The sequence below is a fragment of the Gobius niger genome (genome assembly GCF_951799975.1).
Source record: "Gobius niger genome assembly, chromosome: 14".
In the NCBI taxonomy this organism is placed as follows: domain Eukaryota; kingdom Metazoa; phylum Chordata; class Actinopteri; order Gobiiformes; family Gobiidae; genus Gobius; species Gobius niger.
The window spans coordinates 7,755,146-8,194,779 of NC_136865.1; the positions used below are offsets into that span (position 1 = coordinate 7,755,146).

At 42.9% G+C, this 439,634-nt stretch overlaps 6 protein-coding genes across 7 annotated transcripts; 2 read left to right on the forward strand and 4 right to left on the reverse strand.

The window, feature by feature from the left end:
- Positions 1–210: 210 nt before the first annotated feature.
- lrrc3b (leucine rich repeat containing 3B) lies at positions 211–27,829 on the reverse strand. The gene is made up of 2 exons (XM_079571331.1): positions 27,658–27,829; positions 211–2,160 (listed from the first exon to the last, which is right to left on the reverse strand). The coding sequence occupies exon 2, from the start codon at positions 1,950–1,952 to the stop codon at positions 1,170–1,172; it is 783 nt and encodes a 260-aa protein (XP_079427457.1). The 5' UTR covers positions 1,953–2,160; positions 27,658–27,829; the 3' UTR covers positions 211–1,169.
- Positions 27,830–67,404: 39,575 nt separating this feature from the next.
- oxsm (3-oxoacyl-ACP synthase, mitochondrial) lies at positions 67,405–69,696 on the reverse strand. The gene is made up of 2 exons (XM_079571485.1): positions 68,576–69,696; positions 67,405–67,836 (listed from the first exon to the last, which is right to left on the reverse strand). Exons 1-2 carry the CDS (start codon positions 69,559–69,561, stop codon positions 67,434–67,436), a joined length of 1,389 nt encoding a protein of 462 aa, XP_079427611.1. The 5' UTR covers positions 69,562–69,696; the 3' UTR covers positions 67,405–67,433.
- A 237-nt stretch (positions 69,697–69,933) lies between these two features.
- ngly1 (N-glycanase 1) lies at positions 69,934–84,773 on the forward strand. Its single transcript, XM_079571251.1, has 12 exons — positions 69,934–70,112; positions 71,504–71,618; positions 71,706–71,903; positions 72,840–73,002; positions 73,172–73,391; positions 73,694–73,815; positions 80,633–80,778; positions 80,860–80,970; positions 81,773–81,958; positions 82,049–82,234; positions 83,878–84,055; positions 84,150–84,773. Exons 1-12 carry the CDS (start codon positions 70,012–70,014, stop codon positions 84,323–84,325), a joined length of 1,902 nt encoding a protein of 633 aa, XP_079427377.1. The 5' UTR covers positions 69,934–70,011; the 3' UTR covers positions 84,326–84,773.
- A 2,436-nt stretch (positions 84,774–87,209) lies between these two features.
- Positions 87,210–110,508, forward strand: top2b (DNA topoisomerase II beta). The gene is made up of 36 exons (XM_079571361.1): positions 87,210–87,738; positions 88,689–88,844; positions 90,147–90,237; positions 91,962–92,025; positions 93,124–93,269; positions 93,409–93,506; positions 94,437–94,649; positions 94,954–95,127; positions 95,213–95,314; positions 95,407–95,544; positions 96,134–96,272; positions 96,472–96,629; positions 97,314–97,439; positions 97,539–97,649; positions 97,725–97,830; positions 98,369–98,478; positions 98,549–98,641; positions 98,722–98,836; positions 98,924–99,045; positions 100,144–100,292; positions 100,379–100,610; positions 100,743–100,877; positions 101,545–101,745; positions 101,815–102,010; positions 102,135–102,226; positions 102,330–102,485; positions 102,589–102,672; positions 104,163–104,360; positions 105,309–105,435; positions 105,751–105,909; positions 107,379–107,592; positions 107,753–107,835; positions 107,912–108,004; positions 108,120–108,251; positions 108,482–108,570; positions 110,177–110,508. The coding sequence occupies exons 1-36, from the start codon at positions 87,703–87,705 to the stop codon at positions 110,381–110,383; spliced, it is 4,845 nt and encodes a 1,614-aa protein (XP_079427487.1). The 5' UTR covers positions 87,210–87,702; the 3' UTR covers positions 110,384–110,508.
- A 9,920-nt stretch (positions 110,509–120,428) lies between these two features.
- On the reverse strand, positions 120,429–421,180 carry LOC306974123 (retinoic acid receptor beta-like). Of its 2 annotated transcripts, XM_079571267.1 has the most exons (9): positions 420,826–421,180; positions 251,211–251,605; positions 186,568–186,716; positions 165,638–165,779; positions 154,287–154,447; positions 144,267–144,443; positions 129,829–130,033; positions 122,266–122,424; positions 120,429–120,976 (listed from the first exon to the last, which is right to left on the reverse strand). In XM_079571267.1, the coding sequence occupies exons 2-9, from the start codon at positions 251,404–251,406 to the stop codon at positions 120,624–120,626; spliced, it is 1,542 nt and encodes a 513-aa protein (XP_079427393.1). In that variant the 5' UTR covers positions 251,407–251,605; positions 420,826–421,180; the 3' UTR covers positions 120,429–120,623. The 2 variants fall into 2 exon arrangements, with proteins under 2 accessions (XP_079427393.1, XP_079427394.1); XM_079571268.1 differs by lacking the exons at positions 251,211–251,605; positions 420,826–421,180 and adding an exon at positions 207,475–208,392.
- Positions 138,762–140,575, reverse strand: LOC306974206 (uncharacterized protein). Its single transcript, XM_079571375.1, has 5 exons — positions 140,454–140,575; positions 140,145–140,316; positions 139,932–140,080; positions 139,679–139,863; positions 138,762–138,798 (listed from the first exon to the last, which is right to left on the reverse strand). Exons 1-4 carry the CDS (start codon positions 140,545–140,547, stop codon positions 139,688–139,690), a joined length of 591 nt encoding a protein of 196 aa, XP_079427501.1. The 5' UTR covers positions 140,548–140,575; the 3' UTR covers positions 138,762–138,798; positions 139,679–139,687.
- Positions 421,181–439,634: the final 18,454 nt, after the last annotated feature.

The following is a 439,634-nucleotide window of genomic DNA, read 5'->3' on the forward strand; positions in this document are numbered from 1 at the left end:
AGGTTAATTAAGATTAAGAAGCTTTCACTTTCTTAAACATCATTTACATAATCATCATTTATATTGTTCCTGACAGGCTTTTAAAAATGTTAAATAGGTACTGAAGCTTGCCAAAAGGAGAAGTGGTGTGATTTTGCACACATAGCAAGAGCCTTAATGTGTGAGGTTGGGTAAAAATGTATGGATAAAATAATGCGTCTTTCAGACTCTCTCAAACCTTCAGAAGATTTGAATTCTGAATTCAGTGTGATCAACTATGACAATCCAGCGCGTAAAAGCCAGAGAGTAAATCTTAGCTAGCTTAGCGTCGTGTCTCATGTTCTCTTGTCTTTTTCATACATGGACAGGCATTTTAAATCGTAAGCCATAATGTCAACCAATGAAATGTTACTATGCTTTTCTTTTTTTTTTAAACCTCTTTAAAACAGAGATTCTCAAACGTTTTGGGACCGGAGACCCCTAATCGAACAGAAAAAAAGCCTAAGAAACCCCAAACACTGTTGGCGAAGTTGCTTCCAACAACATCTACACATGTTTGAGATTCATTGCAAACTTTGTTATCAAAATTATCAGTGAATTTCTTTGCCCCTGCGCAGGCCCCCAACAGATGGCTCAGGGGAACCCCATGGGGCCCCGGACCCCAGTTTGAGAATGATATTCCACTGACTCTGAGAGCATCTCCATCACGTAGGCTTTGCTACAGCCAGGCAGAAAACTGCTTTGATGATGTAATGGCTTGATTGCCAGTGTACCTTAAGGCAAGCAGAGGGGTTATTTTCTATACAAAATGCTTTTCCATTATCTGGTAGAAAGAGAAAACTTCTGTAAACATCTTTTTCGGTCTTTTGTAAAAGCTAATGATTGGTAATTTCTCTGTCTTATAGAAGTTGCCATGCAGGTATAAGGGAGTTCTTAGAAATATATTTTTATCATAGGATTCCAAATTTCTGTCTATAAAAGCCTGTTGATATTGAAACCTGAGATTAATTTTCCAACTATTTCATGATAGAAAACAGTAGATTGATTTCTCGGCCCTAGTTCTTCTGGTCAACCATCCCTTTAAAGGACGCACTACAACACGACTTTTGAAATACAAAGACTCCTACAGGTCCGACAAAGTGGGTAACATTTTGGTTGTTAAGTGCATTTTTTCAGGGGTCTGTTAGCAGTTAGACAACAGTGCTAATATCGTCCGCCTCGTCAGGTTTCTTGGGCTTGCTCGGGAGGGACTTGAGGTACTCCAGGTGCCGCCGCGCGTCCTCCTGATTCTGACGAACGTAGTAGACCACGTACGAAATGACCATGGCGAACCAACCGAACATTGTCACCAGCATGGCGTAGTCCGTTGTCCTTTTCGCCAAGTTGCAAAGATCGGTGTCCACTGCCAAAAACGGCCTCCCTTCCTGGTCCCGTACTTCGGAACTCCGGCACAGCACCCGGGTCGCGGCTTCGTGGTTGTGCGCCATCCCGCCTATCGCCTGCTGCAAGGTGCAATCGCAGTGCCACGGGTTATCGTCCACAATCACCCTCGCCTTCAACCTGGCGAACGCATCCTTGTGGACGCTGGTAATCCGATTGTGCGAGAGGTCCAAGACTTGCAAGGTAGCTTCGATGCCACCGAACGCGCCTTCGCCGAGAGTCTCCACGATGTTGTAGGACAAGTTCAGCTCCCTCAGGTACCGCAATCCGTGGAACACCTGGTCCGGGACGGCTCCGATCTGGTTGTGGTCCAGTCTCAGGAGGACGGTGTCCACGGGCAGGCCGGCGGGTATTTCCTTGAAGCGGGCGTGGCTGCAGGTGACGTTCAAGCCGTGCAGGTGCGAGTCCCGCTGGCAGATGCATCCTTTGGGGCACATGCTCGCCGAGGGGAAGCACAGGGCCATGAGCACCAGGCTATGGAGCAACAGGCACATGGGGAGGGAGCGCGACAGCCACACTTCCAGCAGAGTCATACCGGCAGGCGGCTGTCAGCACCTGCATGCCGCCTCGGAGTCCTGGGACTGGTAGTGGAGGGGCAGGGGGAGGAGAGTCACGCCGCACATGGCATCGCGCGTGGTGGGGTCCGCTTGGTCGCTGTGCCCCCTTTCCTTCACTGGTGGCGGTCACCCGTGGGAAAAGGCAAGGAGGAGAGTGCGAAGTGGTGTCAGCATGGTGTGAACCCTGAAATGACACGGAAAGAGAATCAGTGAGAAGGCGCGATATGGAAGGCAAGGGCATGTTTCAACGAGCACTTAGGGTTGCCACTTTTAAGGTGGAGGGTTGTGGTACAGCTAACAAAAGGAAAAGCCTGGACTCTTGAACTCTTGAGAGGGTTTACATAGCAGTGGTTCTAAACCTGGATCAGAACCCAAAAGTGACAGATGCAAGGTATCAAACGGTGGTTGATTAATTACTTGTGATTGATAAGTCATCTTTATGAGCAAAGCTTGAATCAACTGATCACTGTTAATGTCCATGGTTATATGTGTCCATATGGTCAGTGGAAATAATATATGCCACGTTATAATATGTTGATAGTGGGTTCTGAAGCTGGGCTATCTGGTTTAGCATTGGTATTTATAAGTTGTATACATTGACGTATATATTTACAACAACAAAAAACCCTGGGACAAGTTTATTGTCAGGTGTATTGTGTGGCAATCAGAGTTGGGCAAGTTACTTTAAAATTGTAATATATTATATATTAGCAGTTGCAGTTTTAAAAATGTAACATGTTCCTTTTCCTTTGCTATTTCCATTCTCTTGTGTTTTGTTTTGACGACATCAGCTACACTCAACTGCAGATCTTATCCACCAACGTCCAACTTTTTTCCCCACACATCAATACACATTTAAATACACTAGTAACTTGAGTTACTTAAATTGTAATGGCTATGATATTCCTATATTTTGTGTATTGAAAAAGGTAATTGTTGTAACTCGTTGCTTTTGGAATACGTTACCCCCAACACTGGTGGCAAAGAACATGTCTAGGAATACACTCACTTGATTTTTGTCAAGGGTAAGGGTCCAAAAATGATCCAAAACGTGAATTTGGCCCTTTTAAACAAGGTTATAGTAAATGCTATTTACTTTTGTGTTCGGTGCATCCTCTCAAACTAAACAGCAATAATTGTGGAGCTATTTGTGGAGGGCACTTACCCCATTAACAAGTGATTCAGATAGATTGGATAGCAAGTAATGATAAACCAAACGGCCCCTATGGAGGATTTTTTACAAGTTTCAGTGAATACTTACTCCAGCCATTAGCCAAGCTTTTGCAACTGTAGCAATCTAAGTTGAGAAAATAGCCACCAGATTGAATTGCAGCTCAAACGGCGAAAGAAACAAGCGACTGAAAACGTCAAAGCCTAAACTGCGTGATCTCAGAAAGTGAAATGATACCTAAACAATGTGCAGAAATTGGATCAACAGCAAACTGCAGGGGTTTAGGAGAGTAGTAGCACTTTGACAAACAAGCAGCGCACACTAGAGGAAGGCAAGCGCTCTAATTAGGCCTTATTAACATAAATTAGGAAGACGCTCCAGGGAGGGCACTTGTGTCATTATCATTTAGACTGTTTTTGCTGTTGTTGTTGTTTTTTTACATAATTGTTGGTTGCAGTTGCTAAGAAACATGCCCATAAGTCAATAATGTGTAGTTTGATGAATTCAAAATGTCAAGTCAATAGGTCGATGATTTGTCCATGAATATTCTCAAATGGTGGTTCAGAGGAAACTAGATCAATGGAAAATCATAAAGATTGCTTGTACAGTATATGCTCAACTCCACCGACAACCCACGACAATCGCATCGAATTGACTGGAGATTTGGACCAATCCTGTGGCCCAACTGCTGAGAGTGGATGGATTTTTACATTTGCATTTTACAACACTGAACACTCCACACTGACCCAAAAGCTGGACTGAGAGTCTAGCCATAGCCTGTGTGAAAACGCCCTCAAGCACATGTTCTCAACTGGTGGGTCTCAGGACTATTCAAAGTCCTGTGACAACTTGGGGGGGTATCATATTTTAACCATGCTGGTTTTTGTTCAGTGAACTTTTTAAGTTTGAGCTTTTTCCTGTGATTGACAGGCCTTAAAGAAATGTGGAGGCTTGTCGCTGCTCTGCCCGCCCAGAACATACTGTGCCCGAACAGACCATTAGAGCTGGGCGAAATGGGGAAAAAAAAATGTACCATGAATTGTTTGTCTCGTATTGATCGATCTCGATTACGGTTAGATTTATATTTCAATAATAAAAAATAAATACAAGTAGCTGATTCATGAACTTAGACTTAAACATTCCTCCAGTTTCATTTAACATACAATAGTCTTCTATTGTCTCGCTACAACTCCAAAACTAGGAACTGTTTCTGCCAAAGACATGGCTGCAAACCTATCAATCATAAAGTCCCATGACGATTATTGAGATCAACCAAAGTAGGGATTGCGATTTCGATTGAATTTCGACTAAGCCCGAGCTGTCATCATGGATTCTCTCTCCACTCTCGTCATTAACACTAACAGGGAGGAGTGAGGACTGGAGGTCTATTATGTCTGGCTTTACATCATTATACAATACCAGCTGTTTTGCTCATTTGGGTTTCTTTTAAACGTAAATCAAAGTGACATTTCTGTGGCCGTGTTCCGACTCCCAGGCCTCTAAAACGCCAAACTTCAAACCCTGCTCTGCCCATCTTCACTGAGCGACTGTCAATTAGCCTCACAGTTCCTTCCTTCAGGTCGGCGCTAAATAAACCACGGCGTTTGGGGCGCCGATAAGTGCCAACAAGCTGTGACATTACTGCTTCTCTGTGCCTTTTCCTACGGCCAAGTTAGCCAAACGTATACAAGCAAAGTCCATTATCTAACGCGCGTATTGATCGGGCCCAACCGGACAAACTGCACAGACGGCCTTTCTCTGTCTTAATGTAGATATAATTAGGGCTCCAGGTCGCGCCAGAGGAACTGGATTTCCATACAGGAATAATGAGCGAAGGTTTATAATTGCTTCTTAAGTCCCATACATTCTAATCTGCTGCACAAGAGGAAGTCATTTGGAAAGAACAGGAAGGGCCTAATGGTGAAAAGTGTAGCACTGGTAACAATTTAGGTTTCAGAAGTTCGAACACATCCTTTAAGGACAATCATGCAAGCAGGTGAGGAGGATGTGGAAAATGCTGCCAAGGTCATGGATGTAATGACATTGTTTACAAGCACAGTTGTATTACTAAAAGCCAGTGATAAACTCAATAGAATAAAATACAAGCGTTCATTTCAATATACGGGTTTTGTTTTTGTTCACTGTGGTTGGGCTTGACTCTGCTCAGACTTCTCTCCCAACTTTGCTGGGAGCAAAGATCAATTCCCAGACGTCAGTTCTTGTGTTGTGTTCCCCCATGGGTCTTTATGACTAATTCCTACCTCAAGGTGCTGCTATAAATATCACTAAATCAGCACCAAAACAAGGCTGAAATGGAAGTAAATTAGAAAGATCAAGTCCATGCCTTTTGGTTTTAGGCTGTGTTAGCAACAGTGTGATTGTGCGATATAATGTGGCTTCTTGCAGTATGGATATTGCGTAATTTATCAACATGATGGTAGTAATTTGGCAATATAGTGCGCAGCTAGTCAAAATACATCCTTCCATTGACATCAATATCCTGTAGTTTGATTTCTAACAGCAACCTCCCTCTCTTTTGGTACAGCAACGTTTTGTTTAGTGTTTTTCTGTGAACTGCATTTGCGTGTTCCACCTTGTTTTACTGGATACTTTTGTGCATCTTTGCTGTGTTCTTGTGAGGTTCAGTGGATTTTTTACTAAAGAGAGTCTGTACTAGCCATGAAGGAAACAGTAAACAAACAGCTGGCTTATGAGCTAAAGAGACCTACATATTTCTTGAAACACTGAAGAGACAGCACTGCAAACAGCAGCACAGTGGAGGTGTCACAAGAAGCGCTACAGGAAACAAAAAAGGGACAAACGAGGAGGTATCCAGGTAAGACTCACAGCTAAGCCACACAAATCTTCTACCCTACTATTGTTCTGGCTAATGTTCGTTCACTGGAGAATAACATGGATTATATTTGTCTACTACACTCTTCCCAGAAGATGGTGACAGACTGTTGTGGAGCGGAGGGAGCTGCGCAGGAGGAAGAGGAAGGAGGAGGTGGAGGAGCTGACCAGTGCAGGACACCACGCTCTGAAACAGTGACAAACCCAGGAGGCGGTGATCTGTTTCAGAGGAGCTCTGAAGCTCACAGCGGCTCAGGACTAACTAACATAAATGACCACGCCCCTCGCGTTAGTTCATCGTGTGTTTTCAATGCTCGCCCACCGGTCCTGCAGCAGCGGCGCTTAGAGAGAGGAGGAAGTGAAAGTAGAGGCAATATTTCAGCTCTATGTTCTCTTACAGCAACGTGAAACTCGCACCCAGACATTCTCAGTCGTCGATGTTCTTTTCTTAAGCCCCTGTTTCAGTCACAGCTCGGTGAAGATAGCGAAATGAGGGAGACAGTTATGTTTCATAAAACACGCAATATCTCTGTTTCTAGAAAAAAAACTGTGATTTTGATCAAAACTAGCCTCTCTTTAGCCTATATCTCTCAGGAACCGAGGCACGTAGAATTAAACGGAGAGCTTAGAGTCTCACCTTTCAAACGAGCCATAGCATGTGTCCACAGCTATAACATGGAATATGCTGTAGTGCTACAAATATCATGAAAAATGGTCTGGATTGATGGCACTCTACAGCTATATCCCCAAAACAGTGCTAAATAGAGAAAATTGTAACTATGAAATAATCCTTTGTTGAAAACAGCATAGATTTGAGAAATTAGATCAAATGACAAAGTAAAGAATCAATTTTTTTTTTTTTTTCCGATTTTCGTCTATTATTAATGAAGCAGTAGAAACATCAACAACACCACAACATGATGTTCACATACATGAGTGTGGGCTGTGACCTTTTTTAAAGGGGGGGGGGGGGGTATTATGCAAAATCGACTTTTTCAAGCTTTACATCATGTTATTGTGTCATTCCCTCATTAAAAACATGCCTGAAGTGTTGTCTTGGCACATTCACGTATTTTTGAGTAATCTGTAAAAACTCTGATGGCGGCCATTTTAGGGATAGGTTTGCCTGAGTCCTCCTAGGAACGCCCCCACCTCCTGGAGACGCCTCCGAGCCTTCGTCACCAGCTGAGTAACCAACCACTGCTCCTCAGCAGAACCCCCTCCCCACTGATGCCACAGACAGCGTGTGGAGGGGGCGTGTCGGAAAGGGTCAGAGGTTCTTAAAGAGACAGAGGCCTATTTCAAGACATTCACTACAGCCATTTTGAGAGAGCAATTTTACACACTGCGTTCCAAATTATTATGCAAATTGTGTCAAAAAGGTAAAAAAAAAAACAATAATAATGAAACTCATGGATGGTATCGTGTCTTGGGGTTCTATGAATCACTGACATTAATCTCAGAGACCTGGGATAATTAGTTGTCAGGTTAAGCCCAGTTAAGGGAAAAACTACTGAAAAAGGGTGTTCCACTTTATTATGCAGATCATCATTTTCAAGCAATATGGTAGAGAAAAAGGGTCTCTCTGCTGATGAAAAGCTTGAAATAGTTGAATGCCTTGGTCTAGGTATGAAAACCTTCGATATTTCATGAAAGATGAAGTGTAATCATCGAACTGATAAGAGATTTGTGGATAATTCAGAGCACACTCCGGTTTGTGCAGATAAAGGCACAATATGCACTGTTTCTGCCAAGACAAACACATCAGATTATGATGTGTTTGTCTGTATGCTGCTACAAAGCAGCATACAGGTATTTGAAGCTGCTGGTGCCTCTGGAGTCTCCCAAACATCAAGGTGTAGGACCTTCCAGAGGCTGCAGTTGTGCACAAACCTTCAATCCGGGCCTCCCCTAAACTGTTAATTGAACGCTGATGAACAGAAACAGCTGCAACGGGCTCAGAAATACATGAGGACTCATTTTCAAACAGTCTTGTTCACTGATGAGGCCGTGTAGCCCTGGATGGTCAGATCGATGGAGTAGTGGATGGGTGGTGAATGGCCACAATGTCCCAACAAGGCTGCGACGTCAACAAGGAGGGGGCGGAGTCATGTTTTGAACCAAAATCATAAGGGAGAGAGCTGGTCGGTCCCTTTAGGCCCTTTTAGCCTCCCTGAAGGTGTGAAAATGACCTTTGAAAAATATGTGGAGTTTCTGACTGACCACTGTCTTCTATGCTACTGAAAGAAGAGCCGTGCTTTCCCTAACAAAATCCTCTTCATGCATGACAACGCACCATGTCATACTGTAAAGAAAACCTCTGCATCACTGGCTGCTATGGGCATAAACGGAGAGAAACTCATGATGTGGACCCCCTCCTCCCCTGACTTCAATCCTATTGAGAACCTTTGGAGCCTCAACAAAAAAAACATCTATGAGGGTGGGAGGCAGTTTTCATCCAAACGGCAGCTCTGGGAGGCTATTCTAACATCCTGCAAAGAAATCCAAGCAGAAACTCTACAAAAACTCACAAGTTTCATGGATTTAAGAATTTTGAAGCTGCTGTGGGAAAATATAACTTGACCTGTGAATATTTTTTTGATTGAAATAGCTTTTGATTTCAGTAAATATGACCTCCTAATGCTACAAACTCAACAAATGACCATTTTCAGTTAATTACAAGCTTTAAAATGTATTGAAACGATGAGTTGCATAATAATTTGGAACGGTAGATTTTGAGGTTTTTACTATATTTATTTTTGAAAAAAATACTGTTATCACTAGGAAATGTTTTCCACCACATTTAAATGATCCTCTACCAGGTAAAGACTTGAAAATTATGCTGACTCTCATTTGAGTTGATAATTTAGAAAATCTTACAAAAATGTCATTTGCATAATAATTTAGAAAGCAGTGTACAAGGCAGTTATTCTAATTTACTGCATTTACAGACCAACAGAAGGTTTGGTCATCATTGTAGTGTGATATAGACTGGTGCAATGTGATTGAAAAAAGCATAATACCCCTCTTTAAGCGAGACAAAAATCTCAACATCACCTCCTTTCTGCTCCGCTTTTTCACACACGATCTGTTTTTCATGTGTGCAAACGTTTAGTAAACCCGGCCCAAACATTCCAAATTGCCAAAGAAATTATCGAAAGCAATTTATTCAAAGCCCACTGTTCAGTCAATGACGCGGCCTCAGCATCTCATACGCTGTAATAATGTCATCCATGTTTCTCCTTCACGCCAGCCGAAGTGTTGCTTTCTCAGCGAGGGAGAAACCGCCTCTCATGACGAGCCTTGTGCTCCTGCCTGCTGCACCGTGTCAACCTGAGTCAATACATTCCCCCCATCCTGGCGTCGCAGCATGTGGTACCAGCTCTGACCAGCAGGGGGGGGGGAGCCCTCATCTGAGCTGTCACTATGCTGCAACAGTCTGTCACAACAACAATACCTCTGCCCCTGGAACCATTTTGAGGCTGTTGGGGTACGTTTTACGGACGACTGATCTCGCGGTTGCGTGAGTTTGAACGCCGATTACTCGTCGTTTTAGCATCGACAGCAGCGGCGTGATGGGGAACGGAAAGTGGACGGTTTTATAATTAACCTCGAAGGCCAGTGTCATTACAGCCCTATCGTTGCAACAATCATATGTGACACTTCTGATAATTGCAGTATTCTAACATAATGGAGAAGCATGAAAAGAATCCCATCGAGCATTGCGGTTTCCGGCGCCTTCAGAAAGAGAAGTGAGAAACCCATCTAACGCTGCAGCAGCTGACTTGTCTATCACAGAGGCAACAGCACACTCACCTGTGTTCACACTCTCATCTCACCCACATCATCCCGACACACAAAGGGGAACTCCAGGTATAAAAATGAACAGTAAACATGCCTACACAGACCTCCTTCGTGTGTTCTGTCACAGCACATGACAGGGAAGAGAATAGAATATGTATTATCATTTGTCTCCTTTTGATGAGGTAAGACTTTTCACAGTGGAGAAGTTCACTTGTTCCATCAGCTCTTAAGAAACACTGTGTTTATAGTCGATTTACAGTTAGACTCTGTAACGCCATCCTGACCGCATAATCTCAAACTCTTTAAGCAGGATGTGAGTGGGGTCAGCTGCTATTTTCTGCCCCTGTTTCTCATCTCATCAAACATCTCCTGCAGAGAACAGGGGAGAGGCGACCCAATGATCCACTGTTAGCTACCAAACCAAGTTGTAATGCCGTATCGAATAAGTGATTTAATGCAGGCCCTATAAAACATGAGCGTGATTTCTTGGCTCAACACCATGCAGCCTTAACCTTCTCAAAAAAGTGTATGATTTATCTTGGCACAAACATGATCCACATGATTAAACCACTGAGAGGGTCAATCAAGATGAATGACTGATACTTAAAAGCTGAAACCTGATCAACCCAAAGACCTTTGATTGAGAGAGACCACGGTGTGATCTCCAACTGCTCTGTTCTTCCATTTCCATCACATTCAACACCAGATTGTGTGACTCGCACCACTCCGCCCTCCATATATTGGATCTCTAATTTGTAAAGGTTAATGTACGCCTTTGCTATGTCCGATTCTGTCAGATCTCGGAAGCTTGGCAATTCTGGCGACCATCTTACCCTTCTAACCCGGTGCAAAGAAATCAAATGGGAAACACCACTTGTTTAAACGATCTTCACTGTAGACTTGGCCCTCGCGGGGCACATAGTTCCGTCGTAGTCGCACCAATAGCTCTGATGCTGGACGGCCTGTCAATCAAAGTCCGGCCCTCATTAGTATACAAGATTTCTAAAAATTCTCACGAAAACCAGCCTTGTTTCTTTTAGTGTAACTAACCCAGCGTTATCACAGGAGCAATATTTAGCTGTAGAAAGTTTAGGAAAATTAGAAACCAGTCTTGAAAGTTGTTTTTAACATGTCTAAAGTGCAATGCTTTCCAATGGGAGACTATATGGAGGTACCACAGCAATGGAGGACCCTGGTGTCGTCGCCACAAAGCAGAGCAGCCAGCGGCCATTAACGCACACACTGGAGGCAAGGAGTTGGCACCGTCAGGAGCTGGGAAACTTCAACCTTCTGATCATGAGACGACCCGCAGTACCAACTGCGCCACTATTGCTCCATGAATAATACGGCTGAACAACACGACTAAATAACAAGACATTTCAAAGACATGACAATGTGACTGAGAAACTTAGAAGTAAAACACTCATTGTTTGTGATTGATTTAGCTCAAATTCAGCCGTGGAATCAATGAAAATGTTGCTCCTGGTTTTGCAATGGTTGCTTTAGGGCAGGGGTCCTCAGATTTTTTTCTCTGGGGGCCACATTATTGTTCCTGACTGTGATGGGGGGCCGGACCGGGTTGGCTATTACATATAATTGTATTGTGAAGTAGAGATTACTCGCCTGGCACAGTCGTCCCCACGACTATATCCACAAGATCAACACTTGATTCAGGCTCATATTTGTTTCACTGTAGTGGTTTGCAAAAATAGTAATCAAGTCTTCGCACTTTGTTTTAGTTTCCATTTATTCTTATTTTCAAATAAAACATCATTATGTAATGTGACCAAAGTAATAACTTCTTACACTTGTATTGTGCTTTACAAGCCTGTGTCACAAGTTTCTCAAAGTACTGTCGTCATTATTCATTCTCTCCACACTCTGTGGTGGTAAGCTTCATTTACCACGTGGCTATAATGTGTTTATATTCTGATCTCTTATGTCAGTTCCCTCTGCTGGACACCTGTGGAATATTTTTTTATTTATTCAAATTGCCCCCGAGTGGCTGGAATGAAGTAAACTGGTTATTTAGTTAAAATATCCTAACTCCACACAGGAATGGGCTAGAGACTTACTTTTTTCTTTGACATACTCAGGGATTTGTGCTCTACAAGTCGGGGGCCGGATTAAATCATCTCGCGGGCCGGATTTGGCGGGCTGTAGTTTGAGGACCCCTGCTTCAGGGGTTGGCCTCGCCGGCCGATCACAAGATGGCCGCCATGTTTGCCACGTCAAGAGCGTCATGTCCCATCTACAGTTGTATTAATTATCTTTGCCAGGAAGCCTGTGTGAATGTAGTGCGTGAGTGAGTGGTTGATGGTGGTCGGATGGCACAGTTTGGCCTCGATTCATGTATTTTTTCGTGTGTGACTTGCACGAGTAGACGGAGTATAATCAGTATTTAAGAACGTACTTGTTGAGATGCATGTTTTCTGTACCCATGAATCCCATGAAGTAAGTAAAGTTTCTACATCCTCTAAACAACAATTACAGTCTTACACATATTGCCCACTACAGCAGATAAATGCTTCTTTCCTAAATCAGAAGGTCAGACGTCTTCCTCCGCATCAAACCAAACCACATTAGACTGTTCAAGCACAAGACTGTCCCCTTGAATTACATTTATTATGACAAAGACAACTCCAGGTTCCTACTCCGAGCCACATGCCACGGTGTTTATCCAGCTGCCTCTCCAGCACAGAGCACGGAGTATAAAGCATTTATCTCTGACATTATAATCACTGCACATTGTTTGGCCATTATTCCAAACACAATGGCACGGCAAAAATACCAGCGCTGGATGGATATTAATATTATAATGAGACCAAATTAATATGACTGAGTAAACATCTCCATTTCATTTCTTTATCCCAATACAGGAGGGTGAAGGTGCACACGAGCACAAACCGTTCCCTCGGAAAAAAAATTGTGATTAGCCAGTTGCACTTGGGTTTTATTAGATGGTCCTCGGAGCAGTGAGGTTTTTGGCAGCATGTGAGCCGCTGGCAGTGCAGTCAAAGTGTATGTGATCAAAATGCTGTACGTTTGGGACATTGACACGCGCATTACCATCTGATAGTTTCTGGATAAGAGCAGCAATATTTAATTTGCTTGAAGTTATTGTCAATTGCCACGAGTAAATTTACGCTGAATACATTGAAATGACGTTATCCTCAATCCATCCGCACAAATGGTATAAAGAGCAACAAACGACAGGCACACAGTATTTATAACCTACACTTGATTCGAAACAGCTGGACCAAAATATCCAGTTGTTTCACTTCCTGATTCTCGTGCAATACGTTTGTTAAGTGATGACGTCATCGCTCAATTTACGGGTCTGACGGAGCTTCATGCTGCCTTCATGTGCCCTGGTAAAGATGGTACCTTCCAGTTGTGAAGTGGAAAGTACGCGTGTGTCGTAGTAAAGTGAAACGTTTAAGGAAAAAACACTAAACAAATACATTCATATGAGAGTATCGTCTAAACCGCCAATCAGCACTACTTTGTGTCTGCTTTAATCGGAAAAATAAGTGACTAAGTGATAAGAGTATTGGCTTCATAACAATCAGCATAAAATCATATGATCGCTGCTCTCTGTTGTGTTGAAAGGTCAAAGGTGATCTCAGCACCAGCACTCAAAGCTAGCGGTTAGCATTAGCATGAAGCTAACGTTAGAACCATGGTTAGCGCTCACTGCTATACGTACAAATTTGGGCCGTTTCTTTCCATGCCTCTGCATCGTCATTGAGTAGAAAATACAACATCCATATTTCATTTGCTAAAGTATAGTAATAGGTGAAAGAGTTGTTATTTTTCGTCTTTCGTCGTTGTTTTCCCCCTCAGATGTGACCATTTGTGAATGTTCCCAAGCCACGCCCACCCTCACTTCCCCTGCTCCCCGCGCAGCTGCTTCAATAAAGAGAAGAGAACCGACTGTGACTATATGTGGCTATATTTTGCTATATGTGGCTATTGTCTTGTGATTGGAGAATCGGCGGTTCGAATCCCGCAGGTGCACACTGTCGTTGTGTCCTTGGGCAAGACACTTCACCCACCTTGCCTCCAGTGTCTGCGTACACGGGTGTATGAATGAGAGTGTGAATGGGTGACTGGTTCCTTGATGTAAAGCGCTTTGAGTGCCTAAAGCAGGCACTTATTTCTTATAGTGAAGCCATGGCGAGTGTTTCCACTGCGATTACAGGTTTAAGCTGTGCTATGTTTGAGAGGCGAGGAAAGCATCTTCTGGATAAGTAGGATGCCACTGGAGAAGATCCATAGATTACTCAAAGATGTGTGAGTGGGTTGAAACACATTTCCAGGTATATTTTTGAAAAGCTCCAAAAAGTCGATTTTGCATTGTACCCCCTGTTCAAAAAATCTTTATAGGGATTTATGTTATATCAACTTTGCAAATTGATGAATAGTTCTATTTCGTGTTGTCCACAAGAACATTTATATATGTAGTATATACAGTATGTATATATCGCAGTATTGCCACGTGACGACTTTACTGACATCAGAGCTGTGTCTTGCAACTCCACAGACAAGGCCTTTTCATTGATTTCAGTTGTATCTCTGACTTTGTATCACATTGTTCCCATGCTCCTCGTAAACAAACATGACTAAGAACTTTTCTGCACTATAATTTGACACTTCCAGTCAGAATGAGTCATCTTTCATTGTTATTATCTCTCGCCTCACTTCTGCTAAATCCCACGTTTGATGCATTTGACCTTTTCTGAAATGATCATCACTCATATTCTACACAAACATACGACACCCCAGCGGTGATCCACAGGGAATACATTGAAGAATAACGTAGATACTGTATCGTCGTCTTCACCTAAATATAGTGCACTTTTATTGATCACTAACACAGAAGTACTAAAGGGTCATTTACTAACACTGTAATACTCTGTAGTACATGTACAAATGGTTATATACTGTAGGTGCAACACAGCCACCAAGAACTAAATGCTACTTTCCAGCTTGCACCTGCTATTTTGGAACTGTCTCTATAAATGAACCCCCTAATGCCTCATTTCAGTGTTTCGGTGGGACAATAAACAGTGTAACACAGTCCAAACACTGGACAAAATAACAAACTTCAACTGCTCCTGGGTAAAGTTTTGCCCAACGTCTCTTCCAGACCAATGGGCGCTGGCGGCTCCGCTTTATGACCACGACACTGGTGGCCGCCATTGCTGTAGTACCTCCATATCGCCACGTCACGCAAGGGCCGAGTCTACGGTGAAGATCCCGCCCATATGTCCTTTTAAGGAACATGCTTCATCAGAGTTGGGAAGGGGGAGTCTGTAAATCCGCCATGAATTCCCCCTCGACTGTGGTCATTATGGTAAACGGGGAGGAGTGAGCAGAAGACGTCCATTATTTTTTACAGCCTATGTTCCAGACATAATAATTATTCAGCTGAATTGAGGAAGCTGTCCCCGCACACCTCGGCTTTTCACTTTTTTTTTCCCTCACACGGACGCACTCAAGTCCGATCTGACACTTCGGGGACGAGAAACACGCTTGCTTCAAACCTTGGCTACACGAGGAAGTGGATCAGAGGAGAGAGGTGTGGAGGAGGAGAGACGAGTGGCGAGACGAGTGGAGGAGATGAGGAGGTGGAGAGGACACAGACCAAGAGGCTACGATGCTTCTCGAGGCGCAGGTCAATGCATGAACACTGGGCATTGCCTAAAGAAGGAGATGGAAATAAGCTCATATATTGTGTCTTTAACTTGGAAAATAAGCTGGCATTAGTTGTTTACATGTGATTAAATGCCTACAGTATAACATACCGTATTAAAGATGTAACACTGTGTACAAAGCTGACAAAGCTAGGGCTGCTCGATTATTGAAAAAATAATAATCACGATTATTTGTTGCCTTTAAAAAAAGTCTTTATTTTATTTATATATTTATTAACAATTAAAAAAAACGATGCTGAATATTTTCTGTTTTCTGAGCTGTCATAAAAGTACAAATAATTTCATGTATGTCTCGATTAAGGAGAGGTCTGTTTCACACCTGCCCCCTGCTGGTCAGCCCTCACACCTGCGCAAGTAAACTGAGCAGCGCGGCCTGATGACATCATCACACAGCGCTGTTTGTTTTTATGCCAGGCAAAAGCATGAGCCGTGGCACGTGAAATGTGAAGGGAAAATAATCCCAGCGACATGAAATAATGCAAGTTTGCTTTGCCAGAAAAAACTGAAAAAGAAAAAAAAAAAATATTTTTTAAAGTGAAAAAGAAAATTAAAAAAAGGTTGTTGTTTTTTTCCGATTATGCTGATTTTGTAATCGTTTAGTGTAATAATCGAAATCGTAATCGAATTTCGATTAATTGCACAGCCCTAGACAAAGCTATACAGTACTTTCTTACGATTATGTGAACAATCGAGACAGCTAGAAACAACTTCCTCCTTTAAGAGCATAACAGACAAAAAATCATGCACCTCAACTTTAAAATAACTCTAATGAAGTTGTTCCTCTAAGAAACTTTACTGAGTGCAGGACTGCCATTTGCTTATGATAGAAAGCATTCCGCTGTGTTGCAGACTCGTATTAGAATAAATGGACGAGGGGCACGGATCCAGGACGCTGAGGGTAATGTCTCCACTAATGGAAAAATCAATTGTTTGTTGTTGCTCCAGAACAAGATGTAACTACACTCTGTTCATTTAGCCAAGAATATACTATGCATCAAATTGTACAGAACGCAAGGCTTGAAGCCCCACACGAGCTCAATCATAACCATGTCTGGCATGTTTCAGAAATCACAAAGTAAGTAAATGCACGGTTTCAATTTTCAACAGAAGCAGCTGTAATATAACAAGCCCTGGACTCTATACGCTCATTTTTGGGGTTCAAATTGACTTTAGAATCAAGCCAATAGTAGCGCCACAAACCACAAGGTCCGCAAAAGGACAGCGCGGACACGGCTCGTCTCATTCATTAGTTCAGCAGTTCACTGAATCGTTTTATGCCGAAATATTAACAGACAAAACACATATTTAGTCTCAACTGAAAGAAAGTTTATCCGGGTGACTTGCACTTTCTCTCCCCCCACTATCTCCCCTGCTCTGCCACTCTCGCACTCAAACACAGACGTGATATATTGATAGACGTCTTGTGCTCGCTCCTCCCCATTTACATTAACAACAGGATTCATCAGAGAATCTACGACGGCAGCCCAGTCTCCTCCTCCAGGGCATGTTCCAGAAAAGGACAAAAAGGGCGAGAAACACCAGCCCCGTGAGGCGGTTTGAGCAGCGACAAGACTCCTCACAGCGCCTGTCAATCAAAGGAAAAAACCTGCGTGGTTTCATAAACTGCACCATCCCAGAGGTATCACAAGGGGAATATCTAGCTTTACAAATGATAACTTTATCTGAAAGCAGGCTTTAAAGGGACTAGATCCACCGAGTATGGAGTGAATGAATAATGTACCAAATTGTAAAGCGACTTTGAGCGTCTGGAAAAGCGCTATATGAGACTAATGCATTATTATTTTTCTTATCATTTTTTTTACTCGTCACTGCCACCTCAGGTCTTTTGCGTAACTGCAGGCTCTATGTTAAAGGGGGGTATTATGCAAAATCGACTTTTTCAAGCTTTACATCATGTTATTATGTCATTCCCTCATTCAAATTGTATTTTTGAGTAATCTATAAAAACTCTAATGGCGGCCATTTTAGGGATAGGTTTGCCTGAGTCCTCCTAGGAACGCCCCCACCTCCTGGAGACGCCTCCGACCTTTCGTCACCAGCCGAGTAACCAACCACTGCTCCTCAGCAGAACCCCCTCCCCACTGATGCCACAGACAGCGTGTGGAGGGGGCGTGTCGGAAAGGGTCAGAGGTTCTTAAAGACACAGGGGCCTATTTCAAGACATTTGCTACAGCCATTTTGAGAGAGCAATTTTATACAAGGCAGTTATTCTAATTTACTGCATTTACAGACCAACAGAAGGTTGCGTCATCATTGTAGTGTGATACAGACTGGTGCTATGTGATTAAAAAATGCATAATACCCCCTCTTTAAGCTTGAGCATGACGATGGAGAAAGTTGGTACTTCAGCCCGAAATGCCAACTTTTTGAGTGACAGTGCAGGCTTTTAGCAGCAGTTGTGGTGAATAGGTCTGGGTTAATATTACACATAGGACATTGCTGGAGCATGTAGGGGGTGGAAAATACATAATTTTAACATTTGTAAATTGTGTTTAGTCCCTTAAAAGTTGTTTTTACAATGTGTAAAGATTCCATAGACTTTCACCTTATACTCGCTCCTCTGAATTGGCGCCTCACCACTAGGTGGTGGTATTGCAGCAATGGCAGCAGTGCTACCCTGCCCATTGGTCTAAGCCAGGGGTGTCCAAACTTTGTTCATGGGGGGCCGCATATTGAAGTGTACACGGGTTGAAGGGCCGTAGATCAGTAGTTAGTGCCGCAAAACCTTCGACTAGCAGAGGTTTAAATTGTGCCCCATACCTCTATTTAAGCTTAAAACCTTCATGCCAGCTCTGTCTCACAATAAAATGTTAGTTGTTAGGTTAGAATTGTATAGAATTATTACATTTCAAATAAAAAGGTCCATCTCTGGTGATGTGTACCGATACAGCAAGAGGCCGAGGGCCACCATAAATTGGTCTGAGGGCCGCATTTGGCCCCCGGGCCGCACTTTGGACACCCCTGGTCTAAGCAAAGCTCGGGGTGGAGTTTATGCGACCGCAAAAGTTTTGCCCCTTTGCTTCATGGATCAATGACCAATGGCATGAAACCTTTCCAAGGTATGTTGTTTTAGTACAACAGATCAAATGCTAACGTTACTATGCTGCTTACAACCGTAAATGCCTAAAGCAAGCTGCATTAGCTTACTTGTATATTCGTGCATCTTTCTTTCAGTTATAAAAGTGCTTTTCCAGTGAGTTATCCTGCAAACTCTCATGTTGCAACAAGTGGCAGAAACTACAAACAAACATAAATGCTCCTCTGGTTCTGAAAAGACTTGTCCTTTTTGTAAAAATGCTGCAAACCGTCACCAAAGATAAGTAAAGTGGACATGTATCCCACTACACTGACACTTAATATGAGCGTATTTATCTAAACATATTCCTCATGTCAAGTAGCAAGTGTCTGCTGATACGGAACCGGACATGACAGCGCGGCTTGTGGAGCTAGCGTTAGCTTGATTCTTATGTTATTGCACAGCCTCAATTGCCTTCATTACCAAACATTTGTCAGTTAGCGTCAAGCTCACAGTAGCCAAGCTGCTAACTTGTCATTTCGAGCTCCATTCCAGCAGGGGGCGGCAGTTACATATACTGGAATTTTGTAAGTGTTAGAAAGTGACATACTCAGACAAAGGCGTAAAGAAAAGTATTTCAAAATCTTGGCTAACATTGCTGCTCTCACTTACTTTCACTGACAGCACAATAATGAGAAAAGACACACTTTAGATTATATTTTATTCAACAGATTTGATCTAAATTCCAAACTCTTTCATAAGCCAGGACGACTACTCTTTTGCTCTGCCATTAAATATTTACAGCGCACTTGGAGCACCGGCTAATACGTGTGCTTAGAAAGCTTCCTTCCTGTAGAGTACGCTAATGCAATGGAGTGGGGATGAGTGAGTCTCACATTTGCAATGAAAGTAAAGTCATTCTCTATGTACTTTATTTGATACACCCACCATCGCAAGAAATATACAAGAATCATTTGATACTGTAGTATTAAAGCCACATTCCTCGTCACATGTTGATAAGTCACCTGAGCAGCCAAACAAACATGACAATGCCATTAAAGCAATAGTTTACAACATAAAGCCTTTTTCAGAGTTAATGTGTTCAAAGCCAGCTACAGCATCTCCCACAGTAAAGACGTATGTTATTTGAGGTCATTTCCTGTGATTAAATGTGGAATGCTTCTAAATTATGCATTTATTGAGTGATTTTTTACGCGGTATGGCTTTAAAAGACTATTTACTGGCCCCTGTTGACGCTAAACAACTGCTTTTGTTGCCACTTCAGTTCATAAAATGCTAGTGTTGCAGATATAGAGTAAAAATCCCCAAGAATCGACATATCGGTCAACCCATATTGGTCGAACTCTACTCTTAAAGTAATAATTATCTTTCATTTCCTGAGGAGGAATTTAACAGTCATTATATTATCTATCGGCCTGCTATACAGTCCTTATATTTTGGTATTGGACTCCAAAAATGTATATCAGTCGGGTCCTAGTATAGATTTCTGGATTAATGCATCTCTCGGCCGTACAAAGATCAGGACTCTCGTTTTTCTGTGTTGGATTCCTTAAAGAGGGGGTATTATGCTTTTTTCAGCCACATAGCACCAGTCTATATCACACTACAATGATGACGAAACCTTCTGTTGGTCTGTCAATGCAGTAAATTAGAATAACTGCCTTATATAAAATTGCTCTTTCAAAATGGCGTTAGCAAATGACTTGAAATAGGCCTCTGTCTCTTTAAGAACCTCTGACCCTTTCCGACACGCCCCCTCCACACGCTGTCTGTGGCATCACAACAACACTGCGCTCGTCTCAACAGTATTGAAACTACGATCGGTGCATTTTAATTTTTATTGTTGGAAAGGAGCTACTGTTTATCACTTTGTGAACAATGGCCACACAGGATATGATTTGAAGACGAACCTTCCACACCGGACGCTTGGAAGGGGCTCTTGCCTGAAAAATAACTGCTGTTTGGAGGCTTCTCTTTGCATCTGCCATGCCCTATGGATCTCTAACTATACCCCCATGGACGACACCAGGATCTGCAGGAGCCCATACGATTCAAAGACGGACATTATCTGTGCAGGTGGACAGTGGTTTTTCGAGGTTACCCCGTTAGCTTGTTATAATCGACTACAGCTCATTGTTGATGAAAAGTCTGTAATAAACCACAAATGTGTAAAGCCAGGCTCATTGTGTGATCATCGTAAAGGCTGCTTCGAGTAGTTGCCGGCTTTATTGACGTTATTTGTGCATAATATGCTGCCTGTTTTCAATGAATGTTGTGAAGGTGAAGGTTGTTAGCTTGCCGTGGCTAATAGGGCCTTAGCTCCGGGAGAAAACCACTCGGCTACGACTCACTGTAGATGAAATGTGAGCAATAAACTACACAATCAACAAGCCCGGCTCAGTGTGTGATCATCATAAAGGCTGCTTCAAGCAGTTGCCTGTTTTAGTGACGTTTTCAATGCATGATATGCTTGTTTTCATTGAATTTTCCCGTTAGCTTGTCGCGGCTAGCTTGTTAGCTCCGGGAGAAAACCACTTGGCTATGACCCATTGTAGATGAAATGTGAGCAATAAACTTCCAAATCAACAAGCCTGGCTCCGTGTGTGATCATTGTTAAACGGTTCTTTATGTGTGTGGTGGTTTTATTGACTTTATTTGTGCATATTTCTCGTTTTCACGTGATGACTCGAGGTTTAGCTTAGCATTAGCTTTCTCCGGAGGCTCTGTGCATCATCAAGGCCCAGCGCAGAACCAGACACTGAAATAAGCGTTCTTGTCACCGGTTTTAATCCTGGGTGTTTAGGTAACAGAAACACTGATGTGTGTCTTTGTAAAAGTCTGCTGTGGCTCCGGTTCACAACACATGAAGCTAAACCTCCATGATGACTCTGTTTACATCTTAGGGCTAGACACTGCGGGGAGGGGGTTCTGCTGAGGAGCAGTGGTTGGTTACTCGGCTGGTGACGAAAGGTCGGAGGCGTATCCTGGAGGTCGAGGGCGTTTCCTGAAGGAATCAGGCGTTTTATCCCTAAAATGGCCGCCATCAGAGTTTCTACAGATTACTCGAAAATACGTGAATGTGCCAAGGCAACACTTCAGGCATGGTTTTAATGAGGGAATGACTTAATAACATGATGTAAAGCTTGAAAAAGTCGATTTTGCATAATAGGCCCCCTTTAAGGCGCTATGGGTCATTTCTCCCAACAACCGAAATATGCACAGAAAGCTCAAACCCTCCAGGGAACAGGAGACGGGAACAACATAGCCTCAGCATAAATCTCTTTAGATGGTTTGCAAAATCATTCTGAAATAAAAATGAAATAAAATAACAAAAGTCTCCCATGTCAGGTCACCTCCTCCACAAGACCTTTTCTGTAGAATCTCTCTTTTGAACTCTTTGTAATTGTGCCGTCCTGGTCTCGTAACCCGCCTCTATAATGAACAACATTCAGTCCATTGAGTCGGCAGGTGCAAAGCTTGGCAGGTCTGAAATGTGCTCGGAATTTGACTTGTGTTGCAGGTGTATCTGCGGAGAGCGCCGTTCTGAACACACTGCGCTGTGGACACACACAAAAAAACAAGCTGTACTGTGTTTTTCTACGGAGATGAGTCAATGTGCTCAGCCTCAGACCTTGAGACTAGAGTTTACAGTAATGGTTTGAACTAGTACTGCAGTATTAACACTTTACGTATCTAGGCACTGCAAAGAAATGTGCGTGTGGCTGCGTCTTGATTAAATCCGATGACTTGTACTATAGTGAATAAAAGTGTTGTTAAAGATATCAAGATTGTATAGTGTTATCGTGTTATATCTCTAACGCGGCAATATGGTGAGGCGAGAAATGATACTTTTCGTGCCTAGAGGGACAATGAATCTGATTTGAAAGAAAGAACATATTACACACTAAAATATGTATGGCCAAATGCTTTTAGAACTTTTCGTTCTAGTTTTGAAGGAATCTTCAATTCTAATTGTATTTTATGTCCATAGTTAGCACATAGTGGATTAGCTGCTATAGTTCTTTTACACCCTTGATACTTCCAGCCCCAAAGGAAGTACGAGGGCTGTTTTAAAGTGGGGACATATGATTAACTGGAGCTTCTAAACTTTCTTTTTGATACCTTATAATGATGTTCTATGTTTTAACTTTTGATAATGTAGTTAAAAGTCTTTCTGCACTTAAGACTGTTGGTCTGTATTATCCACAGTATTATTGTGGGTCTGAAGCGCCCTCTGCAGGCAGCAAAAACTCAAGCTTTCCTCTTTCGCCAACATCATGCTACCAGAAGATCAATGCCGATGGTGCCGCGATGAACACAATTTGAGCACAGAGCAGCTCAGAACGGCTCCATTGATGGGTCACGGGCTTTAATAATATTGAGGACACTCCTGTAATCTATTTATTTTGTAGCAAAATCCAGGAAATCCAGATCAACTTGAATTTTACTGTCAAAGAAATGACACACAAGGACTCTCGTGTGGGATTCCTCAAAGTGCTATGGGCCTAAAGGTGCAATATTCACTCAAACATTAATATTGTTTGAGTTGTTATGAATTCCTGATGGAAAACTGAAGCTTCACTTTGTGTCTCGTGGCTTTATGTTTCATTTTAAGTTAAATCAGGGACGGCTGGTATCAATGGGCTAGGTGGGCTAAGTTCCTCCTGTCATTTGTTTTCCATCCATCCATTTTCTTCCACTTGTCCGTTGCCGGGTTGTGGGGGCAGCTGTTGGAGCTGCCCAAATCACGTTGCACCAGGCCCTATGGCTCCTCCTGCAGGTGGTGGTTCCACAGAAGGACATAATCATTGTAGTTTTATAATTTTGATGATTTTTACCGCAAGAACAAAAAAGGAATAATGATTAGTTCCGAGAATGCACATGAATATGACGCTGAAGACTCTTCATTGGTCACTTTCACTTGCACGCGGCCTCTGTTAACACTATGGGAAACGAGCAAACACCAGTGGATTTTATGGATATTCTTCGGGTTTTTTTTTGGGACGACTCCTCACAACAAGACTTCTCGCTGGCGACACAAGATGAAGTGGAGAAGCTGCCGTGTGTTTATGGAGTTTTAAAAAGGCTAAATTGACGTAAGGATGCGATGCTCCTCAATGAGTTGGGCGAGTCCATGTTCACACCACGGATCACATCTGTCCGGGTTCAGCGCTGTTGTTCACTTTAGCAGGACTTCAATGACTCCTTTATGCTTTCACATCATTGTGCTTGGGGTAAATGCATAGTTAGGTAATAGTCTGCTGTTTAAATGACGTGTTTGCTGTTTATAGAGTAACCATTTGCCTTGATGTTGGTCTGACACTCTGGGAATAACAGTTTTCTGTATTGCTAGTTCCGTGGGTATTTGCTGATATGTGGCTACATGCTTCTTTTTAGATTAACAACCAGCAGTAAATGAATTAAGTAGATTTAATTGCAAAAATAAATCCAACATGAACACAGTGTGCAACAGCCGCCACTAAGTGCAATGATTTAGTGCTTCTCCTTGCTAACTGCAAAGATCATTGCATTAAAGACTCACTGTCCATAAGCCACTGTGGTATTATCCTACATTGCAAAAAAGGCATTATAAATGAGGCCTGTTGCCCTCTGTCACGCTGATGGATCCGTACAGGCCTACAAGGAGCTCATCTGCACCTGACACAGGCAAAAGGTCGTGCCATTTCAGAGAGAAACGGCTTATACCAGCAGAGAACAGGAGAGATTATTCTGTGTAGCAGCTTAAGATCATAGGAAATGGGATACAAGATCTGGGGCTGCTTTAAGGATTATACTTCTTTCTTTATGTGCACAGGGCATGAGCCAAACCACCTTCCCCTGGATATATGCAAACAAAAAGCCCGGTCAAACTTGATTGGCCATAGAACTTACAGCTGAGTTCAGAAATAACTGCTGTCCATTACTGTTTACAACAGATGTATTACAAAAATCGAAATAAAGCATTCTGTCACGCTGCAGCCTCTTCTGATGTTAGCGTCTACATCCGTGCAGCTGGAGATTACACACTATATTAATGCAGGAAACAATTTGGGGCCACGACTCACACTTTGAATTAAACTTCCTCTTTCTGACGCTGTCCGAGAATCTGGCGCGGCGGCTTTAAGTCCACTCTGGAACATCTAAGCTGCAAAGGTAGTTCCGCCAGTGTTTGGGCGTCTAATCCGACAGATAGACGTGAGCAGACAAACCTCAGCTCTCCTTATCCAGACCCCATCTGCTCATCCACCGACTTTAATTAAAACAGGTCTCACAGTGTTATGTCATAAACGTCTGGGCAAACAATCACGTGAACACGCCACACGACGGGAAGACCGTGACAGTTAATATGTTGCCTTCACAGCATCGTAGAATCTGGAGTTTTAATCTCAGATGAAGGGCGGCGACATGTCATAGATCGTCTTGGTTTATGAACCTGATATTCAACCTTTATGGCCAAACAACACAACATTCTAGCAAATAAAGAGAATACATTACATTAATATCCTCATGGTTGCTTTGGCGGGAAACGGGGCAAAAGGGCCTCAGATATTAGGAGGGTGTGTTTGGTTTGTCTTTGGGCTTTGCCTGTGTGAATGTATTATGTGTGTGTGAGTGGTCGGTGGTGGTCAGTGGCGCAGATCAGCAGTCTCACTTCCGTTAGTTTGCCCCAGGGCAGCAGTTGCTCCAGTAGCAGCTTACCACCACAGAGTAAGGAATGAAGAAGAACTATAGTGTAGTACTTTGAGAAGCTTGTCACCTCGAGCTTGTAAAGCGCTATACTAGTGTAAGCCATTAATACTGTGTGTCTGTGGAAGCTCTCAAGAGTTTTTCTTTGTTGATAAAGGTCATCATTTCATTGTTAAAAAAAATGAATAAAAAAATGAATCTTTACTGTGAGCTGGCTCGCCTCTGTTAATGACCGAAAGGACAAGATCGCGGATACAGGCGACCCAAATGAGTTTCCTTCGTATGGTGGCCTTTAGAGACAGGGCGAGGAGCTCAGAGTAAAGCCGCTGCTTTTTGTTTCATGTGGAGAAACATCTCCAATATCACATCAAAAGGTTAAGACCAACAAAGAATTCCATTTTGTCCTGCTCTGCAGTATGAATCTATACTCTCTGAAGGGAACGCAACACTAGTATCACTTTTGAAACAGTGAAACTATTATTTACGTAGGTAGAACAATAGTGTCAGCTTGTATTATGTAATGTTTTCACAACTCAGTAGATTCACTCCTCACTTTAGGCGACTGCTGTAGAGCCACAGCTGCCCTTGGACAGGCTGACAGACATGTGGCTATAGATGTGCAAATCGATTGTTTTGATTCGAGTATGGCCACTATTTTGTGGTTGAATGCTGTAAATGGTTAGCCTGGCAGACACCAGACTGCTGTGTGCGCTCGCATCATGTCAAACTTCACAACAGTCTGGGGACCACGGCTGAAATCTTCGCGTGGATTTGGGACCAATCACAGACGATGATGCATTATTCGACATACGGAAGCTTGTAGTTTATGGATCCAACATGACAGCAGCCGACCCGACTCCATATGATACGCTTCACATTCGTAGCGCCCAATAAACGGCTCTGGACAATCGTAAACCACACCTCCCCTGTGAGCAATGGATGAATTGGTGGTAGGGATGGGACGATGGGGGCGATTGACGATATTATCACGATATTTGCCTATGGTTTAAAAAAATCACCGAAACATAAGTCAACATTCCTCTTCATTGTCTGCTGTAAATGTCCAGTTGATTGAGACATAAAGTAAGCATTTAAAGGCACACCGTGTAACATTTTGGACTATATTGTTGTCATCAATACAAAACATGCAGCTAATGACTACATTTTATATTGTAATGCAATCTTTATCACAGCAATATACAATAGATGAAAACATGTACACCTTTGTCACTTACTGATGTAGTTTTTTTTAATTGACCAAATTCCTGCTCATCAATATGAACTAAAACGACATGTACCAGCCCCCCTTTTTTTCATATTTATTTACCAATCCATGTCATTTGTTTTCTGTCTGCCTATACCTTGTACCTGTGCATAGACTACATCACACAGATCCCCCATTTGTCTTTTTTTTTTTTTTTTTTTTAACCCCCCCCCCCCCCAATGTCTCCTCCGGCTCAGCCACAGACTGCTCTTCTCCAGGATTCTCCCAACCATTTAGTGCTGCATTGAAACAATTACATAACACCCACCTGAGCACTAACTGTTTACAACTTGGCACCGGCGGTGGGGATGAGAACGAGCCTGTGCAACAAATCCCCGCACAAACAAAACGCCTCGGAAAGGGAAAAGGGGGGGAAGAAAAAAAAAAAAAAGAAGAAATATCACGAACGTCACCTCGATCTGCATTTAGAAAAGCGTCAATCATAAACACGCAAAGCTCTGGCGGCGCACGGCCAAGGGAAGCTGCACAAATAACACATCGACTTGCACCTCCGAAGGGTGTTTGACAATTCGGCTGGAGTCAATTAAAGCGATTCGGGCTGGAAACGGTCTGCATCTTGAATTGAACGAGATTATTCCTCGCTCGCTGCCGCCCTGCCGCTGCAGAGACGAGCCACGCACCCACAAGTGAGTCTCGAGACAAAGTGTCACATTTTACGACTTTTCCGAAAACGCCCTGAACGCGTTCTGCACGCCGAAGTCTTCACTAGCTCTAAAACCAGTAGTCAGCGTTGAGCGCGGGTCGTGACACTCCGTATGTTCGGATAAAAAACCGCCTGTTCGTGAAACGGCGTTTTCGCGAATGACGTTTGGCGTTGCCGGGACCTCCCCAGTGAAAACATCACGCACCAGTCTGCCTGAATGAACGCAGGCATTTGACTTCAAATTCCTCACATGGAAGGTAAAACAAAACAAAAAAGGTGGGGAATAAAAAGTACGCGTGCACACTGCGACTACAGCATGCGACAAGTTTCCACACAAAAAAATTGCAATAATGATTTTTTTGGGGGGGAGAATCGTTTACGCAGTTCGGGGGTCTGGATATTGATCAGCGAGAGCAACAGGCGACACGGCGGACTCTCTCACGCTCCGTCTCTCTCTCACCTGTGCGAGGCTGGTTCGTGCTCTCGGTCCTCTGTGGTGGTGCCGGGTCCAGAAGGCGAGTCCGGCGGCCGGTCCAAGTCCGGGCTGAACCGCGCAGACCGGAGGCAGGAGGAGTTCTCCGCTCGCGCGCAGAGGGGGGCTCCTGTGCGCGGCCACTGTACGCCTCCTACAAGGCTGCACACGAGTGAATGGGAGAAAGGGAGGGGTTCTTTTTTTTTTGCGAGGAGTCAATGCGCGACGACGGCGCAGCCCCCACGTCCGGGTTTGGGCTTTCAAGATAAATTTAGTTTGAGCGTTTTCTTTGGTTAGATGTAAACTAAACGAAATGTCGGCTGTTGGTATTTTCCATGTTGGTTGTTTACTTGAAATAGGTCTGTTGACGTGGAAACAGTGCAGAGAAAGGTTTGCTATAAACTTAATATATAATATATAATATATGTGCTAATACTGTGTCAGGTATAAGTTATACTCTCTGCTTAAGGACCAATGGGGATCCTTAAAGTATTAGTCTGTAAGTTCAAATGTTTTCCAAATTTCATAGATTGCATATGATTGACTGCCTGGGCCTGCAATTTGATGCAACGCTACGTAGTATTGAATAGTTATACTTTTATACTTTTTCACTAATCAGAATCCTCAGTGCCGTCACTGACCAATGAGACAAGGTTTCACAGGTGTGATCTTACAGACCATCACTTTAAAGCCACAGTGTGTAACTTCATCTAATGAATAGGAAAAAAACACAAGTATGTGTTATATTATCGATATTGTAGAAAAATGCCTAAAAATGACCAAACATTTGGTGTTTGCTGTTACTGGCTCAGCTCTCCTCAGACCTGACTGTAACTTTACTGGGAGCGGGACGGCTCCAGATCGTCTCCATGGAGATGTTTGCTAAAGGTAGGTCCTCCTCATCCAAATCCATTCATTGATTATCCATCCATCCATTTTCTTCCTCTTTATCCAGGGCTGGGTCACGGAGGCAGCAGTCTCAGCAGAGATGTCCAGACTTCCTGATCCACACACACCTCCTCCAGCTGTTCTGAGGGGACCCCGAGGCCTCCTCCCAATAAGACATTCCCGTAACACCTGCCAAGGGAGGCGAACACATGCTTGAGCCACTTCAGCTGAAGGAGCAGCGACTCTACTCCGAGCTCCTCCCTGGTAACTGAGCTCTAACCCAGTCTCATTCCCATTCATTGATTACCCACAGCAAAAACAACATTTTCTGTGTAGCTGAATGTTTGGTATTGCTGGCAACCATGTAATCCATAATGTTAGGCAGTGTGCCTTTAAAGAAGAAAGACGACTAAAAAACAATTAAGGTAAAATTTATAGAGTCCAAACTATGGCTTTGGCTACAAAAGGATTTTTTGACCCCCACTTTTTTGGCCCAAATTGCCATAAGAAGCCGACTTTTTACAGCAAATGTCCTTTGCCATCATGACCTCATTTGCATCATTTTCATATGGGAAGGACTTGAAATGCACCTATATGAATGATTTAGTGCAGTGACCATCAGTCTTTGGTCTCCTGCTTAATTTATATTTCATTACGAGGTGCTCCATGTATGAAATAAATTGACACCTCAGGAGGAGTGACAGGAGGATTCTAGCGTTGACGGTTTAGCATCAGCCTTCCAATGAAGCAGAAAACTCAAGTAGCAGCTTCAAAGCAATATAAGGATACAGTGCACAGTCGTGTTGAAATAGAAATTGTGGCTCTTGGAAATTGTCATACAAGTTGTTGTTTTTTTTGCCTGGGCAAGACTGTTTTTTGACACAATGTATTGCACAAAGCATAACTGCACCAGGCTGTGGAGGACTGGGTCTCCAAATCGAGTTTTTACCCTAACCTATTGGCAAGAAAACTTTTGTGGAAACAGCAGGTTAGAGAAAGTCAACCCAGACGCGGTCAAATCCAACCAGAGATCTTCAAACTGAAAGAAAGCGCTAACCATATGCCGCCATGCCACAAAAATGCACAGATAAAAAAAATAAAATACTTTGACCTCTTTCTTTTTTATCCATTATTTTATTGGTACAACAACATATTACACAAAACCAATGTCAATACAAACCACATGAAGGAGAAAGCCTGGTCTTTTGTGGCTAGCACCAGGTTTTATTGTGAAAGTCTCCTCAGCCTCAGCAGCGGTAAATGCTGCATCTTTATTCACCTGGGCTCCAGCATAGGAATCTCATGAAATGAATGAAAAGTCCATGTTCCCGTGTCGGTGGTGGTTTACAGTCAGTCTTTGGCCATTCACAATTTCAGCCGCAGAACTGATGAGGCGGGTTATAAATGTCCATGCGACTCTCACAGAAATAACCAATATAGATGTTGTATGCTGACCATTTTGTAGCTCCAAACGCACGACTTTAGTTACAATTACAGTGGCAGGTCGACTGGTTCTAACCTCGTTTTGCCGTGATGCGATGTTGTGACTGGAATCCACTTTATGAAATGGTTCCGCTCTTGCCACTGTGCCCAAAAGGGAAGCAGGTCATGGCAACAAACATTCCCCACAGTCCGCCGGGGTCACGCACGGGCACTGGGCAGGGGTCATCTCTTTTTAGCGGTTACTACTTGCTCGGGCGAATAACTGTTGCTACCTCTCACTTGAATCCGTGATCAACGCCTGGGGGCATGAATGCAATCCTACAGAGAGATGTCAGATATGTGCGGGGTCCACAGGCTGACTCTCAGGCCCCTTTGGTGTTGGTGCTCAGGGGCGATGCTGTAGCTGGAGATCATGAATTGTGAAGTGAAGTATTGGTGCGTTTTTTTTGCAAGAGGATACCTACACATTACATCATTTTTTATTCCAAACAGAACACACCATTTTCTGAACTGAGCGCCAAAACAAATCACAGAATCCATCGCTCAACTTTGATGCACCTTTTTATTTATTTATTCATGTGACATACTACAACATTTATAATCAAGATAAATGTGCAATATCCATCGCAAGAAGGGCTTTTACTGTACACATGACCAGATTACAAATAGGAAAATACATTTACATTAATTCTGGCATTACGCAAAGGTAAAGTGCATTTCAATTCTATCTAAAAATGATTGCACATTTGGTCCTTTACTTAATCACAATCACAATTAGTTCATCATTTTGGCCATGCTGTTGCAATGTTGTGACGTCACCTGCATACCCTACAACATCCATCCATTTTCTTCCACGTTTCCGTTTCCGGGTCGTGGGGGCAGCTGTTGGAGCTGCCCAAATCACATTGCACCAGCCCTTATGGCTCCTCCTGCAGGTGGTGGGTCCACAGAAGGACGGCCGCACGATTCTAACCGAGACCTGTTGGTCTCTCATAAGGAGCTTCTGAACCGCTCTTTGTCTGACCCGTCACCGAGGACCTGTTTGCCCTGGGAGACCCTACCAGGGGCACGAAGCCCCGACAATCGAGCTCCAGGATCATTCAGGTGCTCAAACCCCTCCACCACGTTAAGGTGGCGGGTCCCGGAGGGTCCCTATAACATATTGTACGGATTTTCCTTTTAAACTATAATCCAACCTGTGAAGTTTTGATTGATTTTGTCTTTCTTTTTTTTGTGGTTATAACTTTTCTTCGTTATTGGAAATGGTCAACAGGATGTGACATAAGAAGACATAAACATTCCATATCAGTAGCTGTCCAATCATTCTGTACCAACGGGTCATGAGCGGGTCAGTTATATCCTTTTTTTAAATTTTTTTATTTTTTTTTTATTGTGAATTTTTATTGTGACAATTACAAAGAACAAGAACAGCAGACATTACAAAGAACAGACAACAGATCTCACGTGATATTAAACCAGAAAACTTTTGAGAAGAATTTCATAGGCTGTATTGGTAGGCGTACTGGGCAGGTGTGTGTGAGTGCGTTTATGTGCATGTGTGCATGTGAGAGCTTTCGTGTGTAATGGGAAAAAAATAAATACATTTTAAAAAAAAGTAAAAAAAAAAAAAAAAGACGATAAAAAAATTATATTCAATTATAATCATTGTTGTCATTGTCATCATCAACACCGTCATCCATACTGATATACTGTATCTAATCACAATTATGATTATCATATACATGTGTGTATATATATATATATATATATATATATATATATATATATATATATACACACATATATATACCCTATTAATAATAGCATAATAATAGTAGTAGTAGTAATAGTAATAATAATAATATATTCATAATCAATGTCATGTTCAATAGTCTTATTATCGGGTCAGTTTTATCCTAATGGATGTCATCCATGTGTTATTATTACAAAGTGACCGACTAAACTAAGATTATTCAATATTTAGTGTGTGTTCAAAATTAAGCTAAAATACGCTCAAAGTCAAACCTTCAACTATAAGACATCATCAAAACTAACTCACTTTCTTTTCTAATCTGAAATAATTCAAAGTACACCGTACCCCTGGTTGTGTGAGCTTAGAGTTAGTTTGCTTGAATAGTCAGGAAGTGAAACTACTGGATATTTTAGATCAATAACACTCACTTTTTAATACTTTCCGTCAGCATTACCTAATCCAACTGAATGAAGATGAGGAAAACATGGACACTCATTCAAAGTCCCGCTCAAAAAACAAGTATTCACCTTGAAAAGCAGTCTTGGCATTGACTTCCCTCAATAACTTTGCCACCAAGTGACTTTCATGTGGTTCTTCTTTCTCTCAGCAGTGAAGAGACTCACGCCGTGTACATTTGCAGGGAAGGCTGTACTGTATTAGCAGAAGCTGACTCACGATGCGGAGTGCCCTGATCCCCCCTGACGGCTGCCTCCCTCGGAGCTTACACCACTAAAACATGTTCATGATGGACCACGCAACACAGGGACCTCTGCAGCCCGGTCCCTCCAGATGCTAATTACATTCTGTGCCGCAGGAGGAAAAACACTTGAATTCAATTAGATTTATCTTCACTTATTGTCATTACATATTGCTGTTAGTAATTCCTTTCCCCCAATAGCATGAGATTATTACCGTGCAACATGAATCCACTTCCACAGGCTTATAGAATTACACTGTGTGATGAGGAGAGCGCAGCAACTCCACTTTAACTCATTTCCCAATGGTAAGTTAGTGGAAATATCTTTGGGTGTGGATCTGATACTTCCGAGGACGCCCTGCTATGCCCTCGCCTACCACAGGGAACCCTACACCCTGACTGGGAAACACTGTCTTTGATATGTAACATGTCACGTGAATTTATGGAGAAGAAGTCTAAGCAGTTCCGACAATCAAAGGCCTGGACTTATTGCATCCTCTGCTGGTGCAAAGTGGTTAGGAGCGGTTTAAATGGAGTTAAAATCGACCATAACCGCATCCTTGTGTAGGTCACATGGTACAGAGCGTGTGAAAAAAGTAGCGGCTTCTAATCCGGAAATTACGGTAATAACTCCAGACGTTACGAATATCGTTTCCCCATCATTCATGACATCCGTAGCGTAACCTAACACATCTGAGCAGGGTTCTTAACAGCGTAGGTTCATGATTTCCGTGACTTACCTGTAGCGTGTTTTTGGCTGCCCAAAAAAATCTAGCATTTAGAAACACCAATGTGATTTAAAGGCTTTATTTTAAATTGGTCACTAAATGTGGTCTGATCTTCTTCAAAATCACAGGAATGATTAAACAGTGTCTGCTTAAACTAATACCACCCAAACATTTACATTTGATCCTATTTTTATTAGTCATAAAATGTAAACATTCACAGGAAAGCGTGGAATAAGTGAGTACACCACCTGAATCTCACTGAACTGCAGCCGTTTTGTAAAGAGGAATGATCCAAGATCCATCCTGATCGTTGTGAGCGTCTAATCTGCAACTACAGGAAAGTAGTTGTTGTTGCAAAAGAAGAGTCAGCCAGATGTTTAATACAGGGGTTCACTCACTTATTCCATGCATGTTGTGAATGTGTCTGCAAAATATCTTGATAAAATTGTGAATTAATTTTTCCATTGATGACAGTACGTTGTCCAGGCCCTGAAGCAAAGAAACAGCCCCAAACCACGATTCCCCTGCTCCAGACTTCACAGTGCAGAGTTTTGATGTAGATGTGCTGTTCCATTTTCCTCCACACATGATGTTGCGTGTTCCTCCCAAACTATTCAACTTTGGATCCAACAGTATTTGTCTAGTAGTGCTGTGGAGCATCCAAGAGCTCTTTCGCAACCCAAAGTTGAACAGTTTGGGAGCAACACACATATGCCCGACTCTTAATATTCGTATCAGAGGCAATAGAGTGTGTGACAATATCCATGACAACGATTTGTGCCATTTATCATTAAACGTGTTCCCACAGTTCCCGACAGTTCGTTACGCCGCATGACGCCTCAACCTTGAATTTGAGTTTGCCGTTGGTGACTTGTCAACGCTATCTGTAAACATCAGCAGCTAGATGGGGATCGTTTTGAGTTCTTAAGAAGCTGATGGACTAAACACTCCGATATGCATGGATGAAGAGTAAAGCCACGGCTCCTCCACGTCCAGAGGAACCAGCTGTGGTGGCCCGGGCATCTTGTTCGGGGAGATGTTTTGGACATGTTGGAAGGAGGCCCAAGGACGCACTGTAGGAATTATGTGTCTTGGCTGGCCTTGGAACACCTCAGAATCCCCCCGGAATACCTGGAGGACGTGTGCATGTGTCGGGATATCTAGACATCTCTCAATTTCAGACCCTATGATCCAACGAACTTGCAACTCTCAGAAATGTATTCTTTCGTTATCCCTTTAGAAATACGTAACATAATAAAACATTGGAGAGTTTATTGTCCTTTGAATGGAGATGCCTTTGTGTATGTTTTATTTTGTTGGGAGAGACTAGTTACCTTTTACTGCAAGCTGGATTTCGTCCATTATTTTAAAGGGTTCATCTTGTCCTGGAACCAAACCAGAGAATTTCTAAAAAAAAAATACTCCATGGCTGGCCTATAATGATGATGTCAGACACATGCAGAATGAGGTGATGTTTCAGTGTAAGGCCTTGGAATTGTGCGACTGTGGAGCGCAGATGGCGGGACTGTGCCGTGGGCTGGCCCGGACACAGGCAGTTTGTCTGAGAGCTAAAAGAGGATCAAGGCAGATCGAACCGTCAAATCTATGCACATTTTTAGACGCTTCCACTAACGTCACTGGGAAGAAGAGACGGGCAAAAAAGAACTGGCCCGGGCAATTCAATGGCAAAGTGCTGAGGATCAAAGTAAGACGCTCCATTTACCTGTGGTTGATCGCTCCAATTCAGAAGACATTTTCTCTCAAGTACAGTGTCATCAGGACATTCAGAGCAAACTTTTAAGAGGTTTAAAAAAAAAAAAAAAAAATTGACCATGTTACAAAGTTGGTCTTGTCAGAAACATTGCTGGAACAGTGTTTCCAGCAGTGTTGGAAAAGTTCACTTTCTACGTGAACTTGTTCAAAGTTCAGTTCATAGTTCCAAAATGAACTAGTTCATATTTCTTTTTTTGTGTTACGGCAAACTATTATTCAGGCATGAAAACAGGTCGGGTTGCACAAGGTGAGAAGGATATTCCCCCCCTCCCCACACACACACACACACCTTGGGGGTTCAGGAGCATCCTCCCCCGGCATAATTTTTCTTAAAGCATCAATCTGATGCATTTTAAGATGCATTTTTTACCAACCTTGGGAGAGCTGGAGAAACATGACTCAACATGAGTCAAAAGTATTATGGCCTCCTTACTTAGTCACTGGGTCTAACATTTACAGTATATGACGCACAATGTGGTCTTGGCCCCACAAATGGCTTCATGCATAACCTCCACAAAAGATGGTGGTATGGTGGTAGAGGTCAGCAAGAGGGTGAAAAGGATTTTTGATTTGAAATATATCAAGTACTTCCAAAGTTATGAGAAAAGTTATGGGTAACCTTCATAGTTTAGCTTTGTTGGTACATTAGTTGTAATGATTTTTTTCAGTGTGGATTTTGGATATTGGTTAGTTTTTGAATAAGCTAGTATTGGTGAATAAATCTGCAAAAAAAAAAGGAGAGAGATACGTAGTAATAATAATAATAATAATAATAATAATAATAATAATAATAATAATAATAATCAAATATCTCTAAAATATAGTGAACATCTAATCAGAATCTATGCTCTTTGTGTGAGATCTGTGTGTCGGCAGTTTAGTTCTGCAGTATTATATTTGCTTATCATATATTTTGAAGTTACTTAACTGGTAAATTCATAGTGGAAAATGAAGCTAAAATATTCAATTGCATTTATGTTGATTTGGTAAATGAATCATGTGAATAAGATAGTTTTAAAAGTTATTTGTAGTTAAAAAACTCCACATTGTGGCTTTACGCAAATGAGTGCGCACCGCGGAGCGAGACACGTTATACAAGGGAAACTGGCTTCGTAGCCTCACACTGCGGCTGCTCGCGGGCACCGTGCGGACCCTGCTGGTTACCGGTGTGCCAGGGCATGTGCCAGAGCAATAAACAATATCACAATAAAAATAGTATCACTTCATCACTACTGCTCACATATTAAAGTTAAGGTTAAGGTTGACTTTATTGTCCCCACAGGGAAATTTGTCCTCTGCATTTGATCCATCCTTTGATGCCACTGGAGCAACCCGGAAGGAGCAGTGGGCGACCGTAGTTCCGCGTCCGGGGACCCATCTCCAGATGTGGAGCCAGGCTTGTGGTCAGAATCAGCTGGCTGGAGGATTCACCTATTGTACATGTTTTTAGTGGTAAGTGTTACACTGAACTACCAAGGTTTGACCCCAACACTGAAACAATTTCATGAAACAGATTAACTGCTGCGCTCTTCCCAGAAGATGTTGAAAGACTGTTGGGGAGCGGAGGGAGCTGTGCAGGAGGAAGAGCAAGGAGGAGGAGGAGCTGACCAGTGCAGGACACCACGCTTTGAAACAGGGACACACCCAGGAGGCGGTTCACCGTTTCAGACAATCAGAGGAGACTGAAGGCAGACAGCCAGGTTTCCTCCAGGTGCTCCAGTTTCCCCGACCTCTAAACATGCTGGTCAGGTCGGCCCACAGTGGCAGCGCTGCTCAGTGGCAGCGGCTCAGGACTAACACCTGAACACTACGGTTGTACAATGACAAATAAAGCGCTTACTTACTTACCTAAACAGAAAACCATAACATTTTGAGGAGAAAATCCAAACATTTCAAACTGGTATCACTCCTGTAAAAATCATCAGATCGGTTTCACTGGACTTGCAGTTGAAAGCAGAGGAGCCTGTTAAAGTGATAATGATGGGAAATGGTTTAACCCCTAATAGAAGGGTTTGTGTGAAAAGCAAATTTGTTAAATCCAAAATTTAGCCCAAACGCTGCCACAGGTTAAAAAGAAATTGACACCAATAAAAGTTACTAGCGCGTATTAACACATCATCCGTCACATATTAACCATGTATTTGGATTTATATTGTGTCAAATCTTCCATCTGCATGGGTGTTGCAACAGGAAACCAGACACTTTGATTATGGCTGGCCTGACTTTGCTCTAATTGGTTAATCCTCCTGTCAGTCAGTTGGTTGACGGGCTCAGGCTCATGTTTGGACCCGTCCGACTTTGTGCAGGAGGGGCTGTGGAGAAATTGCAGCTTCAAATAGTTCCCGCGAACGATTGAAGGATTATTCAAGCACAACCATAGTTCTAAGTGTGTTTTTTGACAAGGGAGCAACACATCTATGGTCAAACTGGTCTCGAAAACATGTGATTTCGCGTACTACCTCCTTTTTTAATACTAATTCTTCCGGCGACAGTAGAGAGCAGCGGCCCGGCACAGTCCGGCTGAACTTTCCCCCGTCATTACTTCCAGCTAAAAATACCGCGGCTCCATCAACGCCGCAATTAAAAATGAAGCAAGTTAGAGGTGACGTGCCGGTCGCCCCTGTCCCACTGGGGAGGCTGCATGAAACAACCTCCCCTCATTCACGGCTCAGACGGATCTGCACACTGTCGTCTGTAAGGAGAGCCTGCACATGCGGTCAGCCCTTGAGAAGGAGATTTATTCTACGTTTGCAGAGGTTTCTATTTCTTCCTTACAAGGCGGTGGCAGACGAGGGTGGAGGAAAGCACCGGGGATCAAGTCGGACACATCACTAACCGAGAGAGTGAAATTTGTTTTCATATAGGCAAAGGCAAATTTATTTGTAGAGCACAATGCTTACACAAGGAAATTCAAAGTGCTTCACAGTTACAACAAATTAAAAAAGCGGATAAAGAAATTCATAAAGCAGAAAAATGGAGTTTCAATGTCAGTGGTAAAAAGAACTGTTTTCAGCCTGAGAACATTGTCAGAGTTGAGGCCTGTCTCACATCCTCATGAAGACTGCTCCAGATTTTAGCTTAGCCTCAGCGTGTTTAGTCCTGACTCTAGGAATCACCAGGAGACCCCTCCCTGAGGTTCTCTGGGCCAGAGGTGGTTCATACGGCTCTAACATGTCAGCTGTTTTTTCATTCTATTCTCTGAGTGACAGGAAGCCATTGCAGAGACCGGAGCACTGGACTAATATGGTCGTATTTCCTGGTTCTGGATGTACTGCAGCTGTCTGACAGTGAGCAGCCATTATGGTCGTCTAACCTGCTGGAGACAAATGCTTGGATAAGTCTCTCTAAGTCACTATTCCTTTGATCTTAGCCATGTTTTTCAGATGGTGTAAAGCTGCTGATGTTATTGCTTTGATGTGGCTGTTTAAGTTCAGGTCTGAGTCCATGATTACTCCTAGATTTCTAACCTGATTTTTCCGTTTCAGAGAGAGAGACTCAAGGTGACTGATAACACATTGGGCCAGATCTTTTGGCGGCACACGGGGCGGCGCAGGCTCTTGGCGAATTATTTTCCGAGTGGCGGCGCTATATGTGCCATTCGCCTCCGCCACCTGTGAGGGGGCGTCACAAGAGGAGGTGACTGCACTGATGGAAACACGGCTGACATTCACTTCCTCGTTTACATTGCGCTGTCTTGCGTTCTTTCTTAAGCCTTAGGCTCTCACAGGTCAAACTAAAAACTTTATTTACCCCATCGTGAGCTAAACCATGTTCACGTCTCGAGAGAAAAAGAGTCCGCTGTGCCACGGATCGGCCCGTGGTTGGCGTGAACGCGAAGCAAAACAAAAGCACATGTTCACCCCACACAACCACTCTCCTGGACGCGGAGTCGATCTGGTTGGAGGAAAATGTGTGCGTCTCCACCCACTTAAATGCGCTAAGTCTGGAGTGGCAAGATCACAAAGTGCACTCCTACTGAGCGCAAAATGTCACGCTATCGTCTCCGTTTTGATGCACAAGATCGGGCCCTTTGTCTTTGTGTCTGTGGGCCAAAAACAATGATCTCAGTTTTGTCTGAGTTTAATTGGAGTTAGTTGCATCCACAAACTATAGGATAGTTGGTACACTGTGTACATTCATCACCCAATCAGAGATGCATTAAGATTAGGCACTCGCGCCACTATGCTTAAAGGTGCACCTTGTAGTGACCCAGCGGCTGTATGATGGTCAGCATGGCGCCTTTACTTTGCATCACAGTGGTCTCTAGGACGCTCCAGGATCAATTGTTTGGAGGGTTTCACGGATGACGGAGCCTCTCACCAGAAAACCTACAAACCTTCTTGCCTCGCTGACTAATGAGTGAATAAGACGTCACCATGACCTCATCATCAGAGCAGAGAGCAGACTCTTACCGTTTACAGTTTAGGATTGAAATGAATACGGCAGACGACATCTTTGGCACTTTCTGTCAAATACGAAGCCTTTCTGCAGATCAAAAATAGATTGCTGTGATGAGTAAGATTGTATTCTAATTTTTTTTGTTTTCGAGTCCACCTTCAGCCAGACGTCCAACCAAAAAACCCACTGAACCCTGCACTTTGGACATTGCCAGGTTCTAGAGCTGTGAACAATCCACAATATGCATAAATGAACGAGGGTGTAACCACTTTGTTGAGTGTGAAATACTATATCCAAACTGTGGATATTTATTTTGAACATATATTTGTTTGTAATTGTAATTTATTCCACAATATGCCCCCAAACAGCTCCTTATATAGACAGCAAGACTTGAAGCGTTGAGCATTGGGAAAGTTTCACCGTGTCTATAAATAGGACTCCGCACTAAGCCCCAACAGTTGTGAGAAACTTGGGAGAAGATGTAGATTGCAGAACATTCTAAAAATCATGCTTCTGCCAACTTATTTTTGTTTATTCTGGCTTGGAGCCGATAGCAGCAGCAGCACTGCCACACTCCCAAGGCAGCAGCATAATTGTTTTGACTAATCTATAACAATAAAATACATGGAGCGATCCCATTTGACCGCTACTCGCCGACAGACCGCAGACATGGCTGAGCATTTGAGGTGAAGGCGTGAGGCTTAGGCTTTCCCATTATTTTATACTAAACCCCCCGGGCATGGACACAAATTCACAAAGGTCCAATTTGAGGAAAAAAAAATCGGCAAGTGATTGGCTGGTCTATTTACACTTGCACATAGGAATAATAATCGTTTTTATCTGTAAATATGTGTTTGTTGAATAAACAACACTCTTAGTTACTCTGAGTCTGAGTTTAGCCCTTGTTGAGTCCTGGCTCAGTTTTGGTTTAGTCCTGACTCAGTCCTGGTTTAGCTCCTGTTCAAACATAACTCAGACCTGCTCACTGCGCTCTCTGACAATCACACGAGTTTTGTTAAGTTAATAACCCACCTCCATGATAAATCTTCAGAAAAACAACTGGAAACCTGCAGCATTTATTTCATTATTTTTATTCAGGACAATGTACAATTGCATTAAGCTCGTGAACAAAGATTGTACCAGACTGTAGCTTTTTCAAGCTAATTTCCATCTGTAGTCCTTAATTGGATATTTATCGTCTCCCTTGGCTTGAAGCTCTTCTTCTGTTCAGCAGGGCTCCTGCAGACCTCTGCCATGCACCGAGTGGAGGTTACTTTATAGACCCGCAGCAGGTGGTAGATTGACGTTCGCTGGGAGCAGTGCTGCTGTGCATCTGATGGACGCCCTGCGGTGCAAAACACAACTGTTCCTTTGTTCACAGAACAATGTAGAACAAATAGAAGCAGCAGAGGGAGGGAAGGGGAGAGTTCAGCTTCCTGACAGTCAGTCAGACCTGGTGCTGGATTGAGACGCCACAGTTTCCTCCCTAATGATTGGACTGAAGAGGACCAAAAACCAACCAGAAGGAATCAGGACTCGATTTTGGATTGATTGGTCTGATTCGTACTGACGCCTGGATGGTAAATGGACTCAACTTATAAAGTGCTTTTCTACCTTCATCAGACCCAAAGCACCAAAGAACCAGTCACACTCATTCACAACACTGGAGGCAAGGTGGGTGAAGTGTCTTGCCCAAGGACACAACGGCAGTGGGCACTCTCAGGAACCTTCCGATCATGAGACGACCCGCTCTACCAACTGCGCCACTGTCGCAGTGAAAGACACCTTTTGTAAACCCCACTGTCCTTAGGGTTAGGCAAAGGGAGGTTTAGGATTCGTTTGGAAAACTTCACTATCCTCAAGGCTAGGGTCGGGGTCAGGTGTACGGTTAGTGTGGATTATTTTAAGATAGCGTTTTCCTATGGATGTGACATCATGGCTGGAGCTCCACTTATCATTGGCTGCAACCAGGAAATCGAAAACCAAGTCTTCACATGGATGTATCACTATGTGCCCAAAGAATGAGGTCAGTACCTGAACACCCTGAACCAGGCTCCATAAACTGATTTTTTCCCCCGATGACAATGCCAGGATTGATCTGACTTAGATTGTGAGAGAGTGGTTCAGGGAGCATGAGATGAATCAGCCACCACAGTGTCCAGATCTTAACCCCACTGAGAACATTTGGACAAGGCTTTGCAAGGTGTTCACACTCTCCCATCATCAATACGAAATCTTGATGAAAAATGAATGTACCGCTGGATCTTTTGACATTATTTAAACGTATTGAAACAATGCCACAGTGAGCACGCTGTAGACAAAGCTAAAGCCTCCAGTCAGATATCAGAGCGTGTGAACTTTTCTTTTTGTGGTGAGTGTATATGTTGAAGCTATTGTAATGTTATAACACTTTCTCTTTAGCTTTAGCCTGACTCAAATACCGCTCAGGCCTCTTGAATCTCTTCTCACAGACACGCATTTACTTTACTGTCCATGTGTTAAACAAAGCTTGACTGCTCCAAATCCCTCACACCTATAGCTCACGAGAGAGAGAGAGATTCCCCAGCTGAATATCATCCTATGGAAAGGCCAATCCAATGATCGGACACATCCACGGTGCAGCGGTCCAGAGATCATTAAGGCCATGCAAATGGAGACACATGGATCGGAGTGGACAGGGAGGTCGATACAGTTCACGCTCTCATGGGGGGAGGGAGAGGCCAGAACGGTCTATAACATGAGTGTAAGTAGACGTGTTGCTCCCTTGATATGAGCTTTAATAACCTCCGCAATGGATTTTGAGTTTAGCACAATTCCACGTTGTGAAGAAGACTTGACACAGCAGCTGTTCGAGGGAAAGTATTATTCCCTTATCAAAAAACGTGGCGTGGTCTGCGGATTCTTATCAAGTTTGTCTTCTACTCGCGCTCTCAAAACGCCAGCCCGCACTCCAATATGCGCCACACGGGGAAATGGAGCCTGTCTGAGTCATAAGGCACAGACACTTGTTCTGATCTTTGTGGTATCCAACAATCTCCAAGGGGGAGACCCTGCAAGTCGATAGGGAGACAAAAGTAAATAAATCAGAGATATCAATTTGAAAATTCTGCTGTAGATTTCTTATAAATTATAGCATTTTTTTTTTTTTTAGGGTTTCGGGTCAAAAACAAGATGGAATTAGTGGAGCACTGATTTCTCACATTTACCTCGCAGCAGCACTGATCTAACATCACATCCATGAAACATTTAAATTCATGTAAATAAGTTATATGCTTTGTTTTATCTTGTTTTTGTTGCTAATCTGTACTTAATGACCACAAGGACAAGATGGATACAAGTGTTTGGACTGAATTTTCTTCGCAGAGTGAATTCAGAGTACAGCCGCTGCTCCTTCACGTCGAGAGGAGCAGCTGAGGTGGTACGTCCCGTGGGGAGGAGACGCCCAGGAAGACCCGGGACAACGCTGGAGTGACCATGTCTCTGTGGCCTGCGTCACCTGGGGATCCCTGCACAGCTGGAGGAGGTGTGTGTGGACCGGAGGGTGAAGTCTGGGCATCTCTGCTCACACCGCTGCCTCCCAGACCGGCCCGGATAAAGCGGAACAAAATGGATGAACGGATGAATGGATGAATGCCAACAGGAGCCAGTGTTGTCAAGTAACTGATAACTGAGTAAAGTAGTAATTCATGTAGCAGGATTACAATAGCAAAACTTGTTATTAGATTCTCATGACTTTATCAAGAAACAATTTCATTTCCGATTCAAATATTTTTTTATTGAGAAGCAGTGTTAATTTCGTCGACTAAAATATTTAGTCTTAATTTTAGTCAAAGTGTTATTTCTGACGACTAAAATTGGACTAAAACTAAATTAAAAGTTTCTCATGAGACTAAAACTATGACTAAAATGTCCAGATATTTTAGTCGACTAAAATAAGACTAAATAAAAATGAAAAGGAGAGACTAAAATCATCCAAACTTCTATTGACCGTCTGAAAAAGCCTCATATCATTTAAATTCTCTGCCAAAGGATCAGCTCTGAGCTTTATTCATGTGGAGCAGCTCCATTAAGCAGAGGAACAAGATTAAATATGATTATAATGAATATTAGCAATATAAGTCGACTAAATTAGCCTTAATTTTAGTCGACTAAATTGACATGCAATTTTAGTCGACTAAAACTAGACTAAAATTGAATTATTTTTTTTGACTGAATCTTGACTAAAATTAAATTACATTTTAGTCAAAAGACTAAAACTAAAACTAAAATAAAATATGTTGTCAAAATTAACACTGTTGAGAAGCAAATCTTTTTACAGGTTAACCATTATTGAAGTTACTGAGTGCTTCATTTTACAAAAAGACAAAAAAAGACAAAAATAAATAAATAAATCACACAATATTCAGACAAAAACTACATGTACACACATAACACGACTAAAACACCTCAGAAACCATTTCATTTCCATTTTTTTTCATTATATTTTGTCAGCTGAGAACGTCTTATTTTTCATACAATGTCAGAAATTGAGAAAAAAAACCCAAATGAAATCAACAAAGTCGCAGATTTAGGATGCATACGCGACGTAAGAAAAGTACGCAGAAAAGACAAAATACAGCATGGGGGTGGAGGGAAAAAAAGGATGATCAAGGTCCTCCATTTAGACAGCAAAAAAAAGTGGATCTTTCCCAACAATAAAACTAATCTGATCATTTTGAAATAAAGTAATCGATGAACAAGATTACTTTTATGGAGTTATCCTGCAGCTGCCAACCTGTCCCTGGATTATTCGCAGTCTCTCCACTCATTAGTTTGCACAGAGTGTCGCCAACAACGCTAAGTGCAAATGAGAGACGCGCAGGCGATCGGCACGCATGCAAATACACGACTGATCCTCAAACACTCGCGGTGAGCTTCCAATATCACGTCGGCAGCGGACGATGTTATGGGACGGATCAGTCCGAGCACTTGAGGGGAATGATTGTGCAGGCCAACAGATCGATGGCAGAGAGGCCGGCCATGCCCAGACAGTAAACAACACGGCCTTTTTTGGATGTAATGGACAATGTCAGTAGGATTAGCGTCACAACAAAGACATGCGGTGTGTACATAGGAATACAATATCACAAAAATACAAAGCGGTGGAGTTCAAACGCCCTGTACGTGGAATGAAAAGCAAGCTTCACGTTTTTTTCTCGGGGCTTGTAGAAGTGTAGTTAGTGATTAGAATTGCAGTTGATAACTTGTATTGTCAATGTAAATCTGTGCATGTGCAGGTTATGGGTGTTAGGGTGGTGTCAGTCAGCGGCCGTGTGCGAGTTCAGAGCGGCATGAATGTAGTGTGAGGAGACAAACTCACACATTCATGGATAATTTATAGATCATCTGGATTTGAAGCAACACAACCACCTCTACTACACCATAAAGACGTAGTGAAATGAAAAGGCTATCTGAAGTAGGAGGAAAAGCCAAAGTAGTTTGCAACGCCTTTCCCGTACACAGGCATTCGGATCAGAGACATTTTATGCTTCAATAAACTTTTTAAGAGGATTTTACCATGACATGAGGCTGGACAATAATATCCAGGAGAGGGAGAGAGGAAAGAGGCGAGATTTGCCTCTAGTGTCAGAGAAATGTAGGCTGGTAAAATTATTCCACTGTCACCAAAGTACAAACAAAGAATCAGAATCAGGAAACTGTTTTTTTTTCCCATATCTTAATGCAGAGTCGCGCAGCAGTGGCTCCGCCTGAAGTGAACACATGTGAGCGTCTCATTACCTTACCAAGTGTCCAAATAGAAGCGACAGTGTGATCCGTGCGGTTCGGTGTGTAGGCAGCTTTAGCCAAAGGATGAATTCGACACGATTGCAGACGTAATCTCTCATAAATAGTGATCGGGTTGACCATTTGTATATTTTCTGTTTCTATTAATTTCTTCAATAAATAAATAAATGGTCACATAAATGGTCACATTTTACTTTACATCAAGGAGCCACTCACCCATTCATGCTCTCATTCATACATACACCAGAGGCAAGTCGGGTGAAGTGTGGACTGTGTGCCCCTGCAGGATTCAAATAATAATAATAATAATACATTTTATTTGTATAGTGCTTTTCAAGACATTCAAAGATGCTTTACAGAAAACAAGAATAAAATCACACATTAAATTAGCACATTAAAATAGAGGGCAGCTACTCTACATTAAAAGCCTTTTTAAAGAGGTGGGTTTTGAGTTCTTTCTTGAAGGTGGGGAGGTCAGAACAGGCACAGAGGCACAAACCGCCCACCCTCTGGTCACAAGACGACCCGCTCTAATCTCTGCGCCGCTGTCACCCATGGAGTTACTTTCCTCCACCTGACCTCTGAGCGGAGTGGCTCCAAAATGGAGTGATTTGTTTGCACTTTCAATTACGCAAAAAATGGAGCATGCACAAATTCTCACCATGTTGGAGTGACACGTCCCTGTTTCAAAACGGAGGTATTTCAAACCTTATAAGGGCTTGATCAAGGACTTTTTGTGAAATAATAACCCATTGACGCATTTTCCCAAGTTTCCTCGCAGTCTCAAAGTGCTACATTCGGTGCTGCAGAAACTGTCTTGTGACTCAACTCCAAACGTCCAAATGTGTTGTGTGAGCGAGGAGCGTCTGCCGTCGTCCCGGCAGCTTGTGGAAGCCTTCACACTCCTCCATGACGCGCATGAACATCCACGACTGCCAAAAGGCCAGTCTTTCCATCTTTTAGACAATCTCAAAGCATAATAGCGAGCAGACTTTCCGCTTAAACTGACTTTGGAAGTGAAGTGAAGATATTTATAGCTTGCGAACATTGAGTGAACGAGAAAGGATCCCGTAGTATGGTAAAATGACTGCTTTCTGAGCCGCATGTTTGCGACAAAGGTTCTGAGCTGTCATCTGTGCTTATGCCCCTAGAGGCCATAAGCGCCACTGCAGGTGTCGTCGCTGCTGCTTTTTTTTTTACTCATTAATTGTCAATGAGAGTAAATACTACACTGACAGAAAAGACAAAGGGAGAGAGGGATATTATACATCCAATTACACAATGGAGACTTTTTTTTCACTCAAACTTGGCTGTAAATACTGTTTAACTGGCGCTAGCCCACAGTTAGCTCTGCCCGTTAGCCTGCTAGCTTCTTCTTTGTTGGGCTGGGTAACGTTTTTTTTTTCCCGATACCACTACTTTAAAGATACCTGCTTTTCGGTACCGGTGCCTTGTCACTGCTCTGTTTTGCTTTTCAACTTGCGGTTCCCAGCCCTACTTCTTCGTGATTCTATTAGTGTGTATTGCGCCTCCGACCTGGAGGCAGGGAAGTTGCAAGGGTGGTTTTCTGGACAGAGACACCAGAGAGAGATAAAAAAGACCCAGTCATCCCATTAACACTTGCATTACCCCCAGAGGGACTACGGAAAGTATTTATTAAGGTAAACAAGTTAGTTCTTCTTTAAATGTTGGAGGATATTTCACTTCCAATCTAAGGCGCTTGTATGGCCTTAAACATGGGCAAAATATGTAGATGGGTTTCTTCAGAGGTCAGAGGGCATATTTCCCCCCTGAGGACAAAAACTTGTACACCTTAAAGTCAAATCAAATCAAACTTTATTTACATCGCCCTTTGACAAAGTTTAAACGATTGCATGTCATGAGCTTTTTAACCCATTTGAGAACTGCACATTTCTTCCACTGAAACACTGAAGAGGCACCAAGAGCCCCCCCCCCCACACCAGGAGCGCAGAGGAGGGGTCACAAGAGGCGCTACAGGAAACAAAAAAGGAGACAAACGAGGAGGTATCCGGCCAAGACTCGCAGCTAAGCCACACAAATCTACTGTCCCTGCTATTGTTCTGACTGGTGTTCGTTCCCTGGAGCACAAGGCGGATTATATTCGTCTGATCACTCCTCCCAGAAGGTGGTGAGAGACTGCTGTGGAGCGGAGGGAGCTGCGCAGGAGGAGGTGACCACAATGGTGGCCCGACGCGTGAATGCAATTTCGTTGTATAATTGTACACTAAATCACTACACACAAGCATTTTAAAGAGGACTTGTCATGCAAAGCTGAACCATGTTATTGCTCCTGTGTTTATTAAAGCAGTACTAAGTAACGTGTTTACCTTAATAAATCCTTTTCGTAGTCCCTGTGGGGGTAAGTGTTTATGGGATGATTGGAGGGTCTTTCATCTCCCCCTGGTGTCTCTGGACAGAAAACCATGTTTGCAACTTGACTGCCACCGGTCCGGAGAAAGCAATACACACTAATGGAATCACGAAGAAGAAGCTAACATGCTAACGGGCAAAGCTAACTGCGGGCTAACGTCTCTGTAAACAGTATTTACAGCCAGGTTTGAGTGAAAAAAAATATTTCCATTGTATAATTGGATGCACAGTAACCCTCTCTCCCTTCGCCTTTCCTGTCAGCGTAGTATTTACTCTCCAAGACAATTAATAAGTAAAAAAATCGTAACTGGCTACTACACCTGCAGTTGCGCTTATGGCCTCTAGGGGGAAGAGTTACTTAGTACTGCTTTAAATACAGTATTTTCGGTCACACAAGTTTGAGTAATCCCTTTCACGTCGCTTGCTTTATTCCCCTTTGGTTGTAGCCGAGCCCAGAACTGCTGCCAAGTCCGACTCCATCCAGACTTGTTTTCACACTGTATAGGTAGGTTTTTCGACGAGCGAGGCAACACCAGACCATTTGGCGCTTCGTTTCGGCGTAATCTCCGGAGACCTGCCGCTTGTTGGAGGGAGACCAGATGGTGCGGGGCGCCTGCAGCACCGTGATCTGTTTGTCGAATGATGCGCACGCGAGACGAGAGCCGCCGAGATGTTCGCTGGCCCCGTCCCAGAAGGTAGAGAGCACCATTAGCGGGGTGCACAGGCGCCTGACGATGTGCCGACGAAGAGCTTATTACTGATGATTAGATGCTGCTCAGATGCTGCTCACAGAGAAAGGCCGAGTCTGTGGGGACAGGCCAATTTGCACGTTGTAAGAAAAGAGAACATTAGTGGCAATGCTGTTTTGTGCTGCATGGTGGTATCATGACAACAGTAGGATGGTTATAACAAACACCTCCAAACAGTATTTTTAGCCAGGTCTTAGATAGACAGATAACTAAAAAAGGTCTAGAATCAACAGGATTTGGTTTGACCTAAAACCAATGGGCGAGGAACGCTCTTCTCTATGGTCCTCATGCCGGTGGGCCAGGGGCGACTCTAAAAGACACTTGGTCAACCTTCCCCTGCCTGGCTCCAAAGAGTTCTTTGAGCTCTGTGGAGGCTCCGCCCGCCCCACGAGTGCGGGGCTTCCTGCCTTTTTAAGGAACAGGCTGCGTAGGAGGAGATTGAGCAGCCATGTTAATTTCGCAGATCATTCGGGACCATTATATTGAATGAATGAACTCCACACAAAAAAAGGCCCCGTCCAGGTGGGAATCGAACCCAAACCTTCTATCTATGACACACAGGCGCTAACCGCTGTGCTACCGTGCCGCCCTTTATGTCATACTTGATTTGAATAGAAGTGAATGATTTGAAGCCTTTGACAGGAAAATCCATGAACAAATGTTTTATTTATTTTTTTGTCCTTGTTGAGATTAAACATGTCTTTGCATCCTATAAAACATTTGAAAAACTGTAAAAAAAAACAAAAAAAAACATTTTCTTGCCAGATATTATTAAAGAGTCAACAGTATTGATGAAATACAGCGGGGCAAAAAAGTATTTGGCAGAAATCCAAGAGGAAGTCTATGGGGAACTGACCAATACTGTTTTGCTCCACTGTAAATGATGTCTCCATTTGATTACATTGCACTGGGTTAGAAGGGCCAGTCACAAGATGGCCGCCAGAACTGACATTTTTTCCCTACGTGTTACTATGACCATGTCCCATCGAGACTTTGATTAAACATCTTTGATATTGACCAGTATGTGAGCGTGTGAGGATAGCGCTTCTCTTTGGTCGTCATATTAGGGCGCTGACAATGCTGCGATACCACCCCCTAGTGGCGAGGAGCGACTCCAGAAGAAACTTTGTAATATGGAAGCTCCCACAAACAACTTAAAAGTCTCCAAATGATATTATTTTTTGTAAATATAGCATTTTCTACTGTGACAACTCTACAGTTTTTGTTCTGTAGATTGTTAATGGCGTTGAGCCTGGAAATTTGAGAAGGCTGGTCACCTGCTTTGACTAAGATTTACACTGCATTTGACCTACTTTTAACCCAAAGTGGACATACCATGTTGCAAACATTCTTTTGGGCACCTCAGCATTGTTAGTTTGTACATAAAACTTAAAACAGCAGCTATGTAAGGGAGAAAAAAAAGACACTTATGAGAGAGGACTGACTGAATGGATTTTTGGGTTGGCCTGGAGCACCCTCTGCAGGCAACAGTGGGAATAAGCATAAGCAAAAGCAAAACAGAAAAGACTGATTGTATTGATTTTGGTTTTTCATACTTTTATGTCATATAGGTAAGCAATGCACACACCTATCCACATACACTCAGTATCTTTACGGTCGACTGCCATCTTCCTCTGTTATGCAATACTGTTGAATATTAACTGAAAATTGCTTATTGAAAAGCTGCTTATTATTTAGATGGATCAGCTATATCCAAGGTTAATGTTGTCAGTGAATATCAATGTTTACTGATAACCATTCATTAGGGACCACTACAACCGAAATCTTCAGCACAAATATGACTTACTGGTTTATCATGTAACCATATAGCCTTGTCTTGATAATACCGACTAAATACTACACAGATAGCAGCATAGTGCAGTCAAGGATAATGAGTATAAATATTTCATGATAAAAAATTATTGGTTTTGCAGAATATGGGCAGTAGTAGAGGTAGGAGTAGTGTCAGTGTAAGAAAACGATATGCTTAATTCAGTTCCTGTGCATACGATGCATATAGCGGTGCGATAAGCATGAAGTTTGGGAGTTTCAATACTTTACCTGAATCGACTGAAAAAGGAAGCACGCGATGTGGAGAATTGAAATGATACAAAATGATACAGCAAAGGTGTATCACAATATAAGACAAAATATATACCAGTGGTGCCAAATTCATTTTGGGTCATGGGCAGTGACGTGCACAGACATTTTGAGGGGCAGGTGCTCAACCATGACAAAAGGGCAACCCCCCCACCCCCCCCACCCCCGTTGACAAAAAACAAATCGATTTATTCATTTTTTGTAACTATAACACTGACTTTAAAACGTAATAAAACATGCACAATGCAATATTCAATGATGTGGATTAATAAAATGGTCCTACCTCGTCTTACAAAGTCAATCACAAGGCTCTGCATTTGTGATTAACATAAATATTATCAAATAATGAAAAGGTACTATACACTTAAAACATTTTTTTTGTCTATATCAAAATGACCTTACATAATAATAATGATCCACTGGGCTGTTCTGTGCTCCTCCCACAGAGCCCAGGCACCTCCTCACCCTGCTCTCCTCACTGCTCTGCCCCTGGTCTACGCCCAACCATGACTTAGTAGAGAGAGCTCAATAGAGCTCATTTTAAAACCATTTTATAGCATGACAAACAGAACCGCTAAAGACTTACCACTGATACTGATGGTCCAGATGGTCTCGACACCGTGGTCGTGAGAAGGGCACACAAAGGGCACAGAGCAAAGGGGCAGGTGCTTTAGGACCACCTGGGCTCTATCTGTGCACGTCCCTGGTCGTGAGTAATGAACTTCAAACTATTACCGTAAATTCCGGTCTATTGTGCGCACCTGAATATAAGCCACACCAACTAAATTCAGAAAGAAAAAGTACATACATTCTCCGCACATGTCTATAAGCCGCAGGTGTCTGGCCATGTTGTAATATGAGAGCGCACACACATTGCACCAGGGCCGAGAGGTGAGTGCAGTGCAGGACAGGTTAGGGGCACAGTGAGCAGCAACAGCACAGTATCCCTCCTCTTTCTTTCTCCATTTCATTCTCATCTCCTCCTCGCTCGTTTTTCACAAACACAGACGTTGTAGTGGTTACATTGCAATGTATCAGTCCAAAAATAAAATTATCATCACACTGAGAATTAAAACTCCAGAGGCCTGAGGGCATCCCTGATACATACTGCTCAGGTCTGGTAGAAATAGTAAGCTCTGTAGCGTCACCAGGATTGAACCATCAGTGCCATAGGAGATAACCCACAGTCACAGTGCTCATGCTAGTATTAGTATTTGTTGAAGTAAGTCATATTTCCTGTAATCGACCATGAGGCTAATGGCTTGAAGGCTGCAGCAATATTAATAACTAACAACGACAGCACAAGTACAACATTAGCCTGCGCAGTGTTACAGCTAATTCCGCATATGGCACTTCTGTGGGCTGATTAGTGAAAGTGATTACAGCGGGCAGAGGGTGTCATCGGGATTGTAATGACTGTGTGAAAACATACAGCAGATGCTCAGGTGAGGATGGGCTCTCCTAACGCTTTTTTTATTATGACAGACTCATCGTTATTGTTTTTCTCGTAAAAGAAAAGCCAATATTTCAACAGAAACTCATTTAAAAAAACATGGATAAAAGTTTTTCCCCCCAACATTTATGAGTATACACAATATGCTCTTTTACTTCCCCTTAGGAATAAAAGTCCTCTCCAGATCTTAGGACAGACACTTGGGGTGACAGTTATACCTAGTTTTTGCTATACCTTAGAGGTCCACCGATTTACTGGCCAGCCGATATATATCGGGCCGATATTTGGGGATTTTGCAATATCAGCTATTGGGTGATCCACCCATCCATCCATCCATCCATCCATCCATCCATTTTCTTCCGCTTTATCCGGGGCCAGGTCGCGGGGGCAGCAGTCTCAGCAGAGATGCCCAAACTTCCCGATCCACAAACACCTCCTCCAGCTGTTCTGGGGGGACCCCGAGGCGACACCAGGCCAGCTCGGAGACATAGTCCCACCAGCGTGTCCTGGGCCTTCCACGAGGTCTTCGGGTGATCTAGTGCAGATAAAAGCCGATATTTCCAGGACCGAAAGAGATGGAGAATTCCTGAAAGAGTGAGGTCAGGGCTTTAAAACGAGTCCTCCCACAACTTCCTAGGCCTCAGGGGAACAGAGAAACATCGCAATGAAAATCGGTTAGCGACAAGTTTGTTGAATATAGGTTTCATTAAACCTCAGTGTATATGGATATGCTGCACGTCATTTGGAAGCACAGAGCCTGGAGAATTCAATCGCAGAGTTGTATTTTCTATGACCGCGCGAAATGCTAGCAACAGTATGCTAATGCGCAAAAGAAAAACAAAAAAACAAGGCAATTCTCCCACATCATAATTCTCTTTACATTTAAAAAGCCTTTATTATGCTGGGCTGATGAGTCTTGAAATCTTTAAAACATATTGCTGGTTTCTTCCACGCGTATCGGATCAAGGAGAGTATGCTAATGCTAACGGCAGGATGCTAATGCTTACAGCAATTAATCAAAGCTGGGACAGAAACTATGACTGAATCACCGAAAGTAATAAAATAAAATCGGACTCTGCTGGAGCGGCCAAGTATTTATGTTTTTACAGGATTATAGACCAGAAAGATCGGACAAAAATATCGGCTGTGCATATCGCCATCGGCCTTAGAAAACCCATATCGGTCGCCCTCTTTACCTACTTTGATCGCGTTTCTCTCCTCAAAGTTTACAGTGGCCAATTGTGGATGTTTTAGGTCGATGGGGAAATCAGAGCCCCAACTCAACCCTCTTAATGCTTTATATTTGTTCACTTGGTGCGTTCTGTGTTCAAACATTCTTTAACATTGTGAACTATATAAACAAACGCGATCCATCTGGGCGCTCGAGCGTGGTACATCACATGGCATCCTTATTCTGTCTGCAGCATATGGCACATTTCACCACCATATGCGCTGCTCATATTTCTATATTGAAGTTCATTTCAAGTAGAAATCACGAAAATGCAATCTGAAGAAAACAACTATGACTGATGTTACTTGACACAAACATAATACATTGGTCTTCTTAGGGTTTTTGTCAGGACTCAAATTTCTGTTCTATTTGATTAAATAGAAAGAACAACACTGCAAATCTATTCGACCTTGGAATTGTTTAGTACAGAAGTTGCCTGTTCTCTTGAAGGCGAGACACTGTAGATTATTTACATAAATATGAGGGAAATTGCTTTCATTGAATGTAAACATTTTAGTTTCCATTATGACCTCTAAGTCAATCCTTTGAAGCACCGGCTGCAAATGCAAATACGTCTCTGCCACGATTCTTGCTGTGCGAAGACAGTGTTCTGCAGCAGACCTTGACTGGAGTTGCATTCACAGATACTGCAGAAGCTTTTTGAAACGATGCTAAAGGCGGTCCAAACAAATATTAGAGAGAATTACTTTCTTTTTTAAATATCTTACAGTGTATATCTAAGGATTACTTACTTTGATGGATGTGGTATTAGTTTTGCACCACACACTAGCATAACTTCTTTTTTTTTGCAAAGAAGTCCTGAGAGATGAGCGTAGATGGAGTTATTAATAAGGAATGTTGACATCCCATCAACACTTGTATTACCCCCAGAGGGACTACGGAAAGGATTTATTAAGGTAAACAAGCTACTTCACACACGATCCCCAAGTTACTTCCAGGTTCAGTTCAATAGACAAACACAGGAAAACTTGATCTTAATATCATGCTGAAATTTCAACAAATGGGAGGCCAAAATGGCTTTGCACTTAATTATAATAAATGCAACTATTTCTCCAGTCAAAATAAGTATTTTTGTATATTCAAAATAAGCCATTGTGTGGTGATTTGGTAATTGATGTTAGAAAAGCATTAAAGAGCCTCGTACAAAATCAGCAAAATGCCTTTATACTGAATATGGCTTAAATTCCATTAGAGTGATGACATCGTCACATAACAAGAGAATTGGGGCCACATTTTACTTTTTGTGTTCAGAGGAGCACTTTTGTATGGAAGAGTGAACTCTACATTTACACACTAAATTCAAGAGCAATAAGTGCACAAGATTTAAACCTTTAGACAGTGTTCAGAAAGTGCCTTTGATCAACATATTTTGCTGCAATTGCAGTAGACCTTGACTGGCTCAATGCTGCACAAAAATGATTTGTTTTTTACTTCAGCAGTTCACATCAAATACTGTATTTGGTGTTGTGGACATGCTTCCTAATTTCATACTGTACATGTATAGTGGCTGACCTGGCACGATGGGTGGAGCAATTTAGTGGAATTCTTTATAAAGATTAGATTCTCTGAATCTCTGTTTTCAGATCAACATTTAGCTTCACGCTTTTTTAATATTTTTCTCCAGGAGCATATAGATTTGAGATAAAGTTATCATGTTTTATACATGACAAGACCCTGGAGACAGGATATTTACTCATTTGCATAGATTGCAGCCTTTACGCTTTGCTATCGGTTTGATTGCGTTATATCTTGCAGCTACTATCGCTGGGCCGGATAAACCATCTTCACCCTTTTCCTATTCATGCCATTTCCTGTCTTTTCTCCTCATAAATGCTCTGACAGCACTTCTGGTAAATCTCCCTCTTTGTCATTCCAGTAGTCTCCGGTAATGACAATAACTTCGGCGCTATGACATCGCGAGCGGAGTGTGAATCTGATAGATCTTCCTCCGGCGTGACTGAAATCTCCTCACCGGGGGAGTTCGGAGTTTAAATAAAAGTGTTTTATGGCGCCGATCGTCGTAATGTGAGGACTGGGATCATTAGTCAAAAGGACGGTGATTAATTGTACTCGCATAAATTAGCTGACATTCCCTCCCAGTAGAAGAGGAGAGAGATCCACTGGTACGCAGAGTGGGAGGTCCTTCACCAGTTTGTTTGCAGAGGCCATGTGTTGCTATGTCCCAATGTCTTTGTCATTAGAAGCACTAGTGTTTGGGGCAGCAACACAACACTGCTATACATCATTTGAAAGGTGCATTATCCAACTTTTTATGTAGGAAAAAGTCGACATTAGTGCGTATTTGACCTTCCAGTGACCCAGCGAGTGGAAAGATGGTTTTATCAGAAGAGGAAACATACCAGAAACCCTGAAAGCAATTGATTGAAGTGAGTTATAAAGACAGAGACTTTGATAATTGTTCCAGAGCAGAAAATCCCCTTGATTGTGAACCGCCTTGGTTCTCTGGGCTCCTCAGTTCAGTCGAGCATCAGAATTGTTGGTGTTTGGTTTGACCAGTCTTTATCTCTGGACAGCCATTTGAGACATTTGATCAAAAACAGTTTTCACCGCTTGAGAGACATCGCCAAGTTAAGATCAATCTCATCCAACTCTGATTTTGTGATTCATGCTTTTATCTCCTCATGTTTAGATTCTTGTTTTAACAAACCTGCTTTGAATCGTCTTCAAATGGTTCAAAATGCTGCTGCGCGGCTTTCAACAGGGTCCAGACGGTCACACATTACTCTCATTTTATACTCTCTGCACTGGCTCCCAAACAATTTTTTTAATTGATATACTGTAGTTTTGACTTTCACAGCGTGGCATGGTCAGGCTCCCAAATATGTGTCTGACCTGCTGTGCCCCTACTCCTCCGGTCACACCCTTTGATCCTCAGGCCAGAACCTCCTCGCTGTCCCAGTGACCCGCTTTAAAACCAGAGGAGACTTGTCCTTTGAAGCCGTTGCTCCAAAATTGTGGAATGACCTTCCTCTGTTGCTACGTGTGGTCGACTCTGTTGATTCTTTTAAAAAAAGAAGCTCAAGCGAAGACTCTTCAGACGAGCTTTTCATTGACAAGGCTATGATTGTTTCTATGTTCATTTTTGTAATACTTAGTTGTTTTTGTGATTCTCTTGTTCTTTGTGAAGGACTTTGTGATTTGTGAAAGGTGCTATATGAATAAAATGTCTTCTTCTTGATCCTGGAGCATTCTAGAGGCCACTGCAATGGAAAGGAAAGGCAATATGCCAACCACCCATACAGTCGCCGGGTCACTGAAAGGTCAAATATACATTAATATTGACTTTTTTTCTGCATGAAACGTTAGAAAATGCATCTTCCATACATACATTTATAAAAAATTAAGCCAAATATATATCAATCGCTAACATGGAAGAAGAGTTTAAATCACACTGTATGTTTCGATTATGATCTGCCTTGATTCGCCTCGCCATCTGACAAAGCCATGCACAGGGCTAAAGCAAGCTTATTGAGAGAATCGTGACGTGCAGGAAGTAACAGTTTATGCTCAACAATCACCTTCGGCTTGAAAACAAGAGGACCTTAATGGATGTTAGCCTGGACAACCAAGATTACGAGACCAACAGTGGCAGGAGCGAAACAAGCAGCCAGCTCCTCATTCCCTATGCAGGCAGGCGAACAGAGCGCTGAGAAGCATTCGAGTTGAAATGAATCCAGCTCAATGCAAATGCACCTGAGCCCTGAAGAAGTGTGCCCGTGGGACCTCGTCTTGACTCCCTGAGTTCTGATGGGCATGACAGACAGGTTGATAAGGGAATCACATCTAAAAAAATGTATTGTAGTAACCCTTGTGTGTACTATGAGAGTAGCTACACAGCACACTGCAGCTTTTGATCAGATAGGAGTGACGAGTTCGCCGAGCTAGATGTGTGTTGCAATGTTAGAAATGTAAGTTGCGTAGACCTCGGCAAAAGCAGTATTGTCTTTTTAATGAAGTTTAAAGCCAAGGTCACAACCGGTCGTACGGGCTTCTACGGACGGTCTAGAGAGCGCGAGCGAGGTGCTTAATTTCGAGCCGTAGACTGGCTGCAGAGACTCACCGCACACGTTCTTTGTCATGTCAAACAAACTCTACGGGCACTTATGTTTTATTCAGGTCGCAAGAACGCTGTACGTCTTCGTGCTTCGTCTGTACGGCCAGCGTATGTCTTTCGTATGTCGCACTTGTGGACATTTGTACATGTGTTGAGCACCGCCCACACACAGTTAGTGCGGCCAGTGCATGTTCAGACATCTTGTACGTCCTCTATACATGTCGCGTAAGTCATTCGTGACTTGCCCGTTTGGCGAGAGGGCATCTATCACACGAAAACTCTGAAATATAAAGCTTCGTGTGCCTGTGGCCATTTGTAAAGTTTTTGCAATATGCCGAGGGGAAGAGGGATGGCAAGGAGAGAACAGGTGTAAGAGAGGGAGGAGAGAGAAAGGCCTGTGACGCGTAGCGGACATTCACCAAGGATGGATCCATGCAAATGTATGACATGTAGTCAGCGCGTGTCATATGCCCCAAACATGTGCCTTCTCTGTATCCAAGGATGAAATATATAGGCTATACCCCTCCAACTTGCCGGATGATCTTTGCGACAAATGCATGGCGTTGGTGCACACAACGTACAGACTGTGTGCAGTTCAAACTTCATACGGAGTCCGCTTGGAACCCACGGTCAGTACGTTTATTGCAGGTTGGTCTTACTCCTTACGTGTGTTGGCTGTAGTAATGAAGTAAAAGCCGCATGTCCGAGCAGCCACCATGTGATGCATGTTGACGTAAACATCATGACTACGTTCTCGACTACGCAGGGTTAGGGTTAGGGCCGAAAAGTCGTACGTCCGGTTGTGACCTCGTCTTAAGTTGCTTTCAGTGTATCCCAGAATGTTATAATGTCAGAAACTTATTATGTGTTATAGGTTTTTAATATTCCCACAGTTTTGTTAGAATGACACAAAAACAAGCTCACCCAAGCCTTCAAAACCCATATCACAATAGTACTTACAGTCAGGAAATACGTTGACGCCAGATGGGGTAATAAAGAGATCCAGAAGTCTCTCTATTTCGCGCTGTCTGGCTTCGCTTTGCTATCTTGGCGATCAAACCACGGCTACGCTGGAAATCATGGTCGGAAAAAAATATTGATTTTGTATTTTATGACATTTTTGAGTGGTTAGTCAATAGCAGCCAGACTCTACGGAACCGAGCATCTTTCCCTCCCCAGCCTCAGCTTCCTCAATCTGCTAACAATAGACACATTGTATGTCCAATCGGCAACACCCCGGGGGGGAACTACTCAAACGCTATTTATGACCATCCTATAACTCTGACCCGTACTATCTCCCTGCTCCGTCAGGCGACTTGCTCCTAATTACAGGATTTCCAAGCTGAATTATAATCGCCATGGCAACAGCGTCCGTGGCAGGCATCCCCCTTTGATAGGCTCGCTCTCTTTACTTCCCGCGGGGAAAGCTGCCCATCATGGGTGCTCTAAAATTAGCCTCCGTCTGGCTCGGACCAGCGCACGGCCGGTACTGGACTGCCCAGCACCATCGTTGTAGGCCCATCAATAATCCTACTCAGGGTGATTTAGTTTGACCACTCCACTCAGGTCCACTCACGGCATCACGGGAAATGTCAAACACAATTGCAGTAATCATGTTGAAAATGGCAATGGTATTCTCTTCATGGTATAATGAAAAAAGACAGCACCGGCTATTATAGGAAGTGTTGGCGCATAAAGACTGATGGTAAACCGTGAAAGACATAAAGGGAATCCTTGATCATCCAGGTCAATGAGCATCACGAGGCCCGATTAATGATCAAGACAGCCGGATCTGGCCTGGCTCCACATCCGAGGAATCTTAAAGGTGCATTGGAATTTTTTAAGTGGGGAACATAAAGACTGAGGCGGTATTTGACCTTTTAGTGACCCAGTGGTTGTATGGTTAGCATGGCGTCTTGTATACTTTCCATCACAGTGGCCTCTGCTCCAGGGTCAACTGTGTTTTTAGGATTTTTGGTTTTCTCTGCTGATGGAACAATTGCCAGAACCTTACGATTTCCCGGGACTTACGATTTTATAAAAATGTAGTTATGCGAAACACCAGCAGATGGTGCACAACCTGCTCCTAGTTCTGCTGTGAAATGGGTTGTTGGTTCAAATAACATAGATAGCGACCAGTAACAATGCTAGTCTGCGAAGGGAAGAGAGTTTGTGCAGAGTAGAACAGAGCAGAGGCCCTGCCAAAGCATCTATAGGGATAATCCTGCAGAGGTGCCTCTCATGGCATCTGTTTCAACTTATAAGCATGTCCCGCCGGAGGGAGACCTCAGGGCTGATCCAAATACACCACATCGCCCCGAGACATTCTGAGCAAGACAGAGGTATTATCAATTATCGATGAAGAGTTTCACACAGATACAGCAACATGTTTTGATCTTGAAGAAGACTTTCATCTTGGAGGCTTTATTTCAGGTGCCGGTGTGAATCAAAAAACATCACGATGTTGCACACAAGCATGTGACCACTAATGCGCGCAGACATTTGCTTTGTGGGATATCAACAGGCATGTATTTCTTTCATTTAAATAAAGCAATTCAATGGACAAAGATGACAAGTCAGACTAACAAAACATAAGCGAATGCTCTTTGCCTGATGCATGGTGAACAGTTGACACTTTGAGCCACTGAGTGTAGCTGGTTGTGAATGATTGTCTTCCTGGTAAGCTCTTATTTCCTTTATGTTTCATGCATGCAAAGCTATCTTAGTTTGATTAAAAACACATTATTTTATTGTTTTCAATGCAACTGGACTTATGTTTCTGGACAGATGCCAATGTACAAAACCAGTTTCACTTGAATTAATGAATTAATTTGTAAATGGCAGCTGTATTTTGATAACATGGTACATTAGTGAAAACATTTAGGGCCCGATTTTGGAGGCTTTCTCCTGACTTAACTCTTTCACATACTTTGTCCTTTCTTACCCCTCTCTCAAACCATTATCTGGCAGACACGTGTCCTTGTTCTCAGAAGAGTGACTCGTCTCATACAGTACATGTGTACAATTACATACACTGCTGTACAAGTACACTGCCAAGGCCGGGCCGGAAGATGCTTCTCTTGTCCCGTTGCATCCTTCTAACTCCAACACCAAAAATATATTTTAAACAAATAATCAAAATGTACAATATGATTGTACTTAAAAGAGGGGTATTATACAAAATTGTCTTTTTGGAGATTTTTACCATGTTACAATGTTGTTTTCTCATCAGCCACTCGCGCACCTTTGAGTAATCTTTGAACAATCGTTCCCAAAAAGCTCCTCTTGAGACACTGTACATATCCAGGAAAAGCTTAACTCACCTGTCGATCTCTTGCTTCGCTTAATCTGCTCATCACAAAGTATTTTATCCACATTTCTGTTTTTATTGAAACAGCTGCGCAGCGATATTGTGTTTTAGCCAGTGCAAGATACTGATAAAGACGTGTTCGAACTTATTGCCAAATACCTGCAAAAAGCGTAATACTCTAAGAACTCATTAGTGTTGTTTTGCTAATTTTAACAAATCAAATCAGTTACTTTGGAGTTGACATGATTAAAATACTGCACAACAACATTTCTCAGTCCTTTCAATTACTTATGTACAGGCCTGTGCCGACGTAAATGCTCAAACTACATTCATGAAACATATTATATAGCCTAGCCCACTTATCATTTACAGTTACGTATAATTAACAAAAAATATATATTAAATTAAAGGTTTATTTTTGCGTGTAGAAACTATCAACCCTTTAGTTGTCATCTAATCCTTTGAAAGGCACCGTTTGCTCTGTGATGCTAACGCTGCTAACACTGCTAACACTGCTAACGCTGCTAAACCGACAACAAGAGCTAGGTCCGTTCTCTAATTGATGTGTAACATTACTTATTAGGTCATAAATGTAGCTACACCGTTTGGGCTTACAAAATAATTTAGTTAAGGCTATTTTTGTGTGTCTTTTATCAGCTTAAACAAACTTGTGAGTATAAATTGGTCCACTCACTGTGATAGCATCTGACGGACTAAAGTTTCCAGTCATCGCTGCAGCTATTGTACTATTTCAGTCAATATTTGTAATGGACGGCTATAGCTGGACTATATTGATATGAAATGTCACATTAACTTGATTGATCCTAAATTACAGGATCTTTTTATACCTCTCCCATGCCTATATACATGCTTTCCTATCCCCACAGATTAAAGGCACACACCAGCGACCTCTCATTCATCTCTGTCAAATTACTTCATATAAAAAAAAAAAGAAAGAATGAATAATTGATTTATTCATTAGCCACATGTGACATCCAGAATAGTTAATAAAGTGCTCGCTAAAAATGGCCCGGTTAGATCTTCCCCCGCCGTGTCATTTATCATGGGGGGCAGGCTGCACGTCAGGAGTATGGACGTGGCAGTCTATTCATCAGATGGGAAACACGAGCCGGGTTAGCGGGAGCATCAAACGGCCGTCATGCGAGATGTGGAGCAGGTACCGCCATAATCACAATGCCAAACGCAAAATGAATGATCTGGGAATACATGTAAGGGAATAAGAATGAATAGAAGTTCTTCATATTAAAGACGAAGGATAGGCACAATCTGTCAATGTGCTTCGTGAGCGGAATGATTCATATGACGATCAGTTGACTTTTAGGGGGAAATTTAATTAGCCTGTTTAGTTGTAGTAAGAAACAAAAAAAGGGTGAAATAACTGAAAATATGGTTTATATTTGAAATTCTTCAAAATTGCCTTGCTTTATTCTTCATTCGTCATTTTCTCGATGAGGGTCCATGAAATGGTTTTCAACAGTCTGTGAAGTGAAAACCATTTCTGTGACTGCATCATGAAGCCCTTTGAGAAAATGTAGTAATCAAAGCAGCAACAGGCTATTGAAGAATCTATTTCAACTTTTTTTGTTAATCCATCCATCCATCCATCCATCCATCCATCCATCCATCCATCCATCCATCCATCCATCCATCCATTTTCTTCTGCTTTATCCGGGTCCGAGTCATGGAGGCAGCAGTCTGAGCAGAGAAACCCAGACACACACACACACCTCCTCCAGCTGTTCTGGGGGGACCCCGAGGCGAACCAGCTCAGAGACCCTCCAGCGTGTCCTGGGTCTTCCACGAAGCCTTCTCCCTGACCTGGAGGCATCCAACACAGATGCCCGAGCCACCTCAGCTGGCTCCTTTTGACGTGAACTCTACTCCGAGCTCCTCCCGAGTAGCTCAAATCCTCACCCCCAGCCACCCTGCGAAGGAGACTCATTTCGGCCTCTTGTATCAGTTCGGTCATTACCCAGATCTCATGGCCATAGGTGAGGGTGGGAACGTAGATCGATCGCTCGCTCAGCTCCCTCTTCACCACAAGAGTCTGATGCAGCAACCGCTTCACTGCTAATCCATCTATCGATCTCACACTCCATCTAGTGGGAATCTAGTACAAAGTAAATGGACTTGAAATAGGCCCCCGCGACCCGGCCCCGGATAAAGCGGAAGAAAATGGATGGATGGATGGACATTAAAAAAGTGTTTCCAAAATTTTGACTGGTACTATACACTGAATGAAATCTCTGAAGACTTTCCAAGAAGATCCACTGAAAACTGCTATAAACTTTTGTAGTTGAGTACCATTGCTAACTCATGTCTTCACAACACTAGACAGCTTTTGTTTAGTTCTTATCATGGCATAGTGGCTATAGGGGTTCTTGCTTGACTTGTTCTGACTGAATGGGCTTGGATGGCCTCCTTCCGATCCTTCCGATCTATGGAATTGTTGTAGTACATCTGTGAGTTTACAATACAGCAGAAACTCGGAAGCATATGCTATTATGATCAAATACATGTGTACGGTTTGATGACTTGATCTTAGCAGTTGTGACTGACTCAAAATATTTTACACAACTGAAGCCTTTAGAAACTCAGTGTAGGCTATTTCTCTGTGTACTTGAGTTGAAACCATCACTGCAGTTAGCAAAACACCTGTAAGATCTCTGGAAGTTGTAATAGGCCATCATACAGCAAAAAAAAAGAGCAAATCCATAAGGCTCCTGCGAAAACATATTCTTTCCTTTGCTACCATTTCCCTGTCAATTTGAAATACATTCGATTTAACTTTACATTAAACGATCACCCATAAATCAGCAACTGTCCAACAAAACAGCAGTCAAATCTAATTCCACAGCTTGTCAGCTCACATTCTCAAACATCCCCCCCCATTTCCATGTGTGTTTCTGCTGTCTCTTGGCCTTTCGTACCGTTGAAAATTGCATTACAGTCTGGTTAGCTTCCTCAGCAGAACAGCATATCATGTCGTCTCCAAACAAGCTACGAACCCCCCCGTTACAAAACAGCACAAAAGGCCAGGCTAGCTCACCTTCCATTAGCGCGCTATTAAATCCACTCCGCTCACCTTTGGCACTGTCTGCGTCTCTTCAGGGTTCTTGGAAAAAAGGCAACAAAAGTTAACGGCGTCTTTTATACGATTAGGTTAGGCTTATTAACCTCTGGTACTGAAGCGTTTCCTTGTGGTTGACGCTAATGCGCGAAGAGGCCATCTACTACTGTCTGTTTTCCATGTTGTTACGCGGGGATTGTACTAGGGTTAGCTCGGGACAAGAAGAGCAAAGATGGCCGTCAAACTGGCCATCTTTATGTTGTGGCGGTGCATGTTTTTCTCTGGTTTCCGACCCCTTAACTGAAAAGTCAAATTAATACTCTAGCTAGTTACACGTGACCAGATTGGGACCTGGGACGAGAAGGTTCCACAAAGGCCCCCCATCTACTGTAGACTCATAAAACTGGGTTCTTTCAAAACGGCAAAGAGTTTTGGGATCCCAAGTGCTTTCCATAAAAAGAAACTAATGTACAGTGGTGGTCAAAGTAAGTATTCATTTTAGCCTACTGACTATAGGCCAGAGTAGCACCTCATTTGAAAGCAAGGGCCTACATAACCCATCTAAGCTTCTTCCTCGTTATGATTGTCACGTTTTTGTCCTTTGTGGCTGTTTTCATCATGTTTTTGTTGCTTTTTCAATACATTTAAAAAGCAATGAAAACGTGACAAAAAAGCAACAAAAATGACTATAACGTGAAAACAAAGCAGGGGCGGATCTAGAAAAAAAATCACGGGGTGGCAAGCAGGGTCTGGGAAAGTTTCTGGGGTGGAAAACACATTTTACAATGTTGAATGTTTATAGCGGGGGTACGCAAGTTTTACTTGATCACAAGGCAATTTTTCTGTTTCGATGCAGGCACTATAATGTAGGTGGTTTCTAACTCCGGTAAAATGTAAACTAAAGAAAATATCATCATCTTGGGAGCCACAGGAGTTGGAACCTGGCATCCTATTTAGCTATTAAGTTATTAAAATTCTTTGTCCTGCCCAAAAGGTACAAACTGAGAGTGAGCATCTGTAAGGACCCAAGTAGCTTCTAGAGCAGATGTGAGACATCACATGACATCAATGGGGTGGCAGCTGGGGTGGCAAGACCTTTACTAGGGGTGGCAGTTGCTCTCGTGCCACCCCTCTAGATCCGCCCCTGTAACAAAGACAATGACGAAACTTAGATGAGTTTTACAGGTCTTAGCTTTTAAACAAGGCATTACACTGGCCTATAGGCTGTAAACTCTCCAGTTGAGAAGCATTTTAGATCTGTTATTTTTGGGTAAAACTGGATAATGTGCTTGGTGAAGGTGGGGGTTAAGGGGTTAAGGAATAGTACAGATGCTACAGGTCAAATATTACTCTTATAAATGTAAAAGCTGCTCTGTCAAAATATTACTTAAGGGAAAGTACTGAAACTTCTGTGAATAGAAGCGAAACATCCTCAACTTAACTCAGCCAGTCCAGTCGACAATTTCAGCTTCACAACGATAAATACTTCCAGGATGAATGAATCGCTTTGTTTAATTGTCTCAAATTATGCGTGTCGTTTGGGAAGTTTAAGTGAATAAAACCCTTCACAAATAGTGGAGACGAATATATTATTTTAACTTTTCAAACGTAGAGAAGTAAAAGTAGTTGAAAGTAAAGAACAGATCCTCAAAAACTCCACAGCACTTTGATACTAAGGAGTTATTGTTCGTTTGAAAGCCTTTGGACAGTACTGTGTGTAGATGTACTTACCAGCAGTCCCCTGGCAGCTGACGGAGTTGTGGCCATGGCTATTTTTCACTACTTATCGTTTTCTTTTAGCAAATGTCAGTCTAGGCACAATGTTTGCTAGTCCCCCCTAACAGGCCGGACTGTTATATTAAGTACCTTATCTTTGCAGTGGTAAGTCATTCCTATGCCACTGAAAGAAGATGGATGTTACATTGTCTGCTTTGAGAAAAACGGTCGACATGACATTGCTCCAAAAAGTGAGTAATTGTTGGTAGTAAAAGGTGTAATAAATGCAATTGTGTATTCCTTTTTTTGCAGTGTTCTTGGATGCTAATTAAAAGGCTATGTGTGTATCGATTAGCTAACGAGTGTCTGCGCTCCTAATGAGCATTGACAAATTAGTGACACTGCACTTCATTAAGAGCGCAGCACACATGTTGTAATAGAGACGCGAAGGGCGAGAGCTGGACTTGAATGGCTAAGCACCTTTACGGAGGACTGTAACAACTGCACATTAAAAGATAAAGAGGTAGGTTTCGATTCATGACTGTCAAATCACATTATATCACCTTATCACGCACGATAAAATTATTTAAAAAAAAGCTTTAAGAAGACACTGCAGCTTGAGTGTGAAATAGGAAGAGTGACAGCGGACAGTCAGCTGGTTGTCAGAGCTGGGAATCGAAGAGGGAGGCACATGTGAGAAGACCAGTGATCCCTCGGTCAACCCACTAGACACAGAACAGGCCCTTTTTAAAAAAATTTTTTTTTAATTTAATTTATTTATTTGAGCATACATTTTGCTCAAAAGGAGTAGGCTAAAGCAAAAGCTTATGAGCGCCTACCCCCAACTCAAAATGATGAACTTTTCATTTCTCATAGTATAATCAGTGTAAACAAAACAACAACAAGGAATAATAGCAAAGAAAACAAAACAAAAAATGAAGAACTCATTTCCTTTCAGTACAGCTTTTTGACTCACAACCACTGTTTGAACTATTCACATAATAACAGAACCAAACACTATTACACTATTACTATTTCCTGCAAGATCGCTACAAAGCAAGTAACAAAGCGACCATTCATATATTTCTTTCAGTTTCCAATGCCAAATATCAGCCACGTTCACTAGTTTTCATGACATAAGGGCACATTAATACACGTATTATAGTCCGTGTTCTTGTTGCTCCAGTTGTCATTACCAGGCTCAAGACAATTTTAATCTCTGTGCATTTTTATTGTATTAGTATTATTTATATATATTTTATTATGTACAGTGTATGATGTGACCCCTGCACTTTTGCAGTGTGTAATGACAGAATGGATTTGGCTGAGGACCTAACCCATTCAAATCTCACATATTTGGCTGCCTTTAGTCGACATCTCCATGGCGACGAGCTGGAGAGTCCCTGATCCCTGCGAAGTTACTGTCAGAGAGATGAGCCATTCACGGCGAACACTCGTATTTGTTTGGTTCTTTTCCCTCTTTTTTTGAATGATTTTTACTAAATAAATGTTTTCTATTTATGAGATGAAATGCTACATGGTGTGGTTTTAATTAGGTTTATGAAATAAAAGAAGCAATGACAATCCTTTGCCAGTGCTTACAGACAGAATGGTAAGGTAAGGACATTCAGAAGTGGTGGCTTTGACAATAGCAACAGAATCTTTCTTTAGCTTTTAAAACATCTGCTTAAATAAATCAAACGTGCTGAAAGGAAACTACTTTATGTTGTACTATATGATATTCTCTGCATGTCTTCAGTACTGTTCTGACTTTGCAATCTGCATTCATTCCAGAACAATCAAAGATATTTTGAGAGGAGAGTCAATGGCACTTGTTCAATCAGGCCTTACTTTTGCTGTATCTGTGTTTCAACATGAATCTTGTGTGTGAGCACCACCTACTGGCAGAGAATATATATAAAAGTAAGTAAAATTAAATCAAGGAATTATTTTCACATACAAATGTTTTGATGTGACGATCCTGCTAAAGTGTATTGCTACAAAGCTATGGAAATTATTTTGATATATATTATGCTCAAAACCTTTTATTTAGTTTAATAGATTATGAATTAATATACAAACAACTGTCAGTATACTTAATTGACCCCAAAAATCTGCATGAATCTGGCCAGAGGACTGCGCAAGTGCAAAGGTAGAGTCTCCTCACACACTGGCCAGACACAGCGAAGCGTTCGTCCCTCCAAACCCAAACGAATTGGTCAGCGCCACCCTTCTCCCCTCCGTCCTCCATGGCTGTGCACTGCAGGGGACATAGTTCAGGTCAAACTCCGGCTCGGTGCGGTCCAGGTTGAGGGTGGGGGGTAGGATGGCGTGGTAGCAGGCCAGCGCGGTGAAGGCAGCCTCCAGAGCCCCCGCCGCCCCCAGGAGGTGGCCCGTTGCCCCCTTGGTGGACGACACAGCCAGGCTCGGAGCATGCTGGGAGAAGAGTCTTTTTATGGCCGCGTTTTCAGCGGCGTCGCCCAGTGGTGTGGAAGTGGCGTGGGCGTTGACGTAGCTGACCTCCGCGGGGGAGACGGAGGCGTTTCTCAGCGCGGCCGTCATGCATCTGGAAAAGCAGACACAGGACTCGGTGAAAATGGAACAAAGGTGAAGTAATTGCTGGCCTATGGCAGTGGTTCTCAGGGTCATCTGCAATTTTTGGATTGGCTCATTTTAATTAGAGATGCATTCAGTTGTAACGTTATGATGTATTTTATGTCTTAGTAATGCCTTTTAGTTTGTTTTTTTCTGGTTTAGACATGGTTTACACCAAGTATGAACAGATGGGTTATGATCAAGGCCAGGTGGTACTTGGAAGGTCAAATATTTATTGAGGTGGTACTTTTTGTGTGAGAAGTTTAACTTTAACCGAGTGCATTTTCTCCAGTTCAGCTTTACCCAAATCTAAAAGTTTTTTTATTTTATTTTACATTTTGCCACATATTCATTGCCTTTTGTCACTTTTTTGTTGCTTTTTTGTACTTTTTTGTTCTCTCTTTTTTGGCACTTTTTCATCGGTTTTTCGTCACGTTCTTGACACTATTTTGACACTTATTTCAAGAACTTTCTAGATTCAGGTACAGCCAAACTGGACAAAATGTGCTTGGTTCAGGTGGGGGTTAAGAGGTTAAGTATAACTGGTGGTATTGTCAATATGAGACACATTGGTAAAATATGGTCCCAAGGGTCATTGCTGGCATCAGAACAAAGAGGTTCTGCTGACTGTAAAGTAAATGTCCTTTTTTCGATGATTAAAAGGAACTTTGAAGTTTTTGTTTGATGGACGTTTTAATTACCAAACTCACCTAAAGGCCCCATCCCCATCTGCGCTGGGTGCTGTGATGTGAGAGGCATCTCCGGACAGCCCATACCCCAGAACCTCTGCATAAATCCTGGCTTGTCTTCTCATCGCATGCTCCATCTCCTCCAGCACCAATACGGCTGCTCCCTCACCCATCACGAAGCCTTCCCTGTCCGGATGAAACGGCCGGGACGCCATCTTCGGCTCTTCGTTCCATTTTGTGGCGAGTGCCCTGGCTCTGGCAAACCCCGCTATGGACAGGGGGCTCACACAGGACTCAGTCCCTCCTGTTACCATGGCAACTGCATCCCCATGCGCTATGAACCTGGATGCATCACCAATGGCGTGCGCGCCGGTAGTGCAAGCTGTTGACACCGCGTGGTTAGGGCCTTTTAATTTGTGCCTTATGCTTATATGTCCGGCTGCCATGTTCACAAGGATACGTGGCACAAAGAAGGGGCTGACTTTGTTGTAGCCTCTCTCATAGAATGCTGCTGAGGTGCGTGCAATCTCTTCCAGTGACACCATCCCCATACCCACAGCCACTCCAGTATTGAGTTGATCCTCTGCTGTATTGGGATGCCATCCAGAGTCCTCCAAAGCAAGCTGTGCAGCCCCAAGTGCCATAACAGTAGCAGAGGACATGCTGTTTATCTCCCCACGCGAGGCAAACATCTCCTCTTTGAACTGACCCTCCTCTGGACCCCTAGGCACGAGCGCAGCTACTTTACACGGGACATTCTTGTACTTTTCTGGGTCCAAGGCGACAATTCCACTCTGGCCCTGGATGAGCCGAGTCCATGGATAAGTAGTCCCAGTACCAAGTGGGCAAACCAGGCCAATCCCAGTTATGACAACACGTCTTCTGCGCGTCTCAGAGCTGAGGCATTTAAAATCATTATGAGAGCACGGGTCATTTCGGAGAATAGTCTTCAGTTTGTGTGGTCTCAGCTGAGGTTTGAGCCAACAGGATAATGGCAAAAGCGACATGGTGGATGACGCGTTGAACAGCTTCAGCTTAGAGCTTTTGTGATTATCTGAACATGTAAAGAGAAGAAAATAATTTACAAGTGAAATGTTATTGAGGAATACCTGCTACTAGTGCGGGGCCATGTTGCAACCTTGTTTTGGTCTGAGCGGCTATAGGTAGACTTAAAAAACGCCTGAATGAAAATACACCAAATTAGCATACAATGGTTAAATAATAACCTAAAAGGTACCATAAAGGTGAAATAGAATATATAAGAAGAACAGTTTCATGAAAGACCCCCCAAAACTTAAATTGATAAAATAAATAAATAATATTTATTCAGGCGAGAATAGGTCGGCTAAATTCAGGAGGACCCAAACATTGCTCTCTCATTAGCCATTAGCTTCATGCTAGCCCTGAGTCAAACTGAAACTGGAAAGAATATATTTTAAACTAAAAATTGGAGCAAGATGGGTCTGTCCCCGGCTGTCACGACTCTCTGCGAGAATCCTGATGACGTTTTTCTGGATGTTGCCAAGTTGTTGCTCACATACGCTGACAATATTCTCAGGTAAGATTAGAATGCTGGCAATGAATTACTGCAGTCTACAAGCAGAGATTTCCTGGACATAAGGCGAATAGACGCGTCGTTTACATCATTTATTTTAATGTGTTGAAAATGCCCTTTGTGGCTTTTACCAATTTTATTTTAGAAATCTGTAAATAATGACTGTTGGAAGTGTAAATTCATTTTGTTTCCGCATTGCATGTGTGTTAGTAGCTTTCTGTCTGTGTTAAAGTCCACACATTTCAGATTTGTTCTAAGAATCTCTGTTCTCATATTGCCTCCTCGAGTCATCTTCACCCACGGTAGTCTAGACATTTTGTGTGAGAGTTGTACCCGTTTTCATTGTAATTTATTTTTAATGATTTTCCCAAAAGAAATCTCTTTTTCAATGAGTCCTAACTGTGATCTTGCATTTTAAAAGACTAACTTAAAGCATAGTAATGGACACATTTGGTTGTGTGCATATTAGTCAGAGCCTAGGTACAACTCTTGTAATAACTTATTTCTAAGATAACCTATGAAATTCACATTGCATCTTTAATTGCTTCCACAATCCATATTATAGTTGTTGGAGAATTGACAACGGTGTTTGAGAGGATAGATGAAGAATGGGCAGCAGTCTGGATCTCTTGTACAGGAGAAGTTCTGTACGGGACCTGGAGACATGAACTTGAGACATTGCACTAGTCCTACAATTCAAGTCAGTCTATCAGTCAGTCACAAAAAAGGGATAAATACCCTCTCAGAGCGTCAGACTGATACACGAGCAAAACATTCAGTGGCAGAGAGTGGGCGCCTGAGCCCCACAGTCAAGGCTGTGACAGATGTAGTACGACTGTACAGCATGACCCAGTATGATAAATCACGATTTAATGTTATCCTCTAATAGTAGTAAAGGATGTCCATTCTTTCTTGGCATTTGCATTCCTCATTGTTAGTGTCCAAATATCGTGTAAGTATGACACTGAAATGAGATGAGATAATACTGAACAAATATGTTGCTGTGAGTAGGGCTGGCCAATTAATCGAAATTGAAATCTCTACTTTGGTCCATGTCAAATTAGTCTTCATAATCGTCATGTTTACAGCCAAGACATAGAACCTTGAAATAGACAATAGGAGATTTGTGTGTATTAAATGATACTGGAGGATACAGGAGCATTTGTTTTTGTTTGAGCTGCGGTTTGTATTTTTGTTGTTTTCGGTTTTATTTTGCCCCTCTGTCTCTTTGCACCCAAGTCCGTAAATAAAGCTGAATTTAAATGAAATCAAATTGTATAAAATGTGTGTCTGAAGTTCATCAATCGACAACATGTGATTATTATTTTTTGTGCCACATCGTCCAGACTTTATGGTGAGACTTATTCATCATACTCGTATTGTTTTTTCTGAAGGAACCCCAATGAGGTGAAGTACAGATCCATTCGAATTGGCAATCCCACTTTTTCAACCAAACTGCTGCCCATCAAAGGAGCAGTAGAATGCCTATTTGAAATGGGATTTGAAGAGGTACGCTTATTAATATTATATCAGCCTGTCAAATGACTTGTTTAGTCGTGGCTTAACTTGTAACTTGTGATTGTGTCATCTCTTTAGGCCGAGACGCACTTGGTGTTCCCTCAGACGGCTTCAGTAGATCAGCTCCGACTAATCCGGGAGTCCATCGCAGCAGAGAAGGAGCAGAGGCTGCGTGGAGGACAGGCCTCGGCTCAGGGCGGGGCGACTGCTTCTGTTCCGATTACCTCTTCAGTGCCCAGCCAACCGGCAACACCAGTCCAACAACCACCGTCTCTGGTAGGGAGATCAAAAGAGGTGTTACACTGGCATATAGGTTGTAAGCTCTAGAGGCAGGAAGCTTTTATATTTGGGTAAAGCCGGACTGGATGAAATGTGCTCGATTAAGAGGTTCAAATTATGAAAATTGGACCATCTGAGCTTATAATGGTATGGTGTAAGGGTACAATATTAAGGGATAAATTATTTATATTTTTGAAGTCCATTTTCATATGTTCATTTGTTGTATCTTTGCGATTTGCTCATTCCGACTATTCACAGTCCAGTTTCATTGTATTGCTCTGCTGCTACATATATATTCATATTGTATTGAAGTTATTAATTGCATACAAACTTGACTAAACCATTTAGACATTATGTTATGCAGTGGTCCTCACAGCAAGTGCCACTTTAAAAAATATTCCACCTTTTAATTGCCACCAGGCGTAGATCAAGACTCAAGAACAGGACTCAGTTATGTCTAAAAAGGGTGTGCAATTGGACTAAATTGTGTATAAGGTTAAAAAAAACAAAAAAAAACTTTACCTCAACCCCTTTTAACCAAATCTAAAAGCTTCTTGGACAAAAACAAACTAAAATAGCAAAATAGCAACAAGCATCAGAGATACATGGAGTAGTATTTCACAACATTCATGGAGGTTTGAGTCCTCAGGTAATGCTGTTTCATTTATATGCTTCTTCTTCTATGGTGTCAGCCGTTCGTTCTGCTCCTCACATTTTTAAAACCTATAATTCAACGTTGTATCGAAGCTTTTGACCACGCCTTAAAATGAGTTTTTTAATTGCCAGCAGGAGGATCCCCAGCCAAAGCCTTCTCCAGCTCTAGCTCCTTGTTACCGTTGAATTCTTACAGACTATAAATGAAATGATCTCTAATTGAAATGATTCAAATCTAAATCTATTTTTTTTTAGTAAGTGTATGTTTTTTTCTTTTAGGAGTCCAGTATGAATTTCCTTGTAACCCTTCAGTCCAACTTCCAACATGTTATGGTGTATGAAAACCCTGAGATTCAGCGCAAAGCCAGGAGCTGCATCCCTCACGAGCAGCTGTCTTCCAATGCAGAAAAGAGGATGAAAGAGGCCAAAGAAGCTGACCCAGGTTATTTTTTATTTATTCATTCAAAACACCATGTTCTATTGTCATAGCAGTGGCAGTGACCCCTCGATTTACTTCAGTGTTATTAGTTGGTGTCATATACTGAAAACGTTCATATTAATTGTCACATGTTCCCTTTTTGACCCTCAGCGCTCACATTGTGTCTCTGCAGGCTGTAAAGTGGGTAAGGAGGACTTCGTGGTGTTGGAACTGCTTCGCTGGTTCAAGCAGGACTTCTTCTCCTGGGTGGACGCCCTGCCCTGCAGCCGCTGCGGAGGACGGACCCAGAACACGGGCGCCCTCAGTCCCAGCACCGAAGACCTGCGCTGGGGAGCACAGAGAGTGGAGAACCACTTCTGTCAGACATGTCAGCTGTCCAACAGGTTTCCCAGGTTAGAATACAAAATTGATCCAAAACAGCCGAAACAAAAATATAAAGTGATCTGCTGATGAGCTCCCTCTTTTATCTATTGTAAAAGTCCTGTTTTAGTCATGATCTTCCTAGTTTAGTCCTAATTTAGCCATGGTTCGTGAATATTTTGTATTATATATCTTCTTTCTGTACATCCTTTAACAAAGCATTCGTCTTGTCCTGCCTCCTTTCCTCCGTTTTCTTTCCCTCCTCTGCACAAACTGGTCTTGTTATTTGTACCTATGCGATGTAAATAGCACTTCTGATTTGGATCTCTCATAGATACAACAATCCCGAAAAGCTGCTTGAAACAAGAAGGGGGCGCTGTGGAGAGTGGGCCAACTGCTTCACCCTGTGCTGCAGAGCCATGGGCCTTGAGGCCAGATACGTCTGGGACAGCACTGGTATGTGCCCAGTATATACAGTTTGGAATATTACTTTACTTAAAGGGCTACTAACCCCTCCTTCCAGAGCCTCAGTATCAGAGCCTCAGATTTGAAAATCTCAACAGAAAGGGGGCGTTGCCTGGAGGACTAAGGGGCACGCGGGAGGGGTGAGGGGTGGGAGGGGCTTGAGGCTTCTGACTTCGACGCTGCACCTGCAGCGCTCCTCGTAAACAAAGTCCGAGCATGGGAGCATGGAGTTCCAGCGAGCTAACTTATTTAGCAACTTGTTCCACTGGGACAGCTCGACAGCTCTCTCTACACAGGGGGGGCATCGTGGCAGACAGCGGCCTTGTACCTGAGGCGCTGGCTCATTTATTCCTCTGTCATTTACAAAGCTAGCGGCTTAGCATTGAGCTCGATCGACGTTAGCATCGCAGCTAAGGGACGTAACTGTCCTGGCTGCTTCAGAATTTACCGATCTATTTTAGATGTAGACTTTTGCTGTGGTCTACGTTAACATGGGAGATGTATCTCAGTGTCCTCAGCAGAGTGTGTGATATAGAGACGTGGCTATTTGTGTTACAAAGATTTTTATTATTTTTCTTACAGCAAAGTGCACAAAACATATCAAATAAATAAATGTAGGCCTGTATTATTGAGCAGGAACACTGTCTTTTTGAAATTGTTTTTGGTTTGCCATTGAAGATGTGAGACAGAATCATTCAGGTCATGTTTCTCTAAAGGCTTGACTGTAACATTGTGAACCCAAAGAGCCAGTTAGCCCTAAGTAAATAGCCTGAAGTAATTTCTATTACTAAATTTAGTGAACTAAAAGGTTTAACCAACGTTAACACATACACTAAACTACCACTGAATGATGACACTGTAGAGTAAAGACTATAATGAAGTATTTATATGTATGCTTTTTTTAGTTGAATATTGAAATATTAATGAAAATTATAGATCTTGTTTTGTACCAGTACTTGATTCTGCACTTCTGGCTCTTACAACAGTGCAATTTCCAAATTATAGCACAATTTCTTTGGTAAAACTTACTACAAACTTACAGCTCACATTTCACTTGAGGTTGAGCTGCATGTGCCACTCACTTGGCCTACATAGATGTGTGCAATAAACAAATTGAACAGACAAAGTTGACTGGTTATGTTATACAATACCAACTGTAATAAATATACATGCAGTAAGTTTTCAGCTTCTAGAAACAGTGGTGCTGCATATACCTTCCTGTGACATATCTGACAGAACATATACAGGCTTCATTTTTTTTTTACTGCCCACAATTAAATCTTGCATGAAACATTGATTTTAATCTATTACGTTGTCCAATGGGCACAGAATGGTTCAGGCACAGGTCCTTTGTCTGTGTGCTCCTGATATGGGAGAGGATCCTCGACCACACTTTCAAACAGCAGGGCCATTAGTTGGTCAAAGTAGACTGTAAACAAAGCACAAAACATTTGTCCTTGTAAAAGCATTGGTTGTGTTGTTTTTAATGTGACATACCTGAGGTAGCTCTGGTCTTCATGGCTCTCACTGTGTAGTCTCCACGCTTGAATTTTGGATACACTATGACGATTTGCCTTTTTTAAATCAAAATTCAAGGCACCAACCTGCACCCTAAAATTTCACAAATAAACATTAATATGCAGTATCTATTTTCTAAACATTTCAAAGTGATAAAATAACTAGTGAATATTTGTTGAACCTTTAGGAATCATTACCTGGCCAGCATTCCTTTGAATAAGAGGCCCAGACTATTGTGAGAGAATCAGACTATGGAATGCCTCAATATTTGAAGTGTGGTATTGTGGGCTTATTTTAGCTTAATCTTTCAAAAAACGTGGTGTTAACAAAAGAGTAAGAGTCTCTCGCATGCTGCTGTGCCTACAAAGAATTATAAAGAATTACAAAGAATAATAAATTGATATGTGAAGTGTAAATACATCAATATAAATTAGATATTGGGAGGAGTAGTTGTAATTACACATACTTGATTTTGGCCACACTCTTGCATCATCCCCAACCAAAGGCCTGTGAAGACAGCGAGGGGACAGGGGGTTTTCCGTGGACATTCTGAATGTAGTTGCCCAGATGTCCACTCAGCCACAGCCTTTGATGGTGACCAGTAGAGATGATTCATATAGATGGTTCACAATGCTTTTCTTCCACCTCGTCATTTCCTCCGTTCACCTTTTCTGGCCCAGCGCATCATTTTTTTCCAATCTCTGGGACACAAAACACAAACCCCTCCTTCTCCATGCACACGCTGTTTCCAACCTCATTGCTCTAATAAGACAAAAAAATAAGAATATGAGTTCTATCATAATGCACAGTTATCCAAAGTTACATATTTATGTTTGTATTGTAATGTTTTACCTTGACTAGCTCGATGTCAATGACTTTGTTACTCGTTAGATTCATCATGGTGTAACTGCCATACTTGGCTGAATGTCCTACATGAATGCAAGTTATACATTAGCTGACTTTTAATACTTCAGATAAATGTTTATTAAATGTATTTACCAGGTGAATCTGCCCGCATGTCCCCGCCCAGTGACACAGAGCCGCTTTCAAGAGCCTCCCTGATGAGGTCATCCTGCTCCAGCTTCCACTGCCAGTTGACTGTAGGGATGAGGAGCTTTGCCTGATGCCTGTAGAAGCACTGCTCTGACAGTCCCTGAATATTGAAGGCCCCCAAGAACTATAAAATTAAAACATCTGTTATCATCGGATAATATATGGAAAAACAAAATGTTTTTGTAGTGCCTTTGAAATCTGGCTAAAGGATGAGCTGGTGAACAGCACAGAGCTGTAGGTTTCCAGCTGGGATGTTGTTCACCATGGGCTGACTGGACCACTGACTGGAGAACTCACAGCGAGGACACTGTTGAGTGACCCAGACAGGACATCGCCTAAACAGCTCCAGCAGTTGGTCCTCAAGAACAATATATTTTTTGTCCTTGTGTGGAGGGACTTCAGTGGGAATGCTATATAAAATAAAGGATATTTCATCCCTCAAAAAACCAGGACGCTGTATATATTTTTTCAATTAAAACTCTAGATTTTCTTTGTACCTTGAACAGTTCACAGTGCTGGCACTGTCATCGATGTGGAAGCTGGGGTCAGACGCTGACACCTCACACCTTCTCCTTTTTAAAGGTGTAGAGGCTGCTCTGGGACTGTCAGGAAGAGGGATTTCCATCAGGTCCCCTGTCCCACAACCGACGCTTGTGTAAGCGGTCCGGGCTTGAGTAGCTGTACAAAACACAAACAAAAAAAACACGTTTAAAATGGCAGTAATTACACAACTTGTGTCTAACTACAGTATATAAAAAAAACAAAAGTGTAGACTGTTTTATACATAAAATGACAGTACTGTATAAAGGATAAATAGATTTCACCTTTGCGTCGCCTGCTCGGCTTCATATTGGCCTGGACACTTGCATGCCTTGTAATGACTGGATCAGTCTGGACATTTCTCTCTGCTCACTTTTGGCTGAAAACATAACAATAAATAATATTTATAAAGTGCACACACAAGTGACATGCAAACACATTGTTTGTATTGATGATTTATAGGAATACAACCTAGGATATACTTCAGAATATGCCACCCTATAGCAGATCAACCAAATATTTGTATCAGGTTAATTCTGGCTACAGTCGGCTACTAAAAACTTCCAAATGGTTTGGCATTTTGAATAGCTGCGTCCAAATAGGTGTAAACTTTGGTTCAGTTCAGAAAACTTGTCAACATGAACATAATTATCAGAATTGATCCTATTTTGTGAACCTGTTCAACAACAATGGCAATAACAACTATACTGATTCTGAAACCACGTAAGAACAGCTCACATCTGTGAGCGCCCTCTCCTCACTGACCACACGGTCCACCTGGAGTGGTCAGCCCTCTCCTCACTGACCGCACGGTCCACCTGGAGTGGTCAGCCCTCTCCTCACTGACCACACGGTCCACCTGGAGTGGTCAGCCCTCTCCTCACTGACCACACGGTCCACCTGGAGTGGTCAGCCCTCTCCTCACTGACCACACGGTCCACCTGGAGTGGTCAGCCCTCTCCTCACTGACCGCAGTCGAGCATCAAACGGGAGCAGAGCGCGCACGGAGCGGGTCAGTTTAGCCTCCGACACACAGTACGTTCTAGCTATACGTTAGCTATACAGGCTAGCTTGTAGCTACTGTCAAAAGCTACAGTCATGTCAAACTTAGATTAGTTTGGTGCTCAGACTCGTGCACATTTGCGCAGTGTTGGCGTAACTTTGCAGACTGATGCATTAGCAGGCTGCCCCGGGCAGCGAGTAGACGCGCTTATAACCTGTGGCTGCTGTTCCTCAGCCACAGTGAGCGAGTGCGGGACACGTCGCCTGGAGCTGAGGCTGCAGAGTCTATTTACACGCCATATTTTTTCAACAGATCTACACGACTCATGTGATTGGTGTTATCAGAGGCCAAACCGGCGAATTTGTTTGAGATACTACAATAACGATCTATTCTGACGTGCACATAAAAATTCTATATACTGTACATGACTCAATCTGTGAGCAAAGTAGCTACTACTGACAGAAATGACCGGGACAGAGTGAACCAAGTGCCTCTTTTTACAGCAGCTACAATCAATGCAATTACTACCAAACCCAAAATGGGTAAATCATTATTTTTCTCACTCACCTCACATTGTTGGCGGGGCAGGAGTGTCGGTGGGGACGGCCTCGCTCTTCAAACGCAGAAGACTAGCATAGCCCAGTTCAACCTCGGTGAAGTTGGCGAAGGAATCAGCACGTAAAATGGTCTTTGCAAACTCCAGCCCCACTACGCTACACTTCCTCCCCATCCTAACACAGTACAATTAACAACTAACAATTAAATTATACACGATAGACCACTAAAAGCAATACTAACAAACGCCCTAAGCTAAATTGAGCTAACTAATCTAACAATAAAAGCAACTAGTGATTACAACTACAATATTCAACAACTAACACTACTAAAACTATACACTTATTTATAATAAAAAAGCTATCCTAATAAAATCTACCTAAATGCTATGACAACTAATCGCAAACCTGACAATCGATGAAAATATTCTCTCGTTATTCCAACACCAACTCGCTACGGGGGCGTGAGCGAGACTGAGCCTTTTTATACCCCAGAGCGGCAGAGCCCGTGACATCATCTCTCGCCTCCTGACATCATCTCTCTCCCCTCCGCTAATTGGGTGCCGAATTCAAAAAATCAAATGCAGTACCGACAGTTCGCTGCAGATGGCGCCACACAGACGGTTTGGGACACAAAGACAGGATTTCAACAAATTTGCACTAAATTGTTAAAATAGTGACATATACACGTAGACAACACTATAAGATACCCATTTATACAACTTAGCTAGAAAAAAAAGTTGATTTGGGGGTTAGTTGTTCTTTAAAGGGGCTAGATGCAAGTTGGCCATTTCATACTCACTGCTGCCACCTCAGGTCATACATGTAACTGCACCTTCTATATTAAAGGAACAGGCCACCGTTTTTACATACTGAGATATGTTCTAACCTAACCTTAGTCGAGTTAATATATCCCCGTCTGGTCTTTGTCCGTGCGCTCTGTCACGCAAACGGAGCACATACGCAGCCTCTCCCACATGTCATATAGCTCCAAAAAAGCTCACGATAGAAGCAACCAAGCTCTTCCACGTGTTCCCTATTTAAATAAAGTTACGTGAAGTGTTTTCATTCGAAGTATATTTACACAGAAATGTAACATGTCGATTTTATAAGCAGATAAAAAGCAGTACTATATTGTGAGGCGTAATGATACAGGAGCACAGCGTCCGCGCAGTAACTCCTAAAGACTTCCCCCGCTCACTTCCGTCAATAGAAGCTGCGTGACTTGTAGAGAGCCTTTTACAACAAGCAGAAAATATATTTTCGGAAAGTGCTCTCGCATTCCTACCTCATGGTCGAGGTCCTGAGTCCTGTGTCGTCGTCCGGGGTGAGTTGGAAATCTGTGAAACATTACTACACTATATACTTTCTGCTTGTTATCACAGCCCGGCACGATGCACGTAAAAGGCATTGCTCACTAGTTATGACGCTTCTTCAACTGTTCTCTGCGAGCTCTCTACAAGTCACGCAGCTTCTATTGACGGAAGTGAGCGGGGGAAGTCTTTAGGAGTTACTGCGCGGATGCTGTGCTCCTGTATCATTACGCCTCACAATATAGTACCCCTTTTTATCTGCTTATAAAATCGACACGTTACATTTCTGTGTAAATATACTTCGCATGAAAACACTTGGAAGAGCTTGGTAGCTTCTATCGTGAGCATTTTTGGAGCTATATGACATGTGGGAGAGGCTGCGTATGTGCTCCGTTTGCGTGACAGAGCGCACGGACAAAGACCAGACGGGGATATATTAACTCGACTAAGGTTAGGTAAGAACATATCTTGGTATGTAAAAACGGTGGCCTATTCCTTTAAGCTCGTGCATGACGGCACTTCGGACCCGAATTAACACCTTTTTGGGTGACAGTGCAGGATTTTAGAGGCATTTGTGGTGAATAAGTCTGGGCTCATTCTACACTACACTACAATTAATACTTAATTTTAACATTTTTATATTCTGTGTAGTCCCTTTAAATAAATGCAGCCTCTGTGAATTGCAGTTTCAGCCTTTAGAGTAGCTATTTTTTAACTTGATTGCAATATTAAATTCCTATTTTGTTGTGTATTTGCTTAGTCCAGTGTATCATGACAGTCTTACCTATTCTTTTTTTTGAATTGTCTGTCGAATATGTCAATTCCAGACCATGTGTGGACAGAAGTCTATTCTCCATCTCAGCGCCGCTGGCTTCACTGTGACTCCTGTGAGAACACCTGTGACAAACCTCTGCTGTACGAGGTGGGCTGGGGGAAGAAACTGTCTTACATCCTGGCCTTCTCCAGAGACCAGGTCAGCACCAAAACGATGACGACACTGTGCCATAAATCCAGTCAAATGCTCACCTAACATTACTATTGTGGCGTGATGCAGGTAGTGGATGTGACCTGGAGATATTCCTGCAAACATCCGGAGGTCTTGTCGCGGCGGACCAAAGTGCAGGAGGCTTGGCTGCTTCATACCATCAACAGCCTGAACAGCACCGTAAGTCACAGGTTACGTTGTTATTCATGAACATTATGGAAAAAGAAATTCCCACCAAGTCCGGGCTTGCTGCTGTTCAGCAACTTAATGCAAATCCATTACCCAGTTTTTCTCGTGGATCCATTTGTGTATGCAAGTTTTAGGCTCTTGTGAAACTTTGAGATGCTGACGCAAAGTAGGGAAACGAGAAATTTACCATGTTTTATGTAGTTTGAAAACACACCCAGGGTTTTGCTTGAAATATGCATGTTTAAAGGTGCATTATGCAACTTTTTGTGTGAGAACAAAAGTTGATTTCTTCACATTGACCTCGTAGTGAGCCAGCGGCTGAATGAATGGTCAGCATGGCGCCTTTACTTTCGATCACGGTGGTCTCTACAGCTCTCCAGGATCAATTGTTTTGTAGGGTTTCTGGTGAGATAAAACCAGCAGTGAAAACCTTCCAAACACTTGATCCTGGAGCGTTGTAGAGACCACTGTGATGGAAAGCAAAGGCGCCATGCTGACCATTCATACAGCTGCCGGGTCACTAAAAGGTCAAATATGCACAAATAGCAACTTTTTTCCACAAAAAAAGTTGCATAATGCACCTTTAAGTAACCCTGAGCTTTCACTGTGTTTTATAAAAAGGTTTACACCGCTTTCTCTGACCAGTATTTCATGTGCAGTTTGCCTCCACTGTAAATCATGCCCAGCAAAAAGCTAGTATTTTTTAGCTGTTTTTTTGAGTAGATGACAAATCCAGCCGTTTCATGTGCACTGAATTCCTGTTTTGAATCTGTTCCTCCGCTCGTCGTTGCAGAAACAACACAGCTTAGGTCCAGAGAGGAAGAAGGAGCTGACAGACCGGCTGCTTGTTGAGCTGGTAGAGTTCCTCTCTCCTAAAAAACCCAAACCAGGAGAACTGGGTGGACGTAACTCGGGCTCACTGGCGTGGAGGGTAGCAAGAGGGGAGACCAAAGCGGCTGATTCAGACGCCTCTAAAATGGTAATTGATTACTTTATTTACTACATTCTATATTCAGATAAAGTGGTCTGTAAATTTGGGTAACGTGAATAATTTGCTGTTTATCTTCAGATTTCGGGCTTTGTGTTTACTCCTACTGAGAAAGAGAAGAGTGACAAGCTGCTGCATATACGGTACGATGCTTCCAAAGACGAGTACTGCCGAGTGTCCAACCACAGCGAGGTCACTCCAGGCTGGGACCAATGCGTGTGGCAGACGGAGGCCGTCTTCAGGAAAGTGGAGAGCGACTGGCAGATGGTAAGTTTCTCTATTGTCAACCTCTGTGCGAGTGCGTGCGGTTTAGTGATTTTGCAACATTTAGCAGAAGACTTGTGTAACTTCACAGCCTGATAAATCCATACAGCTGGGCATTTCTTGACGAATGGCGTGTCACTCTGCGATCCTGTGGGAATCCAACCAGAAACTGTGGCTTGGAAGGGATTTGTTTAATTTCAAAATGTCCAGAAATGTAGCTATTTATTGGACTCTGATCAGTTGTCCAATTGGATGTTTGAGCATTCATGTTTAAAATAGTGTATGTCGTTTTTGTGTTTTACATAGAGGTCAATTTTTTAAAGCTACTCTTCAGCGACCCCGTTTTTTCCGGACCTGAATCGTTGCATTCCCACATTGCTTCGCTAGATGCTTCACACTCGCAAACAGCAGCGGACTTTGTGCCGCAGAAGGAGACCGGCGTGTTTGAAGCAGCAACAGTCAGCGGCTAACGGTTTAGCATTATGACAGAAGTTTGCAAAAAGATTGTGAACTGATAAACATCAGACTGACCTGAAATCCTCATGAAATGTCCGTTTGTTTAATGACAAAAAAAAAAGAGCAACATATCTTTGCTACATATCTTATATTTATGTTGATAAATCACAAGATGAATGAAAATCCCATACTCATTGAATGCAATCAGAGCAGCATTGTGTTGAGGGGAGTGGGTGACGGAGGAAAGCCAGGTGTGGGGAGGGGGTGGTGGTCACTCGGGGCAGCTTTAATGTCAAAGTAGGCCAAACTGACCTTTTGCAAGGTTTATTTTATTTTATCTATGCTAGCGAGTCGAAGATTTCTAGATTTCAAATATTTCCATGTTTGGTGTCCACGTGTAGCATGAAATGGAAACCTAGATGGCGCTTTAATCCAAATGTGGTAATTTCCTTTCAGGGAGACAGCCGTGGCCAGTCAAAATTAGGTTTTCTTTACACTCTCACAGCATTATCTCCCAATTCAATAGCTCCTACAAACTCAAAATGTACTGTTCATGCACCTACCTTAACAATATTTTGAAGGTATCTACGTAGGTTTTTTAGAATCTTGGTGTTCTTTGAACTACAAAAAACAAAACATTTTACAGATTTTTTCTCTTATAAATAGCTTATTCAAAATCCTCACTTAAAAATCTTCATAACTAACATAGCAACAAAATAAATTTAATCCTGGCTTGATCCATCTAGATTTGGTTACTGAAAATATTGTCAATTTTGCTTTAAAATTGATATCTCTACTATCCTCTCATGTTGACCAATGAGACATGGCTTTTCTGTGAACCTGTCAGGTCCAATACGGAAGATGGGGAGGGGCTTGATCGTTTACTTTTTTTAAATTCTGTTCCTGCTCTGCTCAGTTTGCAAACTAAGAAGGGCGTTCTGGTTAAAGAGAGGAGGAATTTCATTGTTTACCTTCAGACTTCACTCCATCTCTCCTCACTTTGCAAACTTACAGACTATCACTTTAATATTTTTTTACTGGGGACATGTTGCTGTAATTGTGACTGTTCAAATTGCTAATCTGATTTGATAGAAATTATTCTTGCACCTGGACGAAACTCTGACTAAATCCAACCTAAACCAAGTCAAATAATTCTAAATGAGATCTACCATCTGGTTTGTGATTCCCAGGTATACCTTGCTCGAACAGAAGGCTCCTCCGCTGGCAGAGTTAGCTGGAAATTCGACTTCTCGCCCGTGGGAATGAAGATCAAATGTGTAACAGTGACGGCGCACAGTCAGACCTTTCAATCTGGAACCGTCTGCTGGAAGCTGCAGTCGGGACAGACCAGCGCGGACTTCTCAGGAGGTAGGTTACACAACGACTTCTACCAAACCCAAATCTGATAAGGTGACAGAAAGAGGCTCTCCCTCAATTGCTTTTTCCTTCCTTCCTGCTTTAGATGGCGAGGCAAGACCGTTCCCAAGTCTGTCTGGCTCTGCGGAGTTCGTCATTGTAGCGGAACTCTGCGGAGGTGATGGAGACGCCGCCTGGCAACACGCTCAGCTCTTCAGACAGAGTTTGAAGGAGACGGATGACGCTTCATTTGAAATCCTGGTCCAACTTGAAAATGCCTAACTGTCATTGTCGTTATGAATTGTCTTAGTTTTTTTTTTTAATATAGGCTGGGCATGGGCAATGGAGCATGTGAACACACATCTTTGCCTTCTGAATAATTTTGGGACTTTTTGTGATTCGTGCAATTACTACGCACATTGTGATTGCCTCTGTGGATTTAAGAAGAGTCAGATTTGGAGCGGCACAAGAATTAAGGCTCAGATGTGCGTACGTTTATTGATTTATTGAAGGTTGTTTTGAGTAACTTTTAAATGTTAGTTTTAAAAATGTGACTCTCAATGCAAGGTGCTAAATACATGTAAATATTTAAGTGTAGGGCAGGGGTCTCCAAAGTATAGCTCATGGGCCTAATGAAGCTGTCGGACCAATTTTTGTTCCCCTCACGCCTCCCGCTGAATTGACCTAAGAAGCCATAGATGTAAGCAGTGGCAGATTGTGATGTAAACTCTAGGTGGGGCTGTTGCACACCGTGTTGGGTATACATGTTTTACTATCAGATCTGCATTTATTGCTGCTTGTCTGACAAAAAAAAAAAGAACAGCATTTATATCCGCAAATACGTACAGAACTAATGTTATAGACACCTCTCATTCCCAGATCTCTGGCCATCAGACATGTAGCGTTAACTATACAGACACAGGAAGGGACGTGTTTATGTATCAAACTGATACATAACGTCATTTAAAGACAGGCCTTACAATACATTTTCCGTAAGCACAATAAAATAAGAGCATAAACGATTTATGTCGTGCTAAAAGTTTACTGCTGAACTCGAGCAGCCTCTTTGAAACTAAAAAAATTCGCAGCAACTTACACACTTCATCTTGTGCCAGCCATAAGTCTTGTTGCAAAAAGGCGTAAATAAAAAACACGGAAATCCGTATATTCCACCAATGGTGCAAGTTTCTTCACAGTGAAAGACCGCATGCGAGTGAATGTGACTAAAGAAGAGCCTTTGTGTAGACCTCAGCCGGCTGCGCCTGCTTTGTGATGGGCTCCGAGCCCCAGACTTATCTCAGACTAGTCCAAATGTGTGTATGTATGCTGGAGGCGGGACCATGTGCACTGCCATAATGCCATCGATCGATCACTGTCATGTTTGCGTGTGTTTGTAGGTGCGGGGAGGGCGGGGCTAATAAAAACGAGTCCGTTTTCCGTTCTCCGTACACATTAGGCAATTATTTATGATATGAAATAAAATATTGAAAATTACATATATAATTCCTTCATTTTTATTTGCCTTTATTAGCCTACGTAGCCCATTGATACCAGCCGTCCCTAAATAAAAGATCATTCACAATCTCAGTTTTTGGAGGCATAATTTATTGACTTCTGAAGGGCAGATATGCCACATTTTATTGTCCTTGTAATGATCCGCCATGTTGCCCTCCACTACTTAAAGGCCCTATACCTGACTTTTTTCTTTTTGTAGGTTAACATTCTAGTCGCCCTTCCCCAATAAGAATGTGTTGTAAAATTAGTAATCTGTGGAGCCTGATGTGTGCAGTCTGCTTTGTATTATTTGTTGATGTCGTGTATGGTCAACACAAATTGTTAATATGCGACAAAAAGGGGTACAGCATATATATTTTGACACTTTTTTTTGGGGGGGGGGGGGGGGTCAAAAAGATGAAATAAATTGGGTATAGTGCCTTTTGCTCTCTGTGACAACAGTTTGGATACCACTGGAGATGGGCTAAATGTAATCTAGATTCTGTACAATTGAAGGGCTAAATGTCTGTGCGTGGAATATTAAAAATATTTTCTTATTGTGGAGTCCTTAAATGCTCATCTTATGTTGATGTCAAACTGTTTTCTCCCCTCATCGTTTAACCATGTTAAAATGTGTAAATTGCATGAAAATCCAGTACCAGGAGTTTAATCACACAGTAACATGTTTGAGCACTTCTGCATCTGCGTCAGTCTCCTTCTCAAGAGCTCAAAACATTATGTAGCCCCCTATTTCTGAAAACAGTCTGTAAAAACTCTAATTTCACGTTTTTGTTGTTGTTGTTGGGGGTAAAGCTTGTTTGCAAAGTGCTTTTTGTACATTCCTAATTAATAGCAAATAAGTTCATAATCATAACAGCTGGTGTAGCAATTCTAGCTGCATGGTTTTTATCATACACCGCTTTTATGCATGATTGTAGCCTAATGCAAATCAACGTAAAAGTATCTTAAGTATTTAGGATACAGAACTATATTTAGACAAAGTAACAGAATATGTTGCAAAACACACTTAAAGGCAAGTATGCTATTTTCTTTAACAAAATTACAAAGTATTCTCCCCAACACATAGGGGCAACTTGAAGCATAAATGTTGACCTGTCAAAAGGTATTTGGAGAAAATGTCCAGTAAAGTAGAATTTCTTAATCTGTGTAGGAAAGTGTGAAATAATGTAAGATATTTGTTTACAATAGTTGCCTTGTCTCTCGAAACCGGCTAAATGCATGATAATGGCACAGCTTGTTCTTAAAGGATCTGTATCATGCTATTTTAGCCATTCCAAAGTTAAGTATAGGCATTTATATGATATATTGTACCTCTACTGCTCATTTTTGTGATAAATATAAGTGTTTTCTGGAGGTATTTTTCAAACCCGGACGACACAACGCTTCGATTCAGTTAACTCCGCCCCCTCTCTCCGCACATACTTTACGGTAATATAAATAAACAGCAATAAGTGAAGATACTTTACTATGCAGTTATAAGGAGTTGACATCTGTACAATGTACCCCGATATTTGATGGCGCGGTCTTTGCTGCCATCTAGCGTTCGCGATGAGGAAACGCTACGGACACAGAAGACGCGTTCTCATTGGCCAACGCGCCGGTACTTTGGAAATCCTGCCGCGTCATTGGCCAGTTTCCCTGCGAGACGATTCGCCGTCTCTCATGCAGATGGCGGAGCCGGACAGCGGCTGCTAAAGCTAGCCAATACTGTGTTTTATTCACAGAGGAAACTATTTTACGCCCGGGAAACCGCACACCGAGCGGTTCTCATGGACTTTTCTCACACATAATATCGTTTCAATTTGCATTTGCCGTGTTGCTTTTGACCGCGTGTTTTGTGTAGTATTTATTTGTAGCCAAGCACGAGCCCCCGGTTAGCATCTTTGTTGGAAGTTTAGGCCCGGACTCTGCCGCCGCTCGTCGATTTTAACAATAGCCGGGGTAAGAGTCCCCTCCTCTCGAGTTGTTTTGGTACCTCTTCGCGGATTAACTTTTACAGAACAGGACAAAAAACATGGGGCAGAGGGCGGCCCTGTTGAATTACGGCATCTGAGAGGTTTCGCATCTTCACGGGTTCGGGTTTACTTAGCTGGAGGATTGGACATTTTTGCAAAGCTCCATCACACAGGGATCACAAAGGGAAGATGTCCAACGGGGCAGCGGGCAGCTTGGCGTGGCTGGTAACTATTCTATCACTTTTGGTCCATTTCTAGCACTACTACCGCCTCTCGTGAGCGATGTGTGTGTTTATTGCTGCGGTGCTTTGTTACCTTGCATTACTCGGCTCTGTGCTTTAGCCTCCTGTTAAAGGTCCCAGACTACGAGCGAATACACACCGGCGGGGGTGTCCCGTTCCCATTCATTCCTCCGCAGCACCAGACCAAAACACTGTCCATTTAAATCCCGTTGTTCCTGCACGGGCCGACGGAGCTTATCTCTCACTTATGGCGTGGAGTTTATTTCTAATTTCATTTAGGGGCGTTTTGAGTTAAAAAATATATATATATATCTTTTTTCTGAACAAATGACAGTAGTTTCACGATGGTTTTGGACACTATACCGCACTGCACTACACTGCTTTACCACGTCGAATTGTTAAATCACTAAAGCTGCTGGATAAACATTTCTTTATTTCATTTTCTCAATTTATGTTGTCAATTTTTTGTGCAATAAACAAAATGTCTTTGCTCCATAATCTGCCAAGCTCGTTCTTTAGCCCTTTATTACCAACATGTTCTGAAATGCATGTTATTCTTGTCTTTTAATATAGAAAGTGTACATTATGAACTGAATTAAGATTTTATATTTCAATTTTACTGAAATTGTTATTACATAGATTTCCGCATTTGTTCTAAAATTACTTTTCCTTGGCTTTAGTAATTCATGGTCATGTGACTCAAACTCAGAGCAAAAGGTACAAAAGATTAGGTGGATTGTCTAGTAAACTAGTTTGACATATTATTCAGGGAAAGAAGGAAATAATAATAAAATATTTAGTTTTCATTTATTTCATTTATCGCGCCTTGTGTTTGTGTTCAGCGAGTTTCATTGGCGTACCAGGAGTCACTCACTAAAGCAACATCTCCTGAGACAGTCCTCTCCTCAGTGCAATGTTTGTCGTGTTCTACAGGAAGCAGCCAATGGCAGAGGGGAGACGGGCAAGATGGAGAAGAAAGACAAGGCGAGCAAGCTGTCCGTGGAGAAAGTGTATCAGAAGAAAACCCAGCTGGAGCACATCCTGCTGCGTCCGGACACGTACATCGGCAGCGTGGAACCCGTCACCCAGGTACGAGCCGGCGCGAGCCCAAAATGCTTTGCTCCCCAGCCGTGAAATACTTGGGTACGACTGATGTTAGTGAGGGTCATTTGTGAGGTGTGACAAGGTGTGATTGCTCTTCGACGACCCAGCGGCGGACGGCTATTGATGCTATTATTCACTCTCAATTTACATGAGCACTTTACTGTCATGCAAATGTGTGGGAGAGTTAGGCGGAGGCAGAAGGTCTTAAAGGAAAAACCTTTGGGTGGAATAACGTTTATTTGAATTTGGTATCACTTTAAAATAACTACACCTTAATAAATGATGAATTAACACTTAATTCATCATGAACTGTTCATTAGTTAAGGAAGATAACACTTAATAACTACTAATAGTACTTCACATACTTCACTTATTCATTGTTAAGAAGTTATTAAGTGTTAATCACACTTAAGTAATGAATTGTTCATGATGAATGAAGTGTTGACTCATCATTGATTAAGGCTAAACAAGGGGTAGTTATTAAGTGTTAAGGTAACAATACCCTTGATACATTGTACTTAACTAAATGTAGTACAATGTAATGTGCTCAGTGTAACAATGTGTAATAATTTGTACCTATGGGTTAGATACACAATGGGATAATATGTATTTGTAGTTTGTAGGTACATAAGACATAATTCGAACTTAAACCTAACCGTAAGCCCTAACCCTAAGGGTCTCGTATATTATGTACCTACAAAGTACTAATACAAGTTATTACATTGTGTACGTACTACATAGGTATTACACATTGTACTAAATGTAGTTAAGTACAATGTATCAAGGTAGTGTAAAATAAAGTGATGCCCGTGTTACCGTGTCATATAAACCATGCCACTGAATGAACTTGTTTTGGTGTTAGGGCTGCAAAACAAGGAGAAACCTTGAGGCGACTGTCTTGAATGGAGCAATTTTAATAAAATTGCAAAACTTTATCAACCCCCCCAAAAATGAATTGTTAAAAAAAAGCCCCCCTTATTCCCCCCAAACATTATAATGGAGGTAAATTAGTAAAATCACAACTCAAACCGGACGTTTGTTAAAATAAACAAAACAATAATAATTAGTGTGTGTTTTTTCCAGACTGTGTTGACAAAAAAAGCATAAGTCTCAGTCATGGAAGAACTGAGTGATGTTGTGAAACGTTACTGTGGACCTTCACTATATGACTAATGTATCGCCTAAAATGGCAATAACAATAATTTTGCAATACGTGCATCAGTTTTCAATGTCACAGAGCAGTCATGCCCGACCCTCATTATCCATGTTTTTTTTCTCCTTTCGCAGCAAATGTGGGTTTTCGACGAGGAGATCGGAATGAACCAGAGAGAGGTCACCTATGTCCCCGGCTTGTACAAAATCTTCGATGAAATCCTGGGTGAGTGAGCGCACTGCGCGGTCTCTCATCTGCTCCCGACAGCCTCATCTGCACACTTAACACAAAGCAACATTCGTCATCTGAGATCATCCCAACCGTAACTCAGCGTGTTTTATTCTGTTAGAGACGACAGCAGTCGATTGGTTTGTCTTGACTTATCTTTTCAGCGGCTTCACAAACACCTTCTTTTTTGTAATGGGAATGAGTCAGAGATGCATCGTCAGCTTTTACTGCTCATATAAAGTGTAATAATGTGGACTATCTGTTACACGGCGCTGCAGTGATTCAGTGAAATATGGAAGCAATACTTGGCTAATGAGTCTGCGAGTGAAGGCCCAGCGTGATTAAATAAAAATGCTAATTCCTGACGGGCAGTGTTTGCAATACTTAAGTAAGTTAGTTTCTGTGGTGGGCTTTAACAGCTTATGAGTTTGAAGGAGGTTTTCTGATGATACGTTCTTTTCAAGCAGTTTGTGTGTGCAAAAAATAAATAATAATATTAAACAACACCCTGCTTGCTTTGTTGCTTGCTCTCAAAATTCATAGCAGTGGTTTTGAATTTTGAACCCAGGGGCCGCCTGGGTCCAGGGCGGCAGGGCGGGCCCAGAGCTCAGAGAGGGTCAGGATATGAGTCACTGTTTGAGCAACTCAATGGTTAAATATCCTCTATTTTCCGGAGAAAGGGGCACATGGGCAGAAAACACTCAGATTTCAGTTTATTTGTTTGACGTAAATGCTTATTGGTAATTATTTTTCTGTAACTTTTGTTTATTGAGTTGTTTTGATTGTAGTCAAAAAGGTTGCGTACCGGTTCTGATTTAAAGTATAGGTTAATACCAACAGGCTTGTTTGCTTTGTCATAATTCTTTTTGCACTATCGATAAATACATGAGACAATGTTATTGCTCTCTGCTGAAACATGGATGTATTCAAGTATTTATTTACCTGTCCAGAATACTTCATATAAATTTCCTTTTTATAGTTTTTTGAAATCTTAATGGATTGTCCAAATACTGCCAAGTGCGGGTAACCTGGTAAAAGCCAGATGAAAACATTGGCAATATCATTCTGGAAGTCTCTTTTCCAAGACGACAGACTTTGATATTTGCGGATGCCTGGATCAACCATAGCTTGTTTTAACCAATCGCTGCCAAAATACCTTAACGCAAAAGCCCCAAAGTAAAATATTTAGTATATTAGCACGAAATATAGTTTAAGAGGGGTCCAGAACCCCCCTAGAGTACTCACTCCTGTACTTCAGCCTGCCCCTACGCTACGAAAAATCCTGGTGAGAACCCTGTATTTGTGTTTGTTACATGCAGCGGCCACGTTTTCCCCCGATGCTGCCATTTTGTTTATTAGTGTCATTAAAAGTGCATTTTTTGGCTGAAATAAAATCCACCCACTCATGGCAATAGTCGTCCAGTCCAACAGTGGATTTGAGCTCAAACCTAACATTTAAAGACAGATTGGGCTCCGCTCCCAGGGGTCCTGGTGCCATTGTTTGGGGAACACTGAAAACTCCCTCTCTTTTCCCCAAAGTATAAAATCAAACCGTTTGTTTTTCGCTCAGTGTCTTTCTTTCAAAGAGACTCTGTGCACAGGCACATTTCTTGCTAAAATAGTTTTTTTCATGGGTGATGGTCATTGGGGCGGTTGATAAATATTTTCACATTTTAACCATACAGTCTTTTAAATGTATTTTCTTTTCTTTCTGATTGCAGTTAATGCGGCCGATAACAAACAGCGGGACAAGAACATGTCGGGCATTAAGATCACCATTGACCCGTGAGTAGAGCTCTGTGCTTAAAAATATCCCTTGACAGAACTGTGGAGGTTCCTTGAGCCTGTAGCTTGTACTTCCCATTGATAGAGACTAACTTGAGGGTCTAACTTGATTAAGCTAGTTTTAGTTTGTAAGTTAGTAGTAAGTGACATTTGTTTTCTCCAATAAACAAGTGAAGTGTGACAGATACGGATCATTAAAAGGATTCCCTGCTCCAGATTAGAAGTACGTGAGGATCACTGCTGCAGGCTGCTCGTGGTGAAATCTGAAATGCGCATCACTGGGTCTTTGTTTTCCACGCTGTTCACCTCCAGACTGTTTGTTCTCAGACAGCGGCGTGTCCTTCAGGCTTTCAGCTCAAATGTCCACTGCTGCGGCACTCGCCATACAAATGATCCAGAGCGCTCCGCCACACGATGTAGCAGAAAAGGAAACATACCTGTACATACCTTCAATGTAAATGCAGCAACGGATTCTTAGCTGGAACCTCCCTTTGTGGCTAATTCTTTATCTACCAATCTCTTGTTTGTCCTCCCTCTGGGTGTGGTGAGTAACCGTATGGGGGCTGTGGTCCTCTTCTGTGCTTCACTGAGCTTGTTCTTACCATTTCAGTACTCAAATTCCCTTCACCATAAATTATTTCTGTGTAAAGCGATATACTGAGCTGTCATCTCATTTACAGGCTTTTATTAAAGGAGATGTATCAAGCAGAGACGCTTTTAACCTTTTAACATGAGTAGAAACGTAATTTGTTTTTGAGTTATCCAGTTCACTTTAGTCATTTCTTCTTCCACTACTGAAGCTCTGATCCATATTTCCAGGATTTTGTCACATTATAGATGATATGGATCATAATAATGCAGTGAGCAGTTCTGAGCTCAAAGTGTGTTCATCACGGCTCTATTGATTTGTCAGCATGCTGTTAGCTGAGAGTGAAAGCTTTTCTCCAGCTGTTTTATTGCGTGTAATTGCCACAGTTGTCTGCAGAGAGCACTACAGGCCAATTTTATACCCATGCCAGCCTTTTTTTTCATCTGTTTTGCATTAAAAAGTAAAATATATTTTTTGTTTACACTGACATGCCCTGCTTTTTCCGACAGAGAGTCCAACACCATTACCATCTGGAACAACGGCAAAGGCATCCCCGTGGTGGAGCACAAAGACGAGAAGATGTACGTGCCAGCGCTCATCTTCGGACACCTCCTCACCTCCAGTAACTATGACGACGAAGAGAAGAAAGTCACAGGTATGACAGCCGCCTCTGTGATGTCAAGCGCTTTGCCAAATATAGAAAGAAGCGCGGTTCTTTTCCCATTCAATGTGATGGAAGGTGCAGCCTCCTTTTATCGCTTCTATGTGTTAATGTCAGTTGTGATTTGACACAGGCGGAAGAAACGGATACGGCGCTAAACTGTGCAACATATTTAGCACCAAGTTCACAGTGGAAACGGCCTGCAAGGAATACAGGCACAGCTTCAAACAGGTGACGCCCCCACACATACACATACACATACACATGCACACACACACACACACACACACACACACACACACACACACACACACACATACACATACACATACACATACACATACACATACACATACACATACACACACACACATACACACACACATACACATGCACACATACATACATACATACACACACACACTTTCAGGTCGACATGACACCATTAAGACGTCTGACCCTGTGCCAGCATTGCCCCTCTGCTGTGTGTGAGAAAGCTCAGTGTGCTTCCTGCTTTGTAGGTTCTGTAATGAGCTCTGGTAGAAGGTAGGTTTGTCTATGACATCACTGTCTGGTTTGGGTGAACGACGGTTGCACATGGTGGTTAAGATCTGTACAGTTGAGGGAATAGTTTTCACAAAGCACCGTGGTTCTTTGGGCATAATAAATAGTCTTGGTCAGTTAAAAAAAAAAGCCTTTTACACACAAGATTTTTGTGCTGCTGCCATACAGGTGAGTTCTTTGAAGTGTGCTGGTAGCTCTAATGTTGTCATAAAAAAAATCTATCAATTGATGTATGTCTTCAAGATGTAGAGTAAACCAAGAACATGTACAGTATTCTGTGTAATGGACAATTTGAAAAGCACATAAATAATCTTCCAGTGGAGTGTTGCTATTATTGATGAAGTGTCTGCGATCTGTAGCACTCTACTCATCTACAAAGGCTTTTCTACATTTGGCCCAGTCAAATGTGATTCTCTTGGCGAAACAACTGATGTTTCAAGTCACTTCCATAGATACTGATTGTGGTTTTTCATTATTTAGTCATAAATATCGTAAATTAGTCAGAGGAATCTAAATTCCTGTGTGGAGACCCGTGGTCAGTGGGCGAATACTGCATCGTTCTAAGTTATAGTTCTTTACCCGTGGCTCTTCTCACAGACATGGCAGAACAACATGACCAAGACCGCAGATCCCAAGATCAAGTTCTTTGACGGGGAGGACTTCACCTGCGTGACCTTCCAGCCCGACCTGTCGAAGTTCAAGATGGAGAAACTGGACAAGGACACGGTGGCGCTGCTGACGCGCAGGGCCTACGACATCGCCGGCTCCTGCAAAGGCGTCAAAGTCACGCTCAATGGCAAAAAGCTACCTGTAAGTGCAGCTGCTGAGTCAACACAATCTGACTGTAAATGCTCATAAAGTGATAATGTCCACTGGGGCCAATTTTGTTCTATTAATCTTATGACTTAATGATCTTTAGAGAGACTATTGGCACACCTTGATACTATAGATGAAAATTGGTGCTGGCAGAGAAGTTGTTAAATTTTGTGATAGTTTTAATATAATATAGAACTGGATTTTGTGTGATACAAAAGAAATTGTAATTATAGACCTAAGTCGTGCATCAATAAAAAAAAACGACTCATTTGCCAACCCTCCTGTGTTTTTGTTCCAGGTGACCAGTTTCCGCAGCTACGTGGACCTTTATGTGAAAGACAAGGTGGATGAGACGGGCGTGTCTCTGAAGGTGGTGAATGAGTCTGTGAACGAGCGGTGGGAGGTTTGTCTGACCATGAGTGAGAAGGGTTTTCAGCAGATCAGCTTCGTCAACAGCATTGCCACCACCAAGGTACGGCTCCTCACTGTAACAGTTTGTTATAAATGACGTATGAAGTATTTGAAAAATCAAATAAGCTCACTTTTTTTCTCTCTAGGGAGGCAGGCACATCGACTATGTGGTGGATCAGATCGTAGCCAAACTTATTGAAGTTGTGAAGAAGAAGAACAAGGCAGGGGTGTCCGTCAAGCCCTTCCAGGTACTGTCCATGTCATTCAGTACGAATGTGTCTTTTATACTTGATTTACATTTATTTATCCTTCATTATATTTGTCGTGTTCAAACCCTCAGGTGAAGAACCACATCTGGGTGTTTGTTAACTGCCTGATTGAGAATCCCACCTTCGACTCCCAGACCAAGGAGAACATGACCCTGCAGATGAAGAACTTTGGATCAAAGTGCCTTCTCTCCGAAAAGTTTGTCCGTGCTGTAAGCGCCTCTTGTTATTATTGATCTATTTGGATTTCTTTTGCAGTTTTTTATTTTTGTGGCATGTCACTAGAAACATACAATGAGTGTATCAATCATTCATTATTTCATACAACTCCAAAGCAAACACACAAAGAACAATAACAGTCGTTATTGTGAATTGAGTGTGAATATATATTGCAATGAATCAATTAAATTTGGATATGACTTGGCATGATTGATGTGTCTTCATCAGCAGAGATGAACTGATCAACTCTTTAATACTTCTGCTGCCGACACTTGGAGTTTGAATATTTACCTATGAATTAGCAACACCACAAGACTTTCCTACAAATATTCTATATAAGGAAACTGCCCTGAGTAAAAAAGACAAACTGTAAATGAAAAACATTCAACAAAAATAATTCAACAAAAGTAATTCTGTAGCAGCCAGGGTTTTATAAAGTAGAATTTCAAACCCAATCCAATACAACAATCTCTGACTTAAATAAGACGTTACAGTTCACCGGGTGCGTTCAGTATAAACGCGACTGTTCTTTTGTCAAAAGAACGTTCCTTTGAATGATTCCCCTGTGTGTGCTACCTGCAGGCGACTAACTGTGGCATCGTGGAGAGCATCCTGAACTGGGTGAAGTTCAAAGCCCAGACGCAGCTGAATAAGAAGTGTTCCTCAGTGAAGCACAGCAAGATCAAAGGCATCCCCAAACTGGACGACGCCAACGACGCCGGTGTGTAGAACTTGCTAAATAAATTCAGGCTTTTGTAAAGATTGTGGTATTTCATATCTAGAGTTTCAGTCAGTGTTGAGATGCCAAACTTTCCACTTTAATTCCCTAGCTCTTGACTTTACATATCAAGTAAATAATGGTGTTAGCTCATGTCTTTTCAGTTGTTTTTTTCCTAAAGTATCCATGTTCTCTGTCCCAGGTGGTAAGCATTCGTCAGACTGCACGCTGATCCTGACGGAGGGAGACTCTGCCAAGTCCCTGGCGGTGTCTGGACTGGGAGTAATCGGGCGAGACCGATACGGAGTGTTCCCTCTGAGGGGGAAGATCCTCAACGTCCGAGAGGCCACGCACAAACAGGCAGGACATGCACACATACTGTACTGAAGCTGTGTTCAGTTAGTCAAGTCATTTTTTTATTTTGTCATTTTTTGTAGTCAAAGTCTGGTTATTTCTTTGTTGTTGCTAATAAGTAGGGCTGGGTATCGTTGCATTTTTTTGGATACCAGTACTTAAATGATACGATACCGATGCCTAAAATATGTGTCACCTAGAACCAGAAAACAGAGCAATAATATGTGGAAGATTTGCAAATTTGCAATATTGGGTTCATCTCCAATGTCAAAAAATGTGTGAAAAATTTAGAATAATTTGTGGAAAAATTGGAAGAAATTGTGGCAAAAGAATATGTAAGAAATAAATTGGGGGTAATAGGGAAAATGTTAGTTATAAAAAAAAAAATGAGCAAAAATTAAAAAGCAATTGGGAAAAATGTAGCAAACATTGGGCAAAAAAAAATAATAAAAAATGGGGACAAAAAATAATAATAATTTGAGCAGAAACAACCGTCACTTGCTTTTAATGCTGTCCCTGGACCAACAGCATCAAAACTAAGATCTAAAGATACAAGATGTTTTTCCCGTACTTGCTTTCGATACTTTCATTTTTCGATACCAGTAGTACCTAAACATTTTTTTTCCGATACCATTCTGGCTTTGTTTAACAGTACACCACTCCCTACTAATAAAGAAATTCTTCACTCAGATTATGGAAAATGCTGAGATCAACAACATCATCAAAATCGTGGGTCTCCAGTATAAGAAGAGCTACGACGACGCCGAGTCTCTCCGCTCTCTGCGCTACGGCAAGATCATGATCATGACCGATCAGGTGAGCCTCCGCACTCACGTTTAATCAACAATTTGTCCCCTCTTTATTCATTTTCAAAAACAGTCCTGACATTTGTCGCTCTGCCTTTTGCTTTCCCAGGACCAGGACGGCTCTCACATCAAAGGGCTGCTCATCAACTTCTTCCACCACAACTGGCCCTCTCTGCTCAAGCACACATTCCTGGAGGAGTTCATCACGCCTATCGTCAAAGTAAGCGACGCATCTTCAAAAATACTACATCACTAATACAACAGCAGATACTAAATGTCTTCGCGTATTTCCTAGGCGACAAAGAATAAGCAGGAGCTGCCCTTCTACAGCATTCCAGAGTTTGACGAGTGGAAGAAACAGACGGAAAACTTCAAAACCTGGCATGTAAAGTACTACAAAGGTGTGAGCATTGGCAACACACACACAAACAACATAGATACCATAAGGGGGCGTGGCCTCGCCAAAGGGGAAAACAGAATCTTTGGGTAAACACAATATTTCACTCTTTTTAGCCATTTTCTGGTGGAATATGAACTTATTCATCACATACAAATAAAGTCAGGTCCATATGGATGCTTATTCACAGCAGATTGTTCAGTAGAAGCGAAAAAACGGCAGTCATAGTAGCAGTTAGCATTAGCACGATACTAACTTGAAGCATCATGTTAGCATTCTCCATTGTTTATGTATTTATGGGCTGTTGAACCACATTGCTCCGCTCCATGTCTTTGTATCTTTATTTAGTAGAAAACTATATTCATAATTCATCATTTGTTAAAGTAGTTTTTGAGAATTAGAGAAAGTTTAGATTTTTCTCCAAATTGTTTTCCCCTTAACTGTTTTCAAACATGTCCATATATGGGCGAGTCCAGAGATGCCGCCTGTATCTATTGCAGATAAAGTCACTAGAATTCAACAGTCCTCTCTTGTCATCATAGGTTTGGGCACAAGTACAAGCAAAGAGGCCAAGGAGTACTTCGCCGACATGGAGAGACACCGCATCTCGTTCAAATACAATGGAGCTGAGGACGACGCCGCCATCACACTGGTGAGGATTGATCTGGACGCAGTATTGTTTGGGCTATGTTAAATACTCATATGTATCCACACGGCTTTAGGCTTTCAGTAAGAAGAAGACGGACGACCGAAAAGAGTGGCTCACCAACTTCATGGAGGACAGACGGCAGAGGAGGATGCACGGGCTGCCAGAGGTGAGAACGCCCAGGATCACCGATGTCGACTGCAGCCTCTGTACAAGATTGTGATTTGTGATTTATCTTCATCTTTGTAGAAATACCTGTACGGCACCCAAACCAAGCACCTGTCCTACAACGACTTCATCAACAAAGAGCTGATTCTGTTCTCCAATTCGGACAACGAAAGGTCCATTCCTTCGCTGGTCGACGGTCTGTTTGCATTTCCAATCTCCCTTTTTTCCTAAATGGTCGTGTATATAACTCGCCTCACACTGTGCTGCCCGTGTGGTGTTGTAGGTTTGAAGCCAGGCCAGAGGAAAGTCATGTTCACCTGTTTCAAAAGGAACGACAAGAGGGAGGTCAAAGTGGCGCAGCTGGCTGGTTCAGTGGCCGAGATGTCCGCCTACCATCACGGAGAGGTACGGTATCGCCTGTGCAGGATGACAAGAGTGTGGCCGTGAAATTGTATATTGAAAAAATATAGGTATCTCTTTTAAGGCGAGACACGGCAGGTGAAAGTATTGATTTTTTCACGCAGTGGTCGAAGTGGAGATTTTTTATCTATTTTCCTCCCTTTACATCTTAGTTTTCATGTCAGAGAATAAAAATGACAAAACTCACCCCGCATGATGTTTATTTTATGATGTTTTTCCGCCTGCGAGGTGGGGGCAACCCGGAAGTAGCTGCTGCGCCGCGTAGAAAGGCTGTCTTTCCCGCGGGTATTCATTCATAAATATTGACAGATTTTACATCCACGTGTCCTGCTAAGGGGCCCCGTGATGACGATTTCACCCAAATATGGTATTTTTCCTCCTACGAGACGCCTGGAGCGGAAGAGTCAAAGAACGGGCCGAGCATGCGCACTCGCTACAAAACTTCAGGGCTGGTTTTCTCTGAATGAGAGAAGGCCGCACTCGGACAGCGGGTGAGCCCTTATAGCAGCTCCCACAGACTCCAAACTTGGACTTAATAATATTTTGAAGGTTTTTTCAGACGGATTTTTTAATATCTAATTCCTAGCCTGATTTATTAAGCTTTGAAACCAAAAAAACAGGCGGAATTTGAGATTTTAGTAATTTTTTCACTGATGATTGTTGAGAAACTAAACAAAATATCCAAAATCCCCTCTGAAAAAATCTTAGTTACTAATATGTCAATAAAATTAAACCATACATTTTAATCTGGCTCAATTCATTATTTTGATTTCGTTGCCCAAAGTATAGGCAATTTTGGCCATTTTAATGCTCAAAATGCCTTATTTTTATGTGAAAACATAAAATGACAGAAAAAATGCAATACATTTTTTTCTCATATTTATATCTGTAATGTTCAGCAAAAGTTTCAAAGTGATATCTCTACATTTTTTTTTCCCCTATTCATCTGCAGTGTCTCGCCTTAAGATCCCAAATGAACAGATTACAAAGTGTTTTCCTCGGTTTAGTGTTTATTTTGACCTCGACGCATTCTCGATGCATTGCCTCGACCGCGAGTAATGTTCAGTTCCCTCTCGTCCGCAGCAAGCTCTCATGATGACCATTGTGAACTTGGCGCAGAACTTCGTGGGCAGTAACAACATCAACATCCTGCAGCCTCTGGGTCAGTTCGGTACGCGCATCAACGGCGGCAAAGACGCTGCCAGTCCCCGTTACATCTTCACCATGCTCAGGTAAAGCTGCCAGGGCATGGAGAGGAGTTCACTGGAGTTGAAAAACACATCGAGTCCTTTTTATTTACGAGTCTCTTGTCCCCCAGTCCTCTGACTAAGCTGCTCTTCCCGGCCGTGGACTCCAACCTGCTCAAGTTCCTGTTCGACGACAACCAGAAGGTGGAGCCAGAGTGGTACATCCCCATCATCCCCATGGTGCTGGTGAACGGAGCGGACGGCATCGGCACCGGCTGGGCCTGCAGGATCCCCAACTACAGCCCGCGGGAGATCGTCAACAACATCAACAGGATGCTCAACCACCAGGACCCGCTGCCTATGGTGCGTGTGCTGCCAACTTTTCATACACTCCAGTGCCGTGGGCGACCGGGTTAAGCCCTGTCAACACTGTATGACTCAAAGGATTGAACATATTCAGTTTCAATTCAACATTGTTTGTGCTTTTTCCAACAGCTCCCCAGTTACAAAGGTTTCAAAGGCATCCTCCACGAGCTGGGCCAGAACCAGTACTTGCTCAGCGGTGAGGTGTCCGTCATCGACAAAAACACCATCGAGATCACGGAGCTGCCCGTCCGCACATGGACACAGGTAAAGACTCTCTTCAACTCCCGGACTCAGACTTGTGACTCACAAATCACTTTCAGGACTCCAAATAAACAATACTACTCGGACTTGTGAATTTCTTAGGGGCAATGACTTGAACTTTCACTAATTTAGCTCTGTCCCCTGAATAGATGCTTTTAAAGCGAGACACTGCTGCAGAAAACATAGCTTTTTTACGCAGGTGTCAACGTTGAGATTTTTAGCTAGTTTTCTGCCATAACATCTTAGTTTTAATTGTTGTTGGAGAAAAAAATTAAACGATGCTTATCTATAGATTCCATTTTTTTCCCTATTCACCTGCGGCGCTCGCCTTAAAAACAACCCTTTCTAAACATGCTTTTAAATGACGGCTTTAAGTTCAGAGTTCGTTAAATCAGAATTGTTCCATATTAGCTAGACTCTTAAATGTGCTGGACTTGTGACTTGAACTTGGTTTTGGATGATGGTGACATTACTTGAAAACTGACTTTATTGATAATGTCAAGGACTTGTACATTTATAACTTGGACTTGGACTCAGACTTGACTCAGTCAGTCGAGAACTTGAGGGTGACTAAGACTGGAAAAATCATGATTCCGCTTCAACTCTGCCTCACACTGACCTTTTTAGTATAGAATTCTTACTGATTTTGGTTTCTTTATTCCCTCTTCAGGCATATAAGGAGGGAGTGCTGGAGCCCATGCTGCAGGGCACAGACAAAACGCCTGCTCTCATTACAGACTATAAAGAGTACCACACGGACACCACGGTCAAGTTTCTGGTCCGCATGACGGAGGAAAAACTGGCCCAGGCTGAGGCGGCCGGACTCCACAAAGTCTTCAAGCTCCAGTCGTCCCTCACCTGCAACTCAATGGTACGGACAAGATAAAAGAGAACCTAAGTATCCAAACAAAAACGTAACTAGCTTTATTTCTCACATTAGGTGCTGTTTGACCACATGGGCTGTCTAAAGCGGTACGACTCGGTCAACGAAATCCTGAAGGAGTTCTTCGAGCTGCGCCTGCATTACTACAAACTGAGGAAGGACTGGCAGCTCGGGAGTCTGGGGTCTGAGGCGGCCAAACTGTCCAACCAGGCGCGTTTCGTCCTGGAGAAGATCGAGGGCAAGATCTCCATCGGTGAGGCTGCGCTTTACTAAGGAAGAGCTCATCATAGCTCCATTTCCTATTTCCTTCCCTTGACTCATCAAGAAATGTTCCTGGTCTGGTCTGCATTTTGAACATGCTTTCTTTCTCTCCACAGAAAACAAAACAAAGAGGGAACTGATCCGCATGCTTGTGTCGAAAGGCTACGAGTCGGACCCAGTGGCCGCTTGGGTCAAGGCACAGGAAAAGGTACAGTGCTACGGCTTTTATGAGAATCGTTAATGCCCTTGGTGTTGTACATGTTTAGCCGGTTATGTGCTGATCCACTGTAAGCTCTGCCCTCTCTCCACAGTCCCTCGAGGAGGACGACGACGACGGCAATGACAGCGACAGCTCCATAGACTCAGGATCATCGTCGGGGCCAAACTTCAACTACATCCTCAACATGCCGCTGTGGTGTCTGACCAAAGAGAAAGTGGACGAGCTGCTCAAACAGCGGGACCAGAAGGTAGGGCCCAGATAAAGCTGTTTTACTTCCACAATATCGTCCTCAATCCCCTGGAAAGCAGATGAATGTGATGCTACTGGGCCTTCATTGATGTTTTGTGCAGAAAGGAGAGCTGCATGAACTACAGAAGAAGACTCCAGAGGATCTGTGGAAGGGCGACCTGGCAGTGTTTGTTGAAGAGCTCAATGTAAGTGACGGTGGTAAACCAAATACTTCAGAATGTCTCTGATCTCTTTGAAATTGTAGTATTGTGACAACACTCATTCAAACTCGATTTCGATACTGAAAATTAAACTCGATACCGATGCAGAAAAAAATCCTCTTTTAAAATATATACTATTTTTGCTCTAGGAAACTTTAAAGGCCAGTATTGAGTATTCTGCAATGCTGATCAAACTTCCTCTGTATATATTCATTAGTCTTATAGGAAACATGTAGCTTTCTCCACAGTTGACATTGGGATCATTTAACTTTGTTAATATCCAATGCTAGCTGATTCATGTAAACAAATGGATGCCGCTAGGCTAAGCAAAGCCATAGAAACTAATGGGTGCTACGCTAACATTAGCAACACTCACTAATTCTAAAGCGTCTATAAAAATGCCTGCTCTTTTTGACCTGGTGCAGCACCAGTGATCAGATCCTATACTTTGACAGGATCTGATTACTGTTAAGTTTTAGAATTGTGTACAGGGTTTAAGTGAGCACTTTTAACTCCAGATTGACTTTGGGCTTAGTCAGTTTCCTTCCTGCTGCGCTCTGGGAGTGAGCAGTAGGAGGAGGGGCAGCTCTCTGCGCAGCCCGGAAGAAACACAGAAAGTATCAATACCTGCTCAAATGAATATCTAGCTTCGATACCACTTTTAGTATCAATTCAGTATCAAGGAATCGATTCTTTTGACAATCCTACTTTGAATGACAGCTGTTTTCCTATAGTGACCTGACGCTAATCATTTCCTTTCTATTTGTAACATTTCTGCACTGATGAACTTACAATACAACATTTGAAAATTGAAAGTCAAAGTTTGTTAAAAGAGCTTGCATGACAACTTTAGGCTCATTTCACTGCTCTCAATCATTGTTCCTGTCCTGTCATCATGTTTTATGTACTTCACAACCTCATGTTGTGTCTGTCACCTGTCTGTCACCTGTCTGTGCCTGTCTTACTTTCTAGGATGATTATTAAACATCTGCCCAGCAACCCTGGATGAAAAATAGCTTAATGGCCAACACTGCTACGTTTAAAGAAATGTCATTTAACGCCGCTGCACCATTACCTTCAGGCTGAACTGACTCCCAGCTCCGACAATTTGCTGAATGTCTCTCCCCCTTAACTCATATACATACTATCCAGGAAATGTCACGTTATGTGCAAGGTTCCTGTCAAATAAACAAATGAATCAAACCAATAGTTGTTAGCATCATTTGTGCTGGGACTGTTGCTGTAGCGCTGACTCTGAATACCCAGTTTTTAAGTTTCATTTTCCCTTTAATGCCGACGTTTCAGCATCTTCACTTCATGTTTCTCTCCCCTCAACAGCCAAACGAGTAGCTCAGTATCAGCATCTTACTCCTGAACACACGTCATTTCTACTTCATTTGTTTTGGGCACTTTGATGAATCGTAACCTTTTAAGATGCAGACTTGTAAGTTACAAATCCCGGTGTGACCCATCAGAACGTGGAGACCATGGAGCGGGAGGAGCAGAGCGCGGGGCGAGGCATCAAGCTGGTGAAGGGCAAAGTGGGCAAGCCCAAAGTGAAGAAGATGAACCTGGAGGAGACCATGCCCTCGCCATTCGGCCGCAGGATAGACCCGCCCACGCAGGCCCTCAAGGAGCAGGGCGCCAAGAAGGGGCTCGGCAAGAAGAAGAAGGTGCGTTTTTTTCCCCCCTGGAAAGTTGTTTGTTGTATCCAATTTGATTTTGAATTTAGAATAGGGCGTGGCAATGTATCGATTTTGCGATGTATCGTGATATTTTGCGACTCGATGCGATACTCTTTATTCCGATATCGATGCGTTTGATGATGAAATATGTATGAGTGTCGTCCCGCATATTAATGAGGCTGCAGGGCTCCACTGCCTTCACTGTCCGTAGAGCAGGGGTGGGCAAAGTCAGGCCCTCCAGCATAAAACCTTTGGCCCCCAAGAGAATTTTGAAGAAACATTTATTCATAAATCAGAGACCAAATATGTGAAAAGGACTCTAAAATGTGGAAAATACTGTCAATATTTTCACATTTCCCAGCAAAACACCCGATTAGGTCATATATTATGTGCAAAACTTATATTTGTAGAAAAAAAGGTGCCTTACTTTGAGCTACAATAGTGAGTTTCGGCCCTTGGTGTTTTGGCATTGAAGAAAATCGGCCCTCCATGACACAAACTTTCCTACCCCTGCCATAGAGGCCAATAACGGTGAAGAATACAAGCAGTAGAGGGCAGCACTCGGCCCAAACAGTCACACAGGCAATACACAGTATGTTGTTAGAAATGCTTATTATATTTGACAGAAAAGGGTCCCGAGTTGTTGAGTGATTTTGGGGGTTAATGTATTAATTTAGGAAACGGGGCTTTGGTTTCATGTGCGTTTAAATGTCAATGAACTGATGCCATTTTCAGTACGTTCGGTATCATTTAGTCATGTGCTTCACTAACGCTATGGAGCACGTCTTTGTTTATAAAGTAACAATGTTAAAGCATATGTTTCTTTTCAAAGAGTGATACATCGTGGGTTATTTTCAGATTATCTCATTATTGTCGTGTCGTCAGGTTATCGTTATTTGGGATGAAGCGATTTCTGACCATGTCTCTGTCCTGCAGGGCGATGCGGACGTGGCCGTGAAGCTTGAGTTGGATGAAGACGGCCTGGCCATAGAGGGAGGAGGCGGTGACGCTCCCGCCGCCAAACCAAAGGCCCCGCGAGTGAAGAAGGAGAAGAAAGAGCCGGGTCAGTGTTTCGCCTGTGTGTCACGATTGTCTTAAGCCCAATTAAATCCACTTCACTCCAGTGCAAGCCCTCTTCACCCTGTTTTCATGACTGTATTTTAAAGTTATAAAACATGACACAAATCCTTCCAATGTATAATAGAAGGCTTTTAAATATTAACACAAACTCCCAGAGCTGACACGGCGCCGGGTCTTTGCTGTAGAAGCGTAGCTGCTCCCCGATGCTGAGGCAGAATCTCTCTTTGATGCATTATTGATCGCTCCTGTCCTCGCGCTGTCAGACTGTTAATGCGACTGTGTGTGTGCGCGCATGCAGGACCCCCCCGCGTGAGGAAACCGGCAGCACCCAAAGGCCCCGCCAACAAGAAGGTGAAGAAGAGGAACCCGTGGTCCGACGCCGAGTCCCAGTCCGACTCCGAACGGGAGGAGAGCGAGCCGGTCATCCCCCGCGAGAGAGAGTCCCAGAGGCTGTCAGGTATGGGGGGTGCTTTAGGGGGGGGGGGGCGGGGGGGCATGGGCAAACACACGCGTTCATCTACCAAACTATTCATCAGTTATGGAGTATTGTTCTGCTGCAAGGGAAGTTGAAATTCAATGAAGAAAAGTTGAAAACTCTATGATGTTTCTAAACCTGTCGGTGTTGAACTGTGGCTTCAGGGGGAGCTGTGTGAGGGGAATCGGGCTGATTTATTCTAGCTCGTCGGCTCTGGAGGGACGGTCTGCTGTGAAAACGTGAGATTTCAAGACTAGGGTCAGGGCCAGGGATGTGGTTAACCTTAAAGGAACAGGCCTCCGTTTTTCCTTACTGAGATATGTTCTTACTTTAGCTTAGACGAGTTGATGCGTACCTGTCTGATTTTTGTGCTTTCTGCGTTAGTATTTAGCCTCTAATCCTCTCCTTTATGGGGCCAAACAGGGCTGGCCCCGCGTTTTCCCTTTTTAAACTCGGTTAGGTGAGTACTTACACGATTCAAGTCTAGTTACACAAAATGAAACATGTGGATTTTCTAAGTGGATAAAAGGGGAACTATATTTTGAGGCGTAATAACACCTTAGGAGCACTTCGACTTTACTGCACTGACGTCCAATTGTATTTTGAGACAAACCAACTCATAGATCTATACAAAATCACAGCAGGCCGTCCCTCCCAGGCTGAAGATCCAACAACAACCTTTATTCAAGACATTCAAGTTCAATAGGTTCTTCAGAGGGAGCTTGTCAAAAATCAGTAGATTCCAAAACAAAACAAAAAAGTCAAGTCTCTGTCTCTCATGGTTCTGAAGTTAGAAGCAAGAATCTACAACATAAAATATATAAAATCGGTACAAACTTGTTGCCACTCCTTTCAGTCCCGGAGATATCGGACCATATATGACGGTGCGGAGGGTCAACGCGGTCAGACGTTCAGCCAGGTGTCTTTAAGAGCACTTTGAAGTATTATTAAAGCTGCAGTAGAAAGTACCATCTCTGATAATGTGCTCAACAATCTTTAGAGCTGCCAGAAATGTAAATGAGGGCCTCACTCCTGCCCCTTTGGTACAGTATGTTACATGACAACAAGTAAAGAAACAATCTACATTATTTTGATCTTAAATATGACCGTATCAAATGTGTGTGGATTGGAGATGGAAGTAAAAATCTGTGCTAGACTCAGATGTTTGGTCGATGATACTGTTTTGTGAAAAATGAAAACCATGAAATGTTTGATTCTGTCTTATTTAGTTAATAAAGACGAGTTTAGATCTCACTTGTGCCCAAACGTCCTCTTCATCAAAGCTCGTCTCCTTCCGTCTTTCTCGTTTAAATCTAATCTTTGCTAATGGCAGACGAGTGACGGAGCATCATGTTTTTTTTTTGCGATTAGCCGAGCGCGAGCTGATGCAACCCTGAGCAACCAGGCGCCGACTCTCAGCTGCAATAAAGCGCTTTTCTCTCCCCCCACAGCGTCCAAGCCCAAGTACACGTTCGACTTCTCAGAGGAGGAGGCCGAGGAGGAAGAGGAGAACGGAGACGACAACGACAACATGGCGTCGTCCCCGGTGCGCTCGTACAAAGACGATTTCACCTCCTCCTCGCAGCCCAAAGACAGCTACAACAACGACGACGACGAAGACTTCGACGACGACGATTCCTTCTCCACGCCGGCGCCAAAGCCCAAGTAAGACGCATGCACATACTCAGCTGCAGTTTTGGTTGAAACCTTCCACAATTTCATGTTCAAAAGTCCAATTTTGCTTTTCCCCTCATTTTTTAAATAAGTATTAAAGGCAGTCTTACAGTTTCCTCCTCTGCCTGACCGCGACTGTCATGTGTTACAGGCCGGCACCCCCAGCTAAGAAGAAAGAGCCCAGCAGCATCTTCTCCTCGAAGTCGGCCTTCTCTGACAAGAGCAACGACAGCGGTGAGGACGGCCCCATTAAACACACCTTTATCTCACTCTATCAAAGGCTTCTTTAACCCCTCGTCTGGTTTGGCAGACGGCTCTCGGTCGGACAGCGACGACGACCACAGGCCGGTCTTCTCCACTTACTCCTCCAGTTCTATATTTGACAAATCGCCGCCAAAAAAAGGTAACGCGTTTCTCTATTTTTTTTAGTACACTTTACAGTTTGACCACTAGAGGGCAGACTAAAGCCACACAATCCCATTTAAAAACCTGAGTGAACGTTTCCATTTGTTTTGCAGCAGCTAAGAAGGCGTCAGACGCTCCTCCTAAACCCAGGAAGACACCAGCACCTAAGGCTAAGAAACCAGACAAGTCCATCTGGGACTCAGACTCCGACACAGGCTCCAAGAAGACCAGCGCCGCACTGAAAGGTAACTCTCACAACTCCGGCTCGTGTGGTCAGTCTATCTCAGAGCCATCTCAAAGCTGGGAGATGTGATGAGAGTGCTATATATGCGCCATTTATGTTTATCTTTTACAATCATGCATATATGGCACTGTGGATCACTTAAACCAGTCCATTTTCTTCGGAATTTCCACTAAAATTGGTTGAGATGAAGTACACAGGTAATGGACATTTTGCGGTTTGTGTTTTTTTCAGGAGGCAAAGGCCGAGGGAAGAAGCGAAAGGGCTCCGGGTCCGAAGACGAGTACAGCCCCATGAAGAAGGCGGCCAAACCTCCGGGAAGAGTCAGTATCTGTTTCACGCACTCAAAGTATTCACACCTCTGTTAAAGGAAGGGAGATATTTCAAAAGTTATGTCAAAAAATAAATGAGAAAAAAATATTTGAAATCAACCAAATCCTGCATAGCTACATGGATAAATGGGGTGTGAATACTTTTCTGACTGTAAATGATGCCAACACTTCCTGTCATAACACGTTTTGGTGTTTTCCCTGTACAGAAAGGCAAACCTAAAGACTCAAAGTAACATTGGTAAGCCCCGGAGTGACGGTGTCCTAGAGTCGGCAGTGTTTTTTTCCTTATTCCTCTAGCTCCTGTTTTTGTAGAAGCTGATAAACAAGCTGTGCTCTTACTACTGTTCAGGCTGCGTTCACGTGACATGTTCTTTTTAGTTGAACACACTAAAATGCATTATTAGAGATAGTAACCATTAATAAAAAACATCTACATTTTGGAGAATTCTTGTCACGTGAACGCAACCTTATCCTCGTGCCTTTTTCTGCAAACCATTATCGCCAAATCATGAAGTTGACCTTTATGAAGAAGTTCCTCATTCCCAAGTGTTTTCCCAAATTTTGTCCCGTAAGATAAACCCGTATTTGAACCAGCCGAACCCCCCCACACTAATATCAAACGTTTGTGGTTGTGTCGTTTTTGCTCCTGTGTTTGCGAATACTTTCTCCAGAGGTGTGTGATAGGTTTGCTACATCAGTGTCCTTCCTGTGTCGCTCTTCTCATTAACTTTTGATTCCTGTGCTCTCCGCTTGGGTCTAAAGCATTTTGATAAAAAACAAAAACACAAAAAAAAATATGGGAGCCATAATCAGCGGTTCCTGCTCTATCCTGTTGCTTTGGGTTTGTTAAGGCGAGACGCGGCAGGTGGAAATGTAGATTTGGAAGAAATAAACCAAACTCCCCCCTTTTACAATGTTTATTTTATGACATTTTGTCCATTCTTACACCACCACAACATCGGCAGCTGTTTCTCCACACCGATCCATTCACAGAAACTGACACGTTTGCTTCCAAATGTATTGAGATTTGAACCCCAAATCAAGCTTATTAAAAAAACAAAGTAGGTTTCAGACATCCCCCCTGAACCCATCTTGGTAACACTTTATATTAACTACATCTTATTTAGCCTTAATAAATGATGAGTTAGCACTTTTAGCACTATTCATAAGTTAAGTGTGAATAACTCTTAATAACTACTTAACAATGAATACGTCAAGTATGTGAAGAACTGTTCATAGTGAGTGAGGCATTAACTTTTGTAAAGTGGATTTATTAAGTGTCAAACTTGACTAATGAGTTGTTCATGATGAATTAAGTGTTAATTAAACATTTATTAAGGCTAAATAAGGTGTAAATGTCACAAAATAAAACAAAACCTGACTATTTATAATCAAAAATATGCAAACTACACTTCTGAAGCCATACTTTTATCTGAAAACATAAAATTACAGAAACTTTTTTTCTTCTTCTCATATTTAGCAAAAGGTTAAATTCCAAAACTCTAAATGGATCATTTCCTCCTCTATTCGCCTGCAGCGTCTCGCCCTGAACGTCTTCACAGACTCTCGGACTCACAGCTTCGTCTCTATCCCACAGAAACCTCAGAAAGCGCCGTCCGACGATGATGATGACGACGACGACGACGGTGGTGGCGGCGGCGGCGGCGGCGCCGACGACAGTCTCCACAGCAACAGTATGAGTTTGATGAACTTCTCTCGGGGTTCGGGCCGCGCCAAAAAGGAGGTCAAATATTTCGACTCGGACAACGACCCGGAGGAGGAGGACGGCGACATGTTCGCCTGAAACACTCCGCCCACCTCCCACTGTCCACGGACTTTTGTACATTTTATTCATTTTTGTGCCACTCCTGGTGATTTTTAACGTGTAGTGAATTTATTATATCTGCATTGAAAGGCTTTTTTTTTATACGACGCTCATTGAATTATTCTGTATTTGTCCGAAGCAGCTTTTAGAAGTTTAGGACGCGGGGCTTTAGCATATTGACTTGTTAAAACTAATGTAACTTTTTTTGAACACAAAGTTGAATTAAGCGATAAGATGTGGCTGTTCTGTCGTCTGTCTCCAAATGTACTTTGTATAGTTTCATGAACTGGAAGAACAAATAGAAGTTGTGTAGTAAAATAAACACCCAGCTATTTATATATCTATTGCAGAAGGTGTTTTTTTTTTCTTCGGAAAATGTGCAGGAATAAAAGGCTGAGCGTGTAAGTAAAATGAAATAAAAAAAACTCCTTTAAGCACTTATGAGCCACATCTGGAGGTTGTAGGTTCACATCCTGGCTCAGGTGCTTTGCTCTGCACAAAAGGGTGTTATCTGTATAAAATATCATACTGCTAAGATGCTAACCACTGCCATACGTAATCTGCTAGCCAGATTTGAACCAGTACAGTCAGGTCACACATGAGCTTTAAACCCAGAACCTTCACTGTGCAATTGGACAGACCACTTTATGCCGATTGCTCTGCTCTGTATGGCTTTATTTCTCATTAATCTGAGCAAAATAAATTGTGAACATGCATTGAGTGAAGTGTAACTTATGACAGTGACAGTCAGTGGCTGAGTGGTTTAAGTTTCATGGTCACTGCCGCCCGGACTAAGTGGGTTCAGATCTAGCCTGTGCACACTGTAAGATTGAGTGTTTGTGGTCATATTAATATTGCAAAAAAAAAAAAAAACTCTTTGTATAATGACAGTACCGGGGACGCTCCATCCAGGTCCTGAGCTTCTGTCCACTGTGACTTCTCTAGCCTTGGTCAGAGTGGATGAGTCTGACTGAGATTTGAACTCAAAAACCTCCGATCATGGGTGACTCTTCTTACCGACTCCTCTGCTCCCTGAGCTCATGCCACCTCCATCTAGGACCTTCTAGGAAGAATTTAAGCCTGAAAGGAACCTCACTCACAGTATTGGAAAACACTTGAGTTTAAACTGCTTTCTATCCAGTGTCTGCCAACTCCACTAACTTGAGCACAATTAACTGTTTACATCCACAGGGTTCCTGTTGGCTGCAGTGCTTTGGTGATTAGGCTATTATTAACTATTATAGACTATTATAGACTAATCATAGACTATCATAGACTGTCATAGACCATCATAGACTATTATAGACCATCATAGACCATCATAGACCATCATAGACTATTATAGACCATCATAGACTATTATAGACTATTATAGACTATTATAGACCATCATAGACCATCATAGACCATCATAGACTATTATAGACCATCATAGACTATTATAGACCATCATAGACCATCATAGACCATCATAGACTATTATAGACTAATTATAGACTAATCATAGACTAATCACAGACTATCATAGACTAATCACAGACTATCATAGACTATTATAGACTATCATAGACTATTATAGACTAATCATAGACTATTATAGACTAATCATAGTCTATTATAGACTAATCATAGACTATTATAGACTAATCATAGTCTATTATAGACTATCATAGACTATTATAGACTAATCATAGACTAATCAGACTAATAATAAACTATCATAGACTAATCATAGACTAATCATAGACTAATAATAAACTATCATAGACTAATCATAGACTAATAATAAACTATCATAGACTAATCATAGACTAATCATAGACTAATCATAGACTAATCATAGACTATTATAGACTATCATAGACTATAATAGACTAATCATAGACTAATCAAAGACTAATAATAAACTATCATAGACTAATCATAGACTAATCATAGACTAATAATAAACTATCATAGACTAATCATAGACTAATAATAAACTATCATAGACTAATCATAGACTAATAATAAATTATCATAGACTAATCATAGACTAATCATAGACTAATCATAGACTAATAATAAACTATCATAGACTACCATAGATAGCATCTATTTCAATGGAGCGCTAAAAAAAAAAAGCCATAATAAAAATACTAAGTACAGGCTAATAATAAAAATAAATATAATAAACTTAATTTTAACATAAATATATTTTATTACTTTTCCAGGACAGTTCATGGTAAAGTTAAACAATAGATGAACATAAAAAGCATATGTTAAATGTACAAACAGGGACGAGATTTCAAACAGAGCGGTATTATTACGAGGCTGTGACCGACGGTGGCCAGCAGGGGTCACTCTTTCCTTGTGCATTGTCTTTAGTGTCAGTCTCATCATGAACACGGCGCTGTGGATGACTGTGTGGAAACGGCACAGTTTTAGAGTCTACACAACACCATAGAGTGATGGCGAAACAAAGCTGCTTCTCCAGAATCGAGGTCAGTGGGTTGAACTGGACTGGACTGGGGAACTTTAATTTCACTATCGACCAGTATACAAAATGTACGTATTATTGCTCATCCTTATTTCATTGTTACTTTATTCATTGGGGATGTTACAAACTGACATTATAGAGATGAGAGGAAACACTGGGAGTTTGCATCTGTCCTGATGATTAGAACTGTACTATTCATAAGTCACTTTTCACAGAGTAAGAAAAGTAATCAGAAATGTTTGAATTCGGATCGGCAATTTTGTGAACAGCTACCTAGATGTGAGGTCTTTGTTGCCATAGGTTGTGTTCACATAACGTCACAACTTTTTACACGGCCTATAACTTAAAATTGCGTTCAGCTAAGAATTCTATTGTGAAAACGACTTGGTTTACGGTTCATATCTGTTCATATCTATCTTCTCTCTCAACACACATGAACTACGGTCGAATGTGTCTCATAATAGTGTCCAAAAGTGGAGACAATACTCAAAATGATGTCCTTGATGTTGGTCAGATGAAAGGACTTTCAGCCATACACGACGAGTGCGGCCGGTTTGTGAATCCAATCCCTTCCAAAAAAAAAAGCATTTGTAAAAGTCTTTCCAAAATTGACTTTTTCCCAATTGAGTTTTATCGTTACCCCTTGCTCCAACCAAAAAAACAATATTGGAGAATGTCATTCAGAAATAGATTACTTCAAGCACGTTGCCCACATTGAGTTTGAAATGACAGTGCGACAGCCGAAGCCAGGGGTGTCCAAAGTGCGGCACAGGGGCCAAATGCGGCCCTCAGACCAATATTTAGTGGCCCTCAGCCTTGTCACTGAGTCGGTACACATCTTCAAAGTTATAATTCTACACAATTCTAACCCAACAACTAACATTTTACTGTGAGACAGAGCTGGCATGAAGGTTTCGAGCATAAATAAAGGTGTGGGGCACAATTTAAACCTCTGCTAGGCCAAGGTTTCGTGGCACTAACCACCGAACTATGGCCCTTCACCCCGAGTTTGCTTCAGTATGCGGCCCCCCCATGAAAAAAAGTTTGGACACCCCTGGCCTAAGCCTTGAGGACAAAACAAAGGTGCCAATAGTGTTCCATTCCTACAACACAACACAACACAACACAACACAATGTCTATGTCGTCGCAGAGATTCAAAACGAACACATTTTGATCAAGTTTAACCCATTTGACCTCTTCACCAAACGCTGCCGGTTGATTGACTGATTGATTCCCGACAACAGTTTGGCTAAAAAAAAAGAAAGCAGCTTTGTTTCTCCCAACACAAAACGAGTACTATATGCACATATTCTATGATATACGAAGTTGCTGCGGTGACTTGCATTGTCGTCCTATAGGTTAAGTGCGTTATCCTGACGGTACGATGCCTGGATTGGCGTGTAAGAAACTTTCCCCCTCGTCTTTAAAAAATTGGATGCGAGTTCCCAAGGACATCCAAAGTTTCGTTTTTTTTTTTTTCCTTCTTCTTCTTCTTCCCTTCCCGCAGAGCTGCCAACCGTAACGCAAATCACACGGCGCTTATGTAACTCCTCTGCCGTGAGCTAGACGGTGTTCGACATTCAAAACAAACAAGGATTTTATTTTTTTTTCTCCAGCAAAGTTTGAGCAAAAAAAAAGTACGTTAAGAGAAGTCCCCCGGAAGTTGCGCGGTCCGACGGGAATGGAGGTGGACATTCTTGAGCTGTATGTGAAGGTGTTTTTTTTTTTTCCTTTTTCTCCAGCTTTCAAAACTATAAGTAATAATAATAAAAAATAAAATAAAAATCCAGTTGTGCCGGTAAGTCTCACCAGGAGAGAGCGGCAGAGTGGTGACCCATAGAGAACACTGCATATCGTCGGGTTGAAAAGACATTATTTACATTCAAAGCAAAAAGCAAAAACAGCTCCGGTTTCCCTTGTGATATGTACAGTATATCAGAGCTCCGATGGAATGTATATGTTTGTTATAAGAACTTATAACGTGCACTGAGGCATCAGTGACCTTCTGAATGACGCTACAGGATAGAAATCTTAGCTTTTCCACAATGAGATAGTGTAACGTGGTCATTGAAAAAAAGGCTGCAGAATGTATCGCAAAGTGACATCGGATTGCAATACGTGGTGATGCGTTATGTGAAGGTTTTCCAAATTTAGTCTTATTTTAGCCTTGTTTTAGTGCTGTTTGTTTTCTACACAGTTTGCTGAGTGTGGAAACAGTTTAGCAAAATATCGCAATAATGTCGCGATCGAATTATTGCACACCCGTATCGCAATATCCTGCAGCCCGAGTTTCAAAGACAATATGTCAGGCACTGTAATGTTGTCCAAAGTTCCTTGTGTTCCCTTCGGTCGAGGGTGGTCCAAAAAAATAACCAGGGAACATTATAAGCTTTACATAAAAAATAGAAATAAAAAAAAAAGAAATGAAATGTTGACTTTGAATTAATATTTAAGTAAATTTAAAGCAGTACTAAGTAACTCTTCCCCCTAAAGGCCATAAGCGCAACTGCAGGTGTAGTAGCAAGTTACGATTTTTTTACTTATTAATTGTCTTGGAGAGTAAATACTACGCTGACAGGAAAGGCGAAGGGAGAGAGGGTTACTGTGCATCCAATTATACGATAGAAATATTTTTTTTCACTCAAACTTGGCTGTAAATACTGTTTAAAGTGATGCTAGCCCGCAGTTAGCTTTGCCCGTTAGCATGTTAGCTTCTTCTTCGTGATTCCACTAGTGTGTATTGCTTTCTCCGCACCGGGGGCAGTCAAGTTGCAAACATGGTTTTCTGGCCAGAGACACCAGGGGGAGATGAAAGACCCTCCAATCATCCCATAAACACTTGTATTACCCCCACAGGGACTATGGAAAGGATTTATTAAGGTAAATAAGTTACTTAGTACTGCTTTAAATGTACAATTTGAAGTGCCTTTAAAATAACTCCCTTTAAATGTCCCATATCAGGCATATCAAGTGTGTTTACAAGTGAATTTAAAAGCGCAAATATAGAACCTTTAACCAAAATCGTACAATGCAATACATGCCCAATAAGATTAATCAAAGTCAGAATTTCATTTTTTACAGTGCACTCAAAAAATAAAATAAAATCACTAAACATATTGTCTCACCTTTTCCATCTATCGATTAAAGGCAATAATTATAAAATAAATGTTTTTTCACTGTACTTAAAAAATAGTCACAATTAAACTTACTTACTTAACTAAATTAGACTGGAAAAGATGACATAATACATTTAAGTTAAGTCAACATCTATTATTTCTTAGTGAAGATACCAATATGTTACAAATGAGCAGTTTGTGGTACCTGCTAGCAAAAACCGCTAATGTAATCAATGTCAATATAGGAGATAAATCGATATTTTATATTGCTGCAACAATATAGCATAGCAGGTGAAATGATATGGATCAAATTATGGCAAATGCAGCGGCAAAGTTCAATAAGCCCGCCTGAATTTAAAAAATATTCTTGAAATATTGGTTTGATGTAAGTGCTCGAGTTATTTGGCCCCAATGTTTATATTCGCTAAAAGCTATGTTGATGCCGCGCCAGTCACCTTTTGCGGTAGCCAGCTTTACATTTAGGATAAATTTATGTGGAGTTTAGATATCATAATTAAAAATGAGGAATTTTGTCCAGTATATATGACGTTCAACAGTCCCGCCCACCACCCCAACCTTTTGGGGCTTGGACGTGATATCTGGCAACCCTGGGAGGTGGGACTGTCGAGCTCCATTGTCCAACTTTGTAGCACGCTAGCTAACTCCATGCTACTTTTTTTATTATCAACTGGCAATTATTAACCTTAAACCAATTTGCAGCAGACTCTAATATCCGAAGGCAACTACTGCAGTGTCGGCTACTTCCAAAATGTAAAATCTCCCTTTGCGTCATTTGCTAACAGCTAAACTTTAAACTAGCAAGGCAAACATTCATCTTTCTATGTGCTTCCGACGTTAGCGTACAATCGTTTCGATCCATGCTTTTCTGTCATGTGTGTTATTGAAATTGCATTGCCCGTGTGTAGTAATCAGTTTAAACAAGACACTTCTGTAAAGGAAAGGAACACAGCTGGAAAGGCCCTATGTTGCTAAGGCCATAACAGAGCCTAAAATGCTTGAAGAGGTGCTGTTAGCAGAAGACACACACTCATTAGACCCACTTTTGGAGAGAGAGAGACAGAGAGAAAAGGCTGGGATCGCAATGAAGATGGAACATGACGAAGTGTCTGGAAACCAAGCCAAGCGCTCATTCAAAATAGAAACTAGCCAATGCTGAAAATTCAAATGGTCTTATTCTGGCTGATTGTCTGATTGCATGTTTATTGCTCACAAAGATAGACCAGCATCATTGATGTACTTACAAAAGCCAGTAAAGGGAATTGGTGTGTCCAAAACAAACAAACAAACGTAAGAGATTATTCTCTTTTCCCATACTTTTGATCATTGAAGAAAATAATTGTTGTATAACCTAAAACAAGGTACTCCTGACCAAACGTATCTCATGAGCAAGGCGTACGAACTTCTTAGGAATTTTGACCCTTTGTCTTTCCTATAAAATCTCTCAACTCCATTTTACTGAAGTTATACCATAATCTCTCAATGTTTTAGTAAATTTGCAACAACAGATTGGCCTAACCCGACACCGGCTTGTTTTTGTTTTTGTTCCAGACTTGTCCACCGACCAGAAGAAGGTAATAAAGTGCAAAGCGGTCAGAGTGGGTTGAAATTAAACGGGACATTGCGATCCCAGCCGCCGTTAGCATCTCTGGTATGTGTGTGTAACGTAATTAGGCCCATTTGAGGATAATGTGATCGGGTTTAACCAGGCTGGGTCACATGGGCGGGGCGGGCGGCGGGTCTAATGAGTGCGTGTCGAAGGCGTCTGCTGTGCTTCTCTGAGGAAACTGTTGCGCAAGCTGCCAGTATGACGGACAGAGATATGGGGCTCACACTGTACCAAAACTTTGCCGACTGTACCAAGATTTGTTAGCATGTTGTGGAGTTAGCATATAATGATTTACCTGTAACGTGAAAAAGCTAGCTTGTATAATATGTTTGTAATCATTTTGGTATAACTTGTTAACAATACAAAGTTGCTCAATTTTGCTTAAGGTTTAGCGCGTTTGCTAGTTTTCGAAATGCTCTGGCGCTAACAAAAGGATTAGCAATTATCCCTAGTCGAATGCTGCGTTCCATTTGTTCTTTGGAGATCAGAACAAAATAACTTAAGCGTTTAATCTGGAAATATTAAATTAAGTTAAAACCAGAACAGTGCAGTATTTCCGATGTAATGAATCAGTGAATCAGTGATGAAAAGCCAATTAGAGAGCGCAGTTAGTTCTTGTTCCCGTGGTGAACGTTAGCACGTTAGCATTACTAGAATCACAGAGCAAACAGTCAATTTTATAACCTCAAAGGCTAAACTGCTGCACTAGCCAAGAGACAGAGAGGACGAGAAATATATTTAAAAAAAATTACTTCTAACACAGAGCGCTGCCATGTTGTTTTTCTTGACTCGGGCAGGAGAGATCCAACCGAACCTTCCGAGAGGAATTCCAAGTCAGAAAGGTTTTCCAATTGAAATTTACAATTTGGAACTGGGACTAAACAACTTCACAATTGGAACGCAGCATAAAAACCTTTCTACCTTTTAGGCTATAGCTTAGTTACTGCAGAGCTCAACAGTCCTGCCTGCTCCCCGTCATCTGGCTAGTCACAGAAGTGAAAAAAAAATCAATCAATCAATATTAAGAGTTTAAAAACACAATAGAGGCTAATCAGCCATGTGCACAATGCTTTTAGAACTTTTCGGTTTTGACTGTGTTTCATGTTCCTGAGTTAGCACATAGCTGGTTAGCTTATTGGCTGCTATTGTTCAAACTCTTCATATTTTCGAGGAGTGAAATTAACAGGATTGGCACTGGCCAAAGGACCGGAAACTGGGCAGAACTGTTGAGCTCTATTTTTGTAATAGGCTACAACTATTTATGCTTCAAAAGTTGAAAGCAAATTAAGTTATCTCTATACAGGATAACTGTCTCAAATCTAAAATCTCAATTCCTGTAACAAATGTATCTCTGGCTGTTCCTTGTAGGGTCTTCCTAGTAGCCTAAGTATATGCTTGTGCTAGTTGTGATGTAAAAAGGTTTTACATATGTATAAAAAAGGCATGCATGAGGCCTAATTGTACTTACACACAAATCTTTCAACAAACAGAGTTTTGATACACTTGAGCCCCCAGAGAAGCGAAGTGAACGTCCACTCATTCATGAAGTGTTACAAAAGACAAAAAAAAAAAAAAAAAACAGCTTAAATACCGAAACAAATATAAAATATTAGACTTCCATAATGTCTATACGCGGTAACATTCTAGATAACTTTATGACGGACTTACAGTTAGTCCTGCATCGAACCCGACGCTTCGCCTCCATGATCATATTTAAGACGATGAGAAAGCACCACAAATCCATCAAAGAAACAGCCTGGTCCGATGGTATGTACAATGCCGATGGGACAAGACGAGATGATGAAGAGTCAAAAAGCACTAATCCGAGGCCCGTCATGCAGGGTACATTTACAGGGAGGGGGAGGGGGGACCTGAGGAGAACTGTCTCGCTTCCTGTCCCCGAGACGCCCCGCCAAAATAAGAGCTCCGGTCCAAGTTATACACAAATCCTTTGAGGCCATAAAGGAGGAAGGGAAAGGGAAGGAGCGGCCACTGCAAAAGGGACTTTGTACATGGGTTAAAACAGCTCACGGAATGGATGTATCTACGATTTACAGTTTATAGTTGTTTAGCAAGTTGCTGCTGCTGCAAATTTAACAACAATAGATTCACTTCTGGTCTTTTGGCCGATGCCGGAAGTTAAAATCTCATATATTTTCACCATAGAAAATACTAAGAGTTTAAAAGCACGACAGAGGCTAATCAGCTATGTGCTAAGTACTACTGACGATAGCATGGATATTTTACAAGAAAGAACATCGTAAATATTAAATAGCTAATCAGCTGCTGTCACTCTTTTAAACTATTGATATTCTTTTTTTAAAGGTGCATTATGCAACTTTGCATGTGGTAAAAAAGTGTATATTGATGTGTATTTTACCTTGTAGCGGTCAGCTCGGTGCCTTTATCATCCATCACAGTGGTTTCTATATCGCTCCAGGATCAATTGTTTGGAAGGTTTTCACAGCCGACGGTTCCTCTCGCCAGAAAACCTACAAAACAAGTGATCCTGGAGCGTTGTAGAGACCACCATGATTGAAAATAAAGGTGCCATGCTGACCACTCATACAGCTACTGGGTCAAATACACACACACATCAACTTTTTTTTCACATAAAAAGTTGCATTGTGCACCTTTAAAGTCTATGGGGAAAAAAATGAATGGGACACTTACTCTGGCCAAAGGACTGGAAGTAGGTGTTTTTTTTTGTTTTTGTTTTTTTTGATTGAAAATTGCAACAGTCTAGCAGGCTATCCAAGAATAGCAATTTTGCGAATGTGATAAGAACTTTTTAGCGTTTTCTTACTACGTTGACCGAGAATTTTACTGAGAATAACAAAACAATGCATTACGACCAATTTTAATTCATGTTGGTATTTCTGTTTTGCAGTGGTGCTTCTGGGGAAGTAGTTCTTGTTGAGCGAGGGAAGGGGCGGGAGCAGGGGCAGGGTCTTAGTGCTGAGAGGGGGCAGAGTCACATCGCGGGTCGGGCGGGGTCACAGGGCGGAGGGGGCTGGGTCACTGGGCGGAGGAGGGGGCGTGGGCGGAGCCGGATCAGGGACGGGGGCGGGTTGGGGAGACTCGTCAGGGGTGCGGTCCTCAGTGGTCGGGGTGGGGCTCCCCTTACTGCTGCCCGGGCTGACAGCTCCTGCCCCCTCTGCTGAAGTGCTGCTGCCACTGCTGCCGCTGCTGCTGCTGCTGCTGCTGCTGCTGCTGCTGCTGCTGCTGCTGCTGCTGCTGCTGCTGCTGCTGGCCCCGTCCTGGCCCTCCGAGTTCTCCAGCATCTCCTGGATCAGAGGAGGCATGGAGCCGGGGATCTCCATCTTCAGGGAGATGACGCGCTCGGCACCTGCAAAGACAAACACACAGCTCGAATCTGGATGGAATTTCAATGTGGAATCTAACATTTTATCAGGGGTATGAAAATATATTGATTTTGAGATCACGATATTTTGTGGATGATACGATACCGATTTTATATTCCGATATCGATACGTTTGATGACGTCACAAATATTAATGAGGCTGCACTCGTTTCACAGTCAATAGAGGCCGATAATGATCAACAGTCAGAACAGTAGAGGGCAGCACTGCAATGTTAAGCTTAACTTGGACCAAACACAGTCCCACAAATAGCTACAATGTTTCAAGTTGGAGTGTGACAATATATTGATTTTCCAATATATCGCGATATTTTGCGAGACGATACGATACTTTTTATTCCGATATCAATACTTTTGATTACGTCGTGCATGTTAATGAGCGACATCATGCATATTAATGAGGCAGTAATGCTCTACTGTTTTCACAGTCAATAGAGGCCAACAATGATTAAGAATTCAGTCAGGACAGCAGGGGGCAGCACTTGGTTTTTAAGCACTTGGATCAAACACTTTCAAACAAATAAATTACTTTTAATGATAGTGTTTATATTTATATGTAAGATTAATTTGGGGTTGATTTATTCCTAACAGGACTGTGGTTTCTTGTTTATTTAAACGTAAATGAAGTCACTGACAGATCTATAGACCCATTTTCAGTGTGTAAGTCAGGGATCATTTATAAAAGGGGTAAAAAGCACACAAAAACAAATGGAAATGATGAATAATATGTAGTATGTTAAAATAAAGGTTAAAAGTAGCATGTCTTTTTTTTAAATCGTGATGTATCGCAGTTATTTTTGGGCAATATATCGTTGTTTGCAGTATTGGCGTGTCGTGAGATAATCATTATGTATCGCATCGAATCGTGAGGTACAGAGGTTCCCACCCCTAGTTACAAGATAGTTTATATAATGTGAATTTTCAGTGTGTAAGTCAGGGATCATTCATTCACTTATTTATTTAAGAAATGGGGTCCACATGCACATGAAAACAAATGTAAATGCTGAATAATATGTTGCATGTTAAAAAAAGGGTTCAAGACCTAGCTTGTTGTTATTTCGCATTAGCTCTAACAAAAGCTCATATGCACTGCGGAGTCTTTTTCCCCCACACTGACGTCTGTGAACAAACTATACTGATATATATGAAAAAGGGTTCAGTGCTGAGCTACTGTGTCTCATATGCAGAGCTGGCTTGGCTGCTTTCATTCGTCCCGTTGAGGCTTAGACAAAGCTTTCCGGATCGCGGGCGCTTACCTTTGGCGCTGATGCTGCGCAGGTCGGTGATCTTCATGAGCGTCTTGGGAAACATGTGAGGTTTACTGGGCCTGCGCTTCCTCACGTAGATCTTTAGCGCCTCCAACAGCGGCTCCTGCAGCTGGTCCACTTTCGAGGGCTCCTCCAGGTCCTGACGGTCTGGAAGAAGGACACACACACATACGCTGAGGTGAGCAGAGGAGCCAAATGTTTCATTATGCTTCATACTTTTGGTGAAACACACCTTTTCTTTCTTTTCGTTTTTGCTGTGACCTTTTAGTAGATGCAGAAAACAAATCTAAAAGCTGCATTTCTAATCAAAAAGTCAGAAAACACCCGCATACGCAACACAACACACTTCTATATCAACCAAACAGGCATTCAGCTTTTTCATTGCTTAAAAAAGACAACTTTTGATTTAAGATAATCCTTATTTTTGTGGTTTTAACCCGTCAAATGAAAAAAACAACACAATACTGTATTTTCTATATATGTGTGTGTGTGTGTGTGTGTGTGTGTGTGTGTGTGTGTGTGTGTGTGTGTGTGTGTGTGTGTGTGTGTGTGTGTGTGTGTGTGTGTGTGTGTGTGTGTGTGTGTGTGTGTGCGAGACCGGCCTCAGACAAGCTATCGTTGACGAGCCCTAGAAAGGTTTTTGTTGTTGGAAAATGTTTGGAGCTCTATTTTGAAAAATAAAGAGATTCACATTGTGCCTCTTTGGAACATTTTTTTTGTGAAAAAAAAGAAAAGAAAAAGAAAAGAGCCAGGAATGAGTTTAAGAGCAGGGACTTATTTCAAATGTAAAAAGTAAAATGCATGCACCATTGTCACAAGTGAAGAGTGACACAAATAAATACAAGTTTGACAAATATGAGAAATGAGTCCATGATTAACAAAAAAGAAAAATGCCCCAAACTACTATTGTTTAAAGCTGCCTTAAGCAATGTCTTTTTGAAATCTTTTCATGAGTAGGTGGAGTGAACTCTGCTCTGCTCCACCACCTCTACCTGGCTTTACCACGTCTCCCACGCTCCTCACTCCCCTCCACACTTCACAAGCTGCTCTGATCAATGAGATCCAGAAACCTCAATAATCTTGTGTGAAACACACATTTATCAGCATAAATCAGATATGTAGCAAAGTAAACATTTTAAGACTTACATTTATTTGCTTAACTCCAACTTTCATGAAAGCCTCTCTTTTTTGGCATTAAGAAAATAATATTTCCATTTAGAACTAAGCTTACAGTGCAGTAGTACTTTTTTGACAGCTTTCATGAGGATTTCAGCTGCATCAGAGCAGGTTGGTCAGATGTTTATCAGTTCACCATCTTTTTGTAAACTTCTGCCATAATGCTAAACTGTTAGCCGCTAACTGTTGCTGCGTCTTCTGAACATTTGCGATCTCGTGTTCACGTGTTTGTGTTAACATGGTGTGGGGGGCATGTGGGGGTGAAGGGTGTGTTGGGGGTGAGGTGTGGTGCACATGGTGACTTATCTAGCAGTGCTTGCTGGGAATTTCATTCATTATGCAACTTTTTTAACAATATAATAACAATTTTCAAAAGTGAGTACCCACATTTCACATTCCGTATTGTAACGGCAGCAGAGTGAAAATAAGTGATTATTTGGTGCTTTAAGAGGAAGAGTGTGAGCATAATTTTTCTATTTTCCAAATTCACTTCTGATACCTTTAAATACATTTCATAAGACACATCTGAGGGTTAAACGGTATCCATACTTTCATTGGAGGCAGGCAATGGAGTACTCTGAGTCCTCAAGTATTACTCCAGTCTGAGTCCATAGTACGTCGCGCTCATCTCAGGAGTACCATTCCAGGAAAAACTTCCGAAGTGAATGTACGTCTCATTGAGTGTGCACAGGCCCAGGCTCAGAGGAGAGCGAGTTATCTGATGGGCGCGGAGCCAGGGAACAGCAGCGCGAGCGGGACCGGCTACACTTTATCTCCATGTGTGTCAGCTCATTCAGCGCAGATGGACCAGATACGACTCAAGGCATTCTTTAGCGCTGTTTACATTAGCCTTGTGCAAATACCTCCATGGACCACATCAAGCGCTTTATCTTTCAGTGGATAAAGAGGCGAGACCGTCAAAATAGTTCAGGACTTTTCCTGTTCAGTTATGTAATATTACTCGCTCACACAAGTCTGAGCAGAGGGCTGGACTTTCATTAGGGCCAAAACCGATCCATGTGGAGTCGCTTGAAAGGCGACTTCGGCTGAACTTGTGTTGCCTTATGAGGACATGAGCAGAAGTTTAATATGTGTGGACATGCCGTTCCTAATTTGAAAGCCAAATATTTACCCATCTATTTGTTCCAACTGGGTCAAGATGAGAAGAACATTTGAACCCATCGCCTTTTTATACCAGACACAAATGAAAGCCATAACATTTTTACAAAAACCTAATTAAGTGAAAATGCAAAACTGACAGAAATTGACCAAAATATGTCACGCATTCGCAAATGTTTGACAACCTGGAGTTAAACAAGTAAAACAACACTGCAGTTCATAAGAGGTCAGGCCACTCAAGGTTTTGGATCGGAAGCACAACTCCAATCACCATTGACATGTTCTCTGAAAATAGTTTTCTCAGCTGGGAGCAGGGGCGGATCTAGAAAAAAAATCACGGGTGGCAAGCAAGGTCAGATATAATTTAATTTTACAATGTCGAATGGGGGTTAAGTAACTTTTGCTTGATTTCAAGAGAATGTTTTTGTCCAGTAGTAGGGGGTTTCTAACTCAGGCAAAATTTTAACTCTTGGAAAAAAAGAAAAATCAGCATCTTCAGTCACCATGGTCACCACTCCTTATTCAGCTGTACAGTTGTTATAATTCTGTGTCCTGTCAATAAATATAATAACTGCGAGTGAGCCTCTGTAAGAACCCAAGTAGCTTCTAGAGCAGATGTCAGACATAACATGGGTTATACAGACCAAAAAAACTATTAAATGAATCAGGCATTGAAGATCTCACAATGCATGTATAAAGTGTGAGGTTGATGACTACACTAGAATTGAGCCAGTTCCAGACAAGGACAAAACCTGGCTGACATCAATGGGGTGGCAAAACCTTTACTAGGGGTGGCAACTGCCCCGCGCCACCTCTCTAGATCCGCCCCTGGCTGGGAGAACATAAATAGGTTTCATGACATTGCACTTGTTTATACAGTAGAATACTGCATGGTCTGGCTCCGCCCCCTCTGCAGGCATTTATCCTAAAAGACACTGTCGGCTCACGAGCCCAAAGCAGAGGATATATACACTGTCCCATCATCATCGTTGTATAGAATAGGGGTGCCCAAGCTTTTCAGGCTGCGACCCCCAAAATCACTTAACCAACAACTCGGGACCCCCATCTGTTAAATTGTAAAATGTTAGAGCATTTATAATAATTTAAGGTGCAAAACATTTCAAACTCTGGTTTAAAGATGTTAGTTTGGATACTGTATTTAGATATTTGGCTAAATTTGACTAAAATATGTTGTATTCAATAAAAAAATACATCAAATTCAGTATAAAAATAAATAAATAATTGTCTTAAACTCATCTTGCAACCCCCACTTTGGAACCCACTGGTATAGAACACATTTTACTTTCAGGCCTTGGATTTCCTCGTGTGTCCAAAAGGGGGCAGTGTTCTCCCTATGCTCAGGCGGCCCAAACCAGCTGCAGTGAGTGAAGGATGAAGACGTCTCGTCAGAAAAGTGGATCTGAATTGAGACTTGTTGCTATGATCTGAGAATCTGTGCATTTTAGAGGAAGGCGGTGCAGTCAGGGCAAAGAGGAGGCAGTGGCAAAACAACCGGGGATGTCCTGGAGTCAGAGTCAGGTCTGTGATGAAGATGGAGGAAGTATTTCAGAGATATCAATTTGAACTGAAAAGCTATAGATGACTGAATAAAATGCAACTTTACTTATGTTTTCATATGTTTTAGCAACACAATCTAACTAATCGATAGAGCTAGGTTTACATTTATGGCTATATTTTGATGAAACGTTATTTAAAAAAATAACAATAATCTTAAGGGATTTTAGATATCTTGTTTAGTGAAAAGAAATCCATTCTTGCGGTTTAAATCTCAATAAATCGAGCTAGGAATAAGACATTTAAAATATCTCTTGGAAATAACCTGTAGTCTTTTTTTAACACTGACATTAAAACTAAGATGTTAATCCTCTATCACATCCACACTTCACTTTTGCTATAACTCCAACATCTTTTATGCCAATTGAGTGACATTTTCCCAGGCGTGTATTTTTTGGTGATCTAAAATCATTTTATGTCATTTGGATTTTTACCTCAATGGAAAAACTCCTATTGTGCTTGAAACTTTAGAAAGCTGAACAAAAATCATCGATATTTTTTGAATTTCTTTTTTTATTTTGAAAGTCCGACTCTCCTCTTTTCATGCATGTAAAAATAACATGACTTTTACATTTTTTAACCCTTTAATTGCCAACGTTCTGACCTAAAGTTACTGTAATTTTAGGCATTTTGCGACAGAAACTTGGCAATTAAAGGGTTCAGATATTTAAAGTTTTTTTTTTTCATATGTATGACAAGAGGAGAGTTAGACCTTATTTTTTATAGCTTACTAACACATTTTTGCACGCACAACAGGAGTTTCTTTTTTGTTTTGTTTTTACTAAAATTGCCACAACATAAACACATTGTAGCTGAGAAACAAATCCTTTAGGTCATATTCACAGACAACACCAGCCAGACCAGAAAAGTCATCATATTTTAATATGCATAAACAGAGGAGGGTCAAAAAAGTTTTTAAAAATATTAATCTTTTTATAGCTTTCTAAAGTTACAACCACGTTTCTGTGTCGAAGCACCCACAACTTTTTTAAAGGTGTGATTGAGGGTAAACGACACCACCTGCCATGTCTCGCCTTATAATAACTTTTTCCTTTTTTTTAACACAGCACATATTTGTGAATGTGGGTCTCATCCAAAAACCTACAGGTTAAAAGCACACGTGGCCCCTACGATCGTCTCACATTGAGCCCCCACAGAGCTCGAGGTCCACTCCAGACTGTACCTGTATCACTGTTTGGCCCGCAGACCTGTTGTTGACCCGCGTGAGACGGCCCGCGGAGGTGCTTTTATTCCAGAGCGGACCACAGCCACTCAATATTTAACGTAGGCATCGACCTGAGCCTGCCATGGCGAGACGGGAGAGGAGAGAGATATTCCACTTCATGTCAGGCCTTGACTGTTTAAAAAATACATGTGGTGTGGTGGAATAAATGTTAAGACACAAAATGGACTTGTTTGAGCCTTTAACCATGTTACAATGTTGTTCTCTCGTCAAAAAAAACGCACCTAGAGTAGTGTTTCAGTTCGCTCACGGAGTTTTGTGAAATCTTTTTCACTTTGGTCGTTTCTTCTTCTACTGCTGAAGCACTCCCATTTGATTTTTCTGGATTTTGTGATGTAAATGGACAGCACACGCAAACTGTCCTCCACATTTTTAAAGGGAAGGTATTATGCAAAATGGACTTTTTCAAGCTTTACATCATGTTATTATGTCATTCCCTCATTAAAAACATGCCTGAAGTGTTGCCTTGGCACATTCACGTATTTTTGAGTAATCTGTAAAAACTCTGATGGCGGCCATTTTAGGGATAGGTTTGCCTGAGTCCTCCTAGGAACGCCCCCACCTCCTGGAGACGCCTCCGAGCTTTCATCACCAGCCGAGTAACCAACCACTGCTCCTCAGCAGAACCCCCTCCCCACTGATGCCACAGACAGCGTGTGGAGGGGGCGTGTCGGAAAGGGTCAGAGGCTCTTAAAGAGACAGAGGCCTATTTCAAGACATTCACTACAGCCATTTCGAGAGAGCAATTTTAAACAAGGCAGTTATTCTAATTGACTGCATTTACAGACCAACAGAAGGTTTCGTCATCATTGTAGTGTGATATAGACTGGTGCTATGTGATTGAAAAAAGCATAATACCCCCTCTTTAAGTGTTTTCATCTCAGCGCCATTCGATGTGCTAGCAAAAGTGAAAGCTTGTATTCACAGGTTTATCTTGTGTCATTCCCAGGGCGCTCCAGGCCAATCAGAGAGCCTCTCCAGCCCAGTCGCTCACTCCTCACGGTCTTTTGCTTACATAGAGATAGTTTCCACTTGTAAAATGTTAAATATAAATGCTATAAGCTTCCATTATGCATTATCCGTCCACTTCAGGTTACAGCTAATCTTCTATGGCAGCTCCGATGGGAATAAAATGATGTAAAAAAAAAAAAAAACGTTTTGCTCAAAGAAGCTGTTTTCATCAGCAGCCTGAGCACTGCGGGCCGCCTGAAGTCCAGCCCCTCGCCATAACAATACGTCGTGTTGCTTCTACTGCTGTCAGCTCAATTGGTCTCACCTGCTCACCCTGCGTTTGGCCTAAGGGGTGGGGGCGGGTGGGGGGGGGACGCTTTCTGCTACCTACACAGTTCTTTTACAGCCTATAGGGAACTTAAGCTGTTGCCTGGGCATGTGCTAAGGCTCCCATTTAAAGGAATCATCTTAGGTTTTATTCCGGCTTTTAATCTCTTACCACCCGCCTAAACCAAATGCATTCTGTCCTCTTTTGGCTGCGTAACACCTCATTTGAAAGCTAAGACCCACAAAACTGATCTTTTTCCTCACGTTGTTGCTGTGTTGTGTCACCTTTTGTATGTTTTTTTTTTTTTTTGTCACATTTTTGTTGAGTTTTTGTTGAGTTTTTGTTGAGTTTTTGTTGAATTTTTGTCACATTTTGTCGAATTTTTGTTGAGTTTTTGTCACATTTTTGTTGAGTTTTTGTTGAATTTTTGTCACATTTTTGTTGAGTTTTTGTTGAATTTTTGTCACTTTTTGGTTGAGTTTTTTGTCACTTTTTGTTGAATTTTTGTCTCATTTTTGTTGAGTTTTTGTCACATTTTTGTTTAATTTTTGTTGAGTTTTTGTCACATTTTTGTTGAATTTTTGTTGAGTTTTTGTCACATGTTTGTTTGAATTTTTGTCACATTTTTGTTGCGTTTACATCCTCGTTTTCTTCTCATTTTTTGTGGCTATTTTTGTGCTTTTTTTCCCCAAGAAGCTTTTTGATTAGGGTAAAGCCAAACTGGAGAAAATGGGATCCGTTCAGGTGGGAGTTAAGAGGTTAATACTTTGGACTTTGCATTCGCTTTTGTTGTTCATGAGTGTGTTTTTTTTAACCATGTTGAAAATCAAGCTTCAAGGTTCACTGTGCACATTCGAAACAAGAGACTTAAGAAAACAAGAACGTTTTGTATTTCAAAAGCATGTTTGTCGAGGTGGATCAGGACTCAAAAGTGGGTCGCGGGCCTTTGCCAAACCCGACTATTGCTGATTTTTGATAGCAAGATGCAGGGTCAATGCCTAAACCGTCTGAACTCCACAAAGACGTACAGCATTTCGATATTAAATGTGCTAAAAATTACCAAACCGCTATTTATTCTCAGTCGCTTTCAGTTTGAAGACTCAGCACCTAAAGGCATCCACCCGGTCTCCCCCTCTGAATACCCCCCACCAGGCCTGACCTCCGGAGATGAGGCAGATGGCGCTGAGCAGGCCCGTCTCCGTGTCGTCCATCTCGATGGGCAGCAGCTGGTTGGCGAAGGTGAAGACCAGGTCTGTGAGCGGGCCGAAGCCTGCGTTGTGCATCTGCGTTCGGTTCAGCGTCAGCCCGTCGGAGAAGGTCATGGTGTCCTGGTCCGGGGTGTAGCGCGTGCAGATGCGCAGGATCTGGAAATCAGACGGACGCAGTCAAAACACAGTCAAAACACAGTCGCACCAATCAAACACTGACAAAGAGTCTCTCTGTCTTAAGCTTCCTCTCGCGTCTGCCCCCGTCTCGCCTGCTAAGAGCAACATCTACGTTTAAGCGACCCAAGCTATAGCCTGAGCCGTGCGCATGATGGCTCTCGGTCAAATGTTTATAGCTGCGTCTCGCTGTGAGTTTTCAACAAACTGCCCCACGTCGTGTGAATTGTGTTCTCAGACAATCCTGTTGCCTTTTTATTTCTGTCACAAAGACATTTCAGGCTCGTGCAATGACACTTGTAAACAAATTAGCACAAGAAGCCCAATTTCGTGAGTCCCACACGAGAACGAGTGCACTAATAGGGAATAGTGCACAAATTTGTATTCTGTTTTGACCATAGACTGTATATTAACGAAGATCTAGCCTAGTCTAGTGTTGAAAAAATAGAAACCAGGCGTTAAAGTTGTTTTTAAGGTGTCTAAACTCCAATGCTTTTCAATGGGTACTAGCGGCGATATGGAGGTACTACAACAATGGCGGCCCCCAGTGTCGTGGCCATAAAGCAGAGCAGCCAGCGGCCATTGGTTTTGACCCTAAACTTGGGTTGAGAAAAAGATGAAAATGAAATGATTGATACACAACTATATCCCACTGACTACAGCAGGGGTGCCTAAATTGTGGGCTGAGTTGGCACACATTGCCAGACGTGGTACTTTTTACTGCACATTGAATCATCATTGTAACCTCAATAACTAACATCTTAGTGTGAGACAGGGCTGGCATCAGGGTCTACATAAAGGTATGGTTTGTTACAGTTAAAACTCTCTTTTAGCTCATTGACTTCCAGCCATTTTCAAATCAGAGAGCTCCCCACTGCCAGAGGGTTTTCAGGATTTTGACTGTTTTTTCAAGACCCACAGAAAATGTAGGTCTAGGTCTATGTCAACACGAAACCCACCAAAAGAAAGATTAGACTCTCTTCTTTCATCTAAAAAGTTTGTTTGTACCTTTTTCCATTCTTTAGTAATCGTTTTCTGAACAAAAAGTTGAGTAATGGAAGAGCAATGCTGCCACCTTGTGACTCAATAAAATAACTAGTAGTTCTTTTATTGAGTCACTAGGTGGCAGCAGATAACTATGGGTTAGATGAAAACCAAGCATTTTTCAGAAAAATAAATATCATCATTATTTTTCGATGAAAATCTACATCGTTTGTATCTTGATTTTTCGATATTAACATCTTGAATGTTCAAATCTCGATATCGATACAATAACGATATATCTTTCAGCCCGAGCACTGACCATCGATATGTGGCGCTTACACACAGCAGGCACGGTCCGTAATGAAAGTAAGTCACCAACTGATGAAACTCATTCCTGGGTCTGCATGAACTTTCCAAACCGTACGTTCTCTTTGTCAGAGCACTGGGCTCACGCTCGCTCTTTCATTCACAGGACACATAAAGCAAAAAGCCAGGTCATGACATCCCATATTTGTGCCTGCCATATGAAAGAATGGGTCACCAGTCAAATTCCTTCTAAGTTAAATGGGTTAAAAACCGGTGGTAGTAGATGTACATTTCTGTGACACTGAAACTTCCAATCCAGACAATCAAAGCGAACATAAACCGTCCAATATAGGACGCTTTGTAGCTACTCTGAACGCTACAACCGCCAAAGGCTCACTTTACGCCATTCATGAAGACATAGCCGGCCTTCAAAGGGAAGTTTTGAATACGTGATCCAAACAATGACCCGGAGAAGCTGCCAGAGGAGCACCTTTAGCGCTGGCAGAATGCTAACGGCTAATGAATGAGGAGCGGCGGTGCAGCCTTTGAAGTGGTGCGAGCGCCGCGGCTCTGACAGTGAGTGGCAGCCTGTCTGCAACATGAAACAGAATAAAACATGGGGAGGGGGCCGCGCCGGCTGGACACCACTAAACAGACCACCCCGTACACACACACACACACACACACACACAAACACACACACGCCACTCTCTAACACAATGATGCGTACGGTAACATTCATATTCACACAACTGGCTGCTAAAGTATCGCCTCTTGTACTTGTAAACAAACGTATGTACAATTTTGCTCTCGATCACAGCTGGATTTGATTTTGCCAGAGTCACAGTAAACCGTCAAGTTGCGTGTTTTGTACTGATCAACAAAAATAACGGCCCTATTTAACAAAAAAGTTGTTGCTTTTTCTAACTAGTTTAACATTTACATGTAGTGAAGTAAAATAAATGAACCAATTAATCATTTCTAGTCCAAATTAACTAGCTATAGCGAAATATCAGTACATTTGTAGTAGTAGTAAATCGGCCATTGTTTCAAATTGCATGTGCACGATTTCTTTAGGCTAAATGGTGTAAGTACCGTACAAACTATACTGTAGAGATAAACTATTTGTATTATCGCTGTTATAGAATATGTTATAGAACATTTTTAACAGAATTGTAGCTCATATAATCAAAGACGCTTTACACTGCATCATTCATTCACTCCATACTATTGTAGCCACAGCTGCCCTGCGGTAGACTGACGGAAGCAAGGCAACCAGGGGCGAGGCAAGGCACCCCTTAAAATGATTCAAGCACCCACAAAAATTCAATCCACACTAAGATGTAGTATGTACTGCTATAATATATTTTTCTTGTCTCGCTTTCTGTAGCTGAGCTCCGCGCCCTCTCCTCACAGCGCCTCAGACTCTGCTCTATCACCTCTCCCTGGCATGGATTTTAAACTTTACTGTCTTCAACAGCACATACAGAGTAAATAATGATTGTTTGAACTTTGTAGATGCAATAAAGAGGCTCTCCACATCCCAAGCTTTCGGGCAGTTTTTAGTTTCTGACAATCCGTCTCATATAGGCCCTACACGGACTCACACAGCTGATGAGATTAACAGATATGTTTGTGCATTCACTAGCGTGTAGTGCGCCCACTCATTTGTCGCTGTATTTCAGCTCAATGACCCAATATAGAATCATCACACTGTAAAACATCAGGCTTGAAGTCCTTAAAGCAGTACTAAGTAACTCTTCCCCCTAGAGGCCATAAGCGCAACTGCAGGTGTAGTAGCAAGTTACGATTTTTTAACTTATTAATTGTCTTGGAGAGTAAATACTACGCTGACAGGAAAGGCGAAGGGAGAGAGGGTTACTGTGCATCCAATTATACAATGGAAATATTTTTTTTCACACAAACTTGGCTGTAAATACTGTTTAAAGTGACGTTAGCCCGCAGTTAACTTTGCCTGTTAGCATGTTAGCTTCTTCTTCGTGATTCCATTAGTGTGTATTGGTGGCTCCGACCCGGTGGCAGTCAAGTTGCAAACATGATTTTCTGGCCAGAGACACCAGGGGGAGATGAAAGACCCTCCAATCATCCCATAAACACTTGTATTTACCCCCAGAGGGACTACGGGGAGGATTTATTAAGGTAAACACGTTACTTAGTACTGCTTTAACTACCTTAAGTGCATATGACAGGTTTTTATGTCGTTGTTGTTGTTTTTTATTATTCCTTTTGATTTTGATCTTTTTATATTTGTATGAAAATGAATTATTTATGTTTCATTGGTGACACAATACAATTCTAAAGCTCATGATACATTGGCACAATAGGACAGCCAAATACATTCTTACAACTGTCATAATTATGCTCTTGAGAGACAATTATGCCACAACCTGATTAGCATCTGATACATTGTTTTCATAAATTATGTCTCATTTGAACATATGTATTTCAATAATTGTGTTGCAGTGTAATTAGTTCATCTAAAATACTTCAAATTACAGGGAATTACATATGTTCTAAGCACCCTTAAAGTTGGAGCCTTAAAATCGCCCCTGGAGGCAACCAGTCTGTGCCATCGGCCCCTCCGCCCACCACCAACCACTCACTCACTGCATTCATTAGGCTTCAGGTGTTTCCAAACGGTCTCCCATCCAAGCACCGACCAGGCCCTTCCCTGCTTAGCTTTCAACGTCTGACGGGATCGGGCAGAGCAAAGATGGTACAAGTCGCTACATTTTAAGAGTAATCTATATTACATTATAGTATAATAGTAGTATGGGCTTGACAGTAACGTGTAAAGTGATGTCGTCTCTCTAAACAGCCACTGCGGCGAGTTAGACTGAACAAACTTTTATTACAGTGTCCGCTCATAGATGTTCTTTACAGCGTCTCTTTATTCCACTGCACGACAAGTCCCCGGTCGCGTTGGAATATTCTCCTCTTGAGTTTCCATTGTCCTGTACCTCCTCCATTCTAAAGGATCAATGACAGCACTGCAAAGGTAATAAAGCTCTTCACTCTGCCATTTATAGGTCTTTGGCGGCTGCAGGGCCTCTTCAGCCAGTGTTTAGACTTTTCTCCATCATTGAGCATTTAGTGCGTGGTGTTTTCTTCTATTTGCACTTAGTATAACGCCGGCTCACGCTCTGATATGCATCACACGGCGCAATCCAGGAAGCTTCTCTACCAATTCCGAGCTATAACCTTCGCAAAGCTTGTCCTGTCCAGTGGTCAAACTCTCTTTCATGAAGCGATTAGCATGTCTGCACTTAGCTGACCACGTTTCCACGTTTCACTTCGCCTCACCTTTTACTTTTACAGCCGTCGGGGGAGAGTGAAACATTCCAATGCCTTCTTGTTGTTTGCCGTATAGAGCGACCATCCCGCGCTCTTAACTTTCCCTCTGTGCGCCTCGGTCTGCCGTCTAATCTAATGAGCGCCGCACAGTGGGACGGGGACAGAGGAGGATGCTCAGTCTTTTTCCGTGTTCCATCTCATTACATTACATTAGTACCTCGCCCGCTGAACAACGACAACACACAGCACCGACACACAGCGCGGGGAGGCAAGCACTGTGTCATTCTAAAATAAATAAGGCACAGGAATAACTGAATGATTAGCCCGTTGAGCACCTTTTATTTATGCTTGTGGGTCATCCTGTACATTTATGAGTGAAAGCAGGGCATATTGATTCAGAAATGGTCTGGATTTTGGAAATAGCTGGGAAAAAAATCATAGCAATTACAGGATTTTTGTGGGGCTTTAAAATAGTATGTCAATTATGATCGAAGAGGCCCTAAACTCACAGCACTTACTTTAACCTCTTAACCCCCACCTCAACCGAGCACATGTTCTCCAGTTCAGCGAAAACAGTGACAAAAATAAGGATGAAAATGCAACAAAAAGAATCAAAAGAGCAACAAAATGGGCAACAAAAAAGTAATGAAAAGGCAACAAAATGGTTAAAAAGAGCGACAAAAACACAACATAACATTCGACAAAAAAGTGATGAAAATGCAACAAAAAAGTGGCGACGGCGCTTTGAAAAATCAGTTTTGCAGGTCTTAGCTTTCAAACGAGGCATAACACTGGCCTACGGGCTGTAAGCTCCAGTCGAGAAGCTTTTAGATTTGGGTAAAACTGAACTGTGGCACGGTGGCGCAGCGGTTAGCGCTCACGCCTCACAGCAAGAAGGTCCCGGGTTCGATTCCCATCTGGACGGGGCCTTTCTGTGTGAAGTTTGCATGTTCTCCCCGTGTCTGCCTAGGTTTCCTCCGGGTACTCCGGTTTCCCCTACCACTAAAAATATGTACAATAGATTCCCCTGTGGGGCCAGGACTCCCCTGAAAAAGAGATTATTAATCTCAGTGGGACTATCCTGGTTAAATAAAGGTCAATAAATAAATAACTGGGCTAAATGTGCTCAGTTAAGGCGGGGGTTAAGAGGTTGAGCCTTAAAATATAATAGGATATTATATCTGAAGCCTAAAGGTAAGTGCTGTAAGTCATGTGTCTTTTATCTATTGCATGGACATATTCATTTTTTACACTCAACAGTTTTAACTATTGTCGAACCTTTGTCAGAGATACAACATAAAAGCAGACACAATATTAATGCATCGGTCTTATATAGCGCTTTTTCCAGATGCTCAAAGTCGCTTTACAATTTCATGCATTATTTATTCCCACCGTACTCGGTGTTGGTAAGCTGCCAATCTACGCCCTCAGCCCCTACGACTTCCACCGACCACTCACTCACACACTGCATTCCCTCAGGCTTCCAGGAACCAAGCCGGCTCTGCTCTGCTTAGCGTCCGAGATCTGACAGGATGGACGGTGTGCCACAACCATAGTGAACAATGACATGAACTCAAGGAGACAGACCTCTAGGTTCAAGCTGGGATACGACATCGCTGAAACCTTAAAAGCAGAAAGCACCAAACTCTCTTCCCGTCTTTTCCCACTTCATCTCACACTTTACGTAGCCTAAAACTTCATTAAACTTCATTAGGACGATATTAGAAGGTTTCCAACTTTTTATGACGTGAAGTGCGTGGGGTAAACACACTTCTCCGCCTGATGACTAATGTACAAAAAGTAGGCCACTGTACTTTTTGGGAAGCGGAAGGATTACGTATGATCCCCAAAGCGGAGAATTTAGCCTAACAGAAAGAAAAAGTGGTAAATTAATGGTGTCAGTGCCGCGGATAAGGAGGAGATTACGACTCAATAATTTACTGTATCCTAAAATTCGGCTTAAAGGGTATCTAACCCCCCCTTCCAGAGGCTCAGTCTGAGAGTGTCAGATTTGAAAATCTCAACAGAAAAGGGGCGTTGCCTGGAGGACTAAGGGGCACGCGGGAGGGGTGAGGGGTGGGAGGGGTTTCGGGGTCTGATTGTCAGGCCTGAGTCATTTGACTAATGATGCACTCGCAACGCTCCTCGTAAACAAAGTTCGAGCACAGCGAGCTAACTTATTTAGCAACATGGTGAGACAGCTCTACAGCTCTCTTTACACAGGACAGGCATCGTGGCAGACAGTGGCCTTGTACCCGAGACTGCTCTGAGGCGCGGGGTTATTTTATTAGTGATTCCGCTGTCATTTACAAAGCTAACGGCTTAGCATTGAGCTAGATCGATGTTAGCATCGCAGCTAAGGGACCAAACGTAACTGTCCTGGCTGCTTTCAGAATCTACCGATCTATTTTAGATGTAGACTTTTCACTGTGGTCTGCATAAGCATTGCAGATGTATCTCAGTGTCGCAAGCAGAGAATGTGTGAGGTATAGAGACTTGATTATATGTATTACAAAGCTTTTTTTTATTTCTCTCACAGCAAAGTGCACAAAACATGTCACATAAAAAAAAAAATATTGTGCAAGAACACTGTCCTAGAAATAGTTTTCGGTTGGTCATTGAAGATAAAGCAGATAAATCATCCATGTTTATCTAAAGGCTTAACTAAGGGTCTGTAACATTAGGCTCTTGGGTCCACAAAGTCATTTCTATTACTACATTTAGTGAATTACAGGTTTAACCAATGTAACACACGCACTGAACTACCACTAAAAGATGAGTAAAGGCTATAATAAAGTCTTTACATGTATGCTTATTTAGTTGAAATAGTGAAAATGATAGATCTTATTTTTTTGGTAAGTTTTCTTACTTAATTTTGTACTTCCTGGCTTTTACAACATTGCAATTACCCAATGCAATTTTTCTTTTGTTAATCTTACTACGACAATATCAATCAATCAATAATGACAGTTTATATTTCATTTGAGGATCAAGCTGCATGTGGTACTCTATTCACTTAGTCTACCTAGATGTGTGCAATAAACAAATTGAACAAATACAATTTAAATTAATACTTGCCATACAAGATCGAACTTGACTGTTTAATACTTAATTTATAGAATCAGAACTAGAACACACTGAACTGAATTTTTAAATGTGGCTCGATCATCCATCAAACTTTAATACGCCTTTTAGATTGATATCATTACAGTTTTGAGGGGAAAAGGCATTAAAAACATAGCAGTAAAGCTGAATTCTTGCATCCACAGTTGAGCTACAGGATGGCTTAAATTAACCAAGTAGCAGTAGCTCATGTACAGTATGCTGCATGCATGCAGGTCTTCTCAATGCACGGGAGACAAAGTTGACTTCTTATGGCTATACAGTTGTTGGGTTGCAGGTTAGTGTTCTAAAGGCCTATAATGTTATATAGAGGTACAATTATTTCATTTTTGAGGAAATGTTTGGTCTTGTATAAGAAAGATAATGGACCCAGTGACTGAAATTAGTGATCATTTTTGTAATTCATACATTTATTTTTTTGGCTGCAACTTGTGAAAGTGTAATGCAGTTAATATGAAAAACTGGCTCCTGCCTCCCCACTGGGGAGTGTGACATCACATTTTAGAACCTGCAACCCAGCAATACCAACTAAAATAATTACACATGCACCATTAAGTTTTCAGCTTCTAGAGACAAAGTGGTGCTGGTTCTACCTCACCAAACCATCCTGTGAAATATCTGACAGAAACAGCTAAAGGCTTCATTTTGTTCTTGGATTGCTGATCAGTGTCTACAATTAAATCTTGCATGGAACATTGATTTCATCTACTATGTTGTCCAGTGGCATGTCAGCTTATAGAATTCTTCATATTGCAATGTTTACTCCCATCGTTCTATATGTGGTTGGCGACTGTCCTTGTCCAATGTGCCTCCATTTCCAGAAACATTCTTTCTTTGCCCGATAGAGAGGTCGTCTGAAAATGTGAATTGAAATGTTATAAAAAAATTAAAAAAACACACAAAGACATGAATTACTTTAAAAGGGAAGTCTGTCATCAATATACTCATCAAATGCATCACCGTGTGATCCGATACATACAGTGGACATGAAGAATGGTTTGCATGCATTTTCTCCACCTCTTTCTCCACCTCTGACACTGCATGGACAAGAAAAGTCTGTTACAACTCAGCATACATTTTTGCGTGCAAGATGTGTTAGCATCATTATAATTTACATTTAAAATATAGTCCTCAATAAGGCACAAAACTGTTTTCAATGAGAAGAAATATAAACCACTTGGGGAAATAGTAATATAAACAAAATGATAGGTGTCAACAAATGCATTTATTGGTCAACACTAAAAACGATTCTCCCACTTACTGGTGTAAAATACAATACTCCTATGCTACATTTGTTAGAATTTTAATGCGAGTTGAGCAATATTGTGATGTGCTCACCTACAGGTACTTATGACAGTTCAAATGAGTGGCCAGTCCTGTCTTGCACACACCTCAAGCTGGAAAATCCAGAAAACCACTCATACACGGGCTTTTTTCATCCACTGGACTTTGGTTCATGGTTAGCCACTGCTCTCAGGCAACACAGTCTGCATTCTGAAAAGATTTTGTTCCATACTGCCAGGCCAGTCTGAAAATATAATAATGCATATTCCACAGTCAATCCATAATCATCTGAGAATTCTAATGATAACTGGTGCATTATTTCCCTGTAATCGCACAGTTTGTCTGAAAATCATCTTCTATATCACTCTACTGCAGCAATTTCCACAGTAATGATTAAAAATTAAGCTACTATTGTTGTGGAAGTCGCTTTAGATAAATCATCTGAAAAAACTGACTCTGCGTTGTGCATTAAACCTGTGTAATACACAGCTTCTTGTTGTTTAATCCTTACTTATTCTACATTTGCTAAACTAGCACTATAGTCTAGCATTATAAACTAGCTATGTAATCTACGTATTATATTTGCCACACAAAATAATCAAGCCAAAACTTAACATGCTCACCTTATGTCCTCTTGAAAAATCTGGACCTGTGCCTGCTCACAGCCTCCTGCTTGTCTGGCCTCTCATACTGGGCACAGAGTGGTTCAGGCACAGGTACTTTGTCTGTGTGCTCCTGGTATGGGAGAGGATCCTCAACCACACTTTCAAACAGCAGGGCCATTAGTTGGTCAATGTAGACTGTAAACAAAGCACAAAACATTTGTCTTTGTAAAAGCATTGGTTGTGTTGTTTTTAATGTGACATACCTGAGGTAGCTCTGGTCTTCAAGGCTCGCACGGTGTAGTCGCCACGTTTGTACTTTGGGTACACTATCGCATACCGCAGTACACCTTCAAGTGTTGTAGCATGTGACCTTGTAGCATTTTCATTGTAGTGCAGGGCAGCAATTTGCAACCTACAACATTTTTAGGTACAGATTCACACAACATTTTTTTTTTTTAAATGTATGTATGTATTACCTTGCTAACATTCCTCTGAAGGAGAAGCCTGCACTTTTGGGGGAGAACCTAATTATCAGGCTGTGGAAGGCCTCAAGGGTTGACGTGTGGTACACCGGGCTGATTTTCTCCACATCCTTCACAAAGCGTGGAGCCAACACAATGTCACTGAGCCTCTCACATGCTGCTGTGCCTACAGAGTAAATTACCATGACATAATTGTAAAGCAATTTTTGTTTCGAATGACAATGCCAACCTTACATTTTTGAAATGTACATAAAATACAATGAGTAAAGGGCCAGTATTACTGATAACAAATGCAAAACTTACTTGGTTTGAGCCACACTCTTGACCCTTCCCCAACCAGAGGCCCGTGTAGGCACCGAGGGAACAGGGCATTGTCGTGCGTGTGCACATTCTGCATGTGGTTGGCCACAGACGTCCACTTAGCGACAGCCTCTTGTCCCGAGGTGGAAGTCGAAGCTGCCCAATAGAGGTGATTTACCACGCTTTTTCTCCACTGGCCAGCGTCCTGGGTGCTCTTTCTCTTTGCGAGCTCATCAATTTTTTTCCCAATTCCTAGAGTTAAAATACATATTTACTAAATGCAGAATAACCATAATATTACACAGCATTCCCCAAATGCATACCCTTTCCCATGTGCCATGGGTCAAAGTAGTGCCTGATTTCCTTCTTTTCCTCCCTTAAAAACTTTTGCACGCCGGTGTGTCGGTCCGTCACAATGGCCTCCACATTGACACCCCTCTCTTCCAGCATAGTCAGACTCCGCACAAAGCCCTCCTTCTCCATGCGCACGCTGTTTCCAACCTCATTGCTCTAATAAGACAAAAAATAAATTAGGTGCTGAAATGCACAGAGTGATCCCAAATTACATATTGAAACATTCCTTGAATTCCATTACCTGGACTAGCTGGATGTCAATGACTTTGTTATTACTGAGATTCATCATCGTGTAACTGCCATATTTGGCCGAATGTCCTACACGAATGCAAGTTGTACGTTAGCTGACTTTTACTTCTGATAAATGTTAATGAAATGTATTTACCAGGTGAATCTGCCCGCATGTCCCCACCCAGTGACACAGAGCCGCTTTCAAGAGCCTCCCTGATGAGGTCCTCCTGCTCCAGCTTCCACTGCCAGTTGACCGTAGGGATGAGGAGCTTTGCCTGATGCCTGTAGAAGCACTGCTCTGACAGTCCCTGAATATTGAAGGCCCTCAAGAACTATAAAAGGAAAAAATAGGTTATCAACTGATAATAGATGGAAACAAAATCCAAACAAAATAATTTGTGCTGTACCTTTGAAATCTGGCTAAATGATGAGCCGGTGAACAGCACAGCAGCACAGAGCTGTAGGTTTCCAGCTGGGACGTTGTTCACCATGGGCTGACTGGACCACTGATTGGAGAACTCACAGCGAGGACACTGTTGAGTGACCCGAAGCAGTGTGCCGATTGTGATGGTGTCCACAGCACAGCGACCAGTGCAGACAGGACAGCGCCTGAACAGCTCCAGCAGTTGGTCCTCATGAACAATATATTTTTTGTCCTTGTGTGGAGGGACTTCAGTGGGAATGCTATATAAAATAAAGGATATTTCATCCCTCAAAAAACCAGTATAACCTGTATATATTTTTTTCTATTAAAAAGCTAGATTTCCTTTGTACCTTGAACAGTTCACAGTGCTGGCACTGTCATCGATGTGGAAGCTGGGGTCAGACGCTGACACCTCACACCTTCTCCTTTTTAAAGGTGTAGAGGCTGCTCTGGGACTGTCAGGAAGAGGGATTTCCATCAGGTCCTCAGTACCACAACCGACGCTTGTGTAAGCGGTCCGGGCTTGAGTAGCTGTACAAAACACAAACAAAATAAACAAACATGTTAAAAATGGCCGTAATTATCATTTACACAAAACAGAGTGTTTTTAGAAATAAAATGACTGTATAAACAATAAAAAGAGATATCACCTTTGCTTCGCCTGCTCGGCTTCACATTGGCCTGGACACTTGCATGCCTTACAATGACTGGATCAGTCTGGCAGCCAAATTCTCTGGTCACTGGCTGAAAACGTAAAAATACATATTATTTTTAAAATGTACACTACAGAAGAAGGGTAATGTGTTACATTTCCTTAGTGCATTTAATTGTTGTCTAATGCAGATTAGTGAACGTAAGCCAACATATGGATCCCAGCACCTGAGCACCCAATAACCATACGGTCCACCTGGAGCGGTCAGCCCTCTCGCCCCTCACTGACCACGATCACATATCACACGAGCGCGCGCGGAGCCACGGGCACCTGCCCGGTCAGTTTAGCCACACATTAAATGATAGCTATCCGTTAGCTTTATAGGTTAGCTTGTAGATGCACTCACGTTTTGCGCGGCTGTTGTCAAATATGAAAGCTACTGTCATCGCGAAAATGTAGACTAGTTTGGTGCTCAGTCTCAAGCACAATTACGCGCGGTCTCAGCGTAACTTTATTGTGCAGACTGATGCATTAGCCACTCCCGCTAGCTACAAAAGGCTATAAAAGTTCACATGTCATAATATACAGCGGTGTAACTGTCAGCTCACCGTCTCATGCGGTTCATAGCTCTCTGTTTGAGCGGGGTTAGAGAGTTGCCAGGCAGCTGATGGATGCAGACTGCTGTTCCTCTGCCCAAGTCAAGTGAACGAGTGCGGGGCGCACCGCTTGGAGCACACGCAGACACAAGCCTCACCCAGTGCATAGTTTATTTACACGCCAGATCCCGCATTGTTTGAGACACTACTACAATCTATTTCAACGTGCACTATCGAAATTCTACTTACATGACATTAGTAGCAGTTTTAGGTTGTTGTTATTCTCACTCACCTCAGATTGGCGCCTGAAATCGTCCTGCTGGCGGGGCAGCAGTGTCGGTGGGCTCAGTCGTGGAAGAGCAAGGGTGGGGACTGCCTCATTCTTCAAACGAAGAACCTTACTGTAGCCCAGCTCAAACTCCAAGGAGTTGGCGAAGGAATCGCAAGTAAAATGTTGGTTGCAAACTCCAGCACGAGGCGGGAGTTCGCAGTTTTCCCCCAGGCCAATTGCGCGCAGCCACTGGCGCCTAATTTCTAAGTCCTGAGGAAAGTAATGTAAACCTACAGAACTATGACAACCTACAACACTACACTTTCTCCCCATCCTAACAAACAAGACTACAACACTACACCTAATATTACACAATACAGAACACTAAATACAGCTAACCCAGCTAATTCTTATGCTAAATGCTACTAATCTCTCACTAAGACTAAACTACAACTAAATCTAATAACTATCTAAACTACGACAAGCTAATAAATCTAACTAAAAGCTATGCTAATAAATCTAACTAAAAGCTATGTAATAAATCTAACTAAAAGCTATGTAATAAATCTAACTAAAAGCTACGCTAATAAATCGCAAACCTGAAAATCGATATAAAGACACTCGCTATTCCAAACTCCAACTCGCTACGGGGGCGTGTGCGGAGTGGGCTGCTTTTATACTCCACAGAAGAGAGGCCGCTGACGTCGGCGCCCTCCTGCTGACGTAAGCGCCCCGCTCAGAGCTAATCACGAAGGAAACCAACAGTAAAGCATGTAATGCACTCGATAAGGTGCAGATGGCGCCACACAGACGGTTTTGGACACAAAGACAGGATTTCAACAAATATGCACTAAATTGTTAAAATAGTGACAAATACGTGTAGACAACACTATAAGATACCCATTTATACAACTTAGCTAGACAAAAAAGTTGATTTTGGGGTTAGTTGTTCTTTAATAACAAGGGCATGTGGGGGTGTTCATTTGCGAAGCGTACAAATCTACTTTTAGATTTCATAATAAGCAGTTCCCACAAGAAAACACAAAGTTTGGGGGAATCTGAATAATTAATATGAGAGAAATGTTCCAACTTTAAGGCATGGAAGTTGTCTACTTTAAAAAAAAAAAAAAGATTGTAAGTATCACTTCCAAACATTATACAGGAGAATTCTTAGTCAGATCCACGAAGCATTTAGAGGAAGTCAAATGAGGCCTGTGTTTTACTTGTTCTCCCCCCAAAATGTCAAATCTCCATGGAAACACTGCTCAGGATGCCATGATGTACCTACCAGGATGTCGAGGCAGGCCGCTTTCAGCAGCGTGATCTGGTCGGCGATGGTCAGTCCGGTGAACCCAGGCACTCTTTTGGCGAACTCCACAATCTTTATAATGCACTTAGTGGCCAACTCACTGAACTTGTCCCAAAGGCCCAGGTCCAGCCTCACGCGGTGGTCTGCACTGGAGTTCTGCGGGGGGAGGACCGGCACAAGGAACGAGTTAGAGAAATGAGGATTAGAGAATGGAACTGAAATACTGTTTATGATAACGGTCACAGTTAGACAATTCAAATTCAGGTTATCAGGTTAATGACTTCTGTCCACAGTTACGGTCATTTTTAATGCTTATGCTCACGTATTGTTTGTGAACAAAATAAATAATGGCTATTACATTTTAAAAGACATCAAATACACTAAGAGATTGAATTTATATTCCAAAAACAGGCCTCCTTTGTCAAAACAATCTGGTACAAGCAATATAGTGTGATTGTGACTGTGCGGTAAGACTGTGTCCTAAGTTTGACATGTGTAACCCATCCCATTGTTGAGATGGGTCAGATTTGGCCCCCGCTCCAGCAGTCTCGCGCTACAAGCAAATGATGTGACTGTATAAGATGGTGAGCCAAGTTTGACACTTGTAACCCATTCCATTGTTGAGACTGCCCAACACACTGGTGCGATGCTATTGTGTGATCAGACTGTGCACCAAGTTCCACTTGTGTATCCCATTCCTTTGTTGACATGGGGTGCAGAATAAAGGTTCTGATGAAGAAAATGTTGTGCGGTGTTCAGGGAGATGGCGGCTATAGATACAGACGGCTTCGCCGAGGGGGGAAAAGAGAATCCTTTTAGGCATTTTCGGGCGGAATATGAACTTATTTATCACACATAAATAAAGTCAAGTCTAAATCGGGTCCATATGGATATTTTTTCACAGCAGATTGTTCAGTGGAAGTGAAAAAAGGCAGTCGTAGCTAGTGCTAGCTAGCGTTAGCACTAGCATGATTTATGGGCAGTTGAACCACGTGCTCCTCTCCATGTCTTTGTATCTTTATTTAGTAGAAAACTATGTTCATATTCAGCATTTGTTAAAGTTTTGAATAGTTAGAGAAAGTTTAGATTTTTCTCCAAATTGTTTTCCCTCTAAACTGCTTTCAAATATGACCATAATATATGAGCGATTCCTGAGATGCCGTCTGTATCTATGTGTCAGGAACAGAGCACTATGCCCGATACTTCTTCTTGAGATTTACATCTAGACCGTCGTCCTAGTAGCTCATGAGGGAGCAGCATCTCTACTCTAAGCTCCTCTGTTAGATTCTGAAAAGGACTGCACGATTTCAAGATATATTTCAATCAAAAACGCAATGTTTGGGTGATTCGTTTAGGTGATTTGTCCTTTGCAAACAATGCAATACTTTAGTTTAGTTTTATATATATACACACAGTATAACATGCAGTGAAGTTTTCTTTTGTACTTCTCACAACAATTGTGTTATCTTCTAAAACGTCCTCAACCCAATCAACCCAGTCCTGTCGACAATCTCCACTGAAATGATAACAAATCATCACTCATCCTCGGTGTAACTGATATTTCTCGGATAACGTGTAGTCACCATTTCACCTCGACAAGTCTAGTGGAATATGCAAGTTTGTGTTGTATTGTCAGCCTGCTCCTAATAATGCCCTCCCCTGTCTCCCACATGTCAAGCCTCTATATAGTAAATAAGCTGTATACGGCCGCGGCGGTGCCAGGAGTGTGCTGTTGTGGCCCAGCCTGAGATAATGAGGCGGCCATGACGGCAGGGACGCTCCCAGACACAGAGGCGCGCTGACAGGTAACGCAGGGGAGAATACTGTGGCATTAATATCGATATAGCAGGCTATACGGAAGATTATACAGTAGGTGGGGTGCAGCAAGCGAGAACGTGACAAGATGTGTGGAAAGGGGTGAGAGGGAAAAGTATCCAAGGCTTTATGGAAGAGGAGGAGCTGGTCTCGGACATATAGAAGTATGGGTTAAACATGGGCGACTTGTTATACTGATTTAAAAGACATTTCTGTGTGTGTCACTTGACAGTTGACAGACACGCAGTTGCTTTTTGAAGATGCTGCTTCAAGACACGTTTCATATCACAATACAATACTTTTATCAATAGCAGATGGGCTAAACTGTCTCTCAGGCATCATATGAATTCATCTGCATCAGCACCTACATAAATCAAAACCAGGTGCATTTTCCTTTTCCAACACCAGAATCCAATATGTCCTCAATAAAACCGCGCCCGCTCTTCCATCCATCTAAATCTGGCCCAGAGTTATTTTTATGTTCTCCAACTGCCCATTTAGGAGGCCCTTCCACCGCCTCCAGCTGCTCCCGGCTAGCAGTTAGCATCTCCGCGGCTATGAGGCACTGTCAGACCAAAACAATAGCACGGGGGGCTTTAAATATCATGGGGGTTAAGTGCGACGAGCGCGGGACCCGGCTTAAATCACCCACAACTGGAAGACGTCGACCCCGATGATCCTTTTGATGCGCATTCTATTGATCTACGGTGGGGGGGTGATAAAATGCTAGCGCAATACGTCGCCTAGCGGTGGCAGCTCATATTAAAGCAACTCATCTTGTTCTTCCCTCTGGCGGAACAGGAGAGCCAGCGCGGGGGAAACAATTTCTTCCTTCTTCTTCTTCTTCCTAGTCGCTGTCTCGCAATTTCAGTGCGTTACACAGGTCCCGTAATGCAATAAAGGGGGAACAAGGAAGTTGCCGGGGAATCCTAATTCGATTACTGTACATTTATCCGGACAAATGGAACGAGTTGTGGCATGAGAAAATAAGCAGGTGAGGCGGGCAGACAGGGGACGGCATAAGCGTAGGCCTGCAGGAACCTGTAGCTAAACGCTTACAGTAGGCTATGAATGTAAATTGACGTTGACAATCTGAAGGAAATAGTGTGCGGTGTTAAAGGAACGGGCCGCCATGTTTACATACTGAGATATGTTCTTGCCCGAGCTTAGACGAGTTGATTCATACCTGTCTGGTCTTTGTGCGTGCCCTCAGTCACGCAAAACGACCAAAGATGTTGTTAGCATTTGGCTTTCCCAACAGTTCAACTCTGTGTGGAAAGCAATATTTGATGCCCTGTAACTGCCCCAACGCTAGCTTTTTTCTTTTTTTTTTAGTGGTTGCTAATTCTAACTTTGTAATGCTAAACTTTTTTCTTTTTTCCTTTTTTTCTTTTACAGTTCATTCAAAGAAGCACCACCGGTGTAACGTGTGAGTTTTTGTGCGAGTGTGTGAATGAATGAGTCCTCTTTTTGTTTTTGTTGTTTTGTTTTTCGTTTGTTTTGGTTTTTTTTTTTTGTTTCGTCTTGTTTGTGTGTCTAGTCTTTTGTGTTATTTGTCTAAATTGTTTGTCTTGTCAATGTCCCTTGTCTTATATGTAATAGAGAAAAAAGTATGTATGTAAATTGAAGGGGAGTGTACATTTTGGTTTTCTTTCCCCTCGCCCTATTGTACAGGGGACATTGTTTACTATTGGCTATTACTTGGATGGAAGACCAGTTGTCTGTTTGCCCTGCCATTGTGCTATTTTTTTTAATTGCATAATAAAAACTCCAAGCGGTGGTGAAGCTGGAAGCTACCACGCTCTTCCACGGGTACGCACAAAGACTAGACAGGTATGTACCAACTCGTCTAAGCTCAGGTAAGAACATATCACAGTATGTAAAAAACGGTGGCCTGTTCCTTTAAGGGAAAGTCTCAGGAACAGTGTCTTGGCGAGAATCTGTGATTCAAAGAAATGTTGCAGGGGACCTCATGAAAAGGCGTTTTAAATGGACCCTCCTGCATTATTTGAACGCTGATATCCACATGCACACGTCTCTACCCCTTAGCCTCGTCCCCCATGATGTGTTTTTCAGTGCCGGCGCCTTGTTTTCATCCCTCATCACTGTCAGCGTTTCTCCTCATTGTGCGGACCCGTAAGCCCCTTCATGTACACTCCATCTGAACCCGCAAATCGCCGCGCACTCGGATTGGAATATTTCAGGCTATAATTGGAGCTTTAACCTAATCTCAGAGCGCGGGATCTCCTCTTGTGTTTTCCGACCGTTCCCGAATAATGAGGAATTTCTCACAGACGAGCATAATTACCAGTGATCCAGATTAAGCCACGCCGACAAACGGGAGGAAGGGGGGGGAGTAAAAAAAAATATCATAGCAGCACGTGCAATATTCTGCTTATTATTGTTATTATGATGGGCCTATTTTCAGAGGCGCTCGATTTGGTTTGAATAAAGGCTGTTTATTCGGTGGGATGAGGGAAGCGTCTCGGGAGAGGGGTGGAGTGGAGAGGGCTCAGACTGATTAGGTGCCTTTGTGCGGGGATTGAAAAGAGCATGTGCCGGGAGAGAGATGAGCTTACTGTACGTTGTAACAGAAGCTAACGCACGTACAGCACTGAGCTAACGGCTGCGCGGCTAGCACTTGTGTCTACTGTACTTAAGACGCCGGCGGCAAAAAAATATTCAACCTGCGCTGTGGGGTCAGGAAAAGAGTGACATAAGCAATTTTTTTGTCCCAGTCAGACTTGTCTGCAGTGGGTCATAATCAAGAAGGAATTAGCACGTTCATTTCTATTGAACATTCTGACCTAGTGGGGTCTGGGGTCCTCTCCCAGGGGTCCTCTCCCAGGGGTCCTCTCCCAGGTAAATTTGCAATATTTTGTCCAAAAAGCGGCTCAGGCTAAAACTGAAACGATCAGACAAAACAAAACAACGTTCTCTGTTTTGAAAGATTTTTAATTTCTACAGTTCTTACATTTGCTCTATTCTAGGGATGCACCGATACCACTTTTTCTAAAACCGATACGAGTACGAGTACTTGGATTTAAGTACTCGCCGATACCGAATACCGATACGAGTACAAGGCATTTTCTTCAACATTCTTACTTTTTTCACAGCAGATTGGTTTGTAATTAGTTAATTTACTCATGTACATTTCCTTAAGTAAAGTAGGCGACACATTTAAGAGCAGTTATATTAGAATTGTGCTGATGCCATTTATTTATTTATTTTTATTGTCATTTAATATAATTTTTAATTTTTATTGCACTGTCCATCGTAGACAGAAAAGCCCATGTCCAAAAGCTCCCCAATGCCTGTGCTTTATTCATTTATGTATTTTTATTTAACAATAGTATTGAGATGTTACTTAAATGGTCTCTTTTCGTCTTTACTTCAGCTCTGTGTATATTTTCTCAGGTGTTTGAAGCAACTTAGCGAGAAGCTACAGCGTTTTCATTGTTCTGCTACAGCTGATTTTCGCTCAATATGGACATGCTGTATCTCTTTAATTTGGGTTTTCTGAGGACTTTTTAGTCGCTGGGTTAGTTTTTCAGAAGAATAAACCCCTGGGCATAAAACGGCGTCAGAATGGCCAAAACTGCTAGACGCGAGTTAGCAACGTTAACCTGTATGTTGTAAACACTGCAGACGCTGCAGCACGAACAACATGAAGCTCTGGTTAAATCCAGCACAGACTCTGGTTTAGAGAGCGCAGTCTGTAATAAAGTCAGCTCTATGTGGAATATTGTATTTACACTAAAGAATTCTCCAGTTTGTTGCTGTTTTCTCTCCTCAGCTGAGAGGTGCGCCTCATAGGTGGACACACGTCAAATGGTATCGGTTTCTGCTATCGGGACCTCATGAATGAGTACGAGTACGAGTACAAGCATGTGGTATCGGCCCGATACCCGAAACTGGTATCGGTATCGGTGCATCCCTACTCTATTCTTTTAATTACCAATGATTCTCTCTCTTTTGGTCTTTACCCGAATCTAAAAGCTTCTCGACTGGAGCTTACAGCATATAGGCCTTATGTCAAAGCTACAAAATGTAGCTACAAAAAGCCTTTTAATGGCTTTTTTTTGTTACTCTTTTGTTGCGTTTTTGTCACTTGTTCATCGCATTTTTGTCACCCTTTTGCATGATGTCACTTTTTCATCGCAATGTCATTTTTTCATTGCAGTTTTGTCACTTTGTCATCGATTTTTTTTGTCCCTTTTTGTCGCTGTTTTGACACTTTTCAAAGCCAAACTGGAGAATATGTTGTCGGTTTCAGGTGGGGGTTAAGAGGTTAAGCATCTCTACCTACACTCCACTATCACAATACAACTTTTATACAAAACATTTTTGATAAACTTAATTTTCAACGTCTTTGTGTGCAGTAGTATTTGCGGGGGAAAAAAATCATCTTGGGGGGCAGAGGATATTTGCTGTCGGGCTTGATTTATCCCCTGAGCTTTACGTTGCTTACCCCTCCTCAGTTACACCACCCCTAATCCCTGACAGCAAATGTCTGATTCTTGCTCAACATTATCAGTGGCTCCTTTGCGGATTACCTCAGTGAAAACGGTACATCTGACAGTTTAGACTATATATACGTATCAGGAGACTGTACATCCTGCAGAAGTCCCGCAGCAGAGGTGTCAATCACTGCCTTCTCCCCGGGCTGTAATGTATACTTAACTTATCTACAGCGCGGTAAAACTCTGGCCACGCGTCAATCAAGCCCTGTAGTTATTACCAAGTCATGAGAGGAGCGCGGAGCAAAGAGGACACCTGTCAAATATGCACTAAAAATGGATGTGTTGGAACCTTGAAAGGGGTACAGAGTTGGAGGGCCACTAGGTGCAATAAAAAAAAGGATATTATGCAAATTATTTAGAGCTTATAAAACCAAGCTACAATTATGTTTCGTTATCAAAGGCATGGGTAGCATTGCACTTCATTCATGCAGTTTGAGTAATCCTGTTTACTTAGGTTAGTATAGGCATTTTATTGATAGAACCCTCGTTCCACATAACTTCAAACTTCCGACATGCATACAGTACATACTAGCCTGGCCAGCCAGACTGCCTGCTTTTCCTACTCTTTACAAAGATGTGAAGTCTGAGATCAGGCATGACTCCTTCGAAAAGCATATTAACCAAGACAAGCGGCATGCTGGGTGCTTTGTAAACAAGGAAGTTAGGGCTTTTACGATGGCCTGTAGCGGAGACCAATATGAACAATCTATGTCGTGTCTTGTGGCAAAAAGTTAAAGGAATAGGCCACCGTTTTTACATACCAAGATATGTTCTTACCTCACCTTAGTCGAGTTCATATATCCCCGTCTGGTCTTTGTCCGTGCGCTCTGTCACGCAAACGGAGCACATACGCAGCCTCTCCCACATGTCATATAGCTCCAAAAAAGCTCACGATAGAAGCTACCAAGCTCTTCCACGTGTTCCCTATTTAAATAAAGTTACGTGAAGTGTTTTCATGCGTATAAGTATATTTACACAGAAATGTAACGTGTCGATTTTATAAGCAGTTAAAAAGGGGGACTATATTGTGAGGCGTAATGATACAGGAGCACAACGTCCGCGCAGTAACTCCTAAAGACTTCCCCCGCTCACTTTCGTCAATAGAAGCTGCGTGACTTGTAGAGAGCTGGCAGAGAACAGTTGAAGAAGCGTGGATAACTTGTGAACAATGCCTTTTACGTGCATCGTGCCGGGCTGTGATAACAAGCAGAAAGTATATAGTGTAGTAATGTTTCACAGATTTCCAACTCAACCCGGATGACGACACAGGACTCAGGACCTCGACCATGAGGTAGGAATGCGAGAGCACTTTCCGAAAATACATTTTCTGCTTGTTGTAAAAGGCTCTGTACAAGTCACGCAGCTTCTATTGACGGAAGTGAGCGGGGGAAGTCTTTAGGAGTTACTGCGCGGACGTTGTGCTCCTGTATCATTACGCCTCACTATATAGTACCCCTTTTTATCTGCTTATAAAATCGACATGTTACATTTCTGTGTAAATATACTTCGCATGAAAACACTTCACGTAACTTTATTTAAATAGGGAACACGTGGAAGAGCTTGGTAGCTTCTATCGTGAGCTTTTTTGGAGCTATATGACATGTGGGAGAGGCTGCGTATGTGCTCCGTTTGCGTGACAGAGCGCACGGACAAAGACCAGACGAGTATATATTAACTCGACTAAGGTTAGGTAAGAACATGTCTTGGTATGTAAAAACGGTGGCCTATTCCTTTAAGGATACAAGGAATCATTTGCAACTCGGTTCAGATTTTTTTTGTTCAGGTGACAAAACACCTGTAGCTGTGTTCAGCTTACTGTGTAGCTAGTCACGTGATGTAGGAGATATTTATATTTTTAATGTTGGTTTTGTTCTGATTCAGGAGTGTTTTTATAGGTCAATAAATACTATAAGGGCATGAGATGTACAGATATACACTGTTGTTCTTTGAATCTCTAACTGTTTAAAAGTTTTTCTGTAATTGTTTAGAAGGGGAAAAAAATGCGGTACGTGATTGGATCGATAAAAAAACATTTTGAGATATGATTGGCTGAGCTCCAGACTGTCCTGCTTTTGAAAAGAAACAGAAAGCAGAGGTGTTTGGCTGGCCAGGCTACATACAGTACATACCCAATTACCGTTTTAACCTGTGCTATTCCCACAGCTACCTGCAAAGGGCACTTCAAGCCAATTTGAAACACTCGCCCTCACTCTTATAGTGCATTTTTCCTGCAGAGGGAGCCAAAATAATGTTTTTATTTTTAATTATGTGCGATGTGGAAGTTGTATAAAGTAAAGTTTGGTTCCAAGTCGGAGCTGAATCCCAAACTTGGCAGTCTACAATCAATATTTTTGTAGCTAGTAACTTTAGTAACTTAAATATAGTGCCTGTTTGCCCTGTCCACTGTAAAAGAAGAAAATGTCTCAAACCTTATGTCTCCGCACCCAATTTATACATGGAAAAGATAAAACACTCTATACATCAACTTTCTGACACTTGAGTGACATTGACTTTTGCATTGAGCCGTCACGGCCCCCGCTGGGAACAAAAGCTTATCTGTCAGTATTATAGATACAGAGGTCCAGTCAAGACGGCGCCAAGGTCCCACTAGAATTAGCCTCCCTATCCCCTGCCCCGTGGGCCGTTAGTCGGGGGGACATGGGGCGGCGGGGCGAAGCCTTTCAAAGTGACAGCGCTCATGACACAAAGCCTGCAAATGTTACACTCCAGCGGCTAACTGACAGCTTAAGGCCGGCTTTGATTCCTGAATAAAGATGCGAGTTGGATTAGCCACGTTACTGCTCTTGACGTGTCAGTCTAGCGGCGCGAGAGAAAGCAGACGGTGGTGATGACAGGGATGTACTTGACCAACGAAATCCTGGTGTCTGTATTTTGTTTTTAGATTTTTAGAATGCATCATGAGAGCTCTGTCAGTTGGGCTTTGATTTCAGAGAGCGTATTCCCAGCGGGTGTGGCCTGCTGTGTAGAAAGTCAAACTTTTCCACCTGTCTGGAAACACAAATTCTTCTGATTATCAAACTAAGTGCTGAACAATATATAGACAATGTATCTTTATGATAATATTAGGTGACACATCCATATCTCACGAAGCCCAACAATATAACAAAATCACTTCTATCTGCATAACATAGCCTACCACAAAAACTCATGGGAACTTAGGAAGGGGCAGGAGTATAGTTTTAGTCATGAATTTCCAAATTTTGTTTTGTTCTAGCCCTGCCTTGTTTGCGCTCAACCAGAATATAAAATCGTCTGCTTACGTTTTTTTGGGTTGTGTAAAAAGTTGCCATATTGTGCTAGTCAAATAATGAAATATTTGCAGATTAAAGCTGCTGTACCCGATTTGCCTTCTTTTGTAGCTTATAAGCATAAATAACAAACATACTGCTGATCACGCGTCTAAATAATAAACAAAATCAGAATCGGAAAAGGCTTTACACACGGCCAAAAGATGCATATAGTTAAGTGACGAGAGTAATCAACATGTGCAGAAAGTATTGTGAGAGTGTGAAATGAGTTGGGGCTGTGTTGTCAACAGCTTTAATGAGTCTTCTAACCAGTCACACCATAACTGGATCCTTAAGCCTCTTGTTTGAGTGCCTGGGACCTTTTACAGTGGCATGTTTTTTGCGTTTCTTACCGTGGTGTACTTGCCCAGCTGGCACAGGGAGGGGAAGGTTTCTTGGTGGGCTTTACGGATCTTCTCGATGATGTTCTCCAGCTCCGCGCTCAGCTCGTAGCTCTCCCCCAGCTCCGCTTTGGGACTCTCTTTTTTCTTTTTATTGCGATCGTTTCGAACAGCTACAAAGAAAGAGGGAGTAAAAAAAAAAAAAAAAGAAAGGTACGGGATTAGAATGAGACATGGCGGTTACAGACGGGTGACTTAATCCGACTTCCGAAAGTGAGATGGAAAGAATTGATAAGTTTTTTTTTTCCTCACCCACAAAGCTTGGGTTAGTCTAGCAACTCTGCTGCTGTGCGCATTCATTAATAAACTCTAATGGAGACAATTATAACCTTGTTAGCCTCATTAGCCATACAAGCTACGGTCACAAGTGCTTTTGCTGTACAGAGCTTTACACTTTTACAACAAAGAATGCTTTTGATCCAAGAGCACAGTGCTATGTGCAGTATTAAGGGGAATGAGACTGGAGTCCAGGGTTGCCAGGGTGGCTAAAACCAGTCCGCAGGCTTTGGCCATGCTGTTTTTCATGTATGGCTGGATTTAGATTGAACAAAAAAGCATGATTTCTCAAGACAAAACACCAAATCCAAGACCCTCTGAACATGTCTGTCAATAAGCAAGGAAAAAAGGTGTGGTCCTGCATCAACGGACGAGGGCAGTGGCTCTAAAAACTAGCAAAATATAGTTCAGTGTGTGCATGATTATTACGCAAGTTAGTTTTTTTAAAAATCCATATTGTTATTTATCTCCAAACTCTATAAAACCGAATGGCTGTTGGATTGTATAAAGATAAAGATAAGATGACAGTAACTAGAAGGATGGTCCCACGGCTAGATCAGTTATGGTAATAAAGCTCCACGTTGACTCTTGAGGGTTGAGGAGGGGCACTGGTATGGACAATTTCGAGTTGTAAATGGACTGAAACTCAACTCCCAAACCTATACTGCCAGTTTTCAAGAGATCGCTTCTTTCTATAGATCATTCCCGACTCAGTTTAAGCATTTCAGCTTATGTGTCTTGTTCAACTGTGGCCGGGTTTCCACTTTCCCCACATTGTCGATGTCTCTGAACACAACTTGTACTCCTGGACACTTCGGGTCGGCTGTAGGTATAACTATGCACGCACTATACTTTTGACAGGTTTGGCCACTGACATCTGCTTTGACTCATCTTCAAAGCCACCAATTCTCATCCAATCTGTCAGGAACGTCCAGAATTCCAATGTGCCTGTACTGCTTTGTACCTGTGCAAATGGCAATATATATCGTATATATCTATTCTATTCTAATCTAATCAAAACCAAGTTGGAGGATTTGTCAAATATGTTCTACCCAGACGCGTGAATACTGTGAGGCGAGAGCGTGAGCTACTAGAACACCACTAAACATTAAACTTGGGAGCTTTACATCTCCCACGCACTTGAATAATGTACCCCCAAAGTCGGAGCATGTTCCTAATGAGACAAAGCTTGGTGTTCTTTCATTGCCTTTCGTAAAACAGACCTCATTTTTTGTTCCTCATATCCATCTCCCCCCCACTTCAGTGCATTACTAATACACCCAACCATTTCCATCCTCGCATCTCAGTTATCTAACATGCTGCGGCCCTATGGTTCCATACGAAGATGAAAAACAATGGAACCTTGAGAAGAAGCGCGCCACTCCGTTGGAACGCTAATCTTGATCTACATCGGGCTGTTCTTTATGAGGATCCTTGTTTGAAGTTTCACAGCGGGTGGGGACCGCATACTTGCAATGTAGCTTTATGACTCAACGCAGTTAACCAGGCCAACGTTATATCACAAGGCTGGAGAGCTGTAAATAAAGGAATCACGAGTGTAATATGGACTTGAATATGTTGGCCTACTTTGCAAAGTAGAAGAGAAAGGAGGAAAAGTTTAGTGGAAAATGTTTTAGTGTGACGAACAGCACGCTATAGATTTGGGAGGGAGGTGAAGATGGTAAAAGAGAATGTGGTTTGTGGATGGATGGATGGATGGATGGATGGATGGATGGATGGATGGATGGATGGTTGGATGGATGGATGGTTGGATGGATGGATGGATGGATGGATGGATGGATGGATGGATGGATGGATGGATGGTTGGATGGTTGGATGGATGGATGGATGGATGGATGGTTGGATGGATGGATGGATGGATGGATGGTTGGATGGTTGGATGGTTGGATGGATGGATGGATGGTTGGATGGTTGGATGGATGGATGGATGGATGGATTGATGGATGGATGGATGGATGGATGGATGGTTGGATGGATGGATGGATGGATGGATGGATGGATGGATGGATGGATGGATGGATGGCCACTTCTTCTGGCTTCGATTACGACTTGCGTTCTTCATGCCATTGTTTCAATACACTTCTGCGAGGTCAAAAGTTCCAGTGTTGCGTTCATTTTTCACCAAGATCTCGTATTGATGATGAGAGAGCTTGACCACGGCACAAAGCCTTCTCCAGCGCATCCCAAAGACTCTCAATGGGGTTAAGATCTGGACTCTGTGGCGGCCAATCCACGTGATCCCCCACCAAATGATGACTTTTGTTCACCATGCTGTGTAGCTATTTAGTCTTCTATAAACATATTCTGAAAGGCTTGTATTTAGTCTAGAAGCGTATCTGTTCCCCCAATGTAATTACAATTGCGATGTTCCCCGCTTTACTCTACGTGTGTTTATAATGACAGCTATAGGCCACACTGGCTATAATCACGTATTAACCTTGACTGGACTGTTTCCCCCTATACCAACTCAATATACATACATACAATACTAATGCGGTCTGTGTTGGGATTAACATACCACCCCTCCCCCAGAACACGCACCAACATATAAACAGGATTACAAATAACTCAAAAGCAACTCCCGTTTTCTATGTTGAGAAACATTTCAGTCGCTAAACAGAATCAAATGCGCCTTTTATTTAATTACGAGCGTTTGTTTTCGTGATTACTACGGGCGTTGGTGATTCACGGTGTTGTGGCCTACTGTCACCTCGTAATCACGTCACACGTTCTATGACCTATATGTGCGACCTGTCCCCCCATTACATGACGGCATATACAGGCAGAACTGACAAGGGCACCTTCCGGCTTCCGTCGCGGCGACTTTTGACTCAGACACGCTAAATGAAGTCACTCCGGAGGGATGGTTAATGGGAGGATGTTAACAATGTAAAGCACCGATCGGAGGCGTTAGGCGACACTCTGCTTGATGCTGGAGCTAACATGAGGTCGCTCGCCAGGGCTGTTTCCGAGATAATGAGGGTCCGATGCAAAAGGCTGTTTGGGGCCCCTACAACTCTTATCCTTTAGACTAGCGGTCATGAGACAATTAGCTGGGGGTCAGTAGATTGGTTCAAGAAGTTTTAATGATTGGAATGAGTAAAACCGCTAACTACAACTTAAAATTTGTTCAGATGAATGCGTCATAAAGTTCGGGAACCCCAACCTTAGATGACCAACTGACATCCAATGGCAGTTCCCAACCAATGGACCAGGAAGATGCCAGTATTTTAACTTTTTTTTTTTTTTTAGGAATAATCCAATTTCATTTCCCCCCTAATGTTTGACAGGCAGTGATAGCTCCAAGAGTGAAAGTGCATGTGTTTGTGCGTGGCGGAGAGCGGCAGAGGTGATGTTTAAAAATGCAGAGGAAAGCTGAGCCGGGGCGCTGATCTGGACCTGCGGTGTACAGTTTCACAGGGGGGGGGGGGGTCACAGCCAGTGGCGAAGAGACCAAGACATGAGATGCAAATTATGTAGAGAGCGCTGTTGGATTAACCTCAAAATGCCAATAGCTAACGTACACTGAACAGAAATATGAACGTAGCACTTCCCCATTCATGCGCTGAACTCAAAGGCGTGAAACTATGTACACAAGACCCATTCCTCTCAAATGTTGTTCAGAAATCTGTCTTAATCTGTGTTGGTGACAATCCGTCCTACGTCACAACCCGATTAGACCGCATGACTATTACACAGGTGTGCCTTAGGCTGGCCACAATAAAAGTCCACGGTGAAATGTTTAGTTTGGCCTTTTGAAATGCCCTGAGATACCGTGACGAGACCCTGAGGCCCATTGTTGTGCCACTCATACACTTCATCACCTCATGGAGCAAAGGTCTGTGCACAATTCCTTGAAGCTGGAAACATCCCAGCATTTTTGTCACCCATATAGCATGTTTGCGATGCTCTGGATCGGCGTATATGACAGTATCCAGCAATATCCAGCAACTTCATGTGGCCGCTGGAAAGTAGTGGACCGACATTCCACAGGCAAATGGTAGTTACACCAGATACTGGTTGGTTTTTTGACCTCTTTGACCCCATCAATAAAGCAAAACTGCACATTTCAGAGTACTCTTTTATTGTAGACAGCCTAAGACACACCTGTGCAATATACATGCATCTAATTAGCATATTGAAATGTCACAGCTATGAGGTGGGATTGATTCTCTGGACCGAGGAACTCATTTTTTTTTCTTTTTAAATAGATACAGCACGTAAAATTGAGTTTCAAAAGTGTGTAAAAGAAAAACACACACCCTGAGAGTAATGAATGATCGTATAGGAGGTAGCTTTAAGCAGCAGCGCATGTGTGTAGATTAGAAGGTGTTGAAGGACTACCACATGACATCACTGTTGTATAGATTTATGGTTAGATTTGCTATTAGCATTACGGTTATGGCAGGAAATCTGGGGGAAATCCATAACGTGCTTTTAGCGCGGCTCAACAAAGCAATGACGTCACGCTCATTCAGAGGACATTTTCCCTGCTACTGTACCTCGAAGACAGATTTGAAAACTAGAGTGGCTTATCATATGAATATTTAAAATTTTATTACAATTTGTTGCACCTCTTACAACCTTTAGTGAGAATGCATTGACTTATTTATTGCTGATATATCTTTCCCCAGTGGGCAGCAAGTCTAAGGCAGTTTTCCTTTGGAGACAATAAACCTTATGCTATTTGAACCTATTCTCACAGTAAAATAGTCAAAAGAAAGACGTCTCCTTCAGGCCAAAAGCACATTTCCACTATACTGCAGGATAAAGGATAGTAATGGTATGGATTTTCTCTCAGCAGTAGATCTGGCGCTAACAAAGAGATCCGCCACGACGACATGTGACTGACCGGGGGGGGGGTCGCATGCGTACGCCGTGACTGCATCTATATATCGTTCGTCTATACAGCTGACAGTGTGCGGCTGGTGAAGAGAGGAGTGGAAGGGGGCAGATGTGATTTAGGGAGACAGCCAAGTGGCACCCACCGAGCGCCATCACTCACCCCCAACAAACCCTCCCACTTAAGAGTAAATGACCCCCGGCACGAGAGCAGATACACGGTGGTGAGGCGTCGGACTGAATGGGGGGGGGGTGGTGGTGCTTGAATGTATGGCTTTATAATGAGGTCTGAGTGGACAGTGAGGGGAGGCAAGGGGTCTCCATCCAAACACTAATCTGTACGGCTTAACGAAAACGGACGCCGGTTTCTTTTTGGTAGATAACGTTTCAACAAAGGGGCGACTTGATCAGGCTACTGTTGTAACAATGCAATCTGTCTCCGAGCAGCCAGTTCTTGCTGATTACCTCATAATGTGGATGTTAGCGTAGCCAAACACACTCTGCTGTTTAGTTCTGCTTCTGCTCAAAAAGATCATACATTTGAAAACTGGCAGAGCTTTTTTTCCATGTGAAATCTGGCCAAATTCTTAACAAAAGCCCACTATGTGAACAACAATCATGCTCTAATGAAATCGGCAACAGGTTATAGAGGGCAGCATCCATCCAGTTAATTTAATAATTTAATAAATCCATGATTCCAGTCAGTTTACCATGTTTTTCTGCCTGGTCTGCGCCAATGGGCAAGGATCGCTCTTCTCTTTGGTCCTCATGATGGGAAGCTAACATTGCTGCAACACCACTTTTTAGTGGGCTGATGTGACTCCAAAATAAACGTTTTAAATGGAAAACATTGGATTTAACACCTCGCAAAAGGTCGATCAAAACCAGCATTTGGGTCGGAGTAAAGCTTTGGAGGTGTTAGCTTCAGGGCAAATTCAACCTGGAAGACGTTTCTTAATCGCCTCATCAACGGCAACCTTCACTAATCGCCCAAATCACGGCCCCAGCTCAAGCCGCACCTTCACGTCAGCCAGTCATCGCAGCTGCTTATTCCTGCTTCGGCCATTCATCGGCCAGGATCCCCTTTTTAAACCCCCCCGGTCAATCACTTGGCCGTTTCCCAGCCCCGCTGCGACCCTCCTCCGCCTGGCCTCTCCTCAGGCTTGCTCATCGGGTCGACCGGCCGTCCCGGGGCTCGTCCTCCACCTCCAGTATCCGGGCTCCGGGTGAAGATTCTGGCCATCATCCATCGAGGCCATGTATTCCATATCGTTAATGCAATCTTCCGCCGGGGTCTGAGCCCCAATCACGATTCACGTTCAATAAAACCTTTCTAACGCAGTCTGTCTTTGTGAGTCTCTTCAGGTTGAAATGGTAAAATGTCATTTAAATGGACGGCGGAATACATTTTGAATACATTAGACTTCATTGCACTGGTTATAAACTTTCATAACTCTGACATGTTAATTCGCGCAGGACTAGAATCACTTATAGCCGAAATACCCTAAAGATAAAAATCAGGTTAATTTTTATCTTCCAAATGACTGATTAATGTGATTTTTTACTTTGCTTTCTTAATCCGTTGCAAATAGGGCTCCAGAAATGATTTGAAATGATAAAACCAGTTATATCAATGCCCAAGAGAATATCATATGCCACAATTAAGGCCCGCTTTCAGATGCATAGCGACAAAAAAAAAGGGTTTTCTCTCTTACACAGAAAAGCAGGAGCTTTAATTTAGTCAGTCCTTTCCAACGTCACCAGAACATGCCAATTCATTCTTGACACTCCTCCGTCCCCCCCCGATCCTAATATCCAACCTTCTGTTCCCCCTTAGATCCATCTGCCGGGCGTTACACCAGCGTGCCTTGGAGCAAACAGATGCAAGGATAAATAAACACCATTTATCTGGGCACGTGATGCATTGTGGGAAGCCTGCCACGCGCGCCTCTCAACGCGGCCGCTCCGATACCACTGCCCAGGTGGGTGTAACCGACGGTGATCGCTCTCCAAGAAAAGGAAGGAAAGAAGGGGGAGAGGAACCGTCAGATGGCACGGGCGAAAACGACCTTGCGATGTGGATTTATGGTAATCTGAACACCGCATTACCGGGTGACATGAAGACAATTAGACGTGGCATCTGGCTGGAAAGACTGGAGATGCTTCACCGTGTCATGTTGGTCAGAATATTTAAACAAATTTATGTGGAAAGAATTTTGTTGCGCGTTTCAAAGGGGCATTTTACATCACATTAAGTACAACAAAGGCCTTTTCTGTAATTGTTAAGATCGTGCCCACTTTGAGACCTTCAGATATGTTGAAAAGGAGGGACACGTATCCAACCAAAGTTTGTCTTTTAACCAATCATAGACGTTTTCATGTCCTCCTTTTAGTCCTTCATGTTCGGCCCGGTCCATAAAAAAGAATATTATAATTTGTGAAAGTGTAAACAAAAAGGATGGAAGGCTATAACTCTTACAAGTGGCCTCAAGTCTGTGTGTTCACTAGTCTGACTAGTGCGAGAAAAATCCTCTGAAAATCATAGCGAAACCACTTTGACTCAATCAACCCTATCCAGTCAACAAAATATATTTTAAAACGTGGATGTGAACCCTATTATGCAGACGAGCACCCTTTTTTTACAAATGGCGGTGCCTCAAAACACAACTGTACACCTGCTGCGGTATTCAGAGCAAGCTTTAAAGCAGTACTAAGTAACTAGTGCCGCTAGAGGCCATAAGCGCTACTGCAGGTGTCGTAGCATGTTACGTTTTTTTACTCATTAATTGTCCATGAGAGTAAATACTACGCTGACAGAAAAGACAAAGGGACAGATGGATATTGTACATCCAATTACACAATGGAGATTATTTTTTTCACTCAAACTTGGCTGTAAATACTGTTTAAGTGGGGCTAGCCCGCAGTTAGCTTTGCCCGTTAGCCTGTTTCTTCTCCTGCTTCTTCTTCGTGATTCTATTAGTGTGTATTGGGGCCTCCAACCCGTTGTGGTTTTCTGGCCAGAAACACAAGGGGAAGATGAAAGCCCAATCATCCCATTAACACTTGTATTACCCCCAGAGGGACTACGACAAGGATTTATTAGGGTAAACAAGTTACTTTGTTCTGCTTTAAGACTGAAGGACAGCATTAAAGGGCCTATCTCATCGGAGGAGAGTTGCGGAGACTCCCCCGACTGGCATTCTCCGCAATGTCTCCGCAACTTGGATTGATTGTGCGCATACAAAGGGCCTATCTTACCAGCCTGGAGACTAGTTGGAGACTCGGATTAACACTGGTCACGGAGATGTCTCCGAGACAACCCCTGGAGATGAGGTGAGTCTCCAGGTAGTCTCGGTGAAAACAAACAGGTTCGATTGCAGCGGATTGCATGACTTCCGAGAGGTAATTGTTGTCCTCAACCTGTGAGACGGTTCTTTGACGTCCCTGCAATGTCTCCGATACCTGAACTTGTCTTTCAAAGAGACGTATGGAGTCTCGTGACGCAACTGCTGAGACTGTGTGTGCACATGGAGACTGCATGGACACTGCATGGAGACTTAAATCGAACATGTTTCTTTTCACGGAGACTACCTGGAGACTCACCTTATCTCCAGGGGACGTCTCGGAGACATCTCCGTGACCAGCGGCAACTCAAGTCTCCAGCTTGTCTCCAGGCCGGTGAGATAGGCCCTATAGCTTCACCTGTTTACCAGCAAAAGTTTCAGTGCAGTTTCTTAATCTGAGGGCTTTTATTTGTTTCGTTTCAAATATTTCTCCGTACATGCTTAAGCCGCCATGTTTGTTTTGATGCAAATGTTAATCTGACTGTAAATTTGTCAATTGGGGGGGATGACAAAATATTCCAATTCTAAACTTTTTTACATTGAAAAGTGTACTCCTGGCTTGCCTGGTTATGTTCTTAGTAAAACGGTCACTAATATTTGTGGACTTTCCATCTGGATATTTCACATATTCGCTTTCCAACAGACTGTATTACAATCCACTAGTCTCATGACATTAACAGCACTCATGACCTCTTAAAGGAAGAAAAAGAAATAGTTTGGAAAAATATTGTGTAATGCTGACTGGGCGTGTGTTTTTCCCACAGAACAAAGGTCTCTCTGTTGTGGAGGCGCTGCAGTTATCAGCGGAGCACATGACAGCACGAGTGATAGGCCCAGGCAGATGTTCTCCTTTCCCGACCTTTTCCTGGACTCTGGACGGTGAAAATGATGCAAACAACATATTTACAAAGTGTCCCACACGAGCATCAAGACCAGGGAAGGTTTAAGGTCAATATATACTCGGACTTTATGTCACCATATTCGCCAGAGACGTCTTTCTCTTACAGGAAACTTGAGACCCATGCTACAACTAATTCTGTCAAGCTTTAGCTTTAGCTTCATTTAGCATTATTAGCTTTACAAGATTCTCAAAGCATGTAATGCAGGGTTTATACCGGTTGCAGCAATTCAAATGTAATGCGCCACAAATGCGAATAATCTATTATTTCTCAAGATTTGTATCCATTACAGTACACAGAGGAGCCATGGACATTTGGATATTTATAAACAGATTTCACACAACCAGGAACTGTTGAGCAAGACGATGCGAAATCTGCAACTGAATGTGTTTTTGGACCATATTTTTCTTATTTTCAATACACTTTGGGTGTAAAAAGTCTGTTGGATTCAAATGTAGCACTTTTTAATGTTGTTTGAGGCTTTAAGTAGTTATAAATTTGTACATACAAGTCTTCTTTTCTCAATTTCTTTTGCCACCGTAGGTCTTTATTGTCGATTGTCTTTTTATTGATCGCTAACATGGAAGTAAGAGTCAGCACGGTGTTGCACTCTGATTCACTCCAGTCTTAGAAAGCAGTACATGCATTCAAAATGTGCATTTAAGTTAAGAACATTAACAATCTGGATGTGTGGGAGGTAGAAACCATTTGAGGCAGCAGCTTACCGCTTATGTGCAACTACCTTGGAATGTACCGGGTTGGAGACCGGCTTTACCATTTGGCAGCAGAGCGAAAACACAAACCTGCTGCTCTCAGGAAATGATTTCATAAAGGGTTTTCGGGTTTGATCCCAGTATATGAAACAGGCATCGGTCTCATCAGCTCCACTCCGGGAGGTCCGGCCTGACGCCATCACAACCTCATCTCCCTCATGAAAGCTACGTAAGGGCTATACAAGAGGCGCCCCCACCCAAATAACGAAAACCCCCCTAGCCTAATGGAGCGAGGAGTGGACCCGCGACACAAATGCTGACGCAATCAGCAACCGCCAATAACCTGTGAAATGCAACTGTTCTTATGGACGACACTACAACAAAAGCACTTCTACTATTGTTAAAGCTACAACTTTACCACAACTGCATGATTATTATTTCAGAGCCTGACTCAGAATGACCCAGAGTGAGCGAAATAAAGCTGGGATGCTGCCTGTTCAGGTGGTGTGGGCTTCCAGGCAGACCGCCCAAAATGAGGGGAGCGACCAGATCGAGGAGCAATAATGAGGTACTGCAGGACTTGGCCCGAAAGATGCAACAGTGGCCTCACCTGGTAAAAACAACTCAAAGGGGCTCTTTGTAATGGGCCTTGGGATATGCCTATTGTGCTTCAAAAAACATGATCCAATCGTCCTTTGTCATGTTTTGCATCCATGCTTTGGAGTCTTCTTCGATTTGCTTCTTCCACTGCTTTCGTTGTCCACCTTCCCGTCTCTTACCTTTCAATAACCTGAATCCTTCTCCAATACTTTGCAGTGACACTTCTGCTAAGACTGCAACAACTACTGCTGCCGCCATTACTTTATATTTACCTACACATATACTATTCTTAATTCTTTGAGCACATTTCACAACATTTTGCCGCTGACAGCAGATATAAGCCGTACAGTAACAGGGATATATTTGGAATTGCAAATGGAGCCTAACTCCGTGTTCTCTCAACGGAGCTCATTTGCATTAATCCCACTTCTCTTTCCACATGACTATTATTGGATACAGTGCCATTTATATTGCAAACAACGCACCAGAAAGTGAGAAGTAAGAAGTAAAAGATACTAACTCAAACAGTTTTATTGGGTTTGTTAGTCCTTCTCTCTGTATACCCCGTGCATGTTGTGTATGATGTAGTTTGCGTGTGCGGCGCTTACACTCTTTGGACATGCCCACGCCGAAGCACTTCTGCAGGCGGCAGTACTGGCAGCGGTTCCTGGTCACCTTGTTGATGATGCAGTTCTTGTCTCGGTGACACGTGTACACCATGTTCTTCTGGATGCTGCGTCTGAAGAAACCCTAAAGACGAAAAAAACATCAAGACACGGAAGAGTTAACACACCTCCTCTGATGTCATGGTACTGTAAGAAAGGTAGCCCTGATGGGTTCAGATGTCTTGCATGTTGCTTGGGACACCTTTCACTGGCAGTAGGGGGAATTAGTGATGAGACCAAGAAACAATGCATGCTAAGAAATCAACGGCGCCCTGATAAGTGCAGTTTGACTCCAGGACTGCTCAGAACCTGGCCAAGGACACTTCCGGGTTCTAACTGCTATGCTACAAAATCCATGAAATACAGATTGGAGTGTTTGTCTCGTAGGATCACTCAAATCTACAGGAAGCAGAAAAATATGACTCCAACCAAGTATATTTTTTTTAAAAACTACAAAAGCTCAAAAATAATGATTTTGAATAACATGTCTTCATTGAGTGGTAAAATCATATTACGAGGACATAATATTATTATTAATCGATATTTCATTGATATTTTACATTTTATAATTTGTGTAGATCTTTTTTCAATGTCGTATGAAGCTTGGAGAGCCAATTTGTAAGCCAACGGCATGCTAACAAATCAATAGCAGTGTGATAAGTGCAGAACAGCTCAGGAAACATTGCAAACACTAATTTTGAAATAAGTTAAATTTTCTTGAAACAAGTCTTTCATTTGAGACTTTCAAGAAATTTCAAGAAATCCGTCCATGGAGCAAGATATCCACACTTAAATTAAGATAAAACACCAACAACAGTTTTATGTCAAGTAAATTTATGGCGTTTTGAGTGCAGTGATTCCTCTGACCTTTATTAAACAAAAGTACTTATTTTTAGTAACCTTGAAATGAGGTCCAGTTATGGTTTATGGGCTTTGAAAATATGAAACAATTATTCAACAAATTTGAGACCAGTAAACAGGCCCAACCTGAATGAACACATAAAGCAACATGCTAATCTACTTTTCTTTTTTCTTTTTTTGACAAGAAAACATCATCATAATACCCCTCCTTAACCCCAGTTTTCATATGTCCCTCAACTCTTTGAAAAAGTTTAGCATGTACAGTGCAACTTTCTGCCGCACATCCCTCCCCCACATCGTATCCTATCCATAGTGCACGGTTGCAAATTAGCACATTGCCACTCGATCCTTGAACTGTCAACAAACCCACCCTGAAACCTCAAAACGCAGATCCGTCTAGGCCGCCGCGCTCCCCCCTCCTCCCCGTCACTGATTTCCAAGGCTAAGTGACCTGCATGCTCCCGCCTCCAAATGACATGAGCACCGGCGTAGCCTTGGGGTCCCGCGCCCAACCTGAACGGACGTCTCATGCTTCATCCGTCAAGCTAGGGCCCGCAGGTAATGTCCAATCCACCTCGGCGGGGATAAGGGCCTCTATTAGGAAAATGACTGATACCACACGGCGGGGGGTGACCTCAGGAGTGTCGCGCGCCGTCAGCGCCGCGCCGCGATTGGCCGTCATGGCGCGGAGGGGGCGGGGCCGACGTTTGACGATTGCTCGGCGATGGGCTGTGGAGTCATCCGTTTGAGTCGGCTGATCTAATCTGTTAGCCATCATGCATCCTGCCCCGCTAATGAAAAGGCAAGGTCCCATCCGTCAGCGCGGCCTGTGTAAATGGAATTTTAACCCCCTCCATTTTGCCGAGGCAGTGACGCCCGCGAGCGTGAAGGGGCCGCGATGATGGACGATCATTGCGCGGAGGGACCCGGAGAGAAGGCGCGTGAGAGACAGACGGGAAGCTCTGTCAGTCTGCTCAGCAACAGCACAACACCATCTATATCTACAGGGGTGTCTCGGTTGTTATCGTTGTGAGGAAAAACATGACATTTCATCGTCGTGGTCAGTTGGTAGCACTGACATCATGAACTAAAAAAAAAAGAGCAACTATATTTTTATTGTCCAGACATATGGCGTGGATCAGGGGTTGTCAGCACCCACGACCTCAAAAATTGCCACACAAACAACCTGCAGGGCCACAAATGATTTAAAATGAAGTTTTGACCTTAAGGTGTTTTATTTGTCATTATACAACAACTGTACAACAAAATGTGTCCTCTGCATTTGACCCGTCCCTCGACGCCACTGGACGACCCGTAGGGAGCAGTGGGCAGTGGCAGTGCTGCGCCCGCAGGATGCCGAGATTAGCAGGTAACACTAGGAAGGAAATGGTGTCTTCTTAGTTGATCTGGCGGCTCTGTAATCGCTCTGTTCCTCCAAATCAGAACAGAACTTCCCTGAACACATCCTCTATTGAGAGATCTCTGTCTCACCTGCCCCCTGCTGACCAGCCCTTACACCTGCCCAAGCAAACCGAACCGGCAGCCTGATGACATCATCACATAGTGCTGTTTGTTTATGTCGGACCAAAGCATGAGCCAGTAGCACGTGAAATGCGATGGGAACAAAAACAATCATCCCAGCGGCATGAAATAATGCGAATTTGCTTTGAGCTCCGTTGAGATCTTTTCCTGAAGAAGAGTTTTAGATTCTTCTACAAAACCAGCGCCAAGGCAAAGGATATAGAGGATTCTAAACAGCTGTTCTCCTCCGCAAAATGTGAGCACTTATCAGTAGCATTATCTCAAGAGCTATGGAAAAAAAATATTCAAATGATCTGCAACAAATACAACAGTTCTATCACACTGTGCTGGTAGTTCAGCCGATCAGACGCGCATACACAAACAAACCGCACACAACGGACCTTCTGCGCTTTGGATGGACAAGCGAAAGGGCATCCTCTATTGTGCTATTTTTGTAATAGTTTAGTGTAATAATCGAAATCGTAATTTAATTTTGATTAATTGCACAGCCCTAGTGCCATGTTATGATATCAAAATGTTCAATGCTTAGTTTGGAGGAATTTGAGTGTCATTAATGAGGTGTATCCAAACTGGCAGTGGCTCAGTTGCGGAGTTGCAATACAATCGTCACTCTAAGCAGAGAGTATTGTGTCCAAAACATGGTCTAACAATGGTTTAAGTACTAAATGGGATTTAATTGCATCCGTACTGGGGGAAATCCGCATCTAAACCAGATAGTCAACAAACAACTAACTTCAATACACTACTAAAGCAAAAATGAAACAATTCTCGAAGAGCGTCCGCGAAGAATTCCAATTTGAGAAACCAAGAAGTGAATGTGGGACGCCTCTGCACCTGCCTCATCCAACACCCTCCGTCCTCTACTTTGACCTGACAAACTGCTCTAATGTTTCCTCAGCCTTTGTGTGCCCCGTGGGTGTCCTCATTTGAAGTGTACAAATGTCCCACCAAAAGACCCCCCCCCAGGCGCCTTGTCGCACTGAAGTGTTTACCTGCGCCACGGCGACGACTGGGCGCCGGCTATAGGGCTCAATAAAAGAATGAAAGATCCTATTTCAGCGTTTATTTACAAAGGCAAAGTTCAGTAGTGCGGCTGTCTTATTTGACTGATTTAGAATGCTAAGGGCTGTTTGTGCCACTGGGTTATACTGAGAAGATGTGATTTTAAGACAATTGGGGAAGTAACAGGTGGTCTTTGACACTGAACATGACAGCATGGCAAACGTGATTGATATTTTACTTAGAAATGATGAGAAGAGACAAGAGATTAACAGTGGCCATTCTGCCCTATTCATGGTAAAGGGGCCATGTGGCACACCTTGCTCCTCCTCCAAAAGGACAAAAAGTCCATTCATTAAGCGGAGATGGGAAAGAACGTGGGTATACTGTATGTTCGCTGCTAAAATCTGATGTACAGAACAAGTCAAGACTGCACTGTTCCTCTGCACGGCCTAAAAACGTCTTTGTGTCCGCGTAGTAACAGATTTTCTCTTGACCTCTTGAGTCTTATGTAAACTAATACGAGTGAAGGGGCGAGCACAATTCATGGCAGCGCCCATGTGATCTTCCAGAATAAGGTGAATAGGATTGTATCTTATAGAGTTCCTTGTGGAGTCACCCCAAGCCACTAGGGGGTGGTATCGCAAACAAAGTCCACAAACCTACCACAACGACAAGAGACTTGCTTTCCTCGTCCATTGGGTTGGTTGTGCCTAAGATGCGGAGGTGCAGAATAGACAAAATATTTACTCTAGAAAGAGAAGTCAAATAGACGTAAAGTGCTGTGACACAAATAATGACTCAGGAAAAAGTAAAAAAGCGCGAAAGTCTGCCGCTAGCAATAGCCATCATAAAAATCAGGATTGAATGTTATAAATTCAACGTCACCATATCCGCCATTTTTCTGGTGCGAGACGAAGAGAGTGAAAAGCCGCAAAGCTAGTCCGTTAGCTTGCGGATGCACTGCTGGTCAATTCCATAAAACACAGTAGTCTCTGAATTATTTTATGATTCAAATTATGAACGATTACCCCATTATATTTGCTAACATGCTAACATGAATTTTTTTTTTTTTTAAATACAGAATGCACTAGAAATTCCAGAAATTGTAGCAACGACACAATCCCAAATCTCTTTTAGCTTAGCATTAGCCACCATTAGCCACCATTAGCTTACCTTCATAGCTCGTCTTTGCCTTGGCACTTCAGAATAATTTCATAAACTCCATCGCAAAGAAGTAGGCTATTTGTCCACATTGCTCACCGCACGCCTTGCTCACGTCCTTGTTTTTATTTTTTGTGTAAAGCTGAGCCGTGCTTCTGTGTGTGAACAATTAGCTGTTAGCGTTGAATGTCACGCGTTGCGGTTTTGACCAATAAAGACGGCTCCCATAGATCAAAAGTAAGCGTAGCTGTGATCACTTACTTTGGGCACGGACAGGACAAAAGGGACGGCCCCGCCACCGAAGCGGCCTCTTGCATTCCTAATAACCCTCTTTAGCCTTTCTCTTTATCTTGCTAAACATATGCGCTCCCCTCTCCGCTCCGCTGCAGCGCAAGTGTTAGCGAGATAGCGCATGTAAAGACGTACCGCCGGGGCCGCTTGGGGACATGGGGGGGCTGACCACCTGGGACCCGAGGTTACCCGCTCCCACCCCACCGCCACTCCCCGCGTACACACACCTGATAAACCCGCGTCATTATCCAATATCTTGTTATCTTAATGGCCCGGCGATCACATGTCAGCGGCCGCCATCTTGGGCCGTCTCGTTTACAGATTAAAAAACGAAAGTACCGCTACACCGACGTGAATTATTCAGTTACAATCCACCTGGCTGCCCACCCCGCCTCCCACCTCTTTTTTTTTTTTTCCTTTTTTCACTCTATCCTCTGGCTGGACGTCCCGTTAAGCCCCGCGTGTTGTGTTGCCTTTGAGTATTCACTACACCGGGCAGGAGAGAAAGAGAGATTAGCTTTCGTTTTGCTTAATCGTGTGGACATCTTATCGGGCCCGTGGAAAGTGGAGAGGACACTAGAGAGCCTGGGGGGTGGGGGCTTTTTTTTTTTTTTCGGGCTGGGGAAGGGTGAGGATGTGTGTGTGTGAGGAGGGGGGGGGTTGTGTTTATCCAGTGGATCCAGTCGGGGCTATTACTTACACCTGCACAGTTCAGCGAAGGGACTCGGGCAGGTTCAGTGGCGTGCTGTGGCCCGACGGGGGGAAAAAAGTAAGAAGCATCTAGAAACGGTGCTTTGCAATCCCAAACTAGCAGGGAGCAGCCACGCAGAATACTGGATGGCTGGGATTTTTACACCCATTTGAAAAAAAAAAAAAAAAATACATGAATGAATGAAGAATGGTGTACTGGGTTCTCATTTCGGCCCGGGAGTTTTACAATTTAGATCCATAAAAGTCACTGCCTGTGGACAAAATAACACGGGACCACATCCACAATCTCTCTTGTCTCATAATTGGGACCCGACACATCTCTATAGTCAGCAGATCATGTTATACACATTAAATACAAAAAAGTATATATATTTTAAACATTGGTTGCTATTGTCTTTCTTTGTCAGCACCAGCCTTTTTCTGTCCGTTTTGACAATCCTCGTTAAAGAAGCAGACTGTACCAACAAAGGGTGCTCACTCCAAGCTCCAGACCAATGGGTTCAAGATTTCAATACCTCCATGACATATTTTCATGTTGTACTGTTCAAAAGTTCATTAATTTCTGTAATTCAACTTGAAATGTGAAACTGATATATGATATAGACTCATTACATGCAAAGTGACATATGTCAAGCCTTTGTTATAATTTTGATGATTATGGCTTACAGTCCATCTCTCTTACAGAAATGTTTAATTTGGGATTTTTACAATCTTAGTTATAATAATCAAAATGATAACAAATAAAGGCTATGCATATCTCATTTTGCACGTAATGAGTCTAAAGATGAATAACAGAAATAAATGCACTTTTTAATGATATATTAATTTTCCGAGTTACACCTGTACATGTTTTCATGTCTTAAGTATGATAAACAGCAGTCCCACAGCAGCCCAGTTAAAGTCCATAGGCCTGTAATAGGCCAACAGTGAGAGTCTGTTGTTTGTTGCGGTTCAGAAGTGCTGCAGCCCACCTAAACGTCCCAACACTCCAGATTACCAAGCAGACGATTGTGAATGAATTATAGATAAATAAATAAATACAACTCATCAATGAGCCTCTGCATCCATATTGCCGCACCTCTGAAAGTAACAATCAGGTACTCAGTGACATGAGTGACGTTTTAAAAAAAATTTACTTTTAAGAGAAAGGAAATGCTTTTTACGTCGTATTTGGGTAAAAAAAAAAGTGTTTTAATTTTATCAATTGAGTAAAGTAGAATGATTTGGGAATTTGTGTTTCAAAGTTACTCATAACTGAAGAATCATTTTGGTACAATAGTTCAGTAACTATTGTAATGTCTATTTTTTTTCCTTCTACTTAAAGGTGAATTACGCAACTTTGTATGCGAAGAAAAAGTTGATATTTGTGCTTTTTTGACCATGTAGTGACTGGCTATGAGTGGCTGTATGAGTGGTCAGCATGGCGCCTTTACTTTCATCACAGTAGAAACTAGGACGCTCCAGGATCAATTGTTTGGAAGATTTTCGCTGCCAACAGATCCTCTCACCAGGAAACCTACAAAACAATTGATCCTGGAGCGTTGTAGAGACCACTGTGACGGAAAGTAAAGGCACCATGCTGACCTCTCATACAACCTTAGGGTCACTACAAAGTCAAATATGCACATGTATCAACTTTTTTTTCCGCATAAAAAGTTGCATAATGTACCTTTAAGTAAATCGAGTACTCTGACACAAACATTTTTTTTATTTTTAGTCGTAGGTACACTCAAATAAAACTCTGCTCCACACATTAGACAGGCCTAAACAACAGGCAGGTTTGTTACATAACTGGGCAGCATAACTGGAGACAGGATATATCTTTACCTAATACCGCAATAATCACAGACTTATTTGTTTAAAGCGACCCAGTAGTGGTTAATCTGATGATGTACTTCCCCCCGGTCCATCCGTTACTAATAGAACAACAGTACAAGAACAAGGAAGCCGTGGACAAAGCCTCACATTGTCTCAACACAAACTTGAAACCTCCTCAGATAAAAGAAGAAGGGAGGAGGGAAAAAAAGAAAAAAACATTCTCTCCACCCCCTGACATTGCCCGGAAACCCAAGCACTGTCATCCGCACCTCCAGTCCGCAGATGGGCCCGCGCTGTTGGGACAAGGAGAAAGGCGAGAGACTTAGGCACCTGGACGTGCGCTCAATGGGGAAGACTGGACCAGACACGGCGCAGGAGGTTTCAAATCGCACGGCCTTTATGTGGCTATTCTTCTTAAGGGAACAAAAGGAGACAGCAGACAGACCAGTGTGCTACAATGGCACAAAATACTGAAACAGGAGTTAGAAGTGAAAGCGGTACACGCTTTTGGCATGGGCGCAAAGGAGAGCATCCATTCTGGACAAAAGTGGAAAGATTACACTTTATTCTGGAGGGGTTGTTGAAAAACTATGACAAAAAACATTGACTGCGTGGGCTAAATTTCAGATGAAAGATGACTGGTACAAGCACAAGTTATCCAAGTACACCTGCTGCTAGAGATCATTGGTGTTGCTGATGAAGCTTCTCGTTCAAGAGGCAGAACATCCAACACTTAAAACTAAAGAATACAGATGACTGCTCAAGAACCTTTATCTACGATGGGCAAAATCTAAAACGTTTTGTTTTGGCACAATTACGGGCTTTTGTGGCTATTTTTACACACAAAATGTGCTTCTATTTGGAAACATTAAATATAATACCGAATATAAGGCAGAACAGGACTGGTTTGAGTAGTAGTGAAGGCTTGTATGCTTCGATAGCGGCCAGCGAGGGTTATAATAAAGCGTCGGTTTCAGATCGCCAGTCCTCAGATGCCCCACTGTTCGCCTATTCTTCAGGTGCTGCTCACTATTCAGAGCCGGTCTGTGGGCCCCCGGAGCCTGTGAGGGCCCCCCGCGGCGATCGCAAGCCATCTCCACGCTGAGGGGACACGCTGTACCAGGCGGACCTGTGCGTGACCTGTCCCCAAACAAGTGAGCAAACTCTGGGTTTAGAGGGTTTGGAAAGAGACTCCGGAGACTCCTTTTTTGTGGATTTTTTTTTTTTTAGTCCTTCATGAACATAAGGCATTGTTAGCATTCGTGTGCATGGCTCTGCTCAAGTTTCTGGATTCAATTCCCACAATCTGCATCTGGGCACTCTGGTTTGCACCCATCAACCTTAAAGCAGTACTAAGTAACGTGTTTACCTTAATAAATCCTTTTCGTAGTCCCTGTGGGGGTAATACAAGTGTTTATGGGATGATTGGAGGGTCTTTCATTTCCCCCTGGTGTCTCTGGCCAGAAAATCAGGTTTGCAACTTGACTGCCACCGGACCGGAGCCACCAATACACACTAATGGAATCACGAAAAAGAAGCTAACATGCTAATGGGCAAAGCTAACTGCGGGCTAACGTAAACAGTATTTACAGCTAAGTTTGAGTGAAAAAAATCATTTCCATTGTATAATTGGATGCACAGTAACTCTCTCTCCCTTCGCCTTTCCTGTCAGCGTAGTATTTACTCTCCAAGAAAATTAATAAGTTAGAAAATCACAACATGCTACGACACCTGCAGTTGCGCTTATGGCCTCTAGGGGCAAGAGTTACTTAGTACTAGCAACATGTACAAAGGGCTAATACTCTAACTGGGTACTCTTGGCGCAAGTCTAAGCACCGACGTTTACCCATCCATCACTATTTCTGTTTGGTTCAACGTGTTGGCATCTTTGAGGTCCGATAGAGCAGATAGAAACGTTTGAAAATGTATATCCTTAACGGCTTCGTCAAAGTTTCCCTCGGCACTTCTTCCGAGTTCAACATGTGCTACGAATTGCCTTCGTCCTTGAGCTCCTCCACCATTCGCTCCACACCGAAACAAACCTCCGCCTCACCGGATATAGCACGCTGTGATGACAGAGCTAACACCAGAACAGTCTGAAGGGTGTTGTTTTGTTTGTAGTGAGGGATACGGTGTGCTAAGTGGGAAATAATACCGTGATTTCGGGTTGCGTTTAGCGCCATGGGAGTAGCTTGGGGGAAATTGAACGAACCTTGTATAAGCTGCCGTTGCAACGCTCCCAACAGACACCTCGGGAGATCGAAAGATTACTCAAAACGTACGACTCAAAACGCGAGCAAAACACACATTCTGAGGAATCATTGTCAACATCATCGCCGGTGTACTTAAAATTTAAAGTCCATTGCTACATTATTGAGCGCGATATAAAACGGCTCCCATCGCCTCTTTGAAAGTGCATACTTACAGTTGAAATGGTCTCGTGAAGTGCCTGTTGATATTGCACTAACAATAAAAGTTTAATGTAATAGGCTGCTATAATACTTACGAGAACACCGCTGATTTTCGCATTGTACTTTGTCGTACTTTTGAGTGCTTCCAATGCCTTATGTACTTTATGTTTGTGGACACTAGTGGGTCTAGTAAAGGGGTATTTAGCAAAAGCAAACAGATCTTTAAATGAAGCTGCAAACAATAGGTTCACACTCATTATGTTTGCACGTGAAATGGTGTTCTGTCCAATGATGGTATGTCTGAATGGTACTTCACAGTCAATCTGCCCCAAAACCACGACAAAAGTTTTTCCTAACTTTCTAACGCATTTCCCTACCATCCCCATTCTTCACAGGTTAATTTAATCAAATGCGCCGACGTGTCACAAATATAACATTGCCACTACTGGCGGTAGCAGCCGTTGTCACTGCAGGAGTCCAATCAGCTTCATTTTCAGTCACACTCGGGCGCAAATCGGGGGGAGGGGGGAGAGCAGCCAGGGTAACTCATCTTTGATTTCCTCTGGTGTTGGCGCCGCGGCCCCTTTTATGTACCAAAGTGTTGACAAATCGCGTTATAGATCGGCTGTTAGCGGCGCGGCGAGCTGTATGGATTATCATGACATGGAGACGAGGGGCCTGGGCAGATCTATGTCTCCTCTCTGAGTTCTATCAGATAGGGAGAGTATGTGCCTGGTGGGAGTAGATTAAGATATAGTACACTGGTGAAAAGGATGTCAAAGGTTGGCTTTTGAACTCGGTGGGAAAATCTTAGGGCATAGCTCAAAATCGCAGGTCGTAGGTCACAGTGATACAGTGACAAAGATTTACAATAGAACGGTCGTACAACCAAAGACGAGCTGCGACCGACATCAGGCAGTGTCTGATATTTCGGAAGGCCAGTCGTTCGAGTGAGCCATCCTCTCACTGCAACGAGGATCTCCGACAGTGTCCTGTCAACACCGCACCGCAGCCAGAGTCATAAGCAACAGAGGCCGGCCATGAGCGGGTCCGACTCCGCATTTTACAGGACTTTCCCTGCACTTTTCCCGGGAAAATACACACCACCTCAGCTAAACACACGCTGTCTGAAAGCCTGAAACTGCTACGATTGTCTCTTTGAACTATCGCACTGTGGAGACGAGTGCAGGCTCACGCTTTGTAATCCCCACGCTGTGCAATGTGACGTCTAAAAATCTAACAAAAAGACAAAAAAGTCGCAGTGTACACCAGACTTTAGCGAACTGGTCCCAGGTTAGCCGCTCTAGATCTCACTGCAAAAGTGGCCCCAGGTTGGAGCAGCTTGGACCTACTATTTGGGAGCAAAGCGATTTAGTCTAGGCTGTGAACACCCCTAAGGAACAACCCCCAATGGAAAGACAATAAAAGAGGTGTGGCTAGGTGGTTGGCACTACAGCAACAAGTTCCCGTGTTCAATTCCCAGACTGGGTGGTTCCTTTCTGTGTGGACTGTGTAGATTTCTGTGTTTCCTTGTGTCTGGATGGATTTAAGGCTCGAGATTCAAGCTCAAGATCTGAAAATCATTGCCCGGACACTGCACGACGGTCGCCGCATTGCTCCGTACAGGTTGCCCCCAGTGTCATTAAAGGCTGGGTCAAACGCAGCTTAGAATTTGAATATTATACTAATACAAATGAAGAATTTCCATAACCGTTGCTGCACATCCCAGTTGCACTTTTACATATATATTTTTTTTACTTTGTCACAAACTAGCCAAGGTTGATGCGACAGTTTATTCATTCAAACTACGCATTTGTCTGTGTCCATAAAGTCCTCTCCGGCTTTAATAAAAGCCTTAGAGAGCTATGCTACTGAAACATTATTCATAAAATCGGCTCGTTCAAAAGCCAGTGCATGAGTTGTCTCGGTGCTTGTCAAACTTGTTCAGAGTCACCATGTCAGTGCCCGAGGACTCGACCCGATATCGGATGAGTGGGAGTGGATCCACACACGTCTCACCTATTCATAAAAGCTATCCTTGGACAACCCAAGGCCTATGCAAAAACAACATTGGCCTCAGCATAATGTAAGACGTCTTTTTTTCCCCTCAGTCCAGATTGAATATTTCACCATACCTGATCCGTACGTGGGCAGGGCAAGAGACAGCCATTCAACACATCTTTATTTAAGCAAGTCCAAGCAAGCCAGGAAAATGCAGCGTTTATGTAGCATGTTGTTTTATCTTTTTTAGATTTTGTCAATCTAAGGATGTACATTCTTAAGCTCATATGAGGTTTGCTGCAGTGCTTGTTCAGCGAGTCCTGACATGACCTGCCTTAAAGCCACAGTTCAACAGATCAACCAACATTATATACTACCTTTTTATCAATTAAACATTTTAGCCTTTGATATGCCTGCAGCTATTTTCTAGTCTTTATTTATTTTTTTATTTTTTTAATTGCTTGCTTAATTCATTCTTGTCTTAAGGGAAATACACAAGATTTAAATGTGTCTGTACTGTTGTTGTGCCTCTGCAAAGTGCAGTAAAGGTTGATGGAGGTTTGAACCAGTAAAGTCCCGGCTATGGCGACCAAAGAACTGCTTCACCCATTCATCACAACCATGTTTAAAGTTCAACAACAACAACTTTGATTTCCAATGTGGTATCACGAGGAAACCAAATGACCAGAAAAGCTTATCAATGCCTGCAGACAGTGGCACTTTGGTCTGTAATTTTGATGGATGTTGTGTTTGTCTTCTCCGGCACCAGTCTGAGCTAGTTCTGCGCTCCGTGTGCCTTCATTACGGCGCAATTGATTTGCTAGCATGCTGTTAGCTTGTGAAACATTTTATAAGCTGAATTACTATGTGTGCATGGAAAAAAGACTTGATGAAACTACCTTGAGGGATCTTGTATGGATGAAACTACCTTGAGGGATCTTGTATGTGGCTTGGGACGCCCTCTGTTGGCACCAGGGGAAATTGCCATGGTAAAAGCAAGGTGCGAGCTACCATTTTGGCTAAAAGGCATGCAAACAAATAGCGCCGAATTAAGCACTGATGGTTAAACATGCTGCGGGCAACTATGTCCAGGAAATTGAGCAAAATGATTTGTTTTTGATGAAGGATCGATGAATTTCTCCACACTCAATGCTATCATTATCACCTTCACTATTAATCTTATTAGCATCCTGTTGACAACAGCCCCGTTGCTAATGTGTCAAGTCATCAGTCATCAGATTTCTAATCCAATCCTTCAAAAGGAAAACTGTGCTGACAAATAGAGTGTTGTTTTGTTTTTTTCATTGACATTGTCTTCGAAGACATAAATAAAAAGTGAAATCTTCAAAAGCCGGTGAACTTTAGACGCGCCTCTAGTTCGAAGGGCATTGTCAAAGTAAACCGCGCGGGGTTGACAGGGTGACTTTAGCTGCTCTTGACTTCTCGGCGTTTGTCAGATCACATCGCGCTGGTGAATATGCATGTACGTCTGGAGGGGCATATGGCACATGCCCTCCAACATTTATAATGAGAGCTGTCCGTACACGCGTGACCTAAAGAGGGGACCGTACACAAACTATCAAAGACTGGGAGGCGGGCACTGGCTGAGCCGCACCGGGATGCACAAAGCCGCAGATTTTACACCTATTGAAATTATGTACCGTCATAACAATTATGTTTTATGCAATTCATCTTCAAAACATTTTAGCCTTAAATATGTTTATGCCTGCGGTTGTTTTTTAAGTCTACCCTTTTGGCTTGCTTTACGCGTTTGTGTCTTACTTCTGAGAAACGCACAAGAATTCCAATGCGCTTGAATTAAATGTTTTGTATTCTTTTGTCCCGTACACTCCAATCCAGACATAACAATGGTGGAGTGAGTAAAAAGTTCACCCCACTATTGAAAGGTTTGCCGGATCAAAGCTAGCAAAGCACATTAGGCGTTTTTGCACCTAAACCGATCATAGGGGCTGAGGGCTCGAGAGAACGTGAGGGGAGGCAGTGCTGCCGTTGAGCGTCGGGCACCACATGCTCCGAGGGGCGCCACACTGAGGCCAATGTGACTGAATGGCCTTGTACAGTATTTGTGCCAAATGCCCACATCCAATGAGAACGATGAGAAAGAAGAGCTACTGTATGTGTGCCAATGCGGGGCTCGAGCACCCACTCAAATCTTTGGGCACCCAGGCATATTTGCCCTTATTACAAATTGATTCAATAGGTATAACCTGCAAATCCCCAGCTGTTACTTCCTTTTCTGCGATCATACGAGCGCGGTGCGGTTTATTCGATTTATATAAGCACAATTGACTCTGTGCATAACTTCAAATCATAACAACGCCGCCCAAGAAGTGACTTCCTGTTTCGTACATAGACTGTAAAAAATAATGGACAGCTTCTCCTCACTCCTCCCCGTTTACCATAATGACCACGGTCGAGGGGGAATTCATGGCGGATTTACAGACTCCTCCTCCCCAGCTCTGACGAAACATGTTCCTAAAAAGGACATACGGACGGGATCTTCACCGTAGACTCGGCCCTTGCTTGACGTGTGGCTCCCGCAGCTCCAATGCTAACAGTCCGACCCTCATTAAGTACGAGATTTCTAAAATTCTTCTTACGAAAACCAGCTGGGTTTCTTAAATTGTGACTAACCCAGCGTTATCTCAGGAGGAACATCTAGCCTAGTCTAGTGTTGAAAAAATTGAAACCAGGCGTTAAAGTTGTTTTTAAGGTGTCTAAACTCCAATGCTTTTCAATGGGGGCCTAGTGGCGATATGGAGGTACTACAGCAATGGCAGCCCCCAGTGTCGTGGTCATGAAGCAGAGCAGCCAGCGCCCATTGGTTTCGATCCAGCACGCCAAAATAAAAGCACACGGCTCGTCTCATTGATCAGTTCAGGTACTTGCAACATTACAAGAATATAATTTTAAGTGCTATGTGTCTGTTAATAGTTGATGCTTTTATTTTGGCGTGCTGGAGGGAAACAGGAAGTCACTTTTTGGGCGGCGTTGTTATGATTTGAAGCTATGCACAGGGTCAATTTCGTGACCCCGTTCTGTTTTCACTGGGAAAAACATAAATCGGCGTCTCTGTTTGTAAGTACGTAAGCCCTGCCGGTTTCAAAACATAATTTAAACGTCACTTCTGTGCATTGAAAGAATATTTAAATGGAGTCATATCTTTGGTGTCTTCATGCTTATAGAAAGAAATCATGTGTAACTAGTGATCACGGATGTGTCTTTCCCAAAGTTGTGAATATTCAACAGCTTTTTTTTGGGAGCTGGAGAAATCGTTTTTCTGTTTCTTCCAGTTATACATAATCTTCCATACTCGCGCTGACAGCATCTGCATCGGGCGTCAACATTCATGATTTGACCATTTAAACCTTCAGTGATGCGTTCACCGTCCCTGGGTTTATTGGCGGCTGTAATTGGCGGAGCGGTGAGCAGTGAAAGCGTCCTCCAGCTGTGCAGCATTGACGCGAACGGCAAAACAATAATGTCGCCATGGAAACGCAAAAGCAATACCACGGTGGGAAAAAAAATAATAATAAAAAAAACTGTAATCCCAGGCCTAATCCCCGCGGAGTCGGGGTGTTGCAAAAACCAGGGTCACTCTGCCGTGAACCCGGCTATTTTTACATCGGCGCGTGGCGGGAGAGAGGCCGGATTTTTGACAGCAAGCGGAATTAACCCCGAAAAAAAATCCCCCCCGTCATGGTACAGATGTTACAATCCGCACAACTGCTTTGGAAACGACTTTGGAGTTGAACTAATATCTCGAGTTCAGGGCTAGTCTTTTGTTATATCGAGGAATCGAGGATTTTTTTTTTAATGTGGCACAGCAATTTGGCCACATAGAAGGAGCTCAGAGTGGAACCGCTGCTCCTCCACAACATCAAGTAAAGCATAATTGTCCCCTTTGACATCTGCTATCTCAAGCAGCACACGTTTCTCTATGAATATGCCATTACTTATTTGAAAGCTTAGAACCTTCAGAGCTCAGTTCTGAGCCTTAACCACTGGAGGCTGGACTAGTATTAAAGGGCTTGCTTGGGGACAGGATCTGACATTGTGACAGCAGACAGTAATTATCTAAAAATAGGTAAAATTGTCTAGACATAGGAATATTTGACCTAGATTCGACTGGGTAAGTAAAACTATGTGTCTTTTTGCTTTCAAAACTAGACTTTTTTTTCTTCCTTTATTGAGTCGGACCAAACCTTTTGAGTAGGACCAAACCTACGACGCTGCAGCCTATGAACAGCGCATAGGGGGAAACCTGTGTCAAGCCATAAGATTATTGAGCCAATAAATATGATCAAAAAGTACAAATCGAGAGCTGCACAGTGTCGGAGCTAAACAGTGCAGGACACCACGCTCTGAAACAGGGAGAAAGGAGGCAATGCGCTGGTTAAGAGGAGCACTGACAGCAGTACTACGGTTTCCTCTACCTCCAAAAACATGCTGGTCCACAATGGCGGCGCGCTCAGTCGCAGCGGCTCAGGACGAAATTTTGTTGTACAATGACAAATAAAGCACTTACTTACTTTTCGGTAATTGTTCACATGTTTTGATGCAATTTTGGGGGCCTAAGTAGGACTAACTTAAAAAAAAATAGGTTGGAAATCATTGACCTCGACTCTCAGCTACACAATAAAGGGTGACTTCATATTTGTATTGCATTGATTTTTAAAATAGATCTTTCTCCCATAAACTCACAGTGCTGCATTTTTGTCTTTAACTACCAACAGCCCTTTAAACCAGTGGTTCTCAACTGTGAGCCAGGACCCAAAAGTGGGTCACGGAACCATTTTGAGTGGGTCGCGAACCTTAAGCACATTTTGTTCGATATTTATCTTCTGTAAAAGTGGCTGTCGTTTTGGTCATAATTGCAGCTTTATAGGTTCATTCAATGATTATCCAACATTCATTTGTGGGGAAAAATACAGTAGTTTACATGATATTTAACCTCTTACCTGAACAGAGCACATTTTCTCTAGTTTAGCTTTACCCAAATCTAAAAGCTTCTTGTAAAAAGTGTCAAAAATGGCAACAAAAATTAGATCAAAGCGAGGATGGAAACGCCACAAAAGCTTTCAAATGAGGCGTTACACTTGGCCTATCGACTGTGGCCTTTTAGATTTGGGTAAAGCTCAACTGGAGAAAAGGCGGGGGTTTAAGAGGTTAAGAAATGTCAATCTTATTTGCGTTGCGGTTTGATTTAAAGTGGGTCCTGACAGCGTCCCAGTTGAGAACCACTGCTTCACAGTTACCAGCCTTTAAACATACAAAATTCCCCGGCATTGAGGGCGAGAGAGAGAAACAAAGAGCGAGCGGCCACGCAGGAGTCCGCCCGAGAACTTGCTCTGACCCCGGACGTGCCGCTGAGTGAGACGATGATCACTGCCCCTCTCCTCACCCCCAAACACCCCGCCCCTCCCTCCCTCCCTCCCTTCACACATACTCCTACCCCGTCCTGCCAGACCTCCAAAGGATTCCACGCATTCCTCTGTCAGTCCCAGCCGACCGACGGAAGCCCCAACACATGAGGCAAAACAATCGCCCCCAAAAAAAAAAAAAAAACTCTTGTGTCATACTTGGTTAGATATGGGTTTGCATGTTTTTGTTACGGGAATTTGGTGCAGAGTTGTTTTAATATAACACGGCTCTCGGGGGTTTGCGTAGTCCCCTCTCTCTCCAGACTCAAGAGGCAATAGTTGCGGTTTGCAAGGCATTCCATGGCTGCCTTCACAAAAGCAACACAAAGGTTTGACCATGAAGTAAAGACTCAACAAATAACATGTGGTTTCGATAGAATGGGGGAAGAAAAACATCCATAATCCACTAACACATACAGTAAAATTGACTATGCAAAGTCTGGCAATATACTTAAAGGCACACTGCGTAACATTTTGGACTATACTGTTGCCATCACTACAAAACATGCTCCTAATGACTAGCTCAACACAAAAAAAATGCTTTTACTGTAGTGAGTAATCAAATAATGGATTTGGATGAGGATCTAACCTGTTTAAATCTCAAATGTGGCTGACTTTAGTCACATCTCCATGGAGACGAGCTGGAGACGTACCCACTCCTGGAAAGCTACAGTCATGTCTTAGGAGAGGTGAGCGGCTCATGGCAAAAGCACATGTTTGTTTGTACATTTACGAGGAAGTTTTCAATGATGAAAATATCTGTCATAAAATAAATGCCTGTATTTCAATTTTATTTACTAAGTACAATTCTACGCGGTGTGGCTTTAAGTTGGACATAGGTTTGAGAAGTTTGTCCACAAAACGTCAGATTAAGCGTTTGTTTGGTTGTTTCTTCTTCTACAGCTGAAGCGCTCCGATCTGTTTCTCCCTGTATGTGTATAAATGCAACACAAACCTGCCATCGATAATCTATAATCAATCGCCAGACCCTTTTCCTGAGCTCAAAGTGTGTTCATCACGGCGTCAGCTCAAAGTGAAAGGTTTCGCAGTCACTGTTCTATCATGTGTCATTCGCGCTGCCGCCTGCAGAGGGTGCTCCAGGCCAATCCGAAAACCTTGCTGTTCTATTCCACACACTAACCTTATTTCAAGTTATAAAGTGTAAAACATCAATGCCGAGGCAAAACAATGTTTAGAGGCTACACTTACGCGTGATAAGTCGATTTGAAACAAAAACTCTGTCGCTCAGTCGTTAGTGGCCGGATTTAGAACCGATTTCCCCTGCTTATTTGAGAAGAGCTTGGAACAACACATTGAAGTACTTACTGCAAATACCACATCATGGTCCTGTACCATAATCACTGGGGTAATGATCACGAGCTTGTTTACAAACATCCTAATAACAGGCTAATATTGTTGAGACGGTGTAATGCGAGGGTGATGATCTGGCAGGTGTGAGGTGTTGCTAAGTAACCGCTGTGGGAAAGCGGGTGAGAGTGTCAGGAAGGCAGAAGCGCTAAAAGTAGAACATTGGAGGGCAGCTGCGCACGGGGGGGAGGACTCGCCAAAATAAAGATAAAATATGGGAGCTTATAAATATTCTGAGTGGAGTGCAGTTTTCTCACAGAATGCAGTAGCTCAGTGAAGTACATCCGCGCATAAGCGAATACATCCCGAAATACTCGATTTTTGGAGTGCCGTAGGCAACAGCATTTTCGTCGTGCTCTATGCTTTAACTCAGGGGTGTCAAACTCATTTTGGGTCGCAAGAGAAAATGTTTCCAATAAATGAATAATAATGAGCTGTGATTTGGTCAAAGCCACAACTTGACTGTAGCTTCATTAATACCGACTTACGCTTGTATTGCACTTTACAAGCCTGTGGCACAAGTTCCTGAAAGTACAGTAGTCATTATTCATTCACTTGGTGGTGGTAAGCTGCTATTGACGCCACAGCCGCCCTGGGGCAGACTGTCCATTTACCACATGGCTATATAATAAAAAATATACATATTTTCATTGGCATCTAATGTAATGTTTATTGCAACATGTGTTTGATGTGTGTGTATGTGAGTGCCATTATTTGTTCATAGTTTGTTGAATTTCATTTTAGCCATTTTTTTTCTTTGTTTTTTCAGAATTATGTAGGCTAATGTTGTGACCTGTTATAATGGGGGTCGCGGCTCCAAAAGGTTGAGAACACTGCTTAAAAAATCATAACGCCGGAAAAGAATGGGCTAGAGACTTACTCATTATTTTCACATGCTCTGGAATTTATGTTCGACAGGGCAAGGGCCGGATTAAATCACCTTGCGGGCCTGATATGGCCCGCGGGCCGTATGTTTGACACCCCTGCTTTAACCTAAGCAATGGCATTTTCCAGCTGAAAACAGACCTGAATGCCCAGAACTACATTGGCAACACCAAAAAATTACTATGAAAACCAAATTTTTGTGACTTTAATGTAACGGTCGCAAGGTATTGGCATGGAAATCCAAAACTTGCAGACGTATTCTCCACGTCAAATATGTTTCTAAGCCAAATACTTTACCAATAAGGCCACATTGTCAATAGCAAATCCTCCAATCCAAGGCTATCCGTGCTTTTTCTGTGGAAGGTAGAAGGGGCTCGAAGAACTTAAAACTCATTTGAAATTTCCAATTGGTCTGGGCGTTTCCAACATTTCGTGGGTTTCGCACCCACTCCAAGTGAACCTCCGAGGATAGCATTATTGCATTGTATAGTTAGCAGGGTGGCTAAAACCCAGAACTGTGTCAGGGGAAGGGGACGTAGAAGCATGGCTTAAAGACACAGGACAACAGAAGCACTAAAGTTTCTGTTCAAAGTCTAATACCAAAACCAAAAGAAATGGACATCGTTGAAACCCTACATCTACCTCTGCGCACATCCAGTCAAACAAACACATACTATTTTTCCCAGCAATTCAAACGTCTACTTCCAATCCACTTCTTACGCTACCAGAAAAAAGTTGAGTAAACCCAGAGAGAGTGGACTGACAGGTAGACAAATAAATATGGAGCAGGTGATCAGAATTCCTGCGCTCGGTGTGTCTCTGTCCACATGACAACGATGTGTGACTGCTGTCAAAACACATCCACTCCGCCTGACAGCTCCGAATGGATAATCAGACTGATGAAAAAACCAGGGAGGAAAAACAGCACCGGAATACCAACGCGTGACTTCGAAACCCAGCGACGAGATCTTTCTTCTCTTGTTTCCGCTACATACACTGTATAACAGGCTTCAGGTGAGACACTGCAGTCTTGTTTACTTTTTGAATAAATGAAAAAAAAACTTCAATTTACGCATTTTCAAAATCCTTAAACCATCATTGGACCCGCTCTGAGCACTATCTTAATCGAACAGCATTCATCACGGTGCCATCGATTTGTTAACGTGCCTGACGTGGCTTATGCCTCGTTTTTACCATATTTAATTCCTCTTGTGCCATTGGAAAGCGCTGCAAGCAACACACAAGATGTAAAAAAGAGCAGTCCTTAATCAACAAGTGTCTTCTCCATGCACAGACTATGATTTAAATGATTAAAAAAACACAATATCAATGAAAAAATCAGTTGTAAAGACCACAACTCTTAATGCCGGTTCAATACCTTGCAGCCCTCGCAGGCGCTGACCCCATAGTGGTATCCAGAGGACTTGTCCTGGCACACGAAGCAGGGTTTGTAGACCCGGGGAGGGGGCGGCGGGGAGGGCGGGCTGGGGACCAACTCCTCTGAACTGCTGCTCTGGGTCTCGATAGCTGCAAAAAATGAAAAATAGATGCTTACAAGGACAGCATTAATAAAGCATCAAAACTTACAACAGTGGGCAAATAAATCGGGCTGGTATATTGTGTGGATTCTCAAGTGTGCACATGACGATGCAAGGTTTCTTCTAATAAATCGAGAAATCCAAGGTTTTTCCCAAACAAATGCAAATGGCACAGCACCATACACCTTCACTCAATGTGTGATAATCTCAGTTCGTAAATTGCCGTCATTTGTCTTTTCAAAAAAGCTTCACTCTCTGCTTAAAGGAACAGGCCGCCGTTTTTACATTCTGAGATATGTTCTTACCTGAGCTTAGACAAGTTGATGCGTAACTGTCTGGTCTTTGTGCGTGCACTCAGTCACGCAAATGTCGTTAGCATTTAGCCTCTCCAGCATAGGTATAGCTCCAAACAGGGGTGAAGTTAGACGCCACCAAGCTGTTCCACGTTTTCCCTTTTTAAATACATTTATGTTACACGATTCAAGTCTAGTTACACAAAATTTAACATGTATTTTCTAAGCGGATAACAAGGGGTACTATATTGTGAGGTGTAATAACACTTCAACGATATTACTGCGTGGACATTGAAGTAATCCAGGTGTTATAACAGATCACAATATACTGCCCCTTTTTATCTGATTAAAAAATCAATGTGCTTACTTTTGTGTAACTAGACTTGGATCGTGTAACGTTTCACGTAACTGTATTTAAGTAGGGAAAACATGGAACAGCTTGGTAGCTTCTATCTTCACTCCAGTTTGGAGCTATGCGTTTGTTAAGTGTGACGTCACAACTTCCACTTCCGGTACTAGCAAACTGGCAAATATGCGAGACAAAAACATTAAAAACTCTTAAAGACAACCAATATTTCTGAAACTCAACGGAGAGTTACTCAACATACTTATTTCTCAGAAAATGCCCCAGCGACTACTAAAAAAGTATTATTTATCAAAGTTACTACTTCTGGGGTTAGCGTAGCTGCTGCGCCGTTAACATTTATCTCCGCTAACCCGGATGTACCGATTTTGGTAAATATTGCTTTTATAGCAGTACAGCATTTTTGGCTAATGGGCCTGATAAACGAGTATGTTCAGTAACTCTCTGTTAAGTTTCAGAAATATTAATTGTGGTATTATAGAGTTTTTTGTAGTTTCTCGCACATCTGCGGACCCGGAAGTAAAGCTGTGACGTCACCACTTAACAAACGTATACCTATGCTGGGAGAGGCTAAATGCTAGCAACATTTGCATGACTGAGCGCACGCACAAAGTCCAGACAGCTCCACATCAACTCGTCTAAGCTAAGCTAAGGTAAGAACATATCTCAGTATGTAAAAACAGTGGCCTATTCCTTTAATTCAAGTTTTCAAATGAAAGGACCTCAACAGTGCTACACAAGAAGTTCAAGCTTTATCCAAATCAGTTCTACACTTCTTCCATGTCTGAGGTAACTATTCTCACAACAGCTAGCTAATATAAGCATTTCACCCTGGCATTTCACAATACCAATATTCACAGGAAACATCTCATACTTTTCCTATTCTCCCATTTCCCGCCCGTTTCACGTTAGCCTAAAATGAGACCGGTAAATGAGAGCTACTAGTTTTCATTCTGAGCTGTTTCATTCTGAGCTAGCTTGAATGTTACCATCACAAAGCAGGAGTAGCTAGCAGCACCAGAAAACATGTTTTACTCACCACAGAATCTCTCTTTTCTTATCACACAAAACTACATCCTATTGAAAGCTGACATCAATCATAAAGTCCATCCCTGGCCTCAACAGCTTCAGTGTTTCTCTTGTTGCACCACATGGACAGTAGGCTAGCGATGCTAAAAACATGCTGCTCTCACACAAACAGCCAATCATCACCATTCAGCTAGTGTCATGTGCAATGGCTGAAATTAGCACTGGCTAAATCTTGTACAATGAATCTATTCTTTGTAAATGTATTTTTCACATGGTCCCTGTGAAACTAACTATTAAATGAAACAAAATTATTGAGATTTTATTTGTATTTCTGTTGTTGTATTTTTATTTTATTTATTTATTTTGCTCTGTAAAGTTCCCCTCCTGGAACCGCCACATTAACGTGGTGGAGGGGTTTGAGCACCTGAATGATCCTGGAGCTCTGTTGTCGGGGGCTTCGTGCCCCCGGGTCTCCCAGGGCAAACAGGTCCTAGGTGACGGGTCAGACAAAGAGCGGTTCAGAAGCCCCTTATGAGAGACCAACAGACCCGATTAATCGTGAGGCCGTCCTTCTGTGGACCCACCACCTGCAGGAGGAGCCATAAGGGGCTGGTGCAATGTGATTTGGGCAGAACAACTGCCCCCGCGACCCGGAAACGGACAACTGGAAGAAAATGGATGGATGGATGGATGCATGGATGTAAAGTTGCCGCTTCTAGTCAACTCCGTCCCATCCCATGCAAAAATCAACCTGATTGAGCCAGACTGATATTACAGTGCCAACTACATTAGCACTGACATCAATCTGGGATCGCTCCGGCTTCTGTAATTCGGAAAGTGGACGCCTTTTTAGTTTTTGCTGCTGATTGGATCAAGTACATCACAAAGCTCTTACATGTTTGGTTGTGAAAAATGTTTTCTGTGTTTGTAAAGTGTATAGCAGCATACCTTGTGTTTTTCTATCGCCGTCACTTTTTAAATTAGTTTCAAAACACTTTTGGTCCGGCCTTGAACAGATCGGCAGTAGCAAACCAAGATGGATTCTCACATACCTCACAAATACTGCGAGAATTCAGCTCTGATGCAAGGTTATGCAACTATAACAATCTCCCATTTTTTTCCCCACAGGATATTTCATTTTTGCATACTCAATGTAAGCTCAATTACTCTCGGTAGCGTCACATTAGAGTAATTAGCCGACCCTACCTTCAAAATCTAATCTTCTCTCGAGTTCATCTCGTTTGAACTTTTTTAGCAAATTCCAGATTTCAAGCTGTAAAATTCTCCTGCTTGAGGGAACTGTGGATGAATGTCTTGTAATATGGTGTCCCGTAAGGTTAATTGGAAAGCTTACAAAAGCAATTGATTCTGGCTTATCTAAGAAAAAGTTTGGGCAACAAGGACAAGTCTCTGCAAAGTGTTATGCAACCGAACTATTGCAGAATAGCAAAGTAGATGGAGTTGACATAATGGTGCTATGCAAAGGGATGAGGAAAAAGTTAAATCTCGAGTGGTTTTTAACTAAGAGTAAACAACATGAGGAGAGAATGCGAAGAGCAATAGAGCTACATTTGGTAAGCATGGAGCGGAGAGGGTTTCGTAACATGCTATTAAAAAGTAATAAAAAGTGCAGTACAAATAATGATGCAAGCAGGAACTATATGATGCTGTGCCAAAAGAAGATACAACATACAGACTATCAACATTCAATGAAAATCTTTTACCGGGATGGGGTAGAGTGCCTTTCCAAACTGTAATTTATAATAACTATACAGTTACTGTTGGGCCATAAAACATTAGTACTGTGATATCAATTTTGAACCAGTCCACATTGTACCTGAGCTGCTGATGGATAAAAAGCAGTTGCTACAATCACAGACATAAACAACAAATCACTTTTATCATAGTATATTTTCAAAACTTCTAAAATAATTATTTTTGGGGTTTTAAATGTGTTTCACATCGCTGTAAGTATAAACAAAGTGCTTGTTCTTGGCAAAATGAAAAACCCAGCAATTCTACCGCGAGATTGGCTCGAACCTCCAGTGATGCAGCGTGCAGACTGAATCAGTATCTATTACGAGAGTGATTTTCAAGAGTTTGGAAATTGACAAATCTCACGACATTCCAGTTTGCAGAGCAAGGTAAAGCCTAGGAGTCCTCCTCCAGAAAACTTGTAAAGAAGAGTTCATTTGCAAAAGCAGATATCTTCGTTTTAAAGATTTGCTACTGTACTCAACAGATGCCACTTATGAAACTAAAGTTGTGTCAGTTCATGGAATTAAGAACTAGTGACTTTATATTTCTATGACACTGAAACAAATCTCCCCTCCTGGAGCCGCCACCTTAACGTGGTGGAGGGGTTTGAGCGCCCGAATGATCCTGAGAGCTCTGTTGTCGGGGGCCTTGTGCCCCTGGTAGGGTCTCCCATGGCAAACAGGTCCTTGGTGACGGGTCAGACAAAGAGTGGTTCAGAAGCTCCTTATGAGAGACCAACAGGCCTGTTTAATTGTGAGGCCGTCCTTCTGTGGACCCACCACCTGCAGGAGGAGCCATAAGGGGCTGGTGCAATGTGATTTGGATAAATGTGATAAACGACCCGGCAATGGAAAAGTGGAAGAAAATGGATCGATGGATGGTTGAAACAAATCTGGTAATGAAAAACACTGCTCTGTAAAGACACATTTTCGAGCATATGATGAGTTTTCTCAATGGCACTTAGTATCTGTTTTTGCAAATCAACTCTTCTCACTGAAGATGTTTTCCTAAACTTTGGTGTAGAAGACCGGTATACAAGTGTGCATAAACTCAGTAATTATATTTAACCCTAATCCTAACCCTTGGGCCTGATGTTGCAGAAGTAGATAACGTCAGGCCCAGGGGCAAAGTACGGTCCTCCACTATAGAACGACTGGGCCTCAAGATGATTGTGAGAAATGCTAGAGAGCAAGTACCTACAAGATAAGATAATCCTGAGAACAAAGTCAGTACCTTTAACATTTCATCAAATACTCCTCTTAAAACCATGTGAGGTCATAAATAATACATATAATAACTGTAATTTAAAGTCTTTTGACATAGAAAAAAATGTGTCCACCACAAAAAAAACTTGCCTACTTTGAACCTTTTTTTTTAAAGATGATAATACAGTATGTTTCAATATATTTACAGAATATGAATGGCCATATGTTAACATGTTGATGATAACACGATCTGTTCACACCTCATTCACTTGTAAAATGAATCCAGGAGACAGCAGACAAAAACAGACGTGGGTAAAGAAGGGCATTCCCTGGGCAGGTCAGAGCTGTTGAGTGCATGGGGCCCCCTGAGTTGGTGGCCCAGGGTGGCTGCCTACATGCCCCTCACGGCAAAACCACCCCTGATGAAAGTCGTCATACACAACAAACATAACATCTGATGCTTTTATTTCAAAGCACTTTACAGAATGTCCTTTTATTCCCCCCCAAACAATAAATTCTCTGTGCACGAACTCATCCCTTTTACTCTTCCACATCCCACTAAATGTCCCATATCCAGCACGCTCCGAGTCCAGCCCGGTGTTCCCATTGACAGAGACGAAGGCAGCCGCGCGCAACCACAGCACGTTTAATAGGCTTCCCCAGGTGGTCTCTCACTTTAACTTACATCTACGGGAGGAAAAAAAAAAATACCACATTCGTGATAGGACGGGCAACCATTCAGGCTATTGGAAACTCTTGGCTGCTCCTGACCTCCCGCCGGCAGATGGGAGAGGATGGTTTATGGGGGAAAAAATAGACGTAGGTGGTCCACGGATATATACCTGTATTGTAGTCTTCTCCCTTTTTTTTTCTTTTTTCATTTTCTGCCCGATTAAGCCAAGAGTTGACTCATGCTTGCTGCTGACAGACAGGGAGAGGCGAGAGGGAAAGTGGGGAGGGGGGCGGCAGACAGAGGCAGTGACCCCTGGGTGGCCCCTGGATGACCCTGTAGAGCCGGGGTCGAGAGGGAAGCACACACTCCCGCTGCAGTGAGGAGGGGGGAAAGGGGAATACCAGAGGAAAGGCCCAGCTTATTGAATCACTGACATGGCTCTCCTGACGGGACCAGGGCAAAGGGAAAACTAGAAGATGTTAAGACTAATGCTCGCAAAGATGGGTGCAGCTACTGGTTTACACTGCTGAGGTCATTTGTCCTCCAAAAAGTAAACTAAAAGTGGAATGACTTTCGGTAGAAGTCATTTTAAGTTGCAAGACAAAATTATTTGTCTTGAAATTGAGATTTTTATTCTAAATTTAACAGCTATAATTGATGAAGACGGCACAATGTCAGGAACCACGTGACTATCCAGAAGAAGGTGTTCCCCATTGACTAAAATGCAGCTTTGAGGCTTCGTAGTTTTTACATTTGACGCTTTATACAACTAAAAATAGAAAGGGCAGATGTTATCAAGCCGGCTACTCTGGGAAACGTTGAGAACTCTGTATTTTGGTCAGTTTATTTTTCCTATGTCCGTTAGCATTTAGCCTCAAACATCGCAAATTATAAACAATCCCGATTTTTTCAGCTGTTGTCAACCCATCTACCTCATCTATATGAAGTCAAAGCCTACTTAGAAGGCATTAATGAAATTCTTATTAATAAAATTGACAAATAAATCCAAATGTTAAAACATTTTCATTTTTTCTGCTAATTGTGGGTCGGGTACACGTCTAACAGATACCATCATCAAATAATTAGTTTATTATGAAGAAACTTCAGAAATTATATACATGCCATGAAATGCATATTCTGACCTTGCCATAGTAGGCACTGGCTTCACCATTCCAGACCATGCGGAGAGAAAAAGCTCTGTTTACAGGCCCGTGAAGCTGTTTACATCATAAGTGCGCATTTGTAGGAACACGCTTAGAAACGACCACGGTTTATGTGATTTTCTTTGGTGCACCCTGCCTCTAAATACCAGTTTTGCGTGTTTGTTGCATAGACGGAATCAAATTGAACAGCTTCTATGATGCCAATATGGCGGACATCGTAATAAGTCATAAATACCCGGATGCCGTCTTTATCAATATGCAGCATAATCATTTACATATAAGATATTTGGTGCTACATGTCCTCATTGAGTTTGTGTTGGCTCTCAGGAATTATCCATAGAGAGATTTGGAAGTATCGTCGACTGGACTGGCAGTTGAAGAAGTGATGATTTTTACCATTTAATTTGCTCAAACAATGTTTCTTAGCTGATTTTCTAACCAGAATAAGCACCAAGCTCCACCCTTGCACATTTCAAACACAAGAGGTGTATGTCAACTAAATCAACCCAGTCCAGGTGACAATACTTGAAAATCGTTACGCTGTCCCCTATAAAATAACAGTTTCACTTTAATCAAGCATGACACTGACATGTCTCTGTGGCTCAGTGATTTGCTCGGTAGGCTTGCAGCAAAATGGTCCCGAGTTTGAATCCTATACGTGTACATATTCCAGCTTGCCACTCCCAATATCTCAGCCCGAGATCTGGCGAATGGTCAACTGGTGCAGCTTTTGCCTTGTTTAACCCAAGTGGCATTGCAGGTTGCGTCAAATTGCATAGTGGGATAGTCTGCAGGCATAGGCGACTTAAAACTGGGAAATGTCGGACATATCCTACAAGACCCGTTCACCGCATTTCAAACAAAATCTGGGCAAAAAAGAAGAAAAAAAAAGAACCCCAAAACATCCGTGGAACTTCATATTCAAATTTGGCCTCGGTCTGAATCCCGTGGCACGCAAACTGCAACCCACACGCTCGTCAGCACCAACAGATGGCAAAGAACCCGGAGCGCACACGGACGATTTGACACAGCCATGGCGCGCCGAAATGAGGACAAAACTCCATTCTACCGCTTCATAAAGAGAGAGGTGCCGTGCCCAACCCCGAGCTATTCATTTTCATTTTAAATCAATTCCGTTCTCATGCAGCCACCAGCATAAATCTAGGTGATGGAAGGAAGCTGACAATTACCCCACATCATAGACATAAGAAGATGAAGAGAGAGAGAGAAGGAGAGAGAGAGAGAAAGAGAGGCATTTCCTGTGAGGCCCGAGGCTGTGGGGATATGAGTGGGAGTTTATTGCTGCGTTCATGAGCTACTCGCAATTGTCTGTTTGTCCAGATTTGGCGCGCTCATGTGCTTTGTACTGGAAATATTGAAATGTAAATAACACTGTTGTACTAACTGTTTGCAAAATCAATCAATTGAGCTGCATTCAGGACTCGAATGTCTGTCACCTTTAGGTAAATGTAGGTTTTATGGTCCTAAAGGATGTATTTGCAAATTGAACCATGCCACAAGTCAAACCGGAAAGACGGCAGATCGTTGAGGAATCGAACCTGGGACCAGTTCACTGTGAGGCAAGAGATAGCCACTTTGTCAATGTGTCTCATGAATATCAACCTCCCAACTGCAACCACAAGCAGTCAGTCAACAAGCTAATTATGTTTCTTTTTTGGGGATTGCTCCAGGGACAAGGCTTTACCCCTAAACTCTTGTTTAGGTTCATGTATATTTTTCTTACATTGCGAGATCTTACTGCTACTCTTATGAGCCTTTTTACTTCTGTATCCCCATATCACATGAGCAACAGATCACCTTGTTTGAGTTAAAGCTGCACAATAGCCCAGTGGTTAAGACGGCAGGCTGCAACACATTGCCGGTTACAAACAAGTTACGTAATTTACTACCTAGTCCGTATCTCTCTTCATCACTGAAAAGGCCAGCACACACACTGATAAATATAATACACAGTTTATAAAGTCACATTTTAATGAACTAAAACAAAAAACAAAACATCAAAGCTAAGGTGACTCAACTTTTACAACCCTGAATAAAGTATGATGCCAGACCTTTAAGTGGGCATTCAAACTAATATCCTCCAGCTCTACCTAGGTGCTGTATATTTATGTGGAGCTGAAGCGTTGAGGATTTGAGGCATAAGTCTGGCCGGGATTACCCAATATTGTCCCAGTCTGGAGGTGCAAACGCTCCCATGCACTGCTGGAAGGAAATGGTCAAAAGTTCACACAGAGTCCACCAAATGTGATCCAGCCCTGGTACATGTTCACTGTTCACTCGCTCGCCCGGGGGGGGGGAAGGAATAACCGTCGAACCTCATGTCAGGCCAGCTACACACGCTTGAGATCTGCTTTCAATCAAGACGCCTAAACCTTTCTGCGATCTGTCAAAAAGAGCACATGTAGATGGATAGGACAAGCTGTTTTACATTTTACAGGAATACATAAGGGTCCATCAGGATGACATGTACAGGCCTGTAGGGGAGAATTGAGTCTGCTGATTGGGATAGAGAATCACTACAGGACAATAATGAAGTAGTTGGCCAACTGTTTGACAATGGAATTGGAATTCAGCTTTACCGCTCATTGAAAGCATGGTATAACATAGAAATAGCACAGTAACTTGGGATAATGGGGATACTGGGATTGCAGTCCAGTTTCCAGAACATTACAAAGGAAATCCAAGCCATCTTTCCAGTTGCAGTTGTTTTTTTTCCAGGAATCTTTGTGACACACCCTAGCTTTAATACTGAGTTTGAGATAGATTCAATCCTATTACCATGAAATAAAGCTTTCATCTGGAAACAAAGACAACACAATTGAAAAATGTAGACTTAAGTGGGAGCAAAGGAGGTTTCTCAAAATGCATTTCCCCCTACATTCTACAGCAACCACAAACAGCAATGTCTCTTGTCTTGCAATGTTTTTATTTTCCAGACGGTTGTGTTGACATCCATATCCGATAGCTTTGATTATTTAGCGCTAAACACCCCTAAAACAAGGAGAAATTCAAACTATTAACTTGTTAAATCAAAGACTTACAGAGATTTCTTCTAAAAAAACAATCTTATCTACTAAGTCAGCAAAATAAAGCCAGAATTTCCAACCTGGCACTGTCCCGAAATAATAGGCTCACAGTCAATTTTGTTCAGATATGTCGGTAATCTATAAGTTTCAGCATCAACTCCTCTTCCCTCGACTTTAAAATCCAATCAGAAAAATGTCCAAAGTCCAAAGTGTTGGAAATAATCGCGCGCTCCTTCCACTGCATTACTAAGCAGAGCGTCTTAGCTGATGCATGAGACTAAATCTGCTTTGCCTTGACCTAAATTGAGTTGTGAAAATGATTTTTTAATTAGTGAGGCAGCGGAGCCTCAGCCGCAGTAATGAGTTCGTAGTGGGCAGACAGAACAGTACATTTAATATTTAGCGGCGCTTGGCAAACTCTTGAAATGAGACCAAAAATGTGCTTGTCGGCAGAATATGAGTTTTCTGTTGAGTGCTGTGCCGCAAATGATTCGCTCGTGCGCTAAGCTAACTCACACACACAAACACACACGCAAATGGACAGTTTGGCAAGGTTTGTATCTATTTATGAATGTTTTTAGTCTGTTGAATGTTATTATTGTCTATTTGGTTTACGCTTCTGTGGACTCCTGCAAAGGGATGCTGTTCGAAATGAAGCTAAAAACAATGGTAGCTAACGACAAACGTGAAGACAGTTCAATTACGGACAGGGTTAGTACAAGTTGATCAAGGTGCTACGACTAGACCGAGTTGCAGAGTAGAAACACCCAGAGGATTCTTTGAAATGTAAAGTGCAATAAAGTTATTCTCTTGTGGAGAAATCATTCTGGGCCCCGCGCCGCAGTACCGCGCTAGAACCACTGGGGGAATTAGCTACAAATCATGGCTAACCTAAGCACGACAAGCCCGCAAGTCACTGTTATAGTAAAGACCAGAGGTGGAAATCACAAAAGGTAAGTATCGAGTCAAGTCCAAGTCGATTGGTCAAGTCAAGTCAAGTTGAGTCATAGCTTTTGTCTAGTCATGTCAAGTCTTTCTTTAGCCGGCAAGTCATCTCAAGTCGCAAATGTCAGCGTTAAGTCTAATTATTCTTTTCAAAAACGTTTCATCTACTTCTAAAATATAAAGTGCTTTCTCAAGATTTAGCGATTTTGAAAATTTAGGCTAAAATCTAACTTTTTAAAATGTAATGGATTTGTATTTAAAGTCTAATTAATCTTCAAATTGCTACAAAATTTAAAATATGTATATTTTAAGTTTGGAAAATGGAAACAGAGTATTTTAAACATAAGATGCTTTTCCCTGCAATCAGAAAGATAAATATAAAATAATATTTTTAGTTTAGTTGGTTTCAGGCAGTTTTTCTGTCAGTGGTTCCCCTCTGATGCCCCAGCCCCTGTATGCTTGGATTTGCCCCTGCTCAAAGTAGATGCACAGCCTTCAGTCCAGACTAAATGCTGTAACTTTCATGAGAATGCCTTTTTGATTAAACGGCTCCGTCGGGGAGCTGAAAAAGCATGTAGCTAATTACCATATGTACATTTTATGCAGTGAATCCTTATCTTTGAACAGTTCCACTCAAATAAATAATAACAAGTCCCAAAAATTGGGACACAAATCATGTGACCCGAGTCTCCCACCTCTGGTAAAGGCAGATAAATAACCTGATTGGCAACAAAATCAAAATAATACAGCAATGAATGAGACCATCAAGGGTGCTTTTTATTGACTGTTTTTGTTGGTTTTCATTGACGGTGAAGGTAAACGTATTAACACCTCAATACGCAATGTACACAAGCTAACTCAATGCGCCTCACAAAAGATACTTATCTACTGAAATGGTTAATTCGATCTTCTAAAGCGAACGGATTGCTCGCTCTCCTCCGTCCTTCACTTCCCCACTACAATGCGTGCTTCGCTAACGGCCCTTCGTGTCCGCACACTTCACAGACCGAGCACCATTCAGCAGCTGCAGCGCCACATCCGAGCGGAGCGTTTAACTTGGGACATCACTACCTTTTAATGATGCGCTTTTGGTTCGGCCATTTCGAACAAAGCAGTAACACGGCGGCACGTGAACCCTCGGGCGTGCATTGTTTCATATTTCATACCTGAAGGAGGAGGAGCAATGTGTTTGACGCTGCAGTCGCCAAAACAACTTGAACGATGTTTCCATATCTGTCTTTATATGCATGAGAAGGGTTGATGGGTGGAACCAAACGAGGGCTGCCCCGATTCTACGTTTTTGAGTTGAGATCACTCTGAGGGGAAACGGGACACTACGGTTCATGAGATGTTTACTATGGGTCCTAAAACTCATACAATGAATTAACCCATCGTGAGCTTTTATAACCAAGGTCTTTTCATCATCTCTTCAACCACACGTTACCCAAATCTGAAAGCTTCTTGAAAAAAAAGTGACAAAATAGCAACGAAAAATGCAAGGAAACAGTGACAAAAGGAAAAGCAACAATACACAACAAAAAAGTGTTACAAATGCAACAAAAGAGTGATCAAAAACTGATCAAAACTTACAGAAAACTACGAAAAACTAAGAAACTACGACAAAAAGTTTCTAGGTCTTAGCTTTCATAATACGGCATCACACAGGCCTATAGGCTGCAAGCTACAGTTGAGTAGCTTTTAGATTTGGGTAAAGCCGAACTGGAGAAAATGTGCTTGGTTAAGGTAAGAGGTAAGAGGTTCATCTTGGCATCACCACCCCAAACATTTCCAATACAGAGTTCAATTCCTTTTTTGTTTTTTCATCAAAACGGCGTCAATTAGGGATTTTTCAAAACTTTTTTCTTTGACCTAGAAACTTAAAGGGTGTTGACGTCAATACAAAACATGTTCCTAATGACCAGCTCTACACAGAAAACTCTATATTACTGCAGTGGGTAATCAAAGGATGGATTTGGATGAGGACCTATAACCTGTTCAAATCTGATATTCTGCTGACTTTAGTCGACATCGCCATGGAGACGAGCTGGAGACGCACCCACTCCCGGTGAAGCTCACGTTTGTTTGTACATTGATGAGGTATGGCTTTAAGGCGAGGACTAAAACTATTGCTTAACATTACTGATATTTAAAATAAAATTATTGCAAGTTTTCTGTCATTTTAATTCTCTTCAGTGACGAAATCTAAATAATGGATAAACCTGGATTTCAATGTAAGGTTTTATTTTATTGGCATATTAGTAACACAAACATTTTCAGAGGGGATTTTGGATCTTGTTTTGCCTAGTTTTTTGGGGTTCAAAGCTGAATAAATCAGGCTGGGATTTAGATATTTAAAAAAAAATCCCTCAGAATAAAACTTCAACATCTTGTTAAGCCCAGGACTGGAAAGTTTGGAGCCCGTAGGAGCGACTAATGGCTTCTCACGGACAAAAATTGATATAATAAGAAGCACCGTAAGCTTTGTCGAACTCTGACATGAAAACTAAGATGTTAATGGAGGAAACTCGCTAAAAATCTCCACTTTCGACCACTGCGTGAACAATCAATACTTTCACTTGCCGGGAACAATAGGGAGAGACATGCAGCAAATTACAGCTGCCACGAAAATGAAATCTTGGACACTGAAGTCATAAAAGTGCCTGTAGTCTCAACCTACTCTTTTAACATGATTAAGTGCCCAAAATATGACCCCAAACCCCACCGCTGACCTTTTGCCGTCTCCGGCTTCCTCTCTCCTCGGGACGCCCCCCCTGGCTTCTTCCTGTCCTTGACCACGCCCCCCCTTCTCTCCCTCCTCTCCAAACTCTCCCGCGATTGGCCGGCGTCCCTCTGCGGGGCCCAGTGAAATGCCACGTTCTTCTTGGTGTACGTATGGGCCGTCCTCTTGGGTCCTAATTAGCCGCGTTGACACTGACCGCCGCCGCACTTCCCCTCCGCGCTTCCGATGTTAATTTTCGAGTGATCAAGGCGGCGCGTTAGGCTGATTAACCGCTGCTTTGTGCCTGACGGGGGGGGCCAGGCTTTGAAAACCGACGGCAAAAACAAATGGCTTTACATTAAACGCATGGCGGTTTCCTGTGTTTGTCTCTATATCCCCTTCATCTGTGCCCCAAAGCAAGTCCGCGCACTGGGTTTGTAATCATCAGCATGTTTAAGTGCCGTAATCAAAGTCTCCATGTTATAAATGCTGTAGGGTGTTAAAGTCCATACGTATTGATGGTATGGTGCAAGAATCAGAGCGGTATTTATCGCTGAGGGGGATGTCTTTAAGCAGATTTGAGGCGGTGTCAAAGAAAAGTTGAATTTTATAAACTCTTTACAGGATTCCAGAGTCACATCAGTTTGGGTTCAGTCATGTAAAAAATATATAATATTTGAACAGACACGTCAAACCAGCGGCCTGTGGGCCAAATCCGTCCAACAAGACCATTTCTGCTGGGCCGTGAGATGATTTCTTATACATTTAGGTCATACCGCCTTTACGATGCCCAATCCCGTCAGACCAGGGAAGCTAAGCAGGGAAGGGCCTGGTCGGTACTTGGATGGGAGACCGTTTGGTAACACCAGGAAGCCTAGCGAATGTTGTGTGTGAGTGAGTGAGTGAGTGGTTGGTGGTGGTCGGTGGGGCCGATGGCGCAGACTGGTTGCCTCGCTTCCGTCAGTCTACCCCAGGGCAGCTGTGGCTACAATAGTAGCTTACCACCACCGGGTATGGAGTGAATGAATAATGCAATGTAAAGCGTCTTTGAGTGTCCAGAAAAGCGCTATATAAAACCAATGCATTATTTATCACTTGGACTCACTGATGATTCCTGTGTCGGGGGGAAAGATTGCTCAGAATGTATGAACCTAACAGACACAGTTTGGGTGGGACTTTAAAGGAACAGGCCACCGTTTTTCCATACTGAAAAATGTTCCAACCTGAGCATAGACGAGTTGATATGCAACTGTCTGGTCTTTGTGCGTGCCCTCAGTCACGCAAAACAACCAAAGATGTTGTTTGCATTTGGCCTCTTCCAATGTATTCCCATAGCTCCAAATGGGGGTGAAGTTGGAAGCTACCACGCCCTTCCACGGGCACGCACAAAGACCAGACAGGTACGCATCAACTCGTCTAAGCTCAGGTAAGAACATATCTCAATATGGAAAAACGGTGGCCTGTTCCTTTAACGTGTCTATTTCGATTCATTCATTACAAAGATTTTAATGCGTTAATATTTTTAATGCAATTAATCGTATTTCCCCCGATTTCCCCCCCAAACTGGAACTCCCGCGCCGGAAACTTTCTATTTGTGTGTTTCAGGTACGCCCGTATATCTGACGCAAATCTGCCCACAAGAGCAGTGGACGGAGACGCATCACTTTTGTTTTAAAAACATCCTGATGGGACGTCAGACAGCTGAACTGCTGTGTGCAGGTTGTGCAAAAAAGAGTTGTCCTTCCACCGCAGTTACTCAAGTCTAAAATACCATCTCAATGTAAAACATGTTGGTGCAAACACAGAGACGTCCTCGATGCTAATGTTAGCATTCAGCCACGCCCACTCTGAGCCACAATGACCCTAACCCTTGTCAGTATAAGAAATGGCACTTTGATTTTTGTTTACTGCAATTATTAAACACTTAAAGGTGCAGTTTAATGGCCCTTTTGCTTTATTTATGTTTTGCTTTTATATAAATGTGGCATTATTATTACTGTTTAATGACCTCTACAAGTTACATGAGTGATCAGAGTTTCTAAAACCCTTTGCCTCTGTTACTTGAATAACTATACAAATTAACAATAATATATGTTGTTGAACTCATGTTTCTATCTAATTATTGAATAATTTAGGTGCAAAAAAAATGTAGTTTTTGGTTTTTGATTAAAATGCGATTAATTGCGATTAATTAAAAAAATTGAATCGTGTCCCACCACTACAAAAAACACAAGTGTCTCAGAGCTTTTGGCCTACAAGTTGTTCATTCTAACTCAGAAGAACAACAAAGTATTTTAGATCAAATAATATATAGCAGTAATTATTTACTCTTGTCTGTTTCATCGTCATCAGCTGAACTCAAAAGTGATACAACACGGACAAAACAGTGACGTATGTTTGTGAATTACAAGTGTGAAATCAATAGTAAGTGCACGGTAAGTTACAGAACAAAACTTAATAAAGATAAGATGATAAAGCATTCAAGCATTCATAAACCTGATTATTATAGGGGGAAAGTTGTTACTGTGGCAATAAAAACAGTTCTAAAACGGCAGTAAAATCACATTTACAGTGAGTTATTTAGCGATAACTTTATGAACTGTTTTCGGCTCTCCTTATTTTTCTTTCTCTTTTTGGCCGCTTTGTTTTCACGAGCCCAGTGTGTTTGTGTAACTCCACCGTAAAGCGAACACAAGTGCTGCTGATATCGTTGAACAATTGTGCAATGCTCCAATGACTCGGTGAACCGCAGCACTCTGAACATTAGCCGGGTGCACTAAGGACGCTGGTGTTTATCACTGTTATTTGATTATACAAATGAAGAAATCAGGCCACACTCCGTCCACTGGGACCACGGCTCTGGCAAGGAATACGAAATGTGGCCCAACACCAGGGTTTTGTTCATTTCACATGGTACGTTTTTGTTTCATTTTAAAATCTTTACTTAAAGAGACACTGACGTCCCGCTGGAGAAGTCCTTTAGGCTTTACTAAAAAAAGAGATTTCTAAATGTTAAGTTTGTAGTTATTTTCAGTCACAAAAGCTTTTGGACATTATCTAACAGTGACCCAGCCGCTTTTCTCTGATTCTTTTAAGCTAATCTAAGTCTCCGGACAGTGTTTGCTAGCAGCAGCTCCAACGACACGATTTCAAAGATAACAAATGAACTAAAATCACTTCCTTATTAGGCTATTAGCTCTCTGTTTGACTAATGTGTGCCCTTACGGAGCGGTGATCCCTCTCCGCTGTATCACGTTACCGGACACCGCCGCGGGTCAGAGGTCACGGCTAGCTCCGCACTTTCGCTGCGGCTGATAAGGGCCACTTGTGACTGCGCGCCCTTGAGCAAACACTTCCCGAGGAGCGCGGCTTTATCAGATGACACTAAATCACAGCGGCAGGCGAGCGCTCAAAACAAACAGTGCGAGGACCCGAAAATGTCACTTTTTTTGCACAGGAATGGGACGAAGATGGCATTAGAATTAAAATGCATTTTGTATTGAAGTCTTACTTGTTTGGTGGGCCGGGATTGGGGGCTCTCTGACCCCCGAACCCCAACTTTGGGAACCACTGACCTACCCAAACACATGGAGAATATCTATTTTATTCGATCATGTTGCTTCTAGCTCTCCCTCCCCCTCCTTTATTTAGACAATAAGCAGCGTGAAATGGGCAAGACAGGACAAAGACATCCAACTCTTAAACCAACACTCATTTCGACATTCTTGACTCGCTTTATAGCCGGATAATAAGTGCGATATCGGCGCAAATAAAAACAAATGTTCAGCGCAAGTTCAACCGTCCTGGGTCTTTGGCAGGAGCCTGTTAGCGCTGCTGGGTAAACATGTGTGTCGCGTTCGTCTGGAGGCTCGAGCGCCTATCCATCAGCCCGACGGAGCGGACACGGAGGAGATTTATGGCTCTTTGAGGCGGAGCCGAATCTCCGGGAATCCGTCCGTTTTCAAAGAGCCGCTCTATACGGACCGGGTCATTTTTAAGCAGATTTTTGCTTTAAAACGCTATCTTAAAGCTATTGTTTGGGTTTGTTTGTGCATGGAGCGGGATTGTTCTCGCTTGAATAGCCGTGATAGGATTGATTCCGGGAAAGTTTCGAAACGGGCTCATAAACGTGTCTCTGAGTGAAGAAGTGGGAATTTTGAAAACGCGTTGAAGAAATAAGGAATATAACAAAAGTAATGTGGTATTAACCCTCTTAGCCCACACCTGAACCACCCTGAGCACATTTTCTCCAGTCTGGCTTTACCCAAATCTAAAAGGTTCTTGGAAAAAAAGCATCAAAATAGCGACGAAGACGTAAGGATGAAAACGTAACAAAAATGTGACAAAAAAAATTGTCAAAAGAGTGGCAAAAACATGACAGAAAAGCAACAATAACCAAATAAAAAAAGTGACAAAAACATGACAAAAAGGCAAATAAAAAAAACAAAAGAAAGGCAAAAACGTGCCAGAAAAGCAACAACAACACAAGAAAAAAGCAACTAAAGAGCAACAAACAGTGACAAAAACGTGCCAAAAAAACCTGGAAAATCAGTTTTGTAGACCATAGCTTTCAAATGAGGCACTACACTGTTGCTCTGCAGTAGAGGATTTTGGATTTGGGTAAAGCCGAACTGGAGAAATTGCGCTCAGTAAAGGCAGGAGGTAAGAGGTTGAGAAATCAAATTGAAGCATCTAGATACGAGGGGGAAAACATAATGTCCCTCTGTCGTACCCGATATATGTATGTGTGTGTGTGTGTGTGTTTGTTTAACTGGTAAGTGGGGTGTGCGGGGTGCGTGGGGGCTGCTGTGGGTGTCATTTATCTAAATCAGTGTCAGGGCGAGTGGTCGTGACTCGCCCCCGTCGCCTCGTGTCACGTCACGGGTGAAAAAAGGACACGCCCCCACGGCTAAAGCGCTCCTGAACCCGAACGTAAGATCAAAAATGGCCAATTGATAAAACCTGACTTATTTTGCAAAACTCATTTTTTATTTGCTAATATATATTTTATATGTCTATTCATGAATTAAAAAAAAAAAACATCAGTAAAAACAACAAAGACAAATATTTCAAATGTCTGAATTTTAAATGTAATAGCTTTGGTGTGTGTTTTTTCAATTACTAATTTGATATGACGAATGACAATAATTTCACATTTCTAATAATTTAATTCTAATTTTGTCAAACCTATTTCATGGGACATTTTAAAAATATTTTCGGTTGTACAAAAAAAATTAAGGAATATTAAGTCACGTTTTTAAAGCGCTATTAGCCGCTAGCTTCAGACTCATTATTTAATCTATCTATTATAAATGCTCAGATTTTTAAATTTTTCACACATTTGTAGTGGCTCATCTGCAAAATCATGACCAAGGTTTTATTTTATTTTATTTTTCAAAATAAGCAGCTCACGCCTGATACATGTGGCTATAAGTCGGTTTTATTCCATTTTGAATTTCTGCCCCTTTTTCCGACTGGCCGAAATAGCTGGTCATGATTATAGTTCTAAATGTCCAGTCAAAGCAGCAGCACATTTATAAATCCGCGTAATGCCGTCTTGCTGGCCGATGAACAAAGGAAAGATTCTGCAAATAATGTATAGAAGCTACTTGTTTAAATAGAAAACTGAAACAAGCGGTTAAACTAAAATAATCCAAAGATACATAGCAAACTTTCATTACATGCAATGCTACTTTCCCCATTTTTACACTCTCTAAAGATACGTTTTTACATGACTGCTACTCATACTATTACTGCTACTACTTTACATCACTCATTTAGATGTAGATTCATTCAAGGCAGGAACAAAATAGACAACATTTAACCCCGAAATATGTCAACAGTTAAGACAATTAGATGCTACTTTGACTACTACTCCTACTATACTACTACTACACACTTCCTGCATCCACGTACATGCTGCAACATGGAACCATTTTTCAGGACTCATCAAAACACAATCACGTGCATCTAATCATCGACTTCAAACCCCCCAAAAAATCAACCTGTTTCACTGAAGTGCGATTCCAAAGTACTCCAGAACGCAATCGTTTTTCCCAAATACATTTTCAAAAATTGCCCTCAAGCAAAAAAATATATAAAAATAACATTGGTCCAAATTTCTTTTATGAGGAGATAATGTCAGCAATATCGGATTCATGTTTTCTCGGTGTTTTCAGGGCAGCCACTTTCTCCCTCCCTCGCCCTTCAAGTCGGCCCCGTGAGCGGAAGAATGGGATCACTTTCTTAAGATGTGTTCTCAGCAAAACAACTGACACTTGCCACGTCAAACCAAGACTCGAGGACACATAACAATAGAGCAAGTTCGCCTCTAAACTGCAGCGATGTGACCTCTTAACCCGAGCCTGAACCGAGCACGTTTTCACCAGTTTGGCATCACCCAAATCGGGAAAAAAGAAAGTGGCAAAATAGCAACGGAAACGAGGATGAAAATACAACAAAAAAAGAGCAACAAAAGAGTAACAAAAACGTCCCGGAAGAGCAACAATAGCACAATGAAAAAGCGCCCAAATCACGCCTAAAAAGTGACAAAAACATGACGCAAAAGCGGCAAAAAGCGACGGGAAAAAAAGTGATGAAGAAAGCAACAAAAAGTGACACAAACAAGACGATAAAACCCCTCCGGTCGAAAAGCTTTTAGATTTGCGTAAAGCTGAACTGGAGAAAATGCGCTTGGTTAAAAACTGCTTTCCTTGGAGCAAAGATGCAATTCAAAATCGACAAAATGATAGACCTCCAGACCTCATCGGAGCTCAACATGAAGCCAATTGGAAACAACTTACAACTTACTGCATAGCTTCTCATTTGGGTTTCGGCACAATATTTAACACGTGCAGAAGGATGACATCTAGTCGAAGGCAGCCCTTAAGAGACAACTTTTACATTTCTCCAAGAGCCTGATGTTTGGGTTCATTTACAACACTGTCAAGAGGGAGAGCGTGCCTTGTACTTTCTCCGCCGTGTCCCAAAGTCAATCCTAACTTTCCAAAAATGTCCCAATTCTTCGCAGGGATGAGTTTTGGAGCAACTTTCAGGGAGCACTGTCGGCAAAACAACAACAATCGAGCTGTAGTTCACGGCAGATGAAGGAAGTCACTTTTATATTCTTACTAGAGAAGGATCTGGTTCAGGGTGTTTAGATATATCACTAATTACCAATAGTTTGAGAAGGCAATTGCTATTTTAAGAAAAGGAAGAAAGGATAGGGTCATTTTTTCATCCTCACACTTTATGATAAATTGTGATAAAGTGAATTGCACAATTCCATAAGCATGTCTTCTATGCAAATACTAACCACTGAAACTAATTCAAAGTATGGGTTTTGGGAAAGAAGTTGCCATAGCAACAAAAAGTCACAAAAAGTCAAAGTCAAGCCCTATGTCATCCATCACTCGGAGCAACGACGCCAAACCAAACCAAACCAAACCACCAGCAGCAGCAGCGGTTAAAAGTTACAAGTGCGTGCATGTGCGTGTGTGTGTGTGTGTGTGTGTGTGGAGAGAGAAAAGGAGGAGGGGGGGGGGGACCCACAGTGCGCGCTCCGCCGGTGCTGCCACTCTCTGTGCGCCAGTCCGCTGATACAAGCCTTCAGCGCCTTCTCCTGCAGCATGCACGAGGACGGGCTGGCCGTGTAGAAGTCCAGCATCTGTCCGGGACTCACCGCCAGCACGTCCATGCAGTCGAACATGTCCAAAATGGAGGGAGGGGGGGAAAGGGGGAGGAAAAGTGAAAAAAAAAAAAAGAATCCCAAAACAAAGCAAACTCTTCGCTTCGTGCGGCAATTCGTCTTCACAATCGTACGACACGGAACAACTCCATCAAAACTCCTGCGTCTTCTCCTGCCCGTGCGACTGCTGCTGCTGCTGCTGCTGCTGCTGCTGCTTCTCCCCCCTCCTCTTTCTCCCCCTCGCTCATTCACCTATTGGCAAAGCAAAAAAAAAAAAAAAAAATCCTCTACTCGTCCCGTGCAGGAATTATGATTTTTTGTGTTCTGGTCGCTAGGAGAGGCGTAGTAGTGTCCATGTCCCGCGTAACGCTCTTCTACGGGACCTCTCCATAATAACAACAAGCCTGGGGAGAGAGAGAGAGAGCGTGACTGTGTGTCTCTGTCCCGGGCTGCGCTGACAGCAGGGAAAGCCTCTCTCTTCTGTCCACACACACGCGCACTCCCACGAAAAAAATGACAAAAATCTAAACGGATCGGCGACTAAAGGCACGGGAGCGATGACGAGCCCGCGCTGCGTTCCGCTGCGCGCCGCATTTCCCAACTAGTTTCGCAGCGCGCGCGCGGAGGAATGAAAGATTGAATTGCCTAATATATGCGAGTGAACTTTGCGTGAACCCTTCCGAGGCTGCTGACCTTCAAGTGACCCAGGCGGGCTGACATCACCGCGGCTCTGCAGCGCGGAGCCAGGCGGAGAGGAGAAGCGCAGGCACAGGGCGGCGAGGAGGAGCGCATATATATTTATATACACGAACAAGTTTGATTTTTAAACGAGATAGATGCGTAAAAGAAAGGCGACCGCGGAGAAAGCGGTGCGTAAAGGCGATAGTGGGAGATTTACGCGCAGCTTGGAGAAGTCCTCCCCAACAGAGCGGGATTTATGTGAGAGCACCTCACCTGACGCACAGCGAAGACGTTACAAAGTTAAAGAAGGATGTTTTACGCGCAGTGTGAACATTCTCTCCAGATTTGTATTTTTATTAAAGGTATGTTGGATATTTGTGTAAACATTTTATAAACACAACTACACGTGTCTCAAGATCTATAGATATTAAAGAAAGTCAAATGAAGAGTTTATTTCTGTTCTATTATTAAGATTCAAGTTTAGACCTGTTGACTTTCAGTTGTTTTATTAATGAATGAAACATTCTTGGAACAAAAAAAAAAAAAAAGCTGGTACGCTTTCACTCAGCACTTTGTACAAAAACATGCCACTCCTTAAAAACTGTCTCCCGACTAAAGGATGACGATGAAAAGGGCAGAGAGAAAAGCATATTGAGCAACAGGACCGGAGAGTCTTACGAAACAGAAGTGCAGTTTGTGTTCGATATAATTATCTCACCACTGGGGGAGTTTACAGTCGTGCGTTCCAAAATTTAAGCCATACAAACAACTCTTTAAACAAAAGAATTTGAAGGCCAGGTCTTTAGTCTTCATGTCAATACCTTTTTCCCCATCGGGTCATTGCAATTCATTCACAAATAGGTCAAATGAAAGATGTGCATTTTGTTATGTGTCAAAAAACAACAACAACGTATAGCTGTTTTTGAACCTCCATCTAATTATGTAGCTTTTTTTTCTACTCAAGAGCCAGCAAAGCGAGTTGTTCATCTTTATTTATCAGAAGATTATCCAAATGTTAGTAACAAGAAAGATTAAACGTCATTTAAACGTTGAACAAATCCATTTGATTTTTCATGAGAGCATCAAAAAGTACAAAGACGAGCCTGAGAACACAGTAAAGTGGCACTTGTGCATGTTGGCTGTTTCAATAGGATCCTGAAAGTATCATTATTGTCAAGTTCAGCTTTACCCATGTCCTATAGGCCATGTAACGCCTCATTTGAAAGCTAAGACCTACGAAACTCATCTAAATGGATATTCTTTCCTCACGTTGTCGTCACTTGTTTGTCATTGTTTTCCCATTGCTTTTTAGTTGGGTTTTCAACACATTTTTGCCACATTTTCATCACTTTTTGTTGTTTTTTTGTGTCTTTTTTCTCACTTTTTTGTTGCTTTTTTTGTTTGTTTGTTTTGTTGCATTTTCATCCTTGTTTTTGTCTAATTTTTGTCACTATTTTCACACTTTTTTTTTTCAAGAAGCTTTTTAGATTCTTGAAAAGCCAAACTGGGAGAATATTTGCTCGGTTCAGGTGGGGGTTAAGAGGTTTTAAAAAATGAGTCTGGACAAAATGAACCAACAAGTGAAGGGACTTTAAGATCTGCGTAATGAGCTCTTTCTCGTCATGAGTAAGTCCGTCATGTGCCGCGGCGACACCGACGGGCTGCTAAACACACGCACACGCTCTCCAGGCCATCTCATCAGTGTCCATGCATTTATATAACACCAGAGGATCAGCCAGCATTAGGTTCATGGCTCGCATTTGGACGAGTGTAGGCGAGAGCGGGGATGGGACGTTCTACTGCAGGAATCCACAGGTTTGACGGGGAGAATTATCTCTCAAAAGTGACCAAAATGGGGTCCCCAGGCCAAAAATGTAAGTTCTTAGATTTGTAAGGATTATCTAAAGTTGATTTGGCATTGAGAAGACAATCGCTGGGATACCAAAGCAGTACCTCCTCCTGAAGTAGAATAAGATTAGGCTACTGTGTCTGATCTTTTTTTGGCAAAGCTTGATTTCATTCATCCCTTCTCACGGGACAGAGGTGAAAAGGAGATGTGAAGGCTGGAACAAAGAAGGTTGTAAGTGGAAAAAAAAGAAGGTACTCCTATTTGTATGGATGACACGATTGGGTACAAGAAATGAAACGCAGGCGTACCAACTTTTATTAAAGGAAAAAAACAAACGCACCCCCTGAGCGTCCCGAACAGACGTCATGTTTGCACTGAAAGCTGTGAAGAAGGAGCTCTTTCTAACCTACTCTGGACACGTCTGTTCTTTTTTTCTTACCTAATGCTAATGTCATGGTGAAAATGCGCGTTTGGCTACGACAAGAAGTGCTGTCATATTCAACCCTCCTAAAGAAGAGGCCACTCGCCAGAAGTTGGGATTTCTTTCCGGGATTCAGCGACTATCAGCCAAAATAGGGTTTTTCTGTAACTGTCACTTCACTGATGGATGCTTGGTGAACCTTCGCCAGAATCAAAGTGGATTCACTCTAATAACCAGCGATGATGGAGCGGCCAGAGCGACAGGCCACCGTTTTTCCATCCTGAGATATGTTGATGCGTACCTGTCTGGTCTTTGGTCTTTCCCGTGGAAGAGCGTGGTTGCTTCCAACTTCACCCCCGTTTGGAGCTATAGGAATACAGAGGCCAAATGCTAACAACATCTTTGGTCGTTTTGCGTGACTGAGGGCACGCACAAAGACCAGACAGGTACGCATCAACTCATCTAAGCTCAGGCAAGAACATATCTCAGTCTGTAAAAATGGTGGCCTGTTCCTTTAATGAATTGGTTATATAAATAATGAAAAATAACCCATGATCTTACAAACTGTTGTTGAATGACTATTAAATAAGTTGAAATCATGGTCAAAATAATTCATTTTAACAGACTCTGGGAAATCTTTTATGATTTTTCCAGCACATACATATTAAAAGAAATGCCAAGCCTGGAAAAGCTCGTGACTCACTGAAAATGGTTCCCACTTTGCCAGTTGAAAACCACTGATATAAACCAGAAATGTGGGGTCTGGAGTGTTTGAAGTGCTTTAATCGATGTTTAGATCTTTAAAGTCTCATCCCATTGCGCTCAAAATCATCTTGGTGGGGGCAGAGGGTCCCCGATTTGGCTCCCGGGCCTGACGTTGCCTACCCTTAGTATAGAAGACATAATTATATCCAGGTAGCCTCCCTCTTGGGTCTCATCGGGACACGCTGTCCCCGTGTGCAGTGATGGACGCGGGTTGGACACGTCAGGTATACCCACTCAGCCCTCATGTATTTTGCATAGTGCCCTCAGCGGAGAAACTGAAGCCTGCGGACCCCCCCCTTATGCCAACCAGCTGACCCCCTACAGCGGCGCGGTGTAACCAAAGTCAGGTAATGCATCCACCTCCCAAAATCCACCTGTAATTAGAAGGTGATAATGAAGCCATCCATCAAGATAAGCCGCTTTCTGGCATCATTGCTCCGCCGTACTCCACGCCCCCCCTCCCTCTCGCGGCCCCCGCTGCCAGGACCCACTGGGCTGTGACAGCGCGTGGACCAGATGATCAGTTAATAAGGCTGGGATAAAGGCAGACAGCTCCCCCCTCGGACACCCACACCCGCGCACACACATGCGGGGTCAGTTCACTTCATATGGTCCCCCGCACATCCCGGACATGCGGCATATACTTTTGTCTGTCAGAGATGGAAATAAATACATATGAATAAAATATGCATTCCACAGGCTAACTTTTCATGACGAAGTTGTCATTTTGTTTTTATGGTGCCTTATTTTTAGTCTTTGACGTCATTGTCTCATCGGTTGCCTTTCAAACTCCTTTGAAGGTCTGCTTTGTTTACTCTAGGACCCTTTTAGCCACTTTGTCTATTGTTTTTCTTTGTGCTTCTTCCTTCCTTCATTACCTGAATCTGAGGATTTACTACTAAAAAAGTTTATAAGATGAGATATTTTAAAGGTCCATTATGCAACATTTTATGTGGAAAAAAGGTGATATTTGTGCGTATTTCCCCTTATATTGACCCAGTGGTTGTATGAGTGGTTAACATGGTGCCTTTGCTTTCCATCGAGGTGGGCTCTACAATGCTCCAGGATCAGTTGTTTTGTAGGTTTTCTGGTGAGAGGGTTTAGCAGCAGTGAAAACCTTCCAAACATTTGATCCTGGGGCGTTGGAGAGACCACTGTGATGGAGAGTAAAGGTGCCATGTTAACCACTAATACAACCACTGGGTCAATATAAGGGGAAATACGCACAAATACAACTTTTTCACATAAAAAGTTATATACTGCACCTTTAAACATGCAAAAGAAAGGAGAAGTATTGTATAAATTGCAATTTATTATAAAAAATATCTTTAAATCTTATTATCTTTAAAGGGACTATACAAAGTTTAAAAATGTTAAAATTAAGTATTTTCCTCCCCCTACATGTTCCAGCCATGTCCTAGTATGAAACGACCAACTTGCATCTAGCCCCTGGTCATTTTTATACTCACTACTGCCACCTCAGGTCGAACGCGTAGCTGCAGCTTCTATATTAGTGCAGTTGTGCATGACGGCACAGGCAAGTTTATTCACCAAGTTAAAGTAAATAAAATTCCTAAATGCTTGCAAATATTCAGAGGAACATTCAATCAACCATATGTACAAACTACATTAAGAGAACACTGTTTATCAAGCAAAGAAGCTAAATTATAGAATAGTCAAGGCAATGAGGTGAAACAAGCCACATCTCTTTTTCAGTTCAAAAATAGACGAAAAAAGAGAACAATAACGGAAAAATATTCGACAAAATGAAAATATATGGGAAAATATTTGACAGAATGGAAATGAATGGCCCATTAATGTGTTCACTTTGCGAACAGATGTGGGTTGCCATGAACGTGCTAAATTTATGATTTTAAAGATTAAGATCAGGCACAATATGCTTTAAGCAATCCTGGTCATGGATTGAGTTTAATGTTGATTTTTTAAATTGACCAAATCGGAAAACAAATGAAATACTAATGCGATGAGTCTGAGCAATTTGAACTTTCTAGTAAAACACATTGTGCTTTCTTTTGTCGACACCGGTCATGTGTCCAACGTGATACTCCCGACAACAGTTGCTCAAAAGTATACCACGAGAGAGTTTTGTTTCATTCAGACCTGGCTTCAAATGACCGGGGGAACCTGGATAATAGTTGAAGAATGTCACTTAAACACATGAGCTCAAAAGGAAAGATCCTACTGAGGCTTTAGGGGAAGCTCTTAGTGAAAGTTGTTCTTAAAACGTCTTTGGAAATCAAACCTATGAATCATTTTGCTGTGAATCAAGCGCATGAAGCTTAAATCCATATAATCCATTAAAGTGAAAACAATTCGATCCACTGCATGTATTTTGCAACAGGTGCGCGTCACAACCATGCTAATTCCATCCCCCGAACCATCTAATCCCGGGCACGTTTTTTAAGCCAATTCCCCGTCAGCTTTTGGTCAGCGCCGCCTATATTTAGTTACACTTGCACTTCGCCTGTTTGATATTGAATGGAAGCGCGTGGCAGAGGCGGCGGTATTTTCCATCAGGGGGGGGGAAGACGTGTCGCGGTTGAAGCGGGCCGTGCGCTGGGTTCTGTCATGGGCGACGCAACGCGATACTCTCCTTGAAACGCTGCCTTTTGATGCCATTGCGTGTCTCCGTTTTTGTTTTGGGTTTGGGTCAAGCGCCACAGGAGGAGCGTGTGAAGATTTTTTGTATTTTTTGACAAACGTAGTAAACAGAGTTGGGTCATGCGACTATTTTCCAAGAAACTTCGATTTAAAGTGATTGTCTGGAATGTTTTGAGAAGTCATCCCTTCCCAGCAACTGATCAGAGTCTCGTATCCTCCCGCGTTGACCAATGAGACGAGCTGCTCCTGTGAACCAGCCCGCCAGGTCCAATCAGGAGGGAGATGGGGAGGAGCTTGATCGTTTACTTTTTAAAATTCTGTTCATGCTGTACTCACTTTGCAAACTTTCCTATAATTTGTACATCATTGACCTACCTTCCCTCAGATTTCGTTGCAGCTAAACTGAAGTCAAATACAGTACCTTGGTGTGATCCTGGATCCGACACAGAAAGGTATGCCGTGTTCTGAAATTTAACATCGTCCACTTCCAGCACATCAGGAGCAGCAAAATCGTATTTCAATGCAATCATATGGCATATCTGGTATATTATATCACCATGGTCTCAAGCCAAACAGACCGTTTAAACCCCCTTAGATCATTACATAACCAGATGTAATGATCCTCAATAAAAAAGCCTGGGCGGTACCACCACTGCAGTAAACTTGAAAAATACAGTATACTAAGCTTTGACAATCTGATCATGTACTCTGATGTCTGCTTGGTACATAAAATCCTTAATGCTGCCCCATCCCCCTTAAAGGAACAGGCCACCATTTTCCATACTGAGATATGTTCTTACCTGTGCTTAGACGAGTTGATGCGTACCTGTCTGTTCTTTGTGAGTGTCCTTGGAAAAAAATTTGGAGCTATAGGAATATACTGCCAAATGCTAGCAACATCTTTGGTCGTTTTGCGTGACTGAGGGCACGCACAAACACCAGACAGGTAAGCATCAACTTGTCTAAGCTCAGGCAAGAACATATCTCAGTATGGAAAAAGGGTGGCCCGTTCCTTTAAAATCATATGTATAGCTACGCTCTAAGCTAACAAGCAGAGCGTTAAGGTCTATACATAGGGGTGACTGCAATGTTCCTAAGAGAAAGTCTGCCTTCTCCCAATCAGTCTTCTCCTACAAAGCCACCAAAGAATGGTCTGGGCTCCCGGACAATCTAAAGAACAATGCAGATTTTCACAGGCTCAAAGACCGGCTTCCAGACCACCAGTCCTGCCCACACTAAAAGTACCAGGCGTGTATTTGACCATCAGATGATATACATTATGTTTCATTGATTGTAAACCAAACCAAAGCTTTTCTTTTTCTTAATACGGTATGATCATATTAAAAAAAAAGTCTGAAAGCAACTTGGATAGATAGAAACGTATTAAGTCTACATAAGCGTACATAAAATACTAAATGAAAACTATAACACATAATGAAGTACGATTTCTAAAAAAAATAACTGGACCTACGTGTAAAAGGGACGTTATAAAATTAGGACTAAAAATCCTTTCCTTTTTGTAATGGCTGTCCTGTTAATTACAAACAAACACACAAAAACCACTGGTATTAAGGCTGAAAAAAACTCCAAATGTGAGGGGGTTTTTTTGTTGGTGAATCTGGCACAGACCTCCAGTTTGGATGAGTGTTTTTGAGCTGCTTCTCGATTGCCTATTAAGGCCACATTCAGGAAAACACAATAATCCCGCGGTTGGCCTTTAAACCTGAAAGCCAGAGTGTTATTAACTGCCATTACCAATACTCGACGTTCAAAAGAAGATGGCCGTCCTTGTTCCGGTTTATTCAACGCAGCAATTCAAGTAGAGGAAATACACAGACAATAGAAATTATACAAAGGATGATATTTCTTCTCCTTCCTCGAGTCCGTAACAGGAAAGGTGCACTTTTAAGATTGCATTTGTGTGAAAAGGTTTCATCCAGATTTGGGGTGCAAACACAGTCGATCACATTCAACAGTAATAGTTTCTTCGAGCACTGATAAAGATATTAGCGGAGGGAAAGAAAGAGACTCTAAATTGCGCACTAATGCATAATCGGCAGCCATGGGAACGTGTGCTCGGCGCCTCTGACCAATCAGTGATCTGAAAACAATAATCACCTCATTCCCTTTGAAGGTGTCCGGTCAGTCAAACATGAGAAGTCTGTTGTAGCTTGATTTTCAGTAGCACTAATGGTTACATATGTGTTGTGTTATTAAGCACTTTTTCAGATATTTTTTGAACAGTATGTAGGTTGACAGATCTCTTAGGCTTTCTGGGATGGAGTTCCAGTCTCTAGCTGCTGTCACCGAGAAGGCGCTTTGACTGAAGACACTTCGTCTCAGAAGAACCAGAAGAACCCGCTGAGAGCGAGTGGCGTTTCTACTGTTAACAAACTGACTGAGCGGAGGAGAGTGATTATGAATTACGTTGTATATTGAACAAAGGATTGAATATTTTATGAGATTTTCCCAGTTTAAGAGTTTGTGCTTTTGAAGAATATTGCAGTGATGATACTGTAAGGGTTTTTTGTCCAGTACTTTTATTGTTTGTACAGTGATTCCATTGGTTTGAGTCTTGTTTTTGCCTGTGATCAAGTTGTTAATAAGTAATGTGAGATAAGACCATGGAGCGCATAAACATTTTCTCTGCCTGTGGAGATAGTTGCGATCTGATGAACCGGAAGTTTGAGAGATTGGAATTGTGGTGCGCCATCCAGTTCCTTACACATTTATGGTTGGGCGCTCCAATTCAAGCTAAAGTTTTAAAAGAGAGGAATAGGTCAATGAACCGCTAAACCCTCACCTTAAAGGAATAGTTCACAGTTTTTCCATACTGAGATATGTTCATACCTGAGCTTAGACGAGTCTTTGTGCGTGCCCGTGGAAGAGCGTGGTTGCTTCTAACCTTTACCCTGTTTGGAGCCATAGGAATATACTGGGAGAGGCCAAATGCTGACAACATCTTAAGTCATATTGCGCGACTGAGAACATATCTCAGTATGGAAAAATGGTGAACTATTCCTTTAGCCAAGCACATTCTCCAGTTCGACTTTAAATCTATAATCTTCTTGAAGAAAGTGTCAAAATAGCGACAAAATGAGACATACAATACAATCAAAACACAGCAAAAAAAAGCATTAAAATAGAGACAAAAATTCAACAAAAACAAGTTGCAAAACAGGCAACAAAAAAGTGATGGAAAAAGTGTCAAAATGTAGCCAAAAATACCACAATGCGACAAAAGAAGTGACAAAAAGTGACACAATAGCGCCAAAAATACGACAAAAAAAAGACCCATAAATGCGGCGACAACGCAGAAGAGCTTTGTCGGTCTTAGCTTTCAAATGAGGCGTCACACTGGCCTATAGGCTGTGAGCTCCCGTCGGGAAGCTTTCAGATCTGGGTGAAGGCGAACCAGAGAAAATGCACTTGGTTAAAGCCGGGGTTTAGAGGTCAAAGATAGTTCTTGTAACGTGACCGAAGGTTTGTTTACCTTTTTTTCCCCTATTTTCGATGACTTCCTGTGATCTTCCTCAGGAGACGTGTCGTATAGGCCTGGATTTGTCCCGGTTCACAGATGTTATTACGTTAAGTTTCCTGATCTCGACGGCTTCTCTGATCCATCTGTGATATTTGTGACTCTTTCGGGCACGGGGCGACCCTGGCATTGTCCCGGTTCGTGATGCGGTTCATCCCTCTGGCGATGATCCGATATTTCTCGCTTGAGCCAGCTCTCCCTATATTGGCAAATTCATGTCAGCCGCCTATACGTCACTCGTAAACAAACCATCTGCCTGATTACAAAAACAACCTTTAATAGCTTTAATTAAGAAGACAGCATGGAGACAACCTGGATATGCAAGAGCTCACCCGTGCGGAACCGAATGAACACAAGAGTTTCGGAAATCCTCTGAAATCGTCTGCACTAAAAGCCATCTACCTTCACTATATCTGAATACACCGGGCCCCATATGCTCCTCCATTTAAAGACTTTGTCCCGCGCAGCCGCCCCGTCCACTCAAGTGAGCGCTCCTGCCCTCTCCCACAATGGCTAATAAACATCGAGCGCGTTGGTTAAAGACGTGTTCCGCGACCGGGCGGGGTACGGCCGGGAGACTCATTACAAACCGGGAGGCAATAAAGCTAGCTCATTTAGCGCTAACAGCCTAAGTAGCTCCTGAATGGGTCCCCCGCTGGATGGAGGAGCGGTGATTACACTTGTGACTAAGTGCTGCGATGGGACTGCCTCTTTTGTTTACTTTTCGAGGCTCCCGGAGAACGGCGGCTTGACGGATTATTTTCATTTCGGTTGTAATCCTGCGGCGGACGGGGGTTGACGGCGGAGACGAGGGTGAGCGGGGCTAGCGTTATTAGCATATTAGCGGAGATAATCAGATCAAGAGGAATCATAAAAGCTGCCGTTGTTTGCGGGGATTTTGCTTCGAGAAAATAGAAATGACTTGTGATAATCCTTCTCTGGTGTTTGATTGTCATGTTTTGGTGGCGTTTTGGTTCTAAGTGCCATTTCCTGAGCGCTAAGCCACCAGTTAGGGCACTCCATAAGTGAGCAGCCATTTTGGGATCGGCAAGGCTATGGTGCGCCCGCCAACCCTAGCCGAAAATGAAGCGCTGCCTATTCTTTCATCACTCTCCTCCGATTGGAACTCTCCCCTCAGCAGGAGCTCACCTCTGCCCTGAAACACTTAGCTCTGTGTGCTCTGCCTGCGGTGGCCCTGCTGTGGTCCCTGTCAGTGAAAGAATCTGCCCATTCCTCACGCAGAGGAAAGAGGTGGTTACCCAGAGAAAACCCATCCCACCCCTGGGCCCGAGACGTCAGGGGTAAATAACAGGCTGCTAACTGCGTGTGGAGGGTTGCAGTCACTTCGGTTTCCTGGCACGAGTAGGATGGGCAGGTGGGGGAACACTATCAGCCCACGAGTTCTATGTGTTTTGGGCTATTCGGGATTTTGATATATGCCTGCGACATTTAAAGGAATAGGCCACCGTTTTTACATACCAAGATATGTTCTTACCTAACCTTAGCCGAGTTAATATATACCCGTCTGGTCTTGTCCGTGCGCTCTGTCACGCAAACGGAGCACATACGCAGCCTCTCCCACATGTCATATAGCTCCAAAAATGCTCACGATAGAAGCTACCAAGCTCTTCCACGTGTTCCCTATTTAAATAAAGTTACGTGAAGTGTAAGTATATTTACACAGAAATGTAACATGTCGATTTTATAAGCAAATAAAAAGGGGTACTATATTGTGAGGCGTAATGTTACGAGGAGCACAACGTCCGCGCAGTAACTCCTAAAGACTTCCCCCGCTCACTTCCGTCAATAGAAGCTGCGTGACTTGTACAGAGCCTTTTACAACAAGCAGAAAATATATTTTCGGAAAGTGCTGCGCATTCCTACCTCATGGTCGAGGTCCTGAGCCCTGTGTCGTCGTCCGGGGTGAGTTGGAAATCTGTGAAACATTACTACACTATATACTTTCTGCTTGTTATCACAGCCCGGCACGATGCACGTAAAAGGCATTGTTCACAAGTTATCCAAGCTTCTTCAACTGTTCTCTGCTGCTCTCTACAAGTCACACAGCTTCTATCGACGGAAGTGAGCGGGAGTTACTGCGCGGACGTTGTGCTCCTCGTATCATTACGCCTCACAATATAGTACCCCTTTTTATCTGCTTATAAAATCGACATGTTACATTTCTGTGTAAATATACTTCGCATGAAAACACTTCACGTAACTTTATTTAAATAGGGAACACGTGGAAGAGCTTGGTAGCTTCTATCGTGAGCTTTTTTGGAGCTATATGACATGTGGGAGAGGCTGCGTATGTGCTCCGTTTGCGTGACAGAGCGCACGGACAAAGACCAGACGGGTAAATATTAACTCGACTAACGTTAGGTAAGAACATATCTTGGTATGTAAAAGCGGTGGCCTATTCCTTTAATTTGGGTCTTTATAATCAATTGATGAGTACATGTATTGCGTTTTGAACTGAGAAAAATCTTTTCTTGGGACTGGTGGTCATCCAAACCACCCAGAATATTGTCTCTGGTCCTCTAGATGATTTGAAGAATTAGGATCAACCTCTTAACCCCCACCCGGACCGAGCACATGTTTTTCCAGTTTCCCAAAATCTAAAAACAGTGTCAAAACAGCAACCAAAACAGGGATGAAAATAGAAACGAAAAAGCCACAAAAGAGTGACAAAAAGTGACAGAAAAGCACCAATATACACTAAAAAAGCGTCAAAAAGCAAAGGAAAAAAATAAATGCTCAGTTCAGATGGGAGTTAAAGGAGTACGAAGTAACTTGTTTACCTTCATAAATCCTTTGCGTACTTCCTCTGGGGGGGTAATACAAGTGTTAATGGGAGGATTGGGGGGTCTTTCATCTCCACCGGTGTCTCTGGCCAGAAAACCACAATTGCAACTTCGCTGCCTACGGGTCAGAGCCACCAATACACACTAATGGCATCACGAAGACGAAGCTAACAGGCTAAAGGGCAAAGCAAACTGTGGGCTAGTGCCACTTAAACAGTATTTACAGCCAAGTTTGAGTGAAGAAAAAAATCTCCATTGTGTAATTGGATGTACAATATCCCTCTCTCCCTTTGTCTTTGTCTCTGTCAGCGTAGTATTTACTCTCACAGACAATTAATGTGTAAAAAAAAACACCACATGCTGCGACACCTGCAGTGGCACTTATGGCCTCTAGGGGCATGAGGTAGTACTGCTTTGAGAGGTAAAGCACTTAATACGGAAGAATAATGTCAATTCCTCAAAAAATGTCCTAGGCGAGGACCCCAACCCCCCTCCTTATCCTCTTGTTAAAACACATTTATAAGCACAGATTGAGTTTGGGCCACCTTTGGAAGGTAATGACGGATGCAAAAATCACCCCACGATCAAACAGACGACATAGCATCAATAAGAGATCAGTTGTTCTCAATGGTTTTTGTTTGTTTATTTGACTGGGGCAGTGGTGCATGTTAATGAACCGACATGGGATTCATGCGTGTACAGTAAACACGCCATGCCAGATTGATGAGTTCCACCTCATTCATTATTTCAAAGTCCTTTATTTCACACTGGCAATTCAGCTTTTCTCTAATTTACTCTATGACATAGCAAAACAAAAAAGGAAGTATACAGTATGAATGTAATGTAGATTTAAGACAAAATTCAGAACTATTTCTTGTAGACGTGTATATATATCTGGGTTCTATTTTATCTCTACAGCTTCATTATGTTCATCTATTTATTTATTCATAGAAGAGGCTGTGATTTACACCCAACATACTACATCATTTGCATATTTACTTTACAATGTTATACCTGAAAGTATCTCATCTTGAAGTTTTGAAGTTTTTTTTGGGGGGGGAAACAAACTCAAACTGGTCCTGGCCTAAGGAAATCTGCGAACCACGGAGCGAACCGGCACGGCATGTACTCCACTGTCAACAAGTTATTAACCGAGCTGCAAAGAGTGTGTGAGAACATCGCAGCATTCGGGGGAGATATGTTTTAAAGAGCTCTGGGGGGTGAAAAGATCAATATCAAATCTGTATGAATCGAGTCCTTTTTAAAAACCGTCGGAACAGAGAGTCCAAACTGGTGATGCATTAGCTGTAAATGAAATCCCTCTGAGGCAATGGGATAAAATGAGGAGCTGCCAGTTCACTCCAGGGCATTCTGGGAGAGCAATTTCACAAGTCTTCACATTAGCACAAGCCAACAAGTCAAGCGCTGGGAGATTTGTAAATGAATTGTTCCCATATTATTGCCATAAATGGTATTAAAAAAACATTACAATGACTTTCAACAGGCCTTAATTCTAAGGTTCGTTGTGAATGATGACTTCATAATGACATCGATTTTCTATGTACTCCATAAGTTTGTCAAACATACAAAGAGCAGAAGCAGAAGACATGTGTTATGAATTGGTGTTAATATGTGTGAGCATGATCATATGTGTCCATGACGGGCAGAGGCGGTGATGGGGTGGAGGTGGGTTGCAGCACAGCTGGCAAAAAGATGAGGCAGAATCCTGCAATAATTGGCTGAAGCTGATAATTGGATGAAGACAGGTGTAATGAGTCTGCCAGGTTGTTTTATTTATAGCTTTATTTGGTCGGGACAGTGCTTATTTATGAACATACATGGGACTCATGCATGTAAACATGCCACACTCGCACACTCAAACATTCTCATTCATCCAGGCCTATTGTACGTGTTTTTTGTGGTACAATAGGCTGGAGCCCAGGACCTCCTTGCTGGAAAGCACTAGCTGCTGTGCCGAGAGGAATTTATGCCTAGAGGCTATTTCTTTACATGGCTTCACATAAATCCAAAAACTTTATATCTTATAATACCAACTCAAGTCTATGTTGAATTGCACGTTATACACAACCCTCAACAAACACACAACTAACTTCACTGTGGCAAGAGGAAGAGTTTCCTCTGGTCACACTAACACTGGTGATTAACACATTTTGAACAAAGGTAGCAACAATGGCATTCTCAAGCCTGAGACAAACCCAACATCAGATCGGCAAGAACTACTGTATACTTTGGAGCCAGATTTTTATAACAAAAAATCACAAACAAGGACTCTTTCTGCACCGTCCCACCAATCCAGTCCTCATGCAAGCGCAGGCCTCCAGTGAATAAACTCTGGAGGTTGGACTTTCTCCTCAGCTTTGTTAACCAGGACAGTCCCTCTGACAGTGTAATTTTTCCCAGGGTACTTCAGGACACTTCGTTCACACGAGGATTCAGCTCGCGTCCTTCAGCATACAGCCCCGCACTTTATTGATACTTGCGCAGCGTGGGGCCCGGTCCCTCAGGATGTCAAGGTGTTTAACTCCTGTATAAATAAAGGTGGATGTGCTGTGGGAGCTTGGACTGCATGTAAATGATGAATCATATTGAACTGAGCATGCTGTTCTGAGCAACCACAGAGCAGAAACAAGGAGAAGAGGAAACCAGAGGCAAATAGTGTGAAGGGGAATGAAGCAGCGGGAACACTTTATAATAATGGTACATGACTTTATGCATGATTTTCATGAACTTATGCATGAAATAATGCAGGATTTCATGACACATTCATGCATTACTAAATCATGACTTCTCAGGAACATGTTGGTCTATGGATGACTTCATCCCTGAATTAAATGTGTAACTGCTGTAACGAATGTACATGAAAATCATGATCATGAGGATCACATAAGAATACCATGAATTCCCTAAAACGGCAATGAAATGACAATAAAAGAATCAACTAATCACGATCATGAGGATCATGCATGAACATCATGACTCATATGGTGGAAATCTACTTGCAAATTATGGACAAGAACACAAAATATAACGTTATAGAATATAATGTACGGCAATCATGAACTTATCATTTGCTAATCCTTAATACATCATGATTTTATATTGATTATGTCCCTCAACTAAAGTGGTGCATTATCCTAAACATTTTAAAGACCAGCTCTGGAGATCTTATTTGGTTATGCTGTACTTGTAATAATTTTTTTTTTAAATTTCACACAAAAATTCAATTTGAAGAAACAATCCAGAATCATTGCATCTTCTTCAGGACTAAGGTGCACTTTTACGGGTTAAAAGGTTCAGGGTAATGCACCACTTAAACTGACGGGATATCATTTGCAAGTAGATTTCCACCATATGATGTTCATGCATGATCCTCATGATTATTTTATTGTCATTTCATTGCAGTTTTAGTGAATTCATGGTTTTCTTATGTGATCCTCATGATCATGATCATGATGAATTATTAAGATTCTCATGCACATTCATTATAGTAGTTAGACGTTTAATTCAGGGATGACGTCATCCATGAACCAACATGTGATCATGTTTGTTCCTGAGAAGTCATGATTTAGTAATGCATGAATGTGTCATGAAATCATGCATTAATTCATACATAAGTTCATGAAAATCATGCATGAACTCATGTACCATTATTCTAAAGTGTTACCGAAGTGGATCTCAGGGAAGGTGCAAGCGGTTTCAGTGCCGAATGCTGCAGGCTGCACTTTTTGTTTGGATCAAACTCAAAGACCTTCGCAGATGCAGTTTAGGTTCAGACTTGCCAGATTACGCAATTTAACCGTCCTTTACAAAGGCGTGCAGCCTTGGACCCGGCATTATCGCTGCGATTCAGGTGTAATTGGGAAACTACCCAAGAACGAAACAAGAAAAATAGATAATAAACATCACACAAAGGAGAAATGGCAACATCATCCATCAAATCATCAGGTGAACCAATAAAATGTGAGAAGTCGCAAATGTCGCTCTGAATGATTAGGGATTTGAGAGTTTTACACATTTGAGTGGAGAGTCTGTAATTGAATTTAAATGTAAAAAGGGGGTCCAGACCCTCCTGCTTTTGAACACAAAGTAGCAGTCGTTGGTTGGCTCATACTGTATGAAAAAGAAAATCCAAATATGTCAAGACAATGATTGACCACTTTGTCTACATTTTTAAAAAAACTGATGGCTCGGCCTGGACTCAGCCGTATCCCCCGGGGCAAAGCTAACTCCCCTTTTATCTCTTTTGGATCTGTTCGAGTCCGCCGCTGGATTTATGAACAGCGGAATTGTCCAATACTTCAAACCTTCCCTTTCACCACAGAGGTCCCGGCTGGCGCTACGGCAGAACACAGAGCCCTAATTCAATGAGAGATCAGCCCTCGGAGCTTGCCCCGTCTGGCCATAACCGCATCACGGCTAAACGTCTTGATTTTGTCAGAATTATGGAGAATGACAAGTGAACTGGAGATGAACCAGGAACAGGGAGCATTGGCATTTCTCATCGCGCACAGGAGGGAATCGATAAGAGTTGTTGAGCGTGGATACATGTGTGCTGCCTGTCGGTGAGCCGGAGAGAGGCCCGGAGTGGAGCCGCTCCAGTGAGCTGGCCAGGAGAGACCGACTGCTTCAAGTACTCCATGTTTTATTTATATGCGGCTGGTGCGGAGTCATTGTACGGCGAGTGTGCAGCAGCTTCAGCACTTTTTAAAAAACTATGACAGCGACTGTATGCGAATATTTTTCCCCCGAAAGGACCAAAAATACTTGGGTCGGATTTTTTTTTTTTTTTTTTCACTTGCGAGACATATCAAGCTACATCAAGTTTGTAGAGCTTTCAGTGTGAGGCATTGCAGGTGAATGGGGAACATTTTGAGATATCCAGTGAATGAATTTGTTGCTGTAGATTATAGATAGAAATATGATGTTTTATGTTTTCATATAAAAAAAAATGTTCTGTATTATCAGCACCAAAATCTAAATAATGAACTAGGTTTAAATTCAAGGGTTTATTTTGTTGATATATTAGTAAAAAGAAAAAAATAAGAATTTTGGATATCTTGTTTAGTTTTTGAATAATGTATTAATAACTGAATAAATCTGAGCTCAAATGCCTCTAAAGATCTTCAAAATACTGTTAAGTAACTCATGCCCCTAGAGGCCATAAGCGCCACTGCAGGTGTCGTAGCATGTTACGTTTTTTTACTCATTCATTGTCCGTGAGAGTAAATACTACGCTGACAGAAAAGACAAAGGGAGAGAGGGATATTGTACATCCAATTACACAATGGAGATCTTTTTTTTTTCACTCAAACTTGGCTGTAAATACTGTTTAAGTGGTGTTCGCCCGAAGTTAGCTTTGCCCGTTAGCCTGTTAGCTTCTTATTTGTGATTCCATTTGTGTGTATTGGGGCCTCCAACTCAGAGCGAAGTTGCAATTGTGCTTTTTTGGCGTGTACCCCAGAGGGACTAGAAAGGATTTATTAAGGTTAACAAGTTACTTAGTACTGCTTTAAAATATAGACTGCGATGTTTGGAGCTTGTCAGAGCTACTGGAGATATAAAGCCACACCGCCTTTGCTCTGCCCGATCCTGTCCAATCAGAAAGCTAAGCAGGGACGGTCGGTACTTGGATGGGAGACCGTTTGGTAACACCAGGAAATAAATATGGTGTGAATGAATAATGACTACAGTGTAGCGCTTTGAGAAACTCGGTAATACAGGCTTGTAATGCGCAATACAAGTGTAAGGCATTATTATGTATTTCTCCCAGAAATGTGCTCAAAGTGTGTTCATCACGCCGTCACAGATTTGCTTCCATGGCGTTAGCAGCAAAATGAAAGCTTGTTTTCACTGTTTAGGAAGATGCTCCCGGACAACGTAAAATCTCCTCCCCAGCCCAGACTCTCGCTTTTTTCCAAGTTGTTGTTTTCCCATTCACAAACAAACAAAAAGTGATCAAAATATAAAAAGATTTGTAAAGAAAAATGGCCTAAATCCCTTTTCACCAAGATCATATTTCAATCTACTATCACATTATTACATGCTATAAAACTACCAAATGGACACAGCAGTTGCAAGGCTGTCCCCCCTCTCAATACGAGCATCAACACAACCAGAAATACGGCAAAATAAACAATTTCTGCGCTACTTTTCCTCTCGATCTTTTCCCAGCCTCGTGTGACTGCCCCAAACTGTTCAAACCGCCTTTCATTTCCTCTGCTACATTGTTCCGCGGGTTTCCGAGTGGAGCTACAAACACAATGCCAGGGGGAGCTTGGCAAAACACGGTGCGGAATGGAAGAAAAAAGAACTCAGAGGGACTACTTCTTTCAGTGCAAACAAACTTACTTTTCATCAGGTGCTATTAGGCCTGTTCCCGTCCAGGTCGATGGGATTGGCTCAGTGCAGCCGGAGCGTGGAGCTGACGGGGAACGGGGGGGGGGGGGGGGGTGATTAGGGCAATACGTCTGCGCCCCAGAGAGGAGAGGGGTCAGTCAGAGGGCAGTACTCAGTTACATTTACTCAGGTACATCACGAATCAAACATTACGCCAATAAAAGTAAAAGTCAAATGTTTACGTTAACTTTGCGGCTTCAAGAACATGAAGATCGCGGCCACATTCGCTTCCCGTACGGCAACATGACGGGGACAAACCTTCTTCCTTGTCCCGAGTCGGCGGCTTTGACAGTACATCTGCACAGCGCCGCCTACTGCTCTGGAGTGTGCATTAGGCTTTTAAATTGGGACAAATATATGCTGCAAATTTGTACTTTTTTCTTTGGAGCCTTTATAGAAATGCAGTGGAGTGTACAGCAGCCTCTTGTCATGCTAATGAGGCTGAAACTCAGCCCAGGACAGATCAATAGGCAGGTAATTAGCATTAGGTGTGAGTTAGGTTGTTAGGACTTACAACTACAAAGGTGTTTACCCACAGGTGAGAGTAGCCGGGAAATAGTGTTGCTGACGAAGCCTTTTGGATGAGAGGCTACAGAGTACAGAAGATAGTAGTGTTAATTTCGTCGACTAAACTAAAATTGGACTAAAACTAAATTAAAGGTTTTTCATGAGACTAAAACTATGACTAAACTGTCCAGATATTTTAGTCGACTAAAATAAGACTAAATAAAAATGAAAGGGAGAGACTAAAATCATCCAAACTTCTATTGACGATTAAGATTAAATATGATTATAATTAATATTATCAATGCAAAGTCGACTAAATTAGTCTTAAATTTAGTTGACTAAATTTACTTGCAATTTTAGTCGACTAAAACTAGACTAAAATTGAAGATATTTTTTTGACTAAAACTAGACTAAAACCGAATTACATTTTCGACAAAAGACTAAGACTAAAACTAAATTAAAATATGTTGTCAAAATTAACACTGGAAGATAGTAGAAAGTATTATATTTATCATTCGAATGTAGCGGAGCAAAAGTAGCCTACTACTCAAGTAAAGTACAGATCCTCAAAAACTCTACTCAAGTGCAGTACTAAAGAAAATGTACTTTGTTACTGACAGCTATGGGAAAGACTTTCGTTTTTTGATTAAAGGGGGGGTATTATGCAAAATCGACTTTTTCAAGCCTTTCATCATGTTATTATGTCATTCCCTCATTAAAAACATGCCTGAAGTGTTGCCTTGGCACATTCACGTATTTTTGAGTAATCTGTAAAAACTCTGATGGCGGCCATTTTAGGGATAGGTTTGCCTGAGTCCTCCTAGGAACGCCCCCACCTCCTGGAGACGCCTCCGAGCTTTCGTCACCAGCCGAGTAACCAACCACTGCTCCTCAGCAGAACCCCCTCCCCACTGATGCCACAGACAGCGTGTGGAGGGGGCGTGTCGGAAAGGGTCAGAGGTTCTTAAAGAGACAGAGGCCTATTTCAAGACATTCACTACAGCCATTTTGAGAGAGCGATTTTATACAAGGCAGTTATTCTAATTTACTGCATTTACAGACCAACAGAAGGTTTGGTCATCATTGTAGTGTGATATAGACTGGTGCTATGTGATTGAAAAAAGCACAATACCCCCTCTTTAAGTTGGAGCTTGAACTTGACCAGCCCTGTCTCTCACTCCTTACTGTCTTTTCAATATGCAGATGTTATTTAAAAGCTAAAGCAAAAGTTGTGCACATCTGTATGTCCTGCCGTAGCATTCAGTCTCCCTTAAGCCACATCTCACTCTTATTCATTTAGCGTCAACTCAAACTGATGTCCGCGTGTTACAACGTTGAACACATCCATCCTTCGCCGCTTCTGTTTCATCTTTCTTTCTCTCGCTCATGACTCTATCCCCCTTTCGTTTCTCGCACATCGCACCTCGCCCCGGAGCATTCGGCTTAGCTCCACTGAAAAGGCAGCCTCTCCTGTGGCACTGCAGCGGGACAGCTCCAGCTCTCTTAGACAACCTATTGTTCCACCGGATAGACTCGACCAGAGGAGGGCTGTCAAAGGGACTGCGCTGGATGGATGACAGGAGAGGCTTTGCGGTGAATTGGTGATGGTATCTGTGAGAAACAAACAATCAACACGCTCTGGAAGTGGGTTAGATTTAAAGCCACGCTGCCATGACATTTCATCTGGGAAATACAGTAGAATGGAGCCAGCCCGTTTCCATGCGGATGAGTCGACCTATCAGGACCAACCAGGAGAGAAGGGGGAGGGATCCTGCATATGACACATTTAGTTAAAGGGACTCGACGGAATTTAAAAATGTTAAAATGATGTATTTTCTACCCCCTACATGTTCCAGCCATGTCCTAGTGTGTAGAATGAGCCCAGACTTATTCACTTATTCAACTGCCTCGAAAATCCTGCACTCAAAATGTTGTTGATTCAGGTCCGAAGTGCCATCATGCAGGAGCTTAATATAGAAACTGCAGTTACGTGTAAGACCTGAGGGGGCAGTAGCGAGTATAAAAAAGACAACTTGCATATAGTCCCTTTAACACAGTAATATTTTGAAAAATGTACCCAGTTTAGTTTAGTTTGACCATTTTTTGTGATTTATAGTTTCACTTCCTTATTGGACCCCGACAGGAAGTGACATAGATAGAGGCCAACAATTTTAGGCCCTGTTTTAGGGGTCTGTAAACAAATATTTTCCAAACTAGCTTCCAGAGTGGAAAGATCTCGAAAGGCCGTGTGGATGTGACCTTAAACTGTTGCAGCGCCAACCGTGTTATGTCAGTGGGAAATGAGTGAGTCGAAGTGCTTTCTATGTAACTTCCTGTCAGTACACTACAAAAAGTAAATATCAAGCATTGGCTTAAATGACTTGAATTGAGGAAATGTATCTTGTTCTGAGCGGTTTTCACTCATTTAGACACTTTTCTTGATCGGACCGAGTTTACTCTGCTTGTTTGAGGACATTTCAGACCAGTTCTAGGGTAAATCTCGCTTGAAATAAGAAATAGGTAAAATTGCCAATGAGATAAGACCAATTTTCTTACCCCATTGGCAAAGAAAATTACCTGAAATAAGTAGGAAATGTATCGAAACGAGTCAGAAACATCTCAGAACAAGTGAAATAATCTAGGACAAATGCCCAAGAACTTCTTAACTAGTCAAAACAACTAAAATTTGGATTATTATGCTCAAATTGAGATGTTTATACTGATCTAGTTCAATACTTTTTGCAGTGTAGCTTAAAAACAACTTTTTTTGCCAAACTTTTCTTAATTAAATTGCTGCTTCACTGAAATAAAATGATAATTATTACTCACAACCGATGTTATCCATCTAAATAAGCATTAAAACCAGTCATACCCAATATATCCAAACCATGGAGTAGCTTTCTGGTCCAATCAACCAATGGTGTTTAGGGGAGAAACTTGACTTTCAAATTTTACTTTCACTCTCTCCAAGTGTTTCTTGGCTTAACTTTTTAAACATTTGGCTTCTGTTGCCATGTTATTCTAGGACATCACTTGCATTCCCTTGAAACTCATCCTTGGGTAATGGTGGGTCCCGAATCCATACACGTTGGAAAACCACTGTTTAAAACGCTGATTATAATGAGTTCAAATAGAGTTTAAAGCTACGGCAATTCACAGTAAGAACAATTCAGCAAGAGCTGTCCACTGCCAATACATTTAAGATCTTCAAACCAAAATATTATTCTTGTTAAATGACCCGTTCATTGAGGGACAGCATGATTACATATAATGAGCGGTTGTGTGTACTTGTGATCTTTTATACCCATACTGCAGCCAATGGTAACATACTTGCTCGTTTCACTTGTAAATTGCTCGAAGAAATGCATTATTTTAAATTTGAACTGTAACTGTAATTCACATTCACTTTTTGCCCTCCAGATCAGTTCTACACACACTAACCCCGCGCCAATGTCCTCGAACCAGGAATGCCGCTCAAGTGTTTTGACATCACAGTGATTTCCATGTACAAAACAAATGTACCAAATGGAGAGTTTAGCGATGCTGTTTTTGGCAGTTAGAACTACACGTACTATCAGCACTGGGAGCAAAACAAACAGCACTGTCACACTGTCAGTTTCCAGTCCAGAAAGTTTAGTAAAGCTAAAGCAGGCCAGCTCTGCTCTCGCGCGACTGGGAAAACACATCAAAGTGGAGCCACAGAAGATCGGAGAATGTTTGGGTTGGATACAAATATATCGTTTTTTTTTTAACTTTTTTTTCTTTCACAGCAAAACTTGGTAACTTTCCCCCGAGTTTGGTTCCTCCCATCCGCCCAAAACGCACACAGTAGGCTAAGTGTCTGTTTACACGGAAATAGTCTCCAGGAATACACATTGGTCACGTTGTGTCTTTATCTGCTTTTGTCCAGTAAATGGCGCTGTCTTACTAACGTGCCTTTACATGTGCCGAGACAGAAGAAGATGGTTTCAACTTCCAGAAAACCTTTGGATGATGTGGCTTTCTGAGTTAGCTCTGGTGCATTCAAAACTAAAAGGAAGTCATCACTACCTATTTACAGACCATTATTTGACTAAATCTAAATGAGAGAATGCTCGAGGGTTTGTGGGAGTTCGCCCAACCAGTCCACATGTGTTTTGTGGATGGAGCAAGCGTTCGACGGCATCCCTCGTGGTGCCCTGTGGGGGATGCTCCGGGAGTATGGAGTCCGGGGTCCAGGGCCCTCTGGGCTGTCCGTTCCCTGTATGACCGCTGCAGGAGCTTGGTTCGCATTGCCGGTGTAACGTTGAAATGCACTTCTTTGTCAAGCTGCACTGACAGAATCAGTGCTTATGTGCACATGTCTTTGTTTCTTATTAAAAACGAGTTATTAACAGCTGGTAAACTTTGTCTTGTATAATATTACGTAACTAAAGAGCAGACGACTCTTTCCACAGCAACTTTTATTACATTTAAACGGTCATGCTTTCTGATTATTGACAAAACTTGTACTTTTTTTGTTTTTAAAGCCTATATTTTCAACAGACAGATATTTAAAGGCAAATTGTTTTAGCAGCTACGTCATTTACTAATTACATGTAGAATAGACTGCCTAATTCGACAGTAAAATTTATGAAATCATGTTTTTTGCTGAAAAAGCGGAACTCGATGGCTGAATGTAAAATGACTCGATAGTTCTGCACATGCGCAGCAACGAGAAGTAGTGCAACTCGACAAGCCGTCTGTTTCGATTGTACACCGGCAGTAAGTCAGACCTGTTCCCGGTGCGTGTTGGTCTCCACCAGGGCTGTTCTTTGTCACCGGTTCTGTTCACTACCTTCATGGACAGAATTTCTAGGCGCAGCCAGGGGCCGGAGGGTGTCCGGTTTGGGAACCTCAGGATCTCATCTCTGCTGTTTGCAATTGATGTTCTTCTGTTGGTTTTATCAAATCGGGACCTTCAGCGCACTCTGGGGCGGTTTGCAGCCGAGTGTGTAGCGGCCGGGATGAGGATCAGCACCTCCAAATCTGAGGCCATGGTTCTCCACCGGAAAAAGGTGGCTTCCCCTCTACAGGTCGGTGGGGAGTCCTTGCCTCAAGTGGAGGAGTTCAAGTATCTCGGGGTCTTGTTCACGAGTGAGGGACGGATGGAGCTTGAGATTGATAGACGGATTGGTGCGGCGTCAGCAGTGATGCGGTCGCTGTATCGGTCTGTCGTGGTGAAGAGGGAGCTGAGTCGGGGCAAAGCTTTCAATTTACCGATCGATCTACGTTCCCACCCTCACCTATGGTCATGAGATTTGGGTCATGACCGAAAGGACAAGATCGCGGATACAAGCGGCCGAAATCAGCTTCCTTCACAGGGTGGCTGGGCGCACCCTTCGAGATCAGGTGAGGAGTTCAGCTACCCGGGAGGAGCTCGTAGTAGAGTCGCTGCTCCTTCACGTCGAAAGGAGCCAGCTGAGGTGGCTAGAGCATCTGTTTCGGATGCCTCCTGGTTCCAGGCGTGTGGAAGGTCACCCAGAGCACTTCACAAAGTGTCAGAGATTTGCAAACTCCACACAGAACGTCCCCGTCCAGGTGGGAATCAAACCTGGGACCTTCTAGTTGTGAAGTGCAACTAGCCGCTGCACTACCATGCCGCAGTAAATGGGCTCAGCTTATATAGCGCTTTTCCACCTACATTAGGTACTCAAAGTGCTTAACAGTAAGGACCCATTCACACTATCATCTTTACACACATTCTTTCACCAATGTACGCAACATGTGGGAGGTGGGATTCGAACCTCCGACCTTCCGATCATGAGACGACCCGCTCTACCATCTGCACCACTCCATGTGTCTGACCCCAGTGTTTCGTAGCGATGCAAACACCCATCTGGTACTGACCAAAGCTATCAAAAGATCTGAAGAAATGTCCTCTTGGTCTCCCACGGCTTTTCTGATTGCATAAGTAAATAAACAGAATACATGGCATCTTCCTAAATATTCAAATCACTTTTGTATTTTATTTGTTTGACAACATTCCTTGTGACTGTGAATACATCAACATTACTTCACTGTTATCAGTAAAACCGTACATGCCCTACTTTAAGGATGAGGCTGGCTCTATGGACAACAGCTTTTCATGAAGCTTCACACACATTTCATATTTTCTGCAATTTGTGTTCTTCATTCTGACATAAAGCATGTTTCTTGAGTTTACCTATTCGACTCCAATCACCTTTACAACTACTTTGGACTATTTCTGAAGGCACGCACTACTTTTAGCATCACATTAAGTGCAGCCAACATCCTCAGAACCGCCACGCTTTTAACACTTTCAAAAATGACTAAAGATTACCGGCCAACTCCTGGGCTGCTTCAATACAACAGACCACACTTTCTCCAGCTCTCCCGGCTTTGTAAAAATAGCCGGACACTTATACGCGGGCCCGGGCCTATGTAGTGGTATACCAATGTGCATTTAAATGTCAGGAGGCATGTTGGGAGTATCCATGGCCCATTCATCGCGCATTGGCTCGGACTGAATGAAACGCCTGGGCTATACTTATCGCTCGGAGCAGACTCGGGCTAACACGCATACATTATATAGCGCTATTGTGCAGGGCTTAGGAATACCCGTCATTTCGAGCCTTTATATGAAAAGGGAGAGTGGAAGAGTGGACTTCGGAGAACTATTTACTGCAGCTTGGTTCTATCAAAGAGGACATTATTATAAGACATTTAACATTTGGACTTTTTTTCCTACCATGCTAAATGGGTTGTATCTCAAAAACCTGCCAAGATGATTTTCAGGGATAAAGAATATGTGTGATTGACGTCTTCAAATCTGAACGTGAATAGACAGCGATGCGTGGTTTCAAACTTTGATGTGGAAGTTTGTTGTTAAATCCGTACACCATCACCAAACTGGTTCTGATCATTTCAGCACTCAAATTGCAGTCACTTCTTAGCATTTACACTGCCTGACCAACAAAGAATGTGTCCACCTGGATTCAACTAACTGTTAAGACCTGGGGTCTAAAGATGGGGATCCCATAAGCAGACATGCAAGTCTTGCCACCACTTCAGTGGAAACTGTTTGGATGCTCGCTCTGGAGTAGGGATGTAACAATTCATCGAAAATCATTTTGAAATCGATTTGTACTGCTTAAATGTGAATCGCTGTAAGAAATAAAACAATCGTTTCAGTCTGATACAAGGACAAAATGCAGATGTTTAAAAACAGTCAAAATGATTGGTTCATTTTTATGTCTTGTAAATGTCTTGTCTTGAAAAGTTCTCTTATTGAGACAGTTACAGTTTCTTACAAAGACAACAATGCAGATGTTAAAATAAAATAAACTTCTATTGGTTATAAAATGAGTCATACGTAGTCATACATAAGTTGAAATAAATGATTGAAAACGGGAACTTGAGTTGGGGCTTCAGTGCATCATTACGTCCCTACTCTGGAGTTTTATCAACTTACAAATAAAGCCAAGGGAGTTGCATGCCTCCAGGAGAATCCTAACCCCAAACCATAACTTACTTTTTGATGGGACTTATGAAATTATTCACAAGTGCCAAGCAAAGAAAACAGTGGCTAATGCTAGCAATGGCTAAATCACCACTTACAGAACAGTATCAGCTTTGCACATTTTGGTGAAGTCAGCCCTAAAATACTGCAGTATCTGGTGCAATGTTTACTGCAGCCCTGTCACTTCTTTGAAAAAAGCATTTAACTCTTTGAGTTTGTGGACTACATTTACCATACAGTACCAAGTCATAAAACAATTGACCTTCCAAGTACCACTAAGACCAAGATCAAATCAGGACAAAACCAAGTCCTAGAAAGGATCCAAAACAGGCCAGAAAAATCTATTAGGCTTAAAATCTGTATATATGTATATATATATCACGGCTTTCTACTTTCCGACATACTTCTTTTATACTGTATTCGACTTGAAATCTGTGTTGTACTCCAATCTCCTTAAGAGCCAGTTCCCAGCACATGAAAGCCTTCCAGGAGCCGAACCAAATCTATCCGTGGAAAAGTTCACGCTGGCCTGCGCTTGACTCCCCCCATCCCCCTCCTCCTCCCCCCACACCGTTCTCCCAGTGATGAAACACACTCTCGCCCCCTTCCCCTAAATCCATACCACCCACGGCCGCCGCTAAGAAAAAAAAAACACACAAAAAAAACAGATCGCACCCATCTCTGTCTGGCCACATCCAACAATGGGATGCTCCTAAATTCCCCCTCCGCCCCAAAACGCAAACACGGGAGGGCCTTTTCCTTCATTGTTCCATCCTCAAGCACTCATAAATAAACTTTACAGACAGCGCGACAAGCCGCTACAGGGCGAGAATGAGAATGGCGCGGTTGAAACGGGCCCGGCTTTCAATCACGGGCCCATCGAAGAGAATAGTCGGGGGCTTTGTGTGGACGCATGTCGGGCCTATTAATGAACATACAAAAGAGGCCGTTTGGGTGATTTACGCCGGGCGAACCGTGGAGAATGCACTGGGAGGGACGTATGTTAGCGAGTGACAGCCAAGACCGCAATGGAAATGGATCGTTTGTTTACAAGCATGCGGAGGGGGTTCGTCGCAACTGAGTCGAAATTGCGATTTGGATTTTTTTCCCCCTTATATTTGTATCACTAATGTACAGCAAAAGTTTCTAATTTATCTCACTTCCACACACATCCACATTAATTAAGATTAAGATCAATCTTATTTTCCAATATCGATTATCTGCATTGTTTTAAAAGGGAGCCCTCTATGAGTTTTGGTTAAGGGGTTGTGTATATTGGCCCAAAAGAATGAATAAACTGCATTGTTTTTTGGGTATGTCCATTATATTGGTCTGGGGTTCAGAGGAAGCAGACCAGACACGACTTCCTTCCTCGTCTGTGGCTTATTCATTTAGCCTGTACAATCTCGGCTATTTACTCCTGGATACTAATGTGTAGGATGGAGCCATCTGTGGTCACTGTGGTCATTTAGTCCAAAACTTACGGTCACTGCAGAGTGGAATCAGGAAAGTCTCGTTTGTCAAAGAGCTTGATTTGATCCTATCCACTTAGCCCTGTCCTTTTTAATTCCCCTTTTGGACAGCACATTTGAAACTGTCACACACTTTAGATTTTGCATCTCTCAGTGGTAAGCTACGGTCCCTCTCAGCGGGCCTGGGGATGACCAATGGAAGTGTGGGTGCCATAAGTCGTCAAGGCCAGTGTTAACTGGTGGGTCAGGACCCAAAAGTGGGTCGCGGAACCCTTTTCAGCGGGCCTCGAGCCTTTCATAGAAAACATTTCTATCAAACATATCTAAGTAAAGAAGTAAGTGCTTTATTGTCATGTTATGTCATGTAGTCATTGTCACGAAATATTGCTCAGGTGTCCGTCCTGAGCTGCTGCCACTGTGGGTCAGCCTGACCCGCATGACCTTGGAGGTTGGGGAAACTGTAGCATCCGGACGAAACCTGGGTGGCTGCCCTCTGTCTTCTCTGATCCTCTGAAATGGAGCTCCTCCCCTGTGTTTGTCCCTGTTTCAGAGCGTGGTGTCCTGCACTGGTCAGCTCCACCTCCTCCTTCCTCTTCCACTTGCAGCTCCCTCCACTCCACAACAATATTTCACCATCTCCTCGTTTGTCCCTTTCTTGTTTCCTGTAGCTCCTTTCTTAGTGCCTCTTCAGTGTCTCAGAAGAAGAAATGTGTAGTTCTCAAATGGGTTTAGCTGATTAGCTAGGTTTTGTTTACCTTTAAAAAGCTGCTTTCTTCAGGACCATTTTGGACTCTCAACATAAACAAATCCACCAAACCTGCACAACACAGCAAAGGCAAAGATACAAAAGTCTCCAGAAAAACACTGTGGAACGCAGAAACCACAAATGCAGTTAATGGGGGGGGTCCCAGTCCGACACCTACCAGTTGAGAACCACTGGTCTAGGGGAGGGGAGCAGAAGAGGCCACTTGAGACCAGTTCATTGAGGTGGTTTGCGTTTCAAATGCTATGGGACAACATCCATGCCGGTTAATGCAGAGCCGCTACCTTTTTACTTTTAATCTATCAAGTTTTTATATGAATTTCCTCTCTCTGTCCCACTGTGCAACGTTTTGACAACTTGTTAAAAACACAACGAATTAAATGTTTCAGAAAAAGCATCATCTCATAGGACTCCCAGACTGGAAATTATACACTGCTAATTAGATAGCCCTGTTTTGCTAGACATTTATTTCGACATTAAGTTGCAATCCTCACAGAACACAACACTACTGATGAAAACAGGTCAGCACTTGGTTGTATGTGTATAAATGGTTCGTGGTCAGGGACGACACTGGCCACTTCACAAAGAGGAGTAAATTCGGGGTCAGTAACAAGTTCCACTCAATGTTACTCAGAGTTTGACTTTCGGAAAGGGGAGGGTAAAGATTACAAATATGATCGTTGTCTCATCCACACAAGCTTATTGCATGTAGAGAAAGTTTTACGACTAAGTACAGCCATTGGCGCATTTCTCAATCACAATGAAGATTCTTAGTAATATAATATAATGACGTGCTCGGACCATCAGGGGAGTCAGTGCCGCCCTTACCTTCCCACAAAACGGGTCCTTCCCTGACTCAACCGTGGATCCACCTGAATCCATAAACATCAACACATTTAAGGCATCCCTCTTATCGTACCTCTTTCTGGGCTTATTGTCTCCTCGGGGGCCCCCTGTATCATTGGACCCCTTCCCGGCCCTATCACTTTCATGTTACGACACACGCAGTTACAGCTCGCAGACCCACTCAAAAACCTGCCGCCTTCCTCCGGCTACGCAACGCGGTAATCATATCAGCGCTCTCCAGTCAGCGCTCCCATCACACATGTACAGCTCCCGGGACTCCGAACCTGCTACTCCGATCCTCGCCAATTAGTTTAGCGCGCTGCTCCACCCGCCCCCCCCTCCGCGCTGTACGACATGATCACTTATGTGTTGGCATCACTGGGTTTTTGGGCCTCGCATTTGACCGCGTGTGGTGATTTACATGTTGATATTCTGCTAGGTTTGTCTTTGGCCGGATACCCTTGTTGATGGAACCGTTTGTATTCAGATAGTTTATCCTAAAGGAAACAAAGACTGTGCATTGCATGGTGTTCGCTTAGGATTGGTATTTTGTTTACATAAAGAAAAATAGAAACCATTTCTACTGAAAGCCAATGCGTATATGCTTTATTATATTCATGTCATACTCATTTTCCAAACAGCTATCACACTGCAAACCAGATTCAGTGGGGATTGTAAAGCCATGCTCACTGGCTATGATTAAGGCTGATCTTCCGGATTGATACTCCTACAGCTCCAGACATTTTTTTCCCCCCTGTAGTCAAATGCAGAAGATGACCTCAAAGTTTATATGTAATGCATAGTTTGTAATGTTTCAATTTCTGCAGACAACTTTAGACGGTTTTGAGGCCTTCCCACGGACAATTGATGGAGAGAGCAGTGATTTACACAATGGTCAATCCAGCGGCAGATTCTCTACCTGATGCGACCTTTACTCTATGTTTGTTTGGGACTTTTCCAACATTGTGCGTCGACCATAGATATAATACAATAAAGATGAGAGGGTCCTATTCAGCCCCATTCATTGTAAAAAGGTTCCCCAATCGTGTGTGAACCTCAATGGCCGCTATCTCTCCTCCTACGCAACTTGTTCCTTAAAAGGGCAAAAGGGCGGGAAGACCTGCATTCACAGGGCGGGCGGAGCCTCCACAGAGCTCCACAGTTTGACTGACAGGCTCTGGAGCCAGTCAATGTACTGATAATGCTTCCAAATTTCGGGCTGATAAACAAAAACCAGTGTGGTTAAAAATAATTCACCCACCCCAGCATTGTCACATGGGTCAAAGCGATTTTTAGAAAAAGAAAAACTCTTTGGAGCCAGACTTTTAAGCCGTTCTTGGGACGTTTGAAGTCCCATTAGAATCAATGCTCCACCAGGGGGCGGTGTTACAGCAATGTCAGCTCCCTGCCATAAGGACCATACAGAAGGACGTTCCTCGCCCATTGGCGTCGACAGATACATTAATGATTCTTGTCTAACTGCGGTCTAAGTCTGTAGAGGGTTGTCAAAGTACTTGATTTTATACAGATACTACTGGTCAAATATGGTTCTAAGGAAAGTAAAAGGTGTTCAGTGAAAAGTGCCGAGGAGCTGTGGAAAATACTGAACTGTCCCGAAGAAGAGTTTATGCAACTTTGCAGCTTCAAAAAACTCAAAGATCGCGCCAGAATTCTGTACCTGTACGGCAGCACGGCAGGGCCAAACCTTCTTCATTGAGACGTGAGTCAGTTGCATTTACAACATATCCGCACAGCGCCATCTGCTGTTCTGGAGTGTGCTTCAGAACAGCTCATTTTAGACTTACTTTGGGGCCTTTATGTTATGGTATTACAATCATCTTTCAGACATAGTGGAGTCAAAGTAACTTCTTACATTACATTCTAATACTCGGACATTGTAATGTTTGCTTTGTTCACAAATTGTGCTTTCCTCAACAGCTTCAGACTCCAGACCAGTAAACCTTGGGAGTTCCAGGTCCACATTTCCTAAATCATCCTTTCTTCTGGGCCGCCACACACTTGGGCTTCTCCTCCTCCACTCCCCATGACTTCCTTGTTATGACACACATTGTCATCGCTCGGAGACACCAGACACAGTAATCACACACCGGCGCTCCGCAGCCGCGACCATCACACACGTTATTGACGCAGCCTCCACCTCTGGGGAGTCAAAAAAAAAAAAAAGCAAAAACCTACAGCAATCCTCCCCAATTAGCTTCGCTCACTTCTCCGCTCCCCCCTTCACTGTAAGCGCGCTATCATTTATGTATCAACATCACTCGCCTCGGCCCCTGACAGCTCGCGAGTGATGGCAAGTCCACCAGTTCGGGCCTCATTAAAACAAGCTCCAGATGCGTGCCAGATGTGAAGAGGGTCTCGTCTAGCAAGGGGGGGGTAGGAAGAAAAAAAAAAAAAAACACTAATTTGGCCATAAAAATAGTCAATTCGGCCAACGAACTTCCTTTTGGAAATCGGACACCGGAGTGCGAAGGCGTAAGTCGTAAACATGCTGGTCCTCGCGTGGAATGTGCCATATATGCAAAGGATTTCCCCGTGCAGCGCGGAGGGAGGGAGGGGTTCTGGTAGACTCCCGGAGATGTGAACTGCGTTTGAACTATAGGAGGCGAGTGCATGGAGAGGTCTGAAGCTGTGGGGGTAAAAAAAAGAAAAAAAAAGGGGAAAAAAAGCCTATCTCCTTTTTGAATCCGTCACAGAAGCCTACAATGGTGCGAGATGTTCCGCTGTATAACATGATCAATGGGGTTTATTTTCTGTCGCCTCTTTGTTCGGCGAGATACATGGAAAGAAATAAGCAATGATATCAAAGCTTTTCATACTCGGCTCATTTTAATTTACCTGATGTCAAATTAAGTTGAATTATTGAAACGCGGTGTCTTTCTTTGAAGTAACTGGTCTGTGTGTTTTAGTATTTAGAATGAATGCGTCCGCGGCCCATTGCGTGTGAGAACTTGCGCTAAGGGATCAATGAAGTGAATGCTAATATGGCTAGTAATGAAGAAGAAGGAGGAGGTTAGGGAGGCTGTTTGTTCTGATTTGATGGAAGTGCGGGAGGAGGACGTCTTGACCCCACGGCGTTGACCCTGACCCTGACCTGGGCTCCAACCTGATAAAACATCACACTTTATGCTCTGCCATCTTACACGGGTCTTTTTTGGGCAGCAAATGTGGGCGGAGTTATGTGTTGAGTTTAGCCTAGGGTATAGGTTATACAGAACACAAATAAAGTCTCATTGTCCAAAATGAAGCAGGAAGTCTGGTAGCGGTGAACAAGCTAGCCGCTAGCATGTTGCATAACAGAATTTTGATTTGAATTCTTCGTTATTTATGTATTTACAGATTTCTCTCAATGCCAATAAAGTCAAGTCAAAAAGGGGCCATTATGAATGTGCTACACAACAAATTATCCTGTAGAAGTGAGAAACCAGCACTTGAAGCTACCGTTAGCATGTAGCATGAAGCTAACATTAGGTTTTGGGTCAACATTCCATATTGTACAAATTTGGGCTTTTATTCTCCTCTGTGTCTCTTTATCTTTATTTGGTAGAAATACATCCATAATTCAGCATTTAATAAAGTGGAGTAATTGTGAAAGAGAAGTTATTTTCTCCCTTTGTCGCCCCATCTTCAAAGTTCAAAGTTTTTATTGCCAATTTTTCTGTAAGATAAGATAATTGATCTCACAATGGAGACATTCACTTGCTACATTCAGCACTTAATACGATCACTCAGGGTGTGAAAATTAGACAGAAAATGTGAAATCAGTTAGATAGTAAAAATAGAGGAAATAAAGAATAAGATAAATAGAATATCAAGGTCGGCATCAGCAGTGCAAAGTTTACAGTTTACAGTCCTAGTGCAGGTTGTCAATAAGTGAATAAAGTGGCGCTGCAAAAAGAATATTGCACATAGTTGTGCTAAGGGGGGTTATTGCACATTACTTTACAGTCTTGTTGTACAGTCTGACAGCAGTGGAAATGAAAGAGCTGCGGTAGTGCTCAGTCTTGCACTGAGGGTGTCTCAGTCTGCCACTGAAAGAGCCGCTCAGCTCCTCTACTGTCCCTTGCAGTGGGTGGAGGTTGTTGTCCATGATGGAGGTGAGCTTGGCTAACACCCTCCTGTCCCTCACCTCCTCCACAGAGTCCAGACCAGCTTGTTCAGTCTGTTCTTGTCCCGCTCTGTGCGGCCCGGGGCCCAGCACACGGCAGCGTAGTGGAGAGCAGAGGCCACCACAGAGTCATAAAAAGTCCTGAGCAGAGGCCTGCTCACTCCGAAGAACCTCAGTCTCCTCATGAGGTGGAGGCGACTTTGACCCTTCTTGTACAGGGAGTTGGTGTTGTGGGACCAGTCCAGTTTATTGTTGAGGTGAACACCCAGGTACTTGAAACTGTCCACCTCCTCAATGTCCTCCCCCTGGATGTTCAGCGGTGTGTGCGGTAGTGACTGTACGTGGATCACATACTCTCAACCCCTTTGTGCAAACAGTACATAGAGCAAAACCTAAAATATGTAGTTGGCCTATACACAGTTGAGAGTGGACCAAAGTTTGTTAATGTCGGCGGTGGAAGCATATAGGAAGAGAGAGAGAGTCGGCTAGACCCCTCGACCAACCTTTTCACAAATCCATTGCGAGCTAAAAATGATCAATACTACTTTAACCTGCACAACCCATACTTACAGACAGTTTCGGTCATCTTTTGGCCGTATTCACATTTTTTATTTATGAAAGGATGCCTCTGATTCGTTTTATTCTCCAATTCACCTGCAGTTTATCCATTCGGTAAACTATTCAGTGCACCCCAATCATCTTCCTGTTTATCTCCCTCGTGAAGGCAAAACATTCTGACATTTGTGGGGGAATTTAATATATTTTTTCCCTATCCTGTCATAACTATCAACACCACTTTATTCATTTAACCCACATTTAGTGACGGAAGCGTAAATTATTCATAAACCGCGTGTGACCTAAATACAATTGAATCCGAAAAAAGAAAAGAAGGAAGAAAAAAAAATAGGCTGATGACAGACAGGAGCTGCGGAGATGAGGAGTGGAGGAGTGGAGCTGACAGCAAAGACATTACTTTAACGGAAGTATCACAAACATGTGAAATATCGTCTGGCGCGCGCATTTATCTGGCCCTCCGTCTGCAGGATTTATGCCGTTTACGGATGAGAAATCTCTTTTTATGCAAATGTTTCGGAGATAATCTGTCAAAGCGTGAGTGATGTTTTTGAAGGTATAAAGCTGAGGCGCTGTTACTCACGGAGGCGGAACACAATGCACTGCATCTGATAGTGATACATGCCTTAAAGCTGCACTTCTTTTCCCGACAATATAGAAGTTACTGTCGGCTTTTGCAGAGTTTTCTGAAGCGTTAGTAGAGGGATTGACGTCGCGGCTTTCTTTTGCTCCAATACTGCGTGTAGAAACAATAATATCCTGCTACAAAGAAAGTCTGGGATTTGATTCAATTAGTGCGTTGGGATTCTGTGTGGTGTTTGCAGGTTCTCCCTGTGTCTCGGTGGGTTTCCTGTGAGTGCTCCAGATTCCCCCATCAACACAAAACTTGCTCGATAAGATCATCCTCCAGTTAGGGACTCCTGATATGATCACAAACCAGCTTAAGCTTGAATGGGCAGCTCAAGAAATATCCAAATATAAAACCCTTTAAGAAAGTAGAGCTGACGAAAAACCAAAGGAAGTCGTTTAATGTACAAATAGCAAAGTGTTTAAGGTATCGCTTTATTTTACACTACCTTGATACATTGTACCTAGCTAAATTTAGTTCAATGTAATGTGCTCTTTAATAATTTGTAATAACTTGTACTGATTTAGTACGTACACAATAGAATAACTTGTACTAGTACTTTGTATGTACAAAATGTAATGGGACACGAGACCCTTAGGGTTAGGGCTTAAGGTTAGGGTTAGAATTAGAATTATGTCTTATTACATGATGCACCTACAAACTACAAATACAAATTATTCCATTGTGTATCTAACCCATAGGTACAACTTATTACACGTTGTTACAAAGCCCATTACATTGAACTCAATTTAGTTACAAGGGTTGTGTAAACAGTGTTACCGTGTTTAACTTCATCCGACTTTTTTTCAGGCAGCTGTTTGATCATTGATTCTGATCATTGTTGTCTCTTGTACATATTGTAGGCCTATGTCTTGCCCCTGTAGCATTTAAAGCAGTACTAAGTAACTCTTGCCCCTGGAAGCCATAAGCGCCACTGCAAGTTTCGTAGCATGTCATGGTTTTTTACTCATTACTTGCCTGTCAGAGTAAACACTACACTAACAGAGAAGACAAAGGGAGAGAGGGATATTGTACATTAAATTACACAATGGAGATAATTGTTTTCACTCAAACTTGGTTGTAAATACTGTTAGTAGTGTAAGTAGTGCTAGCCCGGAGTTAGCTTTGCCTGTTAGCCCGTTTGCTTCTTCTTCGTGATTCTATGGAGTTTTCCTCTGATTCATTCATTCATTTTGCGGTAACCTCAAATCCAACTCCTTTTCAATAGACTCCAAACGCTCGCCCCGCCACTTGCTGACATCAACAGGTGCGGGTGCTCCGCGATTTTCTTTTAAGCCCGGCTTCACTGAACTCATTTTCATCGTTTCAGTGCTCCAATCACCATCCAATCTTTCCAAGCAGCAACAGTTTACTTATTCATTCGTCTTTGTGCCAGAAAAATACATGTCGGTGTGTTGTGATTGCACATTATTTTATAGTTATAAATAGCTAAGGGGTGTAGAATTTTGCAGAGATCTTTGTCGGGAGAAAAAGAGACAGCATCTTTTTCAAACTAAATCATGCACAAAGCGGCAATCCTGCATCTCGGAACTCCTGAAGCATTCTGGGTTTAAATCCGAAGATCGTCCACTGGTCTTTAGATGTTGCCCCAGCAGCTCTGATGCATGGGTCAAATGCCAGCGTCAGATTGAAGGAGAAAATCAAAGATTAACTTGACCCACTTAAAGCAAAGCCGTGTTACCTTCAATTTTGGAGAAAGTAATGTGTTGTCATTCACATAGTAACACACTGCAGTCGAGTTAGTCCTTTTAACCCTGTGATGAACCTGAGCATGATCAGAATTCTGCTTACGTGAGGCGGCTACAAACAGTGTCTGAAATATTCATGCCTGGGTAAGATGTGAAGGCGCGCGCTCCCTTTGATAAGAGCGGGCTGGTACAGAGAGAGGCAGCGGGTACAGGTACTCCCCTCCCCAGGGTGCTCCGGCAGATGGAGCGAGGAGGAGGGGGCACAGATGGGCTGAGGAGGGGGGCTGACAGCACCCATTAACCAGCGCTGACACGTCGGATGTGTTTCTTACACATACAACCTGTTAGTGAACCACCGCGGGACAAGGAGTACCTGCTGCAGAAAGGTATTTAACTTTACTTCATCAGATGAGTCCCTCTACAGCAGGGGGGGTCCAAACTTTTTTCCCTGAGGGCCACAGATCCGTGTGTTCAGTGCATTCAAGCATTCAACTGGGTGTATTTAAGAGAGGTTTAAACCGGGCCCCACACCTTTATTTAGGCTTGAAACCATCATGCAGCTCTGTCTCACAATAAAAGTTACTTTTTCAGGTTTTAATTGTGCAGTAAAATGTACCATCTCTGGTGATGTGTGTCAATAAAACATCTACAGCATTGATTCTCAACCTGTGGGTCACATGGTCATATTCAGTGAGTTAAAGGACCTTTTCCAATCATAATAATGTTGCTTTATATTGCCCACAGACACCATGAGTCGGTCTGTTTAGGACTCTGGATTAATCGCAGTTAAAGCAGAACTAAGTAACTTATGCCCCTAGAGGCCATAAGCGCCACTGCAGGTGTCGTAGCATATTGCTGTTATTTACTCATTAATTGTCCATGAGAGTAAATACTACGCTGACAGAAAAGACAAAGGGAGAGAGGGATATTGTACATTGTGCCACAACTCAAGACACAATGGAGATAATTTTTTTCACTCAAACTTGGCTGTAAATATTGTTTAAGTGGTGCTAGCCTGCTGTTAGCTTAACCTGTTAGCCCGTTAGCTTCTTCTTCGTGATTCCATTAGTGTGTATTGGTGACTCCGACCCGGAGACAGCAAAGTTGCAATTGTGGTTTTCTAGCCAGAGACACCAGGGGGATATGAAAGACCCCCCCAATCATCCCATAAACACTTGTATTGCCCCCAGAGGAACTACAGAAAGGATTTATTAAGGTAAACAAGTTACTTAGTTCTTCTTTAACAGTGATAGTGGGTTGCAAAATGTCAAAAGGTAAATTATGGGTCCAGAGACCTTGAGAATCACTGTTCAATCGCGCCTTGTACTTTTATTTTGTATTCTTATCTGTGAAAGACTAAAAAAATAAAAATAATATATATATATTAAAACGAAGAAAAAACGAGATACACATGGCAATGGTTTAGGTCCAATAGCAAGCCTTATCCAAGTTTAAAACATGTAAAAACTACTAAGTCTTTTCTGACAGTGACAGACATAAAAAGACAAACTTGTACACGTCACAAATAAGAATGACAAAATGACAATGGACAACGAGTCTAGACTGATCTGATGCTGAGGCTAAAAACATTAGCTGCCAGCTATTGGCAGGGAAATTGTTTTAGTGGAGGCTATCTTTGTGCAATTTGCAGTAAACACAAGCATTGATGTACTACTTTGATAAAGTAATCTTTTATGGTGCAAACTCAACTCCATTCGAACACCAGTTTAAATGGTGTAGGTCCAACATCATTTTAAAGATGATGATTTCGAAAAGATAAATAGTCCTTCATTGTGGAAACATTATTACAAAAGATGATTAAAATAGTATTGTCTCTCTTTTATATTAAAGTAAAGACTGCAAAACCGGCACCAACTGCATTAAATAGCATTGGCCTATATGTGTGATTATATAGAATATATAAAGTGAAGGCAATCAAAGTATACTTAAAGTCTCTTGTTGAAACGGCTGACAGAACCAATGATTTCGAACCAGACTTTGAACAAACACTGCAGTCTTTTCCAATAAGGCCCTTGCGCAAAACAATACTTTCATTTCTGACTTCTGGTTTGAACCTGTTCTTTTCAAACACAGATCCATTGTTTGGAGCGGGGATCTGTCGTTTGAAAGAGTACATTTGATTATCATCTCCGGTTAGGGATAGGCAGCTTTGAGGGAGTGCGACAGGGACACCCGTATTCCCCAGAGATGTTCGCAGCCTATTGGTTCGTTCCAGTATCTTGTTTGAACCATCCCTGGTGGAGGTAGGAGTCAGGCTGAGCGGGCCACGCCAGACCCTCACCCTGGGTTTGAACGCGCCTCATGGGATCCCACTACAAACGTGTTATTGTCTGAAAACACAAACATAACTTTCATTAAATTCTGGTTGTTGTTTTATCTTGGACTTCAGTCATATCCAAATCAGACAGGCCTGCATTGTGTGCTTTTGTCTAATGTTGTAAATAATGTGAGCGATGTCACCACCAAAGGACTTCTCTGGTGGGTTCATGTGTTTTGAGTTGAGTCTTTGTGCCGTGCTCGTGCATCAAACTCTTCACTTTGAACTGAACCCATCGTTCCAGAAGTTTTCTTTTCTCACTTTTAGACACGTCAATCACGGGCCGTGTAAGGTAGAAGTCGCCAGTCAATCAACGCTTTAGTTACAAAAATATAGTCATTGCTTCCGGTGGATCTTTGGCTGTATATAAGGAGCAAGAATGGCACATACTGGGTTAAGTGTTTGCCCACTGAACGGAGGCTTGTCAGTCCAAACCTTGCTTGAGTTTATTTTGTCACCGACACTGTGTCAACATTGCTTTCTCCAGTCACAATGTTTTCCTGCATCCATTTTTGTTAAAGGGTCTTCACAGAGTTTAAAAATGTTAAAATAATGTATCCCCCCCCCCCCCCCCCCCTCATTTTGCAGCAAAGTCCCAATGTGTAGAAAGAGCCCAGACATGTTCACCACAACTGCCTCTAAAATCCAGTGCTCAAAAAGCTGTTAATTCGGGTCTGAAGTGCCGTCATGCACGAGCTTGATATAGAAGGTGCAGTTACGCGTATGACCTGAGGTGGCAGTAGTGAGTGTATAATGGCCAACTTGCATCTAGCCCCTTTAAATAAAGGCATAATTAAGGAATACGCTTCAAAATGCATATATAGAAGAAATATTATTGCTGATATTTTTTCAAGCAGTACAAAGTAACTCATTCCCCTGGAGGGCATAGGCGCCACTGCATGTGTTGTATTACCTTTTTTATACTCACTAATTGTCTGTGAGAGTAAATACTACACTGACAGAAAAGACAAAGATAGAGAGGGATATTGTACATCCAATTACACAATGGAGATATTTTTTTTCACTCAAACTTGGCTGTAAATACTGCTAAAGTGATGCTAGCCCGCAGTTAGCTTTGCCCGTTAGCCTGTTAGCTTCTTCATGATTCTATTAGAGAGTATTGGGGCCTCTGGGTCAGAGCAGGGAAACCTGCACGTGTGGAAAGGATTTATTAAGGTAAACAAGTTACTTAGTACTGCTTTAATAATGAATCAATAAGGCAAGACCTGGGATAGACTGATGGACGCAAGGCTGCCAATCCGCGCCATCGGCCACACTGACCACCACCAACCACTCACTCACACACGACTTTCCTGGCAGAGGGTGAAGTGTCTGGTCTAAGGACACAACGACAATCTGCACATGTGGGATCTTGGATTTGAATCGCCAACCTTTCGGATATAGAACGATTCTCTCTACCATCTGAGCCACTGTCGCCCACTTATACTGTTGTTTTACTGATCAAATCACAGCAGGTTGTGGCATATTCCTTTTAAAATGAATTAAACACAGCAAAAACCGAGCTTAACAGCATCCAAATGCATTATCACTGAAACACACTTAATATATGTATGGGTGTATGGGTTCTGAGAAGTGAAGACAAAACAAATTAAAGGCCCTTCAAACCGGACGTCGCCATTAAGTTAAGTTACAGGTTTACCGTCACAGTCACAGTCCCACAAGCGCAATGCTCCATGGTTCTAATCGATTAGTAGAGCACATAGAGGTCAAACGTTTTATATATCAAAGAAATAAAGGCACACTGATTGGCTTGATGTTGGATCTGCAGACGCAACAACCGCGGGGACGGGAGAATCAACCAAGAAGAAAAACAACTCCTGACAAATAAACCTGTTCAATATTGAGGTTCTCCCTGTGAGGTGTGCGAGAGCCGCTCGGTGGGAGACAGCGGAGGGAGGGAGATAGAGGGGGAGAGGGAGAGGCCCCAGGGTGCACCTGCCTGCTGCTGGTTTCATGTACAGCACAAGTGGAAGGAGAGAGGGAGAGTGAAGCGGGGGTGTAGTGATGAAAGAGGGAGAGTAGAACCAGACAACAATAGGTACAGTCTGTCAAAACATTACTGCAGTGAGGGTAATGGAGACAAGGTGCTCCAATAAGGGAGAAGGCAGAGATGCTTCGTTTTACTTTGCGCGCTGGGTTTGACTAATTCATTAAAGACGTGGGAAATGTGGCACGTCTAGTAAAGAGTAACGCATACTAGGAGCTGGCTAATCATCTTGGAAAAATGGAAATCTGCTTTGTCAGAATAAGGCATTTTATACAGATTTTCAATGATTGGGGCAACTCTGAATTCAAAAGGTGTTCATCTGTATCGGTATTATTTACTTCCTGGTCCAGTTTTGGTGCAGTCTTGTTCAAACCCGTCTGGGCTATTACAAATAATGCCACAAATATTGAATAAAATAGCCACCAAAACAAGAAACAATGGTTGTACTGACAATTCCCACATGTACTCAGTGTTTAAAGGAGCTTTATGGAACGAACAAACCTTTATATTACGATGTATTTGACCTTGTAGTGACCCAGCATCCGTATTGGTGGTTAGCCTGGCGCCTTTACTTTCCATCGTGGCGGCCTCTATAACGCCCAGGACCAATTTTTTTTTGATGTTTCTGGTAGGTTTTCTGCATGGATTGCATGTGTAATGGAGATAGTTTCACCAGCAGAAAAAAAAAAAAACGACCAGAAACCCCCAAAAAACAATTGATCCTTGAGCGTCATAGAGGCCACTGTGATGGAAAATAAAGGCGCTATTACTAAGTGCACATACTGGATCACTAAAAGGTTAAATATTAAATATACATTCAATTAATACATGTGTTAATTATAATCCATTGGAAATGTTTAATGTTTTAACATTAGCTGCGCTCCTCCACTGGGGGCGCCATCACTGTCTTCATCCCGCATACGAACTCGTAGCAGTCTTGAAGTTTCCGAGTTTACAAGTTGTAATTACCAGTTCGAGCGGTGTTCCAAGGCATTATTTCCAAGTGGGAGGTGGAAAATTTAACAGTTACCAGTTGCCTTGAACGCACCATTAATCTTGAATAATCTAGGTTTAATCAGGTTTACACTGCGTTCCAAATTATTATGCAAATTGTATTTTTGTGTCAAAAAGGTAAAAAAAAAATAATAATAATAATAATGAAACTCTTGAATGGCATCGTGTCTTGGGGCTCTATGAATCACTGACATTAATCTCAGAGACCTGGGATGATTAGTTTTCAGGTTAAGCCCAGTCAAGGGAAAAACTACTGAAAAAGGGTGTTCCACTTTATTAAGCAGATCATCATTTTCAAGCAATATGGGAAAGAAAAAGGATCTCTCTGCTGATGAAAAGTGTGTAATAGTTGAATGCCTTTGTCTAGGTATGAAGACCTTCGATATCTCATGAAAGATTAAGCGTAATCATCATACAGATAAGAGATGTATTGAAACAATGAGTTGCATAATAATTTGGAACAGTAGATTTTGAGGTTTTTATTACATTCATTTTTTTTTTTTAAATACTGTTATCACTGGGAGATTTTTTCAACCACATTTAAATGATCCTCTACCAGTTAAAGACTTGAAAATTATGCTGACTCTCATTTGAGTTGACAATTTAGAAAATCTTAGAAAAATGTCATTTTTGCATAATAATTTGGACGCAGTGTATGATTGAAGGGAGTCTAGTTTGTAGCAACAGAAAATACATGTGTGTCAGTGATGTGCGGGGTGATCTGAAATGGATGCCTGCGATCACCCGCGTTTTCGAGTCATCCAAAAATATTTTAGTGATATTTGGGTCGGTTGAAATACGTTTGTGAAGTGGTGACGCCATAATTCTACTTCCGGGTTCGCATAGACCGGCAGATGTGCGAGAAACTCAGCACATTATGCTATTCTATCTTTCGAAAGGTATTAGAATGGCGCCCATAGCAAGAAAACCCATGAATCATTGTGCAACCATTTCAAACGTACAATGCTTGCTTTACCTCGACCCCGCCCAGCAAAAGAAAAATTCCCGCCGGACTCACCGACAGGAGAAGGAGTGCTCCCACTGCTGGACGGCTGTTGTATCTGCAGCCTGTGGGGCGAGGAGGAGGCGGGGGGCAGCTGGGGCAGGGAGCTGATGACCGAGGGGAACAGGAAAGGGTACACCCCGGGACTGTAGCGCCTCATCTGGACCAGCGGGGGACTGCGGGGCGGCTGGGCGCGGCTGGCGGTCTTCATCGCGGTGGGGGCGCAGGGCGGGGCGAGGGAGAAGAGGAGTCCGAGGAGACAGAGACAGAGAGAGAGAGGGGAAGGGGGGTTTGGGGAGGGACGGCGGGCATCAGGGGACCCCCGGGCTGGAGACAGGGGCACACACCGCCTCGGCTCCCCACAGGCGCATGACGGAGGAGGGGGGTGATCCGCTCAGAGGCATGGTCCGCTGCGAGGAAAGGAAGAACTGCTGTTAAAAAAGATATCACAGAGTTTGGTTGTTTATGCATCTGCCATTTTTGTGACATTTTAGTTCCTTTTGTCACTTTGAAGCCAAAAATATAAAGTTCCTCAGAGTGGCTTTGAAGTACTAGGTATACATATGCATAGGAAACAGTTTAAAACACGGTGTCATCAAAGCTAGTTGCGCAAGCTATCAATCATTGCTCCTGCGTTGTCAGCATGTAGATGTAAACTTTGACAGGTGACAATGGATCTTTGTTTGTGGAAAAAAAACTTAGCACAGTGTGTAAAAAAGGTGTTCAGGCGCCCAAAACGTGCACGAAACTCAATCAAGCAAACGATATGGATGCTTGTGAGCTATTGCAAGAGCTAGAAACAAGTTGGGGCAGCAACTAAGAGTGTATGCTAAACTAAACTATAGCCGACCGACTTCATCCACAATTTGAAAATGGGAAAAGTCAGGTAGTCATTATAACGGCCTTTGCAACTTTTTATTTGTGACCGTTCAAATTGCGATGTACATTTTTTTTTAGACCTTAAAAAGTTGTTTAAAAATATATTATTAATAATATTATTCATAATGCATTTCAGAAATCTCAATTCTTCACAGAGATAACTCTACAAGCACGTTTCGCAACTTTCAGGGTCACCGTCACAGTAATGCTAACTTTTGTTTTGGTCGCGTTAACGCAATTACGGATGAGCGAGTGCCGATCCGTGCCACAGCGGGAACGGCTGGAGGCAACATCTCTTTCGCTCGGGACACGGACATTGTTTAGCTCACGATGGAGCTAATGAAGTTTTTAGTTTAGAGCCTGTTCACCTTATTCCGCCCCACCCACTTTTCGGCACTTCCATTGTATTGACACTTCCGGTAGAGCACAAAGTCCATTCATCAGTGGAGAACGAGTGAATATGTTCATCACTAAAATCTGATGCACAGTAGACTGATTTGTGTAAAATGTCCAATGTTCAACTGCACCAACAAGTCAACACCGTTTCTCTGCGCTGCCTAAAAACTGCTTTATCTTTGTGTAGTAATTTTATCTTGACTTCTCCAGTTGTAAACTAATACGAGTGAAAGGGCGGGCACACAAACCTCCGGAAAGGTGAATAATGCTCAAAGGAGCAGGCCATTGTTTTTACATACTGAGATATGTTCTTACTTGAGCTTAGACGAGATGATGCGTACCTGTCTGGTCTTTGTGTGTGCGCTCAGTCACGCAGAAAGACCAAATATGTTGTTAGCATTTGGTCTCTCCCAGTATATTCCAATAGCTCCAAGCGGGTGAAGTTAAAAGCGACCAAGCTCTTCCACGGGTACGCACAAAGACCAGACAGGTACGTAATCAAGTCATCTAAGCTCAGGTAAGAACATATCTCAGTATGGAAAAACGGTGGCCTGTTCTTTTTAGGAAGAACACAAGGCAGCACGATGTAAACGAGGAAATGAATGTGAGGCTGACATCAGAGCAACAGCTGCATCCATAGAAGATAACCATCGCGTTTGGAGCTTGTGCTGTCCTTGCTCCAGGCACAAAATCTGGCTCATCACATTCAGTAGTAGTAAAAAAAACTGGGTACAGGGTCTTTAATACCTTCTTTACCTTGATTGTTCTAAAGGCAAATGAAGACGCATTAAAAGAGCATTTCGGAACAATCGAAATGAGGTTAAGAGGCAAATAGACACAGGAAAGTTGTTCCTCCTTAAGCTGCACTGCTCATGCTTTTGTTGCAGTTTGTCGAGGATGCACTGCGTATAAAAAAAAACAAGTCCTTGCTCAAAGACACACTGCTTATTGACTCTGGGAACCATTTATTGTACAACAATATCACAAAACGCTGGCTTAAAAAAAAAGAAAAAAAAACCCACACAGGACATTGTGTAGTGGAGTTTTGTCATTATAAATCTCCACGCCAAGGTCGGCCAGCCACGGCAGATGAGCGGGGTGGGGATATCGCTCTTCACAGCTCACTTCTCCTTAGCCCAGTTATAAACTGTTGCCGTATAACTGCGCTCATAATGCCCTAATCTGCAGTAAGGAGGCCATTACCGTGAAATGTTACGGCACTTTGTAATTAACGGACACGCGGCGGAGAAAGGCGGACAGGCCGTTTGGGGAAAGCAACCACTATGGATTCCAGGCTGTAGAAAAATAGGACCACCGATGTTTTCCTTTAGCATCTATCACCGCGGATAGAAATGTACTGTCAAGCAATTCACTGCACAGAGAAACATTATCAGGACAAATACAACGGTAAGTTAAGGGAGAGGCGTCGGCGACATGAATAAAAATGTCAAACGCACCGGGGAGGAACATCAGATATGTGTGACTGCTGGCAGCAAAAGCACCATTAGCAAAGATACAGACACATTACCAGCCAAATGTACAAATGATGCATGGGCGCGCGATGCCGAGCCATTTTTTTCCACCCAGAAGAGGAATTTGTTAAAAAATAAAATGTAGTGCGCAACGAAAAAATGTGTCAAGCTCAAGTGAAATAAGGATAAAGAGGGTTTTGGAGTTTTCTGCCGGTGATATGTGGGGGTGGATTTGAGCTATAAAATGTGACAGGAATAAAATATGGTCCCAAGGAATCAGTAAAAGGCTATTTTAAGGTGAGACACTGCAGGGGAATAGGGGGGGGGGGGGGGGGGAATTACACAGCAAAAAATCAAGAGCAAGATTAGTTTAAATGTCAAAATTGTTGGCAAAGTAATTTAACTTTGAGTTCTTTTGACCAGTCAAGATTTTATTGGGCATTTACCCTGGATTATTTTACTTGTTCTGAGATGTTTCTGACTCGTTTCAACACATATTGTCTTTATTTCACATTCATTTATTTGCCAATGGGGTAAAAAAAAATGCTCTTGTACATCAGATTACAGGTATTTGAAGCTGCTGGTGCCTCTGGAGTCTCCCGAACATGAAGGTGTAGGACCCTCCAGAGGCTGCAGTTGTGCATAAACCTTCTATCCGGCCTCCCCTAAACTGTTAATTGAATGCTCATGAACAGAAACAGCTGCAGTGGCTCAGAAATACATGAGGACTCATTTTCAAACAGTCTTGTTCACTGATGATGCCGTGTGACCTTGGAGAGAGCTGGTCGGCTCCCTGATGGTGTGAAAATGACCTCTGAAAAATATGAGTTTCTGACTGACCACTGTCTTCTATGGTACAAAAAGAAGAGCCGTGCTTTCCTGAACACAATCCTCTTCATGCATGACAACGCACCATGTCCTGCTGTAAAGAACACCTCTGCATCACTGGCTGCTATGGGCCTAAAAGGAGAGAAACTCATGATGTGGACCCCCTCCTCCCCTGACCTCAACCTTACTGAGAACCTTTGGAGCCTCAAGCAAAACATCTATTAGGGTGGGAGGCACTTTTCATCCAAACAGCAGCTCTTCGAGGCTATTCTGACATCCTGCAAAGAAATCCAAGCAGAAACTCTCCAAAAACTCACAAGTTTAATGGATTTAAGAATTTTGAAGCTGCTCTCAAAGAAGGGCTCCTTTGTGTTAGAGAAATAACAATGGTGTTCGAGAGGATACATGAAAACAGGCGGCAGTCTGGATGTCTTACGCAGGAGAAGTTTATTTACCATCGGTGTGGGACCCGGAGACATGAACTCGAGACATTGCGCTAGTCCTACCATTCAAATCTGTCTATGCTTCCACAGAAGAGGGATTAATACCCTCTAAGAGCGTCATACTGATGCACAAGCATTCAGTGGCTGAGAGTGGGCGCCTGAGCACCACAGTCAAGGCTATGACAGAGATAGTACGACTGTACAGCCTGACCCAGTATGATAAATAGCGATTTAATGTTATCCTCTAACACTATGTTAAAATATAACTTGACCCTTTTGATTTCAGTAAATATGACCTAATGCTACAAATTCAACAAATTACCATTTATTTACAACCTATACCATGTATTGAAACTATGAGTATTTGGAACAGTGGATCACCAAGAGGTTTTTTCAATCACATTCATATTATCCTCTAACCGTTAGAGACTTGAAAATGATGCTGACTGTCATTTGAGTTGACAATTTAGAAAATCTGAGAATGCCAATGCAATGATCCCTTTCTTTTCCCTGTGTATTGAACAGCCTCCTCCTCCTCCTCCTCCTCCTCCTCCCTGTGACGGACTGACCACCCTGGACACGCCGACCTCTGGCATCCCCACTCCACTCATAACAACAGGGCCAAGTGCTGCTAACACGGCGCGCACAAAGGTCAGCGGCCCCCAGAGGCTGCGTGCGCTTCGACGTTCCCATCCCTCACGAAACCCCCCCACCCACGCGTCGCCGTGACAACTATCGACCCCCCATCGCTGAAAACGGGATCAATTACCAAATCATCCCCGCATCATTTTCAGGAAATCAAAGTTGAGCGGTCGGTTGTTGTTTGTCTTTTCCGCGGGTCTATACAAGCCGGACCGCGCTGGCTGGTATTGGTATCATGCATCACGCGGGGAGTTATGGGAAATGCATTATTCATATCGAGGGATGTCAGGTGTGTTGGGTTGTTATTAATTCACAGACCCGCGAAACATGCAGAGAAAACATGCAGACAGCAGTTCAAACCGTGCACAGGGAGACTTGCTTGTTCCTTTTAATGGGGTGTGCTTCTGTAGTTTGCTCTTTGTAGCAAGTAAAAGGGAAATTCAGACATGCTGAAGAAGCAAGACTCCTCTTTTCACGACACGGTTTTAGAGTGTGGATTGTGTTACTGTTACACTACGTAGGTTTGAAACAAGAAATGATCTTCCAAAAGTTACAACTGTACTCATTTGCAAATATCAAAACATCTGATAGAAATTCTATGCTCAGTTGATTTTATTACGGTGCCATTGATTTGTTTGCATGTTGTGAGCTAAAATATAGGCGTGTGTTTCTCCTATTGCCAGCAGAGGGAGCTTGAAAGCACAACGTGAGGCGCTCATAGATTCTTTTTGCTAATTTTCCTTAAACATCTTAAAGGAATAGGCCACCATTTTTACATACTGAGATATGTTCTTACCTAACCTTAGTCGAGTTAATATATCCCCGTCTGGTCTTTGTCCGTGCGCTCTGTCACGCAAACGGAGCCTCTCCCACATGTCATATAGCTCCAAAAAAGCTCACGATAGAAGCCACCAAGCTCTTCCACGTGTTCCCTATTTAAATAAAGTTACGTGAAGTGTTTTCATGCGAAGTATATTTACACAGAAATGTAGCATGTCGATTTTATAAGCAAATAAAAAGGGGCACTATATTGTGAGGCGTAATGATACGAGGAGCACAACGTCCGCGCAGTAACTCCTAAAGACTTCCCCCGCTCACTTCCGTCAATAGAAGCTGCGTGACTTGTAGAGAGCTGCAGAGAACAGTTGAAGAAGCGTCGATAACTTGTGAACAATGCCTTTTACGTGCATCGTGCCGGGCTGTGATAACAAGCAGAAAGTATATAGTGTAGTAATGTTTCACAGATTTCCAACTCACCCTGGACGACGACACAGGACTCAGGACCTCGACCATGAGGTAGGAATGCGCAGCACTTTCCGAAAATATATTTTCTGCTTGTTGTAAAAGGCTCTGTACAAGTCACGCAGCTTCTATTGACGGAAGTGAGCGGGGGAAGTCTTTAGGAGTTACTGCACGGACGTTGTCCTCCTCGTAACATTACGCCTCACACGTGCATCTATCTCCTTGAACCCATCGATTGTTAGAGTTTGTTCAAAAAAAAAATCTCCAGGACGACTGAGAGCTAATGTGTATGAGTCAAGCATAAAGTCGAGTTAATTACTGTATGTAAACTGTATCTTCTCATAAAGTTAAGCCTGGACGGTTCATTCACAGTTTGCAACATTAAGACCCCTTTTCCCGCTCTTATCTACATTCATTTCAATGTTATGCAATTCTTTCAAACAGCTGGACTTCTTTACGAACACCAAATCCAATATCGTTCCTCCCGATCCGGCCAGCATTACGTTGCTACTTTGATGAGGGCCAAAGTGGCAGGGATATTACCAAACGCTGTAATTAGCTGGGTAATAATAAGGCCTTGGAAGATAACGTGTCATTAAAAGTGTAAACATTGTAGAAATAAGCCTCTCTTTTCTCCCCCCATGCGCTGAGAAGTTCAAGGGAAGCCACATGTGCGGCTGTTTTCGTAAACTTTCGCTCACCCTTCGGTCCTGTCCGCTCTGACCCGGGAGCGCAGCCAGACACAATATTGTTCCATCACCAAACAGAGGAAGGAGGCCTGCAGTGAGGAGCATACTCAGCTCTTTGGCTCAGTACAAGTTATTCTCTGTGGTTTCCTGTTAGTGGACATTTACAAGTCGTCACACAAATATGGTCATTTTTTAGTGATGGGAACGTTTTTGAGGTTTAACAATCTTATAATGTTATTTCCTCATAAGTTGTCTCATGTTCCTTTAATCCAGCATTTTTAGACTGTCTTTCGCTCACAAAACAAGCAAGCCCGTCATTCGATATACAACACACGGCACAGTCCATGACGTTCCTCTGCGTTTAAAGTCAAGACACTTACACCAAACTGTCTAAACTCTGATGTACATTGGATTGCCAGTTACAAACACTGTTGATGTGTTTACTGTGGGTCATTGAGCAGACGTTGCCACTTTTGGCATCTTTACAGTTCCGGAAATCACCAGCAGAGCAAAGAATTAACCACTTTGTGCTGTAAATGAAATGTCAGCATTGTCCGAACAGACTTATTGACTTTGACTAAATGGGCAGGTATTTGTTTAAGTCCTGGGTGTTGCGGTCCCCCTACGCCAATCAAAGGCAAGTGTGAACAAGGGCTTTTCAAAGGTTCTAATGTCCCCCAAAATCAATAATCCACTCTTTTCAAAATAATTTGTTATGTTTTACGGCCATAGCAATGAATATTTGATAAAGCTGAGACAATGCACTTTTGTCATGATCCGATACGTATAATCAGGGGCTGATATGTACAGCAATACAGTATCTGTTTACCTTACATGCCTTGTCAACTTAATGTTTGTTTTGTAGTGTCATAAAATAAATAATAATAAAAAGTTATCTGTTTACTTTAAAAGGTGCCCAAAGTTCATTTAAAAAATGCTATTTGACACTTATTGAAGTGTTCAGATTGAAAAGTGCATGAACATAAAATGTAACAAAGTGCTGTTACTGGAAAAAAAGTCCCTCCAAAACAAGTATTGAAAGCATTGCGATACTTGATCAAGTATACTGAGTTAAGCGGTTTATTTGTCAACAAAATTGTGTTCAGGTGTTAGTCCTGAGCCACTGCAACTGAGCCGCGCCGCCACTGTGGGCCAACCTGACCCGCATGTTTTTGGATGTCGGGGAAACCGTGGCACCCAGAGCCTTCAGTCCTCCTCTGATGCTCTGAAACGGTGCACCACCTCAGGGGTTTGTCCCTGTTTCAGAGCGTGGTGTCCTGCACTGGTCAGTTCCACCTCCTCCTTCCTCTGCCTCCTGCACAGCTCCCTCCGCTCCACAACAGTCTTTCACCATCTTCTGGGAAGAGCTTAGTAGTTAATCTGTTTTATTCTCCAGGGAACGTCCATTAGCCAGACAATAGAAGGCATGTGTGGTTTTGCTGTGAGTCTTACCCGCATACCTCCTCGTTTATTCCTTTTTTTTGTTTCCTGTAGCGCCTCTTGTGACGCCTCCACTGTGTTGCAGGTGTGGGGAGCTCCTAAAGTAGTAGGTTTTCACTAATACATAACAATTTTCTTTCAAAATCAATGTTTTCAATATTTTTGGCGGCCCAAGCAGTGCGTATAAGGTCCCCCAGGTGCCCCTTGGGGTGGCACTGTCCTTGGGGGCACACATATATTGTAATACTGGTCTGTATTCAGCCTTATGAGTCACTCAATTTTCCGGCATCTGACGACACCACCTCAAAAATCAACAAAGCCATTGACCGGTGTGACGGTCCAGGTCCCACTACGGCGGACTCTGGTCATGTATGTGGAAAAGACATACTTTCAATGATTCATTACAGCATTATACAGGAGTGGGATTGTGCCCTCTGCCAGTGGTTTGCTGTATACCTACATTTTGAAAGGTCTAATGTCCTATACGGGTAACGATATTTATCATCCTGGGGTGTCTTGCCCCATGGCTGCAATGGAGATGAATTCAGAAAGACCTAAATCATCATACCTCTTTTAATAAATACACAACATTATACTCCGGGACAAGGACAGGAGTGCGTTTATGTCCTCTCTAACTAACAGTGCATGGATCATCACTCTCCGTACGAGCGCCGCTACAGTATGAGGCAGCCCGGTCTCTGGCTCCTCTCTCCTCTCCTCTCTGTGCGGCTGTAATCTACTTTGCATGGAACAGCCTTGTCCTCAATACCGCTGTTGTCCTGAATAAGCTCCTATCCGGCCAATTAGCTCTGCCTGCCCGGGAAAACTTTCTCCATTCGCAAAACTATTTTAGCGCTAGCTCACCGGAGACGCCTGGATCTGCATTACAAGTATATTGAAATGACAGAAATGACTACAGTTATATATATATTTAAAAATGGAGCCAACAGACAAGGATCACTGAACAAAGAGAAAATAGAGGTCATAATTGCTCATTTCACGTATTGTGGGAGGGTATGCATCAATATTTTTGATGAGTAGAAACTTGTTTAGCTCTAAAACAAACTTGTCCAGATGAAATGATGATGATTTTTGAAAACATGTGGAGGAAGCTAAATGACTCAGGGTTCCCACAAACAAAACACAAACAAAAGTACTGTATAGTAATAATGGAAATTGCACATCAGAAGATCATTAATGTAAATGAAAGTAGAGGGCCTAAGACACAGCCTTGTAGTACATTCATATTATGCTCAAGTTTTTAGATTTGGCCCGACAGATTTTGATCATTTCTGACCAGTTATTTATTTATTTGACCTTTATTTAACCAGGAAAGTCCCACTGAGATGAAGAATCTCATTTCCAGGGGAATCCTGGCCCCAAAGGGGAATCTACACAGACACGGGGAGAACATGCAAACTCCAGGTGGGAATTGAACCTTCTTGCCGTGAAGCACGAGCGCTAACCTCGGCACAAATGTGACCTCTGTATGAAACACTGGTCTCTGTCGTCTCTGTCTTCCATTTTGTTGGTTGGGCAAAAAATTCTATATTTATAACAGACAATTGCTTTGCTTTCTACACACAGTTGGCCTCATTCATGAACATCTTCTTAGCGGAACAGGCCACCGTTTTTCCATACTGAAATATGTTCTTACCTGAGCTGAGACAGGTTGATGCGTACCTGTCTGGTCTTTGTGCGTGCCCTCAGTCACACAAAACAACCAAAGATGTTATTGGCATTTGACCTCTCCCAATGTATTCCTATAGCTCCAAACAGGGGTGAAGTTGGAAGCTACCACACTCTTCCACAGGCAAAACGGAAAAACGGTGGCCAATTCTTTTAAAAAACTTCTCAAAATCCATGCTTTTGAAGACTGTCACCTGTGTTCTGAGGTTGGTGAACGCCAACTTGGAATAGCGTGCGTGTGAGGACCAATTAGCATATGTCACCGCCCATCCTTCACCATAGAAGGACAAAAAGTGCTGAGCATATAAATCCAGCACAACGCAAATCCAATGCTTGTTCCCCTGACTGTCCTACATCAGTGCTAGAACCACAAGTTCTGGTAATTTAGTATTTAGAAGTCACAAGTCAATGGACGGAAAGGTCACACACACATGGCTGTGGGAGTGGGTATGTGGGAAATGAAAGGCGGTGTACTATAAACGGATCAACTAGACGTGAAAACAACTGTAATTGAAAAGGGAACAAAATCGTAGCGCGGTAGAAAGCTCTAAAAAGTCGATTTTGCTTTCAGTCAAGAGTCATTCCATCCATGAGCAAACAGAGACTTAATTTCCAACAAACCAGAAGAGTTGGGAGATGTTTTTGTGTGTCCCTCCCGAATTGACGGCGCTCCCGTTTCCCCATAACAACTTTGTATCTGGATTCATCCCTTCAGAACGCTTTGTTTACCCACGCGCCGAAGGAGTAGCCTCCCCATCCTCCATTTCAAGCAAATTTATGCAAATTTCCAAAGCAAACAGGACAGCAAAAGTTTCTTGAGATAAACTTTAAGAAGTGTAAAAGATGCATTTGTTTTTAAAAAAGTAGCAATGTTTGCATATGCTGTTTGATCACTCCAGATACTGATGACAACTGGAAGTAGATGCTGAAATTCTGGACACTTTTGTGGTTGGTACAGCTTTTTTTTTTTTTTTTTTTGCTGCCGAAACTTGTGCAAATCCGGCCGATAAAAGATTAACCGGTGCTTGACAATAGTTTGTTTTTGACAGCGCGGTTCTGCTCGACACAGTGGTCTTCATTATAAAATATTGGGGGGAAATGAAAGCAGACTGTGCTGCTTTTCAAGTCCGTCAAGTCTCGGACAGATACCCAAAACAAGAACCGTGTTTTTGATAAGGGCTGTTGCCTTAAATTGCCACACTGTGAGGATTAGAAGAAAAATTCTATGGACTGGAAAATCTGTTTTTCTTTTCTTTTCTTTTTTTACAGTCACCGAGATAATGATGTATCCGCTGAGACTGGAACTCAAATAAAATAAGTTAGGGGAGTTTGAATTATTTGGGGAGAGAGATGGAATATATTTGTCATGAGATGGGAGAATAAGAGTGGAGAGTAGCTACTCAGGACTCAAGTTTGTTTGGAAACTTTGACAGAAATGGAAAAAAATGCTTGCAATAACAACTCAGAAAATGGAGATAGTTAGAAAATGTTTTCATGAATATTCTTGTTCTTAATGGGCCTAGATTGCGCATAATCCAGACTTCTGCTTCAGAAGTGGACAAAGTATTTACCAGACAACTCAAAATGAGTTGGTCAGCAAGACGTAAAAAAAATAGTCCTCAGAAATAATAATAGGAAAAGTATTGCCAATAGATAGTAACTTTTCAAACAAGCGTTTTCCTAGGGACACTGTGAAAATAAATGGCAATCTCAAACACATCTCTATCACCACTTTGTTGGCTGGAAAATGCAATATTGATTGAAAACAGCTGAAACAAAATACCCAGTACGGCTGGGCAAAAAAATCGATTTGAATTCAAGATTGAGTTGGCAAGTCAAATCGATTCATATTTTCAGAAAATAAAATGTAATTTTTTTTTCAGTATTAAAAAATATGAATAAAGAATATCAAAGATTTATGGGGGGGAGTAAATTGCCCGGCTGGTGCATTCAGACCTGTGCATTCACCTGCGAGGAAGGGGTCCAGGAGAACAACGTTCAGGAGAAAAAAGGACACAGATCATTGAATTTGCAGCAACATAACCTCACCTCCACTACATCAAGACACAAGTGAAACAGAAATACCGTCTGAAAAGAGGAGGAAAAGCCATGACTACACAGCAGCTGTGGTTTGAAATGCCTCTCCCGAGCCTAGGCATCTGGATCAGAAAATGCGGATGCAAGTACGCACTGGATTACAAACATGCTTTAAACGGGATTTTATCATGACATGAGGCTGGACAGACATATTCTGCACACTCCAAACCCACACATATTGAAATAATGTCCGGGAGAGGCAGGGAGGGAGGAAAGAGACAAGGTTTGCGCATCAGTAGCCTGGTCTTACCATGCCCTCGTACCATTTAGTACAGAAGGTCTCGATCTTCACAACTGAGCTCTGTTTTCAGGTGGGAGGGGTGAACTCCTTTTAAAGTTGGAAACGATTGGATCTGATGTTTGCTAGCGTTTGGTCGTGATGTACGTAAAGCGCCTGAGTGAGTGAAGCAGCTATCATAACTCTATCATAACTCTATCATAACTCTATCATAACTCTTGGGGGCAAGGCTTTAATTTAAATTTCTGGATATTTGGGAGCCGAGTCAGAATAGATTGAAGAGCTTCCATTACTTTCGTATCCGATGCCGTTGCCAAACTACAACCAGCAAATGCGGCGCAAATGCTTGACGTCACCTACAACACCCGCCTCCCCCGCTCGCTGATTGGTAGGTTGAAATTCAACCGATGAAACGTGGCCACTGAGATCAGACCCAGACGTAGATGTAGGGAAATGATCATTGGCAGGAGTTTACGGAGGGCTAAGGCCAGAGTAGCGCATCAGAGAAAGGTAGTAAAACTCTTCCACTGTTACCAAAGCACAAGCAAAGCAGCTTCTTTTACAGTAGTGGCTCTTCCTGAAATGAACACCTAAGGGCGACTGACTGCAAGCCTTTGAAGCATCCAAATAGAAGCAGTGGCACGATTTGGTTAGGTGTGTATGTACCTTAAGATAAGATAAGATAAGATAAGATAAGATAAGATAAGATGATACTTTATTGATCTCACAGATGGAGAAATTGCATTCGATGAGAGAGCATCCGGCAGCAGCACCCATTCAGTGCGCACTACTCTTTTTCCACTCTTTTTTTTCTTTGGTGAAAGATCGTTGTGTCGCGGCCGCCATCTTCACTGTTTTGGTCACAGGAGGGGCACTGGTTGATGGGAAATCCGTAGACGATGACCACGGCGGTGGAGCTCTTGCGCTTGGCCACGATGTTCTTGGCCACACAGGTGTAGTTGGCCGTGTGGGACAGACGCGCCTGCTTGATGATCAGGTGGTGGTCCACGGTGATGTAGAAGTTCCTGTCCTCGGCCGGGTCGATGATCTCGTTGTCCTTCAGCCACTCCACCCGCATGACCTTGGAGGATGGAGAAACTGTAGCTGCCCTCTGTCTCCTCTGATCATCTGAAACGGTGCACCGCCTCCTGGGCTTGTCCCCGTCTCAGAGCGTGGTGTCCTGCACTGGTCAGCTCCACCTCGTCCTTCCTCTTCCTCCTGCACAGCTCCCTCCACAGTCTATCACCATCTCCTCGTTGGTCCCTTTTGTTGTTTCCTGTAGCTCCTCTTGTGACGCCTCCTCCGTGCTGCAAGTGTGGGGGCTCTTGGTGCCTCTTCACTGTTCAGTGTCTCAGAAGAAGATGTTTGTAGATCTCAAATGGGTTTAGCTGCTAAGCTAGCAGTTTGTTTACCTTCAAAACGCTGCTTTCTTCAGGACCATTTAGGACTCTCAAAGTAAACAAATCCACCAAACCTCCACAAAAACACGGTAAAGACGTACAAAAGTATCCAAAAAAACAACGTGGTTCGCTGAAAAAGGCAAACAATTCATCTGCACTAGGAGAGAGGGAGGTCACTTCCTGTTTTTTTTGTTTTTGTTTTGTTTATACCCAGTAGTTTCACTTCCTGTTTTTTGTCAAAAGCCCCTCCCATCCACCTCCTCTTGCTCCCCTTTGCTACGAGGGTTTTTACTTTGCGATGAAAGGGTTAAGCTTAGCATCGAGCGGTGAGGAAAGCATTTCCTAAAAAACATAGGACTTCAGGAGGAGCTTGTTGGGAGCTGCTGCCGTGGTGCCAAGAATTAACTCTGGGAGGATTGAAAGATTACTCAAAAATGCACCAGTGGGTTGAAACACACTTGTAACATGGTTATAAGCTCGAAAAAGGAAAACGGGACCAACAGTATGCGACGGTTAAAAGCTCCTCGAAGCCAATGTAACTACATTTTCAGAATATTAGGGCAAGATCCAACCCCCTTACAGTGCGCTCTGTTTTCTGAACTATCTGTAGCGTTCGTAAACTCGCGACTAAAAATAAATCTATGGAGGTGGGTTGTTGTACACATTGCCGTGCCACGTGTCAAACTTGCTTTATAAACCCATCCTCGTGAAAAATCGTGAAAGCGTTTGTAAAAGTTAGAAATGACTTTAACTAGTTTCCTTTCATCGCTCAGAGAACGTACGGCACGAGGATGACACCATGCCAGCGCCGCAGCGTGACATTTGGATATTCTCACTTTCCCCTGGCTTACGCCGCACACCGTTTGCTGTCTAATACGTTTGTCCGGAGAGTCCGTCCATATAGCTGGCAGCGCACAGGAGGAGAGCCAGGCTGCGGAGGAAGAGGCCAGAGGCTGAGACCAGTCAAACCGTCAAAACTGCGGGAGAGAGCTTTCGGTCTGGCCTCGCTCCAATTCCCATCACTCCGGGAAGCTCGCAACAAACTCTTTTTCTGCAGTCTGACACAAGAGCTGGATGAAGTGCATTCAGCGCCTATATACTGTAAACAGGCAACTTACTCTGCCGGGGACAGCGGGTGTGTTATTGCAGCGCTTAGACAAGAGACAGGCCGCAGTTCACTGTTATTTTGTGTTTACTTTATTGTCTCCATAGGCATAAGCAGTAGGCACAGCACCCAGGTCACTTCAACGCTCAAACTGCTATTCAGGCTGGAATAGATTGTGTGTCTGACTGTGGGGAAATGCTGTAAGTGTTTTAAGTCGGCCTAAGCCTTCTCACTCGATCACTCTGATCTCACCAGTCCATCAAACCTGTGAAAAACCTGTCTTACGAACATTGCAGAACCAGTAGACTTTTTAGCTCATGTGTCTTGTTTAATAGTGGTCGGGTTTCCACTTTTCTCACATTAGCCATGTCTCTGAGCATGGAACAGCTTGGACTTCTGCACACTTCAGGTTGGTTACAGCTGCTGAACACGACAGCACTGGGAGATAATGGATTCCTGATGGTTCAACGCTTGATCTTTCTTCAGTCGTTGACCGTTTCTTTGCATCTTTTTCTGTCGACTCGCTTCTTACGACCTTGTTGGCTACTGGCCGCCAAACGTGTGATGGTTCTGTGTCCCATCACAATATTTTTTAGAAATGTCAAGAGTTGGTACTGCGTCCGTCTGACCAGCCATTAACATTTCAGATGTCTTTTCTCTTTTCCTTCCAATTTTGTGCAAGGGGAAAAAAGCAGTATAAAAATTCCGCACACTGGATTCTCTCATTACAAACATCGTCATCACCTGGGACGCTTCAATCCAACAGCCTTTCAGTTTTACACAGTTCAGAGTTTGAAAAAATAACAAAATGGGGGGGGGGGAAGAAAGATCACTGGCACACTAATTGTGCCCACAGTGTAGTCTTTGATGAACCTAGACCTGAGCAACTGCAGCAAACCAAGTTCATAACAGTTAGTTACATCCAGGTGACCACTTTAGTTTTTGTCAGGTTGTGTAAAACAGATCGACGTTGTAGTTCAAGGGTCCTCAAACTGTTTTCTCCGGGGTCCACATTATGGTTCCTGACTGTGGGGGCCAGGCCGGGCTGGCTATAACATAGACCTATATGACCCAGACCAAAATGCAGCAGGCCTCATTGTGAAGTACAGTCGTCCACACTACTATATCCACAAGATCAACACTTGATTCCAGGCACATATTTGTTTGGCTGTACTGGTTTGCAAAAATAGTAATCAAGTCTTCACACTTTGTTTTAATTTGAAATACCACAGGTTTCCATTTATTTTTATTTTCAAATTAAAAATCATTGCGTAATGTGACCAAAGTAAAAAATGCTTACACTTGTATTGCTCTTTACAAGCCTGTGTCACAAGTTCACTGGAGTCATTATTCATTCACTCCACACTCTACCACGTGGCTATAATGTGTTCTTTATATCCTGATCTTCTTTGTCAGTGCCCCTGCTGGACACGTGTGGAATTATTTATTTATTTATTTATATAAGTTGCCCCCTAGTGGCTGGAATGAGTATACTGGTTAATTAGTTTTAAAAAAAATCATAAATCCGCACAGGAATGGGCGACAGCCTGGTTTTGCCAGACCCGGGTACTCATTGCGTTTTCGTACAAGGGTCTGGACCTTCACAGTTGAGCTCCGTTATCAGGTGGGAGGGGTGAACTCCTTTGAAACGATTGGATCTGATTTTCACCAGCGTTTGGTGGTGATGTATGTAGTGCGCCCGAGTGAGTGAAGCAGCTCAATCATAACTCTATCATAACTCTATTATAACTCTTGGGAGCATTCCTTGCACATTCCAAGGCTTCAATTTTAATTTCTGGATATTTGGGTGCCGAGCCCGGACAGATTGAAGAGCTTCCATTTCTTTCTTATCCGCCACCATTGCCAAACTACGACCAGCAAATGCGGGCCAAATGCTTGACGTCACCGACAACACCCACCTGAATGGTAGGTTGAAATAGGTTGATGTGACGCAGCCACTGAGATCAGGCCCAGGCGTACATGTAGGGAAATTAGAATTGACCGTAGTTGACAGACTTTTTTTTCTTCTTTTTTTTTTACATACTCAGGGATTTGTGCTCTACAAGTCAGGGGCCGGATTAATTCCCGTTGTGGGCCGGATTTGGCCCGCGGGTCGTAGTTTGTGGACCCCAGTTGTAGTTGATTCAAACATGTCAGTTATCATGTTAATATGTATGTAAACAGTATGTTGAGTCAGATGTGTGCAGTCGCTCCTGTCAGTCTACCCCAGTGGGAATGAACTAATCCACTGTGAGAAGCGCTCACTCGCCTTTACCCAAATCTAAAAGCTTCTCGACTGGAGCTTACAGACTATACCATAGTCTATATTAGGCCAGTGTAACGCCTCTATTTGAAAGCTAAGACCGACAAAACTCATCACAACATTTTTATCGCAGCGTTTTTGTTTCATGTTTGAAGCGTTTGGGTTTTTTTTGTTGCTTTTTTTATGCAGTTTGTTGTGTTTTTGTCATTTTTTTGTGGAACTTTTATAGCTTTTTGTTTTGCGTTAATCGTTTTTTTTTTTCCACTGCTTTTTCAACGCGTTATCGTCACTTTTACATCACATTTTTGTTGCTCTTTTGCGGCTTTTTCATCAGTCTTAAGTCTTGTTTTTGTCACTCTTTTCATTGTGCTATTGCCACTTTTAGATTTGGGTAATGCCAAATAACAGAAAATGGGCTCGGTCCAGGAGCTTAATAAATATCAATTTGACTCTATTCTGAGAACACTGCAGACCGAAGGACAGCACACGTTCACAACAACACAGCGATGAGAACAGAACAAAGGCCAGAAACATCACAATGAAAGACAGTAGCGCCACGAGATAAAACCTTGACGATCTCACTTAAAAAGCCAGAGATGAAAGGTGCGTTTGAAGAGCAGACTTTAAGACAGAGAGACGCTCGACATGTCCGGGGTGCAAGGGGAGTGCAAGGGTGGTCAGTGCATTATACAACTTTTTATGTGGGGAAAAACAGTGATCATTACGTCTTATTGGACCTTTCAATGACCCGTTGGCTGTATGAGTGGTTAGCTTGGCGCCTTCCCTTTCTATCCCGGTGGTCTCTAGGATGCTCCAGGAAAATAATAAGGAATAAAATTGATCTTGCAGCGTTGTAGAGACCACTGTGACGGAAAGCAAAGGCGCCAAGCAGACTGCGCATACAGCCACTGGGTCACTGAAGGCTCAAATACTCACTACTATCAACCTTTAAGTAGAGTATTTGAGGGGCTGTACTTCAGTTATTATTACTCTTACTCCACTATTTGAAGAAAACGTTCTCCCCCCACAACATTTCAAAAGTCTCCAAAGTAAACATTTTATTTGACCGTGTGTTTTGTTCATTTTAAAAGCCTAATAATGCTCACTCCAGAACAGTAGGTGGCGCTGTGCTGATGTACTGTCAAACTCACAATGAGGAAGAAGCTGGCGCTGCTGTACAGAGGGTGAATTTGGGCACATTTTTCATGTTTTCAAAGCTGCAAAGTTACTCCTCACAACACAATACTGATTTGTACTTTGTACTTTGAATAATTAAAGCAGTACTAAGTAACTTCTTTAGTGTTAATGGGATGATTGGGGGGTCTCTCATCTCCCCCTCGTGTCTCTGGCCAGAAACCAGAAAAAGTGACTATACAGAGTTTAAAAATGTCAAAATTATGTATTTTCCTCCCCCTACATCCATTTTTTTCCCCATCCATTTTCTTCCGCTTTATCCGGGGCCGGGTCACGGGGGCAGCAGTCTCAGCAGAGATGCCCAGACTTCCCGATCCACACACACCTCCTCCAGCTGTTCTGGGGGGACCCCGAGGCGACACCAGGCCAGCTCGGAGACATAGTCCCACCAGCGTGTCCTGGGTCTTCCACGAGGTCTTGTCCTAGGCATCCGGAACAGATGCCCTAGCCACCTCAAATGGCTCCTTTCGACGTGAAGGAGCAGCGACTCTACTCCGAGCTCCTCACCCGATCTCGGAGGGTGCGCCCAGCCACCCTGCGAAGGAAACTAATTTCGGCCGCTTGTATTCGCGATCTTGTCCTTTCGGTCATTACCCAAATCTCATGACCATAGGTGAGGGTGGGAACGTAGATCGACCGGTAAATCGAGAGCTTTGCCCCCGGACTCCCTCCTCCCCCTACATGTTCCAACAATGTCCTAATGTGTAGAAAGAGCCCAGACCTGTTCACCACAACTGCCTCTAAAATCCTGCACTCAAAAAGAAGTTACTTCGGGTTCGACGTGCCATCATCCACAAGTATAAAATATAGAAGCTGCAGTTATACGTATGACCTGAGGTGGCAGTAGTGAGTATGAAGTGGCTAACTTGCATCTAGCCCCCCTTTAAGTGCTTTGTACAGCAAATCTTCAGTACCAGCACTTAAGCAATAATTTCACAGACAACTTTTACTTCTATTTGAAGTAATATTTGACCTAGCCTGGCAGATCCTGACTGATCCCCAATGTATTTTTTCCAGTCTGGGCTCCACGCCTTTGCTCACAGCTCAAGAAAACGCAAGCAGTCCCGTGCAATCAGATTTGTTTATTTGTGGTCACGTGTTGTTCGAGAGTGGCGTCACTCTTGGGACGCAGAAGTCCCCTCAATAGTAATCCACAGATGGCTCTCCGCCTCAGAACCCTGTTGATGCCATGGTCACCAGATTCAGTCTCCAGTACAGCGGCGATATTTCACCAGTAGTATCTGTACTTTTACTCAAGGCATGAAATCAAGTACTTTGACAATTAACAGTGAGATCCTGGCGACTCCAGGTGTGGTTTTGAGGAGAAAAAGTCGTATCATAGTCAAAGTCAATTTTGCATGACATGCCCTCTTAAATGTCTTGTCAAAATGCTTCCACAACACTTTTTTTTAATGATTACCCTTCAAGTTTTATCCCCAAACAGCTCATTCCAGGCCATCGCCAATAACAAGTTCCACTGATTACTTTTTAATTAAAAAAAAAGAGTCCTTTCGGCCACTGCCTCTCACTTCTAATGACACGCTTTTTTCCCCCCTACTTCTTCTTCTTTTCCCCAAGAACTCTCCCCGAAAAAGAGTTGTTAGCTGCACTTTTTCTGTCAAACTGCGTGTCATCACTTTCCTCCGCTGTGGAAGGAGTGTGGAAGAGGGGAACGCTGGGAGCCTCGACAGTAGAGCGGTCCACACAAACACAGCGCTGGAGGCGAGCTGCAGGGGGGGAGGAAGAGGACCGGCCCACTGGTCAACCCCGGGCCAGGCTAAAGAAGTAGCACTCCAAAACAGAGGTTACCGGCAGTGTAGGTGTCTCTCACGAGGGTTTACTGTACTGGAGTGGGCAAATTCTGAGGGTTGTTTTGTGTCCAAGTGTATTACACAAAGGCACGATGCATCACGAATGGCATCGCGGTGGCATATAGGTAAAGTAACAGCATCTCAACCTCTTTCTCGTTCTCCAGTTCGGCTTTACCCAAATCTAAAAGCTTCTCGACCGGAGCTTACAGCCTCTAAGCCACTGCAACGCCTCATTTGAAAGACCTATATAACAGTCGCCTTTTGTAAATGTTTTTGTCGTCACTTTTTCATTGCATTTTGGTCACCTTTTTGTCGCTCTTTCTTGTTGATTTTTTGTTGCTTTTTCATCACTCTTTACTCGTGGTTTTGTTGCTTTTTTTGTTGTATTATTGTCGCTTTTCCTACACGTTTTTGTCGCTCTTTTGCTGCGTTTTTGTCACATCTTGGAAGTGGATTTTGTCATCTTTTTAAACACATTGAGTACTGTTTTGTACTGTAGAGTGCCAACAATCCAGACCATTTTTCATGATATTTGTACCACAGCATTTTCTAAGTTATAGCTATGGACACATGCTATGGCTTGGTTTGAAAGGTGAGACTCTAAGCTCTCCGTAGGTGGAAACAGACTCGGATCCTGAGAAATCTAAACAGAGGCTAAATTTGATCAAAATCACAGATTTCTTTAGAGAAGCGGAGATAACTGGGTTTTTTATGCAACACTCTCCTTTCTGATTAACTCCTCTCTCCAACTCTCTCCTCCTCTGTCTTCTCTGGACAGACGCTAACGTTATTGGAAGAGGCAAATGTCTCAGTTTCAAGTCAATTTTCGACGACATTGTTGACACGTTTTGAAACACAGCGTGTTATCAATCGTTTTCATGGCGTGTGCATTTAAACAGTCTGGTTCTGAGATTGAAGACTTTAACAGGATGTTTCTCAGCCGTTCTTGGACTGATTTAAATTTTAAAAACTCAGAGAAATGTTCAAATCAAAAGTTTCGGTCTGTACATGGGAAGCCGCTCTGCTTTGTGAAATGCGCTCTAGAGAGTGAGAGAGAAGTGTCGGGTTTACAGCTGTTCGCTACACAACACCACGCCCCCGAGGACCAAAAAAAAAGAAAAAAACACAATAATATATATGAAATGTATGCAATCAAGATTTTGATCGTCATTTATTTCACTACGGTTCATCACAGAGCTGCCAAAACCACACATAAGGTGTATTAGAGTGTCTAGTTTCGTAATCGCCTTTTTTTGTCATGTTCTTGTTGTTTTTTGTTTATTTTTTTGCACTTTTTTGTTGCAGTTTCATCATTGTTTAGTTATTTTTGTCACTCCTTTGCCACATTTTTGCTTTTAGATTTGGATGAAGCCAAACTGGAGAAAATGGTTCTCAACATGATGTTCATGAAGTTCGTGGAGGACGTTTTTGGCCCAAAAAATATTTCATGAATGTCACGATTCACCCGCACTTCGTGGAGGTCGCAGCAGAGCGTGTCCTTTCATGATCATAAGTGGAGATTCGTAATTCAGCGTGAGAGCCTCTTGACAGCATTCGTAGTGTATTGAAACCCACGCTGCGCAAAGGTTCAAGCAAAGGCATTTACCAGAGCTCAGTTTCTTAACCCTCACCTTAATGGAGAACATTTTCTCCTGTTCAACTTTAACCAAATCTAAAAGCTACAAAACAGGGGACAAAAAAAGTGATGGAAAAAGCAACAAAACAAGTGACCATGCAAGGATCCCAAATGTCAGGCAACAGGTTATTTAGTGCTCATGAGTCTCTGGTCTGGATGGATCGTAGCCTCCTGCTATATTCTATAAGACTGAAAATAATATGTGTTCGGAAAGCAGTAAGGTCAAGCCCAAACTGTTCAAATTGCCTGAGCTAAAAAATGTGAAAAGTTTAAATGTGTTCCTTGCTCATGCGGTACAATTCAACTCACCTCAACGCCAGGCTCAACTCGACCATTTCCCTACGGGGACAATAAAGTACACTTTACACCTTAACCTCCTAACCCCCGCCTTCAACAAGCACATTTTGTCCAGTTTGACTTGACCCAAATCTAAAAGCTTCTTGGAAAAAGCATCAAAATAGCGACGAGACGTAAATGAGGATGAAAACGTGACAAAACAGGCGACAAAAAAGCAACATTCTTAGATAAGTTTTGGAGGTTTTAAAGGAACAGGCCACCATTTTTCCATACTGAGATATGTTCTTACCTGAGCTTAGACGAGTTGATGCGTACCTGTCTGGTCTTTGTGCGTGCCCTGAGTCACGCAAAAAAGACCAAAGATGTTGCTAGCATTTGGCCTCTCCCACTATATTCCTATAGCTCCAAACGGGGGTGAAGTTGGAAGCTGCCAAGCTCTTCCACGGGCACGCACACAGACCAAACAGGTACGTATCAACTCGTCTAAGCTCATGCAAGAACATATCTCAGCATGGAAGAAGTCTGTGCCCTCAGTCACGCAAAAAGACCAAAGATGTTGTTAGCATTTAAAGTTAAAGTGGACATATCATGCATAATTGAAGTTTACACAATCTTTTGGCCACATTCATATATTTTGATATTTTGAAGTTGAAACAACACTGATGTATGTTGCAAGTGAGAAACTGGTCTGGACAGGGCGCGTTGTGAGACAGCGAATGCAAGCTTTGGGCATGCTAGCAAATCAATGGCACAGTGATGAACACACTTTGAGCGCGGAACTGCTCTGAGGTGGACTACAGGCCTAGAAAACGTGGCTTCTCGTTCCATCTGAAGCCACAAAATCCAGGAAATACAGATCAAAGCGCGTTTTAATGGAAGAAGAAACGACCCAAATGAACTGGATTAGTCCAAACTGCGCGAGTGAAGTTGATTTTGCGTGATATGACTCCTTGAAGTTAAGGAAATGTGTTGCTATGGTGGCGCTGATCATTTTATCCACACCTCAGTTCCTTACTTTTGCAATTTTCTACCGTATGTGCAAAATGTGTTCCTTATGTAATTCCGGGATTACATTTCTTCATGCACTTCCGTTGACTCCGCCGACGCTAAAAATATCCACTAAGCTAATCCGCTGTGTAGCATCCGGCCGATTTATACGTTATTAAAAAATGCACGGCGAACACTTCCTTTAATCAGCAAAAAGAAGAGGAAGGAGGCAAGTTTCCTACTGTACTTGAACTCCTCGAGGGGCAAATTTATTTTAAGATGAGATGAAACGGAATGTTATGAGCGGCGCGATCTGTACAGACGATTACAGTAGACCCGCTTCTGGTGGAAGGGAATTCCAAAGCAGACATATAGACTACAGAAAACGCACTGTCAGCAGTTTATAACTATATTTTAACTCTTGGTTTTCAGGGCTGATCACTGACCGTTGTTGTTGTTGTGGTCTTTAATTGTTATTTTCATGAAGAAACTTTGGACTTAGGAAAAAGAGCAAGCTCAAAACTTGCTTAAAAATGGCTATAGGACAGAGTATGTTACTAGCCAAAATCAAAATCTGCATGCATTTGGATAGTCACAAGTGTTAATGTTGTTTTTAGCATTATTAAACTGCTTCTATTATTTCTTCTTCTTCTATTAAGAGCGTACTGATATTTGACGTAGTCTCTTGGTTTGGTCATTTAACTGTCAAAAACATAGCTAATCTTGGCAGAGTTGTTAAACAGGGCAGCAAAATAACAGGCCAAGAACAAACCAATTTACCTCAGCATAAGATAACAGATCACAGATGACGATAGCCGTCCATTGTCCCATCACTTTGAGCTCCTTCCATCAGGGCAGAGATACAGACTTCCTCGTGCCAAGAAAAATGTGTGCAGGAACTCTTTTGTTCCCTTTGCCATCAAGGAGCTGAACAAGTTGTCTAATGTCCACTAATGTCTTTCAGTCAGTCTGTTCCCTTTCCCTTTAATGAAGTGTACCTGCTGCTGCTGTGTCTGCAATGAACTGATTTTATTATGTACATTGCTGGGCAAATGTATTAGAATGTATGAGCAAGCCAAAGGCAAATTTCTGCCATCATTGTGCATGGTAGACAATAAAGATTGTTTCTATTCTATTCTATTCTATTCTATTCTATTCTATTCTATTCTATTCTATTCTATTCTATTCTATTCTATTCTATTCTATTCTATTCTGTCTCGTTCTTTTGCTCTCTGCTGGTATATAACTGTATTTCTCAGTACCTTAACATAGTGTGGCTGATATGGCTGGTGTGGTGTGGAAGAGCACCCCAAATAAAAGTGTAATTTGTTACTTAGAATGCAAAATACTGTATTTTCCAAACTATTTTATTCAACATGCATTGAGTATGTATCTTTACAGCTGAAATGATGATAAAAACAACTCAACAGCATTCATCTTAAAGGGACTATTAATACATACGGAGTTTAAAAATGTTAAAATTATGTATTTTCCTCCCCCTGCATGTTCCAGCCATGTTCTAATGAGTAGAATGAGCCCAGACCTGTTCACCACAACTGCCTCTAAAATCCTGCACTGTCACTCAAAACGTTTTACTCCGGGTCCGAATTGCCGTCATGCACGAGCTTAAAGGAGCTATACCTGATTTATTTTTTAGTTATGGAATGAAATTTGTTTTGTCTTCAATAAGTATATTGTAAAACATTTGTGGAGAAAACTCTGTAGATCTAATTATAAAGCATTTGTATCAATTTCATGAACTTGGAGGCAAGGTTTCTGGCATTCTTGTGAAAGTGACCCTGCAAGTAGTGAAATGTGCCTATAAACATGTCCCTGTTAAGAATTGGGATGCTTCATATATGTTATTAAGGTTAGGGATGAGTTTGCACCCCCACCAACATTTCAATTTAGTGGCTTCCTCTTTCATTGTTTGAAATGAAAAAAATCAGGTATAGGGCCTTTAATATAGAAGGTGAACATAAAATGGCCAACTTGCATCTCGCCCCTTTAAACGACTAATGGCTGGTGTACACGGCAGTTGTTTTGTTGCCTTTTTTTAGACGACGTGGGGATTATAAAGTCGTGAGTTGCCCTGATCTCCACTGTGTGATGGTTCAAAGAGAGAAACAACCGAAGTTTATTGTAGCCAATACAGAAGCCGTGTGTTTATCTGAGGCCAGTGCCGAAAAGTGCAGGGAAGGTCGTGTAAAATGCAGAGTCGGACCCGCTCATACGTGGCCTCTGTTGCTTCTGACAGAGATCGCAGTTGCAGCGAGAGGAGGCTCACTCTGGGACTAGCCTTCCAAATATCAGACACTGCCTTCGCCTGATAAACCACACCCACTTCTTTTATGCACGAAAGAAGTTGGGTCTGGCCACATACGGTAAACAAGTGCCTGATTGGCGACTGAGGCCGAACCAATCACGTCCGTCACAGAGAAATGAAGGTTACGTCACTCGCTCCACCACTATGTTGTTTGTTCAATTAACTTTAACATTAGCCAAAACTAATCCTGGATGAAGTAGTCGAGGATTTTGCCTCCGTGTTCTCCATATGAGATTATATTCAGTTCATATTTTGTGAATTGGACTACAGCTGTCATCAAGTCCGCTTGTTGCTAGTTGATTTATTTCAATCTATGCATGTTAGGCCCACCCATTCAAACTGCTCCAACTGCTCCAGGACAGGGACAGGGAATAGTATGGCAGAGCCAGGCAAACACTGCCTGATGTTGGTCGTAGCTCGCCTTTTGTTCAAAAATCTTTGTCGCTGTCTCACTGTACGATCTATGACCTAAGATTTTGAGCTACGACCTAAACACACCTAACAGCACAAATCGCGCTGCCGATTCTGTTTGGTCTCTTGAAAAGCTTGCTGCTAAGCACTAAGATGTGAATGAAAATTGTTGTCCGCCTTGAGCTTTGGTGACAATGGAATAGTTTTACTGGCCTAACTTAGTCCAACCCCTGATGCAAACCTCTGCTTTTTTCACTTTTGTCTGTATGAAGTAGTGGAGGTGAGGTTATGTTGCTCCAAATTCAATCATCTGTCGTTTAGTTGGACACTTTTTTTGTAACATTTACATGATGTCACAATGTTTTAAAACGTAAAAAGTTCTCTTCATAAATTTGCCACTTTACTGGTGCAAAATGATCACTCCTTACCACAGGCATTATCCAGTCGAACTCAGACATAATTAGAAAACCCCCGAAAACCCATCACATGAGCGTCAACAGAATGGATTTTACTCCCAGTCAAGATTCGCCCTGTTCTCAAAAATACTGTACGCACGGTTTTGCTCGTCAAATATAATCTTCAAGGCGACAACACAGTCTCGCCCCAATTCAAATTTGCTGCAATTTCACGGCTTTGAAAGAGGAGCGTGCCTCGCCGTCTGCAGGAGTCATTTGACGCTGGTAAATTTGAAATTCCTAACTGTGGCTAAGCTGCTGTAAATCCTTTTGGTTCTGTCGCCGGTGACTAAGTCTGACTCGACAAAACATTTGGGTGACGATCGCGGCGGCTATTATCGTCGAACCAGACAAACAAGCAAATGCCCAACAGACGCGCCATGCGTACGCCAAGGAAAAGTAGGCCAGCGCGAAAGAAAAGGATCGGCATGTTCCAGAATTAGGGATGATTATTCCTCATTTGCATTTGGAGACTTTTTATACGCAATTTAGTGTGTGTCACACAAAAGAGAAAATAGGGAACCGGAATAGGATCCTCACTTTGGGAAAGGAGCAGATCCATTTGTGAGTTTCCAAAATGCTTTAACGCGTGTGCTGTTGCAAATGATGCTACAGATGCCCCTTTTATAGTTTGGGCTTTTTGTTGTTTATTTTGGTCCGGACAGTTCTGCACGCACGCGCATACACACACACACACACACACACACATGGTTTATGAGGATTATAAGGATTACATATCTTCTCATAAACCTTATAGGAAACATGATACACGCCATTATAAGAGGCTGACAGTACAATGGTAGCTTAACTTAAGCGATACAGGAGTTAGCTTTATCTTTTATTCTATTAACTAACGATAGAAAGGAGTCTGTGCCACGGTTGGATCTTTAAAACTCAATAATAAAGGATACACCTTGAACTTTTATCATTTTTTTATCATCCACCCGCAGCTTTTCGTAACCAGGAAGTGCCGTTCTTACTTCCTGCCCAGGCTCCCGCTCCGTAGCACGGCCCATAGAAATGACAGAAACGGCATTAGCTGCACCTGTTACATACAAGTACTTCTGTTTGCCCACAGCTTCTTGGACCTGTTTGAACTGATCCTCATGGAAACTCATGGTTAAGCCAGGCCCTATATTAAAGTATGGTGAGGTATGACATGTCCGTTTCATGGCAATTATATAATCTATATCATGAACATATTACAAGATAATGTTTAGTGGCCACTGGATGTGTTTCCAACCCCCCAAAAAGTAGAAACGTAATGGAATATAATTTAGCATTTCGCTCAGAAGTCACTTTTATATGCGAATTCCAATCTAAAATAAAATCTCTAAAGATCTGTACATTCAGTAATGATTTCTAACTATGCTTTGACGTCATTTAAATGTGGTCGATGGGTTGACAACAGTTGAAAACATCTGGGTAGGGAAATACATTGAGCTGGCTAACAAACGCTGAACAGTTTAATGGACTAGCCAGCTCGCTAACTGTCACTATACCCTACTATCGAATGCTATTTTTCCTTCTTATTTCCTTCTTATTATTTACTGAGAGGTAAAAAATACCACCAAAGCTCTTTTCCCCCTTTATTTAAGCAACACCGAGTGACACGAATAACTTATAGATATTAAAAGTGATGTACAAACAAAAAACAAAGCAAAGTGTGACCCGTCTTGTGTTGCGAAAAACGGAATAATAAATTATCTTAAGTGAGAAAGAAGAAGGAACAAGAAGAGGTGAAAAAGGGAGGAACTCGGGGGCTGAGTAATAGTCAAAATGGAGAGGTAAATACCACATAAAATAAGGTGTATATATACCTATAGTTCTGTTTAAACTATGACAATGTTGTCGCCTCCACTGCCACACCAAGCCACCACAGAGTCACGGAGCTAAACTGGATTACGTTTATAAACATATTCATTTAACCACGCCCAAATCCTTCTGCGTCTGCATTCATGACCATTTCTTGACTCCCTTGCCCCTGCCCTCCAGTCGACAGGTGGGCACCCCTCCCCTACCTGAGATTTTTTTTTTTTTAACACGTGACCTCATGTACAGTGTATTTCCCACTTTAACCTGATTGTAGTTTTGCATATCTTCTTCAGTAAGGCGCATTGAGTTGCCTTGTGTGCGAAATGTACGGTATAAATAAACTTGCCTGGCCTTGCCACAGAGTTGTAGCTAGAAGAGATGGAGAAAAAAGTGTATAACCAACCGAACATCGCCTTGTGATACTACCGTGGATGTTTTGACAGCAACAGAACATCCACGAGGCCAGAGAGGCACTGGGCTTTGTTTTCATGGGGTCCGAGAGGATGGAGGTCTGAACATCTGAGACATTCTGAACTGGAAACCAAGACGAGCAAAAATGTTTCTCAACATTGCAATTTCTAACCAACAAAACAGACGCTATCAAGATGTGTACGTATTTCTGGGGGGGAAAACGCAGGCATTTTTTAAAATAATCATGTGGTTGCAGTATGCAGCGAAACTGCCCTGAAGCTGTATTTTTACATCATTCAGCTACGGTGAAGCAAACAAGCGCCGTTCGCTTCCACGCAACTATAAAGAGCGCAGTATATATAAGGCTTATCACAAATCGAGGCGTAAGATGCATGGTACATGTGCGCGCCTGGACATCAAAGCTTGCACATACGCGATTACTCCGCAGACAAAAGGCACATTAACAGAAGTAGATTAACTGGCTCTGAGTAATGGTCCGATCAGAGCCGTTCGGGGAGCTTCTGGAACCATCTTCAAAAGGGAGGGGGAAAACCGGGGGTCGACTGGCTGTCACTGCTGCACTCTTTCTTTGCTGATTGCTTTATAACATTATACACACACACACACACACACAGAATCCAACCCCCTCCCTCATCTACTCCTGCCAACTCCGCACAATACACGCCGCTTCCTCTAAGGACTCAACATGGCACGGCAGCGGGATGAGGATTAGTATATGAAGAAAAGAAGGGAAAAAAAAAAAAATCGATTCCTGAAAGTAGAGCAATGGAGATGTGCAAATGCGAGCTTACAGTATACAGACACCGACGTCCAAAAGTCCAGCGAGAGACGATGGGGGAGATGTTTGCTGCTTTGCATTACTGAGATAAACATGACAGAAGTGGAAGAAGATGGAGGTGTTTTCAGGGTTTCAGTCAGAATTATGGATATGTGTTGACAAAGTAGATCGAAAAAGTCTGGTAGGTTTTTGGATTCCTTATAGTCTTTGAACGACGTTGTGGTGAAACAGGATGTTGTCTGGAAGGCTGCGTGATAAAGGCCTATTTGTCGGTGGCAGTTTATTTTAGTAAAGTATATCTGAGTTTAGTTGTTTTGCAATTGATACATTTTGTCTCGAACCACAAAGCTTTCTTCAGTTATGTTCAGAGCAGGCTGCATTGGTGGTTTGTATGCTCTGAAATTAGCAGCCTTTCCCCTGCATAATCCATTCATGCTATACGTTAAATATGTAACATTAACTTACTGCAGATATATTTATCATTGAAAAATACTAAAAAAGGACAGTAGCTTTCCTGGGAGCGGGACGTCTCCAGCTCATGTCCATGGAGATGCTAACTAAAGGCAGTAAAGTATGAGAGTTAAAAAGGTTAGGTCCTCAATCGCCTACTTCCCCTCCTGGAACCGCCACCTTAACGTGGTGGAGGAGTTTGAGCACCCCAATGATCCTGGAGCTCTTTTGTCGGGGCTTCGTGCCCCTGGTAGGGTCTCCCAGGGCAAACAGGTCCTAGGTGACAGGTCAGACAAAGAGCAGTTCAGAAGCCCCTTATGGGAGACCAACAGGCCCGGTTAGAGTCATGCCATAGAAGGCAGGTGCAATGTGACCCCCCACGACCCGGCAACGGAAAAGTGGAAGAAAATGGATGGATGGATGGATGGATGGATGGATGGATGGATGGATGGATGGATGGATGGATGGATGGATGGATGGATGGATGGATGGATGGAGGTCCTCAACCAAATCCATTCTTCTACATTATCCACTGCAGAAATAGCCTTTTCTGTGTCGAGCTGGTCATTCAGAGCATGTTATTTGTATAAATGGTAAATGGTCACATTTATAAAGTGTCTTTCTACAGTACTGGCTTCAGGCATTCAAAGCTCTTTACATCAAGGAACCAGTCACCCATTAATACTCTCATCCACACAGACACAAGAGGCAAAGAAGTGTCTTTCCCAAGTGCACAATGACAGTGTGCACCTGTAGGATTCGAACCGGCGACCCTCCGGTCACAAGACGACCCGCTTTACTCTCTGCATATTCCCTAATGTTACGCAATGTGCCTCTAATTTAAGTGCGTCTAAATTCCTGCCATGAAAGATGGCCGATCGAAAACTAACTAACTTTTCAAACTAACCCTAACCCTAATCTGGGTGCTATAACTTTGGTATTTCTTGATCAACTTGGTTATTTTCTGCACGCGTACATTATTCTGTGACAATTATGTGATGACATTCAGATGTTGAAGCATCTGGTGCTCGGTGATAAATGAAATTGTTCAAATTGAAGCAAATGATTGTTTATTTTTGTCTTGTGATGAGTCAGGACTTCAGAAACACGGATGAACTACATAAGCAGAAAAGTTACAAGGGACTAAATATGCAACAAACCATCCCTCCTAAAATGTTTTTGATGGGAATACCACTTTACAGCACCGTTAAAAGCACAAAATATTGAATTTAGCCTAATTGATCGTCCATTTCAAACCCTAACACATCAGGTAGATATTTCCACGTTTTTACGGTAATGATCATGACAATTCAAAAATGGCGGTCTGCTGGCCGGGGCAGTAACGCAGCTAAACACCTCCGCATCAGCGCGCTTTCATTCCCATCCAGCTCTCTCCCTGGCACCTCTGCGTTCCCCTGTAATCCATGTCCTCTTCCATTTAGCGGAGGGGGCGCTCGGCGTAGGGCGATATGGAAATGCGCGGGGCTGATCAAAGCACCCCCTCCCCCTGGACGCTCGCTCCATCCGTCTCTCCCAGGAACCTTCTCCCTGTTACGGACGTAATACACGCGCTCATGCCCAACCGCCTTCGTCATTAAAATTTCATCCCAGGCACTGCAGGCCCCCGAGGCTCCTGATTGGGCGAGAGAGAGTGGCGGGTGATGGATTTATCAAAAGGCGCTGACGGGACGGAGGTGGCCAAGGTAGACGCTGGGATGTGGGGATGGGTCATGGCGAGGAGCATGGGGGGGAAAAGTGTGCCAGGAGGATTTTTGGGGAGGGGGAGCTACTAAAGGTGAACTCACGGTAATGCCTGGGAGGAAGAGGGAGGAGCCAAAGTGGAATGGACTTTTAGCTGGTCCAACAGAATAAAGTGATATGTTTTGTGGCCAATATATCGTTTTTTTGTTGCTCAGGGAGAACAGGGAGAATTGCATTATAAAAACTAAATACAAGCCAACAATCTTTGCTAATGGTACGCTAACAAATCAGCATGCCATTAGTAGTGAACGCAGCTCGAGGGAATGGTTACAGTTCTTGGATATGTATGAAATTCAGTCATGATTAGGCACGGTAGCGCAGCGGTTAATGCTTGTGCTTCACAGCTAGAAGGTCCGGGTTCGATTCACACCTGGACAGGGCCTTTCTGTGTGGAGTTTGCATGTTCTCATGTCTGCATAGGGTTCCTCCCGGTACTCCGGTTTCCCCTACCATTAAAAACATGTACAATAGGCCAGGATGAATGAGAGTGTGTTTGAGAATGCGAGTGTGGGACGACGGGTGGAAATTAGCCCATGGCTACAATCCGGTGTGGTGGGTTTACATGCATGAAACCCATGTATGCTCATTAACATGCACTGTCCCGACCAAATAAAGCAATAAATAAATATTATGCAACTGAATCCAAATTTGAATCGACCAAAATACAGAATTTCTCAAACCCAAAATTCTACTTTGATGCGGGATCAAGGTTATAACATGCCCTTTAATGTGATGAAGAACTTCAAAATCACATTTCTGTAATGCTAAGTCCCCCTCAATGTTAGTGTTTATTTATTCATCACATTGCAATGCACTGTTCCAAAACTGAGGTTTCACTGATTAAAAATAAGTTTTTGAAAAAACCCAACAGCTAAAAACAATCGCTGTTTTGTTGTTTGTTATAGAAACAAATCTACTCTGAAATGCTCCATATTAATACTTTACTTTCTTGATATTAATTTTTGTAATTTTGCTGTGGCATTGTTCCAATAAGCTGCTGCAATGTCAAAAGATCCAGATTTTCGTTCAATTTTCACCAAGATCTTGTATTGATGATGGGAGATTGTGACCACTGCGCAAAGCCCTCTCCAGCACATCCCAAAGATTCTCAATGGGGTTTAGATCTGGACTCTGTGGCATTGTTCTGGAATATGCCCCCATCAGGGAAGAGGATGTTCAGGTCATCGGCTGATCTCATTCTTTGGGCACACAGAGTTGCTGAACCTACACCTGACCAACTGCAGCGACCCCAGATCGGAATCGTCAAATCCAGGTGGACAGACAGTCTTTTGATGCAGTTTCATGGTTTTGTATTCATTACTGCACGCACATTTGTTTATACACACATCTCTGCCCCACCGTTTGTCAAACACCCTTCTGTATCGCATCCCCGCATTTCCCAACGTACTTCCTGCCAGCGTTCTCCACTTTCCTGACCTCTCCCCGCCACATTTCACTGCGCCATTTAATCTTTGGCCGCTCTCCCTCACCCTCCGTCCGACCTTTCACACAATCAGCCCGGCTCAAAACTGCTTTCTCCAACTGTTGTGCGCAAAGAACCCAATCCCCCCCCCCCCCACCGCCGCCCCCTTTTTGATCACCATTATGTCCGCGCAAATCTCCATCTCTCTGGAGGGACGGGGGGGTTCGACAGCCGTGCGCCCGAACGCCCTTGTTGATCGTTTGGGCGGAAGGGTACACCGGGAATGAAAAAGCGTCGGAAATTCCCGAAAGATACATTCAATCTTTGCTCCGAATTGGCAGGCGAGGCGCGGGACCGTCACGGATATGAAGCTATTGTCATTCCTCGCGAAAGTGTCAGGACGGGGTGTGGAGAGAGAGAGAGAGAGAGAGAAGCGATATAGAGGGAGAGGGGCCAAATTTGTGTCGTGTGCCAAAAAGCGGGTTGTGCCACGATGCGCACCATTTAGCCGCGCTGAACGATCGATGCCGGGCGGGCGCGCTGACAGGGGGGCGGAGTGTTAGCAGCTGCCGTGGGAGATGGGGGGGGGGGGGGCGATATTGGGGAAGAATGGGAGCGAGCAGACAGGACAGAGAGGAGTTTGATATGTTGAGGCGAGACACTGCAGATGAACACGGGGCAGGAAATGTGTAAAGATCAATTTCGAACTTGAAGAATACGGAGGATTCGTTTCAATTTGCGTCGTCCTGTAACAAGACCAATCAAGCATTGCAGGTTTAAAGGAACAGGCCAACGTTTTTCCATGCTGAGATATGTTCTTGCCTGTGCTTAGACGAGTTGATGCGTACCTGTCTGGTCTTTGTGCGTGCCCTCAGTCACTGCAAAACGACCAAAGATGTTGTTTGCATTTGGCTTCTCGCAATGTATTCCTATGGCTCCAAACGGGGGTGAAGTTGGAAGCGACCATGCTCTTCCACGGGCACAAAGACCAGACAGGTACGTATCAACTCGTCTAAGCTCAGGTAAGAACATATCTCAGTATGTAAGAACTGTGTGCCCTCAGTCACGCAAAACGACCAAAGATGTTGTTTGCATTTGGCTTCTCGCAATGTATTCCTATGGCTCCAAACGGGGGTGAAGTTGGAAGCGACCATGCTCTTCCACGGGCACGCACACAGACCAGGCAGGTACGCATCAACTCGTCTAAGCTCAGATAAGAACATATCTCAGTATGGAATAACAGTGGCCTGTTCCTTTAAATGTATAGTTTTATTAATCGCTAATGTTCATTCTGAAGATTATGGATATCTTGTTCTTGTTCCGTTTTAGAATAAGCTCCTTAATCATGGAAACATATTTGGAAAATTTGTTTTGGGCTTTGCAGTTCAAAACACAATCAGGCCGGGAATAAGATATTAAAAATTCTTAAAGATGTTGCGACGAGAGTGTAATGAAAAACTAAATTTGCGAAACCAGGCTCTAAAGGAGGAAGAAAGATATGACCTTTGTCCTCTGGGATTAAAGGGTGAAGTGGTGGAGAGAGGGTTCACCTTCAAGTTCCTGGGCACAAGCATTTCAGATGATTTGACATGGTCACACAACAAAAACCTGCCTGGTTAAAGAAGCTGAGGAAAGAATCCCTGGACCTGCCTTCACACCTGCTTTTGTGCTTTTGCCATTCCTCTGTGAGAGCGTTCTCACATATGGGATTCTTGTGTGGTACAGTAGTAGTTCAGAGGAATGCCCTGCAGAGATTGGTTAAAAGCACTCAGAAAATCATCACCACAAAACTGCCAACAATAGAGGACATTTTTCAGTCGCGTCGTCTCCATAAAGTAAAAAAACATTCTAAATGAACGACTCTTCTCATCCACATCACCTGTTTCAGCGTCTGCCAGACGTTATCAGGCTATAAAAACAAACACTGCCAGGCTGGCAAAGAGTTTTTATTCTAAAGCTGTCCAGCTACTGAATTCAAGTCTCAGATTTAATCAGATTCCTCTGATTAAATCCACTTGTAATAATGATTATATGAGAGGAGGAGCCATAAGGGGCTGGTGCAATGTAGTTTGGGCAGCTCCAACAGCTGCCCCCACGACCCGGAAACGGAAAAGTGGAAGAAGATGGATGGATGGATGGATGGATGGATAGATAACTATAGTTTTTAGTTTTGTACTTGTAATGTGCCGAGTATGACCGTTTTTACCACTGCGTTAAAGGAACAGGCCACCGTTTTTCCAGACTGAGATATGTTCTTACCTGAGCTTAGACGAGTTGATACGTACCTGTCTGGTCTTTGTGCGTGCACTCAGTCACGCACAACGAGCAATGATGTTGTTAGCATTCGGCCTCTCCCAGATATTCCTATAGCTCGAAACAGGGGTGAAGTTTGAAGTTACCACGCTCTTCCACGGGCACGCACAAAGACCAGACGGGTACGCATCAACTCGTCTAAGCTCAGGTAAGAACACATCTCAGTATGGAAATAACGGTGGCCTGTTCCTTTAAGAGATGGGACATTTGGATGACGCAGCATTGTTTAGGAAGTTCAAAGCTTTACAAAACTATCAGGCATGATTGGTTGTGCGAAACGGCGGAATGACACAGCAAAAATGTTGTGATTTCTTGACCAAATCTGAAGTCGTCAAAACCTCATAAATAAACATTGTAAAGGGTGAGTTTGGGCCATTTTTTTTTTACATTGACATTAAAGCTGTACTACCTGACTTACAAATGTGAAAGTTGCAGGTAGTTGAGTAAAATCTCTCAGCTGTTGCCTAAACCTGCACATCCTGAGAGTCAGACATGAACAAGGTCGGACACTGACAGCCAATGCTAATCCTGCGCTACTTTAGCCTCTGACTTCCTGGTTCGCCCAAGAGGAAAATACGCTCTATTTGGTTCTGTTTCTCTTTCCCAAATAATGTGTTTAATGTGGTTCTGTGGTGCCAAAGGAAGTTTACCCAACCACAAGAAAATGATCGATTACCACTGCATGAAAACTGTTGAGTGTGGATGACCTTCTTTGTCCACCAAGAGACTGGGACATTGGTGCTCTCTTATTTATATGTTCGCGTTCACGATCATTTGTCGCTCGCTGTTCCATTTGCCCACACCGTACTGAGGCGGTTTGCTCCTTTCTCATGGAACATGTTGCAAAACGACTGGAAATGAACTGAACTCCATTGAAAGCCTTTAAGTCCAGATTGAGAGCGCTGCAGACGGCCTCTTCAAATTGTAGCAGTTTTGCATAATTTGTACTTCCTTGAAAAAGGTTTTTAATCTGGATTGGACTTTCCTGCGTCAGTCACAATGGTAAGTGTAAGGTGTGTAGGGAGAGCGGCGGAATGGTATAGCCAGTGAACCTGACCGTGAACTTAGCTCAAGATATGGAGATCGGTCCCCAGGCGGTGCTCACTGCTCTCGACAGCAGCACCAGTGAGGGATGGGTCGGATGCAGAGGACAAATTCTCCTACAGCGTCGTCAGAATCTTGGAAGTGAAAGAAGTCCCTCAAGGTAAAGGAAAGGTAAATAGTTTTCCTGACCGGACAGGACATTGGCGAAGTGGGTACAGGGCGAGTGGACGGCGCGGGTATAGGTTAGCAGGTATGGGTGAAGTTAGATTTTTCCCGGGCACGGCTGAGGTTTGACAGTGCAGACTCGGGGAAGAGCAGAGCCGGCGGGTGAGGGCTGGAGCTGACGTGAGGAGGCAGCGTGTCAGACCAAACCAGAACAGGAGGAGGAGGTCTGTCAAAACAAGTGCTGTATCACCACACCAACACAAGGATATATAATGTGTCTTACTTTCTCTGTATTCAGCAGAAAGAGATGAGACTATTTGTGCAGGATGCTATTATAGCAACCTTTGGGCAGTCAGCATTTACTGTGTCCAGGGCGCTAAAACAGGACATGTGTATTTCACTCATTATTAAATGTTGTTCATGTTTACCTTTTTTGTTTTAAAGCCCGCCCACTGCCAGTTGTCCAATGAGAAAGGATCTAACCAGTAGGCAATAGTGGCAAGTTACTGTGACTTTTACTGTGACATTTTCATTACAACAGTATGGTATAGTTATAGTACACACTTGTCCCTATCAAATATTGAAAAAATTAAATCATAATTAAATATTAAATTGAAATGAATAGAAATTTACTGTAAATCATACATTGCTTCACATCCATTACAAAGTGTGTTTTATTTATTTATTTATTTATTTATTTATGCCATGAGTGAAAAACAATATATATTGAGACACAACAGGTGATTGGGGGTTGATAGATTTAATCATTTTGAAACTTTTGCTGAGGATTTGTGAATAAATAAACATAACCATACCGCCTTTGCTATGCCCAATCCCATCAGACCTTGGAATCTAAGCAGCAAGATTTAATTTTATTTTTTAAGCAGCAGTGTATAAACAAATACAGCGTGCAAAGGTTTGGAAACACTTTTTTAAAGCAGTTCTAAGTAATTTGTTTATCCTAAAAAATCCCTTCCATTGTAGCATTACACAAGTGTTAAAGGGATGATTGGGGGGTCTTTCATCTCCCCCTGGTGTCTCTGGCCAGAAAACCACAATTGCAACTTTGCTGCCACCAGGTCAAAGCCACCAAAACACACTAATGGAATCATGAAGAAGAAGCAAACAGGCTAACGGGCAAAGCTAACTGTGGGCTAGCGCCACTGACACAGTATTTACAGCCAAGTTTGAGTGAAAAAAAAAAATCTCCATTGTGTAATTGGATGTACAATATCCCTCTCTCCCTTTGTCTTTTCTGTCAGCGTAGTATTTACTCTTACAGACAACTAATGAGTTAAAAACCGTAACATGCTACGACACCTGCAGTGGCCGCTTATGGCCTTTAGGGGCATGAGTTACTTAGTACTGCTTTAATGTATTGTTTTTTTCCTTTATTTCAAGACTATTTACATTTTTTGTGGAACGGTAGCGCAGTGGTTAGCGCCTCCGCTTCACAGCTGGAAGGTCCCGGGTTCGATTCCCACCAGGACGGGGCCTTTCTGTGTGGAGTTTGCATGTTCTCCCCGTGTCTGCATAGGTTGCCTACGGGTACTCCGGTTTCCCCTACCACTAAAACATGTGCAATAGATGAATCCTCCAGCCAGGTGATTCTGACCATCAGCCTGGCTCCACATCATGGAGATGGGTCCCCGGGCGCTGCACTGCCGTCGACCACTGCTCCTTACTGCCCCAATGGCATCGAAGGATGGCTTAAATGCAGAGGACAGATTTCCCACGTATGGAATTATGTTTTGAACAAAAAAAGGTCAAATAGATTCTTCACTGCTTTTTCTCAGAGGGCTTCACCAGGTATAGTCACCAAAATGGTTTTCACTTCACAGACTGTTGAAAAGATTTTGAAGTTCCCTTCTAAGTTCCAAATCCATAGCAAAGCTGTTTTTTTCACTGGATGTTTATTGTGTACATCAGGGCATCAGGATATCGAATCGCAATTGAGGTTTGGACTACTGCAATAACCTCAAGAGCCTGAGGTATTGTTTTTTTCTTTCTTCCGTCTCTGGCATTTGAGTGATAGATGTCACCGAACAGAACTGTCAAGCCTTTCAGTTTTCATAAAGCAGATTCTGAAGTGTTGAGACAGACGCCATGTGATTCCATCCCGGGCTTAGCAGTAACGTGATATAATGTGCACCAAAACAAACATCCATCCCCCAGTGATCCCCATTGATCCTGCATGGACCTCTTTGATAGCAGTGGTCGTCTGTGGCGTGAGCGTTTAACATAACGTGGATCTGTTTGGCCTCTGCAGCTCATTATGAAGTGTGTCGAGGCTCCGGGAGAAATCGATATGCGCATAAACGCGGTGCCGGGAGGGGAAAAAATGCTGAATATGAGCGCTTTGTACAGTGTGAGAGAGGGAGATGTCAGCGCGGCGGGATGATGCAGGCGGGCGGGCGGGCAGGGGAGAGCGGTGATGTCTTTATGAAGCCGCGCACAATCAGCAGCAGACATGCGGGGGCTGGGCTCGCCGTTTAAGTACTGATACGTGATTAGTGCCGTATGCGAATCGCGATAATGCCTTGCTGTTATAAAGTAATTAAACAAGGATGCTATGTGAGAGTGCAAAAAGAGTCTGAAACAATGCAATATTGTAGTTTAATTAACAAAACATTTGCATTATTCAAGGTTATGGTCAGTAACTAGTGCAGGGAGGCCTCAACAGCATGTCCCTACACTGTGTCCTTCACTTTTATACTCTGCACATGCAGTTCTATCTTGTGAAATCTTTGACCTTCCATCTTTGACCAAAATGGGTCTAAAAAGAGTCTATTTATAGATAAATAACTGCTATAAATTCAAACTTTGCAGCCTCAAAAACACAAAAGGTGCGCTCGAATTCACCCTCTGTACAGCCACACAACGGGGACAAACTTTCTTCCTTGTTGTGAGTCAATGGCATTGATAAAACATCTGCACAGCGCCACCTATTGAGGGACTATATGGAGTTTAAACATTTTAAAATTAAGTATTTTCCTCCCCCTACATGTTCCAGCAGTATCCTAATGTGTAGAATGAGCTCAGACCTGTTCACCACGACTTCCTCTAAAATCCTGCACTGTCACTCAAAAAGTTGTTACTTCGGATGCCGTCATGCACGAGCTTAATATAGAAGGTGCAGTTACACGTATGACCTGAGGTGGCAGTAGTGAGTAGAAAATGGCCAACTTGCATCTCTAGCCCCTTTAAAGGGGCTGGAAGCAAGTTCGCCATTTTATACTCACTACTGCCACCTCAGGCCATATGTGTAACTGCACCTTCTATATTAAGCTCGTGCATGACGGCAATTCGGGCCGAAGTGACACATTTTTGAGTAACCGTACAGGATTTTAGAGGCAGTTGTGGTGAACAGGTCTGAGCTCATTCTACACATTAGGACATGGCTGGAACATGTAGGGGGAGGAAAATACTTAATTTTAACATTTTAAAATCCTTATAGTCCCTTTAAGGCTTTAAATCAGAGATGGGCAGGTCGTGGGCCACATATAAACAGGAAAATACTATTGAGAAAACATTTTTGAATAAATTATAATAATGGTCTATGATTTTAAAATGGTGCTGATTTGGTAAAAAGCCCGACAGAACTGTAGCCTCATGAATAAAAACGGCCTAGACTTGTATTTAGCTTTACAAGCCTGTGTCACAAGTGCTGCATAGTCATTATTGGTGTTGGTCAGCTGTAACTATTGTAGCCACAGCTGCCCATGGGCATTTACCACATGGTTAAAATGTGTTGTTTATATCCTGATCTTTTATTATGTCAGTGCCCTCTGCTGGACACCTGTGGAATTCTTTCCTTTTTAAAATCTTGGCTGCCCCCTAGTGGCTGGAGTGATAGTGTTGGTTATTTCTTTCAAAATTCATAACTCCGCACATGAATGGGCTAGAGACTGCTCTACAAGTCGTGGGCCGGATTAAATTATCTCTTGTGTTTGACACATTTGCTTTCACTGAACAAAATGCTCGGCCAAATTTACTCTTTACTGCGGGCCTTTTATAGATGCGTAGCGGAATAGCAGTAGTAGTATATATATATTTATTTTATTTTTTCTCATGACAAAGAATGAAAGAGGAGGCCACTAAATTAGAATGTTTGTTGTGGTCCAAACTTGTTCCTTAAACTTATTTGTAGCATCCAAATCCTTCACAAGGTTGAGTTTAGGCTCATTTCACAAGTTGCAGGGTCTCAGACATGTAACAAAACTAGTCTGAAACTTCATAAAATGCACTCCCCCTCTACCCCACCTCCACTGCGGCGTGAATAAAAATAGATTGCAAGCATCACCAGGTCACACAACATTTGTTTATGCATTTTCCTCTCACCATTCACTAATTCCAGTCCAAATGCAGTCCAGTGTTGACATAAGCCACGCTCAAGGCCGCGGGATCCCATGATTTAGCGCCCTGTGAATGTTCACGTCTTTGTTTGCCGTTTGCCTTTCCATTCTGCGCCCGCAAATCTGTCATGTGCTTTCTAAAAACGCCGTCCCCTCCGCCCTGCTGGACAATGTGTGCTATTGTTCGCATGTTATTCCTCCAAGACCTTGGGACACAAAGGGACATCCATTAACAGGAGGAGAGGAAGTGATTAGCGGCAGGTTTTTAATGAAGAGAGAAGAGAGACTGCAGAGTCAACATTGTCCGTGCCTGGACTGAAAGAGCGGGGCGTAATGACACTGGGCACATATAGGGCTCGTCTGCTGGTTATTCTTATACTTACAATGCCATCAATTACAGTGCGATACAGTGTGCCAGTTATATTGCATGCACATTTCCACATACTTCATCATTATCGATGCATGTGTCAGTGCAAACAGTACTTGAAGTAATTTGAAGTTTGTGAGATTGTAAAAAAAAAATGTATGGTGTATAATGGGATGATAATGGCAAGGAAAGACAGGAGAAGTTTATATGTAGCACACAATTCATACGTACTTCACAGATATGCTAAGAGTACAATGAAACAGATAAACAATATTAAATATAAAGCAAAAAAGGCAGATAAAAGAAGTTCTGGCTAAAAAGAACGTGTTTCTGTCTAGAGATGAACAGTGACTACGTTTACATGCCACCAAAATTCAGGTTAATGTCAATATTCAGGTTTCTGAACCATTTGGAATAATCTGTTTACATGCGTGACCAGTGTGTATACATGGTATCTGAAATCACTTCATGTCTTTCATCACACTAATAAAGTAATCGGTTTATTCCTCGCTCCCAAAGTGTGGTGCTGCGTCTGTTTTAACTGTTTTTTCCAGTTTATTGGCAGGTGCACACTTTCTGTACCGTGTATGTCTCGTTATGCTAGTTCTGGGTTTCATCCATATACATAATACTATGCACAAAGCAAAGCAGCGCAGTGAGATAAGTTTCAGTTTCAATTTCCAAACATGGAGCGAAAGCCCTCAAGGAGCAGACTTGAGGCTCGTGTTTTGGGCTGTTCTCTTTATACATTATGCTTGTACTTTGTTGGAAACAAAGCTTTTTAGGCCGGATTAGGACCACGATTGGATCTTACGCGCAGTGCATTGGATCTAGAATTTACAGCAGTCTGGTCATCAGCAGGAGAAACCTTTACAAAGCGTTTTTGGAGGATGTAGCTTTGCCTGCAGCCTTCAGTTTAACGGTAAGTGATGCTGACACACATGTGCTCTGTTTAGGTGCACGCACACACGGCTGACACCTAGCTTAAATATTCAGAAATATAAAACCTACACCGTCTCTTCAGAAGGTACGTGCCAGACAGCCTCACAAGTATTGAAGATTCCTTGAGGATAGAACATGGGCAGCCGCAGAACACAGATCAATGTTATATGCAATGATATGCATCTACATGACCAAACATTCGGGTTAGAAAAGGAGTAACCCAGGGGTCATAGTTGGATTTTTGCTGGTCTTTATATGGCCTTGCGCGACCGGGTTATTGTCAATTCAACCTGGATAGACTCAAACAGACAAAAGAAGCGATTAAGAAGATTTATTGACATGTATATTAGTTTTGGCGATCAGACCTCGGCGGTCGACATCAATGTATGAAAGTCAGTATGGATGAACAGCTTGTAGTTAGGGATGCCTTCCCCCGGAGCCTGGACACTGGTGGTGGTATGGAAGACCCGTGAAGATGCAGCAGGTAGAAGCCGTGGATGGAAGAGGCGGAGACGGGGGCGCAGCTGGGAAGTGAACGAACCATGATTGCTGGGGCTTAAAAGCGGGACCGAGGGCAATGATTGGCTGCTATGGAGGTGCGGCTCTTACGCTGATGGCTGAGGTGGAGGTGTGGCCCTCTCAGAAACGATCATTGGCTGGAGGTCTGTGATGCTGTAATTAGTCTCCCAGGTTGAATTAACGCCTAGGCTTCATTATTCCGTTTTTGAACGGGTTATTGGCTGCTTGTAAACGTAGTCAATGTTAGAGTTGAGGCCTGTCTGCCATCATCTGGAAGAGTCTTCCAGATTATAGCTGCATAGAACTGAAACAGCCTCACCATGTTTAGTCCTAAATCGGGGGTCAGCTGGAGACCAAGATGCTTCGAATGCCAAAAACAGCACAGACTGTTTATAAACAGATTTAGACGGTTGCTCATTTAAACTTTAAATGAATAACATGCGTCCCAAAATCGACCCTTGTGGGACCCTCTTATACTTTCTGCGGACATAAATGTAAAGCTGACGTGTCTCATATGAAATGTATTTATTTAGTCCTTTTATTTACTTATTCAGTAAGTTTTGTTGTCGTTTTTTTCTCAAGACTGTTCCTGCACATAGGAATACTATCATCACCGTTAATCACATGTCCATTCATTTCCATCAAACCTTCTCTCAACAATAGCAGTGTTGTTCCTATGTCAATCCATTAAAGTCAAAAACGTTCACGTCCTCTAAAGATGTCAAAAACAAGCCTTGGAAGTATGTAAAGAAACTCAAAAAAATATGAAAATGAAAAGTAAAATTAAAAAAAACGTTGGCCGTGGGTATGCAACCCTCCATCCGAAATTCAGAATAGCCCTCCCAGGACATTCTGCAACACAGAGATACCGTGCCCTGGAACCATTGTAAATCAGCAGCACAAATTCCCATTCCCACCGCTCCACTGCTGAGAATTTTATTATTAAGCAAGTTGTACTCCATTGTCATAGTTCGAGCATGAAAATGAAAGCAGCTTGTGAATGTGTCGGAGTGGTGTCACGTTGACGAGGCCATGACATGTTGGTCTCTCCTATTAAAGGTTCCAAATCCTCTAAAGGATTTCATTTTTCGTAACTTCCAAAAATGTTTATTGTGTGGTCCTTTCAATCCTTTTTTGAGCAAACCAACGAAGGTCAGAGAGACTTGAAAAAAGACGGTCATAGGATTTAAAACAATAACTTCACAGGTTATGGTCACGAGGAGGGAAAAGCGTAATTAAAACACGAACATTTTCATCATCTTTTTTTTTTTTTAGTCAGTTCGGAGACGTACAACCTGTTTGTCATGTCACTAAAAACGCAACACTTGCCGACGCTATTGTCATGCCTCCTTCAGCACACACATAACAAAATGCTAAAGTCAAATTCTAAAAGTCTGCATATATTCATCGGACTGTGCTCCCTTTGAGAATCCCATTGCGCTGAAATGACAGCAGTCGAGTGAGTGCGTCGCGGCGGTTTCTGTGATTATCCCGTGACAAGTTAGGTCTCAGTGGGAGAGTGCTAGTTCAGTTGGTTAGTGTAATGGTAATGTAGCTGCCGCTCTTTGTAGGGGCCCCTGCTACAGCCCGGGGGCCCGATCCGCAGTAAGCCCTCATTAAAACCAGTGCGCTGTCCGTTCTCAGGCCTCGGAGTCCGGACCACAGGGAATGGATCAGATCAGGGGCGGATAATGGGTAGTGAATTTTGACTAACTACGGAAAAAAAAAAAAAAAAAAAAGAAGCTCAAAATGGCATGCGAGTAATGCTGGTCAATAACATAGGCACAATAGGAAGGGAAGTGTATAGAGACCTGAATAAGATTGCACAGCCTAAAATAAAACCAAACGGTAATGTAAAAAAGTTAGTTTTTAGTCATTACTTTCAAAGGTAGCTTTAGTCTTGGTATATTTTTGCCATTTTTTTAAGTCTTGTTTTAATACAATTTGCTGAACATATTGATGCTTTTTTTCTACCCTTGACCTCTTAACCCTCACCTGAACTGAGCACATGATCTCCAGTTTGGAGATGACCAAAAGTGACCAAAAAGCAACAAGAATGCGACAACAACAACACAAAGTGCAGCAAAAAAGTGACAAAAACTCAACAAAAAACCTGCTGTTTAGATATGTTTTGCAGGTTTTATCTTTCAACTGATAGTCTAGCCCAGGGGTCTCCAACAGGCGGTGCGCGGGCCAAATCCGGCCCACAAGATGGTGTAATTCGGCCCCTGACTTGTACAGCACAAATTCCTATATGTAGAGTATGTAAAAAAAAAAAAGGAAGTCTCTAGCCCACTCCTGTGCAGAGTTATGAATTCTTAAAGAAATAACCAGAATGCTCACTCCAGCCACTAGGGGGCAGCTATTATAATCACGTGGTCTGCCCCTGGGTGGCTGTGGCTACAATAGTAGCTTGCCACCACCAGTGCTGTGTGAATAAATAATGACTACAGTACAGCAGAGACTTGTGACACAGGCTTGTTAAGGGCAATATAAGTGTAAGCCGAGGCTACAGTCCTGTCAGGCTCATTTTTATTTGTATATTGAAAAAAGTTTCCTCAATAGTATTCTCCCAATCAAAACATAACTTTACTGGAGCTTTTGTTTATGGACCCGGCGATATACTCTTGATATATTTTGGCCCCTAGCAAAAGCTTCTCCAGAAGCTTTTAGATTTGGGTAAAGGCGAACTGGAGAAAATACACTTGGTTAAGGCGGGTGGTAAGAGGTTAATGGAACATATGGTGTGCAATTGTTTGGTAAAATAATGCAATAATGTAGTTATGCAGCAATATTCAACACAGTAAGAAACTGGACCTACAGAAATGTACATTTTAGTGTGAGCATGGTAGATTTTGATAATAAACAGAGAAGTTACCATTGCCTTACAAAGATCAGAACAATGGTTTATGATCAGATTTACACTCACTTAGTTGCTTTCTTACTAAGCACTGGAATTATCCCATGAAGTTATACGAACATTATAAACATAACAGAGCACTTCCAGATCAAGAGGGGCATCACCTCATGACATCATTTGAGCAGAGCTTTTTGAGAAATTGACGGTCTTACTCGGAAGCAGAAATCATTTCCCAAAAATACACAATTGTCAAGAGATTGAATAAGAATTATGCACAAAAACTCTTTGTAAAATGGAAAACTGCATCTCGCCTCAATTTGCAAAATAACATTGCCCTACAGTAGACTATTTCACTGTGACTTGGCAGACAATCCCCAGTCACGATCGATACAACGCTTTCTTCTTCCCACTCTTAGAGCAAGTTCAATTCCATATGAAATGTAGTGTTTTCCCGGGGCCCTTTTAATTACTATACACTTAATGAATCATAATAAAAATGGGATATAATGACTTTCTGTCCCGAATTAGTCACCATTTTCCCCACGGATACTGCTCACGCCTGCAGAAATATCATCATAAACCAAACAGCCCGTACGGCGTATCAGACTGTGCATATCTTATCAATCTCTATAATTTTCACATTTTTATCCTCCCCGATCGAGGCGCCATCTTTGTTTTTGCATCGCTCACATCGCCGGCAGCTACCAACTCGCTCCCCACTCGAATATTCTCAAACTGACCTAATTTGCGGAGCGCACTGCAGGCTCCTTTGTGCTTTTCATTTGGGCCTAAATAATTGATTGCATCGTTCGTTCTGCGCGATCATTCTCATGCAGTGATAGGGACTGAAGCTGTATCAGTGTATTATGAATTCAAAATGTTGTGTTAGCGATCGCGGGAGACACCAGACGGGGATTTCTGCGGAGATTTGGGAACAAAAATGGTAAAAAACAGCCTTTTTGTTAAGTTTTCGGGGTACATGTGGAGACAGAGAAAAACTATGCTTTGCTTTTTTATATTATGTTGTACAATATACTAGTAAAGCATCGTTTTAAGCAACGCATCATGTTGAAACAATATTATTATCAGAAGCTATGATACAGAGTAGCATCTTTCCAATGATACAAACCTTTTTGTCCTTTCACAAAATATGCATATAAACATTTTAAGAGTCATTAACAGTATTACATTTAATTTAAAGAGATCTTTATTAATGTATTATTATTTTATGTATTATTTTATTTTAATTTAGAGAGGCCGTACTGCCTTTGCTCTGCCTGATCCAGTCAGATCTGGGTAAGCTAAGCAGGGAAGGGCCTGCTCGGTACTTGGTACCTGGTTGGAACATCAGAAAGCCTGGGGTGAATAGAGAGTGACTGAGTGGTTGGTGGTGGTCGGAGGGGTCGATGGTACAGACTGGTAGCCTCGCTTCCGTCATTCTACCCCAGGGCAGCTGTGGCTACAAAAGTAGCTTACCACCACCAAGTATGGAGTGAATGAATAATGACTACAGTGAAGCACTTTGAGAAACTTGGTAATAAAAAATTGAAAACAAGGAATAATTGACTTTTTAAAAGTACTTACAGGTGATAAATCTTGTCATTAATTTAAGATTCCACATACATTGTCCACTTACTTCCCTGGCACTGCACTAATGCAGCTCCCAGGACACTGGAGAATAAGTCAAATGCAGTAGAAAATTTCCAACAACTTCAACCATTTGTTGGGTAAGGTGACACCAGGACTTTGACTCAGTAAGAAAGTAAACAGTAGAAGGATAAGAAATGCCTGTATAAATGTCACAGCAGAAATATGCTTTAGTATTAAGATGCATTTGCGGTAATAATATATTTTAAACATTTCCACAATGCATATCTGTAATTTAGGACCATTGGCGAGTCTTCTTTATGAAAGGAAAGAGTTGCTTTTTAGGGGAAGATGAGAGGTAAAGGCCGTCTTAGTAGTAAAATTTGCCTTTTGCATTTGACCCATACTTCCATACATTTGGCGATCAAACCCAGTGCCTTTTACCATGAAGCTAGAGAGCACAACGCCATCATACTTCCAAATACAGTGACGCAACATCATAAGACAGTGGGTACATTCCATTTTTGCCTCTTTCCGCTGGCTGGAAGAGTCTGAATTGGGTCAGTGTGTCATAGTTTTGTACAGCCTGAGTTCCCGCTGCGTTCCCACTGTGCTGTGTGCTAGATTACGCCAACTGCTTTGTCAACGCTAATATGTACATGGGGCACGATATCTGGAAATGCGTTTTGACAGTAAGTGGTTGAATTGTCTCAAAATCCAACCACATCTTAAAACATTTCGTGCATCCAAGATTAGTACGACGGGAAGATTACTGCGTGGTTAGAACTTTCACCACACAACAAGAGGGTCCTTCTGTGTGGATCTGGATGATTTCTTCAAAGTGCATCAGTTTCGCCCCCTTAACCTAAAACGTGCACAATAGGCTGAAACCACATAGGCCAAGGCTGACTGCGCTGCAGGCCGTCCAGATAATAAAGTTGATCTAACCATATCATGTTATGTTGTTTCTTTGTCCAATTTATAGCACAAGGTTTTCTTTCATGCATGTTTGAACAGTCGTGCATTCAGTTTGTCAACTTCTCCAAAGTAGGGTGACCAGATTTCTCACATTTTTACTCAAAGTCTTACCTAAAAATCCCTCCTTTTCACTGTTCTATTTTTCTTCTTTCAGAGTGGGACAGATTGTACGACACATGGTTGCTGTTTATTAGCTGTCCCAATGGAAGCATGTACAAGTTGAACAAGAGGGGTCCCAAGATTGACCCCTGGGGGAATCCACAGGCTATGGAAATTTTGTCTGAGACAAAGTAAGCTCCAGGTTTTGAACTGTTGACTGTTGTCGCTAATCTGCGTCTTCCCAGTCTAAAGTAGAAAGGCTCACGCAGATTCTGAGCCCAGTGTCAGGCAGCTGTCAAAGAGAACGTTCCACATGACCTCAGTGACAGGTAGAAACAGCCAAGGTCAAATGTTTATCACCGTTTGAGACAGAATTAGAGTTAAGTATTTCGTAACTGAATAATGAAAAAAGTGTATTATAACCTATTGTTCAGATATTTCTAAAATGAGCATAATATAAAAAATATATATATTGGCTTCATTATTGGGCTTTGTCCCTTTCAAAAGCATGTCATTCCCCACATTTGGTTTGTTAAAAATAAATATATATATTATTTTTTTTATTCTTAAATAAAAATAACAAAAGTTTATATTTTTACTGTATATAAGCATATTTGAGGAAAGAATGAAATTATGAACCTCTTTAATAGTCTTTCATGACACGCTGCTTCATGGCATAGCTCTTTTTGCAAATGAGAAACAACTCAACACTGTCGTATTTTGCCTAAAAGTCGTTGCTAGCGGGCTTCAGAACATTTTAAATTACGATTTAGAAATAATCCCCAAACTGAAACATTTCCCATTGCCTTGCTGTGAGCAACTCATATCTTTTTAAGTTAATCATGCACTCGACAAGTAACTCCAATATCACCAGTTCTGTTCGCGGTTTAGCCTCCCAAATAGCTCCGTTATATGTGCGTATCGTTGGACCAGACTTCGTGATTCCGTTAAGCAAATCCCTTTGATACAACATGCAGATATACAAAGCACCCGCGGACTGTAATGTAGCCCGCCTGACACCAACCACTGCGAGCGCCGATAAAACATTTAGAGCTGTTTTGGGGCTGGGGGGTGTAGAGATAAGAGCCCCCTCCCCAAATTATGGTGAGTGGAGTAGAAGAGTAGAGCGCAGACCCCTCCAGGAGAGAGAGAGAGAGAGAGAGAGAGAGCTGGGGAGGTTGAAATATTAAGACGCAGCTGACAGAGGAAGAGCCAGGTGAGAATATTGCTGTCAGGCTATGAAAGTATGACTGCCATGACAGTGCGGGGTGCCAAGAGGAGGGAGAGAGAGATTACTGAAAAGCCAACAATGTTTCTATCTCTCCAACCCACCACTTTCATTCACCCGGTGTAGAGCGGTGGATATGGACTTTTTGGAACTTCTTGATTGTTTGCCTGTAAGGAACAAACTCAAATTCAGACCCTAAAATAAAATCACGTTGGAATGTGTGTCTATCTAACTAAATAGTGTACGATACTCAAATGTTAAACTTGATTTCGAAAATTAAAAAACGGTACCAATTTCAATACCCCGACAAAAGAAAATCACTGTTTAAAAGTTTTCGTTTTTTTGGCAGAATCGTTCAGTTGAAGCCACGAAGAAGCCTCTACATGTTTAAGCTGCAGTATTGGTATATTTAAAGGCATAAACTTTTTGAGTGAGTGAACTCTGAAACCCCACACACATGACACCACAGGAGAGCTTTACAGAGGCATGGCTTTTCTAAATGAGATGTAAATGAGCCCCGTTGTCACTCCCAGAGAGGTGAGAACAGCCCAAAAGTTTAGAGGCCGATTCCTCTCTTTGACATATTTCCAGTTCCTAAATTCAACTTGCCACATCTTCTCCAGATATTATCAGATTTCCATGTGTTACACATTGTTGGAAACTTTAGAGACGACACTTCCACAAGCTTTGTCCCGCTCAAAATGCCCCAAAACCCAGTTGTTTCTCCCGTTCTCGTGATGGGTCTCAAATTTTCCTCAAAAATCAGTGTTAATTTACATACATAATGTTTTGTGAACCATTCTTTTTCCATTAACCTATAGGCTAATGGAAAAACTATCTGTAAAATGTAAATGTTCTCAACTTATAAAGCACTTTACTACCTTCATTAGGCCCAAAGCGCTTTACATCAAGGAACCACTCACCCTCATGCACACAACAATGTACACAGACACTGGAGGCCCAAGGACACAACGGCACCAGAAGCTGGGATCGAACTCCTGACCTTCCGATTATGAGACGACCCGCTCTACCAGCTTCGCCACAGGGTCGTAGGTCATTTCATACACCCTTTCTTTGTTTTTTCCTTCTCAAAGCGCGACACTGTGGTCATTATGAAGTGCCAGGATTCAAACCGCCAACCTTCTGATTATAAGGCAAAACCAGTCCACCATTGTTATTCAGAAAAAGGCTTAGTGTAACTTTGACGGAACTCCATCTGCCGTTAAAGGAGCAGCATCACTCGGCGACCGTGACAAGCGCCTTCTCCTAGCGCCCTCATAAGCGCAATAATTGGCTACTGTATTCCGTAATGGCATTCCCCATTCGATCATGTTGGACAAATGGAGTGCGCTGGTATCGACACTGAATGAATTACCCACTGGAGCCATAACGACGACTGCACTTCCAATGCTTATTCTATCACCTCATCAACTATTCATTATCATTTTATGAAATCCCAACAACAGCAGCTAATGTGCCCCCGGTCGCATATTTACAATGAAAACGCGCAATGGCCTAAACTGGGCAGTGATGAGTGCAACGCAGGAAATGGAGGGGCTGGTCGCACAGGGGCCCATTCGAGGTGTCATGGAGTCAACGCATTAGTTTGTATCTGTGGGCGGGAGCAAACGACAGCAGGCCATCAGCAGCAGTTTTGATGGTCGGGAGTGGGCGGGGCCATGGGAGGCTAATGACGATGAACGTGGGAGTGATTGAATGTGGGTTGGGAGTTTTGAGGAAGGGCTTGTATTCTATTAAACCGACGGTGCAAGTGAATAAGGATAATGCAGGTAAAGCCAGTGAAGAAGTAATCCGAAAAAGTTCAAAGTGGTAAATGTATAGGGACACTTTTCTTTCAGGGGCCCCAGTCTCTTAATTCTCCTCTCAGCTCCGCCCCTGTACACTGCAAAAAGTAAAAAACTTGATTGGTTGCAGCGTCTGAATTTGAGGATAATAATTTCAATTTCAGATGTTTGGACTAGTTAAGATTTAGTTGAGCATTTTCACTAGATTATTTCACTCGTGTCTCGTTTCAATACATTTTGTCTTTATTTGAGATTAATTTCATTCCCAATGGGGTAAGGAAATTGTTCTTCTCCCATTGGCTTGGGTTTTACTTTCTTATTGCAATTAGGATTACCTTAAAGGGACTAGATACAGGTTGGTCATTTTTATACTCACTACTGCCACCTCAGGTCGTATGCAAAACTGCAGCTTCTATGTTAAGCTTGTGCATAGGCGTCACTTGCCTAAGGTAAGGGAGGCATCTGCCTGGGGCCCCCAACAGTCAAGGGCCCCAATGAACCAACCCCCAGAAGCCTGCAGTAAACGCTTATAATATACGGGCTTCCTACTGATTTTGGTGATGCAGTTACATCATCTCTCCATCAATGCTCCGTGGCGCTGTTCATCCCCATCCTGCTGCTGCTTCAGTGAGTCATGGTTCCCTAATGTTAACTTATAATGAGCAATGGACAGATTTTTTTTACTCATGGCTCCACCAGATTATATTTTTAATATTGAAACCAGTTTATAGTAAAGCTCTTCATGACCTTAAGAAGCTCAGCCTTATATTCTAAGGAAAACGTATGCAGAGAACTGCATTATGGGAGTTGTCAGGTGACCTGCTCCTGCCCAAATGACATCCTCTCTCCCAGTGTGCAGTACACCGAGCCGCCACCAGAGGGCCCCCAGCAGACATTTTTGCTCGGGGCCCCTTGGTACCCTTGCTACGTCACTGAGCTCGTGCATGACGGCACTTCGGACCCGAAGTAACACCTTTTTGAGTGACAGTGCAGGATTTTAGAGGCAGTTGTGGTGAACAGGTCTGGGCTCATTCTACACATTAGGACATGGCTGGAATGTAGGGCGAGGAAAATGCTTCATTTAAAAAAAATTAAACTCCGTATATAGTCCCTTTAAACCATCTGAAATGTCCTCAAACAAGCAAAGTAAACTTGCTCTGATCAGGAAAAAAAGTCTAAAGTGAAAACCGCTCAAAACAAGATTCGTTTGGATTGAGTCTGTAGAATAGTGACTTGTAATGGTCAGCGTGGCACCTTTAGGGTCAATTATTTTGTAGGTTTTGTGGTGAGAGGCTCCATCAGCAGTGAAAACCTTCCAAACAATTGATCCTGGAGCATCCTAGAGACCACTGAGACTGAAAGTAAAGGTGCTATGCTGACCACTCACACATCAGCTGGGTCACTACATAAAAAGTTGCATAATGCACCTTTAATTTAAGTTATGTTGTGCACTGACAGCTTTGTTAACGATATTTCTTTCCCCTTTGGCATTTGTGGTTATTGAGGCTGATTTTCATCAAATAATAGAATTGAAGGAAGAGATTCTGCTCCCATTGGCCACGATCTCTCCTGTTTAATCTGCTCCGGACGCCAATGGATATTGATATTGGATTTGGGAGAGAGCGAGAGAGACTCCTTCTAAATTTATTTTCAGATGTTGTTTTAGCCATTGGATCTGGCAACCCTTTCTTGCATTGTTTGTATTAGATTTGATTTGTTTTATGATGCTTTTGTGTTATTTTACCGATCGGCACTTTGGCCAACTATTCAGTTTATCAAGTGCTTTATAATTACTTGGTGTGGGGTTTATTGTGTTTCTAACTGGATAATTATCTCAAGAGCCAAAACAATAAATGCCAACATAAACCAACCTGACACTGTCGAAAATGTTCATCACACTTGCTTTCAGTAAAACTATTTGATTGCAACATGGCTACTCCACTATAGGACATGTTTACAAAAGCATTTACAAAAAAAATCCCATTCCTTTTATGGCCTGATTTAAATAGCTCTTTCAAACTAGATCATAGGGCAAAAAGCATGTGCAGTTAAGATTTTTCTCTCCCATAAACCTTAAAAGACCACAGCACAAACTCTTTTACGGATCAGGCACATAAATCAGGTTCAACACGCGATAAATCTGCATGTGCTCATTCGAAACAGTTCTTGCGATGTAATGGGTGAACGTGTTTGCAGGAAGTGTCTTTTCTTACAAAGGTTTTTAGAAAGAATGAGGATGAAGATAAGCAGACATCTTCAGCTCTTGAGTGAGTTCCCAGTGGAGGGCGCTCGCAGGCATCTTTAATATTTCACAGACTTTTCACTCGCTACTATTTGGCCACGCAAACAAGACTTTTTGGAGTCTGTTAGTGAACGTGACAAGCAGCTCAGAAACAGAACAACTCAAATTTTGAGATGATTATGGGAATATGCGTCCCAAAAAAGTAGGCCACTTCTCCAATAATACAGTTCCAAGATGTCTGCTTAATGTGCTTTGCTGTGGAGACCGATCTAGTTTAGCTCTAATGCGATGCTGCTCCTGTCTGCGTCAAACTGTGGCCAACAGTGGAATAAAGGTGAAAGTGGGTCATCTTAGAAGCAGAAGAATGGCAGTTCAAATCCCAGTAGACTGACGGTATGTCAATTGAATACAGCAAGACAATTGGGGTTACAAAACACAGTCCTAAGAAAAGAGAAAGTCCCAGTTTGGTCACAGTCAGCCGCATACTCAGACCATGGAACTGTCAGGCACAGACTGGAGTGCGGGGAGAGTGAGTGTGTGAGACCATGTGACCTGACAGCGCCGCTCTCTGTCATGTGTATACAGGTGTGTTCTCCGCTCATGCTCCACGCTCAAGCCTTGTACGCAAACGTCTGACAAACCTAACGTATTAGTCTCGTCAAACGGAAACTCTCAAACGCCTCGTCATGTTTTAGTCACAAAAGAGCGCGTCAGCATTACGTCATCGTCCTGAATGAAAGCAGCAGCAACAGGACAATTTTGTTACAGTCTTCGTTGACGAAAAACAACACTGGCTTGTACGGCACTTTGGTAAACTGACATATTTTAAATGTTCTTTATAAAGAGAACTGACATTAACAAATGTGCACAGAGATGAAGTTGAAATTCAAATTGACTTTGACAATAATCCATTAGGTGAAACTCGGAAAACTAGAATATCGGTCAAAAGTTAATTTATTTCTGTAATGAGTTCGTCTCTGGCCCAGTCCTGTGCGGAGTTATGGATTCTTTAATTAACCAGAATGCTTACTCCAGCCACTAGGGGGCAGCTTATATAAAGAAAGGATATAATTCCACACATGTCCAGTAGAGGGCACTGGCATAAGAAGTGATCAGGATATAAACAACACACTATAATCACGGGGCAAATGGACAGTCTGCCCCTGGGCGGCTGTGGCTACAATAGTAGCTTACTCCCACCAAGTGTTGAGTGAAGGAATAATGACTACAGTGCAGCAGAGTCTTACGACACAGGTTTGTTAAGTGCAATAAGCCGAGGATACAGTCCTGTCATATTTTCAAAATATTTTAATTTTCTGAGATTTTTAATTTGAGGTTTTTTCAAGATGAACCATAAAAATCAAAATTTTAACAAATAAAGGCCATACATATACTCACTTTGCAAGTAATGAGTCTTTATCATAAATTAGTTTCAAAGTTTAAGCTGAATAACAGAAATGAATGCACTTTTTAACTATATTCTAATGTTATGAGTTTCACCTGTATGAGGAAGTAATAGTGAAAGAATAGCAGTAAATTAGAAGGAGTTATAGTACTTGAAGTATAGCAGCCACACTTGTACTGCTAGTAGAAGTGCTACTAGAGCTAAGTGTAGTGCAAGTAGAAGTAGTCGCAGCAGGAGTAGTAGTACATGTGCTAAATGTGTGAGTCTTAATGGTAGTTGTCGTAATGATAGTAGTTCTCATAGTAGTTGTAAATGTGGGAGCAGCTGTATTAGTTGAAGTAGAAAGTAGTAATGGTAGTAATAGTTGACAAAGCTTGGTCACAGTGTATTAATGTCATCATAGTCTATTCCCTTAATCCAGTTCTTTTATGCCGGATGCCCTTCCATTGGGTAATAAATGTTCTAAATATAATATAAAAAATACACATGCTGGATTTATATGAAAATTTCTTATTCAGGTCTAAACAAGAAGAAAGCATTTCCAAATGTCCAAACCAGGACTTTATTAGACCAGTGAGACTTATCCCAGAGGCCTGATACAAACTTATGGTTGACATATTTGGCTGAACTTCTCTCTCCAGCTTTGTTATTTATAAGTTGCCACTTGTCCTTAAGGTGAAAACACTCAAATACATTCCTCTGAATCCCCCCGTAGCGGAACAGCGGGGTTCTCCTCGACTCTTGTTTTACCTCAAAATGAACTTATGTGCTCATATATTCCCAAGACAGGTGGCCACACTTTAGCACGATTCTCCATATTTCAGAATGGAGATTTGAGTGCGCCTATAAAAAGGCAGCCTTATCTTTTCACGCAGACACAACGCGGTTGTATTTGTTTGACCTAAGATTCACTCCGCCGTAGAGGAGTATTAGCATTATCCCCAAATGTACGCGCTGTTTGAAAAGTCTATTCACCGTGGATAGGACAAGTATTTGGAAAACAGACGCTCTGCGCAATTCAAATATGGGTTATGGTAGTTTTATTATTGTGGCAAAAAAAAAATAACAGTCAGTTTGAAGGCACGGCAGCATGTGGCACTTATAGTGGAAGTGATAGTCTCTGTTTTTAAGGCGAGACACTGCAGCTGCAAACATTAACACATTTAGATACATGAGTTTGAAAGTGTTGCAGTAAATTCACTGACTTAGAGGAAGTTCTTTATATATATATATTTTAAGTTTTTTATATTTTCATATAAAAAATATTAACATTTTATGCATAAAAATTGCCTATTCTTCTAGCAACAAAACATATACAAATGGATTGAGCCAGGTTCATGTATGGTTTTATTTTCCAAAGGGGATTTTGGATCTTGTTTTCTAATTTTTGACTGAGCTATTTCTAACTGAAAAAATCTATAAAAAGTACAATTCTGCCTTATTTTGTTCAAAGTTCAATATATCAGGCTAGATGTTGAATAATCTCTCTGGAAAAAAAACAACCTTCTAATACTGTTCAGTCCAAGAGTCTGAAGGAGTTACACATTGAGTGCCAAAAACGGAAAAACTTGTTTTTGCTCTCATGCATTTAAAAAAATATATACATCACAAAACTAGACACTCTCATACACCTTATGTGTGATTTTGCTAGGTCTGTGATGAACAGAAGTGAAAAAGATGATGTCTTTTCTTTGTTTTTCGTCCGAGGGGCCGTGGTGTTGACACTTCTCTCTCTCTCTCTGGAGCGCGTTTGACAAAGCAGAGCAGCTTCCCATGGACAGATCGAAACAGCTGAGATTTAAACACAAGTTTTTAAATGGTTACAGTCGGTCCAAGGACGGCTGAGACACATCCTGTTAAAGTCTTCAATCCTAGAACCAGGCTGTTTAAATGCACACGCCATAAAAAGCGATCGATCTGTTTCAAAACTGTCATCAGTGCTGTCGTTGAAAATGGACTTGGTGTTATTGTAAAGTGCCATAGAAATAAACTTCGATTGAGATAATGTTTCACCACGCTTGTTTCCCACAAAGGAAATGACCATACTAGGATTACAGCGTCAGTCGCCTTTCTTGCTACACATGGATACCAAACTTAGCAATATTTGTGAACGGATACGCGTTGGAAAGACGAGGTGTTATTGCTGAGTAAGTTTGGTGTTATTTTTTACTCTGACATTAAAGGTCCTATATCATGCAAAATCGACTTTTTGGAGCTTTTAGCCATGTTGTTATGCTATTTCCTTATCAAACCCCCCCCCCAGAGTGGTTTGTGGCTTCATTCACGCAGCTCTCAGTAATCCTCCTGAATCCTGCTCTCTGAGGCTCCGCCCTCTCCTGGTGAACGACTGAGTGTTCAGTTGTGTCGTAACAGCGGAACGGAAGTGCTCGACGTTTGTTAGTTTTAGTAGTAGTTTATTCGGTCAGTTCATTCCTTTAAACGTAAATACATTTCCAATTCTTTTTTTTGTACAACACGACCGAAAGGGTTTAGACATTACATTACAAATTCTATGCTTGCGGCCTGATTTTAATTTGTAAATCACCCTTTTCATTATTTCTGTTGTAAGAAATAAATAAATAAAGGAAAAGGAAAGGAAAAAAAAAAGAAAAAGAAAGGATATGCCCGAGGTGCTTCCAGGTCAGCTGTGGCCAAAACAAACACATCCCCTGAGCGTCTGAACAGATCAGTCATGTTTGCGCTGCAGCTGAAGATGGAGCTCGTTATAACTGGACACACCTGTTCTTTATTCTTACCTAACGATCATGTCACGGACGGAGAAAAAGAAGCGCGTTTGTCTACGTGGACAGGAGTATATATACAGTCTATGATTCAACCTTCCTAAAGAAGAGGCCACTCCCGTCAGAAGTTGTTTTTTTCTCCGGGATTCAGCGACTATCACCAAAATATTGTTTTTCTGTGACTGTCACTGATGGATGTTTGGTGAACCTTCACCAGAACCAAAGTGGATTAACTTTTATAACCAACGCGAATCCTATCATGTAAACAGCGATGGACCAGAGCAGTGAGTCAGTCCAAACGTGTGTTAGCTTTTGTGTTAGCATATTAGCATGTGTGTTAGCCATTTATGAAGCTGTGTTGCAGATGTCAACTCCTTATAACTGCATTGTGAAGTAACTTCACTTATTGCTGTTTATTTATATTACGGTAAAGTATGTGCGGAAAGAGGGGGCGGAGTTAACTGAATCGAAGCGTTGTGTCTTCCGTGTTTGAAAAATACCTCCAGAAAACACTTATATTTATCACAAAAATGAGTGCTTCATAGTGGTAGAGATACAATATATCATATAAATGCCTATACTTAACTTTGGAATGGCTAAAATAGCATGATACAGATCCTTTAAAACTAAGATATAAAGGGAGAAAACTAGCAAGAAATCTCAACAATGACCACCCTGTGAGAACTCAATGTATTCACCTGCCGGGTCTTGGAATAAGGCTGTAAAGAGTGAGAAACTGTTAGGTGCTAAACCACAGCATGCTTTAATGAAACGACTTTGTATATATTTTCCAAAGGGGATTAGATAACAGATAACATCATTGTTTTTTTTGTTGTTTTTTTTACAAAGCTTGACATTTAGTGCATTAAATGGCCATTGTTGACTTGCCCCTCGGCTGTATTAGAATGTCACAACTTTCACATGGTTCTATCAAAGCTCGAACAGTATATTATATGTGGGGAAAAAGTGATTTATTAAAACTGCAAAATAAGAAAATATATAGATTCCACTAAAAGCTATTCATTTTTCCTTGTGAAGCGTTTTTAAACCCCTTCACTTTTTATCCAGAGAAGCAAAGCAGTGATCTATGGCAATTGGATAAGTCTGTTATTGCTATATCATTACCTGGCTAAATGAAATATTAATACTGATGAGCCTGCATAAATCCAGCGCTGGCATTTAGGAAGAAAAATCCGGCATTTAGAAGCTAGAGATAGAATGGGTCTTTTGAGAGGTCCTCCCCCCCATTATTGATTGACTTTTGACAGGACAGCTTCATGTGGACAAATGCAGTGGAGCCGCGCACCAGCCTCCTCCACCAAACATCCATTTCCATATTCACTCAGGGCTTCAATTTACATGGAGTAACAATCATCAGTCGTGAGTTAGATGGTTTTATGAGCATGTTTTCCATTTGAAATGTGCAGATGTTGACAAGCACTATGGACGGATTACACATTTAGAATACACAGTTTGAGTAAGTGGTATAATGTTGGTAAAATGTACTACCAAGTAACATTTAAGATGTAAAATATACCACTGAGTAATGTTGAAGATGTAAAATATACCACAAGTAACATTTAAGATGTAAAATATACCACTGAGTAATGTTGAAGATGTAAAATATACCACAAGTAACATTGAAGATGTAAAATATACCACGAGTAACATTGAAGTTGTAAAATATAACACTAAGTAACATTGAAGATGTGGACAATATGTGTCTAAACATGAAGAGTTCATTTGTGAAAACCGTTTCAAATACCTATCAAAAACCTTTTTTAGTTTCAGACCGGCTACAACTCGCTTCCTTTTAATATTAGAAACACTAAAAATAAAGCACACTTCAAGCTGAAAGTAAAAGGTCAATTAGCTCAGTACATGTGAGCAATAGTAACCATGTCCTATATGCGTCCTATGGTTGAATAAAGAATAAAAGCCTCCACAGAGCTCCAGAGCCTGTCAACCATAGATTTAGCTTCTACTTTTTATTCATAATATGACACATAGCCCAGCGTTACATGGGTCATGGCAAATTTTAGAAAAAAAACTCTTTGGAGCCAGGCTTTTAAGCAGTTTAATCAAGGCCCAAAGCTTCATAAGAACCCTGTTTACCAAGTGTCTTTTGGAGTCACTCGGGCCACCAGGGGGTGGGATTACAATTACATGAGGACCAAAGAGCAGGGCTTTCCTCACTCTTTGGTTTTACTGTACACTACAGGTGGCACCTGTGAAAGAGCTGTGTGGGTTTGATTAAGAGCACATGATTTTAGGAGTTAAATAACTCTGGTCATCGCAAACAGCAAACAGGTGCATTGAGTTGCCTTGTGCACGAAATGTACAGTATAAATGTGCCTTGTCAAACGTGAAGTAACAGCAGACGGACAATGTAAAGAGACATTTCGTTCAGATAAAGACGCACTGCACCAGATTCAACACTGCCTGATCAGAAAACAAAAGTGTCCACATAGATATACAGTAACTGCTATGATCTGGAGTTGCTGCAGTGGGTCAGGTCTCGGTTCAGCTACACTTTATAAGCCCAAAGAATGAAATCAGCTGACTCCCTGAACATCCTGAATGACCAGGTTATCCCATCAATGGATTTCTTCTTCCAGGATGACGATGCCAGGATTCATGCGGCTCAAATTGTGAAAGAATGGCTCAGGGAGTCTGATTAATTGGTCGCCACAGAGTCCAGATTTTAACCCCATTGAGAATCTTCGGGATCCCCAATCGTCAACACAAGATCTTGTGGGGAAATTAAAGCAACACTGGGTCTCTTGTCATTGAAGACACATATTGAAACAATGCCACAGCAAAATATAACACATTCACTCTTCATTTACTCTACATTATACACCAGGGGTCCAGACTGAAGACAATATTTTCTACTTGTTTACAATGACATGAAGTCAGTTCACCCTCAAGTGGATGCCAACAAGTAGCACCAAGCCTCACAAACAAGACGGGACATAAAACCCCTGTAGCGGTGCTTTGTTATAGCGCGCTAAGAGCCGATAACTCTGGCCGGCTCCGGGATTTACACTTGTTTCTAATGCTCCACTCGCACTCCAAGGACACTTAGGGAGGCAGCTGCTAGTGTAACAGTAAATATAACTGACTTATGTATGGACGGCTCACGCATTACACCGCTCTTTCATCATGTTGGCAAAGCGCGCATTGGAGAGGAGTTGCGTTTTCACTAACCTGTATTGCAGCGCTGTGAAATAGACCTGGGGGGGGGGGGGGGTTGAGGACGCTGCAGGTGCTCTGGCCATGGGTGTACAGAGCTAGACAGAGGTAGACAATTTTCCACTCTGACAGCAGCGAAAATAGAAAACTTCATAAAGACTTCCAGCAGTATGGATAGTAGTTGCCTAATAAGTGTGAGTGCAACTACTAAAACTTTTATCGCAGAGAATGGCTGGCAGGAATTGTTGATGCCGCGCTTAAACTGGACTCCATCATTTTACCACTTCTGCTCTGGCTGGCGCTCACATTGAGGCCTCTAGCACAGTGATGCAGTAACAGCGTTAGCCATCAGGGGGCAGTATGTCAATGCTGGACAGAGACATAGAGGTGGACCTTAACATTACGGCCGGCTTTCACAAACTTTGGTAATACACTTATTTTACATGAAAAACCCGCTCTACTATTTGCTTGGTCAGCCTTTAGCTTTGATTACAGCACGGATTCGCTGTGGCGTCGTTTCAAGAAGCTTCTGCAAGGTCAAACGATACATCTGCTCACACTTTCGCCAATGGACCCTTCGACCACAACCAACCACTCCCTTAGGCTGTATCTAAAAAGTGGCAATATAGCTCCTTTTCCTTAACCTTTGAGGCCGACGTCATGAGGTCGACTTTGAGGAACCAGCAGCTCCTTCTGCTGCCAGGACGATCTGAACCTTCCTATCACAGCAGAAGGAACAACCCAGTTACAATATACACTACATTTCCTCCTGGAACTAATGTAATGTTGTTATTTCCAGCAACTGCACAAATGTCAAAATGATGTGTTAAATAAACAACTCTTTATAAACACCACTCTTCAATTATTACTAATATTTACCAAATCCTGTCCTTTAGTTCACCACAGGCAGCTGCAGTAGCGTTTGTTCTTTCTCAGCGGGTCTTACGCAAATGAGCCATGTGGACTGAAGTTTCCTTCTTGTAAAATGTAAACAGAAGTGTCCAATGTTGCTCATAGACAGTGTTGGGTGAAACGTATTACAAAAGTAACTAGTTACAAAAATAAATTGCTTTTTTCAGTAACTAAGGAATATAACATATTACTGAGACAAAACACAGGAATATATTAGTCATTACAATTCAAGTAACTCAAGTTACAAGTGCATTTAAATGTATGAATGAAAAAATCCCAAACTCCTCTCAAAAAACATGCTAAATCAAGTTGGACAAGATCTAATACACCAGTTATTAGATCTGCATTTACAAAACACAAGAGAATGGGGGAAAGCGAAGGAAAAAGAAATCTCCTGCTGCACATTTGCTCGTAGCATTTTTACTATTTCAGTTCACATTTTGCCAAAAGTAACTCGAAAGTAACTCAAAGTTGTGTAACTCAGCTACATTTTTGAAACAGTAATATGTAATACAAACTTATTACATTTTTAAAGCTGTAATCACTAATATATAATATATTACAACTTTGAAGTAACTTGCCCAACACTGCTCATAGATTTCCTATAATAAAACTTTCAGATGCTGCTGTGGCTCTAACGCTGCATAATCTGCTTGATACTTTTGTACATTTAGGTAACAGCTCAAGTTTTTATTGAATAATCACGCAGCAACATTGAAGATGTAAAATATGCCACCGAGTAACACTGAAGATGTGGACAATAGTTTGGAAACCTTTGAGAGGCAGCACAGGGGCTTGTGGGATTGTTTTTAGGTCCTTATGGGCTGATGGGGAACATACCGAGGTATTATAGGAACGATACAGCTCCTTTCCTAAACCTCCTAACTGCACTGACCCCTTTGGATCCTCCTTGTCATGGCTGACGATGACACACGTCCGGGTCAACGATAAGGAGAAGACGGTTCCTAAGCTTATTTAGACTTTTTAGATGAAGCCTTAGACTACATGGTATTCTCTCACCGTCTCCCAACCAGGCAGCTCGGCCCAGTGAAGAGGTATCTTGATACACACCGGAAGGAGTGTGTGTTCGCCAGTTTCGCAAAGTAGGTTTTTACGAGGGAACACACAGACTAGAGTCTCTTGTGCAAAATACACCAACATCGATCATCATCATCACACATTCACTCCAGATTGTTTGTAAATCTTTCGCAAACTCGTATTTACATTTGGGGCTCAGGTGCTCGATGGAACATGCGCTAAAAAGAACATCAACGTTTTTTGGCCGGTAATACTTGAACAAACTTCTACACTCCTATAGCTGTAGGCCAAACGTTGTGCCCGACATGCTGTAGTGACAGGTTGATTGTCCCTCTCCTCATATAAGCAGCTGTGTACACACCGGAGAAGGTCTCATTTTGAAGTGGTTCAGGACGGGCCCCCGAGTCTGGAGCTGGACGAGGCCAATAAAGAGCAGACAGACCATGGGGAAAACACGCGGGCCTGATCTTGTTTGGACTGGCGGCGCGCTTCCTGTCCGCCAAAAACAACACACGTGTGGAATTGGTTATTAGGTTGGGAGTCTTCAAGCTGACTTTTAACATACATTATTGATGCAGTTTACTTTTTTAACATTGTTTTGCCTGTTGTTTCCTTTCACCAACAAAACATAGTGGATCGTAGTGTTCAGTTTATCGCCCTCAGTCCCAGACTCTATAGATGGGAGCGACGTTCGAGCACTTTTACTCCCCGCTCCCTCTGGGTGAAAACAGATCCTTTGAGTCTATTGGCGGAACATACCAAATGTCTTTTCTGGTTCCAAATATTCCAAGCCAGTGATCAGAAAATAGACGAACACATCAGTTTACTGGATTTAGACAATCGGGAGGTATTGTTGGGCTGGGTTCTGTTAAACAACCAGTATGGTATCGAAGGTAAGACTGGTATATCGAAATAATATTACATTTGCAGATCTTCCACACATTATTGTTCTGTTTTCCGGTTCTAGATGACAAATATTTTAATATATGTATCGGAAAAGTATCATTTAGGTATCGGTATTGAAAACCAGGTATCGTTAAAGTACCGGTATCATAAAAATGTAACGGTAAGAGCCAGCTTATGGTGCGCTCTGTCAAGGGTGATTATCGGTGGAACAGCTCCACCTGGTGGCCGTGTATCATGCCCTTTGTGACTTCTTTATCGGTAAATATTCAGCCTGATTAAACGTCCTCAGCATTAGGGCTATTAAACCTCCTAAACCTGAACCGAGCACATTGTCTCCATTGTCACTGTGGGTCTCTATAGCCTGTCCATCCATGGGATTTCTCCTTCTGTGGTTCTCCCCGAGGTTACTCTGTTCTCCCCCTGGGTTTTTGAGTTTTTCCTCACCGTGCAGCAGAGTCTAAGGTCACCTGCTGCCGACCCTTATTTGACATTACATTTGCCTGGATACTTAATTCGCCTGAACTTTACATTGTCTTATTAGGCCCGAGCCGGACGCAGTCCTGGCAAGGGACTATTGTTTTTGGGTGGTTTCTTATTATTATTAGGCCCGAGCCGGACGCAGTCCTGGCAAGGGACTATTGTTTTTGGGTGGTTTCTTATTATTATTATTATTATTATTATTTTTTTTCTCCGGAAAGGATCGCGTTTTTGACCCGCTGAACGTGGGTGAAAGCTCCCCAAAATTGGCGGAGGCAATGGGGCAGCGAAAAAATTTATGATATTGGACGAATGGGACACGCCCACAACAAAATGGCTCCACAGCGCCCTCTGGAAGCGGACCCCAATTCAAAAAAATCGGGGCGTTTTTGGGCGTACGCCCGAATCACTCGCCACAGTGAGAGGGGACATCAGGACAGGCCCAAAACTCACTTGGAGCGCCACGCCCACTCGCACAGGGAGGCGGCCATCTTGGCTTCAAACCCGGACCTCGTCTAAACTCATTTTACGTTTTAACGAACTAGTCCCTGGTTTTTCGTCGGATTTAGATCACATTTGGCACAGTGCGTCTAGACATATTGAAATTCAATATTTGCCCAGCGTTTCTCAAAAAAGTTTCACCGTCTCCGCGTAACGCCGCGGCAAAAAACGCGTAGATTTCGCGTTGTTTCCAAGAAAGCTCACGCTCACAGGCATAAGCCCACAGAGCTCATATTCATGTCACTAATGCGCCACCTGAAACTGAACAGAATGAAGCCATTAATGTGTAGACTGCTCCAAGTATAGCGCCCCCTAGCCATACCTTGAAAACTGCACTTTTGAATATTTTTAATACAATGATGCCAGTATGTTCTAGACACTTTTGCAAACCAAAAAATACATTATAGTCATGTCATATTTTCTAAGATGTGGGCGTGACTTTGACTTTTATGTGGGAGTCTATCTGGACCTGCCTTGTGTGTCAACAAACTAGTCCCTGGTTTTTCAGCAGAATAAGCCCATACCTGTTTAAACAGACTCTCCTGACACGGGGCTACAAAAAATACCTGACTTTTTTTTCACTCAGACCCCCCCGTTTCGAATGGCGCCCCCCCAAAAACACGTTTTGTCATGTAAATTTGACACCACCTCGCAGGCACGCGCTCTAACCAGTCTGGATCATACTTGGCTGACAGAAGGCCACTTACGGTCTGATTCCATAGAGATCAATTACTCCACGGTGCACATCACTATAGCGCCCCCTGCCTATACCCTGAAAAATTTATTTTGTCCGATTTCCACCAAACTTTCCAGATGTCTTCTACTCATCATAACAAACAAAAAAATATATTACACCATGCCTCTATCTCGCTCCGTTCTCCTTATATTTAGGCCCGAGCCGGACGCAGTCCTGGCAAGGGACTATTGTTTTTGGGTGGTTTCTTATTATTATTATTATTTTTTTTTTTTTTTTTCTCCGGAAAGGATCGCGTTTTTGACCCGCTGAACGTGGGTGAAAGCTCCCCAAAATTGGCGGAGGCAATGGGGCAGCGAAAAAATTTATGATATTGGACGAATGGGACACGCCCACAACAAAATGGCTCCACAGCGCCCTCTGGAAGCGGACCCCAATTCAAAAAAATCGGGGCGTTTTTGGGCGTACGCCCGAATCACTCGCCACAGTGAGAGGGGACATCAGGACAGGCCCAAAACTCACTTGGAGCGCCACGCCCACTCGCACAGGGAGGCGGCCATCTTGGCTTCAAACCCGGACCTCGTCTAAACTCATTTTACGTTTTAACGAACTAGTCCCTGGTTTTTCGTCGGATTTAGATCACATTTGGCACAGTGCGTCTAGACATATTGAAATTCAATATTTGCCCAGCGTTTCTCAAAAAAGTTTCACCGTCTCCGCGTAACGCCGCGGCAAAAAACGCGTAGATTTCGCGTTGTTTCCAAGAAAGCTCACGCTCACAGGCATAAGCCCACAGAGCTCATATTCATGTCACTAATGCGCCACCTGAAACTGAACAGAATGAAGCCATTAATGTGTAGACTGCTCCAAGTATAGCGCCCCCTAGCCATACCTTGAAAACTGCACTTTTGAATATTTTTAATACAATGATGCCAGTATGTTCTAGACACTTTTGCAAACCAAAAAATACATTATAGTCATGTCATATTTTCTAAGATGTGGGCGTGACTTTGACTTTTATGTGGGAGTCTATCTGGACCTGCCTTGTGTGTCAACAAACTAGTCCCTGGTTTTTCAGCAGAATAAGCCCATACCTGTTTAAACAGACTCTCCTGACACGGGGCTACAAAAAATACCTGACTTTTTTTTCACTCAGACCCCCCCGTTTCGAATGGCGCCCCCCCAAAAACACGTTTTGTCATGTAAATTTGACACCACCTCGCAGGCACGCGCTCTAACCAGTCTGGATCATACTTGGCTGACAGAAGGCCACTTACGGTCTGATTCCATAGAGATCAATTACTCCACGGTGCACATCACTATAGCGCCCCCTGCCTATACCCTGAAAAATTTATTTTGTCCGATTTCCACCAAACTTTCCAGATGTCTTCTACTCATCATAACAAACAAAAAAATATATTACACCATGCCTCTATCTCGCTCCGTTCTCCTTATATTTAGGCCCGAGCCGGACGCAGTCCTGGCAAGGGACTATTGTTTTTGGGTGGTTTCTTATTATTAGGCCCGAGCCGGACGCAGTCCTGGCAAGGGACTATTGTTTTTGGGTGGTTTCTTATTATTATTATTTTTTTTCTCCGGAAATGATCGCGTTTTTGACCCGCTGAACGTGGGCGAAAACTCACCAAAATTGGCGGAGGCATTGGGGCGGCGAAAAAATTTATGATATTGGACGAATGGGACACGCCCACAACAAAATGGCTCCACAGCGCCCTCTGGAAGCGGACCCCAATTCAAAAAAATAGGGGCCTTTTTGGGCGTACGCCCGAATCACTCGGCACAGTGAGAGGGGACATCAGGACAAGCCCAAAACTCACTTGGAGCGCCACGCCCACTCGCACAGGGAGGCGGCCATCTTGGCTTCAAACCCGGACCTCGTCTAAACTAATTTTACGTTTTAACGAACTAGTCCCTGGTTTTTTGTCGGATTTACATCACATTTGGCACAGCGCGTCTAGACGTATTGAAATTCAATATTTGCCCAGCGTTTCTCAAAAAAGTTTCACCGTCTCCGCGTAACGCCGCGGCAAAAAACGCGTAGATTTCGCGTTGTTTCCAAGAAAGCTCACGCTCACAGGCATAAGCCCACAGAGCTCATATTCATGTCACTAATGCGCCACCTCAAACTGAACAGAATGAAGCCATTAATGTGTAGCCTGCTCCAAGTATAGCGCCCCCTAGCCATACCTTGAAAACTGCACTTTTGAATCTTTTTTATACAATGATGCCAGTATGTTCTAGACACTTTTGCAAACCAAAAAATACATTATAGTCATGTCATATTTTCTAAGATGTGGGCGTGACTTTGACTTTTCATTGGTAATCTGTATGGACCTGTCTTGTTTGTCAACAAACTAGTCCCTGGTTTTTCAGCAGAATAAGCCCATACCTGTTTAAACAGACTCTCCTGACACGGGGCTACAAAAAATACCTGACTTTTTTTCCACTCAGACCCCCCCGTTTCGAATGGCGCCCCCCCAAAAACACGTTTTGTCATGTAAATTTGACACCACCTCGCAGGCGCGCGCTCTATCCAGTCTGGATCATACTTGGCTGACAGAAGGCCACTTACGGTCTGATTCCATAGAGATCAATTACTTCACGGTGCACATCACTATAGCGCCCCCTGCCTATACCTTGAAAAAAATATTTTGTCCGATTTCCACCAAACTTTCCAGATGTCTTCTACTCATCATAACAAACAAAAAAATATATTACACCATGCCTCTATCTCGCTCCGTTCTCCTTATATTTAGGCCCGAGCCGGACGCAGTCCTGGCAAGGGACTATTGTTTTTGGGTGGTTTCTTATTATTATTATTTTTTTTCTCCGGAAATGATCGCGTTTTTGACCCGCTGAACGTGGGCGAAAACTCACCAAAATTGGCGGAGGCATTGGGGCGGCGAAAAAATTTATGATATTGGACGAATGGGACACGCCCACAACAAAATGGCTCCACAGCGCCCTCTGGAAGCGGACCCCAATTCAAAAAAATCGGGGCGTTTTTGGGCGTACGCCCGAATCACTCGCCACAGTGAGAGGGGACATCAGGACAGGCCCAAAACTCACTTGGAGCGCCACGCCCACTCGCACAGGGAGGCGGCCATCTTGGCTTCAAACCCGGACCTCGTCTAAACTCATTTTACGTTTTAACGAACTAGTCCCTGGTTTTTCGTCGGATTTAGATCACATTTGGCACAGTGCGTCTAGACATATTGAAATTCAATATTTGCCCAGCGTTTCTCAAAAAAGTTTCACCGTCTCCGCGTAACGCCGCGGCAAAAAACGCGTAGATTTCGCGTTGTTTCCAAGAAAGCTCACGCTCACAGGCATAAGCCCACAGAGCTCATATTCATGTCACTAATGCGCCACCTGAAACTGAACAGAATGAAGCCATTAATGTGTAGACTGCTCCAAGTATAGCGCCCCCTAGCCATACCTTGAAAACTGCACTTTTGAATATTTTTAATACAATGATGCCAGTATGTTCTAGACACTTTTGCAAACCAAAAAATACATTATAGTCATGTCATATTTTCTAAGATGTGGGCGTGACTTTGACTTTTATGTGGGAGTCTATCTGGACCTGCCTTGTGTGTCAACAAACTAGTCCCTGGTTTTTCAGCAGAATAAGCCCATACCTGTTTAAACAGACTCTCCTGACACGGGGCTACAAAAAATACCTGACTTTTTTTTCACTCAGACCCCCCCGTTTCGAATGGCGCCCCCCCAAAAACACGTTTTGTCATGTAAATTTGACACCACCTCGCAGGCACGCGCTCTAACCAGTCTGGATCATACTTGGCTGACAGAAGGCCACTTACGGTCTGATTCCATAGAGATCAATTACTCCACGGTGCACATCACTATAGCGCCCCCTGCCTATACCCTGAAAAATTTATTTTGTCCGATTTCCACCAAACTTTCCAGATGTCTTCTACTCATCATAACAAACAAAAAAATATATTACACCATGCCTCTATCTCGCTCCGTTCTCCTTATATTTAGGCCCGAGCCGGACGCAGTCCTGGCAAGGGACTATTGTTTTTGGGTGGTTTCTTATTATTAGGCCCGAGCCGGACGCAGTCCTGGCAAGGGACTATTGTTTTTGGGTGGTTTCTTATTATTATTATTTTTTTTCTCCGGAAATGATCGCGTTTTTGACCCGCTGAACGTGGGCGAAAACTCACCAAAATTGGCGGAGGCATTGGGGCGGCGAAAAAATTTATGATATTGGACGAATGGGACACGCCCACAACAAAATGGCTCCACAGCGCCCTCTGGAAGCGGACCCCAATTCAAAAAAATAGGGGCCTTTTTGGGCGTACGCCCGAATCACTCGGCACAGTGAGAGGGGACATCAGGACAAGCCCAAAACTCACTTGGAGCGCCACGCCCACTCGCACAGGGAGGCGGCCATCTTGGCTTCAAACCCGGACCTCGTCTAAACTAATTTTACGTTTTAACGAACTAGTCCCTGGTTTTTTGTCGGATTTACATCACATTTGGCACAGCGCGTCTAGACGTATTGAAATTCAATATTTGCCCAGCGTTTCTCAAAAAAGTTTCACCGTCTCCGCGTAACGCCGCGGCAAAAAACGCGTAGATTTCGCGTTGTTTCCAAGAAAGCTCACGCTCACAGGCATAAGCCCACAGAGCTCATATTCATGTCACTAATGCGCCACCTCAAACTGAACAGAATGAAGCCATTAATGTGTAGCCTGCTCCAAGTATAGCGCCCCCTAGCCATACCTTGAAAACTGCACTTTTGAATCTTTTTTATACAATGATGCCAGTATGTTCTAGACACTTTTGCAAACCAAAAAATACATTATAGTCATGTCATATTTTCTAAGATGTGGGCGTGACTTTGACTTTTCATTGGTAATCTGTATGGACCTGTCTTGTTTGTCAACAAACTAGTCCCTGGTTTTTCAGCAGAATAAGCCCATACCTGTTTAAACAGACTCTCCTGACACGGGGCTACAAAAAATACCTGACTTTTTTTCCACTCAGACCCCCCCGTTTCGAATGGCGCCCCCCCAAAAACACGTTTTGTCATGTAAATTTGACACCACCTCGCAGGCGCGCGCTCTATCCAGTCTGGATCATACTTGGCTGACAGAAGGCCACTTACGGTCTGATTCCATAGAGATCAATTACTTCACGGTGCACATCACTATAGCGCCCCCTGCCTATACCTTGAAAAAAATATTTTGTCCGATTTCCACCAAACTTTCCAGATGTCTTCTACTCATCATAACAAACAAAAAAATATATTACACCATGCCTCTATCTCGCTCCGTTCTCCTTATATTTAGGCCCGAGCCGGACGCAGTCCTGGCAAGGGACTATTGTTTTTGGGTGGTTTCTTATTATTATTATTTTTTTTCTCCGGAAATGATCGCGTTTTTGACCCGCTGAACGTGGGCGAAAACTCACCAAAATTGGCGGAGGCATTGGGGCGGCGAAAAAATTTATGATATTGGACGAATGGGACACGCCCACAACAAAATGGCTCCACAGCGCCCTCTGGAAGCGGACCCCAATTCAAAAAAATAGGGGCCTTTTTGGGCGTACGCCCGAATCACTCGGCACAGTGAGAGGGGACATCAGGACAAGCCCAAAACTCACTTGGAGCGCCACGCCCACTCGCACAGGGAGGCGGCCATCTTGGCTTCAAACCCGGACCTTGTCCAAACTCATTTTACGTTTTAACGAACTAGTCCCTGGTTTTTTGTCGGATTTACATCACATTTGGCACAGTGCATCTAGACATATTGAAATTCAATATTTGCCCAGCGTTTCTCAAAAAAGTTTCACCGTCTCCGCGTAACGACGCGGCAAAAAACGCGTAGATTTCGCGTTGTTTCCAAGAAAGCTCACGCTCACAGGCATAAGCCCAGAGAGCTCATATTCATGTCACTACTGCGCCACCTGAAACTGAACAGAATGAAGCCATTAAAGTGTAGCCTGCTCCCAGTATAGCGCCCCCTAGCCATACCTTGAAAACTGCACTTTTGAATCTTTTTAATACAATGATGCCAGCATGTTCTAGACACTTTTGGAAACCAAAAAATACATTATAGTCATGTCATATTTTCTAAGATGTGGCCGTGACTTTGACTTTTATGTGGGAGTCTATCTGGACCTGCCTTGTGTGTCAACAAACTAGTCCCTGTTTTTTCAGCAGAATAAGCCCATACCTGTTTAAACAGACTCTCCTGACACGGGGCTACAAAAAATACCTGACTTTTTTTCCACTCAGACCCCCCCGTTTCGAATGGCGCCCCCCCAAAAACACGTTTTGTCATGTAAATTTGACACCACCTCGCAGGCGCGCGCTCTATCCAGTCTGGATCATACTTGGCTGACAGAAGCCCACTTACGGTCTGATTCCATAGAGATCAATTACTTCACGGTGCTCATCACTATAGCGCCACCTGCCTATACCCTGAAAAATTTATTTTGTCCGATTGCCACGAAACTTTCCAGATGTCTTCTACTCATCAACACAAACAAAAAAATATATTACACCATGCCTCTATCTCGCTCCGTTCTCCTAATATTTAGGCCCGAGCCGGACGCAGTCCTGGCAAGGGACTATTGTTTTTGGGTGGTTTCTTATTAGGCCCGAGCCGGACGCAGTCCTGGCAAGGGACTATTGTTTTTGGGTGGTTTCTTATTATTATTATTTTTTTTCTCCGGAAATGATCGCGTTTTTGACCCGCTGAACGTGGGCGAAAACTCACCAAAATTGGCGGAGGCATTGGGGCGGCGAAAAAATTTATGATATTGGACGAATGGGACACGCCCACAACAAAATGGCTCCACAGCGCCCTCTGGAAGCGGACCCCAATTCAAAAAAATAGGGGCCTTTTTGGGCGTACGCCCGAATCACTCGGCACAGTGAGAGGGGACATCAGGACAAGCCCAAAACTCACTTGGAGCGCCACGCCCACTCGCACAGGGAGGCGGCCATCTTGGCTTCAAACCCGGACCTTGTCCAAACTCATTTTACGTTTTAACGAACTAGTCCCTGGTTTTTTGTCGGATTTACATCACATTTGGCACAGTGCATCTAGACATATTGAAATTCAATATTTGCCCAGCGTTTCTCAAAAAAGTTTCACCGTCTCCGCGTAACGACGCGGCAAAAAACGCGTAGATTTCGCGTTGTTTCCAAGAAAGCTCACGCTCACAGGCATAAGCCCAGAGAGCTCATATTCATGTCACTACTGCGCCACCTGAAACTGAACAGAATGAAGCCATTAAAGTGTAGCCTGCTCCCAGTATAGCGCCCCCTAGCCATACCTTGAAAACTGCACTTTTGAATCTTTTTAATACAATGATGCCAGCATGTTCTAGACACTTTTGGAAACCAAAAAATACATTATAGTCATGTCATATTTTCTAAGATGTGGCCGTGACTTTGACTTTTATGTGGGAGTCTATCTGGACCTGCCTTGTGTGTCAACAAACTAGTCCCTGTTTTTTCAGCAGAATAAGCCCATACCTGTTTAAACAGACTCTCCTGACACGGGGCTACAAAAAATACCTGACTTTTTTTCCACTCAGACCCCCCCGTTTCGAATGGCGCCCCCCCAAAAACACGTTTTGTCATGTAAATTTGACACCACCTCGCAGGCGCGCGCTCTATCCAGTCTGGATCATACTTGGCTGACAGAAGCCCACTTACGGTCTGATTCCATAGAGATCAATTACTTCACGGTGCTCATCACTATAGCGCCACCTGCCTATACCCTGAAAAATTTATTTTGTCCGATTGCCACGAAACTTTCCAGATGTCTTCTACTCATCAACACAAACAAAAAAATATATTACACCATGCCTCTATCTCGCTCCGTTCTCCTAATATTTAGGCCCGAGCCGGACGCAGTCCTGGCAAGGGACTATTGTTTTTGGGTGGTTTCTTATTATTATTATTATTATTTTTTTTTTTCTCCGGAAAGGATCGCGTTTTTGACCCGCTAAACGTGGGTGAAAGCTCCCCAAAATTGGCGGAGGCAATGAGGCAGCGAAAAAATTTATGATATTGGACGAATGGGACACGCCCACAACAAAATGGCTCCACAGCGCCCTCTGGAAGCGGACCCCAATTCAAAAAAATAGGGGCGTTTTTGGGCGTACGCCCGAATCACTCGCCACAGTGAGAGGGGACATCAGGACAAGCCCAAAACTCACTTGGAGCGCCACGCCCACTCGCACAGGGAGGCGGCCATCTTGGCTTCAAACCCGGACCTTGTCCAAACTCATTTTACGTTTTAACGAACTAGTCCCTGGTTTTTTGTCGGATTTACATCACATTTGGCACAGTGCATCTAGACATATTGAAATTCAATATTTGCCCAGCGTTTCTCAAAAAAGTTTCACCGTCTCCGCGTAACGACGCGGCAAAAAACGCGTAGATTTCGCGTTGTTTCCAAGAAAGCTCACGCTCACAGGCATAAGCCCAGAGAGCTCATATTCATGTCACTACTGCGCCACCTGAAACTGAACAGAATGAAGCCATTAAAGTGTAGCCTGCTCCCAGTATAGCGCCCCCTAGCCATACCTTGAAAACTGCACTTTTGAATCTTTTTAATACAATGATGCCAGCATGTTCTAGACACTTTTGGAAACCAAAAAATACATTATAGTCATGTCATATTTTCTAAGATGTGGCCGTGACTTTGACTTTTATGTGGGAGTCTATCTGGACCTGCCTTGTGTGTCAACAAACTAGTCCCTGTTTTTTCAGCAGAATAAGCCCATACCTGTTTAAACAGACTCTCCTGACACGGGGCTACAAAAAATACCTGACTTTTTTTCCACTCAGACCCCCCCGTTTCGAATGGCGCCCCCCCAAAAACACGTTTTGTCATGTAAATTTGACACCACCTCGCAGGCGCGCGCTCTATCCAGTCTGGATCATACTTGGCTGACAGAAGCCCACTTACGGTCTGATTCCATAGAGATCAATTACTTCACGGTGCTCATCACTATAGCGCCACCTGCCTATACCCTGAAAAATTTATTTTGTCCGATTGCCACGAAACTTTCCAGATGTCTTCTACTCATCAACACAAACAAAAAAATATATTACACCATGCCTCTATCTCGCTCCGTTCTCCTAATATTTAGGCCCGAGCCGGACGCAGTCCTGGCAAGGGACTATTGTTTTTGGGTGGTTTCTTATTATTATTATTATTATTTTTTTTTTTCTCCGGAAAGGATCGCGTTTTTGACCCGCTAAACGTGGGTGAAAGCTCCCCAAAATTGGCGGAGGCAATGAGGCAGCGAAAAAATTTATGATATTGGACGAATGGGACACGCCCACAACAAAATGGCTCCACAGCGCCCTCTGGAAGCGGACCCCAATTCAAAAAAATAGGGGCGTTTTTGGGCGTACGCCCGAATCACTCGCCACAGTGAGAGGGGACATCAGGACAAGCCCAAAACTCACTTGGAGCGCCACGCCCACTCGCACAGGGAGGCGGCCATCTTGGCTTCAAACCCGGACCTTGTCCAAACTCATTTTACGTTTTAACGAACTAGTCCCTGGTTTTTTGTCGGATTTACATCACATTTGGCACAGTGCATCTAGACATATTGAAATTCAATATTTGCCCAGCGTTTCTCAAAAAAGTTTCACCGTCTCCGCGTAACGACGCGGCAAAAAACGCGTAGATTTCGCGTTGTTTCCAAGAAAGCTCACGCTCACAGGCATAAGCCCAGAGAGCTCATATTCATGTCACTACTGCGCCACCTGAAACTGAACAGAATGAAGCCATTAAAGTGTAGCCTGCTCCCAGTATAGCGCCCCCTAGCCATACCTTGAAAACTGCACTTTTGAATCTTTTTAATACAATGATGCCAGCATGTTCTAGACACTTTTGGAAACCAAAAAATACATTATAGTCATGTCATATTTTCTAAGATGTGGCCGTGACTTTGACTTTTATGTGGGAGTCTATCTGGACCTGCCTTGTGTGTCAACAAACTAGTCCCTGTTTTTTCAGCAGAATAAGCCCATACCTGTTTAAACAGACTCTCCTGACACGGGGCTACAAAAAATACCTGACTTTTTTTCCACTCAGACCCCCCCGTTTCGAATGGCGCCCCCCCAAAAACACGTTTTGTCATGTAAATTTGACACCACCTCGCAGGCGCGCGCTCTATCCAGTCTGGATCATACTTGGCTGACAGAAGCCCACTTACGGTCTGATTCCATAGAGATCAATTACTTCACGGTGCTCATCACTATAGCGCCACCTGCCTATACCCTGAAAAATTTATTTTGTCCGATTGCCACGAAACTTTCCAGATGTCTTCTACTCATCAACACAAACAAAAAAATATATTACACCATGCCTCTATCTCGCTCCGTTCTCCTAATATTTAGGCCCGAGCCGGACGCAGTCCTGGCAAGGGACTATTGTTTTTGGGTGGTTTCTTATTAGGCCCGAGCCGGACGCAGTCCTGGCAAGGGACTATTGTTTTTGGGTGGTTTCTTATTATTATTATTTTTTTTCTCCGGAAATGATCGCGTTTTTGACCCGCTGAACGTGGGCGAAAACTCACCAAAATTGGCGGAGGCATTGGGGCGGCGAAAAAATTTATGATATTGGACGAATGGGACACGCCCACAACAAAATGGCTCCACAGCGCCCTCTGGAAGCGGACCCCAATTCAAAAAAATAGGGGCCTTTTTGGGCGTACGCCCGAATCACTCGGCACAGTGAGAGGGGACATCAGGACAAGCCCAAAACTCACTTGGAGCGCCACGCCCACTCGCACAGGGAGGCGGCCATCTTGGCTTCAAACCCGGACCTCGTCTAAACTAATTTTACGTTTTAACGAACTAGTCCCTGGTTTTTTGTCGGATTTACATCACATTTGGCACAGCGCGTCTAGACGTATTGAAATTCAATATTTGCCCAGCGTTTCTCAAAAAAGTTTCACCGTCTCCGCGTAACGCCGCGGCAAAAAACGCGTAGATTTCGCGTTGTTTCCAAGAAAGCTCACGCTCACAGGCATAAGCCCACAGAGCTCATATTCATGTCACTAATGCGCCACCTCAAACTGAACAGAATGAAGCCATTAATGTGTAGCCTGCTCCAAGTATAGCGCCCCCTAGCCATACCTTGAAAACTGCACTTTTGAATCTTTTTTATACAATGATGCCAGTATGTTCTAGACACTTTTGCAAACCAAAAAATACATTATAGTCATGTCATATTTTCTAAGATGTGGGCGTGACTTTGACTTTTCATTGGTAATCTGTATGGACCTGTCTTGTTTGTCAACAAACTAGTCCCTGGTTTTTCAGCAGAATAAGCCCATACCTGTTTAAACAGACTCTCCTGACACGGGGCTACAAAAAATACCTGACTTTTTTTCCACTCAGACCCCCCCGTTTCGAATGGCGCCCCCCCAAAAACACGTTTTGTCATGTAAATTTGACACCACCTCGCAGGCGCGCGCTCTATCCAGTCTGGATCATACTTGGCTGACAGAAGGCCACTTACGGTCTGATTCCATAGAGATCAATTACTTCACGGTGCACATCACTATAGCGCCCCCTGCCTATACCTTGAAAAAAATATTTTGTCCGATTTCCACCAAACTTTCCAGATGTCTTCTACTCATCATAACAAACAAAAAAATATATTACACCATGCCTCTATCTCGCTCCGTTCTCCTTATATTTAGGCCCGAGCCGGACGCAGTCCTGGCAAGGGACTATTGTTTTTGGGTGGTTTCTTATTATTATTATTTTTTTTCTCCGGAAATGATCGCGTTTTTGACCCGCTGAACGTGGGCGAAAACTCACCAAAATTGGCGGAGGCATTGGGGCGGCGAAAAAATTTATGATATTGGACGAATGGGACACGCCCACAACAAAATGGCTCCACAGCGCCCTCTGGAAGCGGACCCCAATTCAAAAAAATAGGGGCCTTTTTGGGCGTACGCCCGAATCACTCGGCACAGTGAGAGGGGACATCAGGACAAGCCCAAAACTCACTTGGAGCGCCACGCCCACTCGCACAGGGAGGCGGCCATCTTGGCTTCAAACCCGGACCTCGTCTAAACTAATTTTACGTTTTAACGAACTAGTCCCTGGTTTTTTGTCGGATTTACATCACATTTGGCACAGCGCGTCTAGACGTATTGAAATTCAATATTTGCCCAGCGTTTCTCAAAAAAGTTTCACCGTCTCCGCGTAACGCCGCGGCAAAAAACGCGTAGATTTCGCGTTGTTTCCAAGAAAGCTCACGCTCACAGGCATAAGCCCACAGAGCTCATATTCATGTCACTAATGCGCCACCTCAAACTGAACAGAATGAAGCCATTAATGTGTAGCCTGCTCCAAGTATAGCGCCCCCTAGCCATACCTTGAAAACTGCACTTTTGAATCTTTTTTATACAATGATGCCAGTATGTTCTAGACACTTTTGCAAACCAAAAAATACATTATAGTCATGTCATATTTTCTAAGATGTGGGCGTGACTTTGACTTTTCATTGGTAATCTGTATGGACCTGTCTTGTTTGTCAACAAACTAGTCCCTGGTTTTTCAGCAGAATAAGCCCATACCTGTTTAAACAGACTCTCCTGACACGGGGCTACAAAAAATACCTGACTTTTTTTCCACTCAGACCCCCCCGTTTCGAATGGCGCCCCCCCAAAAACACGTTTTGTCATGTAAATTTGACACCACCTCGCAGGCGCGCGCTCTATCCAGTCTGGATCATACTTGGCTGACAGAAGGCCACTTACGGTCTGATTCCATAGAGATCAATTACTTCACGGTGCACATCACTATAGCGCCCCCTGCCTATACCTTGAAAAAAATATTTTGTCCGATTTCCACCAAACTTTCCAGATGTCTTCTACTCATCATAACAAACAAAAAAATATATTACACCATGCCTCTATCTCGCTCCGTTCTCCTTATATTTAGGCCCGAGCCGGACGCAGTCCTGGCAAGGGACTATTGTTTTTGGGTGGTTTCTTATTATTATTATTTTTTTTCTCCGGAAATGATCGCGTTTTTGACCCGCTGAACGTGGGCGAAAACTCACCAAAATTGGCGGAGGCATTGGGGCGGCGAAAAAATTTATGATATTGGACGAATGGGACACGCCCACAACAAAATGGCTCCACAGCGCCCTCTGGAAGCGGACCCCAATTCAAAAAAATAGGGGCCTTTTTGGGCGTACGCCCGAATCACTCGGCACAGTGAGAGGGGACATCAGGACAAGCCCAAAACTCACTTGGAGCGCCACGCCCACTCGCACAGGGAGGCGGCCATCTTGGCTTCAAACCCGGACCTCGTCTAAACTAATTTTACGTTTTAACGAACTAGTCCCTGGTTTTTTGTCGGATTTACATCACATTTGGCACAGCGCGTCTAGACGTATTGAAATTCAATATTTGCCCAGCGTTTCTCAAAAAAGTTTCACCGTCTCCGCGTAACGCCGCGGCAAAAAACGCGTAGATTTCGCGTTGTTTCCAAGAAAGCTCACGCTCACAGGCATAAGCCCACAGAGCTCATATTCATGTCACTAATGCGCCACCTCAAACTGAACAGAATGAAGCCATTAATGTGTAGCCTGCTCCAAGTATAGCGCCCCCTAGCCATACCTTGAAAACTGCACTTTTGAATCTTTTTTATACAATGATGCCAGTATGTTCTAGACACTTTTGCAAACCAAAAAATACATTATAGTCATGTCATATTTTCTAAGATGTGGGCGTGACTTTGACTTTTCATTGGTAATCTGTATGGACCTGTCTTGTTTGTCAACAAACTAGTCCCTGGTTTTTCAGCAGAATAAGCCCATACCTGTTTAAACAGACTCTCCTGACACGGGGCTACAAAAAATACCTGACTTTTTTTCCACTCAGACCCCCCCGTTTCGAATGGCGCCCCCCCAAAAACACGTTTTGTCATGTAAATTTGACACCACCTCGCAGGCGCGCGCTCTATCCAGTCTGGATCATACTTGGCTGACAGAAGGCCACTTACGGTCTGATTCCATAGAGATCAATTACTTCACGGTGCACATCACTATAGCGCCCCCTGCCTATACCTTGAAAAAAATATTTTGTCCGATTTCCACCAAACTTTCCAGATGTCTTCTACTCATCATAACAAACAAAAAAATATATTACACCATGCCTCTATCTCGCTCCGTTCTCCTTATATTTAGGCCCGAGCCGGACGCAGTCCTGGCAAGGGACTATTGTTTTTGGGTGGTTTCTTATTATTATTATTTTTTTTCTCCGGAAATGATCGCGTTTTTGACCCGCTGAACGTGGGCGAAAACTCACCAAAATTGGCGGAGGCATTGGGGCGGCGAAAAAATTTATGATATTGGACGAATGGGACACGCCCACAACAAAATGGCTCCACAGCGCCCTCTGGAAGCGGACCCCAATTCAAAAAAATAGGGGCCTTTTTGGGCGTACGCCCGAATCACTCGGCACAGTGAGAGGGGACATCAGGACAAGCCCAAAACTCACTTGGAGCGCCACGCCCACTCGCACAGGGAGGCGGCCATCTTGGCTTCAAACCCGGACCTTGTCCAAACTCATTTTACGTTTTAACGAACTAGTCCCTGGTTTTTTGTCGGATTTACATCACATTTGGCACAGTGCATCTAGACATATTGAAATTCAATATTTGCCCAGCGTTTCTCAAAAAAGTTTCACCGTCTCCGCGTAACGACGCGGCAAAAAACGCGTAGATTTCGCGTTGTTTCCAAGAAAGCTCACGCTCACAGGCATAAGCCCAGAGAGCTCATATTCATGTCACTACTGCGCCACCTGAAACTGAACAGAATGAAGCCATTAAAGTGTAGCCTGCTCCCAGTATAGCGCCCCCTAGCCATACCTTGAAAACTGCACTTTTGAATCTTTTTAATACAATGATGCCAGCATGTTCTAGACACTTTTGGAAACCAAAAAATACATTATAGTCATGTCATATTTTCTAAGATGTGGCCGTGACTTTGACTTTTATGTGGGAGTCTATCTGGACCTGCCTTGTGTGTCAACAAACTAGTCCCTGTTTTTTCAGCAGAATAAGCCCATACCTGTTTAAACAGACTCTCCTGACACGGGGCTACAAAAAATACCTGACTTTTTTTCCACTCAGACCCCCCCGTTTCGAATGGCGCCCCCCCAAAAACACGTTTTGTCATGTAAATTTGACACCACCTCGCAGGCGCGCGCTCTATCCAGTCTGGATCATACTTGGCTGACAGAAGCCCACTTACGGTCTGATTCCATAGAGATCAATTACTTCACGGTGCTCATCACTATAGCGCCACCTGCCTATACCCTGAAAAATTTATTTTGTCCGATTGCCACGAAACTTTCCAGATGTCTTCTACTCATCAACACAAACAAAAAAATATATTACACCATGCCTCTATCTCGCTCCGTTCTCCTAATATTTAGGCCCGAGCCGGACGCAGTCCTGGCAAGGGACTATTGTTTTTGGGTGGTTTCTTATTAGGCCCGAGCCGGACGCAGTCCTGGCAAGGGACTATTGTTTTTGGGTGGTTTCTTATTATTATTATTTTTTTTCTCCGGAAATGATCGCGTTTTTGACCCGCTGAACGTGGGCGAAAACTCACCAAAATTGGCGGAGGCATTGGGGCGGCGAAAAAATTTATGATATTGGACGAATGGGACACGCCCACAACAAAATGGCTCCACAGCGCCCTCTGGAAGCGGACCCCAATTCAAAAAAATAGGGGCCTTTTTGGGCGTACGCCCGAATCACTCGGCACAGTGAGAGGGGACATCAGGACAAGCCCAAAACTCACTTGGAGCGCCACGCCCACTCGCACAGGGAGGCGGCCATCTTGGCTTCAAACCCGGACCTTGTCCAAACTCATTTTACGTTTTAACGAACTAGTCCCTGGTTTTTTGTCGGATTTACATCACATTTGGCACAGTGCATCTAGACATATTGAAATTCAATATTTGCCCAGCGTTTCTCAAAAAAGTTTCACCGTCTCCGCGTAACGACGCGGCAAAAAACGCGTAGATTTCGCGTTGTTTCCAAGAAAGCTCACGCTCACAGGCATAAGCCCAGAGAGCTCATATTCATGTCACTACTGCGCCACCTGAAACTGAACAGAATGAAGCCATTAAAGTGTAGCCTGCTCCCAGTATAGCGCCCCCTAGCCATACCTTGAAAACTGCACTTTTGAATCTTTTTAATACAATGATGCCAGCATGTTCTAGACACTTTTGGAAACCAAAAAATACATTATAGTCATGTCATATTTTCTAAGATGTGGCCGTGACTTTGACTTTTATGTGGGAGTCTATCTGGACCTGCCTTGTGTGTCAACAAACTAGTCCCTGTTTTTTCAGCAGAATAAGCCCATACCTGTTTAAACAGACTCTCCTGACACGGGGCTACAAAAAATACCTGACTTTTTTTCCACTCAGACCCCCCCGTTTCGAATGGCGCCCCCCCAAAAACACGTTTTGTCATGTAAATTTGACACCACCTCGCAGGCGCGCGCTCTATCCAGTCTGGATCATACTTGGCTGACAGAAGGCCACTTACGGTCTGATTCCATAGAGATCAATTACTTCACGGTGCTCATCACTATAGCGCCACCTGCCTATACCCTGAAAAATTTATTTTGTCCGATTGCCACGAAACTTTCCAGATGTCTTCTACTCATCAACACAAACAAAAAAATATATTACACCATGCCTCTATCTCGCTCCGTTCTCCTAATATTTAGGCCCGAGCCGGACGCAGTCCTGGCAAGGGACTATTGTTTTTGGGTGGTTTCTTATTATTATTATTATTTTTTTTTTTTTTCTCCGGAAAGGATCGCGTTTTTGACCCGCTAAACGTGGGTGAAAGCTCCCCAAAATTGGCGGAGGCAATGAGGCAGCGAAAAAATTTATGATATTGGACGAATGGGACACGCCCACAACAAAATGGCTCCACAGCGCCCTCTGGAAGCGGACCCCAATTCAAAAAAATAGGGGCGTTTTTGGGCGTACGCCCGAATCACTCGCCACAGTGAGAGGGGACATCAGGACAAGCCCAAAACTCACTTGGAGCGCCACGCCCACTCGCACAGGGAGGCGGCCATCTTGGCTTCAAACCCGGACCTTGTCCAAACTCATTTTACGTTTTAACGAACTAGTCCCTGGTTTTTTGTCGGATTTACATCACATTTGGCACAGTGCATCTAGACATATTGAAATTCAATATTTGCCCAGCGTTTCTCAAAAAAGTTTCACCGTCTCCGCGTAACGACGCGGCAAAAAACGCGTAGATTTCGCGTTGTTTCCAAGAAAGCTCACGCTCACAGGCATAAGCCCAGAGAGCTCATATTCATGTCACTACTGCGCCACCTGAAACTGAACAGAATGAAGCCATTAAAGTGTAGCCTGCTCCCAGTATAGCGCCCCCTAGCCATACCTTGAAAACTGCACTTTTGAATCTTTTTAATACAATGATGCCAGCATGTTCTAGACACTTTTGGAAACCAAAAAATACATTATAGTCATGTCATATTTTCTAAGATGTGGCCGTGACTTTGACTTTTATGTGGGAGTCTATCTGGACCTGCCTTGTGTGTCAACAAACTAGTCCCTGTTTTTTCAGCAGAATAAGCCCATACCTGTTTAAACAGACTCTCCTGACACGGGGCTACAAAAAATACCTGACTTTTTTTCCACTCAGACCCCCCCGTTTCGAATGGCGCCCCCCCAAAAACACGTTTTGTCATGTAAATTTGACACCACCTCGCAGGCGCGCGCTCTATCCAGTCTGGATCATACTTGGCTGACAGAAGCCCACTTACGGTCTGATTCCATAGAGATCAATTACTTCACGGTGCTCATCACTATAGCGCCACCTGCCTATACCCTGAAAAATTTATTTTGTCCGATTGCCACGAAACTTTCCAGATGTCTTCTACTCATCAACACAAACAAAAAAATATATTACACCATGCCTCTATCTCGCTCCGTTCTCCTAATATTTAGGCCCGAGCCGGACGCAGTCCTGGCAAGGGACTATTGTTTTTGGGTGGTTTCTTATTATTATTATTATTTTTTTTTTTTTTCTCCGGAAAGGATCGCGTTTTTGACCCGCTAAACGTGGGTGAAAGCTCCCCAAAATTGGCGGAGGCAATGAGGCAGCGAAAAAATTTATGATATTGGACGAATGGGACACGCCCACAACAAAATGGCTCCACAGCGCCCTCTGGAAGCGGACCCCAATTCAAAAAAATAGGGGCGTTTTTGGGCGTACGCCCGAATCACTCGCCACAGTGAGAGGGGACATCAGGACAAGCCCAAAACTCACTTGGAGCGCCACGCCCACTCGCACAGGGAGGCGGCCATCTTGGCTTCAAACCCGGACCTTGTCCAAACTCATTTTACGTTTTAACGAACTAGTCCCTGGTTTTTTGTCGGATTTACATCACATTTGGCACAGTGCATCTAGACATATTGAAATTCAATATTTGCCCAGCGTTTCTCAAAAAAGTTTCACCGTCTCCGCGTAACGACGCGGCAAAAAACGCGTAGATTTCGCGTTGTTTCCAAGAAAGCTCACGCTCACAGGCATAAGCCCAGAGAGCTCATATTCATGTCACTACTGCGCCACCTGAAACTGAACAGAATGAAGCCATTAAAGTGTAGCCTGCTCCCAGTATAGCGCCCCCTAGCCATACCTTGAAAACTGCACTTTTGAATCTTTTTAATACAATGATGCCAGCATGTTCTAGACACTTTTGGAAACCAAAAAATACATTATAGTCATGTCATATTTTCTAAGATGTGGCCGTGACTTTGACTTTTATGTGGGAGTCTATCTGGACCTGCCTTGTGTGTCAACAAACTAGTCCCTGTTTTTTCAGCAGAATAAGCCCATACCTGTTTAAACAGACTCTCCTGACACGGGGCTACAAAAAATACCTGACTTTTTTTCCACTCAGACCCCCCCGTTTCGAATGGCGCCCCCCCAAAAACACGTTTTGTCATGTAAATTTGACACCACCTCGCAGGCGCGCGCTCTATCCAGTCTGGATCATACTTGGCTGACAGAAGCCCACTTACGGTCTGATTCCATAGAGATCAATTACTTCACGGTGCTCATCACTATAGCGCCACCTGCCTATACCCTGAAAAATTTATTTTGTCCGATTGCCACGAAACTTTCCAGATGTCTTCTACTCATCAACACAAACAAAAAAATATATTACACCATGCCTCTATCTCGCTCCGTTCTCCTAATATTTAGGCCCGAGCCGGACGCAGTCCTGGCAAGGGACTATTGTTTTTGGGTGGTTTCTTATTAGGCCCGAGCCGGACGCAGTCCTGGCAAGGGACTATTGTTTTTGGGTGGTTTCTTATTATTATTATTTTTTTTCTCCGGAAATGATCGCGTTTTTGACCCGCTGAACGTGGGCGAAAACTCACCAAAATTGGCGGAGGCATTGGGGCGGCGAAAAAATTTATGATATTGGACGAATGGGACACGCCCACAACAAAATGGCTCCACAGCGCCCTCTGGAAGCGGACCCCAATTCAAAAAAATAGGGGCCTTTTTGGGCGTACGCCCGAATCACTCGGCACAGTGAGAGGGGACATCAGGACAAGCCCAAAACTCACTTGGAGCGCCACGCCCACTCGCACAGGGAGGCGGCCATCTTGGCTTCAAACCCGGACCTCGTCTAAACTAATTTTACGTTTTAACGAACTAGTCCCTGGTTTTTTGTCGGATTTACATCACATTTGGCACAGCGCGTCTAGACGTATTGAAATTCAATATTTGCCCAGCGTTTCTCAAAAAAGTTTCACCGTCTCCGCGTAACGCCGCGGCAAAAAACGCGTAGATTTCGCGTTGTTTCCAAGAAAGCTCACGCTCACAGGCATAAGCCCACAGAGCTCATATTCATGTCACTAATGCGCCACCTCAAACTGAACAGAATGAAGCCATTAATGTGTAGCCTGCTCCAAGTATAGCGCCCCCTAGCCATACCTTGAAAACTGCACTTTTGAATCTTTTTTATACAATGATGCCAGTATGTTCTAGACACTTTTGCAAACCAAAAAATACATTATAGTCATGTCATATTTTCTAAGATGTGGGCGTGACTTTGACTTTTCATTGGTAATCTGTATGGACCTGTCTTGTTTGTCAACAAACTAGTCCCTGGTTTTTCAGCAGAATAAGCCCATACCTGTTTAAACAGACTCTCCTGACACGGGGCTACAAAAAATACCTGACTTTTTTTCCACTCAGACCCCCCCGTTTCGAATGGCGCCCCCCCAAAAACACGTTTTGTCATGTAAATTTGACACCACCTCGCAGGCGCGCGCTCTATCCAGTCTGGATCATACTTGGCTGACAGAAGGCCACTTACGGTCTGATTCCATAGAGATCAATTACTTCACGGTGCACATCACTATAGCGCCCCCTGCCTATACCTTGAAAAAAATATTTTGTCCGATTTCCACCAAACTTTCCAGATGTCTTCTACTCATCATAACAAACAAAAAAATATATTACACCATGCCTCTATCTCGCTCCGTTCTCCTTATATTTAGGCCCGAGCCGGACGCAGTCCTGGCAAGGGACTATTGTTTTTGGGTGGTTTCTTATTATTATTATTTTTTTTCTCCGGAAATGATCGCGTTTTTGACCCGCTGAACGTGGGCGAAAACTCACCAAAATTGGCGGAGGCATTGGGGCGGCGAAAAAATTTATGATATTGGACGAATGGGACACGCCCACAACAAAATGGCTCCACAGCGCCCTCTGGAAGCGGACCCCAATTCAAAAAAATAGGGGCCTTTTTGGGCGTACGCCCGAATCACTCGGCACAGTGAGAGGGGACATCAGGACAAGCCCAAAACTCACTTGGAGCGCCACGCCCACTCGCACAGGGAGGCGGCCATCTTGGCTTCAAACCCGGACCTCGTCTAAACTAATTTTACGTTTTAACGAACTAGTCCCTGGTTTTTTGTCGGATTTACATCACATTTGGCACAGCGCGTCTAGACGTATTGAAATTCAATATTTGCCCAGCGTTTCTCAAAAAAGTTTCACCGTCTCCGCGTAACGCCGCGGCAAAAAACGCGTAGATTTCGCGTTGTTTCCAAGAAAGCTCACGCTCACAGGCATAAGCCCACAGAGCTCATATTCATGTCACTAATGCGCCACCTCAAACTGAACAGAATGAAGCCATTAATGTGTAGCCTGCTCCAAGTATAGCGCCCCCTAGCCATACCTTGAAAACTGCACTTTTGAATCTTTTTTATACAATGATGCCAGTATGTTCTAGACACTTTTGCAAACCAAAAAATACATTATAGTCATGTCATATTTTCTAAGATGTGGGCGTGACTTTGACTTTTCATTGGTAATCTGTATGGACCTGTCTTGTTTGTCAACAAACTAGTCCCTGGTTTTTCAGCAGAATAAGCCCATACCTGTTTAAACAGACTCTCCTGACACGGGGCTACAAAAAATACCTGACTTTTTTTCCACTCAGACCCCCCCGTTTCGAATGGCGCCCCCCCAAAAACACGTTTTGTCATGTAAATTTGACACCACCTCGCAGGCGCGCGCTCTATCCAGTCTGGATCATACTTGGCTGACAGAAGGCCACTTACGGTCTGATTCCATAGAGATCAATTACTTCACGGTGCACATCACTATAGCGCCCCCTGCCTATACCTTGAAAAAAATATTTTGTCCGATTTCCACCAAACTTTCCAGATGTCTTCTACTCATCATAACAAACAAAAAAATATATTACACCATGCCTCTATCTCGCTCCGTTCTCCTTATATTTAGGCCCGAGCCGGACGCAGTCCTGGCAAGGGACTATTGTTTTTGGGTGGTTTCTTATTATTATTATTTTTTTTCTCCGGAAATGATCGCGTTTTTGACCCGCTGAACGTGGGCGAAAACTCACCAAAATTGGCGGAGGCATTGGGGCGGCGAAAAAATTTATGATATTGGACGAATGGGACACGCCCACAACAAAATGGCTCCACAGCGCCCTCTGGAAGCGGACCCCAATTCAAAAAAATAGGGGCCTTTTTGGGCGTACGCCCGAATCACTCGGCACAGTGAGAGGGGACATCAGGACAAGCCCAAAACTCACTTGGAGCGCCACGCCCACTCGCACAGGGAGGCGGCCATCTTGGCTTCAAACCCGGACCTCGTCTAAACTAATTTTACGTTTTAACGAACTAGTCCCTGGTTTTTTGTCGGATTTACATCACATTTGGCACAGCGCGTCTAGACGTATTGAAATTCAATATTTGCCCAGCGTTTCTCAAAAAAGTTTCACCGTCTCCGCGTAACGCCGCGGCAAAAAACGCGTAGATTTCGCGTTGTTTCCAAGAAAGCTCACGCTCACAGGCATAAGCCCACAGAGCTCATATTCATGTCACTAATGCGCCACCTCAAACTGAACAGAATGAAGCCATTAATGTGTAGCCTGCTCCAAGTATAGCGCCCCCTAGCCATACCTTGAAAACTGCACTTTTGAATCTTTTTTATACAATGATGCCAGTATGTTCTAGACACTTTTGCAAACCAAAAAATACATTATAGTCATGTCATATTTTCTAAGATGTGGGCGTGACTTTGACTTTTCATTGGTAATCTGTATGGACCTGTCTTGTTTGTCAACAAACTAGTCCCTGGTTTTTCAGCAGAATAAGCCCATACCTGTTTAAACAGACTCTCCTGACACGGGGCTACAAAAAATACCTGACTTTTTTTCCACTCAGACCCCCCCGTTTCGAATGGCGCCCCCCCAAAAACACGTTTTGTCATGTAAATTTGACACCACCTCGCAGGCGCGCGCTCTATCCAGTCTGGATCATACTTGGCTGACAGAAGGCCACTTACGGTCTGATTCCATAGAGATCAATTACTTCACGGTGCACATCACTATAGCGCCCCCTGCCTATACCTTGAAAAAAATATTTTGTCCGATTTCCACCAAACTTTCCAGATGTCTTCTACTCATCATAACAAACAAAAAAATATATTACACCATGCCTCTATCTCGCTCCGTTCTCCTTATATTTAGGCCCGAGCCGGACGCAGTCCTGGCAAGGGACTATTGTTTTTGGGTGGTTTCTTATTAGGCCCGAGCCGGACGCAGTCCTGGCAAGGGACTATTGTTTTTGGGTGGTTTCTTATTATTATTATTATTATTATTATTTTTTTTTTTTTTTTTCTCCGGAAAGGATCGCGTTTTTGACCCGCTAAACGTGGGTGAAAGCTCCCCAAAATTGGCGGAGGCAATGGGGCGGCGAAAAAATTTATGAAATTGGACGAATGGGACACGCCCACAACAAAATGGCTCCACAGCGCCCTCTGGAAGCGGACCCCAATTCAAAAAAATCGGGGCGTTTTTGGGCGTACGCCCGAATCACTCGCCACAGTGAGAGGGGACATCAGGACAAGCCCAAAACTCACTTGGAGCGCCACGCCCACTCGCACAGGGAGGCGGCCATCTTGGCTTCAAACCCGGACATCGTCTAAACTCATTTTACGTTTTGACGAACTAGTCCCTGGTTTTTCGTCGGATTTAGCTCACATTTGGCACAGCGCGTCTAGACATATTGAAATTCAATATTTGCCCAGCGTTTCTCAAAAAAGTTTCACCGTCTCCGCGTAACGCCGCGTAAAAAAACGCGTAGATTTCGCGTTGTTTCCAAGAAAGCTCACGCTCACAGGCATAAGCCCACAGAGCTCATATTCATGTCACTAATGCGCCACCTGAAACTGAACAGAATGAAGCCATTAATGTGTAGCCTGCTCCCAGGATAGCGCCCCCTAGCCATACCTTGAAAACTGCACTTTTGTATCTTTTTAATACAATGATGCCAGCATGTTCTAGACACTTTTGGAAACCAAAAAATACATTATAGTCATGTCATATTTTCTAAGATGTGGCCGTGACTTTGACTTTTATGTGGGAGTCTATCTGGACCTGCCTTGTGTGTCAACAAACTAGTCCCTGGTTTTTCAGCAGAATAAGCCCATACCTGTTTAAACAGACTCTCCTGACACGGGGCTACAAAAAATACCAGACTTTTTTTTCACTCAGACCCCCCCGTTTCGAATGGCGCCCCCCCAAAAACACGTTTTGTGATGTAAATTTGACACCACCTCGCAGGCACGCGCTCTATCCAGTCTGGATCATACTTGGCTGACAGAAGGCCACTTACGGTCTGATTCCATAGAGATCAATTACTTCACGGTGCTCATCACTATAGCGCCCCCTGCCTATACCCTGAAAAATTTATTTTGTCCGATTTCCACGAAACTTTCCAGATGTCTTCTACTCATCATAACAAACAAAAAAATATATTACACCATGCCTCTATCTCGCTCCGTTCTCCTAATATTTAGGCCCGAGCCGGACGCAGTCCTGGCAAGGGACTATTGTTTTTGGGTGGTTTCTTATTATTATTATTATTATTATTATTATTTTTTTTTTTTTTCTCCGGAAAGGATCGCGTTTTTGACCCGCTAAACGTGGGTGAAAGCTCCCCAAAATTGGCGGAGGCAATGGGGCGGCGAAAAAATTTATGAAATTGGACGAATGGGACACGCCCACAACAAAATGGCTCCACAGCGCCCTCTGGAAGCGGACCCCAATTCAAAAAAATCGGGGCGTTTTTGGGCGTACGCCCGAATCACTCGCCACAGTGAGAGGGGACATCAGGACAAGCCCAAAACTCACTTGGAGCGCCACGCCCACTCGCACAGGGAGGCGGCCATCTTGGCTTGAATTGGCTTTTAAGTGGCTTGTAAGTGGCCCGCCCATCCTCCGTGAAAATAGCCAGAGATCTTAGCCTAGCTGCATACTGGCCTCTGTCAGAGGCCTCTGTCTCCTGAAATTCGCCAATTTTCCAAATTTCTCCCTTTCTTCACAAAAGCCACACTTTTGGACTCATAGGTACTTATACTACCCCTATGTCACAGACAGAAGCTTTAATTTGGACGTTTTTGCCTCCAAATTCACGTTTTTCTCAACAGTACAATCACAGGAAGTTTAATTCGTCTGTTTCCTGTCCGTCTCTCTGTGTGCTCCTCGTACTATATGGGTCTTTCCAAAATATTGCTTCAATATCGAGGGTGCTACAGGGCTGAAACCCTCTCTCAACGTTTCTTTGGGCAGCCAGGAATTTACCCTGATTAAATAATGATAGAATATATTATTTTCTATACTGTAAATCCATTTCCTGCAAATACACAAGTGCGGGGTATTTCATGATATCAATGTCAAATCCCCTGCAGTAATCACTCAGTCTTAGTAGCTCCATTGGTAGAGAGCTGGGTTAGTGTACAGGAGGTTGCTGGATCAAATACCAACCTTGACTCTTTTTCATTTGTTTTTCTTTTCGACTCCGCACTTTCTGGTAAGAACATGAATCGTCGCCGATGGTTCCAAACTCATTAGAAAAATGAAAATTACCCCTCCAGTGTGTTGCCGGGATCAAATTTCAGCCTGTGAATTTGGAGTACCCAAGCAGTCATCAGGCCCATGTTTGTATGGAATTACAGCTCAGTGATAGCATGTTCATCTCAAGTGAAGGAGGTAGCAAGTCCAAACACAACCTTGACACTTTCATATTGCCTTCACCTTTTACATGGGATGCTGCACACATTGTCACAGCCTATAACATGTGAGTAAGGGACATTTTGCAGAAGTTTCTGTGCCTGTGTGGCATCATAGCTTGAGCGTTGGATTCCCAACCATTAGGTTGTTGGATCAATTCTGACTTTACCTTTTTTTTTTCTTTTTTTTTTTAACCGCAAATATGGTCCCACCCTCATGAAAAACGCTCCAAAACATGCGTCACTAAAGAGAAAGAAATGGGGGATAGTAGGGAGACAATTGAGGAAACACTGGGGAATATGTCGAAAACAATCGGGGAAATGTTCAAGGTGGGGGGGTGGGGGGGGGGGGGGATCTAAACTGTGAATCCGTTTCCTGCAAACACACAAGTGCATGATCTCTCATGACATTAATTTCCAATCTGCTGTTTTATTCACTCAGCTGGAGTAGCTCCATCGGTAGAGAGCTGAACTAGTGTACAGGAGGTTGCTGGATCCAATCCCAATGTTCACTCTTTTATTTCCTTTTTCTTTTGGACTCAGCACCTTCCAGGAAGAACTCACTAAAAACAGGGAAATAACCTCTCCTCCAGTGTGTTGCTGCGACCAAATTCCAGCCTGGGAATTTAGAGAAACCAAGCAATCATCAGGCCCATGTTTCAAGTGAAGGAGGTAGCTAGTCCAAACACAGCCATGACACTTTTATATTGTTTTCACCTTTTACATGGGCAACTGCACACATTGTCACAGCCTAAAACACATGAATACAGGACGTTTCATGAGATTGGTTGTGCCTGTGTAGTGTTACTGCTTGTGCATCGGCTTGCCAATCATGACATTAATGGATCAATTTTGACCTTAGCTCTCTTTTTTTTTTTTTAACCGCACCTATGGTCCCGCCCCAATGTATGGGTGGGGTGCATGACCTGAAATTACCTCTCTCCTCCAGTGGTGTGCTGGGAACTAACTTCTGCTCAATAATTTAGACAAAAGTAGCCCACATCGGGGTCTAACTACCATGGAGGTACAGCTCAGTGATAGTGTGCTTGTCTTTAGTGGAGGAGGTTGCCAGTTCAAACATGGCTGTGACACTTCTCTAACCCTTTCTCTTTTTTTGTCGGCATTTTAATAGAATTTCTGATACAGTGCAGTCTGTCAGTGATTTTAACAGTTTATACAGTGTTAAGAGTTTCTGCAATATCAACATGTTTGTACAGTTTCTGCAACAACATAGGGATTATTGCAATTCCAACACAATTATACAACTACATAGGGATTTTCACAATAGCACTATAATGCAACTTAATAGGGACTTTCGCATATAATAAACTGTAATGCAACTTAAAGGGACTTTCGCATAAAATGAACTGTAATGCAACTTAAAGGGACTTTCGCATAAAATGAACTGTACTGCAAATTAAAGGGACTTTCGCATAAAATGAACTGTAATGCAACCTAAAGGGACTTTCGCATAAAATGAACTGTAATGCAACTTAAAGGGACTTTCGCATATAATGAACTGTAATGCAACTTAAAGGGACTTTCGCATATAATGAACTGTAATGCAACTTAAAGGGACTTTCGCATATAATGCACTGTAATGCAACTTAAAGGGACTTTCGCATAAAATGAACTGTCATGCGACTTAAAGGGACTTTCACATAAAATGTACTGTAATGCAACTTAAAGGAACTTTCGCATAAAATGAACTGTAATGCAACTTAAAGGGACTTTCGCATAAAATGAACTGTAATGCAACTTAAAGGGACTTTCGCATATAATGAACTGTAATGCAACTTAAAGGGACTTTCGCATATAATGCACTGTAATGCAACTTAAAGGGACGTTCGCATAAAATGAACTGTAATGCAACTTAAAGGGACTTTCGCATAAAATGAACTGTAATGCAACTTAAAGGGACTTTCGCATAAAATGAACTGTAATGCAACTTAAAGGGACTTTCGCATATAATGCACTGTAATGCAACTTAAAGGGACTTTCACATAAAATGAAGTGTAATGCAACTTAAAGGGACTTTCGCATCAAAATGAGCGAGTTCAATCGTGGGGCTCGTAAGGACCTAGTGTGATGAAGAGTGGTCGCAAGGGACTAGAGCGGAGGTGGCCGCAAGGGACGACAGCGGAGGTGGCCGCAAGGGACGAGAGTGAGCGGGGGCGGTTGCAAGGGACGAGTCCCCAAGAGCGAGGGCCTTCATCGCCGCTTGCGGCTTTAATTATTATTATTTTTTTTCTCCGGAAATGATCGCGTTTTTGACCCGCTGAACGTGGGCGAAAACTCACCAAAATTGGCGGAGGCATTGGGGCGGCGAAAAAATTTATGATATTGGACGAATGGGACACGCCCACAACAAAATGGCTCCACAGCGCCCTCTGGAAGCGGACCCCAATTCAAAAAAATAGGGGCCTTTTTGGGCGTACGCCCGAATCACTCGGCACAGTGAGAGGGGACATCAGGACAAGCCCAAAACTCACTTGGAGCGCCACGCCCACTCGCACAGGGAGGCGGCCATCTTGGCTTCAAACCCGGACCTCGTCTAAACTAATTTTACGTTTTAACGAACTAGTCCCTGGTTTTTTGTCGGATTTACATCACATTTGGCACAGCGCGTCTAGACGTATTGAAATTCAATATTTGCCCAGCGTTTCTCAAAAAAGTTTCACCGTCTCCGCGTAACGCCGCGGCAAAAAACGCGTAGATTTCGCGTTGTTTCCAAGAAAGCTCACGCTCACAGGCATAAGCCCACAGAGCTCATATTCATGTCACTAATGCGCCACCTCAAACTGAACAGAATGAAGCCATTAATGTGTAGCCTGCTCCAAGTATAGCGCCCCCTAGCCATACCTTGAAAACTGCACTTTTGAATCTTTTTTATACAATGATGCCAGTATGTTCTAGACACTTTTGCAAACCAAAAAATACATTATAGTCATGTCATATTTTCTAAGATGTGGGCGTGACTTTGACTTTTCATTGGTAATCTGTATGGACCTGTCTTGTTTGTCAACAAACTAGTCCCTGGTTTTTCAGCAGAATAAGCCCATACCTGTTTAAACAGACTCTCCTGACACGGGGCTACAAAAAATACCTGACTTTTTTTCCACTCAGACCCCCCCGTTTCGAATGGCGCCCCCCCAAAAACACGTTTTGTCATGTAAATTTGACACCACCTCGCAGGCGCGCGCTCTATCCAGTCTGGATCATACTTGGCTGACAGAAGGCCACTTACGGTCTGATTCCATAGAGATCAATTACTTCACGGTGCACATCACTATAGCGCCCCCTGCCTATACCTTGAAAAAAATATTTTGTCCGATTTCCACCAAACTTTCCAGATGTCTTCTACTCATCATAACAAACAAAAAAATATATTACACCATGCCTCTATCTCGCTCCGTTCTCCTTATATTTAGGCCCGAGCCGGACGCAGTCCTGGCAAGGGACTATTGTTTTTGGGTGGTTTCTTATTATTATTATTTTTTTTCTCCGGAAATGATCGCGTTTTTGACCCGCTGAACGTGGGCGAAAACTCACCAAAATTGGCGGAGGCATTGGGGCGGCGAAAAAATTTATGATATTGGACGAATGGGACACGCCCACAACAAAATGGCTCCACAGCGCCCTCTGGAAGCGGACCCCAATTCAAAAAAATAGGGGCCTTTTTGGGCGTACGCCCGAATCACTCGGCACAGTGAGAGGGGACATCAGGACAAGCCCAAAACTCACTTGGAGCGCCACGCCCACTCGCACAGGGAGGCGGCCATCTTGGCTTCAAACCCGGACCTCGTCTAAACTCATTTTACGTTTTAACGAACTAGTCCCTGGTTTTTTGTCGGATTTACATCACATTTGGCACAGCGCGTCTAGACGTATTGAAATTCAATATTTGCCCAGCGTTTCTCAAAAAAGTTTCACCGTCTCCGCGTAACGCCGCGGCAAAAAACGCGTAGATTTCGCGTTGTTTCCAAGAAAGCTCACGCTCACAGGCATAAGCCCACAGAGCTCATATTCATGTCACTAATGCGCCACCTCAAACTGAACAGAATGAAGCCATTAATGTGTAGCCTGCTCCAAGTATAGCGCCCCCTAGCCATACCTTGAAAACTGCACTTTTGAATCTTTTTTATACAATGATGCCAGTATGTTCTAGACACTTTTGCAAACCAAAAAATACATTATAGTCATGTCATATTTTCTAAGATGTGGGCGTGACTTTGACTTTTCATTGGTAATCTGTATGGACCTGTCTTGTTTGTCAACAAACTAGTCCCTGGTTTTTCAGCAGAATAAGCCCATACCTGTTTAAACAGACTCTCCTGACACGGGGCTACAAAAAATACCTGACTTTTTTTCCACTCAGACCCCCCCGTTTCGAATGGCGCCCCCCCAAAAACACGTTTTGTCATGTAAATTTGACACCACCTCGCAGGCGCGCGCTCTATCCAGTCTGGATCATACTTGGCTGACAGAAGGCCACTTACGGTCTGATTCCATAGAGATCAATTACTTCACGGTGCACATCACTATAGCGCCCCCTGCCTATACCTTGAAAAAAATATTTTGTCCGATTTCCACCAAACTTTCCAGATGTCTTCTACTCATCATAACAAACAAAAAAATATATTACACCATGCCTCTATCTCGCTCCGTTCTCCTTATATTTAGGCCCGAGCCGGACGCAGTCCTGGCAAGGGACTATTGTTTTTGGGTGGTTTCTTATTATTATTATTTTTTTTCTCCGGAAATGATCGCGTTTTTGACCCGCTGAACGTGGGCGAAAACTCACCAAAATTGGCGGAGGCATTGGGGCGGCGAAAAAATTTATGATATTGGACGAATGGGACACGCCCACAACAAAATGGCTCCACAGCGCCCTCTGGAAGCGGACCCCAATTCAAAAAAATAGGGGCCTTTTTGGGCGTACGCCCGAATCACTCGGCACAGTGAGAGGGGACATCAGGACAAGCCCAAAACTCACTTGGAGCGCCACGCCCACTCGCACAGGGAGGCGGCCATCTTGGCTTCAAACCCGGACCTCGTCTAAACTAATTTTACGTTTTAACGAACTAGTCCCTGGTTTTTTGTCGGATTTACATCACATTTGGCACAGCGCGTCTAGACGTATTGAAATTCAATATTTGCCCAGCGTTTCTCAAAAAAGTTTCACCGTCTCCGCGTAACGCCGCGGCAAAAAACGCGTAGATTTCGCGTTGTTTCCAAGAAAGCTCACGCTCACAGGCATAAGCCCACAGAGCTCATATTCATGTCACTAATGCGCCACCTCAAACTGAACAGAATGAAGCCATTAATGTGTAGCCTGCTCCAAGTATAGCGCCCCCTAGCCATACCTTGAAAACTGCACTTTTGAATCTTTTTTATACAATGATGCCAGTATGTTCTAGACACTTTTGCAAACCAAAAAATACATTATAGTCATGTCATATTTTCTAAGATGTGGGCGTGACTTTGACTTTTCATTGGTAATCTGTATGGACCTGTCTTGTTTGTCAACAAACTAGTCCCTGGTTTTTCAGCAGAATAAGCCCATACCTGTTTAAACAGACTCTCCTGACACGGGGCTACAAAAAATACCTGACTTTTTTTCCACTCAGACCCCCCCGTTTCGAATGGCGCCCCCCCAAAAACACGTTTTGTCATGTAAATTTGACACCACCTCGCAGGCGCGCGCTCTATCCAGTCTGGATCATACTTGGCTGACAGAAGGCCACTTACGGTCTGATTCCATAGAGATCAATTACTTCACGGTGCACATCACTATAGCGCCCCCTGCCTATACCTTGAAAAAAATATTTTGTCCGATTTCCACCAAACTTTCCAGATGTCTTCTACTCATCATAACAAACAAAAAAATATATTACACCATGCCTCTATCTCGCTCCGTTCTCCTTATATTTAGGCCCGAGCCGGACGCAGTCCTGGCAAGGGACTATTGTTTTTGGGTGGTTTCTTATTATTATTATTTTTTTTCTCCGGAAATGATCGCGTTTTTGACCCGCTGAACGTGGGCGAAAACTCACCAAAATTGGCGGAGGCATTGGGGCGGCGAAAAAATTTATGATATTGGACGAATGGGACACGCCCACAACAAAATGGCTCCACAGCGCCCTCTGGAAGCGGACCCCAATTCAAAAAAATAGGGGCCTTTTTGGGCGTACGCCCGAATCACTCGGCACAGTGAGAGGGGACATCAGGACAAGCCCAAAACTCACTTGGAGCGCCACGCCCACTCGCACAGGGAGGCGGCCATCTTGGCTTCAAACCCGGACCTCGTCTAAACTAATTTTACGTTTTAACGAACTAGTCCCTGGTTTTTTGTCGGATTTACATCACATTTGGCACAGCGCGTCTAGACGTATTGAAATTCAATATTTGCCCAGCGTTTCTCAAAAAAGTTTCACCGTCTCCGCGTAACGCCGCGGCAAAAAACGCGTAGATTTCGCGTTGTTTCCAAGAAAGCTCACGCTCACAGGCATAAGCCCACAGAGCTCATATTCATGTCACTAATGCGCCACCTCAAACTGAACAGAATGAAGCCATTAATGTGTAGCCTGCTCCAAGTATAGCGCCCCCTAGCCATACCTTGAAAACTGCACTTTTGAATCTTTTTTATACAATGATGCCAGTATGTTCTAGACACTTTTGCAAACCAAAAAATACATTATAGTCATGTCATATTTTCTAAGATGTGGGCGTGACTTTGACTTTTCATTGGTAATCTGTATGGACCTGTCTTGTTTGTCAACAAACTAGTCCCTGGTTTTTCAGCAGAATAAGCCCATACCTGTTTAAACAGACTCTCCTGACACGGGGCTACAAAAAATACCTGACTTTTTTTCCACTCAGACCCCCCCGTTTCGAATGGCGCCCCCCCAAAAACACGTTTTGTCATGTAAATTTGACACCACCTCGCAGGCGCGCGCTCTATCCAGTCTGGATCATACTTGGCTGACAGAAGGCCACTTACGGTCTGATTCCATAGAGATCAATTACTTCACGGTGCACATCACTATAGCGCCCCCTGCCTATACCTTGAAAAAAATATTTTGTCCGATTTCCACCAAACTTTCCAGATGTCTTCTACTCATCATAACAAACAAAAAAATATATTACACCATGCCTCTATCTCGCTCCGTTCTCCTTATATTTAGGCCCGAGCCGGACGCAGTCCTGGCAAGGGACTATTGTTTTTGGGTGGTTTCTTATTATTATTATTTTTTTTCTCCGGAAATGATCGCGTTTTTGACCCGCTGAACGTGGGCGAAAACTCACCAAAATTGGCGGAGGCATTGGGGCGGCGAAAAAATTTATGATATTGGACGAATGGGACACGCCCACAACAAAATGGCTCCACAGCGCCCTCTGGAAGCGGACCCCAATTCAAAAAAATAGGGGCCTTTTTGGGCGTACGCCCGAATCACTCGGCACAGTGAGAGGGGACATCAGGACAAGCCCAAAACTCACTTGGAGCGCCACGCCCACTCGCACAGGGAGGCGGCCATCTTGGCTTCAAACCCGGACCTCGTCTAAACTCATTTTACGTTTTAACGAACTAGTCCCTGGTTTTTTGTCGGATTTACATCACATTTGGCACAGCGCGTCTAGACGTATTGAAATTCAATATTTGCCCAGCGTTTCTCAAAAAAGTTTCACCGTCTCCGCGTAACGCCGCGGCAAAAAACGCGTAGATTTCGCGTTGTTTCCAAGAAAGCTCACGCTCACAGGCATAAGCCCACAGAGCTCATATTCATGTCACTAATGCGCCACCTCAAACTGAACAGAATGAAGCCATTAATGTGTAGCCTGCTCCAAGTATAGCGCCCCCTAGCCATACCTTGAAAACTGCACTTTTGAATCTTTTTTATACAATGATGCCAGTATGTTCTAGACACTTTTGCAAACCAAAAAATACATTATAGTCATGTCATATTTTCTAAGATGTGGGCGTGACTTTGACTTTTCATTGGTAATCTGTATGGACCTGTCTTGTTTGTCAACAAACTAGTCCCTGGTTTTTCAGCAGAATAAGCCCATACCTGTTTAAACAGACTCTCCTGACACGGGGCTACAAAAAATACCTGACTTTTTTTCCACTCAGACCCCCCCGTTTCGAATGGCGCCCCCCCAAAAACACGTTTTGTCATGTAAATTTGACACCACCTCGCAGGCGCGCGCTCTATCCAGTCTGGATCATACTTGGCTGACAGAAGGCCACTTACGGTCTGATTCCATAGAGATCAATTACTTCACGGTGCACATCACTATAGCGCCCCCTGCCTATACCTTGAAAAAAATATTTTGTCCGATTTCCACCAAACTTTCCAGATGTCTTCTACTCATCATAACAAACAAAAAAATATATTACACCATGCCTCTATCTCGCTCCGTTCTCCTTATATTTAGGCCCGAGCCGGACGCAGTCCTGGCAAGGGACTATTGTTTTTGGGTGGTTTCTTATTATTATTATTTTTTTTCTCCGGAAATGATCGCGTTTTTGACCCGCTGAACGTGGGCGAAAACTCACCAAAATTGGCGGAGGCATTGGGGCGGCGAAAAAATTTATGATATTGGACGAATGGGACACGCCCACAACAAAATGGCTCCACAGCGCCCTCTGGAAGCGGACCCCAATTCAAAAAAATAGGGGCCTTTTTGGGCGTACGCCCGAATCACTCGGCACAGTGAGAGGGGACATCAGGACAAGCCCAAAACTCACTTGGAGCGCCACGCCCACTCGCACAGGGAGGCGGCCATCTTGGCTTCAAACCCGGACCTCGTCTAAACTAATTTTACGTTTTAACGAACTAGTCCCTGGTTTTTTGTCGGATTTACATCACATTTGGCACAGCGCGTCTAGACGTATTGAAATTCAATATTTGCCCAGCGTTTCTCAAAAAAGTTTCACCGTCTCCGCGTAACGCCGCGGCAAAAAACGCGTAGATTTCGCGTTGTTTCCAAGAAAGCTCACGCTCACAGGCATAAGCCCACAGAGCTCATATTCATGTCACTAATGCGCCACCTCAAACTGAACAGAATGAAGCCATTAATGTGTAGCCTGCTCCAAGTATAGCGCCCCCTAGCCATACCTTGAAAACTGCACTTTTGAATCTTTTTTATACAATGATGCCAGTATGTTCTAGACACTTTTGCAAACCAAAAAATACATTATAGTCATGTCATATTTTCTAAGATGTGGGCGTGACTTTGACTTTTCATTGGTAATCTGTATGGACCTGTCTTGTTTGTCAACAAACTAGTCCCTGGTTTTTCAGCAGAATAAGCCCATACCTGTTTAAACAGACTCTCCTGACACGGGGCTACAAAAAATACCTGACTTTTTTTCCACTCAGACCCCCCCGTTTCGAATGGCGCCCCCCCAAAAACACGTTTTGTCATGTAAATTTGACACCACCTCGCAGGCGCGCGCTCTATCCAGTCTGGATCATACTTGGCTGACAGAAGGCCACTTACGGTCTGATTCCATAGAGATCAATTACTTCACGGTGCACATCACTATAGCGCCCCCTGCCTATACCTTGAAAAAAATATTTTGTCCGATTTCCACCAAACTTTCCAGATGTCTTCTACTCATCATAACAAACAAAAAAATATATTACACCATGCCTCTATCTCGCTCCGTTCTCCTTATATTTAGGCCCGAGCCGGACGCAGTCCTGGCAAGGGACTATTGTTTTTGGGTGGTTTCTTATTATTATTATTTTTTTTCTCCGGAAATGATCGCGTTTTTGACCCGCTGAACGTGGGCGAAAACTCACCAAAATTGGCGGAGGCATTGGGGCGGCGAAAAAATTTATGATATTGGACGAATGGGACACGCCCACAACAAAATGGCTCCACAGCGCCCTCTGGAAGCGGACCCCAATTCAAAAAAATAGGGGCCTTTTTGGGCGTACGCCCGAATCACTCGGCACAGTGAGAGGGGACATCAGGACAAGCCCAAAACTCACTTGGAGCGCCACGCCCACTCGCACAGGGAGGCGGCCATCTTGGCTTCAAACCCGGACCTCGTCTAAACTAATTTTACGTTTTAACGAACTAGTCCCTGGTTTTTTGTCGGATTTACATCACATTTGGCACAGCGCGTCTAGACGTATTGAAATTCAATATTTGCCCAGCGTTTCTCAAAAAAGTTTCACCGTCTCCGCGTAACGCCGCGGCAAAAAACGCGTAGATTTCGCGTTGTTTCCAAGAAAGCTCACGCTCACAGGCATAAGCCCACAGAGCTCATATTCATGTCACTAATGCGCCACCTCAAACTGAACAGAATGAAGCCATTAATGTGTAGCCTGCTCCAAGTATAGCGCCCCCTAGCCATACCTTGAAAACTGCACTTTTGAATCTTTTTTATACAATGATGCCAGTATGTTCTAGACACTTTTGCAAACCAAAAAATACATTATAGTCATGTCATATTTTCTAAGATGTGGGCGTGACTTTGACTTTTCATTGGTAATCTGTATGGACCTGTCTTGTTTGTCAACAAACTAGTCCCTGGTTTTTCAGCAGAATAAGCCCATACCTGTTTAAACAGACTCTCCTGACACGGGGCTACAAAAAATACCTGACTTTTTTTCCACTCAGACCCCCCCGTTTCGAATGGCGCCCCCCCAAAAACACGTTTTGTCATGTAAATTTGACACCACCTCGCAGGCGCGCGCTCTATCCAGTCTGGATCATACTTGGCTGACAGAAGGCCACTTACGGTCTGATTCCATAGAGATCAATTACTTCACGGTGCACATCACTATAGCGCCCCCTGCCTATACCTTGAAAAAAATATTTTGTCCGATTTCCACCAAACTTTCCAGATGTCTTCTACTCATCATAACAAACAAAAAAATATATTACACCATGCCTCTATCTCGCTCCGTTCTCCTTATATTTAGGCCCGAGCCGGACGCAGTCCTGGCAAGGGACTATTGTTTTTGGGTGGTTTCTTATTATTATTATTTTTTTTCTCCGGAAATGATCGCGTTTTTGACCCGCTGAACGTGGGCGAAAACTCACCAAAATTGGCGGAGGCATTGGGGCGGCGAAAAAATTTATGATATTGGACGAATGGGACACGCCCACAACAAAATGGCTCCACAGCGCCCTCTGGAAGCGGACCCCAATTCAAAAAAATAGGGGCCTTTTTGGGCGTACGCCCGAATCACTCGGCACAGTGAGAGGGGACATCAGGACAAGCCCAAAACTCACTTGGAGCGCCACGCCCACTCGCACAGGGAGGCGGCCATCTTGGCTTCAAACCCGGACCTCGTCTAAACTCATTTTACGTTTTAACGAACTAGTCCCTGGTTTTTTGTCGGATTTACATCACATTTGGCACAGCGCGTCTAGACGTATTGAAATTCAATATTTGCCCAGCGTTTCTCAAAAAAGTTTCACCGTCTCCGCGTAACGCCGCGGCAAAAAACGCGTAGATTTCGCGTTGTTTCCAAGAAAGCTCACGCTCACAGGCATAAGCCCACAGAGCTCATATTCATGTCACTAATGCGCCACCTCAAACTGAACAGAATGAAGCCATTAATGTGTAGCCTGCTCCAAGTATAGCGCCCCCTAGCCATACCTTGAAAACTGCACTTTTGAATCTTTTTTATACAATGATGCCAGTATGTTCTAGACACTTTTGCAAACCAAAAAATACATTATAGTCATGTCATATTTTCTAAGATGTGGGCGTGACTTTGACTTTTCATTGGTAATCTGTATGGACCTGTCTTGTTTGTCAACAAACTAGTCCCTGGTTTTTCAGCAGAATAAGCCCATACCTGTTTAAACAGACTCTCCTGACACGGGGCTACAAAAAATACCTGACTTTTTTTCCACTCAGACCCCCCCGTTTCGAATGGCGCCCCCCCAAAAACACGTTTTGTCATGTAAATTTGACACCACCTCGCAGGCGCGCGCTCTATCCAGTCTGGATCATACTTGGCTGACAGAAGGCCACTTACGGTCTGATTCCATAGAGATCAATTACTTCACGGTGCACATCACTATAGCGCCCCCTGCCTATACCTTGAAAAAAATATTTTGTCCGATTTCCACCAAACTTTCCAGATGTCTTCTACTCATCATAACAAACAAAAAAATATATTACACCATGCCTCTATCTCGCTCCGTTCTCCTTATATTTAGGCCCGAGCCGGACGCAGTCCTGGCAAGGGACTATTGTTTTTGGGTGGTTTCTTATTATTATTATTTTTTTTCTCCGGAAATGATCGCGTTTTTGACCCGCTGAACGTGGGCGAAAACTCACCAAAATTGGCGGAGGCATTGGGGCGGCGAAAAAATTTATGATATTGGACGAATGGGACACGCCCACAACAAAATGGCTCCACAGCGCCCTCTGGAAGCGGACCCCAATTCAAAAAAATAGGGGCCTTTTTGGGCGTACGCCCGAATCACTCGGCACAGTGAGAGGGGACATCAGGACAAGCCCAAAACTCACTTGGAGCGCCACGCCCACTCGCACAGGGAGGCGGCCATCTTGGCTTCAAACCCGGACCTCGTCTAAACTAATTTTACGTTTTAACGAACTAGTCCCTGGTTTTTTGTCGGATTTACATCACATTTGGCACAGCGCGTCTAGACGTATTGAAATTCAATATTTGCCCAGCGTTTCTCAAAAAAGTTTCACCGTCTCCGCGTAACGCCGCGGCAAAAAACGCGTAGATTTCGCGTTGTTTCCAAGAAAGCTCACGCTCACAGGCATAAGCCCACAGAGCTCATATTCATGTCACTAATGCGCCACCTCAAACTGAACAGAATGAAGCCATTAATGTGTAGCCTGCTCCAAGTATAGCGCCCCCTAGCCATACCTTGAAAACTGCACTTTTGAATCTTTTTTATACAATGATGCCAGTATGTTCTAGACACTTTTGCAAACCAAAAAATACATTATAGTCATGTCATATTTTCTAAGATGTGGGCGTGACTTTGACTTTTCATTGGTAATCTGTATGGACCTGTCTTGTTTGTCAACAAACTAGTCCCTGGTTTTTCAGCAGAATAAGCCCATACCTGTTTAAACAGACTCTCCTGACACGGGGCTACAAAAAATACCTGACTTTTTTTCCACTCAGACCCCCCCGTTTCGAATGGCGCCCCCCCAAAAACACGTTTTGTCATGTAAATTTGACACCACCTCGCAGGCGCGCGCTCTATCCAGTCTGGATCATACTTGGCTGACAGAAGGCCACTTACGGTCTGATTCCATAGAGATCAATTACTTCACGGTGCACATCACTATAGCGCCCCCTGCCTATACCTTGAAAAAAATATTTTGTCCGATTTCCACCAAACTTTCCAGATGTCTTCTACTCATCATAACAAACAAAAAAATATATTACACCATGCCTCTATCTCGCTCCGTTCTCCTTATATTTAGGCCCGAGCCGGACGCAGTCCTGGCAAGGGACTATTGTTTTTGGGTGGTTTCTTATTATTATTATTTTTTTTCTCCGGAAATGATCGCGTTTTTGACCCGCTGAACGTGGGCGAAAACTCACCAAAATTGGCGGAGGCATTGGGGCGGCGAAAAAATTTATGATATTGGACGAATGGGACACGCCCACAACAAAATGGCTCCACAGCGCCCTCTGGAAGCGGACCCCAATTCAAAAAAATAGGGGCCTTTTTGGGCGTACGCCCGAATCACTCGGCACAGTGAGAGGGGACATCAGGACAAGCCCAAAACTCACTTGGAGCGCCACGCCCACTCGCACAGGGAGGCGGCCATCTTGGCTTCAAACCCGGACCTCGTCTAAACTAATTTTACGTTTTAACGAACTAGTCCCTGGTTTTTTGTCGGATTTACATCACATTTGGCACAGCGCGTCTAGACGTATTGAAATTCAATATTTGCCCAGCGTTTCTCAAAAAAGTTTCACCGTCTCCGCGTAACGCCGCGGCAAAAAACGCGTAGATTTCGCGTTGTTTCCAAGAAAGCTCACGCTCACAGGCATAAGCCCACAGAGCTCATATTCATGTCACTAATGCGCCACCTCAAACTGAACAGAATGAAGCCATTAATGTGTAGCCTGCTCCAAGTATAGCGCCCCCTAGCCATACCTTGAAAACTGCACTTTTGAATCTTTTTTATACAATGATGCCAGTATGTTCTAGACACTTTTGCAAACCAAAAAATACATTATAGTCATGTCATATTTTCTAAGATGTGGGCGTGACTTTGACTTTTCATTGGTAATCTGTATGGACCTGTCTTGTTTGTCAACAAACTAGTCCCTGGTTTTTCAGCAGAATAAGCCCATACCTGTTTAAACAGACTCTCCTGACACGGGGCTACAAAAAATACCTGACTTTTTTTCCACTCAGACCCCCCCGTTTCGAATGGCGCCCCCCCAAAAACACGTTTTGTCATGTAAATTTGACACCACCTCGCAGGCGCGCGCTCTATCCAGTCTGGATCATACTTGGCTGACAGAAGGCCACTTACGGTCTGATTCCATAGAGATCAATTACTTCACGGTGCACATCACTATAGCGCCCCCTGCCTATACCTTGAAAAAAATATTTTGTCCGATTTCCACCAAACTTTCCAGATGTCTTCTACTCATCATAACAAACAAAAAAATATATTACACCATGCCTCTATCTCGCTCCGTTCTCCTTATATTTAGGCCCGAGCCGGACGCAGTCCTGGCAAGGGACTATTGTTTTTGGGTGGTTTCTTATTATTATTATTTTTTTTCTCCGGAAATGATCGCGTTTTTGACCCGCTGAACGTGGGCGAAAACTCACCAAAATTGGCGGAGGCATTGGGGCGGCGAAAAAATTTATGATATTGGACGAATGGGACACGCCCACAACAAAATGGCTCCACAGCGCCCTCTGGAAGCGGACCCCAATTCAAAAAAATAGGGGCCTTTTTGGGCGTACGCCCGAATCACTCGGCACAGTGAGAGGGGACATCAGGACAAGCCCAAAACTCACTTGGAGCGCCACGCCCACTCGCACAGGGAGGCGGCCATCTTGGCTTCAAACCCGGACCTCGTCTAAACTCATTTTACGTTTTAACGAACTAGTCCCTGGTTTTTTGTCGGATTTACATCACATTTGGCACAGCGCGTCTAGACGTATTGAAATTCAATATTTGCCCAGCGTTTCTCAAAAAAGTTTCACCGTCTCCGCGTAACGCCGCGGCAAAAAACGCGTAGATTTCGCGTTGTTTCCAAGAAAGCTCACGCTCACAGGCATAAGCCCACAGAGCTCATATTCATGTCACTAATGCGCCACCTCAAACTGAACAGAATGAAGCCATTAATGTGTAGCCTGCTCCAAGTATAGCGCCCCCTAGCCATACCTTGAAAACTGCACTTTTGAATCTTTTTTATACAATGATGCCAGTATGTTCTAGACACTTTTGCAAACCAAAAAATACATTATAGTCATGTCATATTTTCTAAGATGTGGGCGTGACTTTGACTTTTCATTGGTAATCTGTATGGACCTGTCTTGTTTGTCAACAAACTAGTCCCTGGTTTTTCAGCAGAATAAGCCCATACCTGTTTAAACAGACTCTCCTGACACGGGGCTACAAAAAATACCTGACTTTTTTTCCACTCAGACCCCCCCGTTTCGAATGGCGCCCCCCCAAAAACACGTTTTGTCATGTAAATTTGACACCACCTCGCAGGCGCGCGCTCTATCCAGTCTGGATCATACTTGGCTGACAGAAGGCCACTTACGGTCTGATTCCATAGAGATCAATTACTTCACGGTGCACATCACTATAGCGCCCCCTGCCTATACCTTGAAAAAAATATTTTGTCCGATTTCCACCAAACTTTCCAGATGTCTTCTACTCATCATAACAAACAAAAAAATATATTACACCATGCCTCTATCTCGCTCCGTTCTCCTTATATTTAGGCCCGAGCCGGACGCAGTCCTGGCAAGGGACTATTGTTTTTGGGTGGTTTCTTATTATTATTATTTTTTTTCTCCGGAAATGATCGCGTTTTTGACCCGCTGAACGTGGGCGAAAACTCACCAAAATTGGCGGAGGCATTGGGGCGGCGAAAAAATTTATGATATTGGACGAATGGGACACGCCCACAACAAAATGGCTCCACAGCGCCCTCTGGAAGCGGACCCCAATTCAAAAAAATAGGGGCCTTTTTGGGCGTACGCCCGAATCACTCGGCACAGTGAGAGGGGACATCAGGACAAGCCCAAAACTCACTTGGAGCGCCACGCCCACTCGCACAGGGAGGCGGCCATCTTGGCTTCAAACCCGGACCTCGTCTAAACTAATTTTACGTTTTAACGAACTAGTCCCTGGTTTTTTGTCGGATTTACATCACATTTGGCACAGCGCGTCTAGACGTATTGAAATTCAATATTTGCCCAGCGTTTCTCAAAAAAGTTTCACCGTCTCCGCGTAACGCCGCGGCAAAAAACGCGTAGATTTCGCGTTGTTTCCAAGAAAGCTCACGCTCACAGGCATAAGCCCACAGAGCTCATATTCATGTCACTAATGCGCCACCTCAAACTGAACAGAATGAAGCCATTAATGTGTAGCCTGCTCCAAGTATAGCGCCCCCTAGCCATACCTTGAAAACTGCACTTTTGAATCTTTTTTATACAATGATGCCAGTATGTTCTAGACACTTTTGCAAACCAAAAAATACATTATAGTCATGTCATATTTTCTAAGATGTGGGCGTGACTTTGACTTTTCATTGGTAATCTGTATGGACCTGTCTTGTTTGTCAACAAACTAGTCCCTGGTTTTTCAGCAGAATAAGCCCATACCTGTTTAAACAGACTCTCCTGACACGGGGCTACAAAAAATACCTGACTTTTTTTCCACTCAGACCCCCCCGTTTCGAATGGCGCCCCCCCAAAAACACGTTTTGTCATGTAAATTTGACACCACCTCGCAGGCGCGCGCTCTATCCAGTCTGGATCATACTTGGCTGACAGAAGGCCACTTACGGTCTGATTCCATAGAGATCAATTACTTCACGGTGCACATCACTATAGCGCCCCCTGCCTATACCTTGAAAAAAATATTTTGTCCGATTTCCACCAAACTTTCCAGATGTCTTCTACTCATCATAACAAACAAAAAAATATATTACACCATGCCTCTATCTCGCTCCGTTCTCCTTATATTTAGGCCCGAGCCGGACGCAGTCCTGGCAAGGGACTATTGTTTTTGGGTGGTTTCTTATTATTATTTTTTTTTTTCTCCGGAAATGATCGCGTTTTTGACCCGCTGAACGTGGGCGAAAACTCACCAAAATTGGCGGAGGCATTGGGGCGGCGAAAAAATTTATGATATTGGACGAATGGGACACGCCCACAACAAAATGGCTCCACAGCGCCCTCTGGAAGCGGACCCCAATTCAAAAAAATAGGGGCCTTTTTGGGCGTACGCCCGAATCACTCGGCACAGTGAGAGGGGACATCAGGACAAGCCCAAAACTCACTTGGAGCGCCACGCCCACTCGCACAGGGAGGCGGCCATCTTGGCTTCAAACCCGGACCTCGTCTAAACTAATTTTACGTTTTAACGAACTAGTCCCTGGTTTTTTGTCGGATTTACATCACATTTGGCACAGCGCGTCTAGACGTATTGAAATTCAATATTTGCCCAGCGTTTCTCAAAAAAGTTTCACCGTCTCCGCGTAACGCCGCGGCAAAAAACGCGTAGATTTCGCGTTGTTTCCAAGAAAGCTCACGCTCACAGGCATAAGCCCACAGAGCTCATATTCATGTCACTAATGCGCCACCTCAAACTGAACAGAATGAAGCCATTAATGTGTAGCCTGCTCCAAGTATAGCGCCCCCTAGCCATACCTTGAAAACTGCACTTTTGAATCTTTTTTATACAATGATGCCAGTATGTTCTAGACACTTTTGCAAACCAAAAAATACATTATAGTCATGTCATATTTTCTAAGATGTGGGCGTGACTTTGACTTTTCATTGGTAATCTGTATGGACCTGTCTTGTTTGTCAACAAACTAGTCCCTGGTTTTTCAGCAGAATAAGCCCATACCTGTTTAAACAGACTCTCCTGACACGGGGCTACAAAAAATACCTGACTTTTTTTCCACTCAGACCCCCCCGTTTCGAATGGCGCCCCCCCAAAAACACGTTTTGTCATGTAAATTTGACACCACCTCGCAGGCGCGCGCTCTATCCAGTCTGGATCATACTTGGCTGACAGAAGGCCACTTACGGTCTGATTCCATAGAGATCAATTACTTCACGGTGCACATCACTATAGCGCCCCCTGCCTATACCTTGAAAAAAATATTTTGTCCGATTTCCACCAAACTTTCCAGATGTCTTCTACTCATCATAACAAACAAAAAAATATATTACACCATGCCTCTATCTCGCTCCGTTCTCCTTATATTTAGGCCCGAGCCGGACGCAGTCCTGGCAAGGGACTATTGTTTTTGGGTGGTTTCTTATTATTATTATTTTTTTTCTCCGGAAATGATCGCGTTTTTGACCCGCTGAACGTGGGCGAAAACTCACCAAAATTGGCGGAGGCATTGGGGCGGCGAAAAAATTTATGATATTGGACGAATGGGACACGCCCACAACAAAATGGCTCCACAGCGCCCTCTGGAAGCGGACCCCAATTCAAAAAAATAGGGGCCTTTTTGGGCGTACGCCCGAATCACTCGGCACAGTGAGAGGGGACATCAGGACAAGCCCAAAACTCACTTGGAGCGCCACGCCCACTCGCACAGGGAGGCGGCCATCTTGGCTTCAAACCCGGACCTCGTCTAAACTAATTTTACGTTTTAACGAACTAGTCCCTGGTTTTTTGTCGGATTTACATCACATTTGGCACAGCGCGTCTAGACGTATTGAAATTCAATATTTGCCCAGCGTTTCTCAAAAAAGTTTCACCGTCTCCGCGTAACGCCGCGGCAAAAAACGCGTAGATTTCGCGTTGTTTCCAAGAAAGCTCACGCTCACAGGCATAAGCCCACAGAGCTCATATTCATGTCACTAATGCGCCACCTCAAACTGAACAGAATGAAGCCATTAATGTGTAGCCTGCTCCAAGTATAGCGCCCCCTAGCCATACCTTGAAAACTGCACTTTTGAATCTTTTTTATACAATGATGCCAGTATGTTCTAGACACTTTTGCAAACCAAAAAATACATTATAGTCATGTCATATTTTCTAAGATGTGGGCGTGACTTTGACTTTTCATTGGTAATCTGTATGGACCTGTCTTGTTTGTCAACAAACTAGTCCCTGGTTTTTCAGCAGAATAAGCCCATACCTGTTTAAACAGACTCTCCTGACACGGGGCTACAAAAAATACCTGACTTTTTTTCCACTCAGACCCCCCCGTTTCGAATGGCGCCCCCCCAAAAACACGTTTTGTCATGTAAATTTGACACCACCTCGCAGGCGCGCGCTCTATCCAGTCTGGATCATACTTGGCTGACAGAAGGCCACTTACGGTCTGATTCCATAGAGATCAATTACTTCACGGTGCACATCACTATAGCGCCCCCTGCCTATACCTTGAAAAAAATATTTTGTCCGATTTCCACCAAACTTTCCAGATGTCTTCTACTCATCATAACAAACAAAAAAATATATTACACCATGCCTCTATCTCGCTCCGTTCTCCTTATATTTAGGCCCGAGCCGGACGCAGTCCTGGCAAGGGACTATTGTTTTTGGGTGGTTTCTTATTATTATTATTTTTTTTCTCCGGAAATGATCGCGTTTTTGACCCGCTGAACGTGGGCGAAAACTCACCAAAATTGGCGGAGGCATTGGGGCGGCGAAAAAATTTATGATATTGGACGAATGGGACACGCCCACAACAAAATGGCTCCACAGCGCCCTCTGGAAGCGGACCCCAATTCAAAAAAATAGGGGCCTTTTTGGGCGTACGCCCGAATCACTCGGCACAGTGAGAGGGGACATCAGGACAAGCCCAAAACTCACTTGGAGCGCCACGCCCACTCGCACAGGGAGGCGGCCATCTTGGCTTCAAACCCGGACCTCGTCTAAACTAATTTTACGTTTTAACGAACTAGTCCCTGGTTTTTTGTCGGATTTACATCACATTTGGCACAGCGCGTCTAGACGTATTGAAATTCAATATTTGCCCAGCGTTTCTCAAAAAAGTTTCACCGTCTCCGCGTAACGCCGCGGCAAAAAACGCGTAGATTTCGCGTTGTTTCCAAGAAAGCTCACGCTCACAGGCATAAGCCCACAGAGCTCATATTCATGTCACTAATGCGCCACCTCAAACTGAACAGAATGAAGCCATTAATGTGTAGCCTGCTCCAAGTATAGCGCCCCCTAGCCATACCTTGAAAACTGCACTTTTGAATCTTTTTTATACAATGATGCCAGTATGTTCTAGACACTTTTGCAAACCAAAAAATACATTATAGTCATGTCATATTTTCTAAGATGTGGGCGTGACTTTGACTTTTCATTGGTAATCTGTATGGACCTGTCTTGTTTGTCAACAAACTAGTCCCTGGTTTTTCAGCAGAATAAGCCCATACCTGTTTAAACAGACTCTCCTGACACGGGGCTACAAAAAATACCTGACTTTTTTTCCACTCAGACCCCCCCGTTTCGAATGGCGCCCCCCCAAAAACACGTTTTGTCATGTAAATTTGACACCACCTCGCAGGCGCGCGCTCTATCCAGTCTGGATCATACTTGGCTGACAGAAGGCCACTTACGGTCTGATTCCATAGAGATCAATTACTTCACGGTGCACATCACTATAGCGCCCCCTGCCTATACCTTGAAAAAAATATTTTGTCCGATTTCCACCAAACTTTCCAGATGTCTTCTACTCATCATAACAAACAAAAAAATATATTACACCATGCCTCTATCTCGCTCCGTTCTCCTTATATTTAGGCCCGAGCCGGACGCAGTCCTGGCAAGGGACTATTGTTTTTGGGTGGTTTCTTATTATTATTATTTTTTTTCTCCGGAAATGATCGCGTTTTTGACCCGCTGAACGTGGGCGAAAACTCACCAAAATTGGCGGAGGCATTGGGGCGGCGAAAAAATTTATGATATTGGACGAATGGGACACGCCCACAACAAAATGGCTCCACAGCGCCCTCTGGAAGCGGACCCCAATTCAAAAAAATAGGGGCCTTTTTGGGCGTACGCCCGAATCACTCGGCACAGTGAGAGGGGACATCAGGACAAGCCCAAAACTCACTTGGAGCGCCACGCCCACTCGCACAGGGAGGCGGCCATCTTGGCTTCAAACCCGGACCTCGTCTAAACTCATTTTACGTTTTAACGAACTAGTCCCTGGTTTTTTGTCGGATTTACATCACATTTGGCACAGCGCGTCTAGACGTATTGAAATTCAATATTTGCCCAGCGTTTCTCAAAAAAGTTTCACCGTCTCCGCGTAACGCCGCGGCAAAAAACGCGTAGATTTCGCGTTGTTTCCAAGAAAGCTCACGCTCACAGGCATAAGCCCACAGAGCTCATATTCATGTCACTAATGCGCCACCTCAAACTGAACAGAATGAAGCCATTAATGTGTAGCCTGCTCCAAGTATAGCGCCCCCTAGCCATACCTTGAAAACTGCACTTTTGAATCTTTTTTATACAATGATGCCAGTATGTTCTAGACACTTTTGCAAACCAAAAAATACATTATAGTCATGTCATATTTTCTAAGATGTGGGCGTGACTTTGACTTTTCATTGGTAATCTGTATGGACCTGTCTTGTTTGTCAACAAACTAGTCCCTGGTTTTTCAGCAGAATAAGCCCATACCTGTTTAAACAGACTCTCCTGACACGGGGCTACAAAAAATACCTGACTTTTTTTCCACTCAGACCCCCCCGTTTCGAATGGCGCCCCCCCAAAAACACGTTTTGTCATGTAAATTTGACACCACCTCGCAGGCGCGCGCTCTATCCAGTCTGGATCATACTTGGCTGACAGAAGGCCACTTACGGTCTGATTCCATAGAGATCAATTACTTCACGGTGCACATCACTATAGCGCCCCCTGCCTATACCTTGAAAAAAATATTTTGTCCGATTTCCACCAAACTTTCCAGATGTCTTCTACTCATCATAACAAACAAAAAAATATATTACACCATGCCTCTATCTCGCTCCGTTCTCCTTATATTTAGGCCCGAGCCGGACGCAGTCCTGGCAAGGGACTATTGTTTTTGGGTGGTTTCTTATTATTATTATTTTTTTTCTCCGGAAATGATCGCGTTTTTGACCCGCTGAACGTGGGCGAAAACTCACCAAAATTGGCGGAGGCATTGGGGCGGCGAAAAAATTTATGATATTGGACGAATGGGACACGCCCACAACAAAATGGCTCCACAGCGCCCTCTGGAAGCGGACCCCAATTCAAAAAAATAGGGGCCTTTTTGGGCGTACGCCCGAATCACTCGGCACAGTGAGAGGGGACATCAGGACAAGCCCAAAACTCACTTGGAGCGCCACGCCCACTCGCACAGGGAGGCGGCCATCTTGGCTTCAAACCCGGACCTCGTCTAAACTCATTTTACGTTTTAACGAACTAGTCCCTGGTTTTTTGTCGGATTTACATCACATTTGGCACAGCGCGTCTAGACGTATTGAAATTCAATATTTGCCCAGCGTTTCTCAAAAAAGTTTCACCGTCTCCGCGTAACGCCGCGGCAAAAAACGCGTAGATTTCGCGTTGTTTCCAAGAAAGCTCACGCTCACAGGCATAAGCCCACAGAGCTCATATTCATGTCACTAATGCGCCACCTCAAACTGAACAGAATGAAGCCATTAATGTGTAGCCTGCTCCAAGTATAGCGCCCCCTAGCCATACCTTGAAAACTGCACTTTTGAATCTTTTTTATACAATGATGCCAGTATGTTCTAGACACTTTTGCAAACCAAAAAATACATTATAGTCATGTCATATTTTCTAAGATGTGGGCGTGACTTTGACTTTTCATTGGTAATCTGTATGGACCTGTCTTGTTTGTCAACAAACTAGTCCCTGGTTTTTCAGCAGAATAAGCCCATACCTGTTTAAACAGACTCTCCTGACACGGGGCTACAAAAAATACCTGACTTTTTTTCCACTCAGACCCCCCCGTTTCGAATGGCGCCCCCCCAAAAACACGTTTTGTCATGTAAATTTGACACCACCTCGCAGGCGCGCGCTCTATCCAGTCTGGATCATACTTGGCTGACAGAAGGCCACTTACGGTCTGATTCCATAGAGATCAATTACTTCACGGTGCACATCACTATAGCGCCCCCTGCCTATACCTTGAAAAAAATATTTTGTCCGATTTCCACCAAACTTTCCAGATGTCTTCTACTCATCATAACAAACAAAAAAATATATTACACCATGCCTCTATCTCGCTCCGTTCTCCTTATATTTAGGCCCGAGCCGGACGCAGTCCTGGCAAGGGACTATTGTTTTTGGGTGGTTTCTTATTATTATTATTTTTTTTCTCCGGAAATGATCGCGTTTTTGACCCGCTGAACGTGGGCGAAAACTCACCAAAATTGGCGGAGGCATTGGGGCGGCGAAAAAATTTATGATATTGGACGAATGGGACACGCCCACAACAAAATGGCTCCACAGCGCCCTCTGGAAGCGGACCCCAATTCAAAAAAATAGGGGCCTTTTTGGGCGTACGCCCGAATCACTCGGCACAGTGAGAGGGGACATCAGGACAAGCCCAAAACTCACTTGGAGCGCCACGCCCACTCGCACAGGGAGGCGGCCATCTTGGCTTCAAACCCGGACCTCGTCTAAACTCATTTTACGTTTTAACGAACTAGTCCCTGGTTTTTTGTCGGATTTACATCACATTTGGCACAGCGCGTCTAGACGTATTGAAATTCAATATTTGCCCAGCGTTTCTCAAAAAAGTTTCACCGTCTCCGCGTAACGCCGCGGCAAAAAACGCGTAGATTTCGCGTTGTTTCCAAGAAAGCTCACGCTCACAGGCATAAGCCCACAGAGCTCATATTCATGTCACTAATGCGCCACCTCAAACTGAACAGAATGAAGCCATTAATGTGTAGCCTGCTCCAAGTATAGCGCCCCCTAGCCATACCTTGAAAACTGCACTTTTGAATCTTTTTTATACAATGATGCCAGTATGTTCTAGACACTTTTGCAAACCAAAAAATACATTATAGTCATGTCATATTTTCTAAGATGTGGGCGTGACTTTGACTTTTCATTGGTAATCTGTATGGACCTGTCTTGTTTGTCAACAAACTAGTCCCTGGTTTTTCAGCAGAATAAGCCCATACCTGTTTAAACAGACTCTCCTGACACGGGGCTACAAAAAATACCTGACTTTTTTTCCACTCAGACCCCCCCGTTTCGAATGGCGCCCCCCCAAAAACACGTTTTGTCATGTAAATTTGACACCACCTCGCAGGCGCGCGCTCTATCCAGTCTGGATCATACTTGGCTGACAGAAGGCCACTTACGGTCTGATTCCATAGAGATCAATTACTTCACGGTGCACATCACTATAGCGCCCCCTGCCTATACCTTGAAAAAAATATTTTGTCCGATTTCCACCAAACTTTCCAGATGTCTTCTACTCATCATAACAAACAAAAAAATATATTACACCATGCCTCTATCTCGCTCCGTTCTCCTTATATTTAGGCCCGAGCCGGACGCAGTCCTGGCAAGGGACTATTGTTTTTGGGTGGTTTCTTATTATTATTATTTTTTTTCTCCGGAAATGATCGCGTTTTTGACCCGCTGAACGTGGGCGAAAACTCACCAAAATTGGCGGAGGCATTGGGGCGGCGAAAAAATTTATGATATTGGACGAATGGGACACGCCCACAACAAAATGGCTCCACAGCGCCCTCTGGAAGCGGACCCCAATTCAAAAAAATAGGGGCCTTTTTGGGCGTACGCCCGAATCACTCGGCACAGTGAGAGGGGACATCAGGACAAGCCCAAAACTCACTTGGAGCGCCACGCCCACTCGCACAGGGAGGCGGCCATCTTGGCTTCAAACCCGGACCTCGTCTAAACTAATTTTACGTTTTAACGAACTAGTCCCTGGTTTTTTGTCGGATTTACATCACATTTGGCACAGCGCGTCTAGACGTATTGAAATTCAATATTTGCCCAGCGTTTCTCAAAAAAGTTTCACCGTCTCCGCGTAACGCCGCGGCAAAAAACGCGTAGATTTCGCGTTGTTTCCAAGAAAGCTCACGCTCACAGGCATAAGCCCACAGAGCTCATATTCATGTCACTAATGCGCCACCTCAAACTGAACAGAATGAAGCCATTAATGTGTAGCCTGCTCCAAGTATAGCGCCCCCTAGCCATACCTTGAAAACTGCACTTTTGAATCTTTTTTATACAATGATGCCAGTATGTTCTAGACACTTTTGCAAACCAAAAAATACATTATAGTCATGTCATATTTTCTAAGATGTGGGCGTGACTTTGACTTTTCATTGGTAATCTGTATGGACCTGTCTTGTTTGTCAACAAACTAGTCCCTGGTTTTTCAGCAGAATAAGCCCATACCTGTTTAAACAGACTCTCCTGACACGGGGCTACAAAAAATACCTGACTTTTTTTCCACTCAGACCCCCCCGTTTCGAATGGCGCCCCCCCAAAAACACGTTTTGTCATGTAAATTTGACACCACCTCGCAGGCGCGCGCTCTATCCAGTCTGGATCATACTTGGCTGACAGAAGGCCACTTACGGTCTGATTCCATAGAGATCAATTACTTCACGGTGCACATCACTATAGCGCCCCCTGCCTATACCTTGAAAAAAATATTTTGTCCGATTTCCACCAAACTTTCCAGATGTCTTCTACTCATCATAACAAACAAAAAAATATATTACACCATGCCTCTATCTCGCTCCGTTCTCCTTATATTTAGGCCCGAGCCGGACGCAGTCCTGGCAAGGGACTATTGTTTTTGGGTGGTTTCTTATTATTATTATTTTTTTTCTCCGGAAATGATCGCGTTTTTGACCCGCTGAACGTGGGCGAAAACTCACCAAAATTGGCGGAGGCATTGGGGCGGCGAAAAAATTTATGATATTGGACGAATGGGACACGCCCACAACAAAATGGCTCCACAGCGCCCTCTGGAAGCGGACCCCAATTCAAAAAAATAGGGGCCTTTTTGGGCGTACGCCCGAATCACTCGGCACAGTGAGAGGGGACATCAGGACAAGCCCAAAACTCACTTGGAGCGCCACGCCCACTCGCACAGGGAGGCGGCCATCTTGGCTTCAAACCCGGACCTCGTCTAAACTAATTTTACGTTTTAACGAACTAGTCCCTGGTTTTTTGTCGGATTTACATCACATTTGGCACAGCGCGTCTAGACGTATTGAAATTCAATATTTGCCCAGCGTTTCTCAAAAAAGTTTCACCGTCTCCGCGTAACGCCGCGGCAAAAAACGCGTAGATTTCGCGTTGTTTCCAAGAAAGCTCACGCTCACAGGCATAAGCCCACAGAGCTCATATTCATGTCACTAATGCGCCACCTCAAACTGAACAGAATGAAGCCATTAATGTGTAGCCTGCTCCAAGTATAGCGCCCCCTAGCCATACCTTGAAAACTGCACTTTTGAATCTTTTTTATACAATGATGCCAGTATGTTCTAGACACTTTTGCAAACCAAAAAATACATTATAGTCATGTCATATTTTCTAAGATGTGGGCGTGACTTTGACTTTTCATTGGTAATCTGTATGGACCTGTCTTGTTTGTCAACAAACTAGTCCCTGGTTTTTCAGCAGAATAAGCCCATACCTGTTTAAACAGACTCTCCTGACACGGGGCTACAAAAAATACCTGACTTTTTTTCCACTCAGACCCCCCCGTTTCGAATGGCGCCCCCCCAAAAACACGTTTTGTCATGTAAATTTGACACCACCTCGCAGGCGCGCGCTCTATCCAGTCTGGATCATACTTGGCTGACAGAAGGCCACTTACGGTCTGATTCCATAGAGATCAATTACTTCACGGTGCACATCACTATAGCGCCCCCTGCCTATACCTTGAAAAAAATATTTTGTCCGATTTCCACCAAACTTTCCAGATGTCTTCTACTCATCATAACAAACAAAAAAATATATTACACCATGCCTCTATCTCGCTCCGTTCTCCTTATATTTAGGCCCGAGCCGGACGCAGTCCTGGCAAGGGACTATTGTTTTTGGGTGGTTTCTTATTATTATTATTTTTTTTCTCCGGAAATGATCGCGTTTTTGACCCGCTGAACGTGGGCGAAAACTCACCAAAATTGGCGGAGGCATTGGGGCGGCGAAAAAATTTATGATATTGGACGAATGGGACACGCCCACAACAAAATGGCTCCACAGCGCCCTCTGGAAGCGGACCCCAATTCAAAAAAATAGGGGCCTTTTTGGGCGTACGCCCGAATCACTCGGCACAGTGAGAGGGGACATCAGGACAAGCCCAAAACTCACTTGGAGCGCCACGCCCACTCGCACAGGGAGGCGGCCATCTTGGCTTCAAACCCGGACCTCGTCTAAACTCATTTTACGTTTTAACGAACTAGTCCCTGGTTTTTTGTCGGATTTACATCACATTTGGCACAGCGCGTCTAGACGTATTGAAATTCAATATTTGCCCAGCGTTTCTCAAAAAAGTTTCACCGTCTCCGCGTAACGCCGCGGCAAAAAACGCGTAGATTTCGCGTTGTTTCCAAGAAAGCTCACGCTCACAGGCATAAGCCCACAGAGCTCATATTCATGTCACTAATGCGCCACCTCAAACTGAACAGAATGAAGCCATTAATGTGTAGCCTGCTCCAAGTATAGCGCCCCCTAGCCATACCTTGAAAACTGCACTTTTGAATCTTTTTTATACAATGATGCCAGTATGTTCTAGACACTTTTGCAAACCAAAAAATACATTATAGTCATGTCATATTTTCTAAGATGTGGGCGTGACTTTGACTTTTCATTGGTAATCTGTATGGACCTGTCTTGTTTGTCAACAAACTAGTCCCTGGTTTTTCAGCAGAATAAGCCCATACCTGTTTAAACAGACTCTCCTGACACGGGGCTACAAAAAATACCTGACTTTTTTTCCACTCAGACCCCCCCGTTTCGAATGGCGCCCCCCCAAAAACACGTTTTGTCATGTAAATTTGACACCACCTCGCAGGCGCGCGCTCTATCCAGTCTGGATCATACTTGGCTGACAGAAGGCCACTTACGGTCTGATTCCATAGAGATCAATTACTTCACGGTGCACATCACTATAGCGCCCCCTGCCTATACCTTGAAAAAAATATTTTGTCCGATTTCCACCAAACTTTCCAGATGTCTTCTACTCATCATAACAAACAAAAAAATATATTACACCATGCCTCTATCTCGCTCCGTTCTCCTTATATTTAGGCCCGAGCCGGACGCAGTCCTGGCAAGGGACTATTGTTTTTGGGTGGTTTCTTATTATTATTATTTTTTTTCTCCGGAAATGATCGCGTTTTTGACCCGCTGAACGTGGGCGAAAACTCACCAAAATTGGCGGAGGCATTGGGGCGGCGAAAAAATTTATGATATTGGACGAATGGGACACGCCCACAACAAAATGGCTCCACAGCGCCCTCTGGAAGCGGACCCCAATTCAAAAAAATAGGGGCCTTTTTGGGCGTACGCCCGAATCACTCGGCACAGTGAGAGGGGACATCAGGACAAGCCCAAAACTCACTTGGAGCGCCACGCCCACTCGCACAGGGAGGCGGCCATCTTGGCTTCAAACCCGGACCTCGTCTAAACTCATTTTACGTTTTAACGAACTAGTCCCTGGTTTTTTGTCGGATTTACATCACATTTGGCACAGCGCGTCTAGACGTATTGAAATTCAATATTTGCCCAGCGTTTCTCAAAAAAGTTTCACCGTCTCCGCGTAACGCCGCGGCAAAAAACGCGTAGATTTCGCGTTGTTTCCAAGAAAGCTCACGCTCACAGGCATAAGCCCACAGAGCTCATATTCATGTCACTAATGCGCCACCTCAAACTGAACAGAATGAAGCCATTAATGTGTAGCCTGCTCCAAGTATAGCGCCCCCTAGCCATACCTTGAAAACTGCACTTTTGAATCTTTTTTATACAATGATGCCAGTATGTTCTAGACACTTTTGCAAACCAAAAAATACATTATAGTCATGTCATATTTTCTAAGATGTGGGCGTGACTTTGACTTTTCATTGGTAATCTGTATGGACCTGTCTTGTTTGTCAACAAACTAGTCCCTGGTTTTTCAGCAGAATAAGCCCATACCTGTTTAAACAGACTCTCCTGACACGGGGCTACAAAAAATACCTGACTTTTTTTCCACTCAGACCCCCCCGTTTCGAATGGCGCCCCCCCAAAAACACGTTTTGTCATGTAAATTTGACACCACCTCGCAGGCGCGCGCTCTATCCAGTCTGGATCATACTTGGCTGACAGAAGGCCACTTACGGTCTGATTCCATAGAGATCAATTACTTCACGGTGCACATCACTATAGCGCCCCCTGCCTATACCTTGAAAAAAATATTTTGTCCGATTTCCACCAAACTTTCCAGATGTCTTCTACTCATCATAACAAACAAAAAAATATATTACACCATGCCTCTATCTCGCTCCGTTCTCCTTATATTTAGGCCCGAGCCGGACGCAGTCCTGGCAAGGGACTATTGTTTTTGGGTGGTTTCTTATTATTATTATTTTTTTTCTCCGGAAATGATCGCGTTTTTGACCCGCTGAACGTGGGCGAAAACTCACCAAAATTGGCGGAGGCATTGGGGCGGCGAAAAAATTTATGATATTGGACGAATGGGACACGCCCACAACAAAATGGCTCCACAGCGCCCTCTGGAAGCGGACCCCAATTCAAAAAAATAGGGGCCTTTTTGGGCGTACGCCCGAATCACTCGGCACAGTGAGAGGGGACATCAGGACAAGCCCAAAACTCACTTGGAGCGCCACGCCCACTCGCACAGGGAGGCGGCCATCTTGGCTTCAAACCCGGACCTCGTCTAAACTCATTTTACGTTTTAACGAACTAGTCCCTGGTTTTTTGTCGGATTTACATCACATTTGGCACAGCGCGTCTAGACGTATTGAAATTCAATATTTGCCCAGCGTTTCTCAAAAAAGTTTCACCGTCTCCGCGTAACGCCGCGGCAAAAAACGCGTAGATTTCGCGTTGTTTCCAAGAAAGCTCACGCTCACAGGCATAAGCCCACAGAGCTCATATTCATGTCACTAATGCGCCACCTCAAACTGAACAGAATGAAGCCATTAATGTGTAGCCTGCTCCAAGTATAGCGCCCCCTAGCCATACCTTGAAAACTGCACTTTTGAATCTTTTTTATACAATGATGCCAGTATGTTCTAGACACTTTTGCAAACCAAAAAATACATTATAGTCATGTCATATTTTCTAAGATGTGGGCGTGACTTTGACTTTTCATTGGTAATCTGTATGGACCTGTCTTGTTTGTCAACAAACTAGTCCCTGGTTTTTCAGCAGAATAAGCCCATACCTGTTTAAACAGACTCTCCTGACACGGGGCTACAAAAAATACCTGACTTTTTTTCCACTCAGACCCCCCCGTTTCGAATGGCGCCCCCCCAAAAACACGTTTTGTCATGTAAATTTGACACCACCTCGCAGGCGCGCGCTCTATCCAGTCTGGATCATACTTGGCTGACAGAAGGCCACTTACGGTCTGATTCCATAGAGATCAATTACTTCACGGTGCACATCACTATAGCGCCCCCTGCCTATACCTTGAAAAAAATATTTTGTCCGATTTCCACCAAACTTTCCAGATGTCTTCTACTCATCATAACAAACAAAAAAATATATTACACCATGCCTCTATCTCGCTCCGTTCTCCTTATATTTAGGCCCGAGCCGGACGCAGTCCTGGCAAGGGACTATTGTTTTTGGGTGGTTTCTTATTATTATTATTTTTTTTCTCCGGAAATGATCGCGTTTTTGACCCGCTGAACGTGGGCGAAAACTCACCAAAATTGGCGGAGGCATTGGGGCGGCGAAAAAATTTATGATATTGGACGAATGGGACACGCCCACAACAAAATGGCTCCACAGCGCCCTCTGGAAGCGGACCCCAATTCAAAAAAATAGGGGCCTTTTTGGGCGTACGCCCGAATCACTCGGCACAGTGAGAGGGGACATCAGGACAAGCCCAAAACTCACTTGGAGCGCCACGCCCACTCGCACAGGGAGGCGGCCATCTTGGCTTCAAACCCGGACCTCGTCTAAACTCATTTTACGTTTTAACGAACTAGTCCCTGGTTTTTTGTCGGATTTACATCACATTTGGCACAGCGCGTCTAGACGTATTGAAATTCAATATTTGCCCAGCGTTTCTCAAAAAAGTTTCACCGTCTCCGCGTAACGCCGCGGCAAAAAACGCGTAGATTTCGCGTTGTTTCCAAGAAAGCTCACGCTCACAGGCATAAGCCCACAGAGCTCATATTCATGTCACTAATGCGCCACCTCAAACTGAACAGAATGAAGCCATTAATGTGTAGCCTGCTCCAAGTATAGCGCCCCCTAGCCATACCTTGAAAACTGCACTTTTGAATCTTTTTTATACAATGATGCCAGTATGTTCTAGACACTTTTGCAAACCAAAAAATACATTATAGTCATGTCATATTTTCTAAGATGTGGGCGTGACTTTGACTTTTCATTGGTAATCTGTATGGACCTGTCTTGTTTGTCAACAAACTAGTCCCTGGTTTTTCAGCAGAATAAGCCCATACCTGTTTAAACAGACTCTCCTGACACGGGGCTACAAAAAATACCTGACTTTTTTTCCACTCAGACCCCCCCGTTTCGAATGGCGCCCCCCCAAAAACACGTTTTGTCATGTAAATTTGACACCACCTCGCAGGCGCGCGCTCTATCCAGTCTGGATCATACTTGGCTGACAGAAGGCCACTTACGGTCTGATTCCATAGAGATCAATTACTTCACGGTGCACATCACTATAGCGCCCCCTGCCTATACCTTGAAAAAAATATTTTGTCCGATTTCCACCAAACTTTCCAGATGTCTTCTACTCATCATAACAAACAAAAAAATATATTACACCATGCCTCTATCTCGCTCCGTTCTCCTTATATTTAGGCCCGAGCCGGACGCAGTCCTGGCAAGGGACTATTGTTTTTGGGTGGTTTCTTATTATTATTATTTTTTTTCTCCGGAAATGATCGCGTTTTTGACCCGCTGAACGTGGGCGAAAACTCACCAAAATTGGCGGAGGCATTGGGGCGGCGAAAAAATTTATGATATTGGACGAATGGGACACGCCCACAACAAAATGGCTCCACAGCGCCCTCTGGAAGCGGACCCCAATTCAAAAAAATAGGGGCCTTTTTGGGCGTACGCCCGAATCACTCGGCACAGTGAGAGGGGACATCAGGACAAGCCCAAAACTCACTTGGAGCGCCACGCCCACTCGCACAGGGAGGCGGCCATCTTGGCTTCAAACCCGGACCTCGTCTAAACTCATTTTACGTTTTAACGAACTAGTCCCTGGTTTTTTGTCGGATTTACATCACATTTGGCACAGCGCGTCTAGACGTATTGAAATTCAATATTTGCCCAGCGTTTCTCAAAAAAGTTTCACCGTCTCCGCGTAACGCCGCGGCAAAAAACGCGTAGATTTCGCGTTGTTTCCAAGAAAGCTCACGCTCACAGGCATAAGCCCACAGAGCTCATATTCATGTCACTAATGCGCCACCTCAAACTGAACAGAATGAAGCCATTAATGTGTAGCCTGCTCCAAGTATAGCGCCCCCTAGCCATACCTTGAAAACTGCACTTTTGAATCTTTTTTATACAATGATGCCAGTATGTTCTAGACACTTTTGCAAACCAAAAAATACATTATAGTCATGTCATATTTTCTAAGATGTGGGCGTGACTTTGACTTTTCATTGGTAATCTGTATGGACCTGTCTTGTTTGTCAACAAACTAGTCCCTGGTTTTTCAGCAGAATAAGCCCATACCTGTTTAAACAGACTCTCCTGACACGGGGCTACAAAAAATACCTGACTTTTTTTCCACTCAGACCCCCCCGTTTCGAATGGCGCCCCCCCAAAAACACGTTTTGTCATGTAAATTTGACACCACCTCGCAGGCGCGCGCTCTATCCAGTCTGGATCATACTTGGCTGACAGAAGGCCACTTACGGTCTGATTCCATAGAGATCAATTACTTCACGGTGCACATCACTATAGCGCCCCCTGCCTATACCTTGAAAAAAATATTTTGTCCGATTTCCACCAAACTTTCCAGATGTCTTCTACTCATCATAACAAACAAAAAAATATATTACACCATGCCTCTATCTCGCTCCGTTCTCCTTATATTTAGGCCCGAGCCGGACGCAGTCCTGGCAAGGGACTATTGTTTTTGGGTGGTTTCTTATTATTATTATTTTTTTTCTCCGGAAATGATCGCGTTTTTGACCCGCTGAACGTGGGCGAAAACTCACCAAAATTGGCGGAGGCATTGGGGCGGCGAAAAAATTTATGATATTGGACGAATGGGACACGCCCACAACAAAATGGCTCCACAGCGCCCTCTGGAAGCGGACCCCAATTCAAAAAAATAGGGGCCTTTTTGGGCGTACGCCCGAATCACTCGGCACAGTGAGAGGGGACATCAGGACAAGCCCAAAACTCACTTGGAGCGCCACGCCCACTCGCACAGGGAGGCGGCCATCTTGGCTTCAAACCCGGACCTCGTCTAAACTAATTTTACGTTTTAACGAACTAGTCCCTGGTTTTTTGTCGGATTTACATCACATTTGGCACAGCGCGTCTAGACGTATTGAAATTCAATATTTGCCCAGCGTTTCTCAAAAAAGTTTCACCGTCTCCGCGTAACGCCGCGGCAAAAAACGCGTAGATTTCGCGTTGTTTCCAAGAAAGCTCACGCTCACAGGCATAAGCCCACAGAGCTCATATTCATGTCACTAATGCGCCACCTCAAACTGAACAGAATGAAGCCATTAATGTGTAGCCTGCTCCAAGTATAGCGCCCCCTAGCCATACCTTGAAAACTGCACTTTTGAATCTTTTTTATACAATGATGCCAGTATGTTCTAGACACTTTTGCAAACCAAAAAATACATTATAGTCATGTCATATTTTCTAAGATGTGGGCGTGACTTTGACTTTTCATTGGTAATCTGTATGGACCTGTCTTGTTTGTCAACAAACTAGTCCCTGGTTTTTCAGCAGAATAAGCCCATACCTGTTTAAACAGACTCTCCTGACACGGGGCTACAAAAAATACCTGACTTTTTTTCCACTCAGACCCCCCCGTTTCGAATGGCGCCCCCCCAAAAACACGTTTTGTCATGTAAATTTGACACCACCTCGCAGGCGCGCGCTCTATCCAGTCTGGATCATACTTGGCTGACAGAAGGCCACTTACGGTCTGATTCCATAGAGATCAATTACTTCACGGTGCACATCACTATAGCGCCCCCTGCCTATACCTTGAAAAAAATATTTTGTCCGATTTCCACCAAACTTTCCAGATGTCTTCTACTCATCATAACAAACAAAAAAATATATTACACCATGCCTCTATCTCGCTCCGTTCTCCTTATATTTAGGCCCGAGCCGGACGCAGTCCTGGCAAGGGACTATTGTTTTTGGGTGGTTTCTTATTATTATTATTTTTTTTCTCCGGAAATGATCGCGTTTTTGACCCGCTGAACGTGGGCGAAAACTCACCAAAATTGGCGGAGGCATTGGGGCGGCGAAAAAATTTATGATATTGGACGAATGGGACACGCCCACAACAAAATGGCTCCACAGCGCCCTCTGGAAGCGGACCCCAATTCAAAAAAATAGGGGCCTTTTTGGGCGTACGCCCGAATCACTCGGCACAGTGAGAGGGGACATCAGGACAAGCCCAAAACTCACTTGGAGCGCCACGCCCACTCGCACAGGGAGGCGGCCATCTTGGCTTCAATTGGCTTTTAAGTGGCTTGTAAGTGGCCCGCCCATCCTCCGTGAAAATAGCCAGAGGTCTTAGCCTGGCAACATACTGGCCTCTGTCAGAGGCCTCTGTGTCCTGAAATTCGCCAATTTTCCAAATTTCTCCCTTTCTTCACAAAAGCCACACTTTTGGACTCGTAGGTACTTATACTACCCCTCTGTCACAGACAGAAGCTTTAATTTGGACGTTTTTGCCTCCAAATTCACGTTTTTCTCAACAGTACAATCACAGGAAGTTTAATTCGTCTGTTTCCTGTCCGTCTCTCTGTGTGCTCCTCGTGATATATGGGTCTTTCCAAAATATTGCTTCAATATCGAGGGTGCTGCAGGGCTGAAACCCTCTCTCAACGTTTCTTTGGGCAGCCAGGAATTTACCCTGATTAAATGATAGAATATATTATTTTCTATACTGTAAATCCATTTCCTGCAAATACACAAGTGTGGGGTATTTCATGATATTAATGCCAAATTCCCTGCAGTAATCACTCAGCCTGAGCAGGTCCATCGGTAGAGTGCTGGGTTAGTGTACAGGAGGTTGCTGGATCAAATCCCCACCATGACTCTTTTTCATTTTTTTTTTCTTTTGGACTCCACAATTTCTGGGAAGAATATGAATCGTCGCCGATGGTTCCAAACTCATTAGAAACAGGAAAATTACCCCTCCAGTGTGTTGCCGAGATCAAATTTCAACCTGTGAATTTAGAGTACCCAAGCAGTCATCAAGCCCATGTTTGCATGGAATTACAGCTCAGTGATAGCATGGTCGTCTCAAGTGAAGGAGGTAGCTAGTCCAAACACAACCTTGACACTTTCATATTGCCTTCACCTTTTCCATGGGCCGCTGCACACATTGTCACAGCCTATAACACATGAGTAAGGGACATTTCGCAGAAGTTTCTGTGCCTGTGTGGCATCATAGCTTGAGCATTGGATTCCCAACCATTAGGTTGCTGGATCAATTCTGACTTTTTTTTTTTTTTTTTTTTTTTTTACCACAAATATGGTCCCACCCTCATGAAAAACACTTCAAAATATGCGTCACTAAAGAGAAAGAAATGGGAGGATAGTAGGGAGACAATTGAGGAAACACTGGGGAATATGTCGAAAACAATCGGGGAAATGTTCCGGGGGGGGGGGACATGACCTGAAGAATTCTAAACTGTAAATCTGTTTCCTGCAAACACACAAGTGCGGGGTCCTGTCATGAAATTAATTTCACATCTGCTGTTTAGTTCACTCAGTTGAAGTAGCTCCATTGGTAGAGAGCTGAACTAGTGTACAGGAGGTTGCTGGATCAAATCCCAATGTTCACAAGTTTATTTCCTTTTTCTTTTGGACTCAGCACCTTCCAGGAAGAACTCACTAAAAACAGGGAAATAACCTCTCCTCCAGTGTGTTGCTGCGACCAAATTTCAGCCTGGGAATTTAGAGAAACCAAGCCATCATCAGGCCCATGTTTCAAGTGAAGGAGGTTGCTAGTCCAAACACAACCTTGACCCTTTCATATTGCCTTCACCTTTTCCATGGGCTGCTGCACACATTGTCACAGCCTAAAACACATGAGTGCAGGACATTTCACAAGAGTTCCTGTGCCTGTGTGGCATCATAGCTTGAGCTTCAAGTTCCTAACCATGAGATTGCTAGATCAATACTGCCTTTAACTTTTTTTTTTTTTTTTTTACCGCGCTTATGGCCCCATCCTCATGAAAAACTGTTTCATAATATGCATCACTAAAGACAAAGAAATGGGGGGATTGTAGGGAGACATCTGAGGCAACACTGAGGAAAATGTCGAAAACAATCAGGGAAATGTATGGTGGGAGCATGACCTGAAATTACCTCTCTCCTCCAATGATATGCTGGGAACTAACTTCTGCTCGATAATTTAGACAAAAGTAGCCCACATCGGGGTTCAACTACCATGGAGCTACAGCTCAGTGATAATGTGCTTGTCTGTGGTGTGGGAGGATGCCAGTTCAAATATGGCTGTGACACTTTTCTAATGCTTTCTCTATTCTTGCCTTGCCTGGCTAACGCCTTGCTGCTGTGTGCACTCGAATCATTTCGAACTGCACAGCTGCCTGGGGACCATGGCTGAAATGTTCGCATGGATTTGGGAACCAATCACAGAACGAGGAGGGACGTCAGCATGATGACGACCTATTCGATATACGGAAGTTTGTAGTTTATTTATGGATAAAATAATACTCATAACATTTCCTGATCAAACATGACAGCAGCAGACGCGATGGCAAAGTGCAGTAGCGCCCAATAAACAACTATGGATAATGTAAACCACACCTCTCCTACGAGAACATGAATTGGTGGTCCCTAGACTAAATTGTGATTTTAGTCTGGTGTTAGCCAGGCTAATTTTTGCCGGCATTTAATAGGATTTCTGATACAGTGAAGTCTGTCAGTGATTTTAACAGTTTATACAGTGCTAAGAGTTTCTGCAATTTAAACAGTTTTTACAGTTTCTGCAACATATAGGGATTTTCACAATAGCACTGTAATGCAACTTCAAGGGACTTTCGCATATAATAAACTGTAATGCAACTTAAAGGGACTTTCGCATATAATACACTGTAATGCAACTTAAAGGGACTTTCGCATATAATGTACTGTAATGCAACTTAAAGGGACTTTCGCATATAATAAACTGTAATGCAACTTAAAGGGACTTTCGCATATAATGCACTGTAATGCAACTTAAAGGGACTTTCGCATATAATACACTGTATTGCAACTTAAAGGGACTTTCGCATATAATACACTGTAATGCAACTTAAAGGGACTTTCGCATATAATACACTGTAATGCAACTTAAAGGGACTTTCGCATATAATACACTGTATTGCAAATTAACGGGACTTTCGCATATAATACACTGTAATGCAACTTAAAGGGACTTTCGCATATAATACACTGTAATGCAACTTAAAGGGACTTTCGCATATAATACACTGTATTGCAACTTAAAGGGACTTTCGCATATAATACACTGTAATGCAACTTAAAGGGACTTTCGCATATAATACACTGTAATGCAACTTAAAGGGACTTTCGCATAAAATGAACTGTAATGCAACTTAAAGGGACTTTCACATAAAATGAACTGTAATGCAACTTAAAGAGACTTTAGCATCAAAATGAGCGAGTTCAATCGTGGGGCTCGCAAGGACCTAGTGTGATGAAGAGTGGTCGCAAGGGACGAGAGCGGAGGTGGCCGCAAGGGACGAGAGCGAGCGGGGGCGGTTGCAAGGGACGAGTCCCCAAGGGCGAGGGCCTTCATCGCCGCTTGCGGCTTTAATTTACTGTTCTGCTTTATTGCCTTCATATTGCCTTGTTTGGTGCAGCCCTGTGAGTGAGGCAACTCCTGTTGTGACATTGGGCTGTACAAAACCATTGACTCTGAATCTAAAAGCTTCTTGGAAAAAGTGTCTAAATAGCAACAAAAATGAGACAAAAACAAGGATAAAAATGAAACACAAATGTGATTAAAAAAACAGTGACAAAAGAGTAGCAGAAAAGTGATGAAACGCAACAAAAAAGCAATTGAAAAACATGTCAATATATTTGGGTAAAGCTGAACTGTAGAAAATGCACTTGGTTAATGATTCTCTGGGTCTTGACACACTTTAACATTAGCCATCACATTAGATGGTGAATGAACCATCTATATTTTGCTCTCACTATCTGGAAACTGCCTAAAGTTTATTCCAAAAAAATATGAAAGGGTTCAGACAGTGGGGTTCAGCTGTTCGAGAGATTCTAAAGGGGCAGTGACCTTCTCAGTGACGTAGACGTTCATCTCATCTTTACTTCTGCAGTTCCAGCGTCTTCATTAGAATTACCAACAAAGCCGATCGATTTAGTATAATGGTAAAGCACTGTCGTCTCCGTTTCCATCTCAGACCCTGCTTTGTTTCCATCCCTCTCAGCGTCCTCTTCAGTCAGCATTACCATGCTAACCTTCTAACGGTGATTTCATTAACCCGTTTAAAGATGGCTGCCCGTCTGCGCTCCTCCGTTTGACCTTCTCCGCGGGGTCATCCGGAGGTCTCGACCCCTCAGTCTCTCAGTGATGTCTGGCATTAGTCTGGCATTATGCTTTCATTTCCTCCTCTAACACAGGGATAAAGCAGGCAGGTATGTCGCTCGTGCGTGCCGGAACACATTCTCGTCATAACTGAACGACAAGGCTACCTTTGAATGACAATGTTGTTTTCTCATCAAAAACGGACCTGGGGTTGTGTTTCGAGCCGCTAGCGCAAGTTAAAATGTATTTACTCATTTTTTTAATCATCATATAGAGCAGATGTCTGGTCCACTACACTGGCGGTGCTTCAAGACCCCGAAATCTTTTTAGGTGCTATTCGGGCTTCTAGGTTTAAAAACAATGCAACTGGACTAGTGTATAGTTACAAAAGCGATTAGTGCTCGTGCTTCACAGCAACAAGGTCCCGACTTCAATTCCCACCTGGATGGGGCCTTTCTATGTGGAGTTTGCATGTTGCCTAGGTTTCCTCCAGGTACTCTGGTTTCCACTAAAACCATAGGTGAATCCTCCAGCCTGGCCCTACATCTGGAGATGGGTCCCCGGCCGTTGCCTACAGCTCCTTACAAGTCACCCCAGCAGCATCAAAGGATGGGTCACAATGCAGAGGACAGATTTTCTCATGGGGACAATAAGGACCTTCAAACGGAAGGGAGTGAAGGGAATCTTATTTGTTTAGTCACAAGTCACACCCAAAGCACTTCACACATGAAAGGGAGGGGGGTTCATTCACTCCATGCTGATGGTGGCAAGCTACATTTGTTGCCACAGTTTCCCCTGGGGTAGACTGACCAAAGCGACCACACCACCAACCACTCACACATAGGCATTGGGTGAAGTGTCACAGCGACAGTCTGCACCTGAAGGAGCCGGTTTCAAACCCCCGACCTTCTGATCATGAGCTGACCCGCTCTACCATATGCGCCACTGTCGACCCATACAGGAACAGGCCACCGTTTTTCCATACTGAGATATCTTACCTGAGTTTAGACGAGTTGATACGTACCTGTCTGGTCTTTGTGCGTGTGCTCAGTCACGCAAAAAGACGATGTTGCTAGTATTTGGCCTCTCCCAGTATATTCCTATAGCTCTAAACGGGGTAAAGTTGGAAGCGACCAAGCTCTTCCACGGGCACACAGACCAGACAGGTACACATCAACTCGTCTAAGCTCTGGTACATATCACAGTATGGAAGAACGGTGGTCAGTTCCTCTAACCTTAACCTTCACCTTAAAAAACGAACGGATGTCTGGATAGGGAGCAAAAAGTTGTCTTCTGTCCAAAAAACATTCAGTACATTCAGTTGCATTGTTTTGATTAAACTTAGGAGAGAGTATTAACCCCGGATGACTGACAGTTTACACTGTTCAATAGTGGAATACTACATTGCAAACACATGACAAGACTCCATTCAAGTTTTTCTACATTTTGCATTCACTATTTATTTGTTATTAATTGAACTGATTAATTGCTATATCAATTCATCAACAGCCGCATTAATATAACCGGTTAATTATTTTGTTGGACAGAGCAGAGGATAATCTGTATTAGAGGGAGCCCAAATGCTTTTGCTACACATTAGTATCTTTATCAGGGTTGCCAGGTATCAGCCATCAAATAATCCGCTCAAAAGCCTCTGAAAACCCACCCAAATCCCGTATTTTCCCATGTATTTTCCTAGTTTTTAGTGCCACTATGCTCTTCCCATGATCCGGCCCCATTCCCTTTGAATAAAAGGAATTTTCTTTTTGATTAAAGTCACACCTCGTAACAGACCACCCAGCACATAGAATGAAATACAAGCATTGATTTTGTTGTAGTTTTTCAACACTATTTCCATTGTGTGATTCTCATTGAAGACATTAAACTGTGAATGAGCACATGGAGCCCCAACATTAATAACAACGGCTTACACTTGTATTGCACTTTACAAGCCTGTGTCACAAGTTCCTCAAAGTACTACATCGTCACAGCCGCCCTGGGTCAGACTGTCCATTAACCACGTGGCTATACAATGTGTTGTTCATATCGTGAGCTCTTATTATCCAGTTTGGCTTTACCCAAATCTAAAAGGTTCTTTAAAAAAGTGTCAAAAAGTGAGATGAAAACCATAGACTGTATATATAAATGGACGTCTTCTGCTCACTCCTCCCCGTTTACCATAATGACTACGGTCGTGGGGGAGTTCATGACGGATTTACAGACTCCTCCTCCCCAGCTCTGACGAAGCACGTTCCTAAAAAGGGCATAAGGGCGGGATCTTCACCGTAGACTCGGCCCTTGCGTGACGTGTAGCTCGCGCTGCTCCAATGCTAACAGTCCGACCCTTATTAAGTACGAGATTTCTAAAATTCTTCTTACGAAAACCAGCCTGGTTTCTTAAATTGTGACTAATCCAGCGTTATCTCAGGAGGAATATCTAGTCTAGTGTTGAAAAAAATTGAAACCAGGCGTTAAAGTTGTTTTTAACGTGTCTAAAGTCCAATGCTTTTTTTTTTTTTTTTAATTGCAAAAAGTGCATATTTTACAAATGTGCAGAGGGGACACAATACATTTAAAGAAAAGGGGAAAAAAAAGAAAAGAGAGACAAAACAACACACATGAGGTATGACATAAGCCAATAGACTAGTTTAAGCTACAATTCGTACTATTAGTGCCGCTGTCACTACAAACACCACAACTACTATCACCACCACTGCCACCATCCGTACCACCAACGCCGCTGCCGCACCACCATAACCACCACCATCACTATCACTACCACTACCACCACTACCACCATCCACACCAGCATCACCACCACCACCACTATTAAAATCAAAGATTTGAGTTTAGAATAGAGTAAAATCATAGAACAGAACAGATAACAAATAAAGAGAAGAGAAGAAAAAAAGAGAAAATTAAAAAAAGAAGAAAAAATAAATAAAATTAAAAATTAAAAAAGGGAGATATATATATATAAATAAATGAATTGGTTCCATTAATTATTTCTTGTAAATAACGTTGTTTGTAATTAAATGTGTGGTATTCCTCTCATATATGGCTAGTTTAGCCATATCGATAAGGGCAATGTCCGCCCACAGTTCCCCACGCCTGCGACTCCCAGGCCAGCACCCGCGGTCGCTCACTGTTGATCCCCCGCCAATCCTGATTCTTACTTTCTCCCTTTACATTAGGTGCCAGTGTGTCCCTAAATAGAGTGAGGTGCATTAAAATGGGCATCGAGCTCAGTCCAAGTCCAATGCTTTTCAATGGGGGCCTAGCGGCGATATGGAGGTACTACAGCAATGTCGGAGCAATGGCGGCCCCCAGTGTCGTGGGCGTAAAGCAGAGCAGCCAGCGGCCATTGATGCAAACGCAACAAAAACAGCGTCCAAATGGGACTACAGTGTGTCAAAAAAGTGATGAAAAAGTGACAAAAAAGCAACAAAAGAGTGACAGAAATGCAAAAGCAACAACACAAGGAAAAAGATCCGTTCAGATCAGTTTTGTAGCTTTCAAATGAGGAGTTACCCTGGCCCTACTGTATAAGCTGTGAACTCCAGTCGAGAAGCCTTTTAGATTTGGGTGAAGCCGACCAGGAGAAAACGCGCAGCACAGCACCTGGCATCCCACTTGCATCAAACCCCAACATTTACATGAACATACCTACACACATAACCGCACTTTTCATTTCCTCCCAGAACTTACATCACCAGTCCGTCCCCGGCTCCATTCTGCAACGCGTCCCCGCAGCAATCCTCTTCCAAAAAAAAACCTGCCCCGACCTTGATGTGCGCGCGAATCAAAGCGGGTCGGAGGAGCAGAGCATTCTGGGTAGAGGGCCCGGGAGCGCTCGGCGGCTATGACAAATGCGGCTTTAGTGGATACAAATTGAATTCTTTCAGTCGGAGGGGCTCGGGGACGGATGGGGGCGCGCGGCGGCGGCGGCGGCGGCGGAGCGCTGGTGCGTCCATCGCTCGCAGCGCGGCGCAATGACAGGAGGGAAAAGGCCACGCCGGGGTCGCGCTTTGTCACCGTGGCAGAGGAGTTAATCACTATTGTACATGTGCGGCGGGGATTGAGAGGTGAGAAAACATAATGGAGGAATTATATTGGTTTGGCTGCGATCAATGGCGGTGTGAGTACAGTAAGGTCACGGGGGCTCGCGGTGAGGAGTGTTGTTTGGAGTGTATTAGACAAACAAACAAATCGCCTCTTTTCTAGTTCAGATTAAGAGTGGGGGGGGGGGGGGACGTCAGCTCGAAATGATCTGTCTGGCACTGCTCTATAGAAGTAAACTTTGCCGAACGAGTATGACCTGTTCGTTTCTGTCGGCGCAGGTGGACAAAGCCGTAGATTCGCTTCAAACTCAATCACAGCGGCAAAGAAGGAGGCCGTCAAATTGTTGTTATTGCTGATATGAGGTGACACTATATTTATATTCAGTGTTGGGGAGTAAGTACAGTACAGTTAGGCTTTTGTTTAGAATATACAGATGCTTTCCTGAAATCAAAGGAACACATCGCAGAACTCAATCATTACATTTTAGCGTCAAATTGCGCGACATTATTGAGAAATAACTTTTAGTGATGACCTGTTTTTCTTCCTAAAATGAAACAATAATAATAGAGCTCCTAATGCCACAGTTCATACAAACAATACACAAGTGCATCATGTGATCGGCTGCTTCTGTGCATTTGCAAGAAGTGTTTTCCTAATAAGTTTACAACAGGTGTTCCAACAAGTGTAGCCTACATTTTTGTAATTATACGCCATATTTATGCAGGTATAATGCAAATCAATGTGAAAGTATTCACAATGCAATACTCTGATTGAAGAAAGTAATGTAATACTTTAGAAAATAGTATAATCTAGTAATAATTAGAAACAACACTGGATTGAAATTGGAGCCGATATCAGAAAGAACTACAGTGTATACCTGTGATTAATCTCAAATTCAATAAGATTAATGACGCAGTAATTCTTTTTAGACAAACTTCGTCCTACCAAGTGTTCTGTTTCTTTTGGTTCATTCAACAAACTGCTGTGTTATGTATTTAAATACTCTTCATGGCAAATTTTGTGTGAAGCTTAAAACTTATGATTGTATCGTTAAAAATCTGTATCTGTTCAGCTCAGGAAGGACTTGTGTCAAAAGCCAATGTGATCTAGACCTAATAATTGATTATGTCATGTGAACGTATATTGAATTGAACATGGGGTAGGCACTTAAAAAACTAAACTAAACTAAACTAAGTATTCAGTATTATGTAACTAAATACAATCACAAAGTATTCTCCCGAACACTGTTTATACTGAAAGAAGCCCTAATAAATTCTTAAACATTGAGGTCTTTCTTCTTACTGAGATGTTCCTATTCCTTATTTTTTGCTAACACAGTCCATCCATTCATCCATTTTCTTCCGCTTAATCCGGGGCCGGGTCGCGGGGGCAGCAGTCTCAGCAGAGATGCCCAAACTTCCCGATCCACACACACCTCCTCCAGCTGTTCTGGGGGGACCCCGAGGCGACACCAGGCCAGCTCGGAGACATAGTCCCACCACCGTGTCCTGGGTCTTCCACGAGGCCTTGTCCCACTAGGACATGCCTGGAACACCTCCCGAGGGAGGTGTTCCAGGAGACATCCGGACCACATGCCCGAGCCACCTCAGCTGGCTCCTTTCTACGTGAAGGAGCAGCGACTCTACTCCGAGCTCCTCCCGGGTAACTGAGCTCTTCACCCGACCTCAAAGGGTGCGCCCAGCCACCCATCTCTTCCTTTAGGTCATTAGCCGTCCCAGTTCAAACAAAAATATCCAAAAGTTCCACTTTAGTAAAGATTTTTCTCTTTTTTTTTTTAATCTTGTTTTTTTATTTGATAGATTTTTTTTTTTTTTACTGTAATGAAATTTCACAGGTTTTGCTCATGTGATGCAGCCCCTCATTAACAATGCATTGCAAGAGAAATCAAATCTCACTGACTTGACAGGACTGACTTGAAATAAGATGGAACAAGCATTCATTTGCTCAAAATAGGATAAATCAACTTCAAATATAGAAGAAAAACACTTGAAATGTCAAAGGCAAGAAAATCCTTCTTGGCAATAAAATAGTCCAAATCTACTCAAAATCAGCACAAAGTTCGCTAATTCGAGCACTTTGATGTCATTTTTTCCCAGTTTCCTCAAAAATGGGCTAAAAGCAGCTCGCAAACAAGAGAGTTTTGATTCAACTTGTGCTTTGCTTCTTAAAAACAACACGTTCCTTCGAGGGTCATGAAAGGTTCATACTTTTTATTTCTTTGTTCTTCAAAGATCATCACTCTCTAAGTAATACCTGCCAATTCTGCTATGCAAAAACAGCCGTGACAACAGGGGGGGGGGGGGTAATACCTAGAGAGCTACCGCATCACTACAGCCTGACAATGCACAGTATTTACATTGCGTTGCGATTGAAACCCTTTTTTTCCGCGAACACATCCAGGTTTCTTTTTTCTCTTTTTTTTTCCAGGAAGCGTGGGAACCCTGATCTCTTGTTTGGCAGCAGCTTTTGGCCCATAAGCTTCCCCCTCATCCTCCGGGGCCACAATATGAAAGTATGCATTTGTATTCTGCCGCGGCCTTCCCCTCTCTGCCTTTTGTCTGTTCCTCTGGAGAGTCCATCTCGCTAAAGCGCCGCAAATCAGGTTCCCCCCGTTTGAAAAAAAAAAAAGAAGAAGAAGCTGTATCAATCCCACAATGCCCGGCTGCAGATGAGGAAGGGGCGGGGGGGGTGGGGGGTGTATATGTGAAGTCCGAGAGCTTTAGAGCGGATCGCGGCGGAGGGAGAAGAAGCCCGGGCCGTTAGCCGTTGCCAGATCAAAGCGTGGTGCGGGAGAGATGATGTGAGGGGAGTTTAGGAGAGCTTTGAGGTCCGCTCGACGTGACCGGACTGAGATGCAGGTGGGAACTATCAGACGCTGCAAAAAGAGAAAAAAAAGGACCATAGGAGCGATGGAGAGGAAGCGGGAAGGTGCGGATGAGGAGGAGGGCTAGGGTTCAAGGGGCAAAGGGGAGGTCAGTGTTTGTTCGAGAGGCGAGATTATCAAGGGAGAAAGCCATAATAAGCCTTAACACCTTTAGACCCAAACTTCAGCTCGCTGTAGCATCTAAAACACACAGAGCTACTATTCGGACCACGAGTGCAATGACAGCAGTCTTTGTTCCAGCAAAACTTAGACCCCCGTAATCCTCCACACTCACATCAAAGTCAATACAGCAACTGGGAAAACAAAACAAACGGGCAACAGAGTGTGAAGACTATGTTGCAGACAGACCATGGAAGGAAAGGAACAGGTTTATCGAAGACAGAGTCTGAACCAGAGCTCTTCTGGACCGACTATGGTCCAGGTCCCAAACACTCAAAAACTATTAGGTTATAATAAAATGCATTTGGAATATTTGATTTGATAAATCAAGCCATAGCTCAATAAACAGAGCAGAGTTGTGCAGCATGTCTATATCTGCTCAGCACATATAGGTTATATTTTGTTGCCGTTTAGGACCAGGACACGGCTACACCCGATTTGCTCAACTCTGTACTTCTGCTATTTCCAGTACAAATACTACTTTGGAACACTGAAATATGCATTACTGAATCGAGAACATAAATTATTCTTAAGTATCTCACCAAAAACTAGAGGAAAGTAAGTAAGTTCTTTATTTGTCATTGTATAAGCGTACAACGAAATAGTGTTCAGGTGTTAGTCCTGAGCCGCGCCTCCACTGTGGGCCGACCTGACCAGCATGTTTTTGGAGGTCGGAGAAACCTTTGGCACCCAGAGGAAACTTGTCTGGCTGCCTTCAGTCTCCTCTGATCCTCTGAAACGGTGCACCACCTCCTGGGTTTGCCCCTGTTTCAGAGCGTGGTGTCCTGCACTGGTCAGCTCCTCCTCCTGCTCCTTCTTCTCCTTTGTTCCTTCCATGTTTCCTGTAGCGCCTCTTGTGACACCTCCTCAGTGCTGCAGGTGTGGGGTGTTTCGGAAGAAGAAATTTGAAAGCAGCCGTTAAAAGGCAAACTATGAAGGTTAGCTATGTGCTAATGTTATGCTAACAGCATCTAAAGCTGTGCTAACGACAGCTCTAGGGTGTTTAATCCTCTAAATCAGGGGACTCCAACAGGCGGCCCACGGGCCAAATCCGGCTCGCGAGATGATTCAATTCGGCCCTTCACTTGTAGAACACAAATCCCTGAGTATGTCAAAAAGAAAGTAAGTCATTATTTTCCATTTATTGAAAAAAGTTTCCTCGATAGTATTTTCCCAATCAAAACATGTTTTCCTTTTACATATATTGTGCATACAACTAATTTGTAATCTTCCAAATGATCTGCCTTTTCCTTACCGCTGCACTGAGTCTGCATCAACTACATTTCTGGAGCGGAACATATGCAAGCAAACAGGAAGTGGAGTAAACCAATCAGCGAAGGCCGGGTTATTAAAGGTTCTACGTTAATATTCGAACAGACTTATGAATCACAAAAGTCCCCTTGTGTCGATGTGTCTTTACCACCGATCGGCTTTTCCCTGCAGCGTCTTCTGCACTTCACGAGTGAAGCTGCTCGCAAGCAACACGCAAATAAACAAATCTTATTGCACAGATCCGTTTTGAGGTTTGGCAGCGGCGGCAAACGAGGGGCGTCCTGCCAATACTGATATCCCTGTGTATGAGAAATACAGAGCGGGATCATTCTGGACTTGACAGGCTTGGCTTATTCCAGCCCAGCTCTCTCTCTCTCCGAGCAAAAGCTGCACATCTGAAAGACAGTCTGCCTCCCACTAAAGAATAGAAGATACCGTGATGTTGAGCACGGGATGCCGGTGTGCGTGGGCCTATGAAATTCTGTTCGTCCAATTTCTAAATTCTGAAATCTTATTCATGCTTCCAGGAAAGGCTAGATCAGTTCTTTGGAAACGAAACCAGAGAAAATACTTCATTTAAATGCATTACTGTAATTAAATTGTGTGGACAAGTGGACAATGAACGAGTTGGAAAATCTTCATAACTTTGCAAATGGCAGCCTCATATTTCCCATTTGAAGTGACGCTTCCAGAGCCACACACACACACACACACACACACACACACACACACGCACGCATAAAAGAAGATTGACAGTGCTATGACAGGCTAATGTGTGCTAACATGGAGACAGAGGAGGTCCGGGTCAGAGTGCGCAGTCATGGCCTCCCTGTGAACTGCATTTGACTTTGGAAAATTCCCCAAAATTACGTGTGGAATGTAGCGCTCCATAAATCTAACCACTCTGCCCCCCCCCCCCCCCCCCAACCTTTCGCTCTCCATTTGCTCAGAACCTACAAGCTAAGGGGAAATCTTGCCATCCGCTAATACAGTGCGAACGTGTAGCCTGATCGAATCTGTGGTGACTTAATGTTGTGTTGTATACTGGACACTTTCTGACCTCGAGATCTCACTAACTGGGCAGTTCTCCAGCAGGCTTTGGGCTGAGGTTTAGCAGCTTGTGTCGGAAAAAAATAGCACGAGGAACGGTCCAGAGAAGTGGGGTTATAAAATCAGTGTGATAGATTACACCCAGTTAAAGAGGAGTGATTTTTTTTAGGTGGACCTCTACATGGCATCTCCATCTCTTAGATATCTCTTTCTAAAAACAATACATTGCAATGGATACGATGAATTCCACAGTTCATTGTGACCGTTGACAGGAATGGTAGTACAACACAGTAGTACAATACAATGCAATGCAACACAATATCTATAATATAGGACTATAGGATAGAGCCACATGTTGTATGAGGGGCAAACACTTAGGCCAAGACCAACGAAAGACCATGCAGTCACTACTCGGCCTCAGCATCACAAAGGACCCCAATCTACTCAAGTAAGATAAGGAGTAGATAAAGGGACTGAGAATATCTATCTGGCCCAGTAAAAGACAGACCATTTAAGATTTAACCTCTTGACCCCTCTAACCGAGCACATTTTCTCCAGTTTGACTTTAACCAAAATCTTAAAGCTTCTTGAAAAAAGCTTCTTGAAAAAAGCTTCTTGAAAAAGGCGACAAAAATGAGACGTAAATGAGGATAAAAAGGCAGCAAGAAAGTGACAAAAAGTGACTGTATAAGCTCCGGTCGAGAAGCTAAAAGCTAAAAGTTGAACTGGAGATTCTCTTTAGCAGGTCATGTGTTGTGAGAGCCATATATGTGCTGATAACTAGGGCTGGCTACCAAGGTTGCCAGATTCTCAAAACCAATATATCGTACCAATTGTATTTCAGCACAAACAATCGTACACTAAATGTCAATAGTACTGTTGCACCTGCGCAAAATATGGCTCATATCACCATCCATAACTACAACACAGGCACACGCACGGTCCCATTTAGAACACTACGCACACGCATGCTAGGCCGTAATAAAGAAGCGGGCAAATTCCCAACTCGCGACAGGTGAGACGGGGTTACGTCTTGCTGACCAATCAAATGCCACGGCTGCAGCCAAGGCAGGAGGATAATGCGATAGTGGAACTGTAAAACTGATCCAGGGACAGTCTCTCCTTCTGACAGCAGATATTACATCAACACGAATACAGAGGCTAAATCTGACTCCAGATCAGAACGACAGCAAAGCATTGCTGAGAGGGGACAGTGCATTTAGCCAGACTTTATCTGGTGCTTTGAAATGATCATACATTTAGGCCTTTTTTGAATTATTGATCGTACATCATACAGGGGTCAAAATTATCGTACAAATACGATAGTTAACGCATGTCTGGCAACCCTGCTGGCTACCGTTCAACGATACCAGTATGGAATTGAAAAAAAGTTTTGGTACTACTGGTATCGATAAAATAAAAGCATTGACCAAGTCTTGATGCTGTTGAGTCCAGGGACAGCATTAAAGGATTATTCAGTTGTTTCAGCTTACATACATGATACAAATTGAATGTTTTTTTGTTTTTTATTATGGAATAAATGAACATTACTGTTCTGTTTTTAGGTTCTAGACAGATATTTTAGTGAGGAGCAGAGAAGGTGAGTGCATCAGTGGGTAACAAAGTGTGCTCTTCAGGATCGAGTGGAGTGAATCCATCCAACTTGAAGACAGGCGGAGATCCGAGGCACTCCGATTAATTAAGTCCTTTATTTAATGAGACTTAATTTAGTATAGGTATTATTGCTGGTATGGGAAAACAATGAGACTGTACCCAGCCCTACTGGCCGAAGAAAAAGACACCACCTGGATCTCGGAGTCGCTGCAGTTGGTTAAGATCAAGATCCAAAAACCTGAATATACTGAATAACCAGGTTGTTCCATCAATGGACAAAGTCGAACAGCGAGACGGCGAACGAAATTTAAATCTAGACGAAAGAAACCTGCTCAAAACAAAACAACAACCGTGTTTATTTACCTGCTCTGCTCATATTTACCCGGCACCGCACGCCCACAGGAGATTCTTGTTATTTGAGTCTAGAGGGTGGTAGTGGTGGTGGTGGTGGTGGAGAGGGGGAGGTAGGGGGCGCTGTGCCAGGACTACCCCCCTTAGCGGCCACAGAGCAGCCTACAGACGCTTGGCAGAGTGCGTGCGGAGCTTTGCCAACAGGCGCTTTGGCAAAGGCAAAGACGTAGGTTCAGAGAGAGGTGACTGGACGGATCCACTGCTAACGCTGACATCATCGACGGCCAGTGTACGACCTGGAGGAGCGCGGAGGAACCGGCGAAAGTCCTGTGATATGTTATTTTAGGAACTACAATTATGCGTGACATGTCCACACAGGTCAGAGGAGAAAGACAGAGAGCTGATGTCATTATGGGCCAAATGCGCTTGAACTGCTGATTCATGGGTTTCAGTCACATGACTTGAAGTGAAATGTGAGGACATTTGACATATTGGGAATTCAATACAGATGTGGAATCTTGTGTGCACTTTTCCATGATACATACTGCAAAAATGAATCCAAAAATAAGTATGAGAATGTTTGACCTTGATTTGAGAAGGTTCGTAAATGTATCTGTTAATAATCCTTTTTACATTAAGACGAGACGCTACAGATGTTTTTTTTTTGCTGTAGATTACTGACATAAATATGACAAAAACTGAATTTCAATTATAGTATTTTGTTTTCATATAAACATAAAACATTTTATGAATAAAAATGGCCAAAACAGCCTATATTTTCAGCAACTAATTGTATTTCGTCATATGAGAAACAAAATTTTTTATCAGTTGGGATTTTGGATCTTGTTCACTTTTTTGAATAGTGAACAAGAGTGAAAAAAAATGTTTTTGTGGTTCAAAGCCCAACAAATCAGGTTAAACCCACTGGAGAAAAAAACCTTCATTACGTTCTTAAAGGATATATCATGCAAAATCGTCTTTTTGGAGCTTTTAGCCATGTTGTTATGCTGTTTCCTTATCAAAAACACCCCAGAGTGTTTTTTTACTTGAGTAAAACTGAGTTGTGACACTCGTTTTTTACGTCATAGTAAAAAGAAACGCGGCCCCTGAGCATCTGAACAGATATCATGTTTGCACAGAAGGAGCTCTTTCTAACCTATTCTGGACACCTGTTCTTTTTTCTTACCTAACGATAATGTCTTGGAGAAAAGCGCGTTTGGGTGCGAGAGGTACAAAACTTTATTCAACCTTCATAAAGAAGAGGCCCCTCGCCAGAAGCTGGAATTTCTTTCCGGGATTCAGCGACTCTCAGCCAAAATAGTGTTTTTCTGTGACTGTCTCTGATGGATGTTGGTGAACCTTCGCCAGAATCAAAGTGGATTAACTTTTAAAACCAACCTGAGGCCCATAATGTAAACAGAGCGGTGAGTCAATCAAAACGCGTGTTAGCTTGTGTGTTAGCTTGTGAAGTCTTGTCTTCCGGGTTTGAAAAATACCCCCAGAAAATACTTATAGTTCTCACAAAAAATGAGTACTCAATGGCGGTAGAGGCACAATCTATCATATAAATGCCTATACTTTACTTTGGAGTGGCTAAAATAACATGATACAGATCTTTTAAGTCCAAGCCTGAAAAGTGTGTATATAGGAGCTAATGTAGAGGTTGTTGCAGGCCGTAAAGTTTCGTAACATCTGAAAAAGCGTGTGAATACTACTCAAAGGGTGAGGGTTGACTTGTTTTTTTACTCTGAGAATAAAACTAAAATGTCAAGGGAGAAAACTTTCTAAAATGTCAACATCGACCACTGCATGAAAAATCCATGTGTTCACCTGCCGTGTCTCACCTTTAGAAAAGCTATTGCATCTATATCTTTTTGCAGTCAAAGATTTGTTAATAAATCCTACTTAACCTACGCATTGATTGTTTTACTTAGATAGCAGAATTGTTCAAATTAACATCTGATATTCTTTAATCCAGCCATTTTAATTCATCGAGACAGTGTTTATTGCAGAGTTGTCATGGTCCTCATTATGGCACCAATAACAGGAAAAAGTAACGACCCGGGACCCTGTGCACCCATCACACTGTCTCTTCAAGGTAAAGCCTTCAGGGAGGAGACTGCGGAATACACGGGCCAGCTCCAGTCGACTTCCCTGCCCTCCCTGTGCTTCCACCCTTTACTCCCCACCCCCTGCTCCACAACAAGGACGAGAGAATGAACTATGTCAATTCCTTGTGACCATATGAATGCGTTTCTGTCGTTACGTTTTTCGAATCAAACAAAGAAGTGAAGAAAAAGTTAAATTTCTCCACCATTACGTTAACAAATGCTAAATTATGAACACGTTTAATAAAGATAAAGAGACATTGGGAGGAGCAAAGTGGCTCAACAGCCCATAAATACTGTAAAAACGGACAATTCTAACGTTAGCTACATGCTACATATGCTAATGTTAGCAACAAGTGCTGTTTTTCAGCTTCTACTGATTTTGGCTTAACTTCATTTGTGTGTGATAAATATGTTTATACCATGGTCTGGGTGAATACTCGATTCTGATTGGCTGGTGGGTGCTAACAAGCGTGCATTATTTTCGTATAACTGCACACGTAGTCCGGTAGTTAAATCACTGGGATATCACTCCACTGTGGGCATCGCCATAGCAACGCATGACACAGCTGAATCAGAGAAACACGTAATTAGTGACTGACAAGAACGTATGAGATGGATTTTGTTTAATTTCAACGTTTTTGGCCAAAACAAAATGTTTGATAAATGTGAAGTAGAGGAGAGTGAGCAGCTAGGTTAGCTACTGTTAATAAAATATGAGCTTTCCATTTCTATTGAAAACGGTTAAGGCTATTCATCATTTTCAGGTGTACATAAAATGATCCTGCATTTAAACATATTTGGCTGGATTAGTAAAGTCAATCATAAAAGTTTCAGTTCGTGGGGCCCAGGTGTGAGCGACTCCACCGCAGCTGTTTCCATAAACAGTTGAGCTGGTTGAGCTAGCTAGCTAGCTTCAGGTTAAACAGCGTAAAAGTGAATTAACTCCTGCCCACGAGTGCCGCATATCGGTGTTTACTTCCACGGAAAAGTGCCGGGTTAGTCCTGTTGTGTTGTGATTCTGTGCTTATGTTGTTTGGTTGAGCCTGACTGAGATCCTCGTAATAGCTGCGGAGAATGACTCGCTCTGAGACCAGCCTTCGGTGACCGGCTAATAACCAACATAAAATAGTCCCGGTGGTCTGGCATATTTAGTGACTTTAGTAAATGAAACAAATACTTATTATAAATGTTACGTTTGTGGGACCCTGGTATAAGCGGATTAAACAACGAGGAGCCGTGCATTAGACGCGTCGTGGTGTTCTTGACTCCGCGTCGTGCATTATAACCGTCGAATGCACGGCTCCTCGTTGTTTAATCCTTACTTATTGTCCACCATGTGCGGGTTAATCCGGAATGAGCGGGTGCCTGCGCTTACCAGTGGTTACCCGCGGTTACGAGTCATCCAAAAATATTTTTAATGATTTTCGGGTCACGGTCGGTTGGGCCGTTTGAAACAAAGATGCCAATTAAACCTTTGCAATTTAAATAGTACTAGTCTAGTACTATAGATACAGACGGCATCTCGTCATAGAAGGGGGCGTGGCCTCGCCGAGGGGGAAAATAGAATCTTTAGAGAAACACAATTTTCCCTCTTTTTAGCCATTTTCTGGTGGAATATGAACTTATTTAACACACATAAATAAAGTCAAGTGTAAATCGGGCCCATATGGATATTTTCTCACAGCAGATTGTTCAGTAGAAGTGAAAAAACGGCAGTTGTAGCAAGCGCTAGCTAACCGTTAGCATTAGCCCGATGCTAACATGTAGCATCAAGTTAGTCTGTTATTTATGTATTTATGGGCTGTTGAACCACTTTGCTCCTCCCCATGTCTTTGTTTCTTTATTTAGTAGAAACTATATTCATAATTCAGCATTTGTTACAGTAGTTTTTGAATAATTAGACAAAGTTTAGATTTTTTCAAAATTGTTTTCCCTCTTAACTGTTTTCAAAAATGACCATATATGGGCGATTCCAGAGATGCCGTCTGTATCTATTAAAGGAAGCGGGTCAGGTGCAATATTTTCTTTCTTTTTTTATTGCGGTCCGAGTTGCGGGTGGGTTAGTTGAAAACATCAGTCGGGTACGGGTTGCTTACACACTGACCCGCGCATCACTGTTGTCCACCAGAAAACAGCTAAAAATTGTGATTCCCACGAAAAGGGTTTCTTCCACCGTCATCTAGACCACGCCCCCTTTCATGACACGTTGCCATCTGTATTGCTATGGCGATAGTCCTAATTAGTTTACCCCATGAGACTCGGGCTGCACAGCACACTAAGTAATAATATTCAAGACAGTTGCCGAAGTCGTGCCCGTTGCTTTACTCACACACCCACACTCTCGCGGAATACTTCCTTTTTCCTCCTCCTCCAACCCGGGCAATTCCAATTGAATTTGAAATTGCGCAGATGCAAGCAGATATTTCCAGCGCCGCAACCGAATGTCATTAGACCGACCAGAATTTTTCCCAAACTCGTTCAGGCCCAGAGATCGCACCCGCCGAATTATTTGGAAAGTTTAGCATTGTATTTATCGCCCAATTAGCCCAAATAATGCACTTGCCGGGAGCATTCATTTGCAGTTATCCCTATATATTTTTTGGGGGGGGCTGACAACTTTCAGCACTTTCAGAAAAAAAGAAGAAGGAAAAAAAAATCAGTTCCAGATTTGGATGCAACCTCAAATATTAGCTTTAATTGGGCTGAGGGAACGCGCGATAATAAGTGGAGCTTGTTACTCGGGCGAGAGAGAGGAAGCCGGTGTGTTCAGGTGCGTTGGAAAAGACTGCCGCGCTCCTCAAACCATTATGTCAAATATAAGTCGGATTCTGACAGCAGCCTGCCTCCTCCTCCTCCGCCGCTTCACGTGGAGACGGAGAGGAAAGTTTACTGCTGAGTTGCACCATGCGGCAAGTTTTATTTCACGACAAGGTAACGTATATTTTTGCCAGACTTATTTCAACCGGATAAAAAATGCAATATTGGCCACAAATAGAAAAATCTTAAAAAATGCAATTATGTGCAATATGATGTGGAGTTAATATGTGACGAAAAAGGTGAACCTCTTTTCATCGTATGTTGACTTTTTAGTTTGACCATACATCAACAAATCAAAACAATTCATTGCAAAAAGATACAAAAAATGTCCGGTATATACAGTGGCAAGGAAAAGTATAAGCACACCAGAATATCTCACATTTTTGCCTACATTGGTCACTAAATGTGGTCTGATCTTCGTCAAAATCACAGGAATGATTAAACAGTGTCTGCTTAAACTAATACCACCCAAACATTTACATTTGATCATGTTTTTATTGGCCATAACATGTAAACATTCACAGGACAGGGTGGAATAAGTAAGTACACCCCCTGAATCTCACTGATCTGCAGCAGTTTTGTAAAGCGGAATGTTCCAAGCTGTTTGTTGCCTCAGGGCCTGGACAACGCGCTATCATCAATACAAGTATTAATTCACAAGTTTATCAAGATATTTTGCAGAAAGACCTGAGACATTCACAACAATGTGGGATAAGTAAGTGAACCCCTATATTAAATATCTGCTGTAACTGTTTTTCTGTATAGTTGCAGATTAGATCAGGATCAGGATGAATCTTGGAACATTCCTCTTTACAAAACTGTTGCAGTTCAGTGAGATTCAGGGGGTGTACTTACTTATTCCACGCTCTCCAGTGAATGTTTACATGTTATGGCCAATAAAAATATGATCAAATGTAAATGTTTGAGTGGTATTACTTTAAGCAGACACTGTTTAATCACATTTAGTGACCAATTTAGGAAGAAATTACTTTTTCCTTTAAAGGCCCTACACCTGACTTTTTACTTCTTTTTGTTGGGAAACATTCTTTTAGCCCTATAAAAATAAGTAGGAAAACTTGATGTGTGAAGTTTGCATTGTATTATGATTTGTTGATGTTGTGTATGGTCAACCTAAAGAGTCAATAGTTTACCTTTTTTGTCACATTTTGACTCTGAAAGACGGCCAGGTCGGTAAAAATACCTATTTTGTTACATTTTGACAAAAAATGGGTAGTGCCTTTAAAATACATGTACTTCAGTATTTTGCATGATACTCCATGTGATAATCAGTTGATTCTTCATTATACTGCACTGGGACTTTGTTTTAAACTATTACCTTATATTCTGTGGCGCAGCATGCTAGTACTGATCCAACCCTACACAAAGCACAACGAAAAGGACAAACACAAACCGGAAAACCCACACAAAGAAGGAGAGGACATTAAAAACTCCACAACCACACAGCTCCGGGCACACGACAGCCCTGCGTATAGCTCATCGCTGTAATGCATAGGGATGATTCAGATGGGAGAACAGTGAAATTAGCATTGTAAATTAGCTCGCTATTTAAATGAGAGGAGCATCATGCCCTTCAAGTAACTTCTGCAGCGGAGGAATCCCAGACTGCCTCGGAACGCACATGAAAGTAGAACCATCACTCGGAATTAGCCTGAGCTTCACATTCTGTCATCGGCGTTTTACGGAGCGCGTTGTCTGGGATTCAACACGTGATGCTTTGAAGCACGAACAGGACAAACAACACTAAAGGCAAGGCAGATGACGTGTCTTGCCAAAGGACACAAGACGAGATCAGATGCAGCCATATGGATCACATGGCGGAGAACCAAAGCTGAACAACACATTTACACAGCGGTCTGTAAGAAATATCACATGTTGCATCATAACTTAAAGCCAATGTCAGCTTAAGTTAGACCATGAACACACGATGGCATTCCTGATACTTCCCACATATTTCCCCACGTGCAAACCGTGAATCGTGTTCAAGGTTTTGCCTAAAGAGTCGCGCGAAATGAGTTTAATCAGATGGAGGTTTGGTGCGGTCAGTGGCACTCAGGGCCTGATTGACTACAGTAAGTTAGGGGCTACTGCTTGAAATTAGCATGAGGTTTTATCATGTGTTGCATATGATTTTATATTAGAAACTGTTATCTGATATGCAAATGTTTGCGCTGTGCCCTTTTAGCGACAAAAGTCTCAGCTGCACTTGTGTTTTGCACCTCTTAAGCATCTGTGCACGTGCTTAGTAAATCAAGCCCTTATGTCTTACATCTGGACATGAAAAGACATCTACACTTTTCATGTCCAAATGTCCAATCTTTAAATGAGAATAGCAAACAAGCAAGGTTTATTCACATAGCACCTTTCACAGCACTTAAAGCAGGAGTAGGCAAGTTTGCGTTGAGGAGGGACGATTTTCATCATCGCCAAAACACCAAGGGCCGAACCTCAACATTGTAGTCTAAAGAAAAGAACTTTTTTCTGCAAATGCCAACGTTTTACACCAGTGGTTCCCAAGTCGAAGACCGAAAAAGGTTCTGGGACCCACTTTTGGGAGTTGAGAGGCAGTTGAGATTCACTGTTTTACTGTAGGATCAAGCGGGATATTCTGCCAGGGCATCTTTTAAATAATGTAAAAACTGTAAAAGGAATTTGATCTCTTATTTGCATAATAATGTTTCTCAAAATCATCTTGAGGGCCAGAGATTCTGTGCTGGAGGGCCGGATTTAGCCCGCAGGCCTGACGTTGCCTACGCCTGACTTAAAGGGACTATGCAGAGTTTAACAATGTTAAAATTATGTATTTTCCTCCCCCTACATGTTCCAGCCATGTCCTAATGTGTAGAATAAGCCCAGACCTGTTCACCACAACTGCCTCTAAAATCCTGCACTGTCACTCAAAAAGGTGTTACTTCGGGTCAGAAGTGCCGTCATGCACAAGCTTAATATAGAAGGTGCAGTTAAACGTATGACCTGAGGTGCCAGTAGTGAGTATAAAATGGCCAACTTGCATTTAGCCCCTTTAAATAAGGCATTTACAAACAAAGTTAATAATGAACTAACACAAAACTAGTAATTTGGGACAAATGCTTGCAAGCCCAGACTTTGTAAATTGGTAGCTGTTTCTCAGACTAAGCGCTTGTGACCTGCGGGGTTCCCCAGGGGTCGATTCTGGGACCCCTGTTGTTCAATCTGTACATGCTTCAATTGAGTCAGTTAACACATGGTAAAATCTGCCATACCATGTAGATGACACTTTGGTGAACTATAAAGCCTGATTTATGGTTGAGCAAGTTTCAAATGAACATGATGGTCATGAAACAACCCTTTAACTAGAGAGCATCCTGACCTGTGCGGTACAGTGCCAGTGCTGCATTCTGCCGGAGTAAAGAGAAGATCATGGGTGCCCCTCTCCCCTCCATTAAGGACACAGTATACAGTATACAGTATACTCCACCCGTCTCACCGGCAAACTCTTCAGAATCACCAGGGACCCTACACACCCATCACACAGTCTCTTCAAAGTATATGCCTTGAGGGAGGAGACTGCAGAATCCATGGGCCAGGACCAGTCGACTGAAGAACAGTTTTATCCACCAGTCTGTCAGAAAGCTGAACTCCCTCCCTTCCCTGCCCTCCCCGTGCGTCCACCCCTCACTCCCCACCCACCGCTCCACATCAAGGACTTGAGAGAATGAAGTAAAATCTTTGAATTGAATTGAACAGAGAATGCTCAGCGAAATCAGTGGGGTTTGAATAGCGTCATCAGACTCAACGCGAGATTTGAAAGCTGCAAACAATGACACGCTCTGGCCTAATCTGACACTTTTCAAAAAGAGGGCGAAACACTTTGCAACAGAGCAAGGTTTGCCCCCAAAATCTCCTCCACCATTTTTTTGTTTTTTTTTGGTTTAAACACACATACATTTCCCAAAACAGACATATAGACACAAACTCCACTCCCCCTCTGGGGCCCGAGCCGGTTCACGCCCCAGCCGCCGCGCACCATCACCTCGCCCTCTCCCTCAGCTCATCTGTGTAACGAAGCGCAGCAAACAGCCTGACGCAACTTTTACATAAGGCCGGGGCGCATCGCATCAGTATGCCGCTTAAGTTCAGCCTTCCACCGAACAAGATATCTTTCATTCATTATTGATGCGGAGCGAGAGGAGCCTTGCCCCGGAGGCGCGCGAGGATTCCCAGAGCTAGCAACGGCTTCAAAGGCTCTCCTGCTGCACTTCTCGGCGCTCCACACTCCACCCAGCCGTGTAGCGCGTCTCACTCATTCAGTGTCTGTAATTAAGCGGTCAGTTTTAGCACATAATGAAATCAAGGCGAAATGGTAAGGTAATAGGCTGTATAGCGTATAGCCTTAATCTGCTGATAGACAGAATAAGGCTTAGCTAATGGATAGTTTGCACGCAGTGGTTATTGAGCCATCATCAAGACCAGATATTCTACCCACAACACATCCCTGGAGCAGCTTCTTCCATTTTTGCAAAGCTGAAACACAAAATGGTAAATGTGACGATCTAATAAGCCGAATTCAAATTGAAAGTAATGCAAAGACCGGGTTATACATTTGAATCTATTGATTAAGGCGAGACACTGCAGGTGAATAGGGAAAACATTTATATTTACAGATATCAATTTGAAACGTTTGCGGTCGATCACTGGCATAAATGTGAGAAAAAAAATACATTGCAAGTTTTCTGTCATTTTATCTTTTCATATAAGAACAAGGTGTTTTATGCCTAAAAATGCCCCACATTTCACATCTTTTCGGCGACAAAATCTGAGTAATGGATAGAGCTACATTCAAATTTATTGTTTCATTTTATTGATGAATGAGTTGCCAAGACTTTTTTTAGAGGGGATTTTTTGTTTAGTTTTAAAATAAGCTGTTTTTTAGTGGGAAAATGTGGAAAAAAATAATTTTCGCCTTATTTTTTTGACATTCAAAACTCAATAAATGGGGCTAGGGATTAAATAATAAAAGATCCCTCTGAAAAAATCTTCCAAATATTGTTCAGTCCAAGGCTGGAAAATTTGAAGTCTTTAGGTCCGACTGACGTGAACATAGTGTCGCCACAATGACAGAAAAATGTGTTTTGAGAAAAAGGCCCTTGAAATTGCATTCTCCCATATAAGTCTATGGGGGAACATTGAATCAGCGCAATATTTAAACATGTCATTGTGAAGATTAGGTATATTTTCTGTTTCCAGGTGAAAGCTTATATGTTCAGAGACCAATTTGGCCCAAAACCTGAAAACTGAAAAAAAATGAGTTTTGCCTGTAGTGTCTCCCCTTAAAAGTTTGAATGAATTGCGATAGTGTGCTTTGAGAGGTTAGTCATCTCAGGCTTGTAAAGCGCAAAGCAAGTGCAGCGCGGTGGTTGGCACTTGTGCTTCACTGCTAGATGGTCCTGGGTTCAATCCCCGGGGGCCTTTGTGTGTGGAGTTTGCATGTTCTCCCCTGGTTTCCTCCGGGCACTCCAGTTTTCCCTGCCACTAAAACATGTACAATAGGGATGAATGGTGGCGGTCAGAGGTTAGTGCAGATGTTTGCAGTCGCACTTCGGTCACAGTCTACCCCAGGGGAAGCTGAAGCTACACACGTATAGCTTACCACCGCCGTGTGTGGAGTGAATGTAGAACAAATCTCCAACACTATGTCAAGTGCTTTAGGTGATTTGCGAAAAATGCTATTCTAATAAGCCTAACCTGTACTTATGGGTTCAATGTGGGTCATTCAATAATCAGTTTAGACCTGGTGGTACTTGGAAAGTCAAATATTTGATTGTACTTTATTCTATTTGGTAGTACTAGGTGTGAAAGGTTTGAAGGCCGTTGCGCGATGAGAGTATTGGCTGAAGAGCAGCTGTTAATGTTGATGTAATTTTGTAATCATGATCAGCACAAACGGTTCTGCAGAGTCAAAATAATGATGTGAATCTCTCCAAGCAAAGGCCTGGCCTGGCAGAGTCTGGACTATATTGATTTCACAGTGGAGAACACCACTTACTTCAGCTCATGAGAAACACTCAGGGGGTGCAAACAGACAGGAAAATGTGCAGTCTAACAGTAACTAGAGGTATCTTATATACACTGAATATAAAAAAAATGTAAAAGGCCACAAAAAAATGTTGATATAAATATAAATTAGCGCAGAATATACAATATCAAAATATCAAAAAGTCAACAGTGGCGGTGCAAAGTTTACAGCCATCATGCCCTAGCCGTTGAAGGGGTGTGGCTTATGGCTCAACTTTTGGTGCGTTCCAGGCAACTGGAAATTGGTATTTTTCCCACTTGAAAATGACGACTTACGTCCCCAGAGCATTGCAGCTGAATAAACAAACACAACGGCTAATGCTACAACAGTTAGCTAATAAGATGCTAATGTTACATGAATGTTTCTCCACAAACGTGTCATTCAAAACATGCTACATAACATTATAGTGAAGGCCATGACCAAAAGTAACACAAAGTGTGAGTGGTGCAGTGGTTTAGTTAAAGGTATACAGGAGGATTTTCCCAAATTTTAGGAAAGAACCGCGCACGCTCTACCTGCCTCCGAGGAGGAAGAATCTCCCAAAAACACTCTCTCTTCTGAAGCCTTTCTCTTCTTCTCATACACTTCGAAGACACTTTTTCTCTTGCGACCCTCTGCCATTTTCAAACGACTCGGTGCGTTCTGCGAGCAGCAATGAATGGCTAACAGCGTAAGTCACATAGGCTTGAAAGTGTGCATGCGCAGAATCTAACAAGGGGCGAGCGCGCACGACGGCCTCACGTAGGCATATCACCAGAATGATTGACAATTAAGAGGACCAATCGTCTTGATGATCCACCCGGAAATAGAACATCCTCCGCTATACCTTTAAAGTTTGATCATGAGCTGCGCTCCTCCACTGGGGGCCGCCATTAGGCTACTGTCATCATCTCGCATCCAAACTCAGAGCCCTCTGCACATCTCCGTAATTATACAGTTCAAGTGGTGTTCCAAGACATTTTTCCACGTGGCGGGTGGGAAATTTACCAGTTCCCAGGTGCCTGGAACGCATCATTTGTTTGAAATAGAAATGAGGTGGAACGGAGTAAGTCAAAAGTAAACAGAGGTAAAATGCCTCCTTTAAAACTTATATATTTTTTATATCACTACAACAGACACGCACAAAGACAGTTCACATAGGAGTGACAAAACAGCGCTTCAAGAGATGTTCTGCAACCAGCAACAGAGTTTCTTCTCAAAGGCCCAGACCTTCATGAGGCTTATGGAGAGGGAGTGCCTCACCTCAGAGGGCCAGAGCAGCAGGGAGGAATTAATGACTGAACTCCGGGTGTTCGGGCAACTCCTCTCAAAGTTTCAGGAAGAACAAACGCGCTGTGAAGCCCTGCTTGATTTCCTGAAGAGCATCCTCCCAGACCGGCAAATCAAGAACGACATCTGGACTAGCATGCAACAGGAAAAGGCCGACCTCATGGACCTCCGTGCTATTGAACCACGCTGCCAGTTCCTTGAGGAGCGCAAGAACTTCCTCATCAAGACAATTGAGACCAGTTGGGCTCACAAGCACAGGCTGCTGAATCTCTTCGAGGCCAACACTTGGTTTGTTAGCTTTATGGAAGTGATCCGTGTTGGACAACAGCGGCAAAACCACATGTCAGAACTCCAGGCCCAAAGAGAGACCCTCCTGGAAATGCTGCAGAACACTGAGGCCAGTGTCCAGAGTGTGGAGGAGCCGAACCTCCCAGGAGTGAATGAGTACGTCGCTGCTGTGTCCAGAGCTGAAGCTCCAGCCGGATCTCTGAACCGTCCAGAAGAAGGTCCACAGGAGGAAGGAAACACTGAAGCCTATGGATCCTCCCCCCAGTGATCAAACTTTCAAATATACTATCAATAAATATGTTGTGAATCTCAAGCATGCGTGTGATGGGTTATTTTAAAGAGAGAGAGCTTGGGATTGTGTCGTCAACAGCTAAGAATTAGATAGATGTTAATGATCTTAATGCATTAATGCCTTCACACCTAACGTGGATCACACAGTAGGTGTGGTTGATTCCTGTGTATTGTCTGTGTAAATACGGGCACATGTGCAGGTGATGAGTGTGCATGGCGGCTGGTGTGTTAGAGCGGTGTCATTCAGAGGCCATGTGCGTCAGCCGTTCAGAGCGGCGTGAACGTGGCGGGAGGAGGCAGGAGGAGTCCAAACAGACCAATTCATAGATCATCTCAACAACATAGCCACCTATACTACATCATAAAGACACAAGTGAAACGGAGACACTGTCTGAAAAGCGGAAGTATTCATGGAAAACAGCAGCTGTGGTTTGAAATGCCTTTTCCTGAGCCAGGCATTCAGGTCAGAGGAATCCTACGCTTCAATTGACTTGAAGCACGGGCGAAATAAAGGATGCCCTGGATTACAAACATGTTTTAAAAGGGATTTTATCATGACATGAGGCTGGACAGACAGGTACTGGTTTTCCTTTTCATCCAGAAAACCTACAAGGAACCCTAAAAACAGTAGATCCTGGTGTGTCATAGAAGCCACTGTGATGGAAAGAAAGCACCACAGTGGGGTCCCCACTCCTCTCCCGCTGCTGCCACCTGCTTTCCGCTCATTGCGCACATGCTTTGGCCAAGTTATCCCCACCAACTCCATGTGGAGATCTTTACATTGTGGAATCTTAAGATTTGGTCACTTATTTGGGAGATATTCATGTTTTCGGGTTGCAAGCACCAGGGTAAGGAGCAGTGGGCAGCGGCAGTACCGCGCCCAGGGACCCATCTCCAGATGTAGAGCCAGGCTACTGGTAAGAATCACCAATTGCACATGTTTTTAGTGGTAGGGGAAACCGGAGGAAACACGGGGAGAACATGCAAACTCTACACAGAGAGGCCGCATCCAGGTGGGAATCGAACTTGGGACCTTTTTGCTTTGAAGCATGAGCGCTAATCGCTGCACTACCGTGCCACCCATAATAATTCTGAAACCTCTGCCATATGTGTCACAATCCCAGGTTGGAAGAGAAGACCTCCAGGACATGCTGCAGGATATTGATGCCATACTGCAGAAAAAATCCCCGCAGACCACGGAGGAGCGGGACATCCCAGGAGTGGAGGAGGAGCCTTTTGAGTGTGTACCCAGAGCTGAAGCCCATCACTGACCTCGAGAAGGGCCACAGGACGCTACACTGTGGACCTGTGATGTGACTAACGCTTCAACTGAGGAGACAGTCAATAAACAAGTGCAAGGATTCTCAAACAACTTGAGTGTGGTAGGTTCTTTCAAAACAATTGGTCCAATTTGGGTCTATTCAATAATCGGTTTAGACCTGACTTATCTAGATCTGATGGCACTTGGAAGGTCAAATATTTTATTAGGTAGAACTAGGTGTGAAAATTTGAAAGCCGTTGCACGAGACTATAATTTGCAATAATGCAATAAAATAAAGGTCATTTTGATATATAGTTTTTGTGGATTTATTGTTTTTTTTTGTATTTGAGTGATCTTGGTCACACCCAATTATAACCATATAATCTATTAGTCATTTAATTTTGTTTTCTGGAGAAATGAACAATGTGTTTCCGTCATACCACATGTAGTATGATGGAAAGCGACTGAAGTTCACAAATATGAACCACTAAAACAAAAGTAAACAAACAGGCAAATGGAATCAAAACAAATGGATCCTCAGAAAGTGTGTGTTTTTAAAAAATAGTCACACACGCCTGCTCAAGGAGTTGACGCCTTATCGAGAAACATTTTGGATCCAGAGATGTCCGTCCACAAGAAACCAGAGTGGTTCATCTCAGAGCTCCAAACGCTGTGGCGGCAGAAACAGACCTTAAAGCAGAAGATCAACGACCTTCTTCTGGACACGGCATCGTCTAGCGTTACCAGAGACCTGCTTCAGCACTACAAGAGCTCCTTCTCACAGCTTGAGGTGCGGAGGCGGGACATCCAAGTCCGACAGAGGAGGGACGAAGCCAACCTCACATCTCTCCAGGGTGCGGGTACCCTCGCGAAGGAGACGCGCGGGAAAACCAAGAATGACCGCATCACGAAACTTCAAAACCGGAGGATGACACGCAAGTTGGAGCTGCTACAAGTGCGTCGCGAAGTCTCACGCGCAGCCCGTCACATGAGGAGATTGAGGGCTGTAGAGCAGAGGGAAAAGGACCGCATCTCGCAACTCCAGGCCCATAAGAGGGACCTCCAGGTTAAGATGCAGGATATAAAGGTCAGGATGGGGAGAATGCGTGCGCTGTTCCTGAAGCCCTGGAGACTGACCAACAGACGAAGGGCCACGCGGCGCATTGACAAAAAATCCAACAGTCAATAAATATGTGTTGGGAATCTTAAATGGCTCGTGGTGTTGAGGGTATTTAGAAAAGCTTGATGATGCAGTGAAGGTTAAAGTGCATTAGGTTTTGATGCTTTTGAAAATATGACTTTATCTAGAAGGATAACATCAGATGTAAGTAATAATTGTCATTTTATTTCAGTGAAGCAGCAATTTAATGAAGAAATTTAGTGAACAAAAGTTCTTTCATAGGAAGTGACATACATCGAGATAAAGTTCCACAGCAGTTTGACTCATTTCCCATTGACATAACATGGTTGGCACGGCAACAGTTTGTTTGCCTCTAGCGATGTCACTTCCTGTCAGTGTACAATAAGGAAGTGAAGCTATGAACATCATCAGAAATGGTCAAACTAAAGAAAGCTGGATACATTTTTCTGCAAAATCTAAAATATAATTGTGTTGTGTATAACTTGCCAGCCAAATTCTGTTCTAGCAAAAATTGTGTCATATGTACTTAAAGCAATAGGGGGTGAAGAAATGTGGGAGGGCTAAAAAAAATGTCTGGCCAGCAAGACTATATGTTATAGTCTTTACAAAGACTCGGCGTCCGGTCTGTCTATAGTCCATGGCTAACATGGAAAATGAGAAACAGCGCCATCTTATGCCAAAACAATAGGCAAACAACTAAACTCAATTGATAAAAATAAAAAAAACTTTTGGTTTTGGGCCTGGCTAAATCTTACTGGACTTTCCATGTGGGTATTTTAACAGTCAAAATCCTAAGACTGGGGGAAAACTATCTATCTAATCTATCATTTAAACCTTGCTCTGGCTCAAATTATTAAATCAATCTTCTTCTTCAAGCTTTATTTTTACCCATTTAAAGCCCAACTAAACACCTAATTCCATGAAAACGACAATCCCAATAAAAAGTAGGATTACTTTACTTTACATGAGTTCTTGAGTAGAATGGACAATCACAACATGGCCGCCCCGAGCTGAAAATTAGTTCCAATGGATTATTACTATAGAAACACCTTTTAATAGTTTATGACAGATCTGTGGGTCCTGACTCTGATGAACCTCAAACATTGCATTTGCCGTGACAAGCCTGCACAGACTGTGAATACAGGCCTGTTCAGTGTGTCGCTTTAAGTGTAGATCTGTGGCCACGGACACGCTGGCAGTGAGTATTCGAAGCCTGACACTTTCACTTTACAACTCTCAAATTACCCTCACAAAGCATCTCAAGTAGTTGCCGTTGTAGCTTGGTTTCAACTGCCTCACACGGCTAATGACAAACACATGAGCAAACAATTACGACGGTTAGTTCTTTCTCCCAAGGTTCTACTTTCTCCCAAGTACGCTGGCTGGCAAACGCTAATATTTGCCTGTTCCAAAACAAGTTGATTTCCTTGTCAGCAGGTTTACATTTGCAAAGAAAGCATGTTATAGAGTTCGAAGATTTAACCACACAAGGACCGAGGACTTTGCGTATTTTTTCAATAACCGACAATCCCTCTTTTCAACCAAAACATGCCGACAACCGTAAAACACTGCCACAGCCAGCCGCATTTTCACATTCGCCCTTGTTTTGTTTGTACATCATAAACGACCTGAGATGACAGAATGCTAAATGCTGTGGTTCTGAAGAGGTTTAAAGAGATTCTGCCGCTTGTGTTTGCGAGTTGAAAACAGTCTTTGAGCAGCAGGAACGGGGACAGGGACATGAAAACTAAGGGCCTCAGATGTAGAAAACATCTATGGCTTCCTCACGCAGACTTTAAAAAGCATTTTGGATTTCTCTTGTGCAAAGTTGAGGTGGGGGGGTACACAAATTCAGCAAAATCTAGTGTGAACTTGTGAAGCTAAACAACAAATTAACTCCAGTGCACATAAAAAGGGAGTCAAGAAGTTGAATTTAAACTGTTAGCAGTGGACCATAACGGTTTGTCGTTCTCAAAAAACCCTTCTGCCCATCGCAATAGTCGAGTGCCTGATTTTACCTGCCTATTATGTTTAACTTTCAGACTGCTGAGTATATGCTTATGGCCGAACTCAGAACCAGTGTGGATATTCTTGCTGACTGAGACTAAGTCATAGCAATATTCATCATGACTGAAACTAGACTAAAACGAAATTACGTAGCTCTAATGCCCTTTGAGTGCTTTGTTTATTCTCTGCGTGACAGGAAGCCAGAGTAGAGACCTGAGCACTGGACTAATATGGTCCTATTTACTGGTTCTACCTGTAAATAGGACTCGAGCGCCAGCGTTCCGGATTTATTGCAGCTGTCTGACAGTGAGCAGCCATTAGGTCTAGTTTTTGGTCAACTGTCAACTCAGATTTACAAGAGTGAGACCTTGTGCCGGAGCTTTTTTTCTTTTCTTCTTTTTTTTTTTTTTTATAACTGTCAACTCCTCCCATCTATGCTGAATGTACCTGGCAGCCAATCAGTGAACTCATGGGAGCTGCAGCTACGGAGACAGACAAAATGCATACGAGCGTCTCCTTCCAGATGTCACTTCACGTCAACATACTGAGCACCTTCAGTCTCCCTCTTCCAAGTTATTTTCGATTAATATATTGTTCTTATGTTTAAGTGCTTTTGTCTTTTCACTTTTTATGTTAAATGGAAACACATCGTGCAAATGTTACTGCTTGTTAATTGACCCATCTGAAGCATGTACAGACAGAACAACAGGGGTCCAAGTATCGACCCCTGGGGAACCCTGCAGGTCACAAGCACTTAATCTGAGACACAGCCACCAATTTAAGTCTGTGCTTGCAAACATTTATCCCTAATTACTAGTTTTGAGTTAGTTCATAATTAACTTGCTTCATTTTAAGTGCCACCATTTCTGCTCCAACAATCTACTCTAGGGCAAAAGGACGACGGAAAAAAATGTCTGAGAAAGCATTCCACGCAATTTTCTTTTTTATCCTTGCTCTGGAGTCAAACCTCACTTGATCCTAATAAAGCAGCGGGGTATTTCCATTAGAGATTCCAGCGCTCATATGAAGGAGTGGAGAAGTCCTAACCGTGAGCATCCCTGGCCCTGGGGGGACACAAGTCTAAAGCCCTGCAACAATCGCGTTAGTCACACTCCTCGCATATAAGTTTGTCTTCAAAGATAAGACGCATCAACACAAGGTAAAAAGGTTAGCTTCAGAAAAAGGACATGGAAGAAAATATGATCAAAAGAAAGGTGCTTAGCAAACAGATCAAGCTGCGTTGTATACAAAGGGAAAGTTTGGTTAGTTGGATACTTGCAAGATGAAAGATGCATTTAAAGAAAGGTGGCTTAGGTAGCGTACAACCGTAAGGAGAAGGGACTCGGGAGGGCCCGGCTGGAGGATTAGTCTATTGTGCACATTCTGGTCTGAAACCAGAGCAGCTAAGATGATGGAACTTTCTTAAGGAAAATCTTGCCCTTTCATTGTAGTAAATCAATGTTATATGGACAGCTATGCCATATTTATAGTGCGTCATTTAAATAGTTATCTTTTAATTTATGTTATTTCTGGAGTTCTTAGAAATTGTTATGCATACAAACATATCGCAAAAAAGCAACAAAACAGCAAAATTACAAGAAAGAGAAAATTACTTTAAAACATTTCATTGAAAACATTCATCAAGGCCCCATCCACACGAAAACGTGTGCCACCCAAACAAAGTCAGCTATAGGTCCCAGAGTGGAAAGATCTCCACAACTTTTCCTAAAACGATGACAACCCAGCGTTGTGTATGTTGTGCATAATCTACTGACCCTTTTGTGGCTTTAACAGCAGATTCCTGTTCTCTTCTGCTTCACAGGTGACACGGAGCAAAACTCCAAGGAAATAGCCTCTATTCAGTTTGTGCATTTGGATGAAAAGGGACCAGTTCATTCACTGACCGCATCTTGACTTTTTCTGAAACTTAAATTCACATCCTAGACTCCTGTAGATTTTAAATCCATGGAGCAGTTTCATATTCACTGCAGTGTATTTTAAAACGTCTGCACTCGTGCCATCTTCAGTCTTGTACTTGTATCACAGCGTTTTCAAATACATGAGTGGATTCATTGAACTGGTTCCGTGTTGATAGAGAAAGTTTTTGAAATGGATATAGCCTGAATCAGTACACAATTTGGTGAAACATATGGGTTTGTGTTATTTTCCATCTTGTGAAGAGAGGACTGGGATGAGGTGGAAGTTTATAGATAAGAGGAGGCACTTTGGCTTCCAAATCCAAATCTGGTGGTTACAATCACAGCGCATCAGTTCTACCTGGTTCTAACGCCGTCCCTGATTGGGGAGAGGGTCAGCTGCTGTCCCAGTAAAACGTTGATCCAAAATTCTGCAACAAATGAACTGTCACATGTAGAAGGTTGATTTAGGCTATATCCACATTTAGACAAAACGGGTATAGTTTCTAAAATGTTCTCTAAAAACACAGAGCCAGCTCAGTAAATGTGTGCATCCACATGAAGCCAGTCAAGCCGCTGCAATAAATCTACCAGGTCTGTGAGTGGTGTCACAGTGATATACACAGAGCTGGCAGATGACAGTCCCACGGATAATAGAACGAGATCATAGATAGCGCAAAGTGAGTCCAAGAGTTTACGATCTACGACAGAAGAGACGAGGAGGTGAATTAATCCTTCTAACCTCACAAGACTGAAGCAGAAATACTGTCAGTGACTGGACTTTCATTGTCAGTCCAAAAACACAGACTGGAAAGAGGCTAACTCTGCGGTGTACCTGTCACCCATGGCCCGCGGTGGTGCAAAGGATCGGCGGAAAACTCATAAGGTCAGTAGATCATAGATAACAGACACAACACCGGCACGGTAATGTCATTGTTTTAGTAATAGTAGAGGCGAAGATCTTTCCACTCTGGGACCTAGTTTGGAAAATGTTCATCTAAAGAACCCCTGAACGCCGGTTTCGGATGGACGATACGCTGGATTGAACATATTTTATTCCTGCACTTGACTTCGTATGGACAGCGCAAACATCCGATTTGGATATTGGGAAATCCAATTACTCCAGATTCCTGATTTCTCTGACCATGTAACAACTGACGCCGACATCTCAACTTAAACCCATGCAGTTTAGTTGTGACCGAGCAATCAGCTAGAATTGAATTAAACTAATCACATCAGACATATTCTAACAAACATTTATCCCAAACATGCTCCTAATGATCATCTAGACACCAACAGTGCCATTTCCTCAGTGGGCGATCAAAGTAAACGCATTTAGAAGAGGACCCCCGCCGTATCCAAACCTCGCATGGGACCTGTTGTCAAAGCAAAGCAACATCGCCATGGAGACCAGATGGTAATGTCCCAATTATTATTATAGAATTACAAATGATTACACAGCGCCTACTATAAAATAATGCATTGAAAACAAGTGAAGGCATCTATCATCGCGGTTAAAAGTTCGAAACTCTTTCTACATCCCCCCCCCCCTCATCCTTCTGACATGGCGCTCCATTCTATTGTATGTAACTTTATTCCGTTTCATTCTCTTCTCCCTTGTGTTCAAGCTCTGGCTGTTCCACCACTTCTGAAGGCTATAGCGCACACAAAGCTCGACAGAAGCTGCATATAGGCGCGCACATATAGACAGTCCTCTGCAAGAGTGACGGAGATGAGCCGACGGTGTGACAGTAAAGTAAAATAATAAACCCACACAGGAACGCGCCAGGAACTACAAGACGATCTTTGGGCATTCGGAAAACATATCCACCACGGCTACTACGTGCGTATAACCCTAACCCTAACAGATGAAACCCAAGTCCTGTTTATATTTAGCTCTTTAAAACGGCCTCAGAAATGTGGAAACAGTCAAAACAAAAGGATTCTTGGCATTCAAGGAGTTTGCTTTGTCGACTCGGAAATCCCTGGATATGTGAAGGGAACTCGCCAAGTTAAACAGGAAAGATTGCTCCTTTTTTTTTTTTTTTTACAATAGCATCATTAATTTTCCTAACCACTTCAAAGCAGTGTATTAAATGTGAAAATATTCCTAAAACCTATTGGGCAAACTTCTTAAGGTTGTACCCGGGGTCATCTGGAATTGAGATGATTGAATTTTTGTTTTAAGGGGAGACACTACAGGAAAAACTAAATTTTTTAGGTTTCAGGTTTTGGGCCAAATTGGTCTCTGAACATACAAGCTTTCACCCGGAAACAGAAAATATGCCTAATCTTCACAAAAACATGTTTAAATATTGCGCTGATTCAATGTTCCCCCATAGACTTAAATGGGACAATGCAATTTCAAGGGCCTTTTTCTCAAAACACATTTTTCTGTCATTGTGGCGACACTATGTCCACGTCAGTCGGACCTAAAGACTTCAAATTTTCCAGCCTTGGACTGAACAATATTTGGAAGATTTTTTCAGAGGGATTTTTTATTATTTAATCTCTAGCCCCATTTATTGGGTTTTGAATGTCAAAAAATAAGGCGAAAATTACATTTTTACAAAATTTTCCACTAAAAAACAGCTCATTTTAAAACTAAACAAGAAATCCAAAATCCCCTCTGAAAAAGTCTTGGTAACTCATTCATCAATAAAATTAAACCATAAATTTGAATGTAGCTCTATCCATTATTCAGATTTCGTCGCCGAAAAGATGGGAAATTTGGGGCATTTTTAGGGATAAAACACCTTGTTCTTATATGAAAAGATAAAATGACAGAAAACTTGCAATGTGTTTTTTTCTTACATTTATGCCAGTGATCTACAGCAAAAGTTTCAAATTGATATCTGTAAATATAATTTTTTTCCCTATTCACCTGCAGTGTCTCGCCTTAAAGAAGGGTTATTAATGATTTTTGCAGGTATTGGGTAGTAATCTCTTAACATCTTTATCCCTGTCTTACACTTTGTTGGTCAGAAAATGCAATATCGATCTTAAACAGCTGAAACAAAAAATATCTAGTAGTTTCACTTCCTGGTTGTGTAAGCGAACTCCCTCTAAGCCCCGCCTAGGACCCTCCTCTTGCTCCCCTTTGCTGCGCAGCTTTTTCAATAGAGAGGGGAAAGAAAAGTCCATGCGGCTCGTGTGTTTTTTTTTATCGAGATGCGAGGTAAGCTTTGTCCTGGATTCGTAGGACCTCAGGAGAAGATTCAAAATCACTCAAAGATGTGCGAGTGGGTCGAAAATATGGCTCCAGGCATGTTTTTGGTCAAATAACATGTTTGTTTGCCCCTCCACATCTTCCCTTTTTGTTTTATTTCTGGTTTAGATGTGGTTTACGTCCACTTTAGACAAAATTAAGGCGAGACACGACAGGTGAATAGGAAAGAAAAAATTACTTAGAGATATCAATTTGAAACTTTTGCTGAGCATTATTTATAAGTATGAGCAAAAAATGTGTTATGTTTTCATGTAAAAAATGTGGCATTTTGTACATAAAAATTGTTGATATTTTCAGTGACGAAATCTAAATGATGGATATACCCAGATTTAAATGTATGGTTTATTTTAATTACATATTAGTGACAAAGATTTTCTTCAGACGGATCTTCAGATTTTGGATCTTGATGAGCGTTTTAATTAGCTAGCCATAAGTGAAAAAATCTTTAAAAACTCATATTTTGCCTTGTTATTTTGGGTTTCAAAGGTGAATAAATCAGGCTGGGAATTAGAGATTGAAAAATCCCTCTCAGAAGGAAAAATACAATATTTGGGTTATTGCGTCACCGCGGGCAACCCTTCGCAGGACACGTGATAGTAAAATATGTCAATATTTGTGAATGAATACCCGTGGGAAAGACGGCTTTGCGAAGCGACGTAGTTGCTTCTTCTGCCTCGCGACAAAACATCTTAAAGGGATATTTCTGGATTGTTAACATCTTCTCATTTCCTTGCTATCCAGAGTGTTGTTGTTTTCTAGTAGCCTGCAATAAAAACCTCTTCAAAATCATGGGATAGTCCTCCAAACGTTGCAGTATCTGATTTGTAGAAAGCTCCTTTGTGAATTCCACGTGTAGTAACGCCGGCCGCAGGACGACAAACTACTGTAGATCCTGTAACCTGGCAGATCACTCCGCCGCTGCGTAGCTACAACCAGGAAGCTGATGCTGCTCAAATATAAGTTATTTTAAATGCAAAATGGTTATATTTCAAAAATTATTCAGTCAACACAGACATTCATATGGGTAGTCTGGTGTTATAAGTGATTTGCCTCAGGTGCACTGTGCTTGGGTTAGACTGTTTTTAATGCAGGCTACTAGTTACCATAGACATGTGCTAGCCTAGCACTAGCCTAGCACCACTAAACTCTTCAATTGTCAAGGTTTATAACGACTACATGAATGAAAAAATTAAAAAAAAATCTCCAGAAATCAACAACACTCTCACCTCAAGTCCACTTTAGATCTATTTTAGGTGGTAATCGTAAGGCCAGACGTGTGTGATGGTACTTCATGTGGAGGGTAGAAGTATTTGTCATCTGATATGAGAAGGATAATTGTACAATCGAGGCCCCCCGACACGCACCCACATACACACAAGCTGGGAACGGCCCTGGAATAAGTGCCGTCTTGCCCGTATATGCAATATTTTGCTCCTTAAAGGTCCTATAACTGCGAAGACCTGCTCTGATTGAACTTGGACACATTATTGATGAGAGAACAATCGTATCGGGAGGGGAATTATTGTCAAAGCCCAGGCCCTCTAATACTCAATAGTAACAGTGTTTGAAGTACTTTTTCTGTCCCAATGCAAGTACTTGGATGCCAGCCCCTCCCCTCAGCCACACAAAGGCGAGTGTCAAATTGCGGCCTTTTTCATATGGATGTATAAAACTCAAAGTATAGAAGCTCTAACAAAAGTCAAATCCATCAGGCACATTTCAAAAAAAAAGTTTTCTCTTTGAAGACAGCAGTCTCATCGTCGTCTTTTTTTTTTTTTTTCAAACTCGCCCTTCAGCAATGTCATAATGAACGCTCCGCTTTTTATCCTTGAGATCGTTTTGCCACCTACTGTCAGCGAGGGGGAAACTCAGGCACTCTCCCTCCCCCCCCCACCCAAAAATGGAAAGAAAAAAAAAACGCATCAGCAAAGTCACCAAGCGCTCTGGAAATGAGACACCGGCACGAACTTTCTTATTCTTTTTTTTTTTCTTCCGAATGCGACGATGAATTTACGAAAATAGACGGAATGTATGGAATAGCTAATGAGCGCTTTGATCACATGAAAGCACCATGGGTTTGACGGAATTAAAGGCATTATTTATGTAGGCAGACTCGGGGCCATTCTCCCGCCTTTGATATTTCTCTATGCGGTCATTAAAATTTCATGGTGGAGATGAGGTCTTAATCACAGCCGCATTTCATTAATACATTTTTATCTTTTTATCATAATTTTTCCCTTTTTTTCTTCTTTTTTTTCATCCATCCCATCGTTATCTTTTTTTTTTTTTTTTTTTGCTGTTATTAATCAAAGCACTAGTCGCATAGTTCACCTTTCTTGTGTTGATTTCAAGGACGACAAAAGTGAGGTTTTGTCATCCATGTTTGTTTCTTCTGTCTATGTCTTTTTTTTTTTTTCCAATTTGTTCGTGTTATTTACATTTCACAGATTTTACAAACAGTAATTGGAGAACGCAAGCGCCTAGTAACTTGGAATGATTTCCGATTTTAGAAAGTGTTGAAATAAATACTATTTGAAGATGGTTTTGAATAGAAAACCTATTGATTTCAGCGGTAATATGAAGGAATTTGTGCTTTATGTGCCTCTTATTGATGAGAAGTAGATTGAATTCCAAATATTGAAAACTAATAGTTCAAAATAATAATAAGATCATGTTTTATACATAGATTTAAATTGGCATTGCTTGAGTGAGACAAGACAGAAACTCCTCCTCTTTATGCTCTTCCTCCTGTTGTCCATAGAAGTCCTGAATACTGGCTGGTAAAAGATCGTTTTTTAACTTTGAACATCATTATTGCGTTGAAAGAGTTTATTAGATCTTTCAATTGAAGTAGATTTGACTTTAGGAAAAGAGGGCGGGTATGATCACTCTGTCCTGCATTATGAATTACACAAACTGCTCTTTTCTGGAGAATGACGGGGGAATTTATATTACAGCGGCAGCCGTTCCCCCAGACTTCAATACAATATAATATATGTTTCTATATCATCAGTGTCACTTAAAGCTTTCGTACCTGATTTTTTTTGGTGTTGTGGAATACATTTATTTTTGCCACCTCAGAGTATGTTGTAAACACAGTAAAACACAGACCTTGTTGTATTGTCTTCACCTAAAGTTTTATTGAGCAATGGATGATACAAGTCGAATCTAAATTAGTGGAATTTATCTTGGGGATGGAACGCCTCTGCTTTACTTTGTCACCATTCAATGCAGTATATTTATATATATAAATATAATTATTTGAACATTCTGATACACAGGACAGACTGTGAGAGCTAGAAACAAGTTTGGGCCAAAACAAAAACTGTCACTTTTTGAACAGGAAATATCAGGTACCCCAGCTTTAATACTGTCATTATTTGTAGCAGTGGTGGTATTTACCGTGACACCAGTCTTTGCAAACATAAATAAACAGTCGGAGGGCTGACTGCGCAGACGTGCAGTCTCGCTTCCCTCAGTCTGCCCCAGGGCAGCTGTGGCTACACAAGTAACTTGCCATCGCTATGGCTGAGTAACTTAGTAACCTTAACAGTATTTGGTGCACAACACCGGAACACATGATTATTCCAATTTAAAACTCCAGAACCACAGAACAGAAGGATATTTCATAATACTTTGTACAAAACACTTCAAATCATTTATCTGAGCTTGGAGTGGGACAAACAAGTGCTGTTCCAGGATCCATCAGACATCAATTTTCTAACAATGGTCAGTCCTGACCTTCACAGAGTATGGAGCCATAATGGCTACAGTGTTGTGCTTTGAGAAACTTCCCCACACGTGCGTGTAGCCATTATCAAACACGTACAAGTCATTCAAAATGCGGGGCTTGGTGTAGCAGTATGATTATTTCAAATGCAATAAAACAATAATAATAACACAAAAAAAACCTGTTTAAATCCTCTCGGGTGACTTTGAAACACGCGCTCGTCTGTCACGGCTTTGGTCTGGACCCCCCCTTGTGGCCGCTTTGGCGATGGGACGGCGGAGCGGCTGCGCGGCGCATACAAGTGGGTTAATTAAAGAGATTCATAAGTCAATCTCTGAACATTAGCGGAGGGAAGGGGAGAGGGAGTGGTGGGAGGGCAGAGGGAGGGAGGGAGGGAGGGAGGGAGGGGAGGGTGCGAACGCGTAACGGTTAGGATATAGGAGACATCAAAGGGCTTAGGAGAGGAGCCTTGAAGGGAATGGGGAATGAGCGCGGCGCGGCAGAGGTGGGACGGGAGACGCAGGGGTAAAGAAAGCAGCCCTATACAGTGGGGGTGCACACAATAGGAGGGGGGTATGTAATGATATGATAGAGCCTGCGACTGACTGTCAGGATATGATGAATAAAGTACACGTGGAGTGAAAAAAAATAAAACATGTACATTTCCCAGTCTAATTACATCAAGCGTGTACAAATCTAACAAAGCGATCACTCGAGGCTTTGGAATCAGGCGTCATTTGTCGATTATTTTTAGGTCTTTCACAAGCTTTGCGACAATTTGCAACACATGCGTGCAATACCTTTTGTTGACACGAGCAAGACATCCGATTTTGGTTTGTCTGACATTCGCAGAGTGAAAAACACACCGGGAAAGAGGAGCGAGGAGCTCAAGGTCCCGTCAAAACATTTGCACATAAAACATTGAAGATCGTCTTAAAAAAATAAACAAAGCCACACAATCGTTAGAATAGAATTTAACTAAAAAAAAAAAAAAAAAAGGGTGCTTGTTCAAAGTGCAATGTTCAGGAGCTCAACACCAATTTCTACAGCCACACCGGCGCTGGGTTAGAATGACAGGAGAGTGGCTGCCCAGTTGCGCCTATACTGTACACATACCCTCCACCACCAGTTACTCCCTCACTCGTTCCAAAGGATACACTGACCTGCCAACCTTTTATATCATAAACTCTCTCACCACTATAGGCCGCGGTGTTTGAGGCGGACTGCGTGGGAATATGACGCCGGCGTGTCCTTGCGCACCTCGAATCGTCAGATTTAAGTCGAGCTGATGCATTAGCGTGATTGCGGTATATACAGCCCTGGGGAGGGAGGGGGGGAGATCCTTTAAGACGGGCCTGTTTGCGTTGAGCACACCGCTATGTGTCCATCGTCCTCTTCAAAGTCTGTCTGACAGTTAACGCTCTTCATTTGTTGGCACCGCCGGAACCTGATAAAGTAATGGATCGAGACTTCTTTTTTTTTTTTTCTTTTTTTTTTTTGCTTGTTTGAAAGAGGTTGTCCATCCGTTTTGTGACATTTCTCGGTCATTTATTAGTGTGTGCAGCAATTCTATTCATCGTTTAGACCTATTTCAAGAGGGAAAAGGATGTGGAATGTGTCATGTTTTTTTCTGTTTCAGGACTTTTTCCATCTGCATCACTTGGTTCCAAAGCTGTTTTCTCTCCTGTTTGTGTCTCTATGTGTCGTTTTACTCGTTCACAAAGTTGTGCTGATGTTTTGCTCATGTGACTTTTCTCGTCAATCAGAGGTCAAATAAGAGAAAGGCAATCTCGGCCAAAAGCGGGTAACAAAACAACCTAAACTTACAATGGGAATGTTTATATCGTTGCACATCTCCAGACACACGCATCGTTTGTTTGCATGAAAAAACAAAACTGATATGAGCCAATAAGTAGCATCTTTACGCACGTGTTTGCCGTGGTCACCTGTTTGTGTCCTCAACAGGTAAGCTCCAAATCCAATGTCAAGCTTTACCCAAGCATCAATATCCACTTAAACTCATCACAACCTACTGTAAGCTTTCCTACGGAGTTTCCCCCCTCTCCAAAATGTCGACGCTCTGTCTTGCACCGCTGTGGCGCCGCGCGCGTCAAGTGCCAACTCACAAATTCACCCCCCACACGGAACAGAATTACACGCCGCCCGCAGCCGAGCGCGCTTCAACTTTTTTTTTTTTACGCACAAGTGCCAATGTCCACCCGGGTGACCAAGCGCTCGCACCGGGAGAGATAAAGCGCGGCGTTAGGACTTACGTGCGCGTCGCCTCCTCCGTTGACATCTCGATCCCCGACGTGCGTCCTCGCGTTCGGCAGATTAACCACCAGACCCGGGGAGCGGAGAGGAGAAAGTGTGCAGTAAATTCCCTCTGTGACGCGAAAAAAAAAAAAAAAAAAAAGGTGAAGTCCGATTTGGCACAAGGGCGAACGCGGGGGCGAAGGAAAGTCCGAAGGATCGTTACGTTACGCGCGATTTTTTTTTTTTTGGAGGGGTGTTTTATTTTGTGCGTGGGAGCGCGGATGGAGAGCGCCGCGCGGGGTCTCGTGCCAAAGCGAAGGGGGGCGCGCTCTTCGCTCTGACACGGTGCACCGCTTGACACCGCCGTTTAGGAGGCGCTGACATGCACGCACGCACGCGCTCACGCAGGCAGGGGGGGGGGAGATGTTATTGTATACAGTAGAAAAGCAAAGGCTACTTCAGACTTTACTTGACATTGGGTGATTAAAAGTGCCTGACAACAGAATATGACTTGTGTCTGACTTCAATTGTGACTATTGACTTCTTGATTATTTTTTAACAAAAGCCAATCAATGTGGAATAATCTCCCTCTACAATTTAGCCCGTGTAATTCCCATTATACATCATTTAGATCCAATTCAGCTCAGTTCTGTTCTGACTTTTAGTCCTGTTATCGACCGGGTTTTAGCTTTGGTTCTCTGAAAGAAACTTTATCCTGTTCTTCCTCTTCTTACATGGTACATTTTGTAAAGCTACTGATAAACACAACAAAGAAAAACACATACCATTACCACTTAAATGTTCTTCAATGGTAAAAGGCAAATACGAAACTTATTTTAAATTAAGAATAAGAGAAAACTACCACCAAGGACATACACAATTCATGGCTCCAAAGCATGACTTTAATTTCAATTGGAACTTACCCCGCGTGTGTGGACAACCGAAGAGTGAAGGGTGAAGTGTCTTGCCTTAGGACACTTGCTTGCAGTTAATGTTGTCAGCCTCGTTTTTTTTTACCGCTTCACTCCTCCATTGTGGATGGCGAAGTCCTTGAGTTCTGCTGGTACCTGCACGTGCACAGATATCAGTGCTTCTACCCATGTTTCACACATTCCTATTTCTATCTTCTAACTGACCTTTAGTTTCTTCCCGCATATTCAGTCGAGCGCTCAAAACACTTGACCCACCTGCTGATGTCATTAGGTGGTGCTTTGTCGGCACCGCTCCAATAGCTTCCGCAAAGCAGTTTTTCCAAAATTGACTTTTTGTGTTTTCTGCTCTGAAAATAGGATTGAACTGCTTTCATGTGTAGGCCTGTATATAAGAAATGTCAGTGCTTAATCTGCCCAAAGGTGTCTAAAAACTCTGAAAAGTGAGTGATATGGGGTCTTTAACACTGCGAAGCATTTTACCCGAATAGAATAAAATATAAGCATGAATACCATTAGACAAGCAGCAACTTCACTCTCTCTTGGTACAGCAGCATTTTGTGTTTTTTTTTTACTGCAGAGAATCCATACTAGCCAGATTAAACAAACAGCTAGCTTATGAGCTAAAGACATTTGAGACCTACACATTTCTTCTTCTGAAACAAGGAAGAGGCACCACGAGCCCCCCACACCTGCAGCACAGCGGGGGCGTCACAAGAGGTGGAACAGGAAACCAAAAAGGGACAAACGAGGAGGTACCTGGGCAAGACTCACAGCTAAGCCACACATTTATCACTACTATTGTTCTGGCTAGTGTTCGTTCACTGGAGAATAAGACTGATTATATTCTTCCCAGAAGATGGTGAAAGACTGTTGTGGAGCGGAGGGAGCTGCGTAGGATGAAGAGGAGGGAGAAGGTGGAGGAGCTGACCAGAGCAGGACACCACGCTCTGAAACGGGGACAAACCCAGCCCCAACCTCCAAAAACATGCTGGTCAGGTTGTTCCATCTGAACGCAATTTTGTTGTACAATTGCACTTGCTTAGGGCTCTGGGTGCAGTTATCAATAAGATGAAATTATGTCCTGATTTGATTTTCATTACATTCACTCAGCTCTATGACTCAATGGTAGCTTCTATGCTGCAGGAGTACGGGGTCTTGAGGAGGCTGCAGAACTCTGTCCAAAGCAGAGCTATGAGGTATTTCCTTGGTGTCCATAAATTGACCCCTAAGGCAGCCATAGAGGGAGACATGGACTGGGAACCCTGTGTGGTGAAACAGTGAGTCGAAATGTTGAGACTTTGGAACTGTCTTGTTCAATTACCTGAGGATAGTCTCACTAGGAAAGTCTTTAATAGGGACAAAACTCATAAATGCCCTTGGTCTCAGGAGGTCCTTCAAATATTTACAAAAATAAATTCACAATCGTTGTTTTGGAATAATTTACAGTGTAAAATAACAAACCACAGGCAGATACTATTTGATCATTACAAGGAGCAGTGTAAAAACTGTTTGTATCCAGATTCTTGATTTTTCTGTGAAATGTATGTTGTATATCGAACATGTTAAGACGGTCATCTTCTAAATTATGCTTATAGTGTCTTATAAGCCCATGTGGGCACATACATGCATGAAAATATTCATTAATGCATACTTATTATGGGTTAAAAGGAGTAAACATGCTAATTTTTTGTCAGTGGGCTGGTGTTAAGTCGTATGAAATAATGAATTATATATTACAAAATTAAATGTTATGGCCAAATTCCACCTTGTTTGTAGCGAGCAGCAAAGTCTATTGAATCACATTAGCCAAAACGGTGTAAACAAAAGCAGTAGAACAAACTTGTAAATCCATACACGTATGCTTTTCTGAAAACGGTATCTCCAGCATTTCACATTGTAAAATCTTCATTGGTTTATTATTATTATGGAATCTGTTTGTTTGCGGTTTTGACGACACAATCCTGAGCTGTAAATATAAAGGCCAAAATGTCCAAAACTCTCTCTCAAAAGCCAGGAGGGGGTGAAAAAAGTATAATAGGATCTTTAAATAGCCCGATACCTTCTCTCGCAGCTCTGCAGACAGGAGCTGAAAGAATTTGGGATGTGCAGGGAAGGATGGAGGGAAAGGGGGAGGAGGAGGAGGGGCGCGTCAACATCACATTTAGGCTGTGACCCAGTTTCCTCAAACATTACAGCGATTGCGCGCTTTTGATTCATTTTTCCATCACCTTCTGCTGACGCCGGAGGGCACGGGAACGAGACAGGGGCGCCGCTGAGTTACATGCTAAATACGCCCCGCCATATTCGGGCTGCTGCAGATTGGCAAAGCACGCGTCAGGAGAAACTGTGGCGTTAGATTAATATGTGAGCGCAATTACAAAGACCTGAAAGAACTTCTGCGTTGGAATCCGCAGAGTGCAGGAGCGATCAGTGACGTCTTACGGTTTCAGGTGGGTTTGCTAGCGCTGCACAAGTAGTCGAACGTAAAGACGGCAAATATTCAAAGGGCGATCGCAAATCTAATTGCATTTACATGACAAAGCGTATTTATATTTTTTACCAAAATTGTGCAGCCCTAAATACCAATACTCATTTTGTATTCTATACTTTTAACAACGTTATGTTATCCCCCAGGTACCAAAGGAAATGGTTGAAGGATAACTATTCGAAACCCACAACGTTCCAGGACAAAGCAGGGACTTCTGCAGAATTAACAGTCAAAGCACTGAACACTGTTAATGAGGGGTGAGAGAAGAGAGACAAGTTACCCCAGAATGAGTGTTCTTCTACACTGAGAGAGGCGTTACCAATGAAGGACCGTCAATGGAGCGTCTAGCATGAGTACATGACTTCAATGCACGAGTTCAAGACTTTCGAGACTGGTGTTCGACCCCTTAATCTTTCCTTACATAATAAAGTAAAATGATTAGTGGACTCAACTTATATAACGTTTTCCACCTTCATTAGGCTCAAAGCGCTTTACAGGAAGGAACAAGTCACCCATTTACTCTTTCATTCATGCACCAATGTAGCAGACATTGGAGGCAAGGTGGGAGAAGCGACTGTCGGCACCTTCAGAAGCTGGGATTCGAGTCCCCGACCTTCCGATCATTAGACGACCCACTCTATCAACTGCACCGTCGCCCCATTGCAAGTTAAAATCTAGCTTTTTGTTGCCAATTTACTATTATTTTTTGACAATTGTAATTTGTAATGTCAAGACAAGCCCAACATGGTTTCTTTGAAATGTCCAAGCTGAAACCACGGGTGTATGTTTGCGTGGGGACCATAGGGACATGTCCCCGCCAATATTTCTGGATGGAAGTTGTCCCTACCAAGCTCATGTAGAGATCTTCACTCTGTGCAGTCTCTCACAAAGACTTTATTCAGATGTGTGTACTTTTTTGTTATTTATTTTTGTTTCCGTGTTGATTGCTCAAATATTCATGGAGTTATTCATATTTTCCCATTGCAACCAATCTACAGTTCAATGGCATTCAGAAACATGCAATGTCTGTTAGCACAATTAGGTCAGATGTTTTACTCAAAAATGATCAGATAATAGTTGGCATGCTCTTTCCATTACTGTTCTATTAAGTGCATTCATTTATTTATTAAATGGGAGAAGAGAGAACCATGCTTCGGTTCTTTCAGTCTCTTGAGTGGAGCAGCAATCTCGGGAAAAAAAAGCACAATCCATCGAGGTTCGCCTGACTAATTTTAGCTCAACAATCAGAGATACTCTTTTGCGTCTTGTGCTGCTGTTTCTCACCTCTTCTGACAGTCGAGGTTGCCCGTGTGTCTTTGAAGGGTGGGTGACATTAAGAGGATATTTTTTTCCTACAAAGTCATTACAAAGTCATTACAGTAAAATTCCTTAACACAGGCTCATTCGATAGATGAAATTCCACTCATTCTAGTAACATTTTTGTCAATTTGATAGTGCATGCTTCTATAAATGTTGTCATTTGTGGTCATTAAACATAATCCTATATCTCTTGGGCCTCCTGAAATCCATGGGCATCGTAGATCTCGGGGCCATGCTTTTGTTCAAAATAGCTCGCAAACTCAAAAAGGTTGGGCACCCCTGCCCAACCAAATTTGGCCAACCAACTGCCATCTCAGAAGCTCAAAACACAACTGACACACCGCCACAACCACTTCATCTCCCCCTTATTCCACCCCAGGGTATTTTCCCTAAGAAATACATCATTTCCCCTCCATGACTTCATTGTGGATGGTCTTAGCCATTGGCAAAGTGCATGCTGTCAATAAACTAAACAGTCTTTTGTTTCTATGTGTTTTATTTTATCCTGTTGAAATCTAAATGTTTTTTCTATTCTCTAAATCAGATATTTTCCCCACCAATTCCACGCTTTAATCATTTTTCGGATCGGATGTTGTTGGAGCTATTTTTGCAAAGCCTTAATCCCATTAGAAATACCCTCTCGGTGTCTTCCCCTGCTCCTCTGGCCGTCCCCTCTCTACACCTCCCATATTGTAGCGCTCGCCATTGACTTCTTAATGTTCTCCGGGGCCCATTCGGTGGCGCAAGATGATGTTGTTATCAGCACTAAAGGCTGAGCGAGCATTCCTCTTGTCCTGGCGTCGGGACGGGGCGCAGAAAAGGAGAGCGATAGGGGCCGGGGCGCGGGGAAGTCCTCAGCCTGACAGGGAATCAACCTCCGGGTTCTTATCGCCGCCGAACGCCGTTGAGCCACGCCATTAAGGCAGCGGCTTTAGTCAACGCCGGCAGACAAGCGATTAGTCTCCCACGCTCATTGACTGGCTGCGTTAGGAGGTGCACAAGCAAGGGAGGAGGTATCCGAGAGGCTTGGGAAAGATATTTGGGTTTTTCGGTAAGAGGAAGTGGGTGATGACTTCAACAGAGTGAAAGAGTGGAGCAGTCGTTACGATACTGGTAACGGCTAAAATATATATTACTTTACTTACATATTCAGATATTGTGGCCCAGTTGTTTTAAAACATGTTTGTAACTGGTTGCAATTTCGTAGCTGTTTGCATTTGATGAAAGTGGCCAAATCTCTACACTTTAAACAAAATTTTCAAGAAAGGAACAAATGAATGGAGAAAGTAGTTCTTTCCCACAGGGGCCAGGATTAAAGTGTGTTTGTGACTGGAAATAAGCCCATGATTTAAGATCAAGTTTAGGCCAAAACGAGAGACCTGACAGCTTTGCTAACCTTGTGACAAACTAAACTTTTTGTTTTTTGGTTTATTACTCAAGAAGACACAATGAATGTAATAAAAGAAAAAAGAACCTTGTGGCAACTGCCACAGTTTGGAGAGGCAGAGGATTTTTTTTTTTTCTTCATGACTATCGCCGTGGCTTGTTTACATGCATGTCTTATGTGTGTTCATTAATATGCACTGTCCCAACCAAAATTTGTATAAGACAACAGGGCAATAAGTAATAATTATTTTGGTAAACGACTAATTATTTTTACGATTACGATGGCTGCAAACAGTACATAGAAAATGTATGTTTTACAAACTTCCAAGTTCCATATGATTATGAAGTGACACCCTTTAAGGACCTTTACAGATAGACTTTTTACTTCAAGGTCATGTTTATTGGATAGTCTTAATGGTTAGGCATGTTTTCTTGGCGGAGGGCCGAATTTCTTCATTGGGCGGCACGGTGGCGCAATGGTTAGCACTTGTGCTTCACAGCTTGAAGGTCCCGGGTTCGATTCCCACCTGGACGGGGCCTTTCTGTGTGGAGTTTGCATGTTCCTCCCGTTTCTGCGTAGGTTTCCTCCGAGCACCCCCGGTTTCCCCTACCGCTTAAAACATGTACAGTAGGCCAGGATGAAATGAGAGTGTTAGAGAGTGTGCCCTTGGAGGACGACGGATACAAATTTGTCCAAGGCTACAATCTGGCGTGGCTTGTTTACATGCATGAGTCCCATGTACAGTATGTTCATTAACATGCAGTGTGTAAATTAAAAAAATTAAATGAGTAAAAAGACAGGTGGCCAAAGCCGCCAATTTTAGCCCAAAGTATAGTGGATCTTATCTTAAATTGCTTGATTAAAGGTTCTTTATGTTCAATTTGAGTCGGTTTTGAACTAATCTAAGATAAAGATACAAATGCTCACGCCAATGGAGCGAGCATAAACCCACTTGAAATCACACAAATTAACTTTTACTTTTAAAAAGATTTGTTTTTCACTTGAAATGACACAAAGTAATCTGAATTAAGAGTATAAACACTTGTTCCATTGGCGATATTTACTTTAGATTTAATCTCTTAATTCAACATATTTCTGTTGTTTCTTCCAAAAATTATTATTGTTTATCCAGTGTTCTTTCTACAAATGCCAATGCTGTACATAAATATATGACCTCATTGGGTGTACAGTATTGATAGTATTTCTCCCATTTGGCCCCCAATGTTGCCTATCCATGGTTTAGGGGAAAATAGCACTATAACTACAACCAAACATAGGTTGCTCAAAGCTGAATAATATAAACAAAGGTGAACACACCATTCCTCATTTGAAAGCTCAGAACCTCTAACATTAAGACTTGATTTGAAACCGGTAATTTCCTGTTTTTTTTAGCCTTTAGAATGATGAAAACATTAAAAACAAATATGCTGTCTTTCGCATGGTAAAAAATTCTCAAAATGGCGCCCACAACAGAAAGAGGGTAATGGGGCTGAAATCCAACCAAAGGCATAAATGGAGATCCCTTTGGGTTTTTTTCTGATTAATTATTGCTTCCAGTGCTATTTTCTGCTTCCACTGTCACACATTTTAAAATATCTAGTCATGACAACAGCAGTATCTGAAAGTTCAAGATTATGTCGCTCCTTTTATACCTGTGTTTTCCACTATTCCGTCCCTCTGTTCTCTGCTGCATTTACAGGATTGTATCTTCAGGAGGATGATTTCAGCTCCTCCAGCCGTCTCTAATGTCCTTCATATTTCAGAACGGTGGGCTGCACTCCGTCTGTCTCCCATCGCCGGAGTGAGTCAGGTACTTACACACAAGCGGAACAAGACGGGGTTCGGGAGATTTACTCCGAATCCATTGTCAAGACATGGGCTTTTTTTGTGTGTCTAATGCGTCTGCGTTTGGACTTGTGAGCGCTCCAACTTTAAATGTCTCACAACGCAAAATAATCAGGTTAACATGTTGTGCTGTTGTGTACTTGATCGATCCATGATGATTTCAGCGCTCAGATTGCCCTCCATGTCGACGTAGCTTGGCACGTTTGGTCTTTGTTTTTAGCTTTTGTCTAAACAGCTTCTTCGCTGCAAAGTTTTCACAACCAAATATCTACTACCTAAACATGTTTCTTTTGACCGGGCTCAGAAGATCCCAAAAGAACTTTATTAGTTTTATTTACAATTCTAACTGACGTGTGCATATCAATCGCCCACATTACAATATGTTTCATCAGTGTCTTAATATAGCTCAAGAATTTGTGGCTGTGGGCACCTCTCAAATCATTACCATCAAGATTCAATCACTGCTCAAGATTATGTCAAACGTGTGATGAAATGTGTGGAAATGTTGAATGTTTACCGAGCATAACCACGTATTTAACAACTTTTTATTCATTCAATCAATCAAACTTTATTTATAAAGCGCTTTTCATACCAAAAGGTATCACAAAGTGCTTTACAGATCACAACATTTAAAACAATACACCTGGCACACAAGGGTGAGGAATAGTTTTTTATTAAAAAAAAAAACTCTTCCTCACCCTCCGCGGGCGGTGTCTTTTTCTTCCTGCTCGGGTCCTCTACCAGAGGCCTGGGAGCTTGAGGGTTCTGCGCTTTGCTGTTCCTAGAACTGCACTTTTCTGGACCGAGATGTCTGATGTATTTCCTGGGATCTGCTGGAGCCACTCCTCCAGTTTGGGGGTCACTGCCCCGAGTGCCCCAATGACCACAGGCACCACTGATGCCTTCACCCTCCAGGTTTTCTCCAGCTCTTCTCTGAGCCCCTGGTATTTCTCTAGTTTCTCGTGTTCCTTTTTCCTGATGTTGAAGTCACTTGGTATTGCTATGTCGACCACAACGGCTTTCCTCTGCTCTTTGTCACCACCACAATGTCCGGTTGGTTCATTACCATTCTGTCCGTCTGTATCTGGAAGTCCCACAGGATCTTGGCTCGGTCATTCTCGACCACCTTTGGAGGTGTTTCCCACTTTGACCTTGGGGTTTCCAGCCCATACTCTGCACAGATGTTCCTGTACACTATACCAGCCACTTGGTTATGGCGCTCCATGTAAGCTTTCCCTGCAGCATCTTACACCCTGCAGTTATGTGCTGGATTGTCTCATTGGCCTCTTTGCACAGTCTACACCTGGGGTCTTGTCTGGTGTGGTAGATCTGGGCCTCTATTGCTCTGGTGCTCAAGGCCTGCTCCTGTGCAGCCATGATGAGTGCCTCTGTGCTGTCCTTTAGTCCGACTCTGTCTAGCCATTGGTAGGATTTCTTGATATTAGCCACTTCAGTTATGTTTCGGTGGTACATGCTGTGTAGGGGCTTGTCCTCCCATGACGGGACCTCCAGCACCTCATCTTCTGTTCCCCATTGTCTGAGACATTCACTGAGCACATGAGACATTCACCTTGTCCTTGATGCACTTATGGATCTCGGATGTTTCATCCTGGATAGTGGCTCTCACGCTCTCTAGACCTCGACCTCCTTCCTTACGGATAGCGCACAGTCTCAGAGTGCTTTCGCGTCTTAACATCTGTGGTCTCCACAGATGTTATATATATATAGTTGTAAACCTGAGATACTCTTTTTAGGAAGATCAGGAAGCAGGGCATTACAGTAGTCAATACAACTGGTGATAAAAGCATGCATTAGCGTCTCCGTGTTGGCCTGAGAGAGAATGGGGCAGACTGTGGCTATGTTCTTTAGATGGTAAAAAACTATCTTTGTGATATTCTTAATGTGTGGAATAAAAGTCAGCTCAGAGTCAAAAATCACACAGGTTCTTTACCTGTGGGGAAGGATTAATAGACAGTGACTGTAGTTTGGGTAAAAGTTTCCCTCTCTGGGCCTCAGGTGATGATTAACATTTCAGTTTTGTCCTGGTTAAGCTGGAGAAAGTTTTCTGCCATCCAGAATTTGATATCTAAAATGCATCTATTGGCCTGGTGTCATCAGTTGACATGGAGATGTACAAATGTGTATCATCAGCAAAACTGTGAAAGTTGACTCCATGTCTCCTGATGACATCACCAAGAGGGAGCATATACAGGTTAAAAAGCACTGGGTCTAAAACTTAACCCTGGGGCACGCCACATGTAACTTTATGGACCTTAGAGGAGCAGGCATCCACAATTACCATGACCTGTCTGTGAGGTTATTGTTCATTTGAAGTGCTTAAACATCTCATAGTGTTGTTTCTTCATCAAAAAGTCCTGCATATTCAGTCAATGTCCTTGTCAAGTGCTCGAAACAGTCTTGCCCCCACTGGCCACTCTTGTTTTCAGCTTTACAGTATTTCAACCTGAAGAGACTCACAAAGACAGACTGTATTTCACTGTTTCCATACATCCACATTAATTAAAATTGTATACAGTCCAATAGCATTGACCTTGAACTGATGGGCTACAGACGAAATGGCTAAGAGGCTCGCTACGGTACTTTTGCAGTAATGGAGGAAAATAATGTATGTAGGATGTAAACACTTCACCGAAGGATAATCAATGTTCTTTTGGGTATAGGAGTTTTCATCTCAGAGTGGACTTTAAAAATAGAAATAAAAGCCTGGCTGTTTGTTTTCCACACAGAGCGGTTCAGATTCTGTTGCAGTGACATTTATGCACACAATGATCCAGGGTAATCTCGACTAACTCCATCCACGGAAAACCCCCCAAAAAAATCAGGTTTTAGCGAGGTGGCTCTTCTTAAGCATAGATGATACAGTTATTCTTGATTTGTAAGATACTAAATACTACTTGAGCGCACCAAGCCACCAACTTGTTCAACAAAAAAAAACGTTGGACACTTTTAGTATGTACAGCAGTTGGTTCACCTGGTAACAAATTGTCGATTCTGCCTCCTCATTCTGTTCCCATGAATTAATAGTGCCATAGATTTTATGAATAATTGATATGCTTCTATGAGAAATGAATGTTGTTGGGTCCGGGATCAATGCCGGAGCGCTGAGGGCCATTGATTGGCACGGGCAGATGGGTTAGACAGGATACGGGGGGAACTCGGTGATGGAGAAGATGGGAGTGATTATCGAGCTAACGCGAGGATAAAGAGGGCTCAGCCTGGCTTACAGTAGTACAACTATATATCTATTCTGTACAGTCCAGATCAGGAAGTGCGCAGATGTGGAGATGATCCGTTAGCCAAGCCGATTCGGATATTCAACCAGGAAGATGCTGTTCCCTCATCAAACATAGCCTACCCAGGAATGTGTTTTGTTTGATGCCCTCACACTGTTTTGCTAGTGAGCAGTGTTTTAATGTTTGTAGAATGTGCTCTTAGTGGTGCAAAACTAGACTGCCTGAAGCGGCATATGCAGACACAAGCACAAGTTTCACTATCTAAACAATAAGTACCATATGTAGTTCTTAATTTGAAAGCTAAGAACCTCCTGTGTGCAGTCACTGAGTTTTAATAGGCTATTAGAGTGACAGAAAGTATCACTAACTAGGACTAGATTGGGGACAGATGCTGGGATTGTGGAAATACGTATACAGAGTATATCCACCATGTGCATTTCCAAACCAGTTTCAGGCATTGGATCTGGCAACCGTAAGTGTGGGCTCAATCTAACAAAATGTACTTGTTATTGTGAATAAAAAACAACAACATATTAATATATTACTTTTTTTTTTTTTTTGCCAATCACATGACAAAACCTGTACCCGCTGTCATAATGATGTTGCTAGTGTACAGCTAATGTAAAGATTAGCCACATTCCAAAGCTATCTTCTCATAACTTTCTCATTATTGTGTGTCAGATAGGGCCTTAAGGACAACTATGACCACAGATTATACTGCACATCATTTAGCAACAGTTTGAAACAAAAAAGTAAATTCATCACAGTGTATTAGACCTATGTCTAAAATGCTAACAGATCATTAGCAGCCGTGCTTAGCTAACAGGGCTATACACAACGTAGTCCACTAAATGGACTATTAGCAACTGAAAAATAGCATGTAAGCGTAAAACCGAATTATTAATTGTTTGAAAGCGTATGGTAGTGCATGCAGACCAGAAATCTTACTGGGGGTTGAGGTTATTTTGAGCATGTATATCTTGGATTTTTAATTTCCCAGACTCTGCCAATTTGACGTTAGTGTAAAGCAGCCTCATGTCCCTGTGCTGCCGTTGGTTTACATGCAGATATATGTGTGGGTTCAATTGTTTCCAGTAAAACTAATATTTGTTATGCACATGTTTAGCTCATATCTGTGAAAACGGTATGTTCATGCAATAACGATACATATCTCACCTTTCAAAATCTCATCCACACTATGTCCCTCCATTTTTATTTCACAGTGAGCCCATTAGGACACCTACGGTAGCCCTAGAGGGACATGCTGTCAAGTAAAATGATACGGTAAAAAAAATTTGAACACCATACTATCAGCAAATTTTCCTCTTTTGTCATGCTGCTATTACTAGACCATGTAAACAGTTATGGAAGCCCTGAGGGGGCATGCTGTTGCCTATTAACAAACTTTAAAAAATAGGTCAAAATTAGGCCCCAAAGTAACACAACTAAAACCAAAAAGAAAGAAAAGAAAAAGTCAAATATTGGCTGTGCACTTTAGAACAGGTGGCGCTTTGCAGATCTTCGGTCAATGGCACTGTCTCACAATACAGAAGTAGGTTTGTCCCCGTCTTGTTGCCGAACAAGTTGTACATTTGGATGTGATCTTCATGTTTTTGAAGCTGTAAAGTTATTATTCATAACACTTCTTAACACTAATGTCTTTCTGCTTTGAATACATAAAGTGCATATGACACCATAGGCTTCGAAAACATATTTAACATAATTATATTCAAGATTTTGCTGACAGTGTTACCCAACTTTCTTTAGTTTGACTTTTTTTGTGATGTTCATAGTTTCACTTCCTTATTGGGTACTGACAGGAAGTGACATAGATAAAGGCAAACCATTTTAGACATAGAATTGCCATGCCAACAATTTTATTCTGTATCAATGGGAAATGAATCAAACTTCTATGGAACTTTACTCCTATCTAAGTCACTGCCTGTCAGTAGCTTAAAATATGAAATAAATAAAATCCTACTCAACATTTCTCCATTAAATTGCTGCTTCACTGCAATTAAATTATAACTATTACTTACAATAGATCCATCTAAATAAGTCCTATTTTCAAAAGCATTAAAACTTGTCATATGCACATTTCAGCATCACCTACCTCCGGCTAATGATCGCATCTGTGAGGGTCACACCTCAACCTATCGGTGCAGAGCCACACCTTCGTTGCATCCAATCGTCACCCTGAGTCCTGTGTTTAAGCCTCCAGTGTTCTTGGTTCGTCCGTTTCCTAGGTGTGCTGCGACCCACCTCCACCCCTTCATCGCCTCTGCTATCTACAGCTTGGCCTTGTGACATCCAGTGTCCAGGCTCCGGGGGAAACATCCCTAACTCTAACCTAGCCATCCATACTAAGGTTAATCCATATACGTGCATCAATGTTTACTTCCAGGGTCTGATTGCCAAAAAATATTTATGTCAATAAATCTGTCTAATTGCTGCTTTTGTCTCTGAGTCTATCCAGGTTGATATGTAGTGATTTCACTGGAGTCAAATTTAGACTGAGCAACTTTTGGCCGTGATGAACACACTTGAGCCGCCATTCCACAGGCAGGCGCCTATCAGCCATGCCTGGTAAACCTGATTTGGCGAGCTTTTCCATAGCGGTGGCCAGGGCCAAACTGGTCTGACCAGGAGTACGTTTTGGGACCAACCTCTGGCTGTGGCCAAACTAAAGTGTGCTGAATCATACTAACATGATGTGAACAGACTGCTGGCCTCTGATTGGCAAACAAGCCCTCACTAAAAGCGGCAGGTAATGCGGATTTCATATTTCTCAACATCATACCGCTGTTCTAAAAGGGGATTTTGCCGATATTAGCATTTAGCTGCTGTAAGCACAACTTTAGCTGGTGCTTACCTTCATAGTTCATGTTTTAGCTGTTGCATTTCTGTTGTAATAGCCTTGGCTCCTCTGAATGATTCCATAACTCCCACCGGAAGGCTGTATTTGTCCACATTTGTCCTCATCTTGGCTTACAAAACTTTAATGATGATCTGTACAGCGTGCTCCACAAATGCGTGTGTGTGGTGGAAACACAAGCGTGTACTGGGTCGAGTCGATATGTGCACGCAGATCGTGGAATAGTGCCTTTGGAGCACAAAACGGGTCCAGTGATGGATTACAGACTTTAAAAGTGTGGACGGTTTCCTCTATGATGGATAAAACTTGGATTAAGAACACAAACTGCGTAAATGAAGTGAAACACCAGAGAACAGAGTTATAACGCGGTTAAAACCTCAGAAAAGTCGAATTTAAATGGCATGTCTCCTTCAACATCCCAATTTTGCGAGTGACAGTTATAACACCAGTCGGAATTACCCGTCGCCTCGTGCTCATATTGTCATATCAATCTTTCACTCGGCTGACAGTTTGGGGGTTTCATCCCATTTTGAAAAATCCCCTTCATATTCCCTTCTCTCGAACAGTGGATCTCTAATCACATGGAGACTGACGGAGAGAAATCACCGGGAATGTTCAGCGAGATGGATGAGGTGGTGGCACAGCTCTCATCGAGGCTCGGCGGCCCAGGTAATCAGATTAGGTTAAGACTTTGGAGATGCAGGGTAGGGGTGTGGGGGGGTAATCATGAGGAGAGGCTAACGTCAGACTGGACATAGATGGAATTTTCAATTTGACTATGGTGTAGCCTAATGATATCACATTCATTTCTTATGCACTGGTGAAAAGTTGAGGTTATAATTCTACCATGTGGAAGGTTTTCGCTGCAGACAGAGCCTCTCGCTGGAAAACCTACAACACCGTTGATCTTGAAGCGTTGTAGAGACCACCTTGATGGAAAGTAAAGGTGCCATGCTGACCTCATACAGCCAGTGGGTCACTACACTGCAAAAGGTAATGAGTGAGATTTACTGGAAAGGTTATATGTACAAATATCAAGTTCCATAATTAACGTTTTCTGAAATTCATACATGTTATTGCTAATAATAATTTAAATAGACTTTCCTTTCAAAACGATGTTAAAATATCATCTAAGTTCATCTTTAAAAACAAATATCTAAAAAACAAATCTGAAATCCTTCCATGTACCCCCTAATAAGTCCACTTTGCACACATTTCCAGAGATGCAGCATTTTACTGAAATATTCATAATTCTTCACCGTTCTAACCTCAGAAACTAACATGTTATTGTGCAATTCTGTTTCAAGGCTAAACAATGTTATGTGGGCCAGGAAAATCTTGTCGAAATGATGCACTGCATTTATGTTAGGTGGCCTTCCACACTATTGTTTGTGCGCTTCAACATGCAACCCGTCATGAAAACAAGTTGTGACAACCCTGCAACAAAGGGCAAGAGAGGGAAGGACGGGGAGAGTTCTGCGTCCTCTAAGCCTGACGGATATCGAAGGAGCTGTCCTTCCATCAGTTGGACCTGGCAGGGTCCATCACTGGCAAAAGTTATATTTCATGTGCATTATGACAGTTAATAAACAAATCAATTACAGAAATAATGTTGCAGTTGGAGCACAGAACCACACCACAAACCTCGGGGAGAGAGATGCAAATTACACTTAAAAAAGCACCAAACTTCACAGTTGCATTGTACTTTATTTCTTTACCAGAATAATCCGGGACATAAGAACTCCTGCTTGAAGTGCAGCCCACAGATTTGTGTTGATTGCTGCCTCTCCGGTTGTCGGTTGCGGAGTGAATCCTTATCAGTGAGCAGCAGGACTCATGTATCTGGCCTAATGCGTTGCTGGAGGGGAACCCCGGCAGGGTCAACGTGAGGTCAGATCTCCTACAGTAACGTACGGCACAGATAGTGGTGCGATACATAGGCAGACCCCGGGACCACGTCTTATCTGTCTCTGTGCTGCTGTGTTCCCCTGCTGCATGTTGTAGACAGGGACAAGGCAAACGGTGGTGTAACTACTCCCCCTAGTGGATGGAATGGTGTACTTATGAATGAGAGGGAATTATACTATGAATGTTGCACTGTGTCATAAGCAGAGGTGGGTGGAGTAACATTACTTTGATAAATGCGGTCATCAAATCTGGCTTTTATCACTGCAGCCTTTTATCCAAGGTGAGATAGAAAAACTATCCCGAAAACCTTTTAGCCGGCCGTTCACATTTTTATTTTCTCCAGACTTGACTGCTGTAAGTGTGCTTTACACGGGAATCAGTCACTTAGCACTTTGCTGCTTACTGTCCAAAATTCAGCAGAGCGTCTTAAAACACATTGAGTGCCACAAACATAAAAACTTGTATTTGCGTATTTTTTTTATTATGAAACAAAAAAAAAAGTCTAAGACAGCTTATGTGTGATTTTGGTAGCTCTGTGATGAACAAAAGTGAAATAAATGACGATCAAATACTTAATGGTTTCTCTGAGTTTTCATATGGTTAAAATCGGTCCAAGGACGGCTGAGAAACATCCTGTTAAAGTCTGTTTAAATGCACACGCGATAAAAAGCGATCGATCTGCGACAACACACAGTGTTTCAAAATGAAAGTTGGCTTGAAACTGAGAGATTTAGGCATTTGCCTTTTTCCATGACGTTAGTGTCCGTCGAGAGAGTTGGAGAGAGGAGTTAATCAGAAAGGAGAGTGTTTCATAAAACACGCAATATCGCAGTTTCTAGACCAAAATCTGTGATTTTGATCAAAAGTAGCCTCTGTTTACCGTCATACCATTTTAAGATTTTGATGTATTGTATGTATGAATGAATGTATGAATACATCTTGGTAATTTTCATTGCATTATGTTCGCTCATTTGTCACGTAAGCAATTTAAAGTTTTCTAGTACCCGGATCTTTTCACTAGATGGTGCCAGTTGACCACATTACGCTGCTGTTTGGTTTGGTTTAGTTTTTATTTTTATTTATTGGTTCCTTTGTTTAATTGCTAGGTAAAATAAAACCTAAATTCTTTTCAGATTGTCTGGTACGCTAACTTCTATTGAAAATTGTCCTGGGACTGCAATAACCTCTAAACCTCTGCCTGTCCTTCGTTTGAAACCATAAGGCCTGCAAAATATTATTTTTTTGTCTTTTTTTTTACAGGTGTACTTTTTCACATTTTGTGAAAATGTGTCTTATTTTTGCCTCATTTTTTTTTCTCGTTAACCCAATTTTTATTATTAATATTTTTCCTATTTCCTCCAATTTTTTCTTAATTTCACCCTCTATTTATTCCCCTTCTTTTCTTATTAATGTCCCTTTTTTCACAATTTGTCCTTTTTGCTCCAATTTCTCCCATTTTCCCACACATTTCCTGACACTGCAGATGAACCCGATATTGTACATTTTCGTATCTTCCACACCTTATTGTTCTTTTTATCTAGTTCTAGATGACAAATATTTTCGGGAAAAGTATCGTGCAGGTAGGCCTATCAGTATCGAAAACCAAGTAGCCTATACTCTATCGAAAAAAAGATGTAACGACACCCAGCCCTATAGTGAGGACAGGAGCAAACGTTAATTCCCTCATCTGTCCACTAGATGTCCTCAGCAGACCACGGCGCGCTCCACTTGGCCTGTTACGTAACTTGTCTGAATCCCCCGGGACGCGTTTGGACCAATCCGAGCGCGGCATCGTGCACCATCCCGACTCCCGAGGCGCTGCTGCCAGTCTGCACAGCACTCACCGCCCTCACTCCATTAAGAAGCCCACCTACCGCACGTCTATCACCCTCCTGGACCGGGGAAGGCGACGCGCTGGCAGTGGCACTGGCACACCCCCCCGTGAATGCGCCCCCCTCAAAGGCTCCTTTAGTTGCAGCTGTTGGTTTGGACGTGTGTGCGTAGAAAAGCACGGCGCGCGTCCTTAATACGCACCAGCCCGCTGCCCCGGTTTGTTTGAGCGTGTGCGTGTGCGTGTCCTCACCTCACACGACCTCGCTCGCAGACTTGCACAGCTGCCGTTGGTTAGACTGCTGTAAAATTCATCTCACCAGTGTTCTTTCTCCTCGCTCCGGCGTGTTACGTACGCCTATCGACGCGCTTTCAAAGAGCTCGTTTGTCTCGTCCGGGACTTTTTTTTTTTTTTAAGAACGCAGCATGATTATCATTAAATTTGGCTATAGCGTGCATGGACTTGAGCTCGTCACAATACACATGATGCAATAAAGCATCCTGCCAAACAATGTGGAACACAGAAAAAAGACCAAAAAAAAACGCTGCTGTACCAAGAGAGAGGGAAGCTGCTGCTTGTTTATAAACACTGATGTATTTTGGTTTGAGAGAAATTATTATTTAATTTTTCAACAATATTGTGAAAAGGTTTGTGATCCCCTGGTTTAGACCCGTGAGTCTCACCTAGTATGGTGTCGGGACCCACCATCAATTTAAAATACCAAGTAATAGATGGAAAAGCTTTAAATGATTCCATAAAGCTAAAGTTAACATCAAAATAAAAAATTGTACTGGATCAAAAAGTAAGTAAGATAATAAAGCAATTGCAAAAAATACGCACAACTGTTTGCTCACCAGCTTTTTTAATAATAGCTCACCACAGTAGTGACGTTACTGTGGTGAGCTATTATTAAAAAAGCTGCTGAGCAGTTAAGCAGATTTTTAGCAATAACCTTTTTTTTTTTTTTTATCAAACTTTCACATCAT

What these genes read in the sequence shown, in the direction of transcription:
- ngly1 (XM_079571251.1), top strand. Translation starts at nt 70,012, where the DNA reads ATGGGTCTGTCCCCGGCTGTCACGACTCTCTGCGAGAATCCTGATGAC. An exon ending in TCAACAGCCTGAACAGCACC is followed by an intron (nt 80,971 to 81,772) that starts GTAAGTCACAGG and finishes TCGTCGTTGCAG; the next exon opens with AAACAACACAGCTTAGGTCC. An exon ending in CAGCGCGGACTTCTCAGGAG is followed by an intron (nt 84,056 to 84,149) that starts GTAGGTTACACA and finishes TTCCTGCTTTAG; the next exon opens with ATGGCGAGGCAAGACCGTTC.
- LOC306974123 (XM_079571267.1), bottom strand. Translation starts at nt 251,406, where the DNA reads ATGAAGACCGCCAGCCGCGCCCAGCCGCCCCGCAGTCCCCCGCTGGTC. An exon ending in GCGCCTGCGAGGGCTGCAAG is followed by an intron (nt 165,780 to 186,567) that starts GTATTGAACCGG and finishes TTTCGTCTTTAG; the next exon opens with GGTTTCTTCAGACGCAGCAT. An exon ending in AGCTGGGCAAGTACACCACG is followed by an intron (nt 144,444 to 154,286) that starts GTAAGAAACGCA and finishes CTCCCCCCGCAG; the next exon opens with AACTCCAGTGCAGACCACCG.
- LOC306974206 (XM_079571375.1), bottom strand. Translation starts at nt 140,547, where the DNA reads ATGCAGAATGTGCACACGCACGACAATGCCCTGTTCCCTCGGTGCCTA. An exon ending in TTCAGAGGAATGTTAGCAAG is followed by an intron (nt 140,081 to 140,144) that starts GTAATACATACA and finishes AAAATGTTGTAG; the next exon opens with GTTGCAAATTGCTGCCCTGC. An exon ending in GAAGACCAGAGCTACCTCAG is followed by an intron (nt 139,864 to 139,931) that starts GTATGTCACATT and finishes CTTTGTTTACAG; the next exon opens with TCTACATTGACCAACTAATG.
- lrrc3b (XM_079571331.1), bottom strand. Translation starts at nt 1,952, where the DNA reads ATGACTCTGCTGGAAGTGTGGCTGTCGCGCTCCCTCCCCATGTGCCTG.
- oxsm (XM_079571485.1), bottom strand. Translation starts at nt 69,561, where the DNA reads ATGTCGCTTTTGCCATTATCCTGTTGGCTCAAACCTCAGCTGAGACCA. An exon ending in GATGGGGATGGGGCCTTTAG is followed by an intron (nt 67,837 to 68,575) that starts GTGAGTTTGGTA and finishes CTGCTTTTCCAG; the next exon opens with ATGCATGACGGCCGCGCTGA.
- top2b (XM_079571361.1), top strand. Translation starts at nt 87,703, where the DNA reads ATGTCCAACGGGGCAGCGGGCAGCTTGGCGTGGCTG. An exon ending in CGAAGAGAAGAAAGTCACAG is followed by an intron (nt 93,270 to 93,408) that starts GTATGACAGCCG and finishes GATTTGACACAG; the next exon opens with GCGGAAGAAACGGATACGGC. An exon ending in ACGACGCCGCCATCACACTG is followed by an intron (nt 98,479 to 98,548) that starts GTGAGGATTGAT and finishes ACACGGCTTTAG; the next exon opens with GCTTTCAGTAAGAAGAAGAC.